Source organism: Macrosteles quadrilineatus, unplaced genomic scaffold, assembly GCF_028750875.1.
Source record: "Macrosteles quadrilineatus isolate MER2022 unplaced genomic scaffold, UCM_ALF_1.0 Scaffold_1__1_contigs__length_201487025, whole genome shotgun sequence".
In the NCBI taxonomy this organism is placed as follows: domain Eukaryota; kingdom Metazoa; phylum Arthropoda; class Insecta; order Hemiptera; family Cicadellidae; genus Macrosteles; species Macrosteles quadrilineatus.
In genome coordinates, this window is record NW_026542594.1 from 129,373,534 (window position 1) to 129,895,135 (window position 521,602).

Sequence of the window (521,602 nt, forward strand, 5' to 3'; positions counted from 1 at the left end):
TATGTATGCTTGCTTGCTTGCTTGCAGAAATATCTCGAAAACGGCTCCGACGATTTTCTTTAAATGTTGTAAATAGTTTATTTTTGGCTTAAAAACGAGTTTACTGCAGTTAGAACTGCCAACAAAAATCTAATTACGTAGAAAAATAAAACTGAAAGTCACATTTTTTTAACATTAGTCTTATGGGTTGCTAAGTAACCATGATGGTTGAATTAAATAACAAGGAAAAAGTAAACAAAAAACTTGTAAGTTGTAACACATGAGTGCATAAAGGCATCTACCCACAGTATACTAGAAATTACAAAATATACAGTACAAAAGCAGAAACACCACTTGTTACTATTGAGCAATGATGAAGCTTACTCGATACATTAGTAGTTGAGCGGAGCGAGCGAAGCTCTTATACGTCGACTTTTATGCATTTCGTAATACGCAAACTCCTCCTAGACGGCTGAATCAATAGTTTTCAAATTTTGCATGGTGATAAAGACCATATCGGTGAGAGCCAACATCTAAGGCGTTGAAAAAGTCTCTCAGGAATCCGCCCCACTGGGTCTCAAAGTTTCAATCCTATACTCTAATACGAGCAATGTTTGCTTGTATGTATGCTTGCTTGCAGAAATATCTCGAAAACGGCTCCGACGATTTTCTTCAAATGTTGTAAATAGTTTATTTTTGGCTTAAAAACGAGTTTACTGCAGTTAGAACTGCCAACAAAAATCTAATTACGTAGAAAAATAAAACTGAAAGTCACATTTTTTTAACATTAGTCTTATGGGTTGCTAAGTAACCATGATGGTTGAATTAAATAACAAGGAAAAAGTAAACAAAAAACTTGTAAGTTGTAACACATGAGTGCATAAAGGCATCTACCCACAGTATACTAGAAATTACAAAATATACAGTACAAAAGCAGAAACACCACTTGTTACTATTGAGCAATGATGAAGCTTACTCGATACATTAGTAGTTGAGCGGAGCGAGCGAAGCTCTTATACGTCGACTTTTATGCATTTCGTAATACGCAAACTCCTCCTAGACGGCTGAATCAATAGTTTTCAAATTTTGCATGGTGATAAAGACCATATCGGTGAGAGCCAACATCTAAGGCGTTGAAAAAGTCTCTCAGGAATCCGCCCCACTGGGTCTCAAAGTTTCAATCCTATACTCTAATACGAGCAATGTTTGCTTGTATGTATGCTTGCTTGCAGAAATATCTCGAAAACGGCTCCGACGATTTTCTTCAAATGTTGTAAATAGTTTATTTCTGGCCTAAAAACCAGTTTACTGCAGTCAGAACTGCCAACAAAAATCTAATTGCGTAGAAAAATGAAACTGAAAATCACATTTTTTTAACATTAGTCTTATGGGTTGCTAGGTAACCATGTTGGATGAATTAAATAACAAGGATAAAGTAAACAAAAGACTTGAAGTTGTAGCATGTGTTCATAATAAGCCAACTACCCACAGTATACTAGCAAATTACAAATACAGTACAAAAGGAAAAACATCACTTGTTAATATTTAGCAAAGATTATAAAGGCAATCATAAAATGCTATGAGAATAGAGGGAAACAGGTCTGTGACGTAGGAAGTGATAAAGGAAGTAGTGTAGGCGAGCAGTCCGGAGTGTGGGGAATGTTTATGACGATAAGATTAGGGTATTTGCAATCCTAAAATGCTATGGAAAGGAAGGAAAACAGGTCCGCGACGTAGGAAGTGGTGAAGGAAGTAGTCAAGGCGAGTAGTCCGGAGTGTGGGAACTGTTTATGACGATTAGATTAAGGTGTCTGCAATCTTAAAATGATATGGAAAGGAAGGAAAATAGGTCCGTGACATAGGAAGTGGTGAAGGAAGTAGTCAAGGCGAGCTGTCCGGAGTGTGGAAACTGTTTATTACGATTAGATAAGGGTATGGGCAATCCTTAAATGCTATGTGAAGGGAGGGAAACAGTCCCGCGACGAAGGAAGTAGTCAAGGCGAGCTGTCCGGAGTGTGGGAACTGTTTATGACGATTAGATAAGGGTATGGGCAATTATAAAATGCTATGGGAAGGGAGCGAAACATGTCCGCGACGTAGGAAGTGGTGAAGGAAGTAGTCAAGGCGAGCTGTCCGGAGTCAGGGAACTGTTTATGGCGATTAGATTAAGGTATTTGCAATCCTAAAATGCTATGGAAAGGGAGGAAAACAGGTCCGCGACGTAGAAAGTGGTGTAGGAAGTAGTCTAGGTGAGCCATCCGGAGTGTGGGAACTGTTTATGACGAATAGATTAAGGTATTTGCAATCCTAAAATGCTATGGGAAGGGAAGGAAACAGGTCCGTGACGTAGGAAGTGATGAAGGAAGTAGTAAAGGCGAGCAGTCCGGAGTGTGGGGACTGTTTACGACGAAAAGATTAGGGTATCTGCAATCCTAAAATGCTATGGGAAGGAAGGGAAACAGGTCCACGACGTAGGAAGTGGTGAAGGAAGTAGTCAAGGCGAGCTGTCCGGAGTGTGGGAACTGTTTATGACGATTAGATAAGAGTATGGGCAATTATAAAATGCTATGGGAAGGGAGGGAAACAGGTCCGCGACGTAGGAAGTGGTGGAGGAAGTAGTCAAGGCGAGCTGTACTATTAGATTGAGGTATTTGCAATCCTAAAATGCTATGGAAAGGGAGGAAAACAGGTCCGCGACGTAGAAAGTGGTGAAGGAAGTAGTCTAGGTGAGCCATCCGGAGTGTGGGAACTGTTTATGACAATTAGATTAAGGTATTTGCAATCCTAAAATGCTATGGAAAGGGAGGGAAACAGGTCCGCGACGTAGGAAGTGGTGAAGGAAGTAGTCTAGGCGAGCTGTCCGGAGTGTGGGAACTGTTTATGACAATTAGATTAAGGTATTTGCAATCCTAAAATGCTATGGAAAGGGAGGGAAACAGGTCCGCGACGTAGGAAGTGGTGAAGGAAGTAGTCTATGTGAGCTATCCGGTGTGTGGGAACTGTTTATGACAATTAGATTAAGGTATTTGCAATCCTAAAATGCTATGGAAAGGGAAGGAAACAGGTCCGCGACATAGGAAGTGGTAAAGGAAGTAATAAAGGCAATCATAAAATGCTATGGGAATAGAGGGAAACAGTTACGTGACGTAGGAAGTGATGAAGGAAGTAGTAAAGGCGAGCAGTCCGGAGTGTGAAGACTGTTTACGACGATAAGATTAGGGTATCTGCAATCCTAAAATGCTATGGGAAGGGAGGAAAACAGGTCCGCGACGTAGGAAGTGGTGAAGGAAGTAGTCAAGGCGAGTAGTCCGGAGTGTGGGAACTGTTTATGACGATTAGATTAAGGTATTTGCAATCCTAAAATGCTATGGAAAGGGAGGAAAACAGGTCCGCGACGTAGGAAGTGGTGAAGGAAGTAGTCAAGGCGAGTAGTCCGGAGTGTGGGAACTGTTTATGACGATTAGATTAAGGTATTTGCAATCCTAAAATGCTATGGAAAGGGAGGAAAACAGGTCCGCGACGTAGGAAGTGGTGAAGGAAGTAGTCTAGGTGAGCTGTCCGGAGTGTGGGAACTGTTTATGATAATTAGATTAAGGTATTTGCAATCCTAAAATGCTATGCTAAGGGAGGGAAAAAGGTAAGCGACGTAGGAAGTGGTGAAGGATGTAGTCAAGGCGAGTAGTCCGGAGTGTGGGAACTGTTTATGATGATTAGATTAAGGTATCTGCAATCTTTAAATGCAATGGGAATGGAGGGAAACAGGTCCATGACGTAGGAAATGGTGGTAAAGGCGAGCCGTGTGGAGTTTGGGAATGGATTTATGTATCTCCAATACTAAGGTGCTTTCAGAGTGAACTAATGATTTTCCCTGAGCAAAGCTCGGTCCTCAGGTACTGTAATCCTTATGGAAGCAGTATTTGACACATAAACAAAGACATATGATCAGCTGTTGACTTTTGAATGCAGTAGATAAATAAATAGCTGATAGCATTATTCCACAGATATTAGAACATAAACGGTGGTATGTATCATAAATATAATTAAATGACGACACTAGCTTGAGGTCCGTGACGTAGGAAGTGGTGAAGAAGTAGTCAAGGCGAGCTGTCCGGAGTGTGGGAACTGTTTATGACAATTAGATTAAGGTATCTGCAATCCTAAAATGCTATTGGAAGGGAAGGAAACATGTCCGTGACGTAGGAAGTGGTGAAGGAAGTAGTCAAGATGAGCTGTCCGGAGTGTGGAAACTGTTTATCACGATTAGATTTAGGTATCTGCATTCCTAAAATTCTATTGGGAAGGGAGGAAAAAGGGTCCGCGACGTAGGATGTGGTGAAGAAGTAGTCAAGGCGAGCTGTCCGGAGTGTGGGAACTGTTTATGACAATTAGATTAAGGTATCTGCAATCCTAAAATGCTATTGGAAGGGAAGGAAACATGTCCGTGACGTAGGAAGTGGTGAAGGAATTAGTAAGGGCGAGCTGTTCGGGGTATGGAATCTGTTTATGACCATTAGATTAAGGTATTTGCAATCCTAAAATGCTGTGGGAAGGGAGGAAAACAGGTCCGCGACGTAGGAAGTGGCGAAGGAAATAGTCAATGCGAGCTGTCCGGTATGGGAACTGTTTATGACCATTAGATTAAGGTATCTACAATCCTAAAATGCTATGGGACGGGATTAAAACAGGTCCACGATGTACGAAGTGGAGAAGGAAGTAGTCAAGGCGAGCTGTCCGGATTGTGGGATTTGTTTATGACCAATAGATTAAGGTATTTGCATTCCAATAATGCTAAGGGAAGGGAAGTAAATAGGTCCGTGAAGTAGGAAGTGATGAAGGAAGCAGTAAAGGAGAGTTTTTTGGATTGTGGGAACTGTTCATGACGATTAGATTAAGGTATCTCCAATCCTAAAATGCTATGGGAATAGAGGGAAACAGGTCCGTGACGTAGGAAGTGGTGAAGGAAGTAGTAAAGGCGAGTTGTCCGGAATGTGGGATCTGTTTATGACCAATAGATTAAGGTGTTTGCAATCCAATAATGCTAAGGGAAAGGTGGTAAACAGGTACGTGACGTAGGAAGAGATGAAGAAAGTCGTAAAGGCTAGCAGTGCAGAGTGAGGGAACCGTTTGGGCAGTTAGATAAATGTATCTAACACTTAAATGCTATGAGAAGGGAAGGAAACAGGTCTATGACGTAGGAAATGGTGAAAGAATTAGTAAGGCTTGCAGTGCAGAGTGTAGAAACTGTCTTTGGCAATTACATTAATGTATCTGCAATCCTCAAATGCTATGGGAAGAGACTGTAGACTGTAGTTTCAAATGATTATGAAGCACGAATCGTTAAATAATTCGATACGTACTCAATCGTTTAAAATAGAAATTTACAACTGAGTTGACAACAGCTGAGTTTTGCTCCATAGAGGCTAAAAATGAATTTTATTCCCTAAAGAGTAAAAGAGCTACTTTAGACCCGCAACGCATGCATCAACGACGACTGTTTTTACTGTAGTATGACAAAAACAATATAGGCTAATATGAACCCTTGATGACTCCGCTCAATTTTGTGGATGCATCTGCGAACGCCACCTAGTAAAGGCATAGACTAACCAACACAAGGGAGTATGTTTTATCTATGGTAAAGGCTAACTTAGCAGTGCGGAGTCTGTTATGACGATTAGATTAAGGTAGATTTCCCACACATATGGAACAGCTGAAGCCAATTTTATTATTAGTTCTGTCCGGGTTTCTGTAGATGTCGTGCTTTGTTTACAATTTGTTTCTTCTTATTTCAGTAATTTAAAACCTCTTTTAACCAAAACCAAATAATACTATTTAATCATAAACAATAACTCGTTCACTATATTACCGTACTATATTACTATATTACTATCGTTGGCTATATAACCAACCAGTGAGACACAAATAATGAGAAACTAACCCTAAAATAATATAAACAAATTGTAAACAAAACACGACATCTACAGAAAACCAGACAGAACTAACAATAAAAGTGGCTTTAGCTGTTCCATAAGGATAAGGTATCTGCAATCCTAAAATGCTATGGGAAGGTAAGGAAACAGGTCCGCGACGTAGGAAGAGGTTAAGGGAGTAGTCAATGCGAACTATCCTGAGTGCGGGAACGGTTTATGACGATTAGATTAAAGAATCAGCAATTCTAAAATGTTATGGGAAGGAAAGGAAACAGGTCCGTGACGTAGGAAGTGGTAAAGGAAATAGTAAAGGTGAGCGGTCCGGAGTGTGAGAACTGTTTATGACGATTAGATTAAGGTATATACAATCCTAAAATGCTATGGGGAGGGAGGGAAACAGAGGTCCGCGACGTAGGAAGTGGTGAAGTAAGTAGTAAAAGCGAGTAGTCCGGAGTGTGGTAACTGTTGATGACGATTAGATTAAGGTATCTACAATCCTAAAATGCTATGGGAAGGGAGGGAAACAGGTCCGCGACGTAGGAAGTGGTGTAGAAAGTAGTAAAGGCGAACAGTCCGGAGTGTGAGAACTGTTAATGACTGTTAAGGCCAGATTTATTTAAGTTTCAAAACCATTTTATTTTTAATCCCCTTTGCTTGACCAGAATAATTTCATTTTATTTCCCCAAGACCTACAGCCAGTTTACCTATCCATCCTATACCAGTATTCAAATTTGCCGCCATACCCCACTACCTCAAATCAAGAGTCACCTGGGAAGTCCATTGGGTCACATGACTTCACTTCTTCAATATGGCTGGAACAACAGGAATCTACAGTATGAGTTACTCCTAATTTTAGCAAATCCCTTTAGTTTCGCCACCTCCTATTCATTTTAATTATTCCTAATCGCTTTATTTTCAATGACGATTAGATTAAGGTATTTACAATCTTAAAATGCTATGGGAAGAGAGGAAAACAGGTCCGAGACGTATGAAGTGGTGAAGGAAGTAGTCAAGGCGAGCAGTCCGGAGTGTGGGAACTGTTTATGAGAATTAGATTAAGGTATCTGCAATCTTAAAATGCAATGGGAGGGGAGGAAAACAGGTCCGCGACGTAGGAAGAGGTGAAGGAAGTAGTAAAGGTGAGCAGTGTGGAGTGTGGGAACTGGAAACTAATTGTAACAGTTAGATTTATGTATCTGAAATTGAAATACTGGAATGCTATGAGAAGGGTTGGAAACATGTCCAAGACATAGGAAATGGTGAAAGAAGTAGTAAATGCTAGCAGTGTGGAGTGTGGAAAATGATTGTGGCAATTAGATTGGTGTATTTAAAATACTAAAATGCTATGGAAAGAGATGAAAACAGGTCCACGACGTAGGAAGTAGTAGAGTTTAGCATCACAGAGTGTGGGAACCGTTTGTGGCAGTTAGATTAATGTATCTGTAATACCTAAATGCTATGAGAAGGGAAGGAAACAGGTCCATGACGTAGGAAGTGATGAAGGAAGCAGTAAAGGCGAGTTTTTTTGGAGCAACTAGTCTTCTATATAATTAATACGCTACATGAAATTTTGTCGGTTGAACTCCTCCGCCATTTCTTAACCGATTTTATCCATTGACGTCTCATTGGAAAGAGCGTGTCGCGTAGATTTGCAAACTGGCCTTACATTTGTTTAAAGTCCCTTGGGCACTGCCCCAGTGGCTTTGAAAGTTCCCATGTTATCCTTATGGAGAACTTAATTGTTTACATTTTGATCAGCTGTATAATTTAATTGCTGTTATTTATTTTTCAATTCAATGAAACGCATTGAGTACATTTATTTACTATTTGAGTTTGTGTAAACGTAACCCCCAAAACGGATCGTGTAAGCATGATTGTAACTTAAATTTGTGCATTTAACGTTGTTTTGTGTAGCTATAATTTGTTTATTTGTTATTTGTTTGTTGGTTGTTTGTTGTTGTGTTTAAATGCCTCCGACGCGACGACAACGAAACATAGACAGGAGGCGTAATCGTGATAACGACCGCAGCTACAGAACAGTGGCGCGTAATATAGGCTTAACTCATCACAGTCGGCACCTGACCCTGGACAATCTCAACTATTAGGTTACAAATGCGCCCTAACACTACCCCAAAACGACTTTTCGTTCTCAATTGGCCCTCTATCTATGACATGTGTTGCCTGTACAGTGAGGCATTTTGAGAAAGAGAAAACCGGCCGGAATGCTTTAGGTTTATCAATAACGAAGATAAACATGATCTGAGTTACACATCGGTAATCTTTGAGTTGGCTCTTTTAAACTCATTGTAAATATAACTGTTATTCGTTTTTAAATAACTCCTGTAATACTTTGCAATTGCTCGAATTCGAGCAACATGTACACTAGTAATAATAATAATAATATTTGAACGGATAGTATTTTTGGCCTCTAGAGCACGGCCACCTTTAACTCCAGTATCCAATCAATAGTCGTAGGTGGCACGGTAAGACCTGTGCCCGGACCAATATACTTTTTCATTTTGATGCCTCTAGACACGGCCAACTTTGAATCCAGACTGCGGCCTTGTAGAATTGGCAACGTCTCAAGTAGGGTTGTTCAGTGCCAGACGTCCCATAAGATAACATGGCAGACAGGTGACATCAGCTCATTAATTTGCATTTTATTCATTTAAATTTATGAACATAAATTTATTAAAATATTGAAAATAAAACACGGAATTGAAAACCAAAACATAATTTTTTTATCAGAATTTATTTTACAATCTGTTCAAACAAATATGAGAACAATAAGTAAAATAGGTAACATAAAAATGGCATGAAGCAAGCACCTGTTCATCAACAAGTCTTGTCAAAAATTGGATCAATCATTTAAATATTTACAGAAATCTGTAGCTTAGGACCAGCACATGTACAACACTTTTTAATCTGGTAATGCACTGACTATTGTCCAGCAGATTAACAGCAAGACTGTTCGGATAGTATTCTAATTTTTCTTGATAATTTTTGCTAAGGTCTGTAATTTCTTCTTTCACTAATTTAGTGTCATTCCTAATTGTAGTGTTGGATACGAACCAAGGTGCACCAATAATTCTTCTCAGTGTCTTAGCCTGAAATCGTTCAAGAATTTCGATGTTGGATTTACTCGAGGTCTCCCAAAGTTGAATTCCGTATGAATTTAAAACCTATATCAGTACATTTGAAGCTGAGTCAATATTTTCATAGTCCAATCTTTTTTCGTAAATACACAAATATCATTTAGCTGCTTCCAAAAAAAACAGCTGTTACAACCCCACTTGCAACGTTGCCACTTCGAAGGCCGCAGCCTGGAGTCAAAGTTGGCCGTGTCTAGAAACATCAAAAAGAAAAAGTATATCGGTCCTGGGCCCAGGCACGGCCGCCTTTAACTCCAGAGGCCGCGGCCTTCGACAACGTCACAAGTGTTGTTGTAACAGCTGTTTTGTTTGGAAGCACTAGCAGCTAATGGTATTTTTAGCGAATTTCCCATATAGGGAATAAGCTATTACCGTAGTACTCATGGTAAGACCTGGACGCGGGACCGATTTTTTTTTTGTTTTGAGGTCCCTAGAGGCCAAAAACACCATCCGTTCAAATTCATATATATATATATATATTTATATATTTATATATATATATATATGTGTGTGTCCGTCAGCACGATAACTCGAGCAAAAATGATCCGATTTTGATGAAATTTGGTACAAACGTGTAAACCTACGTTTATTCGAACGAGTTCGCGATCCAGCATGATCGGATCATGGGAACGGGGGTTTACGGGGGGTTTTATGGGGTAAAAATAGGTTTTTCCCATTTTTGACCCAAAAATCATAAAATTTAGCAATTTCTTTCCAAACCATTTTGTAGAGCTTAAAAAAACAAATAATTTAGTATATTGAAGCGTTATTATGCGCCTAATGGTTACGGAGAAAATTCAAAAAAATTGTAAATTTAAAATTCCCATGTTATTCTTATGGAGAATAAGTAAACTGTTGTAGTTTGCTTGTTTATGAACATATTTTGATCAAATTTGGAAAATGTTTTTATTTCTTACTAACTATTAACATTTTACAAAAAAAAAAACAGTTTTACCCTTCCTGATGCAGCAAACCTAAGTACTTGTTAGACTAACTCTATTTAAATCGGGGAAAATGCTATATTTTTAAGTAGGCATTTCAGTGTAAATCCAATCAGTCAAATGGAAATTCGCTTAGTCTGCAGGTTTGCTGCGGCGGGGGTATTTGTATTTACGTAAGATTGGTTACTGGACTATGACAATATTGACTCCGCTTAAAATGTACAGATATAGATGTTTAATTCTTAATGTTTCGGTTTTCAATTATGTATGTTTTATTTTCAATATTTTAGTAAATTTATGTTCATAAATTAAATTCAAATCAATAAAGTGCGAATTAATGAGCTGATGTCACCTGTCTGCCATGTTATCTTATGGGACATATGTCACTAAACAACACCACTTGCGACGTTGCCAATTCTACCAGGCCGCGGCCCTTGCCTAGGGAAATTCGCTAAAAGGTAAGTTAATTTTATATTCTTGAGTCAAGTATCTTCGGTTACTTTTAAAGAATCTTAATATAACAACTACGGGCGTCCCAAAATTCGGGAAATATATTCCCCCTTTAGGGGAATTAAATTTGATTCAGGATTTTCTCTGGGCGGGATTTGTTCCGATCTTTTTACAATTTCGCCAATAAAAAATGACTACTTGATAAAAAGATAACAAAACCTCAAAAAGTGGTCATAAACAAACGCACAAGGGCAATTGAACTAAATGCAGAATATTTCGTGATCAGCGATAGCTTGAATTCCCTGTGGACTTCTCCTAGAGACTGTCTTACAAAAAATCCTGACGCTTGTTTTTGTTATTACTGTACTTCTACTGGAGTTGGAGTGTCAACCTCGCTCAACTTAACGAACAAACGACAAACGACGAGACAGCAGTCAAGTCAACTCAACTTGACTGACTAAAAGACAAGACAAATGGACGAAAGTTAGGAATAGGGTTGTACAAATAAGTTATGGCGTTTATGTCCAGTAAAGTAAATGTAGGAATATCAGGGGTGCACAATTTTCCTGTTGATAGATTAGTGCGAGTTGGATATTACGAACTTCATAAGACTATAGGTCAAGGAAATTTTGCTGTTGTGAAACTAGCCACTCATGTTGTGACCAAGACCAAGGTATGCCTTAGACATTTTAGATAATAAGCACTCTAGCATATTAGTTTAACTTATCAGTAAGTTAATAATCTTCTTTGAACTAAAACTTGCAGAAAACCGACTCCACCATCCTGCCCAGATTTAATAATATGTTCTCCACTGATTTTTAAAATATTCTAACCCTAAATATTTTGTTTGACCAAGTAATTGTTGATTATCTTTTAATTTGTATTCTTCTGAACTCTTCTGATAAGTTATTATAATTTTTGGTAATTATTTACCCTATTTACACTGGGATTTGATGTAGCCTAATTTGTCTATGTCTACTTACAGTATTTTTAACGCTGAATCCAAAAATGCAATTAGTTTTGGTCGGAGAGATTCCTAAGTGGCCATACAGTTAAATAATGAATATTAAGCTTCAGTTTTGTTGATTTATTAACATATTTGTGGTATGGACGAGTCCAAGTTCTAGTGGCGACTAACACTAAAAGGAGTGGAAGGTTTGTGGAGCGGAAACAGCTGTCAGTTGTTTACATTCGATACTAAACAGACAAAACCACACACGACGCCATGAGAGCAAAATCAGAGTTACAATATGCAATAACTGGATTTTAAAAGAAAATGGACTTTGGTGATGTTTAGAAATAAAATAAATCAACTACGATACATAAACTATTAATCACATGAACATAAATTATAAAACAAAATAGAATTTATTCACACGTCAGTAATAGAAGCTTGGCCACTGCCGACATGATCATCGTCCTCATTCCAATCATCAACCATTGACTAATGCCTCAACGTCTGTTAATGAACGTGCCATAGTGCATAATCCCATAGTACATAACTTAATCCCATTGTGTCTAAAAGTGAAAACGTATCACAGTGCAATACAATGTATCAGCAACTAATAAAGAATGAAGAACAAATGTAAGGCTGCTTGGGAGGTAATATCTAAAGAAACTCTACCCACCACATCTACAAGAAAAATTACACTCAATCCAAATCAGTTAAATCATTTTTTTGTTGAGTCAGTCTCTGACATACAAAAGAACATACCTGATACTAACACCTTGGCACAAGATGTAGTTAAGTCATCACGACACAATGCACCTGTGTTTCATTGGGCAGCAGTAACAGCGGAGGAGGTCATTAAAACTGTTTCTAAAATTTCAAATTCCAGGAGTACGGATTTTTATTGGATTTCTAATTACTTACTCAAAGCATCGATTAATTATATATCCGAACCGTTGACGTTTGTCTTAAATCAATGTTTAGTTCTTGGGTATTTTCCTGATTTATTGAAAATTTCAAAAGTAGTACCTGTGTACAAAAAAGGTGACAGGTCTCTACCTCAGAATTATCGTCCAGTATCCATTGTACCAATATTTTCAAAAGTCTTTGAATCTCTTATTCATTCTCAACTTGTCAAACACTTTGAATTAAATGGTATTCTCAGTGATTGTCAACATGGTTTTAGGACAAAAAAATTTACAACGTCTGCCGTTTCTAGTCTAGTTAATGAAGTGCTAGTGTCTTTTGAAAATAAAGAGTCAATCTCTCTCAAGCTTTGTGATTTAAGCAAGGCTTTTGATTGCGTCAATCATAAAATCATTTTAAACAAACTTCGATATTATAATATCTCAGAGAGCTCCCTTCAGTTGCTGCAATCATATCTTTCCAATCGAACCCAATATGTTTCTGCAAATGGATGTCAGTCTTCAATACTAACCAACAATACCGGTGTTCCGCAGAGTTCTGTTCTTGGGCCATTTTTGTTCACTGTTTTCATTAATGACCTTCCATCTAACGTTGCCTCTAAGGTTGTCATATATGCAGATGACACAACCTTACTATCTTCACACAGGAACTTAATGTGTCTTGAGGAACAAATAAGTAGTGTCTTCAACACAGCTCAAAATTGGTTCTCTTCGAATAAGTTGCTATGTAACAGGGAGAAAACTCAAAGCTTGTTGCTTAGTTTGGCTCATGTTGAAGATTATCAAACTGTTAAGTTGCTGGGATTTTTTATTGACAACAAATTGAATTGGAAGTCTCATGTTGAGTATGTGAACAGAAAAATTTCAAGAGTTTCTTATCTCATGTGGAAGCTTAGGGATTTTGTGAGTTTTGAATATCTAAGGGTGGCTTACTATGCTTTTTGTCAGTCCCATCTTTCGTATGGCATTACTCTTTGGGGTCATTCAGGTTTTGTGTATGACATACTTACAACACAGAAAAATATCATTAGAACAATATTTAGAACAAGTGACACTGAACATTGTAAACCACTTTTTATAAAACTCAAAGTGGTGAATGACTGTTATTAATCTTTACATTTACCACATTCTCATTTATACCAAACTACATATTACAGATTTCAATAATAGAAAAACATTCCATAGCCACAACACAAGAGGAAAAAACAAATTTGACCTTCCCCAGCACCGCTTAGCAAAAACAGGAAACTGCTTTAAAATTAACTACGTGAGATTTTTCAATAAACTGCCTGACACTGCCCGATTTGTGACTATGAAACAATTTAAAATTAAAATATCTGAGTGGCTTATTGCCAATCCTTTTTATAAAATAGAACATTTTTTATCATGTCCTGTTACTATTGATTTTAAGATTTAATTCATGTTATTGACTGTTATTGTTATTATTGTTCACCACCTCTATGTACCGTTACTGTTAATTTAACATTTGTAATTATTGTTAGAATGTAATGTATTTATTTATTTAATTTATTGACTATGCCAATGTCTGTATATGTATGGATCAAAGGCAATAAAGATTCTTGATTCTTGATTCTTGATGTTGTAACATAATCTAATCTAACCTAACCCAACCCAAACTTAATATTAATGTTTAAATCACATTTTATGTCAGAAAAGGCATGTGAGGAAGATAGGTCGGACTTTATGCGGATTCGTGACTATATTAAGTCCTTTGAAGTGAGGTTAGATTAGGAAGGTAAAGGTTAGGTTCATTATAACCTAACCTTTAACTTAAGTTACCTAACTTACCTAGTCCGACCTACCTTCCTCACATGCCTAAATAAGAACTGATTATTTGGTTTCAAAACGAATTGATTTGATTTCATTCCGCATTAGATCAAGTATAAACAGTTGTTTGCTCTTCTCACTCAGTCCTCACTCCTCACTCTTCACTCAGTACGGACCCATCCACGCCATATTACCATTACCTTCAGTACCGCTCAATTATCCTTAGATTCGTAATCCTAACCTTCGTTTTACGGCCACTTAGGAATCTCTCCGACAAAAACTGATTGCATTTTTGGATTCAGCGTTAAAAATACTGTAAGTAGACATATAAAAATTACATCATATCCCAGTGTAAATACGGTAAATATTTGCCTAATTTTTATTGATTGAGGAACATTTGTTCATTTATTTTTAAAAAGGCCTTGGTTATGAATAAGTTACTTTAGTGTGTCTGTATGTTTATAGCGCAAGTTATTCATTTAAGTTACTTAATGAAAAAAAATATGAGTTCTCACCTAACTTGATGTTATAGGGTAGCCTATTCATGTTACATGACTTATGATAACGTATCACCAAACAATCGGAAAAGGCCTAAATCTGAACTTACTGTACTTTTCTTTTAAACCTTCCTAAACCATTCCTACGATCCCAATAAACAATAAAATACCTTTATAACATATTTTGAGGTGCCTAAAACACTGCTAATTGCGAAAATAAAATATACAGAACTACTTTTCAAGGCACGGAGCAAATGGCACCCAAAGGAACAAGGAACGGAGTGATATAGGGAACGGTGACTACTTAGGCTACAGTAGGCCTACTCATATTTTTATGTGTAACCAGCTGATCATCAATTTAATTTATTATGATTGTTTATGACATGTCAATGTTTTGATTCAAAAAATGAAACTGTTCTCAACTTACAAAACCTAACCAAACTTGCTGTATGGTTTCATTAATCAGTTTCATAAGGGAATAGGCATATGGGGAAGTCGGGCCGGGCTTTAGGGAATTTGTGACTACATTTTTTTGATCAGTAGGAGAAGTGTCGGGGTGCATGATGTTAGTAAAGGCAGGGACAAACATAGTGAATATCTCCACTTATTTCCAATCCTTAGGAAACACAAGTCTCGGTTTATGGATTACACAAGAATGTTGAACATTGTGTTAAACATCCTCTTGCAGCGTGTCTTTGTGTTAAAATTAGATTAAGTTAAAGCATTGACTATTAGATACTGAAGTGTAACTTAGGTGGATACCTAAGTGAAAGTTTCACAGGTTAAAGGCAATCGGGTTGTTTATTGATGTTACACTGATCACGTTGTTTTTTATCTTTTGGAATAAATTATTAAAGAACAAGCCAATTTGCTTGTCGCCGTGCTTGGCTTGTCGTTTAAGTAGGTATAAATAGGGCCTACATTGACTTTACTATTATTATTTCTTGTTCTCCATTAAAGTGAGCTCACATAACTTAGTGTAGAAACATACAGACAGTGTAGCGCAACTAGTGCAGCGTAGCGTACCTAGTCCAATACACACAGAGAGCGTAGCGTAGCGCATTATAGGTTGTAGACGGTCTTAAAAAGGTACCGGTACATCAGTAGGCTACCTATAGGGAATGGCTCTGTCGAAGACGGCTCTTATTAGTCTTGCCGAAAATAAAGGTGGCAGTTTTTGATCAGTAGGAGAAGTGTCGGGGTGCATGATGTTAGTAAAGGCAGGGACAAACATAGTGAATATCTCCACTTATTTCCAATCCTTAGGAAACACAAGTCTCGGTTTATGGATTACACAAGAATGTTGAACATTGTGTTAAACATCCTCTTGCAGCAGCGTGTCTTTGTGTTAAAAGTACATCCAATATACAAAGGTGACTGCAACACAACGTGCTTACCGACAAGTGCACCTAGGCAGTGGTCGAATTGCCACATACTTTGATATTCATCGGCAAACACGAAACACAACCCATTCTTCAGCAGAAGACTACGACTTTACATAGCTAGATAACTTAATGCATAATTGAACTAATGCTGTGCATACTTTCGGAACAATATTTGATATGCTTTGCCTGGATATTTTAAACAAATACATTAGGCCTAGAGAATAATAAGAATACCCACTCGTCAAAAACTCAAGGGAACTAATCTATCTTTTGCCCTAATTGGTTCTCGACCAAAACATATTATTTTTTTAAATTTCAGGACCTATTAATGTTATCAGAAATTCTAAATCAGAGTTCGGCATCCGAGTGAAGTTGGATAATAGGCAACCAGCTACCAAGTTCAATCTTAAATGCTGTACACTATATTCATATCTTCATCTTAAACTGTCTCTGTCACCACCGACGACGGCGTTGATAGCTGTAAAACAACAGCTTTGAAACAACAGTAAAAGTTGAGCAAGTAAAAGCCGACGCCTACGCACATCCATCTTCACTGGAAAAACCTAAAAACTAAGTTTAGAGCGAACACCATATTTTGTCCGTCGAACAGCTTAAATAATGTTCAGCGAACATTCACCAAATAATTTTTCTTAGATCTGCGTACAAACGTAGCCTACATGTTCGTTGGGAACGTTCGCCAAGTGTGGACGCAGCTTTAATCAATATAAGTTTAAGTTATTTTTGCCTAAACGGGATTAGTTCTTAATTTGTAATTTAAATGTTTGAAAGTTTGAAGATATATTAAAACAGAAGGAATATGGATTGTAAAGGAAAAAAAAATTTTGGATATAGCCTACAGTGGAACCTTGATAAGAAGACCCTCGATAACAAGTCGCCCTTGATTACAAGTGTCATTTTCAAATCCCCTTAAAATTATTGTACCCCTAATCACATGTTATTACAAACCTCGATAAGAAGACAACCTTGATAACAAGTCTTATTTTACAATCCCTATGAGAGTCTTATTAGCCTATCAAGGTTCTACTGTATTGCGATATTTACAATCGAATAAAATAATCGATATATCAATAGTTTTAATAATCTAATGAATGTGAGACATTAACTTAAGTGCAGCCGGTCAGTGTTCATATTTCGTTATTATCGCAGACGGATATATCCGTCCACCTTATGTTTTTTGTGGGCCTAAGACAGATTTATACGACAAATAATATTTTATTTTTTTCATAACTTTTGTACAAAAATTAGTCCAGTGCAAGGAAAAATCTTTTTATGATCAATGAATTATTTGTTGTAAAAACAATTCAAAAACAATAACTTGTTGACCTGAACGTGTAAGTCAGGATAAACTTGAATTAGTTTGCTAACCAGTAAGATGAGGTTAGATGTGTAGATGTTTAACAACAAAAGATTATATTCTATTCTATTGGCAAGTTAGGCCTGATAGTTTTATTTTATAGCTTGGTTGTTACTCACTTAATGCATTTTCCTGTTTCTTTTATAAGAAATTTACTGTAGCTTTGTTAAACTTAAGAAAACAGTTTTGACAACGTCTATTGTAATATTCCTATTAATTAACCCTTTGATTGCTATGCAACAATAGCCTATATCGTTGTTTCCTGAAGTCTTATTATAAACGATTATGAGAGGAAGTAGCTAAAAACTACTTATTTGAAAAAAGTTGCAAAACGGCTGTTAGTAACCTGCATGTTAAAGGAACTTTATTATGTATTTTTTGCAACATTTTGTGGTTTTTCTTGTGACGAGACTGATAGCATGTAGGCCTAATTGTTGAATGGTCAAATAAATTCTTGATTCTTGATAACCACATATCACATACTTCTAACTACATACTAGTTCAAAGATTCACCCAATCTGATGATTCGAGGTGTATGTCAAAACCAAGGATTATGAACACCTCGCTATGCCCCAGTGGTTGTAGTATATTGCTACAAACACACAGGTCAAACTAATTGCCACACAGGATGGGATTTGAACCTGAGCAGACGAATGCTCCAGGCCAAGTGACACTTGCCCTAGCCACCTCGGCTATCTGTGCTTGGAGACTATGGAGTAAAATCTGGTAGCCTATCCAAGCTGATGTCAACAGTTGCTAACAGAGGCCGCTAGCAAACAACCAGGTTGTTCAATACGCTACTAGGTAGTTGTCCTGAGGTCTGCATTAATGAAATTAATAGTTTGTTTATTTGCTTGTCATCTGGTTTTATATATTATTGTTTAATGTTTACTTTAAGTTTTGGTTTTTTGTTATTAAATAGGCCTACAATGAAAGAAGTGGCTCTAACAAAATGGGGTTTAATTTAATATATTTAAGGGCACAACAGTAGTAACACTAGTTGTTAGTCACAGACTGTTTTTGATGATACTTTTTAGATGAACCACAATAGTGATCATATGGTGTTGCTGAGGTTTTACTGACGAACAAGGTTTTTTATTCAATATTTCATTGTAAACAAGATGTCTTTTGATTTTATAAGCCTTTGGTTTCAAACAATTAGATTAAAACATTACAAATTTAAAAAAAACTTGGAAATTTACAACAAAACATATTTTCATTTAATGTTAACAGCAAATACCAAGACTTTTCATTGGTACCGGTATATCTTTTATCATTGACTTGTTCAAAATGAACCTTATTAATAAAACTGAGAACAAAACAGTTACAATTCAACAACAGGTAATCAAATTAAAGTCCTACAAGATATAAATAATTGGCCTAGTACTCAAAGGGTTAACGTCAAATAAAGATCTCGAACCTACTTCAAGGACTAGCTAAATAATTAAGCTAGTCGTAAAAGTGAAATGAAACCTTATATATTAAGGCGCTGTTGTAATAATGTAGTCGCCTCCATAGTCACTCTTTGAACAACTTTAAAGATAAAAAGAGCCAAGAGGAGATTGTGTATTCCTTCGAGATCCAGTACTGAACCGTGATCTATCACGATCCTATTGACATCACAAGTTTATTCTGCATTGATCTCAAAGCCTTCAGAGCTTTTAAGGAGAAATTATACGCAAAAAATAATTTTAATAATTTTTTTATTTCGGTTTCTAATAAAGCCTGTTACTTCCTGAACAAAATGACACCTTATTAGTGATGTAAAATACCCGGGTATTTAAAACTCAGGGTAAATACCCAAAACCCATAAAAACCCGGATATTTTGGGTATTTATAAAATCGATTGAAATTCATTTATATTTACCCCTAAATATGTTATTGTTATCATTACATGATAAATTAGGATAGTCTATAACACCTTTTACAGAAACTTGAAGCTTTGCTAGTACTTTTTATTTAATAATTTAGCACTTTTTTTTAATAATACATACAGTTTCTAAATAAGCATGGGGTTTCGTGTCTTAAATCGAGTAACATCAGTTAAATTTAACTTACTAAAAATAGTATATTAAAAAAGGCTGTGGCCATTTCAATTTTTATCATTTTATAAATTTATAACCAATTAAATAACATAAACAAAACTATTTTAATTTATAAACATCCAGGAATTGTTGGGTATTTATAACGCAAAAAAAAAACAGTTGAACTTGCCATGAATAGTTTTATTAGCAATAAATTATTGTGTATAACATTTTAGAATACTCCAAATTCCTAAGGCCTGATTGACATAGGCAGAATACTAAAAGTAATTAAGGGTGCGCTTTACCTCAGCTCGGAAATCTCAACTCGGGCTTCAGTAGCTATGTTTCACCATTGGACAGTGCCGCGAGAAGCGCTTGAAGACGTTTCCAAGATTACTGTTTTAGAATTAACAAATAATGATAGCTACGAACTAAACGGCTTATAGTAGTAAAAAGACCAATCTATAGTTCTGCGTTTTTCAAGTTTTCAAAAACGTTTTTTTATAAGTTAAGGCTAGTTGAAAAGACCCTTTTTTCTTGTACTACAACTCAAGTTTTTAATGTGTGTATTTAAAATAATTGAAATGTAGAAACCATGAACTATAGACAATTTCATCCACTTTAATATGAGACCTTAACTTTGATTCTACCTTCAATATAGCAGGTGAAAACAGAAATCTTGCAAACCCTTGCATTCGGTTGCGTGTCAGGGGTAAAGCGCGCCCTTAACTTTTCTTGGTTACCGCTTAGTTGGAAACAATAATACATTTGGATAAACCTACAAAAAAATGTATCTCCTGTTTTTTGGTCTAACTGAATATAATTTTGAAAGATTTATTGTGCTATAGATTCAAATGTTTTGTATCACAAGTTTATGAAATTAGTTTTTTTTTCATACCACCAACAAAGGATCTAGAACAAAAATATTATTAAATCCTGCCATCCTACTGATTGAATTTTAATAATTTTCTTATGTTGTTTACACATAGACCACTACTAGGTTAAATTTTCCTGTCTTTCTAAATAATAATTATTACTTTACAAATTATTTTTTGTCTCTTTTAATAAAATAAATTCATCTATCTATGATAGAAATTAAAAAAATCATAAGTAGTCAGGAGCAGTGCAACTATGTGACCAGGGTTTTTATGCCGATAATGCTTTATGCTGAGACCTGGGTACTTATGGCGATTATACCCAGGGGTAAAATGCTAGTAGTGACCATATGAAATTTTGTTTAACACATTTTGTCATCATTTTACTATCCTTACAGAGTAATAATAGGAAAAAATATCTCAATCTTCTCTAACTTTAATAAAAATTATAAATACCCAGTTTTTGGGTATTTACCCAGGCCTGTTTTTGGGTAATAGAGTCCCGCAAACTCGGCGTAATGTGGACTGGAAGGGTGCCAAGTTTGTGAAATGACAGGTTATCGGGAACTAGGGTTAAAAATAAGGACAATACAATTTTTAAGCTTTTTAACCTCCCTTTTTTTATATTACAAGTCAGTATAAGGTCATCAGATATAGTACAAAAAATCCTGTGTTGTGAATGATTTTACTTGAGCTGGCTTGAGTCCATGTTTAACTCGGACTCAAAATATTATTCTTTTTCTGATCCAGGTGATGGCCGAGTTATCCAGACTGCCGGGTTATCGAGTGCTGAGTTTGCGGGACTCTACTGTAATAAGTAAACTAGTAATCTCGACTTTTAAACCATGAAATTTTCAGAGAATATATTTGAAGCTATTTCACAGAAGTGGTACCTAATTCAATAATACACTTCATAAGAAAAATTTTACTGCCATTTATTCACACGAAAAAGTGAAATTTAAGGTATATTTAAAAGCATTAATATTTAGACATTAATATTAATTGTACATGTACAAATCGAGGCTCTTCTCACGAGTCTCCAAAGAAAAGCCTATGCAAATTATTTTACTGCTTGATTTTTTTTTGATAGATTAGAAAAATAAACGGTATCAGCATTCTGACACATACTTTCTCCCATAAGTTTGTCAACAACCTTTATCATGTGTAAGCGGTGAGAGTAAATATACGGAAATGGGATTTGTACAATTTTGTTCAGAACTTAAAGGAATATAACATGTTAAATTTTTATCAAAATCGTTCGGGCCATTTTTGGGAAAATCCGATTTTTCTGTTATTTAATGGGGGTTTTATGGGAAAATGACATAATTTACAAAAACTTTTGAACCGTAATTTTTACAGAAATGGGATTTGTACCATTTTGTTCAGAATATAAAGGACTATAACATACTAAATTTTTATCAAAATCGTTTCGGCCATTTTTGGGAAAATCCTATTTTTCTGTTTTTTATGGGGTTTTATGGGAAAATCCCTATTAAAAATAAAAATTTCTAAAAAATTAAAAAAACTATCAAAATTGTTAGGACTATATTAACATACTATGTTAAATCAAAACGTATTTTTTCTAAAATCATATTTTTCGTTATTTTATGGGGTTTTAATGGGAAAATAACATATTTGACCATAACTTTTGAACCGTAATTTTTACAGATATGGGATTTGTACCATTTTATTCAGAACTTAAAGGGCTACAACATACTAAATTTTTATCAAAATCGTTCGGGCCATTTTTGAGAAAATCTGATTTTTCCGGTTTTTTATGGGTTTTTATGGGAAAATCCCCATTAAAAATCAAAATTCCAAAAAAATGAAAAAAACGCCTGGAGATACTATAGATTAGAACCTACATACCAAATTTCATCGAAATCGGACCACAGGTGTAGTCTCTAGCTCTGTACACATCCAGACACACAGACACACACACACACACACACACACACACACACACACACACACAGACATCACTTCGAAAACCACTTTTTTGGGTCCAGGGGGACCCAAAACGAATATATCCACTCAAAACTCAAACTCGAAAATTTTGACGAAAACAATACTTTCTCCATATACTATGGTATAGGGGGAGAAAGTAATAAGAATGTTTTGATTCATCTTTCAGTTTTTTTTTTACAATACATGTTTGACTGCTTGAAATTTGTTTGGATGAGGCCTGAAATTATTGATGTTACCAAACAAGGACATCAAGGATGACCAGGATACTTTAGGCAAATTAGCCTAGGCGAATTATTTTACTGCTAGATTTTTTAGGATAGAGTAGGAAGATAACAATGTTAACATGTTTTAATTCATCTTGGAATCCATCTGTCAGTTACTTTATTACCGTACGTGGGACGGGCCAAGAGCTATTTATTTATTTTAATATGAAAACAACATCCTTCAATTGACGTCCTTGAAAATGTTGACATTCTTCGAGTCGCTTGAAAATCCTGTTGAATACGCTTTCAAGCATTTCTTGAGGAATCGCTTGAACCTCTTTGGCGATTCTCTGCCAGAGTTTGAGCAGACCCTGGGCTGACTTTGAAAAATCTTATACAGTAGAGTCCCACAAACTCGGCACTCGATAACCCGACAGTCTGTATAACTGTGATTTTCATAGCCTAAGAAAGCCAAAACGAGTCTTATCTCAATTTCTGTCTGTATGACTGTTTGTCTGTCCATTCTGTGATTACGTCTGTAACGCAAAAAGGCCATTTTACGCGGCCTACTCCTAGAAAACTAGAGTACCGATCAAGGTTCTAATCATTTTTCTGTATTTATTGGATTGGTGAGAGTGTCTTTGGCTATAAAAACATGGCCTCACTTCTTTGAAAACAAAATAACGAACCATCAAAAACCTAATTTTGTTCGATTTTTGTCAAATTTTCTCCCAATGTTTATTATTACATTTGATGAAATAACCAGAATCAGAATCAGAATGTTTTATTGCCATAATCTATTCTATATATAATTCAGTTTTTAAAATCTTTGTACAACTAAATCTAGAGTTCTACTGGACCAATTTTATTAATTAATGGGTCGTTGGAAAGCTTAAATCGTGTAGATTTGCAAATAATTATGAAAGTTGGTTTTCATTATGGTTTATGGCGAAAAAAAATGTTTTCCATAAGAAATACATTGAAAACGGCGTTTTCACACTTTTTATTTGGGTGAGACTTTTGGCTGCCTTTTTTGAGTGTTTCCAAGAAGTGTATGGTATCAATTTGTAGGAAATTTTATTCTCTTTCAGAATATCTCCTTCCACTTTAGTCGATTTCCTCACAATTTAAAAGTTATTTGCAAAAAATCTAAGCAACCTCCGAATTTATAGTATAATGTAAACAAAATGAGTTAAGGATATTTTTGTTAAACTTTGTACAACAAAATCTAGACTTCTACTGGACCGATTTTGTTAATTAATGAGTCATTAGAAAGCCCAACTCATGTAGATTTGCAAATAATTATGAAAGTGTGATTTTATTAAATCTTTGTGGTAAAAAAGTAAAAATAACAAAAATACATTAAAAACTGCTTTTTTCAAGCTTCTGTTTGTAGCCAGCAGCTTTTGGCTGCTTTTATTAAGCATTTTCAAGAAATGCATAGTAGTTATTTGTAGTAAATTTCATTCTCTTTTAGAAAATTATATCCACTTTGGTCGATTCCCCCTCCATTTAAAAGTTATTAGCAATAATCTAAGTGATCTCCAAATTTTTAGTGGTGAGAAAATACTGAATTGGATATATTTTTGTTAAACTTTGTACAACTAAATCTAGACTTCTACTGGTGGGTCGTTGGAAAGCCTAATTTGTGTAGATTTGCAAATAATTATGAAAGTTTGATTTTTTTTTTAGATTTACTAGGTGAAACCCAAGTCTGACAGTTGCTGTTGAGGTTGCAAGCAAGACCGTTTGACTATAAATCGATGATAAATAACTCAATTTTTTGAAAAAGTGGGGTTGTTCGTGATTTAGCAGTGTGCTTTAGGTACTTCCGATCTTAATAGCCAACAATTCAAATGGAAGCTGGTATTTCACTGATTGTTCTTAGGTAAAATTAAATAGAATAACGTAATTAGAATTGAGTAAATATATCTATCAACTAAATATTCCCTCAGACCATGCTTAAATTTTTTTAAATCATGTTCGCCCTTGATTGTATTAGGAAGAGAATTAAAAAGACGGATGCACATGGAGAATGATTGGTTTTTATGGAAGGTGGTACGAGATAGTGGAATATGTAGGTCAAAGCTCCACCTGAGATTGTAGCTGTGGTGAGATGACCCTCTAATATGAAACATTGTTGCATTTTTTTTAAGAAGGTCAAAGATTCAAAAATGAAAATTGATGGGAAGGTCAGCATATTATTTCTACAAAAAACAGATCTACAAGACTCCATATTATAGGTTGAAGATTAATCTGATGGTTCTTTTTTGCAGTTTGAATATTTTCTTAGTTTGCAGTTTGTCGTTACCCCAAACGGGCATACAATATGTAAGAAACAAGACTGTAATAAGCTGTCAGAAGGATGTGTCTGTCTTGATAACAGGAGAGCCTACTAAAGAAAATTATAGATATTAACTAAGAAAAAAGTGGACTTGGTTTTCACATTGATTTACTCACTCAACTCATTTGTATTTACATTTTAAAGTAAAAACTAAAACATTTTAATAATTAGAAACATATGATTCAAATACAGGATTGATGGTAAAGTCTAACCATTCTCCGCCCCTTGAGATACCCTGTATCTCAAGATCAGTCCGTCGGAATCACAATCAGTTTTGAGATTGATCGTTTGATTATTCCACTTGTCGTTTTTAAGGTGACCACACGTACTATTCCATCAGTTCCTGGATGTACTTGTTCTACTCTGGCACTCCAGTGTTCCACTTACATGGAGGAATATTTTCTTCCTTGACGATGACTAGATCTCCGACCTTTAAATTCTTTGTTACCTCCATCCACTTGCTTCTTTGTTGTAAATTATTTAAATATTCTAGGGACCACCTCTTCCAGAAATGTTGATTCATTTGTGGTACAAGTATCCATCTTTTTACGTGATTAATTTTATCACCAGTTAAATCTTGGTTAGGAACTGAAGTTAAAGGAGCAAAAATAAGAAAATGCCCAGGTGTATTTAAGTATCTTGGGTCATTAGACATAGGGGATAGTGGTCTTGAATTAAGGCAAGCTTCGATTTCAACCAGTAAAGTGGAAAGTTCTTCGAAGTTTAACACTTGATCGCCCATTACTCGAGTTAGGTGAATCTTCATAGATTTAATTGCTGACTCCCACAATCCACCAAAGTGTGGAGATGATGGAGGAATGAAGTGCCAGTTGATACTTCGTTCTTGAGAAAATCTCGAAATTGAATCTGACTTGACAATTTCATGGTGTAGTTGGTTATAGGCACCTTTAAAATTGGTTGTGTTGTCAGAATACACGTCGTTAGAAAATCCTCTTCGACCAACAAATCGTTTGAAAGCGCTCAAAAAGGCATCTGAAGTTAAATCGGAAACTAACTCAATGTAGTAATAGGACCGGCAAAGTCGATTCCTGTTTTACTAAAGGCTCTTCCAACATTAACTCTGGAGATTGGTAAATTACCCATTATATTGGAAGCTGTTGACGATTTGTGCCTGATACATGTTGTACAACTCCGAATAACTGACTTGGTGTTAATAATCCAATATTTTTGTAGTATTACATTCTGAACCGATTGAGTGCCAGCATGTAGATGTCTGATGTGTTCATTTCTAATCAGAAGTTTTGAAAAATGATGCTTTCCTGGCAATAACAATTGATGTTTCATGTCAAACGGTATATTTGCATTTGCCAATCTGCCTTCAACTCGCAAAAGACCCTCCTCGTCCAAAAGTGGAAATAGATTTTTCAGTTTACTCTTGTTTTTGACATGTCCATGTTTTTTCAGTTGCTTTATTTCATCCTGAAAACATTCTTCCTGGATAAGTTTGACAATTGTTTTTGTAGACTTCTCAATTTCACTGCTGTTTAAAGACTCATTTTCTCTTTCTTCTGCAGGTTTTCTTGTGTTATTTGTAAATCTCAAGATATAAGCAACGATACATATAATCTTGAAATAGCTTGAGAAGTTTATCAATTTCTTAAGCAAAGTTGACTTTCCTTGGGAAAACAAAATTTGAGTGGATGGTTTTCGTAACTCTGGGATTTCTTTTACTTACATTATAAAATGTGAAAGTTTGAGTGTTTGTTTGTTTGAAGTTCAATCACACATTAACTACTGGACAGATTGGGCTGAATTTTGGCATTATGATAGCTAACATTCCCGATTAACATATAGGCATATTCTTATCTCCAAAATCCTTACGGGCTCTGCCCCAGTGGCTCTGTAGTTTCCCATGTTAACCTAATGAGTAATCATATTTAAAGGGAATTAAAGAAGTCTGTCAGCTGTTTCAACTAAAAAAGTTAGTTCTATGATATATGCACAAAAACATTAAAAATTTATAAGATTTACCAACAGGGTGCAGCACTATAATTTTTTTGTGTCATTTGCATGAGAACAGCTAATTTGAACCAAGCAGCAACAAAAAACTGTAAAACGCAATGAGAACTGTCAAAGTAGGATTGTTTACAGTTATGTTTATGTTTTAATTTTAAGAATAATTTAGAGGACCCATGCTGCTCCGCAGCGTTAAAATAAATATAATATCGGAGAAATAATCAAATTCATAATTTTTGATTGAGTAATACAGTATCTTGAGCTTAACTGATTCAAACGATCAATATCTCAAATTAAAGCTTATAATTTACTGATTATTTTGAGCCCAAAACATAAAAAAAAACCTGAACAATACTGGAGCAATACTGGTTGTGGTATTTTTATACATAGAAATACCTTATGAAAAATAACTTTTATGTTTGTTTTGTCACCATGTTTAATTGAAACTAGTCCGATTTGAAAAACTAATAGCTTAAATGAAAGCCGATATTACACTGAAGGATCTTAGACCAAAATATATATGATTATATTATTATATAACTGGTGAAATACATCTTAGATTGAAGTAAGAGTTCTAAAAAGAATCAAATTATGTTTTTTGGTCGAGTATTTCTCGTAGGTAAATATATGCCGATGCTTGATGGTAAATCTGTGCATGCATACCTTCAATTTGAGAGCTCAATCATGAAAATCGGCTGGATAGAAGAGCCAAACGAACTCGGAAAAGAGAAACCACATTTAACTCCCATAAGCAATACATGGGGAGCAAATGTCGTTTATGTATAAGCCTAGTGGGATTATAGATGAATATATGCCGATACTTGATGGCAAATCTGTGTGTGCATACCTTAAATTTTTGACCTCAATCATGAAAATCGGTCAGGTAGAAGAGCCAAACGAACTCGGAAAGAAAAACCAAATTTTTTTAATATATAAGATTTGTGATATTTTGTGAATTTTTAATAATTTATTTTTCTCTATCGTTTAGGTATAAGATTTGTGATATTTTGTGAATTTTTAATAATTTATTTTTTTCTATCGTTTAGGTGAAGTGGTAGAACATTATGGCTATGGTAGATGTGTAATACTAGGCCTATAGTATACCGTTAATTTACAGAAGCAAACTTTATCAAACTGTGTCCTCCCCCATTGCAAACGCAAAGCTCGAGTATAACTGCAATAAGCATTTTATACTTATATGCCAACCCTGTACGAAGGACGGGTACTCTTTTAGTAAACAAATATATTAATTGAAGTTAGCTGTAAATACTTTAAATTGACTGTTCAAAAGAGCAGAGGTTAAGAGGTACAAGTTCTGCTCCTAAGATTCTTAAGAGAGTTTGGTCGAAAATTTGATACTCTGATTCTTTGTTATTGTTCGATTATCCTAAAAATTATAGATACAAAAGAAATATTTTTTATGTTGAATATTAAGGGAGATATGGAGCTTTAAAGTAGGAAATTTGTCATATTTTGGTACCAATTCACAATGGGATGGGTAATGTGATTCTCACCAAAATTGGCATTCAGGCATGAAAAAATAAGATTATTATCACTACAGTAGCTTTTAAAAATTAAAAACTTTTTAATAACATTTTTTTAAATTTGTATAAATTAAAAAAATATTTAAACATTATTTAATAATTTCAGAAATAGCTGTTTGTTTTTGAAAATTCCGCTATATGTTGGAATTTAAAAAAAATTGATATGTTAACTCATTTGGGCTGTGAAGAACGTACCTTTGATGCCTTGCCTTGCGCTGGCAGTGCACTACTCGTTGACAGTGTGTACACTCACGACGAGGCTATAGAATACAACGATAAATATTTTCTGTTAATGTTACATGATGATTATAATTACATAATGTTAATGTATTTTATAACCCCGGCGTGAGTGTACACCATCGAAGTATATAACACAACTGGAATGCTAGGTCCGTGTTCACGAAATCGCGCCGTTGTGGCAGCCTTCCCGCACCACCATGGGGGACCCAGCGGATTTTAGCCAATTCATCGAATAGTGAGCGAAGTTGTTAACTCGCTCCAAGCATTCAATAACAAAGATAAAGTACAATACCCCCGCCGCAGCAAACCTGCCGACTAAGCGAATTTCCATTTGTCTTAATTGATTTTCAATTAAATATATTTTAATAACATTAGGTTTAACCAGTACCTAGGTTTGCTGCTACAAGGAAACTAATAAAGTGGGTTTTTTTGTAAAATATTGATAGCTTAGTACAAAATAAATAAATTTGATCAAAATACAAAATATATCCATAAACAAGCAAACTACAACATTTGACAATATTCTCCATAAGAATAACATGGGAATTTTAAATTTACAATTTTTTAAATTTTCTCCGTTACTATTAACCGAACAAAAATACTTTTATATACTAAATTAATTGTTTTTTTAAGCTCTTTAAAAAGGTCTAAAGAGAAATTGGGAAATTTTTTGTTTTGAGGGTCAAAAGTGAGAAAAACCAATTTTTACCCCATAAAACCCCGTAAAGCCCCGTTCCCATGGTCCGATCATGCTGGTTCGCAATTCATTCGAGTTTATCCCGCTTTACACCTTTAAACCAAATTTCATCAAAATCGGACAAAAATTACTCAAGTTATCGCGTTCACGGACGTATATATATAAGTCTATATATATATATATATATACATATACAAAAATTTGAACGAATGGTGTTTTTGGCCTCTGGGAACATCAAAATGAAAAAGTAAATCGGTCCCGGGTCTAGGTCTTACCGTGCCACCTACGGTAATAGCTACTTCCCTATAGGGAAATTCGCTAATAATGTTTATATATTCGTAATCTGCATTAAATGCAGAATCTAATGGTATAAATAAATTTTACTTTTGATTTAAAATATAATTTCCATAGTTAAAAAGAGTTAAAAAATTTTACATTGCGACATGAAAAAGTCAGTATGCGAGGAAGTATTTTATTTTTGGGTCAAAAGAAAACTGTAAGTGACAAAGTTGTAGTTGAAGAGATGATTTTTAACATGTGATCGAGCAATTTACAATTAAGTTTGTAGTTTATTTGTAGTATAGTGATTAATAGCGCGACGAGGTTGATTTTATGTCGCACCAACCTCCTCAGTCCAGCAACTCTTTATGTTGTGCTACTCGATCATTGTAAAGCTAAATAAATTTTAACCTTTTTTAATAGTTGATATAAGTTAAAGAATACAACTATTCTATTGATGTGATCATATATTTCATTTATTTTCAGAAGATAAATATCAATAGGGTCTACCGGTACCGGGCTGCCGCCCATGAATGAAACTGTCAGGGACCCTGTTTTACAAAACCGTTTATTTCTCCAATGCTAGGGACATTATAAATGAATGTAACAAAGTTAAGGCCCGTTTTGCCAGAAGCGTCTCTTGCGTCTGACGCTCAGCGTCCATCGCTCCGCGTCAATCGCTGCCCACTGCTTTGCATGGTTTTAGGTTAGTCTATTTTGCCAGAAGCGTCTATCGCTACAGCCGCCAGCGTCTGTAACTGAGACGCAAGCGTCTGACGCGGACCACTGCTCCTGGAGCAGACGGAGACGCAGTCGCTAGCGATTATTACTGGAATAAGCACGTGTTTAGTTGTTGTCTTAACTTTTGTTTCCTTAAATAAGTTGCATTTTCAAGTTTGGTGACATGTCACAAACAAAGTGGGGATTCAATAGTGAAGAAGATGAAAAACCGATTGAAGCCATTTCAGCACACGACTGTTAAGTCAATTGTTATTTGATTTTCAATTGACAATTTAAAATATCCCTCTTCAGGCCTCTTTAAAAACATAGTACACACTTCTTCCCTAGGTTTGCACAACATTTCTAATATCTCATCATCTTCTAATTCCTCACCTAACCAATGCTTTACTATTTGCTTTTTACAGGTCATTTTCAGAAACACTCCTTTTGCCACCAATGTAAACCACTTATTGATCAAATAATCGCAAGGAACAGACGCTTCTGGCAAAATAGGCCCGAGCGATAGACGCTGAGCGATTATCGCTCTAGCGATCATCGCTGAGCGTCGGACGCACCAGACGCTTCTGGCAAAACGGGCCTTTAGGTGTAAGGCAGAGATTGAAGAAATTGGTTTTGTTTCACAACATGTAATGCAACCTTTGTACTATATTTAAGCACGATTGTGGGCAGTAAAACATATTCTTAAAAGTACTGTTTAGTATTATTAATCAAACCCTTTTCTCTTATGTGTGATGATATGAATTTTAAAACATATACAGAATAACAATGACACTCAAAACACGTTTTACTAATCGTGTGTTTACAACATTATACAAATACTCATATTGTTAAAGGAACACGACTAACAATTCGATTTGTAAATTTATTATTCAATTTGTGTGATTGAAAAATACTTCCTAGGTCAATTATTTGATCTGAGCCTTAATATTTGAAATTTCTCATTAATTACCAAACAAAGCAGATAATACACGATCCCTTGTTACATATATTTTAATTTACGGTAACATTGTATGTAAATAGTTACCTAGAAGGTGATAATTCAGTATTTAGTTATGTGTTACCTGTAATAAAAATGAATTTAATATAACTTTTGGTTGTACTCAAAACGCTTCTAGGAGTACCGTAACCGTAAAGATCAGCGGAACCAGTGAGAACGGCCTGCGGCGCAATTTATAAATAACCTCTTTGCGTTACTAATTACTCCATTACACACGACTAGAAAATTTTATTTGAAATTGCTTGGTTATATGCTGAAGATCATCTCATTAGCTACAATTTTCTCACTTGAAGTTTGTTTCTGACCAAAAAATTAAAAAAATCCTCGCTTAGTAACTTTTTCATGTCAAGGTGTGATATTTGTTTAACATTTTTAGTTTTTAAAATTCGAATACGATTTAAATAAGATTATATTTATACTGTCAGATTCTGCGTTTAATGCAGATTCCGAATATATAACTTTAATTGCAGTCAACCTTTTATATGCACGGCCAGGAGCGTATTAACAACCGCGTGCACGGCTTGAGGAACTGACATATCTGCGTTGGGTCCCCCATAGTGGTGGAGGAAGGTTACCGAAACGGCGCGCTTTTTATACCAAATCTCCTATCTACCCGGTGTTCCAGTTGTGTTATATACTTCGATATAGTACACACTATCAACGAGTAGTGTGCCGCCAGCGTAGAACATCAAAGGTACGAAATCGCAGCCCAAACGAGTTAACATATCGCATTTAAAAAATTCCAACTATAGATGAATTTTACCCAAAGACAAACAGCTATTTTAAAAATTATAAAAAATTTTTAATTTTTAAAGTTTATAAAAATAAATTTAAAATTAAAAAAATTAATTTTCAATAACTAGTGATCATTATCTATTTTTTCACACCTGAATTGCAATTTTGATGAGAATCGCATTACCCATTCTCCCTGTGAATTGGTACCAAATACAGTACCATAATATGACAAATTTACTACTTTCATGTTTTATGATTAGATTATGAGAATACAGCAGTAGGTTTATTGGTATATTTTTATGGAAACAGAAGGATCATTACAATGTATAAATGTTTTGTAAATATTTTGGTACCGGTAGCTATTTGTTACAAATTTGAACTGATTATAACACTTCATGTTTAAGTTAAAATTTTAATTAGATGTTTTTTTGTTAACTAAATGAAAAAAATTATATTTTTAAACATTTATTATTCTTCTCTGTTGGTTTCTTTATACTGCTGTTTGGTGATCTCATTCTCATTTGTGAGCATTGTTTTTTTTTTCTTTTAACCTATTTTCAATTAGTCTATGACAATCCTCGTTGAACCAAGGTTTGTTGTTCCGTTTGTTTCTTTGGTATCCCAAAACCTCTTCGGTGACTTTGTTTACTGACTTTTTGATATGCTCCCATCTTTCTTGTACTGTTATGTCTGATTCCTGTTCCTGCAGAACGTTAAATCTGTTTGTAAGTTTAATTGTGAATTCTTGTTTAACCTTAGGTTCCTTCAGTTTTCTGATGTTGATTTTTGGTTCAGCTACTTATTTTCCCCTTTTTGTTTACGTATTTGATAATAAAAAATTAAAAACATAAATGGCCTAAAAAAATGTGTTGCACAAAGAGTATGAATTAATTTTTAAAGAGGTGTAAAGTACTGTACAGTGCTGTGCAATATGATAAAGCTTAGGGCTCATGTTTTAATAATTCTGGGTTTTATAAATTTGTAAAAATTTTGAAACAAATTTTTTAGAAGCTAGATTTGAAATGAAGCTAATTTTTTTTAGAATTTTTTTATGCTACCTTCTTGGTTAAGTTTTTGCACTCCCTATCTGTCCTAATAAAGGTGATGCTATACGCCTAAGCTACCCTTATACTATAAGTTGTGGCAGTTTGCAACTGCTTTAAACACACAAGGAAGAGCTAGGCCTAGGTAATTTTAGTAGATAAGTAAGATTCATAATCTTACTCTCCGCTCTTGGAAGACAAAATAACGAACATCCAGCACAACACAACATTGATTTCATTTTATATGTTAGATAAAATATATCTATATGATTAACTACGATTCTTTTTAAAACCATAAATAATATTGGAAATTGAGTGATAAATGTATTCAAAATAATAATTGTTGTAAATATATTTAACGTACTTTTAATTGTTATAGGCCTACGAATAAACACAATTAAATTATAGGTCATTTGGAGTTTTAAGTCTATCAGTGCTTGTGTAAGATTTGTTTGATCATAATTTAACCCATCACTCAGTCTGGGCAGTGGCAAGCTGGCCTCTAGGACTCCTCTCTTGACACTCAATTAGCTTCAATTTATTCTGCCCATTCTTTGCCCGAACTAAAATTCACAAGTCAAACTTCATATCTCTATACCAGTGTATGATGATTTTAGTTTTTCTGTATGTTTGGCATCTACTTTAAAAACGTAATGCCACCCCATCGCCTTCCCCTAAAGCTGTAAAGTGTTTATCAATCACCAATCATTGAAAAGGGGACGCCACCTAGGTGCGCGTATTTTTACCCAATTACGAGCGAATGATGAGTGTAGAATGGAGTGTGATGATCTGTGTAGCTTTGTTACTAAGATCAGCTCTCATTAGTCCAGATTTCAGCTCTCAGCTTTCATTAGTCTTCTTCTTCGTGATGTTTCAGTCCAGATAGCTGAACCCTACTGGACTGAGGCTGTTTTTGGACTTTGTCCTCTTCTCCGGATCATTTATTTAAAACCTAATGATCAGGAACAGTTGGGTCCAGTTTCGAACATTCAAAAAGCTACCAACTTTCCTCAGGATCAAACCGGCGACCTTTTGATTGATAGGCGACCACTACTGTATAAACCAGTTGGCTACCCAGCCAGCTTTTTTTAAGGTAACAGTTAAACTTTTTATAGATGATAATGTGCTAGTAAACATTTACAAAAATCTAAATATTATCATATACAATTCATAATTTTATGTTTTTTTTCTTTCTTCGACGGATATATTATCATTTTCAGCAGGATACTGAGAATAACACCTAGAAGGATTAACATTAGGAATACTTCGTAGCTTATTCGTAGTTGGTTCAAATAGTGGTTTCTTATTTTCTTTTAATATTGTTTGTAAATATGCTTTCAATTATTTAAGTTTGCTGTTTGTTTCTATTAACTGTAAATTGCCTTATTGCTTTATTAATTTGATAAACAATATTTTGAAGTAATGAGAATGAGTTTTATTTAGTAGCTGCAGAGATGCTTAGCTTTTTTGTTCTTGATCGCCTAACATAAGGAATCTGTGGGCCAGACGTTTTTACTTGGGGTGGAACACAAATTTTGGTTGCATTGGGAATTACAGTATTTAAAAAATGTAAATTATTACTATACAAACGGTTTATAAAATATAGCGCTTTATCTCCTGTAATCGTGGCGAACTCGTGGACGTCTCCCGCGGCCAACCTGTGGCCGCGGCAAAATCGTAGCGTTCACATCAGCCACAAAATGAAGTCGTCACTCATGACCATCTTGAACAGTCGCTGCGGAATCGTGAACGGGCGAAACGTAGTCTACCGGTTTTATACTTATATACTTAAATAGGCTACTTGAGTTTGTCCGATGTTCTAGCAACGTAATCTTCGGGCTTTGGCTGTTAAAACAGCAATGCGACGACGGCGAATAACAAATCCAACATTTTGGAGCTACAGTATCCCTGTTTCACACAGATGATAACACGTCTTCTGGTTCATTTGTTGTGTAGTAAAGGAGATTTTATCATTTCGTTGTCAGAAATTGTTTTAAAGAAATTTTACCAATTATTTTCAAATTTTTAACTATTCATTTGGTAACAAAGTTTAGAAACCCTAATAGGTTTCACCGTCCGATTTAAGTTCATAGCTTTTAATCAAATCCATTTAATTAATAATATGAGAAATCTTTATGTTGATTATTACATATATATAGATATAATATTAAGATTTAAATTAAATAAATATTTAATGTCTATTATAATATATGCTTATCATACCATGATACCTAGTGGAAGAGCTTATTCCCTATATAGGGTACCCGATTTGGATTAAATTTGGTACAAAAATGTTAACTTACGTTTATCCGAACGAGTTTGTGAACAAGCATGATCGGACTATGGGACCAGGTTTTTATGGAGTAATTGAATTTTCCCATTTTTGACCCTCAAAATATTTAACTTTGCAATTTGCTTTTAAAACCATTTTGTAGAGCTTAAAAACAACTAATTAGTTAAGTATGTTGAAGCGTTGTTGTGCGCTAGATAGTTAAAAAACATTTCAATAACTGCAAATTTAAAATTGGTACCTTAGTTTTTATGGAGAAAATTCAATTGTTTTAGTTTGCTTGTTCATTAATATTTTATAACTAAGTGGTCCAATTGAATTTGGTTTCTGAAACCAAAGGGGGATGTGTAGCTATTTTATATAACAGACCAAATCTTTCTCTTCAGTGTCATCTCCGTTGCGAAGAACGGGTACAGGAGCTAGTATTTATTTAGATCAAATTAGGCAACTTTTTATTTCACACTAAGTTATTACCATTTAACTTAAAACGTCCTTGATTACTTTCCTTGTAGCAGTAAACCTAATGATATTTAAATAGGGAATAAATCTGAATATGTCCAAGCAAACATTTTAGTAAAGATGTAATCATGCTGGTGGAAATTCGCTCAGTCTGCATGTTATGTTGTGGCAAGGGTATTTCAAACAAACAAGTATTATTTGTATTAATATCCAAAAATACCTCTTATCTTTAGATATTTTATTGTGTGCCTGAGTGCAGTTCAGTCGCTTCTTGCATCTAAATACTCAATTAACGTAAACGGTACTCCTTGAAACTTATTACTGTACAAAGAAAATCGTGTTCAGGATAAAGTAAAGACAATTTGGTCTATTCGATTACTGTACGAGTACGAATTACTTAACCATATCAAGCTTGTACAGTAGAACCTTGATAACAAGACTCAAGGGGATTATTAAATGAGACTTGTTATCAAGGTTGACTCCTTATTGAGGTTTGCAATAACATGATATTTGGGGTAAAATAAATTCAGGGGGATTTGAAAATGACACTTGTTATCAAGGGTGACTTGTTATCGAGGGTCTTTTTATCAAGGTTCTACTGTACTGAAAACACTTGTGTTTTTTGTTTAATCTGCCTCGTTGATGTATTTGTAATTGTTTAAATTGTTGCCGGTATCCCAATGTATTGTGTACGTATTGTCAGTGTTGATGTCGGTGCGGCGCGGCGCGGCAGTGACGTCATGGCCAGTACGTGACGTCAGTGTGCGTCACTCGGTCGTCGGTTCGATATCTCGGCCTGCACTCTGCCCCCTCCACACGCCACCACACTACTACAGCTATTAGCCAGCTCAAGCTCAGTGAGTCCATTCACTACACTCGCTTCGTACATTCGTAGCAGCCGCTGCCTACATGAATTAGGTAACGGCAAAATATACTTTACATTTGACGACGTAAAATGCTATCAACTACAAGGTGTCCCAGACCACCAGGGGAAGTTGTAATTCATCTTCATTTTCAATTTTGCCACGTTTAATTAAGTTGTAAAGCCAATTTCTCTTCAGTAAACTTTCCCTCTTCATTCGTCATTTAGTAAACAATCATTTCCATACAGACGAACAATCTTTAATAAAGTTCAATAACAAATTCTTGATAATATTTAACATCATTTGTTGAAAAGCAGTTGCGAGTTGCCAATATTATGCGCCCTCTGGTTGCGACCATCGATGTACCTATAGGCCTATAGTCTAATCAATGTATATAGTTAGGTTATATATATATATATATTGATGGTTGCGACATGTTAGTCATTTGATCGTGGAACGTCGAAACAATGGGATCGTCAACGGGTATTATAACTGAAACTGTATGAATCAAAAACATAAAAGAATAACGTCACTAGATTTAATCTAATACTAATAATCTCTTCATGTGTTCTGGACGTTTTTTTACAGTTGCATTAAAATAATAATGCAAACATGATTATTTTCGGGTAATTTGTTTGTTTATGGTTCATATTACCTATTTCTATTTAATAATCCGTGAGATCGTCAAACAACGGGCCCATTCCGGCGGCGTATCCTCGCAAACTACAGAACGTCCTTGGGGTTTTCAATACTTTTAGTTTAGCATAGTTTAAATAATCTTTTGCGGTAAAATATTCTATGATGTTGAAAAGTCGTAACTATACTATTTCTTAGTAAAACACCTTAAGTGTATTAAATAAGCAATGCTAATGGTATTTATTGGAATGCACTTTTCTTTTGTACATTTATTAATTTGCCACTGTAATGTAGATGATTTGTTATAAGCATAGTTACATTGTTACCATTCTATTTAAATTTTCGTAAAGCTGTCTTGGCTACCTAGCTTTCCTTAAAACCAATGTTAAAAATATTAAAATTTCACTAAGTTTGTTAACGAAAAACAAATTTTCCCAGAACAGTGGCTAGCATGGATAGGCCTATTGTTTTTAGCTTGTAACAAAGATATTTCTAACAATTTGGAGAAAATCATAGGAGCCGTTTTATAAATCATTGTGCACAAACGTTACTTGTATTACAGTATAGATTTTATTCTGCATTGTGTCATGTTTTACAATATAATGTTCTATTACAAAACCAGTGGGGGAGCGAGCTGGTCTAGTGGTTAGAGCGTGGGACTTCGGTCCAAGAGGTGCCAGGTTCAAATCCCGCCAAATCACCAATGGATTTTATCTAAGTGATAATGCGGCAAACCCTAGGTCTAGCCTGAAGTAATGTGTAAAACAATCCCAGGCTCGTGCCTAGTCTCCTAGTCTCCTGGTTTAACATAAAGATATGGGTGTGATAATTAAGTGTGCAAAAAATCAGTATGATAGGTTTAGTAGTTTTCGTGCTATATGTACTCAAACTTGTAGAAAATATCCATTTAAAAAGCATTGAACCAGAAAAGGTACTGTCTTCCCTTAAGGCCATTTATTTTAAACCAATTTTCCATTTCTTTCATAAATTCTGTGAGAGATGTAAGAAGCTCTTCTCTACTAGTTTCTTTAATGGTTGCAGTAGTATCGTCAGCAAACAGAATCAAATCTCTATTAATAGCTTTAGGGAGGTCATTTATGTAGATTAAAAAGAAAAGGGGACCTAAAATGGAGCCTTGAGGCACCCCAAGCTTTATACATTTCCAATGTGAGAAATGCCTGGTTCCTCCATCAGAAATTACAGTTCTTTGTTTCCGATCTGAAAGGTATGATCTAATTAGAGAAAGACAACTTCCTGAAATTCCATAGTCATGTAGTTTTTGAAGCAAAAGCGAATGATCGACACAATCAAAGGCCTTGGATAGATCACAGAAGACACCAGCTGCATTCCTCGACCCATCCAAAGCCTCCGATACCTCATTAATAAAGTGTACAAGGTTGTATTTGTTCCAAAATTTTTCCTGAAACCAAATTGATTTTGATAAAACAGATTATTATGTTCAAAGAAACAAACTAATTGGTTATTTATAACTCTTTCAAAGACTTTAGAAAAATTGCTTAAAACTGATATTGGACGGTAATTGTTGATATCTGACCTTGAGCCTTTTTTGAAAATTGGAGTTATTTGTGAGTATTTAACTTTGTATGGAAAAATTCCATTTGTTAAACACTGATTTATGATAATAGATAAGGGTTCAGAAATTAAATTTACAGCAGCTTTAATTAATTTGATCGGTACTTCATCCCAACCCACAGAAGTTTTGTTTTTTAGGGAAAGAATAATTTTTTTCACTTCGCCCTTACTAATCTGCTGTAGATTACACAACGAAATTCCTTCATCTCTACAATAGTCTCGAACAGATTCATGAACTTGCACGGTGGCCTTTGGTACATTAATGTTCAAAGCTGTTTCGGTAAAGAAAGTGTTAAATATTCTAGTTATATCCTGAGGTTTACATATATCTTTGTCGTTATTAATTAAAAATAATTAACATTTAAACATTTAAATAAACAACATTTCTGAATTTGGTTAAAATATATCCATAAACAAGCAAACTACAACAGTTTATTTATTATCCATAAGAATAACATGGGAATTTTAAATTTACAATTTTGTAAATGATCTTCGTTACCATTGGGCATACAACAACGATTCAATATACAAAATTATTTATTTTTTTAAGCTCTACAAAAAGGCTCGTAGAGAAATTATAAAATTTTGTGTTTTTAGGGTCAAAAATGGGAAAAATCAATACCCCATAAATCCCTCATAAACCCCCATTCCTATAGTCCGATTATGCTGGTTCGGGAACTGGTTAGAATAAACATAGGTTTACACGTTTGTACCAAATTTCATCAAAATTGGATCATTTTTGCTTGAGTTATCGCGCTAACGGACACATATGTATATATATATATATTTTATATATACATGAGTTTGAACGGATGGTGTTTTTGGCTTCTGGGGACTTCAAAACGAAAAAGTAAATCGATCCCAGGTCTAGGTCTTACAATGAGACCTACGATAATAGCTTATTCCCTATGGGAAATTCGCTAAAAGGGTTGACATGTTTGACAACCCTACTCAGCAACAAAATTCATTTTATTAATCTGTAACAAAATATCCTCAAAGTGCACCGAGCAGCAGCCTTAAAAAGTACTATATTACCGAGATAGTTTCAAAGAAATATTCTCTAACTTGATACTACAAAAAGTTCAGGCCACAGCCATTTAAATGCGCTTGGATTGTGACATTCACAATTCGGCTTAAATTTCTTTAACCAATAGATTCTTCATCTGCAGAGGAAGTTCATTGTGTTCTTATCAAGTCTAATAACATCCGAACACAGAAACCTTGCCTAAAATGTTATCTTGACAGATGATTTGCAGGATTTGCAGTGACCTATTACAAACCGTGGCCCACTTGCTCTTAAGTGAGATTTTTGAAAATTACACTGCACTTCAACTGTAAAAAAATTGGCACTAAGGTTGATTACCATTTAAGCAGCTATTGTCACAGGGAGGCCATGTTTCCTTTAAACTAGATCTCATCATCCTTTATAAGATTCGTTGATTATCAATAATGCATGTAAACGTCACTATTCACACAACAGCCAATTTACAGTATTTGCTTTTTGGCAATGCAGTTTAACAGTTTAATAATAAAATCTAGGTTCACTACAAGTATATCCCACTACACCTACAACATTCCGAAGAGATATATTGTCGACAACTTGATGTAATTGATAAGGCTTAGTGACATCCAGATGTCAAGGAATACCAGCTTTAACAGCAACCCCACGGTCAAATTTCTCAAAATTTTGCTAGCTAGGTCAATTTATTAGGTAGCAGAGAAAACCTAGATATGAAGATAGATATGTAGAAGATTAGGTATGGTGACTGACGTTTGAAGGAAATAATCAAAATTTCACAGCTTAAGGGTTGACCTCCCTTTGATGTAAGAACGTGCCTTGTAAACAGATATTTTTTTCTCAAATAAAAAAACATAGATTTTATCTGCCTTGCACTGACAAAATCGCCGAAGTGTTTACCGAAAAGTTCCATCCACACGATGTGAAAACTATCTAAATGTTCTTCAAAAGGAGATGAAACCAGATAGTAATAATAACTCCGATGAGGTACTGGAAATATTTGATTCATTTAATAATCAAACCATATTTTGTAACTTTCCCAATAGTCATTATTATTTTTGAAACTCATGTATTACTCATTAAACAAAGCTAAATGTTAACATTTTGATAATTTAACCCTATTTATCGTAGTTAGATGAATTAGCGTAAGCCTTGAAAGTAAAGGCCATGTCACACCGACATCTGCCGCTCCCGCCGCGGGAGTACAGCGCGCGGATGTTTTTCCTCGAGCCATGTCACACCAAAAGTTCGCGTCCGTGGCGGGAGTTTTGAGATGAGTTCATTACAATTCGTTTTACATAAGAAACTCATCTTACCTGTTTAGTATGCCATGTAAATTTGCAGGTTTTAAGTCAAGTGTTTAAGAAGCAATTGAATGTTTATTAATTTTGTTAGTGTAGGGCTACTTTAAAAAGTCAATAACTATTTTTTAAATTTAATTTAGACCTTGTGTTTGAAGCATTTTAAATATGGTTGTGGATAAATTATCCACTTTCAGCTTTTGAACGTTATTTTTCGCTACACTACAAAGACTATTTACTTTTTAAATAAAAACATATGACCATTTCAAAACTAATGTAATTTTTTGCTAAGCCTTCTATTGGAAGTTCAAATTTACATTGATTGTAAAGTTTTGATTGTTGCAAATCGAAAAAGTTGATGAAACAATAAAAAAATGGTTTACGTCGGCAATATAAAAATGTTTATGGGAAACATAGAATTTTCACAGTAAACATTATTTTTGCATGGTAAACAAAAATGATTTTTTTCTGGTGATAAACATAACTACGAAGATAATACAAAACAACATAGACTACATCATCAAACAAAAGAAACATGTTAAATTTAATTGAAAACTTTATTAAACTGTATTACTTTTAAACTTTAAATAGCTTGGGCATTCGAAATGCCCCTTTGCGCATGCGCTAGACAAAACTCCCGCCGCGGTAGTCTCAAAAAATCGCTCAGCAGGCGGACGTGGCGGACACTACCAACAACAACAAAACGCGCCCGCGGGCGTGTGGTAGTGCGGTGTGACTTGGCACATTTGATAACATGGTGAGCGATTTGTCAAAATTCGCTCCCGCCGCGGGAGCGAGCTCGGTGTGACTTGGCCTTAACTGTTCATTTCGATGGGTTTCATTTAGTATCTATGAAACTGTGAATATCATGCTCTAGATTCCTATATTCCATAGCGTATGCAACTAAAGTAAAATTATACTAAAATCTCTTTACTTTTGTGACGAGTACAACGGTGAACCCCTTATGAAAAAGTTTATATATGGCCATATACAATTTTTTTTATCCGGTTATATTTGGTTTTGGACCAAATACAACCAGATATGATCATATATGGAATCCCCCAGATATGATCATATATGGATGATCATATATGGAATCCTCCATATATGGAATTTTTTAATAAAAAATATATAAATAAATAAAAAAATAACAATTAAACATATTTTTACCTTAAATGGTATAAACTATAAATTAAAACTATAATAAAAATTTTAAATTCAAAAATTTCAAAACAAGATTTTTAAGCATCTGACTGGGAATTGAACCCGGGATTCCGGCGTGAGAGTCTGCCCCCTTAGCCACTACACCACGATTGCTTCATATCATGTGGATGATCAAAACCCATTACGAATAAGAGAAGCTGTATTTGGTCTCGTAAAACAAGATTTTTCTTAGACATTTTATGTCATTTGAAGAATGTTATTATTAATATAGCCTAACTACGTGACATTGATATTTGAGGCTGTTTGATAGCAAAGGTACAATTAATTAATTATTAATATAATATTCTCCTTGTTTAGGCCTACTACACTTACAATTTTAAAATTATACGTCAGTTTTAAGATTTTGTTGCGTTATAATAAAATTGTACAATAGATGTATGTACAGGATTTTGTCATCAGGGTTCAAATCTGGATATTTTATTTCTTTACTAATAATTACTTTAAAGGAGAATTGCCTATATTATCTGCCCCCTTACTGTACCACATATCAACTCAATCAGTTAAGTAGTTTGTGCTTGCGAGAGCAACAAGAAAATACACAAACTGATAAACTTTAGATTTTTAATATTATAAGAAGTGTTTGGGAGTTTGAGAGTTACATAATCCTAAAGTGGCAACAATCCCTTATAATAATTCCAGTTATTGTCAAAAACTCATTTATAGATGAGCATAAATGGAAAATTATTATTCCATATATGAGTAATTTAATTTCATACCTGGGAGTCATATATGACCATATAGACCATAATTCCATATATGGAGGATATTTATGGCCATATATGGGCAATATTTTCATATATAAAAAACATGTATGGCCATATATGAACAATAATTTCATATGTAGAAAACATGTATGGCCATATATGGGCAATAATTTCATATATAGAAAACATGTATGGCCATATATGAACAATTATTTCATATATAGAAAACATGTATGGCCATATATGAACAATTATTTCATATATAGAAAACATGTATGGCCATATAAGAACAATTGTTTCATATATCGAAAACATGTATGGCCATATATGAACAATAATTCCATATATATACTACATATATGGCCATATATGGACACCACCATATATGGATACAACCACATCTGGCCATATATGCTTCCATATATGCTCATCAAAACCCATATATGGATTTATAAAACCATATATGGAATTTTGATATGGCCATATATGGCCAGAAATTACTTTTTTATAGGGGACCCCGCATTTGAAACAGGCAAGTATCATTAAAGAAACGTCAGTTTTTATCAATGAAAACACGGTAGCTCCATATTATGAAATGGATGACTGTTGCGGCACGGTTCATCGTTACAGGGGTCGGACAGATACGAGCTAGTTCTAAGCATTGCAGTGACGCAGTGTTATCCAGTTGTAGTTATAGAGATCGATGGGTATTCTGTACTTTGTAAATTGTATAACTCTAATTCATTCATAGTAGAACAACCCTATAAAAATGTAAAATTCATCTCATTTATATATTCAATCCAAAGTCTTGTGTTTGTTTTCTTGGTGTCTATCATAAGAGATAGTATATACATTTGTATTACTTGTTTTAGTGTAGTGGCTATTTTTACATATTCATCATAGTTTTAAAACAAAGTATTCTCTTTTTATACAAACATACAGCTAAAGTGAACAGATTCCAACATCACCGATTCATTTTTGACCAACAATGAGATGAAGAACAGCGAATGAGGTCACACTTTTACACATTAACTTTTAATACTTTTTTAATATAATCTCCCCTGTGTAATCCTTTTCAAAGATTAACTTAATTACCGGTACAGTACTTGTTAAGAATTACATTGATGTTTTTCCTTTGTTTTAGGTGGCAATAAAGATAATAGACAAAACCAAGTTAGATGAAGATAATTTAAAGAAAATATTTAGAGAAATTCAAATTTTGACAAAACTAAGGCATTGTCATGTCATTAGGCTGTATCAGGTAAGTGCTAGATTTACAATCACCTAATAATATAACACATAAGTTATGCAAATTACATCAAGTTAGCAATGTACTCGTAGTTTTAACAGGCGAACAGGTTTTTTTTAAGGAACCTATTTGAAAATTCTAACTAAATTGATAGCTTAATAATAACTGATTTAATAGCTAACTCTTTTGTGTAAACTGTTGAGGTCTTAATAGCAGTTAGTAACTGTTCAATGAATACATTGTATAATACATTTATATTAAGTCCAAACAAGATTTTTCACACGTAGTGGGAATGATTCGTGTAGGGAAAAGGTAATGTAGATTGTATCTAAAAAAAATACTGGAGCAATTCAAATAACAATAGATTATTTATTAGTTTTAAACATCTGAATGAAATAACTCAAAATAAATCTGACTTTTCTGTATTGTGTATTTCTTTTTGGAACAGAACCAAAATTCATAATTTTTAAAACCAATACTTTCTGATTATTAGATAATTTGAAAAATATGAATTATACACCAAAGAAATTGAAATTTTAAAGCCCAGTGTAAAAATACTCTGAGAATTTAAAATAGCCATTTTAAAAATTGCAACCTTTTTAAGAGCATCAACATAAGAAAAACGTCTAAATGATGAATAATTTTTCAGTTAGACACTTTAATAAAATTACCTCAACATAATCTTATTCTCTTCTGATAAAACTTTTGTTTAGCGTTTTGGTATTTCTTGTGATTATGGATCTAATTGTCTTGGTTTTATTAAATGTCCCTAAGTTACTTCCAAGTTATACTGGTACAGTACTTATATTTATCTTGGATTAAAAATGCTCTATTGCTTCAAACAATAGTCATTAACAAAAGTGTTGATGCATTTTAAAGTGTCTACAGTGACATTTAGCATGGATTAATATGCTGGGGAGGTACTTTCAAAAGTTTCATCAATCGTTTAAGAACAACTAAAAATCATTTTTTAAGAATTATTTTTAATAAACAGTTGAGAGAAAGCTCATTTCTGTTATACTTTCAATAAAAAATAATGCCGATTCAGAATCTTTTTATATTTAAAGTATTAAAATTGTTTTATCTTAAAAGTGGGAATAATGGAACTGATAACCTATATTACAATACCAGAAGTTTAGATAATTTGTTTTACAGGACCCCTAAAGTCAACAAAGAACTGTTCAAGCATTCGTATTTATTTTTGGGGCCTTTTGTTTTTAATATGTTGCCAATTGATATAAAAAGAAGTAATAATGTTAACAGTTTTTGTAAAAGGTTGAAAGAATGGTCATGTAATATAAATGATACTTCGTTGCTTCGTAATGTTTTAGAATAAAATCTATGTTTTTCACATCGTTAAATTGTAGTATTTTTTTAATATATTTTGTGTTCATTATTTACATTTCACGCAGTCAAATATGTATATTTTTTAATTTTTAGAAGTAGACTTAATTTCAATATGTAACGCTACAGGTAGCAGCAGGAGTGATAATTTTAGTAACAGATTGATAAGACTGAACTCTTCATTTAATGTATAGATAAGATAAGTTTTGTGTACACTGGCCACAAATACTGGACAAAGTGGTCAGTTAATTTCCGAATTGTTTTATGATTTGATGATTGTTTGTTTTTGAGGAAATAAAATTCATTATTCATTATTCATTTAACTTGAAAGGATCTCAACTGCTTTTAAGGTAAGGCTCATCACACACTGCGTCCGGTCCGGTTAATTCTGATCTGGTGTTTTTTGTCGGATCCGGCAAATTTCCACACACTGCATCAGGCGTTCTAGTTCCGGCGACCAGTCTATGCGAGGACAGCGGTAATGTGAGTTGAAGAAGTGTTTAACCAACAACAAATTAGTTAGTTTTAACAAAATTTTCCTAAAGCAATGGAGTGACAGTGACAGTGAAGAAGAGATCTTCGTAGTTGCAGCAGCTCTTGCTTCGGAAAAGGAAGAGCGTCGGCGACAGAAGAGGTTGTGGGTGCACAGTATAAACGTAAGTAGAATAAATGAGGAAGAATTTCATACCTTGTTCCCACGTTTGATTGAGGACAACAAAAAGTTTTTTCAGTATATCCGGATGAGTTTAGAGAAATTTATGGAACTTCATTCTCTTCTTGAATCATCAATCGTAAGAAAGGATACAAACTTCAGAAAGAGTATATCTACACAAGAGAGATTGGTCTGCACAATGCGCGAGCTCTCCGGTGCCGGAAGCCTATCACTTCTCATCCAAAATAATTGTACCGGACCGCACCTGACGCTCCGGACCGGATGCAGTGTGGGGACTTCCATTTGAATTAATAGTTTTTGAATGGTTTCCGAATTTACCTGATCCGGCATGCTTGATCCATATTTACTGGACTGGACGCAGTGTGTGACAAGCTTAAAGCGATCCAAACCTTTTGTAGTTGTGTTCTGTAATAAACTAACCTTAAATACATGATGACAAACTTCTATCAAAATATTGTGCCCGGGTACGGTAGTCTGTACTGCAATTGCTGGTAGGTTACTGCGATTATAACAAGTAACTTGTAGAAGTTAAAACTGTTACTGATATTGGAGGAATCTATATTGATTTTCTAATCCCATTGCTAGTTCTAAAATCTGACATTTTTACGTATTTGAAAAATCACTTTTTTTAATGTGTACCTACCAAGAATAAAGCAACAAAAATGTATTTTTTAAACCCAATTATTACTCTAGTAAGGTAAGTAATACTCATAGGTATCCCATTGTACTCAGTTATTATTAATTTCATGTACCTTAACATATATATGTAAAATTGAAAAGCGAAATTCCACTTTCTATTACAACCTACTGTAAACAAAATTATGTTAAACTACAAAAATGTTACATTTAATGTTTCAAGGTGAGAAACAACAATTTATTAAGGGCCAATTGAATGGAATTAAATTATTTTATTGTGATATTAGACCTACTATAGATGTATTCAAGAAGAAAGTAGAACAAGCTTATCTCTGTAATGAGATAAGCTATCACATTATGTAAACTTGAATAAAGAGTATAAATTATGTTGACAAACTTCTGTAACTCGCTCACATTGTATAAACTTACCGCTTCATCTTCCATTCCATTAGTTTTGAGTGACAACTTTTTTTCATTAGTTTTTGCCTCTGATTTTAGAACAATTAAAACAGTCATATCAGTCTAGGAAAACATGATCAAGTCACTTTTATGGGCTCTAAATAGAGTATACCATGAAAAGGGCGAATGCTTGAAAACAAATAAATGTCTTACAAATTGTCTTCAATTGATTGCATTGGTTGGAATTGAATGATTGAAGTGATTATGGTTGTGGCCTTCTTCAACTTAACTATTATTGGCCAAACAATATTCCCTATAGAAGGTGTATGTTGATTTATAACTGCAAAAATCAAATTCCTAAGTGTAGGATTATTGTTATCAGCTGAGTTATGAATCATCTGCTATTTGGTTTGTTTACATTATTATTGTTTTTTGTAAATAAATAGTTTTGATTGAGTTTACTTAAAATTAGTTTTAATAATTGATTATTCTATATTGGCGACGAGAAAATGCCGAGGAAAACAGACCAATCTCAATATAAGAGTGCAATTGATTGTAGTAACATTTCTTGCATACAAGATAGAATGAGCAGATTTTCATTTAACCCTCCGAGTGTCATGCGTCGCTGCAGCGACTCACGAACACTGTTTACGGCGAAGGCTCTATGACTGACAAAATCGGATTGAACTGGATCGAGTTTGGTATCGTTCTTTTCATTATATTCTAAGCTTTCTCCAGAGGTCTGTCTCTAAGCGCTTTATGTTCTCCGAGCCGATCGTAATTGTAGCAGACAGCTGACGTGCGTATTTGTAAACAGGTTAGTTAATCTCGGACCGATGACTGATGTGTTTTATTATGTTTATCATTGTTTTAGTGTTAAAAATCAAAAGTAGTGATATACGTGGTGCATTATAAGAAGATTTAAGTGATTTTGAAGGGCTGGTTGATGATCCTGAAGAAGTAGGTAGTGATATTGATGTAAATTATCAGCCAGATTCCTAGCTATGGTGAGCTATGCATTCTTAGCTAAACGCTATGTACTGAAATCTGTTTTTTGCCCATAACTTATTTATTTGCAAATCTACTTCCTTATATTATTATATATTTGTAATCCTCATAAAATTTAGAACAAAGTGGCTATTTTAAAATATTTATAGGCCTATAATTTATACAATTTCATTGACCCTCTATCTGGCGCTGGTCGATTTTCGACCACTAAAACGTGAGTTCTCAGTGGCGCTGGTCGATTATAGACCAAGATGACATGGGTCGGGTTTTTCTACTATTAAAATATGAAAACAGTTTTAAAACGCAATAAATCTCATACCATTAGAAAGATAAGATTCTGAGGATTCATTTTCATGCATAAAACATTATTGAGTGAGTATTATGTAGCGAGAAACATAGTTTGAAAAACTAGAGAATTCAAAATAGATTTTGGCGGTGGAAAGTTTTGGTCACCTGACTACAAAAACAGCTGTTTTTGGTGATTATCAATTAAATTGTATACAATATTAGTAAATATTCTGAAACTACAATAAATTCCCTAGGATTCCCTGTGAATCTATAAGGTTGATTGTAAAAATTGTATTTGTTTTTAAAAATGTCATAAATATTATGTTATTGTAAACAAATCTTCAAAATTTTACATTCCGACATAAATTTCTCCGACATTTTAGAATTCAACTAAATATAACTATATATTTTCAGAAAGATCTTTTTATTACCTATTGCACAGTATCATTTCATTTTTTGTTGATGCATTCTATTATTTCCTACGTGACAAAAATAAATTTGGTAGTTTTTCAAAAAAGAAAATATTTATGTAGAATTAATTTTTTTATAATTTTATTTTTATGAGTATTTAAAAAACATTGATATTTCTACGTGGGGAATCATATTTCACACAACCTTTACATTTAGATAAAATGTGTAAAAAAATTATTTTGTGGTTTTCTTGTGGGTTGCTTTTGAAATTTCTAATTTGCATAATCCAAAAATTTGCAAACCTTTTGCTACTACGCCTAAACGCATTGCTAGGAAAAGAATATTTTTATATTATTACATTCTAAATTTATCACTGAAATAGAAAATATATATATGTGTGTACTTATATTCACAAATAAATGTTCTGTGGCAAAATATATGATACCACTACAAAAGTGCCAAAATATACCCGCCACTGGTGAATAAAATGACCGCCAGATCTAGGGTTGAGCGCGAACTTATTTTTTTTTTCAATTTTTCCAAAATAATTTTAATTTTTACCTAAAAATTTTTTTTTGAAACAAATATTCCTTAGGTTTTATGTATGATATTGAAGCCCATGATTTTTTAAACAAAATGGTATATAGAACAGTAGAATTAACATTGTTTTAAGCTTTTCAGATCCGTTTTAATAAAACCTTGCAAATGCGCCAAAAATAGGCTGACATTAAGGCCTAAACTATGGACACTCGGAGGGTTAAAGAGTATAATGGCATTGACTATTGGATACAGTTGTTGTATTAATAGTCAAAGATAATAGTGAACAATTGTGGGAAGACTACATAGCTCGTTTTGAGTTGACCTGCAGAGTTAAGGGACTGGGTGGTGCTGACACAGAAGAACAAGCGGCTCGGCGAGATCTTTTATTGACAAATATCGGAGAGGAACACCTCAGGCCACTGTCGGACCAGATGTATCCAAGGGCCTGGGAGGAGTGCACCTACAAAGTCAAAGAGGAAGCCAACCGGTTGTTCAAGCCTACAAGGACCGTTTTTGCAACAAGGTTTGAGTTTGAAAGAGCTATAAGGAAAGATAATGAGAAATTTATTTTGTTTTATAACAAATTGAAGTCTTTAGCTAGAAGTTGTAAATATATGCAGTAGGAAGCAACTGTCCAGAATTTGAGGTCGAAGTCAGAAAAAGATGGCCCGAGGGAGTTAATAACCGAGGTGAGCGTGTTAAGTCAACAGTAGTACTAGAGTTTGTTCAATCCATGGAACGCGCGAGAGAAGTTTCCAAACATTCGTGGAAAACTGAGATTTTCAACGTAAGTGACAGTAAGGAAAAGAGGATACCAGAGGTACAGAAATCTACTGGTTTCAATAGATGTTATAGATGTGGGTTTGCGCATGACCCTAGTGAATATAGGTGTCCTGCTATTTCTGTTGTGTGCAAGAAATGTACAAAGAGAGGCCACTTCGCAAGAATGTTCAAAAGTAAAAATAATTTTGTCAAGAGGTTTGAGGTAAGTACATGGTAGTTTGAGAAAAGTAAATGACTCTTGCGATCAAAATTACGATGATGAGTGTAGTTCTGAAATTGATGTTAGTGCCGTTAGCGGAACACAAATTAGGTCAGTCAAGAGTAAGGTTCCCAGAGCTACAATAGACGTAGAATTGAACGGGTATAATGTTAGAATGGAGTTTGATTCCGGGGCTCGGGTAAGTGCTCTAAGTTTGTCTCTTTGGAATAAGATAAATTCAAGTGGTGAATCTCTCAAAAAGACGTCTGATGTCAACACTGGCTATGGGAAAAATAAGCTAGAAGTCACGGGTAGGGCTTTTGTGGACGCTACTTTACGTAATCGTACTAAATGATTGCTGTTCCATTATTTGGGTTGCTGTGGAGTGTAGCTTTCAATCTTAATTTGTCTATGGAAGTAAGGGTTAGGGTATTGACAATGGAAAGACAAATAGTAAAGAGACAGGTAAGAATGAAGAAAGTTATAGAAAAGAGTTACAAAAAGAAGTTGAGGCATTGACTCAGGAGTTTTCCGAACTCTTTCGTGATGAGCTAGGAACGATATCTAACTCTAAGGAAGTTATCCATCTAAAAAGTGGAACAAAACCTGTATCTTACGGAGCACGACGAGTTCCATCCCCTTAAGGGAGGCAGTGGAGCGAGAATTACAGAGATTAGTACAGGAAGGAGTTTGGGAAGCAGTGGACCCTTCTGATACACCGATAGAATGGAGTACCCCAACAGTCAACGTAGACAAGGGCGGAGGTAGAGTCAAGATCTGTGGCGATTTTCGTACAACCTTGAATCCAAACATCGTCCCGGAAAGACACCTCTTGCCAACCTTTGATGATTTGACTTCCAAATTAACTGATAGAAAGATATTTTCAGTCATAGATCTTCGAGACGCGTACTTGCAAATGAAAGTACACCCCGAGTCACAACAGCAACTCATGTAGATTACTTTCACTACAAAAGGTTGCCTTTTGGGCTTTCCTCGAGTCCAGCAAATTTTCAAAGGTACATGGAAAGTTTACTAAAAGGACTTAATGTCGGAGTTCTACTTGATGATATAATCATTTCTACTAAGGATAAGACTACTCATATAACCACTCTTAGATAAGTTTTCAGGCGGCTAGAATCAAGTGGAATAAGAGCAAAACTGTCAAAATGTAAGTTCTTTCAGAAATCTGTAAAGTATTTAGGTCATACAATAGATGGGAATGGTATTTATCCCTCCGAAGACAAAGTTTAAACCCTAAGACCGAGCTCTTCTAGGAGCACTAAATCTTATGTGTATTTTAAATATTATGTAGCAAATGACGAACCCTATTGCACTGTAAAATGTTTAAAGGGTAATACAGATTCTCATTCTTATTCTTTTTACAAAAGGTACATACCTAATCTTCATGCGATCGCTTTGAACTTGCATAAGCTGACTGGTATGAAGACTAAATGGAAATGGACTGACACCGAACAATTACGTTCGACAAGTTGAAGAATATCCTGTCATTAGAGAAGTCATATTCCATACGACATATCAAAGCCGATCATTGTTGAATGTGATTCTTGTGAACAATGGGTTGGTGCAGTGCTGTTACGTTTGATGCCGGATGGAACGGAAAGGCCAGTCATGTACGCCTCGAGGACACTAACGGAAGCAGAAAAAAGGTATGCTACAGTTGACAAGGAAGCGATGGCGTTAGTTTTCGCAGTGAAGAAGTTTAGACAATACCTCAGTGGAAGACATTTCAAGGTGAGGACGGACCACAAGCCCTTTGAAAGAATATTCGGAATGCATCGATATCTTACCAAAGTAGTAAACAACCGTTTGGTTCGTTGGGCTTTGTATCTAATTGAGTTTGATTTTGAGATCCAGTACATCAAAGGACAGGATAATTGTTTGGCTGATTTTTTTGTCTCGATTTTCACTTAAGACACAAGAAATATTGAATCCAGATGAGAGAGAGATTCGAGCATTGGTTCAAGAGAAAATTGACGTAGTTTATCCAAATCATGAACTTGTACTGTGAGTATAAGAAAGACCCAAATATGAAAAAACTTATAGACTACCTGGAACATGGTTGGCCAAAAGATACAGGAAACTTGCCACCATCCATGAAACCATATTGGAATAAAAGAGATGAGCTAACATTAGAAAACGGTATAATCATGCGATTAGGAAGAATTGTGGTGCCACAGATTTTGAGAGAAAATGTATTGAAAGAACTCCACAAAGTCTATGAACTGGAATACAGGTTATGAGATACCTATCAAGGTATTATGTTTGGTGGCCTAATCTGAATAAGGATGTTGAGTTGTATGTTCGTAGATGCCACCCTTGCCAAAGCAACCGCTCATTTGACACAGAAGTACCTCTATATCCTTGGAATGTGCCAAATGATCCTTTGGGAGCGAATTCATCTCGACTTCGCAGGTCCATTCGACAACCGATTCTGGTTAGTAGGAATCGATGCTTACTCAAAATGGGTCGAGATCGAAGTAATGGACCATACAACTACTGCTGCTCTTGTAAATATATTACGGACTTGGTTTTCGAGGTACGGTGTTCCTAAAAAAATTGTATCCGATAATGGCACTCCCTTCACGTCCCATGAGTTTAAGACTTTTTGTAAGAACAATAACATATGTCATGTCACATCGGCGCCGTATCATCCAAAAACCAATGGTTTAGTAGAGAGGATTATCAGAACCTTCAAGAGTCGATACAGTGCTTGCAAACAAAAAGGTCTAAGTTCATCACTTGCACTTTTACAAGTATTGCTTGCTTATCAAAACACCCTACAAAAGACCACAGGACAACCACCATCAGTCCTTTTCTATGGTAGAAGAATACCAACAGCTTTGGATTGGTGGAGATGTAATAGTAGAGAGAGAATAGAAAATCAAGTGTGGCGACAGAAGTACTACCACGACTTGAAATCTAAACAAAAGGAGTTTTCTGCCAAACAAGAAGTGTGGGTTCAAAATGAAACGAAGAAGGGCTGGAGACCAGGAACTGTACAGAAAGGACGGGAGAGCTATCCTACACAGTTTTAGTTGGGGGAGAAATAAAGAGAAAACATGCTGACCAGCTGAGAGCAAGAGAAGGTGCAACTGATCCACCTCAATGGAAAATGGAACCTGAAAATGATGATGTACGTAGTTTCGGAAACTCAGTCTAAATTGGGTGGGGAGAAATGTAGGATTATTGTTATCATCTGAGTTATGAATCATCTGCTATTTGGTTTGTTTACATTATTATTGTTTTTTTAAATAAATAGTTTTGATTGAGTTGACTTAAAATGAGTTTTAATAATTGACGAGGTGTTAGCTTGTCCTACGTACGGGAGTAGTCAGTTAAAACTGTGTATAATTAAGAACAGCTAGCTTAAAAAAAATTTGATTGCAGCCTACAGTAGAAAGAGTAATTATGAATTGAGAAGTGTATAGGCCTTGTCAAAGATATCACCTTCCAATTCCATCGCATACCTGCATCTTCCATTATCAAAATCACCACAATACAATTACTCATACTATACACAATTTCCAGTAGGTCTGAATAATCGTCCACACATATCCTTTATATCAATTTCACTGCATCAATTGCTAAATAAATAAGTGTAAACAAAGAAACTAAAAACAACAACATATAGTTTGTTTTGTTAAACAGCCGAGTCAAAAATAAATTAAAATATTCATTTGAACAAAAGAACTGGTCATATGTTGAAGGAATTTAAAACGTAAACACGCTAGTAAAGCTAGTGACGTAATTATTTGTCTATGTTTATTATCCATTCCGTTATCAGTTCTAATATCCTTAATAATTATTAATTAAACCACCCTCATTGAATCAATGTACACCGTAATTCCACATATTCATTTATTTAAACTATAAAATATACAGAGCCTCCAAACTTAACCACAACTCAACAAACGCCAAACAACTTTTTAGATTTCATAAAAGGATGGTTAGTCTAATTGCAGTATCCAAGGTCAATGATGACGTTGTGCTCAATCTATGTCATTCATCTTAACCTCATAATTCTATAGAGCATTTTTATATCTAAGCAGCTGTTAGTTAAAACAAATTATATTGCACTAAAACAAACCGAAGATTACAAAGATTACTTAAAAGAATAATTTGAACATCCTAGTATTTTACTATGTATATTAAAATAATCTGTCATCCTCTTATCGAAGGATTAAACGTATCAATGATTAGCATTACACATAGTATAAATAATTCAACCATTAGTATGTCTTTTAATCTTATCCAAATGCTGAATTTGTGTTACAAACGCTGAATGTTTACAGCTGTTATGTTAAGCAAATTATATTATACCAAAAGCTAGTTTAGAATCTTAGCGTCGGTTGCTAGACTTTTCAAAAATTAAAACTTAATTTCTAAATAACTGGGACCCTAAACTAAAATTATGGCTTCGACATTCCCTAGTTCTCAAAATTATCTTACTTTTAACACAAAAATCTTGAAAATCCGTCGAGTGGTTGATTCAAAATCGTGAAATAAAAAAACCCTGTTACGTTTTAATATTATAGATTATTCTATACTAAGTTTTATAATTTTGATTTATAGCTAATTACAGATGTAGAGTATTTTTAGTAGAATATCTATCTCGGTTTTGTAGAATTTATTTAATTGGTACTAATAAACTTGTCACACTGATATTCTGATGGAAGAGGTTTTATTCTATGATAGGAAAATCCTCCTAAGCAACAAATACAGCAAACCAGTGTTATATTATGTATCAAATTTCTTTTCACACCCGTGCAAATAAAAAGAATCCAGTTGGCAGTGGCAGTGGCAGTGGGCTGGTTGAAGTTCCTCCATTAACAGTAGTGACAGGGTTTAAATTTGACCATTAACAGTGGCAGCTTACGGGTAAAAGTTTCTACGTTGACTGTAAGCAGAAGGCGGGTTTAAATATATCTGCTAACAGTGGAAGGTAACCAAAGCATTTTGGTTGAAGATTTACTGTTTACAGTTGTGGCAGGGGTGTTAACATTTGTCTTTTGGCAGTATATAAACAGATGTTAAAAGATTTTATAAATAGGGGTTATTAAAACCCCCTCATCATTTATAGGTATCATTTATATCAAAGAAATAGTCTGTTTAACTAAAATCCGTAGTTTACCAGTTTTATAAAAAGTACAACAAACTTAGATTAATGAGAAACAAGCATTGTCTTGTGATTGTCAAGGTCTAGGGGCATTTTTAATGAAGTTATTACAAACACGTTTGTCTTTCAGTGTGCACGTTCGTGTGTGTTTTATACATATTTTTATCATCAATGACAACCTTCATATACAGTGGAGGTAAATAACCTGAAGACACCTTGTACGGCCTGAAGATGATTCCTTAGCAGAACCAAAACTATAGTTGCCACAAGCAGTGGCGGCGATAAGAGCCCGTGCCCCCCCCCCCGCCAGTTTGTTCGCCAGGCCCCCCTCTCCCAATAAATTTAAAAAATATTATCACATGTATTAGCGCATAAACTTGCACTTAAGCTTGGCACGGCATCTCCCAAGGCACCGAGGCGATCATCGTCTTCCAAGATCGCGGCAAAATCGTGAATACTTCCTGTAGTACATTATCATAGTCTACCGTGATTTATTTATTTATTTGTTTACGGTGATTGCAACCAAACCTATGACATCATCAGATAACAATATCATCGTCCCCGCGTTCACGGCCCAATCCCTAATATCTCTCGCGACCCGTGGTGACGGGGAAAGATTTTTTCCGCTATCACAGCAAAATCCTAAATATATCTTTGGTGGAAAAGTAATGTCATTATCGTCTTACGCAATCGCAGCAAAATATTTAACATCTCCTGCGGCTGCGGAGACATAGTCTTTGTCACCTGCAGGGAAATGTCTATGTCTGCGATCCTGGCAAAAGCGTAGGCGTAATCTTTCAATTTCGTGAGCATGATCCTCGCGGACATAAAAGCTTTTACTTTTAATGGGGCATTATTGTAATAAGCACTGATAAAATCGGCTTGACCTTGATTCTCTGACTTTGTGCTTGATCTCTCAAGATTGTAGGCCAGGCTCTGCTCGGCTCAAAAATTGACATTATACTATATAAAAATCATCAGTTTCCAAAGCAAACCGATTTTCAAACCGATCTGATTTGGCCCCGAATTGATTGTCCTGGTGCTCTTACTGGTTTTAACAAATTTTCGGCATAAAAACGTATGGCAATTCTCATATAAATATTGTTCTGATAGGTGGCCCATGTGGCTGGGCTAGTCGCACAATCGCGGGCCTGTGTCCCAGTAAAATTTCCCAAAAAATTCCGATCAAGGCTCGCGGGGCCCTTCTAGCTCTCAGCCCCCCCCCCCCCCCCCCGCACCGCCACTGGCCCACAAGAAGCAATTTGGATTACTGAATGCAGGTACTTAAACCATTATAAATATTCAAACCTAATATGGAGGCTAACAACTCTTGAAAATGAAATGGAAATTTGCTTGATGGAAATAGTCCTTTTCGCTCCGAATTACTTTACCTTAATACTTTTCGATAAAATGGCAACCATACAAAGTAGGTATTTTAAGCCAAGTATGAATGGCACGATCTTGTAGTCTTGTTAGTGACTAAGGCCGACTTACTCCTTAGACACAGCTGTTAATTAATTCTGAGAAGCTAACCACTGAGCATCAGCAACACACACAATTTTAAATAAAAATATTGAATGGCAATAGGCCTAATTGAATTTGGAATTTTCAGGTAATGGAGACAGAAAAAATGATATATTTAGTGACTGAGTATGCTAGTGGTGGAGAAATCTTTGGTAAGTATTTCTAGTAGTAAGATTAAATAATTGTTTTGGTTGCCTATGCTGTTTAAAATTTGACTGAAAGTGAGCTAAGTTTAAATCAAGGATGGTCATGAATTTAGTTTAGAATAATCTAAACTAAAGGTAAACTGAAGTCTAAACTAAAGGTTCAAGGGGTAGGGGAATATTCGTATCATCGAGGTATTCTTAATAAAGAGGTTTGTTTTATCGAGGTTTAATACTGCCGTTATTCGTCTTATAGAGGATTCTCCTTACTCTGAGACAATGACTGAGGAAGGGAGAAGGATAGGTGGGGGTTTCATGTTGAGAAACGCTTCTGTTTTTTAAGAGATTCACTATGGAGGTTAAGATCATGAGAAATTTGTCTTTTAGAGGTCGCATTCGTCTTGTAGAGGTTTTGTGTAAAGAATATTCGTTGTATAGAGGTTAATCAGTCCTATCCCGTGTCACAAACAAATTCGTCTTATGGAGGGAATTCTCAGTAGGGGGGAGCAACAGTGTGTTGGTCCCCCCTACTGAGAAGTAAAGATCTCCGAGAGCGTGCCCTGTTGCCAGTTCTTCGTTCTAGTTTATTCTGTCTTCACGTGCCTATGCCCTAGCTCGTTGTCCACGCCTATCACTTCGTCTTTCTCAGTTTATGCTCATTAGTTTAACGATTTGTTTACATATTTTACCAACCTGGTATTATAATTATACCGAACCAACGATTTTGACTATTGGATTTACAGTCAATAAATGGAATAAAATGTCAGGAGGATTGAATCAAAATGAAGATTAAGTCGTAGATAATAATATAATATTGTATTCTATGTCGTTAATATCTTCAACTGGATTGCTACGAAAAGTATAAAATACTTGAAACTAAGCTAAAACAATTTAAGTATCAATAAAAACATGTTTACTTTCAACCAGTGGCATGATTTGTTAACATTTATGATCTTAATCGTACGATTTCTGTTCTTAATATTTGTGGATTTTCATTCGTTATTTTTGTGATCGTTATTATAACAGCCTTATTATGGCTACCATGGTACAAAGGGTGTTACTTTTGACACAGACACAGACATGATTATACAAAAATAAAGTAGAAGTACAAAATGAAATTACAAGTTCTAAAATATATTGAAATTAGGGAATTCATAACTTTTGATGATTTATAAATATAAATTTTAGTTTTAGAAACTCGTTGCCGCCAGAAAAAATATATTGTCGGGAACACCCACTTGTCATAAAGTTGTTGTGTCTGTAACGCCAAATTTCCAATTTACGCGGACCACTCCAAGAAATATAGAGCACCGTTCATGATCCGAATAGTTTTCGCTGGATGGGCGAGAGTGTCTTTATAGCCATTAAAATATGGCCTCACTACTTGAGAAAAAAATAACAGAAAACCTGATTTTTGTTAAGTTTTCTCCAATGTTTAACGATACGTCATTTATGAAACACTAATTATCTGTTTAGAGAATATGCCATCTATGAAATAACGAACAGCTTATTGTATAAAGATTATTTTTTTCTAGCTGTCACCATTGACTATACTGATAATATGTTTACATGTTACGCACTAAAAAGTAGAAAACTATTTATAAATATGTGGAGAGTATAAATACTTGTAAGATTTAAAACAAAAAACGTGGGGTGCATGCATTTGATAATAATACATTAGTTCAATCTAGGTGAAGGTAATTGTAAATTATCTATTGCATGCACCCCACGTTTTTCGTTTTAAATCTTACAAGTATTTATACTCTCCGCATATTTATAAATAATTTTCTACTTTTTAGTTCGTTTAAAAACGTTTTGCTTGAAAAAAAAGTTTTTTATTTATAAATTATTAATATTGGCACCATGCCACAATTTGGTAAAAGCTCTAGGCTATCTCTTGTTTCTTTAGGCATAGAAAAATAATTTTTTTTTTTAGATTAGTTATACATTTGTCTTTAAATTAATATACAATTTATTGAGTTAGATTTGGTTTTTTATTTCCGTACATATTAAAAACATGTTTTGCAATACGAAAAAAAACACATAAAAATTTAATTCATAAGCCAACAACTACACCAAAAAAAATATTTCTTATAAGTAAGTTTTATATATATATATATATATATATATATATATATATAAATGTGTGTGTGTTATACATATATTTGTTAGTAAACTGGCAAAATTTGAAAGTCTTGCCTTAATAATTTTTTTTTGTAACAAAATACAACCGACTTCAAACGCTCTAAAAAGAATGAAATAATTTCAATAAAACTTTTGTATTAGTCAAGCTCACGTATTTGAATTCGGAGCGGCTCTATGATGATTTTTGATACAAAATTGAAAGAGAATGTTCATATTGCAGGTGACTATAACTGTTAATTAATCTGCATGTCTTTTTCATAGTTATGCGTTGGGTGTTATTTTATTACCGTAACCAAAGATCGGCATTATAGTGGTATTAACGAGTATCTTTAAAAATATTATAATGTATTTAAATGTTTCTATTTAAATGCATTCATTCTGAAGTAAACATAAAATACTAGAAAATACTTCCTTTGATATATAAACAAAACAGTTCAGTATGTTTTTTAAATATTTATGTTATCCAGCTACAATTTATTGATTTTCAAAATACGTATATTTTATTTTAATTATACTTGCAGTTACAGCCGCGCCGACTTGAAATACATGAGCTTAACTAATTACAAAAGTTTACTTTATTGAAATTATTTAATTCTTTTTAGAGCGTTTGAAGTCGGTTGTATTAAAAAAAAAAAAAAAAAAAAAAAAAAAATTATTTCATGATTTTTAGTGACTGTATAATTTGTTATAGCCTATATTAATTACTTGAGATTTTTGATAAGCAAAACTGTTTGAAACAATCAAAAGTGCCACAGAACAATCATTATTTGAAAACTGCTTGAGTCATCTGTTCAGGTTACATAATAAATGGGTATAAAAATAAATTTTTTTAGGTATTCCTTAAAAAAAAAAATAGTTGTCCATTACATTAGGCCTAATGAAAAACTAAATGTCTTTTCTAGAGACATTGAAATGTCAGACATCATTGTTTCCTGCAATCGGTGTACTTCTACATTATAAAAAGAAATACAGTAACGTCTCAAGCCTTTTGGAACAATATGAAAGTTATTCCTCAGCTACCAGCACTAAAAAATCTCTAAAAAGTAGAAAATTGGTTGTTATCACGCATAGTACCTTTGGAAAATATGTATATGAAAGATTGGTTCAGCTAAAAGTGGTGTAAGCCGGGTAGGTGGTTTAGTTTGCTCAAGATGTAGTCGAAATTGCAAATCAGCTTCATCTAGGACTTTCCGAAGCAGGCATAATAGTATTGATATGATATAGTAACTGGGTAGAGAATATTAATAAACATTCCACATCTGCAAATGCATGTTTAGTAATTAAAATATTTAACACTTATAAGACGATTGACGATTATGTACTCTCACACTTCTTAGGTTGTGTAAGGAAAAATTTCATTTAATTTATATTTAGACCTCTTTTACTAATGCTTTGGTTTTCACAATACACCTTTATTTGTCAATATCATACAGCTATTCACTAAAACATATATGTTTTTATAAGTCAGAATATTCAATACTGAAAACAGAATGTACACAAATCAGGTCAAACGTTAAAATACCTTTTTTATAGTAACCCTAACAAAATGCATTTTTTCAATGTAATTTATTTAGGCTCTATGGCAAGAAATAGTTTATTAATCAATATGAAGCAACTGTTTCATGAAGAATTGTCTGTATCTTCATTTAAATGGTTTCATCTAACAGCTTTAGGAATGTTATTATTATTTATTGCCTTCTCTGCACAAATATAAACAAAATAAATGTTGAATATTTGTGGTTTTCAGAATTTTTCACTGAAACAAATATTACACTTAAACATAATATATACAGGGTGTCCATAAAAAACGTTTCAGGACTTTGGGATGAATGGATCCCCATACTAGAAGGAAGAAAAAAGTTTATGGGAAGGTATGTCCGAAAATGCATATTTACCCAGATATCCGCCATTTTGTTTTTTATACAAAAATATTTTTATCTGTGAAGTTTTTTATTCGATGATTATGAAACTTGGTAAACATGTTACCATACACAAGACCTATTACAGAAAAAATAATAAAGTTGTTCCGATTGTAAATTTCAAAATGGCGGCCGTTTGAATTTTTCTAACTTAAATAACTCGAAAACGGCTAATTCTATGAAAAAATGTCAATAATACTTTTTTTTAGCATTTTTAATTCTGTAAAAATAAGGCAAAGTTAGTCGGGGAACCCCTAATTTTTGCCTTATTTTTACAGAAAAAACGTAATATTTCAGTTATCTTTTGTCCGATCTTTTTGATCTTGGTATTGTTTGATAGGCAATTGAAAATGCTAAAAAAAAGTATTCTTGAAATTTTTTCATAGAATTAGCCGTTTTCGAGTTATTTAAGTTAGAAAAATTCAAACGGCCGCCATTTTGAAATTTACAATCGGAACAACTTTATTATTTTTTCTATAATAGGTCTTGTGTATGGTAACATGTTTACCAAGTTTCATAATCATCGAATAAAAAACTTCACAGATAAAAATATTTTTGTATAAAAAACAAAATGGCGGATATCTGGGTAAATATGCATTTTCGGACATACCTTCCCATAAACTTTTTTCTTCCTTCTAGTATGGGGATCCATTTCCCAAAGTCCTGAAACGTTTTTTATGGACACCCTGTATATGGGACCAAATAGAAACTCTCCTGGTTATTTTAATGGTGGAACCACACTGATCGGTAAAACAATCACAGAGAAATTGGTGAACATACATAGAAAAAAAAACATTGCCACAAACAAATTAAGAACCTTCTTTCGTTGGCAGTGGGGAAGTCGGTTAAAAAACCAGCTCACAGTGGTGGTGCTTTTTTGAAAAAGACTTAAGGCCTAAGCACATGGGCCTAGGCTTACTCTTATCACTTAGTCCTAATTATTGACTTTCAAATAACGAAATATATTTACGGTATAATCCAGTTACCAAACAAATTAGAAATAATTATCATACAGTAACTCATTTTCAGAAACAAAATTTACTCATAAAACACAATAAAAATTGTAGAAACACACGACAATTAACCTCCATCAGCACTCTTATGGATACAAACACAGATGATGCAATGCCACCTTTTCCAACAAAGTCGTACAAAACACAAAACTCAAAGTAAAGCAAAAGCTGTTTCTACAGGTAGCCCGATTCATGACAAATCGTCTCATAGGTTATATGTCCCATCTGGACAATCAGCTGGCCAGTAAACAAACATTTAGTAGACGTCCGATATATCGGACCGTGGCGGCCAAAGGGTTAACATTCTAGTCATGTTGACAAAATATTTTACAATTACATTTCTGAAACACACAGTTAGGATAGATTTTGATGCATCATTACTGAAAATTATGTTTTGCTTGTCAGAGTATTCCAAAGACATCTAATGTTTTAATCTATATTAAAATGTTATATGAGGTTGTTATGAAAAGAAATGTTCCTAAAAACCAAATTGATATGGTTTTATTCAACTTAAAACTCTGCTACATATCAGATGAAAGAATTAACACAAAACTGTAAACATTACATACATAAACAAAAACAATCTTAAATAGAACAGCTGATGAAATATTTTACAGTTTAATAGAAATCACATAACATAACATTCATCCCATCTTTTTTAAATGTAATCTCTTAGATAGGTGGGAGGCTTTCGGACTCTAGTGGAGCAGCAAATGTTTGTTTCTTCGTCATTCCTCACGGAAGTAGGGGTCACAGACTCATGCTGAGAGGATCTTTCGACTTCAGATTGAATAGAGTGAGGTTGAAATGGGTTAGATTCACGTCTCAGGTCTTGAAGAACAGGATCTAATTCCTGACTGGGATTTTCCGAAGTCACAGGCTCATCCTCTTGTTGTATAGCTTCAGGGGGGGACAGCAAGATGTCGCACCGATACCAGAGCCTCTCTACCATCACTATACTTTATGCGAGCATAGTCTGGATTAGCATCTATCAGCTGAGCTTGTTCCACTAAAGGTTCATATTTGTTATTTCTTATATGCCTTCTCACTAATACCGTTGACTATAGTCAAAGCTAATACTGATCCTGGACTCATGAGCCATTGAGGCTGAGAGGTGCCTTAAAATGATCGTCTCTGGTGTTTGAAAAAACGTTCGTTTGGGGTCTCATTCGTAGCTGTACATAGTAAGGAGCGTATACAATGGAAAGCTTCTGGCATAACATACTCCCACCGTTCTGTCTTTAGTCCCTTTTTTCTTAGAACAAGAGATACGATCTTCCAAATCGTTCCATTATATCGCTCGGCTTGAGAATTACCTCAAGGCGAAGATCGGCTTGTGGCGACTCCTTTTGAGTGTAAGAAATCACTCAGTTCTTTTGACATGAAAGCAGAACCTTGGTCGGAGTGGACAAAAGCAGGCATACCAAAGAGGGTGAAGATTGATGTAAGGGCTTTGGTGACAGAAAATGATGATGTGTCCGAGCAAGGAATAACAAACGGATATCTTGAAAACTCATCAACAACCATCAGTATATATTTATTCCTTGTCACAAATGGTATTGGCCCTTTAAAATCAAGGTTAGGTCTCTCTAAAGGAGCCATTGCATGGATGAGTGTCGATGGAGGTTTTTGGTAGAACCGAGGTTTGACTTCCGCACAAACAGAGCATGAAGCAGTCATTCGCCTGACATCTTCGATAGAGTAAGGGATATTTTTTACTTTTTAAGTGAACCAACCGTACTATTCCAGGATGTCCAATGTCACAATGAATGTTATGGAGTTTTTCGGAATCTCTACAAGAGTTTGAAGATGAAACTCGTGAAAATGCGATTCATCTCGATCGGATGGTCGTTTAGTAACGCATAAAGGACAAACATTGGATTTCATATATATAGATAACAACATAATAATAATAATAAGAATAAATTAATAATTCTTTTACCATTTTATTCACAGTAAAATTGTCTACAAAATAAGTGGTAATTTGATAATCAAAGTGTAAAATAAAAAAATCTTCTATATATACAGGGTGTTTGTGAACTCTCTCGAAAAAATTCACAGGATTATTCCTTGGGTTAATACATGAATATTTTACATTATAAACATGGGTCGCCGGAGCCTCGTTTTCCGTCTGTCTGTATGTGTTTTTTATAAATAACCTTATAACTCGAGTTTGAATCGAGGTACAAACTTTAAATTTGACACACTTTTGTTTTTAACGTGGTACACAAACATGCAAAATTTCATTTCGTTGACTATAGCCGTTTCAAAATGGCGGCCATCTAAAATCTTTGACATCAAATTACATGAAAACCACTGGAGTTACAAAAAAAATCAAGAGTAACAAAATGTAGGAAATTTTATGCCAAATCAAATGACACCTAGATCTTAAAGATCGGACAACAAACAGCTGAGTTATTAATTTTTTTAATAATTAATAATTGCTTTACTGGCTTTTAATTGTTATTGTTTGTTCTTTAAAATCATCTGATATAGAGTACATTACGTAACCTTAAACAGATCTCAAAAGTTATGGTCAAAATAGGACATTTAATACATTTACCATCTAGTAAAAAAAACTAAATGTTGTTGTTAGGGCAAACCAGCTGTCTTACATTGTTGTAACAATTTAGAAAGGATCAGATGATTTTAAAGCACAAACAATAACAATTAAAAACCAGTAAAGAAATTATTAATTATTAAAAAAATTAATAACTCAGCTGTTTGTTGTCCGATCTTTAAGATCTAGGTTTCATTTGATTTCCTACATTTTGTTATTCTTGTGTTTTTTTTGTAACTCTAGCGGTTTTCATGTAATTTGAGGTCAAAGATTTTAGATGTCCGCCATTTTGAAACGGCTATAGTCAACGAAATGAAATTTTGCATGTTTATGTACCGTGTTAAAATACAAAAGTGTGTCAAATTTAAAGTTTGTACCTCGATTCAAACTCGAGTTATAAGGTTATTTATAAAAAACACATACAGACAGACAAGACGGAAAACGAGGCTCCAGCGACCCATGTTTATAATGTAAAATATTCATGTATTAACCCAAGGAATAATCCTGTGAATTTTTTCGAGAGAGTTCACAAACACCCTGTATAAAATCCGATCTATGTTTGTTTGACCTTCATGAACTCCGAAACCGTTTGACAGATTGTAATGAAACTTTCAGGCATTATTAAGCATTATTCATGGATGGTTTGTGTGAAGTTTGGTGCAGATCCGTCAAAAGGGTGTTAACCTTATGAGTACTCATATTAAATGGAATTAAAGAATCTTAACACGTTCAGTGCGACGGGCGCCGATCGGCGGCCGAGCAGTGTCCCGTTATGCAATTATGCATTTTACAAAAACAAATGAGCTTCTAGTTCCCATACCTGGCAATAATACTCCAGTTGACTATTTTGAAATGCTAGTGGAAGATTCGTTTTTAGAAATAATATTAAAAGAATCTAACAGTTACGCCTTGGACACATTTTTTGGTAGATCAGATCTGTTGGAGCATTCCCGAATCAATAAGTGGACTGACATTACAGTAAGTGAGCTCAAAATATTTTTGGGTTTAATTATACACATGGAAACTATAAAAATGCCAAGGCTTTCCGATTACTGGAAAACAGATCCATTGTTTTTGTCAGTGTTTCCCCAATACATGAGCAGAGATAGATTCTTCCTAATACTGCGCCACCTTCATTTCAACAACAACAATGAAGGGAATGACAAGTTGTTCAAAATTCGTCCAGTGATAGACTATCTGAACAACCGAATGTCCGAAACATATTATCCTAGTAAGGAATTGAGCTTGGATGAATCGGTGATTCTCTGGCATGGCCGTCTACAATTCAGGCAATATATAAAAAATAAACGCCACAAGTACGGCATCAAGATTTACACTCTTTGTGAGCCAAATGGCCTGGTCTTGAACACTATCGTGTATACAGGTAAAAGTGATGAACTTGGTGGCAAGGGACATACTACCAAAATTGTAAAAGCCCTCATGGCAGGTAGAGAGAACCACGGACATTCATTGTTCATGGATAATTTTTATAACTCCCATGACCTGTCCAAAGAACTGCTCGAACTTTGGAATCAATCTCCACAACACAACAGTATTCAAATGTCCTGCCTAATCTCAACCCCAGAGCTGCTCGCGCATGCGCAGGGTGCAGGCGAGTAAAGCGAGTGAAGGAACTCGTCGTTGTGTGTCTGCTGTCTCGAAGGAAGGATGCAGGAATAAATTGCTTGGGAAATGGGGGGACGCCCCCTTGAGGTATTGTGTAGTAGTAATAGTAGTATTAATTAATATGTAACTTCATCTCAGGTAATCAAATTCACTATGTCATTTATTTCGTCATTTATTATTGATTATTTATTCAAATGTTAGTTCACGTTGTGTCCAATTGACTTATATACTAAATATTCCATATGTTGAACAATCAAGATATTTCTGAGTTATAAATGCATTAACTGATCTAACAATCATCAAAGCTGGCTCTTGGGGCCTGTGAATTGCAGTAAATTGTCTCCTCTGTGTTAAATAATGTGTTCAGTTAACGTTTCCAACAAGAACGATTTGGTCAGGAACTTGAATCGCATGACCAGATCACCAAAGTGACATCAAAGTATGCCACAAGTGGTAGCAGAGCCAAAGCGTTCGATCCAGTTTTATAGACAAACCGCAATTTTAGCAGATCCGAAGTCAAAAGTGCAAAAATGTTTTAAATTAAATTTGCCTTCACGTGTTGTGCGATCTGGCGTCGGTATGTTGGCGTGATTCTACAGGAACGATGAGTCATGATCCAGCCGGTCAAGGTTAAGCAATACGTGAGGTAGTTTCCATTGCAGTTCAAACATTTCCAGGAATATTTCACTCTGATATGAATTGTTTAATAGTTATTTAGGCCCAGTGATTTCAAATTTTTCCTTGTAGCTACTGATTTGTAAGCTGTAATATTACATAGTAGATTTTTTAGATTTTGTAGTTTATCAATTTGTGTATTCAGGTAAAAAAATAGAAATAAGTATTAATAGATCAGTGTAGGACAGAAAATGAATAGTACTTGATTGCTAGCAATAAATATTTGTTTGTAGTGAGATCTCAGGGAGTTGTAAGATGCCACAGAGTTCAGTATGCCACAGAACAGGGGGTACCCACACAACAGGAACCCTATTGGCCAACAGGCAACACAACCCAAAGGATGTTGTAAATTCCAAACTGGAAAAAGGGGAAACGACTTGCCTGTTCTCTGAAAAACATGTTATGGTAGAGAGATGGCGTGATAAAAGAGCCGTTCTCTACCTCTCTACTGAATTTGACAACACAATGACCCAAGCAAAAAATCGGAGAGGTAAAATGTCTATGAAGCCACTTCCAATAGTAAGATACAATGCGTATATATCTGGAATCGATCGTAAGGATCAGATGATGGCATACTACCCAGCAGAGCGGAAATCCATTCGCTGGTACAAGAAGCTGTTCATTCACTATTTTGTAATGATGATGTTGAATTCGTTCTCTTTGTTCAACAAGTACACGACCTCAGGAAAACTGGCACTATATGACTTCAGGCTTCAAATCATAAGACGCCTTCTTTCAGAAAAACAATTAGTAAGAAGGGAAATCACGCCCAGAAACACGGAATATCTTCCAACCAAATGCTTAGTCTGCGAAAATGGTGGAGTAATGAGGAAAAAGTCCAGAGTTTGCAAAACGGAACAAAACAAAAGGAAAGACACTATCTTAATCTACCACTGCATCGCCTGTCCTGGAAATCTCGGGTTATGCTTGGAGCCATGTTTCAAGAAATATCACCAGTAAGAAGAAATATCACAAGGATCTTCATGTGGGATCAAACGTGCTTTATTATGAATGTTCAAAATAATGTCGCCTCTAAATGCAGCCTCCACAAATGTTAACTTGTATGATTATTTTTAAGTATTATTCAGTCTTAATATTTTCACTTCATGTTTTGTAACCAATTTCTCATTTCAAAATATTAAAAATAAAAAATGTAAACTACTAAACTAAAAAATGTAAAAAAATATATTTATTCAAAGGAAAAAAAACTTGTTTTCTCTTTGTAGCAACCGATTCATACAAGGACGTCTATAGGCGCCCGCAGCATCTAACACCAAAACTCTCAAAATTTCTTGCTGGGGGCTGTGGACGCACATAGGCGTCCATATATAATTTTTATATATATTGGCTATATTTTACATAGAGTAAAAGCTTTGGCATGAATAAACTTATTTTAAATGTCTTTGAAAAAAATAATGAAGCAGCCACTGGGTAATGTATCGGCGAATGTATTTGCAACCAAAAGGTGAGTGAGCGTAACGAACGAGCTAACCTGAAGGCTAGTGAGCGCAGCGAACAACCTCCAACGTAAAGGTGAGTAAGCGTAGCAAACAAACTTCAACCAGGACGTGATTGAGCCATGCGATTTTGGGCTCATCTTAAAAATGAACGAGCATTGACATAAAACCACATTAGGACAGGATGATGTCTGTCGGGCCTGCTACTGAAATTATAAATTTCATAAAAAATAAGAATTTTTTTTTAAGTAAACTTTATTTACAAATCCCAAGATCAATCCAGACACCAAATGACAATATCCATATATAAATCCCAAAGTACCCATGAACTTTTGAGAAAAGTAAAAGTCACACCCAATAGGCCTGCAGCGGCCGTACGAGTAACGCTCGTAAGTCGGCGCCAATGGGTCAACATTATCTATTTTCCTAATTCAATAAGCTGTAACAGCCCTTGCTTATCCGAACTACTTCACCGATTTTTAGCTTAAAATTATTTTTTCTTCATAATATTTGGTATGTACGTGTTCAGGAAAGTGTGTTCTACAAAACTAAATAATAAAAAATGTTTAAACAAATTTAATATTTGACGGCGTACCCTCTGCGTCTTGATTAGTAGTAGGACCCTGGACATGCTAAATTAGGCTGCAATAGTTTATAAAAGTAGCTGAAAATTTTAAAAATATTTTTTTCTTCCTTAATTTTTATTATCTATGTGTTCAGAAAAGTCTGTTCTACAAAACTAAATAATAAAAAAAAAATTTTTAAATTTTATATTTGGGTACTGTGTTACCTTAATTAAAAAGGACCATAACATACTTTTAATCAACATCGTTTAGTCAGTTTTTGTAAAAATCCGTTTTTCCGTTATTTTATGGGAAAATCGCCATCAAAAATCCAAATTTCTCAAAAAAAAGAAAAATGAAAAAAACTTCTAGAAATACCATACAAAACTATGGGCATCCACCAAATTTCATCAAAACCTTTTTGGGGTTCAGGTGGACCCAAAACGAATATTTCCACCCAAAACTCAAACTCCAAAATTAGACAAAAACAATACTTTCACATACAGGGTTAGTAAAAAGTCTGGAGACCCCCTGTTCATTTTTTAACGGCCCATACTAGACAAATTAAACTCTGCACACCTTTATGGAATGTTATGAAGTACTTTTTGGGCATAACCGCCACTTGGTGTACATCCCCGAAATGGGGGATTATGGGGGAAACTCAAAATTTTCAAATCGTAAGTCCCATCGAGTGACCCCCTCATTTTAAAAGTCGTGATAAAATAAAACTAAAATCGCAAACTATAGGTCTCTATCTCATTCCAGTAAAAAATGGCAGCCAATTGAAATTCTCTGAAGTTAAATTTAACTTACAGCTTTCAAAGTCTGGAGACCACCCGCAAATTTTGTAATGGCTTACACTAGGAAAACTAAACTCTACACACCTTTATGGCATGTTATGAAGTACTTTTTGAGCCTAATTACTACTTGGCTCTCAAACCCAAAATGGGGGATTTTGGGGGAAACTCAAAAATTTTAAAAGTTAAGCCCCATTGAGTGACCCCTCATTTTGAAGGTCGTGATAAAAGAAAACTAACAGCACAAACTAGAGGTCTCTATATTAACATAGCAAAATATGGCAGCCAATTGAATATCAAATTGCAAGTTAATTCTGATTTCTAAGGATTTAAATCAGCTGCCTTTTTTACTGGATTGAGAAAGAGACCTCTAGTTTGTGTTGTTAGTTTTCCTTTATCACGACCTTCAAAATGAGGGGTCAGTCAATGGGGATTAACAAGTACAAAGTACTTCATAACATGCCATAAAGTTGTGTAGAGTTTATTTGTCCTAGTGTGAGCCGTTACAAAATTTACAGGGGGTCTCCAGACTTGGAAAGCTGTAACTTAAATTTAACTTCTGAGAATTTCAATTGGCTGCCATTTTTTACTGGATTGAGATAGAGACCTCTAGTTTGCGTTGCTGGTTTTCTTTTACCAGGACCTTCGAAATGGTAAAATGGGTCGATGGGTCTTACCTTTTGAAATTTATGAGTTTCCCCTAAAATCCCCCATTTCGGGGATGAACACCAAGTGGCGGTTATGCACAAAAAGTACTTCATAACATGCCATAAAGACGTGCTAAGTTTAGTTTTTCTGGTATGGGCCGTTAAAAAATTAACAGGTGGTCTCCAGACTTTTTACTAACCCTGTATAGGCTACTATGTATAAGGGGAGAAAGTAAAATGTTATGGAATCGGGTTTAAAATAAGTTTTTAGAGAGTTTATATAATTTCATTCATAATTCTTGTCCAATCCTGCTTTAAAAATAAATTTCTCTTTCAGATTACCTTGTTAAAAATGGTAAAATACCTGAAAATGAAGCATGTCGTGTCTTTCATCAAATAGTGTCTGCTGTAAGTTACTGTCATAGTCAACATATTGTACATCGAGATCTTAAGGCTGAAAATCTTCTGTTAGATGAAAATATGAATATTAAACTGGCAGGTAATTATTTATTTTATAACTTTTATAACTATAAACTCGTATTGTATTTAAACACAAGTCTGTCTGCTTATAAAAGTGAGAAGTGTGTTGTATTTGTTATGTGTTACTTACATCTTTTATACTGCTTGCTCAATATCTTTCTCCTTATTTGTGTTTCACCAAATCGTGTTTATGAGTTAATGTTATTCAAAACTAACCCCAGAATTTACTCTGTCTTATCTCACCTGACAAAACTCCAGATCACAAAATCTTGGAATGTTAAGTACATGTAAAACTAGCAGAGAACCCGTCCTTCGTACGGGGTGTGCATATAAGTATAAAATGCTTATTGCAGTTATGATCAAGCTTTAGTTTTCAATGGGGAGGACACAGTTTGATAAAATTTGCTTCTTTAAATTCACAGTACCCTATAGTATTACACATCTACCATAGTCATAAATGTTCTACCACTTCACCGTAAACAATCCTACTTTGACAGTTATCATCGCGTATCACAGTTTTTTATTGCTGCTTAGTTCAAATTAGCTGTTTTCATAAATGCAAAAAAATATTGTGTTGTGCTGCACCCTGTTGGTAAATTTTATAACTTTTTAATGCTTTTACATATCATAGAACCAACTTTTTTATTTGAAACAGCTGACTAAAGTCTTTAATTCCCTTTTAATATAATTACTCATAAGGTTAACATGGGGAACTACAGAGCCACTGGGGCGGTGCCCGAAAGGATTTTTGAGATAAGAATATGCCTATATGTTAATCGGGAATGTGAGCTATCATCATACCAAATTTCAGCCCAATCCGTCCAGTAGTTAATGCGTGATTGAACTTCAAACAAACAAACAAACAAATAAACACACAAACTTTCACATCTATATACTATTATAAAAAAGAGGTGGTTGCTGTATGTATGGGAAAAGTAAACGCGAAAAATACTGGTCGGATCGGGCTGAAATTCGGCATGATGATAGCTCACATTCCCGATTAACATATAGGCATATTTTTATCCCAAAAATCCTTTCGGGCTCCGCCCCAGTGGCTCTGGAGTTTCCCATGTTAACCTTATGAGAAATGAAATTATTGAATCTTAACAGCTGTTTCAATTAAACAAGTTGGTTCTGTTCTGTGATGTTCAATAGCATTAAAGTTACAAGGATTACCAACAGGGTGCAGCACTAGCACTATTATTTCTTTTACATTTATGACAACAGCTAATTTGCAACCAAAAGGTGAGTGAGCGTAGCGAACGAACTTCAACCTGGAGGCGAGTGAGCGTAGCGAACGAGCTAACCTGAAGGCAAGTGAGTGTAGCGAACGAGCTAACCTGAAGGAAAGTGAGCGCAGCGAACGAGTTCCAACCTAAAGGTGAGTGAGCGTAGCGAACGAACTTCAACCAGGACGTGATTGAGCCATGCAAACGAGATCATCTTGAAAATTAAGAAGTTAAACGGGGCAAAGCTTGAGTATAATTGCAATAAGAATTTTATACTTATATTCCAACCCCGTACGAAGGACGGGTACTCTGCTAGTTTATAATATTAGTAAGATGTATTTTTAGTTTGTTATTTACATAAAAGAAACAAGACTTTGAGAGTAAGGCACAAGAAACTTTCTAGATATTCTTTTTTTTAATATGTACACATCTATTTTTCATACCAAATGAGAGAAACAATCTAAATTTGTGGATTTTCTGAAGATTTTTACAATATTGGGGTTATGTTGTCTTTATTTATCAATAGGACTTATCAATATGACACAAGGGTTGCACTTGAAAAGATTTGTCAAAGTCAAGATTTGTTAAACTTACATTTATCATTGGTGGAGCTTAAGAGCCTAAATGATCATTGTGTTGTTTTAAATTTGTAAGTTTTTTTTCCAAACAATAATTCTTTCTCACTATCTAACCTATTTTTAGTGAATTTCCCATATAGGGAAATTAAGCTATTACCGTAGGTCTCATGGTTGGTAAGACCTGGACCTTGGACCGATTTAATTTTTGTTTATTTAATTAATGCCGAAACTCAAGTTACAACAGTTTGAGCTGTAGACGAAGGTAAATACCTATTTTTAATTAATTTTTGTTTTGATGTCCCCAGAGGCCAAAACACCATCCGTTTAAATTCATGTAATATTTGTGTCCGTTAGCACTACAACTCGAGCAAAAATCATCCAATTTTGATGAAGTTCGGGACAAACTTGTAAACCTACGTCTCAAAACATACAATTTCTCTCTTAACCATTTTAGAGATTAAAGTGTTATTATATTGAAGGGTTTTTGTACAATTATTGGTTACGGAGAAAAAAAAAAATTTAATTTAAAATTCCCATGTTATTTTTTATGGAGAAGTGAACTAGAGAAGTAGTTGACTTGTTTATAGATATGTTTTGATCTATCTTAGTAAATTAATTCATTTGATATTATGCTAATTATATTTTATTTAACAAACACACTTTTTTGCCCTCCTTGCAGCAGCAAACCTAGGTACTTGTTAAACCTAATGTAGTTTAAATAGATTTAAATGTAAGTCCAATCAGGCTAATGGATATTCGCTTAGTCTGCAGGTTTGCTGCGGTGGGGGTCTCCGCGACTTTGGTAATTGTCTCTTGCAATGGCGGCAACACCTGTGAGTGTAACTTGCAGTCTCTGCGACTTCAGTAATCGTCTCCCGCGACCATGACAATACCCATCATAAGCGTAACTTGCCATCCCCACTACTTCGGTAATCATCTCTCGTAACGGCGGCAACACCCGTAAGTGTTTCTTCCAGTCTTTGCGACTTCGGAAATCGTCTCCGTCGACCGTGACAACAGCCGTGAGCGTTACTTAACAGTCTTCAGGACTTCGGTAATCACAATGAATACAGAACTTTATAAGAAGCAAAACCACAATATTAAACGACGCTACGAAGATTCCCGCCAGCGGTAGTCCACGTAGATTTATGTAGGAAGCGCCAGCCAAGTCTTTGTGAACTACCGCTAGCGACAATCTTCATAGCGCCGCCTCTTTTAAAAGGCGGTTTCGCTTCTTCTGTATTCATTGGTAATCTTCTCTCGCAGCAGCGGCAACACCCGTGAGCCTAATTAGCAGTCTCCAGGACTCCGGTAATCGTCTCCCACGACCTAGACAACACCCATTATCGGTGCCAACATCTGTGATCGGACTTTCGGTTTAGTACCATATACCAATCGCTATCGGCGTTATCACCCCAGACAGGAAACAAGTAAACAGTCGGATATTCTGAGGAGTCGGTTATTCCAAGTTCGGATATGAGGGGTTTTACTGTATTGATGATTAAAGAAATGAGGATAGTTGACATTTAATTTAGTTCTGGCTTAAGAGTCCTTGGAGGCTAGCGGCCATCTTGAATGATTTCAAACTGCTGCTAAAGAGTTAATTATCATACAAAAATAGTTTTTCAAACACCAAAGTGATTATAATCAAAATATCTAGTATACTGTCAGATTAGAATTGTTGTTTGTTGTTTTGAATATATTTCAAAGGGAGTCCAAGGAAGCCAACGGCCATCTTGGATTTGCCCTCCATAAGAGCAATGTTAATCTTGTTATTTTCAAACCGCCGCTAAAGAGTTATTTACCACCTCAAAATAGTTTTTCAAATACCAAAGTGATTTAACTTAATTTAAATATCTAGTAAACTGTGGGATTAGAAATTTGCTTTGAAGTTTTTTAATTGTTTTATGAGTTAGAACGTCTAGGCTCCAAGGACTCTTAAACTATCAAACGAATTTATTATGTTCTCTTTATTTTGTTTTTCAAATGCTATTAATGAAACTCCCTTTAATCACTAACAGTGGTGTTTTTCAGTGGCGGAACGGTGCAGCTGGCACAGAACTGAGGTATAGGGCGGCCACCCTCCCCTAAAACTACATGTAGCAGAATTGTCAATGTTATGATGTGAAATTCCCCAATTTGGTGTAACTTTTTGGAGTTTTTTTTATGCTGTGTGCTAACTTGTGTCAAATCTTACATATTTAGTATAGTATACATATTGAAATACTGCAGACATAATACAGACATACTCACTAGAATATTACTTTTTTACGAACAAATATTGTTTGCTTGATATAATAATAATATAAAGATGAATTTGACAAACACTTTATAATGCTGTAAAACAAATATTAATAAAAACCATTGCTTTACAAATATTTTTTGTATATAGAACCAGGAGACCGAGCTTTGCTCGGATTGGATTGTATGTGGGCCGTTTTTGCGTATAGCTTCATAGTTCTCTTGTACACCAAAACATGGCTCCTTGCCGCTCACTGACATCATTTGTGAACAGAACAGCTCCTTTTTCAGCTCTGTAGCTGACATGTACTCATTTAATTTGTATGTAGAAAATGAAATGTAAAAAATTTTGAATCTCCCACTGCATGCGAAATAAGGTCAGTGATATGTTTTCTTACTACTAAAAGCATATTGGCTGCAGACATTCATGGCTAGATGACTAAAGTTTATGGCCCTAATGCAATGATTTTTGAATTATTCGATCCCAAGTGGAGGTGTTGAGGGAAAATCTAAGTTTAACTATGATGAAAAACAAATTTAAACTATAAAACAAGTGACTGTATTTCTCATTAACATTTACAAGACATGGAACAAAATTGGACTAACAAACAGATAGCTGATAATTAATAAACATTCATATCCTCTGTAGTATGACTATTACAAATAACAAAAGGCAGGCATTTTCAACACTTTCCCTTATTTGCATGGTCATGCCGAGAGTCCAAGATATTCTTGCAGGACTTGAAGTCTTGGTCGAGGTATAGGCTTCGTCAATATGTCTGCTAGTTGATATTCCAAACAGAGTTTTCTTGCAGATTCATTGTCGACTTTCAGGATAGGAACAGCAGACAATCCTATAAGTTCTTTGAATAAACGAGAAATCCAGATTGTTTCTTTTGAACCAAGATTAACTGCAACGATTTCAGCTTCACAAGTTGAGTCCGCAACTAACTCCTGACGACGACAAAGCCAAGTGATAGCTGCACCCGCGTATTTAATAATAATATAATATAACTTCCTTTCCCGCCGCCTTTACTGTTACGTTCGAATTTTGTGGAAAAGGTTTGTAATCTGTAAACCAACTAAGATTTGATGTAATGTGCCGCGTAGCACCATTTTCGATCCACCACTGGTCGTTTATGGTCACGATATTCATGTCACTGCTGATGGAAATCAGCGCACTTCGGTTGTCGGTCACGTCAACTTGTGAGCCCTTCGCTCTCTTCTGATCAGTGTCACTCATTTTTTGACCTAGTGCTAATGCCGTTAGCTTGAGCTGGATACACAGGCTACGCCAGATTTCCATTTAGAACACTGGCGAATCCAATGACCTTTCCCTGAACAGTATTTGCACAAAGTGTCACCTTTTGGTTTCCTATTCTTATGACCACCGCTGTTTGTGGCACTAAGAATGTGACCAGCTTTTGACGTAGGAGCAACATTACGCTCATGAAGGATCAATGCAGATGAAACTTCTTTAAGTTTCTTGCTCTCCATTGCCTTCATAAGTAAGTAGCTAGACTTGAACGATTCAAAACGCTTCGGCAAAATGTGTAACACCTTTGACACAAACAGGAGCTCAAGAAAATCTTCGACTGTTTGGATGTTGTGTGTTATGAGGCCAGCTGCACATTTGCGGTTTTGGTTCTTCAATCTTGAAAGTACAGTCGGAGCATCCGCGGTATCATCCCATTCCATATTGAAGAAATCCAAACACTGACGAAACAACTGGTCTTCTGTCTTGTTATTGAACTGCTTGACCAAAATGCCCCACGCTTCCTTAGCTGATAATCTTCCGAAATTCGTTGATGTAGATCATCACTAACGCACTGAGAAATAACTATTTTTGCCTGAGTCGTAGATTTGTTGAATTTTGGGTTTAGTCTGAGGCTTTTCTTTTCTTCCCTCGACGATATCAACTGCGTCGAACACCTCCAGAACATCCAGTCCAACACGCGATCCTTCCACGTCAGCCAATCTTCTGCTCCTTTCAATGGTTTTATACCTTTCACGTATTCCATTTGTTGTTTGCATTCCTGGACGAACTCAATAGAAAGATATTCCAAAGAAAAACTCGTGAGGCAGAAAATCGCATCAGAATAAATTGTTCTTACCATGTACATAGTAGACTAGATTTCCCAACACTGTTATGTACTTAAAACGATGCTGGCGACCATAACCTCTTGAATTATTCACCCAAGTGGAGGTGTTTAGAAGTTTAACTAACTACTATGAAAAACAAATTTAAACTATAAAACTAGTGACTGTATTTCTTATTAATATTTACAAGATATGGAACAAAATTGGACTAACAAAACAGACAGCTGATAATAAATAAACATTTATATAATCTGTAGTATGACTATTACAAATAACAAAAGGCAGGCATTTTCAACAATGATAGAGGGTAAATTTCAGGAATGGGTTAGGGAGTTTAAAAACTGCTGTGAAAATGTCCATTTTGGATGAAATAGTTTTTATTATTTGGTGGTTACCTAGACTTATCACACGATACCACAAATGAGAAAGGTTTTTACAGCAGTTTTTACTTATTGTATTAGGGTTATTACCTTCAGTCATCTAGTGATGAATTTTGGCATCATATATGTTTCTTATAGTCAAAAAACTTATTACTAATCTTTTCTCACATGCGGCCAGAGATTTAATATTTTTTTTTATGTTTTAGACACACAACAAAGGATACACGTCAGCTACAGAGCTGCAAATGGTGCCATTCTGTTAAAAGAAGATGCTAGAACGTGGCGAGAAACCTCCCTGCAAGCTATACGCACTGATTGCCCTTAAAAAAAAATGTCTTCAAATTAATTGTTTAACTCAAGTTTGTATTTATTTAATTTTGTCAAGCTACAATCTATATTCTGTCAATAACTAATTAGATCAGTTTAAAGCTATCCAAATCTCATGTACTTCCCCTAAGCAAGTTGAATACTATAATTGTTGGTTATTCCTGTGCAGATTTTGGATTTAGTAATCACTTTGTACCTGGAGAGATGTTGTCCACGTGGTGTGGGAGTCCACCCTACGCAGCTCCTGAGTTGTTTGAGGGCAAGCAATATGATGGGCCTAAGGCTGATATTTGGGTATGTCTCACACAATGTCTTAAGAGTCTTCCGTAGTGGAAGCCATGTTGGATTTCTTCCCCATAAGAACAATGTTAACTTTGGGTAAAAATATCTCATCAGCAAATTGTCATATAATTATGGATAAGGAGTTAAATTTAAGGAATTGCGGTCCTCTAGAGATTGACGTTTTTTATTTCACAATTTTTAATTTTTATAATGAATAATTGATTATTAATTAGCTTAAAATTAAGCTAATTATTGAAAGGAAATGAAAATAGATTTTCGAAATTAAAAAACCTCAGTCACGAGTCTATTATGTTAAAAATACAAATTATAAATTTCAAAGCTATATCTTAACAAATAACGCCGTTACGTGTCCACAAATGATGTAATGTTTAACATTGTTCTTATGGGGAAGAAATCCAACATGGCTTCCACTACGGAAGACTCTTAATGGACAAGTTAAACTTGCTTATGATAAGTAATTTTATCAACCATTTTAGCCTCTGGATTGCTTATACCCAATTGATATTATGAGGTCTTACCTCGGCAATCCTACTGTTGGTGTTCCAAAAACGCTATAAATTTAAATTGCAAAGGTTCATCATCATTTATATATAGCATATATATAAGTACTCAGTAGTGTTATTACATCTTCTACAAACAACTTTTGAAATGTGGTCAACCTAGATACAACTAATGATGAACCTTCAGGTTTTAAATAAATATCACTGGATTTACACCATTAGAATTGCTAAGGTAAAACCTCATAGTATCAATTAAGAGTAATTTTAATTTAACACATGCACTACATTGTTCAGTCAAGTTCCGATAGTTGGAATTCTAATGTTGGGCAAATGGTTGATAAAATCTTTACCCAACTGTAAATTGCCTTGAAACATAATGGTGCAATGCGGGGAAGGTTAGCAGTACATCATACATACATACAGTTACATAAGACTGCTTATAAAGCACACTTACTAAACAATGTTTGTTATTTGTTTTGTTTGTGATGTACTCTAGTGGCATTTCTCAACTTTTATAAGGGAACTGTACAGACCCTGTTCTTGTTACTATCTAACGTCGACCTTTTATTAGATAGCATCATTAATTATTGATAGCCCAATGAAAAATGGCATCTCTGTCTAATAGCGGTCTAGTAATGGTCGGCTACCGAGAAAATAATTATTCAGAAATATGTAACCGATAGATATCTGCATTTACATTGATAATCTAATCAGTCTTGGGAAACAAAAGAGCAAAAACAAGGTAACACTTAAATCTTGAAACCCCCTACTTCATTTTTGAAGACCAGCAGCTGTTCCTTAAGCAAGGGCCAGTAAGCAAGGACATCTGAGTCCAGTTCCAAACCATGAAAAAATCAACACTGAACTGTATACTTCATAATTACCAAGCGAACACCGCAACCACACAGCTTTCTGGCTAGCCATTAACTGCGGTAAAAAACCTTATTTCCTTTGATTGTCTTATCATTCATTATTCCTGAATACCATAATAGCACATCTAAACTAGTTTTAAGTTGGTGTTTTCGTTTTCCCAAAGTAAAATGAGTGTTCCATCTATTTATAATACACAATTTATTTTTCACAGACATTGTCATTTGAAACTTCTTCTAGGGATTAGCATTTCCCACAGTAGAGTAAATTATCTGAAAAATTGGGGGTGTTCAGATAACTAATTTCTTTTGGAAAATTGGTCATAGACAGTAAAAATGAGCACTATTTTTTATCATTGATTTCGATCAATAATATTTAAATTAATGTTTATATGGATTGTATCTTTTACTGATTTTGACTGTCTCCTGCGATTTTAGCAACATTGACAAGCATATCACTGGTGATCGTCTTCTGCAATCACAGCAACACCCGCACACTTAACATCATTCTCGGCAACACCGGTGATGTTCTCCTACAGTCACGCCAATACCCGTGAGCACATCTTGAAGTCTTGGTGACACCGGTGATTGTTTCCTGCAACACCCGGGTCTTGGCAACACCATTGATTTTCTATTTGATTAACCAAAGTTTCGGATGACTGGGCTTCGAATAATCAATACTCTACTGTATAAAATCTTTTTTGTTTAAGTTTTGTCATAGGCTGGAAACAGCCTTTCATAAATACTTTGTAATAAAAGGAAAATATGGATTTTACTATTCATATATTGAACAGTGGATAGTTAATTAATACAGTTCCACAATTCCTCAGTCGAACTTCGGTTGCCTTGTTCCGGCTACTAAGTAGTCATTTTCAAAACAGAACGTTACATTTTATTCATCGAATGTCAAATATTGTCAATTTTGTTAAATACATTAAACTGACTATGCACAATTGACATTCGATGAATGAAATTTAACGTTCCGTTTTGAAAATTACTAATTAGTAGTCGAAACCAGTGAACGGAAGTTTGACTGAGGAATTGTGGACAGCAAGGTATGTAACCTGTTAATTGATTACTAATTCCGGAAGGCTTCAACATGAATGTACTGATAAAGTCCACTTATTTTTTAACCCTTTTTTTATAGGACTGATTTTAAAGTTCTTAGGTTTTTGTTTAGTGACATGGTGTATGGAAGGGCATATTGTTCATTAATCTCATCTCAATTACAGAAGTATGAGATTATTGTTGGGTTCTCTTTTCAGAGTTTGGGGGTAGTGCTGTATGTATTGGTGTGTGGTGCTTTGCCTTTCGACGGCACAACATTGCAGTGTATGAGAAATAGAGTCATGGCTGGAAAATTTAGAATACCTTACTTTATGAGTGCTGGTAAGTTCTTCTTCACTTTAGCATTCATTGTAAATTGTAGTATCAGTAAGTTTGTGCATTTAAAACAATTGTGGCCACACTCTAATGGATTATTTGTTTAGAGAAGAATAATAAAAGAATATTGGATAATTCCAACTCATAATAAATCAGTTTAACCACCAAATGACAAATAAGTAAGTCTCATACATATCTAAGTTGATATTTAATGTCCTAATGAAGTATACTTTGTTTGTGTTTGTTACATTATTTGAAATTTTATTCTTAGCTTTCCAGTACTGTATTTACTTTTGGATGTCTCTTTAAACAAAATACCTGGGGACCGAGCCATGGCTCGGTGTAGTTTAAAATTCCATTTTAAAAACAAAATAAAGGAAACTCACATTTTATTTACAACTAATTTTGGCTTTTATTATTTATGTTTCACTGGAATTTCAATTTATTAAGATGGGAATTTTAACCTGGCAATTTACAACACATTACTTTATTTTACAGTCAATGGAAAAAATCACTCGTTTATAATAGCCTATACTTGCATAAACATTGTTTTGACACTTTGTTTGAATTAAATCAGCTGATTGACAAGTTTTTGTTTAGATTTAAATTAACATAAAATAAATACAGGGTGACAATTAGACTTAAACGAAAAGAGATATCACAACCAATTTTGGCATATTTTTACTGGTAATAACTACGCTATTCAAGACATATTGTCTAAACTTTATGAATAAAGAATATTTGATTGATTGATTGATTGATTGATTAAGCAACTTTTTTGTGTACATGGTGATCGGATATCAACTATGGGGGACGGCCCTATGGGAATAAGTTCATCTTAAAGGTAAGAGGTATCAAACGAAAAGCAACCTAGTCTATGAGAAGAACCTACTATTACATTACGAGATACACAAAAATCTCCTGAAGGTCTTCGAAATAATGATAAGTGTATCACGACCTAGAAGGCAAATAAAAACAGTGGATCGTTTAAATCTTTGAGGAGGGAGATGATTTATTGGATACATTTTAACATGTGTTAAATTTTTACTTTTTAGCGAATTTCCCTATAGGGAAGTAGCTATTACCGTAGGTGGCACGGGAAGACCTAGACCTGGGACCGATTTACTTTTTCATTTTGATTTCCCCAGAGGCCAAAAACACAATTTGTTCAAATTTTTATAATGTTTGTGTCCGTTAGCACGACAACTCGAGCAATATATACCCATATACAAGGATATATATATATCCTTCTATAAACGTGATAACTTGAGTAATTTTTGTCAGATTTTGATGAAATTTGATTGAAAGATGTAAGGCGGGATAAACTTGAATGATTTCGCGATCCAGTTTGATCGGACCATGGGGACAGGGTTTTACAGGGGGTTTTATGGGGTAACAAATGGTTTTTCTAATTTTGACCCCCAAAACACAAAATTTCCCAATTTATCTATAGACCTTTTTAAAGAGCTTAAAAAACAAATAATTTAGTATATCAAAGTGTTTTTGTACACATTATTGGTAATGGAGAAAATTCAAAAAAATTTTAAATTTAAAATTCCTATGTTATTCTTATGAAGAATATTGTAAAATGTTGTAGTTTGCTTGTTTAAGGATATATTTTGATAAAACTTGGCAAATTTATTTATTTTATTCTAAGCTATTAATATTTTACTAAAACCCCACTTAAACAGTTTCCTTGTAGCAGCAAACCTAGGTACTCGTTAAACCTAATGTTATTTATAGGGATGGACGAGATTGGATTTTTAGTTCGAGACGAGACAAGACGAGATTTTTTATTTCTCATAAAATTTCGAGACAAGATTTCTCTTCTCATACACAACGGGAAATGCACGTTCGAAATTTTTACCTGATTTTGTAACATTGTTAGGTGACTGTTTAAATACAAAAATAATGATAATAGGCAAGAATATTTACAATCTTTTATTAAATAACATCAGCATAACATTTTTTTATTAATCACGCCTAACTTATTAAAAATGCCTACGATTAGGAAACATGGTGATATCAGTTAGGATAGAGTTCAACTTATCCTAAAATAAAATAAATCATAAAATAAAAGCAATATTAATTTTTATAAAATAGTTACTTGTTTTGACTTGTTTTATAGTAATAAAACATTCCTCACACTGCTTACACTTAACAAAACTTCTCAAATGTTATTAAAGTAATATTATTTAAATAAATAAAGTAATATTTACATTAAAAGAATTAATTAAATAAGAACGCCTTTGCAAAGGAAACGCAACTACAACACGCTCCTGTATTGCGGGTATTGCATTGACTTTCTGCAGGCGTTTTTAATTTTTTTTTTTTTGTCTCGATAAAAATCTCGGCCAAAAAGAAATCTCGTCTCGTGTAACGAGATTGAAAATTTCCCGAAATTTCGAGACTTGACCATCCCTAGATTTAAATAGATTTAATTGAAAACCAATTCTGACTAATGGAAATTCACTTAGTCGGCAGGTTTGCTGTGGCGGGGTTATTTTATTATAATCTATTTTGTTTTGTTTATTTTGGATTTCGTATCCTATACTATACTCTTATATGAGCAATGTTTGTTTGTATGCTTGCTTGCACAAAGATGTCGAAAACGCCTTCGACGATTTCCTTTAAATGTTGTAAATAATTAATTTCTGGCCTAAAAATTGTTTAATGCAGTTAAAACTGCCAACAAAAATCTTATCTATCTATATAATTAATACGCTACATGAAACTTCTTTGTCGGTTGAACTCCTCCGCCATTTCTTAACCGATTTTATCCATTGACGTCTCATTGGAAAGAGCGTGTCGTGTAGATTTGCAAACTGACCTCACATTTTTGAAAAAGTCCCTTGGGCTTTGCCCCAGTGGCTTTTAAAGTTACCATGTTATCCTTATGGAGAATATAATCGTTTACATTTAGATCAGCTGTATAATTTAATTGCTGTTATTTATTTTTCAATTCAATGAAACGCATTGGGTACATTTACTGATTTTGTTGAAACTAAATATTTTCTATTTTAATTTACAATCGTACATATTACAATATAAAAAATCTAGAAAGCCTGGACAATTTGATATATTTGACCAAATAAGAAAAATGAATTGATATAGTACTGTATTTCTTGAGAAATCATTGGAAGAACCGATTTGTTAACCATGGAAACATTGCAAAGTCATAGAATGCCACCAAGTAGAAGAAATAGAGATTAAAAAGTGCTAAAATTTTGTGGGAAACATGGACTTAACTTTTATGATGATTGGCAAAGGAAACCCCTCTAAGTCTGAATTAAACTGGTACGGCAAGGATATTAATCATTAAATATATGTTTTCATTAAAGGTCAAGTGATTTTAAAAGAATGTGACTACATCCATGAAACCGTAATAAAACTTTCATTGAAGGATTCGCATTATTCACATTTAAAGGAAACAAAAAAAACATCTGAACGAAATTAGGCCTTTCAATTCTGCATTTTTCAGGTAAATATAATTTACGATATAACACTACAGTAACTAGCCAAATGAATGCTAATTGATGCAAATAAAATTGCGACAGAGAGGTTTTATGCAGAAAATCAGGTAGTTCTTAGTCATGGAAACAAAATGTTTACTCTAAAAAAATGAATGAAATTTGTAAACGTACTGGCGACAATGGGTGGTACCATGCAGACTACATTATCATTGACGAAGATCAACACGGACAACCTAATACGCCTATAAGTGGGAATCATTTAAAAAACTAGATCAGCTTTTGAAAAATGATAAAATATTTATAAGAAATGTTGATTATATGGAACTGTTAGGTACCTAATTCATGAGTTGAGTCTTCGGGAATTATGATGACTATTATTTGATTTTAAATAACTACTTTACTTCTTTGCAATTGCGAGCAACGTGTACACTAGTATCTATAAAAGAGGAACTATGTATGTATATATGTATATATGTATGTACGTTATGTACTCCGAAACCACTCGACAGATTGTAATGAAACTTTCAGGCATTTCCAAGCATCTTTCAAGGATGGTTTGTGTAAAGTTTGGTGCAGATCTGTCAAAAGGGCTCCGCCCCAGAGGGTTTTAAGTGGACCAATGTCAGACTTTTTTTTAACTACTATGTTTAAAAAAAAAAAAAATTTAAAGCAGATGTTTACTTTCACTACCTAACTGTTTTGTTGGTTTGAATAATCACAACATTCTGTATTAGTCATGATTTGAAATAGTGCCACAATGTTTCCACAGAGTGCAGCACAGAAAACTATTTTACTTTTTAATAAGTCCAAATATATTAAACCCCAATCGCAGCACACCTGTGCACTTCACAACGTTTAACTTCTCCAATAATAAATATGTAAACATAAAAACCTTTATCAAAGTATTATAAACAATAAAATTGATGGCAATGCCTTAATATCAGTACAGGATTCTTTTTATCTTTTGTTCTATACCCACACAATCTAACATAAATTATTAAGTGAATAATAAACTTGCGTGCTATCTCGGGTATTCAAATGCCTCTCAATTTGTCACTAACCCACCACATTACTGTCATTAAAAGAAGGAACTCCAATAATACTAATGCGAAACTTAACTCCACTGTGCAACGTTACCAGACTGACGATTTAAAAAATTACACCAAAATTGATTGAAGCAAAAATTATCAGTTGTAAGTTTAAAGGAGAAATGGTCTTAATCCCAAGAATACTGATGATTTAATCTGAATTGATTGATGGATTGATTGATATTTATTGGCACAAAACGTACAGAATATTACAGGATGTATGTACAGGTGTTTCGTCATAGCCTAAATAAAATTGTCCTTGTAGAAGTCGTCTCTTTCCTTCTAGGTTAAATACATTTTAAAATCCTTAACAAAAAATATACTATGTTTATAAATTCTAATAAAATTCAACAGTTCAAAATTCAAATAAATTTCAAAACCAATAAAATTCAAAGGGAAAATTCAAAAGTAACTATAACAGAGGATAAAACTAAGCTTACAACTATTTAACATGGTCTTAATTTAAATAAACAATATAAAACATTTGAGTATCAACAAAGTTTTAAAGCAGATTTTTTTTTTCAGTCAAAGCTATGGTAAGTAGGCATCCAAGACTATCATATCACATTTCAAAATCATTCAAAAAGTCGTTAACTTTATAATAGGCCTTTCTAATCAACAAGCTTTTCACCTTCTCTGAAAATTGTGTTGGGTTGAGGGTGTAACTTTTCATAGGGTTAGGCAATTTATTATAAAGTTTCATTCCCATATAGTAAATGCTTTTTTCTAAAGTTGTTGTGGAATGATGAGGGTGCACAAGTAAGTTTTTGTTTCTTGTACTATAACTGTGACTGGTTTTTTCTTGAGAGTACCACATTAAATTGTTTCTGACGTGACTAAGTACCTCGTGGACGTATATACTTGGTACTGTCATTAATTTAAAACTTTAAAAAATACCTTTACATGAGGTTCTGCGTTTTTTTAGTGTCATAATTCTTAGAATTTTTTTCTGTGCTTTTAAAATAATACTTACTATTTCTGATGAGCCCCATAACATTATTCCATATTTTACTAAAGGATAGAAATAGCCATAGTATAATTAAGGCAACTCATGTTGAAGCATATTGAATTTAATCTCTTACCTAACTGCATTATGTGTTCTTGCCATTTAAGATTTTCATCACAGACCACACCTAATAATTTTACAGATCTCTGGCTTTCTATAGAATTGGGTCCTATTGCTAGCCTTAGTACACCCTCTCTATTTTGAGAATTTCTAAAATGTATTATATTGGTTTTGGCAGCATTTAACGAAAGCCCATTTATTCTAAACCAATGCTCCAGTTCTTTTATAGTAGTTTCTGATGTAGTTTTCAACTCCTCTAAGCACATTTTATTTATTACAGCTGTAGTGTCATCTGCAAACATTACTATTTCAACATTTGTATTTTTGGGAAGGTCATTTGCATATATCAAAAACGAGGTTGGGCCTAAAATTGATCCTTGGGGGACTCCTGATTTAACAACATCATATTTAGATTCACACCTCATGTCATCTACAATTAAACATGTTTTCTGTTTCCTCTCAGTAAGGTAGGATTTAAACCATCTCCAACTCAAACCTTTTATTCCGTACACATCTAGTTTCTTTAAAAGTAGTTTATGGTCTACGCAATCAAATGCTTTTGACAGGTCACAGCAAACTGCGGCAGTAGTCTGTGACCTGTCCCATGTTCTGTAAATGTTGTCAGTCAGAGAAATTAGTGCTGAGTTTGTCGAATGGGATTTTCTAAAACCATGCTGACTTTTGATTATTAGTTCATTTTTTTCTAGGTACTCTTGTAACTGTTTATTTACCACTTTTTCAAATATCTTTGAAAAAACTGGTAGGAGTGAGACAGGACGATGATTTTCTATCATTTTTGGGTCACCTTTTTTTAGGGATCTGCGGTACAGAAAATTTAAGGTCAGTACGGTTCGGTACGGTACAATATTTTGTACCTCAGTTCTGGTACGCAACTACCAGTAATTTTGCGGGTTTCTCCTCAGATTGAAGCCATTATTTAAATTTCAAAGACATTACTATGAAAATGGATAGTATCCTACATAATGATTTTCTAAGAACAATTAATTACTGTCCCACACATTATTAAACCCGTTTACTTCTAACAGGATTGTGTAAAGAAATCAAGAAATTTCAGATAAATGCTTCAAAAACACCTATTTTACTACTAAGTTAAGTACTTGCCTTGATAATTGGGGTCTGAGGGTCAGACCTTTTTTTGGTTCGGGTTGGGTGAAGCCAAACATTGTTTATTAATGATTTTTTTTTTTGAACTTCTATCTTTGTTTATAATATAACTTGATAATAAAATATGAAAAAATAAACTATATTTATGTATATTATTTCATTTTTATATCTTATTTACAGCGTGGGAATTGCCTCAACTGCAAGAAAGAAGAAAATACAATTGTTTTTTTATCAAGACATTCCCATTTTTATAACTATTGAAATGATTATAAATAGCTAAATTACAACAATTTTTGATTGGAACTTAATATAAAAGATTATAAACAAATCAATTAACATACATATCACAATTTTAGGGCCTGTTGACTGGCTTGACAACTGCAAGAAAGAAGAAAATAAAAATTCTATGTTTTTACAATGCAATATGTTAATATGTAGGCCCATCATTCATTCCCTCCCTCCTAACCTCCTAAGTACAAAACCTCACACTTGCAATAGCATTATTAGTTACAGCATCATAAATACATAAATCTATTATTGGCATTAGTAAGCTTTACATAAGAATTATTTTTATAGGGCCTAAAATAGCAATAGGCTAAGCAACATGACAAGTCAAGAACTCATTGAAGAAAAGATGTTGTGTAAACTGATTTACTATAAAATTCTCAAATAGTATTTGACACATACATTGTCTACGGTATAATTAGTAAGGACTGTAAAAATTGCATATCATGTCATGCAGTAGCATAGATAGGCCTACAGCACAGCAAAAGATTGAAATCTAAAAACAACAGATTTTGATAACTAATAAATTAAAAGAACTAAAAATCCATAAACTCAAGTTAAGATATTGTTTATATCACAATTAATTAGGTACCCTTAAAGGAACTCCTAACTAATTAATATATAGACGATTATATTAAATCAATAGAAAAGAAAATTAAATGCCATCTTGGCAACATAATGCAGAGACACTAGTGCCCTAATTAGCAACACAAATCAATGTTTTTAAACTGTAAGTCAATATTTTTGAAACTGTAAGGGTATTTTTCTTGGAAGGAAGGGTAGCAGGATGTAAACAAACCATAAATCACTCTCGTCATCCAGGCCCTTGGGGCACTCAAGGTCATAGATCCTCCCCCTCCCCTCTTGCACCACTCGTTTGCTCCAATTGCTAACAAAATTGTGTAACGAAACAAGGAAGTAGTGGACAAAAATATATATTTCTTTATTCAAAAACATAACTGTTAGCCTATAGATAAATGTTATAGATAATAATGTTACAGATTATTTTCAAAGAAAGTAATTCATGGTAGTTTGTGTCTTACTGTCTTGTAAATATTTTTTTAGAAAAAAGTAATTTTACTGTTGTAAAATAAAAAAAAAAACTGGCTAGAGTTAGATATTGAATTTAACAGCTATTATACAAACTATTATTTTTATGATAAAATAGAATTGGGATATCAAAATAATTATTGTAAAATAATAATTATAAATGAATGTCATAAAGGATTGAAGTGATAAAACTCAGAGTTCTTGGAAGTACTTGAGTACAACAATTATTGTCGTGATAAAATATTAATGGATTTAGGACTGCTAATGCCTTTTTTATTGCATCACTACCCTAGTAATAAATTATGAAGAGTAAACAAACATCTGATAAGCCTTTTATGTGCTCGGAACCAACTGCCGTTGACTACGATAGTAAACTGAAAGTAGTTTATTATTATAATAGGTTGTATCGAAACCGCGTAAAATGCTTGTACCTACCGTACCGTGTTTTTCGGTACACAGCAGACCCCTACTTTTTTAAAAATTGGTCTTACTATAGAAATCTTAAGCTTTGTTGGAAATTCCCCTGTGGATAGAGATTGATTAACTATTTTACAGATTGGCGTAGCAATATAATCTTTACATTCTTTTACTAAGCTTATGGGTATTTCGTCCCATCCAGTAGACTTTTTATTTGGCAAATTCTGTATGACTTATATAATTTCCTTAATTTTTAATTCTCTGAAATTAAAATTTAACCCATCTGGAACTAATACTTTTTTACAACATTCCACTGCTCTTTCTGGCAAACTTTGGATATCTAGTTTTTATTACCCTCTGAATTTAAGCAACTACAATTTCCTCTGTGTCTTGCTTACGCAATCACTATTATAAGGCACTAGGGCAATCCCTGACTACTGTCGGTTTAAATTTATAAAATGTATGCTTTTCACACGTACAGCTGTATGTTGCGTGCTCACATGGTGGTAGGTACGCCTAAAAACTTATATATTTATACACCTAATGAAAAAACAAAAAACATTGTTTATCCACTGGCAATTAACTAAAATATTCTATTTTTATTTTTGGTATACACTTTTATTATTTATTGTAAAGAACAAATTATCATAAAAATAATAGTTGTTAAGCGCAGCTACACACGCCGGGTAACTGCTAGTTAAGTAAAAAATGAAATTTAAAGTAAAAACTTGAATATTGTTCTTACGGGTTGCTAATGAACCATGTTGGTTGAGCAAAATAACTATGAAAAGTAAACAAAAGACTTGTAAGCTGCAACATGTGTTTATAATACGCCATCCACCTCCACCCACAGCATACTAGTACAGTACAAAAGGAAAAACATCAGTTGTTACTATTGAGCAAAGATTTCACAGAAGATAACTCGATATAGGTGGAAATAGATCCAAGTTCCGATCAAACACTGATTATTTAACTTTTCTCTCTCCTACCAAAACTTAATCCCCAATGTTATCAGCTGTTTTAATTTAAACAAAATGTCAAAACAGTGTTTATCCAATTATAGAACATTATAAACAAGCAACATTTCATCGACTGTAAAATATATGAATGTCTTGAGGATTGCCAGGTTAAAATTTTCATCATAATAAATTGAAATCCACTAAAAACTTAAAAAGCCAAAAATAGTTGTAAATAAAACGTGAGATTCCTTTATATTGCTTTTACAATCAAAATAAACTACACCGAGCCTTGGCTCGGTCCCCAGGTACTATTTTTTATTTAAAAAAGTTTACTTACTCAATCTCATTGTGAATATTAATTTTGTTTTTTTTATTTCGGGTTTTGTATATATTTTATCTAATAAAGTTTACTCATTGTGAATAATAATTATTTTATCAAACAATCTTCAAAGGTGTCAAATCGTTGTCTTTTCGTTTTCATTCCTTTTTTATGCATGAAAGCATAAAAAAGGCACACGGAGACAGGTCAGGTAAATAAGATGAGTGTGATAACACAACCATCTATGGGATATTTCAACCATCATGGTGAAAGATCCAGTCTCCTGTCTGCAACAGAGTGGGTATTTTTTGTCGAACACTGTGCAATCCTCTTATAAGTAGCTATAGTAGTAGCTATAGTATTCAAGGTCTTAAGCTATGGTTCCACAGACTGGGGAATTTCCGCCGTGCGGTGCAAAATTTTCTGCTGCGAAATCACGACACTGGTTTAATGGAGTTTCCCGCATGGCAGACAAATCATACTGGTCTCAGAGTAGTGGCAGTGCGGAATCTGCCAGCGTAGAGGAGCCATGCGTCTGGAATTTACAGTTCCGCATGGCAGACAAATCATACTGGTCTCAGAGTAGTGGCAGTGCGGAATCTGCCAGCGTAGAGGAGCCAACTATTATTGTGACCGTCCAGTTATTGCAATTTTATTATGTGCTTTTTAAAGAGGTGTAGATGAACGTTTTTCATGGACCAAAGAGGAGGAACTTGTCGAGTTGGTGTCTCAACATGATGTGCTGTGGAAGTTGAGTGACCCTGGAAGTTGAGTGACTCAGAGTACAAAAACAACGAAAAAATACGTAATTTGGGGTATAATTGGAGAAAAACTTGGGAAAACAGGTAATCTCAATCTGATTTGACACCAATAAAGATAAAAAGATCGACAACATCATCATCAAATCATAAAGTATCAAATCCACGAGGGCTTTCCTCTTTCTATCCATACTCGTCGCTAGTTTGGACAGAACTAAATTTTTGCAATGTTATTTCTGCATTCAGAGGCATCCCTCCGGATTTTAAGCGGCGTAATTTCCGCAACGAAAATTTTTGCACCGCACGGCGGAAGTTCCGCAGTCTGTGGAACCATAGCTTTATCTGGGGAAACAAACTGTGAGTGAACAATGTCTTTGGCATTGAAAGAAACAATTATTGTCTTGATATTTAATTTTACCTGAAGGTGACAATGGCGTCTTCCATTGACTTGACTGTTGCTTTGTTTCTGGGTTGTCGTAACCATAGCACCATGACTCATAACCACAGGGTGGCTAGTGACCTGGAAAACCTGGAAATGTCAGGGAATATTAAATATCTGGAAAAGTCATGGAAAAGTCAGGGAATTTTGTCAGAAGTCAGGGAAAATTGTAAAAGGTTTAAAATAATTTTAATAATAAGGTCGATCTGGTGAGAGTACGTGTGCCGTGTGGGTGAAAACTTAGAAATGTGTCTGTACAAATAAATTTTGTGTTTTTGTACAAATTAAATTTTGTGATATCTTATCAAACTCAGTTAAATTTTATTAAGGTAAGTTGCAAAGTTTGAATATAAGCTAGCCTGTATCTATACATTTTATGTATGTTTTTCATATAAACAAACATAATATATTCTTCAGATAAAGATTAGTCCTTTTGAAGAATTAGTTAGTATAAAAATTGTAATTTTTAATTTGTCGATCAGGGAAAGTTTAAAAAATCATGGAATTGTCAGGGAAAAGTCAGGGAATTTTTCAATGTGATTTCACTAGCCACCCTGAACCAGTACCTAAATAGTTATTTTTGATTAATTTCAGTTTTTGTATTTTAAAGTACATCACTATGATTTACCCTTAGGAAACCAACTAACTTGGTATTTTTTGTTAAAAAGACAAACTTCCGATATATTAGAAGTTTGAACAAACCATTATTAAAAAAAAATAATAAAAAAAAATTTAGAACAGCATGCAAGAAATGTGAGGGTTGCTTTTCAAAACGCCTAGCAGCCGAAACACGTATTATGTAAGATCTGCCCATGGCAACGTTATTGTGGTTATTTTTTTAGTACCCCCTCGTATGTTGTATTTTTATACATTTAACAATACTTTATGTGGCAGATTGTGAACATCTCATAAGGCACATGCTGTTGGTGGATCCTGACAAGAGACTGTCCATCAGGCAGATTCAGGCTCATAGGTGGATGTCACAAGTGAGTGCTGCACTTCCTTAGTAATTTCATATATCGAGTATTAAGTTTCAATCTTTATTGTTTTTAGTAAAATGTTAATTTTTAATATAAAATAAATAAACTTGTCAAGTTTTATAAAAAATACTGTAAATCCATATACAAGGAAACTACAATGGTTTACTTATTCTCTACAAGGATAACATGGAAATTGGTAATTCTAAATGTAAAATTCTTTGAATTTTATCCTAAACCAATAGCCATACACAAACACTTCCAAGTACAAAATAATTTAGCTCTACAAAATGGTTTTAGAGAAATTGGAAAATTCGATGTTTTGAAGGTCATTACGATGAAATTTGGCGTGTAGGTTCTAATCCATGGTAATCTAAAAATTTAGTATGTTGTAGCCCTTTCAATTCTGAACAAAATGGTACAACTCCCATTTCTGTAAAAAATATGGTTAAAAAGTTATTGTAAATTATGTTATTTTCCCATCAAAACCCCCATAAAATATAAAAAAATAGGATTTTAGTTAAAAGCCGGTTTTGATTTAACTTAGTATGTTATGGTCGTTAAAATTGAATCATACAGTGATAGATAGATCAAATATGGTAGATAATGGGAGATATTCAAATACAGGGATTTTGATTTGATAGCTGCTTCGGAATCTTGGTTGAAGCATAGTATTTCATCTCATGAGTAGAACCTCCCTGGCTATATTCTGCAGCGTAATGATAAAACCGGCAAACAGGGTGGAGGCATTGCAGTTTATATCAGGGAGGGAATCAATTTTAAAGTTACATGTATTAACTCCTCACTGAGTACTCGGCAAAACCAGAATACCTTATTATAGAAATTGGTCTAGCTGGGGCTGACGACCTGTTATTGGGTGTGTGTTACCACCCACCTAGAGCAGGAATTTTTTTGGATATTGAGAATGCAGCCAACCTTCTCAAACCTGAAAACTCAACCACATGTTCCCGTTCCCAGAATTTAGCTTAGCATTTATCAGTCAAATTCATAGATATATTTTTCATTCAGCATTCAATATACATACTATTTCATTCACTCATCAATATTAGTAAGTAATTATCCATGTCCACTTCATAGTTGGAAGGATAGGACTACAATTAAATAGTTAGTTAAATTAGTGTAAATCAAAGCTGGCTAGGCAGGTGTTCTGATCTGGGTAAAAATCTCCGTCCCTCTGCTCCCCAGCAATCTTCCTAATTTTATTGGTAGCAGATTTAGCACGCTTAAACTAAGTTTGGTCCAGACACAGCTATTCCTAACCTATTAGCATTACCCTGTTTATTCCCTTCTGATTCCCCGAATTCCCACCAATAACCAACGCTCCATCATCATCATTAACCTAACCCCCCCATAACTTCTTCATTATTCAATGCCCCCCGGCTACATATGGTAGCAGACGGAAGCCTAGATCAGGGTACTTAACCTAGTCAAATTCAGTTTCAGTTTTAGGAAATGTTTTTTTTTTTTTTAAGTGAACATTCTGGATATATTTTTTCTGCCAAAAAGGTAAAAGCATTTTTCCTGACTTAACCGACACCGGATAGGTTGGCTGGTAGCTAAATTGTTTGAAAATTAGTAAATTGGTAGGGAATTGTAAATTGGGTAGGCTAGGGTGGCCATCCAACATTAGTGTGACACATAGGTAGGACTGTATATGTTTGTTTTCTGATTTTATTTTACAGGAGATCTTCCCACCTTTCAGGCCTTAGCAGCAGTCTCCCTAGTGAACAGTGTTGTGAATTTTGATTTTAAATTAAGCCTAACAGGAGGCATTAGCTGGTCTGTAATATTTAGTGGGTGTAAGGTACCAGGTAGGGTGTTAAAGGGCCTGCAACCCAATTTTTGTTAAATTAAAAAGCGGCGCTTTGTCAAACACAAGGTGTTTTTTGTTTGCTTAACACATTCGATGCGGCGGGTCCACCGGTGGACCCCGCGCGTCTCCGCTGAGGAGCGGGGGGTCCACGGGTGGGGGAGCGCGCCATGTCATGTTTATTGTTTCAATGTGAGCTCAGCCATTGTCGGGGAACGTTGTAATCTTTACCAGCCTGTAGCTTATAATGTGAGCTTTATTCTGGTGTAGGTTGGTACAAAAATTGCCCGTAAAATCCCGTTTGGCAATGCTTTTGTCCCGTTTTCGGGGATTTTCTCAGTTCGAGCCGTATTACAAAGACTCTGGTTATTGATCCAGGCAGTGCTGCTACCTTTGGGTGTTTCAGTGAACTACGTCCACTTTCGGAGTAACGCAGAACAATCACCACTGCTCTTTTGTGATTCGTCTTACTGAGATATTTCAATACCAATAGCGATCGCTGATTCAGTTAGCGCGTCGGGGCTCCGCCCGGGCCTCGCCGCCATTGGCGAGCGCCTGTTTAAAGGTTTCAGCAGCGAATGTGTTAAGGACCAGAATACTTTGAATTAATATCAGCACCTTGTAAGTAAATCAGTGTAGAGTCAGTGATATATGTTCTATGTCGTATTAGATCAATTATTTGTCCTGCAATAGCCTATTTGTCACCAATTTTGTCATAGTGTTCTGTTATGCAGGCCTACTGTGTTTGGTAATTTACTGTTGTCATTTGTCATCTGTGTCTTATTTATTCTTGTCTAATGTATTGTGTCTTGTGAATTATCATTACAGTATTACTTATTTTGTCACACTATTGCACATCCCTAGTGAACTTTAGTTAGCCATTTTTATCCAAATTTTCATTGAGACAAATCTGTTGGTGAAAATTCCTAGGCTAGGCCTACTTGATTTTTTTACTGCAAACAGTTTTTGGGTTATACAAATTCATTAACACCTATTAGGCTAGTTTTTTTAAGATCTGTTATAGTAGTTTAACCCTCCCAGTGTTACTTGACGAAAATTCGCCAAGCAGCACACTTTGTGTAGTGTTACTTGTCGATTTTTCGACACGCAGACATCGTTTACGGCGAAGGCTCTATGACTGACTGAATCGGATTGAACTGGATCGAGTTAGGTATCGTTCTTTCCGTAATATTCTAAGCTTTCTCCAGAGGTCTGTCTCAGCGCTGTACGTTCTCTGAGCCGATCGTAATTGTAGCAGACAGCTGACGTGCGTGTATTTGTAAACAGCTAGGTTACTCGGACCGATGACTGATGTGTTTTATTACGTTTATCATTGTTTTAGTGTTAAAAATCAAAAGTAGTGATATACGTGTTGCATTATAAGAATATTTAAGTGGTTTTGAAGTGCTGGTTGATGATCCTGAAGAAGTAGGTAGTGATATTGATGTAAATTATCAGCCAGATTCCTAGCTATGGTTAGGCTATGCATTCTTAGCTAAACGCTATGTACTGAAATCTGTTTTTTGCGTATAACTTATTTATTTGCAAATCTACTTCCTTATATTATTATATATTTGTAATCCTCATAAAATTTAGAACAAAGTGGCTATTTTCAAATATTTATAGGCCTATAATTTATACAATTTCATTGAGCGCAAACTTATTTTTTTTTGAAAATTTTCGAAATTATATTTTTTTTTACCTAAAAACTTTTTTTTTGAAAAAATTTTCCTTATGTTTTATATATAATATTGAAGCCCATGATTTTCCAAACAAAATGGTATATAGAACATTAGAATTAACATTGTTTTAAGCTTCTCAGATCCGTTTTAATAAAACCTTGCAAATGCGCCAAAAATAGGTGGACATTAAGGCCTAAACTATGGACACTTGGAGGGTTAAGTTACCAGGAAGCTTATGGGTACCATAACTGTTATGTAATTTGTTCCTAATACCGTATTGAAAAAACTCAGTATTTGTTTGGGTGGACCCTTGAATGAGGTCAGAATCCTCGCCATTTACAGTAAGCATTGGCGAGCGGAACAAGCAGCAATATCTGGTTTTCTGGTAGCAATTCAATAATTTGAGTTAGTGTGTGTAGGTACTCATAACAATTTTGTTACCCAGTTTAGCTGGAAAATTGTGACTAAGTCTACAACAAATGCCGTTTTACTTCAAAGCAAAAAATTAGATTTTTAAATGCAATTAGAAATTTCATTAAATGTTTTTGTTCTGTGTCTAATACAACATTTTGAGTAGGTTTTATTGAATGTTGAGTAGGCCTACATTTAGCAAGGCTTGGGCCAGTTTATGTAAATTTGTATTTTGTTAAGTGGGGGTTTTTTTTTTTTTGTAAAGCAAATTGCCTTGTTAATTCGACGAATCTTCACTTCTATTCGTGGTCGGTTGAGCATTTCTTGGTTTCACCGCATTGAAATTTAGTAAAGTGAATTTAAGAAATTAGTTATGAACCAAGCAGGATCTTCGTTAAATGTTCAGGTAATCGGCGACTCTTATGCTACCCGATTTTACAATTTTTGTCAAGCCAATCGTCACTCAACTGGAATATTATGGCCAATCCTGGTCAAGGGCATTTCTGGAGCAAAGATATCCGAACTCAAGAGTTTTGTTAAGTTAAATAGTACTGCCATACAACCACACATACCACTGTTGTTTTTAGCGAATTTCCCTATAGGGAAGTAGCTATTACCGTAGGTCTCATGGTAAGACTTAAGCCCGGGACCGATTTACTTTTTCATTTTGATGTCCCCAGAGGCCAAAAACACCATTCGTTTAAATTTTTATATATGTATATATATATTAGCGAATTTCCCATATAGGGAATAAGCTATTACCGTAGTACTCATGGTGAGACCTGGACCCGGGACCGATTTTTTTTTTCGTTTTGAGGTCCCTAGAGACCAAAAACACCATCCGTTCAAATTCATATATATATATATATATATGTGTCCGTTAGCGCGATAACTCGAGCAAAAATGATCCGATTTTGATGAAATTTGGTACAAACGTGTAAACCTACGTTTATTCGAACGAGTTCGCGAACCAGCATGATCGGACCATGGGAACGGGGGCTTATGGGGGCATTTATGGGGTAAAAATGGGTTTTTCCCATTTTTGACCCAAAAAACATAACATTTTGCAATTTCTTTCCAAACTATTTTGTAGAGCTTAAAAAAACAAATAATTTAGTATATTGAAGCGTTATAATGCGCCTTATGGTTACGGAGAAAATTCCAAAAAATTGTAAATTTAAAATTCCTATGTTATTCTTATGGAGAATAAGTAAACTGTTGTAGTTTGCTTGTTTATTAACATATTTTGCCCAAATTTGGAAAATGTTTTTATTTCTTACTAACTATTAACATTTTACATAAAAAAAACACTTTTACCCTCCCTGTTGCAGCAAACCTAAGTATGTGTTTTAACTCATTCTATTTAAATAGGGAATAAATGTGATATTTTTAAGGAGACATTTTAGTGTAAATCCAATCAGGCAAATGGAAATTCGCTTAGTCTGCAGGTTTGCTGCGGCGGGGGTATATATATATATATATATATATACGTCCGTGAACCCGATAACTTGAGTAATTTTTGTCCGATTTTGATGAAATTTGGTTTAAAGGTGTAAAGCGGGATAAACTTGAATGAGTTCGCGAACCAGCATGATCGGACCATGGGAACGGGGCTTTACGGGGGGTTTTATGGGGTAAAACTTGGTTTTTTTCACTTTTGACCCTCAAAACACAAAATTTCCCAATTTCTCTTTAGACCTTTTTAAAGAGCTTAAAAAAACAATTAATTTAGTATATAAAAGTATTTTTGTTTGGTTAATAGTAACGGAGAAAATTAAAACAAAAAAAATTGTAAATTTAAAATTCCCATGTTATTCTTATGGAGAATATTGTCAAATGTTGTAGTTTGCTTGTATAAGGATATATTTTGTATTTTGATCAAATTTATTTATTTTGTACTAAGCTATCAATATTTTACAAAAAAACACACTTTATTAGTTTCCTTGTAGCAGCAAACCTAGGTACTTGTTAAACCAAATGTTATTAAAATATATTTAATTGAAAATCAATTAAGACAAAAGGAAATTCGCTTAGTCGGCAGGTTTGCTGCGGCGGGGGTATTCTTAGAGAACAATGAATTTTTAGCAAATTTTGGAATTACAGTTTTTAAGAACTCCATTTTGTCTTTTCGGAGATTATTACGTTGGAATTATTCTACGATGGTAGTTGTGTTTATGACGTTACCGCATTATCCAAGGGTAAGAAATTCATTATCAGCAATCAACCGTCTGCATCAAATAAACAGATTTTTGCTTACTTTACGTTCAGAGTTCACCAAGGTAATAGACATCCCCGACGAATTGAGTAACATGCAATATTTTCATGCCTATTATGGAAGGTCAATGTGTCGTGATGACATACATTTAAATAACGACACATTTGCGACATTGATTCCATCAATAGGAAACTCTCTCACCAATTCACACCCAAACAAATTTATCCCTCGCCTCAAATTTATCCCTCGCCTCGGTTTACCGCAGTAAACCGATTGTATTTTTAGGAAAGCTAAACGTTCTCAAAACCAAACAGAAATGGAACAATATCGTTATCTTCGAAATAGAGTGAAACGGCTTTTGAGAAATTCAAAATTAAGACACATTTGTATGCTTTTTGAAAATAAAAACCAATCCTCTGGGGTTTTAGGGTGTAATTTAAAAAGTCGGGCTTGGGAAGAAGTCTGAACCACATAGAGTAATTGTCCCTCTCAATGAATTAAACGCTTTCTTCTCTTCATATGGTCAAAGTATCGACCAACAACATGTTGTAAATTACATCAACGAATTCAGAAACCTCCCTGATCAGGACCTAGGACATCCTAAGTTAACTTTCAGATCTGTAGTGCAGTCAGATGTTCTTAACGCAATTCGTCGGATTTGTAGCAATGCAGTCGGATCAGATGGCATTCCAATTAGTTTTATTAAAGACATTCTCTTTGCTATACTCTCAACTGTCACATGCATTTTCAACAAATCTCTAAGGCAAAGCATTTTCCCTATTTCTTGGAAGTCTACCCTTATTCATCCATTAAATAAGATCCCAGCCCCGGCATCTTGCCAGGATTTCAGGCTGATTGCATTATCAAAAGGCCTTGAAAGAATCGTGCGCTGCCAAATGACGGAATTTCTGACTGACAACAACATACTTTGCAGCTTTCAGTCTGGTTTTCGAACGGCTCACATCACAGAAACAGCACTATCATGTGCGACGGACGACAATAGACAAGCAACGGAACGTCGGCAGGGTACAATTCTAACATTATTTGATTTTTCCGAATCATCAGCTTTCTCCATCAAATTAGATATGTTAAGTTTGATCCTTTTTACAAAATCATCGTAAGGAAGCCCGCTTTGGAGAGTTCTGGAAGAGTACTCATCATTCACTACTATCATCACTTTGGCATTTGTCGAGTAGCGCGGACACGGTGCGAGGCATCTTAGCGTCGGCCGCGCAAAGCTCGTTTCGGCAGTAAAATTCCAGTCTGACTACTCTCCATAAGCATTTCGCTTCATAAAGGGTTTGTATTCATTGCTTGTCACAGGTAGAACACACAGAGGAGCCTCTGAGGGAAGACAGGGACAGTCCCTCCTTGAACAATGTTGTCATTGAACATATGCTGCAGCTGCCTGGACTGGACAAGGATATGATAGTCAAGGTAAGGTAGATAGTACTGGACAACAATCTTAACACGTAGAGTGCGGCCGTTCCCGATCGGGTACGGTGCTTGGCCCCCGTACGGTGCGTCCGTACCCCATCGGGAACGCTCGGTAATGCCTTTTGTATATCTTCGTTTTTGCTCCAGCGTCGGCCGAAAGCGGACCTATACGATGTTAGCGTGTAGTATGTGACTTGCATTTTGTTGTGGTGTAGGTTGGTAGTAAATTTCCCCGTAAAATCCCCGTCTGGCAATCTCAAGTCTTCTTTTTTTCCCGTCTTTTTCCCTCCATTTGGCAATACAATTCCAATGGGACCGGCTACGTTCCAAGCAGTGCTGCTATCTGTGGGTGTTTAGCGAACTACATCGACTCTCGTTGTAAAGCAGGACATCCCCTCACGTTATTTGCTATTCGTCAGACCAAAATTGAAAAGGCCAATCACACGCGGCAATCGGGTTTACTCGACGCTGAGGGCTGCGCCGCACTGGGGATACGCCCGCTATTTGACGTGCCGCAGCGAACGTGTTAAGGTTTGTGTGTGCTAAATAAAAGAGATAAATAAATTAAAGGTTTAAGTACAAAAGAGGTTTATTTATGGGAGGAGAAAGTGAGGACATGCTTTTATGAGGTGTGATTCCTAAAAAATTACATGTGATAATGTGATGGATTTTCAGAAGTATTGGTAAGAAACAATGCCATTTAAAATTTATTCAAATGGAGGAAGAAATCTTTACTGAATGCTTTGTGATTATTCTGTGCACAATGTTGTTGCCATATGGTCTAATAGCCATATGAAAATTTTTACTTTTGTAATGTTTTGTTTTTAGTTATTTTGTTGTGTTCTTTTTGCAATAATAAAAATTTGTTATTTAATTTGTTTGATTTAATCTCGGTACAAGTTACATCAATGGCGACGAGGATAACCTACAAAATGCAGAGAAGACACCAAAGTCATTGGGAAGAAGAGCGGGAGTAGGATCTGTTTTTCCGAGGTTCTCATGTGAACAGTTCGACCTGGAAAATATGTCCATTGAGGTTTGGCACACTAAATTTGGGACTAGTCTTTCACTATCAGAAACTCTTATGCAAGTCGAAATCCATCAACGAATTTTCCGTTGAAGCATTCTTTGAAACAGTATCTTCAACTATAAAGTTAAGACTATTGCTGTTGCTGAAAGGGTTGAATTTTTTCTTACAAACAAAATTGTGATTCATTAACAGAATGTGGTAACAATCTAAGATGTATGATCAATAGTTGTAATTTTCCTAACCAATTTTATCAACAATCATTAACAAAAGCTTTCATTATGGGTTTAACTAATCAAATTATCAAAGAAAATCTACTTAAACAAGATTATAAATTGTTTTCCGAAGTCCTAGAGTCAGCAAAAACCCTCTCATGCGAGCGGATATCACGTAATGCAACATTTTGAGAAATTAAAATCAGAAGATTTTTTTCAAACTATGGCTTTATACAAAATACCATACTTACTAGGGATGGACGGGATTGAATTTTTAGTTCGGGACGGGACGGGACGGGATTTTTATTTCCTTCCCGATTTTCGGGACGGGACGGGACGGGATTTTTTTCTGTGCATAAAAAGAAAGTACTGTATTGCAGTTACCAAAAAAGACATACGAAATCAATTTTTACCATTTGTGGCAATGATCTATAAAAACCAAAAAATGGGTAACAATTTACAGGTACCTATAGAAACTTGTGACTCGCGGTTCACGGGGTGATCGTCTATATGACTCACGGTCACGGCGCGATCGTCGTCATGACTCGCGGTCACGGCGAGATCGTCGGTATGACTCCGCGGTCACGGGGTGATCGTCTGTATGACTCACGGTCACGGCGCGATCGTCGTCATGACTCGCGGTCACGGCGCGATCTTCGGTATGACTCCGCGGTCACGGGGTTATCGTCGGTATGACTCCACGGTCACGGCACGATCGTCGTCATGACTCGCGGTCACGGCGCGATCGTCGGTATGACTCCGCGGTCACGGCGCGATCGTCGGTATGACTCCGCGGTCACGGGCTTATCGTCGGTATGACTCCACGGTCACGGCGCGATTGTCGTCATGACTCGCGGTCACGGCGCGATCGTCGATATGACTCACAGTCACGGCGCGATCGTCAGCATGACTCGCGGTCACGGGGCGCTCGTCGTCATGACCCGCGGTCACGGCACGATCGTCGTCATGACTCGCGGTCACGGGGTTATCGTCGGTATGACCCCACGGTCACGGCGCGATCGTCGACATGACTCGCGGTCACGGCGCAATCGTGGGTATGACTCGCGGTCACGGCGCGATCGTCGGTATGACTCGCGGTCACAACGTGATAGTCGGTATGACTCGTGGTCACAGCGCGATCGTCGTTATCACTCCGCGGTCACGGCGTGACTGTCGGTATGACTCCGCGGTCACAGCCCGATCATCGTTATGACTCGCGGTCACGGTGCGATCGTCGGTCCAATAATCGCGGCCACGGCGCGATCATCGTTATGACTCCGCGGTCACGGCGTAATCGTCGAAATGACTTCGGGTCCTGCGTTCGCGGACCTATCGCTCGCAATAACGGCGTTATCGGCACTCGCGAAGCGGAAAAATCGCCGACGATCGGACCAAATCCCGTCCCGAAAAATTCCCGAGTTTAATGTAATCCCGTCCCGATAATCGGGAATATTTTTTTCCCGAAAAATTCCCGAAATTTCGGGACCCGTCCATCCCTAATACTTACAATACCATACTTTTACCAAATAACATGAGCAGCGCAGTACATATCGATGGATAAGCTTAAAAAATAAATAAGGAAAGAAACGCACACAAATTATTCCAGCCCGTCCCCAGCTAACTTAGTTGCTCTCAAGATATTATTTTAATGATATTCTCTTCCGAAAACATTTTAAATACTACTTTTGGTCCAGTTTGAAATTGTATCCACCCCACTGAGACTGTGTCCCAGCTAAAATTGATAATACCCTTGCCGCAGCAAACCTGCAGACTAAGCAAATTTCCATTTACTGGGATGGATTTCTGTACTATTTTTAAATCATTAAATAAAACTAACACATTAGAACATAATTTTATTCCCGTTCAAGTCAATCAAAACACACAAACAAAAACAAACAAATAACCCAGCTAATAACAATAATATCAACATGATCAGTTTACAGACAGTACACTCTTCCCCATAAAATTAATTGTGAAATACTTTGAATTTCTTTAGTTTGTCTAGCGTTCTCTGTAGATGGATGTCTCCAGCACTTCTACACGAGATTGAGCTTCTCTCAGCGTTCTTTGCAATCTTCTATTTTCTAATATTAACTCATCTTCTATTTTGTCTAAAGTTTCCGCAATACACTTATACCGAACTACTTGAGTCTCCAATCTTGCAACGTTGATTTTAAAAGTATTGACATCTTGTTCAGCCTTCTGGAGTTTGAAATTATAATCATTACCTTTCAACCGAATGTCTAGAGATCCAGATGCATGTTGCAGGACTTCCGCTACTTCTGATGCAACTAGAGCTCTCCTCGTAGGTTTTGCCCTCAGTGTTTCGACATCTCCCTCGTCATGATCCTCTTCACTATCTGCCACCACTATACCCGCCTCTTGGATCAATTGCAGCAACTTCTCCAAATGAGTTCTTGATACTTCCAAATCTTGCTGCAGTTTTCTCTTAAACCGTTTTGTTTGTTCAAACTGTTGGTAGGGTTCCTTTTGTTCCATCAACAACTGAAAATGTTGTTGCTCCAACTCATACTGTGTTTGAACAGATCCACCATTGCAGCCTTCTCTTTGGACATCTGCACCATGGTCGCCATAGCCTTGCGGAACTTCTCCTCACATACCCTTAGCTCCATTCTGAAATCTTGTAGGCGTTTGACTGCCTCTAGAGAGTCTTTAGAACTGTGATGGGACAAGTGGTGGCTGTTTTTGGAGGACAGCATAGATCTAGAAGTGATGACCGAGTTGTTTCTAGGAGGTCCAGTTCCTACCCCCTCAGGAGTTTGTCTTTCTAGCTTCCTCGTTACGATTTCTCCGTCCTTAGACCACGCATTTTTCTTGACGGTCAATCGAGCCTCTGCCTCTTTTGCACTCTGGTCGAGGTCGAGCACAGAGTGTTTGGAGCCTTTCCTCTTGTGGTGACAGCCTCCTGTCAATGACTTGCATTCCATCACCGCGGATCCATTTTGTTTATTTGAGTGATCATTCTCCTTCTTAAGCTCAATGTTGAATAAATTTAACCATTCCCTTCCAAAAATACTGCATACATTTCCCCGAATAACATATAGGTTGCCAACAGATATTTGATCTTTATAACAAATTTTAACAGTTGCAAACCCTACCGGGTGAATAATTTCTCCAGTATATGTTCTTACCGGTATTCTTGTTCTATTAAGAAGCATTTTTGGAAATAATCTTTTAAACAGATGTAAGGGTATAGTACTCACCGCAGCACCGGTATCTAACTCAAAAGAGTTAAGCTTATCGTCAATGGTGCACTCTAACATAATTCTTTCCGGCCCGTTGACAATTTCTGGTTGATATGCATGATCAGAGTGTTTAGATGATTTACAAAATTTCTTCTGCCTATCCACCATGGATAACATTGACATGAATGGTGGGTTTCGATACTCATCTTCATCTTTATACTCTGCGAGTCCCATGCCTCACTTTAAGTTTAAGTTTCCTAAAATGTTACACTCGCTTAGCTTAGTGAAGAGGTGTTAGGTTAATGAGACATAAGACTGCTTAAGGGTGTTACTCAACGTGTAATGAACAAAAATTTAAATTTAGAAAAACAACAAAAGTAACAAAGTGTAACAACAGCAAAAGAAAACTTTAAAAAAGTAAAAAACAACAATAATAAGAAAAATTAATTTACAACGTTAAATTTACAAGAAAAGAAAATCAACTGAAAATATAAAAGAATTAGTTACTGACAAATTACATGACTTGTATGTTTGACAAAACTTTAGTTATAAATTTTATTCTTTTTACATACTGTTAATTGTCCCAGAAGCACACGCACCGATACACGCACTCCCAAACTCCCGATCTTCTTTCTCCGGTGGCCCGTGGTGATCTCCTCGATTGTCCTCTCCAGGTCCTCCAGCTCCAAGACTCGTCACCCCTCCATCTTCTTCATTAGCCCTTCTCATTGGCTGATTACCGATAGGGTGTGTGGCTTATAGGTTAACGATGTTTCTTGGAAGTCAGCCCTACCGGTCATCGCCTAGCTCACATCAGCTGGGAAAGGAATTTGTAAATCGATGCTCATGCTACTGTTCAACTCTGTTCACACCAACTGGTCGACTAAGTGTAATGTGAACAGAGTGTCTGCATAGATGAGCACCGTGGGTACGGGGTTAATCCCCTTTCTTACACCCCCCTGATTAAAACGTCAACCTACCACCGGTTGACAATAAAAAAGAAAAAAAAAACAACTTAAGGAGATACGCGGAAACATCAATCGCGAAGGTGGGAATCAAACGGATATCTTGATGTACGTTCCGACTCTTCTTCCCCCCTTCCTGCGACGCGATCTTGAGGATCGGCGCATTTACTTGTTTCGCGACCCTTCCAGCGACGCGGTAGAATGAGCTGATGGTGTATAGCTAATAGTCGCTCACGTCTTCTTTCGCCCCATCGAGTCTCCTTAAGTTAATTGATTGTTTCATTAATTTTGAACTATTTAAATATTAGCTGTTTGTTAAGATATGTTTTTATTTTTTAAATTTATTATTATAAATTATTTTTTGATGTTGAGATTATAAATGGTTTATTCTGGGTAACACTTTGTTATATTAATAGTCTTTTTGAGGGGTTTGAGGTTTTGTGATTTGATTCATTTTAATATTGAGTATGTGGATGAAATATGCTGAAATAATGAGTGAGATTGTTAATATTACTATTCAGACTGATAAAATGTTTGATGAAATTTTTTGGATCGATTGGGTTATTTTAGTGGCGCGACAGAATGATATGGATTTACGATTTATGAGACTTCATTAAATTATTCCGGTCACGATATGCGTTGGAATTTCCGCGCCAGCTGATAGAGTAGGTTGCCATATGAGAAGGATAGCGGCGAGCACAGCTGGGACGGTGAAATGGGCAGCACCACGGCGTCGGGGTTGAATGGACGGCGAGTGCTGACTATGCGATGACGATGAAGTCATGTCGTGTGCGGTGGCCTTGTACTTGGTGTTGGCTTCAGGGACTCTTTAACTGCTGAAACTTACTTAAGAGTGGAATTAGTACATGTTGTAACAGTTTTATTCACAAATGTTGGTACTTGGTAACATACAATTTTAATCGATTCATATGCTTTCCCTACTAAGACTATCTATCTACTTATTGTAATGAATATTTAGTTGTTTGAAATGTATGTTACATGGAACTTAAAATATGACACTTGTATGATACCTGATGTTGTTAGACACATAATGTTCAAAATGGTATTTGGTTCACAATTACTTTATGACGACACTTTGTTATAGGAGTTTTGAACATAAATGTTTTATTTTAATTATTTATGAATTCTTGCGTGAAAGTCCTTTCTTTCCTTAATAATCTAGAGAATTGTAAAGAAAATGTTTTGAGTGAATTATTAAGGGTGATCAATCCTTAACTACTTCTCGTTGAGTGGAGTTTGTCCTTGTGCTGTACACCAAACCAACTTGTATGTCACTGAATGTCACTAATTATCATTCATCTTACGCGTACTAGTAAAATCACTAAGTGTCCAACGTGTAAGTAAGTTGCTCGTTACAAGAACTAAAAATACAGTCACAATGGTAAACTTGATTGCGATTGTCTGTGTGTGTCTGCGTGGCCACGCGATATCTTTGTATTAAAAGTCGACTTAACACTTGAGTTTTGTGTAGCTACACATTATTTACATAATATTTACACGAGTTTGCGGGAGTGCGTGTGCTTCGGGAATAGACGTACTAAATGTTTCTTAGAATACAAATTGCTTACGTTTTCTAACTAAACCTAGGTGAATACTAGCTAAGGTCAAAGCATATGAATCATATATGTATTGTGGTTAATTATTTTGTGTAGCAATAAATCAAAATCAGTAAAATAGCTAACTTGTGAAATATATTTATGAATTATTGTATGTTACCAAAATTATCTTATAAAATAAACATAGTATCTATTGACCTAACGTAACTAAATATTTTTATTTTACAAGTCTTGTTTGAAAAACTTTCATTCGGGAGACATGAATTACTTCTTTGACAAGTTTTCCATTTTTTAAGATTTCCACTAGATATGAGACTGGTGTAACTTGTTTTAATACAGTATAAGGACCTTTGTAGCGGTAAGAAAATTTGGTTTGATTTTCCCTCAAATTTTTAGGGTACCATATGAGAACTTGGTCTCCTGGGTGTAAGATTAAATCTCTCCTATTCCTATCGTAATACATTTTTTGTTTCTTTTGTTCACTAGCTATGATAGAAGGTATTGTGTCCCTAATTTCATTTACAATTCTTAAGTTTTCTAACAGATCTTTTTCTACATTTGGATTTACAAACAAAGTATCAGCTTGGCTCAAAGCCTAAAAATAAGTACGAAGGTTTGTACTTGGTTGTCTGGTGTTTACTGTTATTGTAAGCAAAAAGTACATAGTCAATGTATTGTGACCATGCGTTTGGTTTTTCAGCTACATAATGAGAAATCATATTTATCAACGTGTTATTAAAGTTTTCTACTTGTCCATTAACTTGTGGTGTGAAAGCACTACTTAGAATTTGGCATGTACCTATTGCTGTGGTTAAGTCACGAATCAAATTGTTGTTAAATTCAGTACCTCTATCTGATTGTATAATAGAAGGTGTTCCATATGTACAAATTAGTTTTAAGAGACATTTTACAATTGATTTACCATCTGCAACTACAAGTGGGAAAGCAAAAGCAAATCGACTACAGGCATCAGTTACTGTTAAAATGTATTTATATCTATTGTTAGGATTTAATGGACCAATTATGTCAAGTTGGATTCGTTCAAATATTTTGTTAGTGGGAGGGATAGGATTAAGGAAGCCATACTTCTTCTTCGGAGAGTTCTTTCTTTTCTGACAACTTTCGCAGGTTTTCACGTAGTTTTCGACATCTGTTGACATACCAATCCAATGATATCTTTCTTTGATTTTTCCAAGAGTCTTGAATGTACTTAGATGTCCTCCTGATAACGGTGAATTGTGGTACTCCTGAAGGATGTTGTTGACGAGTTTTCGTGGTATTGCTATAACATGTCTGTGAGGATCAGAATCGTTGTACATTCGGTAGAGTACACCATTCTCCGTCTTGTAATACGTGGCCATTTTCCTGTACTTTTGTTCCACAAGATCAGGATTTTCCAAAGCAAGTAAGATGCATTTTAGATCATCGTCCTGAGCTTGCAATTTCTTCAAGTACACGAGATGAAGAGCACTTACTGAAGTAAGGTTGAAAGTGAAATCCTCTTCTATAGTCTTGTCAACCGGATTTCTGCTTAAGAAGTCAGGCAAGACTAAGGATTTACCTGCCTTGTGAGTAATTTCCAGGTCGTTGTCACATATTAAATTCGAGAGTCTGGTGAGTCTAGAGGAAGCTCCTTTAAATGATTTATAATATTGCAATGCTGAATGATCAGTGAAAACCTTTACTTTTCTTCCAAATAAAAATTCTCTCCATTTTACCAATGCATAGACTAAGGCTAAGAATTCCTTTTCTGAAACGCTGTAGTTAACTTCATTTGGTTTTAATTTTCTACTTAAATACTGAATAGGATGTTCTGTAGATGTTTCTGGATCATACTGGGTCATTACTGCTCCTATAGCATAATTTGATGCGTCTGTGTACACTCTGGTCTCTCTGTGTTCTACGAAGTGGCTGAGAAGTGGCGGTGAGGTGAGAATCGTCTTGAGTTCCTGGAATGAAGTCTCACAGTCGTTTGTCCATTGAAACTTCTTCGTTGCGTTGAATTCCTTTATGAGTGTTGTTAAGGGCATGGCTATTTTTGCAAAATTTTTAACAAATCTACGGAAGTAATTTGCAGCTCCAAGAACCGATCTTACTTGTTTAATGGTAGTTGGGGTTTTAAATTTAATTATGGATTCTATATTTGTTTTTAATGGCAAACAGCCTTTAGAACTTACTTCATGTCCAAGTATGTTTATTTTATCGTACATGAATTGACACTTTTTTGAGTTTATCTTTAGGTTAACATTGTTTAGCTCTTGTAAAATAATTTCTATGTTTTCCAACTGTTCGTCAAATGTTTTTCCTAACACGGTGATGTCATCAATGAATGGTATGCATCTGCTATACAAATGTTTTGATAAAATTCTAGTTATGGCTCTTTGGAAAGCTACTGTAGCAATGGATAGCCCTTGTGGCATTCTTCTAAACTGATACTTTCCTGTTTGTGTTATAACAGTTAAATATTTTCTGTCTTCTGGGGCTATCTCTAACTGAAAGAAAGCGTTTTTCAAATCTAAGTGAGTAAAATAAGTCATTTCAGATAAACAAGACAAGACCAAATCTACTGAGACTATGGGGAAATTTTGTTGTTCTAAACATTTGTTAACTGATCTCAAATCAGATATTACACGCGATGAGCTGTCAGAGTTGGTTATTACGAACATTGGGCTGGCGAACTGTGTGTATTCGGGCGATTCTTCGAGTATACCTGCCTTTGTTAGTTTTTCGATTTCTTCTTGAAGGATTTTGCGCTCTTTTAGGCTTTGCCTATAAGGAGGATGATATACTGGTTTAGCATCTGATTTTAGGTTAAGTTTAACTGGTGGTATTTTAGCTGGACCTAAATCTTCTGTCTTGTTAGTAAACATATGGCTAAATTTAAATAATATTGCTGCTAACTTATTATGCTGATTGACTGTCAATTTTGGATTTATGTCAAGTGGGTTGCCATTTCTGTCAAGTGCAATTGTTTTAGAAGGATGAAGTGGTTTTATTTTAGGTGGGTGTGTGCATGTTCTTGTTTTTACTTCAGCATTTGGTTTTAAATAACCTAATATTACGTTTTGTTTTAACCATTTTGGAGATTTACTTGCATTGTAAGCGTAAATAAACTTTTGTGAATTTTCGTTTTCTGATGAGATATAAAAGTGGAGGTTCTTTTTGTCTCTGAAATTTAAATCTATATCAAGTTCGTATTGATGATGTTCTGGCAAGATTTTCATTAATTTGTAGTGTTGTTGGGGAGCAATAACTGTGTCCGTAGGAACTTTAATTTCAATCATGTCATTACTAGACTCCGCTATTGTTGTTAGAACAAACGGTTTTAAATTAAGTAACCAAGATTTGTCCATTGTGATGCAATGAACTTTATCTTTATTCGTTAGTCTGATTTCCTGTTTCTTAAAATCCAATTCCATGCAGTTTTGGAATAAAAACCAATTTCCCAAGATTATGTCAGTTGCCAAATTTTCAATTACGTAAAAGTCGGTTGGATACACGGAGCCATTAATTGTTATTGGTAGTAAAAGTTTCCCTAATACTTTGACTGGTTGGTCGTTAGCAGCTACAATTAAGGGTAAGTTATCTGTTTGAAATGATAGGTTATTTACAATTGATGATTTTATCAGGCAATAGTTGCAACCAGTATCTAAGGTAGCTGAATAAGTCTGTCCATTTTCTGGTATATCAATATTTAGTGTCAATGTAGGGAATGTTTTTGTTTGCTTAACATTAAAAATTAAGTCATAAATATCCGATAGTGTGCATTTAGATTGTCTTTTATCACATTTAATTAGGGTTCTCAAATTTAGGTGTTTAGAACTTTGTTGGAAAACTTCTTTGTCAATTTGATTCTGGAGGGTTGTTGCTTCACTAGCTGTTAAACAAACTCCTGCAGTTGTTGCATCCACGTGTTTATCCGTAGAGGTTCCTGGAAGTGATGTACTCGTACTGAAGCTGTTGTTGTCATCCGACGTTGAAGGTCGTGAAGAGTTAACAGATGTGGCACGTAGAGTCTTGGGCTGATCAGCTGTGCGGTGCTGTGACGTCAGTTGCTGAGTCGGTGTTCCTAGGCAGCAGTGGGTCGACGCTTGTGACGTAGGCGTTTGTTGTGGTGCGTTATCTTCTCCATCAGCTGGCTGTAAGGTTGTCTTAGGTTCAGCCGTAGCTGTAGGAATGATGTTGGTCTGGTTCTCGAGTTGTGTGTGTTGAATATTTCTTGATGTTATTGTGGTTCTTGGAGGAAGTGATTTAGTTATTGGGGTTACTTTAACTTTATGTTTTACACGAAACGAATCCTCAATTGTTGGAAAGTTGTATTGGTATTGAGGGCTTAATGGTGAAAATATATTACATTTTGAATTATTGGATGCTTCTAAGATTGATGATTTGTTGAAATGTGGGAAACGTTTAGTTGTGTTCCAGAAATATCTCGTGTGTGTTTGTTTATTTTGGGAAGCCAAATATCTATTTTGTGGTAGTTGACTTCCCTGCTTTAGAAGTTTTTTGGAAACTGTTCCCTTTTAGCAGGACGCCTAAAGCACTGGTCAATGGTGTGGTTATTTCTTTTGCAATATGCACAAAATTTGGAAGGTGTATTTGAGTATTTTGGATTCCTATGGTTAGCTCTAGCATTGTACCAACAATTTTCTGTGGCGTGATTGTTTTTGTTACATATGTGACAAAAGAGTGGAGTGTTTTGTGATCGGTGTGGTGATCTATAATTTAATCTGGTTCTTGGGATAGGTTGTCTGTTGGAGTGATGTGAATTGTGAGGTGAAGAGCTTCTCGATAAATTTTGTGAGTTTCGAGAAATGCTTCTGGGCCTATATTTTTCAGCTGACCTGTCATATCTGGGATGAGGGGAAATGTCTCTTCTTTGTGTGGATCTTGAACGATGATAAGTTTCTTTGTGTGGGTTGTCCCTAGGGTAGTTTGTTTCATCAGGTTTGACCTTGAGGCTTAATAATGTATCTTTTATGTCCCTAAGTTCTAATTTTAAGTTGTCTAATTCGTCAGTTTCATACGTTACCGATTTTGGTTTAGGTTTTATTAGGGTAACGCGTTCAGCTGAGGTTTGGTACTTTCTCTGATTTTTATTTCTAATAGCTCTTTGAGATTCAATTTTTAGCAGATTTTCATTTAGCTGTTTAAGTGAGTTGTTTTCCATTCTCACTAGGTCATTACAAATCTCCGGTTTTATTCCCTGAATTACGAATTTTATTATTTTTGCATCATTCATATTGGGATCTATTCTGTGGGAAAGGTGAATGATTTTGTATAGGAATTGCATTAAAGGCATATATATTTTATATTTATATATATATTTTATTCTTTTTACATACTGTTAATTGTCCCAGAAGCACACGCACCGATACACGCACTCCCAAACTCCCGATCTTCTTTCTCCGGTGGCCCGTGGTGATCTCCTCGATTGTCCTCTCTAGGTCCTCCAGCTCCAAGACTCGTCACCCCTCCATCTTCTTCATTAGCCCTTCTCATTGGCTGATTACCGATAGGGTGTGTGGCTTATAGGTTAACGATGTTTCTTGGAAGTCAGCCCTACCGGTCATCGCCTAGCTCACATCAGCTGGGAAAGGAATTTGTAAATTGATGCTCATGCTACTGTTCAACTCTGTTCACACCAACTGGTCGACTAAGTGTAATGTGAACAGAGTGTCTGCATAGATGAGCACCGTGGGTACGGAGTTAATCCCCTTTCTTACAACTCATTATCTGGCGAAGCGTCGTCAGTTTGTCGCATGTTTTGCTTCTTTTGCCAACAAACTCTGCTGAGATGTCCCTTTCTCTTACAATTCCAACACTTTATGTCTGCAGGAATTTCGCAGGTACTAACGTGATGGTTTCCTCCACACCTGAAACAAGCTAAGCTACTACCTTTCCTTCCTTGTGATTACCCACTGTTCATCCTTCCTTGAATCCACTTTTGAACACAAATTTGATTCTTGGATTTTCGTTGTTTCGCTCTGGATTTGTTCAAAGTTACTTGCTATTTTAATACATTGGTTAAAACTTTTATTTTCGTGAATTTCAATTAATTTTGACAGCAACTTTCCATCATGAATTCCCGAAAAATAAACTGTTGCCGCAGGTGAACGTCAGATGTTGATGCATTACATTTTGGACATTTAAAATCACATTTACTAGCTAAGGTTTTGAGATCTTTGGCGAAGCTGCCTACAGATTCACCCGGATTCTGGATTCGTTTAGTGAACTTATGTTGTTCTGCGATAATACTTCCCTTAGGTTCCAGTAATAATTGTAAAGCTTCACACACTTCGTCATAACTTTTATCCTCAATATTACATGGGCTGAGACTAATTCTCAGGTCATGAAATACTTTAGATGCTAACACATTGATCAAATAATGCTTTTTCTTCAATTCTGACGTGATTCCGTTTAGGTCAAAAAAGTTGTCTAACCTTACCAGGAATGTACTCCATGTCTCATTCTCCTCATCGAATTTATCGAAATTAGAACAAAATAGAGGTTGACTGGAAGTTAATATACCTTCTTTTACTAGTTCCTGGTGTCTCTCACCCTTCCTCCTCCTCGTCGCCATTTGTACTATTTTTAAATCATAAAATAAAACTAACACATTAGAACATAATTTTATTCCCGTTTAAGTCAATCAAAACACACAAACAAAAACAAACAAATAACCCAGCTGATAACAATAATATCAACATGATCAGTTTACAGACAGTACAATTTCTACTACAATATTCCCTTAAAATTGTCAGATTTATGTCCTATTTAAATAACATTAATTTTTTTAATGAATTCTTAATTCTTAGGTTTGGTGCATCAGGGTTTTTTTTATTGAAATGTTGAAAGCTTAGAATAAAATAAACGAAATTGAATTGCCAAATTTGATAAAATTTACAAAAATATTTCCATAAACAAGCAAACTACAACAGTTTATTATTAGGAATTTTTAATTTAAAATTTTTTTTATTATCTCCGTAACGGTTAGGCATACCGTACAACAACGCTTCAATATACAAATTTACTTCCTGTTTTGAGATCTACAAAATCGTTTGGAAAGAAATTGTAAAATGTTGGGTTTTTACCATAAAAAATGGGAAAAACCAACTTTTACCCCATAAAACCCCCCATTAACCCAGCTGTTCCCATAGTTCGAACATGCTGGTTTGCGAACTCTTTTGAATAAACATAGGCTTACATACCGAATTATATATTATATACCGGATTTCATCAAAATTGGATTATTTTTGCTCGAGTTATCGCGCTAACTGACACACACATATATATATATTAGGAATGGACGGGTCCCGAAATTTTAGGATATTTTCGGGGAAAAAATATTCCCGATTTTCGGGACGGGATTACATTTGATTCGGGAATTTTTCGGCACAGGATTTGATCCAATTTTCGGCGATTTTGCAGCTTCTCGAGTGACGATGACGCCGCTATCACAAGAGATGTTCACGATAGTTCCGCAAACGCAGTAGGCGAAGTTATTTCGACGATCGCTCCGTGACCGCGGAGTTATACGGACGATCCCACCGAGACCGCGAGTCATTCCGACAATTGCGCCGTGACCGCCAGTCATATCGACGATCATGCCTTCACCGCGGAGTCATACCGAAGATCCCGCTGTGACTGTGAGTCTTTTTGACGATCGCACCTTGACCGCAAGTCACAAGTTTTTGTACCTGTAAATTTTTACCCATTTTTTGTTTCTATTGATCAGTGTAACAAATCGTAAAAATTGATTTTCTTTGTCTTTTTTTGTAACTGCAATATTCAAGACTTTCTTTTTATGCACAGGTAAAAATCCTGTCCCGAAAATCGGGAAGAAAATAAAAATCCCGTCCATCCCTAATATATATGTATTTGAACGGACGGTGTTTTTGGCCTCTGGGGACCTAAAAACAAAAAAGTAAATCGGTCCGGGTCTGGGTCTTACCATGAGACCTATGGTATTAGCTTATTCCCTAAATGGGAAATTCGCTAAAAACTTATTTTTTTTGTCAATTTGAAGTAATACCCAAGGAAAAAGTTATATAATTCAATTTTATTAGTATGCCAGATGCCTACGTGTAGTGCAATATTGAAACAAATGTTTTCGTACCTAAGCTGCTTTAAAATATTTAAATTGTTGATAATTGTTAGGGGGACGGTCAGGATTTGAAGGGGAATGGCCTGGAAACAAGATCAATTTGGAATATAAATATGCAGGATGAGCATGATTTTTAGTTTTTAGCTTTAGTTATAGGTAAAAAAAATTAGCCAATAAAACTAAATAACCTAAATAGCCAATAAAACTAAATAAACTAAAAATAGCCAAAAAAACTAATGAATAGTGCTATTCTATAGAATTTCTATTCGTTATTCCCAAGTATGGACACAACCGATGAGTAGGATAGAAACTTAGCAAGATTCATTCTTAAAAGTAATCTACAATGTTTTTGGACCAATTTATATTCCATTTGGAAAGCTTTAGTATTGCAGTAAGTTTTATATAGGTATAAACGACAAAAATGTGATTGGGACAGGGGAAGGCCAGGAAAAAGGAGGTATTTTTGGTCCTATAAATAACTCAAAATCACATTAATATGCAGTTTTTTTATTTAACTTTCAAGAATACATACCACTAAACACATTTAGGACCTTAAAACAAAATATTTTACTATATCCTGGATTTTTCCAATAAGGGACGCAATTTGTTGAATTATGTGATATCCTCTCATGCATTCAAGTTGCTTCGGGTAGTTTACAAATTAATCAATCAGATGTATGCTATGCTATTACTATGGGTTCTTGCTTCATATGCGGAGGCAAACATTTGAAAAGTAACTGCAGGATCAAAAATCCTGTTTGCTTTATATGCGGGAGTAAAACACATATTACGAGAGTATGCAAAAGTAAGAAATCTGTTAAAACAGTTATTGAGAATTATTTCGAAACAAAACAGGATCCACCTGGTGACTCGTCTTTAATTCAGTTGGGGGTGTTTGTGATGTTATGTCAGTGAGTGTCCCGTATCAATGCAATTCGATACCGGCAGTTGTGTAACGATAGTATCTTAAGTAACATGGGAAAATATAAGTAAGCCTACTCTTCACACCAGCTCAATATGTTTTACATCATTCACAGGACAATCTATCAAGTTACTGGGTGAAGTCAGTGTATGGGTAACACTTGGAGAAATCAAACGCATACTCAATCTCCATGTTGCATTTGGCATTTGACACAACATACTGGGAATGGATTGGATATTTCAACCTATCTTGCATACCCAGTCCCCTGTAAGTTAACATGATTCATCATCAAACCAAACACAACCTGCATTACTGGTTCAAAACACTGAGAAATAATTAATTAAACAATGCAATGAATACTCGGATGTTTTTACTCCAAGAGACGGCAAGTGTTCAACAGTATCAGCACGACTATATCTAAAGAATAAAGAAGGACGCCATACAAGTTTTCTAAAAGGCTAAACCTATTCCGCTAGCTCGTAGTGATAAATTTAGAGAAGAACTTGACCATCTAATTAACAATGGTGTTCTCGAAGAAATGGATAATCCTGAGTAGGCTGCCCCTTGTGTTTAGTCAGGAAACCGAATGGAAGTATAAGAATTTGCCCTGATTTTTCTACTGGATAAATCAAGCATTAGTAAAACATTTCTTCTGCCTACTCATGACAAACTATTCACGAAAATAGGAAGTGGTAAAAAGTTTATAACCCTCGACCTCCTCAATGATGAGTTTGACTTGACTTAATTCCTGTCACTCCTCGGCGGAGCATAGGGCCTCTACGAAACAGCGCCAAAGGACTCGATTAGCAGCCAATGCCTTAACTTCTCTCCAGCTCTTTCCCACCTCTCTGATTTTGGCTTCAATTGTTCTCCTCCGTTCTTTTCTCGGCCTTCCTCTCATCCTCTGTCCCTGGGGATTCCAGCTCAAAGTCTGTTTTTCTACGGCGTCTTGATCCTTGCGCAGAGTGTGTCCTATCTAGGGGTCTGCGGTGCACCGAAAAAGTCGGTACAGTACGGTTCTGGCTTAATTACTATCATCTGTTCAGCATAGCATTTTACGCGGTACAAAGGTTCGGTACAAACTATTAAAATAATAAATTCCTTTCAATTTACTATCGTAGTCAACGGTAGTTGGTTCGGAGCACATAAAGGCTTATCAGATCTTTGTTTACAATCTTAATAATTGATCATAACGAAACTAATGAACTTTGTTATAATAGATCCAATTCCCAATCAGCTGATTAAGTCAATGTATTTTGTATTTTGTAATGAGAAATTAATGGTATACAGTTATACGTTAGGTATTTTAGCATTAACCCCATCAAGCCAAATGCTGCACCTTTACTAGGTTTTTAACGAATAGCTGCACTTCATCCCAACATAACTTCCCTAATGTTAATACACTATTTTAAAGATAGATAAATAAGAAAGTTTTGTGATTAATTGAATATCAGAATACCAAACATTTTACTGATTTTTTTACCATACAATTTAACAAAAAATTGTAATAATACCATCGCTGCAGCAAACCTGCAGACTAAGCGAATTTCCATTTACCTGGCTAGATTTCTACTAAAATATTCCCTATAAATTGTTAGATTTATTTCCTATTTAATTAACATTAATTTTAGTGAGTACTTAGGTTTGCTTTGTATACAGCAATGGTTATAGAATCTTACTTATTTCCTATAATCAATGACAAAATCACAGAGTAAATAAACTATTATTCAGCCAGCTGTTAGTTATAACAAATTATATTGCCCTAAAACAAACTAAATATTTTAAAGATTGCTCAAAAAAATAAACAATTAGAACATCTAGTATCTTACTATGTATATTTAAATAAACTCTCATCCTCTTACCGAATAAATGAACGTATCAATTATTACAGCATTACATATAGTATAAATAAGTCAATTCTACGTATGTCATTTCATTTTCATCCAAATGCTGAACTTGTGCCGAAAACGCTGAATGTTTACAGCTGTTACGTTAAGCAAATGGTACTATACCAAAAGCTAGAGCAGAATGTTAGCATCGGCTGCTAGACTTTAAAAAATTGTAAACTTAATTTCTAAAAAAACTGAAACCCTAAACTAAAATTATGGCTTCAACATTCCCTAGTTCTCAAAATTATCTTTCTTTCAACACAAAAATCATGAAAATCCGTCAAGTGGTTGATTCAGAATCGTGAAATAAAAAAACCCTGTCTTGTTTAATATTTAAGATTAAAGGTGCATTAAAAACTTTTGACTGGGATAAAGAAAAATTAATAAAGATTGTTTTAGAAACATTTAGACAAAGTTTTTTGTAACTGAACCAAAGTGATATTTTATGTAGATCATCCTGCATTATGCGATGAAGGGATGAAGCTCATCTAAAGTGCTGGGACAATATGACAATGCTGAATCATCAGCAAATACTGTTAGGCATCAAGAGCAAAACATTATTGATAGTATCAAATGCCTTACTAATATCTAAGAAAAAACCAGCTGTTTTATTATTAGTTGTGCTATGTCTACACGGCCGTGGGAAATGTTCATAATTTTATGATTTCATAATTTTTCATAATGTTCACGATCGTGGACGACAACGATCACACTTCCGTGACGATGATGTCTACATGTTTGCAGGAAATATTCATGATTTTGCAGGGATCGCGGACAACGACGATGACGCTTCCGTGACCGTGGGAAACGATGATGTCTACACGTTTGCGGGAAATATTCATGATTTTGTCACAATAGCGGACGATGACGATGACGCTCCCGGACCGTGGGTGACGTTGATGATGTCTACAAGCCGCGGGAAATGTTCATGATTTTGCCGCAATCGTGGACGACGACGATGACATTTTCGTGACGACGGGAAAAGTACTTTATTTTGCCACGATTGTAGACTACGACGATAGCGTCAACACGGGCGTGGGAAATGTTCATGATTTTTCCGTGATCGTGGACGACGGGGATGACGTTTCCGGGACTGCAGGAGATGACGATGAAGTCGACACGGCCGGGGGAAACGTTTTTGCCGTGATCACGGACGACGACGATGACATTTTCGTGACGACGGGAAAAGTACTTTATTTTGCCACGATTGTAGACTACGACGATAGCGTCAACACGGGCGTGGGAAATGTTAATGATTTTTTCGTGATCGTGGACGACGGGGATGACGTTTCCGGGACTGCAGGAGATGACGATGAAGTCGACACGGCCGGGGGAAACGTTTTTGCCGTGATCACGGACGACGACGATGACTTTTCCGTAACCTTGACAGTCAATGATGATGTCTACATGTCGGCGGAAGATTTCACGATCCCAAAAATCCCAAATTGGCTAGTTAGAATTTATATTGCTGTATTTTTTCTTTACTTGAAAACACCATATTATATTAAATCTTTATCCCATTATGAACCTAGATGGTACATTGCCTTTGGTTTAGCCTTGGCTCTTCATTTCTTCTCATCTCCCTTAAGTCCTGTTGTACCTTATTGTTCCTTCCGTCAGTTCCGTCTATATATTTTGGTCTCCCTGGATGCCTCCTGCCTTTTGGGGCGCATGTAAGTACATAATTAATGAAAATTGTAAAACTATCTCACATTTCTTGTATTAGCTATGTAATAATTTTGTTTTTCAAACCCTTTACTGGTTGAAATATAATAAAAGTTTTAAAATCATCTACAACTTTAGCAAGATTTCTACGTCTTGAGAGAAAAATCCTCTTGATCATTAAAAAAGGTGTAATTTAGTAGAATGATTATGCATGTTTCAGTCATTAGCAGAGAATTCATTCGACCACCTGAGTGCAATATACCACCTCCTCGTGGACAAAATAGAGAGGAGAAGTCGTTCATCGTTTGGTGTGATTGCAAACTCTGCTCCAATCCACCAACAGTTGAGAAGAGCAAGCATTACCACAGGTAATGCTTCTTATTTTAAACTGGGCTACCAATCATATTTATGATGCTATTCTTTTTTGTATTTAGTGTTTTTAAAAGTAATAATTTTAGTCATAAACGTACTGTATAATATATATATATATTATGTAAACATACTTACTGCCGTGGCTCCACAAATCTCAGTTGATTCTTCGCCTCGTGTACCAGCCTCTTCCACCCTTCTCTGTCTTCTGCCAAGTTGAGATTTGCACCCATTGTCCTGATGTCATTCAATACTTGGTCAGTCCACCTCTATTTTGGCCTTCCCAATGGACGTCTCCAGGTGTGGCTCTCCAAACATCATACAGTCTTGTTCCTTTAACTATTGCAACAATACCTGGGTCCGTGTATAGTGATCTTAGCTCTCTGGATTACTGCAGGGAAAGGCGGCCATTCTATATTAGCCTTGAGAAGCGGCCAGGGGGACCCCCCATCTATATTCATAGGATACAACCTCAAAAGCGTATGTGATTGCAGAATTGCTATCCATTGATGTTCCCGCTTCTATATATGTCAACCTCAAATGTCATACTTAATTTTTTTTTAACACGTTATATATCACTCAAAACACTAAAAGGCGTCCAGGATAAAAATCAGGGGAAGGAGGCCACCTTGAAGTAAGCAGGGAAATAAGGCCATTAGCTATAAATTCTATATAGTAAGGAAAAGACGACCAGCAAGCTATATTTGCCTGAAATAGAGGCCTTTAGCGTTTGTTCTGAAAATGCAATATGGTTGAGAAATTGTAGGATCCTTATAAAGTTTACAATTAATTAACGTAGCTAAGTTGTACTTTTTATAATGTATAATGATTATACATTCGATACAATTGTTATAATAATTATTACAGAAAGATCATGAACTTTTAAAATTTCAAATCAAAATTAAATAAAAAATTCTTAGGAATTTGTTTTTTTTTTACTAACAAAATATCCAGTGATTAATTAATATAATTGGGGCTATGTCGAATACACATAAAATCGTTGCATCATTGCTTCTCTTAAAAAACAGTAATTCGGCTTAATGTCACAATGAGCCAGAATTTCCTTAAATTATTTTAAGAGAAAAGGAACTAGCCCTTTTATTTCACCATAAATTGTATCTATAAGTATAAAAGAGGATGTTTGTATATATATATATATATATACTAGCTGACCCGGCGAACTTCGTATCGCCTAAGTTATAGGTTTCCCCTAAGACAGACCGATGGAAAGAAAGTACCGTTACGTTTAATTTTCAAGATGATCTCGTTCGCATCGCTCAATCACGTCCTGGTTGAAGTTCGTTCGCTACGCTCACTCACCTTTGGGTTGGAGCTCGTTCGCTACGCTCACTCACCTTTAGGTTGGAGCTCGTTCGCTGCGCTCACTTGCCTTCAGGTTAGCTCCTTCGCTACGCTAACTCGCCTCCAGGTTGAAGTTCGTTCTCTACGCTCACTCACCTTTGGGTTGGAGCTCGTTCGCTACGCTCACTCACCTTTAGGTTGGAGCTCGTTCGCTGCGCTCACTTGCCTTCAGGTTAGCTCGTTCGCTACGCTAACTCGCCTCCAGGTTGAAGTTCGTTCGCTACGCTCACTCACCTTTTGTTTGCAAATTAGCTGTTGTCATAAATGTAAAAGAAATAATAGTGCTGCACCCTGTTGGTAATCCTTGTAACTTGCTATTGAACATCATAGAACAGAACCAACTTGTTTAATTGAAACAGCTGTTAAGATTCATTAATTCCATTTCTCATAAGGTTAACATGGGAAACTCCAGAGCCACTGGGGCGGAGCCGATTGGACGGATCACGAAATTGATGGTGTATAAACCTATTCCATGACATTCTACACGTATGTAGCAAGTTTCGTGGCAATCGGTTCAGCGGTGTCTGAGTTTATCACTGCCAAACAAACAAATCTAATATATAAAATTCTCGTGTCACAGTGTTTGTCTGCAAACTCCTCCGGAACGACTTCACCGATCGTTATGAAATTTGGTGTGTAAATTCTGTAGGTATGCGAATCGGACGTAAACTATTTCCCATTTCGAAATTCTTAAAAGGGCTCCGCCCCAGTGGCTCTGGAGTTTCCCATGTTAACCCTATGAGAAATGGAATTAATGAATCTTAACAGCTGTTTCAATTAAACAAGTTGGTTCTGTTCTATGATGTTCAATAGCAAGTTACAAGGATTACCAACAGGGTGCAGCACTATTATTTCTTTTACATTTATGACAACAGCTAATTTGCAAACAAAAGGTGATTCTGTATACCATCCCTGTATCTGGGGGATACAGGGATGGTATACAGAACTGAATACTAGAGTAATGTTGTTGGCTTCCATTTTCTCTATGTGACGCAAAATTCTAGGGGGGGAATAAACTAGTATTCACTAAGTCAGGCTAGGCCTACCCCTAGAACCGGCCACACTCGAATTTCTTCCCCGGAGTGCTCAGAAGGAGCCGAGAAAAATCCAGGGGTCGATACGAAGTTGTCACGGCTTTGACTGATCAATTTATTTAAAATTTAATCGAAGGCTCAGAGCTCTAGAAGCGCTCAGGAAATCCTGCAGACGCTCAGTTGAAGCTATATCATCCCAGCCTTCGTAAAAGTGTTTTGGAGAATTTTGCCTAACTTTTAGAATGACTCTGTAGGGCCGACGAGTATTCAATCTTAAGCCAATGTGATATAAATACTCGTATTAAACTGTAAACTATCTGGCTAAGGACGTTGGTAAATAATATAATATCGAATAAAAGGTAAAAAGCAATTCCTACAGAGTCGTCGGGCCTAATTAATATAATCGAATGGAGAATTTATCGTGGGATGATTTAAAATAGATTTAATATTAATATTCGTGACTGTTTGATTGTTCAAATCAGCCTACTCATAAGACTAGGTTCTCTCGCCCGCCAAAGACGGGGTTTAGAACGCAGACGACAAGTCTCGGAGCATTAAAACGGCGAACTAATTAGAATAAACGTACGTAATAATCATTCGTAGAAATCGTAATTTTGAAACTAACTGGTTTAAATCAAACCAAACGATAATCACCGCTAGTCACTGGCAAGCAGGAACTGGCGGGTCGAGAATCAAGTCGGCAAAATTTACGTTATTAAATTTAGTTATTGAAAATCGAATTTGGAAACGGGAATACGAATGTTAAACGGAAATTTAAACGTAAATCGTAGTAATGTGATTATCTAATATAGCTAACCTTCGGTAATCAAATTATCCATGATCGTGCAAGCGTTGATAACAGGCGAATGTAACGACGAAGTTACTTCGAAGACGGCGTACGAACGAAAAATCCTGTCTTGGAGTAAAATCCTTCGTTCCTGCCCGCTTGAGGCTTACGCGCTCAAGCGGCGAACTTTAGTACTACTAGATAACAGCTGATCGAATTCACTTGTTGAGCTGGTCTAGTTTCGTCTGTCGTCTGTCAACAAATAAACACCAGTTTGGGGTTATGTCGTCGTCGGCGTTAAATATTCGTAAAGTCGGTCGGTTTAACGTTATTTGGTGAAACGAAGTGCTATTATGAATAAATATGTAGTTGTGGATGTGTTTGTGTACTTCACTGTGAATAAAAATAAGCCTACGTTCTTTGGCCTATAGCCCAAGCTATGGCCAACACATAGACCTAGGGGTAGGCTATTGTGGTTAAAAATTGGGTAAGTTCTGGTGTTCATTTATTCGCAGTACGTTTTTACCCCCCTTTAAATTTGGTACCTTACATCTATCCACTTTAAACTTTTGAACTGTGTCCCTTTATCAGTTTGGATACGGTTTGGGTAACCATATTGAGGAAAATGTAGTTGGAATAATTTATTGAGGATTATATCGGTCGTTGCTCGTTGCATGGGGTATAATTTAACAAATTTAGTAAATATGTCGATGACAATCAGGATGTATTTAACGTTTCCTATGCTTGTTTTTTTTTTTTTTTTTTTTTTAGGGAGAGGAGGGAAAATGCTTTTACGCACACAGGTAGCCAGCCTGTAGTGTGAGACTCCTGAAATTATCAGACTACTCACTAAAAAACCCCCTCTACTCTGTTGGACACAGACCTGGAATTGTTTGTCACATTACTTCAAGTCAGGCCAACATGTGACCTAAGCCCTCAGGGCTCGCACCGTTTCTGGCATTTTGATTCTTTATGACCTACACCGCATCCCAGTCAAGGTCGATCTTCTTGGCGCGGAGGATACCCTGGATATAATGTGACACACAGGTCCAATTGTCCTCACCCTCCGTCATAATCGGTATGACCGTGTCCACCGACAGCAGTCCTATTAACTGTTGAGCCTCCAGGCGGGGCCTTTCCCAGCGCTGGCAGTGGAAAAATGTATGTTCCACGTCATCGAGAATGCCTGGGCAGTATATACAGTCGGGAGACACGGCTTTGCCCATCCTGAACAGGTACGACCGGAAAAAGCCGTGTCCCGTCAGAAATTGGGTGAGGTAAAAGTCCACCTCTCCGTACCGCCGATCAACCCAAGGTTGGACTTGCTGTATCAGTCGCCTGGTCCAGAGTCCCCGTGTCTCCTGTTCCCAGCCCTCCTGCCACAGCTGGTAGGTGCGGGTGCGTTCCTCTGTTCGTGCCTCGTCCTCCCCACGGCGCCGGTAAATTGCCTTTCTCTCCGCCGCCAAAAGTTTGACGGGGATGACTCCAGCAATCACCAGGACGGCGGGCTCGGACACTGTTCGGTAGGCAGATGCTACCCTCAGTGCTGCCTGACGCTGCACTCGGGCGAGCCGCATCCTGTATGCCTCCTTATTTAGTGCGTCTGCCCACACCTCTGCACCGTACAAGAGTACGGACTGGACCGAAGACATTAACAGCCTTCTACGACTGGACCGAGGCCCTCCGACATTGGCCATCAACCGGCTAAGAGAAGAAACCACCCTAGCGGCCTTGTCCGCTGTTCGGAAGATCTGATCCCGCCAGCTAAGCTTGCTGTCTACCATGACCCCAAGATACTTGGCAGAACGAACAGTTTGAACCTCGACGGCTCCCACCCTCAACGGCACGATGGTGTCAATCCGTTTTTTTGTCAAAATCACGATCTCGGTTTTGCTCAGAGCAAGTGAGAGACCGTGGTCTGCCATCCATGCGTTTATGGTACGCATAACTCGGTTTAGCTTTAGCTGAGCCAGCTCAACGCTACGTGCAGCTATCAAAGCTGCAACGTCGTCTGCGTACCCAACCAAGACCGTTTCCTCAGGCATTTCAGACCTCAGAAGGCTGTCATAAGCGACGTTCCAGAGGTCTGGGCCGAGTATGGAACCTTGGGCAGCACCAGAAGTGACACTCATCGTCCGCGGGCCCTCCGCAGTGTCATACGTTAGGAGGCGAAACCGGAGATAATCCTCTATGATGCGCATGAGGTATGCCGGCACGTGGAAGGTGTTCTCCAGAGCGTCCAGCATATCGCACCACCTCGCCGAATTAAATGCATTTCGCACATCGAGCGTTACGAGCAGCACAACCCTGCGAGAGTAGTGGTTAAAATCCTCAGCTCTCATCACTGCTTGCTTCACCTCATCAATCGCATCAATCGTTGATCGCCCCGTCCTGAATCCATACTGACGAGGGGAGAGGTCCCCCGCAGCGACAACGGCTGAATTCAGCCGGGAACGGATCAATTTCTCGAGGACTTTGCCAGCCGTATCCAACATACACAGAGGTCTGTAAGAGGATGGCAGATCTGGGTCTCCCTTGCCCTTCCCAACAAGCACAAGCCTAGCTGTCTTCCAGCACAAGGGGAAAACCCCTTCGACCAGGCAGGCGTTGTACATGCTCAAAAGGATCAAGGGGTTGGTAGTCAAAACCTTCTTGAGGACTTCACCGGGTACCCCATCAGGACCAGGAGCCTTGTTGTTCTTCAGGGATATGACGGCCGCCACCAGCTCTTCAGGGCTGAAAAGTGGGACGTCGTCCACCCTTCCGAAATCCCGCAGTGGTCGCAACGCGTGAGCCGGGAAAAGGGACTCGACTATCCTCTCCATAGTGACCCTGTCCATAACGGAAGGTGGAGAGCGGGTTCCAAGTTTCTTGGTTACAAGTTTGTAACCCAGGCCCCACGGGTTGGAATCAACATCGTCCCTTAATTTATCCCAGCAACTGCGTTTACTCCGATTGATGGCTCGACGAAGATACCTCCTAGCCGCCCTATAAGCATCCGACTTACGCCGTCTGTCTAGGGGTTCTCTAGCCCTGGTAGCAAGTCTTCTGGCTCTCAATGCTGCTCGTCGCAATTCCGCAATCTCGGCAGTCCACCAGTACACAGGACGCTTATTGCACCGGTATCTCCTGCGAGGCATAGATTCATCGCAGGCCGAGACAATCAGTTCCATCGTGGATGCAACTAACGCCTCTGCGTGAGGCACGCCAGTTGCGGGATGAATATCCGGCGTTCTTCGTAGGATGGCTCCATTGAATTTTGCCACGTCCAGTTTTTTAATGTTCCATCGAACGGGCACTTGACGAAACGCTGACACCTGTCTCTGATGACCATCCAGGACGTCAAAAATTATGTACTGGTGGTCACTGCCCGTGTAATCCTCCAGGACTCTCCAGGATCTGATCCTTGGCAAAAGGGACTCAGATGCAAGGGTAATGTCTGGGATCGTCCCCCGCATCCCAGGGCGGCGGAAAGTTGGCGTGTTGCCCTCATTCAGTACAACGAGTCCGGCTCTGGCAGCAAAGTCCAGAATATACTTGCCCCGGGAGTTGGTGAGGGTCATTCCCCACTCGACAGCCCTAGCATTAAAATCCCCACCCACGACGACGTGTCCGGTGGTATCGTGCACGCTCTCTTCTAGGCGGTCTATCTTCTCACGAAAGTCACGGATGGCCTCGTTGGGAGTAAGGTAGACACTGAAGTAAGTGACATCCCTGCACCGAACCCAAACGAAACCTCGGCCATTCGCGTGACCCCGCACTTGTACTTTAGCTGCATTACGAGCCCAGAATGCAGCAGTACCAAGACTATCAGGGAACCATAAAGATGGGTCCCTATATCGATACTGGTACTGTTCGCTGATTAAGAGAGCGTCGACATCGTGTTCGAGGGCAAACTGACAAAGAAGTGCGTCAGCCGTCCTGGATTGCTCCAGATTGCACTGAAGGATTCTTATCTTCGTGGGAGAGATTTCGCTTGCTGTAGAGCAGTTTTAAATACACTACACTGCCCAGACCCAGCTATATGCTTTACGTGTTTGTCAGCGAGCCCATTTTCTTTGCAAAGGAAACAGGACTCGACTTTGCAGTCCTTACGGATGTGACCAACCTCCCCGCACCGAAGGCAGTTCTTACTTCGGTCGGGTCCCTTGCAGTTTCGGGAGGAATGGCCGAAACAGAGGCATTTAAAACACCTCTTCACTTCCACTCTCCGTCTGAGCCTGCAGTTGACCCAGCCGACTCTCAGATGCTGGAGTGCCAGCACCCTAGTGGCAAGCGCGTCTGCCATTTCGGCGATTGCCATCCGCTGCTGACTCCTATTGGGTTTTGTGAGCCAAACCCTTAGGATGGCCGTTTGCCCGGCAAGCTCGGGTACAGCTTTCTTCAGGGCCTCAACAACGTCACTCTCCGTCGACACACAATCAATGTCTCAAACCTCAATTGATGTCTTAGGCTCAAGAGCACGGACGGTGCCCTGGCCTTCAACAGCTGCCTTCAGTTCGGCAGTAAAAGCAGCCTTGTCTTTCGACTTACCCAGTTCAAGGAGAACGTCCCCTTCCCGGGTTTGTCTAATCGACCGTACAACCGTATCGGTCTGCTCCGGTTTAGCTTTGGCCTTTATTACGCCCAAGACCTCGGCAAAAGATCTCCCCCCTGAGGGTTTGACAAGGATTGCCTCCGTCCTGGGCTTTTTGGGCCGCGACCTTTTCGGAGCAGGGACCGAGCCGGGCCCAGTTTGGGCCACGCCGGTTGGCTGTGCCTTCACTGCCTCATTCTTCATGGAGGCGACCTCCGCCCGCCTCAATTGCCTCTTCTCCTTTTTGGAAAGGCGTTTTTCCCACACAGCCTCAGGTGTCTCCACCACTGACCCCTTTCGGGAACTTCCCTGAAGGGGGGTCGTGGGTTGCTGTGCCTGTCGGCGCCTCGCTGGAGCTGCAGCTACGTCCGAAAAGGATCTGGACACAGCAGACGAGAGGTCCGTCTGAGTCGCCTTGGCCTTAACCGTGGTCTTTTTGGTCTGGACGCCTTCTTCTCTTTTTGGAGGACTCTCCGATGTGGAAGGCCTCCGACGTTTCTTAGAGGGCAGCGCTCTTTCATCGGGCAGGGACACCACCTTTTCGGCAATCTTTTCCATGGTCGCCTTGCTTACCAGACGGCAGGCAAAGACAAAGCCAAGGTCATCCTCTAGTTTGGCCATTCCATTTTTGACCACTTGATTTACGGCTCTCTGGGTCCGGAAGGTGTCCAGCATAGCCTTAATGGTCTTTCCTATGCTTGTAGGTAGCGGTCCAATAATATCAACTGCAATTTGGTCGTTTTTCTGTATACATGATACTCCATGTGCCGTTCCAAATAGAGGTGAAGTATTGATTTTGCATCTTTGACATGTATCGCAAGAGGCAAGGGTTTTTCGAATTATACGACTCATGTTCTTGAATATGAAACTTTCTTTTAGCAATTGAAAACATTTCTTTGACCCACAATGCATATAATAGAGATGACATTCCCAAATTAAGCGGTTGATCATACATTGGGGTACTACGATAAGCCAATTGTTTCTTAATTTTTGGTATAGAATATTGTTGTATAATTTAAAATTTTGTGAGAGCCTTTGTGATTCTGGGGAGGTTGGATATTCTTGCAGAGTTTGGTAAATGTTTTGGAGTACTGGATCAGATGATTGAAGAGCTGGCATATTCCGGAGGTCTTGCTTCAATTCTTTGTCTGGGATCTGTTCAAGGTAATTCAATTCTAATTCTCGAGGAGAGGCATTGGAGTTTTGCTGTGAGTCATCATTTATGCGGCTAAGTGCATCTGCTGTTGCATTTCCCACGCCTTTACAGTGTTGTATTGTTGCATTATATTCCTGTATAGCTAAAGTCCATCGTGCTAGTCGGTTATTTAACAATTTACATGTCCGTAAGAAGGTGAGTGCATGATTATCTGTAATTATAGTTAATTTTGAACCAAGTACGATATATCAGACTTTTTGTAAGCAGTATACAATGGCGAGAAGTTCTTTTTCGGTTGTTGTAAAACGTTGTTCAGCAGGTTGTAGTGTGTGTGAAATGAAGGCGATAGCTGCCTTTTCTCCATTAGGTTTTAACTGGTAGAGATGTCCTCCAATGGCGAAGTCGGATGCGTCTGTTTGAAGATAGTATGGTTGTGTTGGACTTGGATGATGTAGCACATTAGTTTTTAGGAATAATTGTTTAATGTTCATGAAGGCAACTTCATCATTTTCTGTCCATACGAATTTCACTTTCTTTGATGTGAGCCGCATCAGAGGTTGTACTGTAGAAGAGAATTTTTCTAAGAATTTACTATAGTAATTGATTAGTCCTAAAAATGCCTTCAATTGAGTACGGTTCTTAGAGCTTGGGAAGTTTAGTATTGGTTCCAGCTTGCTTTTATCCATCTCCAAACCTTGATTGGTCAATGTATAACCGAGAAAAGGGACTGAGTTTTGACAAAATTGTGACTTGTCAAACTTGAGCGTCATGTTTGCTTCAGAAAACTTTTGAAAAATATACTCTAAATGCCTGAGATGTGATTGGAAATCCGGAGATATAACGCATATATCGTCAACGTAGATTGCAGTAAACTCTTCTACTTCGTTATCAAACACTTTATCTAGAGCTCGGACGAGTGCGGCTTGAGATGTAGATATGCCAAATGGTGTGACCTTGAAATGATATGTACGACCTTTGAATTGGAACGCTGTATATTGACGGGACTCTGGAGTGAGAGGAACTTGCCAATAAGATGATGTTAAATCCAAGCTGCTGATAAATTTCGAATTTTGGCATTTGCTTAATATCTCGTTTTGTGATACTTTGATTACACTCATAATCAGGGACAATGATCTCGTTTGCTCTTCGTGCATCTAGGCACAATCGTATTTCACCTGACTTTTTGACAACAGGTATGATGGGGTTTATATAGGTACTTTTGCTACGTTCAATAACGCCCATGTTTTCCATACGTTGTATCTCTTGGAAAACTGCATCTTGATAAGCTAGCGGTACTGGATATGACATTTGTTTGAACGTAGTTTGGTCATAAACTTTTAATTCATGCTCATAAAATCTGCAAATTCCTGGTGTTTCAAAGTAAATATGTTTGTATTTGAGAATCAGGTTACCTAACTCGGCTCGTTGTGTATCACTCAATAATTTATTATCTTTTAAAGATTCTTTAACTTTGGATTCAGTTATACTGTCCATCAATTGATTATTATTATTATTTGGTTTTTGCTCATAATGAAAATCTTCGTTATGTATATTTTTATTGTTATAACTGCCCTTAATATCGGGATCTGGCCTGTGGCTGTAATTATCAACAATGAAACAAGTGATTCCTTCAGTAATCACTCACTTCAGATCTCACTGAGCTGAGGGCATCCTCTAAAACTGTCTCCCATTGGTTTATTTCTAAGTTAAGTGATTTCAATGCTAGTTCAATTGTTTTCCATAGAATGCCGTTATACCTTTCTACTTGCCCATTACCTGCTGGATTGTACGCAGTGGTTCTACTGGTTGAGATTCCAAGTGAGTTCAAGTAGCTTTTTAAGTCTTGGCTCAGAAATGATGTTCCTCTGTCCGAATGTATGAAACTAGGAACCCCAAAAGTAGAAAATAATGTTTTTAGTTTCGACTTAACTGTTGACGATGACATGTCTGAACACGGGAAAGCGAAAGAGAACCGTGAAAACTCGTCCACTATTACTAATAAGTAACGGTTTCGACTTGATGAAGGGAGCGGGCCTTTGAAATCGATATTCAGCCGTTCAAATGCAGAAGTAGCTTTAATCAAAATCCCTTTGTGTTTGAAGAATCTAGGCTTCACAGCAGCACACACATTACAGGAGTTTGTTATTCGTCTGATTTCATCGATCGAGTAGGGCAAGTTTTTACCCCGAACCCAGTGGTATAAACGTGTCACACCTGGGTGACATAGATTCGCATGTAAATCAATCAACAGTTTTTCTTGATTTTGGATTGAAGAACATACTCTAGTCAGGGCATCTGCAGCCATATTATCTTTACCGGGTCTATATACAATATCATAATGAAAGAACGACAATTCCAGTTTCCACCTCATTATCTTTTCATTTTTCACTTTACCATGACGGTTGTTATCGAACATAAAAGAAACCGACCTCTGGTCAGTAATCGGCTTGAAATGTTTACCAACCAAATAGTGACGCCATTTCTGCAGTGCTTCCACAATAGCTTGGGCTTCTTTTTTGACACTTGAATGTCTTTGTTCTGCTGGAGAAAGTATCCTTGAGAAGAATGCGACTGGACGGTTCGATTGAGTCAAAGTAGCAGCAATGGTACTCTCAGATGCATCAGTTTCTACGATGAACTGTGCTTCAGGGTCAATACAGCTTACTACAGATCTGATGATTTCACTTTTTATAGTTTCGAAAGACTGGAGCCCTGCTTTGGACAAAGGGAATGTAGTACGTGCAAGTGGAATCACTTTGGCAGCATAATCTGGTATAAGTGATGCATAATGTGAAAACATACCAAGGGTCCTCCTCAGTGATGCGGTGTCTCTGGGCGGAGGTAAATTTTTCAAAGGATCTAGTCGACTGGGGTCAGGCTTGATAGTTTTGTTTGATATATGATAGCCCAACAAGTTGATCGATCGCAGTGAAAATGAAGACTTCTCATTATTAATAGTTAGGTTGTATTTGGATGCAGCTTCAATAAACTTTTTTAAGTTTATATCGTGTTGTTCTTGTGTTTTTCCACAGATTGTGACATCATCAAGATAGGCGTAAGTGTCTTGTAACTGTTCTGTTTGGATAACTTGGTCAATTACACGTTGGAATGCTGCCACCCCATTAGTGACCCCAAACGGGATACGCTTAAACTGGTAGAGTTGACCACCGGCCTCAAAAGCTGTGTAGTGCTTTTCTTCATTTCTTATCTTAACTTGGTGGTACACACTTTTCAAGTCGATAGTACTGAAAAACTCATAATTTGCAACTTTGTTAACGATATCATCGATTCTAGGTAGTGGGTAAGCGTCCAGTAATGTAAAACGATTTATAGTTCTGGAGTAGTCAATGACCATTCTTTTTCTATGATTTTCAGTAGTAACTACTAATGCTTGAGCCCTCCATGGAGACATACTAGGCTCTATAACATCGTCTTTAAGCAATTTACTTACTTCGTTTTCAATAAACTTTAAATCATCGGTGATATGGCGATGATACTTGATTGCGATTGGCTTACATTCCGGTTTTAAATTAGAAAACAAAGATACCAGTTCTACAGTTGAGGCTGCCACGCTACATACAGTTAGTTGTGACTTGTTGCCACCAAAGACTACTTTAATACTTGCATGGTTTTTCAAAATATCATGTCCAACAATTATATCTGCACAAAGATCTGGTAACAATGAAAGATTGACTTGCTTGTAAAAGTGATCAAGAATGACAAGATTTACTTTGCATTGACCTGTTATGTCGGATGTGATTGATGTAGTAGCCATTGAGACAGTACCCCTACCTGGTTTTATAGGAATACCTAAATTAAGAGCAGTAGATTTGTTTATGAAACTTAGAGAGCTTCCCGTATCTATCAAAGCAGAGACAGATTTACCATTAACTAGGGCTTGTACTGTACTCTTTGTTAACCCACCAGGCGAAGCTGCTAGGTCAATAGAGTTCATTACTTCTTTAGATTTATCCAATTGCTTGGTTTGTAATTTACCTGCCCTGCAGACCTTAGTAAAATGCCCCTGTTTACCACAGTTATGACAAATTGCATTTTTAGCTGGACATTTGACCCTAGGATGTCTTAGATTACCGCAAAAGAAACATTTTTCAGTCACAGCAGCTAGAGAAAACTTTTCTAAACTGCTTGAAGTTGCAACATTCTGATTGCTCGCTTGAGTTTCTTGGGACAAAGTTGCATTTACTATAGATTGAAAAGCTAATGATTGCTCATGTGCAAGTTCTAGGGATCTGGCTTGACTATATGCCTGATCTAGTGTCAACGAAACATTTTCTAGTAAGCGCTGGCGAATTGCAGAAGATTTTATTCCAGCAATAAATGTGTCACGGATATAATCATCCCTATTCTTTTCAGCTGTGACAGCTTTAAACTGACAGTCTTTACTTAGTAATTTTAAAGCCTGGAGATATTGGTCAATAGTCTCCTCAGGTTGCTGCTGACGTGCAGATAGTTTATGTCTAGAATATATTTCATTTACAGGTTTTACATAGATACTTCTTAGCACAGATATAGCTTCGTTATACGTACCGCTTTCACTTATGTACTCGTCGATTTCCGGAGTAATAAAGTTTATAAGTATTTTGAGTTTATCGGAGTCCGATGGTTGTGGTGTAATGCTGGTAACAAAATTCTGAAACGTTTTGTGCCAATGTGTCCATTCCTTACTTGCAGATGATGAGTTTGGATCTACACTAAACTTTTCTGGCTTTAGGATTGTATTCATTTCACAATATCAAGTTATTAAAATTGTAATGAGAGTATGAATGAATGAAAAAAGAACTTTTATCACCTTTAGAAAGGTTTTTAATAACTTGAACAATACTACATTAAATTATAATGGATTTGTTTACAAACACAACAAAACAATAATAAAGAATTGAAGACACATGTTTTTTACTACAGCAATGGTGAACAGATGCATGGTCAATCAATAAGTTATAAAAACTAAAAGTAAAAAGTTACAACAAAATACAACAAGAACAGCACAATTGAGAGTGTTGTAATAAACTGATTTTGCTAGTGGGATATAAAGAAAAGTAAGAACTGTTAGAGAACCATTTAATAGACTAGTAGTTTGTTTTCATAACAACTTAAACATAACAAACATTACAATAATAAGAATTTCATATACAGCTGTAACTGACTGAGTAAATCATTTTTTATCTCAACACTTCCCCTAAAAAATTACACTTTACTCAGACAAGAAAACTGCTGCTCATGTATCCTTACATCTTGAAGTATTCTCTTGAGCCACACTGCTTCCCCTACAGCCAAACTTGCAGCAATCTGCAGCAATCAACTCAAATTCTGTAGTTGACAAAGCTACACATTTCTGACGTTTACTACACCAGAACACTGGACTAAGCACCTTTATTTCCTCATCCATCGCCTTGACCCAATGATGAGAATCCTTGCATGTCACCGCTTTCTTGCACTTAGTAGGTTCTGCAACACATGTCAGAAGGGCACAATCAGCAAGTTTCACAGGAGGCTTCAATTTTGATCTGTCTCTGAAACTATACCTCTGTCCTTCTTTGTCAGGTAAACTTGCAGTTGTTGAAGAGTTGGTTTCAGTTGTAGGAAACTTTTTGTTTTGTTCCACAGGCTCCTTGAAGTCAACAAAATATCGATTGCCCCCAACTGATAACACAGGCATTGGGCCACAAACATCAGCACTTATGCAATCACCAGGTTGATTAACAAGTTCTTTACGAGTTCCAAAACTCAACCGATGCATTTTGCCAACAATACAAGTGTCACATATCTCAGACTTAGTACCTGAATTTGAGAATTCAATACAATTTTTCTAGAGCTGCTACATGTACGCAGAAAAGTAAATTAAACACGCTTGAGGAATTTGAAATCTACAAATTATACCACAACAACATCACAAGTGGACATATCCTGAATGAAAAACTGCAGTTCCGTTCACACTCTATCTTCAATGTTAATAAATAAAATAAACCAAAGTAACTGACCATCTGACCTTTGTCCTACGTGGACAACAACGAGGAAGGAGTCTGACACTGCAGCCTACTACCTGCGCCCATACCGTCCCCGTCGTGTGATAGGCCTATCTAAATGTTCGTTTTGTGTTATTTATTTATTGTGACGTGTGCGTGTGACAGTAATGTCTTTTGTGTTATGTATACTCTGACGATGCCGTATTAACAGTAAAACATGTAGGTAGGTTTTTAACCTCACATGAGCAACATTTGGATTACTTGACGAGGTAATTATACCTACCTCAATATTATAGCCAGTTTTCTATCAAAATTGTCGTAGTTGATGTGAGCGTAGTTGATTGTGCTGATCAAAATTACTGATTTCTGTTGAATACTCAATATTTTTTGCCAATTAAAACTAATTACTTTTTGTGAGCTCTAGCAACTGGCATCAACTTGGCCAACAACAAAAAATAAGGTTGAAAATAGAGTTTTAGTCACTAATGTATTCTGTGACTGGCTCGCAAAACTACATTCTTTTTTAACAAAAAATATGCTACAGCTGGTCCATATAGATGGGACGTCTACTTCAGTATCCCAAAAAACCCAATGCACTAGTACCCTCTGGTAAGATGGTCCTGAATTTCATATTTTTTCTTGGCTTAAAATTTTAAATTTACATGCGAAATCTATTCTGTGTAATGTCAAGGATAATTCTCTCTGTTTTTTCTCTGAAACAAATCATTTATAATATAGTACGCCCCTATAACTTTCTTCTTATTAGAAATATTTTGCATTCATTTTTTACCCTCCTGGTGTCAGTCATTTTGTGTTTGGTGTCGGTCGGTTTTCGGACATTTTGCAGCAATGTTTTTAAAAATTATAACAAATTTATTTTGAAAAGTAACTACCTTCTTATATATTTGTGCAGCTAAATACATGCACATGATGATTCAGCATAAATAATTGGGGTTTATACCCATTTTATTACTCAAAAGTACTTAGAAAAAGAAATTACAAAATAAAAATAAACAAATTTTTGGTGTCTATTATGAATAAATGTAACTAAATGAAACATCTGAAATAGCCATTTATTTCTTAATATTATAACAAAGTACAAACTTTAGTATTTAGGATAGACATAAGTTGTAAATATGATAGAGGAATAGTTGCAAAATCATTCACTAGGCCCATTATAATGACTTTACTGCCTTTGCAAATAACCTTAAATAAACATTACTGCAAACAGATTAAACCAGCAAGTTAGTCATTATTGATTATTTTGTACATTTAAATACGTAGTCTAAACAGATAAAAATCTATTTTCAATAAAGAAAATATAGCAACGAACAACTTGTTAACAACAACAACACCCAGCACAGCACCAAAACAATGACTTTTTCTTGAACCATAGAAACAGACAAACACAAGTAAGGATATATAAACAGACTCCAGGCAGGTGAAGCAAATTTTTTGATGTTTACAGTCGTATAGATCCAGTCCAAATCGGACTGAAATTGACTGAGTTAAAAGACCAAATGTAACCGTCCGTCTGCACTACCATCGATGTATCGATGTTTGACACTGCCCGGAGGGTTTAATTAACAGTGCAAACTGTGGCAAAATGCCCTGGCATTTAATAGAATAGATCAAGCAGTTCCATGGTTAAAAAATGATTTAAGAATTATATAATTGAATTGTATTATATGACTGCATCTGTTGTGTCCACTGCAGGAGTGGTGGAGAGAGTGAATGAAGCAGATACCAACAGTCCTCTCTTAATGTCCATGCCAACAATGCCAGCAATGCTGCTCATGCAAGACTCCCTTCAACTCGAAAAGGTCAGACATTAGTATTCTTTTGAACATTAGTTAAAAATAATTTTTTACCACAAATATAAACGATCCAAAGAAACTATTCCAAGAAAATTTTTTGGCTGAGCAAAATGAGTGGCAAAATTCTTCATCTTCATCGTTGCATTCACAAATGTAATTTAATGTAAGAATAAATGCAACTTTAGAACCTACCAGTATCTTAATAAAAGTTCAAAGTCTACTTATTAGTTAAATGTCTTCATGTTGGTTCCTCTGCATTAAATAAAGTGATCAATTAACTTGCCAAGGTGTCTTTCAATTCATCAATAAATTCACTGTGACAATATGAGTTTAATTTACAAATCTGAAACAAATAAACTATTTAAATTGTGGGTGGGTCCTAGAGAATATAATGGCTCAACTTAGAAGTTCCTTTGCATACTGAATGTCGTTGGGGGTGTCTGGTGTCTGATGTATACTGCTTGTGTTTACAGTTTAAGGACGTGGAGAGTGTAGACACTGAAGGCTATGAGGAGAATAGCAAAGTAAAATATGAGGACAAGTCACAGTCTCACTACCATGTGACTATGAGGAGACACACTGTAGGACCTGGCGACTGTACACACGAGCAGGTAACAAACCATCATTCAAATATAAGATCAGAAATTCACTGAATGCTTTAATTGAGCGAAGCTCTTATACGTCGACTCTTATGCATTTCGTAATACGCAAACTCCTCGTAGACGGCTGAATCAATCGTTTTCAAATTTTGCATGGTGATAAAGACCATATCGATGAGTGCCAACTGAACCATGCCCTCGTGCCTGCACCCAGACTAACGACTTGGAAGCGTGATCCATGCGCAGGCCCGAGGAGCGGCTCACAAAACTTTACTTAACAAAATGAGAACCATGGATGGAGGTTCAAGAACAACACGCCATTTGAGAGAAACGAGCTGTAATAAACAATTTAAATAGGCAACAACAAATATTAACAATAATACATGAATTAAATACTCTCAGAAAAACTTTAAGTCAAATGGCTACCCATCTAGCCTACTAACTTACAGTAATTTCTTTAATCATCAAAATCAAAGGATTTAATTAAATTTAACCTTTTAAAAACAATTAGGTACCAAAATTAACAAATTATAACAATGGATAAACATTTCTTCTTAAATATGCATTTTGAAGCTGGTAACTATAGAAAATTTAGGGGCCCCAAAAATAGAGTGAATTGAAAATTATTTAAAAATTCACAAGGCTTTTCAATAAAATTTAAAAAAACAATAACAGGAATATAGGCCTAGGCTGGTTTGATATAAAAAATTTAAAAGGCAATAACAAGTAATAAAGAATCTTTCAAATAACTAAATAAATAAATCTACATATATATAAACAGGTAACAACGATCGTTTAACACTTGCGGTAAGTTGGCGGTCACATTCAGTTCTGGGCGGACAGCACCGGAGGAGGGACGAAGCAGGATGGAGAGGCGGCCATTAAGCAAGGTTAGCCAAGATAGAGGAGACCCTCTCCGCCTAGGCTGATGTGCAAGTCCAAGGCACTCCTCACGGGCCCTGAGTAACAAACCCAGAAACGCAGTAGCCTAGTAACAGTCTAAGTCCATACATAACTCACTGCCACAGGTTACCTGTTTTCACTAACTTCCAAAAGTCACTGGTTTAGGCCTAACATATTTTTTTCAAAAAAGATTCTAGATTTTTAAAAGGTTTATCTCTCTTTAACAGCTCTTTAACAATGTAAAACATTTTAAACAATAACAATAATTTAAACAAAACAATTAACAGATAAAACAGTACAAGATCGGTAACATTAAATATTTGCGGTAAAAAATGCCAGCAGGCCAGATGGATATGTGACAGTGATAAATTTCACCAATAGAGAGAAAAAATATAAATTACCTGGTCCAAAGTGGCCAGAAGAACAAGTTAACAATAAACAATTGACACTTAAACACAGAAAAATATTTTAAAATTAACAAAAAACGTTCCATATAAAAAATTTAGACCTAACGCTACGACTCATGTATTTTTGTTAATTTCTCCAAAAGTTGTTGTCAGAATTTGTTCGGAATGGTCTTAAAAGCTGGGGGAAATGTTCCAGCAACTTTTCCAGACCATTCCAAACCTTAACTCAAAGGCTGAAGCCAGTGGCCTTTCAGGTTACCCAGTTCAGACCTGAATGGAGAATTGCCAAACTAAAAACTACTGTATCTTTCTTATAACATGATTAAAATGACTCAAACTTTCTGGGGAGCTTTAAGAGCAGTTAATTCAACTTAATTTAACTAGTTTGGCAAGAACAAAGCAAAATAAAAGACTTTAACAGTACTTGACTGGGTAACACAAACTGAACAATTTACAAGACAAAACATCACTAGAAATTTTACGGGACACAGAACAAAAGACTACCAGAAGTAGTAGCCTAAGACATTTACATTTAAAAGGCAAAATTGTAGGGTTAGGCCTACCACAAAACAGTCAGAAGGACAAAAACTGACTTGGCAGTTTCTCCCAAATAGCGGCCTTCCAACAAACATTTCTCAGTCAAATTCTAGGCCTAGCATCTCGGGGAAAGCCCTGAATTCTACAAACAACAGAGAAAAGGGAAACTAACTACCAAAAATTCTCCACTACCCCGAAACTAGGTTCCAAACCTAGTGCAACATGTGCTCTAACCTAAGTTTCAGAAAATTGTGCAAAACTCACCCATCAGGCACAGACGGCCTTAAACTACTCCATGGCCGACAAAATTTCCACTAGGATGAAATTAAAGCAATAATACATGTAAAACATGCCACAAAATTAGGATGTAGAACGATGAAAATTTATGCCGATGCACCACACTTAACAATCTCGGAACCTCTGACACTTGGCGGTCGAAATAATAACAACAAGGCACAGCCTTGTTGAGGGTCGTGGGAAATAACAAACCGAAACACTAAACTAACCTACGATACAAAAAACACTTGGACCGTTGATTACGAGTCGTGACATTCGCCGGTGGAATTAGTCACGGCTCACAACATCTATATGGCGTTAAAAAAGTCTCTCAGGAATCCGCCCCACTGGGTCTCAAAGTTTCAATGTAATCCTTATGGAAGCAGTATTTGACACATAAACAAAGACATACGATCAGCTGTTGTCTTTTGAATGCAGTAGATAAATAAATAGCTGATGGAGCATTATTCCACAGATATTAGAACAGAAACTGTATGAATCATAAATATAATGAAATTACGACACTAGCTTCGGGTCGAGGTGGTCCGTGACGAATCAAGTGGTGAAGGAAGTAGTAAAGGCTAGCAGTCTGGAGTGTGGAAACTGTTTATGACGATTAGATTAAGGTACTGTATTTGCTTTCCTAAATTTCTATGGGAAGGGAAGAAAACAGGTCCGCGACGTAGGAAGTGGTGCAGGAAGTAGTCAAGGCGAACTGTCCGGAGTGTGGGAACTGTTTGTGACGATTAGGTTGAGGTATCTGCAATCATATTATGCTATTGGAAGAGAAGGAAACAGGTCCGCGACGTAGGAAGTGGTGAAGGAAGTAGTAAAGGCGAGCTGTTCGTGGTGTGGGATCTGTTTGTGACCATTAGATTAAGGTATTTGCAAACCTATGATGCTATGGGAAGGGAGAGAAACAGGTCCGCGACGTAGGAATTGGTGAAGGAAGTAGTCAAGGCGAGCTGTCGGGAGTGTTGAAACTGTTTATGACAATTAGATTAAGATATCTACAATCGTAAAATGCTATGGGAAGGGAGGAAAACAGGTCCGCGATGTAGGAAGTGGTGGAGGAAGTAGTCAAGGCGAGCTGTCTGGAGTGTGGGGACTGTTTATGGCGATTAGATTAAGGTATCTGCAATCCTAAAATGTTATGGAAAGGGAGGGAAACAGGTCCGCGATGTAGGAAGTGGTAAAGGAAGTAGTAAAGGCGAGTTTTTCGGAGTGTGTAAACTGTTTATGACGATTAGATTAAGGTATCTACAATCCTAAAATGCTATGGATGAATTGAGGGCGTAGGAGGAAAACAGGTCCGCGATGTAGGAAGTGGTGGAGGAAGTAGTCAAGGGGAGCTGTCTGGAGGGTGGGAACTGTTTATGACGATTATATTAAGGTATCTACAATCTTATTTTGCTATGGGAAGGGAGGGAAATAGGTCCGCGACGTAGGAAGTGGTGAAGGAAGTAGTCAAGGCGAGCTGTCCAGAGTGTGGAAACTGTTTATGACGATTAGATTGAGGTATCTACAATCCTAAAATGCTATGGGAAGGGAGGAAAACAGGTCCGCGATGTAGGAAGTGGGGGAGGAAGTAGTCAAGGTGAAGCTGTCTGGAGTGTGGGAACTGTTTATGACGATTAGATTAAGGTATCTACAATCCTAAAATGCTATGGATGAATTGAGGGCGTAGGAGGAAAAGAGGTCCGCGATGTAGGAAGTGGTGGAGGAAGTAGTCAAGGGGAGCTGTCTGGAGGGTGGGAACTGTTTATGACGATTATATTAAGGTATCTACAATCTTATTTTGCTATGGGAAGGGAGGGAAATAGGTCCGCGACGTAGGAAGTGGTGAAGGAAGTAGTCAAGGCGAGCTGTCCAGAGTGTGGAAACTGTTTATGACGATTAGATTGAGGTATCTACAATCCTAAAATGCTATGGGAAGAGAGGAAAACAGGTCCGCGATGTAGGAAGTGGGGGAGGAAGTAGTCAAGGTGAAGCTGTCTGGAGTGTGGGAACTGTTTATGACGATTAGATTAAGGTATCTGCAATCCTAAAATGCAATGGGAAGGGAGGGAAACAGGTCCTTGACATAGGAAGTGGTGAATGAAGTAGTAAAGGCAAGTAGCCCGGAGTGTGGGAACTGTTTATGACAATTATATTAAGGTATATACAGTCTTAAAATGCCATGGGAAAAGAGGGAAACGGGTCCGCGACGTAGGAAGTGGCTTAGGAAGTATTTAAGTATGAGCTTAGTGTGAGATCTGTATGTGGCAGTTAGATTAATGTATCTTCAATCCTAAAATGCTTTGAGAAGGGAAGGAAACAGGCCCCACGACGTAGGAAGTGGTGAAGGAAGTAAGGCTGGCAGTGCAGAGTGGGGGTACCGTTTGGGCAGTTAGATAAATGTATCTGTAATACTTAAATGCTATGAGAAAGGAAGGAAACGGGTCTATGACGTAGGAAATGGCGAAGGAAGTAGTAAGGCTAGCAGTGCAGAGTGTGGGAACTGTCTTTGGCAATTACATTAAAGTATCTGCAATCCTAAAATTCCATGGGAAGAGAGAGAAACAGGTCCACGACGTAGGGGGGGGGGGGGGGTTGGTGAAGGAAGTAGTAAAGGTGAGCAGTGTTGAGTGTGGGAATGGATTAATGTATCTGCAATGCTAAAATGCTACAGGAAGAGACTGTAGACTATATGTTCAAATTATTACGAAACACGAATCCATACGTGCAATCGTTTACAATCGAAATTTACAACTGAGTTGACAACAGCTGATTTTTACTCCATAGAGGCTAAAAACGGTTTTTACTCCCTTATTATTAAACACCCCCGCCGCAGAAAACCTGCAGACTTAGCGAATTTCCATTTGCCTGATTATATTTAAACTAAAATGTGTCCTTAAAAATATCACATTTATTCCCTATTTAAACAGAATAAGTTTAATGAGTACTTAGGTTTGCTGCAACAGGGAGGGTAAAAAAGTTTTTTTTTTTTTTTATGTAAAATGTTAAAAGGTACTGTGGTTTAGTAAGAAATTAATGTATTTTCAAAATTTGATCAAAATATGTTCATAAACAAGCAAACTACAACAGTTGACTTATTCTCCATAAGAATAACATGGGAATTTTACTAGGGTTGCTTTCAGAGAGGTGAAAGCCAGTTGAGCGGAACACACGTGATTTTATATTTAAGTAACTAAATGTAAAAAAGTCAATAGATTTATATACTAATGCTGGTTTTATTGATTAAAGTTATAATAATTCAAATTTACCTCTTCCAGAAGTGCATTATGGTAGTTTTGACCAGGAAAATATTACAGTAGTTGGAATCTGATATTAACATCCAAAAAGGGCATTAAAGTATAAAAAAGAGAAAGGAAATTTAACATTCAAATTCCACTGTAGCATACAACAAAAACATTGGACTTCATTTTACACCCTTACAATTGGTTAAAGTATTTAAGTATAAAAAACAGTAACTATTAAAAAACGAGTATTGTATAACAACAGGAGAGGAAATTTGACATTTAAATTCAACTGTGCAACATGAACATTGGTCTTCATTTCAACCCTTGCAATCGGTTAAACTCAGCTTTCTTTGCTGGAAATAATTTATGATGGTTTATACCAAGTATTCTTGATGGAGGATATGAATGTAATGTAACTGGAATGTAGGTCTTCTGCCATTATTAGGACGATATAGCGACGGCATTTTAATACTGGCCTTAATAAAACCATTGGCCATTGGATACAGAAGATTTTGATGAAAAAGCTGGCTACAAATTTAACATGGGATGGAATGTCTAGTTGTATTGATAGTCAAAGATAAAACATAGGCCTACAAAAAATGTAGGGCTATTTTAATGTAAGACTCAAATGTAAAACACATTTAAAGACTAAAATGAACTGAATTATCAGTCATGTATTTCAATGTGTAAAAACGTAAAAACTGCAAAAAGACTTACTTATTGAACAATAAAATAAGATGGCTGAAATGTAGGCCTAATCATAAGTAATAAGTAAACATCGCATTCAGCTGATTTAAGTGAAAACAGAATAATAATAAGTAGGGAAGACGTGCCTTAAATGTACAATGTAGATAATATAATTAGAAATTAGTAGCCTACTTCTGGACAAGCCTAGACAATTATCCATACCAAGGTTAAAAGTGTACTTCTATAAGCCCAGGTTTACTTATTACGGTTGTAACTGGACGTATGTATAGTCCGTGGCTTGGCAATCAAATAACAGTATTTATATAGGATAGGCTACTGTTATCAACATTTGAAATTACTGAATTGTTACCAAATTACTGTTTCACAAAATGCAGATTCCATTTTCAGCCGAGCCATTAAAATGAGGATTTGCCGAACAATTATTAATATTACAGAATAGTACTTAATGATATACAACTTTTCACATTTCATAAATTATATGTTAATTTTGCTATGGTCAAAGGTCCAAATCCAAATGTTCTTTTCATTTGGTTTTTATGTAGTAATTTGCTAGAATCATTGACTTTATATAAAGTCAATGCTAGAATACTGTAGATGGTTTGTTAAGACCATATGCAAGCATTTTTGAAATCGTTTCCCCGTTTAACCAACCATTCCAAAAGATAAAAATGATATGGTGCAACACAAATAAACAACCCGATCACCTACTTATATAACCTACACTTTACCTTCCTAATCTAACCTTACTTCAAAACACTTAATGTAGTCACGAATACTCATAAACCCCGACCTACCTTCCCCACATGCCTAAATTAGATCAGTGTTCAATCTGCGTTTTATTTAAGTGTAATAACTTACTGCACCACCGATGTAATTCAACATAATATAACCTGTGAGGTATTCGGTATTATCGGATTAAATATCGATTTCGATGCGGTTCGATATATCGCTTATTAAATCCTGATTTCTAACATTGGCTGTTTCTAATCAGCTGGCAACACATATGGGTTCCCAAGAAAATGGTCAACGGTCCGTATCCCTCCGCTCCTTGTTTATGCTCCGCGCATTGAGAAAGTAGTTCCGTATATTTTCTCGATTTGCAGTGAATTCCGCACCTTAAAAAAATGTTTTAACGGTATTTTCTTGTTTATTAAGATCATAGGAATGGTTTAAACACGTTTAAAAGAAAAGTCTAGAAGGTTCAGAAATACCTTATGATTCTCTTGTTTAAATTTTTCTTGTAAACAAAAAACCTGTCATGGCTACTTTAGTCCCATAAGCCTAATGTTAAAAATTGGAAATTTTAAGTTCGTTTTAAATTGCATTAGCATTGTCTAATTGAAATTTGTTTGTTTAAAAACCATCTCACTATTAGTCTAAGTAATTTTGTTAAGTTTGGCTGAAATGCGTTCAGCCGTTATTGAGTGACTAGGTGAAACCCGTCGAAATCAACGGTTACTTTCAAGGTGTACGCTAATTCATCTGCTGCAATAAATTGAGTGAAATTATACATATTTTTGAGCATTTAGCATTGTTTAAAGATTAATAAGTGTAAAAACAATAATGATATTAATTGCGTTAGTTACCAAAATATGGTTGATCATTCAATGAATAAAATATTTCCCATACTATTAGTATCTTATCTGGTATCTCTTCCTTTGGAAGAACCTTTATACCAGTATTAAAATCGTATTGGTGGAGCTTTTGTAGTTAAACATTTCCGTGATTCCATCAGTGTAATGCAGATTAATCTAGGATTTTATTTGAAAAAAATATCTGTTTGCTGGGAAGACACGTTCTAACTTCAAAAGGAGGTATATCCGTTGCAGTGTACAGCGTTGAGATTTCCTTCGTCACGTCGTGTCAGTTCATATCGTACTTCTGTGCCTATGAATCACACAAAAAAATTTGCCTATGCACATTTCTCTAGCAATGTTTTGAGAAATTGGTTGTGGGGTTACTGTTAAAGCTGGAATTCCTTGACATGGGGGATGTCAGTTAGTTGTCTCAGCCTTATCAATTACATAAAGTTGTCAATATAATCTCTCTACAGAATGTTAAGTGTAGTGGAATATACTTGAAGTGAAGTTGAATTTTATTTTTGAACTGTTAGGGGCCTCCTCATTTATATGGTCGTGCGGCTTCATTGGCAACAAATAATGCAAATGATATGATACAGAAGAAAATCAATTTTAAAATCAGAAAATAACATTGAAAATACTTCTTTTGGACAATTCTAACTCCCAATAAATATGTGTTGTTTAAAATACAATATTAAAATTAACAGCTGTTTCATTAAAAAGTATTATCCACATGGCCAAAATGTAAACAAATATGTGGAGGGGTCTTTAAAGGCTTCTGGGGCAGAGCCCTAAGCGAATTTACTTAGTTTTTCTTTTGATAACTCATCTACAGACCAAGACCTTTCTTTGGACACCTCTACCAAGTTTCTACGCCCAGCCGTTCTCTCTAATTAGTGAAGACAAAGTTTCCAATTAAATATTTAGATTCCCCCATGTTAATCTTATGGGAGAAAACCCAACTTTGATGGAAGATCCTGCCCAAACTAATAACGATATGAAAAATATAAAAACACTTTGCAAAACTACAGATCAGGGCCATTTGTTTGACACTTTAATCATCAAAATCGGTACAAAAATGAGGGAGGAGTTCTGTTTACAAAAATCGGCTTAGCGTATTATATATATAGATAGATAGATGTTTCTCTATTTGTTGCATTAAAGTTGATCCCAAAGACAATTTTTTTAAATTTTCTCCGTAACAATTAGGCGCATAATAACGCTTCAATATACTAAATTATTTGTTTTTTTAAGCTCTACAAAATGGTTTAAAAATAAATTGTGAAATTTTGTGTTTTTAGGGTCAAAAATGGGAAAAACCTATTTTTACCCCATAAAACCCCCCATAATCTCCCGTTCCCATAGTCCGATCATGCTGGTTTCCGAACTCATTCAAGTTTATCCCGCCTTACACCTTCAAACCAATTTTTATCAAAATCGGACAAAAATTACTCAAGTTATCGTGCGGATGGACACATATATATATATCTCTATATATAGATATATAAAAATTTGAACGAATGGTGTTTTTGGCCTCTGGGGACATCAAAATGGAAAGGTAAATCGGTCCCGAGCCTAGGTCTTACCATGAGACCTACGGTTATAGCTACTTTCCTATAGAGAAATTCGCTAAAATGCTACTTAGATACCCGCAACACATGCATTAAAAACGTCTGTTTTTACTGCAGTATGACAAAAACAATATAATATGAACCCTTGATGACTCCGCTTAATTTTGTGGATGCCTCTGCGAACGCCACCTAGTTTATCCTTGGTTAAACAGGTAAACCCCGGTCCAACCAACCAAAATAATGGAGAAGAGGTCGTTATGGCAAAACCTTGATTACAGTGGTTTTAATGAGTTGAAAAACACTCTCATACAGGTTACACTATTGAAATAGAATACTTAAAGTTAATTTATCTATAAATTAGTCCATTTTAACAGGTTTTTAGTTATGATCCACTAACTTATAGGGATTGTTGAAACATGATTAATCTATACGTACAGGTTGTCTCACGAAGAGGTTTAAACGTTTGATTTTATATTTTTTGCCCATTTATAGAGCAAACATTTTGAAACTTTACACGATTTATAAAGTAGGTTTTAAAATATTCTGGAAAAATTTTCAGCTCCCCAACCCAAAAGAACAAAAAAAAAAAAAAAAAAAATTATAGCACATTGAATTTTGTTATTAACTAATTATATTAAATTTATTTATTTATTAACTGGTGATGGACCACATAGGTATTGAATAATTTTGGACTCTACTTTTAGGTTTAGACTATGTTGACTATGTTCTAGTTTCCTGATTAAACAGCCTCATTTCTCTAGAATGTGATAATATAAATATTTTACAAAACCAAACACCTTTTTAATGTTTCTAAAGTATCATTTTTTAAATGTTTTAAATATTTTGTTTGTATAAGGGGTAGGGAGCTGAAATTTTCACAGAATATCTTTAAAACCTAATTTATAAATTGTGTAAAGTTTCAAAATGTTAGGTCCATAAATGGGCAAGTAACATAAAATCAAACGTTTAAACCTCTTCCTATTACATCCCGTATATGAAAGGAGTGTGTGTGTGGGTATGTTCCATGGCTATTGGCTACGCACTGCCACCCTCATTGTAGTAGTACAGTAGTAGATTGTTACTGGGGTGCACTCCAAAGTAAGTCTATTTCCATTCCAATATTTACCTTTGGAATAGGATTAACATTTGTTAAGCCCTTTAAAGCCTAGTGTTTTAACATCAATTGGATGTCTGTATGGTTGATAGGTGTTGGAGGCCCATTACATGAAGCAAGGAGGACATCAGTTGAATATTTTACCCAACACCAACCTCCCTCAGAACATACCCCTGGTACAGTACCAGCCACCGCACAACTTCACCATCAAGGATCAACATCTGCTCAAGCCACCTCCAGTTCTGGGAGCCAGTGAGTCAACATGCCCCAATGTTATATTACTATTCAATTTTAATAATAATTTTGATAATTGACCATCCGCTTGTTAATCATTAGGGATGGGTTGAATCTCAAGATTGGTTCTCAATACCACTGTTGCCAAATATTTTGTATTGTTATATGTGTAATCAGGAGAAGGTTTTGGTGGCTATAACCTCCTCCCGTCGTAAATAATTTGATAATTAAAAATACACTTACTGTAAAAAGTTACGTTCAGGGTGTAACGTGCCGTTTTTCCCGCTAGGAATATATACGCTATCCCGTAGTTAGCGAGAAAACGTTACCAACTCTCACCAGCGGATCGCTTAAGTCGGCGTGCTGGGAAGTTTCCAGGGTTCAGATAAAATCATTAATTAACTCAATAACCTAGCACAGGTACAGATTTGTAAGGACGCAAAAATGTAGTGTGAATCAGGTGTGAACTCAGTACCGGTAACCAACAACGCTACAGTACCATCATCATCGATCACACCTGGGAATAGCTAATTAAATTAAATTTAAAAATAATGAAAACCGTCGACAAAATTTTGAAACAAATTAATGTTACAGTTTCGCCAGCCTCAACACTTAAAATATTTCTTAGCTGAATATTTGAATGCTGGCGAGCCCACCCGACCTCGTGTTTGCTTGACTTGCAGAGACGGGTTCAACTTTGCCCGCAGCAGTTCAACACCAACTGAATATCTTGGCAAAATATTCGCTAAAACCCCGTCACCCTCAATATTAACTATATATACCCAAATTCTATACGATCAGTTTGTTGGAATTAATCCTTATCGTCAACCCACACGAGCCCTAGCATACGCCAACACGGACTAAAGAGGTTCAAACACCCGACAAAGGCCCTGCCGTGGGTTTTATAGATAAAATATTTAAAGTGAGGGTTAATTGCTAAGTCAATACTCTGAACAATAACTAACAGTACAGTATCAATCAAATTGGCGAATTACCTGTATACTCCAGGGATCTTCACTGCCCACTCACGACTACGTAAGATCACGTTAGCGGCAAAATCACTCTCAACTACTGAACACTTAAGTCACGTCCTAACTCAAGCTATCGCAGGATTAGAATGTCCCTCGCATCTCTAGCCCACAAGGGATCTCCTCTCCTTCCCCCTCCCTAATCCTCTAGGGATGGGGAATCAGCTGATTCAATTCCCAGCTGATCGATGATGTCACGAGTTTAAACTTGGCGCTGTCACGATTCACAACACAAGAATAAGAATATCTTTATTGTCATGAAAGTACATTCTTTAACAACTAGCAAAGCTAGAACAGATTAGATGACATTGTCAATGCAGTCAAGTTATCATAATTAAATAGTTACACCTAGCAATAAGTATCTAGAGAAAAAAAATTAATAAAACCTCACAATAATCATTTTAAGAACAGGAATTATCCCTTTACAAATTGGTTTTCTAAAACTTATCATTTAAAAATGTGTCAACTGAACAATAATTTTTTTAAATCAAAAAATCCTTTAACTTTTTTCTAAAGCTGTTTTCCTTTATTATTTCCTTCAACTCGCTGGGTAGTTTATTGTACAATTTCCTCCCCATATATTGTGGTGTCTTTTCAGATAGCGTCAGACGGTGTCTTGGATACTGAAAATTTGCTTGAAATCTAGTTTCGTGATGGTGCATATGTTGAGTTTTACTTAAAATTTCAAAATTATTTTTAACAAACATCAGAACTCTTAAAATATATAGGCAGGGAACAGTTAATATACCAAATTCTTTGAAAAATTGTGTACATGACTTTCTCTTTGAGGAGAATGTCATGAGGCGGATGTACTTTTTTTGGATCTTAAAAATTTTATGTGCATGAGATGACATTCCCCAGAACTCAATGCCATAGGTTACAACTGGCAAAAAAAGACCATGATAAATCATAAGCCTGGTTTTTGAGTCGATAACCTCTCGAAGAACAATCGTTTAATCATTTGGAAACAAATAGAGTTTAATCTCTTGCAGACTTTACTGACAAAAGTTTTCCAATTAAGATTAGAATCAATCAGAATCCCTAAAAAGTTAACTGAGCTGTGAATCTCCATTAAGTTCCCTTGAAATATAAAATTAAAAATTGTCTTCATCTACATTTTTATTTTGTTTAGTTTGAAATTTTACCAAATGTGTTTTAGACTGATTAAGCAACAAACCATTTGCTGAAAACCAATTTTGAAGTCCTGTAAGTGTATTCTGAAAAACTAATTTTAAGTCATTAGTTGAATTTGCTTTTAATATTGCTGATGTATCATCTGCATAAAGTGTAAGAGTTGAGGATATATTTAAAGGTAAGTCATTTATATATAAAAGGAAAAGCAGAGGCCCTAGTATCGAGCCTTGTGGTGCACCAAATTTAACCCTCTGCCATTTTGAGACGTGTTTAAAGCTGTTCTTAATTACTATCGTTCTTTGATACCGACTGTCCAAATATGATCTTATCCAGGACACCGCCGAGTCACTAAATCCATAATATTTAAGTTTTTCACAGAGAATATCATGCTCAATGCAATCAAATGCCTTGGATAGATCACAGAACACTCCCATAGTGCTCTGTGATCCATCCAAAGCACCAACAACCTGGTCAACAAAATATGCAACATCAGATATTGTACTTCGACCAGGCCGAAAACCAAATTGTTCCTGACAAAATAATCCATTATTTTCAAAAAAATTTATTATCTGATTGAAAGCAGTTCTATCAAAAATTTTTGAAAAAGATGGCAAGATTGATATGGGACGATAATTGTCTAAAATTTCCTTGCTCCCTTTTTTATGCAATGGTTTAATTTCTGCAAATTTTAATTTATCGGGAAATTCCCCATTAAAGAATGATTGATTTATAATTTGACTGAGTGGTCTATGAATTGAATGGGCTGTGATTTTCATTAAATTCAAAGGTATTTCATCCCAACCTGCACATTTTTGGTTTTTGAATGAACTTATTGTCCCGGCCACCTCAGCAGCTGATACCAATGAAAAAGAAAACTCTGGGTGGGTGTTTTTGTTATTTACTTGAAGTAATTGAATTGATTTTGACCTCGAGGAAACTGTATTTAACATCTGAGAAATATTAGCAAATCTTTCATTAAATAAGTTGGATATTTCTTGTCCATCTGTAATCTTTTTATTGTCCACCAAAAAATCTGGGATATTTGCCAAAAAAGACAAAGAAAATAAATTTTTACCATTTGTGGAACTGTTCTATAAAAATCCAAAAATGGGTAAAAATTTACAGGTATAAAAACTTGTGACTCGCAGTCAAAATGACTCCATGTGGTCATGGCGTGATCGTGTTATTATGACTCCGTTGTCACGGCGTGATCGTTAATATGACTCCGCGGTCAAGGCGCGATCGTCGGTATGACTCCGCGCCCGCGGTCACGGCGCAATCGTCGTTATGACTCCGCGGTCATGGCGTGATCGTCGGTATGACTCGCGGTCACGGCACGATCGTTGGTATGACTCACGGTTTCGGCGGGTTCGTCGGTTTGACTCAGTGGTCACGGCGCAATTGTCGAAATGACTTGCCATCACGGTGCGATCGTTAACATGACTTCGCCTCCTGCGTTCGCAGAACTATCATGAACATCTCTCGCAATAGTGGCGTCATCGTCACTCGCAAAGCAGCAAAATTGCCAACGATCGGATCAAATCCCGTCCCGAAAAATTCCCGGATCAAATGTAATCCCGTCCTGAAAATTTCCCAGAATTTCGGGACCCGTCCATCCCTAGTTCAGGGTGTCACAAAAAGGACCCGACCATTAAGGCCCCTATTACACGAGGTAGCCTGGCGACGTCGCCAGCGACCAAACTGGCTACTCAGCTTGTCATGGGGCATTGATTCTTATGGATGTTATTACACGAGGGTAGCCAGCGACGCAGCCACACTTTGGCGACCGACTGGCTACCGAGCCCCGTCGCCACTGTGGTAGCTACTGGCTACCCATATTGGCGACGCTGCGTTGTATCATATGGAGCTTATTACACTAGGTCGCCAGTATCACGTCGCCACTCGGTTAGTTCATATCACGGGGGTACTTGCACACTGTTGTGTTGCGTTCTGTTGTGTTGTGAGTGTGTGAATTGTTCACTTCAGTTGATAAAATGTCTATATCATCCTTTATGACTCGAAGAAACTGGATTGTGACATACGAAAATAATTGAAACATTTTTTATTGTCCGCACAGAGCTCATCAAAAAGGGTGTAATATAACCCTTTTGATTCTCTTGCACTAAGCATTGGATGAACGTACATTTTTCTCTTCCTTTGCCTCCTTTTCTTCAGAAGTAACAGAAGGAGAAGATACTTATAATCACTCATTATTCACTGTAAACACCGCTCATAACAAGGACAAGTGCAAGACAAGCACTCACAACAACGGCGCCACGGCGGTAAAATTCTGGCTACTCAACTGGCTACTCAACTGGTTATAGGTTTGGTGGCCAGTGCGTCGCCAGCTACTGCCGCTGGCGACGTCGCCAGGCTACCTCGTGTAATAGGGGCCTAAGAGGTTTAAAATTTGACTTACAGATAGTTTTGGGACAAATATTTAGGAAAGTAAATATACATCCAAAGGTTCCCTTGTTAATTTCAAATATTTTCATTTATCTTACTTGAGAGGAACCTTGCCAGACATTTAAAGAAAAAAATACACTTTTGGACCATATGGGTATTATTTCTCAGGTGCAAGTCTCCAAATATGTTTTTTTTTCTATTAGAAGTTTATCAAGAAATGAAGAAACCATCATCTTCCTTACCAATGTTTCTTAAAGAGTTTTCTTAAAGGAATAAAATTCATTATAGTTTATTGCAGAGTATGTTGGGCGACTTTATTATGTGTTGTTTACAGTGGGTGGGTTCGGACGTAGAGCATCAGATGGAGGAGCTCATCTACAGAGTTACTCTCAGAGAGCAGTCAGTCAGCCTGGAAGTCAGGAGGAGCTCAAAGCTGTAAGTCATGCATTAGAAAAGATAATCAAATATTACAAACATGGAATATTAACAGATTCATATTGTTTTCATCATAGCTTTGACTTTTGGAAATTGAAGTAGACTTTCCATCTTTATGAACTACCTGTGGACAAGTACATAGTTGAATGAGCTATTTACAGAGTGTTCTACAGTCTACAAATCTATTTTTGTTAGGGGTCTGCGGTACAGAAAATTTAAGGTCGGTACGGTACGGTACAATATTTTGTACCTCGGTTCTTGGTACAAAATTGGTACGGTACGCGGCTTTCGGCCGGTACTATCGGTATTTTTGCGGTTTTCTTCTCAGATCTGTATTTGAACCATTATTTTTAATTTTAATATATTGACATTACTATGAAAATGGATAGTATCCTACATTCATGGTTTTCTAACAACAATTACTGTACCACACATTATTAAAACCTTTTACTCCTATGAGGATTGTGTCAAGAAAAATCACAGTTTCAACAGATGACAATGAAAAACAGGATGTTATGATGAAGTAATGGCAAAGAGCATCTTTTTTATCAGCTTGAAAACTAATTATAAGATGGATACATATCTTGCAAAGTTTTTTTCTCAAACTAAAATTTGGATTACCACAGAGTAATATTATTGTCTTTTCATTTACAAAGTTAACATCCACACATATCAATCATTAGTTCATTATCGCAGACTCAATCCAATTTTCTTAGTATATTTTAACGCTCTTCCAAAGAGTCAAAAGACCCAGGCCTAGACCTAATTATTTAGGATGGCCTATATAAATTGAGTAGGTTACAATGAGGGTAGCAAAATCACTATCATAATTCTAGTTCATAAGATTTAGATTGCATTAAGTACCTTGAACACAATAAAACAATATAGGAAACAAAAACAAACATTTAAACCTTAACAGCCACATCCAACAATATAAGACAAGATACAGAACATGCAATGACATAATTTAAGACCGAGTAGGCTTGCATAAAGGAAAAGAATTATGCAAACAACAACTACTACGCTTGTGAAAGATTACGCTTGCATCAATAGAAAGATAAAATATCCATAACGGCGATATTGTCGTTTTTGCGTGCAGCATCCAATTTATTTATGCCTGGATCACCCCTTGCTGAATTAAATTTGCATTCTGTTAATTACGTTTTTTTTAACCCCCCCCCCCCCCTTATGACAGTGTGTATCTGGATCCGGATTCGCATTTTTCAAGATCTGGATCCGGTACCGACATTTTCTTGGATCCGCCTATCACTATATAATTAACCTCACTTTTCAGAATTGGTATCGAGTACAATGAAGCGAAGTATCGAGTATTTTCATTTATTTCCCACGCTTAAACCAATTTTACAAATTTGTCTACATCATTTGTAGGGGTGGGCGAGTAGTGATTTTTCAATTCGAGTTGAGTCGAGTATTTGAGTAAAAACTCAAGTATCGAGTCGAGTCGAGTAGTTGCGCGTTAAGTAGGCCTAGGCCCAGGGTTTAAGCTGCGGTAGTATTTTTAGCATCTTTTGCTATTCACAACTTAAAAATCCTAAGTTTACATTGTTTTGCAGGCTAGGCCTATGGCAAATTTTCTACAAATAAAATTGAAAGATGTAATGTTCAAACAAATGTAATATTAGCCAACTGGAATTTTTTGTTTTAAATGCTTAAGTTATTGAATAATATTTTTTCTACAGTTAACTTAGTTTTTGCCTTTGCAGAGAGTTTGCAGCATTTTGCTGAAATAAATTTCATCCTAGCCTAAACCCTGCCTAGGCCTAAATAGGTAGTTTAAGTACTTATACCAAATTTTCTAAGTTATATGGTTACTAATTATTAGTACCTCCTACCTTAGGCCTAATAAAAAATTTGGCCTAGACTACTTGTTGGCTGCAGCATTAAATTATTTAGGCCTAAACATCACTTGTTATTGTGTGTTTTATTTTTTCTTGCCTTTAATTCCTCCTCACTAACATGATAATCAACCGAACTAACTAACTTAATAAGGTAACTTTAAGAATAATTTCAATTCAAATAAGAAACAGAATTTATAAAAATATATTTATTTATAAAACAGAAAACTATCATCAAACTACATATTGTATCACAAGTTAAAAACATCAATATGCAATTAGGTATTTTAAAATAATCACTTGGATACATCTGTCTTAAGTTTGAAGGTTATGGGTACTAGGCTAGGGCTATCCTCTTCACTCAGTACATTTATAAAAATGATCAAGTCACTCGTCTCTGACAGACTGAACATATCAATCAAAAACATAGTCTTGAATACTTGTGTCAGGCAATTAATATTACAGTAATCATAAATTTTGTTTCTTTAACTGAGAATGCTCTTTCCGATAACTAAAATAGCGAGCTGTGTTAGCGCTAAAACAGCATTGCGAGATTTGGCACGAAACACGTTGGAAATTTTAGTATGAAAAGTACGAACTGAACTACCTGGATTTTTTTTTACTCATGAATTACTCATGATTTTTTTCTGGTTGGCCCGGTGGACACCCTGGCTGGTCCTCGAGATGCAAAGACTGAAACACTGGAGCTTCATGGAAAAGATAGGAAGCATATTCTTCGAGATGTTTTGTGTTCCCCTCAAGATATGCAACCTAAATCTTAAAGTTATCCAAATGATTCCAGTTTGAATCAAATAGAAATGCAGTGGTAAATAATGGATGTTTAACTAACAAAGAAAAATTGGTTAGAGATAAGATGCCTGCTAGGGTTTTATCTGCTCTTCCAAGCTTCAGCGGAGATCTTGACCAATGGTCCGCTTGGATAGCTGAGTACAATCGTTCGACTGAATTGAATGATTACACGGACCTAGAGAATCTTCAGAGACTACAGAAGTCCCTGTCCGGAAAAGCAAAGGAAATGATTTCAGCCCTATTGATATATCCCGAAAACGTAAAAGAAATTATAAATTTGTTGGAAAAACGTTTCAATTGCAAGTGTGAGAAGTTGCCCACCCACAAAAGATTACAAGCCTGACACTTTGGTGACTTTCAGCGACATGGTGCGAAACTTAGTGGTGACATTGAAGTCCTTGAAGCAAGATCACTATCTGTTCAACCCCCAACTGATGGAAGAATTGACTGATAAGCTATCCACCAACATGAAACTTAATTGGGGAACGCATGTCACATCACCACAGTCTCAAATAAAACATCCTGTCGGCCTGGACACTTTTTCAATGTGGCTTTCTTCTATGGCAGATGCAGCAACTATATGTGCTCCTAGTACATCATCTTTACCTGGGAACTACAAAAGTGCAACAAGTGGGAATTCAAACCAAAAAAACTATGTGCTTATCCAAGAAGAAAGTGACAAAATACCTAGAAAGCGGATGTGTCTTTGCTGTAAGAAAAAAGAACATTGTTTAGAAGACTGCAAGCAGTTCTTAGAATATGATGTGAACAAGAGATGGGACACAGTCAATAGTTGCGGTGTGTGTTTCAATTGCCTGAAAACGAAGCACCGAGCAGCAAAGTGACGTAAAAGGGTTGCCTGTGGAGTGAACGGTTGTACCTACTCTCACCACAAACTGTTGCACTGTCTCACAAAGAAAGAAGATGAGAACACAAAAAATCCTGAACCAACTGAAGTACAAACAGAGCACGTAGGGTACCAAGAGGAAACGATAGCAAGGGTTCTCTTAAGAGTTCTCTCTGTGACTTTGGTGGGGAGAAATGGAGTGAAAATTGACACGTATGCACTTATTGATGATGGTTCTACCGTTTCCATAATTGAAAAAGATTTGGCAGAAGAACTTGGAATTGAAGGTCCTGAAAAACCTATATCGTTTTCATGGACAGATGGGTCTGTTTACACTGAAGAGCAGTCTCAAACCATATCAGTGACAGTTCTTGGAGAAACAGGAGAAGAGTTATTACTGGACAATGTGAGGACTAGGGTTCTGCGGGTCCCCGATTTTTTCGGGTCGGGTCGGGCCAGCGGAAGGCCCGAGAGACCGGGTCGGGTCAGAGATTTGTTCGGGCCAAGATCGGGTCGGGCCAAAAAAAATAATTATTAGGCTATTTTTAAAGTTATAATAAGTAATTTTCAAAGAAACACTCTTATATACATTATTACAGAGGAATTAAAATGTTAAAATTAGAATTAAATATTAAGTTTGCTCACGTTTAAGAACAAAGACACAACAGAGCAATTATTGCCTTACTGTCACTAGCCAGAGCCAGTCGTCTACTGACTGACAAAACAAAAGCCGTGACGCAACAGTGCAAAGAAAACGAAGTCAAAAGAAAGACTATTTATCCAGGGGTACCAGTTTAATTATTTATTGTTTATTCCATACCTAGTTTAAAATATATTTTAGTATTTTATTTACATAATAAATTATAAACAAAAGAAATATCTGATATAGTGTACAGATCTGTATCTTGTTCTTTTATTTTCCTATTGTCCTTTTTGTCATTCAGTAACAAAACAAAACAACACTTCTGATCGTCTGGTTCGGCATTTTATGGTCACCATTTAATTTTTTTTTTTAAGTATCAAGTATCAACAAGTCTACAAAGAGGTTAGGCCTAAATATTTTATAATTTTATGAAAGTTTTCATCAGTAAAATTATTTTTTTCTTAAGTTAGATTGAGTTTCAAAAAAGATATTTCTAAGATCCAATACAATATTTACAAGACACAAACTACAATGAATTAATTTCTTTGGAAATTATCTGTAACAGTTTTATATTTTTGAATAAAGAAAATATATCTTTTTGTCTCTACTTCCTTGTTTTGTTACTTGTATTTTGTCAGCAATTGGAACAACCGGGTGGTGTAATAGGGGCGGGGGAGGGGGAGGGTCTATGACCTTGAGTGTCCCCGGGCCTGGCTCGGGTTGAGTAAGATGGGAGGGGAGGGGAGGGGGAGGGTCTGTAACCTTGAGTGTCCCCGGCCCCGGCTGTGAGAGTGATTCATGGTTTTTTGTTTACATTCTACTACCCTTCCTTCCGAGAAAAAGACCCTACAGTTTCAAAAACATTGACTTACAGTATAAAAACATTGAGTTGTGTTGCTAATTAGGGCACTATAATGCCTCTGCTGTCTGCTTATGTTGCCAAATTAGCATTTAACTTTCTTTTCTCTTGATTTAATATAATTTTCTATATATTAAGAGTTCCTTTTCGGGTACCTAATAATTGTGATATTGTTTGACTTGAGTTTATGGATTTTTAATTCTTTTCATTTATTAGCTAAAATCAGTTGTTTTAGGATTTTAATCTCTTGCAATACCTATAACTGTGCCTATAACTGTGTATCTATAACTGTGTATGACATGATATGCAATTTTTACAGTCTTTACTATAACTATACCATAAACAATGTATGTGTGTTATTTATTGTTTTAGAGTTTTATAGTAAATTAGTTTACACAATATCTTTTCTTCAATGAGTTCTCCACTTGTTATGTTGCTTAGTCTATTACTATTTTAGGCCCTATAAAAAATAATTCCTATGTAAAGCTGTAGGCATACTAATGCCAATAATAGATAATTCTTTATTTATGATGATGTAACTAATAATGCTACTGTAAGTGTGAGAGGAGGTTAGGAGGCAGGGAATGAATGATTCATATTGCATGGTGGAAACATAGAATTTTTATTTTCTTCTTGCTTGCAGTCTTGAAGCCACAGGCCCTAAACTTGTGATAAGGTTAATTGATTTGTTTATGATCCATTTATATTAAGTTCCATTACAAACTTGTTGTAATATAGCTGTTTAGATATTTCAACAGTTATGAAAATGGGAAAGAATGGCTTGGTAAAAAAAATTATTTTCTTCTTTCTTGCAGTTGAGGCAACTCCTAAGCTGTAAATAAGTTATGAACATGAAATAATATACATAAATACAATCTTTTTCCATATGTTATTTTCAAGTAATATTATAAACACAGATAGGAGTTAAAAAAAGAAAAAAAATCCGGTAATTAATAATTTTTGGCCCGACCCGATTTTGGCCCGAAACCCGAGGACCAAAATTATTGGCCCGACCCGACCCGAACCAAAAAAGTCTGACCCGCAGACCCCTAGTGAGAACATTGAGAGAGTTGCAGCTACCAACACAATCAATTAGCATGGAGAAAATGAAAAGAAAATGGTCGCATCTACAAGACATCCCAGAGGAAGTATTCAGACGTGGTCGGCCAAGACTTCTCATTGGACATGAACACATCCACCTGACAGTTCCTCTGCAAGTTGTGATCGGGCCTGCCAATCCACCTATTGCTCTGAAGTCAAAGTTGGGATGGACAATTAATGGCCCCACTGGAAAAAACATTTACCAAACTCATAAGGAATTTGTGATGTTTAAAAGCGAGATAAGCTCAGAGATGGAAGAGCTTAATTCGATAGTCAAAAGAAATTTTGATACAGACTTTTTTGATTGCTCAGACTACAACTGTAAGAAGACTGAAGAGGAAGTGAGAGCAGAAACAATTTTGGAAAATACATGTTTTTAGAAAGATGATGGATGTTGGCAAGTTGGTTTGCTTTGGAAAAAAGACAATCCTCACTTACCTGAAAGTCGGTCTGTTGCTTGGCGAAGATTAAACTATGTCGATGAAAAAATGAAAGAAAATCCAAAACTTAGCGAACAATATCATAAACGGATATTAAGCTACGCTGAAAAGGACTACGCAGAGAAGCTGAGCCCAGATAAAACTAACAACAGAAGTGGGAAGACATGGTATCTCCCTCACTTTTCCGTGATCAACCCAAGGAAACCAGACAAGTTCCGGTTTGTGTTCGACGCGGCTTAGAAATCTCATGGCCAAAGCTTGAACAGTTATCTACTTCCTGGGCCAAACTTGTTTAACAGTTTGATTGGTATTCTGTTTCAATTTAGAAAACACAAGATTGCGTTTGCAGCAGACATAGAAGAAATGTTTCTGAGAATAAAAATAATCGCAGAAGATCAAGATGCACTACGCTTTCTCTAGAGAGGAGAAAATAGAAACCTTGAAGAATTTTGTTGACGTCTATGATTTTTGGAGCAGTGTGCTCACCTACTAGTGCCATCTATGTCATGAGGAAAAATGCAGAAAAATATGGAAAAGAAAACCAAGAAGCTTTGCATGCTATACAAGAACAGTTTTACATGGATGACTACCTGGACAGCAGAGAAACTATTGACGAAGCAAAAACTTTGGTAAAAGATGAAGTAAATATCTGCCAGAAAGGAGGATTAAACTTGAGGAATATCATCAGTAATTCAGAGGAACTAATTAGTTCACTGCCCAAGTCAAAATGGTCAAGCAATTACTCAAATGAAGAAGTGGGATTAACAGCCGAAGATACAGAACGAGTTCTCGGACTGCACTGGAACTTTCGTGAAGATGTCCTTTTCTTTAAAGTGAACTTCATTAAAGTAAAGAATGAAATTATACAATTAAAGGAGTCACCAACGAAGCGACAGGTTCTGCAGGCTGTTATGTCTATTTACGATCCATTGGGATTCATTACTCCGATTACGATGAAAGGAAAAATCCTTGTACAAAACCTGTGGAAGTTAAACATTCAATGGGATGAAGTAATACCAGCCGAATTAGAGAAGTTGTGGGAAAATTGAATGAAAGATGTAAAAAAAGGCAGAAAACTTGAAAATACAACGTTGCTACAACCTAACTTCAAATTGCTCCTTGCAGGTGCATATATTTTGTGATGCGAGTGAAAAAGGGTTTTGTTCAGTGGCCTATTTCAGAGTGGAAAAAGGAGATCAAGTTGAGGCTACATTTGTACTGGCAAGATCGCGTGTTGCTCCCCTAAAGTCGTCCACCATCCCTAGACTTGAACTGCAAGCAGCTGTATTAGGCAGTCAAATTGCATCTTTGATCTATCAGTTTCACAAAATGGAAATAGACCAAACATACTTTTGGACGGACTCAAGAATTGTGTGGTGCTGGATTCAAGAAACTCAAAAGCAAAAGACAGCCTACGTTGCTAATCGTGTTGATAAAATACTGAGCAACTCAGACAGAAATCAATGGAGGTGGTTACCTACGACAGAAAATGTAGCTGATGAAGCTACACGGGAATCGTCAACTCCATTAACGAACGTTTGCCGTTGGCTCCAAGGTCCAGCCTTCTTACTTAAAAAAGAAAAAGAATGGCCAAAAATGGAAAGCATTTCGAGAAAAGAAGACTGCAATGAAGTAGCCTTAGCAATTTTACCTGAAAACAAAGAAAATGTTATCGATATGGAGAGATTTTCAAAATACTCCAGACTCATAAGAGCAGTAGTATGGATGCAACAATTCATTTCCAATACGAGATGTAAATCTGAGAGAAATACAAATGTGAGTCTTGGTGTTGAAGAGCTTCAACGAGCTGAAGAAACCTGCTTCAGACTTTCACAACTAAAATCTTTTCCCAAAGAAATGAAGAATCTTGAGGAGAACAAGCCAGTTCCTCGAGAAAGTCGACTTCATAAGCTAAGCCCTATTTTGACAGGGAACTTATTGAAAATGAGAGGAAGGACTGAAAATGGGAACCAAATCAGTCAAGACCTGAAAAATCCCATAATTTTAGATCCTAATTATCGACTTACAGTCCTATTGATCCAACATGAACATGAACAGGCAGCTCATCAGGGTTAAGAAACTGTGGCAAATAATATGAGACAACGATTTTGGGTAATCCGTTTGAAGCGAGCAATTAAGAGCTGTTGGGCAAATTGTAAGAAGTGTCAGCTGCGTAGAAACACACTTAAAAATCCTGAGATGGCTCCTCTTCCGGCAAACAGATTAGAACCTTATGGACGTCCATTCACCTGTGTGGCTGTGGATTATTTTGGGCCTCTGGAAGTCACTATAGGTCGCAGAAGAGAAAAGCGATATGGAGTGTTATTCACATGTCTGTCAGTGCGAGCGGTACACTTGGAGATTGCAACTTCTCTCAATACAGACTCGTCAATTCTTGCGATCAGGAGATTCGCAGCAAGACGGGGTTGTCCTTCGGAATTGATATCAGACAATGGTACCAACTTTAAGGGCGCAGAGAACGAATTAAGAAAAAGACTTGAGTCGTTTGATAACGAACAAATTGAAACGTTCTGCGTGGGGAAGATGATGAAGTGGACTTTTCTACCGCCGGCGAGCCCTCACATGGGTGGTGCGCAAGAACGTCTTATACAATCGGTGAAGAAATGTTTAAGAGTGATTTTAAACACCCAAGCTCCTAAAGAAGAAACGTTGACTACTCTATTATGTGAAGTAGAATACATAATCAACAACAGACCCTTATTTCCTGTATCAGACGACCCTAATGATGAGCTCCCTTTGACACCAAACCACTTTCTCCAGGGAGGAGCAGATAGAGTCACACCAGCTGTCATTATAACGGAGAAGCACCTGCATAGACAATGGAAGATCGCACACGACATGGCAGACAAATTCTGGAAACGTTGGCTGAAAGAATATGTGCCTTTACTAAACAAACGCTCCAAGTGGCACACAAAACAAGTAAATCTGCTAGTCGGTAACTTGGTCCTTATAACTGATGAAAACCAAGCCAGAGGACATTGGGCTAAGGGCAAGGTGGAGGCGGTACACTCTGGGCGAGATGGCCAAGTTAGAGTAGCGGATGTTCGAACAGCCACCGGTGTCTGGAGGAGACCTGTAACCAAACTGGTGAAGCTGCGACAAGATTTTCTGCACTGGAAAAAAAATATTAAAAGTGCAGTCGCAATCGCAAACGATTGCCGGGGATAGCTCAGCCTACAATGGCTGGGTAAAGTTCCAGGGTCTGCGATAAGGTCAGGGAAACCACTAGGCCAAAAGCCGGGTCTAACCGGTATAGGACTGGCTCATACACGGGCACTGTGAACAAGTCAAAAACAAGTCACCAAAACAAACGTGCAATAATCACTACCAGGCCTACGCCGATTCTCCACACTCCTAGGGGGTCGTTGCTGACTACGCAACTCGGGCTTCGTCCTAACTATCCAATAGTTAAGCCCAGAGTGCCTAAAACACGGTGAGTTATACGACGACTTGCCAATAAAAACCACAACGCGTGTTATCACCAGGCGGGGTCTACTAGGACACTATAATCCAATACACAACTCTAATGCCCAAGCTAAGAATCAAACAGTTCACTCAATAATCGTACCACATAATAATATACAAGTACACTATAGGTAGAGTGACTACACCACTAGTAGCTGGTCTCAATAAATACCAAGCCAAACAAGCAAAATTAAATGGCAATTACACTATTAAAATATTGAGCTACTTAGTAGCAGATAAATAAATATTAAATACTTTCCAAACACTAGATAAATATATTATCTGATAGCCGGTACTCCGCTACCCAAGCTACCGAGATAACGTGTTGGACTACCAAACAAGCTGTTCAGGTTAAATTAAAATAATCAAATGAATAAACAATAACAACCCTACTACTGCTACTGCTACTACCAACTTTATGTTACTTAGCTGGGCTTCTGTTAATAGGCTAATAATATTAGCTACTAGCCTACTGGCCACGTGTTTCCAACTACGCACGCTAAATCGTGCAGCCTAGGTTTGTCGGGCCTCAGAGTTATTAGTAATATAACTAACTCTTGGTACAACGCAAAATAATATCTACTACAGTCAATAAATTATATTATTTGCACTCTAGCACCTGCCCAGAACCGTCAGGAATATACTTTTATTCCTGACACCTGTAAATAAATCTACCGGCTTTGACCAGCACGGTTACAACTCTAACTCTCTAACTCTCTTAAACCAAAATATAATAAAACGTCGTCCACTCACCACAAGTGGGTCACTGTCTCACTACCCAACTTGAATGCCGACACTCACTCCTTGAGCACCAATCTCACACGACACCGATGTCACCAAAACACTCCACGTCTCACTCGACAAACGCTCGCTCTTCACTGCACGGGATCCACGACTAGAATGTCCCTGTCCTAGACTGTCCTGAGAAACTAGGATATCCCAGGCTTATCGGCACTGATAAGCCGGGTCAAAGGGCGCTCGCTAGCTTCGCCGCCGCCGCTTGCTGATGCCAGCAATAGGTGCGCGGTCAAATAGCAAATATTTACCCCCCTAGGAAAAATAACTCGTTACAAAGCTGATGACCTGAGAAACCCCACTGGGAGAAATGTTAGATAGTTTTTTTATTATAGTGTGTTATAGTGGGCTGAATGCAGATTTAGTAAGCATTGGAACAATGATTTGGTATAATTTAATATTAATATTGATCAGCTGGATTATTGGTTTCAAAATAAATGTAATGAAAAGAACACGAGTTTTATTAGCTAAATAATTTCAACTATTCATTTTGAACAGTGAGTATTTCCATAATCTTTGAGTTGACTGTTTTAAAGTCATCAGAAATTATTACTGTTATTCGTTTTAAAATAACGCCTATAATACTTTGAAAATTGCTCAAATTCGAGCAACAGGTAGTAACACTAGTATAAATTAAATGTTAAATTAAACATTATTTGTATTTAAAAAAAATCAAGAGCACAAAACACTGAATATCATGAATATAATTATGCCCAAGGTTTTGGCATTTATAACTGCCTTGGACAAATTAAGAGTTAGGATAAACAGTTATATTTTACAGTAAACCCCTTCAAATATTATTAAAACGTTAAATTAAACATTATTTTGTAATTTAAAACAATCGAAAGCACAAAATACCCCCGCCGCAGCAAACCTGCCGTCTAAGCGAATTTCCATTTGGCTGAATTGATTTTCAATTGATCTATTTAAATACTGTTAATACTGTTCAATGAAATGGAGACCATACATAGTAGGTATTTTAAGCCAAGTATGAATGGAGATGAGTGTAGGATGAGTGGCGCGATCTTGTAGTCTTGTTAGTGACTAAGGCCGACATTTCTTAGACACAGCTGTTAATTAATAGCCCATACAGCTAATGGCAACTAAGGGACCTACAGTTTATAGTGGAATCCGAACCACATTTTTCCTTGGTATATACGAATTGGTCTAATTATCAGGATAGTACTGCGGATAGTCGTAGTACTCACTCGTGCGGACGTTAATCCACACCAGTGAGTATCGCATCCACAGTGCATGCCTATAAATATCCACAATTCGTGACCTCCTAGTAGCTGGATTACAGGACGACGCCACCCGTCCCAGTTAATAAATAACATTAGATTTAACGAGTACCTAGGTTTGCTGCTACAAGGAAACTTATAAAGTGTGTGTTTTAAGTAAAATAATTATTGCTTAGTATGAAATGAATATATTTGCCAAGTGTGATCAAAAGATATCCATAAACAAGCAAACTACAACATTTTACAATATTCTCCATAAGAATAACATGGGAATTTTAAATTTAATTTTTTTTTAGTTTTCTCCGTAACCAATAACCGTACAAAAACAATTTGATATACTGAATTGTTTGTTTTTTTAAGCTCTTTAAGAAGGTTTAGAGAAAAATTGGAAAATTTTGTGTTTTGAGGGTCAAAAGTGAGAAAAACCAATTTTTACCCCATAAAACCCCCCATAAAATCCTGTTCCCATGGTCCGATCATGCTGGATCGCGAACTCATTCAAGTTTATCCCGCCTTACACCTTCAAACCAAATTTCATCAAAATCGGATAAAAATTACTCAAGTTATCGTGTTCACGGACACATATATATATAAATCTATATATATATATATATATATACATATATAAAAATTTGAACGAATGGTGTTTTTGGCCTCTGGGGACATCAAAATGAAAAAGTAAATCGGTCCCGGGCCTAAGTCTTACCATGAGACCTACGGTAATAGCTACTTCCCTATAGGGAAATTCGCTAAAACACTCAATTTCATAAATGCCCAGTGGGCAGGACATTTGCCCGCAGCACATCACTACTTATACCCCCCCCCCCTTAAATTAGCAAGGGCTCAATCTGCTACAAACAACTTAATTGTGACACATTGTGTTTGTTTGCAGTTGCAGCCTGGCAGTCCGGCTCTGTCACAAAGGTCGCAGCCTATCACAGGCTGTGGAGATGTGGGCCAGATGCAGTGTTCCTCGGACTCATCAGATGGAAATGTGGAGGAGATGTTACCAGATGTATATGATGTTGATATGTAAGTACTTTCCAAATTTACCTAGTTCTCAGGGATCTAATAAAGGAGACCCAAGAGGTAGATGAACAAATTGTTTACGCCACACCAAACTGTTTTTAACGAACTTCCCATGCAAGGATGTTAGTCTTTTAGTCGTTGGTAATTTATAAGGATTAGTACAGATATGAGCGAATTTCCCTATAGGGAAGTAGCTATTACCGTAGGTGGCATGGTAAGACCTAGGCCTGGGACCGATTTACTTTTTCAATTTGATGTCCCCGGAGGCCAAAAACACTATTTGTTCAAATTTGTATATATGTATATATATTTAGTAGGAGTACGCTCCGAAGTCGCATATGAGAATGAACGAAGACAATTCCATGTACATATAATCTGTCTTTGGCCCCTCACCCTGCCCATGCGGCGCAAGTTTGTGCGGCAACAGAAAGATGCATCTCGCACCAGTATGAGAATTCACTTTGTTCATTCAATTAAAATAAATATATATATATACTAGCAGAGTACCCGTACGGGGTTGGAATATAAGTATAAAATGTTTATTGCAGTTATAATCAAGCTTTGTGTTTGCAATAAGGGAGGACACAGTTCGATAAAATTTGTTTTTTTTTTTATTTACACAGTATTCTATAGTATTACACATCTACCATAGCCATAATGTTCTACCACTTCACCTAAACAATAGAGAAAAATATAGTGCTGCACCCTGTTGGTAAATCTTATAACTTTTTAATGCTTTTCCATATCATAGAACCAACTTTTTTAGTTGAAACAGCTGACTAAATTCTTTAATTCCCTTTAAATGAATACTCATAAGGTTAACATGGGGAATTACAGAGCCACTGGGGCGGAGCCCGAAAGGACTTTTGAGATAAGAATATGCCTATATGTTAATCGGGAATGTAAGCTATCATCATGCCAAATTACAGCCCATTCCGTCCAGTGGTTTATGCGTGATTGAACTTCAAACACACAAACTTTCACATTTATAATATTAGTAAGATATACATCCGTGAACGATAACTTGAGTAATTTTTGTCCGATTTTGATGAAATTTAGTTTAAAGGTGTAAGGGGTAATAAACTTGAATAAGTTCGCGAACCAGCATTATCCGACCATGGGAACGGGGTTTTACAGGGGATTTTATGGGTTAAAAAATGGTTTTTCTCATTTTTGATCCTCAAAACACAAAATTTCCAAGTTACTCTCTAGACCTGTAAAAAAAAAAAAAAAAATTAGTATATCAAAGTGTTTTTGTATGGTAATTGGTAACGGAGAAAATTCAAAAAACTAAATTTAAAACTACCATTTTATTCTTATGGAGAATATTGTAAAATGTTGTAGTTTGTTTGTTTATGGATATATTTTGATCAAACTTTATTCGTATATATTTATATATATTTATTTTATACCAAACTATTAATATTTTACTATTTTATTTCCTTGTAACAGCAAACCTAGGTATTGCAAACTCGTTAAACCTAATGTTATTTGTAGATTTAATTGAAAATCAATTCAGACAAATGGAAATTCACTTAGTCGGCAGGTTTGTGGGGGGGGGGGGTATTTTATTGTTAAGTTAGCGTAGAGTATTATGGCGTAAAATATTGTATGTCACACTCCCAAAATGTGTTTACCGGACTCATGTGGTATTTTTAGGACTAGTAACATAAATACAGGGTGTCCCACAGGGTGTTGTAAGGTGTCGTAAGGTGTCTCAAATTCATAATGGAAAAACGGCTTTACGTACAAGGATTCAATAAAACTATTTCCCGCTAAATCGACCCCAAGGAATAACGTAAAAATATATATCTTTTAGGTTTAGCCCTAAATTAAATGGGGCCTTTAGTGTTAAACCCAAATAACATGCATTTGATATGATGGGAATATTTACACAAAAATTAAAAGAGATACGAAGTAAGTGTAAATTACAAAGTTACGGAAAGTAAATAAAAGAAACGTCTTATAACACTTAAAACATATATTTACGCTTATACTGTTACTCACAAGACGGTAAATATACAAAAAAGATGGTAAGTGGTGATCGATTTTGATTGGACACTCCAATCATCATCAGACCCAATAGGCGAATGACAAGAATCTTAATGGCGTCCCTACTTATACCCTATTGGCTACTGGAAGCACCGGCCAGTACATTTTTATAAGTACAACTATAAAAACAGTACACACTGCCGCTAAAAGAACCAAGGAACAAGGAGAGGTATTATTCATCCAAAATATGATCAAACAACTTTACTGTGAAAAAGAAGAACTGAACCGGATTGCCTACGACATCCACCTACAATTTTTGAGATTATACGGACTAATCGCATGGAATTTACTACACGAAGTCGTCAGTGAAGAGGTTGGAGACGCCATGAACCGGAAATATTTACGGATAAACGACAAATTAGACAAACTCGTAGAGAAGAATACACCCAATGAAGACTTGGATAGGACCGGTACAGAACACAAATTCCAGAAGAGAGTCATCAACCTTACAGACATTCAATTCAGTGAAGAAGAAACGAAAATACTGAACTACGGAATGAAGTACAATTTCGCAATGAAGAAGAAGGACGAAAACGAACTACTAGCTACTGAAGTTGAAGCAAATGTAAAATCACTCAGAGACGTAGACCATTATGCCGTTCGAAGGAAGTGACAGCCAACGATTTCACCAGCCAAGGACCCATAGATCCCAGCAGAAATGAAGAACTTAAGACGTGCAACAAAATAAAGAAGAAACTTGAAGAGAATAGCTCAATCATTGTGAAAGCAGAAAAAAGCAACGCCATCGTAGTGCTCGTAAAAGAAGAATATGTAAAGGAGACGGAAGATTTCATCAATGAAAATAACTTCAAAGAGCTGAAAAAGGATCCAACGCAGAGGTACCAAAAAGAGCTGTCCGAAGTCGTGAAGAGATGCACTAGAGTGATTCCCGAAGAATGCCGACAGAAGATGAACATCCTAAATTCTAAAGCGCCCGTGATGAAAGGGATCCCAAAAATACACAAGAAGAATGTACCCATCAGACCCTTAGTTGACTTTAAATGTGCTCCTACCTACAATGTTTCAAAATTGTTAGCAAGTAAGCTCAGCAATGATTTAGAATTAGAATATGTATACAATGTAAAGAATAGTTATGAATTTGTTGAACGTTTAAAGAACATAGATATAGATTTGAATAGTAGGCTAGTTTAATTTGATATCACAAATCTGTACACCAACATACCTGTATCTGAAACTGTAGATCTTGTTAAATGTAGGCTTTTACAGAATAGTTTAGACGATGAATATGTCAATCAGATTGTAAAATTGCTTGTGAATGTTTTGAAACAAAATTATTTTAGGTTTAACAATAGATTTTACGAACAAATATATGGTTTAGCTATGGGAAGTCCACTTTCGGCAATTTTGTCAGAAATATTTTTAAAGCATCAGGAAAAAGAAATGTTAAAGAATTTAAGAAAGAATCATGATGTAAAACTGTATGTTAGATATGTAGACGACATTCTCGTTATCTTCAGACAAGCCCAGGAGCAAGAGCACGAAACAATGATGCAGACACTAAACAGCCACCACTCGAACCTCACCTTTACCAACGAGTTTGAAGAAAACAAAAAGATCAACTTCCTGGACCTCACATTAGAGAGAAAAGACAGCAAGATAGAGTTTGACATCTACAGGAAACCTACGCAAACGGACACTACAATCAACAGCAAGTCTATCCATCCGACAATCCACAAGACCGCAGCCTTTAGATCTATGCTGTACCGAGCCTGTAAGATCCCACTTAGCCAAGCCAATAGGAAGAAAGAACTAGACACCATTAAGAAGATCGCTCAAGTTAATGGATTTCGAACCAAGACGATAGAGGACATCGCAAGGAAGACGAGGAGGAAAATCGATAGGCAGAATACACTACACAGCAGAACAACATTAGAAGAAATAAAAGAGGAAAACACCAGATATATAACATTTAGCTACACGGGGACTACAACACAAAGGACTGCTAACAAATTCAAGAAATACGGAGTTTCAATAGCCTACAGGACTCAGAACACCATGAGTAAAATACTGCATCCGAAAATAGAAGATTTCAACAAATTCAACGCCTCGGGCATCTATAAAATCAATTGTAACGATTGTGATAGCTTCTACATTGGACAGACTGTGAACTTCGTTAACCGCTTCAAAAACCACATATCTGCGTGGAGGAACAACAAACCAGAAAGATCAAATGTCGCACAACACCTGTTACAAAATGGCCACTCACTAGGAAAAATGGAGGATAGTCTAGATATTTTAAAGAATTGTAAGAAAGGATACATAATGAATGCTTGGGAAGAATTGTATATTTATAAGGAAAAATGTAAAAATAGAAATAAGTGGATTAATGAACAAATACATTTTGATTCCAGTTGTACTTATAAAAATGTACTGGCCGGTGCTTCCGGTAGCCAATAAGTAAAAGCCATTAAGATTCTTGTCATTCGCCTATTGGGTCTGATGATGATTGGAGTGTCCAATCAAAATCGATCACCATCTTTTTTGTATATTTACCGTCTTGTGAGTAACAGTATAAACGTAAATATATGTGTAAAGATAGAATAAAACGAATTCTTCTAAGAACTTTATTTCAACATTCAACTAACTTAACAACTCACTTCAAAACAAGTCAACAATATAGTAACCCCTGGTAACCATAGTCATATGAGAAAACATACAAATAATTACTAAATCACATGTCATTCCATTACATCCTCTCTCCCATGATAAAATGTTAACATTGATACCGCAATGTAGGTTTAACTTCTCTTCCAGTCCTAGTGAAATACCGTCCATTAACTTTTCTGCCTCTTTCCCATTCCAATCTATTTTCTTCTTTCTTTCCATTAGAAGTTTCTGTATTTTCGCTCTCTTTCCCGTTGCTAAGGCTATCTTCTCTCTCTTGACAAATATTAGGGGCTCCTTCATCCGGGTAACGATCCCATGAATCATACATGTTGATATATGATTGTTTACATGTCGGGATAAGAAACCTCCTGTTTCTTCTTAAACAATTTCCATTCGACTTCACCATGTATTCTCTATCATTGGAACCTCTATCTACTATAGTCCCGTACCGCTTCAAATTAGTTATCCATACATTAACCCCCTTTTCCAATATGTCGAGATTCCTAGCTCTGTGCCTACGATCATAGTAAATTTTGTTCTTTTGATTCAGTTTTTCTTGGTCATTTCGATACTGATCTAGATCAGGCCAACGAGGTTGAAGCTGCTCTGGAACTGACGGAAGAGTTGTGCATATTTTCCGTCCAAAAATCAATTCTGCAGGCGATACTCCACATGCAAGAGGAGAAGAGCGATGTGCTAAAAGACCAAGATATGGATCTTTATTTCTCTTTAATATCCCTTTACATGTCTCAACCGCTCTCTCAGCTTGCCCATTAGACTGAGGGAAGTGAGGGCTTGAGGTCTCTATAGCGAATCCCAATTCTTTTGCAAACGCTCTCATATCTGAAGAGACTAAAGCAGTTCCATTATCAGACCTTACAACACGTGGAATCCCATGTCTGGAAAATATTGACAAATAAGCTTGTTTTATAGCAACCGTATTTATACTGGCTAATGACAACAATTCAATATATTTTTAAAAATAGTCTTGCATGCAAATATATACTTTTTGATTAAACACGAATAAATCTGTCCCAACAACTTCCCAGGGTTGATTAGGAACCACAGACGTGATCAATGGTTCGGCAGGATTAACCCAATTCTCCAAGCAACTAGAGCAGTTCTCAACCATTCTCTTTATATCCACCGATAGTCCAGGCCACCAAACTGTGTCCCTTGAACAAGCCAGACACTTATTTACTCCTAGATGTCCACTATGTATCTGGGATAAAATCTCATTTCTTAAAGGTTTTGGAATAAATATCCTTAATCCTTTTAAAATCAGTCCATTAACAAAAGACAAATTCCCTCGTTCTCTGAAAAATTCTGTATTCTTTAAGTCCGTCCACTCACCTGATTCTATTGCTTTCCTCAACATGTTACATATGTTTCAAAACAGCTAGAAAAAATTAAAAGGCGAGAGAAGCTATATGGTGATACGAGGAAGACAGAACCTGATCAGTTTAAACTCGATGAACCAGTGCTTTTCAGATTCAAACCAAAGTGTTGGCTGGGAGCAAAGATTGTTCAAGTTGGTCCTGAACCACGATCGCACAAAATCCAGACTGGTGATGGACGAGAATATCAAAGAAACTCATGGTTCCTAAGAAGAGGCAAGTCATTCAGAATCTCCCATGATGTGAATAAAGGTCAATTGTCCAGGTCAGAAGAACATAACAATGACTCAGCTCCTGTTGTAAGATTAGGGGAAAGGATTAGAAGAAAACCAAATAAATTTGACTTGTGAAGGAGGGATGACAGTAGTAGTTAATGTTAATAACATATGGAAATTGTTCTACATAGTGGTCTGCTTACAGTGATGGAGCGCCCTCCAGGTCTCTATAACACTTAACAATAACCATACTATATTGTTGTAGGTACATGAAAGGACAAGGCAGTATGCAGAGACACACACTTGGCACTAGTGAGAAGGCCCAGCGTAAACAGCCTCAGAGCGCCACAGCACCACAGCCCAGGACAAGGCGTAGAGGTCTGCTTACAGTGATGGAGCGCCCTCCAGGTCTCTATAACACTTAACAATAACCATACTATATTGTTGTAGGTACATGAAAGGACAAGGCAGTATGCAGAGACACACACTTGGCACTAGTGAGAAGGTCCAGCGTAAACAGCCTCAGAGCGCCACAGCACCACAGCCCAGGACAAGGCGTAGTGGTCTGCTTACAGTGATGGAGCGCCCTCCAGGTCTCTATAACACTTAACAATAACCATACTATATTGTTGTAGGTACATGAAAGGACAAGGCAGTATGCAGAGACACACACTTGGCACTAGTGAGAAGGTCCAGCGTAAACAGCCTCAGAGCGCCACAGCACCACAGCCCAGGACAAGGCGTAGTGGTCTGCTTACAGTGATGGAGCGCCCTCCAGGTCTCTATAACACTTAACAATAACCATACTATATTGTTGTAGGTACATGAAAGGACAAGGCAGTATGCAGAGACACACACTTGGCATTAGTGAGAAGGCCCAGCGTAAACAGCCTCAGAGCGCCACAGCACCACAGCCCAGGACAAGGCGTAGTGGTCTGCTTACAGTGATGGAGCGCCCTCCAGGTCTCTATAACACTTAACAATAACCATACTATATTGATGTAGGTACATGAAAGGACAAGGCAGTATGCAGAGACACACACTTGGCACTAGTGAGAAAGTCCAGCGTAAACAGCCTCAGAGCGCCACAGCACCACAGCCCAGGACAAGGCGTAGTGGTCTGCTTACAGTGATGGAGCGCCCTCCAGGTCTCTATAACACTTAACAATAACCATACTATATTGTTGTAGGTACATGAAAGGACAAGGCAGTATGCAGAGACACACACTTGGCACTAGTGAGAAGGTCCAGTGTAAACAGCCTCAGAGCGCCACAGCACCACAGCCCAGGACAAGGCGTAGTGGTCTGCTTACAGTGATGGAGCGCCCTCCAGGTCTCTATAACACTTAACAATAACCATACTATATTGTTGTAGGTACATGAAAGGACAAGGCAGCATGCAGAGACACACACTTGGCACTAGTGAGAAGGCCCAGCGTAAACAGCCTCAGAGCGCCACAGCACCACAGCCCAGGACAAGGCGTAGTGGTCTGCTTACAGTGATGGAGCGCCCTCCAGGTCTCTATAACACTTAACAATAACCATACTATATTGTTGTAGGTACATGAAAGGACAAGGCAGCATGCAGAGACACACACTTGGCACTAGTGAGGAGGCCCAGCGTAAACAGCCTCAGAGCACCACAGCCCAGGACAAGGCGTAGTGGTCTGCTTACAGTGATGGAGCGCCCTCCAGGTCTTTATAACACTTAACAGTAACCATACTATATTGTTGTAGGTACATGAAAGGACAAGGCAGTATGCAGAGACACACACTTGGCACTAGTGAGAAGGCCCAGCGTAAACAGCCTCAGAGCGCCACAGCACCACAGCCCAGGACAAGGCGTAGTGGTCTGCTTACAGTGATGGAGCGCCCTTCAGGTCTCTATAACACTTAACAATAACCATACTATATTGTTGTAGGTACATGAAAGGACGAGGCAGTATGCAGAGACACACACTTGGCACTAGTGAGAAGGCCCAGCGTAAACAGCCTCAGAGCGCCACAGCACCACAGCCCAGGACAAGGCGTAGTGGTCTGCTTACAGTGATGGAGCGCCCTTCAGGTCTCTATAACACTTAACAATAACCATACTATATTGTTGTAGGTACATGAAAGGACGAGGCAGTATGCAGAGACACACACTTGGCACTAGTGAGGAGGCCCAGCGTAAACAGCCTCAGAGCGCCACAGCACCACAGCCCAGGACAAGGCGTAGTGGTCTGCTTACAGTGATGGAGCGCCCTCCAGGTCTCTATAACACTTAACAATAACTATACTATATTGTTGTACTAATTTTTTTTTTTTTTTTATCCATAAATAAAACTAAATAAATACCCAATTCATTAGTAGTTACTAGTTGGGTGAATATGTACTGTTTTATCGACATCAAGCTTTTTTCCAACCTGATCAATGATCTGATCTGAACCTGATCAATGATCACTCTTTATATGTAAGAGGGTGGCCAAAGACTGGTAATTCTGAAAAAAACGGTGAATAATATGTTAGTTTTACACCAGGAAACCTGATTTCAATGCCAATTTTCCAATGTGTATCAATATCAATTTAATACGTTTTTTAGAGGGTTTTACACTCAGTGATATACTGAATTTGTTTACATAAATGCTCTTGAAGCTATGTAAGCACATCAAAAACACACCTGTTAAAACACCTTGAACATGTTTTTTTTTATATTTTGATGCTGTGACGGCAAAATTGTGAGCACAAAACAAAGTAACAAAAGATTGTAAACGCTTTCCACGGTCACTGAATTTTTTTTGCAGTCACTGTGAAATCGTGAACATCTCCACAGTCACAGCAAGATCAAAAACCTCTTTGTCAAAAATATCGTGGTCACTGCAAATTCGTGAACATTGTCTGGGGCCATGGTAAAACAAAAACATCTTCTACGGTAATGGCAAAACCGTGAACATCACCCGTGATCACGATTAAAATGATCATTTTTAATGGTCTTCGCAAACACTTTTAGCCATCTCGTAAATATACGACTGGATCAACTTGACTCGACTCGAACCAAGCTTGGCCCAAACCGATCCCCTTAGTACTGTTGGCCCCCAGACCCCTAGTAAAAAGGTCTTTTACAACCTCTAATCACAAGCAGAAAAATCAGGAGAAATGTGTGAATATTTTTTCAGGAGTTCTGTAACACCCTCATGTAAGGTACTCAGTATTTCAACAAGTAACGTTTGTTTACTTTTTGTAAATTAAATTTGGCAATAACCTTGGAAATATGTTATTTTAGAGTTGAATTAAACATTACATGTAGGTAAGTAACAATCCATTAATTTTATTAGCATGTTTTTCCACACAGTATTTTCCACTGCATGGATATTTGATGTTTTCCGTTTTGTTTATTTGATTTATTTAATTTTGTGATGTGTGCTCCCCATTTGCCTTTTTAGTGTTATCATTAGTCCAGTGAATATAGGTATGTTAACTTACAAACGGTCCGGTAAGTCAAATTTTTTTACATATTGTCTAGGATGGTAAAAAGACAATATGTATCCGCCGCCATATTGAAAAATCAAAAAAATCTGTACTTTGTAGAGATTTTCGCTTATATCTCCGTTTTAGCGAAAGATATGTAAAGTCAATGTTGTAGACAATTAAATTTCATATAATATAAGTATAACAATTTGGTTCTAAGACATATGGATACAAAAATATTTACAATAAAACGTCAATTTTTTTTATATTTTGCCAAAATCTATTAGTCCAAGCAAACCAAAAAACTGACACAGGGAACGTTAAAAAAATTGCAAGAAATTTTGTATGGTTTTATTTTGTAGTGTTGGGTCTGCAGAGTCACATACTAAAAGTTGCCAAAAATTGGTCTACAGGAAACCTCCTAAAATCACGATTAAGAATGGCGGCTTTTCCCAACATTTGACAAATTTGGAAAAAATATACCACATGCATAATTTATTTAAAATTTTTGAGATATTGACTTGGGACGACCTACGAAGTTTATTGGGTGGTTAGTACTTCATTTACATAGGGAACTCATTTTTGGCCGCCATCTTGGATCCGCCATATTGGCTATAAATAACAAAAAATTAAATGTAATGATAACGTTGTGACACATCATTACAAACTACAGTTTCACGCTGATTTCAATGCCGAAATCTGTTTTTATATATCTGTTTACGTCTTGAAGATATATTCAAACGAAAACTCTCCCCCATACATTTCTTTTGGACGTTTCGTACTTTGAAGATTTTTAAAGATCATTTTTCTTATATCTCCAGTTCTTATCAACGCTTGCAGTTCAGTCTAGCCTTTTAATATTCTGTGATGTAAGGGCTCTCATTTGACCTATTGATAATTCAAATCAAACTAGTTAGCAACGAGATACAATCCTCAAAACAATATTAAATTTAACTTTTTTAAAATCTTTTTTTATTAAAAGATTTATATCTCACGTTTTTAATACGCCACCAAGTTCTTTGTGGTCTCAAATTACTCATTTATTATTTTGCTTTAATTTTATTAATCATTTAATAAAATCTGACAGATTTAAAATGAACAAAGTGCCTTCAGTTAACATAAAATTATTTTTATTTTGAAATTTTTCTTTAGTAAATACTTATATCCGCAATTATAAATAACTCCAAAAACTCTTTATGGTCTTAAATAATTCGTCAGAGTATTGACTTTTATTTTAGCTAAAGATTACTTATTGATTGTTATTTATAATTGGGTATATATATATGACTTAAACCAAAGAAAAAATGTCTAAATAAAAATAATTTAATGTTAAATAAAGGTCCACGACTCCCTTTAGATTAATCAGATTTTATATAGTGATTAATAAAATTAAAGCCAAACATTTACTAAGTAATTCAAAATCAGAAAGAACTTGGTGACATATTACCAAATCGAGACATAAATCTTTTAATAAAAAAAGATTTCTAAAAAGTTAAATATTGTTTTGGAGATTGTATCTCGTTGCTAACTCGTTCGATTTGAATTATCAATAGGTCAAATGAAAGCTCTTACATCACAGAATATTTAAAGGCTAGACTGAACTGCAAGCGTTGATAAGAACTGGAGATATAAGAAAAATGATCTTTAAAAACTTTCAAAGTACGAAACGTCCAAAAGATTTGTATGGGGGAGAGTTTTTGTTTGAATATATCTTCAAAACGTAAACAGATATTTAAAAACTGGTTTCAGCATTGAAATCTGCGTAAAAATCTAGTTTATAATGATGTGTCACAACGTTATCATTACATTTAATATTTTTTATTTAGATCCAATATGGCGGATCCAAGATGGCGGCCAAATATGAGTTCCCTATCGAAATGAGGTACTACCCACCCAATAAACATCGGTGGTCGTCCAAAGTCAATATCTCAAAAAAATGTTGAATAAAATATGCATGTGGTATATCTTTTTTAAATTTGTCCAATGTTGGAAAAAGCCGCCATTTTTTATCGAGATTTTAGGAGGTTTCCTGTGGACTGATTTTTGGCAACTTTTAGTATGTCACTCTGCAGACCCAACACTACAAAATAAAACCATAAAACGTTTTCTTGACATTTTTTTAACGTTCCCTGTGTCAGTTTTTTTAGTTTGCTTGGACTAATAGAGATTTGGCAAAATACAAAAAGATTTGACGTTTTATTGTAAAAAAATTTAAATATTTTCGTATCCATAAGTCTTAGAACCAAATTGTTATACTTATATTATAGGAAATTTAATTGTCTACAACATTGACTTTACATATCTTTCGCTAAAACGGAGATATAGGCGAAAATCTCTTGAAAGTACAGATTTTTTCTATTTTTCAATATGGCGGCGGGCGTGGAGGGGGGAGAATTGTGCATTTTTCATTTTAAACACCTAATTACCATCCTAGACAACATATACAAAATTTAGACTTACCGGACTGTAAGTAAACCCCCCTATTTTTGTCTCTATTTACTGGACTACATGCAACACCACATGTGTCGCGGGCGTCAGGTTCAATCCATGTTCTTTCTAATCATTTGGTATTGTAAAAAAAACTTCTTATTGTTAAAACAAAGGATTAAATAAAATTTTGTTTTCTATTTAAATACCTAAATTCTGTCTCTTAATATCACAAAAGGTTATTGATGGAGGAATTCCTAGTTGAGAAAGTTAGTGTGAGAATAAAACGCTAACAAATTTTAAAATGTACTCAGTATTATTTTTAAATGGATTTGATCCTAAAATTAATTTACTTGTTTTATATACGAGGACCATTCAGAAAGTAACCTCCGGTCAGTTATTTACAAAAAAATATAGAAATAAAACCATTTCTCTTTTACATATTCAAACTAGATCCTTACTTTATTCTTCAACTAAGTAAGCACTTAGATCTAAGAAAAAAATATTTTTCCAAGCTTAGAAATGTTATTAAATTCCATGTTGATGGCCCCTGGATTACTTTGTATGACTATAATAATGGTACAATACCTCGTCAAGTAGTCCAAATAATGATTGAGGTTAGCAACCTACATGTTTCGCCGTAAATACGGCATCGTCAGGGTTACAAAAACGAAGACATCGATGTCACACGCACACAATAAATACACGAATATAAACATTTAATTACAGAAAGTAAACATTTAATTACAGAAAATAAACATTTAATTAATATTGATAGGCCTATCACACGCACACGACACGGACGGTCCCGGCGCAGGTAGTAGACTGCAGTGTCAGACTCCTTCCTCGTTGTTGTCCATGTTATCAGTAGGACAAAGGTCAGGTGGACGGTTATTTTGGTGAATTAGCACATTGAAAATAGAGTGTGACTGGAACTGTAGTTTTTCATTGAGGATATGTGCACTGGCGGTGTTGTCATGGTACAATTTGTAAATTTCAAATTCCTCTAACGTGTTTAGTTTACTACCTTTCCTGCATTAATGTAGCACCTCAAGACCGTCAGCAATCTCACTCATGTTATGGTTTAGGTCGATTAAATGCTGGGCAAACGCTCAATTCTGTTTGATTAAACGTGGTTTGGGCCTGTGTTCGTTGTAGCGAGTAGCGAACCCACGACCTGTTTGCCCAACATATTGGCTTGGTTAATTTTAGTTATGGTTAAATCTAGGAAATGTATTGCGTTGTCTTCCTTCTTCTGTTTCTAAGGTGAACTTTAGTCTCAGGGCTATTTTGTTTAGATAATTTAAAAGTAGATCCAACTGCCTTTTACTGCCATCAAACAAGATAAATATAACAATATAACAATAAATTTGATTATAAAATCTACAGGAAACCCAATTTTTCAGTTCAGACCATTCACGCGACCTATCATCCACAATTTAAAAAAATTGCAGCATACAGCTCAATGGTACACAGACTTCTAACGGTCCCTTTAAGTCCCACAAATTACAATAATGAACACAACATCATCAAACATATAGCCATATCCAACGGCTATAATAGCGGGCTTGTAGACAAAATTATAATCAAACACCATAATAGAGAGGTCAAACAAAAGGACGAACGTAAGAAGTACGTATGTATTGAATATTCCCACACACTACAAAATTGCCTATCCAAAGAGCTTCGTAGGCAGGGAATCAAATTAACATTCAAAACTTCAAACCGTACTCGTAACACCCTGTCACAAACTGACCGATCAAGAGATAAAATGGAAATGACAGGTGTTTACAAAATCAAATGCCAAGATTGTCCTAGCCAATATGTTGGGCAAACAGGTCGTGGGTTCGCTACTCGCTACAACGAACACAGGCCCAAACCACGTTTAATCAAACAGAATTCAGCGTTTGCCCAGCATTTAATCGACCTAAACCTTAACATGAGTGAGATTGCTGACGGTCTTGAGGTGCTACATAAATGCAGTAAAGGTAGTAAACTAAACACGTTAGTGGACATATCCTCAATGAAAAACTACAGTTCCAGTCACACTCTATTTTCAATGTGCTAATTCACCAAAATAACCGGCCACCTGACCTTTGTCCTACTGATAACATGGACAACAACGAGGAAGGAGTCTGACACTGCAGTCTACTACCTGCGCCGGGACCGTCCGTGTCGTGTGCGTGTGATAGGCCTATCAATGTTAATTAAATGTTTACTTTCCGTAATTAAATGTTTATATTCGTGTATTTATTGTGTGCGTGTGACATCGATGTCTTCGTTTTTGTAACCCTGACGATGCCGTATTTACGGCGAAACATGTAGGTTGCTAACCTCAATCATCATTTGGACTACTTGACGAGGTATTATACCATTATTATAGTTAGAAATGTTATCTTTAAAATCCTGTGCCTTGTGCTAGTCGGTGACCATATGTTTTCAGTTCTTCATAGTCACAGAAGAAACTTGAAACAAACGTTTAAACCTAAATTTATTCAAATGAGTTTGCAATCCACCATGATTGGACTATGGGAACAGTGTTATATGGGGTAAAAATTGGTTTTCCCCATTCTTGACCCACAAAAGATAACATTTTGCAATATTAATTATTTTTTTTAGTGCTTGAAAAACAAATAATTTAATATATACTGTACTGTATAAGTGTTGTTGTATGTCCAATAATTACAAAGAAACTTCCAAAAAAATTTAAATTAAAAATTCTCAAATTTCCCTTTCCCTAATGGAGAATAAATAAACTGTTGTAGTTTAAAAGATATATTTCGATTAAATTTGGTAAATTTATTTATTTTTTGTCGAGCATTTTCATGTTAAATCACATCACCAGAGGTAGTATATCACTTCCTCTGTGTTCTGAGGCGAATCCAGGATTGAGCCAAGGGGGGGTTTTGGGGGGGCGGGTTTACCTCCCAGAAAAAAAGTGTTGGAGACCGAAAAGGGGGATCTTATCCCCCTGAAAATATTTCAGACCCTTTGGTCATTAAAGTACATTTTAAGGTTACCGGTACTTATTCGTCGTTCTTCTAGAGAAATGCAACATTTATATTACACATTAATTAATGCTCCTTTTACTTGTTGATAAAAGAACAAAGATAACATTCCAAAATTAATACTGTGTAGCTAATTTTGTGACCATTATAATATAAGGTCCAGTGCATTTGTTTGATTCCAGACAGTTTTCTCTGGTGCGAACTCGAGTTGTATAGGCTAAAAAATTCAAATTACTACCTAAAAGGGCAGTAACAAACAAAGTAAAAATATTTGAAGACAGTTTAACAAAACGAAATAAATAAAAATAATCCTATAAATAATAATGTTTAAAAAATAATAATCCTTAATATAATGATTATTTTCATTGTCCTAGGCTTGAGCTCGAGTTTTCGACTTTGTGCTCCATCTTTCACTTTGTAAGCCAGGCTTGGCTTGGCTTGAAATACATAAAGCTTAGTAAACAAGCCTACATCCTGAGGCGTCATTGTCATTATGTTATGCAGTTAATACTGTAATCTACAACCTCAAACCTTTTGCTATGAAGTATTCAGGTGTTCCTAGTTAACCTGTATCATAAAAGTACCATTTTATCTAGTGTAAATTGAACATCCAAGGGCTCCTGTTAGCCCCTCTGTGGATCCCCCACTGTCTGTGTTTTATGTCCCTTTTTACTATTAAAACTCTATTTATTGTATCTACTATACTTTGCTCATCAAATTTGGTCTTGCATTGCATTGCAAAAATTCCCAAAGAACAGCTGCAGCCGAATACTTTTTTCTGTTTAAAATCTGAGGACATTTCGGATCAACATTTTGGTAAGGGGAAAGCTGCGCACTTCTCTAGAGAAATGGTGACCAAATGGAGGATACTTTCCAATCAACCCTCATATAACTTTCAGTTCTTATGTGTGTTTAGCCGTGATTTTTCAATGAATTTTTTAACTAACCAATAAAAAGTTTAAGTTATTAACTGAAACCTCGCCACTCAAAATAATACTTTCCAACAGACTCTGGTTGTTTTTGTTTGATCAGTACCAAAGTTATTAGAGTTTGATCTCTAAATCAGTAGTTTACCTTCAAAAGACAATCCCTTAAAAGTTGTGTAGCTATAGGTGGGGAGCACAGTTTGCCCTGTAGTGTTGTTTTGTTGTTGTGTGCATGTAGTAATTAGTCCCGAGCTGGTACAAGAGGTGGAGTCCCGCATGAACCGCCAACACACCCCCCCACTGCTGCCTGTTGTAGCAGCCCCCACACGGACCCGCCTGCGTAAGCCACAGATCTCCGCTCTGCCCACTGTACAGGAGACTCACCGTAGCTCAGGTACTTCCCTGGCAATCATTAAACACTATTAAGTTTCCATTTTTAAAGTTCTCTATGTACCATTTTACACTCTTAAGTTGATTTTCAAAATCAACTGAATAACTATGAATTACTTCTTTCATTGTTGGAAGTTGATTTTTGGTGATTGTAAGTTGTATGAAGGATTATTGCCATGAGGACATTTTCCATCATGTTTGCTAAGAAAAAATAGTTTCAGAAAGTTCCACAATCTGGCATCTGATGAGTAAGAACCTAATGCATAACAGGATTAAACTATACAAACCCAACCACTGTTGGAAAATCACAAATTAAAAAGCACACAGACTCAATTAAGCCGTCATCAGATGAAGCTAATTGTCCATTGTCCAATGTGTTCACCTACTGTCTTTTGTTATGTATGGACAATATACTAGTGATGGACGAGACTGGAATTTAAGTTCGATACGAGTTTCTTTTTCTCATCATAGTTCAAGATAAGATTAAAGATCTCATTACTATCAAGAATTATTCATTTGTGCAGTTTGACAATGGTTACAAAATATTAAATAACAATGAAGTACTATCAAAACAAAAACTTAAATTCAATAACTAATTATTTAGTTAACACCTTCGCTACTGAGCGACGGACATTTGTGTCGGTCCGATCACCCCCGCAGACCAAAAGGAATCAACAGAACGTTGTTTACAGACCAAGTGAAATAGGAATAATATTGCCGTGAGACCAATAGAGAAATTTTGTTTAAGTTGACTAATCTTCTATTATTCTAATTCCGTAAGGAATTTCTTGTGTACAGCAAAACTCTTTTATTTATGAACCGATTTTGATGATTAAGGTGTCAAATTAAAGGGAATCCTCTGTAAAAGTCATGGAATAACTTTTGTCACGCTCAGTTCAACGTGCTTTGCTCCATTGGACTTTTTTAAAGTTTTCCATGTATTTTAAATATTAGTCAAAATTTGATAAGATTACCTAACATATGATTAATTTCTTAAAAGAAAAAATCTGTCTTCATAAAAATAGCGTGTTTCCCTTATGTCATTTTAATATTTTCTTTTTGTGTTTACCTATTAGTTTAATTTCTAATACAATGATAACTTATGAGATGGGATAGTTCATTTATGCAGTTGTCATTCATAGTGAAAGGAGTAAAAATCAATCTATTCATTATGTGATTGTATTTTATTTTCAGATATGGTGTGTTTAGTGTTTTCATAGATATTTTTATTTGTTGTGTTTTTCAGTTTTTAATTTTGATTATCATAAAATTGCACCTAGAAGAAACAATCCCGTGTTTACGATTCGGCGACATATTAACAACAGAGATGGTATCATAATAAATCGTGAGAAGTTACCTATGCTGGTTTTTGAAATTCAAAGAAATTTTACGCGACCGTGTGATTATTTTTCTTATTGCACAGACAGATGCTGTCACAACAGACTTTTTTACTTACTTTTTTTACTTACTGCGAGATATTGCCAGAAGAGAAGGCCAAGCAAAGTATTTTTGTGGATAGGTTTTTGGAGGTAATTTCTGGCAATTAGCTACCATAGTCTCTGTTGCGAGTCACTGTGCAATAGTAGAAAATTCAATAAATATATCACCTTTATGGTCAATGTTTAAAAATATTTCATGTGCTATAAACATGAGAACAAATCCAAGTGAATCAATATTTGCTGAATATCTTTTAGTATTTTTTTTTATATCTGAATAGGGAATGGCCAAGAGAGCTACATAAAGGTCTTTGTGAGACATTGATAAGTCTTCCACCACAATGTATTGTAAATAAAGATATCATTGACGAAATCTTCAGTGAAGGATTCTCTGAAGATGCTTAAAAAGACAAAAATCATGCAATAATTTCACCAAATATTAAACATGATGTAAACTCACCTCACAATATTAATTTAGGCTAGGCCTATTCTATAAATGTTTAAAGTTAATAAGTTAACAAGATTTATGAATTACAAAAGGTGTTTTATTTAAACAAATGAACAAACATGCAATGAGAAAAGGCTTAACGTTATAATGAAAGGATTGACAATGGTGTGTGGGTTGAAATTAAAATGAAATAAAAGATAAATATGAATAATAACTTAAAGGTTCAAATAATTTAGATGTGATATATCTCAGGGTAGGGTGTCGTGCTGGCTTGAATGCTAAGAATTAATAAATTTAATAGTGTCCAAATAGGCCTAATTACGGTGTTAAACTTACAAATCCCAACAATGAAAAATCTAATTTTGATGTTGTCCAAAAGGTAAGTCCAATTAGCACTGAATTTAAAAGAGTTTAAAAGAAAAGTTATACTTAATTTTGAAGATAACAATGATGGAGTTGAGTCCTCTTGAGGTTTAGGCTACTGTGATATAACTTGATATAAACTGGTCTTCTTGATAATATTAATGAATTTGATTTAGATAAAATTTGGACTCCTTCTTCTAACTAACAGTTTCCACTTCTGCAATGGCTTCCTTCTCTTCCAATCTCAATGTTCACATCATTCATTGTTGAACACATGGATCACTTTCACTGCTTCTTAAATTTTGATTCCTTAAGGACTAATTTTGAAATTATATTATAAAAAATGTTGATGTATTGCAATTCTCTTACATGTTTAATAAATAATTAGGTTATGGGCTTTGTAGAAAAAATATATAGGCTATGGAGTGAATATTATTAATGATTAATTGGAAAGATTAATGAAATTATATAAATTAGGAAAATGAATATTAGGCCAGCCTTTCTGAGGAGTGATTATTAACAAAGGTGTATGAACAAAAGGTAACATTTTAAGAAACTTAATACTAAATAATGAATGAAATGACATGAAATATTACAATGATGACCAAATTAATAATAAAATAGCTAAGCAACTAAATAATTAAGGTAGAGTTTACTACTCAGTGGACACTTTGATTCAAGAAGAGGGAGACCGGTTACATGCCCCTGATGAATTTCTCCACACTTTAGCACCAAGTGGTTATGTCTCACAAGTTATGCTTTAAAAAGGGTGGAATTGTAATTTTACTAAGAAATGTAAATCTAGCATTAATTAACATATAGCTTTGTTTACTTTCGGGCCAAAAACTTCATTTGTTTATGTTTATGATAGATACCGGGTCTTTTCTTAGTAATTGTGATACAGTTCAATACAGTTTATTATGGAATGTTGAAAAATGTCTAATACTGGCACTTTTCATTCGGAAGCAATTGTTTTAGTAAAAAAAATGCCAAGTGTTTTATATTTTATCTCAATAAAGTAGTGAAAAAATTAAATTAGTCAATTTACATAATTTCCAAATTAGTAAAATAAACTATGGAATTTACCTGTTGAATTTCTGGATCGGACGTGCTGCTTAACCTTTGCCCAGACGAATTCCACAGCATTCAAGTCGCACATGTAGGGTAGAAGTCTCAAAACAGTGTGACCTTCTGGTTGTAGTAGCTAGCTTATCAATTTTGTAAACTTTAGTTGGTGGCTTTAACCTTTGAATAGCTTTGAATAGTTCCACTTTTCTTGTCGTTCTTTCATCGTAGTTTTCGCCATGTCTTGACAACCACTCAATCATCACTGGTTTTGTAGCCGTCTTCGTTAGTACTTTGTCCTCTTGTTTCTGGTGATAGGGAGCATTATCAATGACAACCACAGAGGCGGGAGGTAAATTTGGCATCACACATTCTCTTATCCACTTTCCAAAGTTTGTAAAATTTATTTGGCCATGATAATCACCCTTAGCAGTGTTTGCCTTATAAATAAGGCGCCCTCCTGGTAAAAACCCTTCCTCGGATCCTATGTCCACAACAATCAGGCGGAGGCATTAAGATCAGGTAACACACCATCCACATCAACACTTTGCCAACATTTTTGGAAAGTCAAATTGCTATCTATCCACGTTTCGTCTAGATAAAATATTTTTTTTCTTTTTTCTTCTCTAATTTCTTTAATCTCCCTTAATACTTGAACCTCCAGTTAACAATGTCGGGCCTTTCAATCAACAATTTTCTCTTTTAGCCGCATTTTCTCCACCTAAAACCCGTGTCTTTAAGAACTCGTCTAAGCGTCCATTCTCTCCAACTAAAGTTGATTTTTTTTCTCTCAAAATAGGGAGTAATTTTTTACACGTGGGCATGATTTTTTTTTGTTGGCGTAAAAGTCTTTTGTGCAATCAACTATTACCCGCCTATCAAACCCGTCTAACTGCACTTTGTGGTGGTCTGCTCTTTTTTGTTTTTTCCCTGGAGTGTTTAGTTTTTCATCGGGAGTTAATTTTCCCGCTTTCCGAACTCGTACAATTGTTTTTTTTTTTTTTTGACACTTTGCAATAATTTGTCGCACGTTCTGTCGCTTTTTTGATCAAAACTGATAAAGCTCTGTCACTACATTCTTTATCACAAACTTCAACCACTCTACGAATTAAGTTTCTTTCCACACTGTGAATTGTTGCCCCACATTTCCTAACGTCTTCCATAACAGTAAATTGCAAAACACCCTCACCGTAAGAATACTTGTGGTGCACTGAAGCAACTCAAGCGATTGTCACTGTATTACTCATCTGTTGTCGATGTGACAAGTATTCGACATGAGTCACACTGTGAAATGTCACTCGCCCGTGGTGAGAGAGGGTGGTGCACCTGCAAATACCGCGCGGCAACATACCAACATTGCTGCATTCGCTCTGGCTCAGAGGACTTCTTAACTCTCGCCTACAGTAATGATAATTCCATGGTAGCTAACTTGATAAAGGTTGATACAAAAAGAGTGTAGAAAATAACAAAAGCTTACTGGAACTTAAATAGCTATGAATGTATTAAATAAAAAAAGAATAAAATAACAATAATACATCTTTAATGTAAACATGTAACATGCACATCACAACTAACTGTATCACAACAAAAATAGTGTATAAGAGACAGAAGAATTGTACATAGTAGCTACTTAGCTAGCTTGTATGGTGTCAAGACGTATAAAAGAAGGTGTGTTCATAGCGAGGTGTAAATTCATCTAGTTTGCGCAGCTACGTCAAGTGTGAGCTGAACATGTTTTATTTTACCAAATCATACATTTTCTTGTAATTTCCTAAAGACTTTCAAATGACACTCGTTATGAATTAGCATTGCATGTATAACACTATTTATAAATAAATGAGGTGTTATATATTCAATATAGTGTTGTATCCAATATTAAATGAATATAGTGTTATACAGTATATTAAATGGTAGTAGTCTAGAACATTTGATAGTGAGTACCTTTATTCGTAAAACAGTAGAGGCCTATTTTGCTTGGAGCGATTGCAGCGATAGTCGCGTGGCGATAATCGCTCCGCGATAGTAGCTGGGCACTGCTCTGGCGGAGTTTGCGTTGTCCTGTTTTGCTTGGAGCGACTATTGCAAGAGTCGCTAGCTACAGTCGCAGACCACTGCCCTGGGTACCAGTCTGAGCGATAATCGCGCCAAGACTGATGCGCAGCGACTGTGCGCAGAACCTCAAAACAGTGCAGTTCACTCAGTAGGCACATAATAGGGGTTAAATTAACCATAATTTACTTTTTTGTTCACATTAATTTTTCTATTCATGTGCTGTTAGGATTGTACAGTTTTGATTATATTTCCTTACACATTCATTTAATTTTCTACATTAAATTTTAGAAGAAACAGGCGACTGTTTATTTCCAGCAAACTTTGCATTGTCATTGCTCAAATGGTTGTGTTAAAATTTGTTAAGGTAATCCCATCTATTAAAATTTAAATATAAAATGCTTGACCGTTCCAAGTTGTTATGTGTTATTTACGTAGTGTGAGCGTTAACACTGTATCAGTTTTCGTATGAATATTTTTTTTTTTTTATTTAAACTTCAGGTTTTGTAAATATATTTTTCATTGATATCACAACGGTTTTCTATTTATATCCTATCTACCTCTAGTGATACGTATCCGTCCCAAATCCTACGTATCACTATGTATTTTCTATCGATCGTCCCTTGATACTTCCACTAGGGTCGAGTAGAGCCTCGTCTCCTAACTCCTCACTGAGGAGATACTTTAATGACTTACAACACGCACTCATGACCTCACCATTGTGAGTGCTGGTATTTAACTAACTATGAAAAATCGCGTGGCGATCGAAAATCAATCGCTCTAAGCAAAACGGCCACCGTATCAGCGATAGTAGCTGAGCGATAATCGCTGTGCAACTATCGCTATAGTCGCTCCAAGCAAAATAGGCCTTTAAGCAGTAAATACTGCAACTATGGCTGCAGTCTTGTGTATTGATTTGATACTGATAGTCTTGTACATGGACACTGGTAGTCTTGTATATGAAGTTTATTTTAATTTTTTGGACTATTTTATTTTAAAATACATTATTATGACAAAACACTTGTTCTCATTTGTACTTTATAAAGAACGATTTGTGTTGGTAAAAAAAAAATCGGATCCATCAAAACCGGATCCAGCCTCAGATCCGAATTTTTTGTGGATGCGATTGGGCGTCAGTTCTAGCTCAGATCCGGTATTCCAATATCCGAATCCGCCCATCACTAATTAATAATGGTAGACTATAGACACTAGGTCTAGGTCTAGATATGAAAAAAATATCATGTATGGCTTTTAGTAAAGGGAAATCACCAATACTTCTAGAAAAAAAATGTATTGAGATTATGACAGACACTATATTTTATTGTGTCTTGCTTATAAAAAATATGATTCAATGATGATGTCACATGGTGAGTGGCGGAAAGAAAGACCCTCCTCAAATAATCTCCCACTGGATTATTTGTGAGCAATCGTTGGTGGACTAGCGTTTCCTGCGTAAACAAACATACCGCTCAGCTGTAGCGCCTCACACGCTACCTCACTTTTTGGCTTATTGGGGGGGGGGGGATGCGTGTGCACACACCTTCTTTTATACACCTTGGTATTGTGTTACTTCTGATCCCAGTGATAAAGATACCATCTAGTGATTATGTATATTGAGTAGCATGGAAGGAAAATAAATGGACAATCTAATTTTTTGTACTTTTTTTTATCTTGGTGCAAAGTCAATCTCACTCAAATGAATGAGATCTTTTAAACCTCACATATTTCTCAAAGATTTGAGACATATCCATCCCTTCAATATCCTATACATATTATAATATTAGCTGTTGTACCCGTGCTTCGCAACGGAGAGGACACTGAAGCGAAAAAATTTGATCTTGAATTCTGATGTTGAAAAAAATAGTTACATATTCCCCTTTGGTTTCAGGAACATAACTCAATTTTATTACAGCTGACTTCAATTAATACTTTTTACTATTTACATTCCTCCAAAATGTAAGCATTTAAACTTTGGAAGCTCATGTGGTGTAGCCCAAGGAAATATAATAACAGGAATTGGCCTATGTGTTAACCAGGTATATAAGCTACTGTACCTTCATACAAAATTTTATTTCAATCGGTTCATTGGTTCTTGCGTTATTAAGTAACAGACAGACACACACACAAACACACACCATCTCATTTTTATATATTAGTATAGATGTAGTTTTTATATAGTGATATTCCAGCTTTGGCTGAATTTGTGTGGGTAAAGTTTTTTTTTTATTTGTTTTTGTTTTGTACTTTTTACTTGAAAACTGGGTTAGACTCCAGACCCCAAGACCAAGACATTGTTAAAACTTATCTTTTAGTAATTGTGGTGGAAAATGTCCACAATTAGCCATCAAACAAAGCTAAATCTACTCTTGCAAATAATCTTTAAATATTTAAGATAACATTAAGATAACGTTAAATATTGTATTTTTTTTTTACAATATTTAAGATTAGTGACATAATAATTTTCTCATTTCAACATTTGCAACCATAATAAGCTATATATTTAGTCTGAAACTGTGTCACTCTCTAGTTTTGTATTATATGTTAATTAGAGTGATTATAAGACATAATTTGTGAGTAACAGTGATCGTAGGGTTTAGGAGTTTTATTGAAAAGATAAACTAGTCGTATGTTGTCTGTAAACAACACTGTCTGTTCCTGCTTCTACTGCGCTGTTTCTTCCCTTTTCCTTATTTTACTGTTAAACTCAAGAATCATAAGTATTATTGAGAGTACCCTCTATCGTTCTGAGGTAAGGCCAAAATATTCATCATCAATATTCATCACTTTCCTTGTTTGATATCTATTTAATTTGTTTAGTAGATGGAACCATTTCTTGTCTAAGTAATTGCATGACTCAGGTTTTTTATTTATTTTTTTTTACAAGTTTGTTATCCTGGTGTTTTCTCAGAAAACAATAATAGTAGACAACATAGTATGAACTCAAATTAATCAGGCTTGACACCTTTAATATGTTATTATAGATAATAATCTACTTGCTGTACATGTTTCGAGCCTAATAATACGGCTCATCTTCAGCAGCATTTTTTTATGTAAAATTTTCACATCGAGAGATGATTGTCGACTATATACAGGAACCACATATATACACAAACACAGAACATTTTAGCATGCTATTTTTATTTACACGTGTTTTCGTTAGCGTACGCTCGTTTAGATAATACCCGACCGGACGACATTTGTAGGCCTAATAAGGAACACAAACACGGAAGGGGGAGAGTGACGTCACGGTATCAGCTGACTGGTGGTTGTCATTTGTGACACAAATAGGTAATTTTCTCAAAGATTTAAGGAACATAATGCCTCCAAACAGAATAAACCTACGTCGATTGTTGCACAACATCTTAAGGATAATATAGGTACTGTATTACGATGTAGATAACAAAACTAGAAATGACAACCACCTGTTAGCTGATACTGTGACGTCACTCTCCCCCTCCCGTGTTTGTGTTCCTCAGTAGGCCTACAAATGTCGTCCGGTCGGGTATTATCTAAACGAGCGTACGCTACAAAAACACTTGTAAATAAAAATAGCATGCTAAAATGTTCTGTGTTTGTGTATATATGTGGTTCCTGTATATAGTCGACAATCATCTCTCGATGTGAAAATTTTACATAAAAAAATGCTGCTGAAGATGAGCCGTATTAGGCTCGAAACATGTACAGCATAATCAACTACAATTGACACCTACTGGCATACGTGATACGTAAGTAGATTATTATCTATAATAACATAGTATGAACGTTTTGTACTCAACCTATCTGCCTCTAAAACCTTTATCTTTGCCGGTATTTGTTTTATAGCAAATACAGCTAGAGCAAAATCCTTAATTTTACAGGTTGCTATGATGGACTGAGATTTTGTACAGTTTCTGGAAATTGTAATATCTTTTGTGATCCCACATAAATCAAGAAAGTCTTCTGTAAAATCAGAACTTTTGATCACACACCTTCGTAAGGCTTTCTGCCATTGGAGAAATAGACGTTCTGCTCAGTTTTAGTCAACACCAATTTGGCCAGGTCAAACTCTACTTGAAAATATTTGGTGTGCGGTGTCTGGGCAGCCTTTTTTAACCTTGAATTTGCCCGTCCACATAGACTAAAGATCTGTACGTGGAACGTATCCAGCAAAGCAAGGGGTGAGCCGGTTCAGTACAAAGGTGAACTGTACTGATAAAATGTTTGCGGCAGTAAGGGCCGGACTACTCGAGCGTATGAAACGCCGCCGACCGTCTGCTTTTTTTGCAGAGCCAATAGCTTTATATGATGTGGACTACATGAGCGTTTTGTCTGCCTGGTGAGGACGCGTAATTCAGGCGTTCGGCAGATCTAACGCATCTGGATGCGTAAAATACGCGGGCAGATCGTCGGCGCACCGGACTACACGTAGCGGCAACTAGCATTTCTCCTGCGCGTTAATTGATACCATCGATATCGATGGTTGATACATCCCTCCCATCACTTTGGCAAGTCCTATTCTGCACTACTTGTTGTAATTGGATTAGTTTTTTGATTGTTTTTTGTAACCTCTTGATCAGCATTATACGTGTTATTAAATTTACGGAAAGTAGCCTAAATAAAAGAAACGTCTTATAACACTTAAAATGGTTTTTTGTGTCTCAATATTTGTATCTGTTTTGCTGAAAAAAAATTTCTGAGTACATTCTATGGAAACATTACTTGAAACTGCCCTGTTACTAAACAACTTGATAATGTTGGGTGTGACTACCAACGCCTCTTTGCACGACGTTTCTTCTTAACAGCCTGCAACAATATATCATACCAGCTACACATCCGACTTGTACAGTATCGTTTCCATATTGGAACGGTCCAAATGCAATGAATACACAAACTATAGTTACCAAACTACATAGTTACAAACTATATAGTTTGTGTATTCATTGCCAAATGTCAGTCACATTGGGCGAGGACAGTCGGCGGCGTTCTATACGCTCGTGTAGTCAATGTTCTCGCGTTCAATACGCTGCTGATTGTCGGCTTCGTGTAGTCCTAGACATTTTTGCGCGTACTATCGGCGGCGTTTCATACGCTCGTGTAGTCCGGCCCTAACCAGGATCCGATACCATTACATCGCTGCCTTGGGTCCGAAGACTGTGACGCTACCATCTGAGCCACCGGCTCACCATGATGTTGGTTGTTGTAGGTGGTCGTGATGGACTAAAGGAGTTGACTAGTCTGCACCTGCCTGGAGAGAGGTACAGTCCAGTGTGCAGGGCTAGTGTCGGCACTACTCATTGCACTCCATATATAGTGTTGGTTGTTGTAGGTGGTTGAGATGGACTAAAGGAGCTGACTAGTCTGCACCTGCCAGAGAGAGGTACAGTCCAGTGTGCAGGGCTAGTGTCGGCACTACTCATTGCACTCCATATATAGTGTTGGTTGTTGTAGGTGGTTGTGATGGACTAAAGGAGTTGACTAGTCTGCACCTGCCTGGAGAGAGGTACAGTCCAGTGTGCAGGGCTAGTGCCGGCACTACTCATTGCACTCCGTATATAGTGTTGGTTGTTGTAGGTGGTTGTGATGGACTAAAGGAGCTGACTAGTCTGCACCTGCCTGGAGAGAGGTACAGTCCAGTGTGCAGGGCTAGTGTCGGCACTACTCATTGCACTCCATATATAATGTTGGTTGTTTTAGGTGGTCGTGATGGACTAAAGGAGCTGACTAGTCTCCACCTGCCTGGAGAGAGGTACAGTCCAGTGCGCAGGGCTAGTGTTGGCAGCACTCATTGCACTACAGATACATCACTAAGAGAGCTGCAAATGGAACATCACCAGTTACAGCAGCAACAACAGGTTAGGGTTTAAAATAATTCAATGTTTTATTTTGAAAAAATAAAAATCTTTTTACGGTTTTCAAAATTTTAGGGACTGTAGTAATAACTTTTATGAAGGTTTTGGAATAATCTTTTCAGGGAGCACAATTCTCTCTTAAGCTGGTTGTATTAGCTATAATAGTTATTTAAATATTTTGTGTGACAGTTGGATACATCATTATGTGTGATGTGGAAATTTTAAAGGGGTCCTCGTGTTGGGAATTTTTGATTTTGATTTATATACAAATTTGAATTTCTTATTAAATTTCAAATCACTTGGTGTAAGTCCCATGCATCTATGATTTCTTTTTGTTAAATTTATAGGACTTTGAAATTTTGTTATAGAAAAGAGTCATTTTGTAAAAAACTATTTTGAAAATTTCAAACATGCATAAAAACAGTTTTTGTTCTTATTTAAGAAAAGATTTTGTTATCAAAAGAAAGCTTATAATGTCCTCTTTGAAGGTAATACCAATTTTTGTCTTAAATCACTGTAGTTTTCATTTAAATATTTGTTTTATCAAACCATGTCGTAAAAATCACATTTCTGAAAAGGGACCCCTTGTCACCCCATGTTATTTCTCCATATCATAAACAGGGTACCTCTTGTCAGGACCGCAACATTTGTGAGATTTTGTTCCCCGTAAACTGAACTTTGTTGTAGTTCTCTAAATTTCCACTAGAATGCAGGACAATTCTTTTTTGGGCTAAAGTATGTGAATATTAGAAATGGGACCTCTTGTTGTTATGGCAAAATAACGTTGAGCTACAAGAGGTGGAGGTCGTGCGGAACGAGGTGAAGCTTGGACGGTATTAGGGGGGAGTGGCGAGGACAGAGGCGCGGCATGGGAAGTGTTGCTATGGAAGGCGCTGGTGTAGTTTCACTTCCCATCACATCACAGCTGCTCGACACCACTGAACTCTCCATCGCTGCTATCGTCGGTAGATGGATCGTCAGTTAACTCGTCAGCATCCATTTCGTGCTCCATATATTTTCTTTTGTATTCCCACTTATGCTCACATTAGTGATGGGTCGGTGCTTAACGTCAAATGTCGGTTCCACCGGTTGACTGGATCAAATAAATGATTTATTTTGACTCAACTAAATTAATTCACTACCTTCAAACCCTCCTTTCCTTATCTGATGTTGATTATTAGTAACATTAATAATAGCATATACAAATAGAACAAATATAGACCGTCAGCTTTGCTGCGATTAGCATAAATTCTGGCGTCCACCGCTAGGTTTGCCGTGTAGTTACGTCGCACACCGCTGCAGCGTCTGCTGGTCGCATACAGCTCCTGCCCTCCTCACCTGCAGCAGTGTGTGCCGTAACTACACGGCACTCCTAGCGGTGAGCGCTATTGATACGTACTTGTCCAAGGCATTCTTTCTCTTGATTACTTATAAGAATAAACTTTTAAATTAATGAGAAACAAATTATATTAAAGAAAGGAATTCACACTTTTTATTTTGATCACACAAACATAAACATGAACACAGCTTAATATAAAAAGCAAAACATATGATCTTGAGACAATGTACATTTAAACAGTACATAAGCAAAATTGTCAATGTTCCAATACTCCCTTCACAATTTTGAAACTAAATGTCACAAAGTCCAATGTTTACTTTAAGCTGTGTAAACCTTACTCGATTGAGAGGTTTAGTAAGGATTTTGGCAAGTTGATATGTTGTAGTTGTAGATACATGTTCAACATCAACAAGTCCTTCCAAGAAATTTTCTCTGACGAAGTAATACTTAACTTCCCAGGACACGAGCTCCTTCCTCACGAGCAGCCTTCCAGTCAGATGCATCATCTAACACCATTGCTTCCTTTTAAGACCTTGGAAACATCTGTGTCTCTGATTGAACCAGCATCAGATCAAAATTTCCACTGCTCATCCAACTTGGTACATTTTTCACTCGTTTTCCTTGTCGCAACACGTCTTTTGTGGTTTCATTTTTAGACAATACCACACACTCGTCTTGCTCACCTCCCTCCAAAACAGTAGGAGGTGCCGCTTTGTCAGTTTCCACTTCTGTTGTTTTTGAAGTGATGTCAAAATGAACTTCATCGCTTGAAGATGGCTCATTATCAGGAGCAGTACTTCCTTGGGATATCTCAGATTGAAATATAACATCATGGCTAATAACAGTTTGCCGTTTGCTTGGTACATACACTCTGTATCCATCTCTCAAACCATGATACCCAACAAAGATTTCGTCAATGCTTTTAGCATCCAACTTTTTCCTCTTTTGCTTCGGCTGATGTACAAAGCAGTTAGTTCCAAATACTCTGAGGTGTTGCAGACCTGGAACACTCTTACCCGACCACAATTGCAGTGGTGATTTGCCATCTACAGGACTTGGTCCTGTAACTTTAAGGAGGTAAACTGCAGTATACAAGCCTCACCCCAAAGAAACTTCGGCAAGCCTTTCCTCTGAAGCATAGAACGAGCAGACTCCACAATCGTTCGATTATCCCTCTCAACAGTACCATTCTGTTCAGGGCAGTAGGGAGAAGTTGTACGTATCTTAATACCATACTCCTGAATGATTCTCGTAGTTTCCTTTGATAGGAATTCAGACCCGTTATCAAACAACATTTCTTTTATGATCTTTCCACCTTGTTTTGCTTCTGCAAGAAAGATGCGCATACAATCAGCTACTTCACTTTTATTCTTTATGAAAAATACTTGGTGATACTTACTGTAGTAGTCTTTAAACAATACAAAATAGCGGTTACCTCCAAGAGAAGTGACCTCCATAGGTCCACAGACATCTGTACTGATCAGTTCACCAACCACCTCAGGACAAGTTGGACGAGAATGAAATGGACCACGATGAGATTTACCAAGAACACATCCATTACACAGACCCATGTCTCCAGTCACATTAATTCCATTCATCTTCAAAACTTGTTTAACATGGCGTTGATTCTGATGACCTAGCCGTTCGTGCCATAGCTGTAAAGAATCTTTCTCACATGCAAGTTGTACAGTGAGTTGTATAGGACAAATAGCACGCATGTTAAGAAAATATAAATCCCCATGCAAACGTCCAGTCAATGTAACAATACCATTTAGGGTAAATTTACATCCAAGATTGTCAGCAGAAAACACATGGTTCTTCTTCGCTGCCTTGCTGACTGACAACAGATGAGCTCTAGAATTAGGTACATACAACACGTTTTCTACAGTCGTTTGAATTAGCTCCTTACCAACTTTAGTTTCAACAACAATGATCCCGTTATCGTAGTTTTGTACCGTTGTTGTAGTGTTATGCCAGATCCCTCGGCATAACACTTTTTATCAGAAGCATTATCACTGAAGCCAGACATAAGTTGTGGTTCTGAAAATTGTGAATACTCTGTAAAATAGTCTTTACACCACGTTACATGATGAGTAGCACCACAATCCGCAATCCAAACGTCCCGATTTGCAAAAGTTAACTCATTCCTGCTCATAAAACTATGCTTTGCAGACACATCCTTCTTGTTATCAGATGTAGATACCGTAGACTTCTTTTTAAGTGGACAATACTTAAGTCCAATTACTTGCACCCAAAAGTTTCTCTATACATATCTTTTCATTTGAATTTTCCATAATGTCTAACCAATTTTATACTTGTTCCAAGAAAAAAGTCAACTCAACAGTTACAATGGCAAAACAATGAAGAAAAATATTTTAGAGCTTCTTTAACCCTTTGAGTGCCAACGTCCGGGGAACCGGACGTTTTTAAAACGAGCCAAAAGTGCCAACGTCCGGCCGACCGGACGTTTTTAGAACGAGCCAAAAGTGCCAACGTCCGGCTGACCGGACGTTTCGTAATGATCGAACAGCTGTCATAACAACCGAATAAATACTCGGATTCTTTTAACCCATATATTAACATTGAGTCGAAAGTTGCTAGATGCGATACATCGATTTTCGTTGGTCGAAATATCGAAAATTCGATTTTTACGAAATTTTAACCTAAAAATCGCCAGATCGCGCTCGGCATTTTTAGCGCGACCTTCGGGAAAAATCATCGGCATTTTTTGAGCGTTACTTTTATTTCTCGCCTGGCACTCTAAGGGTTAAAAGTTATTTAAAAAAAATACCTTATTTGTAGAATAGCCCATAACCTATTGATACGTACTTGTCCAAGGCATTCTTTCTCTTGATTACTTATAAGAATAAACTTTTAAATTAATGAGAAACAAATTATATTAAAGAAAGGAATTCACACTTTATATTTTGATCACACAAACATAAACATGAACACAGCTTAATATAAAAAGTAAAACATATGATCTTGAGACAATGTACATTTAAACAGTACATAAGCAAAATTGTCAATGTTCCAATAAGCGCCTGAACCTCCCTTTGTCAGTCTATATTTATTCTATTTGTCTATGATAATAGTTACTAGTCACAAGATTATTTTATTTTATTCATAGAGTGTTTTATTTGACTTGTTTTGTACAAACTATGGAAATACAGAAGTAACCTTATAAGCACTGATTGTACGACTCAAACCTCAAACTCAGTCAAGTTCAATCTAACTGTTTGACTCAGAACAGTCCAGTCAGTGGCTGAATTAATATGTTTATGCCCCAATGGATAAATGTTGGGGTACTCATGAATTTGAAAAATCAAATTGCATTCGATCTGTAACCACCGTGACAAATGGCAACATTAGGTATTGCAAAAGACTACTACCTATTTCAATTTTCAAGTTAACAGGTAAAATGTATTTATTGATGGATGAGACTACATGTCTACATGACAAAGAGCCAAGCCTTCATTTATCAAACCAAAAAGGGCTTTTATTTGTTATTATTTGTATGTTCGGTGGTTCGTACTTAATTTTGTTTTTGTCTTTCTCTTCTCGAATGAGGTGAGAAAGTTTCAATGTAGTTAGTTTTAGCGTTGTCTGTCGTCTGTATAGTGTGTTCAAAATTGAAGAATAGGCCTTAGTTTTTGTCGAATTTCTTAAATAAAGTTTATATGTTCATGTGAATAATTAAACTTGTTTTGTCTGTAGATAATACGTGAAAGTGAATCAGTTTATTACAAGAATGTTGAAGTAGGCCTACCTTAAGTTGTTGTTTTTATATACTAATTTGTGATAAATTCTTGATAATGGCTTCCCAAGTTTTACAAAATTTTAAAACTGATGAAGCAAACAACAGATTTGCGAAATAAAACATATTATTTAATAGGCTTATCGCTAGAGGTGGGGGGTCTAAAAGCACTTTTAACCTAAGCCCACAATACTGGTACAGGCATTAGGAATACAAAAAAAACCATCACAGTCACCAAACTAAGCCCTTGTTAAATATTTTTTTAAACAAGCCTGCACCTTTTAAACTGTAACCTCAAATTAATATGTAGGCCTACTTAGGCATATTTTCTTAAACTTTTGTTCAAAACATCCTTTCCATAAATACTTTCTTTCTAAATTTCCCTTAATAATGGAACTTAAAATTAACTTAATGCAGGCTATAGGTACAAAATTACTCAAAATTACTTCCTTCTACAGTATATATATATAGCTAGAACTTAACAGTAGTTAACATAGTTTAACAAATTTCCACAGCCCCTATTCTTTCCCAGGTTAGTAGCCTATGTAAAATTTATTGGTTTAACAGTGAATCATTTCAACAAATAGGCCAATATTAAACACTTCTGGTATGGTATATATACAAATATTGTTTTTGATTTGAATGTTTTTGGTTGTCAAATTGTTGTTTGTACAAATAGGCCTAAGTTTTATTTTCTTATTGCCTGAAGTTAATAACTTATAACCAACCTACAATAATGGACAAAAAATCTGTTTTAAAAATTGAAATAGGGATATTTTGTGTTTTTAAATAAAAATTAAGTAGCCTTATTTTAAATGAGGTACCGATGGTACCGGAACTGAGAACCGAGAATCGATTTTGGTTAGGAGCCGGTTCCGGAACCGACATTGAAAAAGTGGTACCGACCCATCACTAGCTCACATCTTTTCAACCAATCTTCTGCTGTTATCTGGCTAACCTTTTCTTCGACAAGTTTAATGCAGTCATCCGATTTAAATGTTGTATTATGTAAGGCTACGTGGTTTTTTATTATAGACCATATAATTTCAATTGGATTGGTAAGGTGGAAGGCGAAGAACCAAATGACCATGAGGACCAAGAATGGAGTCGATGAAATATTTTTTTTTAAGGTCCTTGTTAGCAGAGAGCATAGCATGGTTTTAAACATCTTATCCTTAGCAATATTGTGTTCTACTAACCTGCAATGTTGCATGTCATTTATAGCATATATCTTACATTCATTCATTTAGTTATATAATTTTACTTCTTTGATTACCTACCTTCCGCCTTAGTGCAATATCAATTAATTATCCCCATTTTAATAATTGGCATATGTTATTTAATAAATTAAAATATTTGAAGATCTTTTTAGTCAGCTGAGTTCCCCTCCCTGATCATAGACTATAATTAAACTTATTGTAAACTCAATGTTCTGTTTTACTGAGCTAGGCTAAACCAAGATGTCGACCCTTTATTGTTCATTTTAATTATCAAACCACATCCACATTCATTGTAATATCCTATTCTCAGTTCATTAAATTTGTAATGTAAAGAAATCCTTAATGTAATGTAGGTCCTAATGTAATGTAAGCTTAATCATTTGTCTGTCTATATATTTAATTTAGGCTTAGCTTAATCCAATAAATAGTAAGTAAAGGTACAAACCTGAACCAAGTTGTATTAGTCCAAATTACAAAGCACTACCAATAACAAATTTTGTATAATACTTGTGCCAATTGGGTACCGGTAGTGATATTGATTATTATTTTAACAGCATAAACGCAATGTTTTCTTTTAAACCACGTAATCATTTTATCTTTTCTACTGTTAGAGTTTGGTGCCGGGTTTATTTGCTTATTGTTGTAAGAAGCATTATCCACAATTAAAATTGAATTGGGTGGAATGTTGGGAATAGCTTTATCAGTTAACCACTTCTGATAGTTCTTAAAATTCATACTGTCGTGGTTATCACCTGATTTTTGACCAGATTTAAAAATAAGCAAGGCTTTGTTCACAAATCCTTTTTCATTGCCAGCATAGACTATAATAGCGTGTTTACTTTTCGAAATTGGAGTTAAAAGTCCGTCACTGCTTTTGTCAGTCCATGTGTTTGGTTTGGTATGGGTGGAATGAACATACGTCTCGTCAGTGTAGATGATGGGGCACCTGCATTTCTATATTGTTGGATAGCTCTAATAAATCTTACTCGTTTCTCTTTAATGTCATGAGATTCTATCAAAAATTGTCTGTTACCATGTGATTTTCCACCTGAATCCAAGGCCTCTAATTATTTGTCTTAAAGCCCACACTCCCCCTTGAAATACAATTTTTTCTCCCCAGGGATCAAACCTTGGGCCCATCCTATTCCTGTTATACGTGAATGACTTGCCTGGCTCCATATCTTTTGGAAATTTATGGATTTTTGCCGATGATGCCTGTCACCTAGTCCCAAGCCCAAATCGAAACATCACGTTTGAAATGCCCAAATTGGCTTGCTTGAAATGTCAACTTGGTGTAGCAAAAATCATCTGGTCCTAAATTCTAGTAAAACCAAATTAATGGAATTTTATAATAGGAAGAAGCCTGAACCACCTCCGATATTGACCTTGGACGGGGTGCCACTTGAAACCTGTAGTGAAACCAAATACTTGGGCCTACACATTACGGAGAACCTTAATTGGGGAACACATGTCGATGCAATAGCGCCCAGACTGTCATCTGTCACCTACCTGCTGTTTAGACTACAAAAGCTGGTTGATATCGAGATTCTCCTCAAGGTTTACTATGGCTGCTTTCATAGCATAATCTTGGTTTGGTATTTTGGGGTGGTTGTAGTGAGGCAAAACGCATCTTCATCCTTCAAAAACGTGCAATTAGAAGAATATGTGGAGTCCATAGACGGACACACTGTAAACCTTTGTTCCAAGAACTGAACATTCTCACACTTCCGTCCCTCTTTATATTGGAATCCGCATTGCTGGTTAAGAAGAATCCTAATATTTTTGTAACTAACAGCATGGTCCACAATTACAATACAAGAAGAGCAACAAATCCACATGTACCTCAAGTAAATTCCACCCTTGCAAGCAAGAGCCCTTACTTCAATAGCATAAAAATTTACAATAAATTGCCTCAGTACATCACGCAAGAGCCTTCTATCAACAAATTCAAGAACCTGCTAAAAACATTTTTAAGTCAAGCGGCCTACTACCGTGTTGACGAAACATATGTCTAGGCCATGTGCATCCCTGAAGAGGAAATGTATCCATTTACAGTATATAAATTAATATCAAGAAATGTATAAAAACCTGACGACCACGTCGCTGATGCGATACCAGTGGGAATTCCCCAAGTATCCTAGTAAGTAAGTAAGTATTCTCTAATTACTGCCAATAGCGATTTAAGCGTTGGACGCTGTCCATGGGTCCTGTGGAATTCAATAATAGTTCTGCAAACCCCTGCATTATCAAAATCATCTAAAACTGAATTCTTCTGCTTCTTACTCTAGGTCGCACCTACAAATAAAAAGGTTGTGGTCTTTCTTTGAGTAGGAAACGAAGTACCTTGTTTTGAAACTACTTTATTTTCTTTTAAAATTTGCTGAACACTGCTACGAGAAACACCTGTTGCTTGTGCCACTCTTTCTTGAACCTTTTGTAACAAGATTAGTCCCTGAGCAGCTTCTCTTTTCATAAATTCATAAAGTTTTTTATTTTTCCCTACTTTGGCTGTGCAAAACCTTTACTTGTGTTGGTCTGCGGCGATTCTCCTCCATTTAAGAATAACGTAGTTAAACGACACTACATCGGCAACTTTACAGATAAAACACTACAGCAGCAAATCTACAGTTAAAACACAGAAACTTTAATACAATAACAAAATCGTCACTACATTACCACACTACCGGTACATGTTTTTAGAACGGCTAGTAACGCGAAATCCACGAGACATTCTCACGACGATTGGATCAAGACTGGCTCGTCTCCTACCCCCACCACAATCTACCCACCACAGACCGGTTCTCGCCTCTCAGACTTCTGAAGAGGACTTCAGACTCTCACAAGAATATCAGGCTTCACCTCGTTCTGCACGACCTATACCTTTTCTCAGACCGTGCAGAGGCTAACAAAATAATTATACTGATGTTTATTAAGTTTAAATTATTTTAATTCACAGAATATATAATGTATTATAGAATATCATGATCAATGGCTAATTAGTTTTACTAAATTACACTTCACCTCATTGGCAGAACTGGAGAACAGCTGGCAATTAACTAGTCATTTCTGTAATGAGCTGATTCCACAATCTTTCTTAGTTGGCTGATTCCCATTAAAAATTTTACAAACTCGTGATAAAACGAGTTCAAGCCTTAGGCCTACTGTGCGTAGTGCGTAGGAACTGGGAATTACAGCCTATTTAAGCCAGTCGAGGTTGGTAGACATGTGTCAGTCGAGGTTGGTAGACATGATCTACCTTAAAAGAAGCAATCTGTTATAGTGAGTTTTAAAATTAGGTTTTAAGTGGTAAAATACTAATGGATTTAACTTGGTATGTGTTAATATTATCTTTGGACTATTAAGTATCAATTTGGACGATATAAATCTGTGCCGTAAGTTGCTTTTATTATTTGCTAAAACTTTGATAACCGTGAAACTGAGACTGATAAGATATTACGGCAGCTTGTTTGTTACGACTGCGCAATCATTGCCGCGCAGCAGTGTTCAGGATTACCAGTTACAGGGAATTCTACCCAGCCGCCGCTCCCTGCCACTGCCGACGTCGAGCCGCCGACACCGTATTTATGGAGTGCCTACACTTTCAGAGACGCAACCACCACGTCACTCAGACGGAGCAGGGTTGTCCCAGGTATTGCAGGCGCTACTACTTCATTGGTAAACCGTGCGCACGCTTTCCCGTTTTGATTACTAGCCTACAATTCTCTATGGAAGGACCGGGCGATTTAATGCTTGGTTGTACAAATGTTTGTACTGAAACGGAAAGTTTAATTTCTGAATTTTGTCTCCAATTAAGTAAGCTTGTTGCTAATAGTGAACTGAATTGTTTTGATCACCTTATTAATGTAGCAGCGAAAGTTCTTTTGGAATTTAATGTTCTATGTGGTGAGCATCTAGATACCAATCAGAGATTAAAAGATGCCGAGTCCAAAATAAAAGAGTTGGAAGGCTTCCTGGATGAGTCTAAGCGAAATTTTCGATTGAAATTAAATGAATCTTTGGTTGTAAATGATAGTTTGATAAGTGAAAAACAAACTCTGGAAAGTAGGATAGATGACTTGAATGACAGCCTAAGAAAGGTTTCAAGTAAAAGTATAAAAGATAGAGACTTGCAATCTAAGTTTGATATACTTGTCAAAGATTATGATAGGCTACAATGCGCAAATAGTAAATTCATTGTAGAAAACAGTCGATTAAAAGAAATTGCTTGACAAAAAATCATTAGAAGCAAGCGAATTAGCAACAAAACTTTGCGATGTGTCTGAAACTCTCAACAACCTGAAAGCTAACATTGATGACAAAACTAAGTGGTTATCGGACGATCTATTGTCATCATATTTTAATTTGTTTAACTCAGAAATTTCCATCCACTGTAAAGATGTAATGTTTGTGGGAGCATCAGTTACACACATTCTAAAGCTAGAAAATAAGGTACAAGTCGAAGCGGTGCTATCTGAATTAGAACAAGGGACTTGTTTTCTTCTATTTAAATAACTCTCTAGATGATGGAGGTGGAACCCACTGGAGTCTGTTAGTGCTAGATACAGTCTCAAACACTGCTGTGCACTACGACTCAGCCCAAGGCATGAACAGATGCCATGCTCAGATACTGCTAGAGAATCTAACCATATATTCCAACGTCAAACTTTTAGAGGGCAATGTGGCCCAACAGACAGCCAGCTATGAGTGTGGGCTACATGTCATTGTCTACGCGCGGCTGCTGTTAGCGCAACTCTGCTCAGAGACTTCAGCTCCTTCCTACCTTCCCTCAGCCTAATAACCCACAGATCCTAACAACCACTGAGACTGTGTCTACCAACAGAAATATTAAGAATAAAACTACTCAAAGTCCGGTTTCTGAATTGATCAAACATGGTTCTAATGACAAAACTTCAAACAAGCCTGTAAGCTACACGAAGACAATACCACCCCTCCCCAAGCACCAAAATAATAAAAAGAATATTCTAATTTTAGCAGACAGTCATGGGAGATACCTTAGTAAAAACCTATCATCTATCTGGCAAGGGAACGACTACAATATAAACTGTATTTTTAAACCAAGATGGAGGAGGTTCTTATTAAAGTAGAAGAGCTTAACAAATTATTTACAAAAGCCGATACAGTCATTGTACTAGGAGGGTCAAATAATGAAATTGTACATGCTGAGTTAAGCTACTGTGAAACTATAAGAACAATGTTGAACAAGACAAATCACACAAATGTCATCGTCTCTGCTCTGCCTTATAGACATCACACACCAGGATTAAATAGAAGAATGACATACATAAATATTGACTTGAAACAACTTCTGATTCAGCATGAACACGCTAAATTTCTTCCCCTGAATGAGCTTCCTTGCCACCTATATACAACGCATGGACTACATCTTAACAAAAAGGGTAAAATAAAATTGGCAGCTATAATAAAGAACATGATTACTCCCCAACAGAAGCGGAAAACACAGCTTAGCACCAATGTCACTTGGCAGGAAAAAATGCCAGGCATAAGAAAACATGACATTAATGTTATAGAAATGGACATGAGAAAAGCCATCAGCCTAAACAAAGGGGGTCCATATGTTGCGTTTGCCCACACAATATCCAGAGATATCAGCCATGAAAGGAATATGACTGCCGGTGTGGCAGTTGCATTCAGACAACAATTCGGTAGGCCGAAAAAAGTTGACTTCATTAATACAAAATTGACGTGTCAAAAGGTGCCAAATGGAGCAACAGTATACAGCCTGGTCACAAAAGAGGAGTACTGTGGCAAGCCAACTGTACAAGACTACGACGAGGCGTTCATGCAGCTCATTGAAGATTTTTCGAAGAAGAAATGAAACAATAATATGTTCGCCCATGGGTTGTGTACGAGACCACATTCAGCTGAAACACTTCTCCAAGAATGTTCGAAGACTGCATGAAACAACAAATGCAACAATCTGTGTGTGCTGTCTTGTGACCAACCAAGTGCAAAGAGAAGATTGTGGAATGGACTTTCTCACTCCAGCTTTCTCCAACAACTGAGTAAAGCAATTCAATCTCACAAAGATGAGCAGTCTTCTTCCTCCACGTCACAACCTAAACACCAGAAAACACCACTGAAATCTAAGGAGACCAACTTTCTTACTTCCACCACAACTGACCGTGACAACATCACCACCTCTTTCTCTACACCTCACACTCACGAGTGTCCACCACTGACCATGTCTGCTGGCAGCACTTCTCCTCGGCTGGTACCTGGTCGTCTGGAGTATAGTGAAGTGGTAAAGAGTGCAGTGCAAAAGCAGAGTATTGTAAAAGTGTGTGAGTCTCAGTCCTGCACAAGTCCACTTATCTTAAAGAGTAAATGTATAATTAGTGACCCTGATAACCACCAACCATCTGCGCCTTACCTCACCACTAATGACAGTCAATCCAATATTTTCCTGTCTTTAAACTCCCTATTGATTCCAGTAACTCCACCAATCTAACATTACCAACTTTGAAACTAAACATCCCTCACAAAATATGTGCTAAAAGTAAAACTAGACAAATTTCAAGTAATCATAGCAGTAGTAAGTTCAATAATAATTTCTCAATTATACATCACAATGTTCAACACCTTCCCTCCCGCAAAAACCTTCTTGAAATTTGTCTTAATGAGACCAAACCAGATATTATTGCACTGAGCGAACATAAAATGACACCAGATGAAATTGTTTTGCTAAATATTTCAAACTATGTGGCAGCATCTCATTTTTCCCAAAGTTTGGGTCGAGGGGGAGGAGTTGTAACCCTAATTAAAGATAATGTCAATTTTAAATGTGTAGATATTCCTGCTATTAAGGATTTACTTGTAGAAAAAGAACATGAGTGCTGTTTAGTAGAAATAATAACTATTAAATTCACTTTTGTACTTGGTTGCTTATATAGATCACCTTAAAGTTCAAATTTAGATGTGTTTTTTGAAAATTTTGAAATACTCTTAAATGTCTTGAACAAAAAATACAAAAATATCATAATTACAGGTGATTTCAATATAGATGTACTAACTAAAGATGGTAGATGTAAGAAATGTGTAAATATTTTGTCTAGTTTTAATATGAAGTACTTGGTTGACTTCCCTACAAGGGTAACAGACCACTCAGAAACTGCTATTGATAATTTTGTAACTAATATTGACCCTAACCATTTTAGAGTAACGGGTATAGTAACTCATATATCTGATCACGATGGCAAAATTATGGAGTTTCCAGTTTAAGAATATTAAAGCAATAAAAAATAATTTGATCAGAAAAAAAATAAGAAAGTTTATTATTTTTGTAAAAGTTTAAGTTCTGAGTCTTGGTCTGCTGTTTTCCAATCTACTGTCTTTACTAAGTATTATAGTTTTTATAATATTTTTAAATACTATTTTGATGTTCACTTTCCAAAGTAATATGTTACTGAAAAACAATATAAAGCTAATAAATGGATTGATGAAGTGTTGAGAACAAAGCAATCTGAAATTGTTAAGCTAGAAGCACAGTTTAGAACACATAAAGATATAAATCTAAAATTAGTAATCAAAAATAAGAAAAAGGATCTCAAACATCAGATTATAAACAATAAAAAGAGATATTTTGAGAGAAAAGTCATGAGCTCAAAAAATAAAATTAAAACTACTTGGAATCTGGTAAATGCAGAAGCATGCAAACCTTCTAAGATAAATAAAAACCTTAAAATATTTTATCAAAATAAATATATTACAGAACCAGTTATGATTTGTGAAACATTTAATAACGGGGTGGAGCCCGTGGGTAACAGCTAGTTAATTATAACCAACATAAAATCAAATCACTTAACAACCACCTGCAATCTGACCAATGTGCTTTCCAAAATCACATTTAAATAACAGTAACAGAAAATGATGTAGGAAAAATATTATCATCACTGCAAAATAAGCTTTCCACCGGGAATGATGATATTCCTATCACAATAGTTAAGGCATCATGGCAATTCATATCCATTCCTTTGACTCATATTATTAATCACTCATTAATGTCAGGTATTTTTCCAGACCAGTTTAAAGTGGCAAAAGTCATCCCCATTTTTAAAAAGGGAGACCCCGAGGATGTCAGATGCTATAGGCCTGTATCATTGCTTCCTGTATTATCAAAAATTTTAGAGAAAATTGTGTACAACCAACTTTTAGATCACCTTGCAATAAATTGCCTCTTAGATGAGCAGCAGCATGGTTTCAGACGAAAAAATTCCACCATAACAGCAGGTGTGGAATTTGTTGAGTCAATCATAAATTCAATTGATAAAGGTGAAAAAGTCATTGGTATCTTTTAGGACCTGTCTAGAGCCTTTGACACTGTAGACCACAGTACTCTCATAAATACACTAAGCTCTCTTGGAGTTAAAGGTACAGAATTGGCATGGTTTAAATCTTACATTTCAGATAGGAAACAGTTTGTAGAAATAAGTCATTATTTTAATAATTCAAAACCTATATATAAGGAGACATATAGTTCGAGCTTGCTAAATATACAATATGGAGTCCCCTAGGGATCAATTCTAGGTCCCTTGTTATTCCTCTGTTACCTGAAGGGTCTACCAGGGGTGATATGGGACAAGAACAACAAAATTTTTCTCTATGCTGATGACACTAACATGATTGTAACTGCCAATAGTAAAGAAAACCTAGAAAATGCATCTCATATTAACTTATCAATGATTAAAGACTTTTTTGATAGTAAAAACCTTCTGCTGAATTCACAAAAATCTAATTTTGTAACATTTACAACCAAACAGACTAAGCAAACAACTTTTTTGGGATTAGTTATTGATGAAAACCTAACAAGGAACGACCTAACGACCATGTAAATCTTGTAGTTAAAAAAACAACAAGTGGTTTGTATGCTCTTCTTCGGAAAATGGCAACCTCTTGCAATATTGAAACTTTAAAAACAATATATTTTGCCTTAATCCATTCACATGTGTCTTATGGTATCTGCATCTATGGGTCAACCTCTAAATTAAACATGGATAGAATATTACTCCAACAGAAAAGGGCATTAACGGTAATTTTAAATCTAAAAAAAAAATCTGATGTAATTAAAAATGATTTTTCCAAATTGAAAATATTTACAGTTTACAGCCTCTTTATTTTTGAAACAATAAAATTTGTAGTATCTAACAATAAACTAACATTTGGTAATACTGTCCATAGCTATAATACAAGACCCCATCGATTGGTTGAACATCATAAATTAGAGCTTTTAACAAAAAAAACCACCTATAAAGGAAACAATATTTTGATCTTTTGCCACAAAATATCAAAAAATAAATAAATAATACAAACAGATTTTTAAATTTGGCAAAAGCATTTCTAATCCAATCAGCTTTCTTTTCTATCGGGGAGTATTGTTCTTGACTCTTTTGATTTTTACTCTTTCTCTTAATAATTTAGAATGCAATTTAACCTTATGTATTTTTTGAATAACCAACTCACTTAGTTTTAGTTCCCATGACTCATTTTCATGTAAGTTATAATTTGTTATTACGATGAATTGGAGTAATTTGTCCAGGATCCTACCATCTGAGGGAAATCACCAAATGACAGGCTATCACAGCAAACACCATCTTAGCTGCTAGTGTAGCGTTGAAAAATAATAATTCTAAATCAAATCTTGCCTACCCACTCTCCGGTGATTGGCCTATACAGGGTTAATGGGTAGTGTACATGATTTATCTCGACCTTTTACATCTTCAATTCAATATTTTAACCGATACTGTACTGTTCAATGTTAAATGAGGTATAACAATCGATAAAAAAACAAATTTTGATATTTTTTACCTTAAATACTTATAAAAGTCAACTCAATCAAAGATTATGGAAATACTCACGATGTTAACGATGTACACAACAGTTAGATATAATCAAAATTGTTTGTAAATACTATCTTATCTTTTTTTCAAAAGCTGATCTTGTTTTTTAGAGTTTTCTACAAATGTTTCCCACTCATAGTCGCATTAGATACTATATATTAACGATTATAAATTAAGGAAAAAACATTATTTCTATTTCTTCTATTTGATTGTGTTCTATGACATTCTTATGTTTCCATTGTTTGCAAATCGGCTCTTTCAATGATTGCTCAAGAAATGTAGCAGTGTTAATTCAGTTTTATTTTTAGTAGGCCTATATCAATTAAATTTTCCAGGATTTCTCGCTTTTTTCCATTGTAATAATTACACCAACCCAAGTATCGTCTACAGATGCAATACGCCAAAGAACATCATCTACATGCAACACGCCTACGTACAACCTCCAAGAAGTGGTAAAAAATGCAGAAACCAACCAATAAGTTACAATAGACATAAGTTAACTCCATAAGAAATCATTTTAAGAGTTACTGTGATATTAGGATTTCCCACTGATTTTGCGATAGAAAATTATATTGCAAAACATGACACGATACAGAAGAAAATTGATTCTAAAATCAGAAAAAAACCATAGCAAATACTTCATTTTGACAAATTCAGAAAAACACAATTTAAATATTACAGTAACAGCTGTTTCATTAAAAAAGTAGTGTAAAATTATACATATGGTCATAATGTAAACAAATCTGCTGAGGGGACTTTAAAGGCCTCTGGGGCAGAGCCCCAAGGGAATTTACCTCGTTTCTCTTTTGATGGCTCATCTACAGACCAAAACCTTTCTTTAGAGACCCCTACCAAGTTTCTACGCCCAGCAGTTCTCTGAAATTAGCTGTGACAAATCCCCGTTTTTCTCCCATAAGAATAACATGGGATGGGAATTTAAAGGCCACTGGGGCAGAGCCCCAAGGGAATTTCCCACGTTTCTCTTTTGATGGCTCATCTACAGACCAAGACCTTTCTTTAGACACCTCTACCGAGTTTCTACGCCCAGCCGTTCTCTGAAATTAGCTGTCACAAAGAAAAACAGTTTCAAATTAATATATAAACTAGTGTACCTGTTGCTCGAATTCGAGCAATTGCGAAGCATTACAGGCGACTCAAAGATTATGGAAATACTCACGATCTACACAAAAGTTAGATATAATCAAAATCTTTTGTAAATATCTTATCTTTTTTCAAAAAGCTTATCTTGTTTTTTTTAGTGTTTTCTACACATTTTTCCCTCTCATAGCCGCATTAGGTTGTCTATAACAACGATTATGAATGGAAAAAAAAATTATTTCTATTTCTTCTACTTGGTTGTGTTCTATGACTTTTTCTATGTTTCCATTGTTTGCAAATCGATTATTTCAATGATTGCTCAAGAAATGTAAAACAGTGTTAATTCAGTTTTATTTTTAGCCTATATCAAATTGTCCAGGATTTCTCGCTCTTTTCTATTGTAATAATTACACCAACCCAAGTTTCGTCGGGTCGCCGGATTTCTACCCCCGGATATTTACCCCCATGAAAAAACGCCTACGTCATTTTGACGTCACGAGGGGCGGGGCTTATACACGTTCGAGAAACAGCCCGCGACTGGAAATCTACCCCCGGACATCTACCCCCGGACATCTACCCCCAGACATCTACCCCCGGACATCTACCCTCGGACATCTACCCCCAGACATCTACCCCCAGACATCTACCCCCGGACATCTACCCCCAGACATCTACCCCCGGACATCTACCCCCGGACATCTACCCCCGGACATTTACCCCCAGACATCTACCCCCCGTGGTCAGCTCTGCCGCGTATCGGCCAATATATATTGTTGTAATTGAGTTTATAAATTGCTTTATGTTAATCAACGGCTCTTTGGTTGATCATTACCCTCTAATATCTAGTATTAAGCATGTGATATGTCATTGCCTTGTTTAACATTATCTATCTTCCTAATAAAATAAGCTGTAACAGCCCTTTTCCACCCAAACTACTTCACTGATATTTATGATTGAGGTGTAATTTTAAATCTTATGATCCTCAGCTCAACGCAAAATGGTATTTAAAACTATATGTTGATAAAGGGCTTCAAAAGTAAGACCCTTAAGGATTTGATTCATTTCCAGACAGTGATTTAAATGGTTGACCAACTTTCACATAGGCCTACAGTAACAGCTAACGGCGCACGCATGAGCGCGAATCGGAAGTGTTTATCACAATAGATTGACCAATACGATTTTAATACTATTTAAAGGTTCTTCCAAAAGAAGAGAAACCAGTTAACATTGTAATAATAACTCTTATGACGTACGGTATGGGAAATATTTTATTCATTGAATGATCAACCATATTTTGTAACTTATGCAATAGTCATTATTGCTTTTACACTTATTAATCACCAAAAAAGCTAAAGAGCTAAATGCTCAAAATTTTTATTACTTCAATCTATTTATCGCAGTTATATGAATTAGCATAAGCCTTGAAAGTAACCGTCAATGTTGACGGGTTTCGCCTAATTCTGTTCTGTATACTACCTTAAAATGCCTCATTTTAACATTTTACTGACAGGAAACCTGCTTATTCACTTCCAGATGGTATTCTTATGAATGAATCTTTTGAACACTTATTTATTGACATAAAGTTGACAAGTTTTGTTTTAAGGCAGGATTTTTCAATAAGACTTTATACATTCTCTGAGTATGCGAATGTGCTGCAATGGGGGTATTTAGGCGTATATATATATATATATATATATATATATATATATATTAAAAGATATTAGGCTATGCTTAAAAAATTGAACGTGGCCATTATTTTGAATTTTAATAATTGTCTTATTTTAGGTCTTTAAGAGAAAATAGTTTAAAATCCTTTCTTAGTACGCATCTAAAATCTTAGAAACAATTTTTTTTTACTACTAGGTGATATGCAAAATTTACCATTATTCACCTGACTTAAGCTTTTAATTGACATCTCAATCGTAAAAATCAGTGAAGTAGGTCGGGTTGAAAAGGACTGTTACAACTTATTGAATTACAAATATGGATAATGTTAAAACAGACATCGACATATCGCATGTTTAATACTGGATATAAGAAGGTAAAGAAATTTATAAAATAAATTACAACAATGAATATTGGCCGATACGCGGCAGAGCTGACCACGGGGGGTAGATGTCTGGGGGTAAATGTCCGGGGGTAGATGTCCGGGGGTAGATGTCTGGGGGTAGATGTCCGGGGGTAGATGTCTGGGGGTAAATGTCCGGGGGTAGATATCCGGGGGTAGATGTCTGGGGGTAGATGTCCGGGGGTAGATGTCCGGGGGTAGATTTCCAGTCGCGGGCTGTTTCTCGAACGTGTATAAGCCCCACCCCTCGTGACGTCAAAATGACGTAGGCGTTTTTTCATGGGGGTAAATATCCGGGGGTAGAAATCCGCTACCCCGTTTCGTCTACAGATTCAATATGCCAACAAATATCACCTACGTACAATCTCCAAGAAGTGGTAAAAAAGGCAGAAACCAACCCATACAATAGATATAAGTTAACTCAAAAGAAATAATTTTAAGAGTTACTGTGTGATATTAGGATTTTCCACTGATTTGGTAATAGAACATTATATTGCAAAACATGACACGATGCAGAAGAAAATCCAATTAAAAATCAGAAAAACCCATTGCAAATACTGTACTTCATTTTGACAAATTCAATAAATCTCAATTTAAATATTAACAGCTGTTTCATTAAAAAGTAGTGTAGAATTATGCATATGGTCGTAATGTAAACAAATCTGAAGAGGCAACTTTAAAGGCTTCTGGGGCAGAGCCCCAAGGTTATTTACCTCGTTCCTCTTTTGATGGCTCATCTACAGACCAAGACCTTTCTTTAGAGACCCCTACGAAGTTTCTACACCCAGCCGTTCTCTCAAATTAGCTATGACAAAAACCCCGTTTTCCTCCATAAGAATAACATGGGATGGGAATTTAAAGGCCACTGGGGCAGAGCCCCAAGGGAATTTTCCATGTTTCTCTTTTGATGGCTCATCTACAGACCAAGACCTTTCTTTAGACACCTCTACCGAGTTTCTACACCCAGCCGTTCTCTCAAAATAGCTATGACAAAGAAAAACAGTTTCAAATTAATATATAGATTGTATGGAGATTATTTGTTTTATGTAAGCCTATATTTTTTAAGAGTGACGTCAACGAGTGCCATGTACTCTTCCTCACACACAGACGTGTAGTCTTGAGAGGAATGTTTTTTCCATTTCACAATAATTGTCACTGTAAAATTGTGCATTCTTGGAAATAAATCATCTTGAATCTTGGATGGTGGCTAGTAAATCCCCGTCATTAAAATTTCTATGTTAACAGAGGTACGACCCAGCTGAGATGCAACTGCGGCACTGTCTAGACATGCAGCAGATGAGGAACACCCCCCTGGGCTCCCCGTCACCCTCACCACCCCACCAAGCTATCAGTGGGGGTATGTCTCCACTCACCCCTGCTGGTAAGTGACATGCCTTCGCATTAGAAAAAATATCTACCTGTTTATCGGGACGAGATTACTTTTAGTTTAGAATTTCCTTAGGACGGGATTTGTTCCAACTGTAAGTAATGATGGACGGGAAGTTTCTTGTGCATTAAAAGGGTTTGTTTTAATAGTCTTGAGTATTGCAGTTACCAAAAAAGAAAAACACAATAAATTTTTACTGTTTGTGGCACTGATCTATAAAAACAAAAAAAATGGGTAAAAATTAACAGGTATAGAAACTTGTGACTCGCGGTCACGGCACGATGGTCGAAATGACTCGCAGTAACAGCATGATCGTCAGTATGACTCCGTGGTCACGGTATGATTTTCGGTATGACTTGCGGTTACAGTGTCATTGTCGCTATGACTCGCGGTCACGGCATGATTGTAGTAATGACTCACCGTCACGGCACGATCGTCGGCATGACTCCGTGGTCACGGCGTGATCGTCGGTATGATTCGTGGTCACGGCGTGATTGCCGCGTCGAAATGACTTCGCCTCCTGAGTTCGCGGAACTATCGTGAACATCTCTCGCGATAGCGGCGCCATCGTCACTCGCGAAGCGGCAAAATTGCCGACGATTGGATCAAATCCCGTCCGGAAAAATTCCCGAATTAAATGTAATCCCGTCCCGAATATCGGGAATATTATTTTCCCAAAATTTCGGGACCCGTCCATCCCTACTTTTTATGCTCAGCTTCATGCTGTACATTTACGTTAAGTTTTCCTACAGCTTTTATTGGCTGGTTTGTATAAGAGCTCAAAACCAAATCAGTGGGCATTAAGTCGAGATCGGATAAATTATTGTTGTAACACTTTTTAGAAATTACTGACACACATGCTCCACTGTCAACCTCAAATGGCAATATAGTATGTTCTACTTTAAGATTAACCGTGATAGGTTTTATTCTCCATATTCCAATAAAGTCGATTATTTTAAATGTTTTATGAAACGTGACATGACAAATTTTCACGGAACTTTTTTTTGTCGGCTACTACTTTATTTTATTTTTTGGTCAGGTAAGTTTAAAAACAGTGGATTCTGTATCCAAAAAGTAACATGTTCTAAATTATATTTTTTAAATTTTTGGCTTATGTACGTAATTTAAATTGTACGAGAGGGGCTTCCCGCCGTGCCGGGTTGCGCCGTGCGGGCATATTTTGATCCAGTGGCGGGTGTTTGGTGTTTTGAATAAGAATACTGAATTGCTTGTTTTAAGATCGTATCATTACAAATCGTATCATTTTAAGATTTTCTTACACTTATGAGAAATGCATTTTCCATTTGTAAATTTCTCAGGTACAAATTTCATGAAATAACGTACATTATTGCATTGTTTGACAATAAGTACCTGGGGACCGAGCTTTGCTCAGGAAACTTTATCACTACACTACACTTTGAGAGTATTCTTTGGTCAATGTAATTCTATCCCAAAAATAATAATTTGCGGTATATTTTTTCTTGACACCTATTTAACTTCTATTCAAATAATAGTATCATAGTTTACTGAAATGATGCGATAGAAGAGTTTTTAAAAATTTGTTTAGTTCCCCTAAATGGCCCAAACTATAGAAATTACCCAGTATTAAAACGTTTTTATTAGCTCACTTTCTTGTCCGGTACAAATTTTGAAATCAATTTTATACTAACTTCCCGACAACCTAGAGACTTGAAACTTGAAACATAGCTCACAAATAGAAGACAATGCAATGTTATATCATTTAATTTTCATATTTCCCTTGGGCTACGCCCCATGGGCTTGTTTTTATTAAATCGCTTTCTTGCAAATTTGGATACTTCCCGATGAGCTAGAGACTTGAAATTTGAAACATAGCTCATAAATGGATGACAATGCAATATTATATCATTTAATTTTCATATATCCCTTGGACTACGCCCCATGGGCTTGTTTTTATTAGCTCGCTTTCCTACAAATTTTGATATCAATTTTAAACGAAGTTCCCGATGAGCTAGAGACTTGAAACTTGAAACATAGCTCACAAATGGATGACAATGCAATATTATATCATTTAATTTTCAGTATTTTTACCTTTTTGGTAGCCTAAGATGTCCAAAATTCTTATCTCCATTATATAAATATGTGTTTCGTGAACTGTGTTAAATGTTTTGTAAATTGTGACAACCACTTCTGTGGGCAATGTTGAGACCTGTGACAGCGACTGAAGATGCATTGTAATTAATGTGAATCGCGTCTCGCAGGAGATAAGAATTTTGGACATCTTAGGCTACCAAAAAGGTAAAAATACTGATAATAAATAGGTGTCTAGGCTAATATCTACAAATTTAATTTTCATATTTCCCTTGGGCTACGCCCCCTTGGCTTCCAAATTTTCCATGTTTACATTTTAAAAGAATGTAAACTTATAAATTAATTTAAGTCAGCTGTAAATACTTAAATTTGACAGTTAGAAGAGCAGAGGTTAAGAGGTACAGGTTCTGCTCCCTAGATATTCTAAAAATATAAAACAATAATTTCAAAGTAAAGATAAAACATCTGATTACAGATAATAAAGTTTTGGGTTTTGGTTATGTATTAAGAGGCTATATAAAATAGATTTAACATATTTACACATTAAAGACTAAAAACTGGATAATAATTTATAAATAAAAATATTTTTTTTAAATGCCACTTTTTTTTTTGCACTAAAAAGTAGCGGCCAAAACTTAAGAACAGATCCTAGAGTTTGATTTATTTTAAACTTTATTTTTCTGAAATAGATAGCTAAACTGTCCAGTGCAATCATCCCACACTGCAAATAGCAACACTCAAACTTAGTTAGGTAAGCTAGTGGTAGGTTACAACTAATTATTATCCCTGTGACCGATTCAGTGTAACATCTGACATCAGTCAGAATCAGACGACATTATTGACAACGACACGACTCGATAACTGACGAAAAGAGTAATTTAGTGATGATAATTATTATTAAAAGCGTTAAAAATAAAAAAAATAAAATATATCGCTCGCTTATATTGGCAAAAGTATTAAATAAACAGTAATACAGCTGAGGATAATGTAAGAATAGTCTTTTAATGGATTAGAAACTCATTACTCTGGAAAGTTTTATAATGTAATACAAATTCTTATACATCAAACGATTTAATGAACTGGAGCAAGGTCGAGTCGTCCTCTTTCTCTCTGTCTCAAGTTGACAAAATTGTATTTCAGAAGCTAATACACATCAGAAGTACAACAGTTACCTCGGAAAGTGCTTCAAGAGCTTTCTGTGCATGCGCAAGCTGAGGTGCTCGTGAGTACAGAACGCCGAGTTACGTCTTAAAATGTAAACAAATGACAACAATGGCGGAATGTTTTCTCATAAGGCCCATGTTAAATTTTCAAAAGTTTGTACTCATATGGCGAAAATAGATTTTTCCTGGCTATACCACTGGTCTAGAACTTATTTTTGACCCAGTACTTAGTTATTCCGTAAAAATAAAAGTTTTTGTTAGAGCCGATTCCCAGATTGAAGTAACAAGTATTCTAACTTTACTCGTATTATATATAGGATATTGTACTTAGTAACTGAAATAAAAGTCAGGAGGTAAGTTATCAAACATACGTAGTTAATAAAACATAGTTAAGTATTACTAATTGACGTTAATCAAAGCTAGTAGTCAATATTTAGGTTTGTTGCACTAGATTTAGACCCTTTTTTTTTTGTAAATTTTAATTACGTTACTGATCAAAAACGCAAACTGCGGACTTGCATTTGCTATTTTATATTCAGGTCGGATTTATTTAAAAACTAAACGAATACAAACTCATCCGTGGTCCAAAAATCCCCCTCTTCCAAGTAAGGCTATAACGGCACATTGCAAGGTGTCGTGCCAGAAGCGACCGTGCCAGAAGCGACCCGTGCCGCTAGCGACCCACCAATTTTCTACCGTGCCGCTAGCGACCCAAGAATTTGGTGCGGAAGGCGAGTAATGAATTAACGCCGATTCAACTTATATTCTTAACAAAAACTAAACAGAATTTCACTGTAAAACCATTAAAACTATTTGCTGTCACATTAAATACATAACAAAATACTCCCGCCGCAGCAGTCCTGCAGACTAAATTTATTCCCACTTGGGGAAGAAAAAATAGTGTTTTTACGTAAATTGTATCGTATAATTCATACGAGTATACATTTACCAACACATATCCATAAATAAAATAAGCAAACTATAACAGTATGTAGACTCCAGCTAGGTGCATTTATTGTAATAGGCCTATTTTTTTTATTCGTTCGTGTATGTGTGTGTAAAAGTTTATGGACATTAGTAAACAATGATAAGTATTTTTTTCCAACTGCAATGTTTTGACAATGGCTGATACAAGCCGAAACATGTAAACAACCTACTATTTGAGCTGTTTGTCGGATTATAAGGTATGTAACCCTATTTATCACATTTAATATAACAGCTCAGGAGCTAGAATGGAAATGAATTATAACCAAATTACTTAAATTACCAATTACATATATTTTTAAGAATGGTGTTTTTGCTCTCTAGGGGCATCAAAACGAAAAATGAAATAGGTCCCGGGTCTAGGTCTTTCAATGAGACCTACGGTAATAGCTTATTCCCTATATGGAAAAGAGTATTCTAGCACAACTAAGGCCAGGCGCACACAGGCGATTTTGAGTTGCGCAACAGTTGCCCGACTAATCGGGGGACTGTTGCGCAACTCTCTCGGAGACTCTGAAGTCTAGCGACAGTTGAGCTGGAGTGCGCACACAGGCAACTTTTTAGTTGCGGATCTAGTCTTGAGACGTGTTGGAAATACATTCGTTACAGCGTTCCGAATGGATTTCAATGATACAGCCGTAGTATGTGCTTTGTTGCTGAAGTTTCGCGCGCGAAAGAAAAAGAGAAGATACTGGGTTCATCCCATATATATAGTGAGCGACTTGTGAAAGGACAGTTTCAATGACTTAAAATATAGTCGGCCTCTTCTCAACTTCATCAATTAATTGTTCGACATCCTCATCACGCACACTCATACTTGTAATTTTCTAAAATCTTCACACAACAAGAGAGCAAACACTAGTGACAGTTCTGGCCACGAGTAGTTGAACTCCTGGAGTTAGACTGAGCGACACAGCGACTATTTAGTTGCATGTGTGCGCATCTACACTTGTTTCAATGGATACCAAACCTGGAGCGATAGTCCCGCAACAATTCAGTCGCAGAGCAGTCGCTGGCAAATTGGGTCCGGGAACATCGGTTGCAACAGTTGCGCGACTGTCCCCAGACTGTTTCCTTCGTGTGCGCACTCCGATTTAAAACAATGTTGAACATTTTAGTCGGGCAACTGTTGCGCGACTCAAAATTGCCTGTGTGCGCCTGGCCTAAATAAAGAAGATTTTGAGGTTTCTAGTCACGGCAGCTTACAACCCCTGATGTTGTTGACCTGCTATCACAAAAAATGACTAAGACGTCTCTACTAACTCAAAAATAATAGGCCAACTATAAGACAAGAAAAGGGTAGGAATTTATTGTATATACTGTATATATTTATAATGACGAAGCTATCTATCCAGCTGATGATTTAGCTAAAAAAATCCCAAAAAAATTTAAAACGCTCGTAAAAATTGTGGCTTTTGTTAGGCCTATAATCCCGGTTATGTCACAATTATTGTAGCTTTTGCACCTGCTATATGTTGTGGTAAACGTACGATTTGTATATTTGTAAATAATTTCTTTTGTTATTATTTAAACCATACAGCTTATTTTTATTAATTATTTTTATATTTTTGAACTGTTATGTGTAGGTCAATAAATCTATTGCATTGTTATTAATTATCTGTCATAGGCTATATATATGTTATAGGCTGAACTGAAATGTGTATTTCCTAAAGATCAATTTCAGTATTTCATTTCAGTTTCGAGATTTGGAAATACAATTACTTATCTATTATGCAGTAAATTTGGGGGAAGGGGAGGAATTATTTATAAATATCGGAGGGCCATTTTAAACGCAATGAAAAAAGAAAAAAATAATTAAATGAAAACAAGCCGTTGTAATTATTCGTATGCTTTGCAACGGACAGGACGTTGAAGAAAGAGTCCAAGTATCTATTTCAAATAATAATTCAAACATAATATGTTAACAATTGTTAATACATCAACTTCATTAAATTCTAAAAAGCTAAGAAGCTACTATCTCCAAACAGGCTAGTAGTAAAAATCCAAAGTTTGACGATTCGAATGGTTTCTGCTTTTTGAATTTTGTCTGGATTTTATTAGTTTAAGTTGCACTAACTATCCAAATAATAAAACTTTATACCCGGTATTTTGTATACCTTTATTTTTTATTGTAGTTATTATTTATTTTTTTCTTTCAACCAAATTATTACCAATTAACTGTCATGTCATGTTTTATAAATATCTGTTTTTTTTTTTTTTTCAATTTAGAATATTTATTTACTGATAGAGGAAACTTCTCACGCACGGGACTATGTGAGAGGGATTTCATAATTAACGACTAGGCCTATGTCAGTATGTTATTACATAACTAAGGCATAATTATTAAATTTGTACTGACAAAGTATTGTAACATAGTATTTTACCTACTGAAATAAACATTATTTTGATTATATTTGACAAACTACCTCCATGTGAAGTTTTATTTAGATCTTTTGAGTGGTTCCCGTGCGATTAAGTAGTATACAAACACACATCCACCATCTCATATTTACATATTTAGATAATAAATTTAAAAATAAAGAAAAGATAAGTTAATTGATTATATTGGCTCTTATAAAATGATAAAAATTCAAGATAAATTGATTGATTAAGTTACCACACATAACTTGAGTCTATGCTAGCAGCTGGGAACTAGAGATGCTAAAACACCTCTTTAGGCGAATATTGGGCTCTTCCAGGTGGTACATATTACTATAACAAGAATAGGATTTGTTTATAAGCCATTAACACCGATTTGAACAAAACATTGTAAAATCCTTTATCAAACAATGGGTCGTTAGTGGCACTCACGCTACTACCAGGGTCGCTTCTGGCACGATTTTGGCTGGGTCGCTTCTGGCAAGGTCGCTTCCGGCACGTAATCCATTGCAAAACGAGAAAGTTGAAATTCTCAGAAGTCATCTGAATGTTCCTCTACCTCTGCGCGCATCCCTTGCAGTGATTCAATGGTGTCAGACTCAGACCAGCTTGTCGTGTGTCGAGTGCTTGAAACTGTGCAAATGTAGTCTTCTTCTTTAGAAATAAAATTACAGTTTTGTCTGTCCATTGCGTAGAATCATGCAGTTTTTAGTTATTTTTACGTTTCTAGGCTATGAAGGCTCAAACGAGTCTCATCTCAATTTCTGTCTGTCTGTCTTTCTGTCATTCTGTCTGTACCGACAAAATGTAAATTTACGCTGCCAACTCCGAGAAAACTAGATTACCGATTATGATTCAAATCTTTTTCCTGTATTCACTGGATTGGTTATAGTGTGTTTGGCTATTAAAATATGGCCTCGCTACTTTGGAAATAAAATAACGAACCATCAAAACCCCGATTTTTAACTCGTACAGTTGCAGCAAACCTTAGTACTCATTAAACTATTTTTTAAAATTTTTTTTTTAATTTTTTTTTTTTTTTTTTTTTCAAATAAAAACATTAATTCGTTCATTAAAAAAATCAGTATTACTAATTGGCAAATTTCACTAGATAAAACGTTTAAGGAAAACTGTTCAAACTTTTTTGGATGTTTTCAAGGAATTTTTGATGAATGCTTTCCTTTGAAATTTTTTTGTAATAAAGTTAAACCTTCAAACAACAAAAAATGGATAACAAATGGTATTAAGATATCGAGCATTAAAAAGAGAGAGCTAAGTAGACTAGCAAAGCAGTCAAACGATATACATTTTATTAATTATGTTAAAAATTATAAAAAGATCTTCAGTAACGTTTGTAAATTGTCAAAGAAAATGTATAATTCTAGTCTTATAAAAAATGCAGAAAATAAGAGTAAAGCTGCTTGGAAAGTTGTAAAATCTGAGCTCGGTTGTAATAAACCTTGTCTTAATTTTCCTGATATTGTAATAGATAACAGTATGCCTATAAAAAATGGATATGATATAGCTAGTTTTTTCAACAAAAAATTTATTGAACTGAGCAATGATATAAGTATTCAACCATGTGAGCAGGAAGCATTATACTTAACTCAGACTGACTTTGATTTAAATCAAGTAAAATTTAGTTTCACAAATGTGACTCCAGATGATGTGATTAAAACAATAAAGTCATTAAAAAATAAAAAATCAGCAGGATGGGATGAAATACGATTGGATATTATGAAAAAAGTAATGCACTCTATTGCTGTTCCTGTATCGGTTTTAATAAATCAATCTTTTAAATTTTCAGTTTTTCCTCAAAATTTAAAGTTTGCAGAAGTAAAACCTCTTTTTAAGAAAGGACAAAAAGAAAATCCTAATAATTATCGTCCTATTTCAGTTCTTCCTTCTTTTTCAAAAATCTTTGAAAAGATAGCACTAAATCAAATTTTTACATTTTTAGACGCACACTCAGTTTTGGTCGCTGAGCAATTTGGATTTCGAAAAGGTCACAGTACAGTAGGGGCTCTAAACGAACTTGTTAACGAAGTATCTTGGGCTCTGGATGGGTCACAGAGTACCATGGGGGTCTTCTGTGACCTTTCCAAGGCCTTTGATTGTGTTAACCATAGCATACTTTTAAAAAAGCTTGATGTGTACAAATTCTCAAAGCAATCAATTACATGGATTAAATCATACCTAGAAAACCGGTTCCAAAGAACTGTAATTTTGAAAAATTATTTAGTATCTAAGTCTCCTTGGGAGAACATTAAAATGGGTGTCCCACAAGGGTCTATCTTAGGACCTTTGCTCTTTTTACTATATATAAATGATTTACCTAGGAATGTTTCAACAAAAATCATTCTATATGCAGATGACACAACAGCAATTATTAAAGCTAGGTCCCATTTTGAATTGGAGCATAAAATTAATCAAACTTTCTATGAATTGGCAAGCTGGTTTGAAGTTAATGGACTAAAACTTAATCAAGATAAAACCCAACTATTAAATTTTCGTACCGCACAGTCAAAAGAAGGTTACAGTTCAGAAATTATCTTTCAGGACCAGTTGATACCACTCAGTGGTAGCGCAAATTTCCTTGGTTTGGAACTGGATATTAATTTTTCTTGGAGTAATTGTATTGATAATATTATTAGTAAATTAAATTCAGCCTGTTATCAAATGCTAGTACTACGTAATTATATTGACCTCAAAACTAGAATTGATATCTACTATGCTTTCTTTTTTTCAATTATTAACTATGGGATTGAGTTCTGGGGATTATCATGTGATTCAGTTAAAGTTTTTAAAGTACAGAAAAGGTTTTTAAGAATAATGACTTTCTCATATTTTAGGAAATCTTGTAAATCGCTGTTCAGGGAATTAAATATCTTAACTGTTCCAAATTTATACATATTCAAAACCTTAGTAATGGTACAATCAAACTATGAAAATTTATTAAATGATAATTTTGACCATAGATACAACACAAGGTTTAAAAATAATTTTCAATTACCGATCCATCGTCTGCGTCTCATTGAAAAGACACCAACATATATGGGGAAAAAACTGTACAATAAGTTACCACTAGGTTTAAAAAATATAGCCAATACAATGTCATTTAAAAAGAATCCGTCAAAAATTTTAATAGAAAAAAACTACTACCATATTAGTGAGTATTTGTTGTAAACTATTTTTAAATCAAAGTCAGTATTTTTATTTTTATTGTATTTAATTTTTTAACTGTAGAATGTAAGATGATCAACAATGTATTTATTATAATTTTGACAATGTCACCTGTTTTGTAGCTATACTATGTATAAATGTTTTGTGACAATAAAGTTTCATTTGATTTGATTTGATTAACTAATGTTATTTAAATAGGGAATGAATGTAAATATTTTTATGAGATAATTTAGTGTAAATACAATCTCGCAAATGAAAATTCGCTTACTCTGCAGGTTTGCTTCGGCGGTGGTATTTCACTGTTAGTAGGGTAGTGATTAATATTGTGCAGTTTATATGTAACTTACAATCAGGCCCGGTTTTATTACTTAAATTATAACAAAAATAGTTTTATTTAGGTAGTGGTAGATGAAAAAATACAAATATGATGAAGAAATAACCGCAACCTTTATCAGTTTTAGTAACTTAGCCAGCAGTAAAGACAGAAAATGTATTGTTTGTGAAATCAAGTATTGCAACTGTTATGTCTGTTGAATAATTGAATAACATTTTCAGTTTTTGAGATACTAAGCTTTATAAAAAAATGATCACATTTTAAAACTTATCTTGCCTGCTATAGTTGGTAGATAATGGAAAATAGGATTTTTCAAGATGTGTTTGGCCTATAGGATGTTTTAGCGAATTGTATCACTCAGTTTATACGTAAACAAAATTTGCTCCCATGTGCCTATGGGAATTTTGGTTTTCCTTTCCGAGTTCGTTTGGCTCTTCCACCCGACCGATTTCATGATTGAAGCCTCAAATTGAAGGTATGCACGCAGAGATTTCACATCAAGCATCGGCATATTGATATTTATTTATTTATTAATGGTATTTATTTCAATGCTGCGGGGCAGCATACGTCCTCAAGTCTTATATATATGTATTTTAAAAAATTGGTTGTTATTTTCCGAGTTCGTTTGGCTCTTCTACCCGACCGATTTCCATGATTGAGGTCTTATGTTTAAGGAATGCTCGCACAGATTTCACTTAAAGTATCGGCAATATTTATCTAATGTATTACTCCACCAAAAATATATATTTGATTTTTTTAAAATTTCTACTTACTTTAAGATGCATTTCACCAGTTACAATTTTATCTAATCTTATATATTTTGGTCTAAGAACCTTCAGTGAAATACCGGCTTTAATTTAAGCTATTACTTATTGAAATCGGACGAGTTTCAAGCAAACACAAGATGAATAACCAAAATAAAACTTATTTTTCATAAGGTTTTTCTATGATTAAAAACCAATAGTTCCACTATTATTTATGTTTTTTATATGTTTTAGATTTAAAATAATACGTGAATTATATTAATTTGAGCTATTAATCTTTGGCATTAATTTTAACTATTAATCTTTTGAAACAGTTAAGTCCAAGATACTGTATTAATCGATAAAAAATCTTAAATTTGACATAAATCAAAGGCATATCTTTTAGTGGAGACCTAGGTTTCTACGTCAAAACGTTATCGTCAGTCCTAAAATCAAGAAGGTCTGTATTTTTTTTACGATCAGAGGGCCAATATGTCGGTCACCTGTCGATAGAGTATCAAGGTTCCGTTCTTGGATTGACTGCAATAGTTGTCGACCCCTAGGAGTTGCCAGACGGGAGCCCCATGTAGGATGCATGGCATTGTAGTCTCCTCCTGACAATTTACAGCCTAAAGTGCAGAAGAAATCATTAAACTGTTGGCGTGTAATGTTGTGTCTATGCGGGCAGTAAAAAGAACTTATAGTAAGTGGACCTGTCTCAAACTCCACTACAACAGATAAACTTTGGATGAAATCGAACTGATATTTTGGCAATTCATGATGCTTGATATGACTTTTAATCAAGATAGCACAACCTCCATGAGCTCTATTGCTAGGATGGTTAGTGTTGTATAGACTGAAATTTGGAATTTTACAAAAGTTTAAATCGGTAAAGTGAGTTTCAGAAATAAGAATAATGTCCAACTTATGTTTAGCAATGAACAGTTTTAATTCTTGGCATCGCTGTGCCAGGCCGTTAGCATTCCACAAGGCTACCTTCAAGGTTTTAACCATTAATTGAGCTTTTTAAGAACAGTTGTAAGTAGGTCAAGTAAGGAACCTATTTGTTGAGATTGTTGCATAAACAGTTTTTCAAACCGATCAAAGAATGAAGTTATTGTATTTGTTAACTTATCTGTGGATGCATCACTAGAAGCATTACTTGGTATGCGTGCATTCACATTATCAGAACTTGTACTGGGTTTAGTTTTGTTACTTACTCGTGAGTTGTTAACTGCCTCTGCATACGAAACGTCAGGACGTGTTAGATTGTCAGAAGAAGCAGAATGTGATGATTGGGTAACTTCAGCTTGTTTTGGTACAGTAGTTCTTCCTTGAACCTGGGGTTGTATTCGACTCTGGATATTTTTGAAGACCATGCATCCCCTGTAATTGGCTGGATGATCTCCTCCGCACAAGGCGCATATTGCAGGGGTAGAATTGTCTTTAGTGCATTTAATTGTATCGTGTTCTTTTCCACATTTAACACATCTAAATGGATGCCTACAGTAGGTTTTTGTGTGACCATATTGTTGACATCGTTTACATTGAACAATTTCCCTTTTCCTATAAGGGGGTTCAAAAGTTATCTTAGAATGTAACAAATACTGAATATTGAAGATGTCTTTGTTATTGGAACTCGGCTCTAAATCAACAAAGAACATTGACAGTGGCTGTTTGGTGGACGAATGAAGTACATTAGAAATATTTCTTACCTCATGACCCATCTGTCGTAGTGCTTCTTTTAGTTCTTCTGTATTAACTGAATAGTGCATATTCTTCAATACAACTCTATATGCTCGGTCTTGTTTAACCTGAAATGTGTGGAAGCTGACATTACTCTTGTTAAGTTTTCTCACTAATTTTCTATAAATATTGGCAGATGATGGAAGAATCTTAACTGAATTGTTATTTATGCATTTGTAGGCAAAATCAGTAGTGTCAACGACAGATTCAAATGTTTGAATTAACATTGCCTTAACATTGCCCACATCAGGAATAAAAATAGGTGGAGGCTTAGGTTCTGATGATTTTTTAGAAACTGAAGGAATGTTAGAGTCAATGTCTTCACTATCAACATTTAATACTTCCAATACTGTTGCTGACTTCAATAGGCGTGTTTATGTCTTGTTTGCCTTTTTTTTTTTGTTTCTATTAGAAACATCTCCAACGTTTCTGCGTTTGGGAATGGTTTGCCAGTTATCTGTATCGTCTTCTGTCTTGTTTGTCTTGCTAGGAGAATCTAACATAGCATCGATGATGTCAGATGAAAGAGAAACCTCAGTATTGAAGTAGTTGTGATCAGAAAGGTGCGAGTTGATGTAATTCACACCTTCATCGGCCATTTCAAAAGAGAAATGATGATAAACGTAAACAAATCAAACAGTACAGGTTATGAAATTTCAAAAGTCTAAATAGTTACCATGTTACACATCAAATTAAGTCTGAAAGTAACTGAGGATAACGAAGTACTAACGCACATTCATTTATAACAATAAAAACAAAAACAAACTATAGAAAACAAGCTTTTTTTGCAAAATAATCAAGAGAAAAAATAACTTACAACTATGGTGTAAAACAATACACAGCTGACCCATATATACGAGAGTTGTTTTTTTAGTAAGGGCCGGTTGCGTGTATAGTCCCGTAGTTTGCGCCGATGCCGCAACAAGCCACTGCGCCACTTGCCGGCATCCTTCCCGTTCACACTGATGCCAGTTGCAGCTCTGTAGCTGACGTGTACGCATCGCTGTGCTACTTTATAGTGTTTACGATTATTGAATCGCCTGCCGCGTGTGAGATACGGTCAGTGATACGTTTTTTGACCGCTAGAAGCCTATCAGCTGCAGAAATTCATCGTCAGTTAACAGAAGTTTATGGCTTGAATGCAATGTAGGGTTGGTCAAGTCTCGAAATTTCGGGAAATTTTCAGGAAATTTTAAATCTTGTTACACAATAAATAAAATCTACAGAATCTTTTGCTCCTGTTTTATTGCTAAATTTTGACTTAATGTTAGTGCCTATTACTATGTCTTTGTGCAAAAAGGATACTTTCTGTGATGCCCTTCCGTTGATGTGATTACTTTCCGTTAAATGGTTTATTTGATTGTGATTTAGCAAAACATTGTTTGTAGATTGATAAGCCAATGATATATCTTCATTTTCTTGCCTGATAGTATTTGAATTTAAAGTTGTCTGGCTTTGATGAGAAAATATCCTTTTTGTACATGAAGTTTTACTCATAAAAAACCACCCTCACTGCTGCCAAAAATAGGAGTCTTTGACAGTTTGTCTGAACACTCAAAAGCACTGGTACTCTGCTCTGCACTATCACTGTTTTCACTGGCAGGCTTGAGGTGATGTGACGTGATGAGTGGAGGGAAGGTGTTCATGTTGGCTAAGCCTAGATGGTCTGTAGAGTCGTCTTTCTGTTGAGATGACAATGCTTCTGGAATGGAAGGAGTGGAAACTTCTCTGACACTGGCTTCCACTGTGGCTTGTACTAAATGTGTAGTGCCTTCCTCAGACCTCACTTTGGTTCTGGCATCTGTTACCTCATGCTGCAGGCGGTGAAGGAATTCTGGATAGCTGAGCCCGTTCCATAGCCTTCTAGTTGACTTTTCATTGCTGGTTGCTATAAGTACTTTTGCCTTTGTAGCTTGTTGAAACTTGACAATGTTTTGGGCGAATTTCTCAATGGGTATTTGGTCCCTCACACAACCCATGGGAGAACAAATTAGCTTTCTGAAATTTCTTTTCTTAAAATCAGCTGTTAAGTGAGAGAAACAAGAATCATAGTCTTGCAGATTTGGTTTATCTGAGTACTTAGATTTTGTCAATAGCCCATAAACTGATGCACCATTGTTAGACTGTTGGTACGCTAAATGACTGTTTACAGTGTCGGAAATCAGAGGTTTTCCAAAATGCTTTCTGAGTATCACTGCAACTCCTGCAGTCATATTTCTTGGGCTATCAAAATCACTGGAAATGCAATGAGCAAAAGCGACAGACCTATCATATTTTACATCTGTTTATAAAAACCTCAATGTTTTCTTCCATGATTTTCAATTCTTCTGTATTATTTGATGGCTCTCCACATTCAGTAGGATCCTCAGGCGATGGAAGCTCTTCTTGATTCATCAGGTCTTGGTGGTCACATTGAGCTTGTTGTGGGGGATTATTTTTCTTGTTAATACTTCTAACTAAATTAATGATAAGTTTGTCTATCTTATTTTTGCCTCTGTGATTGAAATGGAGACCATGATTAGTATACAGATGCCGAAGTAAGGTCATGTAGAGGGAGAACTGAAGGTTTGATCTCTAGTTTGTTTAGCCTTGCTATGATTTGGCTATTTATTTTAGTAATTTTACCATCTAAATGGGGATTATCATGACGGAGAGATAATGTGGCAACAGTGAGGTTGGTATGCTTCAGAATGTTTGTCAATTTAACAACTTTCTGTGGTAGCTGATAGCAAAATTTGGATTGCACGTCGTTTGTGCCTGCAATCACAACAACATTTTCTCTTTTGGTAAAATCTTTTGTTGCAACTAACACATCATGTGTGACCTGTTTGAAAGTTGCATTTGGTCTTGTTATAGTGGAAACTGGGAGAAAAGTTTGCTCCTGAACGTATCTGTTAAGGTCTTTCCCGTGACTATCAGCTAGGATAAGAACTCTCCCGCCTCCCAAGTTGTTATTCTCACTTCTGTGTTGTTTTTGCAGAAATTGTTGTTGATTTTTATCTGAATAGTTGAAGCTTTTTGATTTTTGGGCATTTTTGTTCTTTTTGTTCTTACTTGGATTACTGCCTAAATTATGTTTATTCACTATACGGGGTACATGGATTTGTGGACTGTTCTCTTCCAAGTTTGTTAAAACATCAAACTTGTTAGAAATTGTTGTGGACGAGGTGTTATAATGTTGTTGAGGCTGAATTATTGATAAGCTACCTGGTTTGTTGTGCCTCACTTTTGTCCATTGTGTAATACACTCATTAGCTTTATCACTTGCAGAGCCTTCATTTGTACTGTTAGGCCTAGTTGACATAAGCAAGCAAATATTATCATTTGTCATGAACACACTATTTTTCAGGATATATGCTAATCGAGATCTAATGTTAATGAGATCATTCTGGTTTACTGTGAGCAGTTTGGACAATAAAGCTGCATTGAGCCATTCATGAGCAGTTCATTTTCAAATGTGAGGAACCCTACAAATAGGCATACATACGTGCCACAATCATACGCGTTCACTTGCTTAGGCCCATTAATGGAGCTAAATTCATATCTTGGTGCCTCCAGATACGCTGATATTTTACTTGCGACCACTTTAGCATCAATAATGATGCAGTTGTCCAGTGAGTCATAATAATGATACTTGTTATTCTTCTTCGTATAGACAAGGGTACTCCAGTGTGAGCCGCTCTCGCCATCAAGCTGCTTGGAATCATTTATAGGCATTATGACAGTTTCAAAATCCTTTATTTTTACTGAGTCCAAAAAATGTGAGTAGTTGTTCAGGTTCTTGATAGCATGGCAGATAAGCGGATTCATAACAAAACATGACTTTCCATTAGATGATAGCAAACGGTTATTTATTATGTCAAAATACTTCTGAAGAGTTGTATCTGAAAGCCATTGAGTGCTAAGCAGCTCATCCATTGTGAGCATGGTGTTATAGCTGTTTTCTGTTTGTGTCTGAACACAATTGGTTGTTATTATTCCTATGGCTTTTGATGGTTGTTTGATGACATCCGATGTTTCAAGGCTTACATCAATATGCGAGTCAGTTTCATTGACGGATGAAATTGAACTATTCAATAAATAAATAAATAAATAAATAAATAAATAATTCTTTATTGTCACATAACGTTTTAAATCTTAGCATAGCTAAAAAACAGATGACATTGTCAAGATTAAAAACTAACCTAAAATATACAATAATATGTCTTATGCACTAAAATACCCTTAAACAAGATGTAAAAATTTGCTGATCAATAAAATAAAAAAGTGAATTTCTTTGAATAGTAAGAATAAGACATATAAGAAACTTTATACAAAATAACGTCATATTGTTTCATTGGTTTCATTTAGGTATTCATTTATACTGTAATATGTTTTACTAGTCAGAAAATCAGCAAGGCTGCTTTTAAAAGATTTATTATGAATTAAACTTTTTAGAGTTGTGGGTAGGTTATTAAAAAGCTTTTTCCCCATATATTTAGGAGTTTTTTCTACCAGCTTCAAACGGTGTCTCGGGTATTGAAAATTATTCTTAAATCGGGTGTTATAAATGTGGTCAAAGTTTTCACTAATATAGTCATCAAAATTTGACTGCACCGCTAACAATGTTTTGTAAATTATTAAATTTGGAATGGTCATAATATTCAATTTTCTAAAAACTGTCTTGCATGAAGATTTCCATGGTAAAAAGGTCATGATTCTTATAATTTTCTTTTGAATTTTAAAAACTCTTTCAATTTCAGAGGAAAATCCCCAAAATTCAATTCCATATTGTGCTATTGAGTAAAAGTATGCATAATATAGCATGATAGAAGTTTTTAAATCTATGGAATTTCTTAAGCACAATATTTGAAAACAGGCTGAATTTAATTTACCAATTACTGACTGAATGCACTTACTCCAGGTCAAATGTTTATCAATATACAGCCCTAAAAATTTTACATTATCGTCAGTTGGTTGGGATTGATCAATGATTGCAACTGATTGAGGTGTACAAAATCTTACAAATTTGGTTTTCTCCTCATTCATTTTCAAACCATTGATCTCAAACCACTTTCCCAATTCAGTTAGACTTTCTTCAATTTTATGTTTTAATTCATCATTGTTTTTTGTTTTCACTACTGCTGTAGTATCATCTGCATAGAGTATTAGATTATTTGTGACATTTTTTGGAAGATCATTAATATATATGAGAAACAGAAGTGGCCCCAAAATCGAACCTTGAGGCACACCCTTTTTAATTTTTTGCCATTTTGATTTTGCTTTTAAATTATCCTTACAAATTACTGTTCTCTGATGGCGATTATTTAGGTATGATTTTAACCATGATACTGAATTTACAGAAAAGGGATATAATTCTAGTTTTTTAATGAGTATATCATGATTGACACAGTCAAACGCCTTGGATAAGTCACAAAACACACCCATTGTGCTATGTGACCCATCCAAGGCCCATGACACCTCCTCAACCAAGTCTGAGAGCGCTCTCATGGTACCTAAACCCTTTCTAAACCCAAACTGCTTGTTAGAAAAAATATTGTGGGTTTCCAGAAATGAAGATATTTGATAAGAAGCACATTTTTCAAAAACTTTTGAGAATGCTGGTAAAAGTGAAACTGGACGATAATTGTCTGGATTTTGCCTCTCTCCATTTTTGAAAAGCGGTTTTAGTTCAGCATATTTTAAGTGTTCAGGAAAAATACTGTTGAGGAATGATTGGTTTATAATGATAGAGAGTGGTTCTGCAATGAATTTAGAAGCAATTTTGACCAAATTTAGTGGTATTTCATCCCAGCCTGACGACTTCTTGTTCTTGAAAGATTTAATAATTTTAATAACATCCTTCACGTCTATAAATTGAAAGTCAAATTTTGTGGTCTGCTTTTGATCTATTGATTTTATTGTAAGTTGTACTGCCTCACTTTCAGAAGAGGAAAATCCAATTTGATTTGTTATATTTATAAATTTGTTATTAAAATATTCTGCAATTTCCTTTGAATTTGTCATGGATTTGTCCGCCACCTTGATATTGGGAAAGGTAGTCTGACTCTTTCCCAAACCTAATTCAGTTTTGATAATAGCCCAAGCAGCCTTACTTTTATTTTCTGAGTCTTCAATAAATTTAGCATTACATGATTTCTTTGATTTATTACACACTTGCCTAAAAATCTTTCTGTACTCTTTAACATAGTTAATGAAGTCAATATTATTTGACTCTTTAGCCAGTCTGCTAAGTTCTCTTTTTCTTATACTAGATATTTTAATACCTTTAGTAATCCAAAGTTTCTTTTTGTTTAAGTTTGTGTGACTATAAAACTTGAGAGGAAATGCTTCCTCAAACTTGTTCTGGAAATTTTGAAAAAAATTTGAACAGTTAATTTCAAAACAGTTGTTAACAGATACTTCCCACTTGGTAGCTTGTATACTATTTAAAAATATATCAATATTTCTTTTTGAAAATATTCTTTTCTTACATTTTTTATTCCTACTTTTTTTATATGACTTATCCATCTTACTTGAAATATTCATAAATAAGGCCCTATGGTCCGAGAGACCCAACTCTAAATTCATTGTAACTGGCGATTGAGATTTTATTTCAGATGTCAAGATGTTATCGATACATGACTTAGATGAATTTGTAATTCTGGTAGGTTCGTAAAAATTGCATTTAAATCCATACTGTTTTAACAAAGAAATAAAGTCTGATTTTTGTCTAGTTTGGCTACAGTCTTGTAAAATATCTACATTGAAATCTCCTGTAATATAGATATCATTTGTTTTTGTAGCTTTTGATAAAATTTGCAATAAACTCTCTAATTTGTAAAGAAAAATTTTAAAATTTGCAACATTTGGTGTTCTATAAACAGAAACTACAATAATATTTAAACTTTCAATTTCAATACAAGAAACTTCAAAGACCGATTCTTCATTAAAAACGCACAAATCATTCCTTATCCTGTATTTCAAATTTGAACTTATCATTATGCAAGAACCCCCATGGGTCCCCTCTTCCCTACAATAAAAATGAGCCAGCGTGTAGTTTGTAAAACTATTTAGAATGCCAATATTATCATTTCCAAGCCAATGTTCATTTAAACAAATAATTGAAATGTTTGAATTTTCTAAAATTAATTCCAGTTCATTTTTTTTATTAATTATCCCTCCTTCAATGTTTAAATGCATTAGCCACACAAAATTTTTGTTACACTTATAATTTTTACAAACAGGCCAGGGGTCGATTTGGTTATGACTGGAAGTATCTGTGTTAGAATTATGATTTCTTGAGGTGTTACATATACACGACTCCTTAATTTCTATTGCTAAGTTAAATCTATTGTTGGACCTATTGTAATGTTTTTTTGTTGTGGATATGTTACTGATGGAGTAGGAGAGCAGATGTCGGAAAGAGCTACACTTGTGGCAATGTCAGTGGCTGTAGATTCTTCTAGATTGTGTTCTTGTGATGCTTGATGAAGCCTTGCATTATAATTATGCTCCGTGAACAATTCATCAAGACGCCTCAAAAGCTCAGTGTGTGAAAGTCCCCTTCTTAGCACTCTGTTTGATTTTTCTTCATTTAATAATATGTATATGGTAGCTTTTGTTGAGTTTTGAAATTTCAATATGTTTTTGGCAAAATGATCTGGCTGGATTAGATCCCTAATACACCCCATAGGTGAGCATATCAAGGTCTTCAGGTTCTTTGTTTTGAAATCATTTGTGAGTTCTTCAAACGCCTTGTCATAATCATCTGGTGTTGGCTTCCCCCAGTAGGCTGGCTTAGTCACAAGACTGTAGACTGCAGCTCCATTCAACGGTGTTTGACAAGTTAAATTGTTGCCAACAAAGTCTGTCATTTGTGGTCTGCCAAATTTGTGTCTAAACACCACTGCTACACCCGCAGACATATGCTTGGGATCGTTGAAATCTGCCGATATTGAGTGGCCAAAAGCTAGTGTGCGATCTTCCCTCAGCTCGTCTATAGCATGACTCATATCTGCATCTATCACATTTATAGAATTTTTACCTGACTTCTTTGTTAAAATAGACTTCATGGATTTCTTTTCATTGTCGTTTTGTGTAAGTAGAGATATTGTTTTAGCAATGTTTATTTTTCCTTTTTTATTGAAGTGCAGACCGTGATTGGTATAGTAATGACGGGGCAGTACATGTAAAGGTAGTAGTTTTAATTTTTCTTGATCAATCGCAAGTTTCTCAATATCGGCATTGGCTTTACTAATCTTAAGGTCCAGGTTGGGTTTGTCGTGACGCATTGGAATTGTGGCTAAAATGAGGTTTGTGTGGTCGGTATGACTGATAAGCCTATGAATATCATCCATGAGTCGTTTATTACTTGTAGTTTCAACATTGTTTGTGCCCGCAATAACTAGGAGGTGATCTTTTTTACTCAAATCTTTGCTCAAATCCTTGACTTCTTGTATTACCTGGTCAAACTTTGCTCCTGATCTGACAAATGAACACACATTTAAAGGGCTTCTTTCTTCAATTAGAGAACTTAAGTTTTTACCGTGGCTGTCTGACAATATTACAAGTTTTCTGCGTAATACAGAAGTGTTTTTTTCTTGATTTACAGCAATATTTCTTGTGTTGGATTTCTGGTTACTATTGATTTTGCTATTCATGTTTAGTGTAGGTGAATTTGAATCAGAGGTTTTCGGTGATATAATTAAACTATCCTGTGAGAGAACTTCATACCTGTTATGACACACAACATTGTCAGTGTTAGTTCTAACCTGAGAATAGCTGGGTGTTGTTACAGTATGCCAAGCCGGGTGATTTATTGTTGATGAAGGCTTTAGTGGTGGAAAGCAATGGATACAGTTTTGTTTAGCTTGTTTTAGTTCACTTAGCTCTTCTAGTAAAGATTGATTGTCATTTTTGATAAGTTCTATTGTTAGCTGAAGGTTTTTATTTTCGTTTTTTAACTCATCTAACTCCTTTTTGAGAATCCGGGTATGAAAGTGTCTATTTTCCTATTACACCCTTTAGCTGTAGAAAAATAAAAATCCTCCACTTTGAGGTTCAATCCTTTTTCTTGAATATATTTAGTGAGATCATTCCTAGACCTAAAGAGCTTTCCGTTGGGTGATTTAATATAAATATCAATTTTTCCTTTACTTAGCCCACTTTTTCTTGTATGTTCCTCCCTAACCCATCCCTTGGGGATACTATGATTGTTTGTAATTGTAACCATTTTATTTATTAGTTAAAATTATATCTAGAGAGGGTAAAATACAAATTTAAAATATTATAATTTTCATTAAAATAAAGTATATTTATTCCCAAATAATCAAGTAATTATATTGTTTTCAGCTCAAATATTAATGGTTTCTTGACCTATTAATAAAATTAGAGACAAGTAGTAGTCCAGATAAGAATGTTTGTAAACATTAAAGGCCAACAGGTGCCTCAGCCTAGCTGGTGAGTGGCGTTATCTCTCCTGGTCAAAGGTCAGTTGCTGCACCTTGATCCGAACGGGCTTCTTATCTGTGCTCAATCCTTCTTCCAAGAAATATTCATGAAAAGTAAAATACTTTCTTTTGCTTTAAATGTGAATATCTTTTCATTAAATTGTTTTATTGAAATATCTACTTACTTATACAAAAGACAAATTTCAGAGGCACACTTTCACATAGGACAAAAGCATTAAACCTTTAATTTTACCACTAAAAACTGTAAAATACTGAGGAGCACAAAATCACATGGTTCAATTCCAAGCAAGCACCAAACCTTCCCTATATGGGAAGGCTTATTCCCTATATGGAAAATTCGCTAAAAACAAAGCAGAAGTGTTATTATCGGGATAATTATACAAATTATTTTACTTTTATCAAAATTTCTGTTAAAATGGTTGTAACTTCAAACTTCATTATTTTTTCAACCATTCTCACTTCAATTCCTTTGATTTGAGCCATCTCCCATGATTCTACTTCTTATCATACGCTTAACTAATTTTCATAAAAATACACAAATTCGCCAAATGCACAGTAAAATTGATTTCAACATTCTAAGAGAACAAAAAAGTCTCAATTATAAGTAACGTTATCCCTGGTTGTACAGTATACGGTACAGTACATTTCAGTATGGCTCGGTAATGGTATCTCAATATTGCTAACTGACAGATGCTAATTCCCATGTATTTTCAATGGTATTTAAATTAAAGGAATAATCCAGATTAATCTTTTTACTACTTTTGTATGAAGTAAGAAAGGCTCTTGATTAATAGGATCGCCAATCCACTACTCGGGCCAAGGTAGTCCAAGCAGGTTCATGGAATCGAATGGCAGCACCACCCTCACACAACATCTACAGAGGCTACAACTACACCAGCCTGATGTGTATACTGCACCCTCGCCTGCCACTGCTCAAGGTATACACCGTTTCATGAATTTAAAAAATCTCGATATCAAATAAATAAATACTAATATTTTATTAAATGAAGCAATAGTTCCTACATGTTAAATGTCTAAACCATATAGCCTACTGTAAGAATACCACAATTTAACACCTTACTTGTTGTATTAGATCTACTTATTCATTCATTAGGATCGATTACTTGTTTGTTGTGCAGGCTCAATAATCCAAGGCACAGCGTACAGTCCCAACAATGGCAACTCAGGTGCTCTGGACCTCAGACTGACTCAACCTCTACTTCACTCCAGTCCTTCGCCTCCCCTCACCCGCATTCAGGAGGAGGTGTGGCCAGGTACAGTAGAGATCTGCTCCAAACTGATTTACACATAAAAAACTCAAATAATTTAGATTGAAGTTTTATTATGTTATAGGTTTTAACTCTAAACAAAACACAACTACTTATGCTGTAAAAATTACAATTCAGAAGTTATTGCAACTTGATTTTTTTTTCTTATAAAATACTTTTATCATAGTCACTCCCAACCCAAGAGCACTACCATGATAAGAGTTGTTAAGTTGACAAGCTAATGGGAGAAAGTATGTGTCAGATTGCTGATGCAGTCTACTCTTGGTAATTCAATCACTCGATAAATAGAAACTTTCAATAATTCAAAATAAAAGCTCAGTAGTCTGTAAAAAATCTCTTGACCCATTGGGGAAGGAATTAATGCACTGCCTGCAGTGCCCTCTGTCGGCAATTAATTTTACCGAATTTGTAGACTTTTACTCTAATTGTTATAGAAAGTAAAACCTTAGGTAATAAATTAATAATTCTTTTGCCATTTTGTTCACATTAAAATTGTCTACATAAAAAGTGGTAATTGGATAGTCAAAGTGTAAAATAAAAAGATAAAATTATAAAGATTATAAAGTTAAAAATTTTAAAAACAATTTTTTAAAAGTAAACTTGATTTACAAATTCCAAGATCAATCCAGACACCAAATGACACTACTGTTATAAATTTCAATTGACTCCCTACATAGAAAAACCACAAGCTATTTACTTTTCTATGTACAGTAGAGTCCCGCAAACTCGGCGTAATGTGGACTGGAAGGGTGCCGAGTTTGTGAAATGCCGGGTTATCGAGAACTAGGGTTAAAAATAAGAACAATACAATTGGTAAGCTAATTAACTACCTCTTTTATTTATATTTATATTACAAGTCAGTATTAAGTCATCAGATATAGTAAAACAAATCATTTGTACGAGCTGAGAATGATTTGACTTGAGCTGGCTTGAGTCCATGTTTAACTCGGACTCAAAAAATCACTAATTTTCTGAGCCAGATGATGGCCGAGTTATCCAGACTGCTGGGTTATCGAGTGCCGAGTTTGCGGGACTCTACTGTAATAACATAGAAAAAATGTTTGTTTTACCTTATCGCAGCTGCTTTTGGGTGATAATCTGGTTTCCATGGCAACACAACCTTGTTTGTTATTCTCAAAAACAAATGAGTTTTTTTTTTTATATAGCATCATTTATTTCTGGTTCAATGTAGACATTATACACAGAAGTGTTAACAAAATTAATAAGAAATTAACTATAATAACATCGTGGGTTCGCCCAAACCTGAGTCACCCTGTAACATTATTAATTTAGGGAAATAATTTGATCTTCTTTAGGCTTCATTCATCCAATAGATCTTGAGGGAGCCTTCGACATAGCCTCCTGTTCTCAGTTGTTTCACCAAGATGAAAAGTTAATGCACCAGGAACATTGTTTAAAGATTTTAGAAATTTTGAGGTGGTTTTTTCAATAAAGGCCGAGATAGACTCCACTCCTAGTTCTTCATGTATATGCCTGTTTCTAACAAACCAGGGAGCATTCACCGCTATTCTTAGAATTTTGTTTTGAATCACTTGAATTTTGAAGAGTTTGTTTTTTGATATAGCTAATCCCCAGATAGGAGATGCATATGTAATCAAGGGCCGAATTATTAATTTATGGATTAGAACTGTACAAGCTGGCTTCAGAGTAGATTTCCTATTGATTAAAGGGAAAAGCTTTGCAAGGCGTGCATAACCTTGGGACAGTTTTTGATTAACGTGGTAGTTCCAATTAAGTTTTTTGTCCAGCCATACTCCAAGATATTTTATGGCCTGGTCATCAGGGTTCCAAGGTAGAAAGTTACCATATATTTGAATTTCATGTGGCAATGCATGTTTTTTCAATGAAAATATTTTGGTCTCACATTTAGTTGAATTTAGGCAAAATTTCCACTTGTAGAACCAATCAATGAGAAGATCCACAGAGTATTGCAGGGAATACGTGGCCTCGTGGATGTCGGAATGTTGGCACAGGATAGCAGTGTCGTCGCCGTACAGAGCTAATGAGAAATGAGTAAATATGCAAAACAATAATCAAGATACAAGGCGTATGAAAGAAGGTGTGTGCATAGTGACGTCAGTGCGAGTAAAACGTGATTTATTTTACCAAATCATATGTTTTCTTGTAATTTTCCAAAGACTTTCGAATGACAATCATTACGAATTAGCATTGAATATATAACACTATTTAGTGTTTTATATCCAATATAGTGTTATATACAATATTGAATATACTTTAGTAGTGTTGTATAGTGTGGTGTTATTAATTAACCAGGATTCACATTATAAACCTACTAGCCGCTAGTACAGTTGCTGCTTATGACTTGAAAGCATTATGTTGTGTATGTGTTTTCACCATATAATCTATTTGACACCACTCTTCTTTGGCTTTTTTTATAAAATTTCGATACGTATCGCGTTAACTTTTTATTTTTTTCTTCAATGGGGCCAATGCTGCTTTAAGTCCTTGTTCTTCAAGTTTTTCCAGTAACTCCTTGTAAGCTGAGCTTTGGCATTTCTGTTGATGTAGTCTGCAGTCCAAGGGTCCCACAGGCAAGGATAATTTCGAAATATATCCAGGAATGTAATTATGTCTTTACCTGTCCACTTGTTGCTGTCAACTATATTCACTGTTAATCACAAAAATAAATAGAAAATACAGTAAACGAAACCAACACTGCAAAAAAACTATACACGTGTTAATTAACCAGCCGCTTGTTAGCTACTAGGGGTTCACATTGGCTGGTTGGCGCCAGCGAGGAGATCACGTGACTGCCAGCGGAGGGTAGGCAGCGCTCAAAAGTTAAACATGTTCAACTTCTGATTGTGGCTAGTAAACACTAGCGCGCTGGCATTCACCGGCCGCTGGTTCTGGGTCAGACTAGGCTGCTTGCTGGCAATATTCAGCAATATTACCAGCGACTGGTTAGAAGCGGCTACTAAACAGCCTAGTGTGACCGCGGCTTTAGCAAAATGTCCCTTCTCACCACATCTAAAACACTCAACTTTATATGCTGGGCACTCCCTGTACTTATGATATAGGTTACATTTGTTACATCTCAACTTGTTTCTGAAAGAGCCTACTTTACTGCTAACGGCTCCTACTACCTCATCTTGACTAATTGAATTTGATATGTCGCCTACTCGATCTCTTACTACATTTTGCTGTTTCAAAATAGACTCGGATTGCCGAACTTTGTTGATAGCCTTCCTTAAAGTTAGTGAATCGTCCATTTGTAGAGTCTCTGAAAGTTTTGGATTATTGACTCCAATTACAATCAAATCACATATCAGCTCTTCCTTTAAATTTCCGAATTCACATGTTTCAGCTAATTTATGAAGGTCATTTATAAAAGAATCTACTGTTTCATCGGCCCCTTGTCTTCTCTTAAGAAACTTGGCACGTTCATATACAATGTTACATTTGACTTTTAAGAAATCACTGAAACGTTTAACAACTTCTTCATACTGAAGATTATTCTCATCAAAAATACCAAAAGTACGGAAAAGATCCTCACCTTTCTCGCCTAGAGTATACAAGAGCATACTAATTTGTTGACTGTCAGGCTTGAAGCAAAGCTCTGAAGCAATCCTGTACCTCTCAAACCTTTTCATCCAACGAGGCCATAAGGCAGGATTTTGAAAATCAAAAGCTTCTGGTGGAGAAATTTGAGTCTGCATACCTGAAACAGTAGTAACCCTTGAAGCTTCAATTGAGGTTTTATCTCTTACACTGTTCTTTGAACAAACCTGATTCCTAGGATTGGACTCATTAAGGTTTGGATTAGAGACCTGAAATGTAAAGGAGAAATCTTATCAAAATCAGATATTTATCCCCGATCATATTGGGTAACACTAAATAATGGAAGACGGCTTAGAAGAAATCGATGGCATCTAACACTATTGCCATTAGAAGAAAAAGTACATATTGAACAGCCTAATACAACCCCTCGTGTACCTGATCAACTAAACCACGACTCTTATCGAAGAAGTCAGAGAATCATAAGAAGACCAAAACGATATGATTAAAAGAAGATGTGTGACAAAGAGAGATGTGGTGTTATTAATTAACCATATGATTTATGTTTAAAAGACCAGATGAACTGATTATTTATTGTTATTATTTACCTTTTGTTTTGAGATGAGTTGTTGAAATTACTAGATAAAATACTGTTCCAAAAATGTTCATTTTGATTAATTAGATAGTTTCTTCACATATAGTATATTCAATGGTGGTAGTATATAACATTTTGATAGTGAGTACTTTTTAATCGAAAAACAGGAAAGCAGTAAATACTGTAAAAGACCCAGTTCAAACAGCTGTGGCACCTGAGGGATTAGGAGACCCCATGGAAACCCTTGGAGTCTCCTAATCCCTCAGGTGCCATGGCTGTTTGAACCGGGATAACAGGCAATATATCTTTAGGTGACCATATGCAAATAGTTGTTATTATCGGGTAACAACGATCGTTTAACACTTGCGGTAAGTTGGCGATCACATTCAGTTCTGGGCGGACAGCACCGGAGGAGGGACGAAGCAGGACGGAGAGGCGGCCATTAAGCGAGGTTAGCCAAGATAGAGGAGACCCTCTCCGCCTAGGCTGATGTGCAAGTCCAAGGCACTCCTCACGGGCCCCATCAGGCACAGACGGCCTGTTAAACTACTCCATCGAAGAAAAGTTCACACAAACAGCCAAAAATTAAAAACTAAATGGCACATAATTATCCAAAAATAGAGGATTGATAAGGATAAAAATCTTCGGTGAAGTTTACTATTACGACGTCTCGGAACCTCTGACACTTGGCGGTCGGAGTAATAAGAACAAGGCACAGCCTTGTTGAGGGTCGTGGGAAGTAACAAAACGAAACACTAAACTAGCCTACTGTACAAAAACACTTTGACCATTGATTATGAGTCGTGACATTCACCGGTGGAATTAGTCACGGCTCAGTTTGTTGTGTAGAACTGTGGTCGAAGCTGAATTTGTTGTATTGTCCAGGAAACTAAGCTTATTGTGGCAGTAGAAAGTGGTGAAGTAAAGAGGTGAAAGATTTTCAAATCCCTTCAAATACGTTCTTTACATGTTTAAAAAATAAGGACAAAATTGTTGAAGTAAAAGCTGTTACGGGAATCACAAAAGGGGAATATCCTAGAATAAAAGAGTGTTTAGTTTTACGTGGTTGAAACAATTTAGAAGTAAAAACGTGCCTGTACGAGGTTTGATTTGAAAAAAGCCAAGGCATATGCAAAGGAACTTAAAATTCACATTCCATTTTAGCTATGTACCTTACATAATTCAGTATTAAAAAATGAACTCTTTGTAATTCAAATTGTTTGTTTTATCCCATGTTATGTATCAAGAAATAAGTCCATATGTTTCATTTATAACATCTGTCAGATGACTGTTTATATTATTATGTTTTTGTTTACTTTTTAGTTTAGTCTGATTTGTGAGTTCAATAAATTTAGTTAGTATGCTTTAGCTGCAGACATTACCAATGATGTAAGGAAAACTGCACTACTACTAAATTTAGCTGGTGAGGATTTGGCTTACATTTTTGACAGCTTACCACAACCTAATGAAATAACATACAAAAATGTGATCAAATTATTAACTGACTATTTCGCTCCTACAAAAAATGTCCTTTTTGAAATATTTAATTTTAGGAAGTATCGTCAAGCAGAAGCAGAATCGTTTAACTCTTTCCATTCTCGGCTAAGAACATTAGCTGTGAACTGTGAATCAAAGACTTGGATAGGGAATTAATTATGCAAATTTTGATTGGATCTAGAAGTGATGAGTTAAGGAATAAAATTTTGAAAGAACCTACTATTAAACTTCAGGATGTTGTTATTGCAGCTAAGTCAAATGAATTATTTCAAACTCAAAGTAAGGAACTTTCTTTCAGTAGCTCAAGTTTTGCTAATGCACATAAAATTGACAATTCAAACAGGAAATTTGCATTTAACAACAATCCAGCTCACTCTGATGTGCCCAATGTTTGTCTTGGTTGTGGACTAAGACATTTTAGAAGGGATTGTCCCAATCTTCAGACTATTTGTAATATTTGCAAGAAAATCGGGCATCTAGCACGAGTTTGTAAAGGAGGGAAACCACGCCCTAAAGAATATTTCAATAAAAAACACGGATCAAAGGGACAACGGGTTCATGAGGTTTTGTCAGAGGAATCCAATTTTGAACAAGAGGAAATGTTTCCACCTCATTCAGGTAGCGAAACAACTCAGTTCGTCCAGGAAGTTAATTGCTCTAAAGTACCGGAACTGTGTACAACTGTCAACATTAATAATCACAAAGTTCTAATGGAAGTTGATACTGGTGCAGGTATTTCTATCATGGGAGGAGAACTATGGATTAAAATTTCTCATAAAAACTGTAAACTGCAACCTTCTCCCTAGAAACTCAAGGATTACAGTGGTAAACCTGTAAATGTTTTAGGCCAGACTAATGTTTATGTGAAGTATGGTAAGTTCAATGGATTTCTTCCGTTAGTCATAACTGAAGGTAATAGAAATAGTTTATTGGGGCGTAATTGGCTTAAAAGTCTTCTTAATATTGAAGTAAACGGAGTACTTTCACTCAACTGCCATGAATCTGATGTTCTAAGTAAAGCCCAGCTGGATGTTCAACATCTGAAAAGTGAATTTTCTGATGTATTTTCAAATTCTTTAGGGTGTTATAAAGGACCTCCAATCGAACTGAAAATTGACCAGAATTATAACCCAATTCACTTAAGAGCGCCCTTTACCTTATGCATTGCAGGCCCCAGTAGAAGAAGAACTGGATAAGTTAGTTAATCAGGTAGTGTTAGAACCTGTTCAGGTATCGGATTGGGCCACACCAATAGTTGTTTCCGTAAAAAGCAATGGTAAAATACGAATTTGCGGTGATTATAAGGCAACGTTAAACCATTGACTATGAATCCTTAAAAGACAACGCATCTAGTACTAAAAAGCGTAGCCAGCAAAATATCCTAGCGGAGATTGGCAGAACTAGTTCAGTACCTCTATGCGGTGTCGTTCCTAGCAGCAATGGCTGGAAACTCGTGTTGTAAGTGCTGCGCGCGCACGCGTGCATTCCCGCTCCGCTGACGACACTCCAGCCAGATCGCGGTCCTCTTTGATCTCCCTACCGTCCGACTCACCGGCGCCGCCGCATGGTTCGCCTCGCATAGGCCCTGCGCGGTGATCGATCCCTTCACAATATTCTCTAGGCAAACGCGTTGTCGTTTTTATATATTATATTAATTTTATATAAATTAATGTATTTATTATATGCATTATTATTTTATTTATTTATATCTAATATATAAAATTCTCGTGTCACAGTGTTTGTCTGCAAACTCCTCCGGAACGACTTCACCGATCGTTATGAAATTTGGTGTGTAAATTCTGTAGGTATGCGAATCGGACGTAAACTATTTCCCGTTTCGAAATTCTTAAAAGGGCTCCGCCCCAGTGGCTCTGGAGTTTCCCATGTTAACCTTATGAGAAATGGAATTAATGAATCTCTGTTTCAATTAAACAAGTTGGTTCTGTTGTTCTGTTCTATGATGTTCAATAGCATTAAAGTTACAAGGATTACCAACAGGGTGCAGCACTATTATTTCTTTTACATTTATGACAACAGCTAATTTGCAACCAAAAGGTGAGTGAGCGTAGCGAACGAACTTCAACCTGGAGGCGAGTTAGCGTAGCGAACGAGCTAACCTGAATTCAAGTGAGCGCAGCGAACGAGCTCCAACCTAAAGGTGAGTGAGCGTAGCGAACGAGCTCCAACCCAAAGGTGAGTGAGCGTAGCGAACGAACTTCAACCTGGAGGCGAGTTAGCGTAGCGAACGAGCTAACCTGAAGGCAAGTGAGCGCAGCGAACGAGCTCCAACCTAAAGGTGAGTGAGCGTAGCGAACGAGCTCCAACCCAAAGGTGAGTGAGCGTAGCGAACGAACTTCAACCAGGACGTGATTGAGCGATGCGAACGAGATCATCTTGAAAATTAAACGTAACGGTACTTTCTTTCCATCGGTCTGTCTTAGGGGAAACCTATAACTTAGGCGATACGAAGTTCGCCGGGTCAGCTAGTTATTTACTAATATTGTATATTTATTATTATTATTACGTACACGGATTTATGCTATATTCGAACCTTCGTAAAAATAGATCCAGCTGCCATTACTGCTATAAATATGGCCATTACAAATGCTGGTAGATTGGTCATGTGTACAGCAACAAAAAGCTGTAATAAACATTGACAACTGTCAAAGTAGGATTGTTTTCAGTTATGTTTATGTTTTAATAAGAAATATGTGATATTGTGCATGTAGAAATTGGTGTATGGGGTAGAAATTGGTTTTTCCCATTTTGACCCAAAAAACATATGATTTAGCAATTTGTTTCCAAACCATTTTGTAGAGCTTAAAACCCAAAATAATTTAGTATATTGAAGTGTTATTATGCATCTAATGGTTACGGAGAAATAGTTATCTTTGCAACTAGTGAGCAAAGGGAGCAATTGACTAACTCGAGAGAAATACTCAGGCAGGCGAGTGAGGATTGGTTTCCCGAATGAGGCAATTGCACTTTGCACTCGAGTTGTACATTATATTTTCCTACAGTTACCATAAAACAAATACATTGGTAAAGATACATGACATATTTTAACACAGAAGTGAACTTTTAATATGACATTTAATGATACAACAGTTACCAGCTGATATACAGCCAGTGCTGCCAACGTATTTCACGCGCATACGACCTTGTCTGCATGTTACGCGCTCACTATTTCGTGCCTTCACGTTGCAAATCTGGAGTGAGACAAAGTAATTAAACATTGTCTCACTGATGAGAGAATTGGCCACTTTGCTTTCTCAAATCAGTGAGAGAACATTGTTAGGTAACTGTAGGAAAAAATGTTAACTAAGAATTCCCATGTTATTCTTATGGAGAACAATTAAACTGTTGTAGTTATCTTGTTTATGAGCATTGATTAAATTTATAAAACGCATACACCTACATTTCTTACTTAACTGCAGTATTTAAATTTTACAATAGAAAAAAACTTTTTTACCCTCCCTATTGCAGCAAACCTAAGCTATCGTTAAACTTAGGGATGGTCAAGTCTCGAAATTTCGGGAAATTTTCGGGAAATTTTAAATCTCGTTACACGAGACGAGATTTCTTTTTGGCCGAGATTTTTATCGAGACGAGAATAAAAAAATAAAAAAATTTAAATTTAAAAACGCCTGCAGAAAGTCAATGCAATACCCGCAATACAGGAGCGTGTTGTAGTTGCGTTTCCTTTGCAAAGGCGTTCTTATTTAATTAATTCTTTAAATGTAAATATTACTTTAATTATTTAAATAATATTACTTTAATAACATTTGAGAAGTTTTGTTAAGTGTAAGCAGTGTGAGGAATGTTTTATTACTATAAAAAGTCAAAACAAGTAACTATTTTATAAAAATTAATATTGCTTTTATTTTATTATTTATTTTATTTTAAGATAAGTTGAACTCTATCCTAACTGATATCACTATGTTTTCTAATCGTAGGCATTTTTAATAAGTAAGGCGTGATTAATAAAAAAATGTTATGCTGATGTTTTTTAATAAAATATTGTAAATATTCTTGCCTATTATCATTATTTTTGTATTTAAACAGTCATCTAACAATGTTACAAAATCAGATAAAAATTTTGAACGTGTATTTCCCGTTGTGTATGAGAAGGGAAATCCCGTCTCGATCTCGTCTCGAAATTTTATGAGAAATAAAAAATCTCGTCTCGTCTCGTCTCGAACTAAAAATCCAATCTCGTCCATCCCTAGTTAAACTAATTATATTTGAATAGGTAATAAATATGTGATATTTGTAAGGTGACATTTTAGTGTAAATCTAATCAGTCAATTGGAAATTCGTTTAGTCTGCAGGTTTGCTGCTTTGGGGGTGTTTCTATGGTTTAAACGCAAAGAACTAGTAACTGCAATAAGCTGCTCTACAACCAATGCGACCATCAGTGATGCAACAATCTCGCAATTCCTTTAATGGTATAGAAGGATCAATTATCCCCTCATCAAGAAGATGCTGGTTTCAACGTTTCTGGTTTAGCTGGTCCCAACGTTTCTGGTTTAATTCAAGACTCCACTAGCATGAGCACGAGTCCACAACCTGTTCGGACACGTGTCTTTAGATCAAACTCCCAAAACACTTCAATGAGCATGAGTCCTCGACCTGTTCGGATCCGTCGACCACCGGCATATCTCAAGGACTACCTGACGGGGGAAGGAGTGTTATGTATCAAGAAATAAGTCCATATGTTTCATTTATAACATCTGTCAGATGACCGTTTAGTGTTTATATTATTATGTTTTTGTTTACTTTTTAGTTTAGTCTGATTTGTGAGTTCAATAAATTTAGTTTTGTTAATTACGTTTCAATTTTCTAAATCTTTAAAGAGTCTACTGTACCTAATAAAAGTGTCCAGCAAAATTCATCACCGATTCATCACCTTACAGTGTAGTGGCATTGACCATTGAATACTAAAGTAGACATCCCATCTATATGGACCAGCTGTCGCCAATTTCTTTAAAAAAAATCTTAGTTGTATGAGCTAGTCACAGAATGCGCTAGTGTCTAAAATTCTATTTTATATCTTATTTTTTTGTTTCTGACCAGATTGATGGGTCATTACAGTTGCTATAGCTCACCATAAGTCATTCCCTAAGATTCGCTTGGTAAACAAGTTTTGTGTATTTCTATTTGACATAATATAGTAATTTAGATCAGCGCAATCTGTCGGTGCCTCACATCAACTACGATATTTGGTTTAAAAATCTGGCTACAAATTTAACATGGGGCTGGATTGTTTAGTTGTATTAATGTGTATTTCTATTTGACATGATTTAGTAATTTAGATCAGCGCAATCTGTCAGTGCCTCATATCAACTACGAATTTTGATAAAAAATCTGGCTACAAATTTAACATGGGGCTGGATTGTCTAGTTGTATTAATTGTCAAAGGTAGTAAGTAATGACATGCCATTAGATTAGGTAGGTGATAAACAGCTGTTTATCAGACTAAATCCATGTGTTGAAAGTCCATTAAAAGAGAGTGTAGTATTTTTTATTAATGTTATCTGTAAATACATATTACTGTAAAGCTTGTAATGACAACAGGTGAGGGAGTGAGAAGTAACACTCGTAGTGGAGGCAACCCAGTGATCTCAGTGACAGATGAGTCTGGTGACCAACGAATGATTGGAGATGACAACCCTACGGAGGAAACACTAGACACCATCCCTGCACTCATAAATGCTGATCACCTGCAGAAAACTGTTAGTAACAGAATTGTAAATATTCATAGCTAACACCTATTTATTTTATTTGAATTAGTACCGTTACTTTATGGTTTTAAGTAGGGATGGACGGGATTGAATTTTTAGTTCTGGATGGGACAGGATTTTTTCATATTCAAAAAAGGTCTTGAGTATTGCAGTTACCAAAAAAGACAAAAGAAAATATTTACTGTTTGTGGCACTGGTCTATAAAAACCAATAATAGGTAACAATTTACTGGTATAGAAAAAAAACTTGGTGACTAATAAAATGTCATATCTAGTGCAATTTAACTGTAAAACATCAGTCTCATTATAAAATAGGCCTACCTATCCACAAACAGGTATTGATAAACATACTATCACTCTTAAAAAAACTGAACTTATGAGTAGAAAAGCAGTTTAGCTTAATAAATGTTGACATGTGTAGAGCAATATTGCTACAGTAGAACCTCGCTAATCCGACCTCTGATTGTCCGACTTCTCGCTTGGTCCGACTGTGCCGCCAACACAATAGGCTTCCGCTAACATAACCTCATTGTCGAAGAAAAATACCGTACCCAGAAAACTTTATAAATTGTGTTTTTTTTTTTTTTTTTTTGTCTAATGTGTTGAAATTTGTTGTATATTTAACCATGTCTGCCCATTATTAATATTAAGTAGGCTCCCACATTATTGTTTTTTGGAAAATCACAGTTCGCTAACATTACCTCATTGTCGAAGAAAAATACCCAGAAAACTTTATAAATTATGTTTTTTTTTTTGTCTAATGTGTTGAAATTCGTTGTATATTTCAACGATATATACATGTCTGCCCATTATCAATATTAAGTAGGTTCCCACATTATTGTTTTTGGAAAATCACAGTTCATTTGACAAAAATAAAATGGAAGCAAAACAAAGGAATACCGATCAATGCTTCAAGGTCAAGCTATCCGTTTGCACTGACAATCGTCTGCTCCTTAGGCCTACACAATGAGGGTCGCCGGAAGACTGCCCCCCGGAAAACTACCCCCCCAAGCAGGTTCCTACGTCATATTGACGTCAGAGACCGGGGGGGTAGTTTTCCAGTCACGGACACTCAAATTTAGTTGTCAAACAGTTCTAATCTAACCTAACCTAACCAACCAAACTTGCTGTAACATTTCAAAAATCTGTTTTATATTCACCATACGCATGTTCTATTGTCCAACGGAATTACTCGAATTAAAATTAAAATTACATAGCATGATTTGTCTAGGGGGGTAGTATTCCAGTCGCGGACACGGCTTCCATATTGGTTAGTTAGCAGATTTTGTGACGTCACGTTTCACCTGGGGGGGTAGTTTTCCGGGGGATAGTATTCCGCATCCCCCACAATGACACATCTGTCTGCTGTGCGCTTGCTATGTCACAACATTTTGTGATTGGGTGTTTAGTAACCATGGCAACTTGTTAAATGGGTGGATGAAGAGAAACTTAAGAAAGAATAGAAGAACAAAGAGAGAGAATAAGCGATGTTTTTATGTCATTGTTATCTTTATCGGTGTATTTTACGACTGTTGTTATGCTATAAGTAGGCTACTATTATTTTATACTTTTATATGCTTTATCTAATGTTTTTCTCGACATTCTTCTGTCCTGAAACTGCGTAGCAGTAGCCTATGACTATAGCAGTAGCTTACTAGATTTTCTAATGTTCTGTTCTTTTGTTAGTTATTTTCCTACTCTTTCCTCAAAAAGTTGAGCAGTAAAATAATTTTGATATCCTTTTTTTAAGGCTCGTGTACAGAGCCTCTACTTGTTATTATCTCGGTGGTCTAATTATCACTACTAATCTTACTTATTTCCTATAATCAATGACAAAATCAGAGTAAATAAAATAACCTCATAGTTCTATAGAGTATTTTTTTATTACCCAGCTGTTAGTTAAAACAAATTATATTGCACTAAAACAAACCGAAGATTACAAAGATTACTTTAAGAAATAATTTGAACATCCTAGTATTTTACTATGTATATTTAATTAATCTGTCATCCTCTTACCGAAGAATTGAACGTATCAATGATTAGCATTACATAAATAAGTCAACCCTAAGTATGTCTTTTAATTTTTATCCAAATGCTGAATTTGTGTCACAAACGCTAAATGTTTACAGCTGTTAGCCCTATGTGAAGCAAATTATATCATACCAAAAGCTAGTTTAGAATGTTAGCATCGGCTGCTAGACTTTTCAAAAATTAAAACTAAATTTCTAAAAAACTGAGACCCTAAACTAAAATTATGGCTTCGACATTCCCTAGTTCTCAAAATTATCTTTCTTTCAACACAAAAATCATGAAAATCCGTCAAGTGGTTGATTCAGAATAATGAAATTAAAAAACCCTGTCACGTTTTAATATACACGAGGTGTTCGAGTAGTCAGTACAATTCAATTCACAACAGCTAGTTTACATGTATAAAGACAAAATTTTTTCTTGCAGTTTTAATGTGAAAAATCATCTTGTAAACAAATGTTGCGTGACCGAATATGTTTCATCCCATCATAGATAGACCTATCATATGCATTTTTAATCGGATAATTTTACAATAAAACAGCAATTGTGACGATGTAAAAAGCGTTGAAGTGAGATTTACGGCCGATTCGCACACTGATTATAAGTTGCCTACAGTAGAGAGAGTAATAGTGAATTGAGAAGTGTAATAGACCTAGTCAACGATACTTCCTTCCATTGTGTTCTGTATGTAATTAGAACAAAATAATAAATGTATTTGTCAAAGTACAATTTTAACCAACTTTATTCAACACAAATTAAAAACAAAGTGAACAAGTAAACATTATAACCAGCTGATAATAGTTATAGAATAAATATGCAATAAGTAAAGGTAGACATTTAGGATGTAACACCTCCCCTTCTTAGTGAGTTTCATAAGTTAAGTCTATCGACGGGTTTATGTGTCCGTTTTGATCGTCTTACTGTCATAGCGGAAGCTGGTGCCACTGGAACATCTGATATGTTGTTACTGGTCTCTGGATCATCTGGTATGTTGGGATCATTGGTCTCTGGATCAATGTTGTGATAATTTGTTACATGGTCTTCGGTGGGTTCCTCTCTGACTTCTCCAAAATTTGTTGGTATGAATACTCGATTTTGCTCATTCCTTAATGAAAACTCACACAAGTCCCGCCCTGAGCGTCTAATTTGGTCTTGATGTCGTCTGATTGGGCCACTGCTTGTGGTTATTTCATAATTTCTTGGTCCTTCTTTTTTGTTGATCTTTCCGAACCCCCATTTGTTGCAGGTTCCATAGAGGCGTTAGGCGACAGGGTCTTGGGCTTTAAAGGACTTTTGCCTGTCACGGTCTTGAGCTTTAAAGGACTTTTGCCTGTCACAGTCTGGGTCAAATTTTCGGTTCATTTTTTGTGACAAATCAGGATACAATAAGTCTAGTCTTGATCGGATTTGATGTCCAATGAAGAGATGTGAAGGAGATTGTCCTGTAGTACTATGTGGAGCTCTTCGATAGGCCATTAAATATCTCTGTAATTTTATTTCGATAGAGCCTTCCTCAAAGTGCATTGCTCTGATGGTATCTTTCAAGTCTTGCACATAGTGTTCTACTTGACCATTAGTAGCAGGATGGTAAGGTGCTGATCTCTTGTGTCTAATTCCGTTTGATTTAAGAAATTTTTCAAACTCTAATGAAACAAATTGCCTTCCGTTGTCAGACACTAATATGTCAGGGATTCCAAAGGAGCCGAAGAATTTACGCAAAGCCTCAATTGTTTTATGTGAATTTATAGTTGTAAGTGTTACAATTTCTGGCCATTTACTGTAGGCATCCACAATTAGGAGAAAATAATGGCCATAAAATGGTCCAGCAAAATCAACATGAATTCCTTGCATAGGCCTTGAAGGATATTCCCAATGGTGAACTGGTGCTTTGGGTGATTCATGCTGTACTCGTTGACATCCCAAACAATTTAAGGTCATATTCTCAATGTCTGCATCAATTTTAGGCCACCAAACATACCAACGAGCTAGTCCCTTCATGCGAACTATACCCACATGAGCCTCATGAAGTTCTTTCAAAATTCTTGCACGAAGTTGTTTGGGAATCACCACACGATTCCCTTTTAATAAGCATCCAAGCTGAATTGACCATTCTTGTTCGTTAGAAGACATCGGGTGATGGATTGGCTCCCCTCTGATTAGTGATTGATAAATATCTCTAAGATCTGGATCAGATTGTGTATTGTTTGCTATTTCTTCAGCTGTGACAGGTAAAGTATAGATTTGTTCTATTTCATGAACATCGGCTGAGTCAATAACAGCAGCTTCTTCAACATTTTTAGGTAGTCTTGAAAGTGCATCAGCATTAACATTGTCTTTGGTTGATTTATACTTTATGTCAAATGAAAATGCCTGAAGGAATATAGCATAATGTTGTAGTCTTGTTGCGGCCATAAGTGGTATTCCATTTTTCGGTCCAAATATTGATACCAGTGGTTTGTGGTCTGTAACTAGGGTGAAATGACGTCCATAAAGGTATTGGTAAAAGTGTTTAACTCCAAAATAAATTGCCAGGGCTTCTTTTTGTATGACACTGTACTGTTTTTGTGTTTGTGATAGTGTTTTGGAAGCAAATGCAACAGGTCTTTCGTTTCCATCCGGAAACACATGAGAAAGAATTGCCGAAATTCCAGATTGACTAGCATCTGTTGCTAGAATGAGTGGTAAGTGTGGGTCAAAATGGCATAGTATATTCTCTGACATCATTTCCTCCTTCACCAATTGAAAATCTCGTTCACATTCTTCAGTCCAATTAAAAGGTACATTAGCTCTTGTGAGATTAATAATGGCTTGCATCTTTTCACTTAAGTTTGGAATAAACTTTCGATAGTAACTTATCAACCCAAGGATTTGTCTAACTTCTTTCACATTACTTGGTCTCTTCAGGTTTCTTATTGCTTCAGTAATATGTTTACTTTTACTTATTCCCTTTGACGAGACCCTTTGACCCTTTGACACTTGAGGGAAAATGATTTTTTAGTAGTCCTCTGTGGCACTAATGATGTATCTTGTAACGAAGCACACTTGGCCATTGACTCCATAACTAAGACTTTAAAAAAATACCATGAACGAAAAGTTATCCTGGTTGACCTTCCTAATCGGTATGACTTGGTAGAATGGTCTTGTGTGAATGTAGAAACAAGAAAAACCAATGTGATTCTTAAAGGTATTTGTGGAGACTTTGATAATGTTACTCTGGTGGAAGCCAGCAAAGCTAGTAGAGACCTCCATACAAGACATGGAATGCACTTAAACCATAAGGGAAAAATTTGGTTAGCAAACAAGATAAAAGAAGCAGCAACCTCATTGGCGAGACAGACTCCGTCATCATCATCGGGAACCGAGGACATCAGCAAGCAACCAGCACTGATAGACGTCATGGCAAGTCCTAAGCAGTCAACAGAAGGACCTACATCGGGAAACGTTCCACCGGAAGTGCATCATCTAACAACTTGATGCATTATGAGGTTGATAGCTTAAGCTCTAATTTTAAGAGTAGTTTAAACAGCAGATCTGTATGCAAATCACCAGGTATCTCAAACAAAACCAAACCAAAACCTACTAATTCCAGTGTACGTGTCTTGCACTTAAATGTTCAGTCATTAAGAAATAAATTGAATGAATTAGCTGTTGTTTTAGATGATACTAAATGTGATATTGCCCTCATTAACGAGCACTGGTTGCACAGATTGGAAGTCTCCTTATATGTTCCAGTAGGTTTTAAATTGGCTGCTTCATTTTGCAGAGAGAATGCTTATGGGGGTGCCTCTATTCTTATTAAGGATGACATTTCTTTTGAGGTGATCAATATTGCTCATCTAACGGAGGTTGGTTTCCTTGAAGCTGCTTGTATATATGTAAATATGTATAAGGTGGTGTTCATATCTGTTTACAGAACTCCTAGTTCTAACTGTAAAACATTTCTGACTTATTTTGACAATCTTATAAGCTACGTGCAAGGAAAAAAACCTAAATGCAAAATTGTACTTAGGGGAGATTTTAATATTGACATTTTAAAAGATGTGGACCAAGATACTGTAATGTTTGTTAACCATTTAAAGTCATTTAACCTTCAATGTGTAAATAAATTCCCAACAAGAAACAAAAGTTGTATTGATAATATAGTTACTGATTTAGATAATAGTCTTTATAAATCATGTAAATTGAACGTTAGGATCTCAGATCACTCAATTATTTACTTTGAATTTAATGTGTCTTCCCTCGTTCCCCAATCAGTAAATATTTCATATAGGAAACTTAATGATGATACTTTGAACGAGTTTAATGAAGCAACCTCTATATTAAATTGGGACTTGTTGTATGGTATTGAGGATGTTAATCTTGCATTTGAATACTTTGTAAATAAACTATCAACAGTGTATAGTAACATTTGTCCAAAAAAGAGTAAACAAGTTCAACAAAGGAAACAAATTAGACATAATCATTCATGGTTTGACCATAGCTTAAGAAGAATGAGAAGCACAGTAATCTTGTTGCAGGATTTATTAAAGATACCGAATTATAAAAATAACATGACACTGAAAAACTACTACATAGAAAAAAAGAAATTGTATAGGTCCAAAATCAAGGAGGCCAAAATCATGCATAATGATAACAGGATAAAAAGTTCTAAGAATAAGTGTTCAGCTGCATGGCAGGTAATTAAGTCAGAAGCTGGTAACTACTATCAGCGGGAAAATCCAATTCCACCTATTTCAGCTAATGAATTTAATGATCACTATATAAGTATTGGAAAAAAAGTACTTGATAGTACTAAATTAATAAATACAGGTAATTTAAGTTATTGTACCTTTTTAAACAACATAGACCAGCCTCCAGAGAAGTTTAACTTGCATTATGTTAGTGAGCTTGAAGTGCTTAAAATAATGAGATCTCTAAAGCCTTCTAAAAGTGAAGATGTTTTTGGTTTTAGTAACAGAGTTATCAAACATATTGCAGCTAATATTGTTTCACCTTTAACTTATTTAATCAATCTTTCTTTCTGTTGCTTCTTTTTTCCTGATTGTTTAAAAATGTCCAAAAGTATACCACTTTTCAAAAAGGGTGACAGATCATGTATTGATAACTATAGAACTATATGTATTGTATCTGTATTTTCAAAAATAATAGAATCATGTGTAAAGAACCAACTTTTAGGATTTCTGGATCAACATAATGTTTTAAGTACTAGCCAATTTGGTTTTTGACCTGGACGTTCCACAACTAAGGCGTTAAATGAAGTTGTAACTGGTATTATTAATAGCTTTGAAAATTGTGATTGTGTTAATATGACTCTTGTGGACCTCAGCAAGGCCTTTGATAGTATATCACATGAAACACTTCTTAACAAACTAAAATTTTATGGTATAGATGATATGCAGATGCAATTCTTTAAAACTTATCTCTGTGGCAGATTGCACAAGGTTTCATCGGCAGGCTTTGAGTCCTCTTTTCAGGAGGTCCTTGCTGGGGTTCCACAGGGGTCAGTTCTGGGTCCACTACTGTTTCTAATCTATATCAATGATCTGCCCGGCAATATTCCTTGCAAAACCATTTTATATGCGGATGACACTTCTTTTATAATTACTGATAAAGTGTTAAAAAATGTAAAAGCACACAGTGACAGAGTAATGGAATTAGCCAGTTCTTGGTTTAATGCTAACTGCCTTACAGTCAATGCCAAGAAGACTGAAACAATCTGTTTTACTTTAAAAAAAATAGACTCAGAGGAAGATTGTAAGCCTGTTAAATTACTGGGTGTCACTCTAGATCAGAAGCTTACATGGGAATCTCATACCAACTCAGTAGTTTCTAAACTTTCAAGGGCCTGTTTTTTATTACGCAAGCTTCAACAATGTGTTGGCAGAAATATGTTGTTAAATACCTATTTTAGCGATTTTCACTCCCATTTGTTATATGCCACAATGCTCTGGGGAAATAGTAGTGGTGCTCTTCATGTTTTTGCTTGGCAAAGAAAAGCAGTAAGGATTTTGGCCAATTTACCTTATCAAGATGACTGTAAGCAATGCTTTATTAACTACAATATAATGACTGTCCCTTGCATTTTTATATTTCAAAATCTTGTGCATGTAAAGGAAAACCAGAGTGACTTTATATGTTTTGACAAGGTCCATGATTATAACACCAGAAGAGCACAAGATATTGTTCCACCCTATTCTAGATTGCGGAAAACAATAGTCAGCCATAAATATCTACAAATTAAGTGTTTTAATAAATTGCCACAAGAGATCAGAAACCTCGAAATTCAACAATTTAAATTGAAACTGTCAAACTGGTTTATAAGCAAAGCTTTTTATTCTCTTGATGAATTTTGTTCATATAAATTTTAATTTGATCTGTTATGAGCTTTAATTTGGTGATGCTTTGGTGAGTAGTTGTAGTTGATTTATTGTTAATTTTCGTAGTTTATATCAATTTATTGCTGAATGTTAATTATTTCTTTGTTATGTTTTACTCTGTTATATCTGTTAGTCTGACAAGTACATTGTACTATTTCTTTTTATACTGCATATTACTGTATTTCTTATGTTCTTTGACGTTGTCTATAGCAATGTAATGTTGACAAATGACAATAAATGGATTCTGATTCTGATTCTGATTCTGACATGGTAACCAAGAAAGTCAATCTCTGGTACAAGGAATTAAGATTTAGAAACATTAATGTGTAAATCGTTGTCTTTGAACCGATTTAATACAGCACGGAGTCTTTTCAAATGTTCTTCCTCACTGTGGGCTGTTATTTTGACATCGTCAAAGAAAACATCAACACCATCAATACCTTGTAGAATATTTTCCATTGCTGATTGCCAAATAGCAGGTGCACTTGCAATTCCGAATGGTAGACGATTTACTCGATATAGACCTTTGTGTGTATTGATTGTGAGCAATTCTCTGTATTCTTCTTTCACTGGCATGTGTAGGTAAGCTTCGGATACATCAATCTTTGTAAATTTAGTCGAATTACCCATTCTGGCCAAAATATCATCAATGCGGGGCATGTTGTGTTCTGGTATTACCAAATGGGGATTGAGGGTTACTTTGTAGTCTCCACACAGTCTGATATTCCCATTTGCCTTCATAATCGGTACAACTGGAGTAGCCCAAGAACTCTGATTCACCTTTGTAATTATACCTTCTTTTTCTAGTCTGTCGATTTCTGCACTAACTTTTGGTAACAAAGCATAAGGTAGTGGTCTAGCTTTTTTAAAAACTGGTGTAGTGTCAGGCTTTAAGTTAAGAAGTGCTTCTCCCCCTTTGAAACTTCCATCTCTTGGTTCAAATATGGATTTAAATTCCATTAAAATATCGTGTACTTTGGGATTTGAGTGTTTAACTCTATTCAAGTCAGCTCCGTGAACAATATTTATGTCTGACCAATTTATTTTAATCGATCTTAGCCATTCCCTACCAAATATCGTATCTCTATTACCATCGAACAATGGAAGATATACAATGGAAGATATTTGGTTTGGTTACCGTAACCAACCTGAACAATGGTTTTACCCAATGGAACAAATTCATTTTTGTTGAAATCTCTTAAGATTATGTCTGGATTCATTAAAGGTCTGAGTTTTGGAAAAAACTTGGAAAAGTTACTTTTTGACATCAAAGATACCCCTGCTCCTGTATCTAGTTCAAACGGAATAGTTTTCCCATTTATTTTTATGTTTAACATAATTTTCCTAAATTTATCTTCTGAGGTATTCATAGAACAAATGTCAATAACATTAGTTTCCTTATAGAGGGATCTAACAGAATTGTTCATATTTTGTTGTAGAAATATTTCACTTTGATCTTCGAACGAGTCTGTTATTTGTTTTACATTTCTTGAACTAGTGTTAAATGTAGTCTTATTTTGTCTTTGCAATTTGATAGGTGCATTAGGGTTCCTAAAACAAATCTTTGCTAGATGCCCTATTTTTTTACAGAAGTTACATGTTGTATTTTTGTGTTTGCATTCAGATATGTCTTCATGTAACTCTCCACAACGGTAACATTGTTTAAGATTGGTACTGTTTTTAGGTTTTTGAAAACTTTTCTGTTGTACAACATTTAAGTTAACTGGCAATTCATTGTTTTCATGATTGAATTTTGATTGGATTGTTATTGAATCGTTTTGAGCCTTTTCAATTACTTGAGCCATGTCTACAGCTTTTTCAAAACTCAAATCACTGTCAGTTAGAGTAATTAACCTAGTCTGTATTTTTTCATCCCTTAGCCCGAGTATGAATTGGTTTCTCAGGGCTTTTGACAGAAATGTGCCGAAATTACAATATCTAGACAACTTTCTAAGATCCAGTGAAAATTCTGAAACGTTTTCTCCTTCATATTGGTGTCTACAATGAAATTTGAATGTCTCTGATACTTCATTTGGTTTCGGTGTAAAATGTGAATTAAGAGTTTGAACTAATTCAGCATAGGATTTAGTTATAGGTGATACAGGATGCAATATATCCCTAAGTTTACTGTAAGTGTCTGATCCAATACAGTGAAGTAACGTAATTTTCTTTTTATCTTCTGAAATGTTGTTATAAATGAATGATATCTCTATTCTTTCCATATACATTTCCCATGTTTCATATCTTTCATTAAAGGGTCCAATCAATGCTGAGTTAATCATTTGAATGTTTTGAGAGGTATTTGAATTACTTGTACTCACCTCCATCGTCGCCAAATTGTTCTGTATGTAATTAGAACAAATAATAAATGTGTTTGTCAAAGTACAATTTTAACCAACTTTATTCAACACAAATTAAAAACAAAGTGAACAAGTAAACATTATAACCAGCTGATAATAGTTATAGAATAAATATGCAATAAGTAAAGGTAGACATTTAGGATGTAACACATTGCATAGCTGCCTCTTCCATAACTGACGCACATATGCAACGGCCGGTTTTCACCCATAGACTGCTGTCGCATATATGCAACGGCTAGTCACATTGAAATAGACTACCGTCGCATATTTGCGTCGGGGTTCTAATGTTATTAAAATGCTTATATCTTTGTAACGGTCTATTTGAAGGCACTGAATTCCCTGCAGTGGTCTACAGAGATGTCTGACGCACAACTGCGTCGCTTGGTCTGTGGATATGATGATTGCTGACGTCATATGATAGTTGGAAAAACTGGTCTTTACTTTTCTGCATCACTGTTGTATGTATGTATGCAGTATGTGTGCTGCATTATCCTATGTAGCTTTTATATTTGTTCAGTTATAAACTGTTCTTGAATAATCTGTTTTTTTTACTTTCACCTCAAAACACAAACACAAATGCATATATGCGACGCTTGGTCTATTTTAAGAAAACTATGATAATTTTCACTATTGTCTTCGCTGTAGACCGGGCGTCACAAATATGCGACATTACAAAAGGTTATTAAAAATAGAAAAAAACAAGAATAAATTATTTACAAACTCGATTGTAGCGTATTACAATGTAAATGATCACTGTTTTACAGGTTTTCGCCCGTGGTCTGTGTGTACTGTTATCCAAGTGATAGCCGGTCTATGTGTAAGATTCAAAGTTATACCTCGGTCTGTGGCAATGACCGCGGCGTCAACGTGTTAAATAATATTTATATTTAGTTTAGTTTATCAGGTAAATATTACTGTTAAAATGTTTTCAAGGTTAATTTTCAAGATCAAGAATGAAACGCGGGAGACCTCCGAAGCGGATACAAATAATTTGAAAAGGAGAGAAGCTACAATCGATCGACTCGACAGGAAACAAATTTTAACTCTTCGTTTACAACCGATCCAGTTCCAACCAGCTCACACATCCATCCAAGTGTCTCAAATCCTCGGCCAAGTCGCGCATCGAAGAATAAAAAGAGAAATAATTTCAGATCTTATAGCCGTGCAAAATGATGAACAACAGACCGATCATCTTGGGCAGGAGTGTCAGTGGTTAATATTAAAATAAAATGTTATTACTCAAGTAAATTTCTTACGGTACTACAAATAATCTTAATGATAATCTAAATAATCTAAATTAATTAAATCAATGAAATGGGTGGAAAAATAACAACTGATAACTTCAGCACCAGTGGTGCAATCTAAAACAATTAAATACCATAATGCACAGAATTTCATTGACTTTCTAATGAGATACTTTATTATATGGATAAAAATATATTTCAGTGAATAAAACGACTGCGGCTGTTATAGTCGCTCTGCCACTTCACGAACACGTAAAAATTTATTGATTTATTTTTGTTGTTGTGAGATCATATGTAATTGTAATGAAATTATTTTTGCACCATAATATAGGAAGTTTCCTCCTTACTGCAGTGGTACCACCGGTTTTTTGTTGACAAAAAATGTCCCTTGTTATGATTTTTTTTAATATACCTTGTTTGGCAGTTTTGTCAAAGTTTTGTTTGGATGGCGTCAAAGGACCCGTACATGGTGCAACTGACTTTGCTCAAAATGTTTGTTCACTTTAGTGCTCAATTACAGTGATCCCTTTGTGAAATAAAGTTCATCTATGTAACAAAGTGCAAGTTTAGAATCTTATCTTTCTAACGGTTTACAAATTATTTTGTTTACAATAGTTTAGTTTTCAACCATTTATTTGGAGTTAACCTATAGCTACCTTGCAAAACACAACTATTATAGTCGCTGCCACTACAGCCACCCAACGACTATTACAGTCGCGCTGCCAGTTGGAGGATTAAAGAACCAAATTTTCTCCTCCCCCATTGCAAACGCAGAGCACGAGTTTAACTTCAATAAGCATTATATACTTATACGCCAACCTGGTACAAAGAACAGGTACTCTGCTAGTACTACACTATAGTCCTCGCCACATTAAGTTGAGGCAGCCCAAGGCCACACGGCGTATATCTAGTGCGGCCTTTGGCTGCCTCAACTTAGGGTGGCGAGGACTATAAATATGATTGATATATTCTTATGAGTTGACCCATGTAGGCTTATACAATGTTGTTGGTATGGCAGGTGAGTGGGTCATTGTCGGTGGCTCTGTCAGAGTTCTGCTCCAGTCTGGCCACAGAGCAAGTGTTATCTCTGGTGTCTCGTGTGGTCAATGCAGCCGTGCCTCCCACCTTACATCACCTCAGTCAAGACCATTCCTCCCTGGCACTGCAATACCCCTGTGGCCTTCAGGTACAGTGGTGTAATTGATCAGTTATAAACTAATTGATATTAATTACCAAATTTGTATTATGTGGGGTCAAGGAATGACGAGTGACTGTCCCTCGTGAGAAAATGCTAAATTAAAAATTAATAAGCTTAGAGTTTTACCTACTCAATTTGTTCCAGATAAATGTAAAAAAGTATGTACAGTAGACTTTCAGTAATCCGGCAGATATGGGACCGTGATACTGCTGGATTAGTGAAAATGCCAGATTACTGGAATGTTATCAATAAAAACATTTACAATGCAACTCAAACACGTCTCTGAAGATCGCACGATGGGAAGATTGCACTATTGCCGCGGTCGGGCATGATGACGATGACGTTTCTGTGATCGCGGGAGTAGTCAATGATGTTTGCACGGCTGGGGGAGATGATAAAGTTTTTGCCGCGATTGCGGAAGACAACGATGATGTCTACATGACAGTAGGTATAGTTCATGATTTTGCCGCGATCGTGCAAGACGACGATGACGTGTCCGTGACTGCGGGAGTAGACGATGATGTTAACACGGCCGTGGGAGATGATAAAATTTTTGCAGCGACCGCGGATGACAACGATAATGTCTACATGACCGACGACGATGACGTTTTCGTGACCGCAGGAGTAGACAATGATGTTTACACGGCCGCAGGAGATGATAACATTTTTGCCGCGACCGCAGAAGACAATGATATTTTCTCCATGACCACGGGAGATGTTCACGATTTTGCCGCGATCGCCCAAGGCGACGATGACGTTTTCGTGACCGCAGGAGTAGACAATAATGTCTACACAGCCACGGGAGATGATAAAATAGTTGCCGCGACTGCGGAAGACAACGATAATGTCTACATGACCGCGGAAGACAACGGTAATGTCTACATGACCGCGGAAGACAACGATAATGTCTACATGACCGCGGAAGACAACGGTAATGTCTACATGACAGTAGGTATAGTTCATGATTTTGCCGCGATTGTGCATGACGATGATAACGTTTCCCTGACCCCGGGAAGCGATGATAACGTCTATACGTCCACGGGAGATGTTCATGATTTGCCGCGATCGTGCAAGACGACGATGACGTTTTTATGACTCGGATGTGGATGATGATGTCTACACGGCCGCGGGAGATGATCAGAATTTGGCTGCGATCGTGGAAGAACTCACACGTCAAAAGGCTCCGGATTACTGGAGTGCTGGAGTGGTGCAGTGCCGGATTAGAGGGAGTCAACTGTAATGTAAATAAACAAACAAAATTGATAGTGACTTTTTCCTGGAAGAGATTACTGAATGAATGAAATGAATGAATATATAGTTTATTCCAAAAAACATAGGCTACAAACTGTGATTATAAATTAAAATATATTAGACAGAGACTTTTGTCACTAAAAATACATACAAGTTTTAATAAGCCAAAATATTTAACAATTATAACAAAGAAACTAGCAGACATAAGCAGTGCTACCTTGCGTCTGCTAAGTTGCTGTCAAATATAAAAAAATAAAAATTATTGAATTTGTGGAATGGCAATTAAAAAAGACAATAGGTCGTTATTATTATTAGTGATATAAGTAAATGTATTTCTATGAACACAGTGCTGGTAAGCTGGGCTTTATAGATTTTCGTGGTGGCCAGGAGAGAGAGAGAGGGTGAGAGAGTTTCGTGTGTAATGGGGGTAGTGAAGAGAGTGGAGAGTGATGAGTGGATTGTAGGGTAATGAGTGAAGTGTAGAGTAGTAAATTTGACTGCGGACAGTCCAAACAAAGTGCCATGGTCAGTCAGTGCAAAGGTCGGATCAAGTGCACCGGTAGTCCGCCGTGATAATAAAATCGGCCTCGTTAATATTTAAACTGAATAGGAAATCATTGACCTTTAATGAGTCACAATCAAAAAATTGAAATTCCTGAAAATGTTACATATGTTATGATAGACTAAGTGTGAAACATAGTATGAATTAGTCGTAGAAAAAGTATAATTTACTTGAATTGTGGTGATTCCGACTCTTGTATTATATGAATGTAAAATATTTTGAAAAATGTTATTGTAATTTGTATGGATGTTTATTAGAATTGATTTTACGTACAACTGGCGAACAGAGAGGACTCCGATTTCTTTAACTAGAGCGTAGTCGGGTAACGTTTGCATATCCCAAATCCTATTTTTTAAATTGATTTTTGAGCAATATTCAATGGTTCCAAGATACTCCTATAACAGCCGCCCCAAGCTATAATCTATAACTGGTTTGGCCACCGGTGGTCATTTCCTGCATGCACCTTTGAGCCAATGTATGTAGGGTCTTTTGTAGAGAAGGCTATGTATATTATATGGGTCAACAGGTGGAATTGCAAGTGCTTACCCACAACGCACAGCTTAAAATGAGAAGGATATCAGGAGACCAAGGCCAGTACAGTGCCTTGTGTCAGCAGTTGGTAGCCTGCATGTCCAGCTAATGTCACCTTCCTGTGGGCCCAGGCACAGGTAATGTAGAGATGCTCCAGATAATGTTATTGATATGTTTTCATGAAACAGTATGAAAATTACAATGTATAGATGTTTTGTATGAATTTGGAGGCTACTTTAAATAAATTCTAACTGCTTAACATGTGTTAGATTAACTTCACATAACTTGCACATCACATTAATTGTTTTTTATATGTATATTTAAAGGCAAATTAAGTTATTGTGTTTTGCTAAACCTATGCTTAAATTAAACTAAAGAATATCATCAATAACTAAATTGTACGTCGTTGATTTTTGTTTTCAAAAAATCTGTTGTATATGTGTAACTATATATTTAATTATCAAATGGTAATACAAAATACTCTTATTTTATCTTAACATAGCTTTCAGCTCACAATTTACTTTATTTGATACATTTATTATTTGTGTTTTGCCACACCGCTGATTAAATTAAACCAAGGAAAATATCATAAAACTAAGCAGTACACAGTGTTCTTTTGTTTCTAAAATCAATGAAATATCTGTTACTATGTTTACTTAATGGTAAGTGTAAAAATGTAAAGGCAATGGACGATGGGACTGATTAAAAGAACTGGTTTGTATATTAAAGTTGTTTGTTGATATTTTTGTAGAGTACAATCAGAGATGCAATGAAACATATACTGTATTTGTATGACATTTTTTAGTCCTTGATGCTTTGATAATCATATTAGTTTTGTCTGCTGTCTTTAATTCTAAATTATTTAATTAAATTGTTTACAGTACGTATAGATATAGTTTCTTTAATATTTCAAAAGACTGTATTGATAAGGCACAGCAATATTTCTAAAGTTTATAACAGCTGACTTAGTTATGCTAATGATTTATTGTGAGTGAAGAAACTGAAGATAAGGATTTGAGACTTAATATGAAGAAGAGTGAAATTTAAAAAAAATGTTCATTTAAATTTAATAATTAGTATTTTTACAACTTCAAAATTGAAATTTAAAATGTCAATAATAAATTAAAAGATATGTAACTAAGGGAGATGAAGGTAAATCATGTATGTCAAAGTTTTATTCGAAGATTTGGTCAGTTTTTCTCATCTCAGCCTACACAAGATTTAAAATTAATCAAAACCAAAATGGTGGTATCCACTACTTACCAGATTTAAACGTCATAACTTAAACATTTCTATTAAGGCCATAAAAGTTGAATTTTGTTTCTAAAAGTGTTGGTTTATGTGTAACTATTATATGCAACAGATGTAAAGATTAAAATGTTTCTATTTTGTGTCCTCATAACTTAGACGCATAAAAATATCCAAAGCAGAGCCGGAGTTGATACAGCAACGGTTATAGAATCTTTTTTTCTATAATCATTGACATAGTTTTAGAATAAATAATCCGTGATAAAAGGTTAGATTAAAATAAACCTACCTCATAGTTTTGGAAAATATTATATTTAATTTCTTTGTATCAGCTGTCTGAAATTGTGAAATATGCAGTTTAGCAGTTCTTCTTGTTTACATTTATCCCTCCGAGTGTCCCTTGTTTTGGCCTTAATGTCAGCCTATTTTTTGCTCATTTGCAAGGTTTTATTAAAACGGATCTGAGAAGCTTGAAAACAATGTTAATTATACTGTTCTATATACCATTTTGTTTTGAAAATCATGGGCTTCAATATTATACATAAAACATAAGGAACATTTGTTTCAAAAAAACTTTTTTGGTAAAAAAACAATTATTTTGGAAAATTAAAAAAAAATAAGTTCGCGCTCAATGAAATTGTTAGGGATGGACGAGATTAGATTTTTAGTTCGAGACGAGACGAGACGAGATTTTTTATTTCTCATAAAATTTCGAGATGGGATTTCCCTTCTCATACACAACGGGAAATGCAAGTTCAAAATTTTTACCTGATTTTGTAACATTGTTAGATGACTGTTTAAATACAAAAATAATGATAATAGGCAAGAATATTTACAATCTTTTATTAAAAAACATCAGCATAGCATTTTTTTATTAATCACGTCTAACTTATTAAAAATGCCTACGGTTAGAAAACATAGTGATATCAGTTAGAATAGAGTTCAACTTATCCTAAAATAAAATAAATCATAAAATAAAAGCAATATTAATTTTTATAAAATAGTTACTTGTTTTGACTTTTTATAGTAATAAAACACTAGTGTACCTGTTGCTCGAATTCGGGCAATTGCGAAGCATTACAGGCGACTCACGAAGATTATGGAAATACTCACGATCTACACAACAGTTAGATATTATTATTATTATTATTATTATTATTATTTCTTTGTCATGAGAGCCGAAGCCCCCTGACTACATACCCGGTACCTATCGTGAGACATACCCGGGCCCCATGATGTAGGCCGAAGCTTACGCATCAACCTTTAGCACATCATGGGCGGATGACTTAAGGTCATGAGGCTCGCCGGCTGCCGAAGCAGACCCTTCGGAAAGAGGGTTGCCCCTCAATCCTAACCAGGGATTCCGGCTACTTGTTTAAGCGTCACTCCACCTGGGTTCCACCAGGTACAAAGCCCTAGAGGACCATAATGGAGCGCCCCGACGCATTTAGTGCAAGCAACACTCGGGACCTATCTAATCCCTGACAGGCAGAACCCGCCATCATAGCCAGAAGGAAGGGGACCGTCAGCAACCCCAACCTCCCATTTACACAGTTAGATATAATCAAAATCTTTTGTAAATATCTTGTCTTTTCTCAAAAAGCTGATCTTGTTTTTTAGTGTTTCTACAAAATTTTACCTCTCAAAGCCGCATTAGGTTGTCTATAACAATTTTAAATGAAAATAAAAAACATTATTTCTTTTTTTCTACTTGGTTGTGTTCTATGACTATGTTTCCATTGTTTGCAAATCGGTTATTTCAATGATTGCTCAAGAAATGTAGCATATTGTTAATTTAGTTTTATTTTTAGCCCATATCAAATTGTCCAGGATTTTTCCATTGTAATAATTTCACCAACCCAAGTTTCGTCTACAGATGGAATACGCCAAAGAATATCACCTACGTACAATCTCCAAGAAGTGGTAAAAAAAGGCAAAAACCAAGCCATTCAACAGATATAAGTTAACTACATAAGAAATAATTTTAAGAGTTACTGTGATATTAGAATTTTCCACTGATTTGGTAATAGAACATTATATTGCAAAACATGACACGATGCAGAATAAAATCGATTTTAAAATCAGAAAAACCCATTGCAAATACTGTACTTCATTTTGAAAAATTCAATAAATCACAATTTAAATATTAACAGCTGTTTCATTAAAAAGTAGTTTTGAATTATGCATATGGTAAAACAAATTTGAAGATGCAACTTTAAAGGCTTCTGGGGCAGAGCCCCAAGGGAATTTACATTGTTCCTCTTTTTATGGCTCATCTATAGACCAAGACCTTTCTTTAGAGACCCCTACCAAGTTTCTAGGCCCAGCCGTTCTCTCAAATTAGCTGGGACAAAAACCCAGTTTTTCCTCCATAAGAATAACATGGGATGGGAATTCAAAGGCCACTGGGGCAGAGCCCCAAGGGAATTTACCACGTTTCTCTTTTGATGGCTCATCAACAGACCAAGACCTTTCTTTAGACACCTCTACTGAGTTTCTACGCCAGGCCGTTCTCTCAATTTAGCTATGACAAAGAAAAACAGTTTCAAATTAATATATAGATTCCTCACACTGCTTACACTTAACAAAACTTCTCAAATGTTATTAAAGTAATATTATTAAAATAATTAAAGTAATATTTACATTTAAAGAATTAATTAAATAAGAACGCCTTCGCAAAGGAAACGCAACTACAACACGCTCCTGTATTGCGGGTATTGCATTGACTTTCTGCAGGCGTTTTTAATATTTTTTTTTTTTTTATTCTCGTCTCGATAAAAATCTCGGCTAAAAAGAAATCTCGTCTCGTGTAACAAGATTTAAAATTTCCCGAAAATTTCCCGAAATTTCGAGACTTGACCATCCTCAGAAATTGTATAAATTATAGGCCTATAAATATTTGAAAATAGCCACTTTGTTCTAAATTGTATGAGGATTACAAATATATAATAATATAAGGAAGTAGATTTGCAAATAAATAAGTTATGGGCAAAAAACAGATTTCAGTACATAGCGTTTAGCTAAGAATGCATAGCCTAACCATAGCTAGGAATCTGGCTGATAATTTATGTCAATATCACTACCTACTTCTTCAGGATCATCAACCAGCCCTTCAAAACCACTTAAATCTTCTTATAATGCACCACGTATATCACTACTTTTGATTTTTAACACTAAAACAATGACAAACGTAATAAAACACATCAGTCATCGGTGCGAGGTTAACCAAGCTGTTTACAAATACGCACGTCAGCTGTCTGCTACAATATTTTCGGAACTAAAATGAAAAGCGCTTAGAGACAGACCTCTGGAGAAAGCTCTGAATCTGCAAAATAAAACAATACCTAACTCGATCCAGTTCAATCCGATTTTGTCAGTCATAGAGCCTTCGCCGTAAACAGTGTTTGTGAGTCGATGCATCGACACAAAATATTACACAAAGTGTGTTATGTGGTGTCGAAGCATCGACAAATAACACTCGGAGGGTTAAATGTCAAAGCAAATGTAAACAAACATTTTTAGTGTTCTCATCGCAGCCATGGAGATCAATCAATATTTAAAACAGTGGCGTAACAAACTTTTACAGGCCCCCCTGCAAACTTATTATTATTTTTTTTTTTTTTTTTGCCTATTGCATTTTTACTTTCTCCCCCTATACCATAGTATATGGAAAAAGTATTGTTTTCGTCAAAATTTTCGAGTTTGAGTTTTGAGTGGATATATTCGTTTTGGGCCCCCCTGGACCCAAAAAAGTGGTTTTCGAAGCGATGTCTGTGTGTCTGGATGTGTACAGAGTTAGGGACTACACTTGTGGTCCGATGAAATTTGATGAAATTTGGTATGTAGGTTCTAATCCTTGGTATCTCCAGGCTTTTTTTAATTTTTGATTTTTAATGGGGAATTTCCCATAAAAAACCGGAAAAATTGGATTTTTTCATAAATGGCCCGAACGATTTTGATAAAAATTAAGTATTTTGTAGCCCTTTAAATTCTGAACAAAATGGTACAAATCCCATTTTTGTTAAGATTACGGTTCAAAAGTTATTGTAAACTATGTTATTTTCCCATAAAAACCCCATAAAATAACAAATAAACGGTATCAGCATTCTGACACATACTTTCACCCATAAGTTTGTCAACAACCTTTATCATGTGTAAGCAGTGAGAGTAAATATACGGAAATGGGATTTGTACAATTTTGTTCAGAATTTAACGACTATAACATACTCAATTTTTTATGAAAATTGTTCGGGCCATTTTTGGGAAAATCTGATTTTCCGTTATTTTATGGGGTTTTATGGGGAAAATAACATAATTTATATTAACTTTTGAACCGTAATTTTTACAGGAATGGGATTTGTACCATTTTGTTCAGAATGTAAAGGACTATAACATACTAAATTTTTATCAAAATCGTTCGGGCCATTTTTGGGAAAATCCTATTTTTCCGTTATTTTATGGGGTTTTATGGAAAAATCCCTATTAAAAATTAAAATTTATAAAAAATGAAAAAAAACTATCAAAATTGTAAGGTCCTAAATCAAAACCGGATTTTTTTATAAAATCCTATTTTTCGTTGTTTTATGGAGTTTTTTTTGGAAAATAACATAATTTACAATAACATTTGAACCGTAATTTTTACAGAAATGGGATTTGTACCATTTTTTTCAGAATTTAAAGGGCTACAACACACAAAATTTTTATCAAAATCGTTCGGACCATTTTTGAGAAAATCCGATTTTTCCGGTTTTTTATGGGTTTTTATGGGAAAATCTCCATTAAAAATCAAAATGTCTAAAAAATTAAAAAAACGCCTGGAGATACCATGGATTAAAACCTACAGACCAAATTTTATTGAAATCTGAAGACAGGTGTAGTCCCTAGCTCTGTACACATCCAGACACACACACACACAGACATCACTTTGAAAACCACTTTTTTGGGTCCAAGGGGACCCATAACGAATATATCCACCAATTTTGAGAAAATCCGATTTTTCCGGTTTTTTATAGGTTTTTATGGGAAAATCCCCATTAAAAATCAAAATTTCTAAAAAATGAAAAAAACGCCTGGAGATACCATGGATTAGAACCTACAGACCAAATTTTATTGAAATCGGACCACAGGTGTAGTCCTCTGTACACATCCAGACACACAGACACACACACACACACACACATACATCACTTCAAAAACCACTTTTTTGGGTCCAGGGGGAGCCAAAACGAATATATCCACTCAAAACTCAAACTCGAAAATTTTTACGAAAACAATACTTTCTCCATATACTATGGTATATGGACCTCTCTCTCTAAACACAAGATGGCTTTTATAACAAATACCCTGAACACATCTTTAATAAGTAGCTCGAATGAGCAAGAAAAGAAGTCGGAAGTAGAGCGAGACCCTTTTGGGCGAAGCTCCAAGGTCCAGAGATCGCCAACATTGAAAGGCGTGAAGACGTCCCCTCCACCTGCATCTTTCAGGTGTACAAAAGACTTGACTTTGGGATCTCCCTTGACAAGTGGAGAAGGAAACGGTGGACCACCCTCTAAGTCTGGTGAAGGGATGCCGGAGGAATCCCTAACAACAGCGTTAGATTTGGAAGTGTCGGGAATGGTACTTCTGCGTCAGCAATATCTCGACGCAGAAAATGACATTGAAAACCGGCTTCGAAACATGGAGCAGACCATAAAGGCAATGCTTGAAACCTTTAAGACGCAGAGAGGAGTTAACCAAGTGGTTAAAAATGGCATGGCTAAGCTCGAGGACGACCTTGGTTTTGTCTTCGCCTGCCGGCTGGTGAGCAAGGCGGCCATGGAAAGGATCGCCGAGAAGGTGGTGTCCCTACCTGACGACAATGCGCGACCTTCCAAGAAACGCAGGAGGCCTACATCAGAAAGCCCTCCAAAAAGAGAAGAGGTTGTTCAGACAGCAAAGCCTAAAGTTAAGGTCAAGGCGACCCAGACTTCTAGGTCCTTCTCTGACGTAGTTGCCGCTCCAGCGAAACCTCAACAGCCACAGCAACCTGCGACACCCATTGAGGGTAGCTCCCGAAAGGGGTCAGTCGTAGAAACACCATCTGGGACTGTGTGGGAAAAGCGCCTTACGAAAAAGGAGAAGAGGAAATTGAGGCACGCGGAAGTCGGCTCCAAGACATATGTGGCAGTGAGGGCGCAATCGACCGGCGTGGCCCAAGCTGTGCCTGGCTCGGCACTCGCTAAAAAGTCGCGGCCCAAAAAGCCCAGGACTGAGGCAATTTTGGTCAAGCCTTTGGAGGGAAGATCATTCGCCGAAGTCTTGGGTGTTATCAAGGCCAAGGCTAAGCCAGAGCAAACCGACACGGTTGTACGGTCGATTAGACAAACCCGGGACGGGGACGTCCTCCTCGAACTGGGTAAGTCTAAAGATAAAGCCGCCTTTGCTGCCGAACTAAAGGCAGCTGTGGAAGGTCAGGGCACCGTTCGTGCTCTCGAACCCAAGACGTCCGTCGAGGTTCGGGATATGGATTGTGTGTCAACGGAGGATGACGTCATTGATGCCCTAAAAAAAGCTGTCCCCGAGCTTGCCGGACAAACGGCTAGTCTGAGGGTGTGGCTCACGAAACCAAACCGGAGTCAACAGCGGATGGCGGTCGCCGAAATGGCAGACGCAAACGCCAGTAAGGTTTTGGCACTCCAGCATTTGAGGGTTGGATGGGTTAATTGCAGGTTGAGACGGAGGGTGGAAGTAACGAGGTGTTTTAAATGCCTTGATTTCGGCCATTCCTCCCGAAACTGCGAAGGGCCCGACCGAGGCAAGAACTGCCTTCGATGCGGGGAGGTGGGTCACACTCGTAGGGACTGTAAAGTTGAGACCTGTTTCCTCTGTAAGGAGAAAGGCCTCAATGATAAAAACGCTAAACATATAGCTGGGTCTGGGCAGTGCAGTGCATTTAAAGGCGCACTACAACAAGCGAAAGCCCAACCACGAAGATAAGGATCCTCCAGTGCAATGTAGATCGATCCAGGACGGCTGACGCGCTTCTCAGTCAGCTTGCCCTCGAACACGGTGTTGACGCGCTCTTGGTCAGCGAACAGTACCAGTACCGGGACAGGGACCCATCTCTTTGGTTTCCCGATACACTTGGTACTGCTGCGTTCTGGGTTCGTAATACAGCTAAAGTGCAGGTAAGGAGTCACGCGAAGGGCCGAGGATTCGTTTGGGTCCGGTGCGGGGATGTCACTTACTTTAGTGTATACCTCACCCCCAACGAGGCTATCCGTGACTTTCGTGGAAAGATAGACCGCCTGGAAGAGAGCGTGCGCGATACCGCCGGGCACGTTGTCGTGGCGGGGGATTTCAATGCTAGGGCTGTCGAGTGGGGAATGACTCTCACTAATTCCCGGGGGAAGTACATCCTGGACTTTGCTGCCAGGGCTGGACTTGTTGTCATAAACGAGGGCAACACGCCAACTTTCCAGCGTCCCGGAATGAGGGGAACGATCCCAGACATCACGCTTGCATCTGAGTCCCTCTTGCCGAGGATACGAGCCTGGAGAGTCCTAGAGGATTATACGGCCAGTGACCACCAGTACATCATTTTTGATGTCATGGATAGTCATCAGAGACAAGCTACCGTGTCTCGGCAGGTGCCCGTTCGGTGGAACACCAAAAAGCTGGACGTGGCCAAATTCACCGAAGTCATACTACGGGGAGAGCCAGTGGTACCTGCTGCATCCGGCGTGGCTCACGCAGAGACATCAGTTACATCATTGATGAGGCTGATAGTCTCGGCCTGCGAAGAGTCAATGCCTCGCAGGATATCCCGGTGCGATAAGCGACCTGTGTACTGGTGGACAACCGAGATCGCAGAACTACGACGGGCAGCATTGAGAGCCAGACGTCTTGCTACCAGGGCTAGAGAACCTGAAGATAGACGTCTTAAGTCTGACGCTTACAAGGTGGCAAGGAAGTCTCTTCGCCGGGCCATTAACCGGAGCAAACGCAGTTGCTGGGAGAAATTAAGGGACGATGTCGATTCCGATCCGTGGGGCCTTGGTTACAAGATAGTAACCAAGAAGCTTGGCACCCGCTCTCCACCTTCCGTTATGGACGGGGCCTCTATGGAGAGGATCGTAAAGTCCCTTTTCCCGACTCACACACTGCGTCCATTGCGGGAGTTCGGAAGGGTGGACGACGTACCGCTTTTCAGTCTCGAGGAGTTGGAGGCGGCCGTTCTGTCCCTGAAGAACAACAAGGCTCCTGGACCGGATGGGGTACCTGGTGAGGCCCTGAAGAAAGTCTTTTCAATAAACCCACAAATCCTTTTGAGCACGTACAATGCCTGTCTGGCCGAGGGGAAGTTTCCCTTCTGCTGGAAAACAGCTAGGCTTGTGCTCGTGGGGAAGGGAAAAGGAAACCCAGACCTACCCTCCTCTTACAGACCTCTCTGTATGTTGGACACTGCTGGGAAAGTCTTGGAAAAGTTGATCCGTTCCCGACTGAATTCAGCCGTGGTTGCTGCAGGGAATCTATCCCCTCGTCAGTACGGTTTCAGGAAGGGACGGTCAACGGTTGACGCTATTGAGGAGGTAAAGCGAGCCGTAATGAGAGCTGAGGAGTTTAACAACTATTCTCGTCGGGTTGTGCTGCTTGTAACACTTGATGTGCGAAACGCATTTAATTCCGCGAGGTGGTGCGATATGCTCGACGCACTGGAGAACACTTTCCACGTCCCGGCATACCTCATGCGCATGATAGAGGACTACCTCCGGTACCGCCTCATCATTTACGACACTACAGAAGGCTCCAGGACGATGGATGTAACTTCTGGTGCTGCTCAAGGATCCATACTGGGCCCGGACCTCTGGAACGTCGCCTACGACAGCCTCTTGAGATCCGAGATGCCTGAGGAAACCGTCCTAGTTGGGTATGCAGATGACGTTGCGGCTTTAATAGCTGCACGTAGCATTGAGCTTGCCCAGCTGAAACTAAATCGAGTCATGCGAACCATTAACGCATGGATGGCAGAACATGGTCTCTCGCTCGCTCTGAGCAAAACTGAGATTGTCATTCTGACTAAAAAGAGGATTGACACCATCGTGCCTTTGATGGTGGGGAACGTTGAAGTCCAAACCACTCGTGCCGCAAAGTACCTTGGGGTCATGGTGGACAGCAAGCTCAGCTGGCGAGACCAGATCACCCGTACGGCGGACAAGGCCGCTAAAATGGTTTCTTCCCTTAGTCGGTTAATGGCCAATGTCGGAGGTCCACGGTCCAGCCGCAGAAGGCTGTTGATGTCTGCGGTCCAGTCAGTGCTCCTGTACGGTGCGGAGGTCTGGGCAGACGCTCTCAATAAGGAGGTATATAGGATGCGGCTCGCCCGAGTGCAGCGTCAGGCAGCACTAAGGGTAGCATCTGCCTATCGAACAGTGTCCGAACCCGCCGTCCTGGTGGTTGCTGGAGTCATCCCCGTCAAACTTTTGGCGGCGGAGAGGAAGGCAATTTATCAGCGCCGTGGGGAGGACCAGGCAAGTATTGAGGAACGCACCCGGACCTTCCAGCTGTGGCAGGAGAGCTGGGAACAGGAGACAAGGGGGCTCTGGACCAGGCGACTGATACAACAGGTCCAACCTTGGGTTAATCGGCGGTGCGGAGAGGTGAACTTCTACCTCACCCAATTTCTGACGGGTCACGGCTTTTTCCGGTCGTACTTGTTCAGGATGGGCAAAGCCGTGTCACCCGATTGCATATACTGCCCAGGCATTCCCGATGACGTGGAACACACTTTCTTCCACTGCCAGCATTGGGAAAGGCCCCGCCTAGAGGCTCAACAGTTCGTAGGACTGCTGTCGGTGGACACGGTCATACCGATGATGATGGAGGGTGAGGACAATTGGACCTGTGTGTCACTTTACATCCAGGGTGTTCTCCGCGCCAAGAAGCTTGACCTCGACCGGGATGCGGTGTAGGTCAAAAAATAAATAATGCCAGAAACGGTGCGAGCCCTGTGGGCTTAGGTCACATGTTGGCCTGACTTGAAGTAATGTGACAAACAATTCCAGGTCTGTGTCCAACAGAGTAGAGGGGGTTTTTTAGTGAGTAGTCTGTGATAAACTCAGGAGTCTCACACTACAGGCTGGCTACCTGTGTGCGTAAAAGCATTTTCCCTCCTCACCCTAAAAAAAAAAAAAAAAAAAAAAAAAAAATATGGACCTCTTATAGTCGACTTATAGTAGACTTTAACCACATCTTGATATTATCAAGATAATAGTCAAGCTAGTAACAAGAAATATCAGTATGTTTAAAAAAAAACCCTGTTTTCCCACTTTCAAAAAATAACGTCTCAAATCTCAAATCATTTAAGGTTGGTCTTGTATCTAATAACTACAATTTTCCAATAACCCTTCCTTATATGAGACTAAAGCCCACCTTGTTAAAAAATTTTGGCGTATATTTTCATTTTTATATTTTCATTTTAGTAGTAATTTTACCTTGATAAAAGGAATGTGGTAAGGATGTGTCTTTAGATAAGACTAAGATAAAATTATAATTATCGGAAATATTAATTTTTGTGATTTTCCAATCTCCTTGGCATTGTAGGATTATATGTTAATTAAATATGTTTATATGAGTGTATTTATAGCAGAACATTCCTATACTGTAATTAATATTTAGGTTCGTAATAAACACGACTTTGGATCTGAAATGAAATATGCTTTATTGTCTTTTGAATTTGTACAAATCATCGACAATGTCAAGATACAGCTAAAAATTATAGCATAGTCAGGTAATTAATTAATAAAATACTTATAGCTAACTTAACAAAGGGAGACATATTATAATACATATTCTAAATGAATAATTACAACTGAAGAATCTTATTCTTAAAAAAATCTTCCAAACTATAAAATGGGTTATTGGTCTGCCAACAATAAAATTTACTTTTGAAATCCTTTATATTGTGTAATTTAATTATGGATTCAAGAAAGTTGTACACTTTAAGTGATAAAACTATGTGACTATTTAGAGTTTTACTTAAACGATGGAATTCTATTGAGGTATGGTTCTTATTTCTGGTATTATGATCATGAGTATGGTTTCTAAATTTTAAAAGATGTTGATTTTCCAAGATATAAACTATTAAGTCATAAATATAAACGTTAATAATAGTAGGGATTTGAAGATTTCTAAAAAGTGGTTTGCTGTGGTCTCTTGAGCCTTTATTAGAGATAACTCTAACCGCTTTCTTTTGCCAAACAAGAATTTCCTCTACCCTAGCACAATTGCCCCAAAAAATTTGCCCATACCTGAAAATGGATTGAAAATATGAAAAATATGCTGTTCGGACATAATTTAATGGAATGCATTTTTTCAGACGACCTAGTAAAAATATTACACGAGAAAGTCTGGTATTTAAATAGTCTATATGAGAATCCCATGTTAGCTGACTATCTACATATATTCCCAAAAACTTTGCTGAAAAAACTTTACTACCCTTATCACTGTTCTCAAACAACTCTGTTAAATTAATTAGGCTGGATGGTTTTGCGATAGGGACCGGGTATGGACATGTTAAACGAGGAAGATTATAACAAATTTCCAATTAAAGAATGTAATGTTTACTCCGATATAAGTACTCTTAAATCTTGTTTTGATTTATCTCAAAGTAATTTCGGGTCAAGGTTTAGAATAATCCATCAGAATATAAGGAGCTACAATAAAAACTTTGACGAATTTTGTGCGTTTCTCCAAGGAATAAAAACACATTTTAATTGCATAGTACTAACAGAGGCATGGTTAGAAACAGATTCTGTTTTAGAAAGTATTCCGGGTTACAATATTTTTAGTTCAAGCAACAATCTTAATCAAAGCGATGGTGTAGTTGTATATTAACTATTATAATTCCACTTCCCATCCAGAGTATGTTCGTATTTTCTCTGGTGATATAGTAAATTGCAATATTTTAAACCCATCACTTAACTCTGCTGAAGAAAAATATGTTGACATCCTTAGTGATTTTGATTTAATACAATGCATTGACAAAGTAACTCGCCCTGAAAGTAATGCATGTCTTGACCACTTCTTTTTGAAATTAAAATCATTTCATTCAGCATATCCGGCGGTTATTGAAACAAATATAACGGACCACTATCCTATTGTTCTAGAAATTTCTAAACCTAGTAAACAACATACAATCTCGAAAGATTCATTTAAAGTAAAAATTGATTGGAATAAAATTGATGAAAAACTAAAAGAATCTGATTGGCGGAATATTACGAATTGTAGAGAAATTAATACTTGTACTTCTAATCTAATTGAAACTATCCAAACTATTATTCATGATGCATCCAAGGAAGTCAAAGTAAACGCAAAAAGTAGAAAACTTAAACCTTGGATTACGGCAGGATTGCTGACATCAATAAGGAAACGGGATATACTCTTTAATATAGTAAAAAAGAATCCATACAACAGGCAATTAAAAAATAGATATAACCGATATCCCAACATGCTGCGTTCACTAATTAAACGCACCAAATTCAATTATTACAAGAATAAAATCGAGGAAGCAGCCGGAGATGCTAGGAAATTTTGGACAACTATCAAAGAGGTGTCAGGTAGACCACACATTCCCGCACCGTTCCCGGTGGAGGCCTTCTGTGACGGAGGCACTGCTACTCCTGACATAAAAAATATCAGCCAACAATTCAATGACTACTTTGCTAATGTAGGCTACAACCTAGCTAGCGCTATTAATCCAGTGGGGCCACCCGAGGTGGAGGATCATCACCATGCCTTTCATTCTGTATTTGAGCTGAGGCCGATCAATCAAGATCAACTAATAAATATAATTAATAGTATAAAAGGATGCTCTGCTCCAGGATGGGATAACATCCCTGCAAAACTTGTTAAGACCTTCTCAAATTATCTTGTTCAACCCCTATTACATCTGATAAACCTAAGTATCCGTTCAGGAGAGTTTCCTAACCTATTCAAAATTGCAAATGTCATCCCTATCTACAAATCTGGTGCCAAAGCTGAAATGAGTAATTTTAGACCAATATCTTTACTAACCACCATAGATAAAATTCTAGAAAAATGTGTAAAGATCCAATTAACTGAATTATGTTGAAACAAATAAAATTTTATCTGAATCACAATATGGATTTAGGAAAGGGAAAAATACTTCCGATGTTTTATTTGACTTAACCAAATTAGTAAATGAGAAAATCAATGGAAAAAATAAAATCATTTTAACTTTCCTAGACTTAGCGAAAGCATTTGATTCTGTAAATAGGTCCAAATTATTACAAAAACTTGAATTAATAGGGGCAAAAAATAACACACTAAATTGGTTTTCTTCCTATTTCAAAAATCTTTAACAATATGTTTGTATTAAGGGGATAAATTGTGACCCAACGAATGTCAACTATGGTGTAGTTCAAGGAAGTACACTTGGAACTTGCTTTTTCTGGTATACATTAACAACATATCCAAATTAAATATAAATGGAAGCATATTTCTGTTTGCTGACGACACGGCTTTGGTCTCATACGGAAGCACCTGGGATGAGGTTTACAATAAGGCATCCTCTGACCTCATCAAAATAAAAAACTGGTATCACAATCTACTTTCTGTTAACGTACAAAAAACTAAAAGTTTGCCAATTATCCTTAAGAGATAATTATGGTCCAGGACAGAGGATCCTAAAAATGCACTCTTGTGGCGATTCGGAGTCCGTCGACTGTGGATGTGAACTCATTGAAAAGGTTTTAAATTATAAATATCTAGGTGTAGTCATAGATCAAAAATTATCATGGGTACCACACATACAGTACTTAAAACAAAAATTAAGAAAAATGATATATGCTTTTGAGCAGTTGAGCCATGTGCTCACTCCGGATCACTGCAGGAGTGTGTACCTGGCCTATGTGCAATCTATAATGCAATACGGGGTTCTGGCGTGGGGTGGTGCCTCCTCCGCCGTGCTGGAGCCACTGGGGGTGACACAGCGCTCTATAATAAAAACCATTCTAAAAAAAGACAAAGATATTCTACTGATCTGCTATTCCACGATTTTCCTGTACTCAATATTAGACAATTATTTATTAAAACCCTTCTAATCTACATTAAAGACAACAAACACAAAACAAACCGATTAAACTTTGGATACACAATACCCAGATTAGGTTACAGAATAGAGCTTTCTAATCCATTTTATATTGCACATCAACTATACCGAAATCTTCCAAATAATATAATTCAGGCAGAGAGTAGCAGTGCAGCCGTTTTCGGGAGAATAGTTGGAGAGTGGCTGTTACACGTCGGCCCCACGGCTGCTGAAAATTTAATTCATTCACCATACGTTTGAATAAAAAAAAATTAAAAAATCTATTAAATCTCCAACTTATCAGCCAACCCATGCCTACGTCAAAAATTTTAGACCGGATTGATTTTTGTTTTTATATTGTAAGAATTATTTTATTTTATTTTGAGGGGTATTTTTAATTTTTAATTTTAAATTTGCTTTAACTTAACAAGTGTTTAGAACTTATATTCTGATGGTTCTATGTTGCCCAGGACTAAGATATTTGATTATATTTTTAATTTTAATAAATAAGTTATATTATTGTTAACTAGATAAGTTGTTTTATGTAAGTGTATATATTTTTTAAGAGTGACGAGCGAGTGCCATGGACTCTTCCTCACACACAGACGTGTAGTCTTGTGAGGAATATTTTTTCCTATTATAAAATATGTCATTTTTTATTTATTGTAAAATATTGGAAATAAAGAATCTTGAATCTTGGTATAGGGGGAGAAAGTAAAAATAGGATTTTAGAAAAACCCGGTTTTGATTTAACATAGTATGCTATATGATCCTTACAATTTTGATAGTTTTTTTATTTTTTTGAAATTTATATTTTTAATGGGGATTTTCCCATAAAACCCCATAAAATAACGGAAAAATAGGATTTTTACAAAAATGGCCCGTACGATTTTGATTAAAAATGTAGTATATTATAGTCCTTTGTATTCTGAACAAAATGGTACAAATCCCATTTCTGTGAAATTTTGGTTCAAAAGTTATTGTAAATTATGTTATTTTCCCATAAAAACCCAATAAATTAACGGAAAATCGTATTTTCCCAAATATGGACTGAACGATTTTAATAAAAATTTAGTATGTTATAGTCCTTTAAATTCTGAACAAAATTGTACAAATCCCATTTCTGTATATTTACTCTCACCGCTTACACATGATAAAGGTAGTTGACAAACTTATGGGAGAAAGTATGTGTCAGAATGCTGATACCGTTTATTTATTTTATCTTTGTATGGATTTCAAGAGCCTTATTATGTTGTAAGCGTTTATCTTACAACAATAATGTCTTTAGTATTGGTTAAGCCTATTACGCGCCACTGTTCTGTAGAGTGTAGCTGCGGTCGTTATCTCGATTACACCTCCTGTCTATGTGTGTTGTTGTCGTCGCGTCGGAGGCATTTAAAAGAATAAAACAACAAATAGACAAATTATAGCTACACAAAACAACGATAAACGCACAAATTTAAGTTACAATCATGCTAACACGATCCGTCATAGCGACACAAAACCACAATAAATACACAAATTTAAGATACAACCATACTAACACGATCCGTCTTGGGGGTTATGTTTACACAAACTCAAATAGTAAATAAATGTACTCAATGGGTTTCATTGAATTGTCAAATAAATAACAGCAATTAAACTATACAGCTGATCAAAATGTAAACAATTATGTTCTTCATAAGGATAACATGGGAACTTTCAAAGCCACTTGGGGCAGAGCCCAAGGGACTTTTTCAAAAATGAAAGGTCAGTTTGCAAATCTACGCGACACGCTCTTTCCAATGAGACGTCAATGGATAAAATCGGTTAAGAAATGGCGGAAGAGTTCAACCGACAAAGTTTCATGTAGCGTATTAATTATATAGATTAAAAGCCCCAACCAACGTTCATGACTCCAGGCTCCAAAGTAACCATTTAACCAAGTGTTTTCAGACGACATAAGCAGTGTACGAAATCACCGAGAAGTAAAATATTTCTCGGTGACGAAAATAAGATTGCATAATAATCAAAGACCCACGTTATAACACGTTAAATTTGTTACCCTAGTTCGTTATCACTGAAGAGGCCTAACGAAATTAAACGATAACGGATAACAACATATTATTTTTTTATTTTTATTTTTTTTTTTTTTTTGTCCTAAGACGCTAGGCACGAACCTGGGATTGTTTTTCACATTACTTCAGGCTAGACCTAGGGGTTGCGGCATTATCACTTGGATAAAATCCATTGGTGACTTGGCGGGGATCGAACCCGGGACCTCAGGTACTGAAGTCCCGCGCTCTAACCACTACGCCAGCTCGCTCCCCATGCACACAGGTATTAACAACATATTAATAACATCAATGTTATTACTTGTTCAATAAAATTATTAAATGATTACATACATTTGAATAATTATACTAATTATAATAATTATAATAATTTATATACATTTAAATAAGAATGAACTCCAATTTTTCGGCCTCACTCGTCTCACAGCCTCTCTGCTCACCGTTTCCCACTCACCGGTTCGCGGGCCCCCTCAGCTCCTGGGCCCCCCCGCATTGCAGGCCCTGCGGGCCCTTCTGTTACAGTACTGCTTTTAAAATGTTCACCTCAAAACTTTTAAAGCCTACGGTCAGTATCGAAATGTGAATGGTCCTATAATGGTCCTTGGTACGGTAGCTGTATTTTTGTAAAATTTATGCCCAGTTGGTTCAGTAGTTTTTGCACCTATTAGTAACACACATACAGACAGACCCCATTAGATTTTTATACAGGGTGACAAAAAAGTCTGGAAACGGTTTAATATCTTTTTAACTAAATCCGTTAGAAAATTCAAACCTTTCACATCAACTTACATGTATGAAAACTACTTTTTCCAAGCATTGTAATTTTTTTACCTCTACCAGGGGACGACCCATGATGAGTAGGTACATAATCTTTAATGTAAGCATAGGTTGATATGCACACCATTTTAAAGGGTTAGTCAAGTGGAGTTCATTGCCGGAAACCGCGTCCAAAAAGGTTCATCCGTTACAAAATGGCAGCTGTCCAAAGTTCTTTTGAAATATACCTGCACAGGCCTTAGTATGGGCAAATACTCGTATTAAACATTAGCTTGAGAGCTTAAACTGTTTTTTAAAGTCAACTAGTTTATAGACTAATAGTATTCAATCATCAAAACAAATTTAACCGGGTTTCAGATTTCCCTGCTAATGTTGACTATGAGTATTTACCAATACTAAGGCCTCTGCAGGTATATTCCGCAAGAACTTTGAACTGCCGCCATTTTGTAACGGATGAACCTTTTTTGACGCGGTTTCCGGTAATGAACTCCACTTAACCAGGCCTTTAAAATGATGTGCATATCAACCAATGCTTACGTTAAAGATTATGTACCTACTCCTCGGACGCCGTCCCCTGGTGAAGGTCAAATAATGGCAATGATTGCAAAAAAGTAGTTTTCATACATATAAGTTGATGTGAAAGGTTTGAATTTTCTAACGAATTTAGTTAAAAAGATATTAAACCGTTTCCAGACTTTTTTGTCACCCTGTATAATAGTATAGATTTAAGGTAAGTGCTAGCCTCTCCTTAGCTGAAATAGAATTATTCACATTCTTGTGGAATACGGATATCTTTCTTTTAGTAAGTAAAAGTAGTAAAAATAGTTCATCTACTTTACTTGACGACTACATCATTCAATTCACACTGAGAAACTACATGCAAGTCTGTAACATTCGGTCAGATGCATGACCTCACCACACTTGTCGCTATCCCTAGTCTACACCCCTAGTTGCTACACCTGTGGCCACCCCAAGCGACTGAGCAGCGCATAATAAGGCTCTTGTCTCTGGGGAAAACATAGACATTGGTGTTCCTCAGGATCATCTTTAGGACCACTACTATTTAATATCCATATCAATGATCTGCCATACAATTTTGTTAGGTTAAAACAATTATAGTTTTCTTTACGCTGATGACCTAGGCTTGAATGTTTGTTTTGAATCTAGAGATCAAATGAATCACATCCTGCAAAATGCTACGGATCTGATTTATAAGTTGTGTAATGCAAATAGATTATGACTAAATCTAAATAAATTACAAGATTTAGAAATTTGTTTCCCAAATAGGCAGCCCCTATTAAATAAGGTAAAATCTTTAAAATTTCTTGGAGTTCATTTAAATGCAAAACTAGATTGGAAGGATCACATTGACATAACCTCAACCAAGCTGTCGAAAGGTGTATACTGCTTAAGAAGATAAAAAGGTTGTGTAACACAAGATGTTTTAATAACAGTGTACTAAGCCGCATTTACAACAAATTTGACAACCAGGTTTTCCACTAGTTCTGGAAACTTTTTACTTAAATTTTTTTTTTCGCCAACTAGTGGAGCGACAAGTTTTCCACTAAATTTTGGTTTCCTGCGGAGAGTCGGTAAGATCAAATAAAGTTTACAACATGAAGTGGAAGACTAGTTGCTACGCGCTTTGCGCAAGCAACTTGTGGAAAACTATTGGAGAACTATTCCCCCCCCCCTCCACGCACCCAGAATGTGACGTCGGGCTGAAGCTACTCTTCTTTCTTAACTTTATGTCCGATCATAGAAATTAAATATTCGAAATCAATACTTGTCATTCTCTGGAAGTTTTTTAAGCTCCCGTTGCACCTCAGCTTACCACTCAACGGATCAACGTCATCTTCTCGGAGATCACCCAGCATGTCACTGCCACTGTACTTATCCCTAGCCATCAACGGTCTCACCCAATATCTTCGCGGACCTCTTGTATAGTGGCTGGCTATAATGACACAAGCACAGCCACGGCATAGAATGTATCTTCTTCGTCCGACGAAATCCTTGACACTACTGTGTAACTGTACTGATCATTTCGCGCCTATTCTTTGGCAACAAGTTTTCCAATAGTTTCTCTAAATTAGTGAGGAGCAACAAGTTTAGTTGTAAACTTTTGGTTGTCAACTTTGGTCTGCTTCAGTGGTGTGAGGATAATCATCTAATCTTAAATGCTAACAAAACCACACTCCTTCAATTTAGCATTTCTCAGCATCGCACATCCACTGACACTGACATACACGTTCTTCTTGATGATACCACTATTTGCCCCTCCCCAGATGTAAAGTTCCTTGGTTTAACTTGACGAGAACCTCAAATTTCACAAGCATATTGATCACGTTTCAAACAAAATATCTGTAGGGATTTTCATGCTCCACTCTCTTAAACATACCGTTTCGTCTGAGGTCCTCTTGACAGCCTACTATGGATTTGTTTATCCTTATCTGTCATATGCTGTACCTGTCTGCAGATGTGAAAGCCAAAGGACTCAGTTTATTTTCAAGCTTCAAAAAAAGCCTCTCCGAACTGTTTTTCCCTTCACCGTCGTCAATCCTGCAAAGACGTCTTCAAATCACATACAGTTCTAACTTTTCCTTCCATTTACATTTTAGAAACATTATCATTTATCAAGAAAAACCAATCATCATATAGCTCTCCAAATATCCATAGCTATCCTCTCCGCAACAATTTCAATCTTTCAGTACCACGACACTCAACCACTTTCTTTCAGAAAAACTTCCACTTCATTGCAGTAAAACTTTTTAATGACCTCCCTCTCCCTTTGAAAGCGAACAGGACAACAGAAAATTCAGGAGATGTGTTAAGTCCATGTTGATAAATAAGGTCTGCTACAGCGTCCGGGAATTTACTGGTAGTTTTTAACCTTATTAAACATCACAAGGGGTTGTGTGCCACAACCAAAAAACAATTTGTATATAATGTACTTAGTAGTTAATTAATTTCATAATAAATGTAATCTCTTGACTTGGCCAATGCAATGCATTGTTAATCTGGCTTAAAAAAGGACTTTGACTTTGACTTTAATTATATTGATTAATTAAAGTCGGTATCACGGAAGTTTGCAGTTGAGGGAGGAGCCTATTTACCACCTGACTTCGAAGGAGCCAATGAGGACAGTGCGTTGTTGCCAAATCTAAATAATACCAGCTGATTTAAAAATATTGTTCAGTATTTTAATTAGTGTCGTCAACGGGCGATATGGCAACGTCACACTAGCCTTGTCTTGTGATTGGCTGCCACGAACTGCAAACTTTCGTGGTCCCGACTGTAGATGTAAGTATTCATTTGCTGTGTTAATAACAGCATTGTATATTTTGTGACGATTGTTAATGCATTGTAAAATATCTACAACAATAAATGAATTTGATTTGATTTGATTTGCTTGTTTATGGATATATTTTGATCAAACTTGGCTAATTTATTTTTTATACTAAATTAAGCTATTAATATTTTACTGAAAAAACACAACAAACATTGGTACTCTTAGGTTAACACGTTCGCTACTGCAATAGTACGAAATTTTTCATTCACAAGGACCAGCGATGCACATATGCAACGGCCGGTTTCCACCCATAGACTGCCGTCACATATCTGCGACGGCTAGTCACATTAAAATAGACTGACGACGCATATTTGCGTCGGGGTTCTAATATTATTAAAATGCTTATATCTTTGTAACGGTCTATTTGAAGGCACTGAATTCCCTGCAATAGTCTACAGAGATGTCTGACGCACAACTGCGTCTTGGTCTGTAGATATGATGATTAGAGACGTCATATGATAAGTTGGAAAAACTGGTCTTTACTTTTCTGCATCACTGTATGTATGTATGCAGTATTTATGCTGCATTATCCTCTGTAGCTTTTATATTTGTTCAGTTATAAACTGTTCTTGAATAATTTGTTTTTTTTACTTACTTTTACCTCAAAACACAACCAAAATGAACTGTCGCATATATGCGACGTTTGGTCTATTTCAAGAAAACTATGATAATTTTGACTATTGTCTTTGCTGTAGACCGGGCGTCGCAAATATGCAACATTACTAAAGGCTATAAAAAATACAAAAAAACAAGAATAAATTATTTACAAACACGATTGTAGCACATTACAGTGTAAATGATCACTGTTTTACAGGTTTTCACCTGTGGTCTGTCTGTACTGTTAACCAAGTGACAGCCGGTCTATGTGTAAGATTCAAATGTATACCTCAGTCTGGGGCAATGACTGCGGCGTCGCATATATGAGACGCTCAGTAGCGAACGTGTTGAACCTAATGTTATTGAATTATTAACGTACGACACTGCGGAGGGCCCGCGGACGATGAGTGTCACTTCTGGTGCTGCCCAAGGTTCCATACTCGGCCCAGACCTCTGGAACGTCGCTTATGACAGCCTTCTGAGGTCTGAAATGCCTGAGGAAACGGTTTTGGTTGGGTACGCATACGACGTTGCAGCTTTGATAGCTGCACGTAGCGTTGAGCTGGTTAAACCGAGTTATGCGTACCATAAACGCATGGATGGCAGACCACGGTCTCTCGCTTGCTCTGAGCAAAACCGAGATCGTGATTTTGACAAAAAAACGGATTGACGTTGAGGGTGGGAGCCGTCGAGGTTCAAACTGTTCGTTCTGCCAAGTATCTTGGGGTCATGGTAGACAGCAAGCTTAGCTGGCGGGATCAGATCTTCCGTACAGCGGACAAGGCCGCTAGGGTGGTTTCTTCTCTTAGCCGGTTGATGGCCAATGTCGGAGGGCCTCGGTCCAGTCGTAGAAGGCTGTTAATGTCTTCGGTCCAGTCCGTACTCTTGTACGGTGCGGAGGTGTGGGCAGACGCACTAAATAAGGAGGCATACAGGATGCGGCTTGCCCGAGTGCAGCGTCAGGCAGCACTGAGGGTAGCATCTGCCTACCGAACAGTGTCCGAGCCCGCCGTCCTGGTGATTGCTGGAGTCGTCCCCGTCAAACTTTTGGCGGCGGAGAGAAAGGCAATTTACCGGCGCCGTGGGGAGGACGAGGCACGAACAGAGGAACGCACCCGCACCTACCAGCTGTGGCAGGAGGGCTGGGAACAGGAGACACGGGGACTCTGGACCAGGCGACTGATACAGCAAGTCCAACCTTGGGTGGATCGGCGGCACGGAGAGGTGGACTTCTTACCTCACCCAATTTCTGACGGGACACGGCTTTTTCCGGTCGTACCTGTTCAGGATGGGCAAAGCCGTGTCACCCGACTGCATATACTGCCCAGGCATTCTCGATGACGTGGAACATACATTTTTCCACTGCCAGCGCTGGGAAAGGCCCCGGATAGAGGCTCAACAGTTAGTAGGACTGCTGTCGGTGGACACGGTCATACCGATTATGACGGAGGGTGAGGACAATTGGACCTGTGTGTCACATTATATCCAGGGTATTCTCCGCGCCAAGAAGATCGACCTTGACCGGGATGCGGTGTAGGTCATTAAGAATCTAAATGCCAGAAACGGTGCGAGTCCTGAGGGCTTAGGTCACATGTTGGCCTGACTTGAAGTAATGTGACAAACAATTCCAGGTCTGTGTCCAACAGAGTAGAGGGGGTTTTTTAGTGAGTAGTCTGATAATTTTCAGGAGTCTCACACTACAGGCTGGCTACCTGTGTGCGTAAAAGCATTTTCCCTCCTCTCCCTAAAAAGAAAAAAAAAAATGTTATTGAATTGAAATAGATTTAATTGAAAATCAAATCAGGCAAATAGAAATTCACTTAGTCTGCGGGTTTGCTGCGGTGGGGGTATTTCAGTTTGAAATAGGTTGTTAAATGTAAGGTTGTGATAAGAATCACTATCTCAATCAACATAAAAGTAGCGAGAAAAGAAGCTAAAATTCCACTGCAACTAATAAAAAATATTATGCTCTCTACAGCTATACAAAATCTGAAAAGTAGCACGTACTACTGACGTGTCACTACTTGTAGCATGCTACTTCCCAACATAGCCCAATAATCACGAACAGAATTGACCTCTAAATAGTTTGCTAAACCTATTTTATTTGTTCTAGGAAGGTAGCAAGAACACCTGGGCTTCACAAGCAACTGATCAATTCACCATGAGTGCATTTTCGGACTCTCTATTCAGCCTTCAATTTTTATTGTGATGAAGCTTATTTAAGACTAGTGATTGTTGGGCTCTTTTTAGCCTGTATCTTTATACATTCCAAACTGAGTTATTTTTTTCATATTTGATTTCAGAGTGTTGTTAAATGATTTGACAACAATATTTTTACTGTTTCTTGTCTTTGAGTTTATAATAATTAATTGTTGTATATTTTAGTAATAAGTTTATGAGAATAATGTGCTGTTGTAAATTCAGAGTTTGAGTTTAGCATTTTATTGTTAAATTTGGAGTTGATGGACATATTGTTTTTACTGCCTTTTGGGAAATTATCGACAAAAAGAGCTCAAATTTTGTACAGATCAGTGATAAAGTTTTCTTTATTTTCATTTTGATTGGTTTTTAACATTTGCTTAGTTTCAATATTTAGAATGTCCTTGGTTTTTACTTTGGCTGTAGTTGCAAATCCGTTTTTGATGATATGAACAATGTTTTTATGGAGGAAGAATCACCGAGTCTGAGTAATTCATCAACTTTGGTAAACAAATATTTTACAACCAAAGATAATTAAATTATTCAAACCTGAAAACCATGTGCAAACCATGAATTTTGACGACAATGAAAACCCTAGACTGTCCCTTGAATTTTGAGGTTAAATCTTTCTGAAATTCTACAATTTTAACAAAATAAGCACTACTCAAGATCTTAACCAAGATGAAATATTCAAGTTATTTTATTCTTCCTTGCAGTTTTTACTATTATATTCAATTGTATCACTAACTATCATGAACAAGTCCTACATAAGTCAAGCAAATGACCAGGATTTGTAGTATTTTCTTAAACAAAGGCAGTTTTAGTGTCTTGTTTGTTGGAGATCTTGGTGATTTCCACACCTTGATACTTTCACGTGTTTCTTCATTTATGATTGGAATTTTCCAATAGGCTTTTTGATTTGAAGCTGACTGCTCATCAAGATGAGTTTAAAATTTAATTTTGTACAAGTGTTGTGTGATTTCCACCATTTTGAACAACGGCTATGAGAACCCAGTCCAATTTGTTAGTAGCAATTAACCATTTATTTATAACATGTGAATGCCAATAATTTATTTTGTCTGTTTAAATAAATATTGTGGTATTTATCTTAAGTTGCTAGCAATAGCATTATATCATCTAACATGATAGGAGGAAAAATACTAGGTTAAGGTAACATTAAAAAGGAATTTGTTTATTATAAATCCAGTGTTGCAACCAGTCCAAAAGATACAATGAGTCCATTTGTATTATTTGTTTGAAAACAAATTTAGTTATTAAATTTAAAGTTTATTTAAAACCTAAGTGATTGTAAATCTAACCAATATTGTATATGAAATATAACTAAGCCTATGGTCTCCACTCAGGCAGTGTACCCAACAGGGCAACCTTGGGTTTAAAAAAGGAAACCTAATGAAACACGAAGCTTCTAGGTCTAGGATTCAGGTCATAATATGCTACAGTACCAGTAAAATAGTTTGCATTCACCGATCTTCCTCCTATTCCACACCACTTATCCAGTGAATTGTAAACCTTTTTCCGTCACCTCTTTCCCTCTCCCAAACACTCCAAATACAACAGGAAAACATTTAAGTGACTTATTAGAATCAAAATCCCAGACAAAACAGTTTGTCACTCAAGTACAACTTATATTTTATGTTATTTTACTAATTAAATGTGTAATTTGTGATATTTTAAAGTTAGAGTTCATTGTTACATTATTTTAAGTTTGCCTGAACAATGTATGAAAATAAATGTTACTTTAGTTATACTAGTCAAATAAAGCTAAAATGAAATTAGGGGAAATTTACTTAAATGTCGGGTAAAAGAATTTGGGAATGTTTTGTTTTTGTGATATCTTTATCAAAATGTAATTAATTTGTTTAAGGAATTATTATATTCTTGTAAAATGTATAATAAACTTTGATGACAGTGTTACTTGTCTAATCTAGCCTATTGAACTTTGTTACCTCAATCAAGTTACTTTAAAAGTTGCTTTAGTACAATAGACAATAGACAAATTTCTTTATTATTATTTTCTTTGAAAAATACAATAGCATCATGTTTGTTTAAATCTCTTGCTTTACAAGTATTTTCTGGTATTCTATCTTTCTTTGTAAGAGATTAAAAAATTCTTCGGCTGAGTAAACAGATTGTTTTGCCAGCCAGTCTTGCAGTCCCTGTTTTAGAGTGTTTCCTCTCATAGTCTTGAGATCTTGGGGCAGTGCATTGATGATCTTGTGGCTGATATAGGATGGTTTCTTACTGTTACTGAACTGTATTGTATTGTGTGCAGGAAGGCTAACCCAAAAGTCTTCTTGTATTCATTCTGTTTTGCTCGTTCAGCTTCAATTTCTTCATCAGTACTTTTTTCAAGCATTAGATTCAATACTTCTTTATCAATTTCTTCCAACTCATTGTACCTTTGGTATTACTGTTCTACTAAATGTTTTTCTCATAACCTTCCTTCTTTTTATTCATAGGCATGCACTGTGGATGCGATACTCCCTGGGGCCCTGTTTTTGAAATGGTTGACTGTTGAGTTGAGTGTTGAGTCACTCACTTTCCAATCGTTTTGTATTTTTCAAACGATTGACAGTTGACTCATATACTGGGGTAGGTTAGCAACAAATTAATCCAAAATATTTCACATCTGGCAACCATGTGACGTTCCAGATCGCTCCTGCTAGCTTCAGTGAAGAAGGGGGGGGGGGGGGGGTTCAGTGAGGGCAGATAGTCACAAAAAAACCCTTTTTAAACAAAAATTAAGAATTAATGAAAAGAGGAAAAATTAATTAATCTATTCTTGCATGGATCAAACTTTATAAACAAATATCATAATAAACCAGAAAAGTTTATCTTAGCTTAGGCCTACTTGTAGATTCAGTTTACTGTTTAAGTCACTGTACCTAAAGATTCAAAATTATAATCTATTTACTCAAAAGACTAAGGCAAATCAGTTATCAATTATCAATTATTTGAGATGGGGACGCCACTATGTGCGTATTTTAACCCAAATATGAGTGAAGGATGAGTGTAGGATGAGTGGCGCGATCTTGTAGCCTTGTTAGTGACTAAGGCCGACATGTTCCTTAGACACAGCTGTTAATTAATAGCCCATACAGCTAATGGCAACTAAGGGACCTACAGTTTATAGTGGAATCCGAACCACATTTTTTCCTTGTAATTTACAAATTGGTTTAATTATCAGGATAGTACTGTGGATTGTCGTAGTACTCACTAGTGCGGACGTTAATCCACACCAGGGAGCATCGCATCCATAGTGCATCCCTATAAATATCCACAATTCGTGACCTCCTAGTAGCTGGATTACAGGACGATGCCACCCGTCCCAGTTTTTTTCCCAAACAAAAAAAAAACCTATAATTCAGCCTCAATAATTTATTTAGATCAAAGTGCCAGAACAACTGACTTGATAAGGCTATACTCAGATAGCAAGGCCAAAAAAAAGACAAAATTGACAACTCTTAATTATTGACTGTGGAAGTTTCAATACTAATTCCTAAATACAACACAACAACACAATATTCATCAATTGTCAGTTTGGTGGCCACCAAATATTTGTTTCAACACGAACACCCTAGACATAATAAAACATACACACAAATTCTTAAGATCTATATATATATTTATGTTATACAACTAATCTACTGCTGGGAAGCGTCGAGTCTGGCAGTAAATGTGGTGAACACCCAGTTTTGCTGAAAGTTCAATGTCCAAGTCCGCCTAGCGTTCACTAAATAGGGATATCCCACACAAAATGTCTACATAGGCCTATCAATAATCAAAGACGATCGACTTATCACCACCAACTTACTTATTGGGTCTGTAGCTCCAATCCCAGGTACGACACGCCAGGGTAGTCCCGCAATGTCCAGTAGCCCAGTCACAGGTTGTCACCACCACAAGTCTCAGGTAAGCCAGGCCAGTGAACTCCGCACGTCTCAGCCAGGTAGGTAGGTAGGTAGGTAGGTGCCTCCGTACAAGGTAGATCCACCACAGCAAGGTAGGTCCCAGGGGGAAAACCCTCTTCGCAAAAGTTGCAAAAATCCTCAAAGTGTGAGACGAGGGTCTTCAGGTAGAAATTCAGGTTAACTTGCTCTAATTAAATCCCAGGGCTGAGTGAGGGTCAAGTACAGGCTCCTTAGACCGTTGGACTCTATGCCGGTTGCAGCAGGCTCAGCCATCACGTGACCTAGTCATTACTCACGTAGGCCATGCTGACCACTAACTTGGAATTTCCTTAGTAATCCACTTGCTAGGGGGGTTCCTGTGTGCATTTTATGTATAGAAAAACACCCTAAGGGATCATGTAGGTACTATGTGGGTTATCATTTTTCACGTGGGTGCCAGCTTGGCAGAGTGGGCATAACCTCAGAATCCGCCATTTTAAAAATGGCGGCGGCATTTATTACATGAAACTCATTAGGAGCTTATATCTCGAAAACGGTAATATATAGCGAGTTACTTTTATAACAATAAATGTAGCTTACACAATAAGGAAAAACTTTTGTATTTACAAAAATGCCCTAAATATAACTATTTAGGAGTAGTTGAGCAATTTATGTTTTTTAATTTGATCTATACATTTTTACTCTGTTTGAAAAAAAATTCTAATATCTTTAAAAAAATAAAAAAACTCTTTTTTAAATTTGGCACATAGCACTAATTGCTCTTTACATCTAAGGTCTAAATACCCCCGTCGCAGCAAACCTGCAGAATCAGCAAACATTTACCTGGCTGCATTTCTACTAAAATATTAAAATTGATCGATTGATTTCCTATTTAAATGACATTGATTTGTAATGAGTACTTACGTTTGCTGCTTCAGGGAAGGTATTTAGGTGTTTTTTATATATTTTTATTGAAATGTTGATAGCTTAGTATGAATGAAACAAAATTTTTGAAATTTGACTATAATATATCCATAAACAAGCAAACTAAAACAGTTTATTTATTCTCCATAAGAATAACATGGGAATTTTAAACTTAAAATTTTTTTAAAATTATTTCCGTAACTTTTGGGCATACAACGCTTCAATATACAAAGTTATTTATTTTTTGAGCTCTACAAAATGGTTTCGTTCATTATAAAATGTCGTGTTTTTAGGGTCGAAAATCGGAAAAATCCATTTTTACCCCATTAAACTCCCCATAAACCCCCGTTCCCATAGTCCGATCGTGCTGGTATAATAGTCCGAATTCGTCTGAAAACGTAGGTTTACACGTTTGTGATAAATTTCATCAAAATTGGATCATTTTTGCTCGAGTTATCAAATTAAGTCGTAGTTCTGTCTTCGGATACAGATGTCGTAGTGTTGGCTTTACACTTTATGAATGGATTCACTTCGGAAGGTTTGTAGGATTTGTGGATGCGACTTGGTACAGCCAGAACTTCATGATATGTACTAGTAGTACAGGTAAAATAGGGTTTTATAAACAACAAAATTTGTACATTCATGAAATTTCACCTGTGAGTTACTAATAATATGAGAAATGAAGATCCGATGGTCCCCAAAATTTTGGGCGTCCTAGGGCCCTTTTTGGGGCCCTTTTTGTTCCGAAGGGCCCTTGTTCCAGAATAATTTTGTTTTTACGTTTAAGGTCGAGTGAGGTGTGGTTTTCGATGGTTTTAGTTATTTTAAATCGATTGGGACTAGTTTTAAGTGTATTAAACCACTCCATACAGGGTGTTTCAAAATATTATTACTTTTTACGATATTTAAACGTTTATTCATAAAGTAATAAAATTAGTTACCTCCATGCTCTATATAAAAGGGGATTATTGAAAATAATTGTAATTCTTTACTACGTAAAGGAAAAGGATCACAAGGAGTAAGAGAAAATATTAAATACCCCCGTCACAGCAAACCTGCAGACCTATCGAATTTCTGTTTTACTTACTTGATTTTCAATTAAATCTAAAATAGCATTGCGTTTAACGATTACCTAGGTTTGCTGCTACAAGGAGGCTAATAAAGTGTGTTTATAGTAAAATATTAATGGCCTAGTATAAAACAAATCAATTTGACAAGTTTGATCAATATATATCTATTAACAAACAAACAAAATCATTTTACACTATTCTAAATCAGAATAACATGGGAATTTTAAATTTACAATTTTAGTATTTTTTTTCCGTAGCTAAAACCATACAAAAACACGTTAATATACTAAATTATTTGTTTTTAAGCTCTTTAAAATGTTCTAGAGAAAAATTGGGAAACTTTGTGTTTCGAGGGTAAAGTAAATGAGAACACTCAATTTTTACCCCATAAACCTCGTTCCCATTGTTCAGGACAAAAATGCTTGTACCGACAATGCTGCTCTGATGTCTTAGTGCTGTCCTGGTCAAAAGACAACCATCAAAGACAACCGTACTCGTATTGATTGAAAATATTTTTGAGGAACTTAAGATACAAGTTGCAAACGTCAGTATGTATGAAAGGTGTTTTTGCACCACATTGTTCGTGCTTTAAGATTGGTGTTGCCTGTTCTGCAATATGCAAGGTTTGTAAAGGGGAATCCAGCTTGAACACCAACTTGGACAAAATCAGTAAAGATGGACAAGTTGCTAAGAATAATAAAATTGTTAATGAGTCGTCTGAGAATAATTATTGTGATGATGAAATTGTAAAGAGAGATACTACGAAAATTGTAGAAAAAAAGCTTTAGTTTAAGTATGGTTTAAGTAAATTTTTAGGTAGTTTAAGTCATTTTAATATGTAATGTAAGGTTTTATACAAATACAATTGTTTTAATTTTTAATAAATGTAAAAAAATAACTTAAATAACTACCTAAGAAAAATACATATCAATTTGAAATTGGTCTTAATAGATTTGCATAAAAGACACATTGAAAGATTATTCATACCACCTTAAAAGTTGAAATTTTTGCGTAGTAACCTATGTTATTATGTTATACTGTAAAACTTAATCCACCCCCTTTTACCCACCATATAACCTAACCCCCCTTTACGGGGGATAACTTATCCCCCTTTAACTTCCAATATAGGAAATAAGCTATTACCGAAGGTCTTATAGTAAAACATAGACCCGAAACCGATTTATGTTTTCATTTTGATGCCCCCAGAAGCCTAAAGCACCATCCACTTAAAATATTATATATGTGTTTATATACCGTACATATATATAATATAATATATCCATGTTATATACGTGTCCGTAAACATGATAACTCGAGTAATTTTGGTTCAATTTTAGCAAAACCGGCATAATCGGTCCATGGAACAGGGTTTTATGAGGTAAAAATTTATAATCTTTGACCCTCAAAACACAAAGTTTCCCAATTTTTCTCTAGAGCATTTTAAAGAGCTTAAAGAAAACAAATGATTTAGTATATTAACGTTTTTTGTTAGTGTATTAGTTACGAATGAAATTCAAAAATTGTAAATTTAAAAATCCATGTTATTCTTAAGGAGAATAGTGTAAAATGATTTTTTTTTTATAGATATGTCTTAATAAAACTTGTCAAATTTATTTGTTTTATACTAGGCTATTATTATTTTACTATAAACACACTTTATTAGCCTCCTTGTAGCAGCAAACCTAAGTATTCATTAAACTCAATGCTATTTTAGATTTAATTGAAAATTGGGCAAATGGAAAATTTGCTTAGTCTGCAGGTTTGCTGTGACGGGGGTACTTAATATTTTCTATTACTCCTTGTGATCCTTCCCTCTTATATAGTAAAGAATTAAAGTTATTTTCAATAATCCCCTTTTATAGTAGAGCATGGAGGTAACTAATTTTATTACTTTATGAATAAATCTTTAAATTGTATAAAAAGTATTTATATTTCAAAACACCCTGTATGGAGTGGTTTAATACACTTAAAACTAGTCCCAATTGATTTAAAATAACTAAAACCATCGAAAACCACACCTCACTCGACCTTAAACGTAAAAACAAAATTATTCAGCAACAAGGGCCCTTTGGAACAAAAAGGGCCCTAAAAAGGACCTTAGGACGCCCAAAATTTTGGGGACTCATCGGATCTTCATTTCTTATATTATAAGGAACTTACGGGTGAAATTTCATGAATGTACAAATTTTGTTGTTTATATGGAGTGTTTTTGTATTATTTTACCTGTACTATATATAGTTCACATTACAGCAAACAGGCTTGGAAGTAACCTTTGCTCAGTTCTCTCAGCACTCCATATTTTAACGGGCTGTGACTTTGCCAGCAAATTTGGAACAAAGCGTGCTACCCTAAAATGTAATCCAAGTACAGTACTTTGCTAATGGACTTTGGAAAAGATGAGGAGGAAGAGATAGAATAAAGTTTGAAAAACACAGTGAAGTATCTAGTTCACATTAAAAAAAAGGATACTCAATGTGAAACTATGATTGATCTAAGACACTGGATATACTTACACTGTCACTGTACAAAGAATATCCTTAGCTCGTAAAGATTTTCTGTCTGGTAGAGCTACTATACAGCATATCTTACGTGCTTTTTATTGTAGCCTACATACATCCAAATCCATTGCATGGAAGAACACGTTTTTCAACTCGATCCTTTGAGTTTTGGACACAGTGATGGTGGTTACTCTTTGCCGCAATGCTCACAAGTATATTGTGAACAGTTTAATTTTTCTGATGACTATAAAAGGGAACAGATATAATTCCTCTTAACCCAAAAGGCTTATAATTTAGATCCAATAACTGCGCTCAAATTTTATGATCCACGAAACTAGTTCAATATCAATACAATCAGTCCAAAGCAGCCTACCACCAAGGACAATGTCAAGGTACTGGTTGTGTTAACGCGACGTCAATGCTTGGCCGATGCACCAACTTAGCCGCCGGTCCCGTTCCCGCTCCATCGCCGTTTTAATAATAAATGTTATGAATTATAATAATAATTTCTATTACATCCGTAGATTATTTATTATTATTTGTAATAATAAAAATTCAGTATATAGAAAGGTTTATATTTATTTTTATATTTGTATGCGTCATTTAATAACAAAAAATTAATTTAAAAATATGTTATATTATTTTAATAGCTTATATATCTGCCAGAAGCTTCTCGAATGCTTTTTGCAGGTTTTTTACCCTAAATGCGAAGAAATAATTTTTGCTATGTGCCAAATTACAAAATAACAGCTTTTTTTATAATTATTTGATTTTTTTGGCAACAGAGATAAAATGTATAGGTTAAATACTATGAATATGACAATTTTAATATTTTAGTAGAAATGCAGCCAGGTAAATGTTTGCTTAGTCTGCAGGTTTGCTTCGGTGGGGGTATTTTGACCTTAAATATAAAGAGAAATAAGTGCTATGTGCAAAATTAAAAAAGAACAGTTTTTTAAAGATATTAGAATTTTTTTGTCAAACAAAGTAAAAATTTATAGGTTGAATTAACATAAATTGCTCAACTACTCCTAAATAGTTATATTTAGGGCATTTTTGTAAATACAAAAGTCTTTCCTTATTGTGTAAGCAACATTTATTGTTATAAAAGTAACTCGCTATATATTACCGTTTTCGAGATATAAGCTCCTAATGAGTTTCATGTAATAAATGCCGCCGCCATTTTTAAAATGGCGGATTCTGAGGTTATGCTCACTCTGCCAAGCTGGCACCCACGTGAAAAATGATAACCCACATAGTACCTACATGATCCCTTAGGGTGTTTTTCTATACATAAAATGCACACAGGAACCCCCCTAGCAAGTGGATTATAGTGCCTTCAATCTGGCAAGGCAAAATGCAACACAGCCATGCTGAACAATTGGTATCGGCTGGTCAGGAGCGCACATCCCTACCAAGAAATTATGTCAAGGTGATCAGTCTTGACTCCGATCAGTATAATTGTTGCAAAAACGTTGCAAACACTCCCCCGCCAGAAGAAAATTGCCTCAATTTTCTCTTCGTTTAGTGGTATGGTTTGAGGTCCGACACATGCCATGATCCTAAGGGGTTGCCCTTTAAGTCTTTTAGGTCATAGACAACTGGTGATACTCTCTCGTGGGTGAGATAGGGACCAGGGTATCTGGGAGCGAGCTTTGCTGAAAAGTGAGCTGCAGCATTAGATATGGGAAAGTTTCTCTTTAGAACCAATTAAGGATCCTTCCTTGAAGACTACCTCTCTTCTTCGTAGATTATACCTTTCTGCTTGTTTCTCATGAGCCTCCCGAAGCTTTCCATTAACATCTTTGTAGATATTCTTCAGTTCCTTCCACCTATCTCCATACGCCGAAGATTCTTCTACTTGGGAAGCTTCTTCCGATGAGTTGGTTGGATCCGCATCTTCATTGATAGCGATCAACTCTCGTCCAAAGTTGAGGTATGCAGGACTGTAGCTGGTGGCTTCATGTTTTGCCGACCTGAGAGCAAATCCGTATTTAGCTATGTTACGGTCCCAGTGGCGGTGGTTCTCTCCAATGTAAGCCCTAAGCATGGGTCCTAAAGTTTTGTTAACCCGTTCGATCGGATTGGCTTGAGCATGCCTCCTTGCATTGTACAAGAGCTTTATATTATAACTCCTGGATAGTTCTTGGACTTGCTTTCCTCTAATCTCTGACCCATTGTCACAGATTATGTAGGAAGGGACTTCGAAAAGCATGAACACGTCATCCTCCAGTTGCTTGGCAATGGTGCTCGCAGTAATCTCCCTCAAGGGAAACAACAAAGGAAATTTTGTAAATGTACACATCACGACGAATAAGTACTTGTGGCCCGCAGAAGATCTTGGAAGCGGTCCGAGGACGTCAGTACTAATCATCTCAAAGGGCTTAGCAACCCCACGATAAGACCCCATGAAGCCAGAAGGCCTCTGCTGATCATATTTTACTTGCTGACAGATTTTACAATGATTAACATATCGAGCAATGTCTTGCTTCATCTTGGGCCAGTAGTAGTTTTCTTGAATTCTTGCATAAGTCTTGTTGATGACCAGGTGTCCGGCGTAGGCTCATCATGATACTGTGACAAAATTCCTCCTCTATCGTCCTTAGCCACTACCTTCTTCCATCCTTCCTTGTCATCCTCAATGGGTTTCTTGGTAGAGACAAGTTTTCAGAGTTTTCCATTCTGAACTTTCCAACAGGGAAGGGATAGTCATTAGGCTTCTCTTGTACTTCTCGGCACATTTTCAAGTACCACTTGTCCCGTCTACCCTCTTCTTCATCTCCTTCAGCTAACTCCTCTTGGGGTTCTCGATCCTCTGATTCCAGATGATTCTGATCTTCAGGCTGGTGATCCACAGCATAGACTTGGGTCTTCCCTTCTTCTTCTTCGAATAACGTAGTCCTAGAGAGAAGGTCAGGCACTACATGCTCCTTCCCCTTGCGGTGCACAAGGTCGAAACTATACGGCTGCAACCGCAGTGCCCAACGAGCAAGTCTCCCCTGAGGGTCTCTCAGATTGTGAAGCCACAATAAGCTGTAGTGGTCAGTAAAGATTGTGAAGTGTGTTCCTTCCACATAGGGCCGAAACTTCTCGACTGCCCAGATCACTGCGAGGCATTCCCGCTCTGTAGCGGAATACTTTTGTTCTGCCTTCGTCAGTGTTCGGCTTGCATAGGCAATTACATTTTCTCCCAGCGGCTCATTAGTAATTTGGTCTTTAAGCTCACTCTGTTGACTTAGAACAGCACCAAGTCCCACTCCTGAGGCGTCACAAGAAATAGAGAAAGGTTTAGAAAAGTCCGGACATGTCAGAATTGGGGCTTTTACTAAGCAGCTTCTGATGTCCTCAAATGCTTGTTGTGTCTCATCTCCCCATTCAAACTTTTGCTTCTTCTTGAGCAGATTTGTCAGCGGGTACATTCGTGTGGCAAAGTCGGGTATAAAGCGCCTGTACCAGGACGCTGTTCCACAGAACTGCCTGACTGCCTTTTGATTCTTCGGAACCGGAATATTAATGATGGCTTCCACTTTTCCAGGGTCAACTCTTAAGCCTGTCCGATCCACAATGTACCCAAGATAATGGAGCTCTGGTCTACAGAAGTTGCACTTGTCAGCGTTAACTGTCAATTTGGCTGCTTTTAGGCGTTCAGCTATCTTCCCCAATACCTTTAGGTGGTGCTTAAAAGACGATGTGACAACAGCAATATCATCCAAGTACACGAATACGTTTGGCTCTAGATCTGCTCCTATCACCAAATCTATGAATCGCTGCCATGTCGCAGGAGCGTTATGTAAGCCAAAAGGCATAGTAACAAATTCATAGAGCCCTCTGCCAGGGACAGTGAAAGCCGTTTTGTCTCTACTTTCTGGGGCCAATGGGATCTGCCAATAGGCAGACTTGATATCAATAGATGACAGGTACTGCGCATCTCTCAAGCGATCCAAAATTGTCGTGACAAATGGGAGGGGGTATGTATCACGCTTAGTTACTGAATTCAATTTCCTACAGTTTACGCAAAAGCGTTTCGTACCATCCGGCTTGTCGATGAGAACAATCGGTGAGGACCATCCACTTTTCGAGGGTTGGACAACTCCAAGTTTCAACATTTTGTCTAGCTCATCATAGACTTCTTGGAGGCGGGCTGGTGACATAGGGTAATACCTCTGTTTTATGGGTGTAGCATCACCAGTGTCTATTAAATGTTCCACCAGGTTAGTCCGTCCGAGAGTAGTATCTTCATTCTTAAAATTCTTCTCAATGAAATCTTCTAACTCCTCCTTTTCTTCCTCACTGAGATACTCCTCAGATTTTATACCACTTGAAATGTTGATTGCGGCCACACCTGCTTTCGGTCTTGAAAATTCCCACGTAGTATTTGACATGTCGGTAACTATCTGCATTGAATTCCAGAAATCGATACCCAAGATGCACAATGCGTATGCTGCAATGACGGCACAATCATTACTGGGATATTTTTAGTTCTATCTTCCAGGTTAATTGGCACTATCATTTGGCCTGTGATTGAATGTTTCTGAGCATCAGCGGTCTCCATCCAGCGATTTTCTAGCTTCTGCATTTTGGCCGGTACTTTTTTAATCCACTGAAGTCCATTCTTCCCAAGTATGGTATGGGATGCTCCCGAGTCCAACAAAGCCCTAACCTTTTTCCCAAAAATCCTAACATCTAAGTATGGACGCCTATCATTTACTTTAAACTGAATTAAAATCCATGTTTTAGCCCCTGAGCTGTATAATAACTAAAAATAGGCTTTACCTTCGTCACTGCAGCTCAAATTCTTGTGGTGTAACTATGTTACGGCCGTTTCGTACATAGACGACAAAAATCACGACATGAACGATCTGAACACTGGCTTAGAAATACTCCACACAAGTAAGAAAGGCAATAGACTGGACACCCTAGAAGAGTATGAAATTTACAAAGCTTACACCGAAAATAATTTGGACGATATAATTTTAAACGACAAACTACAGTACAATTCACACTTCATATTCAATAGCATTTTAAATCAGAAAAACAACAAGAAGCCAGGAGTACAAAGTTCAACTGATAACGCCACCACACCGGGCTCGACATAGAAATCTTCCAGTCGGTTTTTGCTCGGAACGGGAACATGTCACCCGTTAGTACGACAGGCCTGTTCGGTTTTTGTAAATATTTTAAATGTATAGTATTGTTCGTATGTGTTACGTGTTTAAACTTCAACGACGCTACTTCAGCCGAGTTTGTGTTTTTGTAGTCTGACGATGGCATTATAATGCCGAAACGGCCGTAACATAGTTACACCACAAGAATTTGAGCTGCAGTGACGAAGGTAAAGCCTATTTTTAGTTTAAACTGAAGTAGGAAATCGATTTTGTTGATTTCAGGTTTTAGTTTTTGAAGGGAGTCAACCCCCTCTGCGAGCTGACTCCCTGCCTTACTCGTTTTTTGGCGAGCATTTTATACATTTAGTCTTTATCACATCCTGTTGACCACAGCCGTAACAAAACCTTTTACGAGGCTCCTCACAATCAACATGACGATGGCCAACAACACCACAGTTCCAACATTTAGTGTTTGCATTGGGAACCTTAGGAGGTCTAGATGGTTGTAACGCTGCTACTTTTGAGGGCGAGAATGTCTTTCGCTTGTGGTATTGAGCGCAAGCTAAGTCAGGCTCCAATGTAGAGGAATTTCCTGAAACAGACCTAGGCAACAAAGATCTCAGTCGGCCTGCCTCCGCTTTTCGACCCATGAACCGAAGTTCTTCAATGCTGTTTATGTCAAACATAGCGAGTCTATCCTGGAGCTGAGGATTAAGATTATTAAATATCTGCTTTAACTTCACGTGTTCCGGTACATTCTCCGATAGTCTAGAGTATAGGCCCTCCATCGCTGCGATAAACATGTCAATTTGTTCTTGTTCTTGGTCAACTTGCACTCTAGTAAATATTTCATGATGGAGTCGGAACTCATAATCAGGAGCCTGAAAAACAGTTCTCATCTCAGTACATAAAGCCTTCCAGGAGCTTATCCTGCATACTGTCGACCGATACCATACAAGTGCAGATCCCTCAAACAAATCAACAGCTGATTCAAATAACTCTTGTTCGCTGACTCCACGAGCTCTTCTTAATTCCTCCACTCTCTCCAGGAACGATCCTACACTTTGCTTTGATTCATTGTTAAATCTGATGCCCCATTTATACACTGGAACAGCGTTGGTCTTGTGGTATTTTGTGCTTGCATTAAACATTTCCTTGCTAGGCTGGAGATCAGAAGATAGCATTTAATCCTTCCTTAAATTCAATGGTGGAAGCCCTGGCAGCAAAGTTTCAGATGTACTTGTCTTGACAGACTGCTCTTGTTGTACAAGGTCCTTTGTAGCATCAACTGTGATTGGTTTATTGTCCTGACCCAAAAATTCATCCACCAATTCAAGGTTAGATTTCTCCGCCAAATTTAATTTAGGATCGGACACAGCTTCAGGTACTACTTTCTCCGCAGATGTTTTCTTCTCCTTAAAAGACTCTAGCATACTCTTTGTTTTCTCTAGCAGTATTGTCCTTCCCTGCTCATCATCATCCGCTGAAGCTCCGACAGGAATCCTCTCAATACATGCATACAAATGTTGCAACCTTGCAGTCAACCGCTGGTATTCATGATCCTTTCCATTGCCCTCATAAGAATCTACTAGTAAACCAATATCTTCAAGTTTTTCAGTGCATTTCTCCAATTCTGACTCAGGGTTCAACTGGTTGACTAAAGACTCCTTCACCGGAACATTAGTTGAGAAACATCGGTTAAGTCGTATTCTAAGGTCGTCCGCAGTACCCACATGGTCAACACCTCTTATCATCAACTCATATGCGACTTCTTCCTTCCTAAGGTGGTTAGCTGTCATGTTGAGTGCAAATTCAAAGTTTCAACCAACAGCAGAAAATCTTAGTTATACTAACACCCGCAAAAGTAATCCAAAACCTGTTAAAACTACCTCTAGGTCACAGTAAACACAATATACCAACCTCTGGGCAGCCATCAGATAACTTCCTTCAATATAAGAGTATGGCAAACTTTCAAAAATAATCTCTATAATCCTAACACCAGGTGAGCTTAAGAAGTGCTAAATGCCCCGCGTTGGAGCGCCATTTGTGACATTCCAGATCGCTCCTGCTAGCTTCAGTGGAGAAGGGGGGGGGGGGGTTCAGTGAGGGCAGATAGTCACAATAAAACCCTTTTCAAACAAAAATTAAGAATTAAAGAAAAGAGCAATAATTAATTAATCTATTCTTGCATGGATCAAACTTTATAAACAAAATATCATAATAAACCAGAAAAGTTTATCTTAGTTTAGGCCTACTTGTAGATTCAGTTTACTGTTTAAGTCACTGTACCTAAAGATTCAAAATTATAATCTATTTAAAAAAAACACAAAAAATTTTAAAAAGCCAATCAATACAAATCTTTTTAAGTTTGTAGGCCTAAAGGTAAAAACTTACCTGAGACCAGACAAATCGTTATGTTTTTATAGAGGTGTGCTTCTTTTGTGTATAAAACATTGAAATAGGATGATATTTTAATTTTTGAAATTTATACTATAGAAATCATAAACGTGATGGTAAGGGACAAGCGGTACAGTCGTGAATTATCTGGAATAATCTAAATCTTTATAAACAATCCTTATAAATTATACTGTTAGTTATAATAAAAATATGTGTTTCAATTGAACTAAACTGTTCAATTTACAATGATATTTAAGTTATTGTCACGACCAAACACAGTATAATCCATAAGGCTGGATTATAAAAAAAGTGATGGTCGTGAAACTTTTTGGTCGTGACATTACGTGCTATTTATCTCTGTTCTGGCGTTAGCCCTGTACCTCATGTTCGAGGATACAAAGTGGACTTCTAGGTTAATCTAGCAATTGAAATATCTTATAAAAAAAATTAAAACCATGTATACTTCATCAAATACTACGTACGGTCATGAACACACCAAAAATACAAAAAACACAAACTTGCCTTTATTCATCTTGTAATTCCTCCTTTCAACTCGAAACGACCGGCACTACAATCCTGACGTTACCCCGAACTAGTCTCTAAAACCAACTGACTCCATCGACGCCAGGCTTGCCACTGTCGCCCTCCAAAGTTGCAAAATTTTCCCTAATAATCGTGACGTCAAATCGAGGGACAGACCTATTTAGTCATGGTAGTCAGTTTACTATGAAAACAAAATTATCATATTCTCGTTTTCGTAAGTTTAATAACTATTGATGTAATGATATTATATATTTCGGCATGAATAATTATTCTAAAAACATCATGAAAGTTGCAAAATTTACCCTAGGGACACGTGACGGTCGTGAGTATCGAGACTTTAAAAATACGAAAAAAGTACCTAGCACCTATTTAAAGCCAAATAGTTGTGTGTAACATGTTGCCCCAGTCCCAAAAAATATTAAAACACATAATGATAAACTACATTCAGTATCTACGAAGTAAAAAGGCCAGGGACTTAAAAACGTACGTTTCAAAATGTTCACTCTCCCACACTCCGGACTGCTCGCCTTTACTACTTCTTTTACCACTTCCTACGTCGCGGACCTGTTTCCTTCCCTTCCCATAGCATTTAAGTATTGTAGATACTATAATCTAACACTACAAACGCAACCCACACTCTGCACTGCCTGCCTTAACTACTTCCGTCACCATTCCCTACGTTGCGTCGTGGAGCAGTGTCCTTCCATTCTCTTAGCATTTAAATATTGCAGAAACATTTATTCTACTGCCACAAACGGCTCCCACACTCCACACTGCTCGCCTTTACTACTTCCTTCACCACTTCCACGTCGCGGACCTGTTCCTCTCCCTTCCCACAAGTATTTTAGATACATAATCCAACTGCCGCAGACGCTTTTCACACTTCGCAATGCTAACCTTAACTTAACTACAAACATATAGACTAACCAACACAAGTAAGTTTTAAGGGAGTATGTTTTATCTATGCTACAAACTACAATGTATCGAGTAATCTTCAGTATAATCCTTGCTCAATAGTAACAACTAATGTTTTTCCTTTTGTACTGTTTGTAATTTGCTAGTATACTGCATTGAGATATAGATTATTACTAGCAGAGCACCCGTCCTTCGTACGGGGTTGGCATATAAGTATAAAATGCTTATTGCAGTTATACTCAAGCTTTGCGTTTGCAATGTAGGGAGGACACAGTTTGATAAAATTTGGTTCATAAATTTACAGTATATGATATAGTATAACAGGGATCATCTCATAACTCCAAGGTTTCATAACTCCAAGTGATCATAACTCCAAAGTTTCATAAGTCCAAGAGATCATAACTCCAAATTATATTTAATCCAAAGTTTCAAAACTACAAGTACCCGAAAAGGGATAATTTCATTACTCCAAGAAAAATATAAGTGCAAGTGATCATAACTCCAAAGTTTCATAAGTCCAAGATATCATAACTCCAAAGTTTCATAAGTCCAAGTAAAAATTAAACCAGAGTGTCATAACTCCAAAAGTTGAGTGGAGTCTCATATCTCCAAGTGGAATGTGTAGTACAGTCAGCGCCACAAGTTCCTGCGCTGTCCGCTCCGCTGTAATACTGTCAGCAGCCTTTGCCGCATCATTGTATCCATGTACCTATCGTCGCCTGTCAAACGATTATGTAATTTTGTTATATACTTACAGATTAATTAATTGCTATACTTCTTACTTCTATGCTAAAGGTACTTTAACCTTTAACTACTCGCGCGGGTTTTACTAACGTATGTACTCGCGTGGGGTGTTTTTGACACCCCATTATTACATATTTGTTATAATTGTATTAACACTAATAATTGGTAAATAACATTTTTTGTTGTTATTTAAGTTTATGAAAACGTTTTTATTAGCTCGCTTTCTTGTCCGGTACAAATTTTGCAATCAATTTTATACTAACTTCCCGATGAGCTAGAGACTTGAAACTTGAAACATAGCCCACAAATGGAAGACAATGCAATATAATATCATTTAATTTTCATATTTCCCTTGGGCTACGCCCCATGAGCTTGTTTTTATTTTACTGTATACTGTTTCCAATATGAAAGAGTTATTTATTTTAAGTTATACAATGTAAATAATATATTTCTTTTACCAACTGCAGTTTGTGTGTGTATTTGGTCAAGTTTTGCATATAAACCATTTGTTGTATTAAAAAATATGTATTTTGTCATTGAACTGTTTGATATTGAATAACTAGCATATGTACTACCCGGAAAATATATAATTTTTAAAAGATTATATTATGTCTGTGAATGGTAAAGGTATTATTTTTCCCTAAAATGTACTACTAAAAAAACAGTTTTTAGGGGGGGGGGATCGTAATACACACAAGTTTTGTGCAAACAAATTTATTTATATGTCAAAAAAACTTGTTTGTTATCGAAATAAATGTAAATAAAAAATGTCCTTTCATTACTTTTAGAGTCTTTAGCAAAAAGAACAACATTACCTTATACAGGAACTTGTACTTTTTACGAAACGTTAACACTCACGTGGGGAGTTGAAAACACCCTATACTTTGTAATACACATGTATTACCAAGTGAACACTAGAGATCGCACGGGGACTTTGGATGAGAAACGTTCCTGTGTTTCACAGTTTTAACTTTACATTTCAGGTAATTTACACTAAGTGTACAATGCAGTTGTCTGCTTGCAACATTGAGCAGATAGCAGACATAATAATCAAATAATTTCTAAAGTCAATGTTACATATGTTTCTCGTAAATGAAATGTATACTTGCAGTATCCAATCTCATTAGTATATATTTTGTTTCAAATGAATGCAATGTCTAATTTCGTTATTCAAAGTCAATTACAATCAATTACAGTCAATCAATAGTACGCCAGCTTCACAAAAATGAGAAATTTACTTGCAGTATCCTATGTCAATGGTCCATTTGGTTCACATAAATAAAATGCCTATTTGCAGCATTCAAAGTCAATGATACGTCGGGTTCACTTAAACGAATTGTTTACTTGAAGTATACAAACTCAATGGTACATATCGTTCACATAAATAAATTGTCTACTTGCAGGATCCAAAAAAATTGTTAATTTGATTCCCATAAACGGAGTGCCGATTCGCAGTATATTAAGTCAATGTTACGTCTGGTTCACGTCAATGGAATGTCTACTTGCAGCATCTAAACTCAGTGGTATCTTCGGTTCATATTAATGGAAGTCCTAATTATTGCAGTACCTATTCAAAGTCTGCATTATTTAATTGTAAGTCTAGTTCACTGAAATGGAAAGCCTACTTGGAATTGCAAGTTAAATGGAAATATAACTCAATGGTAGGCTTATATTTGGTTAAAATGTAATGGATATTTAGATTATTTAAAGTCAAAGGTGTTTCAGCATTATTCCGGCGACCATAATTATTGGTGGTTTTCATTTTGTAGTAAATTATGCTCAATGATATTAATCTTATTGTTCTTCCCTTTTTCTGTGTCCTATATGGTAATGTACTTTTTAAACGATTCTTTGACTAACATATGTGGCAACTCTTGTTTATCTTTTTAGTGTTATCTCGCAAATAAAGTCATAGCAACCAATGAACCCATAAGGCCCATGTTAAATTTCAAAAAAAAAATAAATAAATTCACGTAGGGAAAAGCCCTGTGGTCCAATTTGTACCATTTAAGATTTATACATTCCCATGGTTGGTTACTATGATCGTGCTAAATTTCGTGTAGATCGCTTCAGCCGTTCAGGAGGTATTTGTAAAACAAAAAGAGGAGAGTAGTATAAGAGCTTCGCTTTGCGCCGTTCAATTACTAATGGTTGTTAATCCTCTATATATCGAAAACGGCTAATACGATTTCCTTCTAATTTGATAAATAATTTATATCTGGCCTAAAAACGTGTTTACTGCAGTTAAAACTGCTAGCAAAAAACTAACTACGCAACAAAATTGAATTGAAAGTCTGTAATTTTTAACATTGGCCTCATTGGTTTCCAAGTAACCATGACCATAGACTAATAGAACTATTTTAAGTTGTAGTGTGTTGTTATGTTCACCAAGGTTTTACGAGCAAATTAACGAATGCAGTACAAAGGGGAAAACACCAGTTGTTACTATTGAGCAAAGATTACACTGAAGATTACTCAATGTAGGGGTTCAATGGAAATAAACTAATACCACTACCCTGTCATGGCTTGGTTCCCAGGTACTACTACATAAAACCAGGGATACCGTCACCTCTAATTGAGACTTTTAACGAAATTCCCATAGTAGGGAATAATCTATTACCGTAGATCTCATGGTAAGACCTAAACCCGGAACCGATTTTTATCTTCATTTTAAGAGCCCCAGAGGACAATACACACTTTGTTCAAACTCATATGCTGTACTGTATATAATATATGTGTGTGTAAATTTGGAATAAAGGTTAAATTTGAAATATGTAGATCTTGATGAGTTTAAGTTATAATTGGGCCTATTAGGCTATGCTGATTCAAAATGTCCAATGACGATTTGTCCTTAGTTAGTGATTTAAACGAGATGGATGATGGTTACCAATTTGGAGTATCTGTCTTCACCTTTGTACCACATGCAATAAATAAAATAGGGGTTGGTTAAAATTTGGTACTTTTCAAGGCACTTGTCCCTAATACTTTTGATTTAAAACAATTTAAAATTTAGATTACACTTTGGGATGAATTTAATGTTACATGTTACAATGAAATTAATGTGCTGTATGCCAATATTTTTATTTGGTAAACTGCCGTAACCGTTTACATTTAATTTGATTGTATTTATATGCAATATTTATATTTTAATTTATATTTATATTTATATTAATATTTTTTTTATTATATTTATATTCATAGACCTTTCTTACTTAAATTTACATTTTTTAAACGGGCAGTTCAGAAGACGGGGCACGGAAGCCACGTCATGTTGGTAACATTGACAATTCGAAGTAAGCGGCAGGCAGGTTGCCAGTATGGATACTAAAAAAGTCCCACACGCCCCTGCTCGCCCCTCCACGCAACTCTCCATCAATTCCAGAACATGAAAGGATCCATAATGTCATATGGGTTCAAGTTATGACCAAATGTTACAGGACCACTTTTGTTAGCTGTATTGTTCTACACCTTTTAATTTTCTAACTCTTCTCTAGAGTCATTATTAAAAGAATTAATAAATACTAGTGTACATGTTGCTCGAATTTGAGCAATTGCAAATATTACAGAAGATATTTCAAAACGAATAACAGTCATATTTACAACGAATTTAAAAGAGTCAACTCAAAGATTACCGGTGTGTAACTCAGACTATGTTTATCTTCGTTATTGATAAACCTAAAGCATTCGGGCCGGTTTTCTCCTTCTCAAAATGCCTCGCTGTACAATCAACACAGGTCATTTATAGAGGGCCAATTGAGAACGAAAAGTCGTTTTGGGGTAGTGTTAGGGGGCATTTGTAACCTAATAGTTGAGATTGTCCAGGGTCAAGTGCTGACTGTGATGAGTTAAGCCTAATACTCGCCACTGTTCTGTGAGCTGCGGTCGTTATCACGATTACGCCTCCTGTCTATATGTGTTGTTGTCGTCACGTCGGAGGCATATAAAAGAAAAAAAACAACAAATAAACAAATGATAGCTACACAAAACAACGATAAATGTTACAATCGTGCTAACACGATCCGTCATAGCTACACAAAACAACGATAAATAAATACACAAATTTAAGATACTGTACAACCATACTAACAAAATCCGTCTTGGAGGTTATGTTTACACAAACTCAAATAGTAAATAAATGTACTCGATGGGTTTCATTGAATTGAAAAATATATAACAGCAATTAAATTAAACAGCTGACCAAAATGTAAACAATTATGTTCTTCATAAGGATAACATGGGAACTTTCAAAGCCACTGGGGCAGAGCCCAAGGGACTATTTCAAAAATGTAAGGCCAGTTTGCAAATCTACGCGACACGCTCTTTCCAACGAGATGTCAATGGATAGAATCGGTTAAGAAATGGCGGAGGAGTTCAACCGACAAAGTTTCATGTAGCGTATTAATTATATAGATTTTCGTAATGAGTGACATTTCCTACCTGTAGGCTAAACGAAACATGATACGTATATCTATATAATTAATACGCGAACACGAAGTTTGTCGGTTGAACTCCTCCGTCATTTCTTAACCGATTTTATCCATTGATTGACGTATCATTGGAAAGAGCGTGTCGCGTAGATTTGCAAATTGGCCTTGAACTGGATTTGAAAAAGTCCCTTGGGCTCTACCCCAGTGGCTTTGAAGGTTCCCATGTTATCCTTATGAAGATCATAATTGTTTAAATTTTGATCAGCTGTATAATTTAATTGCTGTCAATATTTAAACTGCATTTCAAAGAAAAGCGTCCTACAAAAATTAAATCTTTGAAAAATAAATCATTGAAAGAACCCATTTGCAAATTATTGAAACATTAAAAGTCATAGAACGCCCCCTAGTAGAAGAAATAGAGATAATATTTTTTTAAAGAATTAACTATCGTCATTAGCCTGTATAATGAAGAACACCTACAAGATTCAGATTCCTACAAACTATGAACGAGGATGTTAGCCGAAGTGCTACAAATTTTATTAGGAAACATGGACTTAACTTTGTGATCTGATCATTGCAGAGGAAAGCCCTCTAAAGCCAAATAAATCTGGTACGTCAATGACATTAATCTATGTTTTCATAAAAGTCAAGCAATTGTAATAATAGCCTATGAAAATATCCAAGAGCCCCTTACCTGAAGGCTTTTAATTATTATTCATATAATGCTAAGGGAAACAAAAATCATCTGAACAACAGAAGGTCTTTAACTTTGCATTTTCTCAGGTAAATATAATTAACGTTATTGCAACTAAACAAAAAATACACCAATTGAACAAATAAAATTGTGACAGACAAATTGATGAAAAATAAGTACGAAAACGAATTTAACACAAACAAAAAACTAACATTTGGATTATGAGTTAAAATTCTGGTGACGCAATAACAACGATAAATATACAGAAAATCAAAACAAATTGAAGACTGGTACACAATCATCACATGTTTGATTTTCAGCGTGGGATGAATATAGATAAGTTCATATTTTATTTGGATTGTGGTCGAGTTTTGACCACTGGACGACATCAATTCTTATATTAAAGTACTTAACTCATTAAGGTACTTCAATAATACCTAAATGATAAATACCTACTATTTAACTCAAATAAAACAATCTGGTATTAGGTATAGATGTATTTACTCAAAAACCTATTTCTATGATAATTTAGTCTCCAAATCCAAATGTTTAGACCTATCTATAGATTATATCCGCTTGTTTGGATCATACAAATCTAGATAGTATTTTTAAAATTTTAAATATGGTATTTTTTTACTAAACCCATTATGCACTACAGACATTTTGCGTACAATTTACTTTGCTAACATACACTCTCATATTTGTTACGGAATAAAGATTTATGAGGGAACAAGTAATTGTAACTATAATCAAATTTTATATTTACAAATGAATGCTACAAGATGAAACCTTAACCTGGATTAATACTGTTTAAATTGTTTCCGAAAATAGGAGATGAAAAATAGTGGGAAAAAGGCACTACGACTTATTTGCGTTGTGCACCACGAATATTATGTAGAAAAAATTTCGAAATTTCGTACATACCGGTACAGCTTAAGAAGTTAAGACTAAATATTTTTCATAGTTTAGAAATTTTAAAACGTGAACTAATACTGTATTTCCTTAATATTGTTGTTGGAAGACGGCAATTGCTAAAATACTGTGCGCGTAAACTAATTCATTCATACCTCGTGGTGGTCATCTAAGTCGATTATTGGACAAACTAAAAGTCTTACGAAAAAATGTTTGGAACAAAAATTGAAGAACATCTTATTATCTATACTTTTATCGCTGAAAGTTTTCATCTGACCAAAAAATAAAAAAAATCCTCGCTCACTTACTTTTTCATGTTTACATTGAACAACCTTTTCATATTTTCCATTATTAAACATTAATCATCTGCACGAACTAAATTGTATTTATATAGTTTTAAACATCCGTTTACGCAGAATTTAAATATGTAAATTTCATCCTCTCACTATTTGTATTACAATTTAGACGAACGTGCAAAGCGACAGGGAACGCACCACTTCGAATAATCTCGCCAACATCGGAAACTCTCTTCCAGCATGTGTGTGTGTAATGGGTGCGTGTGTGTGCGTACGTTATCGCTTCCTGCACGGACTGTACCCATTGTCACTTGGAGTTATGAAACTTGGTGTTATGAACCCTTGGAGTTATGAGACTTGGACTTGTGGTCCTTGCAAATCTGTACGTTTGGAGCTATGAAATTTTGTATTTTAATTTACTTGGTTTTATTTTAACTTGGACTTATGAATCTTGGAGTTATGAACGCTTGGAGTTATGAAACTTGGTCTTATAATATTTTGGTTTTAATTTACTTGGACATAATTTTACTTGGAGTTATGAAATGTTGTATTTAAAAGTACTTGGAGTTATGAAAACTTGGAGTTATGAACCTCACCCGTATAACACATCAACCATTGCCATAATGTTATACTATTGCACCTAAACAATAGAAAAAATAAATTATCAAACATTCGCACAACATCACAAATTATTGATTAAATTAAAAACTCAAACCTAACTGTAAACAATCCTACTTTGACAGTTCTCATTGTGTATCACAGCTTTTTGTTGCTGATTAGTTCAAATTAGCTGTTGTCATGCACAAACAATGAAAATAGAATTCCAGACACCAGCCTATTAAACTTTCTCTTTACCAGCCTATGTAAATAGCCATTAAGCTGCATTGCAAAAACAATTTGTGAAAGCTGGTCTGTATAGATGGGGGAATGTCTCACTTCAGTCAATGGTATTAGTTAAAATACCCCCGCCGCAGCAAACCTGCAGACTAAGCGAATTTCAACTTGTCTGATAACATTTTTACTAAAATATTTCCATAAATAAGACATATTTATTCCCAATTTAAATAACATTAGAATTAACAAGTGCTTAGGTTTGCTGCTACGGGGAAGGTAAAAAGTGTTTTTTGACCATATGTCAATAGTATAGGATGAAATAAATAAATTTGCCAAATTTTATCAATATATATCCATAAACAAGTAGGCCTAAACTACAACAGTCTTCATTTTCTCCATAAGAATAACATGGGAATTTTAAATTACACTTTTTTTAATTTTCTCCGTGACCGTTAGGCATACAACAGCGCTTCAATATACAAAATTATTTCTTTTTTTAAGCTCTACAAAATGATGGAGAAAGAAATTGCATAATTTTTTGTTTTTAGGGTAAAAAATGGGAAAACCCCAATTTTACCCCATAAAACTCCCCATAAACCCCTGTTCCCATGGTCCAATTATGCTGGTTTGCGAACTCGTTCGAATAAACGTAGGTTTACACGTTTGCACCAAATTTCATCAAAATCGGATCATTTTTGCTCGAGTTATCGCGCTAACGGACACATATATAAATATATATATATATATATATATGAATTTGAACGGATGGTGTTTTTGGTCTCTGGGGACCTCAAAACGAAAAAGTAAATCAGTCCCGGGTCTAGGTCTTACCATGAGACCTACGGTAATAGCTTATTCCCTATATGGGAAATTCGCTAAAATATAAACAAAAATTTGTTCTTACCCTTACAATAAGAATACTACTTACTTTTACTTTTTTATCGGGGTGGCGACCATGTTCTGTTGGACTGCAGAACCCTGCATTACAGCCCAAAAGCAATTTTATTCGGTACATTGATGATACTAAATCTTTTGTTTACTTAATAAGATAATTAAAAATTTGGATAATTTTCAGTTTTTCAAACTACTTTGTTTAACTTAATCGAGTTTAAATTTTCAAAAACAATGCAAGTAAAAATGTGGCTTTCAATACTTAAAAGTGCTTTTGGGCTGCCCTCTGCATTTTTTCTTCAATGAGGTACATCTCTTTTACATTTAAATTAGTGGGAAAACAACATGCATTATTAACAGGTAATAACAATACTGCAATAAATACTTTAAGACATAATGGAACCCGGACACAAATACGTTCGTTAACTTGGGCAGAAGACGACAGTCAGTAACTGTTGTTAAACTTACAGTGATAACAACAACAATAACAAACAATAATAATCTGCCGCGGTTCAGTACGACCTTCTAGTCGAAGGGGGAGGTGCAGCTGTCGCGCATGCGTACAAGCACTGCCATGCTGTCGCTGTTATTTTTAAAGTAGTAGTTATAAACTTTTAGTTCCGTTCCACGGCCACCGTGTAACTGTTATAGCTGTTTGCAGGGTGTTCTTTGGTTTTTTCATTATCAGCACGTTTGGTTGGTTTGGTTAGGTTATGACAGTGTAATCTATACTATTATAAAAAAGAGGTGGTTGCTGTATGTGTGTATGTGTGTATGGGAAAAGTAAACTCGAAAAATACTGGTCGGATTGGGCTGAAATTTGGCATGATGATAGCTCACATTCCCGATTAACATATAGGCATATTCTTATTTCAAAATCCTTTCGGGCTCCGCCCCAGTGGCTCTGGAGTTTCCCATGTTAACCTTATGAGAAATGGAATTATTGAATCTTAACAGCTGTTTCAATTAAACAAAGTTGGTTCTGTTCTATGATGTTCAATAGCATTAAAGTTACAAGGATTACCAACAGGGTGCAGCACTATTATTTCTTTTACATTTATGACAACAGCTAATTTGCAACCAAAAGGTGAGTGAGCGTAGCGAACGAGCTCCAACCTAAAGGTGAGTGAACGTAGCGAACGAGCTCCAACCTAAAGGTGAGTGAACGTAGCGTACAAACTTCAACCAGGACGTGATTGAGCCATGCGAACGAGATAATCTTGAAAATTAAGAAGTTAAACGGGGCAAAGCCCGCGGGTTACAGCTAGCAATTTGTTATTCAGGATTAGTTTTGCCAACAGTGTAATTTGGAGGCTTCTGATTGACTGAAGGTTTACTAATTGAAAAATTAGTTTTGTTCATAAAATAAAATTATAAATGTCTGAAATTCAATTTTATAATTTTTTATTATGAAACTAGGCTAGAATTATATTACTATCAATTTAGTGGTGGAATGTTTTATTATTTTCGGTTAGGCCTATATAACTATAATCATTGACTATACACCTGTAGTCAATGCTATAATAGTAATTAGGATGTTATATAACTATAATAGTAATTAGGATGTGTTGGTATACATTTTTACACCCTTTAGCGAATTTCCCTATAGGGAAGTAAGCTATTACCGTAGGTGGCATGGTAGGACCTAGACCCGGGACCGATTTACTTTTTCATTTTGATGTCCCCAGAGGCCAAAAACACCATTCGTTAAAAATTTTATATATGTATATATATATATATACTAGTGGCCTGTAGGGGCCATAGCCCCTAATTTAGACTACAATAAAAAAACCATAAATAAAAAGACAAAATATTCGAAATATGTTTTTAAAATTATAAATTTTATGTTACTTAAAATTAACAGTGTTTCTTGTTTTATATCTTGGTTTTCCTTCCGTTGGAGTCGTATATTAGTTGCTTCTGATGTGTCAATGAAATACAATTGTAAAATAATGATTAAATCAATAACACAACATATTAACAAATGGAAACGTGCACACGGTTGGCCTGAGCCCGGAGAACGTCAAATCAGAGCTGAAATCACACAGCCAAACATTGCACATCTTTTCAAGTTTAAAATTGAAGATTTGTTTTGTAATCTTACGAATTCTCTTATAGTTTCCATTTTAAGAACCAAATGTAAAGGTTAAAATTATTAATTATTATGAAGGCAACTCCCCATTTCGTGGTAGTAAGTCAGAAATATATCTATGAATTTGTCCCTGAATTTTAAAGCGGTAAGAAGGCCCATTTCCCGGAATCTCTTTTTGTGTAGCGGAAAGCGACGCAAAAGCCATTGCACTGTTGTCTTGCCTTATGTTTTTTATGAAGTTCGAATCATGTAAAAACAGTTCTTTTAGTACGTCATTTACTTGTGGTTGTGACATGTCCATTGTGGCAACATGCGTTGAAATGTCCTTTGTGGCCTTCTCTGCGAATTGAAATGTGCCACAATGCATGCAAGAGCTATAGGAGGACCTAGATTGTGAGAAACAACACTCAAGTCATTTTCCAGCGTTCTTCAAAAGACAGGTTGTATTTAAAACAGCTTCTGGATTTCTTTCACAGTTAGGCCCTACATGACATTCTCTTTTGCATTTCTTAAGTCTGTTGAATTCCTGGACACTCTCCCACGTCTTGCAGGTCTTCCCCTAGACTGTCTAGTTACTTCACTCATTATAAAACGGAAAAAATAAACACAATTCATTTTAAACATTATTTACCAACATTGACTTTCGGAATAAATGTAAACATTGCAAATAAATAAGTAACAGCTGATAGAATGCAGACGTTTTTCAGTCCCCATGCATTTCTTATGGTGGATATTTTACATTATATCTCGTTTTCTGGTAACTTTATGGGAATTCTGCTATTTTTCCCGAGTACCTGGGGTCAAGACCTTTAATTTAAGACCCCTCCCACTTTTCTGCGACTTACCAGACGTCCACAATTTTCTGGTAAAAATTTTGTCTTACAGAATTATATATATATAGATATGTATATATATATATATAGATTTATATATATATTTATATATATATATAGATTTATATATACAGGGTTAGTAAAAAGTGTGGAGACCCCCTGTTATTTTTTTAACGGCCCATACTAGAAAAACTAAACTCGGCACACCTTTATGACATCTTAGAAGTACTTTTTGGGCATAACCGTCACTTGGTGTACATCCCCAAAATGGGGGATTTTGGGGGAAACTTAAAAATTTCAAATACAAAGACCCATTGAGTGACCTCTCATTTTAAAGGTCCTGATAAAAGAAGACCAACAACGCAAACTAGAGGTCTTTATCTCGATCCAGTAAAACATGGTAGCCAATTGAAATTCTCAGAAGTTAAATTTAACTTACAGCTTTCCAAGTCTAGAGACCCCCTGTAAATTTTGTAGCGGCTCACACTAGGAAAACTAAACTCTACACACCTTTTTGGCATGTTATGAAGTATTTTTTAAGCCTAATAGCTACTTGCTTACCACACCCAAATGGGGGATTTTGGGGGAAACTCAAAAGTTTTATATGATAAGCCCCATCAAGTGACCCCTCATTTTAAAGGTCCTGGTAAAAGAAAACTAACAACGCAAACTAGAGGTTTCTATCTCAATCCAGTAAATAATGGAAGCTGATTGAAATCTTTAGAAATCTGTAATAACTTGCAATTTTATATTCAAACTAGCTGTAACCCGCGGGCTTTGCCCCGTTTAACTTCTTAATTTTCAAGATTATCTCGTTCGCATGGCTCAATCACGTCCTGGTTGAAGTTTGTTCGCTACGCTCACTCACCTTTAGGTTGGAGCTCGTTCGCTACGCTCACTCACCTTTAGGTTGGAGCTCGTTCGCTACGCTCACTCACCTTTAGGTTGGAGCTCGTTCGCTGCGTTCACTTGCCTTCAGGTTAGCTCGTTCGCTACGCTAACTCGCCTCCAGGTTGAAGTTCGTTCGCTACGCTCACTCACCTTTTGGTTGCAAATTAGCTGTTGTCATAAATGTAAAAGAAATAATAGTGCTGCACCCTGTTGGTAATCCTTGTAACTTTAATGCTATTGAACATCATAGAACAGAACCAACTTTGTTTAATTGAAACAGCTGTTAAGATTCAATAATTCCATTTCTCATAAGGTTAACATGGGAAACTCCAGAGCCACTGGGGCGGAGCCCGAAAGGATTTTGAAATAAGAATATGCCTATATGTTAATCGGGAATGTGAGCTATCATCATGCCAAATTTCAGCCCAATCCGACCAGTATTTTTCGAGTTTACTTTTCCCATACACACATACACACATACAGCAACCACCTCTTTTTTATAATAGTATAGATAGAAGATGGCTGCCATATTTTACTGTGTTAATATAGAGACCTATATTTTGCGTTGTTAGTTTTCTTTTATAATGTTAATAATTTTCTGTTACCTTTAAAATGAGATGTCACTCGATGGGGATTATCTTTACACATTTTTGAGTTTCCCCCAAAATCCCCCATTTTAGGTTTGGGAACTTATGAGAATTTCAATTGGCTGTCATTTTTTACTGAACTGAGATAGAGACCTCTAATTTGCGTTGATGATTTTCTTTTACCAGGACCTTCAAAAGGAGGGGTCACTCGATGGGTCTTTGTATTTGAAATATTTGAGTTTCCCCCAAAATCCCCCATTTTGGGGATGAACACCAAGTGGCGGTTGTGCCCAAAAAGTACTTCATAACATGCCATAATGGTGTGCCGAGTTTAGTTTTTCTAGTAAGGGCTGTTAAAAAAATAACAAGGGGTCTCCACACTTTTTACTAACCCTGTATATATGTGTGTCCGTGAACGCGATAACTTGAGTAATTTTTGTCCGATTTTGATGAAATTTGGTTTAAAGGTGTAAAGCATGATAAACTTGAATGAGTTCGCAAACCAGCATGATCGGACTATGGGAACGGGGGTTTATGGGGGGTTTTATGGGGTAAAAATGGGGTTTTTCCCATTTTTTACCCTAAAAACACAAAATTTTACAATAACTTTCCAAATCATTTTGTAGAGCTTAAAGAAACAAATAATTTAGTATATTGAAGCGTTATTATGCGCCTTAGAGTTGCGGAGAAAATTCAAAAAAATTTTAATTTTAAAATTCCCATGCTATTCTTATGGAGAATAAGTCAACTGTTGTAGTTTGCTTATTTATGAACATATTTTGATCAAATTTGGAAAATACATTAATTTCTTACTAAACTACAGTACCTAGGCCTATTAACATTTTACATTAAAAAACAATTTTTTACCCTCCCTGTTGCAGCAAACCTCGTTAAACTAATTCTATTTAAATAGGGAATAAATGTGATATATTTAAGGAGACATTTTAGTGTAAATCCAATGAGTCAAATGGAAATTCGCTAAGTCTGTAGGTTTGCTGCGGCGGGGGTATTTAGCTTAATGCTGTCCGTTAATATCTGTCAAACTGAGTATGCGTGGACCCTCCGTCAACGGTTACAACGTTACATTACAAGGTGTGGTGTGGTGACCGGGAACGGGAAGTAACGTGATAAGTTCTCAAAACTGAAACTGCTACTTTGAAAATAGCAGTGACAGCTTGTGTGCATGCGCGACAGCTGCACCTCCTCCTTCGAATAGAAGGTCGTGTTTCACTTCGGATGCTCCGTGTTCCGTTCCGATCCGATACCAATTCCACTGTCCCGGGCGAGGTGGTGGGGGGTACCGAGTCCTGATTGAATGGAGTCGTGTACATTATCAAGTAAAAAATACCCCTGCCGCAGCAAACCTGCAGACTAAGCGAATTTCCATTTGACTGATTGGATTTACACTGAAATGTCTACTTAAAAATATAACATTTATTCCCGATTGAAATAGAATTATTTTAAAAAGTACTTAGGTTTGCTGCATCAGGGAGGGTAAAACTGTTTTTTTTTTGTAAAATGTTAATAGTTAGTAAGAAATAACAAATTTTCCAAATTTGATCAAAATATGTTCATAAACAAGCAAACTACAACAGTTTATTTATTCTCCATAAGAATTATGGGAATTTTAAATTTACAATTTTTTGAAATTTTCTCCGTAACAATTAGGCGCATAATAACGCTTCAATATACTAAATTATTTGTTTTTTTAAGCTCTACAAAATGGTTTAGAAAGAAATTGCAAAATTTTATGTTTTTTGAGTCAAAAATGGGAAAAACCTATTTTACCCCATAAAACCCCCCATAAACCCCCGTTCCCATGGTCCGATCATGCTGGATCGCGAACTCGTTCAAATAAACGTAGGTTTACACGTTTGTACCAAATTTCATCAAAATCGGATCATTTTTCTCGAGTTATCGTGCTAACGGACACATACACACACACACACACATATATATATATATAAATATATATATATATATATATATATATATATATATATGACTTTGAACAAATGGTGTTTTTGGCCTCTATTGACCTCAAAACGAAAAAAAAAATCGGTCCCGCGTCCAGATCTTACCATGAGTACTACGGTAATAGCTTATTCCCTATATGGGAAATTCGCTAAAAACCAAAAATACACATCCGTTTCAATCGCGGATTACTCCTCTCATACTGCGCATGCGTGAGTAAACCGTTCCGTGGAACTGTGACATATATCAGATATCAGATTTATCTGCTACAACGTGTACAGTCTCACTCACACAGTACAATGAATTGAATATAGCACGGTTGTTCCTTTACTTTTACCAACTAGTCTGCGCTTTGTTAGCGAATTTCCCTATAGGGAAGTAGCTATTACCGTAGGTCTCATGGTAAGACTTAGGCCCGGGACCGATTTACTTTTTCATTTTGATATCCCCAGAGGCCAAAAACACCATTCGTTCAAATTTTTATATATGTATATATATATATATATATATATATATATATATATATATGTGTGTCCGTGAACACGATAACTTGAGTAATTTTTATCCGATTTTGATGAAATTTGGTTTGAAGGTGTAAGGCGGGATAAACTTGAACGAGTTCGCGATCCAGCATGATCGGACCATGGGAACAGGGTTTTATGGGGGGTTTTATGGGGTAAAAATTGGTTTTTCTCACTTTTGACCCTCAAAATACAAAATTTCCCAATTTTTCTCCAAACCTTCTTAAAGAGCTTAAAAAAACAAACAATTCAGTATATCAAAGTGTTTTTGTACGGTTATTGGTTACGGAGAAAACTAAAAAAATGGTAAATTTAAAATTCCCATGTTATTCTTATGGAGAATATTGTAAAATGTTGTCGTTTGCTTGTTTATGGATATATTTTGATCAAACTTGGCAAATTTATTTATTTTATAGTAAGCTATCAATATTTTACTAAAAACACACTACTTTATTAGTTTCCTTGTAGCAGCAAACCTAGGTACTCGTTAAACCTAATGTTATTTAAATAGATCAATTAAAAAACCAATTCAGCCAAATGGAAATTCGCTTAGACGGCAGGTTTGCTGCGGCGGGGGTATTTTTACTTTAGTATACTTTCTGGTTCTTGCTTATATGTTGGTTTATTATTTTAGGATCTCATGTGCAAGTCCACCCCGTCACTTCACGGTAATTTTAATATTGACTTACTATCCTAAATTGCTGCCTTTTGGTTTGAAAGAATCTTACTGCATTTTAGATCACCACACCATGTTCTGAGTCAGCTATATCACCATTAAAGTACTATATCTGTGATATCACAATAAAAAATTATGGATCTAGGTATCAATAAAAACTTGAAAGTAACATACTTTAAAGCTAGAAACATAATTTGTAAATTAAACTTGAATATTAATAGATTATTAGGCGTATACCAAGCTAGCCTAGACCTATCTCAAAATATCTACACTAATATTATGTTAGTTATGCCAGTTAAATATTTACAAATTATTGATACTTATTTTATAGTTTGTGCTGAAACTAAGTACTTGATCGCTCGACACTGTATGTTCGGGTCAGGCCTGCATAAAGTTAAATTAAACTCTTGTTTAACAAATGTAGTGACATTGACTGTAATGGAATAAAGCGTTTGGAATAATAAAAGGAATGTGAGAAGTTAAGTTAGGTTCCTTTATTTTGTAAATTTGTAACACAGAGGACAGAGATGAAGTTGGCCTGATCTAACGGACGGTTTCAGTCTAGCTGTCAATGTTAATTTCAGAATATACATATATACGTATATGTTTACCATTTTACTGCATCTAAGTTATCTTCTTGCTTCTTATGTATCCAAATGGCCGCGAGTGGAATTGGATTGGATTGGATTTTCAATATTACCTTACCTGTGTCATCATCAATGTACTAATATGGGTTGGTTAGGTTAAAAGTAGAAATAAAAATGTATAGAAATTTTACAACTAAGGAAAATAATAACCTAAATTCCACATTACGGTATCTAGTATATAGGATCTATATAGGTGAACCCTGTTTTTTCCTTCCACCATGGGTGAACCCTAGTTGAGTGAGTTGGCGTTGGCTTTGTTTGACTGGGAGAACAAAGTGAGGTTAACCGGTTGCAGTATCCGTTCCTTCCATCGTCATCGAACGCGTGTCACTTGTTACAGCTCCCATAGTCCCATGGAACAGTTTGTTTGCGCATGCGCATTGGAGAGGAGTAATCCGCGATTGAAACGGATGTAAAAATACAGACGTCAAAAACTCCTATTTCAAACTACACATCCACAGAGTACAGATTTTGCAGTTTGCTCGGCCTGCGCAGCGCTAAAAAAAGCTTAAAAATATCGTTTTGACATGAATCGTATCGCTCTATGTATGTGCCGATATAAATACAAATATCGTTTTAGGTGATACGATACGTATCGTTTTTCAAATATCGTATCGAAATATCGTATCGTCCCTCGCGTATCACGATATTCCGATACGATACGATACGTATCGCACTTCACCAGTTCGAGTGTTCTCTTCTCTTCTCTTCAGTTCTTCAGTTCAGTTAGTCTCAGTATTCTCAGTCAGTCAGTAAGTCATTAAGCATTCTGATGGACAATGATTAGTCTAGGTCTACTGCTTGAATAGATAGTGAAAGTGTAGTGAATTTGCAATTGATAGTAGGCCTACATTAACCAAGATTCCGGTGAAGCTGAAGATAATAACTTGGTCTAGCCTAGGATTTCGCCAGAAATGGCTTCTGTTACAAATGTGAGTAGGCTATCTAATCTGAGCTTTTTTCTTAGATTGTTACTTAAGCTAGGCTTATGACTATTAATCTGGTGGGGTACAGTTTCTTAACTGGGCTATGCTAATATATTGATTAATCATCGATATTTTTAAATATATCTAACTTATTATAAAATTAAACTAGGTAGGCCTATCATAACCTAACCTAACCAACCAAACTTGCTGATGGTGAAAAAAAATCGCATGATTAATAATCGAATCGATAGTGTCAATCGATATTAGCATAGCCCAGTTAAGAAACTGTACCTACCCTAGAGAACAATTGAAGCTTAAATAAAAACAATGCAGAGGATACTCGTCCAGTAACAGGACGTGGATTAGGCGTCCGGCAGTTACTGTCATAACCTAACCTAACCAACCAAACTTGCTGATAATGAAAAAAATCAAATTAAGGTTCAATTCTCTTCATAACATAAAATAATAAATGCCAAAAATGTTGTACAGTTAAGAAGAAATTTCATTCAAAGCAAAATCTGTGACAAAAAGTTAAAGAAACCGATGGGTTTTGAACCCTTGGATATCAGCCGAGCACTCTATCCACTACCCTACACCACGATCAACGCTGGCCAAACATCGTATCGTTGTGGTAATGGCGTTCCGGGACCCCACAACCCGGTGACGTCTCTACCGGACGCCTAATCCACGTCTGGTTACCGGACGCGTATCTTCTGTGTAAAAACAAACTAATTAGCCTAAATAATGCAAGGCTAGACTAAGCTAACCTAACTTAAGATCTGCCTAGAGCCTGTATATAAGTATGACCTATCATCAGTTTAACTTATAATGGTAATAATGGTAATTAACTTAATAATAAATTACTAAGTAGGCCCTATTTTGAACACTTTTTCCATTTGACACTTTTGGAGCAAACGCCCCTTTCACCCTGAAAATCGCATTTGAAAAGTAAAAATTGGAGTTTTTATTTACTTTTAAGTTTAATGTGTTTTTACTATTAACTTAGGCTACTTAGAACATTCACTTTGGTAAAAATTTTGGACCCTGACCCCAGCTTAAAAATCCTTCCTGAAGGGTGAAATTGTGTAAAAAGTTTATAAAATGAAGTTTTGGAGGATCAATTTAATTGGGGGGAAAACAATTCCAGTCCCAAATATTGACTGGAATTTAAAACCAACCCTAACCACAGTTCCCAATTTTACACAATTCCACACTTATGTTGAATTCACTAAATCGATATGAAAAATTCACAAAGAATATGCACTCTACATATAATTTACTGCTGTCTCACTCAACAGGGGTGCCCACAGGGGGGTTTGATGTTGCATAATGCGACATCTAGTGATGTGGGCCGGGTAAATACCCAGTGGGTAGGTAAATATAAATTGGGTATTTACCCGGGAATTTACCCCAGGCCCGGGTAAATACCCAAAAACTGGGTATTTATAATTTTTATTAAAGTTAGAGAAGATTGAGATGTTTTTTTGCAATTATCACCCTGTAAGGATAGTAAAATGATGATAAAATGTGTTAAACAAAACTTCATATGGTCCCTACTAGCATTTTACTTCTGGGTACAATCGCCATAAATACCCAGGTCTGAGCATAAAGCATAATCAGCATAAATACTTTGGTCGCATGGTTGCACAAGTCCTGCCTACTTATGATTTTTTAATTTATATGATAGATAGATGAATCTATTTTATTGAAAGTGAAGAAAAATAATTTGCAAAGTAATAATTATTATTTATAAATACATGAAAATTTAACCTAGTAGTGGCCTAGGCGTGTAAATAACTTAAGAAAATAATTAAAATTCAATCTGTAGGATGGCAGGATTTAATAATATTTTTGTTCTATATCTTTTGTTGGCATTAATGGTATCAAAATTAAAAAAAAACTAATTTCATAAACTTGTGATACAAAACATTTAAATCTAAAGCAATATGAATCTTTCAAAATTATATTAAGTTAGACCAAAAAACAGGAGATTCATTTTTTTAGTAGGTTTATCGGTTTATCCAAATATATTATTGTTTCCAACTAAGCGGTAACACAGAAAAGTTTAATTACTTTTAGTATTCTGCCATTCTGCCTTAAATATTAGGTCTGTCTAGCCTTCCAAGCCATTTTATACGATACAAATTTTTAACTATCATAATTTAATAACAGTAGAAGTAGGTTTAGGTTCACTATTTCTCTGATGAGGTGTTGTCTTAATAAAAAACGAAACCCCCATTCTTATTTAAAAACTTAATGTTTTATTAAAAAAAAGTGCTAAATCATTAAATAAAAGGTACTAGCAAAGCTTCAAGTTACTGTAAAAGGTGTTATAGACTATCCTAATTTTTCATGTAATGATAACAATAACATATTTAGGGATGAATATAAATGAATTTCAATCGATTTCATAAATACCCAAAATACCCGGGTATTTATGGATTTTGGGTATTTACCCGGGTAAATACCCAGGGTATTTACCCTGAGTTTTAAATACCCGGGTATTTTACATCACTAGCGACATCAGTAAGTTTTTTGGGGAGGATTTTTTTTAAGACATTAGGATTTTGGGGGGAATAAAATATTTATTTCCTTAGCTTGTTTTACAGTCGACCTCTTGATTTTAAGCTATTTATTACACTGTTATTGTTATAGGTATTTTTAGGTTTCACAGTATGAATGTATAGTTTTTGTTTTGTTTCTTTCAACTTGCGTCATCCAGGCGTTTTGCAATTCTAAAGCTAAAATTGAATAGGCCCAATCACCAAATTGATAAGTTCACGTGCCTAGCGCTAGTGGCAGTGCCGGCGCTACCCACCATTAGCAGTCTGCACAGTCAACTAGTCACGCTGCAAAGCGTTGATAGACAGACGTCGTTCTAACCGCTAAACAGGTCAACGAGCAAAACACTCGATACTGTGTAGGTACTTGTTCTTGGTATTTATTCCAGTTGTTAAGTTTTAAGTATTATGTATAGTTCTATAGGCCTAGACTTATTTTGTTTATTTTTTTTTTTGTCCTAGGACGCTAGGCACGAGCCTGGGTTTGTTTTTCACATTACTTCAGGCTAGACCTAGGGGTTGCAGCATTATCAATAAAAATAAAATAATTGTATTTTTGTACTTCTAATAAAAATCAAGGAGGGTTTGTTAACCTCCCAGCTTTCTGTGTCAGCCAGTTGCTTCACCATGGAATAATCCGTCAGCATATACCTTGTATATACTTTCAAGGATAAAAATATAAAAAAAATTAAAAATCTTGAAGCAACCACCTCTGGACCACTTGGAATGAATTGACAAAGTCAACAACAAGTTGACAAAGTCGAAAGTTACGACAGATCACTCACGATAATACTCACGTTAAACACTAAAGAGGTAAGAGCCGATGTAACGCGTGTTTAGCACTCTAGCATGTTCTCTCATGTTAGGAGTAAAAGCACACAATTTTAATAATTTAAAACAAACAGATTGTACAAAATAATTAGGTTACAAATGCTATGCCAAATCTCAAAGAAAATGCATTTTCTTAATTTACCGGGGCACATACTGGCCGCTCTCTCGACTTTATGGCATTGTGGGGGGGGGGGGGGGTTCCACAGACCTCTCGTCATGGGTCCTCTAAATACTTAGGGGGGATTTTGTGAAATGGGTTTTGGGAGGGATGGGCACCCCTGACACTCAAAGGTAACCAAAACCAGCACACACGGAGAGCACCATGTCTTTAACTAGCCTACAACGAAAATTAAAATCCCTTCGTCTAACAATTACATATTGATTCCCATATATTTCACCAGGAATCACCCCGTTTCCTATATAATGTCCGAGCGCGACTTTCCGACACAATCAGAATGAAAATTAATCACAAATTTGAGCTACCGTATGTCCGCCTTTGTCACGACTTCACTTTGAACTAAAAACATGGAGTCATGGAAACAGTTCTAAACAAACAACTAACAAAGAAACCACCAGCCAATTACATTACTGCACAAAAGAAACCATCAGCCAATCAGAAATCTGCACAATTACATAATCTGTTTCACCATAAACAATAGCAATGCAGGATACGACAGAAAAACCTCCCCTAAAAGGAAAGCTAATAAAAACAAAACCATATAAGGTAGAACATTTTTATTTATACCAACTAAAAGTACATATTCTGCCATTTTAGAAAATGTACCATTCTTAGGGTTGTGACAGGTAGCCGAATGAAACAAAGAAAATGCGCTACGAATAAATAATTTATTTACTTATGATAAAAACAGTAGTAAAGTATTTAGCTATCGACTTGCTGTAGGAAAGATGAGTGATTAGTCTACCTACGTTTAGTTTACAAGCACGATACTTATTAATGGTCACCAATACTAGCTGACGATTAAGAAAGAATACAATTTGGATATGAGTCGCTTAGTTGCTTGGATTTACAAAGTTAAGTTACAGATTTTCATGTTAAAATACATTTTAGAAGAGTGAGGGAAAGGCGACAATTTAGATGACCGACCGAGCCGAATTTAGAATTTAGACTAACTCAACTGAGTGCGCTCTGCCCATAGCCCAGAGTTGGGCGTGGAGGGGAACCAGCCAATCGCGTTGCGGCTATGCCGCGTGACGTCAGTGCAAGCCCCGGACAGTGCTGCTGCCTAACGATTCATCAGGGCATTAGGCAAACTATAACTGCGCATTAACTGATTTCATCGAGCGACTTGCTTAGCTGTATCAGCAAATTCCAGCCATGCGCGTTACACTTTCCGAGAACGTTGGCCGGCTTAGCGCTGAGCCATCCTGACGGATTATTCCATGGTGAAGCAACTGGCTGACACAGAAAGCTGGGAGGTTAACAAACCCTCTTTTTATATTTGAAATAAAGCAAAGCTTTTGTGACGGTACTGACAGGGTTTCAAGAGGGTGTAACAAAAACCTCCCCAACTGATATGTAATGGGTCTGGGAATTTTTGGGGCCGTCACAGGGTTTACCATTAGTCTTAATTTTTGAATAAAACATCTCTTAAATGGCTTCCTTCACTGTCGACACACTGGTTGAGTCTTTCCCTGAAGTTATCCATTACTCTTTGAGTAATTTCTGTTGGAATAGCTTCAACCTCTTGTGTAATTGCTTCTTTCAGGGCTCGTAAAGATTGTGGACGTTGTTCATAAACTTTTGATTTTAAATAGCCCCATAGGAAAAAATCACAGGGCGCCAAGTCCGGCGATCGTGGGGGCCAGCCAATGTCACCACGCAACGAGATCACATGGCCAGGAAACATTTCCTTCACCAATGCCAGTGACTGCTGCGCTGTTTGGGCTGTAGCGCCATCTTGCTGGAACCACACGTTCTCAATTTCACCAAAAAGCTCCCTTAGTTTCGGTTGGAGAAAGTTGCGGAGCATGGCACAATAGCGTTCACTGTTGACGGTTAAATTCCTGTCATTTTCTTCGAAACCGATCACTCCGGAATTGTAAACAGCACCCCATACTGTTACTTTTGGGCTATGAAGTGGCCATTGATGAAGTTCTTGTGGTTTTGTTCAGACCAGTACCTACAATTTTGGCTGTTCACTGTTTCGGAAAGGTGAAAGTGTGCTTCATCAGAAACAATCACTACATCTTCGGGACGAATGTTTCGAAGAAGGTCTTGGCACAACCTTACACGGACCTTACACGAGACACCACAGTCTCGTTCACTCAGTTCTTGTGTGGTTACAATTTTGTAAGGATTCACTTTTAAATCTCAATGCAAGATTCTTCTCACATTTCGATCAGAAATCCGTAATGCTGCCGCATGCTTTTTAGCGGATCGTTGAGGAGATTAATGAACTGAAGCTCTAACTGCATCAACGTTTCCGGGGCCTGTTGCAGTCCTTGGTCGTCCAGGTGGTTTCCGTTTTAATGCAGAACCTGTCCCACGAAAGTTAGAAACCCAAGAATAAATTGTTTTCTTATCGGGAACAGGGTCCCGTCGTCCGAGCGCAAAGCGAACATGAAAAGCACGCTGAGTGTTAATAGGCGATCCGCCATTTTGAATAAAATCTTCTACTACGAACGTGTGATGTTCACCAGACCACGCCATGGCGTACACTGAAAACGGCACGTAGGCAGCTACTCAAGGACGCGCCCCCCACCACTCTGCTCCTTCTACTGTCCACATCACGTTACTTTGTAATCGGGGAGTTTTTTCTGCCGGACCCTGTAGATTCCCGCAGGGGGCTCACGCTTGCGTGGGTACGTGGCCTGGCGACCACGCGGACCCTAGCTCTTGCCCTCCAGAGGGGAGGTAATTGCCCGGTGTTTGAACCGGCACTTCAGGTAGGCCACAGTTATGGACGACTGGACAAGCCAGCCTCTTTGGGTGGTACCCAAAGTGAGAGTACCCAGTGACATTTCCTCCATTCAGGGTGGAGGGGTGTTCAGCTCTGCGAGACTTCGGTCTCCCACCTGCCTGTAGCTGTGGTTGTGACTGGAGTTCTTCGGGCTCGTCCTGCCTGTTGTGTACGACTGACATTTTGTGAGGCATATCCTCGGCTCTGGAAGTAGCCTCGTCCTGGGAGGTGAAAAATTGGGTGAGTTAGCCCCCAAAGGGGAGGTAACTGCTCGGTGTCGGAATCGGCATTGCAAGTAGGTCATAGTTATGGACGACTGGACAAGCCAGCCTCTTTGGGTTTACCCAAAGTGAGAGTACCCAGTGATATTTCCCCATCCAGGTTATGGGGGGTGTTCAGCTCTGCAAGAGGTGGAAGTGCGCCACCAATCTATCATCTGCCTGTAGCTATGATCCTTTGGGCTCCGGCCCGCTTGTTGATGTGCGACCGGCATTCAGTGTGGCAAATCCTCGACTTTGGAAGTAGCCTTCCTGGAGGTGAAATCGGGCAAGTACCCGTCAGTTCACGGGGACACTCTAGGGGAACGTAACTTTCCGCAGTGTGAGGGCAACGGCTGGGCGCACTCCATCAGCCAATCCCTGTCTCTGAGACCGGAAGGTATGGTTATCTAGAGTGTGGGGGGTTCTCCCTGGAACCTCAATTGAGCAAAGGGTGTCGCCACCTTTGGTGGATAGGTTCATCCGGGTGGGACCCACTTCTATTCCTGCCTCCTTTTGGGAAACCCTGACGGCCTGGCAGTGATGTTGGGCTTGATGGGCAAATGAAGTAGATCGGGTGCTGGGTTCAAGCCCGCTGGGGGTGTTCAGGGATCTATCGCCTTGGTCACCTCTGGTTTCCCAGCAACTGGGTAAGGCCTCGATCGGGTAGTGGTGTAAATGGGTGGTTGGGGTTCCCCCCATCAGCTTGCTGGTGGTCCCCTTCTTCCTGGCTTTGATGGCGGGTTTTGCCTGTCAGGGATTGGATAGGTCCCGAGTGTTGCTTGCACTAAATGCGTCAGGGCATTTCACTATGGTCCTTCTGGGTTCCGTACCTGGGGGAACCCAGGTGAAGTGACGCTTAAACAAGTAGCCGGTATCCCTGGTTAGGATTGAGGGGCAACCCTCTTTCCGAAGGGTTGCTTCGGCAGCCGGTGAGCTTGATGACCTTAAGTCATCCTCCCATGGTGTACCAAAGGTCGGTGCGAAAGCTTCGGCCTACATCATGGGGCCCGGGTATGTTTAATTATAGGTATCGGGTTAGCAGTCAGGGAGTTTCTTGCTCTCATGACAAAACGAAATGGAAATGGAAATGGACCCTGTAGATCTTATGAACACTTACTTGTAGAGGAAAAAAATATTTGTTGATTATGAAATGAAACTGTTCTAAACTAACCAAATCAACCAAACTTGGGCAATTATTAAATATGTCTAAAACAGTATATATGTCTACTTAAATGCCTACTTACAGTTTTTTTCACGCTGAAGTGGCTGTAAAACGAAGGTTAAAATTACGAATCTAAGGTTCATTGAGCGGTACTGATGGTAATATGGCGTGGTCTGGACGGGTCCGTATGTGGACTGAGGACTGAGTGAGGAGAGCAAACAGCTGTTTATACCTGACTAATGCGGAATGAAATCAATTAGTTTTGAAACCAAATAATCAGTTCTTATTTAGGCATGTGGGTAAGTCGGGTTTTATGCTGATTTGTGACTGTATTAAGTGTTTTGAAGTGATGTTAGATTAGGAAGGTAAAGGTTAGGTTAAATAATGAACCGACTCATTAACTTATTCTACTTCCAGACTGTTTTTGCACAATTAAATAGTGGGTGAAACACAATGATACATTAATATCAAAAATGTGTAAGCATTTTTGGTAGAAAGTGCCAAATATGACCCATCGTTGGGTAGGTAAACCAAATTAAATATATAACTTAACCTAACTTAAACTTAACCTAACCTAACTTAACCCATGCTTAAGTTAACAAAGTGCTGAAAATGACCGATTTTGGGTAAACCAAGGTTATGGTAGGTTAGGTTAGTGGTAAGTTATTGACACATTTACTGGTCAAATGTGCCAATATTTAGTTATTTATGACAGTTTAATTTTATAATTGATATAGTAAAAATATCAATTATGAAACGATATTTTTTTAAATTTGATAATTTCAATCGATATTAGGCTCGTCACACACTGCGTCCGGTCCGGTTAATTCTGATCCGGTAAATTTCCACATCTGGCATTATAGTTCCGGCGACCAGTCTATGTGAGGACAGCGGTACTGTGAGTAGAAAAGTGTTTAACCAACAACAAATTAGTTAGTTTTAACAAAATTTCCCAAAAGCAATGAGTGACAGTGACAGTAAAGAAGAGATCTTCGTAGTTGCAGCAGCTCTTGCTTCGGAAGAGGAAGAGCGTCGGCGACAGAAGAGGTTGTGGTTGCACAGTATAAATGCGAGTAGAACAAATGAGGGAGAATTTCATACCTTGTTCGCACGTTTGATTGAGGACAACAAAAAGTTTTTTTTAGTATTTCCAGATGAGTTTAAGTGAGGATGATTTAGTGTAAGAAAGGATACTAACTTTATTTTATTTATAATATATTTGAAGAAGAAAATTTAAACTTTATATCAAAACCACTTCTGCTGCTACTGTCACTGTCACATGGTGATTAGAAGTCGTCTGCGCCGAGCTCTCCGGCACCGGAAGCTTGCCGGAAGCCTATCGCTTCTAATCCGAAATAATTTTACTGGACCGTACCTGACGCACCGGACCGAATGCAGTGTGGGGACTTCTATTTGAATTAATGGTTTTCGAATGGTTTCGGAATTTACCTGATATGATTTTACCTGACCGGACGCAGTGTGTGACAAGCCTTACTTAGCATAGCCCAGTTAAGAAACTGTACCCAAGAAGTTTTTCATGCTCCTAAAACCGCAGATTTCTAGAATTTTCTTGATTTTCAAACACGATTTTCAGGGTGAAATAGGTGTTTCAGCCCAAAAGTGCCAAAGGTAAAAAGTGCTTAAAATAAAATATAACATGAGTAGTATAAGTTCAGTATTACCTCAGTTTCAATGGTATTTTTCTTAGGCCATTTCAAACACTCTTATCCTCTTGCACTTTTTTGGCAAAAACCTATTTCACCCTGATAAACGTGTTTGAAAATTGTGAAGTGTTATAAATCAAAGTTTAACCCTTTGAGTGCCATCGCGTCTCGCTCCGATTTGTAGCTTGAGTGCCGAGCTTCTTGTAGCGAGTTGGTGGAGATTGCCTGAGAAATGCCGGGGTCTCGGAGCGAGACGCTTAGAAAATCACTTCATACAGTATCACATTTCAATTAAGCTGGCTGCAAATCGAACCAAATACGAAAGAAAGAGGTTGGCAACAACTAAAGGGTGATCCAGTTAGAGGTTACAATTTAAAAATTAAATAATACGTATTGTAGTTTACTTACAAGGTTCTTTTTTATTTATAGGCATTTATTAAAGATTGACATTACACATGGAAAATAATATCTGTCAAATGGCCGCCACGTGAATCCCTGCAGACCTCAGCCCTTTTGATGAAATTTTCCATCCCTTTCTCGATCATTTGTTGTGGAATTTGATGGATTACTCTGCGAATCTCGTCCTTCAGCTTCCGAATCGAGTTGGGCTTGTTTGCGAAAACCTTCTGCTTCAAATATCCCCAAGGGAAATAGTCCATTGGTGTCATGATGTTGGTGACATGATTTTGCTGTCCAATGCTGATCACCGAAACGAGAGATTAAACGGCCTTTGTGTGCAACAACTGCACTGTTTCTCGTGCTGTATGACAAGTGGCCCCATCTTGTTGGAACCACAAGTCGTTCAACTCGTTATTGACAACCAATTCTTCCAACTGCTGCCAAAAATAATCGCTTATCATCTCCCGATAATGTTCTCCATTGACTGTAACTGCATCTCCTTGGTCATTTTCAAAAAAGTAAGGGCCAATCACGCCGCCAACCCACAATCCACACCAAACAGTTACCTTTTTTGGATGCATTTCTTTCGGGTGAATAGCATGAGGATTTTCAGTTCCCCAAATGCGGCAGTTTTGTTTATTTACATAGCCATTGATATAAAAATGAGCTTCATCAGAAAAGATGATTTTGTTCACAAAATTTTCATCACGTTGATTATTCTCCAACACCCAGTTAACAAATTAAAGCCTCTGTTGGTGATCTCCCTGTTTCAATTCTTGTGTCAATTTGATCTTGTACTCATGCAAATGTAGATCTTTAGTCAAAATGCGCCGAGTTGTACTGTAGGAAAGGCCTAATTGCTGGGAACGATGACGAATTGAGGTTGACAGATTTTCTCGAACACTGGCACTTGTTGCAGCGATATTTTCCACTGATCGGCCACTCCGAGGGTGTACTGTTCTTTTAACATCTAACACTGAACCCGTCACATTAAATTTATGAATCGGTTTTCTTATCGCCACACGTGATGGACGGTTATGGTTACCAAAATTATTTCGCAGTGCTCGAATCGTGTTAGTAAAGTTTTCCCCATTTTTAAAAATGGTTTTTACAATTAAAACACGTTCTTCATTCGAATAACACTCCATAACAACAAATGTCAATACACAACAATGCCCAATAACAAAACATCAGCTGTTTATCTTGCATACGGAACCAGTGCTACCAACTTAAAATTGTAACCTCTAACTGGATCACCCTTTATTTTAATTTAAACTTTTTTTGCTCTTTTACTGTACCGGTACATGGAGCTAATGTGGTCAACCATTCAAAAACCATAAACACAATAGTAGACGGCTTTACACAGCTGGTACGTGTGTTGTTGTTTCGACTGTTTACATTCTAGTAAATGTTTGTTTACGAGTGTTATTGGTACATTACCTAATAGAATTAAAGGTTATGGTCATTAATCGTTGAAAAATACATTGTAAACCTTTAAAAAGTGATAATACCACAACTTATTTGTGTGTTTTGCTGCTAGTTTTTGGCTAATCACATAAAGTGTACCGGTAACTGGACTTGGTAAAATATTCTCTTAGTCTGCAGGTTTGCTGTGGTGGGGGTATATATTAGTATTATAGATATAGATAACAAACTTACAACTTCTAAAAGACTTGGTATAGTGGTTGTTAATCAGGGTGTCTAGTAGTCGGGAAAATCGGGAAAGTCGGGAATTAGTATTGAATTTCAAAATGGTCTTGAAAAGTCGGGATTTAGTCTTAAATTTGATTTCAAAGTCGGGAATTTTCATTATTTTGCCGCGATCGTCGTCTGGCGTTTACGTAACCGCGAAAGCCAATGATGATGATGTCCACACGGCCTCGGGAAATGTTCACAATTTTGCCGCGATAGTGGACGACGACGATGACGTTTCCCAAATCGCGGGAGACGACGATGACCTTTCCGTGACCGCTGAGGACGACGATAACGTTACCGTGACCGCAGGAGACGACGATGACGTTTCTGTGATAGCGGGAGACAACGATGACGTTTCCGTGGCCACGGGAGACGACGATGACGTTTCCGTGACCACAGGAGATGACGATGCCGTTTCCGTGACCGCGGGAAACGACGATGACGTTTCCGTGGCCGTGGAAGACGACGATGACGTTTCCATGGCCGTGGAAGATGACGATGACGTTTCCGTGACCGTGGGAGTCGATGATGTCTACACGGCCGCAAGAAATTTTCATTATTTTGCCGCGATCGCGGACGACGACGATGACGTTTCCGTGACCGCGGGAGATGACGATGACGTTTCCGTGTCCGCGGGAGACGACGATGATATCTGCTCGGCCGCGGGAAATGTTCATGATTTAGTAGCGATCGCGGAAGACGACGATGACGTTTCCGTGACCGCGGGAGATGACGATGACGTTTCCGTGACCGCGGGAGATTACGGTGATGTCTAAACAGCCGCGGGAAATGTTCACGATTTTGCCGCGATCGCGGACGACGACGATGACGTTTCCGTGACCGCGGAGGACGACGATGACGTTTCCGTGGCCGTGGAAGACGACCATGACGTTTCCGTGGCCGTGGAAGATGACGATGACGTTTCCATGACCGTGGGGGTCAATGATGATGTCTACACGGCCGCAAGAAATTTTAATTATTTTGCCGTGATCGCGGACGATTACGATGACGTTTCTGAGACCGCGGGAGACAACGATGATGTCATTGATGTCTACAAGGCCGCGGGAAATGACAATGATTTTGCCGTGATCGCGGACGACGACGATCACGTTTCTGTAACCGCTGCAGTCAATGATGATGTCTAAATTACGTTATGCGGAAGATTTCATGATAAAAATAACCAAATATTCTAGTTAGAATTTTTTATTGCTGCACTATTTCTTTACTTGAAAACACCACATTATCATAATACTACTTTATGACAATGACAGGGGTTGGTGTAGTATTATTTAGAAAATTTGGTTAAGCTATAAAAATTGGTATCAGTATCAAGAATCGATACATTTTGGTATCAACACCCACTAATTGTTGAAAAAACTAGTCTTGAAAAATCTGGAATTAGTCTTGAAAAGTCTGGAATTAGTCTTGAATTTTATAATGGAAATAAACTAGACACCCTGTGTTAATGCACACTTGTTTGTAGCTTCACTGTATTTAAATAAACAACTTAATACCCTTTTTTGTTGTTCATTTTTGGTGATGGTAGGTTTATGGTGTTTGAAGGATGAAATTATTGCATACAATTTCCATTACGATTTGTGAAAAACAAGATTTTCCGACGTTTTGGGACCTGGAATCTGAAAGGATCTAATCCATAAAAAGATTAACAAGTAGTCAACGAACCAAGTCAAAGCTGGAAAACCTTATGGTAATGTTTCAGCTGATGCTCCCAACACTAGCTGATGATTTTTGGTCTTGGAAATTGGGAAAAAACACTTCATGCCGACATTCATGTATTAATAACACAGCTGTTTTGTACATTTATGTCTTTTGTAGCTAATTTTGTTTCCTTTTTAGAAAAATGATGTTCATAAAAACGAAGAGGATGATGATGATCTGGAAGCATTGCGCATTGCAGCATTGAAGACTTTGCGCAAGAAATCAGCGGTGCAACCTACTTCGAGTTTCTCTGTAAGTAATGTGGAACTAAGCGTTGAAACGTTCACTGCGGCATACATCAAACAGGCGCTTGCCAATGACCGAATCAGCGAACGCAATCGGCATTCAAAAATTTCAGTCTGACGAATCTTAAAAGAGCAACGGTGATCGTGCTGCGTTACCTCGAGAGTGGAAGTAGTTCACTGAAACACTAAAGGGTAGCAGCACTGATTGTATCCGCAGCCATCGTCTTTGTAATGTGGCTCAAAGAGAGAAAATTCTCTAAACCGGGACAAAAGCATTTACCAGGCGGGATTTTATGGGATATTTTAGTACCAACCTACACCAAAATAAAGCTCGCATTCTAAGCTACAGGCTGGCAACGATTATAACGTTCCGGGTCAACGGCTGAGCTCGCACTGACTGTTCAAAGTTAAATCATGGGAACGGATGGTTACGACCACGCAGCACCTGGTGCGCAGCCAGCACCGGGTGATTTCGACCGCTCGGCAGCGTTACACATTTCACATTAGCAGCAAACGTGTCAAAAGAGACAAGTTACTCAGTTTCCGTCATGCTTTTTTAAGGACTGGCCAAATCTTAATCTAATTTTAGGATGGCCTTAGACCAGGAATCCCAGGAAAACTGGCAACTAAGCGTGTATTATGAAATTTCACTGGGAAAACCTGATACATGTGCCATTTATATGCATATGACACTACAGCCATAGTTAAAGCAAAAGATATACCCAATCTTAAATTAGAACTCATCCGTTCACTCATAGATTTGTCCAGTTGGTTTACAGTAAATGGGCTGCAACTCAATAGTTCTAAAACACAGGTTATATTATTTCAAACAATCCAAAATAGAGAGAATCAAAATTTTGAATACGCTACCAAAGCGATACTTTACCTTTTGTTGAACATATACAAAGTTCTTAGGCTTAATTATTGATGAAAGAGGCTGAATACAGCCTGTTCTCAAATGTATGAATACGAGCTGTTGGCCCGTCCTACGTACGGGAATCGAGTAGTCCTTTAAAACTGTATATAGTTATATTAATATATGTCTATTTCTAATTCAAGCATAGTGCAGTTCAAAATTTATTGTAAAGAAAAAGCTGCTAAGGTGAACTAAAACATGTTATCATTGTTATTTTCCGAAGCTTTCTTCAAAAAGTCGAGTAGTAAAATAATTTTCATAAGCTTTCTTTTGAAGACTCGTGAGCTTCGATTTGTCTACAGCAATGGTTATAGAATCTTCCTTATTTCCTATAATCATTGACAAAATCACAGATTAAATAAACTAACCTCATAGTTCTATAGAATATTTTATATTCAACCAGCTGTTAGTTATAACAAATTATATTGCACTAAAACAAACTAAGGATTTTAAAGACTGCTCAAAAAATAAATTACAACATCTAGTATTTTACATTGTAGGCCTATATTTAAATAATCTCTCATCCTTTTTCTGAAAAAATGAACGTATCAATAATTATAGTATTACACATAGTATAAGTCAACCCATTGTATGTCATTTTATTTTAATCCAAATGATGAATTTGTGTCAAAAACACTGAATGTTTACAGCTGTTAAGTTAACCAAATGGTATTATACCAAAAGCTAAAGTAGAATGTTAGCGTTGGCTGCTAGACTTTTTAAAATTTAAAACTTAATTTATAAAAAACTGAAACCCTAAACTAAAATTATGGCTTCGACATTCCCTAGTTCTCAAAATTATCTTTCTTTAAGCCCAAAAATAATAAAAATCCGTCAAGTGGTTGATTCAGAATAGTGAAATAAAAAAACCCTGTCACGTTTTAATATATACGAGGTGTTAGCCTCAGTATATTGTCAGTGCGTATTTCAGTCAGGAGAGCGATGACCCTTGGTATAGTAGTAGGAGTTTACATTTGTTACAGTGATTTACTTTAATACAGTACAGTTTGTTACAGTTCACACGTGTTTTTATACTTACTTGATACTTGGTTTCTTTACCTTTGACCAACAAAGTTGGATTGATTCCGTCTTATTTAGGCCTACATAAAAAATAAAAAAAAACAACTAAGCAACAATGGCGGATATGGCGGTATTATTTACAAATACTAGAGGCTTGTCAAACATTTCTTGCCAGGAGTATAACGGTCGACTGAGCAAAACCTGGCGTAGCATTGACTGAAATAGTTTTTTGTCAAGAGCACGAACTCCTTTCGGCAGTGTATTAAAAAACCGAATAGCAAGCGATGGGTAGGAGTTCAGAGTGTGACTGAGTCGGCAGCTGGGCAGGTCAAGATCACATGCTCTGGGCATCCCGTAATCGTGCTGCACGCTTCTAGTCATGAAGGATGATTAATTTTCTTTCAAGAGGGCTAGAATGTTAAGCATATACATGTATATTGGCTATGTATGGTCAGGATACCAAGCTCCTTGAAAATTGATGGCCTACAATGGTCACAAACCACGGGTACTTGAAGATGTTATTATTCGTACGGCCTTCTTTTGAAGTAGCAGCAGACTTTGGGTGGCGGGGCTATGCCCCCACACCGCCAGACCATAGTTTATGGCTATGGAAGAGAGAATGGTAGACCATTAGCAGATAGGGACGAGTGATCTGGTATTTGAGTTTTCGTATGAGGTATAGAATCCTGCTATATCTGACGAACTATAGCACCTATAGGAGCAATGACGACCTGATCCTGCTATATCCTGGTCTAACGCATACCTTCTCAATATGCTGACTCCAATTAATCTTTGAATCAATCCAAAAGCCAAGTAGTTTGACTGCCTCATCGTCAGTACCTTTCTTGAGAGTGCAGGTGATGGCTTAGGTTTTCTCATCGTTTAGTTTGAGCCGGTTTCTTGCAAACCACTCGCAAGTAGGATGCCTCAGCCTTCAGATCAGTTAGGTTACCATCCCTCGTTAACAACGTAATGTCGTTTTAGGACGTACAGTACTTAAATCATGTCTGTTAAAAAACAGAAGCATGTTACCCTATCTCTAGCCAAGAAATCAAATTAGCTAGAGAGGTTAGACAGGGGCAAATCTGTAAGAAAAAATCTCTAGTGAATTGGGGGTAGGTATTACAACCATTAAAGACTGGCAGAAAAATAGAAAGCAGCTTGAAAGTCACACTAAGTCAGTACATGATGAAAAAGGATTAAAAGCTTGAAAACTTTAAAAAGCCAAAGTGTGAAGTTTTAAATTATGCTTTGTGGGTATGGTTCGAGCAAGAGAGAAGAAGGGGAACTCCGTTGTCTGGGCCTGTCACAAAAGGGAAACACATATTATTATTATTATGTTTACCAAAATATGAGGGTACAACGAAAATAAAAAGTCCACATCTAGTGAAGGTTGGCTGCACCATTGGAAAAAACGATCTGTACAGTTATAATATTTGGAGAAAAACTTTTAGCTGACGTCACATCCTCTAATGAATTTATATCAAAATTTGAAAACCTGGTAAAAGAACATGATTTGAAACCCAACAAAGTCTACAACTTTGATGAATCCGGGTTGAATTTCAAAATGCTCCCCAGAACTCTTGCTACCCAAAATGAGACTATAGAGGCAACAAAGCTAGCCAAAGAGAGCATAACAATTGCTCTGTGTAGTGATGATAATGGTAGTCATAAAATGCCTCTGTTTGTTATCAGAAAGTATAAAAAACCAAGGGCGTTTAAAAATATCAACATGACCTCCTTGCCAGTTTTTTATCGTAACCAAAAATCAGCGTGGATGGACTCTGTCCTATTTAAGGAATGGTTTTTTGACCAATTCGTCGCCGCTGTCACCAAACACCTCAAGGGTAAAACTTCATGTACAGTATTGTTACTTGGCAATGTGACATCTCACCCTGGTGAAGAGGAATTGAATAAGGGTAAAATAAAAGTGTATTTCTTCCTGCAAACGTGACCTCTTGGATCGAACCTATGGACCAGGGGGTGATTGAGTGACTGAAGAGGAGATACAGTATCGCCAAAAACACATTGGGGTCCCTCCTAGAAAAAAAAATAGGAAGGTAGTAGCTTACTTGAGGATATGAAATCCATCAACATAAAAGGTCTATCTACACTGGTGCTGAGGCTTGGGACGAACTGCCTGGATCTACACTTGACAAATCTTGGTGGAAGTTGTGGCAAAAAATTAATAAAAAAGATGAAAATTAAGCAGAAGCAGCACCAGAAGAAATTGGCAGAAACCAAGAAAATGCAACCGTAGAAACAAGTGGTCAAGATCAAGATGTAGATACGCCAGCAGTGTTAAGAGATTTAGTTCGTTGCAACCAGAAATCGAGACCGGTGAGGTTACCAATTGGATTAGAACAGCAGATGACGACTGCACAACAGAAGAACTAACTTTTGTTCAAATCATTGAAACTATAATCCTCACAGAAAATGAACAAGAGCAAGAAGACGTTGAAGATAAAGGTTGTGAACCCACGACACACGTTTCACATGCAGATGCAAAAAAATGCTTTTGACTTGGCCCTACAGTATATCAAAGAGAGTTCAATATCCACTCCGATGTATATTTTTGGATACAAAAATGGAAGAATAATGCAGCAAAGGCAAGGCTGTCGTCTGCCAAGCAGAAGATCATTACCGACTTTTTTCAGCCAGTGCAAAACCATTAGACAGATAGTGATTTCAAACATTCAGTTTTTTTGTGTTTTCTTTTAAACAATTGCGTTAGCACTTGATATGAACTTTAAAAATAAACTTTACTCAACTGAAATATTACTAAACACTGTTTTATGATATTCACTTTTATATATCAAGTGTTTAGCGAAATGATCAATGTACTCTACTACGCCTGAGTTACTTGATGCATCGATAGGCCAAGTGTTTTATCGTGCTTTATAACCTTACAACTTAAACAGTATGCTCTCAGTACAGATAGATCATTCTGTAAATATTTATATTATTTTTGTGAATTAATGTGATTAATTGAACAATTTTGGTGCAATATTTTATGTTAAAAATACAGTGTTACTATATATGTTTTTTTGTTAATAAATGCATTCCTCTGATAATCTAACCTTTTTCTGTTCTGACCATGCTCTTGGTCCCGTACGTGACGGATTAGCAAGGTTCTATTGTATAAGATTTTAATTAAAGATAAAAGAATGGGTTCATACATTGAAGAGCTCACCAGATTTCCTGTATTAATCATGCAGTGTCTGTAAATACGGTTATTAAAGAAATAATTAACTAAGATTTAATTAAAATATGTTTTGTATTTAAAGTATATAGCCTACTCAACTATTTTTAGAAACAACCATGTATTTTACTTGGCTGTAAAAATATTCCACTAAAAAAATCCCAAAGCTCGCAAGCTTTTTTAAAACTTGACTCAAAAATGTACTTCCCGCACACCCCTAGGATTTTTTAAAAACTTGTTAGATTATGTTCAGGCCACAACCGTAATTTTAACTCAATATATGACTGTGTTTCAAGCAATTGTGGTTATGTTTTTAGGTTACTTTCAAACCTCATATAGGCAATCCAAATCTCATAGCCATCATACCAGAAGGTGCGGATCCTGGGACTCACATGAGACAGAAGTCATATATTAGACCCCACCCACATCAAAACCAAGGGCGAGGGGCTAACTATCAGCATTACAGAGGCCCTGTATCTAGCTCTCACAGTACGTTGAAAGTGTTATCCAAGGTAGACAACACGCCATCTGTTCAAGAGAAAACCGAGAAAACTGTAAATGAAGTAAAGGAAGAAGGTAACTGATGATTGTTGTATATATTATAAACTAGCTCCAGGGTACCAAGCATTGCTCGGTGGTGTTTTATTTGTTTAGAGGGCAACAATATTTTTTTTTGTATATTAGTGTTGGGTCGGTACTTAACATCAAATGTCGGTACCTCCGGTACTATGGAAAAGTACCGGGACCGAGAATCGATGGTGAAATGTCGGTACCGATACCTTCGGTGTCAAGTTAATTGGTTATATTTTTATTTACTCATTTACAAAATCCAAATTTTCAACTAAGATGATTATTCTTCACTTAAGGCTATATATTTTTCACCGATGGCAACACTGCGCATTAGGGGAGACTACTATTTCAAATTTCAAGTTCAACGGTAAAATTGATTTATTGATGGATGAAACTACACTGCTACATGACAAACAGCCAAGCCTTCATTCAGCAAACCAAAGAGGACTTTTTTTTATTATTGTTTGTATGCTTTCTTCGGGGGTTTGTACTTAATTTTGTTTTCGTCTTTCTCTTTTTTGAGCGAGGTGAGAAAGGTTAAAATGTAGTTGAGCGTCTTTCATGTTTCTTTAAAATTGAAGAATGGGCCTTTGTTAACTCTATGTACTATGAAAAGAAAGTTGATTTATGTTTTAAATGCATATTTTTATTCTGTACCAAATTCTTGTAAGTTAGCTTTTTATTAGTGAAACAAAACAAAATTAATGTAAATAAAGTCATATGATAAATAAATAAATTAGGAAACAGTTGGTTGAACACAGCACCTCAACCCTAATTTTTAGAATCACATGTTCATTCTTGTAACCGGTTGTTTTTCCTTGAAGAGCTTCTTCTTAAGGCAGGGTTTGAGGCTTGACCGTTTGGTAGAGCAGCTAGAGGTAGGTCAAAGTGACCTTCATCTTCAGTATGGTTGTTGATCACATGATCATTTGCTCCCTGAAGTTCTTGATCTTGATCGTTAGGCCCTAGAGGAAGCCTACCACTTATTTCTATTTCTACTATTTCTTATCACTATTTCTCACCACTTAAATTTGAACCGACCGATCTTATATGACCAATGTGTCTCCTGAAGGTGGAATTTCCAGATTCAATATTGGAACAGAGTCTTAAAAATTTGGTGGATGCATTTGCATGATATCGCGGTAAACTTCTCTTGATAATCCCTCCCGGCCGTGTAGACATCGTAACTGTCTCCCGCGATTAAGGAAAAATTCTGACTATTTTCCACGGTCGTTTGGACATAATTGTTACATTCCATGATCGTGGCAATATATAAACATATCCCGCGGTCGTGAGGAGATTATCATCGTGTACCACGAATGTGGCAAAATTATGATCACCCCTCGCGGCCGTGAAGGCATCATTAATCGTCCCCCGCGGTCGTTTGTACATAGCAATAATTGCTATTATTGCCTCCTGCGATTGTGGCAAAATGGTAATCATTTCCTGCCATCTTGTAGAGATCATCATCGTGTTCCGCAAATGAGGCAAAATTCTGATATTTTCCTGCGGTCATGTGGACATTATCATCGTCTTGCGCAATCGCGGAATTCTGATCATCCCTAGCGGCCATGTAGAATCATTATTCCATCAGCAGCGGTACTGTAGATATTGTAATCGTCTCCCACGGCCGTGAAGACATCGTAATGATTGTTTTCCAAACCGCGATTGCGGCAAAATGTTAATCATATCCCGCAGCAGTGTGGCGATCATCATCGTCTTCCAAGATCGCGGGAAAAATTCTTGCTGTTTCCTGCGTTTGTCCATGTTTCCATGTTTGGTTTGATATGTTGTCCATGTTCCTGACATTATCATCGTCTTCCAAGATCACGGCAATATTCTGATCATCCCTTGCGGCTCTGTAGATATCATCATCGTCTTCTGCGATCGCGGAAAATCCTGATAATCCCTCACGGCCGTGTGTTGATATATTGTCGTCTCCAGTGGTCACGGAAACGTCACTGGCACGAAACTCATTCGCGATGGCAGTAAATTGAAAATTTCAGGTGGATATACAAAATTTGTGTGTTTCAAATCACGAAGCCTTTTTAATTTCTCTAGCAGAATTGAAGTAAGATTTTAGACCCTTCTAAATCAACAGTGATATTTCAAAGAAACTTTTGTCCAGAAAATTTAGAATATTTTATAAACTGTTTTATTTTATCGCCATGTTGCTTTTATCCTCTAGTTGATGTAAATACAAACTATAAAAGCTTCCTGTCTAATCTTTTGTTAGATTTTAATCAGGCCATACCACTAAAACCTAACAAATTGTCAAATAAACCATTAAACAAAATATGGGTAACAATAGGTATTAAAATATCGTCAATTAGAAAACGAGAACTTCATTGGGAGTCAAAGTGGAACAATAATCCGTTTTTTATTGAGTATTTAAAAAATTACAAAAAAATATTTAAGTCAGTGACCAATCTTTACAATAAAAGGTTTAAATTACCTGTATCCGTAAAATGGTCCTGGCTTGTAGTTAATTGACTACAGCCGTTTCGTGTTGTAAAAACACATCTTCAGGTCAAACGGACATTGATTTATTCCATGGTATGGTCGTCATAAGGTTTAAAGTTCACAAAAATAACACATACACGTACACGAAACATTAAACATAAATTGGCCAAAACAAAAAATACGAAAAAAAGCGTAATAGACATCGGACACGTACGGCGCCGGTAGAAGGTAGGTCATGACTGAAACCCAGCTAATAATATATCATGCATATTTCTCATCATTAATGACATACGTTATCTTGATCTGGGGTAATTCTCCTTATTCAAAAAAGACTTAATACAAATTATTGGCAAAGTTCCCCCAGAACCCCTAGTAAAAAACTGTTTCAAAACTTTCAAGTTCTAACTTTTTATGATCACTATATTTTGGAAATAGCTTGCTGGGTCCATAGAAACCTCTCCACTTTTATGGAGACCCAAACTGAACATAATCACAATACAAGAAAAAAGAATATTATCAAACCTGTAGCTCATAATTTACAAATATTCGAGTTATCACCACCAATACATTGGTCCAAAAATCTTAAATCACTTACCAACAAGTTTAATTACTCTAGAAAATCCCTCTAAGTTTAGATTTTCTTTAAAAGAATGGCTCAAGACTAAATCTTTTTTTCATTGGCAGATTATTTTGAGGACTGTTGGAATTAGGTATAAATAAACCTTCCCACTCCTTCTAGCGCAATTTTTTTGTCACATAAACATTTTGTGTTTTGGGAAGATTTAGTTGATTTTGTGTAAATACAGATGTATTAGTTTTATGTCTTTATTTAACCATTGACAATATGTCATGTTACTATGATGATCTGACATGTAACTCAATAAATAAAGAAAGAAATAAATTCACGCATCATTTCCGGTAAAAAAAAAAACTCAAGCATAATTCTCGGATTTCAGGTTTTCCCTGTAGGTAGACACGCCTGTATATATATTGCAAAGGGGTGCTACTATTAGTTGTGCCTAGGGCGCTGACAGGGTCAAAAACGGTTATTCACATGTTGATGTGAATAATTAAACTTGTTTTGTCTGTAAACAATAAGTGAAAGTGGATTAGTTAATTACAGGAATGTTATAGTTTGTACAAAACAAAGTCAAATAAAGAACTGTATGAATAAAATAAAATAATGCTGTAACTTGTAACTATTATTAATGTTATTAAAAATTAACCTCAGATAAGGAAAGGACGGTTTTAAGGTAGTGTAATAGTTTTGTTGAGTCCAAATAAACCATTTATTTGATCTGGTCTTTATTATGTTGCCATCTGTCTTCTGCTTGAAGATGGTGGAGCAATCAAAGTAGATGTTTGCACCACTCTATCAGCTGACGATAGTGATGACATATTAACCAACTGACACTGAAATAGTCATCCTATAGCCTACTATTGATAATATTTCAAGAAAAATATGCCCTTTAAAATAGCCTTTGGGCCTAAGTGAAAAATAATCATAATTGTTGACAATTTGAATTTTGTAAATGACTAAATAAAAATATATAACCAATTAACTTGGTACCGATCCTATTCTCGGTTGCAGTACTTTTCCCAAGAACCGGTGGAACCGACATTTGACGTTAAGTACCGACTCATCACTAATTTTTTCATATCTTCAATGAAATATACATTTTTAAACAAAAACTTTTAATTTTTTTACTAAGAAACACCTTATTATGGCCCCTCGATTTTTAGCTATTAGGCCCTACCTTAACTTTTGGTTATAAGAAGGGGGCGCTGGCCTACTCCAGCCTACAGGTGGCTAACCGCTTAATCAGGCACTGATGGTGGTATGGGAGAGAAAGTAAATGTAAACACTTTAGTAAGCTAGTGGCCTTATTTGTCTATGTTTATTATCCCTATACCATTATCCGTTCTAATTTCCGCCATAGTTACTAACCCTAATTTAATCTATGTACATCGTAATTTCCCATAGTAATTTTTTCAAACTATAAGATATTTAGTTGAAATAAAAGTGATATTTTTGCCCATATCAGCGCACCCAAACGTAACCACACTGTAGTGTAGTGTCATTCATTAAACCAATGACAAAATCATAGAGTAAGTAAAATGACCTCATAGTTCTATAGAATACATTTTATAACCATGTGTTCGTTAAAACAAATTATATTGCACTAAAACAAACCTGAGACTTGAAGACTGCTATAAAAAATAAAATGGAACATCCAGTATTTTACTATGTATATTTACATAAACTGAAACTGTCATCCTCTTACCGAGTAAATGAATGTATCAATGAATCTAGCATTATAGTATAAATAATTAACCATACATGTGATTTTTATCCAAATTCCAAATACTGATTTTGTGTCACCCACGCTGAATGTTTAAGCAACTGGTATTATACAAAAAGCTAGTCCAGAATGTTAGCGTCGGCTGCTAGACTGTTTTTAAACCCTCCAACTGGGAGTGTGACAATAATAGTCTGGGTAGGTTTTTTCTGTAGTGGCATCGACTATAATAGTCACGTTTTGTAAGGTTTTCGTTAACTCCAAATAAATGGTTAAAAACTATTATCGAATGGAATAAATTTATACCGTTTGAAAGATAAGATTTTAAACTTGCATTTTGTTACATTGATAAACTTTATCTCACAAAGATGTCACTGTAATAATAAGTGAACAAAAATGTTGAGCAAAGTCAGTTGCACCATGTACGCGTCACAAAACTGCCAAACACATTATGTTTAAAAAAATCATAACAAGGGATATGTTTTGTCTGAAAATAAACGTGTGGTACCACTGCAATAAGGAAGAAATTTCCAATATATGGCGCAAATATCATTTTGATATAATTACATATGATCTCACAACAAAAACAAATCAATCAATTTTTATGTGTTCGTGAAGTGGCAGAGTGATTATAATAGTCGCAGCCGTAAAACATATTTTATTTACTGAAATAATATATAACTATCCATATAATAAAGTATCTCATTCGAAAGCCCATGGAATCATGTGCATTTTGGTATTTAATTGTTATAGATTGCAGCACTGACTGTTGAACTTTATTGACTGTTTGCCAACAACGAATATCGCGAGTGTGACTGTACTGTGACTTTATCAATTTAAATAATATTTATTGGTTGCAAATTTGTACATATTTAGTTTGTAAACTGTTTCTTGTTTATAGACTTACTAAATTTGAGGTCTGGGACATTAAAATTAGCCAGTTCTTGAAACATTTTGCAATAGTGAACAAACAATTTGATCGCCAAATGAAAAAGGCGCAGCAGCATTTTATCTAAAACACTATAAAATATTTATTTATTTATATTTGCCATTATAACTAAATATAGAGAAATAAATTTACTTTCATTTTATTTGGTTTGAATTTAGTTTTTATGTGTTTGAAAATAATATATACATGTTTGAATAAAAATATATTTTTCTAAAAAATCCATAGATTAATAAAAGTCTTTAAGATTTATAGTAATGATCATATTCCATTAATGTTAAAAGCATTAAATTTCATCCCTTGGTCTGTAAATAAATTTTTCTCTTGTACTTTGTTTAACAGATGTTAAAACACATGTTATATTTATTATTAATTTTTGTAAACAGTTTTCAGTAATAATACACATTCTTTTGTTCACATGACAGTGTTTTTAATTTAATCTACATTTTCTATCAAATAATCATTTCAAGAACATCAGTTCACAACAAAACAAACAACTCTTACTTAATTTGATCTCCACTGTTATTACCAACAAAAATGTGTACTTTTATTAAATTTCTTGATACAAACATTTATTTCGTTTTTTTTTAATTTGTAGCGCATAATCGTGAAATATGCCATTTTTTGTTTTTGGGCCATAATTTTCTGAACTTAAAGGGTAATTGAAATCTTTTCACATTTCCATGTAGGGAAATAAATTCAAAACACTTAGTACATCTTGGATTTTACATTAAAAGTGTTTGGTTCATGCGACAAAGTTTTACTTTCAAAATTCACAAAACAAATTTTTATATTTTTTCTACCTTATGTCAATACATACTGTTTTGAATATTTATTCTGTTGCCATTTTTAAATTTGTCTTTTCATTACGAACAATTTAAGTATGTGATTTCATAGGCTTGCTCTTAGTTTGTATGAATTTTTGAAAATATGACTGCAAAAATGCCTTGCCACTACAGAGTTTGCCCATTGCCCGTATGGAGGGTTAAGAATTAAAACTTAAAGAGTCCTTGGAGGCTAGCGGCCATCTTGGATAAACAGCTGCTGAAGAGTTAATTGCCATCCAACAATATTTTTTCAAACACTAAAGTGATTATATTTTAAATATCTAAGATGCTGTGAGATTAGATACTGACTTTATAGTTTTGAATTGTTTTTCAAGGGAGTCCATGGGAGCCAACGGCCATCATGGTTTTGCCCGCCATAACACCAATAATTTCGTTAATTTCAAACAACCGCTGAAGAGTTAATTACTGTTTCAAATTATTTTTTCAAGTACCAAACTGATTGTAATTTAAATATCTAGTATACAGTGGGATTAGAAATTTTCTATGTAGTTTTTAAATTGAGTTATGAGTTAGTTAGTTGTGTCTAGGCTCCAAGGACTTTTAATTTCTAAAAAGCTGAATCCCTAAACTGAAATTATGGCTTTTTGACATTCCCTAGGTCTCAAAATTATCTTTCTTTCAACACAAAAATCACGAAAAACCGTCAAGTGGTTGATTCAGAATGATGAATTTAAAAAAAACCCTGTCTTGTTTTAATATGATTTATTAACAACTACAATGATATATTCCAACATAATAACATACAAAAGAACATCTGTTCTGCTTTTGTTTTACAAATACTTCTCCTGAACGGCCGAAGCGATCAGGACCGTATTTAAAATTGATAAGGGCCCCCGGCGGCTCTCACTAGTGAGGCCCCTCCATATTCTGATTCTTTGCAAGGTTGAAACTTACGGGTAGAAATACAAGTGGTATTTGCTTCAACTCGATTAATTGACCTTTTGTTTTCAACAATCTGATCGACAAAAAGACGTAGGAGGCTAACTAACAAGTCTTTTATTTTTTTTTTTAATAATATTATTAGGGGTCTTAGGTCGGGGCCAGACATTTTTAATATATCTTTCAGGTTGAGAAAACAATCTTGATCTTCGGGCATCGGATCAAAATCTGGCAGTTTCAGAAATAATTAATTTAAATATGATAGATATATTATAATCGGTTTATACAAAATCTGGTATCGCGGCCAAATTGTTTGTCTTTTGCAGTCATAGTAAAATCGTGGACATCTGCCGCGGTCGCGGAGAGATTGTGAATGGCACTTGTCTACGTTTACAGCAAAAGTAATGAACATCATGTGCGATCGCGGAGACATCATCTTCGTCTTCTGTAATCGCGGCGAAATCATGAATGTCTCCTGTGGTTGCAGGAAACAGTAAACATCTTGCACGATCGCGGAGACATCATCTTAAATTGTATCAATAAATAAGGCAATAACTGGGACTGGGTTCACTGAGCCCATAACCATAGACTAAGGAGAATAAAAGCAGACGGCCAGAGGTCTTTGCGCCGTGAGTTAGTTCATGATGCGGATATCAGGCAGTGCCACTGTCGATGATGCAAAAGATCTTCTTTACCGACGCGAGCATGACGAACGGTGTTCTCCTACTAAATTACTTATATTTTTATAATGAAATTTACATATTTATAATCTGCAATCGTGACAAAAAACGACAGTCTAAAAATCATAAACATTTAAGTTGTATACATGGTTTTACAAGACATGAAAATACATTAATACTATTGAATTCATTAAGACACAGACCTAAATGACGCTGCAAGTGTGAAATTAGATATTATCATTGACTATATATAGAACAAAGCCTAGCATAGATATTATTTTTAGCCTAAAACTAAGATACCTCTTACAATGTATAGGAAATCGTTGGAGTTTGTTTAAACGTTACTCATATTATAGAATAGGATATTACACCCAAGGAAATAAATTATATTGTTAAAATATTTTACTGCCTAATTGTTTGGTTTTTAATTTTTAAAATATGCACAAGCACAACCCACTCTATTAGAACAACCTAAAATATTCTTTCCGGTCGCAATTTTTTTTTTATTTACAACAAGTGTTGTCTTATTGTTAGAGTTTGTTTAAACAATAGTCTTTTTCATTTTTAAGTTTTAGCAAGATATTTAAATCATTAATCTTATTAGGTTAGTACACCCAGATTTGGTAATTTACGTTAAATTAGACACTACCATCCTCCTAATTCAAAATTAATGATTTTGAGAATTTGTGGGAATGCCATTATTCAATGTTCTTTCTGTCTGTCTAGATCCATTTTGTATTGGTATAGACAGAATGAAATTAAAATTAAATAATTGTGTTCTTGAAATCTAAAATATAGGTAATAGTAATTTATGGTTACATTCTTATTTCAGTTTCCACCAAATTCAGCCGGTTTGAAGACACCGAATCAGAATCAGAAGATGAAAGTGAGAAAGAAGAAAAAATACTAGAGGAATCTTCAGATGAATCTGAAGATGTTTTAGCCTTGGAAGATGAAGACGATAGCTTAGAAGCATTGATGGCACAGATGGAACATGAAATTGAATCAGGAATTGATCTTGAGCATAGCAAAAATGAAAAAAAGAAGTCTAAAAATAATAAACAGAAGGGGAAAGAACTTAAGTGCAAATCTGAAGAAAAGAATTTGTTATCACTTGAAAAACAGAAAACACAGACTAAAACTGCAGTTATAGAACCTACTTTGAAAGAAACAGACTGTATTCTTAAAAAAGAAAGTACAAAACCAATGACGAAAAGGAACAAATCCCCTGCTAAAATAGATAATCCAATTGGGAATACAGAGCTTATTACTTTACCATCTTTGCAGAAAGTGGATGGCTATAATTTTACTATACCACTTCAATCGTCTTCAACCAATATATCTCTTACACCCCCTCCCAAATCTCTCCAAAGAGAGACTGAAAGGACCACCAGAAAATCTAGATCGCCCAATGATGTTCTTTGTTCCAGGACAAATATATCTCCTGGAAGACTTAGGTCTCCTCAGAGGTTTTCTCCTGATAGAAGGTCACCATTGAATACATCTCCTGATCATTATTATAGTGGAAAGACCTCTACTTCTCCTTACTATAAGTCAAGAAAAAGAGGATACTCTAACAGATCTCGAAGTCCTGTTAGGAGAAAATCACTGTCCCCTAAGAGGGCAGCCAGAGATCCATCCCCAAAATATTACCAAAGGCGATCACGTTCACCTTGGAGTCCTGAATATAGACATTCTCCAGAGGATTCCAAGTACAAATCCCCTATTCGTCGACGATCCCTTTCTCCTCGGTTTAGAAGTTCAAAGTTGGGGCATTCCTCTCATTCACCATACTATCGTAAATCTCCCAGGCGAAGAACTCCATCAGTGTCTCCCAGACGATCTGTCTCACCAATGAGAAAGCGAGAGTACTCACCCCATAGAAGACGACCATCTCCAAAGAGAGATTACAATCAAAGAAGAAATTCACCCCCTCTAAGTCCAAAACGAAAACAGTCCCCACCTCCCAGAAAATACTCACCGAATAGAAGTCCAAGACGAGTGCACAGATCACCTTCACCTAAAAGAAATCATTCTCCTAGAAGAAGAGTTTCCCCCTTGCCTGTGAAAGAAACTCGCATCAAATCAGAAAAACGAAGTAGGTCTCCTTCTTTCAGTCTAAGTCCTTCCTCTACTCGAGAATCCAAAGGAATAATTCAAAGGCAAGTGTTATTATTTTATTTTCAGAGAATTGTATGAATAATTGTAGGTATAATTTTGTAATATCATTCATTATTTAGTCCTATAGTAAATCAGTATCTATATGTAAGGTTCCTTGTTTGGCTTTATTAAAACATGAACTCCTCTAAGTTTAGATTAAAACTAAATTTTAAATGGTTTTTTCCCTGTTAAATCAGAATAACCAGAGCTGTCCCTAAATTTAGACCTTCATCAAACTCAAGTCTCTAACAGGCAAGGTAGTTCAAATCTGAAATCAATGTTTTGTGCCTTACTTCATTCACTACTATTCCAGCTGGTTCCCACATAAAATCACTGTGGGATGTCTCGTCATACTATTAATAGATATGTTGTGAATGAAAATTAACGATCCCGCCACGTATAAATCGTGTTCTGTAATAAGATTTGTGTGGTCTCAGTCGGCAACAACTATTTATAGTTCATTGCCAGTTGAAGGAAGTGAATAGAGAACAGTGGTTATCTATGTCCACACTCGTGCGCTTTTGTGTGAGCCAAGCATATGCTTCTGAGCATATGCCTTGATGCAGATGGACACAAGTGACGCATGCATCAAGGCATGCCTGAAATGAGTCAGAAGTACAGTAGCTCCATACCACAGCGTAGTGCAAGATGATCCACCAGCCTTGGATTGCTGTGCGTTTTAACTTGCAACTGCTTTAAATTTTTGACAAGTCGTCTGTCTTGTAGTTTGGAGAATATTGAATAACTAAGAAACCTCAGAATTCATAGAAGATTATCTCTCTAATGTAAGTTTGTGGGACATTTAGAGTAATAAATAAAATGAAACAAAATAAAAATAAATAAAATAAGTTAATTAGATTGAAATAACTTAAATTAATTTAAATAAAATAAAATTAATACTGTAAATAAAATAAAATAAGAACGTTTTTAGTTTTGTAGTACTTCTTCATCTACATTGTGAGTCATGGTTATTTACATTTTGGAACTTTTCTTTACACTAAATATGCCACACCATCCCTCCTATCAGAATAGCGTCGTCTTCACCTAATTATTTAGAAAGGTAGGATAGTGACACATGAGTGTGGACAGCTAAACAAAAAGGCACGATTCAAGACGCACACAATATCACTTGTGTTGATGCACGTTGAATTGAATGTTGAATTGAAAGCTGAAAGGCACTATGAAATTGAAAGCGCACGAGTGTGGACATAGCTATTGGATGTGGAAAATGTTTTCCATTGTGTAGGCCAACTGCTGTAGCTTGTTAAGAGAATTTTGCACGCAGATCGTGGTGTGACTGACTGAACGAAAGAGATTATGGAACTAATAGGGGACGTCTCGATAAGCCTATCAAGGAATACGTTGAGCCCGGTCTGCAAGCAAAATTTCCTCAAATTCAATCAATGTCGCTATAAAGACTTATGAACACCCGCCTCTGGCCCCGTTGTGCAAACATGTACAGAACTTAACACACTCCCCAAGCCACTAATGCGCATTTACTACGTCAATCTGCTATTCTGTATTCACATCTGCCAACTGACAACAGTACAGTAAACACCAGGGATTACCCCCTTCCTACAGAAACCTAACTATGGGATGCAATTGATGTTTGGCTGTAGCGTCAATATTCTTTAAACAACTTACTATTATGACCAGGATTAGGAATGTGAACGAGCTAGAATAGTAGTGAATACTTACTTACTGCTTACTGCCATGGCCACTTGTACCCTAGCTGGTACTTGGCCTCGCCAACACGCTGTCGCCAATAGTCTCGGTCCCATGCATCTTCCTCTACAAGCCTCATCCTTTCCAAATCTTTTCGTACTTGACCCCACCACCTGGCTTTTATAGAATAGTAGTGAATAAAGTAAAGAATTTGCTTGGCTGCGACAGGAGCTGAATAGAGACCTTAATCTATCGACAACCCTCGTATTTATTCAACCGGGTTTGATCCTGGTTTAAAAGTAGTGGATGGTTAATACAAACACATATCAGTATTTATGCTAATATTGATAAAGAAATGCCATCGGTACACCATGTTTCTTTTTTTAGTAAAAGGTGATATATGTCAAATAAAACAGTTTTTATTATTTGTATAGAAGTAAATGCACATTAATGGTTAAATTTTGTTCTATCTTAGGAAGTTTTAAAAGGACTTTATATTTTTGTACCCCTACAGTACATGTAACCTATCAGAAACAGTCCTCTTATTAGCTCAATAATTAAAAAATTGTTTTAAAGTTATATTATTAATGGTTTTCTGGAGAAACCTGGAAGTTTTTCTGATGCCCAGAAAATAATACATATCATAAGCTAACTAAATTAATAGTTATTTGTGGAACTAGTGAGAAAAGCTTGAGCAATTGACTCACTCGAGAGAAATCCTTACTCACTTACTTAGGCGAGTGAGGAATGGTTTCTCGAGTGAGGCAATTGTACTTTGAACTCGAGTTGCACATAATACTTTTCCTACAGTTACCATAAAACAAATAAATTGGCGAAGAAACATAACCTATTTTTACACAGAAGTGAACTTTTAATATAACATTTAATGTGAAGTGACAAATACAAAAGTACAACAGCTGACCAGCTGATTTACAGCCAGTGCTGCCAACGTATTTCGCGCGCATACGACGTTGCCTGCATGATACGCGCTCACTATTTCGTGCCTTCACGTTGAAAATCTGGAGTAAGACAAAGTAATTAGATCACTGATGAGCGAATTGGCCACTTTGCTTTCTCAAATCAGTGAGAGAACATGTACATTGTTAGGTAACTTTAGGAAAACATTATTGTCATTAGTGTAATTGTCATTTGATATTGTGTGATTTTAGGAACAAGTCACCCCTGCGCCCTAGAAGAGAGGTGGTTGATGTAAACGACAGGAGTTGGAGAGCTAGACGTCAGCAATCGCCAGACAAGTCTGTTAGTGGTGAAACAAAGGAAAAGAAGAAAATAACTAGTAAAACATGGGAAAATAGGCCTTGGGAAAGAAGAGTTGAAGAGGGACGCAGAGAAAGAGGAGATAAAACTGACCGATGTACAAAAAAAGAAAAAGATATTGTCAGGTCTGACAAAGATAAACCAGAAGAACTTAAAGAAGGCAATCTTAAAGTAACTGATAACCCTTTGTTTGAAGCAAGGAGAAAGAAATTTGAATCAACCACATTGGTTGAACCGGCTAGTAAAAAAATCAGATTGTTTAGTAAGAAATCAAGTCCTGTTAATGAGGACAAAAGTTTGGAAGGTAAACAAGAGTCTCCAAACCTCAATAAAAGAGTAAATGAGCACAGTGTTCAAACAGAGGACGATTTGTTGAGTGGTCAGGAGGAAGTCGATGATATTGATAACTTTTTGAATGAGGACCAAGATGTACTGGATTTGTCAGCCGAAGTGTGGGATTCTGATGAAGATCTGTTACCAAGAGCAAGTAAAGTAGTTTCTAATAATAAAAACGCTGGTAAAAAAGTAAAATCATCAAAGAAACAATTATCAGTAAACATCAAGTCTTCACCGAAAGAAAAACGTAAGTCTTCAACTGAAATACAATTTAAAATAAGTTAAATAAGGTTGTGTTAACGACACGAGCGGAAAATTTAAGGTACGAGCCTTGGCGAGGTGCGTACACTACTTAACCTACAACAGTGTTTTAATTACTTAACATCACTACTCATAACTTCTAAGAGAGGTTATGTTTTCCTTTATAACCTCTCATTGCCACTGACAGTGATGCAACGAAACATTGTACCAAACACTAATTGCTCCACTCAACAATTAAATTGGTTTCATAATGATGTTATTTGGTCCAGGATCACTTCTTGAAAATTCACATCTAAAAATCTTAACACATCTTAAATGAACAAACATCATTTAAATCGAACATAATGTACGACACAGCGATTCGCATCTACAATAATGAGAGGCAAAAATACCATCGGCATTGTTCTGATAACGGGAGGGGGCAGCAAGGTCAGCCACAACCCCAGTCATGACAAAACGTTTGCCCGTGCCGCGTCGTGTGTGGAACTAGTTCCCGAATTTTATGTTAAATCGTATTCGTCCGTCAATGTCTTGTGTTTTATTTATTTACCTAACCCGCCATGTAGGGATGGACGGGTCCCGAAATTTCGGGAATTTTTCGGGAAAAAAATATTCCCGATTAACGGGACGGGATTACATTTGACTCGGGAATTTTTCGGGACGGGATTTGGTCCGATCGTCGGCGATTTTTCCGCTTCGCGAGTGCCGATAATGCCGTTATTGCGAGCGATAGGTCCGCGAACGCAGGAGACGAAGTCATTTCGACGATTACGCCGTGACCGCGGAGTCCTACCGACGACCGCGCCGTGACCGCGGAGTCCTACCGACGATCGCGCCGTGACCGTGAGTCATTCCGACGATCGCGCCGTGACCGCGGAGTCCTACCGACGATCGCGCCGTGACCGCGGAGTCCTACCGACGATCGCGCCGTGACCGCGGAGTCATACTGACGATCATGCCGTGATGGCGGAGTCATGCTGACAATCGAGCCGTGACCGCAAGTCATACCGACGATCGCGCCGTGACCGTGGAGTCATACCGACGATAACCCCGTGACCGTTAGTCACGATGACGATCGCGCCGTGATCGCGAGTCATGACGACGATCGCGCCGTGACCGCGAGTCATGCTGACAATCGCGCCGTGACCGCGAGTCATACCGACGATCGCGTCGTGACCACGAGTCATGACGACGATCGCGTCGTGACCGCGAGTCATGACGACGATCGCGCCGTGACCGTGGAGTAATACCGACGATAACCCCGTGACCGCGGAGTCATACCGACGATCGCACCGTGACCGCGAGTCATACCGACGATCGTGGCGTGACCGCGAGTCATGACGACGATCGCGCCGTGACCGCGAGTCATGACGACGATCGCGCCGTGACCGTGAGTCATACAGACGATCACCCCGTGACCCGAGAGTCACAAGTTTCTATAGGTACCTGTAAATTGTTACCCATTTTTTGGTTTTTATAGATCAGTGCCACAAATGGTAAAAATTGATTTTGTATGTCTTTTTTGGTAACTGCAATACAGTACTTTCTTTTTATTCACAGAAAAAAATCCCGTCCCGTCCCGTCCCGAAAATCGGGAAGGAAATAAAAATCCCGTCCCGTCCCGTCCCGAACTAAAAATTCAATCCCGTCCATCCCTACCGCCATGTTAAACTTCCCTATCACAAGCGTGATGTATACAACTTCCTTACTTCTCGAATGATGTAAAGTTGAAAAAAACTCACTCGGTGAGGTAATGAAACCCATTTAAATAACATTGAGTGCTTAACTTAAAAATTATACCTCTATGGAGCCAACGACGTTCAACCCTAGAAATCAGCTGTGCGCTTGAATGTTATTGTTATGCTTTAAAGTATTTTCCTAACCTAGCTTTTGTTTGTAAAAGAACGTTACTCTTAGAAGATGAGTGAAATGGATAATGAAAAATATTGTACGTAACCCCGTGTATATTGTCGGGTCAGGTAAAATCTTGTACGTTACACGTTACGCAAGAGCGTGTTTACATCACTTAGGTGAATTATGCAACTCGCTTACGCTCGTTGCACAACATTCACTTGCGTGATGTAAAAACGCTCTTACTACACTTGTAATGTAAATAGCTATTAAATGTCAGTGTTTTGTGTGTTTGAAAAACTCGACGACCTCGCAAAAGTAACAAGAGCCTGATGATGAGGTTATAACCTCGAAACCGGTAGCTCATTACTACAAATTTTATGATCATAGACGGAAACAGGTAATCTTAAATTAAATTGGCCTGAACAGCTGATTATTAGAAGTTCAAATCATTACAATTTTACTTCTTCTATCTCAATCCTTGAACCTCATTGGTCCGTGTCATTGGCCCGTGTTGTTATGTACAACTATGCTGTTATAAGAAACTTTTCAATTCTAAGAACTGAACTGAAACGTCTACTTTAAAACACTGTTGAAGGTAATAGTAGTTTACGCAACGATTACTTTAAGGTAGCGTTAACGACACGAGTTTGGCTTGTGCCTTAAAAACTTCAACGAGTGTCGTTAACACTATTTACGCAAGTTGCGTACACTACTTTGCCTACGTCAGTTTTTTTATTACTAAAAATCACTACTCATACTTGCCTCTCGTTTCCACTGACAGTGATGCAACAAAACATTGTACCAAACACTTATTGCACCACTCAACTATTAAATTGGCCTGAACAGCTGATTAGTTGAAGTTTGAATAATTACAATTTTACTACTTCTCTCTCAATCCTTGAACTTCATTGGTCCGTTACCCGTGTTGTTGTGAGTACTATGCTGTTATGAAAGTAAACAATGCTGTTATGAGAAAGTTTTCAATTCTAAGAACTGAACTGAAACGGGTACTTTAAAAAACGGTCGTAGGTAAAGGTATTTTTTTACCCACACTAGAACCTAAAAAAAATGTCCGATGTTACCGTACTTAGACAGAGAAGAAATTGGGAAAAATTAGATATAGCCAAAGATTCGAATTGAAAGAAACAACATACAACATACAAGAACATATTGGATTTTAATTGAATTAAAGGTGATTGTCTTGATGTTGGTTGGTATGTGATTGTGAGTTTGATACAACAAACCTCAGAAGCTTAACAACAGGAGTCATATATTATATATTATTTATATATTATATATATGTTATATACAGGTGATTCACATCCACCTGCAACATAATTTGTTCTTACTGAATTTCAGTCCAATTTAATAATGTTATCAAATCATTCGGAATTTTTAAATACAGGGTGACACAAAGGAACCGGATGTTTTTTAAATAAGTAGTACACAGTAGTCAAAAGGAATAAACGGTATCAGCATTCTGACACATACTTTCTCCCATAAGTTTGTCAACAACCTTTATCATGTGTAAGCAGTGAGAGTAAATATTCAGAAATGGGATTTGTACAATTTTGTTCAGAATTTAAAGGACTATAACATACAAAATTTTTATCAAAATCATTCGGGCCATTTTTGGGGAAATCAGATATTTCCGTTATTTTATGGGGTTTTATGGGAAAATAACATAATTATTTACAATAACTTTTGAACCATAATTTTTACAGAAATGGGACTCATACCATTTTGCTCAAAATATAATGGACTATAACATACTAAATTTTTATCAAAATTGTTCGGGCCATTTTTGGGAAAATCCTATTTTCCCGTTATTATATGGGGTTTTATGGGAAAATCCCCATTAAAAATCAAAATTTCTAAAAAATTAAAGAAACTATCAAAACTGTAAGGACCATAACATAGGCCTACTATGTTAAATCAAAACCGGAATTTTTTCTAAAATCCTATTTTTTGTTATTTTATGGGGTTTTTATAGGAAAATAAACTTAATTTACAATAACTTTTGATCCGTAATTATTACAGAAATGGGAATTGTATCATTTTGTTCAGAATTTAAAGGGCTACAACATACTAAATTTTTATCAAAATCGTTTGGGCCATTTTTGAGAAAATCTGATTTTTCCGGTTTTTTAAGGGTTTTTATGGGAAAATCCCCATTAAAAATCAAAATTTCAAAAAAATAAAAAAAAGCCTGGAGATACCATGGATTAGAACCTACATACCAAATTTCATCGAAATCGGACCACAGGTGTAGTCCCTAGCTCTGTACACATCCAGACACACAGACACACACACACACACACACAGACACACAGACGTCACTTCAAAAACCACTTTTTTGGGTCCAGGGGGACCCAAAACGGATATATCCACTCAAAACTCAAACTCGAAAATTTTGACGAAAACAATACTTTCTCCATATACTATGGTATAGAGGGAGAAAGTAATAATACCCCCGCCGCAGCAAACCTGCAGACTAAGCGAATTTCAACTTGTCTGATTTAATTTTTACTTAATTATATCCATAAATAATAAAAATTTATTCCCTATTTAAATAACATTAGATTTAATGAGTGCTTAGGTTTGCTGCTACGGGGAAGGTAAAAAGTGTTTTTTGTCCATACATCAATATTATAGGATGAAATAAATAAATTTACCAAATTTTATCAATATATATCCATAAACAAGTAAACTACAACAATTTTCATTCTTCATTCTCCATAAGAATAACATTGGAATTTTAAATTAAACTATTTTTGAATTTTCTCCGTGACCATTAGGCATACAACAGCGCATCAATATACTGAATTATATATTTTTTTAAGCTCTACAAAACAATTTAAAAAGAAATTGCAAAATTTTTTGTTTTTAGGGTCAAAAATGGGAAAACCCCATTTTTACCCCAAAAAACCTCCCATAAACCCCCGTTCCCATGGTCCGATTGTGCTGGGTCGCGAACTCGTTCGAATAAACGTAGGTTTACACGGTCAAAATCAGACAATTTTTGTTTGAGTTGTCGCGCTTACGGACACACACACACACATATCTATACTATTATATAAAAATCTAATGGTGTCTGTCTGTATGTGTATTACTAATAGATGCAAAAACTACTGAACCAACTGGGCTTAAATTTTACAAAAATATAGCTACCATACCAAGGACCATTATAGGGCTATTCACGTTTCGATACTGACTGTAGGCTTTGCCCCTGTGGCTTTAAAAGTTCTGAGGTGAACATTTTAAAAGTAAATATTGATTGGTCTCCATGGCTGTGATGAGAACACTAACAATGTTTGTTTACATTTGCTTTGACATTTAAATATAAACAAGAAGAACTGCTAAACTGCATACATCAATTTCAGACAGCTGATACAAAGAAATTAAATATAATATTTTCCATAAATATGAGGTAGGTTTATTTTAATCTAACCTTTTATCATGGATTATTTATTCTCTGTATCAACTCCGGCTCTGCTTTGGATTTTTTAAAGCGTCTTAAGTTAATAATCCTAAGTGAAAATAATGTTATTGATATGTTTTCATGGAAACAGTATGAAAATTACAATGTATAAATGTTTTGTATGAATTTGGAGGCTACTTTAAATAAATTCTAACTGCTTCACATGCGTTAGATTAACTTAACATAACTTGCACATCACATTGTTTTTTACATGCATATTTAGGTAAATTAAGTTATTGTGTTTTGCTAAACCTATGCTTAAATTAAACTAAAGAATATCATCAATAACTAAATTGTCGTTGATTTTTGTTTTCTAAAATCTGTTGTACATGTGTAACTATATTTAATTATCAAATGGTAATACAAAATACTCTTATTTTATCTTAACATAGCTTTTAGTTCACATTTACTTTATTTGATACATTTATTATTTGTGTTTTGCCACACGACTGATTAAATTAAACCAAGGAAAATATCATAAAACTAAGCAGTACACAGTGTTCTTTTGTTTCTAAAATCAATGAAATATCTGTTAGGGTACTATGTTTTCTTAATGGTAAGTGTGAAAATGTAAAGGCAATGGCCGATGGAACTGATTAAAAGAAATGGTTTGTATATTAAGTTGTTTGTTGATATTTTTGTATAGTAGAATCAGAGATGCAATGAAACATATACTGTATTTATTTGCTATTACATTTTTTAGTCCTTGATGCTTTGATAACGATATTAGTTTTGTCTGCTGTCTTTAGTGCTAAATTATTTGTTTGAAATTTTTTATAGTACCTATAGATATAGTTTCTTTAATATTTCAAAAGACTGTATTGATAAGGCACAGCAATATTTCTAAAGCTTATAACAGCTGACTTAGTTTTGCTAATGATTTATTGTGAGTGAAAAAACTGAAGATAAAAGGATTTATGATTATAAAGAAGAGTTTAATATAAAGATATTTAAATTTAATAATTAGTATTTTTGCAACTTCAAAATTGAAATTTAAAATGTCAATAATAAATTAAAAGATGTGTAATTAAGGGAGATGAAGGTAAATCTGGTAAATCATGTATGTCAAAGTTTTACTCGAAGATTTGGTCAGTTTTTCTCATATCAGCCTACACAAGATTTAAAATTAATAAAAACCAAAACGGTGGTATACACTTCTTACCAGATTTAAAAGTCATAACTTTAAACGTTTCTATTAAGGCCAAAAAAGTTTAATTTTGTTTCTAAAAGCGTTGGCGGATGTGTAACTATTATATGCAAGAGATAAATATTAAAATGTTTCTATTTTGTGTCCTCTTCCCGTTGCAAAGCACGGGTACAACAGCTAGTATATATATATATATGAATTAGAACGGATGGTGTTTTTGGCCTCTAGGGAACTCAAAATGAAAAATTAAATCGGTCCAGGGTCCAGGTCTTACCATGAGTACTACGGTAATAGCTTATTCCCTACATGGGAAATTCGCTTAAATGGTTTTAATACTGTACATAGTGAGGTAAACGTTTGCCATTTGTTCCCAAAATCTCATATTTTGAAAATGACGTCACGCATATGGCGGCCATGTACTTCTCTACAAATGTTCATTCTGGTCTGAAAATCATCTGAAACTCGGGTCAGGAGGTCTTGTTCAATGCCATTGATCTCTTCTGTGATTGCCAACTTCAAATTCTCTAGAGTACGTGGTTTGTGAACATAAACACGCTTCTTAAGATACTCCCAAAGGAAGTAATCACAGCTGGACAAGTCAGGTGACCTTGGCGGCCACGGTATGTCACCAAAGCGAGAAATCACCTGATTAGGAAACATTTGCCTCAAGACTCTCATTGATTGGTCTGCAGTGTGGGCTGTAGCACCGTCCTGTTGAAAATAAACCCTTCTTCGGTTTATTTGACGTCTGCAAAGTTCTTGACGGAGAAATGTGTTCAACATGTGAACATAGCATTGAGAGTTCACAATCACTGTTACACCATTTTCCTCAAAAAAGTACGGCCCAATAACACAGGAATGAGATACCGCACACCAAACTGTAACCTTGGGAGAGTGTAGAGGTTTTTCATTAATGTTACGGGGATTCTGACTGGACCAGTAACGGAAGTTTTGTTTGTTTACCGAGCCATTAAGGTGGAAGTGGGCTTCATCACTCATTAACAATATCTTGTTTGGCTCGTTGTTAAACAATATTTGCATTTGCGTTAATAAAGTTTACTCGTTTATTATAGTCAGTCACTTTAAGTTCCTGCACTATCTGTATTTTATAAGGATGGTACTTATAGATCTTTCCGAAGAATTCTCCTTACCGATTCGCGGTTCATGTTCAGCTCTTGAGCATGTTTTCGCGCAGACCTGCTTGGACTCCTTATCAATGCTTCTCTTACTCTGGTGATGTTTTCGGGTGTTCTCGAAGTTCTCACAAGGCCTGGTGGTTTCTTTCTTGTTATATTCCCAGTTGTTTGAAATCCTGAAACCCATCTTAACAGCGTATTTCTGCTTAGAACCGTTCCATGGCGTTCAATATTAAAATGTCAACGAAATTCCCGCTGGGTTTTGACGACGGATTCACCATTTCACCACGGACAAAAGTATCGTATGCCAAAACACGATAGTCTACAGTCCACTGTGCCATTAAAAAAAAATTGCAAGCCTCACTGAATGTTATGACATAACCTCAATCTTCCTACCACGTGCGACAACAATGGAACAGCTGGTTAAAAACGTCCGGTTCCTTTGTGTCACTCTATAACAGTATTTTTTCATTGCCAAGAAAAATATTAAGTCACAACAGTTTTATTTACATAAAAATTTTCTTCTTCTTTTATTTTTTTATATTTAAGGTTTTTTAACAGTTACTTGGTCTAATCCATAATAACCAGCCAAATTATAGATCCTAAAAAAAAACTTTAATGAAAAAAACCTCTGACTTATTATTCTCAACTTGCAGCTGAGGGTCACAGCGCACCAGTTGTTGAACCTCAGAGGAGTACAAGTCCCAGTGTGGAACAGAGGCAGGATAGGTCAGCAGACTGGGACGAGAGTGATCTGAGAGCTCAGTTGAGCCGTCGTCGGGAGGAGAGACTCACTAAGGTAAACAACGAGATTTCACTTGCATTACAACTTAACTAACTAACTTAATTAACTTTTATTCATGGTGACAAGATAATATCTAAATTATAATTCTAAATTTTACTTACAGGAGAGTCCTCAAAAGTGCTTGATTTTGGGATAGTCTATTTATAAACACAGAAATGTAGTTGTAACACCCAAACAAAATATGGGATTTTTAAAATATAAAAGCACGATATAAATTTTATATTATTAAAGTATTTTACTCTATTTAAAAAACAAACCCAGCACTATTTTATTGGATCACTTCAGTTTTCCCTGAAAATTCATGCACCAGAGTGACAAGGATAATCCTGCAACTTAACCAGCTGGAAGTGACATCACTCATATTTGAACTGAGTGTCTTGTAACTGGAGTTTGACCCTGATTAGATGATAACTGAGCTGTAGGTAGGCATTAAGTGTTCATAAACAACAACTTTGGTGTTTCCTTGTTATCTATTGGGACAGTGATAAGCATTTTTAGCAAAAGTCAACATTCGGGTTGTATTTTCCCTTGGGCATATTGGCTGCTCTGTTGAAAAGGTACCTGGGGTTAAAAGGTTTAACTAATATTATTGATGTACAGATTTATGTATATGGATTAATTACTTGTTTGTCAGACCATGGTGGTCAGGTACTTGAAATAAATATTACCCTCGATCATGAAAAAAAATCCATAGTAAAAACTTGTAGAAATATTTGCCAGGAAAACATCAATTTGTTTTAATCAAAACTGAAAGATCAGAATTGGATGGAAATTTACATGTCTCCTGTTGAATATAAGTACTCTAAGTTCCATTAGAAATTTTTTTATTATTTTAATTAGTGCTTTCCACAAATTACTGTTAGAACAGGCTCCAAAAAGAATTGCTGGATGAATACTAGGTTAATAGAAAAGAGGGAAACTATTGTTAGGACCTATTGTTAGGATTGTAAGTGTGCAAGAAATCAAGATAATGAGTGCAAAGTAGTGATGGTCGGATCCGGATATCGGACTACCTGATCCGCCGGATCTGAGCTAGAACCGACGCCCGATCGGATCCACAAAAAAATGGATCTTGGGCTGGATCCGGTTTTAATGGATCCGATTTTTTTTTTATAGTATTAACACAAAACGTCTAGAGATGTGCGAGTATTCAAGATTTCGAGTTCGAGTAGAGTATGGCCTTGACTCGAGCTTATCTTTTGAACTCGCCAGTTTGAATCAGTTTGGTTTAGAATTGTAAAAAATCAATATTTGTTAAAATGTAACTTGTGTTTACATAAAATGATGGATAATTTGTATTATGGTAGATTCTACAGTAATACAAATATTTCTACAGTGTAGAAATAAACAAGAGGTAGTTGTCCTAATCTATTTTTATAGCTGTCACAACAGAATAGGTCAACTCAAAGCAGTCGCTGGCGACTGACTGGCAATGGTATACTGACTTGACACAGAATGGAATGACATGATCGGTAGTGATTTTGTTTTAAAAATACTGTTTCACAATAGAAAATTCCACTACACATAAGCAATAAATTAAGACACCGTATCATAAGCACCGTATCAAGACACAACGCAAGTGAGTCGTTTCACGTGGTTTTGAGGATTGCGTGGTCTTAGCTTGACACCGAGATACCGTGGTGTTAGCTCGACACTTCAAGGAACTAGGGTATTCTGTTCAAACTCTTACTAAATGAGCAACCCTTCTTGGAATTTGAAGTGTTTGTTCAGTCAGCCAAACAGCGTTACTCAAGTGAAAGAAGTTCATTTAGGTAGTAATTTCGATGATATATCATAATACCGAAGGGCTTATAACTAGAATTGTTCATTTGGAAAATAAACAATTCTTATTTTTCTTCCTGGACTAAGGGCGGTGTTTACCGCTCAAGGACTCAGGGTAGACAAACAATTAATTATAAAACTAGAAGATAATAACATGCTATCTTAGGCAGCTACTGTGATGATCGCCAGGGCTGCCATCATACACGTTGAACTATTATTCGCCATACCGTTCCTCACATACTAAAACATACTTTTTGACACACGGATCAATAGGATTTGACAACCGATTTCCTAATAAAAACGGTATATTGTCAAAATTTTTGCGCTCAAAATAGTAGACATCATAATCTACTATACAAACTACTCTGTGTCGGGTACTATCTACTCTGTTTAGTGAGTTATTAGGTACATCATTGATCACAGTTGTAATGTAATAAGCATTATGAATCAGCATTATTCGGTATAGAGTTTGAGACCATTGTCTTTAAATTTCAAGACAAAAAAATTTCGTTAATAAATAGTTTAGTTTGTCCGCATTTTTCCATCTACAGCCTAAACGGTACATTTTCGAAAGTTTGAAAATGCCAAAATCAGATTCCTCACATACTAAAACATACATTTTGACATACGGATCAATATGGTTTGGTAATCAATTCCTTAATAAAAACAATATATTGTCAAAATACTTGCGCTTAACATACTAATTTTTATTGACCTTATGGCTACATTATCGATCATAGATGTAATAACCATTATGAATCAGCATTATTCGGTGTAGAATTTGAGACCATTGTCTTTAAATTTCAAGACAAAAAAAATATATTTAATACGCGTCATGAAACTTTGTGAACGATAAGGCTTTTTTGTTTTAAGATTTAACCCCACATATTATATACCAAAATGTTCGTCTAGGTGTGTAGATGTGCAAACTGGCTTTAGATTTTCGAAATATATATTTTTAAAGGCGTGGGCTGCCCTCAAAGTTTTTTCCATAAGGATAACATTGTGGTTGATTTGAATGTTATTATATTCTGAAACAGATGTAAATACATTAGTTAAATCCAGCTGTTTTGTTTGGTTTTGAAATGTAAACAGTTTGCATGTTTTTATAAATAATTAGAAACCTGGCAAGGAAATTTTACCTATCGGACAAGACGGAAGAAAAGTTTTACATTTTATTTTCGTTTAAACATGCCAAGGACCCGACGACAAAGAAATATTGCCGGTCGGACACGGCGAGTCGTCAACATACGGCAAGTAGTGCAAAACGTAAGGAGCCCAGACGAGAAGCTGGAACAGTAAACGTCGACATTTTAAAGATGAACAAAGAGGACAAGATGAACAAAGAGGACGAGGTGAAGGATTTTCATCCTGCTGCCATAAAAGATAAGTGAATCTACCACCATACCGAGAGAGCTATTTTTATATCCAGAGTCTACTAAATAGAGCAAATCATTTGAGCAGAAACTACAATGAGAACATTAGATCGTACAACTCTGCACTCCCAAGCTAAAATTGAAGAACATGGTGGAGGGCCTTTCATGTATAAGGTGCACGACACAATTCATCACTTAATTCGCACCTTACAACCGTCAGAAGGGGAGCATCCCACATTTACCCAAATTTATATCTACGACGTCGAAACCACTGTTCAAGAAAGAATGCTAAACAAAGCTAATGGCTCTTGCAGCACTGAACTCATGCACATTTTGACTCAACATTTGGTTGACATTAATCCATACGCGCAAGTTTTCAGCATGATGAGCTCTGTTCTTCAAAATACTCCTACTGAACAGCAAAAAGAACTTTGAATAAATTGATCGAGCTCAAGACCACTGTCGATACACTGAGGCAACTTCTAACGACGTTGCTATAATATCCTAATTTATTATTCGTGCGAATTCGCACGGGTTTACCTAGTTCCTTTTAAATATGAAAAATCATAAGGTTAACATGGGAAACTCCAGAGCCACCGGGGCGAAGCTCGAATGCCCTATCATAATAAAAATTACTTAGTTTTCCTATGTAATGCCCAAAGAATCGGTGTATCGAATTTCAGCCTCCTAGGTAAATGGGAAGTGGGAGAATTAGTGATGATGAGTGAGTGAGAGTGAGTGTGTCAGTGAGGGCTTTGCCTTTTATAAGTATACATAGCACATTCAACCAGCTGTTAGTTAAAACAAATTATATTGGACTAAAACAAATCGATGATTACAAAGAATACTTAAAAAAATAATTTGAACATCCTACTACTGTTTTTTACTATGCATATTTAATTAATCTGCCATCCTCGTACCGAAGAATTAAATGTATCAATGGTCAGCATTACACATAGTATAAATAAGCCAACCATAAGTATGTATTTGAATTTTCTTCCAAATGCTGAATTTGTGTCACAAATTCTGAATGTTACAGGTGTTATGTTAAGCAAATTATATTGTACTAAAAGCTAGCTAGAAGCATTGACTTGTTGGAGAAGGTTAGCATCGGCTACTAGACTTTTTAAAAACTAAAACTTAATTTATAAAAAACTGGGACACTAATTTTAAATTATGGCTTTGAAATTCCCTAGTTCTCAAAATTGTCTTTCTTTCAACACAAAACTAATGAAAATCCATCGTCTGGTTGATTCAGAATCGTGAAAAAAACCCATTTACGTTTTAATAATATATATGATAGTTTGGACAGGTTTCAACCCTTCCGAGGCGTAATACATTTACACAGTTTATATGTAGACTACATTATAACTCATAAAATAGTTCTACAATTAAATGGATCTCCTTTTACAAACGTATATAATAAGCAGAAATTTTCAGATCGTCCTTGCGGGTATTTTATGGCCACAAATTTTGACAAAAGGCTACACCTATTTACAGTTTTGACCAAACAGTTGGCAAGAAGCATTAATATATAAGCTATGTACCAAATATGATAATTTTAGCTCTGTTCTAATTATGACAAAACACGAAGTAACTAAAAGCGAGTTTTGTTGGTGTAGTAAGCGTTGCAGGAGGTCTACTTTACACTGAATCGACGTTCACTTTTATTGCTTTTGATCTCCCGGCACTGTTGACTCAGCGAAACTGAACTTGTATTTTACCGTATTTCGTTATATTAAAACTGCTGTTGCATTAGGTCAAATTCCCAATAAGTCAATTGCTTTAACATAGACCACGTTTTTAGCTCGGACTGTATTATTTGACTTACTGGGACTTTTGATCTACAGACACTGCAAACATTGTAGTTTTTGACCTAGCGGCACAGGTATAAATTATTTGATCTTCCGGGACTGTTGACTTCCAGCAACATTCCCCTCAAAATTATCTTTCTTTCAACACAAAAATCATGAAAATTCGTCAAGTGGTTGATTCAGAATCGTGAAATAAAAAAACCCTGTCTCGTTTTAAATATTATAGATTACAGAAATGGCCTTGTATACACTACGAGCCTACAAGGAAAATATTAGATGGCTCACCTACAGGTCATCATTTCAATAAGTCGTGCGGATGCGTTCAATAAGTCGTGCGGATGCGTTTGTGAAACTGAAGGCATTAAGCACAGCTTTGACTGCTGCAAGTGCCCAGAAATGTATTGCATCAATTCTTAACATAACCAGTAATGTTATGTTTAGGTTACGCTATTCATTTTTAACCTTAGGTTTGTTACATCTTGATAAAAACAAGATGATTTGTAAATTGATTCCAGAATCAATTCTCGTGTGCCAAACCGCACTTGTAAAGTGGAAATCATCCCAAACCAGTAATGGCCTTACGATTTTGAAAGCCTCGCCTTCAAAGGAATTTCTTACTCTGATGAGGTTGACTTCCCCATCAAAGGAAGTCTTTGTCTTTTCATATGCGGAATAGAATATAGGCCAATCCTCCGGTTTCCCACCAAATGAAGGAAAGTGTTTGCGCAAGGATTGAATGGCATTTGACTTATACGATTGAATGGCTTGTCTAAAAGAATCCGCTAACTGCTCTACTACTGAAGACACAATAGCTGACGATTACATTTGAACGAAATTGGGCTTTTGTTCTTTGTCATCTAGCCATTTTTCAACTTTGTTATACTTAAAATGGTTTAAAATACCTGCATATAGTAATCCTTTGTTGCTGATTTAGGCAACTAGTTTCGGTTCTTGTTTAGAACCATCTTCAGGCCTCAAGTTGTCAAGTGATCACTTCATTCGAAGGTCGTTAACAGAGTTCAATAAATAAAACATATACAAAACACGATACACGGAACGGACACACATTACAAAAAACACGAAAAACACGAAGGGACATTGACATTTTTTCGTGGACATTTTTCGTGTTTTTTGTAATGTGTGTCCGTTCCGTGTATCGTGTTTTGTATATGTTTTATTTATTGAACTCTGTTAACGACCTTCGAATGAAGTGATCACTTGACACCTTGAGGCCTGAAGATGGTTCTAAACAAGAACCGAAACTAGTTGCCTAAATCAGCAACAAAGGATTACTATATGCAGGTATTTTAAACCATTTTAAGTATAATACAGTAATCCGGAGGCTAAACAACTATTTTTAAAACTTTGTTATGGTACTCTTCTTCTAAGTCATCATTTAAGCCTATAATAGATCTTGCCTCTGAAAGTGGGTCTTGCCTGCTACTGACCGATGCAGACTTCAGTTCAGCCCTCTCCTCCAACAGTCTTTTCTGGCGTTCTAGTTCACTCTGATCCAATTTTCTTTGTCGTTCCATTTCATCTAATTTCTTTTGACGTTCCATTTCTTTTAGTTCTAATTCTTTTTCCAGTCTGTTCATTTCTTCTATTTTTTCCAATTCAGTTAGCAATCTACTGCGATGACTTGCTTTTGAAGATTTACTAGTACAATGAGAACATGATGTCTTATTGTCTTCTTGGCTTTCATAATTTTTTTAGGGTCTAAATTCCTTTCAGTATTTGAATCATTCATTGGGGGAGTATACCTGTCAGGTAATTTCTTGACTCTAGAAGATTTCCTGGCAGACATTTTATATGGGTTTCGGCACCAATTTTTTTGGATATTATTAATATGAGTGATTAATAAATCCAATTAGACTTGACTGTTTTATTTACACAAAAATAAATCATGAATAATCATAACAACCTTCAATATTATTTTCAAGGCTTGTATATAATCAATTGCTGTGATCTGTTTAGTTACAAGTGAGCCATGTGTTTAGAAAAATTAATATTTGGAGGCTCATAGTGTCTATGATTTATAGTTTAGGTGAACCCTAACCTTATAGACAACTGACAATTTTTTCATAAAACGTGTTCTTCTTTATATACATTTTAATAATTTTTTCAGGCTGGATTATTGCATGAGAAAGTTCCTCGGCGATTGCTACAGGATGCTTTTGAAAGTGCTCTGGGAAAGTAAGTTATTAAATTTTAATGTATGTAGTTAGCCTAACATTTTTAGGAAATTTCCAAATCAGGGAATATTAATTATTGTCTGTAAACATGATACTCATAACTCACGTAATTTTTTTCCAATTTTTATGAAATTTGGCGTAAATGTGTGGAGGTGCATAAATTTGAGTTTGCGAATAAGTAAGATCAGGCATGGGAACAAGGAGGTGTTAAGGAGCTTAAAAGTTTTTCAAAATTGTGTGTTTTAAAATTTATTTCCTTTAAAAATCGACATGTCCAATTTATTAAAGCCATCTTGTTAGCGAATTTCCTTATAGGAAAGTAGCTATTACCTTAGATCTCATGGTAAGACCTAGGCTCGGGACCGATTTACTTTTTCATTTTGATGTCCCCGCAAGACAAAAACACCATTCGTTCAAATTTTTATATATGTGTCCATCCGCACAATAACTTGAGTATTTTTTGTCCGATTTTGATAAAATTTGGTTTGATTGTGTAAGGCGGGATAAACATGAATGAGTTCGCGAACCAGCATGATCGGACCATGGGAACGGGGTTTTATGGGGTAAAAATGGGGTTTTCTCATTTTTTACCCTTAAAACACAAAATTTATCAATTTTTCTCCAGACCTTTTTAAAGAGCTTAAAAAAACAAATAATTTAGTATATTTACGGTGAAAATTCAAAAAATGTTTAATTTAAAATTCCCATGTTATTCTTATGGAGAATATTATAATATGTTGTAGTTGGATCGTTTATGGATATATTTTGATCAAACTTGGCGGATTTATTTATTTCATACTAAGCTATTTATATTTTCATAAAATACACACTTTATTAGTTTCCCTGTAGCAGCTAACCTAAGTACTCGTTAAACATAAATGTTAATTTAATAGATTAATTGAAAATCAATCCAGGCAAACGGAAAGTCGGCAGGTTTGCTGCAGCGGGGGGTATTATTTAATTAAATTTGTTATTAAATTAATTTATTAGCAGTCCTGTATTAAAACCAATACTGTTGTAGCTTGCTTGTTCTTGGGTATATTTTAATCAAATTTGGCAAATTTATTTGTTTTATCCTGTAATAGTGATGGACGAGACAAGATTTTTTTAATTCCCGCGGGTCGGGATTTTTTTTTTCGAGACGAGATTTAATGAAAAGTTATTTAAAAAGTTAGTATCTACTTTTTAGGTTCAGAAAGATTTACAAGTTTTAAAAACTTGACAAAAATATTTAAAATTTTTTATTAAAAAACATTTATAAAAACATCAGTAGGCTATATAAAAAAAATTACTAAGGCCTTAAAGGCCTAACTTATTAAAAATAACTATTCGGTGTAGGAAACATGGAGATATCAGTTAGTATATAGTTCAACTTTGAAAAATATCAAAAACAACAGTATTACTAAACTAGTTAAGTATCAAGTCACAATTTTTAAGTCTTGTGTTATTTTTAGAATGATTTTGGAGTGACTTATTTTTGCTATGTTTACAGTAGTAAAACATGTCTCGCACTGCTTACACTAACAAAACTTCTCATCATTTGCTATGTCAAAAAAAATTATCTATTCTATATATAATTCAGTTTTAAAAATCTTTGTACAACTAAATCTAGAGTTCTACTGGACCGATTTTATTAATTAATGGGTTGTTAGAAAGCTTAAGTTGTCTAGGTTTGCAAATAATTATGAAAGTTTGTTTTTGTTATGAATTATGGTGAAAAATTAAAAAAAAAAACATGTTTTCCATAAGAAATACATTGAAAACAACTTTTTATTTGGGTGCGACTTTTGGCTGCCTTTTTTTGAGTATTTCCAAGAAGTGCATGGTATCAATTTGTAGGAAATTTTATTCTCTTTCAGAATATCATCTTCCACTTTGGTCGATTTCCTCACCATTTAAAAGTTATTTGCAAAAAAGCTAAGCAACCTCCGAATTTATAGTAATGAGAAAATATTGAGTTTGGGATATTTTTGTTAAACTTTGTACAACTAAATCTAGACTTCTACTGGACCGATTTTGTTAACTAATGGGTCATTGAAAAGCCTAACTCATGTAGATTTGCAAATAATTATAAAATTGTGATTTTATTAAATATTTGCGGTAAAAAAGTAAAAATAGCAAAAATACATTAAAAACTGCTTTTTTCAAGTTTCTGTTTTTAAGATTCTGTTTGTAGTCAGCTTTTGGCTGCCTTTATTAAGTATTTTCAAGAAATGCATAGTAGTTATTTGTAGTAAATTTTATTCTCTTTCAGAATATCACATCCACTTTGGTAGATTTTTCCTCCATTTAAAAGTTATTGGCAATAATCTAAGTGATCTCCAAATTTATAGTGGTAAGAAAATACTGAATTAGATATATTTTTGTTAAACTTTCTACAACTAAATCTAGACTTCTACCGGACCGATTTTGTTACTTAATGGGTCGTTGGAAAGCCTAATTTGTGTAAATTTGCAAATAATTATGAAAGTTTGATTTTATTAGATGTTTGAGGTGAAAAAATAAAAATAAACAATAATACATTTAAAACTCATTTTTTCAAGTTTATATTTCCAAGTTTATATTTGTAGCCAACTTTAGGCTGCCTTTATTGAATATTTTCAAGAAATACATAATAGTAATTTGTAGGAAATTTTATTCTCTTTCAGAATATCACCTTCTACTTTGGTCAAATTCCTCACCGTTTCAAAGTTATTTGCAAAAACTTTAAGCAACCTCCCAATTTATAGTGGTGAGCAAATACTGAATTAGAGATGTTGTTGTTTAACTTTATACAATTAAATCTACAGTTCTACTGAACCGATTTCATTAATTAATAGGTCATTGGAAAGCTTAATTTGTGTAGATTTGCAAATAATTATAAAAGTTTGATTTTTTTAAAGATTTACTAGGTGAAACCCATCATAGTCGACAGTTACTGTTGAGGTTGCAAGCAAGATCGTTTGACTATAAATCGATGATAAATAACTACATTTTTTGAACAATTTGTGTTTTTCGTGATTTAGCTGTGTGCTTTAGGAACGTCCGAGCTTAACAATCAATAAATCAAATGGAAGCTGGTATTTTACTGAAGGTTCTTAGGTCAAAACAAATAGAATAACGTAATTAGAATTAAGTAAATATATCTAAAACTAAATTCCATGTCCAAGATAATCAAATTTATATTTTCTGATTGAGCGATACAGTATCTTAAACTTAACCGTTTAAAACTATCAATATCTCAAGTGAAAGCCTATGGAGTATTTTAAGACCAAGACATATAAAATAACTTAAATAAAAATAGAGTTACGTATCATTGATTGCAGATAAGTACTAAAACGATTGTAATTATTGTTGATTCGTGATTCAGCAGTGTGTTTTAGCATTGACATATAGTAAATGGTTTTAGGTAGTCCGATCTTAATAATCAATAGCTCAAATGAAAGCTGGTATTTCACTAAAGGTTTTTTAGACCAAAACATATAGGGTATAATTATAACTACTGGAATACATCTTTAATTGAAGTGAAAAAAATCAAATTTAAATTCTTTAAAAATATACGTCAAAATGAATGCCGATGCTTAAAGGCAAATCTGTGGTACGTCCATACCTTTAGTTTAAGGCCAAAATTATGAAAATCAGTTGGGTAAAAGAGCTCACACGACTCGGAAAAGAAAAACCAATAATTTTATAGATGGCAATAATTGGTTTACCAGTATGCACAATCTAATCATACGAAACATGTGTTAATAATTCAACAGCTTATTGTTATATTGTTATCTAATTGATTTTTCTTTGATTAAACGTTGTTCTAACAATTTGCATTTGTGTTTAAAGTGTGTTCCTTATGTTAAGTGTCTGATTCTAATCTTATGTGCTTAATCTGTACCATTAATATTAGTGAGTAAAGTGGTGTATAGATTTCATAACCATTATTTTACTAGAGACCGTTGTATTTAACCACAACAGGCACTGTTGCTAGTAAAACAATAGAAGCAATATTTCCATGTAAAGAATAAATAATTAAATGTAAACGCCTTCACAAATTATTTTAAAATTTAAACTTTTGGAAATTAAAAAAAAAAAATTAATCTTGTCTAAAAAATATCTCGTTAGTATTTTAATCCCGCCCGAAGCTTCGAGATAAAAAAAATCTCCATGTTTCGGGTCTTGTCCATCACCATCGTGTACTTAACATTTTATGAACAATTTTACCTTTTTTACCATTTTACAATTTTACGGGTCTGACTTAGGGGAGGTACAAATGAGGCATTTAGTTCAAAATTCCTCCGTGAACAGCGCTGTAGTAGAGAGCACTTTGGCAACGAAGGTTTACTAATCGCAAAAATAGTTCGTTCATAAAATAAAATTATAAATGCCTCAAATTCAATTTTACTATTTTTTAATTATAAAATTAAACTATCATAACCTAACCGAACTAACCAAACTTGCTGATAAAGAAATAATAAAACAAAAGTTTAGTAATTGGAAAAACAATTCTGTTTATTAAATAAAACTAGAAATTGCTCAATTAAAATTTTATAATGACTTAATAATAAAATTAAACTGTAATAACCAAACCAAACCAACCAAACTTGCTGATAATAAAAAAATCTTGGACAAAAAGTTAACGCTACCAGCGGGATTCGAACCCGGGACCTACAGTATATCAGCCCGGCACGCTAACCAATAGACCACCGAGGCCGATGGCTGTTGAACTTTTTGTTACGGTAATGGCGTTCCCTCAGCTAATAAGAAGATCTCAGCTGTCATCGTAGCCTCTTCTATACCTCCCCTGAGTAAATACCCAATTTTACCTTCCCCGTAGCAGCCTACCTAAGCAGCTCTTGGTCAAATCTAATGTTACTCAAAAGGTTTATAAATATGACTTTTTTATAGAAACATTTTAGTCAAAATGTAATCGAATCGAACAAATTGAAATTCACATTCTACAGGTTTGCTGCAGGGAAGCACGGTACATGTTATTTGTATGATTATTTTATCATTTTAGAGTAAACTTCTAGTATTAAAAAAACTCATGGAAATTTTCTTTGGGAACCTCTTGCAATTATTATTTGAAAGTTGTACCATTAGATCAGTTTTATGGATTTCTGAGATACAGTAATATCGTAATATACATAAAATATTTATAAAATACAAAAACGGTCTCATAGTCCGAAGACACCAATGGTGTAGGCTAATCAAAATCGCCATTACTCTATGGGTAAAATAGGCATTATTTGAAGTCTCAGTCAAACTTTAAAAATAGACGTAATTCTGATGGTTTATGTTTGTTTACATAAACTGGTTCATAAACTTTCATAATATATCAGAAAAGGCTTTAGTAATTTAAAAACAATATAAAAAAAAGTTTTTTTTTATCAACTTTTGATACATGTATTTGTTTTTCAAAATTATTTTACCAACACTCAGAGGGGGTTTATTTCACGATAAACCCCATGAACATGTAAACATATATAGGAGTAATAATTTGACACAGTTTTATCTTTTATAATTATAGTTACATACAAATACAAAATATTTCCAAAAAAATATATAACAGTCTCTCAGACCGAAGACACCAAATGTGTGATTAAAATCATGACACCACACTAGGGTTAAGTAAAGATCCTAACTGTGTATTTTTAGGTGACATCAACATCGTCTTACTCAAAACTGATGCAAAACGGATCTTTACTTAAACTGTTTACTGCTGGACTAGTCTAGTGCGTGGACAAGCCGACGAGAGTGTCACACAATACATCTACTTCTATTAACTACATTTTCCACAATTTCTGTTTCCAAGATATGAGACGAGTCATGTGTGCTGTCATACACTCTCACTGTCCATTACCACACTGCTCTGACAATCAGTCGGTGGCTTAGACGGTAGCATCGCGGACTTTGGGCCCAAGGCAGCGATGATGTGGGTTCTGATCCTGGTCACTGCCACTACTTTTTTTATCATTACAGTTCACCCCTTGTACTTTACCGGCTCACCCCTTACTTTGCTGGATATGTTCCACGCATGGATCTGTAGTCTATGTGAACGGTCAAATCCAAGGTTAAAAGAGGTTGTAAATTTTTGTTGAAAAAAAAAACAAATCACAGAGCTGACAATCATGAGTACAACACTAGAAGTGGAGGCAAGCTCAACACTAGGAGTGGAGGCAAGGTCAACAAACTAGGAGTGGAGGAAACTCAACACTAGGAGTGGAGGCAAGCTCAACACTAGGAGTGGAGGCAAGCTCAACACTAGGAGTGGAGGAAACTCAACACTAGGAGTGGAGGCAAGCTGAACACTAGGAGTGGAGGCAAGCTCAACACTAGGAGTGGAGGCAAGGTCAACACTAGGAGTGGAGACAAGCTCAACACTAGGAGTGGAGGCAAGCTCAACACTAGGAGTGGAGGCAAGCTGAACACTAGGAGTGGAGGCAAGCTCAACACTAGGAGTGGAGGCAAGCTCAACACTAGGAGTGGAGGAAACTCAACACTAGGAGTGGAGGCAAACTCAACACTAGGAGTGGAGGAAAGCTGAACACTAGGAGTGGAGGCAAGCTCAACACTAGGAGTGGAGGAAACTCAACACTAGGAGTGGAGGCAAACTCAACACTAGGAGTGGAGGCAAGCTGAACACTAGGAGTGGAGGCAAGCTCAACACTAGGAGTGGAGGAAACTCAACACTAGGAGTGGAGGCAAACTCAACACTAGGAGTGGAGGCAATCTCAACACTAGGAGTGGAGGCAAGCTGAACACTAGGAGTGGAGGCAAGCTCAACACTAGGAGTGGAGGCAAGCTCAACACTAGGAGTGGAGGCAAGCTCAACACTAGGAGTGGAGGCAAGCTCAACATTAGGAGTGGAGGCAAGCTCAACACTAGGAGTGGAGGAAACTCAACACTAGGAGTGGAGGCAATCTCAACACTAGGAGTGGAGGAAACTCAACACTAGGAGTGGAGGAAACTCAACACTAGGAGTGGAGGAAACTCAACACTAGGAGTGGAGGCAAGCTGAACACTAGGAGTGGAGGCAAGCTCAACACTAGGAGTGGAGGAAACTCAACACTAGGAGTGGAGGCAATCTCAACACTAGGAGTGGAGGAAACTCAACACTAGGAGTGGAGGCAAGCTGAACACTAGGAGTGGAGGCAAGCTCAACACTAGGAGTGGAGGAAACTCAACACTAGGAGTGGAGGCAATCTCAACACTAGGAGTGGAGGCAAGCTGAACACTAGGAGTGGAGGCAAGCTCAATACTAGGAGTGGAGGCAAGCTCAACACTAGGAGTGGAGGAAACTCAACACTAGGAGTAGAGGCAAGCTCAACACTAGGAGTGGAGGCAAGCTCAACACTAGGAGTGGAGGAAACTCAACACTAGGAGTGGAGGAAACTCAACACTAGGAGTGGAGGCAAGCTCAACACTAGGAGTGGAGGCAAGGTCAACACTAGGAGTGGAGGCAAGGTCAACACTAGGAGTGGAGGCAATCTCAACACTAGGAGTGGAGACAAGCTCAACACTAGGAGTGGAGGCAAGGTCAACGAGTAGAGGCAAGCTCAACACTAGGAGTGGAGGCAAGCTCAACACTAGGAGTGGAGGAAACTCAACACTAGGAGTGGAGGAAACTCAACACTAGGAGTGGAGGCAAGCTCAACACTAGGAGTGGAGGCAAGGTCAACACTAGGAGTGGAGGCAAGGTCAACACTAGGAGTGGAGGCAATCTCAACACTAGGAGTGGAGACAAGCTCAACACTAGGAGTGGAGGCAAGGTCAACACTAGGAGTGGAGGCAAGGTCAACACTAGGAGTGGAGGCAAGGTCAACACTAGGAGTGGAGGCAATCTCAACACTAGGAGTGGAGGCAAGCTCAACACTAGGAGTGGAGGAAACTCAACACTAGGAGTGGAGGCAAGCTCAACACTAGGAGTGGAGGCAAGCTCAACACTAGGAGTGGAGGAAACTCAACACTAGGAGTGGAGGAAACTCAACACTAGGAGTGGAGGAAACTCAACACTAGGAGTGGAGGAAACTCAACACTAGGAGTGGAGGCAAGCTCAACACTAGGAGTGGAGGCAAGCTCAACACTAGGAGTGGAGGAAACTCAACACTAGGAGTGGAGGAAACTCAACACTAGGAGTGGAGGAAACTCAACACTAGGAGTGGAGGCAAGCTCAACACTAGGAGTGGAGGCAAGGTCAACACTAGGAGTGGAGGCAAGCTCAACACTAGGAGTGGAGGCAAGCTCAACACTAGGAGTGGAGACAAGCTCAGCATGAAACCTCATAGACTGGCTTAAACGGGCGACTCTTTTAAAATCAACTCAATTCAGTTTTTAAATAAACTACCTGACAGTGCAACATTGGTTGATTATAATATTTTTTTAACAAAATTCATAATTGGCTTATTCAAAATCCTTTTTACAGCTTTTCAAATTTATCAACTGCAAATTTGATGTTAAATTTTAATTAAAATAAGTTATTATGCCTAATTGTATTTGATGTAATGTTATATTGTAGGCCTATAAGAAATTTGATAGATTGTATGATATGAGTATTTTGTAATGTATTTGACGTGTCCTATTTCTTTGTAAAAAGATCAATGGAATAAATTATTCTTATTCTTATCTGTGATTGCATTATAGTCTAAACTCATGCAATGGTGGTGGCAATTTTCAATTATGTAATATTCACACACACTTTCTATGATTGCAAGAGTAAAAGCTTGGCTTAGCTTGATTTTCTAACTGAGTGCAGCATACTCAGGCTTTCAAGCAAGCCTGGCTCAGCTTGAAAATCGATCTGCTCGAGGAAAAAAAATATTTCCAGTAACATATCTTGTTTAAAAGACAACTCCGAACTAGTGGTGTGAGAGATCTGAAATCAGCAAAGAACATATGTTGAAATGTCCTTTAAACTTTCATGTTGAGTCGTTCCACCCCAGCTGTAAAAAGTGTCACAAACAATTTCCACAGCCTAGGATATTTTGCCTTCCAATACAAACAGGGCTGTTAAATGGATTTTTAAACTATATGTAATGATCTATTATTGATAAAAATAACTTATTTTTACAGGAAAAAAATCAAGAAAGAATCCAAAGTGAAAAAAAGTAAAAAGGAAGCAAAGAAGAAGATTTCGTCTCCAGTTCATAAAGGTACCGTAATAAAAAGCTTTTAGCTATAAAGGACTTATACTCATTTTATAATTTTTCTTTAGTTTATGGAACATTTTGTTTTGTTTCCTTTAAACATTTTTGTTATATTGAAGATGTGAATGATAAAAAAAAAGTTTGTTCTCAGCGAATTTCCCACATAGAGAATAACCTACTACCGTAGGTCTCATGGTATAAGACCTCGACCCAGGGCCGATTTTCTTTTAGCGAATTTCCCCTATAGGGAATAAGCTATTACCGTAGTAATCATGGTAAGGTCCGGTTAATCACACGGAGACATGTGTCACTGCCCCGTCTGCCGCAGTGAGCCGCGTGGTGGCCCCCCCGATGACAACTACTTGCGCCCTTCGCATGTAGTCCTCGGGGTCCGGTTTATCACACAGTCCCGTGTCACTGCCCCGCCCGCTGCAATGATCCGCGTGGTGGCCGTCCGTTCGTAGTTGTTGTTTGCCACCCCCGATGTGGATAGTCCTTGGGTTTACAACACACCAAGATCCACCACAACGGTTCAAGACTCGTTGTGAGTTCCTCTGGTTGGCTTATAACACAACCTCAGCTGTTTGAGAATCGTAGTAGGCTAGCTGACTGCTCTACATCAATCTTCCATCCGCTAACGAGTCGCTGATTCCAGTGTCGTGAGTTGGTCGTCACTCCAGATAGGATACACGCTACCGCAGCTGCTGAAGCGTCGTTGAGTTCCATGGTCGTCACCAAAGGTAGGTTCAACACGCTACCACCGCTGCCAAAGACACGCTGAGTCCATGCCGACTCGCCAGTCCCTCGTGTTCACCAGACGTCCAGTGGTTCCACACCATAGGCCAATGCTATCCAATTCGCACCGAAATAATCTCATCACCTGTCATAAACTCATGACACAAAAAATCATTAAACATGAAATACAGTTCAACGGTTAGTCACGGATTATCTCACATGTGTTGGAGTTACAACATCATCCAATTTACTTATTACCTGTTTTATAAAATCATATGTTATATATCTAGTTTTGTTATGATTATAAGTAAATAAAAGTTATTATTGTGTGAGTGTTATTAAAGAATAGTTGATTCAATTTTAACAGATTATGAGACTCAATTAAGTGAGGAATATGGAAAGAAATATGAGTAATCACATTGAACTTTTGAACAGAAATAATTATGACACATGGAAAATGCAGATGGAAGCAGTTTTAGTTAAAAATGATTTACTTGGTTATGTGTTAGGAACCATTAAAAGGCCTCTAGAAGAAGGTGAAAGAATGACTGCTTGGCTAATCACTGATGCAAAGGCAAAGGCAGATATAATCCTCTCCATCAGCCCAAGCGAATTAAAGCAAGTGAAAGGATGTAACACTTAATCTCTTAAGAGATATGGGAAAAATTAAAAGGCATTTATGATTCCAGTGGACCAGCAAGGAAAGCCTTTTTGTTAAAGAAGCTAATTTTGGCAAAACTGACCCCTGATTATGATGTCAGAGATTACATGAATATGTTTTTTGATGTAGTGGACAAATTAAAAGGAATGGACATCGATATTAATGAGGATCTTTTGACAATTATTCTTTTGTATTCCCTGTCAGATGAATTTGAAAACTTTAGAATTGCTATTGAAACTAGAGATGCACTGCCTTCTCCTGAAACTTTGAAAATAAAAATTGTAGAAGAGTGGGAAGCGAGAAAAGAACATGGTAAGAAAGAGAGTAGTGAAGCTCTGCTAGGAAAATTTCAGAATAAAGTTACATTTCAAATTTCAATCAGGAAGATTTTCAAAAGACTCTTATAGAAATAGAACGGAATCAGTTGATTTTCCGTTTTGATGCTTTATATGTAAAGCGATCGGGCATAAAGCAAAATTTTGTCCCAAAGCAAATAAAGATCAACAAAATGTAGCGATTGCTAAGCTAGAAGAAGTAGGACTTAATTCTTCAGTACAAGATGACTCTTATTTTGGAAACTTGTCAATGAAAGATATACAGTGGTGTTTGGACAGTGGATGCACTTCACATATGACTCATGTGAACAGTAAATTTACCAAGTACAAGCCTGTAAATGGAAGAAGTAGGCCTATATCTCTTGCCAACAATTCATCAACTGATGCAAGAGGGGTTGGAACAGTTAATATGAACATTTTAAATGGGAGTACAAATCTAAGCGTTAATTTGTATGACACTTTGTATGTACCAGAACTTCGAACAAATCTGATGTCTGTAGCTAAAATTACTGACCATGGGTATCAAGTTTTGTTTAAAAAAGATGCTGCTTTGATAATAGATCAGAATGGACAGACAAAGATCCATGCGAATAGGTTAAATGGACTTTATTACGTACAAGAGAGTAGTGAAGAAATGAATATAAGCTGTGAAAAATCAAGTCTATTGTCTTGGCACCAACATTTTGGACACTTGAACTTTGGAGACTTGAAAAGAATAATCAATTTAAATATGGTTAAAGGTATTAAAGTGAACACAAAAGAGCTTATTCCACAATGCGAGGTGTGTGTTCAAGGAAAATTTACAAAAAGACCCTTTCCTAAAAGTGAAACAGGGTGTCTAGTAGTCGGGAAAATCGGGAAAGTCGGGAATTAGTATTGAATTTCAAAATGGTCTTGAAAAGTCGGGATTTAGTCTTAAATTTGATTTCAAAGTCGGGAATTTTCATTATTTTGCCGCGATCGTCGTCTGGCGTTTACGTAACCGCGAAAGCCAATGATGATGATGTCCACACGGCCTCGGGAAATGTTCACAATTTTGCCGCGATAGTGGACGACGACGATGACGTTTCCCAAATCGCGGGAGACGACGATGACCTTTCCGTGACCGCTGAGGACGACGATAACGTTACCGTGACCGCAGGAGACGACGATGACGTTTCTGTGATAGCGGGAGACAACGATGACGTTTCCGTGGCCACGGGAGACGACGATGACGTTTCCGTGACCACAGGAGATGACGATGCCGTTTCCGTGACCGCGGGAAACGACGATGACGTTTCCGTGGCCGTGGAAGACGACGATGACGTTTCCGTGGCCGTGGAAGACGACGATGACGTTTCCATGGCCGTGGAAGATGACGATGACGTTTCCGTGACCGTGGGAGTCGATGATGTCTACACGGCCGCAAGAAATTTTCATTATTTTGCCGCGATCGCGGACGACGACGATGACGTTTCCGTGACCGCGGGAGATGACGATGACGTTTCCGTGTCCGCGGGAGACGACGATGATATCTGCTCGGCCGCGGGAAATGTTCATGATTTAGTAGCGATCGCGGAAGACGACGATGACGTTTCCGTGACCGCGGGAGATGACGATGACGTTTCCGTGACCGCGGGAGATTACGGTGATGTCTAAACAGCCGCGGGAAATGTTCACGATTTTGCCGCGATCGCGGACGACGACGATGACGTTTCCGTGACCGCGGAGGACGACGATGACGTTTCCGTGGCCGTGGAAGACGACCATGACGTTTCCGTGGCCGTGGAAGATGACGATGACGTTTCCATGACCGTGGGGGTCAATGATGATGTCTACACGGCCGCAAGAAATTTTAATTATTTTGCCGTGATCGCGGACGATTACGATGACGTTTCTGAGACCGCGGGAGACAACGATGATGTCATTGATGTCTACAAGGCCGCGGGAAATGACAATGATTTTGCCGTGATCGCGGACGACGACGATCACGTTTCTGTAACCGCTGCAGTCAATGATGATGTCTAAATTACGTTATGCGGAAGATTTCATGATAAAAATAACCAAATATTCTAGTTAGAATTTTTTATTGCTGCACTATTTCTTTACTTGAAAACACCACATTATCATAATACTACTTTATGACAATGACAGGGGTTGGTGTAGTATTATTTAGAAAATTTGGTTAAGCTATAAAAATTGGTATCAGTATCAAGAATCGATACATTTTGGTATCAACACCCACTAATTGTTGAAAAAACTAGTCTTGAAAAATCTGGAATTAGTCTTGAAAAGTCTGGAATTAGTCTTGAATTTTATAATGGAAATAAACTAGACACCCTGGTCTACACGGCCGCAAGAAATTTTCATTATTTTGCCGCGATCGCGGACGACGACGATGACGTTTCCGTGACCGCGGGAGATGACGATGACGTTTCCGTGTCCGCGGGAGACGACGATGATATCTGCTCGGCCGCGGGAAATGTTCATGATTTAGTAGCGATCGCGGACGACGACGATGACGTTTCCGTGACCGCGGGAGATGACGATGACGTTTCCGTGACCGCGGGAGATTACGGTGATGTCTAAACAGCCGCGGGAAATGTTCACGATTTTGCCGCGATCGCGGACGACGACGATGACGTTTCCGTGACCGCGGAGGACGACGATGACGTTTCCGTGGCCGTGGAAGACGACCATGACGTTTCCGTGGCCGTGGAAGATGACGATGACGTTTCCATGACCGTGGGGGTCAATGATGATGTCTACACGGCCGCAAGAAATTTTCATTATTTTGCCGTGATCGCGGACGATTACGATGACGTTTCTGAGACCGCGGGAGACAACGATGATGTCATTGATGTCTACAAGGCCGCGGGAAATGACAATGATTTTGCCGTGATCGCGGACGACGACGATCACGTTTCTGTAACCGCTGCAGTCAATGATGATGTCTAAATTACGTTATGCGGAAGATTTCATGATAAAAATAACCAAATATTCTAGTTAGAATTTTTTATTGCTGCACTATTTCTTTACTTGAAAACACCACATTATCATAATACTACTTTATGACAATGACAGGGGTTGGTGTAGTATTATTTAGAAAATTTGGTTAAGCTATAAAAATTCAATTGGTATCAGTATCAAGAATCAATACATTTTGGTATCAACACCCACTAATTGTTGAAAAAACTAGTCTTGAAAAATCTGGAATTAGTCTTGAAAAGTCTGGAATTAGTCTTGAATTTTATAATGGAAATAAACTAGACACCCTGGTGAAAGAACATCTGAAGTGCTGGACATTATTCACTCTGACATCTGTGGACCAATGAAAACTGAGTCACATGGAAAATCTCAATATTTCATTACTTTTATTGATGATAGCTCAAGATGGGTTGAAGTTTACTTTTTGAAGAAGAAAAGTGATGCATTAGATTCTTTCAAAAGGTACAAGAACAAAGTAGAAAATTTTACAGGAAGAAAAATTAAATATCTTCAAACAGACAATGGAGGAGAGTATGTTAACAGAGAGTTCGATGGATTTTTGAATTGTAATGGTATTCAGAGAAGATTAACATGTAGCGGAACGCCTCAACAAAACGGAGTGGCTGAACGGATGAATCGTACATTAAACGACATGGCAAGATGTTTGCTCATTGAAGCAAATCTTCCTCGAAAACGTTTTGGGCAGAGGCAGTTGCAACAGCAGCTCATGTTAGGAATAGATGCCCATCAGATGCAATTGATGGTGTATTACCATATCATAGATGGTATAGGAAAATTCCAAATGTTTCATATCTAAAAAAGTTTGGTTGTAAAGGTTTTATCCTAGACAAGACAAATGACAAATTTCAATCAAGAGCAAAAGGAGGGATATTTGTTGGTTACTCAGATGTATCAAAGGGCTGGAGGATGTGGTTACCCGAAGATAGGAAAATCATTACAACTCGAGATGTAGTTTTTGACACATCTTCCTTTCCACATGTCGATGCAAATCATACTAATTCAAGCTTTAGGGTATTGCCTGTTGACAGTTTACTCCAAAGACATGAAAAGGTCGAAGAAAATCAAAGAAGTGTTCAAGTTGATCAACCAAAAGGTACTGATGAGAAAAATGTACTTGATGATAGGCAAACATTAACAAATGAAACTAAAGAACAAATGTCAAATGAAATGGAAGAGATTGAACATGACGAGCCATATATGATTGATGGGGATAATAATGGAGATGATCATCAGAATAATGATATTAACTTGAAAGTAAGAAAATCTGAAAGAAAAACAAAAGGTGTTCCTCCTAACAGACTATCATTAATAGCTCAAGGAAATGTGATTGAGCCAAAATCTTGGAAACAATTGGAGAAATTGCCTGAACCTGAGAAAAAACAATGGGTTGTAGCAGCTCAAGAAGAAATGGAAGCCTTATTAAAAAATGATACATGGGAACTTGTAGATTTACCTCCACAGAAAACAGCAGTTGGATGTAAATGGATATTTAAAGCAAAGTATGGAGATGACGGTATGGTTGAGCGCTATAAGGCACGTTTAGTAGCCAAAGGTTACTCACAGAAATATGGAGAAGACTATGATGAAATATTTGCTCCTGTTGTTAATTCAACAACAGTAAGAATTTTACTAACCATAGCAGCGACAAAAGATCTGACTGTGCATCATTTTGATGTAAAAACAGCCTTTTTAAATGGAAAGTTAGAAGAAGAAATATATATGCAACAGGCCGAAGGTTTTGTGAAATCTGATAATGAAGATAAGGTTTATAAATTAAAGAAATCAATTTATGGGCTAAAACAAGCAGCTCGGGCCTGGAATGAAACACTGAATACAACAATGATGAGCATGGGATTTGAAAAAAGCAATTCTGACCCTTGTTTATATACGAGTAATACTGATGGAAATTATACATACGTAGTGGTTCATGTTGATGACATTTTGTGTGTTGGATCAATTGAAAATGTCAAGAAAACATTTCAATTACTGACACAATGCTTTGAAATGAAAGACTTAGGAGTTGTTCACAACTACTTAGGAGTTTAAATTGATAAGATGGATGGAGACTTTTACATTCACCAAAGAAGAAAAATAAATAAAGTCATAATTGAACATGGGCTGGAAAACAGTAAACCAGCAAGAACACCAATGGAAGTTGGATTTATCAACTCAACAGCTATGTCACCAGATCTGCCGGATAACAAAATGTACAGGAAGGCAATAGGATCACTTCTTTATCTTGCTGTGACATCAAGACCGGATATTTTGTCAGCTGTTGGAATTCTAGCTAGAAGAGTTGAAAAACCCACCCAAAGTGATTGGAATGCTGTAAAGCGAATAATAAGATATCTGAAAAGTACCATTGACAAGAAATTAAAATTAGGGGTGGAAAAAGAATTGAAATTGTCATGCTATGTAGATGCTGATTGGGGGGGTGACTTAGCAGATAGAAAATCAATCAGCGGAATGATGTACAAGTTAGGAAACAGCACTATAAACTGGATTAGCAAAAAACAGACCAATGTCACTCTTTCTTCAACAGAAGCTGAATTCATGGCCGCAAGCTTAGCCACTCAAGAAGTAGTGTGGTTAAGACTATTGTTGAAAGATATGGGCTTCCCCCAAGAAAATCCTACAGTAATATTTGAAGACAATCAGAGCTGTATCAAGTTTATTGAAAATGAAAAGATAAGTGCTAGAATAAAACATTTAGATATTCGAAAACATTACGTCCGAGAAATGATAAATAAGAACGAAGTATTTCTGGAATACTGTCCAAGTGAAAATAATCAAGCGGACCTTTTAACAAAGCCACTTCTAGGGCAAGTGTTTAAAAGATCACTCTTTTACCTAGGACTTTACTAGGCATGATGATGAGAGGGTGTGTTGGAGTTACAACATCATCCAATTTACTTATTACCTGTTTTATAAAATCATATGTTATATATCTAGTTTTGTTATGATTATAAGTAAATAAAAGTTATTATTGTGTGAGTGTTATTAAAGAATAGTTGATTCAATTTTAACAACATGAACCTAACCAAACATAGGTAAATAAAAAGAGATTAAATTACCAGACAGAAGGATATAAAATGCCTTGTTACTTCACACAAATATTAAAACGAGTAACCAAGGCCGAAACGAACTATCCACTTCTGGTTTACATTAATCTGAAAATTCTTTATGGCAAACCCATCGTTTGAAAGCATAAAACATCGTAAAGCACAGGCCTAAGGCCACTACTCCCAACACCCCATGCGTGCCGGTTGGGACGTGCTGATCTTGCACAACTAACTAACCATAGTAAACACTGACTACTACTAATAAATTCGTATATGATGAGAATAGTGATGGGCAGATCCATGAAAATGTCGGTACTGGATCTGGATCCGGATCTTGAAAAATTTGAATCTTCGTATCCGGATCTAGATACACACTGTCATAAGGGCAGGTTAAAAAAACGTAACAGAATGCCAATTTAAATCATACTGTTTAAAATTAAATTGGTAATGTTTAAAGTTTAATTTATCTTATATACAGTAATATCCAGTTGAGCCCATAATCCCTAATTTTTTGGGGACACTAAAACTTTAAAAATCTTAATCAAATCTAAAATCTTAAAATCAAAATCTTAAAATGAAACTATCTAAAATGTGCTAAGTTTGCACGACCACCAAAAGGGTATCTGTGTATATTTTACTATATTTCGATCTTGAGTATGCTATATCGTGGTTTGTGCATGCAGCATGATCCAATTTATTTATGCCTGGATCACGTCTTGTTAATCTCTTCCTTAAATTCGTTCCAGGTCCACAGTACTGATAGCCGGGTAAGTGAATTTATACAGGTAAAATCATTATATGTGCTGTCATACACTATAATATATATATAGAGATTGGCTACCCGTACTTGGAATTGTGTCTGTGTACAAGAAGACTATACTGTGTTCTAACATATTAGGTGGGGGAGTCTTGACTTTTTATTCACCCTGTATGTGACACAGACACAGGGTATTTTACCTGTAGAATTTCACATACCCGGCTATCAGTACTGTGGACCCGGAACAAATTTAAGGAGGGGTGATCTAGGCATATATAAATTTTATGCTGCACGCAAAAACCACGATATAGCATACTCAAGATCGAAGGTAGGGATGTGTCGAATCTGGATCTCGAATCCACCGAATCTTTAGAAAAGATTCAGATTCGAGATTCGAGAATATTTTTTTTTTATAGAATTATGAGGCATATACTGTGACTTTGCCTAACCATAGAGGTTATTGACGTCGTTATATACAGTAACTGTGACATTGCCTGACCATAGAGGTTATTGACGTCGTTATATACAGTAACTGTGACATTGCCTGACCATAGAGGTTATTGACGTCGTAATTTACAGAACTGTGACATTGACTAACCATAGAGTTTATTGACGTTGAAAGGAGAAGAGGCAATTGAGGCGGGCGTAGGTTGCTTCTTTAAAGAATGTGGCAGTGAAGGCACAGCCGACCGGTGTGGCCCAAACTGGGCCCGGCTCGGTCTCTGCTCCGAAAAAGTCCCGGCTATAAAAGCCCAGGACGGAGGCAATCCTGGTCAAACCCTAAGGGGGGAGATCTTTCGCCGAGGTCTTGGGTGCAATTAAGGCCAAGGCTAAGCCAGAGCAGACAGGTACAGTTGTACGGTCGATTAGACGAACCCGGGACGGGGACGTTCTCCTTGAACTGGGTAAGTCGAAAGACAAAGCAGCCTTTACTGCCGAACTGAAGGCAGCTGTTGAAGGCCAGGGCACAGTCCGTGCTCTTGAGCCAAAGACATCAGTCGAGGTTCGAGACATTGATTGTGTGTCGACGGAGGTTGATGTTGTTGAAGCCCTTAAGAAAGCTATCCCCGAGCTTGGCGGGCAAACGGCTTTTCTTAAGGTGTGGCTCAAAGGTTTCCAGGCCGAATTAGCTATAGTTTTAGAAGTGAATTTCACAAATATAATACTAGACGGAACTATTTACTTGATTGCATATCTATAAAACTAGAAAAATCTAAAAAAAGCCATTTGTTTATGAAAGTCAAGCTTTTTAACAAGCTGCCAAAAGAAGCCTGGACTGTGAACCTAAGCAGATTCAAAATAACTCTGTCAAAGTGGTTTTTGGCCTGTGATATTAGTACATTAAGATTTTAACTTAATTAGATAGTGATTTTGTACTTGTAGTTGTTTTTTCAGTGTCTATATTAGGGGTCTGCGGTACAGAAAATTTAAGGTCGGTACGGTTTGGTACGGTACAATATTTTGTACCTCGGTTCTCGGTACAAAATCGGTACGGTACGCGGCTACCCGTATTTTTGCGGTTTTCTTCTCAGAACTGTATTTAAACCATTATTTTTAACTTTAATACGTTGACATTGCTATGAAAATGGATAGTATCCTACATTCATTGTTTTCTAACAACAATTACTGTACCACACATTATTAAAACAAAACCTTTTACTACTACGAGGATTGTGTCAAGAAAAATCACAGTTAAGATAAAGGCTTTACCTATTTTACTCTGAGATACTTTGAGTAGCCATGATAAAGTGGTTTAAAAATAGGATAAGAGTTTTTATGAATAAACATGTTTGAAACATTTATTGGCAAAATAATTTCACAAAACTGGTAAATTATTTCCAACCAACACAATGTCTAGTTGTTTTTTAAATTTTTTAAAACATATAAAAGCATTCAGTACGAAGACAATGTAGTTTTGCCAGCTGTTCACAGCAAACGACAATGAAAAACTGGAGGTTATGATGAAGTAATGGCAAAGAGCATTTTTTTTTTTACAGCTTCAAAACTAGTTATATGATGGATTAAACTTTTGCAACGTTTTTTTCTGAAACTTAAATTTGGATTATCACAGAGTAAGATTATTGTCTTTTCATTTACAAAGTTAACATCCACAATATGAATCATAACAATCATTAGTTTATCTCAGGCTCAATCCAATTTTCTCAGTATATTTTAAAGCTCTTCCAAAGAATCAAAAGACCCAGGCCTAGACCTAATTATTTAGAAGGGCCTATATATAAATTGATTAGGTTACAATGAGGGTAGCAAAATCACTATCTAGTTCATGAGATTTAGATTGCATAAAGTACCTTCAACACAATAAAAAATACATGAAACTAAAAAACATTTAAGCCTTAAACAGCCACATCTAACAATATAAGACAAGATACAGAACATGCAATGACATAATTTGAGACCGAGTAGGCTTGCATAACGAAAAAAAAATATGCAAACAACAACAACTATGCTTGTGGTTTGTCAATAGAAAGATAAAATATCTATAACACATATTTTAACTTATAAAATTTTATTGTAGATTAGTTACAAGTTTAATATGTAGCCATAAACAGTTTTATGGCAGTAGGCAATGGCCAGCGGCAAATTAAATATTCACGAAAATACTTACTCAGTTAGAGATAACATTTAACAGTCATCATAAAACTATTATTTTTATGATAAAACAGAATTGGGGAAAGTCGTAAAGAAATAAAAGTGATAAAACTCAACAGTTCTTGGAAGTACTTGAATACAACAATTATTGTCGTGATAAAATGTTAATGGATTTGGGACTGCTAATGGGTTTTTTATTGCATCTTCACCCTAGTAATAAATTATGAAGATTGTAAACAAACATCTGATAAGACTTTTATGTGCTCGGAACCAACTGCCGTTGACTACGATAGTAAACTGAAAGTAATTTATTATTGTAATAGGCTGTACTGATTCGAATTTGTACCTTGTAAAATGCTGTACCGAACCGATGACGGTAATTAAGCTTGTGCCGTACCGACTTTTTCGGTGCACCGCAGACCCCTAGTCTATATCTATATGTCTGTTTTGATTTATTATTTTATATTTGTCCATATTGCACATTTGATGTCTTATAATACTGTATTTGACTTTGTCTATTGCCATGTGCTTAACGACAATAAAATTCTTGATTCTTGATTCTTGAAGTAGCTAGGGGTAGGCTATTACCCCAACCCCACAAAAAAAAAAAAAAAAAAAAAAGGTGTGGCTCACAAAACCGAAGAGGAGTCAGCAGCGGATGGTGGTCGCCGAAATGGCAGACACATATGCCAATAAGGTGCTGGCACTCCAGCATCTGAGAGTCGGCTGGGTCAACTGCAGGCTCAGACAGAGAGTGGAAGTGAAGAGGTGGTTTAAATATCTCTGTTTTGGCCATTCCTCCCGTACTGCAAGGAACCCGACCGAAGCAAGAACTGCCTTTGGTGCGGGGAGGTCGGTCACATCCGTAAGGACTGCCAAGTCGAGACCTGTTCCCTTTGTAAAGAAAATGAGCTCGCTACAAACACTTGGGGAAGCATATAGCTGGTTCTGGACAGTGTAGTGTATTTAAATCTGCACTACAGCAAGCAAAAGCCCTCCCACGAAGATAAGAATCCTTCAGTCCAATCTTGAGCGATCCAGGACGGCTGACACACTTCTATGTCAGCTTGCCCTAGAACACGATGTCGACGCACTCTTAGTCAGCGAACAGTACCAGTATCGTGATAGGGACCCATCTTTTAGCGAATTTCCCATATAGGGAATAAGCTATTACCGTAGTACTCATGGTAAGACCTGGACCCGGGACCGATTTTTTTTTCGTTTTGAGGTCCCTAGAGGCCAAAAACACCATCCGTTCAAATTCATATATATATTTATATATAAATATATATATATGTGCCCGTTAGCGCGATAACTCGAGCAAAAATGATCCGATTTTGATGAAATTTGGTACAAATGTGTAAACCTACATTTATTTGAACGAGTTCGCGAACCAGCATGATTGGACCATGGGAACGGGGGTTTATGGGGGCTTTTATGGGGTAAAAATGGGTTTTTCCCATTTTTGACCCAAAAAACATAAAATTTTGCAATTTCTTTCCAAACAATTTTGTAGAGCTTAAAAAAACAAATAATTTAGTATATTGAAGCGTTATAATGCGCCTAATGGTTACGGAGAAAACTCCAAAAAATTTTAAATTTAAAATTCTCATGTTATTCTTATGGAGAATAAGTAAACTGTTGTAGTTTGCTTGTTTATTAACATGTTTTGCCCAAATTTGGAAAATGTTTTTATTTCTTACTAACTATTAACATTTTACATAAAAAAACACTTTTACCCTCCCTGTTGCAGCAAACCTAAGTATGTGTTAAACTGATTCTATTTAAATAGGGAATAAATGTGATATTTTTAAGGAGATATTTTAGTGTAAATCCAATCAGGCAAATGGAAATTCGCTTATTCTGCAGGTTTGCTGCGGCGGGTGTGATCATTAGCCGCGTGGATATTATTTGGTTCCCTGATAGTCTTGGTACTGCTGCATTCTGGGCGCGTAATGCAGCTAAAGTACAAGTGCGGGGTCACGCGAAGGGACGAGGCTTTGTTTGGGTTCGGTGCCGGGATGTCACTTACTTTAGTGTCTACCTCACTCCCAACGAGGCCATCCGCGACTTTCGTGAGAAGATAGACCGCCTGGAAGAGAGCGTGCGCAATACCTCAGGACACGTCGTCGTGGGTGGGGATTTTAATGCTAGGGCTGTCGAGTGGGGAATGACCCTCACAAATTCCCGGGGCAAGTACATTCTGGACTTTTCTGCCAGAGCCGGACTCGTTGTCGTCAACGAGGGCAACACGCCAACTTTCTGGCGCCCTGGGATGCGGGGAACGATCCCAAACATTACCCTTGCATCTGAGTCTCTTTTGCCAAGGATCAGAGCCTGGAGAGTCCTGGATGATTACACGGCCAGTGACCACCAGTACATAATTTTTGATGTCCTGAATGGTCATCGGAGACAAGTAGCCGCGTTTTGTCAAGTGCCATTCGATGGAATTAAAAAAAATTTGACGTGACAAAATTCAATGAAGCCATTCTACGAGTAACGCCGGTGGTTCCTCCTGCAACTAGCATGGCTCACGCAGAGGCGGTAGTTACATCCATGATGGGACTGATCGTCTCGGCTTGCGATGAGTCTATGTCTCGCAGGAGATCCCGGTGCAATAAGCGACCGGTGTACTGGTGGACTGCTGAGATTGCGGAATTGCATCGGTCAGCATTGAGAGCCAGAAGATTTGCTACCAGGGCCAGAGAACCTGTAGACAGATGTTGTAAGTCGGATGCTTACAGAGTGGCTAGGAGGTCTCTTCGTTGAGCCATCAACCGGAGTAAACGCAGTTGCTGGGAGAAATAAAGGGACGATGTCGATTCCAATCCGTGGGGCCTGGGTTAAAAACTTGTAACCAAGAAACTTGGCACCCGCTCTCCACCTTCCGTCATGGATGGGGCCACTATGGAGAGGATAGTCGAGTCCCTTTTCCCGGCTCACACGTTGCGCCCACTGCGGGATTTCTGAAGGGTGGATGACGTACCACTTTTCAGTCTTGGAGAGATGGAGGCGGCCGTCCTATCCCTGAAGAACAACAAGGCTCTTGGACCCGATGGGGTACCCGGCCTCAAGTCCTCAAGAAGGTTTTGACTACTAACCCCTTGATCCTTTTGGGCATGTAAAACGCCTGCCTAGTCGAAGGAGTTTTCCCCTTGTGCTGGAAAACAACTAGGCTTGTGCTTGTTGGGAAGGGGAAGGGAGACCCAGACCTGCCGTCCTCGAAAAGTTGATCCTTTCCCGACTGAATTCAGCCGTGGTAGGGGGGGGGGCCTGTCCCTTCGCCAGTATGGATTCAGGATGGGGCGATCTCAGTTGACACTGTTGAGGAGGTGAAGCAAGCCGTGATGAGAACAAGGATTTTAACGACTACTCTCGTAGGGTTGTGCTGCTCGTAACACTCGATGTGCGAAACGCATTTAATCCCGCAAGGTGGTGCGATATGCTGGATGCTCTGGATAACACCTTCCACATTCCGGCATACCTCATGTGTATCATAGAGGATTATCTCCAGTTCCGCCGCCTCATGTATGACACTACAGAAGGCCCACAGACGATGAGTGTTACTTCTGGTGCTGCCCAAGGTTCCATACTCGGCCCAGACCTCTGGAATGTCGCGTATGACAGCCTCCTGAGGTCTGAAATGCCTGAGGAAACTGTTTTGGTTGGGTACGCAGACGACGTTGCAGTTTTGATAGCTGCACGTAGCGTTGAGCTGGCTCATCTAAAGCTGAACCGAGTTATGCGTACCATAAACGCATGGATGGCAGACCACGGTCTCTCGCTTGCTTTGAGCAAATCTGAGATCGTGATATTAAAAAAAAAAATGGATTAACACCATTGTGCCGTTGAGGGTAGGGGCCGTCGAAGTCCAGACCGTTCGTTCTACCAAGTACCTTGGGGTTATGGTGGACAGCAAGCTTAGCTGGCGGGATCAGATTTTCCGTACGGCGGACAAGGCCGCTAGGGTGGTTTCCTCTCTTAGCCGGTTGATGGCCAATGTCGGAGGGCCTTGGTCCAGCCGTAGAAGGCTGTTCATGTCTTCTGTCCAGTCCGGACTCTTGTACGGTGCGGAGATGTGGGCAGATGCTCTCAATAAGGAGGTATATAGGATGCGGCTCGCCCGAGTGCAGCGTCAGGCAGCACTAAGAGTTGCATCCGCCTACCGAACAGTGTCTGAACCCGCCGTCCTGGTGGTTACTGGAGTATCCCCGTCAATCTTTTGACGGCGGAGAGAAAGGCAATTTATCAGCGCCGTGGGGAAGACCAGGCACGAACAGAGGAACGCACCCGCACCTACCAGCTGTGGCAGAAGAGATGGGAACAGGAGACTCGGGGACTCAGTTTTGACAAGGATATCTACAATGAATTACGCAAATTATGATTCCAATAGCTTTTTAGATACCTACCCAATAATACCAAAGTGTGAGAAATGTGGTTGTTATAAATATGCAAGATGTAAAAAAACCCAAATAAAACTATAAAAAAATTGCGGTAATGATTTCAGGATCCTTCTATATTCTTTATCTAACTCACAATACAAATTATAGGCTGCAGTTTTTTTTTTCTTAAAACATTATACTGAAAAGTATAATTTTTTACTTAAAAATTACCATTAAAGTTAGCGATTTTATTTATATGCCAACAAACACTTTGTGACCCACCATTTCAAGAGTGACCCAAATTATAAGTAATGTAGGTCACGTGACTGACATTACACAGTGACTCAAACGCATAAATGGGGAACTTCTATGTATTAAACAAAACTTGTGTTATCCTTTATTATAAAAGTGTCACCTTTTCGTTATTATCGTCTGCTAATAACCGGTCACATAACACTAGGCGAGGTTTGTAATTTTCCCGCAAACTTCGGAGCCAAATTCTTGCCGCCCACATTGTTGTATAATCCCGCCCATCATCAGAATAGGTCAAGTAAAGAAAGTAAACAGAAATAATTTTCAATTATATTGTGGGTTACCAATAAATTAATTCTCGACATTGAAAACTCAGAAGAGAAGTAATCTGGATCACACAATTCACCAAAAGTAATAAAGGTCACACATCAGATACTCAGATTTTGTGACCCAATTTACAGTGACCAACATTCGCATTTTCACTCTCGTCATTTACTAAAATGGAACATAGAGGCCCTGGTTCCCTTTGCTGGCCATCAGTTTGGTTAAGTATGTGTTTGACTTATATTTTCTTAGTTTTAAATAAGTTATTTGCCTTATTGTAACAGTTACTATCATTACACAAAAACTTAACGCTTACAAAACAGATTTTAAATAAAGACTTTCCGAATAAACTGGAATGCCTGTCATAACATCACGCCTAACCTACTTCATTCAACCACAGTCAACAATGAACTGAGAGAGGCCGAAATATCGATCCGCACAGAGTCGATAGGGTTGAAAGACCTGACGAGCACTGGTTCCGACCCTCAAACCCAACATTACATTCACAGCCAGGGACGCGACTTTTAACGATTGTTATTGCCAGTATAATTTCATTAAAAAGTCTGTTTGGTAATTTTTGTCAATATTTTAACATTATAAATTAATTCAAACCAAATATTTAAAATTTATTGCCTTAATATTACTGAAAATATAAGCTTATGTATTCAACTTCTAACCTAGGGGACAGGATTTTTCACTAAATATACCCATTTGGAACTTTTCAAACACTCTTTTCTTTACTAGTGTGGGGCAGGAGCAGAGAGAGGAACGGGGAGAGCGGAAAAGAGATTAACATGGTGTTCCGCTCCGCTTCTAGGAAAACAGTAACATTAAATTACCTAAGACAAGTGGAGTCCGCTCTCTGCGTTCTTCTCTCCGCTCTCTGCCTCTGTGCCTAGGAAAACCCAGCTTTACCTGGACCCAAGGCCAAGAGCCTTGGGCTCCAGCTCCCCCAGCAGGACCCTGTCCTCCGTTGCACCTCATATGTCAAGCATTCACAATGACCATACAAGAGCCAAGGACAAAAACTGTAATCCGTCAGTGTCATCCTGCTCACCAGGGTTTTCATGCATGGTATGCTTTTCGTGGCCTACTCTTGGGGTTAAAAACCAAAACGGCTTGATCATGGTATTACCGCCAATAAATCCTACTTATACCCGCATCATAGTATGGAGAGAAGTTATAAACAATCATTCAAAAGCTCCTCCATCCCTTCATACAGCAAACCGTTTGATATGGAATTTGAAACGTTAAACATATGACCATACAAGAGCCAAGGACAAAAACTGTAATCCGTCAGTGTCATCCTGCTCACTAGGGTTTTCATGCATGGTATGCTTTTCGTGGCCTACTCTTGGGGTTAAAAACCAAAACGGCTTGATCATGGTATTACCGCCAATAAATCCTACTTATACCCGCATCATAGTATGGAGAGAAGTTATAAACAATCATTCAAAAGCTCCTCCATCCCTTCATACAGCAAACCGTTTGATATGGAATTTGAAACGTTAAACATAATTTGGATTGCAATCTATATCTATAAAAGAGGAACTATGAGTACAGGGTGAGTTTTAATTGTCCCCCCCCCCCCCCCCCAACTTTCTTCTACATTTGTTGAAATATCAATCCCAGACCACTTCCAAACATTGTTGGGTAGTAAGTACTTCATTTTGACAAGGTGGTCATTTCCGGCCGCCATCTTGGATTCGCCATATTGGATGCAAAATATTTTTTTTTATGTAAAGGTGGGGTTGTGAGCCATTATTTAGAACTAGATTTTTACCCTGATTACAATGCCACAAGCAGTTTTTTTTAATATCTTGATCCATTCCAAAGTTATGAGGGCTTTTTATAACTTTATTTTTATCCCATTTTAACACTGTGCATTTACAAACTAAGACCATAATCTCAAAATAGTGATAGATAAAGATAAGTATACACTACCAGTCATTGTCAACCTATTTTCACTTGGTTATGACGTATGTATATTTTTCGGCCGCCATCTTGGAATGTGATAAATTATTTTAAACTAATGTACATGTTGCTCGAATTCGAGCAATTGCAAAGTATTACAGGAGTTATTTTAAAACGAATAACAGTCATATTTACAATGTGTTTAAAAGAGTCAACTCAAAGATCACCGGTGTGTAACTCAGACCATGTTTTTAATAAACCTAAAGCATTCCGGCCGGTTTTCTCCTTCTCAAAATGCCTCGCTGTACAGGCAACACAGGTCATTGATAGAGGGACAATTGAGAACGAAAAGTCGTTTTGGGGTAGTGTTAGAGCGCATTTGTAACCTAATAGTTGAGATTGTCCAGGGTAAGGTGCTGACTGTGATGAGTTAAGCCTATTACGCGCCACTGTACTGTAGCTGCGGTGATCGTTATCACGATTACGCCTCCTGTCTATGTTTCGTTTTCGTTGGAGGAATTTAAAAGAGAAAAAAAAACAACAAATAAACAAATTATAGCTACACAAAACAACGATAAATTCACAAATTTAAGTTACAATCATGCTAACACAATCCGTCATAGTGACACAAAACAACGATAAATACACAAATTTAAGATACAACTATACTAACACGATCCGTCTTGGGGGTTATGTTTACACAAACTCAAATCTATATAGCCTAAATAAAATTAGTTTTGTCTGTACATTGCTCAAAATTAAAAATTTTTAGATTATTTTTCCGTTTTATACATTTAAGAAGCCGAAACAAGTCTCATCTCTATTTCTGTCTGTCGGTCTGTCTGTTACGGCCCAAGAGGCATTTTACGCGGCCTTCTCCTGAAAAACCAGAGTACCTATCAAGATCCAAATCATTTTAATGTATTCACTGGATTGGCGAGATTGTCTTTAGCCATTAAAATATGGCCTCACTATTTTTTTTATAAAATTACAGATGTTTAAAAACCCGATTTTGTGCGATTTTTGTCAAGTTTTCTCCCAATGTCCATCACATAATCATCTATGATATAACAAACATCTGTTCGGATCAAGATTATTTTTTCTAGCTGTCACTGATATGTTTACATTAAATGTTGTTTACAAATACCGCAAACATTTCCAATAACGTTTTGAAAGCAAATTCTAAACCAAGTGAGATTAAAAACGATTTTCCTTACATAAAGGACTTAATTAATCAAAAGTTCAATAATGTGTATTGTAACAGTAAATGAAATTAGAGATTCTTTGTGTATAAAATTGTTCTGAAGTTTTGATTACCGGGAAAAAGACCTTGAATCAGTGTTGTATAGGGCTGGGAACTTACATTTATAAAATCATCGTCGCCAATAGCTTACTAACAAGGATTTCACTCATTGACGGAATTTCAATGGCGGTTGTGTGAAGTGTAAAGTGAAAAATCATAACTGCAGTGGGTGATTGTAATAGAGTTTGCTGGTTTACGGATGATGCTAAACTCGCTTTTCCGATGTGTCACTTTCGGTTTCTATTCACCGCTATGTGCTACAATCGCTGGACCATACAGCCAATAAGCCCATAGACTGTATCTTGGCCTACCCAATTATTCATGACAACCTATTCGACGACGATCCTTGATACCGGTACTTTTCCCTACAATACATGGCCTACCTACTTATCAAATCAAATTAAAAACTTTAAAAAACACAACATTGTGTGATTTTTTTCACATTTCCTTCTTATGTTAACTACATATACGAAACATAGTTTATAGAATACGCTATCTTTTAAATAACAAAAAGCTGTTTGGATGAAGTTGTTTTGTTCAAACTGTCACCAAAATGTTTACATTAAAAGTTGTTTATAAATAATGCAATTAATGGAAAATAACTTTGATTTTCGATAACTTTTTGTCAGAAAATCCAAAACCAAGAGAGATCAATGGCCTCGGAACTGGATTAACGCATTTATTTGGTCGGATGTACTATAGTTCTTAACTGTAAACGTTGGTTTTTGATACTGGTTTTTTCCTTACAACCGGTGGTATCAACAAGAATAATTTTTACGAACCAATACATCAAAATTTACAAATTAGATATCGTTGGTGTTGCACCTTATTTATTACAGTAGTATTCAATTTAACTGATGTCTTACTGTATAAGTTTTGTTTTTTCTTTATATGGTTTCAACTGACTACTATAAGATGCCCGTGCGTAGAACGAGTACACAGCTAGTAGTAAATAAATTTACTCAATGCGTTTCATTGAATTGAAAAATAAATAACAGCAATTAAATTATACAGCTGATCAAAATGTAAACAATTATGTTCTTCATAAGGATAACATGGGAACTTTCAAAGCCACTGGGGCAGAGCCCAAGGGACTTTTACAAAAATATAAGGCCAGTTTGCAAATCTACGCGACACGCTCTTTCCAATGAGACGTCAATGGATAAAATCGGTTAAGAAATGGCGGAGGAGTTCAACCGACAAAGTTTCATGTAGCGTATTAATTATAAAGATGTGTAGGGGGTGTTGTGACCCATAATTTTGAATTACTTTTTTAAGCAAAACTCAAAGCCGCAATCCATTTTTTGTTAGCAAGTAATTTTTTTGAAATATTGCAATTTTTTGTTGAAAATGTTAATATTTCAAAATCAAAATATAAAAATGAAAAATGGATCGTGAAATTGAGTTCAGCTTAAAAAAGTAATTCAAAATGATGGGTCACATCACCCCCTTCATATTTAAAATAATTTATCACATTTCAAAATGGCGGATCCAGGATGGCGGCTGAAAAAAATACATCCGTCATAACCAAGTGAAAATAGGTCGACAATGACTGGTAGTGTATACTTATCTTTATCTACACTATTTTGAGATTATGGTCTTAGTTTGTAAATGCACAATGTTAAAATGGGCTAAAAATAAAGTTATGAAAAGCCCTCATAGCTTTGGAATGGATCAAGGTTAAAAAAAAACTAATTGTGGCATTGTAATCAGGGTAAAAATCTAGTTCTAAATAATGGGTCACAACCCCACCTTTACATTTGAAAAAAATATTTTGCATCCAATATGGTGAATCCAAGATGGCGGCCGGAAATGAACAACTAGTCAAAATGAAGTACTTACTACCCAACAATGTTTGGAAGAGGTCTGGGATTGATATTTGAAAAAATGTAGAAAAAAGTTGGGGGGTGGACGATTAAAACTCACCCTGTATGTATGTACGTTATGGACTCCGAAACCGCTTGCCAGATTGTAATGAAACTTTCAGGCATTATTGTGAAGTTTGGTGCAGATCCGTCAAAAGGGCTCCGCCCCAGCAGTGGCGGCGATTAGGCTTGAGAGGTAGGGGGGCAAAATTTTTAAATCTAAAAATATTGTTGATAGGCCTACATCGTTCTTTAAACATTACAATCTTTATTATATTTTACTAACCTCGGAGATTATGTCCTTGCGTATACTTTTCACTTAATACTGAAAGTTAATTATTGGTCTCATGTTTAAAAATGTGCTAGTAAGTCCTAGCCCTTAAAAAAAAATCTTATTTCATTTCATTTCAGAAAAGAGACACAAAAGAACATAAAACATCAACTGTCTTCACTATTTGTGATCTATTTCTGACAGGTGACTAGAACGACAGGAGTTGCATAAAGAGGTTATGTTTTGCAACGTGTCGTGTCGGCCACTTGTAAAGTCGCTTTGAACATCAGTCAGTACCAAACAATCTGCTTCACAAAATAAAATACCCTTTTATAAATACATTGGCAGTTGTATTTACTAAACTTAACTATTAACTTGGTGGGTACGACCAAGGCCCCACTAGAAAAACAGGCCATGCTGCAGGATCCATGACGTCACACTAGTGGATAGATTTCATTGTTAAATTCAAAATTAATTGCAATCACCATTCCCATATGTTTTAGGTAAATAAACAAGCTGGCTGTTTGTAAGATTTTGATGGCAAAGAGTTTAGTACAACTATCCACCACTGTGACGTAGTGTTGCGCTGCCCGTGCTGCAGCATGGCCTGTTTTTTCTAGTGGGGCCTTGGTATGACTTAGATGTAGTCTCGCCACTCCACTAAAACTACAATTAGTCCGGTATCCGTCTGGCAATGCTTTTGTCCCGGTTTCGGGAATGTTCTCTCAAGCCACATTACAAAGACGCTGGCTACGGATCCAGGCAGTGCTGCTACCTTTGGGTGTTTCAGTGAACTACGTCCACTCTCAGGGCAACGCAGCACCCCCCGGCGGGGGTATTTTATATTATCAGTAAGTTTGGTTGGTCGTGTTAGGTGATTATAGTTTAACTTTACAATTAAAAATTGTAACGTGAGGGGCTCTCGCGGCTCGCACAATGCCCGACTCCTTCGCAGAAGAGTTTTACATCGGCTTCTGACCAGGCGCCTTAGACACGCTAGTCTTGGCGCGCAGTGTCACATTTGATGTTGACCCTACTCGGACAGTTAAAAACTCGGACAGTTGATATTTCAATATTTTTTAAATAATTTAAAAACTCGGGCAAATGAAAACTTAAGACAGTTGATTTAACCAAATATTATTATTATTTAAACCATACTCTTACAGTTAAAAACTCGGACACTTGATATTTCGATATTTTTTTAAATAATTTAATAAACTCGGACAAATGAAAACTCGGACAGTTGATTTATCTAATTATTATTAGTTATTTATCAAAACTCGGACAACTGATTTTTCAAATATTTTGTAATTTTTAACAAACTCGGACAGTTGAAAACTCGAACAAATGAACCTCACCCACATTTATTAGGAGTTACTGAACTGTCCAACAGAAGTATTTGCAATGTTATTTTCTGATTTTAAAATTGATTTTCTTCTGTATCATGTCATGTTTTTCAAAATAACGTTTCATTACCAAATCAGTTGAAAATTCTTTTATCACAGTGACTCTTAAAATTATTTCTTATCGAACTATCTTGTACCCTATTCTACGGGTTGCTGTCTGCCTTTTTCACCACTTTTGTCTATATTTTATCATATTATCTTTGACTATAAATGATATTATTCTAGACAGATCATCATAGGTTCATGAAATTATTGTCATACATGTTTTAAATCATTGGAAAAATCTTTGATCGTGTAATACAATACAAAATAATACAAGTGCAGAAGGGGAAGTTGCCCTTATGAGCCGTTTCCATATTTTGTGAAATTAATAATAGTTTAGAGCAACTGGATAAAACATTTTACAATATTTATGTAGAAATATGTGGATGTTTTAGAAAGTCATTAAGCTGGAAAACTTCAATTTACTGCAGAGTTTTCAGAGAGGTTACTACGATGTAATCATTCAACACAGAAAACTTGCCTAAAATGGTATACCTATCTTGAATTATTTGCAGTGGCCTACATTACGGACCGTGGCCCACTGGGTTGGTAACATAATTGAAAATAACACAACATTTTGGCTGTAAACAATAGCACAAAGAATTAATACTATTTAAGCAGCTACTGTCGTGACAGAAAGGTCATATTCCTTTTAAACTAGATCACATCATCCTTTATAAGATACGTTGATTAACAATGCATGTAAACGTCGATATTTACGTAACAGCCAATTTACAATATTTTTTGCTTTTTGGAAATGTTAAATTGCTATGTTATTTGCATTATTTGTTGCCAATGAAGCCGCACGACCATTTAAACGAGGAGGTCCCTAAAAGTTCAAGAATAAAAACTTCAGTTCAAGTACATTCCACTACACTTAACATTCTGTACAGAGATTATATTGACAACTTTATGTAATTGATAAGGCTGAGACAACTAACTGCCATCCCCCATGTCAAGGAATTCCAGCTTTAACAGTAACCCCACAACCAATTTCTCAAAACTATGATAGAGGGTTATTTATTGAACAGAAGTACGATAAGAACTGACGCGTTGTGACGAAGGAACCCTTTGATGTTAGAGTGTGTCTTCTCAACAAGCAGATATTTTATATCAAATAAAATCATAGATTAATCTGCATTACACTGATGAAATCGCGGAAGTGTTTAACTACAAAAGATCCACCAATATGATTTTAATACTATTTAAAGGTTCTTCCAAAAGAAGAGATACCAGTTAACATACTAATAATAACTCCGATGACGTACGGCAAGGGAAATATTTTAATCATTGAACGATCAACCATTTTTGTAACTAAACCAATTAATATTGTAGAATTTCGATAGCGTGTGTAGTGGACTGTATTTATGGAGTTTGATTCTTCAAATTAGAACACTGAGATACAATTGACAAGTAGTTTTAATAACAATTAAACTTTGAGTGATTTCACAGAACTTTACATTTTTTCCAGTACAAAAGAGAGAGAGGGATCTTAATTCTTGATGTTCATGTTTTTAACTAACAAAATTACTATAGTTCGGCCACTTAGAAAACGACCTGCGCGCTAAACCAATGCTGGAGGAGGTCGTTTTCTAAGCGGCCGACCTATAATAGTTAATTGTTAAAATCACATGTTGTTTTAAACATTAAAACAAGTTAAAAATCAATGCCATCTGTATTTATTTTTAGATAAAAGAAAGCATTATTATAACAAAGTTAATTATACTGAATATTACAGAACATACCCCCACCCGTGAACCACTAAGAGGGGTTCACCTAATAATCAAGTATTGAGAAAAAATTTATTTTAGAAATGAACATATTTACAATAAACTGATGATTAACAGTCTAACTTCTTTCATTATTCATCATTGATTGGAAGGGGTGAGACTTATTTAGGTCTGGAGAGTGTCTGCAGTTGTTAAACACTCATGAGGGTAGGACTTGTTGTGGAGGAAGATCTCCCATTTTCTGAGTGGTGGTCTTAGGATTGCATTTAAAGCATCGGATGCACTTGTAAACTCTTCTTCAAATAACACTTTGTGAAGATAGGATCCAAAACTTCTGAGATATAACAGCTTGTAAAAACTGAGGTTCAGCATGCAAGTGTTTGAAATGGTAGATCAACGATGAGATTGGTGACATGGTTAGTTTTGGGCAAGACAATAGGGTGCTTTGCAGCGTAGGATACTTGAGAGTGCTTAAGGCGACCTCCATCACGAATCAATCCATTTTCATCTAAGAAGGGGGAGAGAGACGCAAGACGGGAGGAACAAGGTTTTCCAGCTTTCAATCTAGAAATATCTTCAGAAAAAACTGTTTGTTGAATCATTTTACAGATAGTGATTGTTGCTTTATCAAGCTCTTCAAGCTTTAAGAACCCTGATTCTTTAACCTGGTTTTTTAGGTTATTTTTGAAGCGTAGAATGTAAGCGATGACTCGCTGGAGAGTTGACCAAGATGAAACCTGTTGAATAAGTCTGGTTTTTGAGTTGTAACCATTATTGGTAAAGGTTCGACCATACGTTCTGGCAATTGTTCGTCTTGGAGAGGAGTGAAGCGAGGAATAGGCCACGATTCCTGATCCAGAGATAACCAATCGGGACCGTTCCACCATATACTGTTGTCTTTCATAGAAATGGGAAGGGTTCCTCTACTGGCAATGTCAGCTGGATTACAATGAGTTGAGACATGTTTCCATATGTAAGTAGGAGTAAGTTCCTGAATTTCATAGACTCGATTTGCAACATAAACTTTTAAGCGGTAGGGTACAGTTTTTATCCATGACAAGACTACAGATGAATCACACCAAGCATGTAATTCGTTGACAAGGTAATCTTGTGAGAGTAGGGAGTTGCAATAGTTTAGGAGTTTGGACAAAAGATGGGCACCACACAATTCTAGTCTGAGAGTGGAAATCTTCTTAAGAGGAGCAACTCGAGCTTTGGCAATTAACAGATGTACGTTGATTTCTCCGGAAGAACTTGCGATCGGCTACGGAAACATATCGAGGTAAGCTAAGTTCACTTAAGAAAGGGAGTTGTTGGAGGAACTTAGACCATTTTTCAGTTAGATCCGGAGGTACAGGCGCATCCCATGATAAACCTAGTGCCCATAAAACTTGTATCAACGCTTTTACCCAAAGAGTGACTGGAGTCAACCAACCGTTTGGATCAAATATTCTGCCAACTGCTCCAAGTATACCTCGTTTAGTGGGAGGTGTGTCTGGGATATTCAACTGATAAGAGAAAATGTCTGAGTTAGGTGACCATTTTATACCTAGAACCTTGAAATAAGGTTGATCTGAGGAGTTGAAATATAGAGGAGTTTCTTTGTAAGAGTCGGGAAGAGTTTCCATGATTTGAGGACAGTTGCTAGTTTATTTCCTCAGTTCGAAACATCCTTTTAAGAGAAGTTGTTCCACCTCATTTCTTAGTACCAAAGCTTGTTCTATGCTGTTGGCACCTAATATTAAATCATCAACATATACTTGTTTCTTTAAAGCCTCAGCTGCCAGAGGGAAGTTTGCGCCTTCATCGGTGATAAGTTGGTGAAGTGTCCTTAGTGCCAAGTAGGGCGAACAGTTGAATCCAAACACAACCGTAGTTAAGCAGTAAACTGAAAGGGGGTCGTCTTTGTCATCTCTCCAATACAACATTTGATAGTTTCTATCATCTGGGTGGATCATTATTGGACGAAACATTTGTTTGATGTCACATGAGAAAACAATAGGGGAAAGTCTAAACTTTAACAGAATATCATTAAGATCATTATGTAGTTTTGGCCCTGTATGTAGAATATCGTTAAGGCAGACACCTGAGGAGCTGCGTGCGCTTGCATCGTATACTACACGAAGCTTGGTAGTTGAGGAATCTACTTTGACAATAGCATGGTGAGGTAAGTAAAATTGTTTATTATCACTGTTTGGAGGAGGGTTAACAGGTTCCATGTGACTAGATGACAATAAATCATGTATGGCTTTACTATACTCTACTTTTTTTGGGGAGCGAGCTGGCGTAGTGGCTAGAGCGCGGGACTTCGGTCCGTGAGGTCCCGGGTTCGATCCCCGCCAAGTCACCAATGGATTTTATCTAAGTGATAATGCCGCAACCCCTAGGTCTAGCCTGAAGTAATGTGAAAAACAATCCCAGGCTCGTGCCTAGCGTCCTAGGAAAAAAAAAAAAAAAAACTATACTCTACTTTAACTTCAGGCTGACTTTCTAATTTTCTTTCAAGTGATAGGAATCTATTACGAGCGCAAAATGATGAGTCACCAAGAGGGGGATGATTTTCTTTTATGGGTAGCCTAACAAAGTAGCGTCCATCTGAATCCCTAGAGACCGTGTTTAGAAAGTGATTTTCACAAATTTCTTGTTCAGATATTACGTGAAGTTTGACGGGAGTTCCTCTAGAGTCCAAAATGTCTGCAGAGAATTGTGCAAATCAATATCTTGAGTACTTAATAAAGAAACATTACCCTTGCATTGAGGGGCTGGTTTGTGAGGGACTACAGCAGGAAGAGTTGGGGCAAAGCCTATGATAAGATATCCAAATACAGAATTCATGGCAGCAGGGAGATCTTTGTTAATGATGATGCGTTCACCAGTGATTACTCGAGCGAATAGATCAGCACCTATGAGCATATCTATCTTACTAGGCAGATGAAAAGTTGGATCAGCCAGGACCAAATGTTTGAAGTACTCTTTAACATTAACTGGAACTTCTGAGTGTGGGAGGTTTGACGTTATTCTGTCTAGAATAAGGACCGGGTTGTTAGCAATCATTTCTCCGCTAAGAGACGATATGTTAACTTTTGACACACCTTTAGATTTAACTTCTACTGATGATAGGCCATCTATCTTGGAATAACTGAAAAATGTCCATTTAAGCATAAGCAGGTTAGCAATATTTTCTATTACGCAGCTTACCATAGATGCGGAGTCAATAACGGCTCGGGCTACAACTGTGTTACCGTTATTAGCTTTCAAGTGTACCAATGCAGTAGCTAGCAATATAGTGGTATTAGGGTTGGAGGAGACAGCTACAAAGGGAGGTCCAGGGTGATCATATGTTTGATTCATTTCCTTGGGCATCGGAGCATTATCTTTAAGCTTTTCATTAAGCCTATTATTAGTTTGATGTAAGAGGGAGTGATGTTTCAGTTTACAGTGAAAACATGTTTTATTTGACTTACAGTCTTTGACAGAATGAGCGGTGCCTAAGCAATTCAAACAGAGGTGCTTTTTCCTCACAAAGTTGTATCTTTCCTGTACGGACAGATCTTTAAATTCTGAGCATTGGTAAATATTGTGATCACTTTTACTACAAAATGTGCATTTAGCGTTTGAGTCTCTGAAAGCTAGTAAAGTAGTGCGGTTTTGGTTTGGTGTAGATTTATGTAGGCCTTTCTGAGAGGAGTGAGGGCTGGACCTCTTACTATTTTGAGCGAAACCTACATTGCTTGAAGTAGTTCTGGAGAACTGAGAGTTAGAGAGGTTAGCAGCTTCTAAGTAAGCACATTCATTTTCTAAAAATGTTATTACTTCACCTACGGTTGGTAGGTCTTGAGAGTTAACGCGCAAGCTTTCAAACTTTTTGCGAATGTCTGCGGGTAATTTCCTTAGTAACATGGCTGAGAGCAAGATATTATCCTTGGCTATGTCATGATTTAGTGCAATAAGTGCTTGGGCATTGTTTTTTTTTTTTTTTTTTTTTTTTTTTTTATTATAAATTAACGATAAAAATCATAACCGTCATTGTTGTTGATCATTTAGTAATATGATTATCACTAGGCTATTAACCTTGTACAAGGTATTCAAGACGTACTTTACAAAAGGGTAACTATTGTAAAAAAACATTAAATTTAAACTATTTTATTCTAACCATAAATCTTGGAATTGGAACTTATTGGAATTTTTACTTACAATTTGTTATCATTCTACAAATAAAACACTGGCATACCAAGGTTTATATTTTAAGGTGGCGGATAAGTAAAAGTATACCTTCACACAAACTTGACTAGTCCCAGTATATTTCTGAATACAGTTGAGCACCCTATATGAGTGTATGTATAGGAAATATGTTTGACCTTACCAGAACTAAAAATCTCTTATATCCGACTGTACAATATTTCAGTAAAAGAAGCGCTGAAAACCAGCTTTGCTGGGGCTTCTTGATTAACATATAAAACTTAAAAACTATTATAATAATGGAATGTAGTAAAGACATGTATTATTCTAAAATATTCACAAGTTTTCTAGGAAAACCTTAATACAAATATGTACCTGTATATTATTAAACGAAAACGTAAACTTTTAAACATGTAAAATGTTAAAAATACATGGATAGCAAAAAAAAAATTAAAATTGGGAGACAATAATAGTTGATGTATATCATAAACTTGGATAGTCTTTTTTAATAATTTTATATAAGTTTAAAAAGTTTTTACATCATGACTCGTTCAAAAGGTAGTGTTTTTAATTAAATTTGATTATAGTTATATCCACAGTATTTTCTGATATTATGAGAGTTATAGGTTAATTTATTTAAAACTAAAAGAGTAGCCTAACACAGCCTACTTCTCCTTTTTCGGAGCTGAAAATCGTTATGTCTCAGTTCACATGTTGATCTTGACAAATCAACTTTAGATTATATCATTAAAAACCAATTAATACGGCATTTTCAATATACTGAGAAATGAACGAGCGAATGTTCTTGAGGGAGAAGTCACTTAGGTTAGGTAAGTCTATTATGTTGTTGAGGTGTATGCTTATGATTTTCCTACTGTTTTGATACCGTTTTTGGAGAAGATCCCATGTTACATCATAGTTTTCAGCCGTGATTGGTAAATTCTTTATAAGATTGAAAAGTTCTCCCTGTAGAGTAGAAAGCAGATATTGAAATCGCTCAACTTTGGATATGTTTTCATTATCATGAACAGATACTTGAAACAGGCTAACATAAGATAACCATTGTTCCGGTGAACCATTGAAAGTTTTGAGAGATAGAGGAGGGAGTTTTAGAGAGTGGCTATCTTGGTTTGAGGAAGAGCTACTAGGCCTATGGGGTAGGCTACTTGATGGAGTATTTGTTATTGAGTCAGTGTTTAGAACAGGCCTATGACTTGTATGATCTTGAGAAAGGTGTTTCTTCGTGAGAGTTTGAATTCCTACATATACATAAGTCAGATATAGTATCTTGTAATTGAAAGAGTGTATCTTCTTCATAATCATCGGGAAGCGTGTCACTATTGAATAGTTTCTCAAGGGAGGTTTCAAATTCTGAGTATTTTCTAAGTGTTTCTGAATCTAAAAGTTTCAATTTATTTATTTGTTCTTGGGACAAATCAGGTAATAAATCTAAAGCTTGGATGTTAGTTTGGATTTTGGCTAAACGATTCGCAATTGAGTTTAATTGCCTAGACAGGGTGACGAATTTCATTTTTGTTTAAGTGTTTGGGAACTAGAATGAGAGAGAGATTAGAGATTGGCATTATCGTCTGCAATACGAGATACAGATGACAAAACAAACAGATGGCATTGTTACATTAGCGCTATTAGTGGTGGCTCTGAGCATTACAAACAAAAAATATTGTATGGTTTGATACAAATTAAAATGTCAAATAATAAATTACAAGAAAAACAATAGGAATATAGGAATAGGTAATGAATCAAAGTCCTTTAGATATTGACCTTTTAGATCTACAGTAGTCTTGGTAGTCTTCTTACTTCTTAGTGATGAGAAAGGAGTGAGGAGTTCATTTTAAGGTTTCAAGTTGGAGTTGGAGTAGAACTAATTGTGACTTATAGTTACCAAAAGAGCTGAATTTCAGATGATCTGCGGCCGAAGGACCATGTAGAATTTCGATAGCGTGTGTAGTGGACTGTATTTATAAGATAAGCAGAGTTTGATTCTTCAAATTAGAACACTAAGATACAATTGACAAGTAGTTTTAATAACAATTAAACTTTGAGTGATTTCACAGAACTTTACATTTTTTCTAGTACAAAAGAGAGAGAGGGATCTTCATTCTTGATGTTCATGTTTTTAACTAACAATACCCCCGCCGCAGCAAACCTGCCGACTAAGCGAATTTCCATTTGTCTTAATTGATTTTCAAATAAATATATTTTAATAACATTAGGTTTAACGAGTACCTAGGTTTGCTGCTACAAGGAAACTAATAAAGTGTGTTTTTTTGTAAAATATTGATAGCTTAGTACAAAATAAATAAATTTGATCAAAATACAAAATATATCCATAAGCAAGCAAACTACAACATTTGACAATATTCTTCATTAGAATAACATGGGAATTTTAAATTTACAATTTTTTTAATTTTCTCCGTTACTATTAACCGAACAAAAATACTTTTATATACTAAATTAATTGTGTTTTTAAGCCCTTTAAAAAGGTCTAAAGAGAAATTGGGAAATTTTGTGTTTTGAGGGTCAAAAGTGAGAAAAACCAATTTTTACCCCATAAAACCCCCCGTAAAGCCCCGTTCCCATGGTCCGATTATGCTGGTTCGCGAACTCATTCAAGTTTATCCCGCTTTACACCTTTAAACCAAATTTCATCAAAATCGGACAAAAATTACTCAAGTTTTTGCGTTCACGGATATATATATATATATATATATATATATATAAGTCTATATATATATACATATATATAAGTCTATATATATATACATATATAAAAATTTGAACGAATGGTGTTTTTGGCCTTTGGGGACATCAAAATGAAAAAGTAAATCGGTCCCGGGTCTAGGTCTTACCGTGCCACCTACGGTAATAGCTACTTCCCTATAGGGAAATTCGCTAAAATTACTAATAGTTAATTGTTTGAATCACATGTTGTTTTAAACATTAAAACAAGTTAAAAATCAATGCCATCTGTATTTATTTTTAGATAAAAGAAAGCATTATTATAACAAAGTTAATTATACTGAATATTACAGAACAAATATCATTATTGTTTTTACATTTATTACTCTTTAAACAATTCTATTCACTCAATTTATTGCACTTAGATGAATTAGCGTAATACTTGGAATTAACCGTAGATTTCGACGGGTTTCACCTAGTTTAAAATAATAGTTGTTAAGCGCAGCAACGCGTGCCGTGTAACTGCTAGTGTAGGCCTACTTATAAAGGTGTATTACAATTTTTTATTTGAATAATCTAAAATGTGATTACATTGATTACATTATAGAGGTTTTTTTTTAATGAAGCTATTTAACTTATCTCATAAATGTTTAATTCAAGCAAACCTCGGTCTACCGGTACTATATATCTTACTAATATTATAAATGTGAAAGTTTGTGTGTTTGTTTGTTTGAAGTTCAATCACACATTAACTACTGGACAGATTTAGCTGAAATTTGGCATGATGTTAGCTCACATTCCAGATTAACTTATATGCCTAGGCCTATTCTTATCTAAAAAATCCTTTCGGGCTCCACCCCAGTGGCTCTGGAATTTTCCATGTTAACCTTACGAGTATTCATATTTAAAAGGAATTTTGACATCTGTTTCAACTATACAATTTGTTTCTATGATATTGAATAGCATTAAAAAGTTTACCAACAGGGTGCAGCACTATTATTATTTTGCATTTATTACAACAGCTAATTTGAACTAGAAGCAACAAAAAGCTGTGATATACAATGAGAACTGTCAAAATAGGATTTTTTACAGTTATGTTTATGTTTTAATTTATCTTATAAATCCTATTTAATATTTATTATTTAATATTTGGTGACAAGCATTTAACAGAGATACTTCAGTACTTTGTGTATGTTTGAAAATGATGCAATGGAATACCACGCAACAATAGACTATAAACAATACAAATCATTAAAAATATATCAAATGGACAGAGAGTTTATACACTGCAGAGCATTAAAACGGAAAGATGAGCCTGCTGGAATGTTTTGTTCAGGTGGAAAAGTTTCTTTACCTTTATTAGAAGAGCGGATATAAAAAAACTATACCTTGGAGAAACTGAAGAGTCGTGGCATTTTTAGTTTCAAGATTTTATGTTGTAAGATTTTTTAGTTGGAGATTTAACATATTGTTTTGTATTAGATGGTTTCCATTTAGTTTTTAATTGTTATTTAATCGTTGTAGAATTTTTAATCGTTGCATGATTTTTTTAATCTGTGCAATAAATAATGATAATAACTTATTTTTGTGATCATTGGCGAAGCCACTGTGAATTATTATTTGCAAAACTGTAACAGAACTAGAGACATAGACCTCAATAAAAAGATTAAGTAAACAAATTTAGTAACCTTTTAAGTACCTATCCAGTTGTGTCACATGTTTTGATTTAGATTGTAATACTCTGTTTATTTCTTATTCTGTATGATGGTTACACAATCGCAGGCGAAGCCAGGAGTATGAGCTAGTTTATTTATATAATGATATATAATTATATTTATATATAGATATGTGTCTGTTAGCACAGAACTCAAGTAAAAATGATCAGAGTTTGATGAAATTTGGTACAAACGTGTAAACCTAAGTTTATTCTAAGGAGTTCATGAACCAGCATGATTAGACCATGAGAATGGGAATTTATAGCCTTAAAAATTGGTTTTTCTTATTTTTGACCTTCACAATCAAAACACTAAATTTCCCAATTTCTTTCTAAACTAATTTCAAGAGCTTAAAAAACAAATAATATAGGATATTGAAGTGTTTTTGTAGAGTTATTAATTATAGAGAAAATTCAAAAAATTTTAAATTTTAAATCCCTATGTTACTCTTATAGAGAATAAGAAACTGATGTAGTTTGCTTATTTATGCATATATTTAGATCAAACTTGGCAATTTATTTTATACTAAGCTATTAATAGTTTTATACTAAAAAACACACTTTATTACCCTCCCTGTAGCAGCAAACCTAGGTACTTGTTAAAACTAATGTTATTTAAATAGATTTAATTGAAAAACAAATCCGGCGAATGGAAATTGTCTTTGTCTGCAGGTTTACTGCAGCAGGGGAGTTTTTAAATTTAATTAGCTTTTTAGTTAACCCAATTATCAAAAGAAAATTGATTGTATGCCAAATTAGCTTATATTTACTATAAATACTATAATTTGCAGTAATATGTTTGATTATTATATAGCTATTATTGAAAAAATACTTTTTTATAAATATCTTAACTGATTGATGCATTTCTACACAAGTCATGGCCACAGTCTTAATATTATCGAATGTAAAAATGCAGCCTGTAAGGAAGTCATTATTTGCTGAAGAAACAGTGAACAATGTAGGCTAAGTTTATTCTGTGTAATGAATTACTTGACTTGTCTCCAAAAGCAATTACTAGTTTACTAAAGATTATATTGAGAATGAAATTCAAGTGTAAAAAAAAAAAAAATAGTTTGACAATAACCAAAGAGGTATATTATATGTTTTCAGAGAAAAGTGATGGACGCAGGGTCTTAGTTCTGAAACGTCCAGCTCCTGTTAAGATGCAGTCAGCGCATATCAATGTCACGTTTCCTTCCAGAGGTATGTTTAATTCACCCAAACTGTTAACACTGTTCTAAAGAACATCTACTAAGTTATTTATGGTAAGAATCCCATATTCTATTTTGCACGAGGGCCCAAAAATTAAGTATTTGCATTGGAATTGTAGGCTTACATGAATGGGAAAGAGACCATCACGGTACAAGAAACATCAAAACTTTACACTGTGTGCTCAACAGTGAAAAGTATATAGTATTTCACTTTCACAGAGAGAGTTTCCAACTAAGAAAATGTTTTTTAACAACTCTTTCCCAATCAGGTATGCCTGTCATTTCAATTACAACCTTATTCTTATTTCTGTTAGCTAAAGCGAGATTTTGTTTTGTTTGACTTTAGATATGTTCACTACTTAAACTGCTCAAAAACACTGTCCAGTTAGTATTGGGCACAGACCCTAGCAGAGGTGTAGCCAGGTTTGGAGCGCCCTGGAGTAGAAATTGCTAAACCGCCCCCGATACCAAACATCACCATACACAAATATGGTTAATTTATTTCCCTCTTAATGGTCTTTGCGGATGTTTAGTTGATAAGCATTCAAAACACAATGTAGGCTACAAAAATTTTTAATTGACAATAATTTACAAATTACATAATACTAGGAGCATAATAATATGTATGTCATAATATGTATTAATATATATATATGTCATAATTATATGTTTAGGAGTATAATATGTCGGCACCCAATGGTGCCATCTTAAGAAAAAGAGTCCTTTCTACACAGATCATTTACAAACAGCTGTTACTGTCATTTAGATGCAATACGTATTACTCCGCCAACACAATAATACATTCATATTTTATTATTTGAATTAGTTTACATTTTAACTGATTTAATGTTGACAAAGGGTTAGGCTGTGTTTGTAGTAAAATATAACACAATTATAAACACCAAACAAATGTTGATAATAATACGATAGTGGATCTGTTTATCAGGTTTATTTATTTAAGCGTAACTAGGGGACGAATTTTATAGCTAGGAAAAGGTACAGCACTATTATTTGAGCAGTTGTTTTATTTTCATAAATAATGGTTTGAGTCGAGTCTTGTCTGCAAGCTAAATCATTTCTTTCCTAATTCAAAAACAAATTAAAAACTATACAAAATATTAAAGTTGAAGACAGATATTTCTATTTTATTATATTTTTTGTTTTAAATTTTAATTACCTGATGAGATAATGTACTTCTTAAATTTTGATATTTATATATCAGCAACAAAAGTTTTATTTTCTCCAATAAGTTCTGCCCCCCAGAGCCTTCCGCCCTGGAGCGACCGCTCCACGGTCGCTACGCCACTTTACCCTAGACTGGAAGAATTTTAATACAAAAAAATTGTTATGTGACTGTAGATGCAGACTCGGAGTCAGAATCTTCCTACTCACGTTCGTCATCTTCGGAGGAGGAGCGGTACAGTGCCAAGCGCAGCAAGTTACCAGTATACATGCGGCTAGGTACAGCTGGGGGACGTAAGGTCAAACTCAGCTCTCGTCGCAGTCAGGTATGGGTGAGGCTGCATGCTTGCTATATCCGTAGTCAATACTTCTGTGTCCGTCTAATCATTGTTCACAGAATCTCCTCGGTTAATGTATTGTTAAAGTTTAAGTTATAGTTTTCAGTTTATTTGTTGGTACGTGTTTGCCTGTGTATATATTGTGTACATTACAATTCTTTTCAAAATTCCAATTTCAACTATTGTGCAATATTAACTCTAACGTAAATTCTAAATATTGTTTTATTGCTAAAATCATAAGTACCTATGTTACAAAGGTAAATATACTTGTTTACATTTAGTGTTATAAATATATTGATTGATTATCTATATATATATATATGTATATATATATATATTATAATTTCTAATGTACTTTTTTTTTGTCGGTACGCCATAACTTCTTTAATTCTTCACTAATTTCCATAATTTAAATGAGGTGCCATTTAAAGCTCTTGTTAACCACCACATGGGGAAAATATACAAATCACTAATTTTCCAACTGTTTTTTGTCAAAACGATATATTCTATTAGTCTGCAAGTATATTTATTTATAAGACCCCTAATTTTTCAATAATTTAGACTTGAAATGTTTATTTACGTTATTCAATCAGCTGAAACATGTGAATTAAATTAATCAAAACCAACAAATATTCCCATGCTAAAAATAACTCTATTATCAAGTTGATGAGAAACCTAAGTAGGGTCCAAGATTGGCTGTAGCTTCACTTGGGCACCTACACTATCAAAGCGAAGTTGGCTGACTCCAGTCAAAACTTTAAATAAGAGATGGACAAACTATGTTTATTATGTAAGTCTTTATTCTTCTATTGGATGCAAAACATCCATAAAATAAATTGTTTTCTTGAATACTTACTTACTTGAATACTTGAAGGCTTCGTCTCTGACCGGGATTCCGGATAGACTGCGTCAAATTCAATTAAAAAACTGAACTGAGATGGCGGCGAGTTAAAAAAGTGGCACGTCATCTAATTCTTTGAATGAGTAGATAGGCCTATTTTGAAGTTTTTCCTTCACTGAGGTTTTAAACCCAGCCACATCCATACTTTTGACTTCTTCATGCAGACTATTGAAAAGTTTAATTGCGGTCACTGGGAAGCTATTCAGGGATTTGGACAGTCTGCATTGAGGGGTGTCGAGGTTTCTAGCGTTCCTGGTGTTATACTGATGTATATCCTGTCTTCTTTCATACATAAAGATGTTCTGGCGTACGTGTATCAAACAGCTTTTAAAGCTAAATTTAGTATGAAATATTATTTTCAAATATAATAAGACTATTTAAATTCTGTCTTGGAATTGGGTTGATCAAAGTACTTCAATTAATATCTTCATTAATAAAATCACACACAAACACACTGAATGGTGGACTTGGTTTTTATAGTTCTTAAAAATCTAATTGTTGAAAGTTAGCAAGCCTTGATGGCTTTTTTCTAGATTTTCAACTTAGCTCTAAATTTTTATTCATTAATAACTTACAACTGTTACTTGCTGTTACTGTTGCTTTTTTGGTTCGGGTCGGGCCAATAATTTTGGCTCTTGGGTCTTGGATCAAAATCGGGTCTGGCCAAACGTTTGTGTTTTAACTTCTATCTGTGTCTATAACATTACATGAAAATAAAGTGTGAAAAAAAATAGTATTTATGTATATTATTTGATTTTGTATCTTATTTACAGCTTGGGAATTGCCTCAACTGCCAAAAAAAGAAAATAAGTTATCTTTTTATCGAGACATTCTTTCCCATGCACATTACTGTTGAAATAACTAAATAGCTAAATTACAACTAGTTTTCAATGGAACTTAATATAAAAAGATTATAAAATAAATGTTATCAGCAATCTGACACATACTTTCTCCCATATGCTTGTCAACAACCTTAATCATGGGTAAGCAGTGGGAGTAACTATGATAATTTTATAGGAAAAATCACAAAAGTTGCAATAACTTCTGAGCCGTAATTGTTAGTAATGGAGGTTGCATTATTTTGTTCAGAATTATGAGGACCATAACACACATTAATTTTCATCAAAACCGGTTTTTCCCAAAATCCGATTTTTAAAATTTTATGGGATTTTTTTATGGGAAAATAACATAAGTTACAATAACTTTTGAACCGTAATTTTTATAGAAATGGGATTGGTACCATTTTGTTCAGAATCTATTCTTTTTTAGTAAAAATTGGCAACAGCTGATCCATATAGATGGGATGTCTTCTTCTGTATCCAATAGTCAATGCTATAACATACTAAATTGTTATCAAAATCGTTCGGGCCATTTTTGAAAAAATCTGATTTTTTCGTTATTTTATGGGTTTTTATGGGAAAATCCCCATTGAAAATCAAAATTTCAAAAAAATGAAAAAGGGCCTGGAAATACCATGGAGTAGTACCTACATAGCAAATTTCATTAAAATCGGACTACAGGTGTGGTCTGTAGCTCTGTACACATCCACACACACAGACACACACCTACGGGGTTTTACCGAATACTCGCAAACACCTAATTGTGGCATCTTTCAAACTGCGGTCACCAGTGGATAAAGGAAGGTGGTAGAACCATGTGTGCATCGATATTTTTAATGAACACTCCATTTTAACATCTAACATTCCAGTTTTTAATTGTGGCACCTTGCCACAAATCGGTATATATCAACAGTGTGTGGACAGGATGCCACTAATGCGTTGTAGCGCTTGAGCGGTGTGTTCGCCCCCCCCCCCCCCTACTTATCGCGTGCGCTGTTGCCAGTTCTCTGTTCTAGTTCCTCCATTCCGTTCTGTATTCATGTGGCTATGCCCTAGCCGCTGTAGCTCATTGCCCGCGCTCATCACGTTGTCTTTTATTGTTGTAACGATTTTTTTACATGCAGTTTTTTCTAAGCTCCAATAATTTTGACAATTATTGGATTTAAAGTGAAATAATGAAATAATGAAATAATGAGTTTATTCCTTCAAAACAAATAAATACAAAATAATAAATTCACTTGGAACTACGTTGCCACATTTTCCAGTAATCGTGGCAAACGTAAAACAAAAAATTAAACAACTATATTTACAACTTAGTGAGTCCAGTCTCTTCACTTGAAAAATACAAGTTGCCGCTCTCTGTGGCGTCTTGGACAAGTCAATGGACCAAATGAAAATGTCGTGAGGATTACATAAAACTATATGCTATGTCGTTGATATTTTATCGTCACATTGTATGTATGGTTTACGAACTTAGATACTTGGATTAAAGGCCTTAATGTGCTTGGTAAATTATCAGTTTCATGGGAATATACAAGAAATTTACATTAAAATACGCAATAAGTATGACTCCGTTTTTTCTGTTGGGAAAAGCGGGTTTAGCAGCATCCCTAAACCTCTGTTATGATCACAACGAAATCGTAAAGATCTTCCGAGATAGCAGCAACATCCACAATAACCCACAGCAGTTGTAATTTTTTACTTGACACAAAAGCCATTGAAACGCCGCTAAAGAGTGGAAACCTCAATAGTAAGCTAGCTACGATGGTTTTCAAAAAAATGTAGTCCTATAAAACACTGGTACACGGTCGTTTTACTGGTTGTCAAAACTCAAGTAGCCTACCATTTGATACAACCCAGACTCTCCTGTTCCCGACCTGGACGATGCCTAGTTATTAAAAAGCATTTTTCGTTACACAATATTGTACTTGCAGTCAATTAAATATGTTATATAAGTCACAAGGTTATTAATCTCACGAGGTTTTGGTTTTGTTTACAAAATGTGATTGGAAATGGTGGATATTTGTAAACAACATTTAGGCGGTCGACACACGGGAAGACAGAACAACCCAACTAAAGTTGAACCAACTTTTTTGTGACGCGATTATGATTGCAGTTGCGTTGGTTAAATCTGCACACGGGCGCGACTGTAGTCGAGTTGAGACAGTAAATGAGTTCTAATTTTGTTATAACGATACTGTGTACTGTGTATTATGTTTGAAATGAGTGGTAGTGATTAAGAAGCCCTGGTGTTTTATAGACAATCAAGAACGTAGAATGTATTGGGTACATCCTTATGTTAAAACAAGTATTAAATGTAGGCTCTTTGTAGCTGCCGCTGCATAAAGAGAAACAGACGCAAAATTTCAGTCTATGAACAGGATGTCAAAAAGTACTTACGAAGAGTTATCGCAGTTGGTATGCCCGATCCTTAAAAAGCGCAATACAAATATGCGAAAAGTTGTTCAAACCAGGCGACTGAAATCACCTAGCAACCGGCAGGTCCGGTTGCTTAACGACTGATCGCCGACTGGTCCTCAACTGGTCGTATCGCAGTCGCCCCGTGTGCACTGTCCCACCTAACTACATTGGTCGGGACGCTGGCGACTAGTTTGTCCAACTAGTTTGCCGATTTCAGTTGGAAAACAGTCTTCCCGTGTGTCGACGACCTTAATGTAAACATATTATCAGTATAGTCAATGGTGACAACTAGAAAATAAACGGTATCAGCATTCTGACACATACTTTCTCCCATAAGTTTGTCAACAACCATGTGTAAGCGGTGAGAGTAAATACAGTTTTCATAAATGACGTATTCAGTAAACATTGGAGAAAACTTCACAAAAATCGCAAAAATTAGTTTTTTTGTTATTTTATTTATCAATGAGTGAGGCCATATTTTAATGGCTATAAAGACACTCTCACCCATCCAACGAAAACTATTTGGATCATGAACGGTGCTCTATATTTCTTGGAGTGGGCCGCGTAAATTTTGGCGTTACAGACACAATGCCAGACAGACAGACAAACAAGCAGACCGAAACTGAGATGAAACTCGTTTTATTAGCCTAATAATATAGTATTTAATATTCCAAAAACACTAGGACAAGTGGGTGTTACCAAAAATATATTTTTTCTGGCAGCAACGAGTTTCTAAAATTAAAATTTATATTTAAAAATCATGAAAAGTTATGAATTCCCTAATTTCAATATCTTGTAGAACTTGTAATCTCATTTTGTACTTGTAATTTTATTTATGTATAATCATGTCTGTGTCTGTGTCAAAATTAACAACCTTTGTACCATGGTAGCCATAATAAGGCTAAGAGTAAGATCATAAACGTTAACAAATCATGCCACTGGTCGAAAGTAAACATGTTTTTATTGATACTTAAATTGTTTTAGCTTAGTTTCAAGTATTTTATACTTTTCCTACCAATCAAGTTGAAGATATTAACGACATAGAATACAATATTATATTATTATCTACAACTTAATCTTGATTTTGATTTAATCCTCCCGACATTTTATTCCGTTTATTTACTTTAAATCCAATTGTCAAAATTGTTGGTTCGGTACAATTATAATACCGGTCTGGTAAAACATGTAAACAAATCGTTAAACTAATGAGAATAAAGTGAGAAAGACTAAAGGCATGAGCGACGAGCTAGGGCATAGGCACGTGAAGACAGAATAAACTAGAACGGAGAACTGGCAACAGCGCATGCGAGAAGTAGGGGGGACAAACACACTGCTCAAGCGCTACAACACATTAGTGGCATCCTGTCCACACACTGTTGATATATACCGAATTGCAGCATGTTGACACCATTAAAATATAGAGTGTTTGATGTTAAAATGGAGTGTTCATTAGAAATATCGATGTACACAAGGTTTTGGTACCTTCCTTCATCCACTGGTGGCCGCAGTTTGAAAGATGCCACAATTTGGTTTTTGCGAGACCCGTATGTGTGAACTTGTATGTGTATTGGGAAGTAGATAGGTTATCTTTTGGGGGGAGGGTGATTGGGCGATGGGAGGGGGGAAGGGTCTACTATTTGTCTGATATAGTATTACATTCACTTACCATTATCCAGCGTATCTATTATCTATTGTTCCAAAATCATTTTTTTCTTCCCAAAAACTTTTTTTTTCTTCATCACTTAGTTTAAAAAAATATATAGGCTATATATACCAAATACGACTCTCTTCCACACACAGAGGTATTCCTTCTTTGTGGAAGATATTTCGCTAATTTAAAAAGCTTTTTTATATTTTTTGTTTATATTACATTTTTATATTATTGAAAAACTAAACATTATTGTAAACATTCTTGTATGGAACTAATATGATGTAATTTGTAAATATTTTGGTGGAATAAATGCTGTTTTGATTTCATTTGATTTGATTTATTATTGGCATAAGTAAAGTTTTACATAAGAATTTTTGGTAGGGCCTATACTAGTAATAGGCTAAGCAACGCAATTGAAGAACTCATTGAAGAAAGATGTTGTGTAAACTGATTCACTATAAAACTCAAAAACCGTAATAAACACACACATTGTTTATGGTATAATTAATTAACGACTGTAGAAATTGCATATAATATTGTAATACAGTAGTGTAGATAGACCTACTCTGCAAGAGATAAAAATCTAAAAACAACTGAATTTGATGTCTGATAAATGAAAAGAATTAAAAATCCATAAACTCAAGTCGAACAATATCACAATTAATTACTCAAAAAGGAATTGTTAACTAATATATAATATATAACAATGTTTAATTAATGAGAAAAGAAAAGAAAATTAAATGCCAACTTGGCAACAAAACAAAGAGACACTAGGTTCTTGAGTAGTGCTAGAAAGTAGAGTCAATAAGAGATATTTCTCTGTTCAAAAACTGTTACATATTATTTTCAAAGAAATTAATTCATATTAGTTTGTGTCTTGGAAATAGTTATTTGATCTTATAAATATGCTTTATGGAAACCCCATTTAACTTAAGGAAAAAGTCATTTCACTGATGTAAAACTTTCCTCAAATTATAAAACATTTAACCTCTTTTTTGACTTATTTGCTGATGCCGAACCTGAGGATAAAAAAAAGTTCAATAGGAAAATAAAAAAACAAGATACAGATCTGTACAACATAACAGATATCTCTTACTTTATAATTATGTTAAATACTATAAAATATATTTTTAATCAGGTACCTAAGGAATAAACAATAAATGATTAGACTAGTACCTTTGGATAAATAGTCTTTATTTTTACTTAGTTTTCCTTGCACTGTTGCACATTGCACAGTTGTTGTCTGTCAGTAGAGACTAGTGGTGCGGTTCTAGTGGCAGGTGCTCTGCTGTTTCTTTATTCTTAAACGTCGTGAACATACTTAATATTTAATTATCATTTGAACATTTTAATTCCTCCTGCAATAATAGATACTAGAGGTCGTCCTGTGGTCGAAACTCGACCAAAAATTTGTAATATACAGACTTCTCTATTTTCACCCCATACTGTAAATAAAACATGTGATTGGAGTTTCTTCAATTTGTTTTGATTTTCTGTTTATATTTCGTTGTTATTTCGTCACCAGCATGGAGACCCATAAAGCCCATGTTAATTTTTTTCAAATTTCAAATTCATTTTTTGTGTTTATTTCTGAGCCTATTTTGATTTTTAAAGGGATTCTGCACACCTACAGAAATATATCTTTCTAACAGTATGCGAAGATTTTTCCTGCGATGCACACGAGCTGAGAAAAAAGGTTTTAAAGAAACATGCTTGCCTATTAATATATAGATAGATGATAAAAGAGTGTTTCTTTAAATTATTATTCTTTTTGTGGCCCGACCTGGTCTCTCGGGCCTTTCGCTGGCTTGACAGGACCTGAAAAATTCGGGGACCCGCAGACCCCTACATTTAAGGTGATAAAATTTTTTGGATTATAGTATGTAAAAATAATCTTAATTCACATAAAAGCTCTTGTATTAGCACGAGAGAGATTTCTAACTCAATATAATGTATAGTACATACTACGTAAAAAGCTCGTGATGAAAGGAATCTGAAGGAATATGAAAACTTACAGCTTACCAACCTTAAGTTAAGTACAAAATAAATACAAAAGTACTACTAATCCGAACATGTCCCAATTAAGAGTGCAAGGAGTTTATTTCTACCTCGGTAATATACTCTGGTTGAGTAAATCAATTCTATGTCCTACGCAGGGCCGTACTTCCCTAACGGCAGACATGGCGGTTGCTGGGGGCCTCACTAGGAAGCCTCAATTTATTTCACTGATAAACTGTTTCGCTGCGATCGTAGGAGACGTTGATGACCCCAACTGCGCGACCCCAAAGATCATCACTATTTCGCCATTAACTCAGGAGTTTTCACTATTCGTCTGCAATTGCAGAAGTTGTCCAGGATTTTATCGCGACCGTGGTAGTCGGTTATCATGTCCCCGCAAACTCGGAAGGTCTTCACGATTTCGTCATGATCGAAAGAGACGAAGATTATGTCTCCGAGCTCGTGCAAGATGTTCACTAATCCTCCACGGCCACATGAGACGTTCATGATTCCTCCACGATCAGAGGAGATGAAGATGACATTTCCGCGCTCGCGCAAGATGTTTAATATTTCTCCGTGGCCATAAGAGTCGGTCATGATTTCACCGTGATTGAAGAAGTAGATGATTTCTCCGTGATTGCGCAAGATGTTCACTGATGGTGTACAACTGACATTATGCGAGGCATATCATCGGCTGTGGAAGTAGTACATGGGAGGCGAAAAACGGGCAAGTGTATGGTTACGGGGCAGTAGGCCATAGTTATGGACGACTGGACAAGCCAGCCCCTTCGGGGAGAGTACCCAGTGACATTCCTCCATCCAGGATGGTTGGGTGTTCAGCTCTGTGAGAGGTGGTAGTGTGCCATCAATCTCTCATCTGCCTGTGGCTGTGGTTCTATGGGCTTCGGCCCGCTTTTTGTGTGCGGCCGGCATTATTTGTGGCAAATCCTCGACTTTAGAAGTAACCTTTTCCTGCGAGGTGAAAATGGGCGGGTACCCGTAAGCTCACGGGGAACGGAACTTTCCACAGTGTGAGGGCAATGGCTGGGGGCACACTCCATTAGCTTATCCCTGTCTCTGAGCCCGGCGGGTATAGTTCTCGAGAGTGTGGGGAGTTCTCCCTGGAACCCAATTGAGCTAAGGGTGCCGCCACCTTTGGTGGATAGGTTCATCCGGGTGGGTCCCACTTCTAAACCTGCCTCCTTTTGGGAAACCCTGATGGCCTGGCAGTGATGTTGGGCTAGATGGGCAAACAAAGTAGATCGGTGCTGGGATCAAGCCCGCTGGGGGTACCTGGGGATCTATTGCCCTGGCTATCCCTGGTTTCCCAGGGAATGGGTAGGCTTCGATCGGGTAGTGGTGTAAATAGGTGGTAGCTGACGGTCCCCTTCTTCCTGGCTTTGATGACGGGCTTTGGCCTGTCAGGGATTGGGTAAGTCCCGAGTGTTGCTTGCACTGAGTTGCGTTCAGGGCACTCCATTATGGTCCCTCGGTGTTTTGGCCCTGGTGGAACCCATTTGGACTGCACGTGCGACCAAGTAACCGGTATCCCTAGTTAGGATTGAGGGGCAACCCTCTTTCCAAAGGGTTGCTTCGGCAGCCGGTGAGTTTGATGGCCTTAAGCCATCCACCCATGGTGTGTTGAAAGTTGGTGCGCAAGCTTCAGCCTACACTATGGGTCCCGGGTCAAGTTTTAGGTACCGGGTGACCTGGTTGGGGTGTCTTGGCTCCTTCAACAAAATGGTATGGTATGGCCACATGAGTCATTCATGGCTCCACCCCGATCGGAGGAGACAAAGATGACGACTCAGCTTCTGCACCAGATGCTAACTATTTCTTCGTGGCCATAGGTGACGTTCATGATTCCGCCGCGATCGCAGAAGACGATGATGATGTCTCTGCAATAGCGAAAGATGTTCACTATTCCTTCCCGGTCACATGAGTCGTTCATGATTCCACCCCTATTGGAGGAGACGAAGATGATGACTCAGCGCCTGCACAATATGCTAACTATTTCTCGGTGACCATAGGAGATATTTATGATTTCGCCGCGATCGCAGAATACGAAGATGATGTCTCCACGATCGTGGAAGATGTTCACTATTCCTCCGCAGCCACATGAGACATTCATTATTCCACCGCGGTCGGAGGAGATGGAAATGACATTTCCGCGCATGCGCAAGACGTTTAATAATTCTCCGTGGCAATAGGAGTCATTCATTATTTCACCGTGATTGGAGATGAAGATGATGTTTCCGCGATAGCGCAAGATGTTCACTGTTCCTCCCCGGCCACATGACTCGTTCATGATTCCACCCCGATCGGAGGAGACGAAGATGACAACTCAACATCCGCACAAGATGCTAACTATTTCTCCGTGGCCATAGGTTACGTTCATGAGTCCGCCGCGATCAGAGAAGAGGAAGAGGATGTCTCCGCAATAGAACGTGATGTTCACTATTCCACCGGAGCCCCATGAGACATTTATAATTCCACCGCGATCGGAGGAGACGAAGATGAAGTCACCACACTCGCGCAAAATGTTCATGATCCCTCCGCGTCTGCGGCAGATGTCCTCGATTATACTGTGACACAGAAGACGCTTACGATTTGACTGCGATTACAGATTTTGTGTAAACCAATCATAGTATATCCAGTGGGCGAATTTACCAATATGCCGCGGCCGAGGGCAAGCAAAAGGGGTCGCAGAGGAGAGAAAATTGTTTTTAAATAAAAATAATTTATTTTAAACCACCAGTTTGCCGCGATCAGATTTGACCATAATGATGTCTCGGTGGACCGAGGGAGATGTTCACTATTTTGCCGCTGCTGCCGGTGCCAGTGATGATGTCCCCATGATTGCGGCTCACGGGAGATGTTTACGATTTTGCCGCGGCTAAAGGTATCAATGAAGATATCCCCGTGACGGTGACGGGTGACGGTGATGATGTCCTCAAGGTCACAGCTCACTTGCGTTGCAGCAAGGGATATGCTCACAATTTTGCCACGGTCACGAGTGTGTAGGATGATGTCCCTTTGTTGCAGCCCCGGGGATGTTTACAATTTCATCCACGATCATGGGTGTCGATGATAATGTCCCCTTGATGCATAGGAGATATTCCGCAATCGCAAGGAATTTCCACCAGCCGAGTGCCGCTCTAGTAATTCGGCCTAGGGCCTCAAGTACCCTAAATCCGGCACTGAGTATATCAATTAATATTTTTTAAATTCATTGATTCTAGTGATGGACGGATCCAAGAAAATGTTGGTATCGGATCCGGATCTTGAAAAATTTGGATCCGTATCTTCGGATCTCCGGATCCGGATCCAGATACACAATGTCATAAGGGTGGGTTAAAAAAACTTAAAATTAACAGAATGCCAATTTAAATCATACTGTTTAAAATTACATTGGTAATGTTTAAAGGTATATAATTCTTATATAGAATAATCTCCATTTGTACATCGATTGCTACATCACATTCGGTTGTTTGGATCGTGGCATGGAATGCTTGGCCTGATTGTTCTGCTGACATGAGGTGTCATCATTCTTTGTGACGTGTAGGACCGCCGAACCTGGGGGTAGTCAGTCAGAGTCGAGCTCGAGGTGTTGGTGAGCCGCGGTTATGCGCTACCTTTCCCTTCCCCGCGGGTGGGCATGTCCGTTTCCCAAATATGTTCAACTTTAAATAGTTTCCTCTAAATGGTCTGTATTTTCAATTGTCAGTAACTTATTAAGAAAGTCATTTTGTTCATTTAACACACCGTAGTAAATTAAGTATTGCATTCTCTTCTCTATTTAATCATTGAGTTTCTACCCTTCCCATGCGTGGTTGTTACATTGGTGTCAGGTGTGGGGTCTGGCTTTTTATTCACCATATATGGACACAGATAATTTTCTTGTACACAGACACGGGGTATTTTACCTGTAGAACTTCACATACCCGGCTATCAGTACTGTGGACCTGGAACGAATTTAAGGAAGAGATTAGCAAGACGTGATCCAGGCATAAATAAATTGGATGCTGTATGCAAAAACCACGATATAACATACTCAAGATGAAATTAAATGAAATGAAAAATCATTTATTTACACAGGCAAAGTAAATAAGGGTCACATAAATAAGGGGTTAAGGGCCACATGGCCCTTTCTTACACTTAACCTGTAAGATCGAAGGATAGTAAAATTAGATCAGTTGCTGACAGCTTATTAGCTTGGAAAATGGTAAAAGCTTCAGACTCTAGTATTGGCAAGAGAGCTGCCGCCTGGACAGTTACTAACATAATGAAAACTAAAGCAAAATTTGGTTGGGAAAAAGGGCAGACTTCAAAAATAAAAATAAAACAAATAAGAAAGAAAAAACCTGTTGGGAAAAAGAAAAAAATCCTAAATGTGCCTGCAAGAGGAAAAATAAAAGTGGTAAGCAGCTCTATTTGAGACCTTATACAGGATCTGGTAGTAAATAAGTAGAAAAATGTACTCATAGGAAATAATTGAAAGACTTCCAGAAAAACCATTAATTAGTTTGGATATAATAAAACTTGCTGCTGATTTAAAGTTGCCTTTTTTTAGAGGAGTCTTCTTGTACATAGACACAGATGTCTTCTTGTACACAGACACAGATAGTCATCTTGTACACAGACACAGATTGTCTTCTTATACACAGACACAGATAGTCTTCTTGTACACAGACACTGATAGTCTTGTACATGGATACAGAGGCTTTGTGTTAGTAAAAAAATCGGATCCATCAAAACCGGATCAAGCCCAAGATCCGGATTTTTTTTGGATCCGATCGGGCGCCGGTTCTAGCTTGGATCCGGTAGTCCGATATCCGGATCCAACCATCACTATGATTCCAATACCAACTGATTTTTATCCGATGCCCGAAGGTGAATATTTTTTAATCAACCTGAAAAGAATGAAAAATATCTGGTGCCAACCTAAGACCCCTAATATTATTATTAAAAAATTAACAGACTTATTTATTAGCTTAGTCTCCTAGCTCATTTCACCTATCGGATTGTTGGACATAAAACGTCAATCTTCGAGTTGAAGCAATACCAAGTGTATTTCTAACCCCTTAAGTTCCAACCTTCGAAGAATCAGAAAGATATAGGGGGGGGGGGTCTCTCTGTTGAGCCTCATAGACTCTAAATAAACACGGCCCTGGTCCTACGTCCACCGTAAACTTATTATTACTTAATACAATACATTACAGTAAACTGTCTATTTTTGTGTACTATATTGTACTTGCTTACTTTCCATATATTTATTTATTGTTGTTTTAAGTATGTCAGTAAAATATAGAACAATATGTTTCTCTATAATCCGAGTGGCGTGATCCAATCAGGTTAGATTAGTGAGAGTACTCTACCATCCCACTCCTTTAACCTATGTCTGTATGTTCTAGCTACCTCCCCTTAACATTTCCTGTCCTCTCCCCATGTGCACCCTGGTATCTGACTATTATGTAAGTATTAGATATATAAAAGTACATCCATATATAAATCCCAAAGTACCCTTGAACTTTTGAGAAAACTAAAAGTCATACCCCGTAAACCATATACTTAAAATGTTTGTCATAACGAGAAACCTTGCGCAAAACTATCCATTATTTCATAAATTGCCCCTTAATGTCATAATTCCTTTCTAAAGGGACCTTTCCATATAAGCCTACCTAATGTTAAAAATACCTCAGCTGTACTTATTTGTTTGTTATTCTTTCAATTTATTACCTTATTAAAATCAGTTGTGATTATTTGTTTGTATTACTGTATTCTGTTTTGTTTATTTCAGCTTAACTTAACCAATCAATAGTTTTATTAATACTTATGAAGTCAAATGGGGCGAAGCCCCATGGGTAACAGCTAGTTCATTTTTAAATTGTATTATTAGTTTTATCAATTTACATGCTTTATTCCAGATAGTCCCCAATATTGTTATTACCATCTTCAAAGTACAGTAGATCCCCTTTTAACCGACCTCGCATAACAGATAATCGGATTAAATGCCCTCGATTATAAAATATTACAATTTGTTCTAACCGACCTTGCTTTGAGAACAGTTTGTTTTAACAGCCGCTTTTCTATGAATCTCGGCACTTTAGCTCCCACGCTCGGCGATGGGAACCATATGCTTATATCTCCACAGGATGTGACTAAGAATAAGCTATTTTGTATTCATCCCAAAAAAATATATTTCTGAAAACAGCCGCTATTATTGTAATATAATCTAGAATTATCTCATTGCTAGAGTAAACATACACGCAACTTGTAGAGAGGGCAGTTAACGACTCCAAGGAGTCAAGATAGTTTTTGTGACTCGAGCCTGCAGTGAGAGGCTATAAATAAACAATCTGTCTCGTAAAAAAATGGTTGCTAATATCTTTAATTTTGACAAAGAGTTCTGTACTGTATTACGGTAGATTTGGAAAGCATCAATTAATATTACAGTTCTAAAGTTATTCAAATAAGAATTTTTACTGACTTGCCCACAACTATAATTTATTTCACTGAAAGTATTGGAAACGTGTTTTGTGTTTATTTCTGACTTTTATATTATTAATACAAAAAAAGAGGAGCGAGTTGGTCTAGTGGTTAGAGTTCGGGATCCCTGGGGTCCCGGGTTAAAATCCTGCCAAATCACCAATATCATATCTAAGTGATAACACCGCAACCCCTAAGCCTAGCCTGAAGTAATGTGAAAAACAATCCCAGGCTCATGCCTAGCGTCCTAGGACAAAAAAAAATGTATACGAAAAAATTATATAAGTGTAGTCACGAATACTAGAATAAGACCCGGTATGGATCATAAACATAAACAAATTATGTTGGCCCAAATCCTATACTAATAGCAACATATGTTTTGGCAGTTCCATTTAAGCAATGTTAAATAATGTATATTTTCGGGCCAAAAACGTCATTTGTTTATGTTTATGATCCATACCGGTTCTTTTCAAGTTATGCGTGCGTGTAGTTTATTTGATAAATAATTCAAGTACGACTTTAAAATAATGATTTTATAATTCCAAATGAATGGTACTTCATTTTGCTATGTTTTTAGGGATTGCCCGTTTTAACCGACTGTTTGAGTTATCCGACCTAGGTCCGGTCCCATTAGGGTCGGTTAAGAGGGGGTCTACTGTAAAAATAAATTATAAGCTCTCAAAGTGAACGTACACATTTAAAAGACACTACTACAATATTCAAACAGTAAATCAACGGTTCCCAAACTATGGGTCGCATGAAGAGAGTGTAAGTGGAAGTGTAAAATGACACATTTTTAGGCTCTTTTAAACTGTTTATTAACCACAGTTTAGAGGCAAAAAACTTTGGTTTGACTCAAGAATATTGACTAAAATTAAAATATAAAAGGATTTTGAAGCCATTAGAATGTTTTTGCATTAACATATCATCTAAGATCCTTTGACCATAAGAATTTGAACGTTGAAAGCTATTACCTTTTTATTTCAAGGAACCTTTACCTTTCAGTTTAAAAGGAAACAGTTCAAAGCAAAGAAATAAGTTGACTATTTCAAAGGACGGCAATAATGTAAAAAAAAATTGGGAGACTTCCGCAGAGAACCTATGATATATTATCAGATGAATATTGATATATATCGTTTTTTATCCAGTTCAATAATAATATTGTATTGATTTTAATTAAAATTGTAACATATGACAGGTATTTAAATAAAATAAATAACATTGACAAATCTTTTCATAGTATCCCTTATTTCCTATTAAATAGTTTTTTTTTTTGTTAATTTGATAAAAAATCATTCAATTTCAAATATGATCTGAGCTGCAGAAATCTTAGGCTGCTTCTAAAGGTTTTGGAATCAATTTCCGATTTTAGATTTGGAGGAAGCTTATTAAAAAGATTTTTTCCCATGTATGAGGGTGATTGTTCTACTAATTTTAGATGATGGGTTAATGTTTTTCTTCCAATTTAATATTTATTTGAAAAATAAAACATCTGTGCAAAAATAATTTTTATTAAAACAGTTTATAAAATTAATTGATTTTCTATGTTGAATACATGGAACTTTATATTAGTGTTTTGTCTAAGCTTAGAATTGCACCTTTGACAACTATTTTAGAAACTGTTTTGTTTGTTGATAAAATAACGATTCATTTATAATGTATTATACAATGTTTATTAGTATTAACTTACTTCATTACTTTTATTGTTGGCATTACCATTTTTTTACCAAAAAGTGTTTGCTGATTATTGGATTTTGGTTCTTTTCCGTTAATTCACTACCACTGTTTTTTAATTGCAATTCCAATATTTTTAACAGTTGACCTACCTAGTCTATGAATATATCAATTATAAAATGAAACTATTCTTAACTAACCAATTTGGTTAGTTAAGAAACCAAACCAACCAAACTTGCTGATTATGACAAAATTCTGGTAGTGAATAAACGGAATTGCAATAAAAAAGTAGTGGTAGTTAATTAACGGAAAAAGGACCCGGATTTCTAATAACCATTGATCAAAGTGTATATCTAGTATAATATTATTGTATATTTAGCAGTGTTAAACTACCAAAATTGTAGAGCAGTATAAATGTTGTGTACGTTGTATGTGGGTGTTCAACTTTCCTGGAACAGTGTTGCAATTTTCAAATCGTATAATGGAGCTGCTAATTTTGTAACATATTTCTTGGACAAAGAATGCTATTTTACAAACAAATATAGTGATCCATAGGTGCTGCTCAGAGAGAATCAGGAATAATCTTAAATGTTAACAAGGGACTCAAAACACAATACAGTTTGTCATTAACAAACATGACCAGCAACAATGTAAAAAAATGTTTAAGTATGTACCATTTGGCCTACATATGGTATATACCATTTTAATTTTGAATTACTTCCAAGCTTATTATATTATGTCATATAATTGTTAAAAAACAAGCTTAAGAATTGTCAAAACCATGTAATTAACAGATAGTTTCAATGGTTTTCCAATAAAAAATATAACAAATTAAGGCAAATGAAAAGGAAACATTTATTAATGTTTAGAGATCTTTGTATGGTTTCCTATTTGAGTATGGTGATTCAAATTCATGATCCCATTAAGCCATTTCTGAATTCCTAGCAGGCTGTTACCTGTAAAGGTAAAGTAAGGGTCACTATTGTATGTTAAATAGAATGTTTGCATAGGAACTATGCTAGATAAGTAGTAGCTCAAGCAGTATATTGAATAAACAAAAAATCTATTCTGGGTCATTTTAAACACTCATTTATAAAGTTTGCTGTTCTGTTGGTGTCTTAGTCAAGGTACAATCCACACTATTGAACCATTGTTCTTATATAGATCAATCTCGCCCTGTGGGCATTACCTGTGTCCATCATTATGAAAACCTTATGCTGGGTGCCCTAAACTCTCTACCGACCTTTTAAGGTATCAGTACCAGGTACTGGGAGGCGGAACTTTGCTCAGATTGAATAAAACATTTTATAAATAGTTAAATAAAAAATATTTATTATTTTATCAATGTGAACACATTTGATATGATATGAATAAAAACATGTTAATACACCTTTAGAAATACATTGTAATCAATCCACATCACAGTAATTTTGTTTACCTATGTAGTTTTTATACAATTTAAGTTTAAAATTTGTAAATGGCTGCCATTTGGAAACTTATAAAATGATATTCTATCTCAAAATATGTTGTTGTGCCAAATAAATAATCTATATACCAAATTTGAATTTACTATTTTCACCACAAAAAGCTTTTATCAAATAAAAAGTAGTTTGTGAAAATTTTGAGTTTTACATAACAGAGTTGGTACGGTCCGGGAAAACCTAGAAAAGTTGGGGAATTTTGTTGGTCTGGAAAAAACAGCAAATTATGAAAAAAATTCTGGAATTTCTCCTAAATAAGTGTACGGGATTACCATACGAGTCCGGTAAACACATTTTGGACGAGTGACGTACGATAGTTTACGCCATAGTACTAAATCTGTACAAATCCTTATATATTACCATCAACTAAAGGACTAAAAATCACTAGTCATAACCTCTAAGAGAGGTTATGTTTTTGTTTATAACCATTCATTGCCACCCAAATACAGTATAATCAGCTGATTGGTGTCCGGTAAAACTCATTACAGTAGAGTAGTACGCAATGAAACCCCATTTGATTAAGCTGGCGGCAAACAGCTGTTTTCTGGAATAAATCCTTGTGTGGGAAGTTCGTCAAAATAGTGTAGTGTGGCGTAAACATGTTTTTGTCAGATGACTAATGGCAAAAAGAACAACATAAGCACATTTTTATATCAATAGTTAATTTTAGTGTGTGATTAAATAAGTTAAATTACATGTCATCTAATATTCCTTGATCTTGATCGATATCGACTTAAGGCCTATTTTGCTTGGATAGTTTTTTATGGTTTCATAGATAGTCGTGTAGTGATAATCGCTCTGCGATAGTAGCTGGGCACTGCTCTGATGGAGTTTGCGTTGTTCTGTTTTGCTCAGAGCGACTATCGCAAGTGTCCCTAGCTACGGTCGCGGACCACTGTCCTGGATACCAGTCTTGCGATAATCGTGCCGCGACGGATGCGTACCGATACATGTGCAGAACCTCAAAACAGTGCAGTTCACTGGTAGCAATGGTGGGTACTAAAGCTAGCTGATGCTCCAAAGCAGTTTTTTTACAATGGAAGAGGATGAAAAGTTAAGTTATTATTAAACAAAACAAAACGTAGTTTGAAAAAAAACTTTGCATTGTCATTACGCAAATAGTTGTGTATCTATTTTTTTAGGTTACCCTCCTCTATTCGAGATTAAAATATAGAATGCTTGACAATTTTTGTAACAGTCAAAACTTCAAGTAGAGCCTCGTTTTCTAACTCCTCACTGAGGAGATACTTTAAAAGGTTGCTCATGACTTCACTATTGTGAGCGCTGGTATTCAACTAACTATGAAAAATCGTGTGGCAGCCGAAAACCAATCGCTCTAAGCAAAACGACCGCCGCAACAGCGATAGTAGTTGAGCGATAATTGCTGCGCGATGCAGTCACTCCAAGCAAAATGGGCCTTTATGGTATACCTGGAAAAAGTATAATATCAGTCTAGAAAACCTGGAAAAGTCAGGGAATTTTATTTTTCAAATTTAGTGCCAACCCTGGTAATAATTTAGTTGTTTTTTTATCCAGGAATAATACATTAACACCCCTGCTGCAGCAAACGTGCAGACTAAGCAAATTTTCATTTGCCAAATGGATTTTAAATTTAATCTATTTAAATAACAGTAGGTTTAACGAGTACCTAGGTTTGCTGCTACAGGGAGATTAATGAAGTCTGTGTTTGGTAAAATATTAATAGCTTAGTATAAAATAAATATATTTGTCAAGTTTGATTAAAATATATCCGTAAACCAGCAAACTCCAACATTTTACAATATTCTCTATAAGAATAATATGGGAACTTGAAATTTACAATGTTCTGAATTTTCTGCCTAACCAATAACCGTACAAATACGCTTTGATATACTAAATTATTTGTTAATATAGGCTAATCTCTTTAAAATGGTTGAGAGAAATTGGAAAATTAAGTTTTTTGAGGGTCAAAAATAAGAAAAACAAATTTTTACCAAAAAAACCCTGTAAAACCCCGTTCCCATGGTCCGATCATGCTGGTTCACAAACTCAAAGTTTATCCCACTTTACACCTTCAATCCAAATTTCATCAAAATCTGACAAAAATTACTCAAGTTTTGCAGTCACGGACACATATATAGTTAAATCTATATATATACATATATAACACTTTGAACGGATGGTGTTTTTGGCCTCTGCGGACATCAAAATGAAAAAGTAAATCAGTCCCGGGCCTAGGTCTTACCGTGCCACCTATGGTAATAGCTACTTTTTCCCTATAGGTAAATTTGCTAAAAAGGAGGTAGAGACTTCAGGGACATCCTGTAAAAGTTATAAAACTATTCACTGTTGTTCCTCACATATAATGCTTTCTATTGGTACCGGTATATTATAATTTTTTTTTATTTAAAAAAATTAAAAGTTTGTTTAAGATATTGATAATTACCAACTCTGTTCATCATCCATTTTATTACGTTGGTTGCAGCAACTTGCATATAGACCAAGTCTCTTGTGCCACTGTGTTCCACCATCAGAGATTGAAGCAGGCCAATGTTTGATTATAGAGGTATTGTTGTTGTTTATAACTATTCAATAATCGCCGTTTGTTGTCTGTTGTAACATTTAGGTTTAAACTGCCTGGAAGCTGTTGACAGTAATTGTGATTATCTTGAAGAGAAGAATGAGGCAAAGAACTTAGAACACACAAAACTGTCTTCTTTGTTTGTTGGAGGATTAATACATATGAATCGATACTCAAAGAGGTTATAGTTATAAATATCCTTAATGTGGATGTAAGCTCAGTGTACTTTAGCATTAATTTACTTGTACCAGTTGTTTCAGTTCTATTAAAATGATCCTTGGTCCTCTGTTAAATGTAGCTACCTGTATTTGTGTATACTTCCATCAGTTAGTCATTAACCATTTTAACCCTTTTAACTCAATTTGTTTTCTAGGATTTGAAGTAAATTTTTGTTTGTTTGTAAAGTGTGAGTGATTGTTGTGTTATTTATTTTGTGCTTGCAAAAGTTGTAAAAGATTTTTATATTGTTTCCTCACTAGACACTTATTACAATGGCGACTATCACGAGTGACTATGCTCAATATTAACTAAAACATTACCACTCAAGAGTAGAATAATTACTTTACAATATTAATATAATTCTAGGTTGTGTTTGTTCTCTACCATTGTAAGGTAAACTTGGGATAGTGCTACAATAATTACTTAATTGTAATTTCCTTGCTTTAACATTAATTTATACCTTTACATGACCTAAAACCAACCAATAAAATAAAAACGTATATGTTATACATTTTACGACATAAAACTAAATACATCTAAAGAAAACGCAATTGTTTATGGTGTTAATGTTCGTTATGGTAAAAGTAACATTCAAGTTTAAGTGACTATATGTGGTCTAAAAATGATTGTAAATGCTTCTTATAAAATTAAGGTAATATTATACTAAACAATAACGTTTATTGAGATGAGTTTATGATTGCATTAAATGTCACATTCTTATTGCATAATTTACTATTGAAAGTACTATTCATGTTCAGTGAATGATTCATTTATCATAGCATAAAAAAAATTATCACTATTCAACTTTACCTTATGTTTTAGGTACTTCTACATTTATATCTTATAGATAAATTCATTTTTAAAGAAAAGAGTCTTCAATTTATATATATAAAAGGTTAACCGCCATTCATTATAAGGTACATCTCTGATTAACAGATGCCCCATACTAAGTCAGATGTTAGGGTTTGTCTCTCTAAGTTGAATTTGTAGTAATATTCACTCATTAAAAATTCCCTAAACATGTAGCTATGATGTTACTTGCTAATAGCTTATTGTGGTGTTAACAAATTGGTCAGTTAGTCTTTGTCAATATCAACTCTTTTTCATTAAATTTAATTCTTTTTTGCGTACAATGAACCCAGCGTTTCGCCATTTCATTAATGAAATGTGATGTAAAAAGCTATTATTGTCTCATAATTTGTTATTCAATTTCTGTATAAATAATGTAATTACAACTATGTTCGATATATACAGTTGTCTTAATGTATAACTGAACATTTAACAAACTCAAACATGTATTAGGTGAAATTATTTGTCAACATTTTTTTGTCAATCTTCAGCAATTTTTTTTTTTTAATCTGGCACTATTCTGAACTATTATAGTTGGCATTAATTTAGTTATTTAAACAGATGTTTTATTATTGATCGTTATATGGGGCTCTATTGTGCTGGATGTTATATTTCTAAGTCTATTATCCCAAGCTTAATCAAACTATTTACAGCTTTAGAATAGTAAAAAAGATAAATAAACTGCAATTGAATTGTGGTATAAATAAGTCCTATAACTTGTTATAATGAATTATGGCAAAGTCACCTATACAATCATCATTTCTATATCAAATTAAACAATACTTTAATTGGCATACAAATCTGATGAAGCAGTTAGTATATAGATACTTGTATTTTTATTTTCTTAGAGAATTTTACTTGGCGTAACAGACATATATAAGAATCACTTATTGGCAAAATTGATCTAAATAAACACTCGTATTATAATAGTACTTCATGAATGTGACCTTTATGTAATCTTCAGATATAAAATACTATAATTCCAAAATCAATTTTTAATTTTATTCATGTAATTTGTATTGTTAGTGTGTAATTCTATTTATTTGTTTCCCTTATTATCATTTAAATATAATAAAATATTATTATTGTATGTTTTTATGTATGTCTGTGTTTTGTTTGTATATTAATAATAATTCTTAATATAATATAGTTTCTTATATAGTTTATCCTAAAGACCTGCAACAACTGTAAAAGGTATGGAAGAATGAGTGTGTGAAAAAATTGTTATTAATGTTTTATTTTACTTTAGGTTAAATATATTTCATATTGAAGTGGTATTTAACTATTGTGTTCTTTCTGTAAAAAGTGTTTAAAGTCCTCTGTTTCAAGTTTTCACAAGTTTTTAAACTAACAAGTGGAGTCATACTTCTTTATATACTCTTTTCAAAAAAGAGAACCCGAGTTGAATTAATAAACTAGTCATAACTAGTTCTTTTTAAAATTTACTAATTTGGATTTCTAAAAAACAAATTTTGTGTATATAAATATATAGCATTGTAAAATATGTAAATAATATGTACTTTAGTTGCCTTGTACTGTTGTATAAAGTTGTTAATTGAAATACAAGTTTTGTTTTTTTAACTAGCTTTTTACTTCATCCCATTTCCAAGCAAAGATTATTAGTTAGGTTGGCCTGGTAAAGTTGGCATACATGAAATTTCAAGTTATAACATATTTGGGTAGGAGTGTTACAGTAGGAAGGGATACATTAGTGGGAAGCTTTAGACTTGGATTAAAGATTTTTAATTTTCTTACAAAAACTGGAGACAGAAACCAACTATTTACAACACAGGAACAATTACTATTAATATTATTGAACATATGAAATAATACCATCTGTTCCAAATTTAAATACCTACATTTAAACAATATTTTCATGCACATTAGAATTATTTATCTTCAACACTCCCCCACAATTATTCAATCCAATTCAAATCTAAACAAACACAACTGATTAAATAAACTATTAGAAAAGTCCTAGTTCTTTTCTGAACTTTTGAAACCTGGCAATTGATAGCCCTTTAGTAAAAAAAATCACCAACTTGATTTTCACTTGCAATATATTTCACTTCAATAATCTTCTTTGCTATGAGTTCCTGTATAGTGAAATCGTACATCAATGTGTTTCGACCTCTTTGTCTCCAGAGTTGTGGCCTTCTTGATGCATGATTGATTATCTTCATGAACCAATACTGGTGACATTTCTATAAACAACATTTCAGATATCAAGCGGGAGATAAAAACACATTCAGTAGCACAAGCTGCAAGAGCGATGTACTCAGCTTCACAACTAGATAAAGCAACAACAGGTTGTTTCTTTGTTTTCCATGCAACTGTGTTACCGAACACCTTAAATACGTAGCCACTGATACTTTTTCTTTCTTCAACGTCATTTGCAAAATCAGAGTCGCAGTAGCATTGTATATCCCTTCCTGTTGAGTGTTCTTTAGTGTACATAAGAGAGAAATCCTTTGTTCCAATCAAATATCTTACGATACTTTTCAGATGCTGCCAATGTGTGCAATCATAACAATTTTGAAAAATGCTGAAGTATGTAACTGAATAGCACAGATCAGGTCTAGTTCCCAGCATTAGATATATTAAGTTTCCAAGAAGTTGTTTGTACGGCATATTCTTATAGCATTTGTCACTTTTTACCAGCTCAAGTTTTTGTATTATTGGCAAAGATACCGGTTTTGCAAAGACATCTAGGACTTTATACTGTTCCAATACAAACTCTTCATTGTGTTTCTTTTGACAAGCCCTTCAAAATGAGGGGTCACTCAATAGGGGTTGCTATTCGAAAAAATAAGTAACCCCTTACCCTGTTAAGGGGGTTAAAAAAAATTTTGATGTAAAAAATTGCGGAACCTTTGTAAGAATCAATGCTACAAACAGAATAGTTCTATCTATTTCGGTTTAAAAAATACAGATTTGTTTCAATACTTAATTTACACACTGTATAATTAACACGCTACATGAAACTTTGTCGGTTGAACTCCTCCGCCATTTCTTAACTGATTTTATCCATTGACGTCTCATTGGAAAGAGCGTGATTTGCAAACTGACCTTACATTTTTGGAAAAAGACCCTTGGGCTCTGCCCCAGTGGCTGTTACAGTTCCCATGTTATCCTTATGAAGAACATAATTGTTTACATTTTGATCAGCTGCATAATTTAATTGCTGTTATTTATTTTCCAATTCAATTAAACACATTGGGTACACTGAGCTATAATAATAACTGGAGTAACCACTCTGTGTTTTAAAAACGTACCACTGTTTTTCTGGTTTTGTTTGTGGTTGGTGGGACTTGTCAAATTAGAGGCAAGATCCAAGATGGTGTCATCCTGTTGCTTTGTTGATAGTAAACCAAAATATGTCAACATTATGATTGCAATATAAGTTTGTTTATTTATTTTACGAGCAAGAGCAACCCATTTTAACAAGATCATAAACCGATGGTCGTTCTTTATCAAATGCCATAGTAGTCCGGTAATTAAAGATAAATATATAGCGGAGGTTCAACAAAATTATTTCAAAAGGTTTTTCAACGGATTTCATTAGTTTTATACCTCCACACAACACAAAAAAAGTCTACCAAAATCTGACTTGGGGAAGTACCTGAATTATGGTATTTAAATTAAAATAATAATTGCTCCGTAAAAAAAACAGATAAAAATATTATTGCTATATATAGGTTGTAGTATATAGTTTTTAATGTTTTGAAGGGTGGGGAAACTAAATATGAAACTTAAAATGTGATTTGACGTCATTTGACACCACAAAATGGCCGCCAAAATAGATTCATGGGGAAAAACTAAAATAAAACTTACTTCTAGATAATAGTGTGCAGTATATCGAATTCAATGTTCACAAGGGTGGCAAAACCAAATATCGATGGTTATATGCACAAACATTGTATGTCCAATTTTTTTCACTTTTGACATTTTTATATATTTGGAAAGCTGTAGTCTTCATCTTTCAGATCACACATATTGTATGTCCATATTACAATAGGAAAAATTAATATAAATTCTCAAAATAAAAGTGTTCACTTTGGTATGATGTAATTTTATCCTGCACACTTGTAGCATGTCCAATGATTGCAGTACCAGCTGAACAGAGAAAAACTCCTTTAGAGCACAGATGATATAGTATCTTTGGACTTACAATGATTGTGCATGAAAATACAAGGCCTACTATCTCTGGTATTTGTTTTTCATCTTGTAGTATGTCCAAAAATCTGATGATCTCAAGTGCACTCTTATAGTATGTCCACATTTTATTTTACAATTAGGTTAGGTTTAGGACATACAGCATCTGTGCACAACAGAACATAACACCAAAAAAGAATCCGTGAATTGGCTAAAGGTAAAGTGGTTTGGGTTTTAAAAAGCAAACCGCTTTGAAATTCTATACCAGTACGAACTTAACAAGGAAATCGAGTTTTTGACTCTTGATGTACGAATGGATTCCGAGACGCCATTTGTCTGGAAACAACAACTTCTCAGTCCAAAGTACACCGAGCCTATTCCGGTTTCCAGCGCCAAGAAAAAGGATTTTATGTACCTACTTAAAGCGGGTGTAATTCCAGAAGCATTCACGCATTTTGTCACTGAAATCCCTAGTTCCGCATCGGCAAGAGATATTGTACTTTACGTCATAGAGGAAGAAGAAGGAAACAAGTCTCTCACTGAAGTTACCAAAAAGAAAGAAGGAAGACGCAGTAGAAGAGATGTTATAGGGCAAGAAACCAGAAAAAGAAGTAATGTAAAGAGAGTTTAAGAAAACCAAGGAGGCTAAAAAAAACCAGAGAAAATAAAAGAAATGAAAACTTCATAAAAAAATAAAGTTATGTGTCTAAAGGACAACACTGTTGAATAAACCCCATAAAGACTGACTCAACAAAATACAGTTTGTACTGTATAGGTACCATTTTACAAAAGGCACTACCTGATTTATTTCGTGCTTTGTTTAATGTTTCGTTTAGGCCTATTTGTGTTTAAGTTTCTAATAGTTGGTAGGCCAAGTAATTTTTATTTTTAAAATGTTAAAAATAAAAGTAGTCTACAATGTAAGACGATAACAGTCATGGGCGTCCGCAGAATTTGGAACAGGGGGCAACCCTAATATATAGGTCTAACGAACCTCCAGGGGTTCGGGGCCTTCCCCGGGAAAAATCTGAAAATATAGTGTTTTAAAACATATTTTTACGCTATTTTGTAATACATAAAACCAACCAAAACAAAATAGTACATGCATCAAGGACGGTCACCTGAGGGAGTCGTCGTTTTTTATGCCAACATTAACAATTAACCAAACAATTATAAAGAAAAAACATTATAGTTGAATAAAGCCTAGATAACAGCCAAGAAAGTTTATGTTTTGTTTTCTGAATAGTTTTGTTAAAGTATGAAAGTATACAAAGTATAAAAGATTTTTACATCTGTGAGTCAACTACTTATTTGATTTAAACATCAATTTAAAACATTTTTTAGACATGACCATTTTGAACATACTTTTATAAATTCCTTATAACCCAAGTGATCACAGAACATTATGTGTATTAAATTTATTTCTAATTTTTTTTTAGCCAGGGGGCGCCCATGATAACAGTTGTTTAAATTTTTCATTCCTTACTAAAACCATCTAGGGGCAGTTTTTGTATTGCACACTCGTAGCATGTCCATAAATCTGCGCGTTCAGAAGTGCACACATATAGTATGTCCAACATGGTTTGATTTACAAATTATTTGTAAAAATGTGGCTTGAATAAAGATAAAACTATTTATGTAGATGCATTTTTAATAAATGGGGCCAATAAAATTTATTTATTTCAAACATTTAACAGTTTTAGTTTAAGTTTCCCCCATAATACAAACTTTGTTTTTGCGGTTTCCGAAAGTTTACCAAAATGGACATACAACTGTTGTGCTTATAACCATCGATATACAACTTAAAATATGATTGTATCTAATTTAAAAGCATAAGATGGAAGTCACCAAAATACGCTCCATGGAGGAAAGTTGAAAAACTTACCTTTAGAAATAAATAACTTCTTGATCAGCATAGTACGTGTTATTAAATTTACAAAAAGTAAATAAAAGAAACATCTTTAGAAATAGCCTATTTTTAGAACTAGGTTTTAGTTTTCGATCTTAGCTTTTATAAAATACCAGTAAACTAACATGCAACTTAAAATGAGATTTCACATTATGAGACGGTAAGACGGGGTACCGGGGCACATGGATTATTTTTACATAGGATACTGTATTAAAATAATGGTATGATAGTGAAGAAATAATTCGATTTCAATGAACACACTTTTTAATATAAATACAGCCGACAATTCATACTGCTAATAATATACTGTTAAAATTGACTGAAGTGTTAAAAAATAGTCCCACATATCTATCAGTTGTCACCTTTTTAGAAATTGTTACTCTGAAATAAATTACTATGTTACTTCAATATTTTCACTCAAATCAAGGGTTTGCCTATTTGTGCATGTGATCCCTTTACACTGACCACATGCCAAGTTGCATTGAAGACCATTTTTCCTGCAGGAACATGTATTTTTGGAACACATCCCACTACAGTTGCACTTAATTATCTTTAGTAGAGCCTCTGGTGCTGCAGGCTGTTCCATTCGGTGTGGCTTCAATATGGACTTGTTAGCTGTGTTACATAGAACCCAGCCCCACTGTGTCACATCAATCTTGATGCCTAACCATGCCTGAACTTGATGGTAAACCCGCCTGCTATGAAATCTGGCCGCATCTGTTGTTGGTGGTAGGCGTTCAGGGGGCATATAACTGGAACTTGAGGCTACCTTTTCCGTGAACTTCAAAGCACGTTCAGAGTTCAAATCAGAACCATTCTTGCAACCATATATGGTTGCAATGGCCTTATTACCAGCCAGCTCAATTTCCTTACGCTTGACATTTTCAATCATGAACAATTCAGCGATTTCCTTCAGATTGTGGTATTTGTTTATGGCTGAAAGTTTTCCAATTCCCTAGGGTCTCGATGTGGTATCACATCCAGAAAGAGCGTGAATAAAGAGTAGGGAGCGACTCAGGTTAGGATCAAGTTCACTTTTCATTTTGGATACATCTATCAGCTTCGTGCTAGTTTGGAGATAGATAGTCTCATGATTACTGACCGATAAGTGGTGTTGTAACAGAATGAGGAGGTCTGTATCATCTCCTACAACTACTACAGGCTGTGACAAAGCAGTTGTGCAAGCAGTCATTGCAATATCATAATCAGCATCACCAGATGAGTGAGTGACTTGAATCCCTTCTTGCTTTGTCATCTCGGATCCCAGGAGATGAAGGAATTTCTGCTTGTTGTTCGTGTTGGCCAGAAATGACTTCTTCTTCATTTTTAGCAACATATCTGGAGTGAAATCCACATTCACACCCACCTCACTACCATTCCTCCTTTGATGAGTTTCATCCTTAGTAGAAGGTCCATCGCTATAGCCGTCAAACACAATAAAAGAAGTATGATAATGTTTTTTAACAAACGTAATATACAGCTGACAAATATTTGCATATGATGTCGACTTTGGCCATGGTAAGCGCTGTAAGAGAGCACCTCCATCGATGATATACATAACTACATTGATAGGCAGTTCCTTTAAATCACATGCTGGCACCATCTTTACTAGGCCGTTTAGTAACTCAGACTTGGTGGCAAGGCGCATAAAGAGTTTGTTGTCAAAAAGGGATGAAGGATACGAACATAACTCATATTGGAACAGTGTCTGAAGATCTATGGTGCCAACCCCTGCAATAAGAAGCCGCTGATATAGCTGTGCCGGATCAATCTGAAGCTTTTCACCATCAACACATACATAAATGGAGGAGGCTAAGTTACTAACCTGCTGTCTTTTCTTGAATGTATGTTTTGTAACTGACATTCCCACCATAGATTCAAGGATAGAATCACCAATTACCTCAGCAGAGTCAACGTCTACGGTCCTTTCTGCTATCACCCCATGCGACAGGCTTTGAAGCTGCTCAGAATTCTTGGAGAATGGTTTTCTTTCTTCTAGATAATCAATGATAGACTGCAGGTCTTTGGAATCGCGGTTAAGCCTGGCCTGCGTAAGATCTTTGTGAATGTGTGACTCCTCTGACCTTGAGGCACATGTAACCTCCTGCATGGCTTTATTTACTTCAGCACATGCAGGCGCAGATAGTAGCCAGGTCAGACTGGTTGATTCTTCGAACCCACGTCCTCTAGTCAGACCACCAGCCGATTTCACACTTCCCATCAAGACCTGTTCAATGAAAAGGTCACTAAATATACCTGACCAGTAACTATCACTGCGGCGCACGACAAACAGTCCTTCCAAAAATGATTTATAAACAGCTGGATGTGTTACCTCCAGATTGTCCATCTTTTCCAGGTACAAAACAAGTGACTTCACGTAGTTGTTGTGACCTGATGCAGCTAGATATGGTAGCATGTCATGAAGTGATTGAAGATAAAGCTTCCAATTACCAGTACGAGCAGATCGGATGAGTGAACGGAGTATGCTCACCATATCCATATCGGTACATGATCCAGAGCTTGGCTGTGCGGTATGGTGCCATAGAATTTGACCATTTTTCTGCAGTTAAAAGTAGCTGTGAAATTATATCGGGATTGAGGGCCTCATATAGACACAATTGTCCTGTATTAACCTTTGACATCAGCTCACCAGCACTCTCAAGAAGGGAAACACCTTCCACACTTACTTCCTCCGTAGCAATTTCATCCAATTCATCCAGAACTGTATTCATAATGAGTACACTATCAGTTGCAAATCCTTCAGTACTGAACTGGGCTTCGACATCTTCAGCTAATAAACTGCAATGTTCACTCAAAGATGAGAGTGACTCCACAGGCTTAACCTCACACATTTTAGGTACAGGAATGTCGTACATTTGCGATGTAGCTATGGTATTGAGAGCGCTGTCAACAAGAAAATGAGCACGTACAGCTCGTGCAACTGCTTTGCCAGACATAATCTGCTCTACACTTCCCTCGGCATAGACTTGAGAGATGATCTCAGCCAATCCAGATCCATCCATCAAGCTCCCAATTGCACCCAGGAAACTCATCTCAGTATGAAAACCTCCCAAAACTAAAATTATCTGACGAAGAGGGCTGTCAGTTGGTTGCGATTCGATTATCATGTTTGCAATCCACCATAGCTGCTGGTCGAATGTAATGATTGGTGTTACTCCATTTCGTTTGGCATGATCAGACAGGTACTCTAGGGTCGATCTGACACATGTTGGGTCACTTGGTGTTAAATTAATGAGGGGTAGAAAGAACTCTGAGCTCTTGCCAGGGTGTGGCATGTGTGAATGTAGCATCTTCATGCAGCCAGACCACAACGGTCGAGGCTTAGGGAAGTGCAATGATACTCGTCATAGAATGTCAAGTTTGCTATTGTTATCGTCATGACTGACCGTACGAAGTTTTGTATAAATCATTTTGTCCTGAATTCTCTTAGGGTTTAATTGTGGTACCAGTTTAACTTGGCAGATCTTCTTTAGATCATCCATTGTCACCTTCAATCGGGGTACCTTCCGTGTTACTTTCAAGGCTGGCGTACATGTTCCCATCTGGCCCATGACATGGATTGTACCATAACTATCTAGAGTTTTACTGGCATGGTCTACATTATCAGCCTGGTATTGCACAAACGTGTTTGCAATATCTTCAGTTAAGTCAACACCCTGAGAAGTAGCTGCATTTTTCCTATACTTAGTAGCTTCTGTGTATGACGAGCAGAATCCAAGTTTATTTACCATGTCAACCAGATCACGATGCCCATATTTGTGTTCTAGGGTAACACTGTGTCCTACTTGAAGAGGGGGAAGAAACGAACGTGGGCATGTTGATTGCATTATTGCCTGGCCAAATGAGGCAATATGAAGCTTAGAGTTTCGACTCTTAATAATAGTTTCCAGGAGGATGCGCAGCGAAGATGGAAGATATTCAAGATTTCTATGTATTGATGACATCTGATCACTGTCTGGGTATTCCATGTCATGTTTGTCCATATTTTTTATCTCTGAACGAATGTATTGGCCCACGGTTTTGATCAAGCAATCCATGTTGGTTATATCTGCATTAGCAGCATTTACATGTGACTCGTGTATTATATTGTTCACATTCTTTGTAAGAGTGACAATGTTAGGTTGTTGCCTAGCTGTAGTTATAGACACTTTATTCCCATAATGCTTCACACAGCTCACGTTTCAACTGAGCTGTAGTGTACAGTTCATCATCACTTAGTCCACTCCTCAATTTCATAACTGAATGTAAATCATTTAACGTTATAGTATCATCATCATTCTCCTCTAGGTATGAAATGGCTGCCTCAAATGCTGTTAACTTGGACATATTCTTTGGTCGACCAAGTTTCTGTTTCTTCAGTTGACCTGGTTTGCTGTATGCCGCTGGTATATTTATTCCTGACCGAAAATGTGAAGCACAATCTCGGTGATATATAGCTTTTTCAGCAGGGAGGTCATGTATAGCCAAAAGACGTGCCTGTACTGTCTTTGCCCAGTCGTCTTTCCTCTTCTCACATTGCGCTTCAATGTTCTTCTGAAAATCAAGCGTCATCACATGGCTCCATTGAAGTATATTTCTTTCAGGATATTTATGTCCGCCATGTTGATCAACAGACACACCATATAGAAAACAGTCAGTTTTAAAACTGAATGGTGTTGTCTGTGATCGAAGTGTTTTCTCGGTTGTGTCACTTGAATCACTATGTCGTTTCTGTTGACCCTTCAATGCTTTAGGGTTGATATGTTTCTTTCTACACTCCTTGTGTACAAAAAGATAACAGTCCTCATCGTATATGATGTCTGGCACATATAGGTTGCGCAGTCTATTTGCATTATTAATGCCAATACAACCCTTTTCAGTTAATTTTGAATAATCGTTAGCGTTGTCCAGGTCAATAACCTCCAAGCACAGCACACAAGTATCCATTTCTTCATCAATCTAGAAAGTAAAAAGAACAGGTTAAAACACTGGGAGGTAAGATGGGATAGTAGTCCATCTTGCCCCACAGACCCCGTCTTACTCCACCGACGCGTTTTAAGGTTAACACTGTTCGTTATGAGTTTTATTAGTGCGTAGCTTATCTATTCAAACTAAGCACTAAAATCTATACTATTATAGTAAAATACTACTAGTACTTTAAAGTTAAATATGAGTCAGACTTACCTATAATCAGCTACATGGTGTGAATGACTCAAAGTAGGAGTATAGATACCGATTGATGAATGTATAGAAGGGAATCAAATATTACTCGCATTTAAAGAAAATGAAGGTAATTGATGGAATAAAAGAGAGTAAAGTCAGAAAGAATAATGAGAAATAGTTTGAAGGAAGAGAGATTAATGTTAAGAAATTGAACATTTAACTGGACAGAATATATGTGAGAGAAAAAATGAACACACTTCTTAGTTACAAGAGAACAAGAAACTGATTTATTTACATTTTAAATGCAACATATGTTTAACAATAAAATAAATTAATAGGATTATAGCACATGTTGCTAGGAAAAGTATTGTAAGTAGACCAAAACAAAGAGCATATAGAGCAAAGAGCATTTTAAATAGAATGTTGAAAGTTTACTAAACATAGTGCAATAAGAAAGAAAGTTCAAAGATAATTAAAAGCACTCCCAATAACAACATTGGCACAAGCTAACTAAATCACTCAAGATTGCTGATCGTTGTACCAATTTCTGCTACAACCTTTAGGTTTTAGTAGTTATTGCTTATACACAGGCGTCTTCTCCACCAGTAGCAACTAGTTCTAGCGTTTGCTGTTTGATAACAGCACTAACTGAGATATGAGAGCAGCTCAATCACCGAACAATGTCACATCATATTTAATTTGTTTGATTTTATGTCTCAATGGAGTGGATTCTTGTGGTAGTTTTGTCATTATAAATTGAGTAAGTTTATAATTAAGGAGTTTTTAAGATGTATTTTTGGTTTTGCCACCCTTGTAAACATTGAATTCGATATACTGCACACTATTATCTAGAAGTAAGTTTTATTTTAGTTTTTCCCCATGAATCTATTTTGGCGGCCATTTTGTGGTGTCAAATGACGTCAAATCACATTTTAAGTTGCATATTTAGTTTCCCTACCCTTCAAAACATTAAAAACTATATACTACAACCTATATATAGCAATAATATTTTTATCTGTTTTTTTTTTACGGAGCAATTATTATTTTAATTTAAATACCATAATTCAGGCACTTCCCCAAGTCAGATTTTGGTAGACTTTTTTTGTGTTGTGTGGAGGTATACAACTAACGAAATCCGTTGAAAAAACTTTTGAATTAATTTTGTTGAACCTCCACTACTCAATGACTGGACTATAGGGCTATACCCATGACCAAACCAATATCTCCAAACCAGGACACTTGACTAGCCTATTTTCACCACATGGCTTGAAAAGAGGTAAATAAGTTAGTATTTATTTACTAGCCTATTAAAAACAATTTATAATGTTTCAAAATAACTTTAAATACACAGGTTTTAACGTGCAATAACTTAAACTAGTGTACCTGTTGCTCAAATTCAAGCAATTGTTAAGTATTACATGTGTTTTTTTTAAACGAATAACAGTCATAATTTCTGATGACCTTAAAAGATTCGACTCAGAGATTATGGAAATACTCAAGATGTACATAACAGATCAATATTTACCATAATCAGATTGTTTTTAGTTTTTTGATATCTTTATTAGTTTGGGCAGGATCTTCCATCAAAGTTGGGTTTTCTCCCATAAGATTAACATGGGGGAATCCAAATATTTAATTGGAAACTTTGTCTCCACTAATTTGAGAGAACGGCTGGGCGTAGAAACTTGATAGAGGTGTCCAAAGAAAGGTCTTGGTCTGTAGATGAGTTATCAAAAGAAAAACGAAGTAAATTCGCTTAGGGCTCTGCCCTAGAAGCTTTTAAAGATCCTTCCACAGATTTGTTTACATTTTGGCCATGTGGATAATACTTTTACCTACGACCGTTTTTTAAAGTAGCCGTTTCAGTTCAGTTCTTAGAATTGAAAAGTATCTCATAACAGCATTGTTTGCTTTCATAACAGCATTGTTTTACTCATAACAACACGGATTACGGACCAATAAGGTTCAAGGATTGAGAGAGGAGAAGTAAAATTGTAATGATTTGAAATTCAATTAATCAGCTGTTCAGGCCAATTTTTGGGGCAATTAGTGTTTGATACAATGTTTCGTTGCATCACTGTCAGTGGCAATGAGAGGTCATAAACGAAAACATAACCTCTTTTAGAAGTTATGAGTAGTGATTTTTAGTAATTGAAACAATGCCGTAGGTAAAGTAGTGTACGCAACTTGCGTAAATAATGTTAACGACACTCGTAGAAGTTTTTAAGGCACTCGCCAAGGCTCGTACCTTAAATTTTCTAGGTACTCGTGTCGTTAACACTAACTTTACGCAATCGTTGCAAACTACTATTTAATGAAACAGCTGTTAATTTTAAAATTGTGTTGCAAACAACACACATTTATTGGGAGTTACTGAATTGTCCAAAAGAAGTAACTTATTTGCAATGTTATTTTCTGATTTTAAAATTGATTTTCTTCTATATTATGTCATGTTTTGCAATATAACATTCCATTACGAAATAAGTGGAAATCCTTTTATCACAGTAACTCTTACAATTATTTCTTATTGAACTATCTTATATCTATTTTACAGGTTGGTGTCTGCCTTTTTCACACCTTTCCATATATTTTATAATATTATTCTAGAAAGATCATCATAGGTTCATGACATTATTGTCATACACGTTTTTAATCAATGGAAAAATCTTCGATTGTGTAATACAATACAAAATAATACAAATGCAGAAGGGCATGGTGCCCATTTAAGCCGTGTCCATATTTTGTTAAATTAATAGTAGTTTACAGCAACTGGTTAAAACATTTTACAATATTTATGTAGAAATATGTGAAGGGTTTAGAAAGTCATTAAGCTGGAATACTGCAATATACTGCACACTTTTCAGAGAGGTTACTTCGATGTATTCATTCAGCTTAGTGAAAACATAATATAGATATGTATACAATTAAGAACTTGAACTCTTAGAGAGCCTTTAAATGTTATTAGACTAACGAAAAGGGTTGTGCATGTTTACTAGAGCTACTCAGCAACAAAAACCATTTAATTTAAATATCTCTAAAATATATATTCTTGAAGTTCACTGAGCAGCAGTCTAAAATAAATCTATTTAACTTACCCATATAGTTACAAAATGCTCAAACTCGCATTGTGACATCTATAATTCGGCTTATATTTCCAACAGAAAATTCATCTGCAGAATAATTGTATTGTGCTCTTACCGTGTCTAATAACATCCAAACACAGAAACCTTGCCTAAAATGGTACCTATCTTAACAAATTATTTACAGTGGCCTATATTACTGACCGTGGCCCACTGGGTTGGTAACATTATTGAAAATAACACAACATTTTGGCTATAAAAAATGGCCCAATGAGTAAATACTATTTAAGCAGCTACTGTCACGACAGAAAGGTCATATTCCTTTAAAAACTAGATCACATCATCCTTTATAAGATACGTTGATTAACAAAGCATGTTAACGTAAATATTTACGTGACAGCCAATTTATATCATTTTTGCTTTTTGGAAATGCCTCATTGCTATGTCAGTTGCATTATTTGTTGCCAATGAAGCCGCACAACCATATAAATGAGGAGGCCCCTGACAATTCAAGAATAAATGCCAACTTCACTTCAAGAATATTCCACTACACCTAACATTCCGTAGAGAGATTATATTGACAACTTTATGTAATCGATTAGGCAGAGACAACTAACTGACATCCCCCATGTCTAGGAATTCCAGATTTAGGCCTAACAGTAACCCCACAACCGATTTCTCAAAACTGTGCTGGAGGGTTATTCATTGGCACAGAAGTACGATATGAACTGACGCGACGTGACGAAGGAAAAATCAAACTTACACTGTAACGTATATATACCTCCCTTTGAAGTTAGAACCTGTCTTCCCAACAAACAAATATTTTTTTTTTCAAATAAAATCATAGATTAGCATTACACTGATGAAATCACAAAAGTGTTTAACTTCAAAAGATCCACCAATACGATTTTAATACTATTTAAAGGTTATTCCAAAGGAAAAGATACCAGTTAACATACTATCTCCGATGACGTACGGTATGGGTAATATTTTTTTCATTGAATGATCAACCATATTTGGTAACTAACGCAATTAATATCATTATTGTTTTTACACTTATTAATCTTTAAACAATACTAAATGTCAAAATATGTATAATTTCACTCAATTTATCGCAGTTAGATGAATTAGCGTAAGCCCTGAAAGTAACCGTCGATTTCGACGGGTTTCACCTAGTTAACATATGTTCTTCTTCTCACTTTTAATTTCTGACAACAGCTGGAGTTTCATAACAATGTTTGTTTCCCATGTTAATCTTATGGAGAAATATAAAACTTTAAAGGACCCCAGGGCCTCACTCTCTAATTATTTCCCTTAAAAAAAAGTTTCCTGCACAACTTCACGTTACGCTCTTTCCAATGACACCAAAAACATGTCAATCGGTTTAGTAGTTTCGGAGGAGTAATTGTCACAAAAAACCTGCTTGCGTATTAAATAAGTACTAGTGTCCCTGTTGCTTGAACTCAAGCCATTGCTAAGTATTACAGGCGTTATTTTAAAACCAATAACAGTCATAATTTCTGATGGCTTTAAACGATTTGACTCAAAGATTATGGAAATACTCAAGATGTACATAACAGACTATATCAATTTATCCAGGCTCTCTCGCTTTTTCCATTGTAATATTTACGCCAACCCAAGTTCAAATAGTAAATATTTAATTTGAACCAAGTCAGTAAATGTTTGTAGCAAACTGTTAAATTAGCAAACTTATCTACTGTTTACAATTAACATATGTTCTTCTTGTCCACTTTTAATTTCTGACGACAGCTGGAGTTTCATAACAATTTTTGTTTCCCATGTTAATCTTATGGAGAAATACAAAACTTTAAATGGCTCCAGGGCCTCACTATCTAATTATTTCCATAAAAACAAAGTTTCCTGCATAACTACACGTTACGCTCTTTCCAATGACACCAAAAACATGTCAATCGGTTCAGTAGTTTCAGAGGAGTAATTGTCACAAAAACCCTGCTTGCGTGTTAAATAAGTAATCGAGCAATTGCTTAGTATTAAAGGCGTTATTTTAAAACGAATAACAGTACCGTAATAATTTCTGATGACTTTAAAAGATTTGACTCAAAGATTTTGGAAATACTCATGATGTAGGTACATAACAGATCGATATAATCACAATTTCTTGTAAATATCTGATAATTTTTTTAATAGCTAATCTTGTTTTTTAGTGTTTTCTAAATAGCCTTATAGCCGCATTATGTTGGCCATAATAACATTATAAATTAAAAAAAAAATAAAAAATAAAAAAAAAACATTTCTATTTCTTCTCCTTGGTGGTGTTCTATGACTTTCCTATGTTTCCATAGTTTGCAAATGGGCTCTTTCAATGATTAATAAGAAATGCAGCACACTGTTAATTCAGTTTTCTTTTTAAGATATCAATTTATCCAGGCTCTCTCACTTTTTGTCATTGTAATATATACGCCAACCCAAATTAAAATAGTACTGTACACATTTCATTTCAACTAAGTCAGTAAATGTTTGTAGCAAACTGTTAAATTAGGAAACTTATTGACTGTTTACAATTAACATATGTTCTTCTTCTCACTTTTAATTTCTGACAACAGCTGGAGTTTCATAACAATTTTTGTTTCCCATGTTAATCTTATGGAGAAATACGAAACTTTAAAGGGCTCAGGGCCTCATTCTCTAATTATTTCCCTAAAAAGAAAGTTTCCTGCACAACTTCACGTTACGCTTTTTCCAATGAGACTAAAAACATGTCAAGGGGTTCAGTAGTTTCGGAGGAGTAATTGTCACAAAAATCTTGCTTGCGTATTAAATAAGTATAGATAGATAGATTAGTGTTTGATATAAGTCCTTGAAATAACGGATAACCTCAAATAAATAGTATGGTTAGGTTACAATGAATTGGAATTTGACAGCATCCCACCAATCGATCACACGGCCAACCTAACAACACGAAACACCGAAACAAACCAGCAAAAACAGTGGCACGTTTTTCTTTAATGTTTAACCAGAAAGTAGTGACTCCAGTTATATAATCTATATCTTAATGATTGGGTTCATTTACTGATTTTGTTCAGATTAAATATTTACTATTTTAATTTACTTTTGTACATATAACAATGTAAAAAAATTAGAAAGCCTGGACAATTTGATATATTTTACCAAATAAGATAAATGAATTGACCGAATTGACATAGTAGTGTATTTCTTGGGAAATCATTGAAAGAACCGATTTGTTAAACATGGAAACATAGCAAAGTCATAGAACGCCACCAAGTAGAAGAAATAGAGATAAAAAAAATTTACCATCGTTATCAACCTGTATAATGAAGAACACCTACAGCTATAATACAGTATGAAGATTCCCACAATATGTTTAGGATGATATTTCTGTGGGGTGATGGGATATTATATAACATTGAACAAAATTGGATAAATAATACATTAACAATGAGAAACATATTAAATAACTGATAACCCATTATCAGGGGCATTAACAGACATTATGGGAGAAAATATGCAATATGGAGAAACTAATGTTAATGATGAATGAATGACATGTAATATTACAGATTATAGCATTACACATAGTATAAATAAGTCGACCCTACGTATGTAATTTAATTTTCATCCAAATGCTGAATTTGTGTCGAATACACTGAATGTTTACAGCTGTTAAGTTAAGCGAATTTTATTATAACAAAAGCTAGAGTAGAATGTTAGCGTCAGCTGCTGGAATTTTTAAAATTTTAAACTCAATTTCTAAAATACTGAAACCCTAAACTAAAAATATAGCTTCATCATTCCCTAGTTCTTAAAATTATCTTTCTTCCAACACAAAAATCATGAAAATCCATCAAGTAGTTGATTCAGAATCGTGAAATAAAAAAAAACCTGTCACTTTTTTATATATACGATGATGATGATGATGATGATGATGATGACGACACGGATACCCTAGTTCTTGTAAATCCAACAGACTACCTGGTGGTTTCATATTTACCGAGATTGGTCTGTAATCAATTTACAGTAGGACCCCGGTTAACCGAAATAGAGGGGGAAGAGCCGCTTTAGATAACAATTTTTCGGTTGACCCGTAATATGCTAAAACTAGCCTATGTGTAGGAAAAAAGAATTTAAAACAATGTCTATATTATTCAGTGTTGTATTTCAGCTACAAAAATGTTATAATGGGTTAAAAAACTTTAATTTAAACAACTGAATCATCTCAAGGACATATCAAATGTCTCACGCATGGCTGCGCATCACCGATACGTCACGTAGACATTCTTACCAGAGAGAGGGGCTCAGCGCTACGCCTCGCTGTTTACATGTTACCATGGATTAAAGGAAGTAGACATATTCCTTTTATCTACGATGTCACGTATATTGTACTTATATTTTTGCCCTGTATTAATTTATGGAATCGTTTCGGTTAAACGGGGTTACTGTATTTAGTAAAGCTCTTAGAAAAATTTCTTGCCAAATGAAAAAGACTAAACTGATAATTGTGACAGAGTTATGCATAGTTTATTAATAATATGTACTTAAAATGGTCAAGTTGTCAGCATAGAGTATGTTAAGTGGGCCTACCAGTACAACATGTGTAGTCAAATATGGCAAGTTTGGAAGTACTAGCAGTGATGGTAATATGATGTATCTAGAGGATGAAGAAATATGAAGCTTTGTTTAATGGACTAATTTTGATACATAACCCTGAAGAAATAAACAAATATTACTGCTTATGATTTCAGTAAAAAGAAAAAAAAATAGAGAAAACTAAGGTGTAGTTGATAGTGAATTGAGTCAAACCTACTAGGTACTGCTTGCTGTTAATAATCGATTAATTGTACAGAATTAATATTTAGAGAACAAGAGTCAACATTCAAGTATTTTATGATAAAACTCCAAAGTAAAAAAAAAAAAAAACGGGGAACCGAGAAAGGCTTTTTGCATTGCTGGCTATATGGGGTTTTAGCCTAAATAAATAATGCCACTGATATTAGTGTATAAATTGCATTTAATACAATTTTAAATATACAAAGATTTGTTATCTATTTAATTTATACATAAATTTACTTCCACCAATATCTCAACATCAATATACGAAGAGTAAGTTTTTCGGAGGAAAAGGGACTTGGCATAGAAAATACCCAGATATCACTACACAGAACAAGAACACAACGCAGTTGGTAAAACATGGTAAAACTTACCTAACTTACTAAACTAACTTACCTAAGAAGAAAAGAGTTCCAGGTATGTAGTTAACAGCCTAAAATTCTTTTCTTAGGTAAGTTAGTTGTGTATCTATTCCTTATTCCTTATTGTATAAGAAGAAAAATCATTTTATAATTAATTGGCTCTTTTAAAAGAAAAAATAAGTCTGTACAACCCTGAGAAAAGACATTTAAGGTATATATGTATGCTATACCTTAAAGTAAAGGTGTACTTAGTATCATGGATTTACTAAGTATAGTATGTTTTATCTATGGTATAATATATATATATATACCTTTCAACTCTTTACAAAATTCATGAATTCAAATATTTTGGCTGGAAGGCAGACTACTGCATTATGAAATGGACTCTAATAATTAAGAAATCATTATTATATCAAAGATTATTATCAATTGATATAATTGATAATTGAAAAGAAAAAATGTCGATACTTATAAAATAGAGTGTTTATTTCAAATATCTTTCTTGGATTTAGTCACAGAACAATGTGAGGTAATCCCTCTTTAATTGGGTTCAAATGTGATATGTGCATTCTTAATCTGTACCTATTTAAAAATAAACCAGTTATACGAGGAAAAGAGCCAATGACCTTGAACCTGCTCAAGAATTGACCAGTTTGACTACAGCTGTCATCTTCAGGCAGTGTTCAACATGAAGGCTGCTCATCTTGTGGTGATTATCTCAATCTTTGCCTCAACTATTTCACAACGCATAGCAAAACTTAGTAAGTTATTTACATATACATTTAAAGAAACCAATCAATGGATATACAAACCTTTTTATACATGCATTATTCTATTGGAAAATAATGTGATTATACAAGAGTATTTAAAATTACTTGTGTCTAACATAGCTTTATTAGTTTTATTTGAAGTTTTTATAAAAACTAATATTTTATCATTGATATAAATTATAATATTTGAGATTTTATGGGCTGCAGTAATTATTGAGCAATAAACTAAAATGTGATACAGCAAAAAAAAAGTATTTTTAGAGAAGTAATATTTTTGAAGAAGTAGGCCTGTTTGACAAAATAGGGCATTATCTAACTGATCCATCTGTACTGTAGTACTGTAGTAGAGTAGATAGATGATATGTACATGACACACAAGGTTGTATACTTCATGGTGATGATAAATCATTAGACGATAGGATGTTACTGTGAGATCAGCTGATTATAGCAGAATCATCCATATATAAATCCCAAAGTACCCATGAACTTTTGAGAAAACTACAAGTCACACCCCCATAAACCATATACTTAAAATGTTCGTCATGACTATCCATTTATGTCATAAATTGCCCTTTAATGTCGTGATTCCTTACTAAAGGGACCTTTCCATATACGGTACCTAATGTTAAAAATACCTCAGCTGTAATGTACTTATTTGTATGTTATTTTTTCAATTTATTACTTTATTAAAATCAGGTGTGATTATTCGTTTGTATTACTGTATTCTGTTTTTTTTTCAGCTTAACTTAACCAATTTTTTTTTTTTTTATCACAATTTTATTTACAATCTGTTCATTTTTAGAACATTTAGCAAATACAATAACAAATTTTAATAAAACGTTAGTTAATCTCTGTCCATTGACAGAGCTAACTTAAAAATATTTCAATGAAAACATAAATATGTAAATAAACAAGGGAAAATTAAATTGTTCAAACAAAACGTGTGCTTAGATCCAAAACATGAATCCTTTTTAGCCTGTATATACTGGTGCTGTTGTCCAAGAGGTTTAGAGCCAGGTGATTAGGGTGATTTTCAAGTTTCTTTAGATATTTTGCACTAAATTTGGTTATTTCCTCTTCAACCGTAGGAATTCCACTGTCCTTGTGAAGGATATTGTTATTAACATACCATGGGGCTTGCAGAATGAACCTTAAAACTTTTGACTGAAATCGTTGGATAATGTTTATGTTCGACATACTGGACGTTCCCCACAGTTGGATTCCATAAGTCCAAATTGGCTTCAGTATTACTTTGTATAGTAATAATTTATTTGCAATGGTCAATTTTGATTTACTATTTAGGAGCCAGGAAAGATTTTTAAATTTTAAATTTAGGTACATTCTTTTATTCCAGATATGGGTTTTCCAGGTTAATCTTTTGTCAATCGTCATGCCGAGATATTTCACATCGTGGGATTGCGGAATTTGGACATTATTTAAGGTTACAGGAGGACAAGTACCCAATCTGGTAGTGAAGGTCACATGAGTAGATTTGCTCTCATTCACTTTTATTTTCCATGTTTGCAACCATTCTTCTAAGTCATCTAGGGAATTTTGAAGATTAAGTGAAGCTACCACTGGATCAGGATGGGACGCTAAAATAGCTGTATCGTCAGCAAAAGTGGCCACAGAAGTATTCACATTTTCAGGTAGATCGGCTGTAAACAGAGTATATAGTACAGGTCCGAGAACACTTCCTTGGGGAACGCCAGCTTGAATTGGGTACAATTTTGTAATGCTATCTCCAAATTTAACTCTGAAATATCTGTCGGTTAGGTATGATTTAATTGTCATATAAAATGTATGAGGAAGATTCAGTTTGAGTTTATAAAGTAGGCCTGTGTGCCAAACTTTGTCAAAGGCTTGACTTACATCGATAAAGACAGCTGTAGGCCTACAATAGTTCTTTTTCTCAAGGTCTTCTTTAATTGTATTAACCAATCTATGTACTTGTTCAACTGTGGAATGCTCCCGTCGAAACCCAAACTGATGATTTGGAATCAAGTTTCTGTCCTCTACTTCTTCAAGTAGACGATTCAAGAAGAGCCTCTCAAACAATTTGGATGTTATTGGAAGTAGACTGATAGGTCGATATGAACTTGCTTGTTGGGGTGGTTTTCCTGGCTTTGCTATCATGATTATTTCTGAAACTTTCCATTGTGACGGGAAATACTCAGTCCGTATAATTGAATTAAAAATGAGTGTCAGGTATATGAATGCTTTTCTAGGAAGCTCTTTCATTACTTTCCCCGTGATTAAGTCGTATCCAGGGGCTTTAAACAGTTTTAATTTGTTTACAAGTTTACAGACTTCTGAGGGAGTAAAGGGCTTTATTGGAGGTGATAACTGATTTGGTGAGTCAATGAACTCAAGAATTTCGTCAAGATTATTAAAATTATTATTTTGATTTTGATTGGGAGTAAACACTGCGGCCAAGTGGTTTGCAAACACTTCGGATTTTTCAATATCGTTTCTTGCCCAAGTTCCATCGGACTTAGAGATAGGCGGTATCAGGATATTTGGACGGTTCATCCCTCTAGTAGCTTTCCATAAAGAGTAGTTTGTTGTTTTATCAGGTGACAAATTACCTGTATATTCAGAAAACCATTCATTTTTTAAATTTTTCAGATCCCTCTTAAGTTCTTGAGTTGCTCTGTTAAATTTAGTTTTGTCTCTCGGATTTCTAGTCTGTTGCTAAATTCTTCTTAATCTTCTCTTCTCAGCAACTTTCCGTTTTACATGTAATGGACAGTTGTAGGAAGTTAAATGGGTTCCTGTGTTTTGTATATTAGGAGTCGCTTGCCAGCAAGATTGTTGAATTACATTGTTAAAATTTTCTACAGCGTCATCAATGTCATCTGGAGTTTTAAGAGGTATTTTTAGAGAAAGCTCTTCATTTACTCTGTCTCGAAATATGTCCCAGTCAGTAGATTTATTAAACAGCTTAAGAGGCTGTTCTTTACACACAACAGTCGAACTTAAGGTGACAATAATTGGCGAATGGTCTGACGACAAATCTAGGCTTGCTTTCACATCAATATAGTTTTGACCAATTCCTTTTGTAATAAAGAAATCTAACAAATCAGGAATTTTTTGAGGATCTGTGGGCCAATATGTTGGTTCAGCTGTTGATATAAACTGAAAATTGTTATTGGTGACTGATGTCAATAGTTGTCGACCTCTTGGGTTAGCTAGTCTTGAGCCCCACATGGGATGTTTTGCGTTGTAGTCTCCACCTGCTAAGAACCTGGGGCCAAGTGTATTAAAAAAGTCTGTAAAATTTTGGGAAGTGACGTTATGACGAGGTGGGCTATATATTGCGGATATAGTGAGCGGTCCAGACCTATTTTCTATTACTATACTGGTAGCTTGAAGATGGTTGTGTTGATATTTGGGCAATTCATAATGTGATATGAAGTTTTTAATCAAGATAGCACTGCCACCATGAGCAACGTTGCCTGGGTGGTTTGAGTGGTAAAGTGAGAAATTTGGAATTTTAAAGTAACTAAGATCAGTAAAGTGGGTTTCAGATATAAGCATGACATCAATTCTGTTTTGTATAATAAAAGCTTTAAGTTCTTGGTGATGTTTGACCAAGCCATTGGCATTCCAGAGACCAAATCGTATGAACTGATTCATTTTAACTTAGACACGACAGTGGTCAATAAGTTCAATAGCGAACCTATTTGTTGGGATTGTTGAAGCATCAATTTTTCAAACCGTTCAAAGAAATTTTGAAGAGTTTTGTGTACATCAACCTGAATTACGCTATCACTGGGAGTGGGAGAATGATTTGAAGAAGCAGCTTGAGCATATGTCAGTTCATGTGACCTTGGCTGAGACGGTGACTGAGATGACTGGTGGGGACCCTTACTGGAAGGCAAATTGTTTGCATTCATGTTTTCATTTGATGAAGACTTTTGTGATTTATTTCTCAAAGGAGGGAAAGTTTTGTTTTTAAGATCTCTGTAAACATTGCAGCCTTTATAGTTGGCAGGATGGTTGCCATTACAAAGAGCACATAAAGGAGGTGTATCTCGGGATTTGGTACACGATTTGGTATCATGTTGTTGTCCACATTTGACACATCGAGGTTTGTACCAGCAATACGACTTGGTGTGGCCGTAAGATTGACAGTTCTTACACTGAACTATATCAGAACGTTTAAGTGGGGGTTCAAAGGTAATCTTAGCATTCAACAGATATTCCATGTTGAAAATAGATTTGTTGTCTTCCTTGGGCTCAAGATCAATGAAAAACATGGACAAAGGAGTTTTTGTTTTGAAGTTCCTTGCATTTGTTACGTTTCTCACTTTGAATCCTAGATCTTCAATAGCTACTTTAATATCTCCGGTGTCAGTTGAGTAGTGCATGTTTTTCAGAACTACACGGTAAGCTTTGTCTTGCTTCACCTGATACGTGTGGAAGTTTATTTCTAGAGCTTTAAGTCTATGTACTAATGCACGGTAAGCATCTACTGACATGGGATTGATCTTAACTTTGTTGTGACTAAGACAGCGGTAGGTGTAGCTATCATTCGGAATTACTGTTTCAATTGATGACACCATACTTTTAATATTTACAACATCAGAGATAAATATAGGGGGAGGTTTAGGTTGACGAGGAGGGGGCGAATTAGTTGTGTCATCGTCCATCTGATCACTTGTACTAAGGGGCTCAAAAACATTGCTGGTTTGACAGGTAAAACCACCAGAATTTTGACGTGATTTTTTAGAGTCTTGTTCAGAAGAGGATTTTGATCCTCGTTTTTGGGAAGTAGGGACAGTTTGCCATCCACTAACATCATCATGTTGTAAAATAGATTCGTCAGTACTAGGAGCAACATTATTATTAAATTTGCAGTAGTCATGGTCAACAACAACTTTTTGACTCATATTAGCTTCAGTATAAGACAGCTGATTTGTTTTGGATGGATCCATGTCCAATGTAAACAAAAGAAAGTAAACAAACAAATTTAGAAGAAGGTTAAACGAAAAGAAAAACGTTTTTAACACATATTTCCTCCAAAATATTGATAATTATTAAACACACAACTTAATAATGATTAATAACTTATATTGTTACCCTTTAGCAACGTAACTTGTCCAAAGTTTGAATCCTTCACATAAAATAAGGCTCAGCACTAAAACACGTGTATTCAACACAAAATCAAAACAAACTCTAACTTAACCAATCAATAAGTTTTTTTATTAAGTTTCCCAGAGGCCAAAAACCCTCCTTTCAAAACTATACAGGGTGATTGGTACTCAGTGTGACAAAAAGTTTTTGGTGTAAGTACAAAGTAAATGCAGTATGATGCATATAAAAGGTTCCAAGACTAAAAATTAGCTGCCCAATGAATTATTTTATGTTTTTAAAAAATAACTATGTTCTTAAACTTAATACAGCTACTTCTCAATGACCTGTAAATGGATTTGAGTAGATAATGTCATTTTCGTGATCTACATTAAATTTTGAATAAGAATAATAGAAAATGACGGGGGATCTGTTGTAAAAACTCCATTGTTAATTGATTCAAAGATAAACATTAAGATGTTTGATAAAAATTTAAAAAAACATTAATTGGTCTATTGCATTTGTTTACACCCTGTATACAAGAAAGTGTCCGAATATCGTAAAAACTGTGCCATTTTATAAGCTTTCCAACCATATGTTACACCCTTGAGCTTTATGTCTGCTTATGTACACTTTAGTGGTTTGAAGACTACAAAACATGGTGTCTTTATCATTTAAAACATAGAAAGTCGGCATTATTAAGCAAAAGTTGTATTTTTGTTTCAGCTTGAACAGTAAAAACAGTAAAAAAGTTCCCTGTTTTCTGGTATTCAAACCACTAAAACAAACAAAAGAATATCTAAACCTCAATAGTGTAGCATGGTTGGAAAGCTTATAAAATGGCGCAGTTTTTAACAAATTCGGACAATATCTTGTATACAGGGTGTGAAAAAATACGATAGACCAATGTTTTTAAATTTTTATCAAACATCTTAATTATTATCTTTGAATCTATTTACAATGGAGTTTTTACAACAGATCCCCCGTCATTTTGTATTATTCTTATTCAAAATTTAATTTAGATCACGAAAATGACATTATCAACTCAAATCCATTACAGGTAATTGAGAAATATCTGTATTAAGTTTAAGAACATAGTTATTTTTGGAAAAACATAAAATAATTCATTGGGCAGCTAATTTTTAGACTTGGAACCTTTTATATGCATCATCACACTGCATTTACTTTGCAATTACACCACAAAATTTTTGTCACACTGAGTACCAATCACCCTGTAAATATAAAATAAAATGATTTCAGGGTACTTTGATATATTAATTTACTTATTATCAACATTTAAAGTAGCCCTTATTGGTGTAAATTCAAACAATATATATATATATACATATGAGTGTGCCAAAAACTATCCGATTTCCATTAAATTTGGTACAAACGTGTATTAAACCTACGTTTACTCGAATGATTTGAGGACTCGTGGAATTAATAACTCTTTCCAGCACGGAAAATACATAGGTGTCAGGTGACCCCAACCTGCACGGATTTTTTTTTTTTTAATGTTTGTAAATACTTTATAATTTGTGTTTAGAACCATGCTAAGTTTATAAGGTTATATAAAAATGCATCAACAATTTGTTTTAGCGAATTTCCCATATAGGGAATAAGCTATTACCGTAGTACTCATGGTAAGACTTGGACGCGGGACCGATTTTTTTTTCGTTTTGAGGTCCCTAGAGGCCAAAAACACCATCCGTTCAAATTCATATATATATATATATATATATATATTTATATATTTATACATATATATATATATATATATGTGTCCGTCAGCACGATAACTCGAGCAAAAATGATCCGATTTTGATGAAATTTGGTACAAACGTGTAAACGTACGTTTATTCGAACGAGTTCGCGATCCAGCATGATCGGACCATGGGAACGGGGGTTTACGGGGGGTTTTATGGGATAAAAATAGGTTTTTCCCATTTTTGACCCAAAAAACATCAAATTTAGCAATTTCTTTCCAAACCATTTTGTAGAGCTTAAAAAACAAATAACTCAGTATATTGAAGCGTTATTATGCGCCTAATTGTTACGGAGAAAATTCCAAAAAATATTAAATTTAAAATTCCCATGTTATTCTTATGGAGAATAAGTCAACTGTTGTAGTTTGCTTGTTTGTGAACATATTTTGATCAAATTTGGAAAATGTTTTTATTTCTTACGAAACTATTCACGTAAAAAAAAACAGTTTTACCCTCCCTGATGCAGCAAACCTAAGTACTTGTTAAACTAATTCTATTTAAATCAAGAATAAATGTTATATTTTTAAGTAGACATTTCAGTGTAAATCCAATCAGTCAAATGGAAATTCGCTTAGTCTGCAGGTTTGCTGCGGCGGGGGTATTTTGTTATCAGTTAGTGATAAAAGGGAGTTACACATATGTAACACCGTGCAGCAAATGGAACATATTTTATTAAATCCCCTAAACATTAAAAATCAAGTTAGAGGGTTTTTTAGGGTATATCATAAATACAAATGCAAATTACAATATAAGAAAGTATATATTTTACACATATTCAATAGGCTATAAAGCATTACAACATCATATGGAGACCTGAATAAATGTAGTAAAAGAAAATTCACACACTGATAAATTTAGAAAAAATTATAAAATGTAAAAGTTACTTAGCCAAAACAAAGTATATGAAGGCCAATTTATATTTAAGTAATATAAACATAAATTTAAAGGCGGGTTTCAATAAAAAAATGTTCCAATATGCTAAAACTTTATCCTAAATTGTAATGACATAAGAAAAAACAATCAATATCGAGCCAAAAATATGACAAAACCTATTTATAATGTCATATTATTTATAAAAATGCATAAACGCAATTAAAATTAGGTTTGTGGAGGATTTTATAGTTAATTTATTATTTTTGGATAGATATATTTGGAACGCTGAGCTGCATGGTGTTACATTTGAGTAACGCACTTTGAAAAATCAAAATACGTTCTAGTTTACTGATTTTATGACTCTAAACTATTACAAGGGACGCTATTATAATAGTACATTACAAAACAGCATAGGAATCATATAATCAATAACAACATATCTTTCATTTGCATAAAAATAAAGACGGGATCTTGGGCACGAGTCTTTCACCAGGAACAGCTGTTTTCTAGGAGTTATTTGTAAGAGTGTAAACAAATGGATGGTGCTGCCACCTAGCAAAGGTCCATAGTACTAACATTTAAAGTTTCCAGATGCATAGCGCTAGTAGTATTGTTTACAAAAAATAAAATGTCTCGCGTTACAAAGATGTAACACCGTGCAGCAAAAAAGTCAAAAAGTCCGTTACATAAATGTAACACTGTGCTTGAAAGAGTTAATGGGAAATGCTATTCTCTGAATGAGAAACAGTTGATTTATTGTAAGAAATGTAAGTAAGTAACTATTAAATATTTTGATACTTTATTCAAAGAGATTTGAGACAAAACCTACTGTATTTCACCCAGTGATACTCTGTCTAACAAAGTAATTTTTTGGAAGGTTTAGATTTAAGTTGGTAATCTTTTGTTGTTGTTTTTTTTTCAGAATGTTTAGATTATTCATTATTAGCAAAACAAGATCGAAACTCACCTTTGTGCCATATTCAAGATGACAAGAGCTCTGGAGTTAAGATAGAACCTAATGAATTTCCAGGAAGTGTAAGAAGCAACACAACTAATAATTTTGTCTATAATCTGTTCACAAAATTTAGTCGGTTTAAGGGCAAAGTTTTCCAGGTTCCCCCACTAGCTTTATATATATCATTGACTGTATAGTCAATGTATATATATATCAGGTGTCAGCTGTTGTTTCAAAGCTATATGGTGAGGTGGAGAGGGTGGAATCGCTTCCCCTCAAACCACCTAAAATTTGTGAACGGAGTGTATATAGTAATATAATTAAAGTCGGGACCACAAGTTTGCAGTTGAGGGAGGAGCCTATTTACCATGTGGTTTTGAATGAACCAATGAGAACGGAGCGGTGTTGCCAAATCTAATAATACCAGCTGATTTGAAAATATTGCTTTGTATATATTAATTAGTTTTGTCAATGGGCGATGTGGCAACGTCGCACTAGCCTCGTCTTGTGATTGGCTGCCCCCAACTGCAAACTTACGTGGTCCCGACAATAGTACCTAATTGATCTAAACACAATTCAATAATTCAATCATGTACAATACATTAACATATACTGGAATTTTAGTCAGAGAAATATAGGATATAACTAACGTGGCCATACGTCCCGCTTTACAGCAAGTTGTCCCGCTGTCCCCACAATCGGCCGGGGGACGCCTAAATGTCCCGCTTTGGAGATCAGGCGAAATATTATATGGAATATGAAATTTCGCCTTTCCACAGTAATGTTATAGTTCGTGTAAGAATACTACTTAGTAATTTTAAGGAAAACTAAAGGAAACCAACTTATTAACCTATTTGGTTAACTGTACAATTAGCACGTCATTGTTCATGGATCCTCGATCGCGTGAACTCAACTATCTATCTATACTATACATAGACAAAAATATCAACGATCGGCACTAGTACAATTTATTTCCACGCAAGTGTTGAAGCGCTGTAGGCTACTACGGCCTCAAAAGACGCAGGTTGTCACTGTTGTCAGTAAACTAAACTGTCAAGTTGTTTACAGTACCTTAACCTCTATCTTTTAGATAACATTCGGTGCGAAGAAAGTTTGCTTGTGATTTGATTATTATTGTACTGTCAATTGTGCATTAGATAATGCCCAAACGGAAATGCACATTTTTTAATAGTTAGTTACAAGCGAAATAGTATCCGTTTATTAAACTTAAGTTTGAGACGAACAAAAGTGATGTGACCCGCCATTTGTAAATTCGCGTCCTTCGCTCAGTTCCCGATGTTTACTTGCACTTGGTGAAGCTATCCACTTTTGAGGAGATTTCTAAGTAAAGATATGTTCCGTCCAATGAACTTACAAATAGGTTAAATATAATAAAAACTCAATTAAAAACCAATTTATATTTTTAAAATTATTATGTCTAGATTGCATAAAAACGCTAGTTTACAGCTAATATTTTTCAAAATTTTTCCCTTTTTTTAAATTTTAAGGACCCCCCAGACCCCGCGGAAGCGGGACCGCTTCGTACTCCAAAATATATGGTCACGTTAGATATAACCTTAAAAAAATTTCGACCATCGATGTTTATTGGGTGGTTAGTACTTCATTTCTATAGGGAACTCATTTGGCTGCCATCTTGGTTCCACCATATTTTATATAAATAAAAAAAATTAATGTAATGATAACGACACATCATTGTAAGCTAGATTTTCACGCTGATTTCAATGCCGAAATCCATTTTTTAATATCTGTTTATGTTTTTCAAGATATATTCAAACGAAAACTCTCCCCCATACATTTCTTATGGACGTTACGTACTTTCGTAGATTTTTAAGAGAATTTTTCTTATATCTCCAGTTCTTATCAACGCTTGCAGTTCAGTGTAACCTTTAAATATTCTGTGTTGTAAGGGCTTCCATTTGAGCTATTGATCATTCAAATCGAACGAGTTAGAGACAGGCTACAATCCCCAAAATAATATAAAAATTAACTTTTTTGAAATAATTTTTTATCAAAAGATTTTTATCTCGAGTTATTAATACGTCACAAAGTTCTTTGTGGTCTCAAATTACTAATTTAATTTTTTGTTTTAATTTTATTAAATATTTAATAATCTGAAAAAATTTTAATGAGCCTTGTACCTTCAATTAACATAAACTTATTTTTATTTTTAAATTTGTCTTTAGTTAAATACAAATATCCCCAATTAACTCCCAAAACTCTTTATGGTCTTAAATAATTTGTCAAACTATTAACTTTTATTTTAGATAAAGATTACTTATAGATTGTTATTTACAATTGGATATATATGTCTTAAACCAAAGACAAATTTCTAAGCAAAAATAATTTAATGTTAAATGAAGGTTCACGACTCACTTTAGATTTGTCAGATTTTATATAGTGATGAATACAATTAAAGCCAAACATTAAATTAGTAATTTGAGACCACAAAGAACTTGGTGACGTATTAATAACTCGAGATATAAATCTTTTAATAAAAGAATATTTCTAAAAAGTTAAATTTAATATTTTCTTTTGGGGGTTGTAGCCTAGGAGGATTAAACATTAAGGAGAGGACACGCTGTAGTTCGTTGAAGCCAGCGTACTGGGGAGGGGGGGAGGCAGCGCTACTCTCCCGCCACCCTCTCATACTGTGTGTTATGCGTTACTGGAAGATTTGGTAACAGAAATATCAATTGTCTATTTAAAAATTAGACTTCATCATGCTACGAAAATTAAAAAGTTAAATTCTAACCGTAAAATTAGGAACCTATTAAGAGGAAAGTCATATTTATTTACCAATAGTACGTTCAAAGGTGAGTAATTTACACAAGGACGACTTGTATTTTAGAATTCGTTGTCCTTGTTTTATTTTTTTCCATGCTTGTATTGTGTATTATTTATAATACTCTAACCAGAGTGCGGGACTCCGTTTATGGGGTCCCGGGTTCAAATCCCGCCATATCACCAATAGATTTTACTGTTCATAAATTGAAACTCAAATCATGAGTAGTACTGTATGTGTATTTGAACATTTTCTTAAAGAGAAATAAAATAAGTTTTAATCCTTTAAAAGAATGATAACTTTGGCGTCAGAAGACGCGACGATTATTGAACATTTACACTTTTTACTGGAAGTTTCTTTAGGCAAACAGATCAAATATAGTTCAATATGATACTAAAAAAATCAAGAATTTGATTGCCAAGAAATTGTTTTACTTTTTTTGATTGTAATTTAATTGTAACGGCTGTTGGTGTAAAAAAAAGTTAGAGCGGCTTTGCAATTTTTCTTAACTTTGGCTATTTAAAATCACCTGCCTAGCACATAAATGACTTAAAACTAGTAAAATATGATATTAACAAATCGAGAAAACTATGAAAAATGCAAATTTAAAATGTATTTCACCACCCGAATTAAAATTTTCATTTTAACCTATTATTAGTAAGATTGTTTTATAAACTGGAAAAATTAAAATAAAACTTTATTTCAATTATTTTTCTAAATACCACTTTTAAATATAGGTAAACTAGCTGTAACCAGCGGGCTTTGCCCCGTTTAACTTCTTAATTTTCAAGATTATCTCGTTCGCATGGCTCAATCACGTCCTGGTTGAAGTTTGTTCGCTACGCTCACTCACTTTTGGGTCGGAGCTCGTTCGCTACGCTCACTCACCTTTAGGTTGGAGCCCGTTCGCTGCGCTCACTTGCCTTCAGGTTAGCTCGTTCGCTACGCTAACTCGCCTCCAGGTTGAAGTTCGTTTGCTACGCTCACTCACCTTTTGGTTACAAATTAGCTGTTGTCATAAATGTAAAAGAAATAATAGTGCTGCACCCTGTTGGTAATCCTTGTAACTTTAATGCTATTGAACATCATAGAACAGAACCAACTTGTTTAATTGAAACAGCTGTTAAGATTCAATAATTCCATTTCTCATAAGGTTAACATGGGAAACTCCAGAGCCACTGGGGCGGAGCCCGAAAGGATTTTTGAAATAAGAATATGCCTATATGTTAATCGGGAATGTGAGCTACCATCATGCCAAATTTCAGCCCAATCCGACCAGTATTTTTCGCGTTCACTTGTCACAAACATACATCCATACATCCATCCATACATCCATACATCCAAACTTTCTCATTTATAATATTAGTAGGATATATATTTTTTATTTCGAGAAACTCTTAAGGAACACGATTAAATTGTTAATTTGTGTAGATACATCATATTTTATTCAAAAACGTAATTATAGTAATCATATGTTCAAAGTCCAGGTCAATTCGTTCAACTTTGATCTTCAATAATAAATAATAAATAATAGTTTTTATAGGAATGATTGACACCGTTCGATAGGAAATTTAATTTACTTTAAGGATGCCATCGGAGAATAACACAGGTGTTTTAGTTTAGCGGCAATTTTAATTTGAAACAGCGCGCGTCGCGTTTTTCCCTATCTCTCCCATGTTGTAGCCGAGGCTTTTTGCCACTCTACGGCTCCTCATGCCCCTCTAGTGTTCTGCTAAAGCTGGCTTCACCGCAACACGTGTATTCCTATTCGCGTGCCCTCTCCTTAATGTTTAATCCTCCTAGGTTGTAGCTCGTCGCTTGCTCGTTCGATTTGAATGATCAATAGGTCAAATGAAATCCTTTAATTCACAGAATATTTAAAGGTAGACTGAACTGCAAGCGTGGATATGAACTGGAGATACAAGAAAAATTATCTTAAAAATCTACGAAAGTACGAAACGTCCATAAGAAATGTATGGGGGAGAGTTTTTGTTTGAATATATCTTGAAAACATAAACAGATATTTAAAAACGGATTTCAGCATTGAAATCAAGCTTGAAAATCTAGTTTGTAATGACATGTCACAACGTTATCATTACATTTGTTTTTTAAAATTTATATCCAATATGGCGGATCCAAGATGGCGGCCAAAAATGAGTTCCCTATCGAAATGAAGTACTAACCACCCAATAAACATCGGTGGTCGTCCCAAGTCAATATCTAAAAAAAAATTTAATACAAATTTGGTATCTTTTTTTCAAATTTGTCCAATGGTGGGAAAAGCCGCCATTTTTAATCGTGATTTTATGTTGTTTCCTGTGGACCGATTTTTGGCAACTTTTAGTATGTCACTCTGCAGACCCATCACTACAAAATAAAACCATAAAACGTTTTCTTGCAATTTTTTTTAACGTTCAGTGTCAGTTTTTTTAGTTTGCTTGGACTATTACTCTGAATACAAATTTGCTATCTTTCAATTGTCAGGTTTTGGTCATTATAGTTACCAACCACAGTAAAAAATGTAAAACGAAATATTTTTACAGTGGTTTTTATGTTAAGACAGTTTAACTAAAATTTATACTATGAGTTCAATTACATGAGAGTTGTAGTAAATGCATGGTGATTGTCCCTTGCTTTGCAGGTTCAAGTAGTAAGGCCTAGTTCTAATTACTAATTCTTTTTATTAATAATAATAATAATAAGGATTATAAATTGGAATTTTCTTCTTAATTTTCTATCTTCTTAATATTGTACTTCATATTATTTCATGGGATCCTCTAAAGTGTCGTAGATAGCTGGGCATGAGTGCCAATAATGAACAAGTAGATTTTGGGTTGGGTGAATATTGAATACAAACTTGTGTTTGTACACAGTGGGAGAAACAGTGTGGGTCTTTTTGGGGATTTTTTGTAAAGGAACATCCAAACCCTGGCCTATCTAACGTTTACCAGTAAAAAAAAAAAAAAAAAAAAAACTATCTATATATATTATAATTTCTAGAGTGATTTTTTTTTGTCGGTAGACCATAACTTCCTTAATTCCTCACCAATTTACATAAATGAGGTGCCATTTTTAAAATTTTGTATCCACTACACCAGAAAAATATATATACAAATCACCCATTTTTCAGTAGTTTTTTGTAAAAATGATCTACTAATATCATTCAGCAAGTAAAACTTGAAAGACCGTATCAGTTTTGATTTGGTTCTTTACCAAGGGATGTAGAACACTCTGTTGTATCCATTAGAGTTTTTGAACTTATTAAGCCTTTTAGGTTTGTCACCTCATAAACCCATGCTAAAAAGAACTCTATCATCATCATGTTGATGGGCAACCTAAGCATGGTCCAACATTGGATGTAGATCACTTGGGCACCTACACTATCAAAGCCAAGTTGGCTGATTCCAGTTGAACTATCATACAACGCAATAGTCCGTAATCCTTACAAAATGACTCAGAAGGAATTTCCCGTAAAAGTTACCTTTGCCATGACTAACACACACATAGAATAAGACACATGGACAGAAGCTAATATGGAAGGAAGTATTGTACTTGCCAAACCCATTCTTGTATAGATTCAGTTGTTTGTGGCTTTGTCAAGGGTGCGCCTTTTCAGTGAAAACTATGTCTGTGTAAAAAGAAGGCCATCAACACAAAAATCGTATATGGCTATATTATTGTTAAGATATGTAATTATCTGTCATTTCAACAATTTTCCTCTATTTTTTTTTTCAGCTGTGCTATTATAATTGATGCATTTTTGTCATATAAACCAATAATATGAGTTTGTAGATGTGAACATAGCAAAATGTCTAAATACAATAATTATTCTTTCCTGTATCAACAGTAGGCTAGTTATTTTCTTCAATTTCAACATGGTAGCAGAGCTTTGGTTTCGTTAATATAACAAACTGTTAATAGTGAATTACTTATTTCTTTTTGTAACATATTATATTTGCTGGAAAAGGCTAAATTATAATAATATGGAGTTTACAAAAGTGCAAATTGGACTTCTAAATGGGAAAGATAATTGGGCTACCTGGAAGTTCAAGATTAGGATTCTGCTGAGGAGTCAGTCTGGAGTAATGGATGTCATAGAGGGAAATCTACAAGCGCCTACATAGAAAGAAGATCCGTCAACAGCAGAGGTAGCTGAGTATGAGGCATATTTAGATAAGTTCAGGAAGGCTGACAGTACAGCTATGATAATTATTACCACCAATCTGTCAGATGTAACCCTAGAAAAATTAATGCGTTTTACAAATGCAAGAGACGTGTGGCTAGAGCTGCATAGGTTATTTGATGGGGTGTCTGAGGACAAAGCCTACGAAATATGTCAAGAATTTTTCAGTTTCAATCGGGATCCTAGCACTGATATTTCTGGTAACCTATCTAAGCTTAAGAACTTATGGAATAGTTTGAAACTTGAAATATCTAAAGAAGGGGACAACAAATTTGTTTTACCAGATTTGTTTGTTTTTGATCTGTAAAATCTTGAGAATGCTTCCTGAGGACTATTTTGCGTTCAAGTGTAGATGGATGATGATGGCAAAGTCTGGAAGGACTATTGAAAACCTGACCACTCAACTGTGTGCATATGAAAAAGCATTAGGGTGTAACTTTCATGGTCAAGAAGCGTTATGGGTAAAATCAGAAACTATAACCAAAAACAAAGCTAGTTTAGAAACTAAGGGACTTAATAAGAAAGTCACATGTGATTATTGTCAAAAGATAGGGCACAAAGTTAAGCAGTGTACAAAATGGAAAGCAGATGGGAGGCCGCCTAAACCACCCACTTCCAAAGTAACAGAGGATGGTAAACCTAGTTCAAATATGACTTTGTCAGTTGATGTAATGATGACTGAAAACAACAGTTTGACTGTTGGTATGTAGACAACGGTGCCACTAATCATGTCACGTATAGAGAAGACTTGTTTCAGAAGTTTCAGCCGTTCGTCAACCAGGAGTCAGTGATGACAGCCAATGGAGAGTCCATGAACGCGCTGGGAATAGGTACCATTGAACTTGATGTGGAGGTAAATGGGAAGACTATGAACCTGAGTCGTACACGGAGGCAATGCGAAGTGAAAAAGCTTCCTACTGGAAAGAAGCTATGGAAAATGAAATGAAGTCGCACAAGATAAACCAAACTTGGACCCTGGAGAAACTGCCTGCAGGAAAGAAATGCATGGTTATACAAAGTAAAAACTAATCCTGACAGGTTTAAAACTAGGTTGGTGGTTAGAGGTTTCTCGCAGAAGAAAGGAGTGGACTTCAACCAGACTTTCAGCCCAGTAGCAAGACTCAGCACAATCAGATCCCTACTGAGTGTAGCAGCAGTGAAAACATTTGAGTTTAACACAATTCGATGTATCAACCGCATTCTTATACGGCCAAGTCAATGAAGTTATTTACATGACGCAGCCTGAAGGATACACACATACAGATCGTGTGTGCAGGCTGAACAAGAGTCTCTACGGTTTGAAACAGGCGCCTCGCTGTTGGAGTACCAGATTCAACAAATTCATGGAACTTCAAGGATTCAAGAAAAGCTATGCTGATCCGTGTCTGTTCATAAAGAAGATGGAAAAAGTAGACTGATTGTAGCGCTGTACGTAGATGACGGGCTTATAGCGACAAACAACACGGGAATGCTTCAGAACTTCATGGATCATCTGACGAAGGAGTTCAAAATCACATCCAAACCAGCATCTTTCTATTTAGGCCTAGAAATAGAACAGAAAAGTGACGGAAATGTTAGAATATCGCAGAAAGCGTATGCAACAATTCTTGAACACTTTCAGATGAGTGACTGTAAACCAGCTCCAACACCCATTGTGAAAGAGAATGCAACACAACCAGCAGGGAAAGCAGAGAGCTTAAGAGACAAGTTTTCCTACAGAGATGCTGTAGGTGCTCTGATGTACCTGATGACAGCAACTAGGCCAGACATAGCCTATGCTGTGAGTAAAGCATCGCGTACTCTTGAAAACCGTCTCACGAAGACTTCATAAGGGTGAAGAGGATACTGCGATACCTGAAAGGAACGATGGACTACGGAATAGAATACCAGTTCAAGGAAAACAACCATGTTTTGGAGTGCTTCAGCGATGCTGACCATGCTGGAGACTCATCGACCGGACATTCTACAACAGGAGTAGTCTGCAGTTTTGGAGGAGGAGTAATCACCTGGCTAAGTCAGAAACAATCGAGCGTGGCAATCTCAAGCACTTGCCGAAATTGTTGCAGCCAGTGAAGCCTGTCGTGAAATTGTTTGGCTGAAACGACTTTTAGTAGAGATAACTACACTGAAGAATGTGCCAGTTCTTAACATCGACAACGAAGCAACAACACGGTTAGCTGAAAACCCTGAAAACCACTATCAAAATTAGACATTTCTTCATCAGGGAGCTTGTAGCGGAGGGACAAGTCAAGGTTAACCATGTACCAGCTGAGTTCCAACTGGCAGACTGTATGACCAAACCTCTTCACAAGCCAAGACTGAAGACTTTGTGGCAAGCTATGGGACTTACTAGTGACTTTAAAATCATTTGAGTACTTAGGTTTGCTGCAACAGGGAGGGCAAAAAGGTATTTTTTTGTAAAATAAAAAAGTTTTGTATGGAATGAATGCATTTTCCAAATTTGATCAAAATATGTTCATAAACAAGCAAACTACAACAGTTGACTTATTCTCCATAAGAATAACATAGTAATTTGAAATTTACAGATTTTTGAAATTTTCTCTGTAACCATTAGGCGCATAATAACGCTTCAATATACTAAATTATTTGTTTTTTTAAGCTCTACAAAATGGTTTGGAAAGAAATTGCTAAATTTTAAGTTTTTAGGGTCAAAAATGGGAAAAACCAATTTTTACCCCATAAAACCCCCCCCATAAACCCCTGTTCCCATAGTCCGATCATGCTGATTCGGGAACTCGTTTGAATAAACGTAGGTTTACACGTTTGTACCACGTTTCATCAAAATCGGATGATTCTTGCTCGAGTTATCCCGCTAACGGACACATATATATATATATATATATATGAATTTGAACGGATGGTGTTTTTGGTCTCTAGGGACCTCAAAACGAAAAAGTAAATCGGTCCCGTGTCCAGGTCTTACCACGAGTACTACGGTAATAGCTTAATCAGTTTCGTGTTGTTTACAGCGTGTTATATTGCAGTTTATAAAAAAGTACCTATATAACATTCACCTTATATATGTACCTTATATACTTCTGTGTACAGAATTAAATTCTCTACATAATTGGTATAACTATTAGTCCAAAAAGTGTTTTGCTTATTTTTACCATGAGCTTACTTTTAAAATTTACAATTTATATATATATCTATATTGCATTTATAAAAAAAATTATAAAAATGTTTTATCATCTAATATATAAAATTCTCGTGTCACAGTGTTTGTCTGCAAACTCCTCCGGAACTACTTCACCGATCGTTATGAAATTTGGTGTGTAAATTCTGTAGGTATGCGAATCGGACGTAAACTATTTCCCGTTTCGAAATTCTTAAAAGGGCTCCGCCCCAGTGGCTCTGGAGTTTCCCATGTTAACCTTATGAGAAATGGAATTAATGAATCTTAACAGCTGTTTCAATTAAACAAGTTGGTTCTGTTCTATGATGTTCAATAGCATTAAAGTTACAAGGATTACCAACAGGGTGCAGCACTATTATTTCTTTTACATTTATGACAACAGCTAATTTGCAACCAAAAGGTGAGTGAGCGTAGCGAACGAGCTCCAACCCAAAGGTGAGTGAGCGTAGCGAACGAACTTCAACCTGGAGGCGAGTTAGCGTAGCGAACGAGCTAACCTGAAGGCAAGTGAGCGCAGCGAACGAGCTCCAACCTAAAGGTGAGTGAGCGTAGCGAACGAACTTCAACCAGGACGTGATTGAGCGATGCGAACGAGATCATCTTGAAAATTAAACGTAACGGTACTTTCTTTCCATCGGTCTGTCTTAGGGGAAACCTATAACTTAGGCGATACGAAGTTCGCCGGGTCAGCTAGTATTTTTTATATTATTTTCAGATTCTACTTTCACTATAAACTGTGGGTCCCTCAGTTGGCATTAGCTGTATGGGCTATTAATTAACAGCTGTGTCTAAGGAACATGTCGGCCTTAGTCACTAACAAGACTACAAGATCGCGCCACTCATCCTACACTCATCCTTCACTCATATTTGGGTTAAAATACGCATATAGTAGCGTCCCCATCTTAAATAATTGATATAATTAATTATTCCCTATAGGGGAAATTCGCTAAAATGACGGAGGATCAGTTGTAAAAACTCCATTGTAAATAGATTCAAAGATAATAATTAAGATGTTTGATAAAAATTAAAAAAACATTGGTCTATCGTATTTTTTCACACCCTGTTTACAAGAGTTTGTCCGAATATGTTAAAAACTGTGCCATTTTATAAGCTTTCCAACCATATGCTACACTTTTGAGGTTTAGATATTCTTTTGTTCGTTTTAGTGGTTTGAATACCAGAAAACATGGAACTTTTTTACTGTTCAAGCTGAAACACAAACACAACTTTTGCTTAAGGCCGGCCACACACAGAACCAGGCGGGTCGGGGCGCGCCAGGGCACGACGAGACACCTGATTTGCCCTGTCCTGCTGCTGTCACACACAAAATGAGGCGGGACACGTCAAGTAAAAAGTTTAGCCCCCATAAACCTGAAAATTAATATAGGATTTTTTATTTCTGAGCCTTGAGCCGATTTAGCAAACTTTTAAATTTGACTTTATACTTGTGTGACGATGTGGAGTAGTATGAGTGTAAATGAAGATACCTGGGCCCTATATATCTTCCTCTAACCACTGCCAAATCACGCACATTTCCTGTCGTAACCCAACTCTATTGCAAGAATTAATCTAACTCGTCAAAGTGCACAATATTACCTTAGCTGCCTATCACAGCCAGCTTTTATGTTCATAATGTATCTAATTATAATATAATGAACAGAGAAATATATATATATGGACTTATTCTAATTCGTGAAAAAGGTTACTAGACTTAGCAAATGTGAATTCTAATTTACGATATTAATTGCCAGACCACGACCCTTCGAGAACCTAATAAACTACATGATTGAATTACTTTTTGCCCCAACCTACACCCTTTCCCCAACCCCTACTTCTATTAGCTAGACATCTTAGGCTACAGTCTACTTATCCGATCAGATGTACAGCTCCAGGCGCTCGACACTACACTGTACTCGTCTCTTGGTTCGCTGCGCGTGCCTACCCGGGTCGACTGCGCGCGCATCGTGGTCACGTGACTTGCGCTATTGTAGCGGTCCGCTACATCCTCCCCCCGGTGGGGTTGTTTTTTTTTCTTTTCCTAGTTTTGGGGTGATTTTGGGGTTTGGGAAAGATGAAGGACGAAGAAATTTTTTTTTTTTTTTTTTTTTTTTTTTTTTTGTGCTCGCCGTGAGATTGTGTCGTTGTGACATCGGTGTCGGTGTGGGAATGTTTCAACAGTTTTCTGCACTCCTTTTGGTTTGACTCATTTGAGGTTATAATGTGTGTCGGTCTTGCTTATAAACTATTAACTATTTTTTTTTTTTCTAAACTAAAGGTGACTATGGTTTTGAATGAATTTCTTATAACTATGTTTGGTGGGATTGCTTAATCTAAACCTGCTCTAAAAAAAATGTGGGCGGGCGTATATCAGTGATAGATTTAATTAAGTTCGGTTGAGAAAGATCTGTTGGTTGATGAAGTTGGATATATGATTGATGATGATGAATTTGGGAATGTTGTCGAAATAGTGAGGGTTGATGAAATTTGATGGTTGTATTGAATTCTGGTAATTGCTGGTAAATTTGGAAGGTTGCTGAAGTTTGATGAGTTTCTTGAAGTTGAGTATTTGGAAGAATGAAGTTGTGTAAACTGAAGAATGAAGCTGGAGTAGTGTTCTGAAGTTCTTGAAGGTATACTGTTGTGATGTGATGTGACGTAATTTCGTAATTAGCTCTTGAGCCCTTACTAAATTCGGGGCGCTAATTATATCGCTGGACGCCTCTTAATGGTGGATGAAATGCGTTGGGTTTTGAAGTTGATATGAGGTTGATGATACGTTTACTCAGATGTGAATTTGGAGATTGTTTTGATTGATGATTAATTATTTTGATGTTAGTTATCACTGATATATTCCCTAAATATTCGGTAAAAATTGATCGCGACTACTCTACTTAAGTTTACTATTGATACTTATGATCTAAATGAATTTACTAATAATAAGAAATTGTTCTACTTAATTTAAAAAAAAGGAATTTAATTTACTGAGTATAAAAGGGAAAAAATCTAATGTTTATCTACTTAAATGCTATGGATTTGATTGACTGGGAGATATATTACTAAGTTTCTGTTGATTTACTAATAATAAATTAATTAACTAGTGTGACACACATTATACACTCTTTCAGTTTGGATGCTATTCATGGTTGAATGGAGTTTCGAAAATCTGTTGGTTGATGTAAGGAATGATAGTGTTATTGTAAGTGTACATTCATTCGAAGCTCCTCTAGTGCCAATTATCAAGAATTATGCACAGAGGTATTAAATAATAATTATTTATTTCACCGACGGCTTAGCACAATTTAATTTTTTAAACAAATATTGTTTTAATATTTTCCTTCAATGTGAAGGATTGATCGGTGCTTGGTTTGATTATTTATATAGGGCGGAAGTAGAGGTTTGAATGGAACAGATGTTTGTACTGATAACGACGGTGTTATCTCGTGCCTGGCGCTTGCTATTGTCTGTTCCCTACTAGTCCATTTCTTCTCTGTCACTCAGCAACATAAATATATTTATATATTTTTTGTATTTTATTTTAACGCATGCAAAAGTGTATAACACATAATAAACATTTAAATTACCCTTTACAAATATAGTACACAAACTCTTCTTCTACGCTCAGAATTCTGCTTGTTATTTACAAACATATGGATTGTCGTGTGCGCTGTTATCTACTTTGATAACGATTGTATTACGCCTAAATACCATATATCTTATTTTAATATACGTGGATGACTTTACTTACTTAATACTTTTTATGTAATGTTGTATTTACCTTTGCGATTCAATTGCTTATATTAACACAGAAATACTTAATTTTACTTAATTCTACTTAGTTCTACTTAGCCTAATTGCCATAGTTTAAGTCTAGCTTGGTCTGTAGTCAGTTGTCTGTATCGTTCCTGTGTTGTCATTTTTCAGTCAAGTACTGTTAGTGAGTGTTTGTTGTCATAAGTAAACTGTCGGCTGCACTATTCATATGACAGTTGCAATCTGTCATAAGAATGTGTTATGGCGAACGATTCCCGTCATAGCCAATTTGAGCAAATTAAAAATAAAAAATTACTTAAAAAAAATTAGTCGTTTGCTCAGATTGTAAGTTTTAAGGGGATTGAAAAAGTTGTTGATTACTGGGGTCTGGAAATGCATATATTAAGTACAAACACTATGACGTGTTTCGCTGCCAACTTGCCACGTGTTGTCGCTTCCGGCTTTCCGGCCAAGCGGTGCATCGAGAGGTGTAGCCGCACCCTCTGTGAAGGTACGGCTTAGACTCAACTCCCAACACCCTATCAGCCGGGGCCGGAGTTGTATTGTGTACCGTATTGTTGAGAAGTATTGTTGCGAAGTATTGTTGTAGTCAGTTACTCGAGATTTCTTGCTAGATGTTCACTTATAACTAATTAAACTAGGCTAAGGTTCTATTGTGCACTCTGACGACGTTTATTTAATAAATTGGTTGAAAAAATCGTTTCAATTGTGAAATGTGGGCTTTTGTCACAATCTTACCTGTTGAGGGGTTTACCAGCTTTACTGACACTGGTGATGAGAAACTGTCAATCACGCACGGTTTTGACCAGGCGTATTGGAGTTTATAATTGACGTTGTCTATTGCTTTGGACTGTGGGTGCATTTTATACATTACCCAATCGCCTACTTTGTAAGGATTGGGTTGACGACCGCTGTTATAATATTGTGTGCGTTTTTCTCTTGCCTTCCGTAGGTTATCAAGTGCATGTTGCCAGCGATTGTCTGTGGTTGGTTGAGGTTCTTCCCCAATTAATTTATTTAAATCCCAGGCTAATTGTAGTGGATGGTTTATTTCTCTCCCCAAAAATAAGCTTGCAGGTGTCGAACCGGTGCTTTCATGTTGAGCGGAATTGAATGCTATTTGAAACCAATGAATGTTTTGATCCCATGTTTGGTTGTCGGAATTGTGATATATTCTCATAGCAACTTTGAGATTTTTGTTGACTCTCTCTACGTTGTTTGCGCTTGGGTTGTACGGTGATGTAAATATGTGTTTGATTCCGAAGTTTAAACACATTTCCTTCATTTGTTTTGATTTGAAAGATGGTGCGTTGTCTGATACTAAGTATTGCGGGAAACCGTAGTGTGAGAATATGTGTTTTGTGAGAAGTGTAGTTGTGGTGGCAGCTGTCGCGTTTCTAGCTGGTAAAAGAATTACAAACTTTGAAAATGCGTCCACCACAGATAGTAGGTATGAGTTGCCTGACTTTGTCCTAGGAAGTTTGCCTACGTAGTCAATGTACACTTTTTGGAATGGTTTTGTTGCTAGATCGGATGATAATTCGCCTACCCTGGTGTTCGGAGCTTGTTTGGATCTTTGGCAAGAGAGACATGTTCTGACTTTGTCGGCTATTATTTTGTTTAAATTTGGTGACCAAAAAAATTGATTTATTTTATGTATAGTTTTCTTGATTCCTAGGTGTGCTGATGTAGGTGCTAAATGGTAGTATGTGAAAATCATGTCAATTAGTTTCGTGGGGAGTACTATTCGTGGTGTCTTTTGGCCGGGTGCTAAATGCATTAACACTCCGTCCTTTACTGTATATGCCTGGTTTCTATGTGGGTCCCTAATAATTTTGATCAACGTGGGGTCGTCTCTTTGATGTTCGTCGATGTTTTTGAAAGCTTCTGGAATTTTCATCAAAATGTTTACTGAATGTGTATTAGTGTCATCGTTTAGTGTTACTACTGTTGGTTGTGTGTCGGCGTCCTCGTATAACCTAGATAGACAGTCGGCGACTGGATTATCACTGCCTTTTATGTGCTCAGAATGAAATTGGAAAGAGTTAATGAATGTTATCCATCGCGCAATTTTACCTACTTGTCGTGGATGATTTAGAAGCCAAGTTAATGCTGAACAATCTGTTTGAAGTGTAAACTCCCTGTGTTCGAGGTATTGTTGGAATTTTGTCAATCCGAACACGACTGCTAGGCATTCTAATTCAACTGTGGATTTGTTTACTTCGTGTTTGCTTAGTGGTCTCGACGCGTAGGCTACTGGTAATAAACTACCTTCGTGTTCCTGTGCTAATTGCGCTCCTAGTCCTGTGCCTGAACCATCTGTTTGTAGGATGAATTTTTTATTGAAATCTGGGAGTCTTAAAACTGGTTGCGACGTTAGAGCTTTTTTAATACTTTGCAAGGCGGCTTCCTGTTCAGAGCCCCATTCAAATGGTGTATCTTTGCGTTTGAGTTTGTTTAATGGTGCCGAAATGTGTGAAAAATTCGGTATGAACCTCGCGTAATACGCTGTCATCCCGATTAGCCTAGAAATCTGTTTGACATTTTTGGGGGTTGGGAAGTTAAGAATTGGTTGAATTTTTTGTGTGTCAAATGTAACTGTGCCGTTGCGAAAAATGTGGCCTAGGAATTCGATGTGATTAGATGCTACAGTCATTTTTTCTGGGTTGATCGTAAGACCTGCGTTTTGTAATCTAGTTATTACTTCCTTTATTTGATTGAGATGGTCTGAAAATGATCCATTTGAATAAATTACCAAGTCGTCGAAAAAATTGAAAATGTATTTGTATTTTATGTCTCCAAATATTTTATCTATTAACCTTGTCAAAACCTGTGATCCTGTGGCTAATCCAAATGGTACAACGTTGAACTCAAATTCCCCAAATGGGACGACGAATGCTGTGTACTTTTTGCTTTGTTCTGTCAACGGTATTTGCATGTATGCGCTGTTCAAATCCAACAATGTATACCACTTCGCTTGACCTAGATACTGAAATGCTGATTCGACGGTTGGCATTGGCGTAGACTCTAAATTAATCAAGTCGTTGAGCTTTTTGTAATTGACTACAAATCGCGTTTTGTTTCCTTTTTTGGGGACTACAAATCCTGGACTACTGTATTCGGAGGATGATGGTCTTATCACGCCCTTTTGTAATAGGTCGTCGATTTGTTTTCGTAATGCTTCGAGCTTTGGCGGTGCTAATTGGTACGGCCTACTCCTTACAACCTGCTGAGATTTTAATTTTATGTCGTAGTGTATCAATTTTGTTTGCCCTAATCGTTTCGATACTGTGTTTGGAAATGACTGTAATAATTTGTGTATCTGTTGTATCTGGTTTGGTGTCAAATTATCGCCCAAGGTGTAAGTTTTGTCTTCCTGTAGATTACTATCGTGTTGGTCTGTGTGTAATATGGCCATGACCGGTCTTGTACCGTATGGAAATGTTACATTGTGATTCGCCACGTCGATGATTGCTTTTGTTTTTGTGAGGAAATCTAACCCTAATACAATGTTTATTGGCAGTTTAGGTGCTATTAGGAAACTGAATGTCCAAGAGAAGTGTCTAATTTTAAAGTGTAGCTTTGCCATGTGTGAGAACGTTACCTTGTCGCCTGAGGCTGAAATAGCGAATTGATTGATCGGAGTGATTGATTTTGTAATTAAGTGATTATTTTTGATTCTATCAAAAAAGGATCGTGAGCAAATTGACGTCGTAGACCCTGTATCTATAAGTGCATTTGTTTCAATGTCGCCGAAAAAAATTTGTATTGTACATGTTTTTAATTTAGGAAATTTTGGGGCATTTTTGTTTTTATGGCTATGTGTGTGTGTGTTTTGGTTGATTGTTGTGTGTGAATAGGCGCTATGACGTGTCGGAGGTGCGAGAGCGCCAATTATCGGCCTCCTCTGGAGTTTAACTGTGTATTGTGTGTAGGTGTGTGTTGGTCTGCAGGGTTGGTGGGCGGGCGGTAGTGTCTGGGGTCATTGACCTGCCTCGGTGCGCCGTGATATGCACTGTTATGCACTGGTGTCCTATAGTATGTATTTGGCTGCATATGTGGTCGATGTGGGAATCTTGGTTGCCCATGTGGCTGTTGCATGTATTGTGGTGTGTATTGCCTATGTTGAGGTGTAAATTGCCTATTTTGAGATGTGAATTGCCTGTTTTGAGGTGTGAATTGCCTATTTTGAGGTGCGAATTGCCTGTTTTGAGGTGTAAATTGCCTATTATTTTCTGCTCTGGTTTCCCATCGGCGTGATTGCGAGTTGCTACCCTCCTCTAACTGTCTCACAACTTCTAATTTTGGGATAAGCGCTATTAAATCATCAAGTTTGGTCGGCGGCGGAAACCCTGCAAGACGTGCCCTATTTGTCGCGTTTATACCTGTCAATATTACCTCCAGTAAGTCGTATTCTGTTGGTATTAGGATTTCTGCTGACTCTTTCACCTGGATAATGAAATCTGAAAGTGACTCGAATTGACCCTGTACCCTATAAACTGTTTGAGTCAGGAGCTGTTGCTTTGCCCTTTCTGGGAGAAAGGTACTAATTATAGTAGGAATTGTTTTACCCTTGACCTCCCAGTTCTCCTGTAATGCCATGGTCCAAATATCCCTTAATTGCCCTGCTGTTTTGTGTAACAATGCTATCGTGATTGATTTGTCGTCGGCTAACTTTAATTTCTCAATTTGAATGGCCGTTTTCAAGAAGGCTAACAATTTGCTTGTGTCCGTGCCGTCGCAGTTGGGAGCTTTCGACGCTAGATCGTCGACTAATCTCGGGTTTGTGTGGGTGTGTGTTGATTGTGTTACTGGTTTGTTTTGAGATAAAGCTTGAGCGATTGAATCGCCTATGGCTTGGGCTGTGATTCTAATCATTTCCGCCGTCTGATCCGCTAAGATGGGTGTGTTTTGTTCCGTGGGTTTTGGTGTGTCTGGTACCGTTGGCACTTGCGCTGTCACCGCGTTCTTTAAAATGACCCTATTTTCTTCCAGTGTCTTGGCTGGGGTTAAGCCCCACTTCTCGCACTGTAGAATTGCGCTTTGCGCATCAAAATCTCGTATCCATGATACCCCTGTGGGTTTTGTTTCCCACTCGTAAATCTTGGACATCTTGCCTTGATCTACTATTATTTGAATAGTAAAAAAAATTCAAGACCTAAAAACCTTTTTGATATCAACTATTTTACCAAACAGGTGGGAAGAGTTTGGGCTGGGCAAATTGTAATTTAATAAGACAAAGAGAGAAATTATTTAAAAAAAAGGTGTGAATTTTGCCTAATGATTGTATTTTACTGCAATTGGTGTGTCAAATGTTTGACTAAGATCTGATTCCCTATATTGTTCAAATGTATGTCGTCCCTACGATTTGAATGTCTGTACGTGTGTAAATAATATTTATTTGAATTTAAAACATGTGTTAGAAAAATTGGCTGGGTATTTTGATTTGACAATGTGTGTAAAAATGTGTTGAATTGAGTAATTTTATCTATTGTGTGTGGTGTATATTCTGACCTAGGGAAATATGGTAATCCTAACAGTATCAACCTGGTGCCTAGATAACGTTTCCTGATTACCCTGAGCAATGATACATATTGCTGTGTCATCATTGTTATTGATGTATTGCTGAATATGTCATTGGTTCCTATCCATAACAATAATGGTATTTCACTGTTGAAATATGGATTTGTGATTTTGATTTGTTTCTTTAATTGTCCAATTGTTGCGCCTGAAATTCCCATACTGTATTCTAATTTTAATTTACTACCTTCTCGGTTAACAAAATATTCCAGACGTTTAGTCAGTGAATCGCCGAGTATTTGAATTTGTATCATATTACGGTATCAAGGTGGTCGAAAGAGTGTAGCAGGGTAATGGCATGTCGGTATGTCGGAATTCTTTTGTTTGGTTGTAGTGTCGGACCTGCATGTTCAAGGTCGCTGCGAGTGAATGAAATTTTGTGAACTGTAAAATATAAAACTGTAATGCATTTTATGTCTGACATCTATTGCTGTACTGATTGTTGTGTTATTGTTGTACGAAATTACATGAAATTTTATGTAAGATAATAATTCGTTGATGTGAACAATGAATTGACCTTGTGATTTTGGCTTGATTCAGAAGGAATCAACATTGTCAATTAACGGCCTAAATCAACTGAAATGTTGTGAAGTGACGATTTACTCAAGCAAATGTTGTACACAGGCTCTTGGCTTTCTTTTAATTATGTAGTACATTTTTTTTTACATTTATTATTATTATATATTTTTTTACGTTTTAAATGTTTTTCTGTTTTTATATTTATTTTATATATTTATTTGTATTTTTGTTTAAGATGAGCCTGTAATAACTGTGTGTAATGTATATTTAAATCGTGTATGTTTGCTTGGAAATAACAAATCTGGCCTTAAATCGTCGCTTTATCTTTGAACTTCTGTTATCTAACATTCCAGTTATCTTCTAAGTCTGTCTGGCCTATTAATGACATGGACTCTCAACTTTCACTAGCCCACCTCAAATATCAAAACTTTGCTGAACAACTTAAATTCTAAACACAACTTAAATTAAGGTGATGAGTTACAACTAAAATATGTCAGACTACGCTTTAAAATACTATTTTAATCATTAATTAATTCACTGCAGTACCCTTTCGGCTGTAAAAATTATGAAATAAAAATTTTTGGGGATATTTATGACTTTTTGGGGTTGGGGAGGTGACATACAAATGAATTTAAAATTCCCCCCAATTTTGAATTTTGATTTTTTGGTCGTGGCCTGTAAACTATACTGATGTGCACTTTGACTCCTAATATTTTGCTTTCGGTAATAAAAATATTCATCAAACACTCATTCGGCCTGTCGTCGAGGTATATTTAGTTCAATTACTGCCTTTCAGACTTGATGTCGAACTCGTGAGTGATTACATAAATGCATTTAAATATATTCATCAACTTGGTTTGGTAAAATATTAATAAAAAACATCAAGGTTCTCCTAATTCTACTTTGAAATTAAAACATTCTCATTAAAATTGATTTTTAAATTTTCCTTGGAAATAAAATAAATTGAATGATATTGATTCACATTTCATGACGTACCTAGCTATGCATGCTCGTGCGTTCCAGGCCGCCACGTGGTGCCGACCTGTAACCTGTCGATTTCCTGTCTGAACAAAGCACCTGGCTGGTCTGAGACACGTTTTAATCTATTCTATTTCTGTTAAAATTGCATTTTTGGCCGGATCTTGACGCTCTGCTACCAATATGTGACGATGTGGAGTAGTATGAGTGTAAATGAAGATACCTGGGCCCTATATATCTTCCTCTAACCACTGCCAAATCACGCACATTTCCTGTCGTAACCCAACTCTATTGCAAGAATTAATCTAACTCGTCAAAGTGCACAATATTGCCTTAGCTGCCTATCACAGCCAGCTTTTATGTTCATAATGTATCTAATTATAATATAATGAACAGAGAAATATATATATATGGACTTATTCTAATTCGTGAAAAAGGTTACTAGACTTAGCAAATGTGAATTCTAATTTACGATATTAATTGCCAGACCACGACCCTTCGAGAACCTAATAAACTACATGATTGAATTACTTTTTGCCCCAACCTACACCCTTTCCCCAACCCCTACTTCTATTAGCTAGACATCTTAGGCTACAGTCTACTTATCCGATCAGATGTACAGCTCCAGGCGCTCGACACTACACTGTACTCGTCTCTTGGTTCGCTGCGCGTGCCTACCCGGGTCGACTGCGCGCGCATCGTGGTCACGTGACTTGCGCTATTGTAGCGGTCCGCTACACTTGGGAGCATAATAGAAAACAAAATTCAAACAGCCATACCTCCAGAAGAGTGTTTTTTGAAACCCTTAAGATATGAACGTTGGCCCTCTATTTCCTCAGTTGTCAATACCAAGATAAATTATTATTTATTCAACCACTGTAGTAATGTCACTACTTCACTACGACTTGTATAGTCGTATCAAAGGGTGTGTATAAATTGTTACTGTCTTATATGTACAGTCTTATACAGTCTTATATGTACAGTCTTATATGTAAATTTTATCGGTTGTAAAATAATCCTTATCAAAATTAGCCCGTAAGGGAATAAATCACATGACCGCGCATGCGCAGAAAGTTCTGCGCATCGACTTGTCTCGGGGCATAATTTTGGAGAGCTTCACATTTTGCCCCGGGGCGTCTTTTTAATGTGCCCTGCCTCGCTCGGTCCTGTGTGTGGCGCTCCATAAGAGCCTGTGCAATTCCCGTCGCACAAGACGCCCCGGGGCAAAATGCCCTGTCGGGCCCCGCCCCGCCCGTTTCTGTGTGTGGGCGGCCTAATACATGCCGACTTTCTATGTTTTAAATGTTAAAGACACCATGTTTTGTAGTCTTCAAACCACTAAAGCATACATAAGCAGACATAAAGCTCAATGGTGTAGCATATGGTTGGAAAGCTTATAAAATGGCGCAGTTTTTACCATATTTGGACACTTTCTTGTATACAGGATGTAAAAAAAAAATGCAATAGACCAATGTTTTTTTTTAATTTTCATCAAACATCATAATTTTTATCTTTGAATCTATTTACAATGGAGTTTTTACAACTGATCCCCTGTTGTTTTCTACTATTCTTATTCAAAATTTAATGTAGAACACGAAAATGACATTATCTACTCAAATCCATTTACAGGTAATTGAGAAATAGCTATGTATTAAGTTTAAAAACATAAAATAATTCTTTGGGAAGCTAATTTTTAGACTTGGGACCTTTTATAAGCATCATCACACTGCATTTACTTTGTACTTACACCAAAAAGTTTTTGTCACACCAGTACCAATCACCCTGTATTTATATATATGTCCCCCTGTCATAATCTTATTCTATTACTCTATTCTAAATAGTCAGCTGTTGGTAAATATTAAATATTAAACACTTCTTATTGTTACTTTTGAAAACATTACACTACAAACATCTATGTTGTTAAAATAAAGTGATATAATTTACAATGTGCATGCATTTCAATAGTAGTCACAACACTTTTTGGCGACGAGTAAAAACCGAAATAATGACATTTTACATGTTCAAATAATCTGTAATTATTATTCAATCTGTTTCAATCATTCAACCTACACTTAACTTTCATCACATTTGACTGGACCATAATGGATGCTGACCAATTCAAGGAATTCCTACAAGTTTTTCAACAGCAACAACAAGTTAACAGTTTAAACAATTATTCTCACATTTCACAAGGCATGAGAAGTCGGAGGTATCAGTAAGTCTTACAAATATTGATCCATTTGAAAATTTCGAACCTAGACGTGAAAAGTTTTGTAATTATCTAGAACGCTTTGAAAATTACTATACTCTGAAAGGCCTGACTCAAAAGGAAAGTATTGCTCAACTCTTATGTGTATCTATTGGGTCAGTACATTACAATGCACTATCAGCTTTTCTAGGCCCAGAGAAACCAATAAAAAACTTACCTTACGATGATCTTGTCAAAGTTCTAACTCAACTGCTTGTTCCTAAGACATATGTAGTTGTTTCTCAACATTACTTTTTAAACATTTATCAAAAGAATGGTCAGTCAATATCAGATTTCGTAGCGTCACTTCAGCGAGATTTAGTCGATTGTGAATTTACAATTAAATGTGAATGCGAGAAAACAAATTCAATCTCTGATGTATTTTTACGAGCCCAGTTCATCCGTGGCCTTCGAGATGATTGGCTTAAAGAACAGATTTTACAATCAAATCTCTCTAGTTTTGACGAAATACTCAACAAGGCTATTGCTTTAGAGGCATCAAAACTTGACAGCAAAGAACTTTCTAAACCTAATCAGACATCAAGTTTCAACAATTTTACTTCTACCGAATCTACTAATGTGATTTCCAGCAGTTACAGAACTTCCAGAGACCGTTCAAAAGATCCAGGAAACAGAAGATTAAATTCGAATGACAGATCTTCACCTGAAAACTACAAGTCTAGATCGTCTAAATCTGTCTCCCGAAAAAGGTACATCGACTTCAAGGCCTTGGGAATTGAAAAGTATGTTTGCGATGTGGTAAAAATAGTCACAAGGCAAGTAACTGTAGACTATAAGAAGCTCTCGTGTAATAACTGCAAAAGGAAAGGACATGTATCAAAAGTTTGCATTCAATCACTACTCAAAAATTCAAAAGTAGATTTAGTTGAACCGTACTTAAATTCAGATACTAATAGTGAACAGTCCAATCAACCTTTTCATGACCCAACATACGGCATTCATAGCATGAATTGTACTGTAGTAGACCTTTTTGAAATGACTCCTGATCTCGACAAATACCTCATTGATGTAGAATTAAACGGCAAACGTCAACGTTTTGAAGTCGATTCCGGTGCAAAATTTTCCCTACTTTCAGAAAGTGATTTCAAGAAACTCAAGCTTGGCCTTCCCCTACAGAATTCTAATGTTTGCTTTCGTTCATACACAGGTAACATCATTAAACCTGTTGGGAAGGTATCTGTTACTGTATCTTACAATGGTAAACAGATAGATTGTGAACTACACATCGTACCTGCAGGACATGACGCTTTGTTAGGTAGACAGTGGATTAGAGGGTTAGAAATCGAGCTTCGACAGGTGTATGAGGAAATGTTTCAGAAACCTTCAATCCACGTTCCGATTCACAGTGTAAATTCAATAAACGAAATTTTAAGTAATTTTGCTCCCATTTTTGAAGAAAAAGTAGGATGCGTTCCGAACTTTAAAGTCTCCCTGCAGCTTCGAGAAGGCGCAAAACCGATCTTTACGAGGGAAAGGGATGTGCCATATGCACTACGAGAACAAGTTGAAAAGGAACTGGATACACTTGAAGCTGAAGGAATAATTTCCAAAGTCACAATTTCGGATTAATTGGGGATCACCTCTTGTTGTAATACGCAAACCTAACGGTCTATGCGAATCCGCCTATGCGTTGACTACAAGTGTGGGGTTAACGACAGATTAGTACAAGCAAATCATCCAATACGTCGCATCGATGATGTGCTCAACAGCCTGAGAAACTCTAAGTACTTTCGTAAGCTTGATTTATTTAAAGCTTATTTACACCTGCAAGTTGATGAAGATAGTAGCAAAATTCAAACTATTTCAACACACAGAGGTACATACAGGATCCACAGACTCAGTTTTGGAATAAAAACTGCTCCAGCCGAATTCAATCGGATCATATCTCAAATCCTCATGGGACTAAAGAAAACAGAAGCCTATTTTGACGATATCATTGTTCATGGAAACACATTCGATGAGTGCCTTCAAAACCTACAAGCATGTCTTCAACGACTGTCCGACTACAACTTACATGTAAACAGAAATAAATACACTTTTATGACTGAAAAAGTGGAATATCTTGGTCATGTTGTTCAACATAACAAAATCAGCAAGTCTCCATCCAAACTTCAAGCGATTCAAGATATGCCACGTCCACACAATGTCGAGGAACTCAAAAGATTTTTGGGTTTGGTTACATACTACTCAAGATTTGTACCAGATTTTTCTACAATGACATTTCCACTAAGATGTCTACAGAAGAAATCAGAACCATGGATGTAGACAGCTACTTGTGAATCTGCATTTCTAAAACTCAAATCAGAACTCTGCAGTGACAGAGTGATAATTCCATTCGACCCTAACCTAAATCTCATCCTGACAACTGATGCTAGTCCTACAGGTGTTGCAGCTGTACTAAGTCACGAAATCGAAGGAGTAGAACGTCCGATAGCATATGCGTCTCGTTCTTTGAATCTGAGTGAAATGAACTACAGTCAACTTGATCGAGAGGCATTGGCGATTATCTTTGGTGTGAACCATTTCTACAACTACCTACTTGGCAAGAAGTTCATTTTAGTTACAGATAACGAACCATTGACAAGGACTTTTCACCAAAATAAAGCTCTACCACAGATGACGTCAGCTCGCCTACTGCGATACGCTTCATTCCTCTCCGGATTTGATTACATTGTTCGATTCAAGAAGGGAAGTAGCAATCAAAATGTAGATTGTTTATCAAGATCTCCAGTCAAAACATGCAGTAGTTCAACAGATCAACAAATCAGGGAAGAAGTGAACCAGGCTTTATTCTCAATCACTTTTTCAAGTATCCAACCGTGAAATAACTTCAAAGACAATCAAAGAAGAAACCGCAAAAGACCATGAAATGAATGGAATAGTTCGAACCCTGAAAAACAATTCTACTGACTCAGAATACACCCTACTTGACGGTATATTGTTTCGAAAAGACAGAATTGTAATTCCAACATCTTTACGCTCCAAAATACTCAGTGAACTTCATGAAACTCATCTGGGAATAACCAAAATGAAGCAACTCGCTCGACGTTATGTTTACTGGCCAGGAATTGACGGTGAAATCGAAAGACTAGTTAAAGGATGCAAAAGTTGCGCCCTAGTGAAAGCAAGTCCACCTAAAGTGTCAGTACATCCGTGGAACCTACCTGAAAATAACTGGGACCGCATACATATAGATTATGCCGGCCCTTATGAAAAATCACAATTTTCTTGTTTGTATTGACGCAAGATCCAAATGGGCTGAAATCAAAGTGTTGAAGGAAGCACCCACATCTTCAAACACAATCAATCTGTTAAACAAGATATTTGCTACACATGGGTATCCGAAAGAATGCGTTTCTGATAATGCTACAATATTTACAAGTGAAGAATTCAGAGCTTACTGCAAGATCAACGGCATATTCCAAAAGATCATCGCCCCTGGGCATCCAGCGACAAATGGCCTTGCAGAACGCAACGTACAAACCCTGAAGAACAAATTAAAGTCAGTTTCTGAAGAACCCGGAACCCTGACAGACAAAGTGAGAAGAATCTTATTCCGTTATAGAGCTACTCCATTAGCTAGCAACCAAACCCCTGCTGAACTCTACCTCAATAGAAATGAAATGAAATGAAATGAAATGAAATGAAATGAAATCAACTTTATTCATACTTTGCAAACATGTGCACGAATGGCGTCATTACATTGGATCAAAATCATAATGCTTAATCCTAAAAAAGTACAAAAGATATAATCACTATTGAAAAAGTTCTTATTCTAATATATTATGTAAGAGGAAAAATTCGTTCTTTGAATACAGGGGATTGGTTAAAAAGTACATTTTTAGATTATTTTTAAATTTTGTAGTCCTTGTGTAGTCCTTTAGTTTTGTTGGAAGAGCATTGTAACATTTTATACCCATATACATTGGTTTTTTTTCAAAAAATCTTAATCTATGTGAAGGTGTTGCATAGTTGCATAGTTGCATAGTGTTGCATAGAAAACTAAAGATTCGACTTGATGCCATATTTCCTTATCAACACCCTAAATCAAATATCCAGCCTGTTTTAAAACCTGTCAGATCGATTCAAGAGGGGGAGAGAGTGCAAGTTCAAATGTACAGTAACAACAGACAAGTTTGGCAGTTTGGAGTAATAAAGAAGAAGCTAGGAAAAAGACATTACATAGTAACACTCGATAGTGGAAGAAATATCAAGAGACACATTAACCAGCTTAGACCAACTCTAGTAATGAAAGAAAAGATGGTAACATTTGGACCTAAGTCAAGTCAAGTCAATCATTTATTTTCACATAACGTTTTACAGATCCAGCATAGCTGGGAAACAGGTGAAATGGTCATGGACAATTAAAATACATAAAACTATAATAACTATACAATATGCTAAGAAATCAAATATATACATCATTTAAAAAATCATCAACTTTGTAATACCCTTTATGAAGCAGCAATTTGGTAACTTCTTTTTTGTATTTTTCAAAAGATTCTAATGATTTAATATTATCAGGCAGTTTATTATACAGTTTTTTCCCTAGGTATTGTGGAAGGGTTTCTAGTGAGGTAAGTCTATGAATGGGCAGTTGTAAATCATTTCGATGTCGTGTTAAATAATTATGGTTATGGTTTTCATTCATAAAATATTCAAGATTTTTTTAAATAAATATTAATGTTTGCAGGATATAAACAGACTTATTGCTAACGAATAAGTCATGCAATTGGAGAAAAATTGTAAAATTTAAGCTTAGAAAATAAAATATTATGTACAACACAGTCAAAGGCTTTTGACAAGTCACAAAACATTCCAGCAACATTCTGAGACTTATCAATGCTGCTGCCGACCTCCCACAAGAAGTCAGACAGAGCCTGAGTTGTATTACGTCCTGATCTAAAGCCATATTGTTCTTTTACAAAAATGTTATTACTTTCAAGGAAAAAAGAAATTTGCTCAGTAATAATTTTTTCAAAAACTTTAGAAAAGGCTGGTAAGATGGAAATTGGGCGATAGTTATCTGAGTTTGTTTTACTGCCATTTTTATGAAGCGGTTTCACATCAGCATATTTTAACTGATAAGGAAAAATTCCACTTTCAAAAGACTGGTTTATTATCTGACTTAAAGGTCCAGAAACAATGTTGGCAGTTTGCTTTATCAGTTTAACGGGAATTTCGTCCCAACCAGCTGACAGTTTGTTTTTAAGAGTAAAAATTACTTTTGCAACATTCTCTCTGGAAACAGGCTGAAAGTTGAAATGAGGTATGTAATGATTATTGAGATTAGTATCGCTAAGAAATTTGTGGGCATCTAATTCATTGAAGAGAGCAGAGTTAAATTTCGCAATGTTGGCAAATTTATTATTAAAGTGTTCAGCTATTTCTGTGCCATTACCAATTATGCAATTATTGTCTTCAATATTACTGAAACTAGATTTATTTTTAAGGACACCTAGCTCTGAGTTAACAACTGCCCATACAGCTTTACTTTTATCTACAGAGTTCTTAATGTAATTACTGTGAGATAGTTTCTTGGCTGAGTTACAAACAGATTTGAACACCTTTTTATACCTCTTAACATATTGAATAAAATGCTGGTCATTCGAATGTTTAGCTAGCCTGCATAATTCTCTTTTTCTAGCACTTGACACCATAATACCTTGGGTGATCCACTTTTTTGATTTTACATTATTTTTACAATTTGCTTTAATGCTTTTTAAAGGGAAGCAATGTTGAAAATCTAAGCAATCATTAAGCTAATCTAAGCTAATCTATCTAAGCAATCATTCGATGTACCAAGACTTCCAAACCAAACTCCATCTTATCCTGATCAAAGACCCGACCATATTGAACCAGAACCAGACCAACCTACAGAAGTTAACATTCCAGTTCGCTCTCCACGACCAAAAAGACAACGACGACAGCCACCTTGGTTACGAGACTTTATCGTTCAAAAATAGTTTATGTTCTTCTCAATAAGTGAGGGAGAGTGTCATAATCTTATTCTATTACTCTATTCTAAAGTCAGCTGTTGGTAAATATTAAATAGTAAACACTTCTTATTGTTACTTTTGAAAACATTACACTACAAACATCTATGTTGTTAAAATAAAGTGATATAATTTACAATGTGCGTGTATTTCAATAGTACGGTCACAACATCCCCGTTACCGCGATAACACGAGCAAAAATGATCCAATTTTGATTAAATTTGGTAAATAAATAACCCTAGTAGCACAAATATATATTAAATACATATGAATAAATATATTTAAAATCTATTTTATATATCTCAAGTGTGTATTAATGTCAATTTTATATAATATTTAAAATATATTAAATATATAAAAAATATGTTTTTGAATCTATTAAATATTAAAAAAATATGTTCCAATAATATATTTTAGTGAATAATATTTAAATAAAAATGTATTTAATATCTCTTCCAAACATCCCATGGGGCCTAAACATAAAAACACAAAATAATAAAGATTTAGTATGAAAAACACAATTATCAGTTGAGTAAATTGATTAAATAGTTCGTAAAAACAAATTTTGAAAAAATTACTGGATACAATTTTTTTAGCCCGGGTAGGTCTCGAACCTGGGTCCTTCGACTTATGAGCCTCCTACCTTACCTCTGAGCTACTTGTGACTGGTGTTAGCATTAGTTTTCAAATGGTGAAAGAGTGGCCCTCAGTTGCAATGGTTGCAATACTTGAAATATTTTTGATACTACAGTATAATATGATTCTGTTAATCTGTTTTGGCATCAAGTAGTTGAGTTGAATAGTGCTGTAGTGAATAGTGAGTAGTATCCACGAATACAAATAAACTAAAAAACTAGAAAAATTAATTTAAATACTATAACAAATTATTATGTAATTTATGGCATATGTAAATCAAATAATTATTTTTAGAACGTCATATACAACCGTAATTCGTTTCTTAAAAGGTCGCCAGTCACTAGCACCCTTTTCTAATCCCTTTAATAATCCCCCCCCCCCTTTAAATCATTAAAGTCCCTTTTTAGCCCTTTTTTAATCATTCGAGATTTCTATGATCACATTCATTGTCACATATTGCAATTAAAAAAATAAAACCCATCAACACTTTTTTTCGTTTGACCCAAATGTAGCTGTCGAACATGTATACTGCCTCTTAACTATATGCTATTTTTTTCTTTACGTGTATGATAGAGTGACACCATTCAGAGTACGTATTATTATTAACTTAATTTTAACGCTTTCACAATAGCAATTATCATACAAAAAATTCATGTATAAATTGATAGACACTATAAAAAAACAAAAAGATGCAAATTATTTATTTGCTAATTATAAAAGATTATAGGCTATATATTCCACAAATATAATATTATTTTATTAATAAAAATATCTGACGTGTTTCAAAATATATTTATAAATAATTTAAATATATAATATAGTTTCAAAAATATTTTATAAATATATATTTAAAATATTCTCAACACATAATTTTTTTAAATATTTAATAGGAAAAATATACATATAAAATATGTATATTATAGATTCTATACTTGTTTTATCAATATATATTATGAATCTATTTTATATATTCAAAACTTATATTTAATTTATATTTTGCATTGCTTTTTGGTAATATTTTAAATATATATTTGAATATATCAAACTATTATTAAAGATATATTATATATATATTTTATTCGAGGTTCTATCAAATACAACTTTAAATATATAAAATATTTATAAAATACATATTTGTGCTACTAGGGAAAATACATATAAACCTACGTTTATTCGAACGAGTTCGCGAACCAGCATAATCGGACTATGTGAACGGGGTTTTATGGGGTAAAAATAGATTTTTCCCATTTTTGACCCTAAAAACACAAAATTTTATCATTTCTATGCAAACCATTTCGTAGAGCTTAAAAAATAAATACTTTTGTATATTGAAGCGTTGTTGTATGCCCAATGGTTACGGAGATAATTAAAATATTGTAAATTTAAAATTCCCATGTTATTCTTATGGAGAATAAATAAACTCTAATAGTTTGCTTGTTTATGGATATATTTTAACCAAATTTGGAAATTTTGTTTATTTAATACTAAGCTATCGTCATTGCAATAAAAAACACATCTTAACACTTCCCTGTAGCAGCAAACCTAAGTACTCACTAAAATTAATGTTAATTAAATAGGAAATAAATCTGACAATTTTTAAGGAAAATATTTTAGTAGAAATCCAGCCAGGTAAATGAAAAATTGCTTAGTCTGCAGGCTTGCTGCGAAGGGGGTAATACCTTTTCAGACAGTACCTTCAAAACTAGCAATTTTACAGTATCATACATAAATTAAATTTGTTGCTTTTAGATCCACATTCTGAGGAGTGATTAACCTAACTTAAACAGATTACAATTTTAAAAAGTAGCCCATTTAAAATCGACTAGTGCGCCTGTTGCTCGAAGTCGAGCAATTGTCAAGTACCGGTATTATACAGGAGTTATAAAAAAAAATAACAGTCATCTTCTATGAGTGCTCAAAATCAAGCAATCGTCAAGTACCGTTATTATACAGGAGTTATTTAAAACTGCACTAATAACAGTCATAATTTTCGATTTCGATAAGTTTAAAAGATTGAGTCTTATGTAACTAATTGAAATACTTACTCTATTAATAACGGGTTGAAATAATGAACACTTATTGTATAAATATTTTATAATTTTTTAGAAGCAGGCCTTATTTTTTAGTGTTTTATACAAATGTTTCCCGACTTAAAACTGTTACCAGTAAACATTTCTTGCATGTATTCATTTGATCTGACATTAGGTACCGTAGGTTTTCTTTACCACTGTGACAACATGATTTGTATTCTTCATAATGTTTTTATTTGTAAAATAAGTTGCATAGCAGAACTGGTAAAAATTATTCTTCGCTCTAAGTGACTGTGTATCTGGATTTACTGTTAGACCAGGCCTCTCTCCTACTCTTCTAATACGTACCGGTATAAGATTTCCTCTTAACCTCCTCCTGTTTTTCAATATTTCTTCTTTATAAACTCGAGAAATTTTCTGTTCTTCAAACAAATCTGATTAACTGTTTGGATTAGTCTATAACCTCCTGAATATTACAAACACATTAATATTTACTCCCAAGAAGCTGGTGAGTTTCTTTTTATATACAGCTTTTTTTGTTTTTAAATTTGTTCAATGTAATTCTTATGGTGAAAACCCGACCTTTTGAAAGGGTCTCACACCCTTAAGGGTAGAAACTTTTAAATTCTAAAACCTTAATGCAAAACTACGAATTGGGCCGAATCTTTTGACACCTTAAACGTTGAAATTGGTCCACAAATACGAGAGGAGTAGTGTTCACAAAAAACAACCCTCACCTATTAATATAAGAGATTATTATAAACTGTATTGTTTTATTCATTTGTGGACTAAAGATTAATGACCTATGTTTGTATTGTTTCCCTATAAAAAGAAAGAAGGCTTTGGTATTGATGTAAAAAAATAAAATGAAACCCAAAAAATGTCAATAAAAATGCTGTTAATGAATTATACACAAGGTGACCCGTAAGTAAGTACAAAAATTCAGGAATATGTTTTATGTGTCAAAATAAAACCAAATGAACTGAAATTTGGTGTAGTTTTTGAATATCAATAAACTATTTGCAAAACAATAATTCAAACATTTTTGGATTTAAAAATGGTGGCTATTTTATACTTTTGTACTTACTTGGGACACCCTATATGCTTTGATACAAAAATAAATAAACCAACTGCGATTTTGCCTACTCTGCAGTTTTTGGTAAGGCATGCTTTTAATATCCTAGGTTTCAGTTGACGATTGTAGGTCTATACTGCATTTGTGATCATTGTTAGGCTATGTTGGGCTTCAATACTACAGACACAGAAGTTCTCTACCTTTGTGATGCCACCCTCATTAGTGAAGACACCCTCATTGCCCCTGGCCACTGTGTCAAGCAGCCTCAATAGTGAGTTTCTTATATTTATTAATATTTACTCACATTTAGTTTTACAGTGATTACTCAAGTAAAGGTTAGTAGTTGAACCTTAAGCTAACATGTCAACGTAATCTCTACGAGTACAAAATAGAACTCAACCTATATAATGAAACAAGTGAATTTCATTAATTTTGTGATGTGTACAGGGAATCATGCCTACACCACTCATGTGAATCTGAGACTGTTTTAAACTTTTTCATCTCTTCAGCTGGCTCTTTGTAGCTAGCTAGGCCTATAGACGGTCAATATTTATTTATTGAGCAATGTACTACGCAATCTTATTGAAGAGCAACCATACTCAGTTCAATAATATTGTGCAACCTACGGTTGAGTAAAGTCGTCAATATCGAGAAGATGCACTGGCAGACTGAAAATAGACTGCGCAATACCACCCATACACGATTCAATATTGAAGATTGTGCAATATTTTTCAAATCTTTTTGTATTCACTCAATACAATCTGATTTTCGCCTTCAATATAACCCATACACATTCAATAATATTGCACAATAATATTGACCGTACATGGGCCCCTTAATTCACATCTAACCTTCATCCTGGCGCTCACATATCTTGTATCTGCTCCAAGACCTACTCCGTGCTCGGTTTCATCTTCAGAGCCACCAGAGGGCCCTTTTCTCTTACCACCATCAAGTAATAACTTATAGTACCTGGGGACCGAGCTTTGCTCGGGGATAATCATTAGTTTACTCCGAAAGCAGTCTTAGTATTGCAGATACAGTAGAACCTCTTTAATCCAAAATAATTGGGACCGGGGGTAGTTCGGACTATTGAATAGTTCGGATTACAGAACATATTGTTGTTTTTACATAACAATTGCTAGGGAAAAGTGAAAAATGCTTTATAAAAGAAAAATACAGTGTTTATTTAATACAGTAGTAGACATAGGGAATAAACAGTACGGTACATTACAATAGAAACAATTGCGGTGCGTATACCAATAAATACAGTATCCAATGAATAACTACTGTTCTGTGTATAGAGTACAGCAATGAGGCGTTTGGATTAGTGGACGTTCGAATTACAGGGGTTCGGATTAAAGAGGTTCTACTGTACGTGAATCCATTCCCCACACTCTGCACTGCTAGCCTTTACTAATTCACCATTTCCTGTGTTGTGGACATGTTTCCATCCCTTCTCATAGCATTTCAGTATTGCATATACATTATTCTAACTGCTACAAACTGTTTCCAGTTCCCACACTGCTCGCCTTTTCTACTTCCTTCACCCCTTCCTAAGTCGCGGACCTGTTTCCCTCCCATCCCATAGCATTTTAGGATTGCAGATAATTTAATATAATTGTCATAAACAGTTCCCACACTCCGGACTGCTCACCTTGACTACTTCCTTCACGACTTCCTACGTCTCGGACCTGTTTTCCTCTCTTCCCATCGCTTTTTAGGATTGTAGATACCTTTATGTAATCGTCATAAACAGTCCCCACACTCCGGACTGCTCACCTTTACTACTTCACAGTTCCCACACTCCGGACCTGTTTCCCTCCCTTCACATAGCATTTTAGGATTGCAGATAATTTAATATAATTGTCATAAACAGTTCCCACACTCCGGACTGCTCACCTTGACTACTTCCTTCACGACTTCCTACGTCTCGGACCTGTTTTCCTCTCTTCCCATCGCTTTTTAGGATTGCATATATCTTAATCTAATCGTCATAAACAGTTCCCACACTCCGGACTGCTCGCCTTTACTACTTCCTTCATTACTTCCTATGTCGCGGACCTGTTTCCTTCCCTTCCCATAGCATTTAAGGATTGCAGATACCGTAATCTAATCGTCATAAACAGATCCCACACTCCACACTGCTACCCTTGACTACAATGGATCGAGTAATCTTCAGTACAATCTTTGCTCAATAGTAATAAAACTGATGTTTTTCCTTTTGTATTGTATTTTTAATTTGCTAGTATACTGTGGACAGACAACTTACAATTTTTTTGTTTACTTTTTTCTTGTTATTTAATTCAGCCAAAATGGTTACTTAGCGAAACGGCACACGGAAGATTTCTCAGGTGCCGTTTGACGTCACTAACTGCTGATGTCACTTTGAGGGAACACCAATACCGCAACGATACGGTACGAGCCATCGGCCTCGGTGGTGTAGTGGATAGCGTGTCGGGCTGATAATCCTATTGTACCGGGTTCGAATCCCGCTTGTAGCATTTGACTTTTTGACAACAATTTTTTCATATCAGCAAGTTTGGTTAGTTTGGTTAGGTTATGACAGTTTAATTTTATAATTAAAAAATTATAAAATTCAATTTTAGGCATTTATAATTTCATTTTATGAACAAAACTATTTTTTAGATTAGTAAACCTTTATTCGATTTTTCCATTATCGGCACGTTTGGTTAGTTTGGTTAGGTTATGACAGTTTAATTTAATAATAGAAAAATTATAAAATTGTCTGTTTCTTCAGACGCAGCAGTTAGTGACGTCAGCAGTTAGTGACGTCAAACGGTACCTGAGAAATCTTCCGTGTGCCCCACCGGGTTACTTAGCAACCCATCAGACTAATGTTAAAAAATTATGTGAGTTTCAGTTTCATTTTTCTACGTAATTAGATTTTTGTTGGCAGTTCTAACCCAGACAGCACACTTTCTCCTCAGGACATCCCACGGATATTGCGACAGGATATGCAAGATATCCCATAGTAGTCCTATGGTCAACTTGGGATATCCCAGGATATCCGCAGGAATGCGTAATGTCCCCGCCCGGGGATGTCCTACGGATAAGCTCACAGCATATCCGTGGGACATCCGAGGTCATCCCAGGGTAGTCCTCAGGACATATGGGACTACTATGGGATGACGCTGGGATAAAAGTGTGGTCTGGGCCTGAACATAAAAAACACAAAATAATATAGATTTAGTATGAAAAGTTTAATTATCAGTTGATTAAATTGATTAAATAGTTAATAAACACAAATTTTGAAGAAAAAAACTAGAAAAAAGTTTTTGGCCCAGACGGGTCTCGAACCTAGTACCTTCGCCTTATGAGCCTCATACCTTACCTCCTGAGCTATCCGCGCTTGATGATTATGAGTGTTTTCAAGTGGACAAAGAGTAGCCGACAGTTGCAATGGTCGCAAAGTACTTAAAATATTTTTGATACTACAGTTATAATATGATTCTGTTAATCTGTTTAGGCCTCAAGTAGTTGAATTGTTTTTCTGGTAGTTGGAGAGGATACTGGTATTTGAATATAGATTATTTAATTACCATCAGATTAGCACTGTTATAATTGATTGTTATATGATTAAAATTAGTTTTAGATTATTTTATTAATTTAAAGTTAGAATTAAATACACGTTTCACACAACTATGATAGAACTCTAGTTTTCCTTAACTCAGTGGTAGTAACATGTCAGTAAAGTAAAGTCAGCCCTTGCTAGCCACAATATTAACAAGACATATTTTCAATTTGGGAAACCTTAAACTTTTAAAACAAATTATAAAACCTCAACATCTTAATGCGTGGGAATCTTATTTAATAGAAAAAACAGACCAAAATTATTTGTTAAATAATGAAGATGGCCCAATTATAAACTCAGAATTACTGAAAATAATTACATCAAGAACAACACTGTAATACTGTATATCCAAAATTCAAAAGATTAATTTTTCTAATATTATTTTTTATTTTTCCGATATCCTTTAAATCATCTGTTTTAACTTTGTTTAAAATTAATTTATTAAGTAAATATTTACTTTTTGTACTAGTGTAAAAACAGCCTGAAGATGGAAACCTAGTTTCTGAAAGCGCTAGTGAATAAAACAAATTATTATATATAGGCCTCGTTGAACATTTAAATTTATATATACATTTCATTAGTGGTAGTAGTTTTTTCTTCAGTTTGTTACCGCGGGACATTACGGGACATTACAGGATATCCAGTGGATTTTGTACATGTCCCGGGATGTCATGGGACATTCTGGGATATCCTATGGCATTCGTACATATCCCGGGACTTTACAGGATATCCTGAGGTTAACTTACAAATTCCGGGACATTACGGTATATTGTAGGATATGCTGTGGATTTCGTACTCGTCCTGGGATTTTGCGGGATATCATGAGGCTATCGTACATATCCCGAGACATTCTCCGGACATATGGGACTACTATGGGATGTCCCTGGGATAAAGTGTGCTGTCTGGGAACTGCAGTAAACTCGTTTTTAGGCCAGGAATAAACTATTTACAACATTTGAAGAAAATCGTCGGAGCCGTTTTCGAGATCTTTGTGCAAGCAAGCAAGCATACATACACATACAAGCAAACATTGCTCGTATTAGAGTATAGGATTTATTTCATTTTTACTTTTCATTTCATCTCATTTCAAACAATCTGTATTCTTTTTTAGTACATATTTACAGTACATTGAACAGTGTCAAAAAGTGATTCTTTATTATAACTTAAAACTGTCTTCTAACTTATTTCTACCATTTTTTTAGCATAAAAAGAAGGTTATTTATACTATTACTATTACAATAGAAATTCTCAACAAAACAAATAACAATCATAAATAAAATAAGAAGGCAGTAATAGCTATTTACCTTACAAGTGTAGTAAGAGCGTTTTTACATCACGCAGGTGAATGTTGTGCAACGAGCGGAAGCGAGTTGCATAATTTACCTAAGTGATGTAAACACGCTCTTGCGTAACGTGTAACGTACAAGATTTTACCTGACCCGACAATATACAGGAGGTTACGAACAATATTTTTCACTATCCATTTCACTCATCTTCTAACAGTAACGTTCATTTACAAACAAAAGCTAAGTTAGGAAAATTCTTCAAAACATAACAATAAAATTCAAGCGCACAGCTGATTTCTAGCGTTGAACGTCGTTGGCTCCATAGAGGTATATTTTTTAAGTTAAGCACTCAATGTTATTTAAATGGGTTTCATTACCTCACCGAGTGAGTTTTTTTCAACTTTACATCACTTGAGAAGCAAGGAAGTTGTATACATCACACTTGGGATAGGGAAGTTTAACATGGCGGGTTAGGTAAAATAATCTAAACATTCAAAAGCCCTTCAAGTCCCAGAAGGTTTTGAATTAAACTCTGGGTCAAGAAATTCTTGTATATTATATAATGCTTTAGTTGTTATAAAATCTTTAAGTTTCCTTTTTAATATTCTTGGATTCGGCCCTTTTCTTAAGGTTTATGGTAATTTGGAAAAAAATAATGCTCCAGCATAAGTAGGTTTCTTTTTAAATAGTTCCAAATTATGTATGGGTATTGCAATATTGTTCCTTTTTCTAGTATTTTGCTCATGAGTGGTTTATTACCTATTGTATTATTTATTACCTAATGGTTTTAGAGTATGTTCCCTTTCCTTGAAGTGGATGATAGTTTGATATATATATATATACATCCCATAGACTGTCATTATTTTAAGTGAAATAAAATATGGTATTCTTTTACATGTGTTTTTCGTAGAAGTTTCAATATACGCCTCACCGCTTTTTTTTATATTTAAGAATTGTATACATATTATTTAAGCTTGTACAACCATATAAGGAGATGCCATAAGATATTATTGAATGTATATATGAAAAATAAACTAGTTTTAAGGTTTAAGTTTCACAGAAATACTGCAATCTGCTAAGGGCAAAGACACCTGAAGATATTTAAGCAATTAATTCTTGTACATGGGAGTTCCAGTTTAGATTTTGATCCATTGTTAGACCTAAAAAATTAGTTTTGTTTGTTTTACTAATTACTTGATTTGTTCCGATATTTAGATCAGATGGATATTTTGCAGCCTGTGGGGTTTTAAAATTGATGAAAATTGTTTTTTCTTTATTTATTGCTAAATTATTCTGAGTGAAGTAACTAGTCAAAGTAGTCATATTATTCTTAACTGATAGTTCTGTCTCTCATAAGTTTTATCTGGTATTTTTAAAGTGGCATCATCAGCATATAGAACTAATTTACTCGTGCCAGTCGGTGTTGGTATGTCTGCCAAATAACAGTTTAAAAACTAAGTTGAGAGTATTGATCCCTGTGGTATGTCATTTTTAATTTCTAAAAGTTGAGAGTTGTAATAATGTTTGAAGTTGTTAGAAAGGTTTACGATTTGGACAAACTGTTTCCTATTGGTGAAATATGATTTTATCCAATCAAAGCTCTATCTTTAATACCTATTCTATGTAGCTTGTCTAATAAAATTGGGTGGGAAACAGAGTCAAACGCTTTACTCAAATCTATAAAAATTCCAATCGCTTTTTCATGATTATCTTCTGAATCAATAACTGACTCAATCAAATCAGTCGCTGCTGTTAATACAGACTTTCCTGTTCGAAAGCCATGTTGTTCAGGCTTTAAAATATTGTTTGTTTCTAGAAATGACTCTAACTGTTTATATGCTACTTTTTCGAATATTTTAGATATTGATGGACTTTAGTTTCATATTGATTATTTGCAGTGGTAAGCCAACATGGGTGAGGCTAGGTGCTACTTACTCCACCTTGGGAGTGGAGGTGGAAGTGAAGGAGTCTCTGTGTCACCCTCAATACAACCCTGGACATGACATAGCACTTATCAAGCTCAAACAGAGGCTAAACTCTTCATACATACCTGCTTGTCTGGACACAGAAGGTGTCGAGCCTGGTGCTAAGGGGGTGGGAGTCGGGCGACCAATCGGGAGCGCTTATGTTGAATGTAAGTACATTAACCCTTCCCGGACAGGCGAAATCGCGACATAGAACGGGGAAAAATTTTAGGAAATAAACGGTATCAGCATTATGACACATACTTTCTCCCATAAGTTTGTCAACAACCTTTATCATGTGTAAGAGGTGAGAGTACAATATACGGAAATGGGATTTGTACAATTTTGTTCAGAATTTAAAGGACTATAACATACTAAATTTTTATCAAAATTGTTCGGGCCATTTTTTAGAAAATCCATTTTTTCCGTTTTTTATAGGGCTTTTATGGAAAATAACATAATTTTCAATAACTTTTGAACGTAATGTTTACAGAAATGGGATTCGTACCATTTTGTTCAGAATATAAAGGACTATAACATACTAAATTTTTATCAAAATCGTTAGGGCCATTTTTGGGAAAATCCAATTTTTCCATCAAAATCAAAATTTCTAAAAAATGTACAAAAAACTTTCAAAATGGTAAGGACCATAACATACTATGTTAAATCAAAACCAGATTTTTTTCGATAATCCTATTTTTTGTTATTTTATGGGTTTTTTATAGGAAAATAACATAAGTTACAATAACTTTTGAACCGTAATTTTTACAGAAATGGGATTTGTACCATTTTGTTCAGAATTTGAAGGGCTACAACATACTAAATTTTCATCAAAATTGTTCGGGCCATTTTTGAGAAAATTCCATTTTTCCGGTTTTTTTTGGGGGTTTTATGGGAAAATCCCCATTAAAAATCAAAACTTCAAAAAAATGAAAAAAACACCTGGAAATACCATGGATTAGAACCTACATACCAAATTTCATCGAAATCGGACCACAGGTGTAGTCCCTAGCTCTGTACACATCCAGACACACAGACACACACACACACACACACACAGACATCACTTCGAAAACCACTTTTTTGGGTCCAGGGGGGCCCAAAACGAATATCCACTCAAAACTCAAACTCGAAAATTTTGACGAAAACAATACTTTCTCCATATACTATGGTGTAGGGGGAGAAATTAAAAATAAAAATTAATTTTCCTTATTTGTGTTTTGTTATACAAGTATACATAAAATAAACACAGTGGAACACTTCATACTGTCAAAATAATTTTTTACTCGTTTTTAAATATGCGGATATGTCCGTCACCCATCTTTAAGATATGACCATGACAACGTTAGGCAATAAATAAAGAACAATATGTAAACAATAAATACAGACAATGTAGTGTTGAGCATGAAACGTCGAGGGGGGAGCGTAGGAGAGGTTGGGGGTGTGCGGGAGAGGGGTATGCACGGGAGAGAGCGCAGCCATGGAGAGAGCAGGAAAGTGAAACATCTGGTTACTGCTCAAGCACCTGCCAGTCTGTCTGAAGAGAAGGCGGATATATCCGCTTCCCGTCCAGAACATCAAAAACCATAAGCGGATATATCCGTCACCCGTCCGGAAAGGGTTAATATGAGAATAGCATAAGTCTTAGGCAGGTCAAGTCAAGTAGATAAAAATGTACAGCATTTAATAACTGTGCAAATACTGTAATGCTATTTTTATTTGCTGTAACAAATTTTTCATCCCTAATGATACAAATATCATGCCTAGTTTTATATTAGTATTTAAAACTCCTTACGATTAAAAAGTGCTGTAAGCTGGCCAGCAGGTCCTTCTAGAAATTTAATAACAGCCCATACTTCACAGTTTATGAGAACCTCAGTAGGCAGCACTATTTTGAACGCTATCATAAGAAAGTAAACTTACCATAATGACAAAGTGGGCTTGCAGGTATACACACAGTGTGCATACAAGGAGTTTTTCACCTCATAATAATTGATTTGAATCATTTAACAGCTGCTAAGTAAACCTGGTCTTGGTAGGTTTTCACATTAATATTCACTAGAGGTCGTCCAGTGGTCGAAAACTCAACCAAAAATATCAATTGTACAGACTTGTCTATTTTCACCTCACACTGTAAATAATACATGTGATTGGAATTTATTCGATTTGTTCTGATTTTCTGTTTATATTTTGTTGTAATTTCGTCACTAGCAAGGCAACCCATAAGGCCCATGTAAATTTTTTAAAATTTAAAATTAATTTTCTTGTGCTTATTTTTGAGCCTATTTTAATTGGGATTCTGCACACCTACAGGACAATTTCTTTCTAACAGTATGCGTAGATATTCCCTACGATGCACAGAAGCTGAGAAAAAAGGTTTTAAAGAAACATGCTTGCCTATTAATATATAGATTATGTGTTTCCATCGCCTCCTACAAGGCCGCGGCGAGACAAAAGTGGCAACACTGTCCTAGCAAACTGAAAAAGCTGTTACACTAATTTAGAATGGAGCGTATGCACAATGTTGATGTTTACACATTTGAACGTTACATGTTGCAGGTGTAATGTTACCACACTTGAATGCCGAGGACTTAAAGGAGGCTATGGTGTTTCTTTTAAGAGATGCAAAATTGTGTTTCTGAACCAGGATTTTTCTCGATTTCAGACAAAGGTGTTTTAGTATTGTGAAGTGTTGACTGCTCCTTTATATAAAATCAAAGTAAATCAAATAGAAACATTATGTTTTAGTGAGGGAGAAATGTCCAGTGAAGAGTTGGCTGGAAGTAAAACCAGCTTCAACGTGTAATGAAGTGTTCCCAAGCCAGAATATTAGCTCAGAGGCAACCTTGTGTACAAAGGACCCTGCCAATGGACCTGGAGATTGTCTGGTAAGGGCCACCTCCTTTAACAGTAGCTATATACAGTGCAGTAAGGAGTGTCTATAAGCCATTTATTGTATTTCAAAAGGCAATCCTAGCTATATTAGCCATCCTAAATACAGGCCCGAACTGGCCAGGGGCCAGGTCCTAGGGAGCCTCTACCTAGGATAGAAAAAAAGTTTTTCTCTTCAACAAAAAGTTATTTCGGGTTCTGGGTAATTTTGTTTACGTTTTCAAGAGTAACATCCTACAACTGTTATACCTCAAGCCGTGTTTACACGAGACCAGTTGGCGAGCAGGCTACTTTTTCAGGTAACTTTAAATACATTAGGGCAAGTAACCTGCTCGCCAACTAGCCTCTCGTAAACGCGGATAGTGTTCATACATAAGCCTTATACGAGCTATTGTATTGTGAGTTAAGTCACTTTGTTGTGATGTAATATTATCTGCGCTACGACATGTATCCAGCAGACAACTGCAAAGAGATGCTCTAATAGATCAGCTGCTCACTCAGTAAGACCGCACAAGCATATACCACTCTTCCCTTTTCCCGTTCCTATATGCAATACCATTCACTTCACAACATTGTTTTCAAGTTTTTACTAATTGATTTTATGCCATGTGGTTTCCTAAATTTACATTGCCGTTTTGTTATGTTGTTGATTATGAATCTAAATGAAAGAAAGGTGATGTATTTCCTTGTGTTGTTGTGTTAAAAAACACATGGAAAGTAAATAAAAGAAACGTGTTTTTAAAACATATTTACGCTTATACTGTTACTCACAAGATGGTAATATACATAAAAGATGGTAAGTGGTGATCGATTTTGATTGGACACTCCAATCATCAGACCCAATTGGCGAATGACAAGAATTTTGAATGGCGTCCCTACTTATATCCTATTGGCTACCGGAAGCACCGGCTAATACACTTTTTTTAAGTACAGCTGGAGTCAAAATTTACTTGTTCATTAATCAGCTTATTTCTATTTTTACACTTTTCCTTATAAATATACAATTCTTCCCAAGCATTCATTACATATCTTTTTTTACAATTCTTTAATATACATAGACTATCCTCCATTTTTCCTATTGCGTGGCCATTTTGTAACATGTTTTGTGAGACATTTGATCTTTCCGGTTTGTTGTTCCTCCACACAGATATGTGGTTTTTGAATCGGTTAACGATTTTCACAGTCTGCCCAATGTAGAACCTACCACAATCGTTACAATTGATTTTAACAGATTTCAAAGGACCCCTCATTGCTGTAACAATCAGGCTTCAAAGATTATAGCAATTTTTGTGATTTTTCCCTATAAAATATCATAGTTACTCCCACCGCTTACCCATGATAAAGGTTGTTAACAAGCTTATGGGAGAAAGTATGTGTCAGATTGCTGATACCCTTTATTTTGTTTCAGTTTGATGAAAACTGCATTTAATTTAATTAGTATTTTTCAATTTCAGAGTGGTCCTCTATACGTTTTCAAGGAGAGCTGTGTTTTATCTGTTGCTGGATTAGCTTCTTTTGGCAAGATATGTTTGGATGAAACCAGCAACGGACGCACACCTTCAGTATATACGAAGGTGGCTCATTATGTACCATGGATTGAATCTATTGCTTGGCCATCAGAATAATTAATTGTTCTTATCCATTGTAAATCTTGACTTTTTTATGTGTTGAAATGATATGCTAGATCTATGAGAGTTACTTTTAATTAAACCTGTACGTTTTAATATGTAATATTCTTCCTTGTCTTTAAAATGTTTGAAAATTTCACTAAATCTTAAATGCTTCGCTAGTCAAGGTGGGTCTTGAATAATGCATTTTACTCCATAACAGATAATATTAAATCATAATGACACTCTGGTTTGTATAAACACGATGTATGAAAATAAAGAATCTGTGTAAAAAAACCAGTTCCACAAACAGAAATAATTGAAGAATCTATTTTACATATTCATCACTAGGCTACAATCATACCACTATTATACAAGAACGACGAGACCCATTTGTGCACATTGTGCATTTTAATAGGTTTCAAAACTCCTCTTGAGGCAAAACGAACAATGGATGATATCCTATCCTTTTCCTTTCCAATGATTATGTTTATTTCAGACGATTAGGCCTACTGTATTAGAAGAGTAAAACTAATTATTGACGATCAATTAAGACGACAAATACCATAGCCAATATGTTTAAAACTCAACAGCATACTATAAAACATCTGTTTATCAGCCTTGTTGTAACACGTTAGTCAATGGGATCATGGGAATCGTTGAACGAGGCCGAAAGAGCATCATCAAAAACTTCAATAAATCCATAGCTTTTCATTACAACTTTTAGTTGAATATAAGTGTAGGCTATAATATTCTGTCATAAAAGCCTCTACACTATTGAACATTCCTATTCATCGTATTACTCAACAGAAAAATGCAATTTTCTCAAAAACGGCTTAACGATTTTGATTGAAATTTAGTTCACAGGCCGGTCACTGGTGCTCGGCCAGGTCCCGCTGAAATTAATCAGTCATTGTGGCGCGATCTTGAGGAGTAGACGGGAGTTATTGCGAGTGCGTTACTAGCATAACCTAACCTCTGTTGTGTGTGTTTTGCGCACCGTTCCCGCAAACCGGCACCGGTCAGCCATGACCTGTAAATTCCTACTTATAGATTTAATAACGGCACATTTATTGACGTACTTCTGTTGTGTTTGCTGACTGTTACATGACACAAATATATTATTTTAGTTTTTTTTTCTGTAGCACTTGTCCGGGAAAACCAGGATTATGCATAGAGAATTGTTTCAAACCAGTTCCACGACGCACTTTTAGTGTAAAATACAATAGATGGGAGGGAGGAAGGGGCTGTAAATAATTGTAAATAATAAATATAGGGCGATTTAACATTTTTAATGTGATTTTTTTTAATGTCTACTATAGACGTCATTGCGCGGGCCAGCCCGGTCACCAGTGACCAGCGATTTCCGACCTGGATCCTCACTTCTGGGAACAATAGGAAAGATTTTATATAAAAAATATCTCAGGCCCTGGGGAAGCACCCACTGATATTTTCACCGCACTCAATGTGTTAAAACATTCCTGTCACCAAGACTTTTATTGTACAGTATAAATATAATTGGTTGAGAAAATTCAATATTTCTGCTATTTCATAGAAAAATCACATAAATTATGATAACTTTTGAACCGTAATTTATACAATAAATGATTTTTAATAGGATTTGCGAATGGGCCCCCTCATAGCATAAACAATACTATAATACGAGTAATGTGTGCCCCCACAGTGATTTCAATAACGGCTCCAGATATTTTTCTAATATTTCCTTTAAATTATTAGAAAAATATATTAGTTTTAAGCTAAATTAAATATTTATGATAGGCTCTGTTCTAGAAAAATTCTTTTTTTGTAAAAAACCTAACATGAGACTTTAATATTTTTAAGATTAGCCTTGTGTGTTGCCAAGTAGCCATGATGGTTTTACAGAAATGTAAATAAAAGATTGTAACATATGATAACAAACCATGTAGTGTACTAGCAAATTACAAAATACTAGTGGATTGCAGGGACATAAGTCCCTCGTGTCTTGCAGCCGTCCCATGCCATGCACAGTCACTTGATTAATTATAAAATATATATGAATATATTTTATTCCCGTCGCAGCAAACCTGCATACTAAGCGAATTTCCATTTACCCGGCTTGATTTCTACTAAAATATTCCCAATAAATTTTCAGATTAATTTCCTATTTAAATAACATTAATTTTAGTGAGTAGTTAGGTTTGCTGCTACGGGGAAGATGTTGAGGTGTGTTTTTTTTAATTGAAATATTGATAGCTTAGTATGAAATAAGCCAAATTTGATTAAAATATATCCACAAACAAGCAAACTAGAACAGTTTATTTATTCTCCATAAGAATAACATAGGAATTTGAAATTTACAATTTTTTTAATTTTCTCCGTAGTCAAAGAACATTTAAAAAAACTTCATTATATTAAATTATTTGTTATTTTAAGCTCTTCAAAATGGTCTAGAGAGAAATTTAGAAATTTAAAGTTTTTAGGGTCAAAAATGAGAAAAACCCATTTTTACCCCATAAACCCCTGATCCCATGGTCCGATTATGCTGGTTCGCGAACTCGTTCGAATAAATGTAGGTTTACACGTTTGTACCAAATTTCATCAAAATCGGATCAATTTTGCTCGAGTTATCGCGCTAACGGACACATATATAAATATATATATATATATATAAATATATATATATATGAATTTGAACGGATGGTGTTTTTGGCCTCTGGGGACCTCAAAACGAAAAAGTAAATCGGTCCCGGGTCTAGGTCTTACCATGAGACCAACGGTAATAGCTTATTCCCTATATGGGAAATTCGCTAAAAGGACAAACGAAAGATAATTCATTTTACCGAGTCATCTATGAAATATAAGTGAACAAAGAAAATAAATAACAAATAGTTTGTTTTGAAACAGCTGTTTAGTTAAAATAACATTCATTTCTGAAAATAACTTGTCACCTGTAGAAGGAATTTAAAATACCCCCGCCGCAGCAAACCTGCAGACTAAGCAAATTTCAACTTGTCTGATTGCATTATTACTACAATATTTCCATAAATAAGACATATTTATTCCCAATTTAAATAAAGTTAGATTTAACGAGTGCTTAGGTTTGCTGCTACGGGGAAGGTAAAAAGTGTTTTTTGACCATACATATTGACGTATGGCAAGACCTGCCTGTCATTATATTCACATTTTATAGTATAGGATGAAATAAATAAATTTGCCAAATTTTATCAACCTTTGTAACGGTCTATTTGAAGGCACTGAATTCCCTGCAGTGGTCTACAGAGATGTCTGACGCACAATTACGTCGCTTAGTCTGTGGATATGATGATTGGTGACGTCATATGATAGTTGGAAGAACTGGTCTTTACTTTTCTGCATCACTGTATGTATGTATGCAGTATGAATGCTGCATTATCCTTTGTAGATTTTATATTTGTTCAGTTATAAACTGTTCTTGAATAATCTGTTTTTATTTTTCTTACTTTCACCTCAAAACACAAAAAAATGAACCGGTTCATTCGCATATTGGGTCTGATGATGATTGGAGTGTCCAATCGAAATCGATCACCACTTACCATCTTTTTTGTATATTTACCGTCTTGTGAGTAACAGTATAAGCGTTAATATGTGTTTTAAGTGTTATTAAGACGTTTCTTTTATTTACTTTCCGTAAATTTAATAACTTGTACAATGCTGATCAAGAAGTTATTTAATAACTTTTGAACCGTAATTTAGTTTGGTTTTTTTGGACCATTTTTGGGAAAATTAGATTTTTCCTTTATTTTATGGGGTTTTTATGGGAAAATAACATAATTTACAATAACTTTTGAACCGTAATTTTTACAGAAATGGGATTTGTACCATTTTGTTCAGAATGTAAAGGGGTACAACATACTAAATTTTTATCAAAATCGTTCGGGCCATCCCTTATAAAAAAGTAGTTTCTGACCATATATGGCCATATCAAAATTCCATATATGTTTTTATAAAGCCATATATGGTTTTTGATGACCATATATGGAAGCATATATGGCCAGATGTGGTTGTATCCATATATGGTCATATATGTAGCCTATATATGGAATTATTGGCCATATATGGCCATACATGTTTTCTATATATGAAATTATTGCCCATATATGGCCATAAATATATTCCATATATGGAATTATTGTTAATATATGGCCATGACTCCCAGGTATGGAATTAAATTACTCATATATGGAATAATAATTTTCCATTTATGCTCATGTATAAATGAGTTTTTGACAATAACTGGAATTATTATAAGGAATTGTTGCCACATTTGGGTTATGTAACTGGACTCCTAAACACTTCTTATCTATACTTATATAATTTATAAATAAAAAACTTTTTTAAAACAAAACGTTTTTAAACGCACTAAAAAGTAGAAAATAATTTATAAATATGTGGAGAGTATAAATACTTGTAAGATTTAAAACGAAAAACGTGGGGTGCATGCAATAGATAATTTACAATTACCTTCACCTATTGAACTAATGTGTTATTATCAATTGCATGCACCCCACGTTTTTATTTTTAAATCTTACAAGTATTTATACTCTCCACATATTTATAAATTATTTTCTACTTTTTAGTGCCTTTAATAGTTATTTGTGCAACTAGTGAGAAAAGTGAGCAATTGACTCACTCGAGAGAAATCCTTACTCACGAGCCGTAGGCGAGTGAGGAATGGTTTCTCGAGTGAGGCAATTGTACTTTGAACTCGAGTTGCACATTATACTTTTCCTACAGTTACCATAAAACAAATACCCCCGCCGCAGCAAACCTGCAGACTAAGTGAATATCCATTTGCCTGATTGGATTTACACTAAAATGTCTCCTTAAAAACATCACATTTATCCCTATTTAAATAGAATCAGTTTAACACATACTTAGGTTTGCTGCAACAGGGAGGGTAAAAGTGTTTTTTTATGTAAAATGTTAATTGTTAGTAAGAAATAAAAAACATGTTCCAAATTTGGGCAAAATATGATAATAAACAAGCAAACTACAACAGTTTACTTATTCTCCATAAGAATAACATGGGAATTTTAAATTTGCAATTTTTTGGAATTTTCTCCGTAACCATTAGGCGCATTATAATGCTTCAATATACTAAATTATTTGTTTTTTAAGCTCTACAAAATAGTTTAGAAAGAAATTGCTAAATTTGATGTTTTTTGGGTCAAAAATGGGAAAAACCCATTTTACCCCATAAAACCCCCCATAAACCCCCGTTCCCATGGTCCGATCATGCTGGTTCGCGAACTCGTTCGAATAAACGTAGGTTTACACGTTTGTACCAAATTTAATCAAAATCGGATCATTTTTGCTCGAGTTATCGCGCTAACGGACACATATATATATAAATATATATATATGAGAATTTGAACGGATGGTGTTTTTGGCCTCTAGGAACCTCAAAACGAAAAAAAAAAATCGGTCCCGGGGCCAGGTCTTACCATGAGTACTACGGTAATAGCTTATTCCCTATATGGGAAATTCGCTAAAACATTTGTGAAGAAACATGAACAAACATAACCTATTTTTACACAAAAGTGAACTTTTAATATAACATTTAATGTGAAGTGACAAAACAACAGTACAACAGCTGACCAGCTGATTTACAGCCAGTGCTGCCAACGTATTTCGCGCGCATACAACGTTGCCTGCATGTTACGCGCTCACTATTTCGTGCCTTCACGTTGCAAATCTGGAGTGAGACAAAGTAATTAGAGTGAGACAATGTTAACATTGTCATTCATGTTAACATTCTCTCTGGTGAGCGAATTGGCCACTTTGCTTTCTCAAATCAGTGAGAGAACATGTACATTGTTAGGTAACTGTAGGAAAAAACATTTTGTTTTTTTTTAAATAGTTTTTTATTTATAAATTATTTTTTACTTTTTAGTTTTTAATGTGTGTGGATGTTAAATCTATTTCAAGCATCTATATCAGATTAAGATAGAGGCATGTAGGAAATATAAGGTTTATTTGAGTATCTTTTCATATAATTATGTATTAGATTGAATGTATGGCCCACCTACTAACTATAAATATATCAATATACTTAATCTATTGTTTACTTCATAGAATACTAATTGTCTCTAAATAACAATTGACGTTATTAACAAACACCTTTATATATGCAATCAGGTTGTTTATCTTTATTTTGAAATGTTTGTTTGTATAAAGAATCTCTTGGGAGCATAACTTGTACCTCTTAACCTCTGCTCTTCGAACTGTCAAATTTAAGTATATTTACAGCTGACTTAAATTAATTGATATATTTACATTCTTTCAAAATGTAAACATGGAAAATTTGGAAGCCCATGGGGCGTAGCCCAAGGGAAATATGAAAATTAAATGATGTAATATTGCATTGTCATCCATTTGTGAGGTATGTTTTAAATTTCAAGTCTCTAACTCATCGGGAACTTCGTTTAAAATTGATATCAAAATTTGTAGGAAAGCGAGCTAATAAAAACAAGCCCATGGGGCGTAGCCCAAGGGAAATATGAACATTAAATGATATAATATTGCATTGTCATCCATTTGTGAGCTATGTTTCAAGTTTCAAGTCTCTAGCTCATCGGGAAGTTTCAAAATTTGCAAGAAAGCGAATTAATAAAAACAAGCCCATGGGGCGTAGCCCAAGGGAAATATAAAAAATAAATGATAAAATATTGCATTGTCTTCCATTTGTGAGCTATGTTTCAAGTTTCAAGTCTCTAGCTCATCGAGAAGTTGGTATAAAATCGATTGCAAAATTTGTACCGGACAAGAAAGTGAGCTAATAAAAACGTTTTAAAAAGACAAAGCCCTCACTGACTGACTCACTCACTCACCCATCACTATTTCTCCCACTTCCCATTTACCTAGGAGGCTGAAATTCGGTACACCGATTCTTTGGGCATTAAATAGGAAAACTAAGTAGTTTTTATTCTGATCGGGCTTTCGTGCTCCGCCCCAGTGGCTCTGGAGTTTCCCATGTTAATTTTATGATTGTTCATATTTAAAAGGAATTTCTTAACAGCTGTTTCAATGTAAACAAGTTGATGGTTCTGTTCTATGATGTTCAATATCATTAAAGTTACAAGGATTACCAACAGGGTGCAACACTAATATTTTTTTAAATTTATGACTACAGCCAACTTGCAACCAAAAGGTGAGTGAGCGTAGCGAACGAACTTCAACCTGGAAGCGATTTAGCGTAGCTAACGAGCTAACCTGAAGGTAAGTGAGCGGAGCGAACAAGCTCCAACCTAAAGGTGAGTGAGCGTAGCGAACGAACTTCAACCAAGACGTGATTGAGCCATGCGAACGAGCTCACTTGTGAAGTTAAACGGGGCAAAGCCCGCGGGTACAGCTAGTAATATTATAAATCTTAAAATTTGTGAGTTTGTGTATTTTCTTGTTGCTCTCGCAAGCACAAACTATAATAAAAATTTTAAACTCAAAAATTTCAAAACAAAATTTTCAAGCGTCCGACTGGGGATTGAACCCGGGACTCCAGCGTGAGAATCCGCCCCTTTAGCCACTACACCACGATCGCTTCATACGAGATGTCTTACGGAAACCCATTACGAATAAGAGAAGCTGTATTTATTTGGTCTCGTAAACAAGATTTTTCTTTGACATTTTATGTCATTTGAAGAATGTTATTATTAATATAGCCTAACTACGTGACATTGATATTTGCGGCTGTTTGATAGGGGTGAGGTTCATAACTCCAAGTTTTCATAACTCCAAGTACTTTTAAATACAACATTTCATAACTCCAAGTGAAATTATGTCCAAGTAAATTAAAACCAAAATATCATAAGACCAAGTTTCATAACTCCAAGCGTTCATAACTCCAAGGTTCATAAGTCCAAGTTAAAATAAAACCAAGTAAATTAAAATACAAAATTTCAAAACTCCAAACGTACAGATTTGCAAGGACCACAAGTCCAAGTTTCATAACTCCAAGGGTTCATAACACCAAGTTTCATAACTCCAAGTGACAATGGGTACAGTCCGTGCAGGAAACGATAACGTATGCACACACACGCACCCATTACACACACACATGCTGGAAGAGAGATTCCGATGTTGGCGAGACTATTCGAAGTGGTGCGTTCCCTGTCGCTTTGCACGTTCGTATAAATTGTAATACAAATTGTGACAGGATGAAATTTACATATTTAAATTCTGCGTAAACTGATGTTTAATACTATATAAATACAATTTAGTTCGTGCAGATGATTAATGTTTAATAATGGAAAATATAAAAAGGTTGTTTAATGTAAACATGAAAAAGTAAGTGAGCGAGGATTTTTTTCATTTTTTGGTCATAAGTTTTTGTCATAATACTCAAAAGGTTAACATGGGAAACTCTAGAGCCACTGGAGCGGAGTCCGAAAGGATTTTTGATATAAGAATATGTCTATATGTTAATCGGAAATGTGAGCTATTATCATACCAAATTTCAATCCAATCTGACCAGAAAGTAGTTAATGCTTGATTGAACTTTACACAATCAAACACACAGACTTTTCAAATTTATAATATTA

The 521,602-nt window shown here is 36.0% G+C and overlaps 4 protein-coding genes across 7 annotated transcripts; 3 read left to right on the forward strand and 1 right to left on the reverse strand.

Annotated features, from left to right (window-relative positions):
* Positions 1-10,872: 10,872 nt before the first annotated feature.
* LOC128984853 (serine/threonine-protein kinase SIK3-like) lies at positions 10,873-291,673 on the forward strand. Of its 3 annotated transcripts, XM_054404224.1 has the most exons (24): positions 10,873-11,122; positions 44,269-44,385; positions 57,404-57,467; positions 71,198-71,359; positions 78,365-78,489; positions 81,133-81,256; positions 93,124-93,215; positions 100,669-100,782; positions 120,576-120,723; positions 137,340-137,446; positions 137,914-138,051; positions 148,470-148,629; positions 153,514-153,614; positions 166,585-166,724; positions 175,121-175,263; positions 183,060-183,215; positions 194,246-194,403; positions 215,003-215,138; positions 237,993-238,136; positions 238,338-238,472; positions 249,697-249,854; positions 262,890-263,057; positions 265,409-265,550; positions 289,644-291,673. In XM_054404224.1, the coding sequence occupies exons 1-23, from the start codon at positions 10,961-10,963 to the stop codon at positions 265,520-265,522; spliced, it is 3,066 nt and encodes a 1,021-aa protein (XP_054260199.1). In that variant the 5' UTR covers positions 10,873-10,960; the 3' UTR covers positions 265,523-265,550; positions 289,644-291,673. The 3 variants fall into 3 exon arrangements, with proteins under 3 accessions (XP_054260199.1, XP_054260207.1, XP_054260214.1); XM_054404232.1 differs by lacking the exon at positions 183,060-183,215; XM_054404239.1 differs by lacking the exons at positions 10,873-11,122; positions 57,404-57,467 and having other exon boundaries at positions 44,283-44,385.
* Positions 291,674-299,810: 8,137 nt separating this feature from the next.
* LOC129000564 (uncharacterized) lies at positions 299,811-300,626 on the reverse strand. The gene has a single exon (XM_054427529.1). The coding sequence runs from the start codon at positions 300,624-300,626 to the stop codon at positions 299,811-299,813; it is 816 nt and encodes a 271-aa protein (XP_054283504.1).
* Positions 300,627-324,861: 24,235 nt separating this feature from the next.
* On the forward strand, positions 324,862-441,312 carry LOC128984882 (serine/threonine-protein kinase PRP4 homolog). Of its 2 annotated transcripts, XM_054404255.1 has the most exons (12): positions 324,862-325,043; positions 338,388-338,501; positions 343,950-344,208; positions 353,151-354,480; positions 357,313-358,004; positions 366,293-366,435; positions 373,542-373,609; positions 382,651-382,730; positions 417,065-417,157; positions 418,525-418,673; positions 431,910-431,969; positions 438,745-441,312. In XM_054404255.1, the coding sequence occupies exons 1-12, from the start codon at positions 325,026-325,028 to the stop codon at positions 438,748-438,750; spliced, it is 3,012 nt and encodes a 1,003-aa protein (XP_054260230.1). In that variant the 5' UTR covers positions 324,862-325,025; the 3' UTR covers positions 438,751-441,312. The 2 variants fall into 2 exon arrangements, with proteins under 2 accessions (XP_054260230.1, XP_054260235.1); XM_054404260.1 differs by lacking the exon at positions 431,910-431,969.
* An 18,604-nt stretch (positions 441,313-459,916) lies between these two features.
* Positions 459,917-513,161, forward strand: LOC128984898 (serine protease snake-like). The gene is made up of 6 exons (XM_054404270.1): positions 459,917-460,024; positions 468,671-468,783; positions 501,859-501,971; positions 508,480-508,715; positions 511,294-511,433; positions 512,892-513,161. Exons 1-6 carry the CDS (start codon positions 459,952-459,954, stop codon positions 513,060-513,062), a joined length of 846 nt encoding a protein of 281 aa, XP_054260245.1. The 5' UTR covers positions 459,917-459,951; the 3' UTR covers positions 513,063-513,161.
* Positions 513,162-521,602: the final 8,441 nt, after the last annotated feature.

Coding starts and splice junctions, on each gene's coding strand:
- LOC128984853 (XM_054404224.1), top strand. CDS start 10,961: ATGGCGTTTATGTCCAGTAAAGTAAATGTAGGAATATCAGGGGTGCAC. Junction 78,490..81,132: donor GGCCTAAGGCTGATATTTGG/GTATGTCTCACA, acceptor TTCTCTTTTCAG/AGTTTGGGGGTAGTGCTGTA. Junction 81,257..93,123: donor ACCTTACTTTATGAGTGCTG/GTAAGTTCTTCT, acceptor TTTATGTGGCAG/ATTGTGAACATCTCATAAGG.
- LOC129000564 (XM_054427529.1), bottom strand. CDS start 300,626: ATGAAGCAAGACATTGCTCGATATGTTAATCATTGTAAAATCTGTCAG.
- LOC128984882 (XM_054404255.1), top strand. Junction 366,436..373,541: donor GGGAGGAGAGACTCACTAAG/GTAAACAACGAG, acceptor TAATTTTTTCAG/GCTGGATTATTGCATGAGAA. Junction 382,731..417,064: donor TTCGTCTCCAGTTCATAAAG/GTACCGTAATAA, acceptor ATATGTTTTCAG/AGAAAAGTGATGGACGCAGG.
- LOC128984898 (XM_054404270.1), top strand. CDS start 459,952: ATGAAGGCTGCTCATCTTGTGGTGATTATCTCAATCTTTGCCTCAACT. Junction 460,025..468,670: donor ACAACGCATAGCAAAACTTA/GTAAGTTATTTA, acceptor TTTTTTTTTCAG/AATGTTTAGATTATTCATTA. Junction 468,784..501,858: donor CTAATGAATTTCCAGGAAGT/GTAAGAAGCAAC, acceptor GATCATTGTTAG/GCTATGTTGGGCTTCAATAC.